The sequence below is a fragment of the Ambystoma mexicanum genome, chromosome 9 (genome assembly GCF_040938575.1).
Source record: "Ambystoma mexicanum isolate Mex_15411 chromosome 9, UKY_AmexF1_1, whole genome shotgun sequence".
In the NCBI taxonomy this organism is placed as follows: domain Eukaryota; kingdom Metazoa; phylum Chordata; class Amphibia; order Caudata; family Ambystomatidae; genus Ambystoma; species Ambystoma mexicanum.
The window spans coordinates 554,281,223-554,840,843 of NC_090931.1; the positions used below are offsets into that span (position 1 = coordinate 554,281,223).

The 559,621-nt window shown below is 47.4% G+C and overlaps 3 protein-coding genes and 1 pseudogene across 6 annotated transcripts; 3 read left to right on the top strand and 1 right to left on the bottom strand.

The window, feature by feature from the left end:
• Positions 1-104,635: 104,635 nt before the first annotated feature.
• PRR11 (proline rich 11) lies at positions 104,636-335,736 on the bottom strand. Of its 2 annotated transcripts, XM_069615149.1 has the most exons (10): positions 335,366-335,736; positions 299,083-299,197; positions 251,498-251,828; positions 226,730-226,852; positions 225,265-225,528; positions 190,672-190,770; positions 189,395-189,504; positions 186,593-186,652; positions 140,562-140,658; positions 104,636-106,936 (listed from the first exon to the last, which is right to left on the bottom strand). In XM_069615149.1, the coding sequence occupies exons 2-10, from the start codon at positions 299,187-299,189 to the stop codon at positions 106,868-106,870; spliced, it is 1,260 nt and encodes a 419-aa protein (XP_069471250.1). In that variant the 5' UTR covers positions 299,190-299,197; positions 335,366-335,736; the 3' UTR covers positions 104,636-106,867. The 2 variants fall into 2 exon arrangements, with proteins under 2 accessions (XP_069471250.1, XP_069471251.1); XM_069615150.1 differs by lacking the exon at positions 251,498-251,828 and having other exon boundaries at positions 335,366-335,715.
• Positions 272,102-272,565, top strand: LOC138489669 (protein S100-A10-like). The gene has a single exon (XM_069617327.1). The coding sequence runs from the start codon at positions 272,135-272,137 to the stop codon at positions 272,396-272,398; it is 264 nt and encodes an 87-aa protein (XP_069473428.1). The 5' UTR covers positions 272,102-272,134; the 3' UTR covers positions 272,399-272,565.
• A 193-nt stretch (positions 335,737-335,929) lies between the features above and the next one.
• Positions 335,930-410,785, top strand: SKA2 (spindle and kinetochore associated complex subunit 2). Of its 3 annotated transcripts, XM_069615151.1 has the most exons (5): positions 335,932-336,074; positions 359,727-359,816; positions 377,216-377,392; positions 404,227-404,311; positions 410,609-410,785. In XM_069615151.1, exons 1-4 carry the CDS (start codon positions 336,042-336,044, stop codon positions 404,284-404,286), a joined length of 360 nt encoding a protein of 119 aa, XP_069471252.1. In that variant the 5' UTR covers positions 335,932-336,041; the 3' UTR covers positions 404,287-404,311; positions 410,609-410,785. The 3 variants fall into 3 exon arrangements, with proteins under 3 accessions (XP_069471253.1, XP_069471252.1, XP_069471254.1); XM_069615152.1 differs by lacking the exon at positions 404,227-404,311 and having other exon boundaries at positions 335,930-336,074; XM_069615153.1 differs by lacking the exon at positions 359,727-359,816 and having other exon boundaries at positions 336,027-336,074.
• A 69,709-nt stretch (positions 410,786-480,494) lies between these two features.
• LOC138489670 (translationally-controlled tumor protein pseudogene) lies at positions 480,495-481,169 on the top strand (annotated as a pseudogene).
• Positions 481,170-559,621: the final 78,452 nt, after the last annotated feature.

The following is a 559,621-nucleotide window of genomic DNA, read 5'->3' on the forward strand; positions in this document are numbered from 1 at the left end:
AAATGCCAGGGTTTCTCTATGGATGTTTTGGATCACCACTTCCATAGGAGCAGTTTGGAACTTAATCGGACCGGAGGATAGTGAAGTACCGTCTACAGCATGTACTGGTTCCGGATGTTCTTTCCTAACCAAGGGCAGATTGAGGCGACGGGCCAGGGAGATATCGATGAAACAACCAGTGGCCCCGGAATCGATCACGATATGGACTGTGTGTGTGATCTCCCCAGCGGGTTTTAACAGAGCATGGACCTCTATCGGTCTAATAGGGCCAAAGGCAGGTTCGGAGGGGGTCGAAGACAGGCTCGCCGGTGCCCCCTGTATCATGGGCGAGCCTTCGGAAAACCCGGTGTTTTATTCTTGGGACGTCGGGGGCATTCCCTTACAAAGTGTCCGTTTAACCCACAATAGAAACAGGCATTGTCGTTTCTCCGGCGTTCTCGTTCTAATGGGGTTATCGGGCTACGGATACCTCCTATTTGCATGGGTTCAACAGGGGTGGTGGATACGGAAGGTCCAGAGTGAGTAGAGAAGGATGTTTCGGCCCTTCTCTCGGTTCTCCTTGCTTCTACTTGTAAAGCAAGATCCACCAAATCTGAGAACCCTGAAGGAAGGGCAGGAACTACTGAGAGGGCATCTTTCATGGAGTTGCATAGACCACGATAGAATACGATTGCTTTTTTCTCCTCAGGCCAGGAGGTCTCAGCAGCGAGTTGGTTGTACTTAGTGATATATTCTATCAGAGTTTGTTTGCCTTGTGTCAGATCCAGGAGTTCGAGATCTCTAGAATGGGCTTTATGTCGTGTATCAAAGACTTTGGCCATTTCTGATACAAGAAGATCGAAATCATAGAGAGCAGGATGGTCATTCTCTAACATCGGGTTGGCCCAGGTGGCCGCTACCCCGGACAAATGGGATAGAAGAAACGCAGCCTTAGTACAAGAGTCGGGGAACGCTAGGGGTCTGCACAAAAAATGTAACCTACATTGATTAATGAAAGTGCGATACTTCCGAGGATCCCCTTGATATCGTTCGGGGGCAGCAAGGGGAACGGGCGTAGGAAGCAGTATAGGAGTGGGTGCAGGGGCCATGGCTGGGGCTGGCTGGTCTGAGGGGACTGTGTCACCGAATTCCGCATCCGTGGGTAACGGAAAACGTGTGCTTTGTAGGGCATCCAGACGGTGGTGTATTGCTGTCATGTCGGCCCTAAGAGCCGCTACTGCTTGTAACAAGGCGGTCACTGGATCCCCGGCGGAGGGATTCATACTCCGGACGACCAAAAAATAGGCTTCACAGTCTGTTACGAAGTTCGTTGGTCGTGTAGAGTATGAACAACCCCTCTGTCCCCAAGAAACACCCTGACCGATTTAGTTATATGGTCAGTGTGAATATTAAGGCCACAGGTGGAAGTCCGGAAAACCAGGACGCGGGAACAGCCGGAAGAACCCCTTGAGCGCTGCAAAGCAAGATACAGTGGTTAAGCAAAGAAACAGGGCCCGAATGCCTCCATCTACATAAACCCCCCGATTACCAGAATACCTGTGAGAACTTGGGTCAAGGCGTGGGTCTCCTATCTTAGGCTGGGAATGTGCTGTAGGGTAGAACAGGCAACCACCTATTTGCAGGACCGAGGTCCTAGCCAATGAAATGCTTAAGCAAGAGGAATCCGTGGAGCAGGCGTGAGTCGGTAACAGGCAAATCCAAAAGTACTTGAAGGGTTAAGCAAGAGGAGTCCGTGGAGCAGGCGTGAGTCGGTAACAGGCAAATCCAAAAGTACTTGAAGGGTTAAGCAAGAGGAGTCCGTGGAGCAGGCGTGAGTCGGTAACAGGCAAATCCAAAAGTACTTGAAGGGTTAAGCAAGAGGAGTCCGTGGAGCAGGCGTGAGTCGGTAACAGGCAAATCCAAAAGTACTTGAAGGGTTAAGCAAGAGGAGTCCGTGGAGCGAGCCGAGGTCAGAATCAGAGCAGGTCCTTGAACGAAGAAAGAACGTCACGTGATCCAAAACTAAACAGCTGTGAAGCAACGCCTTCGGTTCACCGACTCCTTTTATCCTTGGAAGGGACGCACGTATAGTCACGTGTGACGTGAACCGAAAGCGTTGCAATGCTGCTAGGTAACCAAAGTCACGTGATCCGTGAAGCGCCGGGAAGCGCCGGTCTCCGCAAAGGATGTGAGTTCCTGAAGTGACGGAGCTTCCAGTTGATCTGCCACCGCCGTGAAGGGCGATAAACACCCGCTCCCCCAAACATGCCATGCCGTGCCCTGATGTGTGCGACGTGAGTGGGGGGCATGATGCACGAGTGTCGGGGAGTGCGGGAATGGGTAGACAAGGAGGGGCGAGTGGGGAGGTGTGTCCGTGGTCTAGGAAGTGGTGTGACACACCCTCAGCTGGACTCAGATCCTCCCTCTCACACAATTAGTCTCCCTCAGCCGGGTTCGGACCAATTTCAGTTAGTATCAACTATCGAAGACTTTTGAATGTGCACAGGGTTTAGCTCGGCCCATTGCATGACCACTTCGATTTCACAATTCCTTTTTACATTTTCCACCTCTCAGTTGGATACCTAACAGAGACATTCAAATGAGGTGCCGGACCACTCTTATGGTATCTGTCTTGGCTTCAAGAGTTCAGTCACTCATCTGCTGTTCAATTATTTGCATCGCTCATCACATACGCTTCACACATTGTTTTCTTCAGATTTCTCTATACACTGTTGCCGCTTGCAATCTTGGCTCTAACACAGACCGGTCTGGTATCAGTCGCCCCGACTCACCGGCTGTGCTGACTTTACTGGAGCTGCTTTGTTGTAGGAGCCAAGGACAGTACCACAGCAGCAAACGCTCCTCCCCGTCTTGGTTATCGACACGAGAGAGCCCCGGTACCACCGACAAACAATGCAGGTTTCTTCAGCTTTAATTCCAGGTCTTATGTTTCTTATTCTCGAAGGCTCATGAAAGTAACAGTTTTTCTCTGAAAAGGTCAAGGGCACTTCCCTCCTTGCAACCCTGTCCGGTCTTGCCTTCTTTCTCCACGTTTTAAACTGCCATCTTGGAACTGCTGCTTGCTATTGTGTTTTGCCTTTTATCCGTGTGGGGAAGTGTGATGGAAGTCAGGTGTGTGTTTAATGATCAGTAATTGCCTGACTCTGCCTGACCATTCTGTTGGGACATGTCAGGTATACAGCTCAGGTGTTAGTCCATTTTCTCCCACAGTGAGCTGTCAATGAGAAAGTGTTTGTGTTGAGAAAGGGGGGCACGGCTGAGTTCCTAAGTATCCTACCTGGTAGGATGGGAAAAGGTGTTACAGGGAAGGGGATATTGCATCTCGCCGTCCGGTGTCCCACTTCCACTCCCTGAAGAACCCTTCATCCAGGTGATCGTCTGGCACTAGTCCACCCCCAGGAACTGGATCCAAAAGCGATGGCCGTGTCCTGGCCACCTGGATGACAAATCCCTGGGGACTAGCTAGTGAGTTTCTCACATACCCTTCCCCAATGTGATGTAGGCACATCTGTTTCACAAGGGAAACGAGAAAGGAAATCCACATTCCCTTGGCCTTTGCCTTTTCGGTGCTCCACAGTGAAACAGTGGGGTTCAGGTCTAAGAAACATTGCATGACTCGAGGGTTAGAATCTTTCCGTTGGCAAAGCCAAACTACTGGAGAATGATCCGTAATGAGTGTGAACGTCCTTCCTAGGAGGTAGTATCTAATGTGGTTAATGGCCCACTTGATGACCAGGGCCTCTAATTCCAGCATAGAGTAATTCTTTTCACATGGAAAAAGTTTGCGACTCGTAAATAAGATGGGATCTTCCAATCTGTTGCAAATTTGTGACAAGACTGCTCCTAGCCCTGTAAGGGAGGCGTCTATTTGTAATACAAATTATTTTGAGAAATCTACTACCTTTAGGATCGGGTTTTGGCACAGGGTTTGTTTTAGGTTGTTGTAACATATTTCGTCCCTGTCAGTCCAATGAATTTTCTGGGGTTCGGCGTTCTTTGTTTTGTCTGTCAGCCTAGCTGTCCTGTCGAGAAGTTCGGGATAAACCTACGGTAATAACCGATTAACCCTAAGAATGCTCTGCGATCTCTTTCAGTTTTAGCTGTAGGGGCAACTAGGACGGCCTTCACTTTCTTGCGTTGAGATTGGACACTACCATTCCCTACAAAGAAGCCGAGGTATTTTACGGCTGATTGGGCCAGTCTGTATTTGGATGGATTGGCCATTACGCCAGCTTCTCTGAGGGCTCTCATAATAGTAAAGAGATGGAAAAGATTGTCTTCCCAAGTTTTACTACACATGGCGATATTGTCAGATGATATGATATGATAGGTTATTTATAACGCGCTTAATACCCAGAGGTTTCTAAGCGCGGACCCGGGGATCGAACCTGCGTTGCTCCATGTTGTCTTGCTTCCAAGGCAAGCACGTTGCCCTTGAGCAATCCTCCTAAAAGGGCTGTTTGGGAGCACAACAGGCCTATCTTCGGGCTGGAAAAGCAAGAAGACTACATTTCCCATGAGGACATGGGGGTTTGGAGGATGTGCGCATGCCCTCGAGTGTTATTTAAACCCCTCCCCAGCCCATGCTGCTTGTCACTGATTGTTGGTGTAGCAGGCACGGGCCAGAGGAGAGCAGGTTTGCGAGTGTATGGACCCGGGTATCACGATTCGTCCCTGGTGAGTATGGGACAGATGGAGGGCGTACTGAGCATTCCGTCACGTTCTTTTCAGAACATAGAATAGCGGTCTAGTCATCCAAACATGGCCACCGGCTTGCGATAATTGACCACCAGGTGAGGTAGCCGGTGCGTTGCAACTCCTTGCAGTGATATGCTTTGTTATTGAAACAGCATTCCTGTTTAGTTCTTGCCCATTTCTGTCCCTTGCTTCCTTGCTTTCTTTCTCTCTGTGGTCCATCCCTCCCAATCCGCATGCTGCGCGGCTCTCCCGCTCTGCGACCTGCACAGCTCCAATGTGGCACTCTTGCTCTAACTTGCTGCTTCCGCGTCCTACACAGCTTTCACTCTCTGCATTACGCCAGCTCCTGCTCGCACGGTGACACCTTTGAGGAATACTTTGTGTCTCTTCGGGATACTGCCTTGATTCAATCTGACTTACCTGGCGTTCGTGGTGTTAGACCTCTCTGACACTGCTACTTGTGGGATACTACAGCTTTCACCAGTGCATGCTGAATACCTCCAGACTACAGCCACCTCTACAAGACCTCCCCAGGTTTTTTTTAGCCAAAGCTATTCCCTGGTTTGGGGTGGGCTCCCCGGAGTCCCTGTTGCCGTGGCAGCCTGTCTTGTAGGCAAAGTGGCCTCCGGGGGAGCCCGTCCCTTATCTCTTCAAGAAGAAAGTAAAGACACCAAAGAAAAGGACTACAAGTGCTTGGAGAGAAAAGATAGTGGAGACCTCCTCCGACGAACCATCGGGATACAAAACAGAAACCTCACTTGAGGAGTGGGCTGGTGATAAGGGTACAACACCTAATGTAAAGCAAACAGAATCTGAGACCGGGCCCCCGGTAGTGAGGAAGGGTGCAGAACACGACGGGCGAGTTGGTGGAATGTCGGCTTGCCTCTGTCCCTCATAGAGGCACGAAACAGCCTGATGGTGATGGCGGTGTGCCTGCTCAGCGCAGGAGCTGGATTGGCTGGGGAGGTGCCGTCGGGCCCCCCCACCCCCAGGCCTCAGTTAAGTGCACACGGGTAACCTGGGAGGCGGTGAAGAGCTCTGGGAAGACTGTAAATTAACCCTATGTTACGAGTGTCTCAATGCTACACTTTTCATGAACGCTAATTAGTGCATACTGTGGAGCGTGGAGACACTGGGTGTTTGGTTGCTGCCACGTGCGCTATGCTGCAGCACTACCTCATGAACTTTAATCTGTGCAAGCTGCGGAAAGCGGAGGGCTCTGAACGTTCTAGTATGTGAACCAAAGCGTGAGGGATGCAATGTATTGTTCGTGGCTGCTTGCTCTTGTCAACTCCTAGAGGAGAAAAGTATGTTACAAGTCATAAGCGCATCCTATGGGAATCACCTCTGCTAGGTGGAAATACAAGGGGTGTCTGGAGGACCACTGGGGGTGCTAATTAATGTATGCCAATGTATATGATCTTTTCCTGCTTTATGTCCCTTTTCATGTTGTGCACTATAGATGTAAACAGGAGGTTATTCTGATGACACATCATGTGCTTATGTCATTTGCTGGATTAGGAATGAAAGGTGTGTGATACAGGTTCTAGTGGCAATATCTTAATTAAGAAGGGTGTAGTACAGTTACAAGGAGTAGGTGCAGGATGGCTTTTCACGTTACATGACTGTGTTCTATGATGGGCATGATTTCTCCCTTTAACCCCCCATACCTATCCATTCAAGAACCCTAAACCTTTTTCCGGTTACCCTAAACATCCCCTAACTATCCACAATCTCCCTAACCCTTTCCCCCATTGGCTGCCTTGAGGTTACCTGTGGATACTGGAATCAGGAGCCCATGCCAACCAAGGTGGGAGAGGTCAACTGCATTTGGCTTCCGTGACTAGGAAGGAGTTGTGAGATACTGCAGGGGTGTGACATCAATATAAGCTCCACAGAAATCAGAGAAGGGCTGTAATATTTTGTCCATAAGTCGTTGGAAAGTTGCTTGAGCTCTGTGTAAGCCAAAAGGGAGCACTTTGAACTGGAACAGTCGTAAGGGCGTCGAGAAAGCGGTCTTTTCTTTAATAGGTCCATACATTGGGTCCTGCCAGTACCCTTTGGTTAAGTCTAGGGTTGATAGTAAAGTGGCGTTTCCGAGTTTATCAAACAGGTCCTCGATGTGTGGCATGGGCTAGGCATTGATATTGGAAATGGCATTAACTTGGCGGAAGTCTATGCAAAACCTCCAGGAATGGTCAGGTTGTTATTATAAATCTTATGGTTGTTAATTAGATAGCTCTTGGGGAATTAATTCAAAGTTATCTATTTCTTCAGGTACCAAATAGGATACTATTGTCGCATTGCTGGCAGAGAGGTTTTCCTTCCACTCTTTTAAGGGATTGACGTGATATAGATGGATCTTTTATGTCCTTTCAGGTTGTGCTACCTTATAAGTACAGGACCCTATTCGTTCCAATATTTCATATGGCCCATGCCACTTAGAGACAAGTTTGTTTTCTGAGGTAGGAAAGAGGACCAATACTTTTTGTCCTACGGAAAACGATCTTAAGTTTACCTTTTTATCATAGGTGGACTTTTTGTTGTATTTGGGCCTTTTCCACATGAGTTAGACCAGTTTTCGAACAAGTCTCATTTGCCCTTGCAATCTGGTAGCAGTTTTGCGAAAGGGGAATGGGTGCCTCTTCTCATTCCTCCCAGGTCTCCCTGAGCATGCCCAGGACATCTTTAGGTTCTCTACCATAAAGTAGTTCAAAAGGAGAGAATCCAGTGGATGCCTGAGGGGTTTTCCTTACTGCAAATATTGCCATGGGGATCATATAGCTACAGTCCTTCCCGTCCTTATCTACCAACTTTCTTAGGATCATTTTAAGTGTTTTTTAAAAATCTTTGCTACCAATCCATATGTTTGGGAATGGTAAACTGAAGTTCCTAAGGTGGTAATATGAAGCAGCTCCTTCACTTCAAATTGGGTCCTTGATCCGTCAGGATTTCCTTAGGAAAGCCAACCCTGGAAAAGTATGGTTGGAGGTGCTTTAGAATCTACTGGGTGGTATTGTTCCGCATAGGTAATGCCTCAGGGTATCTGGTCGATGTGAGAAACCTGAAGGTGACTCCCTAGCTAGTCCCCGGGGATCCGTCATCCAGGTGACCAGAACACGGCCATCGCTATTGGATCCAGTTCCTAGGGGTGGACCAAAAGGCCAGTTACAACAAAAAAGTCAATTTCGGACAGAAAGTACTAGTCCTCTTACCCACCTCAAAAAACAAACTTGTTTCCAAGTGGCACAGACCTTGTAAGATAATAGAAAGAACGGGAACGTGCACATATAAAATAGCCCAGCCAGACCAAAAACAGAAAGTTCACTTATACCACATTAACCTCCTAAAAGAGTGGAAAGAAAACCTGTCAGCCACCCATGCCAAAGTTCTAGCCTGCCTGGTTCCCAAAGACATAGATAACTTTGACTTAATTCCACCCAAGTTATCTAGTCAATAACAAGAAGATCTAAAGGACCTAATAGTCTCATTCCCTGATGTATTCTCAGAGAAACCTGGGAGAGTAAAAGGTACATATTATTACATTTGACCACCTAAAGGCAAAGTAGTTCACCTACAACCTTATCATCTGCCAAAAGCACACAAACAGGTAGTGATTGAGGAAGGCAACAAAATATTGAAGGATAATATCATCAAACCTTCCTCAAGTCCAAGGTTCTCTACTATCATATTGGTCACTAAACCCGACCGGTCCTGGAGATTCCGCATCGACTTTCGTCAAGATTATGCCATATCGGACTTCGATGCCTTTCCAATGATACTCATCAATGACCTAATTGATAAACTGGGAACAGCCACCTATATATCTACCCTAGATTTAACCAAGGGGTACTGGCAAGTCCCTGTATATGCAGTGGTCGAAGTGTACAAAAAGAAGTAGTGGAACTATGTTCCCTACTGGCCTGTACAGCTCCCCACAGACCCCATCGTCGCACGTCCTCCCATGCACAATAAAACCCCCAAAAAACATGTGCCTGCTCTTTAAGGAAACGTCCTGTGCAGTGCACTGAAAGTGCAAGTTTAAACTTCTTCCAAGACTTTTATTTCAAAACAAAACCGTTCCAGAACGGTTTCTTTTTAAAATAAAAGTATAGGAGCTGTAAAACTTAATTAAAAGAAGTAGAGGAGCACCGCTCCTGACCGCTCCCGCCCACTTCGACCACTGTGTATATGGGCCAGATAAAGAAAAAAACAGCATTTTCAACACCCCTAGAGTAATTCCAGTTTAAAGTCCTTCCTTTAGTCCAACACGGTGCACAAGCTACGTTCCAACGTCTTATGGATAACATCCTACAACCTATTCAGACTTTTGTGGAGCTTACATTGATGATATCATCATTTATAGTAAGACCTGGGAAGACCATCTCTTCCATCTTTATACCATTATGGAAGTCCTCAGCTGGATTTGCAGTTAAACCAGCATTCTTAAGTACAGATTAGACCAATATGCCGTGAAATATCTTGGCTTCCTCATAGGAAACGGAACTGTACAGCCCCAACATGAAAAAGTAAAAGCCGTCTTGGATACTCCAACTCCCAAGACTAAAAGAGACCTTAGAGCTTTCCTTGGGTTAATAGGCTATTACCATAGGTTTATCCCCAACTATTCGGATAAAATGGCACGGTTGACATATAAAAATGCGGAACACCAGAAACGTCAGTGGAGCGAGGATGACGAGATATGCTACAACATTCTAAAGCAAACACTATGCCAAAACCCAATCCTAAAGGTAGTTGACTTCTCGAAGGAATTTGTGTTACAGACGGACACCTCCCTTATAGGGTTAGCAGCCATCCTGTCCCAAATTTGTGGCGGACTAGAACACCCCATAGTATACACCAGTTGCAAGTTATTCCCAAGTGAGAAAAACGACTATGTGGTGGAACTAGAGGCCCCAGCTATCAAGTGGGCCATTATCCATCTCAGGTACTATCTATTAGGAAGAAAGTTCACTCTGGTTACCGACCACTTACCCGGTGTCTGGATTAGCCAACGCAAAGAGTCCAACCCTCGGAACATGTAATGGTTTCTAGACCTACAACCCTATTGTTTCATGGTGGAACAACAGAAGGGAAAATACCAGGGAAACGTAGACTTTCTTTTCCTATTCCCCTGTGAAACAAATGTGGCTACATCGCGTGGAGGAAGGGTATGTGAGAAACCTGAAGGTGTCTCCCTAGCTAGTTCCTGGGGATCTGTCATCCAGGTGGCCAGGACACAGCCATCGCTATTGGATCCAGTTCCTGGGGGTGGACCAGTGAGGGAGGATCAACTGGACTGGGGAGTCATCAGGGCGTGGGACACTGATGGGATAGACGTGGTATCCCCCTTTCTTTAACACCTTTTCCTCATCCTCTCATGTAGGACATTCCAAACCACTGCCCCCCCTTTTCTAACTCTAACACTTTCCCACAACACAAAGGACAACAGACTAACACCCGCGCCGTTTACCTGACATGTCCCAATACAAGGGAAAAGCAAAGTCAGACAATTGATCAGAATACACACACCTGACGCCCTTTCACTTCCCCAAAGGGATAAAAGCTGGAGCCAGAGAGCACAGTACAAGCAAGGCGAGTACGGCAGACAGGATGATGAGATGGCTAAGCAGGCGTGGCAGTTCAAACGAAGGAGAAAGGCTGCAGGAATTGAGAGGGTGGCGAGGAGAGAAGTGACCTTGCTCTTTTCATCCCAGACCCGCGGAACCTTCGTGGAAGAGAGCCTAAGACCGCAAACAATAGCACCAATGTCTTGTAGCAGATGTCAAAAGTACACTGGGACAGCTCGCGCCGATAAGCAGGAGCGAGGGAAGCTCCTGCGCCCATGGTAGTGGCCTTGAATCCAGAGAAGCAAAAAGCCAAGCAGTTCATCACAGCCAGTAAGTCGAGGGGAGAACCGATAAGAACAAGGCTGTGAGGAGTGAGAATCGCAAAGTGGCAAGTGTTTGAACTATGTTCAACGAACTTTGAATGAACTGTAAAAGTGTAAAGGGGAGTCCAAGGACAGAATGAAACCGGAACCACATGGGTGCTAAATTTGAGACTCTGGTTGATTCCCATCTAAGCGAAACTACATATATCAGGAGGCCGTAAAAGGGCCAGCGAAATAGGCCAAAGTGGTCATACCGAGGGCTAAGCAAAATCCCAGTCCGAACGAAAGACTTTGATCTATAAACTAAGGGAAGGAAAGGGAAGTGAATCCCGCAGTAAGAAGAAACAAGGGAAGCAAATCCCAAGAGGGGCAAAGTTTAAAGTCCAGGTGTGTTTAGAACTGTTAAAATAAACATTAAGATTTGTGGAATACGATGCGAGAAGGGTCAGCGCCCAGAAGAGGGAGGCCCAGGGGGGAACTCATCACCCAGCGAACATTGGAAACAAACTTTTCATTTGTTAAAGGAACTTTTGTTTTGGTTATTTGAACATGTCAGGTCCTTGAAGGCAAGAGACTTTCAAGAGAAACAAGAGTTGGCCTTCGACAGTCCTAACAGCTGAAATCTTGAATGTGTCCTGAGAGCTGCCCATAGAACTGTTGTCTCGTGCTGGAGAAGCCTGAGACTGTACTGTGCTCCAAGCTCCCATCTTACGCTGTGTCCATAACATGGGGGAGGGAGACCCAGGCTACCGCATCCTGACATATTATTTGAGAACACTTCTTTCTTTTCTTTTTTTAAAAACATTTTTTATTGGTTTTCTGTACATCAAACATATATTCAACAACCATGCCTTCCCCAACACCCGGCACCCCCTCCCTCCCCTCCTGCTCCCTCCGGAAAGATGACGCTATGTCAAGCGGTGGGCCTCGGCCTAGGTCTTTTTCGCTCTTAGTTAAACATATCTAAAAATTCTTATTTTGTGCGGGCACCATTGTTCCATATAGTCCCCCTGTAGGTAGGTAAGGGCAGTGCCTCAATCCTCCCGAAATTTCTGGCATTCCCCTCGAATATTGTAGGTGATGCGTTCTATTGCTATATGTGACCAGACTCTCTGTAGCCATTCGTATGTCGACGGTGGGGATCTCTGCTTCCATTTTTGGCTATTGCGAGCCATGCAGCTATCACCAGGCCCATAAAGTTCTGTCTATGCGTCTTTGTCATTCCCTTCTTCCGAAGGTCCCAGAGCCCGCAAAGCCATACTTCTTCCCCCAGATCACTCACTCCTGGGAACATCTCCCGCATTTGAGTTTTGACTTGTTCCCAAAATTTCTGAATCATGGGGCAGTCCCACCATATGTGTCTCCAGTCCCCCACCCCTCCACACTCCCTCCAGCATTTATTTGAAGATGTTTTATACATCGCGTGGAGCCTTTCCCGGGGTGTAGTGCCATTGTATTATGACCTGCGTCCACATTTATCTGGACTGTATTGCTCTTGTAAGTTTCGGGACCGCCTCCCATATGTACTCCCAATGCTCTTTTGAGTATGTGCCCCCAGGGGTTTTTCCCATTTTTGCATGTATAACCATTTAATCTCTTCTGTTTGGGCGGTCAAGAATTTATATATGGTGGAAACTATTTTTTTGGTGCCTGTGTGTGTAGTAATGCACTTTTCGAAGGGGGTTAGATCCCTTATAGCTGCCTGTTTGATTCGTGGGGATTGTAGCCACGATGTAGCTGCTCATATTTATATCTGTCTGAGTGGGATAGTCCTAGTTCCATCACACATTCTTCAAAGGACCTGGGATTGAAACATGTCCCCTACTTTGTCACGCCCTGCCAATTCCCATTTCTGATATGCACCGTTTTCTAGGCCCGGGGGGAATTCTGGGTTGCTAAACATCGGCATAAAAGGGGCGGGTCTTTGGATAGTGTCACTTCTTTCCTGGCCTTGTCCTATATGCTTATTGGGGTCTTCATTACTGTGATAATGTGTGTATTAGGATGTCTGAATTGTTTCCCTTCCCAAAGGAGTTGGCGAAGGTGGGTAGTCGCGACAGCTCTATACTGGGCGACCCACAGTTTCTGTGATCCTTTTCGGAATCCACTCTTTCAGCACCCAGAGTTGAGATGCCTGATAGTATTTGGAAAAGAGGGGTAGTGCACATCCCCCCTTCTGTCTGGGAGCTGTGAGTACCGTTCTAGATACTGTAGTTTTTTTTTCTTCCAGATATATGCCATGTCTATTTTGGTCAGGGCTTTAAAGAACGAAGCTGGGATTTGGGTTGGTAGAGCTTGAAACAGGTATAAGATTCGAGGTAGGATAGACATTTTAACCACTGTAATGCAGCCCCACCATGAGGTTGACAATGGGTTCCATTTCTTTACGTCCTGCTTTATTCTTTTCTAGTAATTGGGGATAGTTTTCGTTATAGAGCTTTCCAATCTCGTCGGTTAATGTGATGTCCAGATACTTAACCCCTTTATCTGCTACCTTCAGTTGTAAAGTTGTGGCCTGTTGATGGATGGGGTCTCTATTTCCCGCCAACATAAGAATCTCCGATTTTTGTCTATTGATTTTCAGTCCCGAGATACCTCCATACGCCTCGTGGATGATGAGAGGTAGTGTCCTCCATGGATCCCCCAGAACCGCTAGCATGTCATCCTCATATGCTGCTATCTTATGGGACTGTCCCCCCATGTGAATGCCTTTTATATCTGGGGTTCCCCATATTCGAGTTAGGAGAGGCTCCAGAAAGATCGGGTATAGTAGTGGGGAGAGGGGGCAGCTCTGTTTGGTCACTCTCTTTATTTGTACCTTGTCGGATAGCACTCCATTCACTGCTATGCGGGCACTTGGGGATTTATAATTGGCCATGATCATTTTGATGAAGTCCTCTCCCATCCCATTTTCTCCAGTAGGAAGAGCCAGGTCCACTCTACGTGGTCCAACGCTTTTTCCGCAATACAGCCAAGGAGCCAGTGAACCCTGTTTTCTCCACCAGGTGTATTATTCTCCTGATATTATCGTTGGTCTGTCTATTTCGGATAAATCCCGACTGATCCTGATTGATCAGTTTTGGGAGTATCGGCGATAGTCTGTTGGCCACAATTTTTGTGTATAATTTGGCATCTAGATTGATTACTGCTATTGGACGATATGAAGTGGGAAGCTCCGGGTCTTTCCAGTGTTTGTGGAAGACTAGTAATTTAGCCTCATTCATGGACTAGGTTATGTTGCCTTTATCTTTAAACGTATTAAATAGTTCAGTAAGGACCGGGGATAATATGTCTGTATACGTTTTGTAGAAAAGTGCGGTGTAACCATCTGGCCCCGGGGCTTTGTTATTGGGGAGTTTGCAGATTGCTTTTATACCTCCTCTTCAGTTATTATCCCGTCTAAATATTGTTTTTATTCCACTGAGATTGTTGGGAGGGAGATGTTGTCAAGGAATGCCCTCTGTGCCTCCTTTTTGGGGTAGTCTGATGTATATAGGTTTTGATAGAATGTTTTAAAGGTGTTAGCTATGTCCCCCGATTGGGTTCTCGTTTGCCCCTTCTCATCCCTAAGACCTTTCACCATCTGTTTTGCCTGTTTTCCTTTAAGTTGCCTCCCTAGCAGTTTATCTGCTTTGTTCACTTTTATATAATACCAGTGTCTGAAATGTAACCGGTTTCTCTCTGCCTTTTTGGTGCGGATGGCCTCGAGCTGACTCTGTACATATCTCAGGGCTCTCTTTAGTTTCGTCGAGTGGTACTGGACCATCTCTTTTTGAATCTCTGCCAGTTTCCCCTTTAGCTCTGTTTCCCATTGGCGGGTTTGCTTGTCCCTCTTTGCCTTAAGCGTTATTGTATGCCCCTTTGTCACTGCCTTAAATGCCTCCCAGAGCCTCTCTCTGGATGTCTCCAGGAGATTATTGTTGGTGAAGTAGTCACTTATGTTTTCCCTGACTGTCTTTCCCAATATCTGGTCCTGAATTATTTCCGATGGGATCCTCCATCTCCAGAGGCCTGACAGCCGGTTGAGTAGCGCGATTTCCACCCAAAGGGGTGCATGATCGGATAGTGATATCGCTCCAGTCTCCATATGTTGAACTTTCCCCATGAGTTCCGTAGGGACCCAGACATAATCTATTCTCGCCATTGAGTTGTGGACATGTGAGTAGTGACTGTACCCCGGTTGTGTTCCTTTGCTTCTCCGCCAGACATCTTCCAGTGCCAGGGTTCCCATTTTTGCCCGTAATGCCTTGGAGGGACTGCCTTGTTCATTTAGTCTGGTGCCCGACCTATCTAGTTCGGGATTCCATGCAATGTTAAAATCCCCTCCCAGTATCACCCAGTATTAGCAAAGTTTCTAAATTTCCCAATGTGTCTCTGATGGAAGCCGTCTTGGCCTGTGTTTGAGGCCTAAATGGTTGCAAATGTGAGGAGGTAGCCCTCTATCCGAGCGTTAACAAAGAGATATCTCCCATGTTTGTCTGCGTGTGTATCTTGGATTTGTGTGTTCACTGAGTTGCATAATGCTATTAATACTTACCTTTTTCTCCTGTTCATTTGCCTGGAATATTAGATTGTATCCTTTCAGTCTCACCTTCCCCTTTTCTTTATTCTTAATGTGTGTCTCTTGGAACATTATAATGTCATAGTTCTCTTTTTGGAGGAAATGTTCTACCTTCTTTCTGTTAACTGGGGAGTTCAGTCCTCGGACATTATATGTTAAAACTTTTATACCCATTCTTTCGTGTAATGCATGTTCTCTCTTATTGTGCCCCGGTTTAATGGCGTAATTGTTTGTTTCTTTCCGGATACCCTCCTGAACTACGCAACCCCCAACTTGCGTCTCCCTCCCCTACCCCATAACTGTCCTGAGGAGGGCTCTGGGACCTATGATCGCTCAGGCATATCGCCTTGTGCGGCATGCCCTCTACACACTCAGGGATAACTTTGAGGGGAGTCCTAAACCCCTCTCTGAATCCTCCATTGGCACCCGGGTCGGATTCTCCCTCCCCTCCCGGCACCTGTATGAAGGTTTCTCGCTCCGATGTCTGCCTGAACACGGTGGTGGGGTCCGCCCGGGCTCGAGTGAAGTCACAGTGTGCTATTGTTTTCGCCAAGATGCATGGATATCTATTTCTTTTTGCTGGGGTGTCTGTTTATTGTCTTCCATTCACACGGGGTCCTATACGTGGGTGATCCTTCTCCGCAGGTCCTTGGATGGTCACTTTCCTGGTCTTGCAAGGTCAATAGTTGTATTCCTTCCTCTCTTGTTGTTATCCTTCGTTGTTGCCCTTCCCACAAGGACAGTAGTCCAAAAGGGAAAGGCCCACTTGTACCTAATTTGTTTTGCGGTCAATTCTCTTGTCACCTGGGCCATTTCTCGCCTTTTTTGGAGTGTTGACTCTGCCATATCTTGGTGTAGGTGAATGTCTACTCCATTCATGTGAATGTGGTCCATTTCCCTGGCTGGATTTGCTCCTTTTGGGAGTAGGAGGTTAGGGCCACCAGGACATTGCGGGGGCGAGCGCCCGGCTCAGCTGTTCTCCGCGGTCCCACCCTGTGTAGCCTATCTATTGGAACATCTGTTTTGTCCGCTGTATCTAGGATGTCTTTGAAAACCTGTTGCACCACCACTTTAAGGTCCTTGTCTTCTACTGATTCCACCATGTTTTTTATCCTGATATTCGACCTCCGGTAGCGATTTTATAGGTCCTCGCGTTGGAGTTCGAGATTATGCGTCAGGCGGACCAGGTGTTCCAGCATCTCTGCGCTTTGTTGTGTCTCCTCCTCCAGATTTTGCACTATTTTCTCCAGGGTGTCCGTTCTCTCTCCGATGTTTGCTACCTCTGTTTTTAGTTCTTGCACAGCCATTTTGATTTCGTTTTTCATGGATTCAAATTGTGCATTCATCGAGGTCATGAATTGTGTCTGGAATTCCCCAAGCGTGACGCCTGAGGACTGAGTACCTCTATGATAAAAAGACAAAAAAGACAGAAGAAGAAGTATCCGTGCATGGAATTACATGGCCGAAGCCAAACCCAGGAGCACTGGTGAATTTGGCCCATTCACTGGCTTCTCACTTCATTTCAAAAACTCTGGACATCCTGTCCTCACTCTCCTCCTTTCGCCTCCCTCCCTCTACCCCCTGCTCTTCCTCTAGCCCTTCTGCAGCCACCCCCCCTCCCTCCTTCTCTGCCTTTCCCCTTTTCTCTGCAGACGAGGTTTCTTGATAAGTCCGATCTATGAAAGTCTCGTCGAAACAGGTTCACCCCTGTTCCTCCAAAACTATCAAAGACCACATTGACTCCCTGGCTCCTGTCCTGGCCGATTTCTGCAATCACTCCTTTGCCACCGGAGTCTTCCCATCCCCCCTGAAGCACTCCCTTGTGCACCCTCTTCTTAAGAAACCCTCTGCCGACCCCTCCTGCCCGGCTAACTATCGCCCAAACTCCATCACTCCCTTCCTGGGCAAGCTCCTGGAGAAATTGGCCATCTCCCATCTTAATCTCCACACCGAATCTGTTGGTTGTCTTCATTACCATCAGTCTGGCTTCAGGGCTGCCAGAAGCACGGAAACTGCTCTCCTGAACATCTGTGAAGACCTGCTCTCCAACCTTGACTCCAGCACCCCGTGTGTCCTCATCTTGCTTGATCTCTCTTCTGCCTTTGATACTGTCAACCATGCCATCCTGCATGACAGCCTGGGTATCACTGGACAGGCTCTGGTGTGGCTGACTTCTTTCCTCTCCAACCGACCCTCCCAGGTCCAACTTGGGTCCTTCTTCTCCGATATCTTTTTCTCTACCTGTGGTGACACCCAGGGGTCTAACCTCTCTCCCAGGCTTTACAACCAATAGATGGCACTCCTTGCCCATCGCATTGCCGCTCTCTGCCCAACTTTCAGTGCTATGCGGATGATACCCAGCTAATTTTCAGGCTACCCTCGGCCTCCTCCTCTCCTTCCCTTATCTCTGACTGTCTGTCTGCTATCCAGGAGTGGTGTGCCGCCAATGACCTCTGCCTTAATGCCAGTAAGACTGAGATTCTACTCATCTGCACACCCACTCCCTCCTTCCCTGCAGCTCTCTGGCCGGCCTCTCTTGGCCCTCTTCCTGCTCCCACCTGCAAGGCTAAAAACCTTGGGGTCAACTGGCCACCAGGGGGTGCACAGGCAGGCATGCTTTCTGTGTGAGCTCTGTTGCTGCAGCCCCGCATAGTGGAACAAACCCCCACTTGTGCCCCCCACGGGTTAAAACCGAGCAGCTGCCACCGGAACTCCCCCCCACCCCCCAGGTGGGAAAGATCCCAAAAGAAATCGGGCCCGGAGTCCACCTGTAATCGCTCGTGGAAGTTTCAGCCTCCCGGACGCAGACAAGGCAAAACCGAAACTACAGAGACACACAAGCGTCTACTGAAGCAGAAGGCCCCTTCAGTAACGGCGCTCTGTTGCGAAAGGAATCTGCTGTGGATCCCGCATAGTCCCCAAAGCACGGATCAACTGTGGAGGTGGGTGCCCCTGACTGTGAGGAGCCGGATCCCCCGTTCCTCGCCCCTCGCATGAAGTGACTCCCACGAGGCAGGCCCCGTCCACCCGTTAGCCGGCTGGAAAGAACAGCGGGGCACACAGAGCGGACCTGTGCTGCGGGTGCGCCTGGAAGCCCCTCCCCGCTGACGTAACGGTCCCCGGCCACCGACACCCCCGCACACTCCCCCATGTGGAACACATAGGATGGGGCGGACCCGTGAGTCGAGAGCGCCCAAGGCGCGTAGGCGGTGACCCGCCTGGGGCCCCCGGCGCACCAGTATACACTTCTATTCTTGCCACAACCTTGGAATTCAGAGCCCCGTGACAAGCAGACACGGAGGAAAACATATATGTACCTCACCTCACATGTGCAACCACCCTAAATGCACTCTTAGGCACCCCAAGAGGCACAGTTTGGAATCTGCAAATATTGAAGGCACACAAGAACATTCCAACCATGTAAAGCTGCCTAACTAAGTATAGACCAGAGTAAGAGGCAGTTCACACGAACAAAAAATCTACATTTAACAACAATGGTGCCCACCCCATTACGCACACAGGGGGAAACCTATAGCTTGAGGCCCCAGCAGATTTCGGCAACACTCACCATCCAAAGGCTGGTACACCGGACATTTCTCCACAGCGGGCACGTTAAAAGTATCCTAGATCGACCCTCACCTGGTCTGGCCACCCTGTCTGAACTGGGTGGGAACCCACTTCAGAGGTCCACAAGTATCATTACTACTGATTGCCTCCACAACAATCAATGCTTACAAACGGATGCAATAGAAGTGACCCGGGCAAAGCTCCGATATAGCCCTCTCCTCGCGGAACTACGCGGAAGATGCTCACCACACGCCTGAAACAAAGTGACTTTGTGGGTTGACAACACATCACAATAAAGGCTGAACGGATAAAGGTGATGTTGGACAGCTGAACACTATGCCACACACTACACAGGCGTAACAGGATCAACGCTGGTACGCACAACGGACAACCCAACCAAGTTACACCAAAGTGCCTCGGAAGGAGGTGAAGCTAGGTACCCAACCTTCTAGTGCTCACAAGCTGAATCGAAGAACCAACCTGGTAAACCGTCCCCCATACAAGAGCTGCAATACTGGCCCGGCTCCGAACTAACATCACCTCTGAGATCTCCCGGACCTCATGAACATAAAAGAGAAATTAGCCCCATTCGCCTACGCCTCTTTGTCCTCTGGAACCAGCGAACTTAACATGGCAAACACAGACACAACGGCAAGTGAACTAGCGGCCACCAAAGGCGACATTGCTGCCTTATTAGGAGAAATAAAGAACTTGGGGGCCAACATTGGATGTAAAATAGACAAAATTACAAATCGCCTAGACAGCATGGAAGAAAGGCTGGAAGGAGTGGAGAATAACCAAGCCTCCATAGACACACTGGGCGCACAGCTCGACCAGAGGATGACGGAACTAGAACAGCGGGAAGAAGACTTCAAACTAAAGCTTGATGTCTTGGAAAACGGGGAAAGACGGAACAACATGCATATTTTTGGTATCCCGGAACGAGAAGGGGAGACGGAGAGCGACCTGAGAAATACTTTACATGACATCATTAAACTCCTGGTCGCTGACGATGCAATTGATGAACCCAAAACCGAAAGAATACATAGAGCCGGAGGCCCCCCAGGAGGACCAAGATCGGTACTCGCCCTATTCGATCGCTTCCAGGATAAGGCCAGATTCCTTGAGAAGGCAAGGAACAGCAATACGATCACGCTCGGAGGCGCTCAGATCTCAATATATCAAGAATTGTCATTCATGACACTAGCACTCCGGCGGATGTGTGGACCCCTTACAAAGCATCTGAAAGAAAAAAAAATAAGATACTGATGGGGCTACCCCTTCTCCCTCTCCTTTGAATATGAAGGCAACAAAATAAAGCTGAGCTCTGAAAAGGAAACCAAAACATACATCTCCGATCTACTTGGACCGCGCTCAGAAGAAGATAACCGGGAAGGGCCACGACGGGAGGACAGAGGATGGCGCCTACAAGGTCCCAGGAGAAGATATGTGAAGGGCTCGAGGAAATACCGAAAAGATAATGCCTCCCCGGAGGCAGCCAATTGATCATCCACAAATATCGGTAAGATGGCATATGTTTCAATGTAAAAGATAGAGACCTGATTGGACAAAATATCTCACTTTTGGTCGACAACAAGGTCAAGATACGAACATGAGGGGGGCATAGAGGGCTCAATTGAAATTGAGATGTTATATTAAGCAAGGGGACGTGAAGTAACGGTCCCCATAGGTGGTTCGATGCAGGACCAGAGTAACCATCTGGGTTCAATCAAACACCATCAACTCAGGGAGGGAGGGGAGGAGGGAGGGCAGGTGGACAGACATTTGGAAAAGGTTGTAGCAGCATCCGAGTTAATCAGAAACATTAAACACATTGTGGGACTTGGTGAGCAAATAATCTTGTGGTTATGGAACATAAATAATTCCCCAACAAAGACTAACAATGGCATCACCTGAAGAGCTGAAGGGGAGAGACTCTCTCAGAGTAGGGACAATTAATGTGAAGGGCTTGAACTCGCCAACCAAGAGGTCAATGGTATCTAGAGAATTTTGAAGATCCAAAATTGTTATCCTTCTCTTGCAGGAGACAAAGTTTGCAAAGGGTGAGGAACGAAGCATTCTGGGGAAGCGGGGAGGACTAGAATTCTGGGGCTCTGGGCCACTCAGGAAAGGAGGTGTTGGAATCCTGCTCAAGAAGGGAATTAACTTTGAGGTAGATAAAACATGGTCAGATGTGGGAGGACATGCTCTTCTGATAACGGGGAGAATTGCAAAAGTAAAGGTAACAATTGCCACGGTATACTCCCCTAACACTGGACAAGCCAACTTTCTTGAAAAAACAATCCCTAAAATAATGTTGGAAGCCTCAGGTCATATTATTCTGGGAGGTGACTTTAACCAGTGGGCAGACCCGACCAAAGACGGGAAACCAGGTAACCCCGAAACGAGAAACCATAACAAAAGCGACCGCACTGAACTGTTAGAAATGATGGACATGTATGAAATGAAGGATGCGTGGAGAATCTTAAACCCCAACGATAGAGGATACACCTTCTACTCGAGCCCACACAATAATTCACCCGTATGAACGATAATGGGGAGGTATCTAAGCAAACAATCTGGGAAGCTGGGAAAGCCACGTAGAGAGACATCCTAATACAAGGAGGGTCCTCTAAGAAGAGAGAGCGAAAGATCATAGAACACAGACTCAGAACTGAAATATGCCAATTAGAAGGGGATATAAGAAAGAACCCTGAGGTAGATCCTGATAAAAACAAACACAGCACGACTCTTGGAGCATGAACAAGTAGTGCGTAAATTACGATTCCTTAAACAGAAATTCTACGAAAAAGGGGACAAGGCCGATGCACTATTAGCCGCCAGACTTAGAGAATAAAGGGCAGAGCGCAAGGTACAAGAAATAATAGAGGACAATCCCTCCACGACTCAAACTCCCCACACCATCCCAGAGTGTTTCGCCAACTTCTTTGAGACCCTATATACCTGGGAAGCAACCCCCAGCCAATTAGACACGGACTCCTACTTATCTCCAATCAAAATGCCCAAAATAACATATTCATAAGCCGAGCTGCTCGACTCCCCAATAGTTGAACAGGAAGTCCAAGATGCAATAAAAAAGGTTAACCCTAGGCAAATCTCCAGGGGAAGATGGCTATACGGCCGGCTTTTACAAAATCTTTAGCAAACAACTAACACCATTTATGACAAAATTATTTAACGAGATACTAGAGACAGGGGAAGCCCCAGACTCCTTCAAAAAGGCACCGATAACGTTGATCCCCAAGGATGGGAGAAACCCTAAACACTGCGGATCATACCGCCCTATCTCCCTACTCAACCTTGACGCCAAAATATATACTAGGGTGTTAGCTGCTAGATTAGAGATATTAATGCCTGAGATAATACACTCTGACCAAGTTGGGTTTATATTGGGAAGGCAAGGGGCGGACACTATGCGCAAAACACCCCACCTTGTTCACACATCGCATACCCTCCCCGTTGATCCCGCCCTTTTATCGATAGACGCAGAGAAGGCTTTCGACAGAGTGGAGTAGGAATTCCTAAGAGGGGTCTTACGGAAAGTGGGAATCGGGCCGAGATTTAGAAAGGGAAAACAGGCGGTGTACACATCCCCCAAAGCATCGATGTTTGTAAATGGAGAATACTCCAGATGGTTCGAATTGAAACGTGGAACCCGACAGGGCTGTCCCCTCTCTGCAATTCTTTTTGCGCTTTCCCGAGAACCCCTAGCACAAAAAATGAGAATCAACTCCATAGTGGAGGGTATGCGACTGGGAGCAACAGAATATAAGGTAGCACTCTACGCAGATGATATACTATTGCACATAACTAACCCTTTTGTATCCATCCTTCCCGCCCTGCATCTACTAGAAGAATATGGGCAACTCTCTGGGTTCAGAGTGAATAAGACCAAATCGATACTATTTCCCCTCCAAGGATCCAAAGAAGAAAACGAAACCAGATTCCTCCCACTGTGCCTCAAGATCTAACACTCTACATTGACATACCTAGGCATACAGATCACCAAAACTCTGAACGATTTATAAGAGGCCAATTTCCCTCCCCTTCTCCAGCGATTCGCTGCCGATCTGAACAAATGGAGCAAACTCACGATTTCCTGGTTAGGGAGAATCAATGCCATTAAAATGGTATGCCTCACCCTATTCCTGTATCCCTTCCAAATGCTACCTGTTAGGATACCAAAAGAATTCTTTATTGAGGCCAAAAAGATTATGTTAAGGTTCCTCTGGCAGGGGAAGAAGGCGAGAATCTCGTACAACACACTAACACTTCCCAAAGACAAAGGTGGGGTAGGGCTCCCTGACCTACAAACTTATTACAAAGCCACCCAGCTACGCATCCTAATTCCACACCTTCGAGACCACAAAAATCTCCAATGGATTCAAATGGACAACCATTACTTATCACCAGCTACGGTATCAGAGTGGCTATGGGCCCCGCAGAAAAAGCTTCAACGTAGATTCAAAGACCACCCAATATTAAGCACCATATGGAGCATATGGTGAATAGACAAAGAAATGCGCAAGATTACCACTTGGCCGTCCCGGCTCAGCCATCTATGGTCCCCTGGCATAAATGACCACATCCCCAATGTAGGAAGATTCCAATCATAGTATGAGGCGGGCCTGGAGAGGGTGGGGCAGCTGTAAAGAAAAGACTCCTTTATCTTCCTCCCGGAACTGACTGAAGCCCTAGGAATAGGTGCACTCTCCACATTCCAATACATACAAATAAAAGGCATTCTAACGAAACCTGAATGGAAGTATAAACTAAAAAGAGACCTTACCCCATTTGAGAAACTCCTAGACTCCAAATCCAAAATGAAGGGCCTCATATCCGCAATGTACAAAGAATTAATAGAAGTAGGGGATGAATCCAAGGACCCTCTGAGAAGTAGATAGGAAAAACATAGGGGACGAGATAAGCCCTGACCAGTGGGAAATAATGTGTAAAGTGGCATCCAGAACGTCCATATCTAACCAATACAAACTTCACGCCATTAAATTATTACATAGGTGGCAATATGATCCACTCAGGCTCTCTAAAATGTCCCAAACAATGAGTCCAAGATGCTGGAGAAAATGTGGGGAAATAGCCAACTACTGGCACATGTGGTGGAGTTGCCCGCACATAAAGGTTTTCTGGAATGAGGTCCTGGGTTGGATCAAAGAAATAGATGGTATACAGAGAATTGCCGACCCTCACTTGATCCTATTTGGGTTGGAAAAGAATGAAGACGATTGGATCAGAATTAAAGGACTTGTCCCCCAACTAATACTGGCGGCTCATGCCTTACTGGTAATGAAATGGAAATCCATAACTGTTCCGGGAAAAAACGAATGGATCAATACAGCTTCCAACATCTACACCATGGAAATGATCACAGCCTCTCTGCACAACAAAGCTTCGCAATGCGAGACTCTATGGATGGACTTCAAAAACAAATACCTTGCATCAACTTCAAAATCCCAATCCGACGAACCTCCAGAGAATTAATGCAAGTTGGAGGTATCAATAGATGACCTAGGAAGAAAGCCCAGATCTCTCAACTGAGAAACCACCACATCAGTAGAACTATGATCACTTTTTCCCACAACATATACAATATTCGTAAGATGTCTGCTCAACCAACAGGGGGGAGAGGGGTGGGTGAGGGTAAAATTTCTTTCATTAACTGTTACATTCAGAGAATGAAGACACGTTTAAAAAGGTTTGAAAGTATAACAATGCTATAAGCTCTGCTCTCGTTAGATAACCTGGAGCTAATACATACGTACTATATAATGTGAATTCTTTTGTTCAAAATCAATCAAACCAAATAAAAAATAAAAAAAACCTTGGGGTCATCTTCGACTCCCCACACTCTCCTTCTCTCCTCACATCTCTGACGTCTCTACAAAGTCACACTACCAGCTGCACCTCCTCAGAGGTATTCTTCCTTTCATCTCCTTCCCCCAGAAGCTCACTGTCTCCAGAGCCCTGGTTCTCTCTATGCTGGACTACTGCAACAGTCTCTATCTTAATCTGCCTGCCTCTACTATCCGCCCTCTGTAACTCATCCAAAACAGGACTGCAAGACTTGTCCTTGGCCTCAAACCCAGGGATCGGATCCCTTCAGGACTGAAATCTCTGCACTGGCTCCCAGTGGCTGCAAGGATTAAGTTAAAAACCCTCTGCATTGTCCACAAGGCCTTCTGGGGCCGCAATACTTTCAACTCTCTCTTCCCAAATACCTTCCTTCTCTGGCTCTTCGCTCATCTGCCTCCAACTCCCTCAGGGTCAGTCGCTTCTCCAAACAACGAGTTGGTGGTTGAGCTCTCTCTTCAGCAGGTGCCTCCCTGAAACTTGAGGAGAACCATCTCCGGTTCCGGAAACACCTCAAAACCTTCCTCTTTGCTTCTGCTTTCTCTGCCTCTCTCCCCTGCTGAAATTCCTGGCTGAAACTGCACTGGTTACCTGGCCACCCTTTCTGATCTTGGGGCCAGGCCCCGCTTTTTGCACACCTGCCCTGCCCCCCTGGTAACCCTCGCACCTGGGGACTGTTTTCTGTATCCCTACAGTCCCCCTACCAGCACTTATTTCTGCTCTTACCCTGCACTTGCCACCATCTGGCCGCTTTTATTGATCTTATTTATTCTTCTATCCTATGCACTGCACTTTCCCCTCTCCCTTCCCCCTGGCACTTGCCCTTTCTCCCTACCCGTGCACTTGCGCGATCTGAATGACACCTGGCCTAGTAGGATCGTTGTCTGTCTTCCCACTGTTTCCCCTCCCTTGCCTCGTCGCGCCTTCAAACATTTGTGTATAGGCGCGTTATAAATGTCATATTATATCATATCATTCCCGTCGATGCGGAAAAGGGGACTGAGGTGTGGCGCCGGAGGGTGGAGTCAGGACAGTGCATGCTCCAATGGCCGCACCCCGCGCCCTTCCAAATTTAAAGGTGAAGAAGGTTTTTTCTGGTGAAAAAGGTTCCATCTCCCGTCCCTTGGAAGGGACGCCCATGCAGTATGGAGGAAAGGGGACGGGACGTAAGAGTATGATTAGGAATCTTAGGGGAAGGAAGAGGAGATGCTGGGGGACATATGAAGGAGGTATGGTTCTGGAGACAGTTGTGGCAGGCAATTTGCACACGCTGATAAAGTTAGAAGGAAGTGCTGACAGTAGTTTGGAGAAGAGGTTGGAGACAAGAGGGAGGAGGAAAACATCTGGACGAGGTGGCAGGAAAAGATCAAGAGGCAATTGGAGGAATGTGCATGTGGCACAGTGGCAAGGAGGAGAGAAAGCTGGGCAATTGAGAGCCAGAGACAAAGGCTTGAGGTTGGGAAGCCAGGAGAGCCCTGAAGAAACCCATAGACAGTCGAGAGCAGCCGCCTATCTTTCTTTGCCCCTAGGCATGGGTCAGATTAGCTATGTGCCACTTCTGACTACCAAGCAACCACCAGGCTCTGACACAGTCTTGAGACCTGGGAGATGGGGGCCTTCCCACTTTCCTCTAGCTACGAAACACCTTCTATACGGATGTTACAAACAGACAGAGACTTAGTTGAGGCTGACGTGACAGGGACCTTGATAAATCATGAGAGAAATTGTGAGACATTTTTATTTTGGAATTATTCTTTTTTGTTTGCTTTAATTGAACTGTAATTTCCCCGGTTTGAGAATAACGTAAACAAACTAATCTGGACATTGTTTAACTTCACACAGAGACATTTCCTTTTTAAGGTCTCCAGAGCATTGATCACACCACAGGGAAAAAGAATGTTGACAACTTTAGCTTACTTCGGACCACCCCTTTGTCATTTTGGCACAGTTTGCAGCAAGCCCCTAAAAAATCTTTTGGTACACAGAACCTTTTGTTTTGACCTTTTTTGTGTCAGTCCATGTGCACCATACGGCAACCCTCAGATCTTGGGGCAAAATCCAGATGGGAGGAGGCTCTTGCGCACCAGATCACTAATGAACAATGGAAAAAGGCTTGTAGACAAACTAAAGAGGACTCTCTTATCTTAATTATAAATATACATTTCTTCATTGTAAATATCTGAATCAGATGCATTTCAATTTATTGAAGCGAGGATGTCATTTCGAAAAGAAATGGCGTTCAGAGTGCACATTACAGAAAGCAGAGGCAATCCCTGGGAAGGGTGCCTTTACAATTTCAGTTGATAAAGTGGATTAAGTAAACCAGTGGGCGAAGGGGTAACATTAAGCAACAAGAACTAGGACACAAAGACATGACAAGAATGGAATTCAGGTTCTTGGGTCAGTATTTACACTAGTCGGGTGATAATTCTGCTACAGAGAGGTGGTCTGAGCAGTCATTTGAGGAAGGACGGTTATATGTGATTTTACCGACAGAAAATCCAGATTGGTACATTTCGTGGTGACCAAAATTCCAAAAAGCATTGCCTTTTTTAATTTGGGACACCCCGCCCAAGCCTCCCTATTTTATATCATTATAACGCCACCCCAACCACATCCCGACCCATTTTAACCCCTACCCCACTTCCCTATATATATTTATTAATATTTTGGGCGTTTTTCGGTATTATGATTTTCGGTGAAATGTACCACTCTGAAATGTTTTCGGTAAATTGACTGGGTACCGGGAAGGATGATTTGGTGGTTAGGCGTGCTCCTTCGCTCGCTAACAAGTGGAACTTGAGCCTGTTCCTGAACAGTTACTCCAATTAAATGGCTTCGATGACAGAGGCAAGCTCATTTCAGTGTAGCGGGACAAGTAGTGATAAGGAAAAAAAGTGGGAAGAGGCACAGGTGGGAGTGGGGACAGATAGATTGTTGAACAAAGTGGACCAGAGATTTTGAGAGACAGAGTAGAGTGAAATACAGTTAGCAAGGTAAAGTTTGGGGGGAAGAGACCGTGGCTAAGAAAAAGACAAGAAGCAGGAACTTGAAGAGGGAATTCGAGAGATATTACATGACAGAGATGACGTGCTATCTTTCCAGATACGTCTGACAAGTACTTGGGTGCAAAGAGGAAGATGCAGGGTCTCTACGCGTAGCATGGGACTGCCCCAACATGACAGAATATTGATCTAGAGTAGGTGACTCTTTGCAAGAGGTTATGGGCGCATCATTTCACCCCTGCCCTCAATATGGCTGCTGGGGCTGTTTCAACATAAAAAGCAGAATCATCTAGAGATGCTGTATTGCCTCCATCTTGGCCAGAAGATAAATCTCAGTGGCTTGGTACAGGCCCCGAAACCAAAAAAGTGATGGGTGGAAGGTTTTGAATTAATCTGAACCACTGGCGTTGCTCTGGGCAACCTTCCACACCACCTGTTTTAGCCCATCTGTGCCATTGCAAAAGGGGTCCAGCCATATGCAAGTCAGTCAGGTACTGCCACCAATGGGAGCAGCCCTGCCCGAACTGCTAGGCCAGGTCCCCCCTGCATGGACCCCTTTCAGCAAAGTTCACTGCAGCAGTGAAGGTTTTGTTGAAAAAACCAATAGGGTTAAAAAACGATATGGGGGCCCCTCGTATGGATTGCACTCAGAGGAATATGGAGTGACCAGGTCAAGACCCCTGAGTGACCAGGTCAAGACCCCTGACTTGACTGAAAGATGTTTCCACTCGGTGATTTTCAATCTTTAGACCTCTGCCCGTCCAAGTGCGGCCTAGTTCACAGATGCATTTTATAAAGGCGCAAAACCATTGAAAAACGATTTTGAGAAGCAGGCCAGTGGAATCCTTCCAGCAAGACAGAATATTAATAGCCTAAGAACCATGGAGGTAAATCACAGGAAGAATTGCACACAGCTTTCTTTCTCCTCAATGCTTTTCATAATGCCCAATAGTCCTGCTCCAAGGGTGGGAAACTCTAACTACTCGAAATGTGGCCAGTTTGTAGCTCTTCCAACTGTTAGGCTAACAATGTTTGAGGGTTCACAGCAAAGAAGGGCCCTGCAGAGGATGCAGGCTGCCATTCGAGTGACCTAGTTGTACTGGAAATAGGAATGTCTTTGCCTTGGGTCTACACGGAACAGCAGCCCGGCAAGACAATTTTTGCAGGTGCTCTGCTGTCTTATTCTGGCCCAATTACTTGCAGCGGACAGGTAGGATTTGGAGGCAGGGAAGTGTGTATGGAGGTCAGCCAATTCCACCCTTGCTTTCACCGGAACAACCCACACTCTCCCGTTCTGTTTGTCCCATTTATCATCCTCCTCACCAGGGGTGTTGCTAGGTCTGGAAAAGATCCGGGGCTATGCTAATGTTGGGACTGTCGTTAGCCTTTTGGATGTACCCGGGGCAATAGCCCTTTCAGCGCCCCCTACGCCCGTCCACCCAGCAACGCCTCAACTCCTCACCCTTCTATTGGCTTTCATGCTCACCTGGTACCCCATGCCAAACTCTGCCTTGCTCTCTCCCAGTGGCCGGGTTACCCAGATGGGAGACCATTAAGCCCCATCTTTTCAAATGCAGTTCCGCCTGCATTTCTTGGTGGGGGCCCGGTTCAATTATTGTCACTGGTAATTGCCAGTTACAAAGTAAGTTTTCCGCAGAAGAGGGCCATGATTTTGGGGTCAACAGTGGGCAGTGCTTTGCCAGCTCCATGTTTGTCGCTGTATTGCTCACTAGTGGGTTGTAGACTCCTCCTCTTTCCACAAGGACTTCTGGTCTAGGTAGTTCTAAGACAGAAGAGAGAAAAAAGTGGCCAGAATAGGGTAAAGTTGGTATAAGGTGATATTAAGTGTTACATTTCAATTGAAAGAAGGCACATTAGGAGGGGACAATGACTGGGACCCTCCCAACCCTCCCACCCTGTATATGCTGCAAGAATGGCTCTGTAAAACACACTGGTAGGTTTCCTGCCCAGGTTGAAAAGAGGTCACCATGCCCCCTTGATCAGGCCCAGTCCTTGACCTGTCAGACTATATACACAGCATAAAATACCAATAGCCTCATTAAGAGTTTGGAGGTGCAGGAAAATAATTGTGGTAAAATCATGGTAATTCCATTACCATCAATAGACCGCACTGTCAAATTCCAAGTTTGGTAAAAAAGAACTCCAGCACTTTTTTATCACCCCAGAAAATGAGGATTTACCGTGGGCAGAATTAACACTAGCAGTGAATCCTTCAAATGCCCATGGAGTCTTACTGAATATAGGAACCGGGATAGGCACTGCCATTCCCCCACCCAATCAGGGGGATTTGCTCGAATTGTAAATGCTGCGAAGGGAAAACTAGTTTGGTGACATTTCCATAAGAAATACTACCAAACCTGTAACGAGACCTTCTGCTCTTACCCCCACAGCACTGTAAAAAAAAAAAAAAACAGCATAGAGAATGCTTCCTCGCTCTGCTATGATATCATAGCATAGGATTAGGCCCATCATAAACCTTGCCTACGATGTGACAGCAGAACAATACTGCATTTTGATATGGGAACAATTGCTAAAAGAACAAAATGATGCAGTACAGTGGGCATGTAAAGCATCCTGTCTCGTTGCCATCCTACTTCTTTTGCAGTAAGTGGTGATTGCTGGACTTTTGTAGATGTCAGTATATTGCACTCAGTCTCCTATGAATACCAACACCGGCACCCCTGGGACATCCAGATGTGGGCCAGCTGCTAAACTGGTTGTTTTCAGGATCACAGTGGTCCCTGCAAGGCTGCCAGAGACCTTGCTGGGTGTGCACTAGAAATTTGTGAAGATGTGCGCAGACCTCCACGCATCAGCCCTGCAGATGTCCATCAAGGGCACACCAGAAAGGAAAGACATTATCGCAGCGATCACTCTGTGGAGTGGGCACTCGGACGGCCTGGCAGTGGTCGGTTGGCCAACCGATGACAGTGTATGATGCAGTCGGAGAGCCACCTTGAGATGGAAGCCTTGGACAAGGCCTTTCGATGGTTCACAGGACCTAAGTTCAGAAATAACTGAGAAGTCTTCAGAAAACTCTTTGTGCGTGTCACATAGAACTTCAGGGCATGAGCAGCGAGTGCAAGGCCCTTTCCACCGGCGACAAAGGTTTCAGGAAGAAAACAGGCAACACCAAAGGCTCATTGAGGTGGAATTCTGACTGTACCTTTGGCATAAAAGAGGGGTGCGTACGCAGTACCACCCTTGATTTGTGGAAATTCAGGTTTATTGGCTTGCAGGATAGGCCTGGATCTCACCCACACATCTGGCCGATGTGATGGCCACAAGGAAAGCTGTTTTCCACGAGAAAAACTTGAGTGGGGCTTGATGCATAGGCTCGAAGGTGGCCCCCCATGAGCCTTGTCAGAACCACATTGAGCTCCCACGCCAGGGCAGGAGCCTTCTCCGGCGGGAAGGATCAGTAAAGTCCTTTGAGAAACTCCTTGACGAGTCTGTGGGACCACAGAGAGGATTTCCCTGGGGATCTGGTGTAGCGTGAGATGGCTGCCAGGTGTACTTTGATGGAAGTGTGAGCCAGTCCAGCTTTTACCAAGGACAGCAAGTACGGAAGGATCTGTGGCGCTGTGACCCTCAAAGGGGTAATGTTTTGCGACCGGCACCACGTAGCAAAATGCTTCTACTTATGGCTGTAGCAGTTCAAAGACGACGATGCCCTGGCTTTGGCGAGGACAGCCCTGCAGTCCGCTGGCAACTCATAACCTCCAAACTCTTAGGCTGCATGGGCCAAGCCTTCAGGTTCAGCGATCCTGGGTCGTGATGCAGGATTGCACCTCCTTCTCTGGTGAGCAGATCCAGAACCACCAACAACTTGACTGGGGGTGACGCTGATAGACTGAGAAGATGCAGATACCAAATCTGCCTGGGCCACGCCGGGGCGATGAGTATCATCCTGCATCGATACTGAGTGTGTTGACGACACATAGCAGGAGAGGGAATGGGGGAAACCTGTACAGAAACAGCCCTCCCCATGGGAAGGAGAACACATCCCATAGGCTCCTCGGCTGATGGAATCTGCTGGCAAACTCTGGCATTTGGAGTTCGCCAAAGTGGCAAACAGACCGATCTGGGGTCTGACCTATGGGACAAACAGGAGGTCTACCACCTGATCCTGACAAAGTTCCTACTCGTAGCAGGAGCACAGTTCCCTGCTCAGGGAGTTTGCAATGGTGTTCATGACTGCCGCCAGGTGCAGAGGCATGAGGAACACCCCCTGTCCGACGGGCTCAGTGCCACAAGTCCTGCCCTTCCTTGGAGAGCACCGGGGAATGAGTGCCCCTTGCTTCCTGATGTAGAACATGGTGGTGGTGTTGTCCACGAAGATCCTCACCATCTTGATTTTCAGAGACTGTAGAAACGACTTGAGGGCCCAGAATACTGCCCATAATTCCAGGATGTTGATGTTCAGATCCTTCTCCTCCGGCAACCACAGGGCTCTGGCGTATAGACGTCCAGTGTGCACCCCCCAACCTTCCATAGAGGCGTCCGTGGTGACTATCTCCTGGTATGGTGGGTGTTGAAATCCCGTGCCTTGGGCAATGTGGGCGCAGACACCCCACCTCTCCATCGCCCTCCGGAACTCCTTTTTTAGAGGGATCTTGTCTGTGAAACCTCTGGGCACCTGCATCCAACAGGCATTCAAGAATTCCTTTAGGGGTTGCATCTGCACCCTGTAGAGACAGACGAGGTAGATGCAGGACGACATCATGCCCAGTAATGACTGGCCATCTTCGCACCGCAGCCATCTACAGGCGCTGCACATTCCCTTGAATGTCTGCTATCCTCTCCTCCGAGGGAGAAGCCAGTCAAGCCAGTGTGTTGAGTCAGTCACTGAGGAACAGTGCATTCTGCGATAGCGTTAAGCAGGACCTCGCATAGTTGACGGAGAAACCCAGATCCATCAGCAGCCGGATGGTCACCGTTGCGTGTTCATCGGCCAGCTCCCACGAGCGAGCGCGTATCAGCCAATCGTCCAGGTACGGGTATACATGTTTGCCCTGTAGACGTAGATGAGCCGCCACTGGCACCAGGCATTTTGTGAACATTCTTGGGGCCGACTTCATGCAAATGGTGCAGACTTGAACTGGAAGTGCTGTCCCTGCACCACGAAATGAAGACATTTCCAATGTTTCTTGTGAATGGAGACGTGGAAATAGGCATCCGTCAGGTCCAACGATGTCAAGAAAACCCCATTTTCCAGCTAGACGAGCACATGCTGCAACGTGACCATCCTGAATTTTAGGTATTTTAGGTATTTGTTCAGACGTCGCAAGTCCAGTATGGGCCTGCAATCACCTGTCTTCTTTCTGACTAGAAAGTATCTAGAATAGACTCCAGAGTCCCTAAGGAACTAGCTCTATTGCCCCTTTCCGTAGCATGGCTCGTACCTCTTCCTGGAGTTGAGTGATGTGTTGCTCCTGACGGGGAACCGGTGCAATGAGAGGACACCTACGTTGGAACTCCAAGTTGTGCCCCTTGGCAAGGCCATCTGTCGGTGGTGATCTTTCTCCACTCACTGACGGACCTAGTCAGCCGGCCTCCCACTGGTGTGCATTAGTGGGGGACCCGATACTTTTGCTGGTGCAGGCTTGCTTGGGTGTCAGCGTCCTGCCTTGCGGGCGATGCTGATCTCCACTACCGTAGGCCTGGGAGCGGCCCCGGTAGACTCCTTGCATTAAGCGGGAAGGCTGTCTGTAGTCTGTGGAGAAACCCTTTGATGACCTGCTCGACTTTGCCCTGGACGAGTGAAAAGAAGATGAGCAGTGCTGCTCAAGCATGCCAAGGGGACGCATCATCTCCATATCTGTTTTGATGACCTGGAGAGACTTGTTGACCGCCTTCCCAAACAGATTCTCGCTGTCGAAGGGCATGTCCAGCACCTTCGCTTAGACCTCCTGACTGAAGTTAGTGGCCTTCATCCATCCCTGCCGATGAAGGCAGACAACATTCTCCATTTGCCGGAAACCTGTGTCAATGACGTCCACTGCCACCATGATGGCATGGTCCAATGCCACTTCCCATTCATGAAAGAGGGCGAGGGCTTCCATCTTCCTATCGTCTGGGAGGAATTCCAGGATCGGTCCTAGCTTGTATCACAATTCCCTGTTGTACCCGGCTAGGATCGTCAAGGCGTTGGCCGCTTTGCTTGTGGACGCCGCCACGTAGATCACTTTCTTCTGTGAGAAACCTGAAGTTGTCTCACCCGCTAGTCCCCGGGGATCTGTCATCCAGGTGGCCAGGACACAGCCATCGCTATTGGATTCAGTTCCTGGGGGTGGACCAGTGCGGGAGGATCACCTGGATGGGGGTCTTCAGGAAGTGGAAGCGGGACATTGAAAGGTGAGACGCAGTACCCCCTTGCTTATGACACCTTTTCCCCATTCTACCCCAGAGCCGTTTACCTGACATGTCCCAACACAAGGGTCAGGCAGAGTCAGGCAATTTCTAACGGCTTTTTCTCTTCCCCACAGGGATAAAAGGCGGAGCACGAGAGCACACTTTGAGCAAGGCCAAACGCACAAGGAAGCAGCTAGTCGAGGACGGAAGTTCAAACGGAGGAGAAAGGCGGTGGAAACCGAAAGGATAACAAGGAGGTAACTACCTTGCCCTTTCCAACCCAGAGCTGCAAATCCTTCGATAAAAGAACAGTAAGACCGGGAATTGCAGCTGGCAATTGGTGTGGCAGATGTCAACAGTACACAGAGACCTCCCACACTGATACCCAGGCCAGGGGAAAGAGCGTGACACCGTGGTACAGTCCTTTGCTCCAGCAGAAGAAAAGCCAACGAGTTCAGCACAGCCGGTGAGTCAGAGGAAAGTGATAGTTGCCCAGACTGTGTTAAGATCAAAGTTGCAGTGGCAACAGTTGCATAAAAGAAAAGAAGATAATAGACAAAGGTATTTTGTGAACAACCAAGGTATTAAGGTTAGAGTGGTCCCACGCTGCGTGGGCGCTCATTCGAAAAAATCTTAACAAATGCCCCCCTGCTGAACAAGGACTATATGCTGAATTGAGAAAACTACAAGAACCAAGAGGCCCTAGGGAAGGCCCGCAAGAGATGTCAAAGTGGTCATACAAGGGTCAAGTCGAAACCCCTTGTACAGTCGAAAGTCTTTGACATGTTGTGAATTGAAAACCTAAGTGAACTGCATTGTGGTGACAAACGTGAACCCAACTGAGGGATGTCCGCATTGAGTTTTTGGTCTGAGCCCGATGGAGGGAGGTGGACGTTGTGAAGGGGATCGGAGCCCGGCTAAGGGCGATCCTTGTGTGAAGATTAAATCGCCCAACATGAAGGATAAAGAAGGAAGTTTGGTTTGATGTTCATGCTGCATGAGGCCCACTGAAGCAAGAGACTTTGCATAAAAGAGACTTGACCAGAAGGCCCTCATATTGGAAAAAAGGAACTGTAAACGCTGAAGAAGCCCAGAAGAGAGCTGTGCTCGAGAGTCCCACCTTGTCCCGTGCTTTGAACGTGGGGAAGTGTTACTCACCGGAATGGAGAGTACGTAAACAGGCCGGACCTCTATTGCTGGGGAGTTGCTTGAAGGAGCTAGGGTTGGAGCCTCCTACCCAAGCCTCCTCTCTGTGAGGGAATGAGCTCTTTAAACCGATATGACCACTTGCTGAACTGTACAGACAAGGGGACCGATCGATCAAAAAAGCGGGGAGAACAGACCGTCTCAAACCCAGGCTGTAAAGGAAAGGATAACAAGTTAATAATCTGCCAATAATGAAACTGGTTTATTCCCAAGACTATTCCCCTTTAGTAGTACCTGGTTTAATCTCCCCTTAAGCCAAAGGAACCGGAGTAACCTATAAAGTAGAGAGGTCTTAGTATATGGCTAATGTATAATTCTGCAGTATGGAAAAACCAAGAAAAACTATACTTTACCCCTGATGGAAATAGGATTGAAGTAAGAGTCCTGGGAAACAACGAAAGTATAAAATAAAAAATAGGGAGGTTAGTAAGGTAGCTATCCCCGAACGGAACGAGGGTCGCACTGGTTTCGGGATGGTGCACCACAGCAAAGCGTTCAAAAGATGCACTTAGGAATGAAGTCGAATTCCACAGAAAATGGTGTTCCAATTAGAGTTTTTCTTACCGGAGTAGTTACTGTCTCAGAGTCCAGGAAGCAGGCAGGGGTCTGGTACACAGGCGGTCACGAAACACAGCAGAATCAGTGTCCAAGAGTTCCGAAAGCAGGCAAGGGGTCTGGTACACGGGCGGTCATGAAACACAGCAGAATCAGTGTCCAAGAGTTCCGAAATCAGGCAAGGGGTCTGGTACACGGGTGGTCAGAAAACAGTTCAATCGGGGATTCAGAATAAGGGGTCCGTGTGCAGGCAGGGTCGGTACACGGGAAAACAAGGACTTCACAATTCAAGATACCGGGAGAGCACTTCGGAAAGTATGCCGGTTGTAACTTTAAACAGAAGCAGCGTTCTGTATGCCGCTGTGGAATAAATAACAACAAGAGGCGTATCGTTTGAAAATGAGGCTCCCCTCTCAACGCCGAGAACTACAACGTAACAGGTTTTCTGGATACTGTAGTTCGTGTAGAAATTTGCCATGGCAGCTGCCAGCGCGATAAGAAGGGCGCATGCCGGCGCCGTAACCCTTTATGAAGGGCGATCACTTTCCTGTCCCTTATTTTGGTTTTAACCGGAATTCCCCAATTGTTCTTGCTCATACGAGAGCAACGAGGCAGAACCCGGGAAACGTGGCGCGGCCGAGGGCGAGGTGTAACAGGAAGGGAGACCCCGACCATAAAATCCTGATTTATCATTTGGGAACAATTCTTTCTTTCTTTGTGAACATTATCCTACAATATTTTGCAGCATAGTGGTAAGGATTGGCAATAGGTTTCACTCCTTTCATCCCGTCTTGCGGTTGTGTCTCCCACACACCTCGCCTTGGGGCTTCCCTTCTTCCAACCCACCTTGGGGTCTGGTTCAGGTTGCCCCAACTTGGGTCCTGTTTGGGCCTCACCCGACCTCTCCCAGTTCCATGGAGCAAATCGCATACCTCTAGTCTTGTGGTGGCAATCCTCTGGAGACAGTTCAGGCAATGCGTCTCAGCTTCTTATCAGTACTCTGCTTCGGGCAGAACTTGCCCCCTTCTGCCGCAGGCTTCATGAAGGACTCTAGTGCCGATCTCTCAACAAGCCAGTTGCCAGGCAGCGTGTGCTGCAGGCTGCTCCTCAGCTGGGCGCTCTGAGTTCCTGGTTCAGTAGGGTCATAGGCATTCGGCAGGCTTGCCTGTGATCGGGTCTGGCATTCCTGGCAGACACGCTCTGTTTCCTGCCTCACCTCCCAGGAGTCAGGTGCCACACCTCTCTAACACCACGGCTGTCCCCTTCCTCTTTGAATCCTCATTGGCTCTTTATCCTTCCCTTTTAGAGGGGGGGGGGCTGCTCAATATTCTGTCATTCCCAGCAAATAGTGTGTATACAGCGGGTCAGAAACCACACCATCCATTCTTACAGGATGTTTTAAGTTTTCTTATAGGTCAACTCTTGTGTGGCCAACAAAGACATTGGGGTTTTGGGATTAGGGAGGCTAACATATCCCTTTCTAGGGATAGCCTATCCTGTATGGGGGGTCACCCCCAGTGGGATCATGCTTGTCCTGTCCCCTATGTGGTGTTTAGCTTAGCAGGCTCACCTCCCTAGTCCCAAAGGCGGGTAGCTTCCCCTGGGGGAGAGTTGACTAACTCTCTGGATTCCATCACAGGTGACAAATTAAATGAGATGGCAAGGAATAAATTGGTCAGTTTTAACCAGTTACATGAAGAGAGTATGGCTGTTCTTGCAACGGGTCGTGGAGTAAATTCTTTCTCCAGGTTTGGAGCCAGGTCAGTGCATGCGACAGCTTTACAAATGGAATTCATTCAAAATCAGTTAATTTCTTTGTTTAGTAGCATATAAGGATATTGAAAACACTTTTTTTAATTCCAGGTCAAAGTGTCAAGCATTCAGGATTAAGGAGTGGTTTATCTGAAATAATCTAGGCGTAAAAATTAGTAATCTTTCTTTTATTTATTTAGAAAAAGTGTTTTAGTTAACATTTAAACTTTTACACTATATTTATAAATCTCAATTAAATCAGAACGCAGAACATACACAACAATCAAATTAATATCCAACAGACAATAATCCATCGTTTTCTCAACCATATTGATTACACCATGGAAAACACAGTTAATCCCAAATGGCCCGCCATTTCTTCTCCCCCTGTTGGACAATCAGATTCAATTTCAAACAGAATTTTTCCAAAAATGTATATAAGGCCAATGTCAAGCCCTGACAGGAAGTCATTAGAAGCGTATTCCATAACAGAGGAGTGCTCACTTGATCATTGGAGTGTATAAAAGGGGCCTAGTAGAGTTATCCTATCTTCCCTAAAAGAGGGACAGCTTAGAACCAAATGATCCAAGGATTCTGTTTCCGGGTCACCACATGCTCAACAACCCTGCAGGGTTCTGGGCAATTTCAATTTAAGACAGATAACCTCCATTGTTGGTAAGATGTTCAACCGAAATTTAAAGTACCAGTCCCTGAATTTCTGTGATGGAAATTCGAGGAGGTATGACCGAGGGGTTGACATAGGAATATAGTAGAATTATTTTCCCCTATACAGTCTGTCCAGGTCAGTCATGTCCGAAATCTTGTTTGATTCTCAAATCTTTCTCTTCTTTACATAATCTGAATTGGTTATTTTAATCAGCTCAATTCTTCAAATGCCACACACCATTCCTCAAACTTTCTCAAGAATGGGACCGATTTCAACCCATTCGTACAGGTGCGAACCCAGACTAGTCTCTTCTCCCATGGTTAGTTTATAGAACAATGTCAGGCTTTGCTTTATATTCTGGGCCCACAACGATATTAACCCCATCTCAAGATGAATTGCACTGATGGGAGGGGTCTTCGGAAGTCCCAAGACGACCCTCCAAATGTTTCCCCCTAGGGAGTCGAGGAACTTCCAATTTTTAAATTAAGTCAATTCACAGCCATATAATAACATCACTGTTATCTTTAGTTTGTACGACTCAATTATAGGTGCCAGGGAAAACATACACAGCTTACTTTTAACCACCACCTTCTTCATAGAGCTACATGGCAATTACTTTTCCCTCATTCTTTCTTTTAGATTTTTTGTGGAAGAAGTAGATGGAATCGAAAAGCCTAGGTAACTTATAGTGTTTACCTTGGTAACCGGTACATTATTTAGTCTTCAGGAAAAAGATTGTTCATTACGTTTCTTAGTAAAAGTCATAACATAGGATTTCGAAGTATTCATTGACAGCTTGTTTTTACCCAAATCTCTCTCGACCCCTTCCAGAGCTCTCTCAAGACCACCCTGCATGTAGTCCAAAAATACTAAATCATCAACATATGCCAAAATATTCACCCTCAAATCCCTCCACTTGGGTGGATAACTTTTCCACTCTTGACTCTCAGCCCATAAATCGGCATGGTAGAGATTAAAAAGCCTGGGGGCCAGCACACAGCCCTGACACACTCCTTTGGCAACAGGGTGTTAGGACTCACCACGTGAGCCGCCTCTTAGCGCGGTTGGGAATCCAAGAGCTGTCGGAATCTGAGAGAAGGCAGATTCGCTAAAGTTGACGATGGGTTCTTCCTACCAAAGTACCCCTCTGTTGTGTGATAATAACAATCAGGCGGGTCTATTAATTGAAAGAACAAGAGACATACACCACAACACAGCCGGCTGGAAAATAGGGAAACAACTGTGGTTAATAATACAGGTTAAGGTAACAGAAGTATAGAACAAGAGATCGGGTACAGTATATCCTCTAAACTGGATGGAAATTCCTTAAATAGAGGAAAGGTGGCAGCAGTAGGCGTGGTTGTGATACAGCCGCATCCCCTTGTACCTCCAAGTGGGTTGGAATCTACCTGGAATCAGAGAATGCGCAATGAGTGTGTGGGATGGCAATAACAATGACTATAGGTGGTAATGCTGAGTATTTCCTTACCAGGAGTGTGGTAACTGTAGCAGCAGGAAGTTCTGGAAAGTCCCAATTAGTCCAGGAGCAGAAAACTTAGAACATAACCTATCCCTTTTTCTTTTTCTTTTTATATTTGTTTTCATTTTATTCAGAAAGACACATAACACAGGTACAATAAAAAAAAACAGTAGCAATAAATCCTTCAGGAAAACAGTGCAAACCTTATACACAAGCATTAAAATATATACAATTGTAATCTACACCCCCACCCACCAACTAATGATAATAAGATATAGTGAGACTAGTACAAGTCCAAAAACCTCCCCCATATTTTTTCAAAAAGATTCACTTTCCTTTCCCTCCTGAAGATTGCATTTTCCAAGTCAGCAATATTAATTTCATCAATCCAATCACCTATAGATGGAGAGACCCTTGATTTCCACTCACATAGGATCATTTTCTTACCTGGAGCACCTCTAAGAAGCCGCTTCTTTTGAGAAATTGTCAAATCTTCTAGCAACTCATCCCCACCCAGGATCATCATCTTACAGTCAAGATCAGTTCTCCCACCAAGTAGCTCCACACATATTTTCATTTCGAGACTTTTTTTCTTACCACTGGATAAACCAAGTAACATTCCTCGCATGGTACACATAAACACTTCCTATACGGTCTTTGCATTTAGCTCCCCAGAGTGATTATCTTCCACAAAGTGGTCAGCTTCTGAAACAATCTTTTCAAGAATCTTCTCAACATACAGAATTGATGTGTTCATCCTCCAAGTAAACGACCTACAGAAGTCGAAATCTGGCTTTAAGTGCAGGGACACTGGTGCCTGATCTGTTATTAAAATATTACCAATTCTGCTAGAACGATCATTTTCAGTCATTTTACCAGCAGTAATCAACATATCTAGTCTAGAATAAGTGTCATGGGCACCTGAATCGAAGCTGAACTCCCTCACAAACGGATGGTCCAGTCTCCAATTATCCTTCAGGTTATGTTCCTTAATGAGAGCCTGAAGTGATAGGTGCTGATTGTCATTTATCCTATGCATTCTATACTTACTCTTATCCAAAGTGGGGTCCATAAACACATAAAAATCAACTCCCAATAGAAAGTTTGGTGTATTGAAGTCTTGAATCATTTGAGCCACCTGCCTGAAAAATGACCCATCATCCACGGAAGGTGCATAGATATTACACGGATCATAACTTCCCCCTGAATGTTCACCAGCAAAGCAATTATTCTTCCATCTTTATCCAAACATTTTTTCAAAACCTGTAAAGGCGCATTGTTGCAAATTAGGATCGCAACGCCTCTAAATCTAGAATCAAACGAAGAACCAAAAGCTTTGCCAATCCATTCCTTCTCCAAGCTGTCAATTTCGTCTTTCAATAAGTGAGTCTCTTGCAGGAAGCAAATGTTGATTTTCATGTCGTCTAAATAGTTAAAAATCTTTTTCTTCTTGACCTGATTGTTAATCCCGTTTACATTCCAAGTTGCAATAACCAACTAATTTCCAGACTTACCAATCATTCCCCCATCCATACTCACACACTCAAGAAAAAGCACTAGTCTAAGTATTAAGCAAAACCTAAAAATAAAAACACTCCCACCCTCTTCAGAAAATGTTGAGCTCCAGCACTGCCTTCAGCTTGTAAAATGTACTAAACATTTAACAAACCCCATGCCCTAGGCACCTCTCCTAATCGTTAATAAACTCTATCAATAGTATGAAAATCTGAATCCAAAAGTGTTCTTCTTAAAGACTCCATGCTGGGCGCTGCCTATGGTTACATCCTACAAAAATATTAGTATTAAATATAAACAAGCTATGGCCAAACACAGAAATAAATTTCATAAGTTAAACAAAATATGTTAGATTCAAAAACGTTTTGGTATCTGTATATACCCATAGATTCAATCTAGTTACGCTGTTTAAGAAGCAAGCATTTATTAAAGAACTAATAAATGAGAAACAATTACCATAATGATTAAAAGGAACCCAAGTTTTGACGACCAGCCCTATTACCGGGTCAATTAAGGAGTCAACATATATAAAGCCGAGGTGGGAAAGGTGTGAGCCCAATAGAGGACTGAAGACTAAAGCCCAAATCTAATGTAATGATAGATAAGGACATTAGCAAACTAAGTTTATCACCAGAAAGCAGACAGACCCAGAAGACCACACTCATACCTTGCTTCTATACACACCGAGGATTACCATAGAAAAAAATCGAATTCAAGAATCCACCATCAAAAGCCGGTAATGAGGACTGAATAATACGCATACGAAGTGTAATAGTCTAGCCAAGTAGTAGTCGCCCTGCAAACCCTTACAAACATCTTAAAGTATTTTTGAAAAAAATCCAAGATTATAATCTTGAACTTCCCTTTCTGTGTAAAAATGTATAATGTACTAACTAGTTACATAGTGTACTCTGTAAATAGATGTGGTATCAATAAATATGCACCAAGAGCCATAAACATGTCACACTTATAAGAACATCATTCAATTGGTGTAATTAACAACAACTGGAGTATGGGACATAACAATCTTCCCAATCAGTGCACAAATAGCCCATAAGCATAGCTCTCAACCATTTGTCTCGCAAAGGCGGGTGAAATCACCCGATTTTTTTTCTGGCGGGTGAGATGCCCATTGGAATGAATGGGCGTGGAGGAGGCTTGGCGGGTGAGTCAGCCCTTTGCAAGGCGGGTGACACCCGCCAAAAGCGGGCGAGTTGAGAGCCATGCCATAAGTATAGATCGGTGGTGATATTATCTGCAGAAGATCTCATACCTCAAAGTTAATAAATTCACATATGGATCAATAAATACCAAACAGAACAGTTTTGGATCTAATCTCAGAATGTAGTTGGTAATCACTAAAATTCAAGAAACTATCGTGCATTTGGGGATTAGTATGTCCGCTGAGTCAATTTGTGAAGCAAAAGAAAAGATGTAATAGAACATGGAGGTACACAAATCAATAACAGTACATTGAACACAAATACAAAACTAAGAGCCAAATGGCGTGGTGTGGCGTTTAGGTAAGTATGTATTTGAAAGGTCAAAGAGGGATACAAAAGGATCACAATATAAAAACAGAAAGTAATCTAGAACCTGGAAAGCAAAATAAAACATATCCCCCATATTTCACAAAATAATAAAAACACTCAGCTATAAAACCTCAAAATGAAAGTAACAGGTGAAGAAATAATCCCAATGGTCATTCCCCTAGAATGCACATCCAGACTGCACCAGGCCGGATGATTCTTGAAAACCTAGCCTTGTACTACGAATTCTATGTCAAGTCCGGAGGCTCGGATTACGCTTTCTCTACAAACTTTACTGTTCAGCAGCAAAGAAAAACAGTACCAAAGAACATGAATACAAATCTAATAAAAACTACAATAACCATGTTTTTCTGAGAATTTGTAGTTCATTTCGATTGGTCCTCAAACTGACCATGTGATAGTTCCATAAACCAATAAACAAGTCCTCAATGCAACAAAACTCCTGTCCTCTTTCCCTTCCTCCTCTTTCTTTGCTGCTCGGCAGCGAGTTAAGTACTTTTTTCTTTATTGTAATGGTGTGGGTGTTGGTGTACACGGATTGATAATATTCACTTAAAGTGTGACGAGCGTGTTATATTGTCTGAGGCGGAACATTCCGCAACGTGTAGGCGGCTCTAGGGAGTTGCGGCCGCGATGGGGCTGGTGCACCGGCGGCCGCAGCTCCTCCGATCCGTCAAAGAAGGCACTACATAACGGAAGGGAGAGCGCGATGGGACCGCATAGTTCCGGCGCTCTCTCCTTCGTTCTACATTTCGGAATATATGCGTTTGTGAGAGTCACGGGTGAAATTGCTCGGAAGGAAAGAACGTTTATTTCTTGATACGAGCTAACAACAGCACGCATCGCACGAGTGTAGCGTCCTGTTTTACAGGCTCAACAGCGCCCCTGCAGGCAATCAACTGATACCGCACCTAATACGGGCACAGACCCAGGTAAAACCTGTGAGTTAATATTTTCATTATATCTAAGATATAAGCAGAACCAGGGAAGATATATAATCTTGCAATTTAATACACAATCTGACCTCTGTACTGAGAGGACCCTGGTATATATATATATTTATATATATATAATATTCATAACAAATACACCACTCTCCAGGGCCTGAGAATCATGAGTTCCTCCAGTGAGGAGGGGAAGGCTGGGGTCAGCCAAAAGAGGAGCCATTCGGATATGACTGATGTCTTCCAGAAAGCCCTGGGGGCTTCACTGGGACATAATCCTCAGCAAATAGCGCTGATGGAGGACTGGCTCCGATTCTCTCAGGGCATGGAGGAGGTCAAGTGCCTTAAGGCACGCATGAAATCAAAAGGGGGAAGTAAATCAGCCCGTAGGGCGGAAGAAGCCCACCCCCCCGGGCTCCCCACCGAAGAAGAAAGGTAGTAAAAGGAAGAGAAAGGGTAAGACGGTGCCGAGCAGGGGACGAGAGTCATCCTCCGATTCCTTGGATGAGGGTGAGAATGATTGGGAGGAGGAATACCCCGAGGAAGAGGAAGTGTTATCAATATCCTCATCAGGGGATGAGAGCCATGAAGCGTCAAAGAAAAGGAAGAAGGAGGAGGAGGAGGAGGATGTTGCCGATGAGGGGGATTTCGATCCGGAAGCACTGATCCATCCCAGATCATCAGAATGGGAACCCCCCAGAAGAATTTCGGCATATTTAAAGAAACGCCTCAGGGTGCCATTAGCCAAAGAGGCTAGAAGCAAGATGAGGGCGGAATGCCTCAGACCACTCCTCCTTGAAGGTGCGGCAGACACTCCTGTAATAGATGATAAAATTATAACTTTTATGAGCAAGTTTACTAAAGATGTGAGGAAGGGACTTGATAGATCCTGGCGATCGTGTCAGGACAAGATGCTTGATATGACGGGACCCCTCACAAAGATTCTCCAGATGGGAGAAGAAGCGAAGGTAAAAGGGGAGCCGATAGACCCAGCAATCCTTATCGGATGGGCCCAAAGGGCGATATGCATGTTAGGGAACGCTAATCATGCTATAACCACAGAAAGGAGGAGATCTTTGCTAGTAAAGATCGACCCTAAATTGAGTGAGTTAGCCTCCTCAGAATCCGCCACATCGGCGAAGGGAAAGTTGTTTGGGGACTCCTTTATCAAGGAGCTCACCAAATTTGTAAATTCCTATGCAGCTTTGGATAAGGCTCAAGCCTCTCTTAAGAGAGTTTTCGGAAGGCAGATTTTTGGACGGGCCAGCAGAGGAAGGGGTCGTTCGGCTGGCCGGTTCCAATACAATCGATCCTACCAAGACAGAGCGCAATGGAGAGATCATGAGGAGCGCAAACAAACACCTTTCTTCCCATCGAGAGGTAGAGGAAGAGGCAGAAACTGGCGAGGGGAACGTCAGCAAAATAACCCAGGTGAGAATATCAATTCCATATCTAAATATCCTAGAAGTAGGTGGGAGAACTGCTCAGTTTTTAAAGAATTGGTTGAACATATCGGGGGATTCCTGGGTGATTCAGACCGCTCAAGGCTTCTATATAGATTTTCTAGATACACCTCAGCAGGAGAAACCACCAAGAGGGATAGTATTGAACAGGGAAGACAAGATCTTACTGGAAAGAGAATTGAGAGGGCTGGAAAGCAAAAGGGCTATACGACCCGCATCAGATCAGTCAGGAGGTTACATAAGCAATATGTTCCTAGTAAAAGGGAAACACAAGACAAGACGAATAATCAATCTAAGAGGCCTAAACGGTTACGTGGTGTACAGACACTTCAAAATGGAAGGGATACACCTACTAAGAGATACTCTAATTCAAGGAGACTGGCTAACCAGGATAGATTTGAAAGATGCATACCTGACTATCCCCATAGCAGAGGAACACTGCAGATTTCTGAGATTCATCTGGGGGGAAGCGACATGGGAGTTTCGATGCCTACCCTTCGGCCTAGCATCGGCACCATGGTGTTTCACCAAGATGATGAAGCCAGTTGTATCACACCTCAGGGCTCAAGGGGTAAGACTCATAATATATCTAGACGATATATGTCTGATGTGCCAAGAGAAGGAGACATTGGTAGAACAGGTACAGTTAACAATAGACTTATTAGAAAGCCTCGGCTTTATTATAAATTGGGAGAAATCCAGCTTAGTACCAATTCAGACAATGGAATTCCTAGGTTTCATAGTGGACTCAAATCAGGGAACCCTCAGCCTGCCCATTCACAAGGTGAACGAGATCAAGAAACAGCTGAGACACACACTAGCGAAGGGAGAACTCTCGCTGAGGGATATTGCGAGATTAGTAGGGCACCTAGCGGCATCAACCCAAGCAATTTTTCCAGGACCGCTTCATTACAGAGCACTCCAGAGGTTGAAGATTTATCACCTCAGGAAGGGCGCATCATACGAATCAAAGGTGAATATTTCCCAAGAAGTGAGGGAAGAGTTGAAATGGTGGCTCATTTATATGGATGCATGGAACAGGAGAGCCATATTTGGTTCATCCCCGGACCTGATCATCGAATCCGACGCCAGCAGATGGGGCTCGGGAGCCCGATGCGGAAACCTGTCGACAGGGGGCAGGTGGTCGGATCAAGAGACGAGTCTCCACATCAACTGCCTGGAATTACTGGCAGGGTCTGTTGCAGTGAAATGCTGGACCCAGGAGAAGGTTCAATATTGCGTTCTGCTGAAAATGGACAATGTCTCGGCAGTCAGATATATCAACAGACTGGGAGGGACAAGATCCAGAATTCTAGCAGAACTGGCAAAGGAATTCTGGGAACTTTGTTTGGAAAGGAGAGTTTCAGTGAGGGCAGAGTACCTGCCGGGCCAACAGAACGAAGTGGCCGACAGGAACTCCAGATACCTCAGAGACGCCAGCGATTGGAAGCTGGACGAAGGGGTGTTCCAGGAACTAATGTCTCGGTGGGGTCCATGCCAGATCGACCTATTTGCATCGAGATTGAACAGGCAATTACCCCGGTTCTTCAGCTGGAGACCGGACCCGGAAGCAGAAGCGACGGATGCTTTTCTGCATTCCTGGGGCCATCAGAGGAACTACGCGTTTCCTCCGTTCTCCATGATAACGAGGACGCTTGCTCAGGTGAGACGTCAGAGTGCACCCCTAATCCTAGTTACACCGGATTGGAGAGGACAGGTGTGGTTTCCCAGTCTACTGGAATTGACTTATCAGAACCCACTGGCTTTACCCAACATGGAATTAATCATTCGAGATCCCAGAGGCCTCAGTCACCCTTTGGTGAGGTCAGGAGGACTCAATGGCTTAGCGTGAGCGATTTCAGGGGATCTTGGATTAGGCCAGGACTATCGGACAAAGCTGAAAACATCATTAACGAATCCTGGGCCCCAGGGACACATAAAGCTTATAGATCAGCATGGGTTAGATGGAGTAGCTGGTGTTTGGAGAGGAACATACATCCCGATAGAACGGATGTAGTTTATGTAGCAAATTGTTTAGCTTTTAGCTCAGATGGCAGCTCAAGGTAAGGCATATAGGACCATTAACACGGCCAGGTCTGCGATATCGGCAGGGCATCCTAGAGTTGAAGGCTTAGCGATTGGGGAACACCCTTTAATTTGTAGACTTCTAAGAGGAGTAAAGATGCTCAAACCTCCTAGCGAAAAATATAGTCAATTATGGGATGTAGACAAGGTCTTGAGATTATTTTTGACATGGCCAGATAATCAGGATTTGACGCGTGAAGCAATTTCAGGCAAGTTAGCTATGCTCTTATGTCTTTTAGCATGTAAGAGATCTTCTGATGTTAGAGCTCTGGAGGTTAACAGGAAAAGTATATCCCCTAACGGAGTGACATTTCTCATTTCAAAGAGGACCAAAACAGGATTGAGATCTATTTCCTATGAATCTTTTCCAAACCAACCAAAATTATGTCCAGTCAGATGCCTAGCGGCATACGAAGATATGACGAGGGAAGTAAGGCCTCAAGGCATAACTCAATTATTGATAGCAATTTGTAAACCTTTTAAAGCGGTTAGACCGGCTACCATAGCCAGATGGCTTAGGTGGGTGATGGCAGAAGCGGGCATAGATATTGAGAGGTATGGCGCTCACTCAGCTAGAGGAGCGATGGCTACTAAAGCTTATAACATAGGTGCTAGAGTGGAAGACATTATGAGGTCTGCGGATTGGTCGAATGAATCGACTTTTAAAACTTTCTATTTTAAACCCATGGAAAGTGCAACATCGTTAGTGATAAGTAAGCTTTGAACAAGCATAATCCGAGCCTCCGGTCTTGACATAGAATTCAGATTTTCCACACATTCGTTACAGAAAGTCATAATTCTATTAAAGACACGGAGGCGAAGGATTATCCCACCCGATCAATCGTAAGAATGAGATATTTACATGTCATGTACTGTTGATATTTATGTAATGAATCATACAGGATGTATAATAATTATGAAGATGTTGTTAATGATCAATGAGCATACAGGTTATTACTACATGTGGAGTTTACGATTGACCCAACCTGTTTCGGTTTATAGTCACCTTTCTTATTTATGTTTCTTTAGGGACGACGTCAGACAGCAAACAAGCAGGAATTTGAGAATGGAAGAGGATATCAAAGACGTACAGAACTCATCCTCGCAAGGACAAAGAAAGAGGAGGAAGGGAAAGAGGACAGGAGTTTTGTTGCATTGAGGACTTGTTTATTGGTTTATGGAACTATCACATGGTCAGTTTGAGGACCAATCGAAATGTACTACAAATTCTAAGAAAAACATGGTTATTGTAGTTTTTATTAGATTCGTATTCATGTTCTTTGGTACTGTTTTTCTTTGAGGCTGAACAGTAAAGTTTGTAGAGAAAGCATAATCCTTTGCCTCCGTGTCTTTAATAGAATTATGACTTTCTGTAAGGAATGTGTGGAAAATCTGAATTCTACTGAGTCCAAGTAGACTGAGAGGACCAGTATACCCGCAGTGCAGCTTAATAACCCAGCAAAAACGTTCTACACTCCACTCATTATGAGGTTCAGTCTGAGCCAATTTGCATAAAGCAAATATATTGCATGTGACTGTAAAGTGTTGAGACATAGCTCCTCTGACAGGCAAAATGTGCGAACATTTGAGATCGCAGACCAGCAATTCAAATAGGGTACAACAACAAAAAAAAACACAGAGGAATTTGCAATTTGTACATTTTCTTTTCACAGAACACATGAAAGCATGGGATATATCTGGAAACTGAGGATTGGCAGGTAAAACAAAATATATTGACGTGAATTCAAAGTTAGAATAATCCCTGCCCTCGTACAAGGGTACAACCAGTACTGCAGTTTTGGTGCAAGGCAGGGATAACCTCTCATCTTCCTTTCATTTTAATTTAGTTTCCCCCATTTAGTGAGGTGAACAGATGCCGTAAACAGACACAATGAAAAGGGCGTAATTTGCAAGGAAAAAGTTCTGGTCGGTTTTGCTTATGTGAGTGTTCGTGATCGGGCATCTAATCCATTCTGAAAGTTTGATGTGCCGTGTGTTACTATGGGGACGTCTAACAGTCCTACTTGTAATAAAGTGCGACACGGTTGAGGTGAGTGGGAGCTTTATTTAACGGCCCCCGGAGGCTGGGGCAGTCGGGGAGGGAATGAACAATGCGTTCCGTAGTGGAACAAAAGGACAAACGTTCTCCGTTCTGGTGGAACAGAACGCATGGGAAATGAACATAAGATATATAACATCTCCTTATCTATGGAAACAGAAAAACATGGGGAAGGAGGGAAGGTGGGGGGGAAACTGGGAGAGGAAATGCAGGGTGGAAGGGGTGAACAGATGTTGATCAATAATAAACAAAATCATTCTTGAAGTTCTGGATGATGATCCGGTTCCTTCTCGACAGGCTTCTGGCTGAGGATCTCTCATCGTTGGGACAGTGTTCGCTGTGCCAGCTTGTGCCAATGTGTGAGTCTGTGGACGTACTGGGTCAGTTGGTATCGGTGGTTGTTCTTTTCACATCTTCTCTTGACCTAGTATGAATGTGGTTGTTTTTGGAAGTGCTAGGTCTGTGGTTGTCATTCATTATTTTCACGAGATCGTCATCTCTTTCCATCCTCTAAAGTGGCAGACTTTCCGTGGCAGTGCGTGACTCTTTGTGGGGATCTGAATTTCGATTCGCCCTTGAGTATTTTCTTGGGTTCTCTGACACAGACCCAGTCATCTTCCTGTAGTGTCAATTGTCTTGTTCCATTCATAGTAATTTTTGTACTTCCTTTGTTTCTCTTTTATATTTCTATGTATTTGTTCCATGTCCATCTTCTGTTCTGTGTTTATTCTTGCTTCGTCAGTATCTAAGAAAATCCATGCTGGTCTCAGTTGGTTGGTTGCTGTTCTTCCACGCATCAAGGTGAAAGGTTCTGAGTTGGTGGTGGAATGCGGCGTTGTTCTATATGCGAGCAGGGCCTCGAGGGTTTCTCTCCAGGGCATGCCATTGGCTGTGGCTAGTTGGATGACACTTTTTATTAGTCTGTTCATTCTTTCCACCAATCCGTTGGACATAGGGGGGTAGAGTGATGTGGTGATGTGGTTGATGCATTTCTTTGCAAGTAATTCGCGGAATTCCAACGAGATGAACTGGGACCCATTGTCTGACACTATGTCTCTGGGGTCACCTTCCCTGTTGAATATTTCTGTTAAGAAGTCGATGACTTTTTTCGTGGTTGCACTGGTTTCTACCACACCCCATTCGGTCCATTTGGAAGTGTAGTCCACAATCACGATGATGAATATTTTTTCAGCTTCCAGATTTTCAAAAGGGCCCATGATGTCTATGGCCAGTTTTGACCATACCTGTTTGGGGATTTCTACCGGCTGAAGTGGTGTTTTTCTTAAGGTTTTCGATTTGTCGCTGGAAGCGCAGGCACTGCAGTTTTTTACTGTTTCTTCTGCTTCTTTCCACATGTTGGGCCACCAGTAGTTAGCCCTTATCCTGTTCTTTGTGAGACTCCTTCCCAGGTGTCCTTCATGGGCTAGTTCAAGTAGTTTCTTTCTGAGTGCTACGGCTGGAATTATTCTGTTACCTCTCAAGATATGGTTGTCGTTAATGGATATTTCATCTTTGAATGGAGTGAATTTTGCCAACTCTTGTCCGATATCTTCCCAGTCGTTCATTACAGCTCTTCTGATTTCTTGTTGCTCCGTGTCGGCTTTGGTGATGCGTGTCCACTCATTGGAGGGAATGGTAGAATGGATGGTGGCTATGATGTCTTCGTCTTGAACTTCATTTTCAGTGTCTGGTTTGTCTTGAATGGTGGTTAGTCTGGAGAGGCAATCTGCTACTTGGTTTAGTGGGCCCGGATTGTAGAGAACCTGAAGATTGTATTGCATAACATCCAGGAACCAGTGTCTTATTCTAGGGGATATTAGGTGTGGCGTTTGGATTGTAGGATGTTGACAAGAGGTTTGTGATCAGTTTTTAAGAGAATGGGTAGACCCCAAATTAAATTTCTGAAGTGTTGTAAGGCCCACTTGACAGCCAAAGCTTCTCTCTCAATGGTGGAATAATTCAACTCCGCATCCCTGAGCACTCTTGATGCAAATGCAATGGTCACGATGTTGCCCTTCTGTTGTTGTTCTAGTATCGCACCAAGGCCGATCTTACTGGCATCCACTGACACTATTGTTTTAGCCTTGTAATCAAACATGCTTAAAGCTGGAGCTTGGTTGATGTCAGACTTGAGACTCTCAAATTCGTTTTTGCAATCTAAGGACCATTGAAATCTGCTACTTTTCTTCATGAGTTTCCTCATGTTTTCTGTCTTATTAGCATAGTTACTGACGAATTTGGAGTAGTACTCCGTCATTCCTAAAAAACTTTTCAACTGGTCTTTATTGGTGGGTTCAGCCAAACTCAATATAGTGTCTAGTAGTTTTTTCTTGGGACGGGTGCCTCTGGCATCGATGGAGTGGCCAAGATAGGAGACTTGATTGCACTTTATGTTGCATTTCTCTAACTTGAGGGTGAGTCCACTTCTTTGGATTATCCGTAGCACGCCCATCAGTTTGGCATCGTGATCTTCCTCGGTTTTGGCTGATATAAGAATGTCGTCTTGAAAGCATCGTACTCCATCAAGACCTCCAAAGAGATGTGACATAAGTCTCTGGAATACCGCCGCGGCCGAAGCAAGCCCGAACGGCATTCTGTTGAACATATAGGCTCCCAAGGGTGTGACAAAAGAAGTGAGGGCCTTCGAATTGTCATCTAGGGCAATTTGGTGGTATGCCGAGGAGAGGTCTAAGGTGCTAAAAAAACTTGCTGGTTCCATGGTTGAAAGAAGTTCTGTTATATTGGGAAGTGGATGTCTATCAACCCATATGTTTTTGTTTAGGTCTCTTAGGTCAACGCACATGCGTATGGAATTGTCGGGTTTCTTTACAAGGACGATGGGGCGAGCCATTCAGAACTCTCTATGGGTTGTATAATGTTCTCATTGCACAGGCGCGTGAGTTCATCCTTGAGTACCGCCTTGGTCCCAAAGGGCACACCACGCACCCGATGGACCACAGGAACGGCACCTCTTTTCAATATTATTCTGTGCTGGAAGCCCTTGAGCAATCCGATCTTATCGCAGAACACTTTGGGAAATTGTTCAGCCAAGTTAGCCTTGATGTCGGTATCGTTATTGAGCACACTCAGTATGGGGATATCTTCCCCGGGATGTATTCTCACTTGGAGGGCTGCCTGTTCTTCCAATCCTACTACGGAGGACCCGTTCTTTGCTATAAACAACTTACAGTATGTTTGTCTGTCCCGAAATTTGAGTTTGACCCAGGTGTACTCCATGATGTCAATGGGTGTTTTCCCATACCCAGTGGCTCTTACTGAGGAGCTCCGTAAGTCCTGGATCTTGCCAAAAAGTACCTTTACAAAGGTTTCAATATCCACCATGGTATATGGGGATCCGGTGTCTACCATCACTCTCAAGGGTATGTCATTGACGTACATGTTAACCCATGGACCATTCGCCTCTTGGAAGGAAGTGACTGTGAGAATCTGTACCTGTGGGTGCGTCTGATTGACAGATAGCATACTGTCTGACATTTGCTCATAGTCCACAGTTTTGACGGACCCATATCTGTTGATGGGTTGTCTGCTGCCGTTGCTAGATCCACGTGGTCTCCCTCGGGTGTTTCGGCAGAGCTTAGCAAAGTGGCCTAACTGGCCACACTTATAGCACTCAACATTGTTGGCCGGACACATCCTCCATGGCGTTTATACCATCCGCACTTTTGACAACTCGTGGGATTTTGATTATCGTACACTGATGTTCTACCTCTTTTAGAACTTCTCCTGGTACCTTGGGGGGCATTTTTTACAGCCGCTACTAATGCCCCATCTTGGTCGTAGTCGGAACTGCCTTCCACATATTTCACTTCTACTCCAGCACCCTCCTTCAGGACCTGCCTCTCTTTCATACAACAGTCCCCGAATTCCATGCTCCTCACTATCTCAGTGGCTTGGTAGAGCGAGGGATTTTTTGTTTGCCATAGTTTTTGCTGTATGCGAGGGTCTGCTACATTGAGGACAAGCTGGTCTCTCAAGTACTCGTCACTGACACCTGTGAACTCGCACGTGGACATGAGTACTCTGAGGGAGGCTAAATATGCGTCGACAGGCTCACCTTTCGTTTGTTTCCGAGAAAAGAATTTATATCTTTCTAGTACTACGTTTATCTTGCTGCCAAAATGCTTGGTGAGCTTTGTTAATGCAGTGTCGAATTTCCGGTTGCTATCTCCACTTGTGCTGTCAGGCTCGGGGAGCGCCCTGAATATCCTGAGGCCCTCGGTTCCTAAGCAGTTCAGGAGGGTCGCTTCCTTAAGGTCGTCGCTAAATTTACTTCCGCCAATGGCCCTGAGGTATATTTGGAAGCTGTCCAGCCATTGCTCCCAGGGGCAGGTTGGGATTCCGGGGCAAGGAAGAAATTTGGTGGGATGCGGCACGTTCTGCATGTTTGAGGATGAAGAGGCTAGCTAGAGTATGATGGTTTGCACAACTTGTGGTCTCAAAGTTTTTGGAATTCACTATTTTTGAAATTGCGGGGAACGTTGATGTGTGTGGCGTTGTTGTGGTAGCCGGGAATACCTTATGTGCTTTTTTTTTTTTTTTTAGCGTTCTCTACCCCTAGCACCTGTGTGGGCGCTATATGACTTGGTCTTGAAACAGCGGCTGAGAACAGCTGGTCTCTTTATATTGTTCTCTGCCCCCTGCGACCTGCGGGGGCGTCGTGGTGCGCAGCCTTAGGGCGGTCGCTGGGGACAGCTGATGAAATGTATGAAGAACTGGGGCTGGCCCAGACAAAAGGCCGCACGCAGGGCACGTTGCGAGGTCCTTTCCTCGAACGGCCGTTGGACAGCGCTCATAAGATGCACTGCAGCACTGTTGGCATGCGTTGATCCACACACATAAAATATGAAATTGTACCTCTTTGTCTCGATCAGGTACCTGGAGTCTGCCGGGTGGCCTGCCGGACGGCCCCCTCCCCACATGGTAAGGCTGGGGTGATGGGGGGCGGCGGCAAGAGGGGAAAAACCGCCAGACCGTCGTTGTTGCCGGAGGCAGGCTGGGGCACGGTAGTGAAGCTCCGGGGGCCGGGTGTCACGGGAAGAGGAGCCTTGTCGCCATTTGTAATAAAGTGCGACACGGTTGAGGTGAGTGGGAGCTTTATTTAACGGCCCCCGGAGGCTGGGGCAGTCGGGGAGGGAATGAACAATGCGTTCCGTAGTGGAACGAAAGGACAAACGTTCTCCGTTCTGGTGGAACGGAACGCATGGGAAATGAACATAAGATATATAACACTACTTCGATTGTTACTTTGGCCGCCATGTTTAGGGCCCGACCGGAATGTGACTAATAGAAGGTAAGCCACAACACCGTGAGGCCGCACCACACATGACATTTCACAGATTACAACGTCTGCTTTATACCGCGATTAACTGACTTTCCAATTTATTTTCAATGAATACGGGCACTAAAACCAAAGGGGGGGTTTTCTTATTGAAAAGATTATTAGTATTAGTGTACTTTCTGTTAATACACAAGGATTGCAATGCGGCATACACGCAATGCAGTATACTTTATTTTTGTAAGAATAGAACCCGTTAAATTTGAACACAAGGTGATCAAGGTATTGACACATACAACGAGTAGGTAAAATGGTTACTAGGTTATAAGAGAGATGATGGTGACAATATGTCCTAACCTAATAGGAGGGATTTAACCCATGAAATGCAACAGAATACGGATTATGGGTAAGATTAACCCTTACTTCTCCATGAAAAATGTATTAACTGAGACTTATTTAATTACCTATTCTCATGAAACTTCTTTCTTCCCTTCTTTTGTCTCTCCATGCATTGTATCCTATGTTTTCACCAATTATATCCCTAAACATCCATCCCTCTTCTCACCCCTTATCCATAGCTCTCAACCATTTCTGTTGTAAAGGCGGGTGAAACCACCTGATTTTGTTTTTGGCGGGTGAGACGCCCATTGGAATGCATGGGCGTGCAGGAGGCTTGGCGGGTGAGTCAGCCCTTTACAAGGCGGGTGACACCCGCCAAAAGCGTGTGAGTTGAGAGCTATGCCTTATCTCTGTGTTTGGGCTATGTATCATTATTTCTTAATTTACCATATGACTATGGTGATCCAACCCGCACAATGGGTATGTTTTACACAATGGTGAATGCATTATGATGTTTCGAATCACAACTAATTATGTGTTTTGTACTTGGCTTTTGTGATTGACAATGTTACTTCCAATGTTTTGTGGTCTTGTGGGTGACTGCAACCTGTTTATGTTTATTCCCTTGTTGAATCATATGTGCTATACAATATGTTACATGTTTTCAATTGGTTAGACAATTGAAACAGATTTCAAAATATAAACCTTCTTTGCTAATAACAGCCCTGATATGAGAAAGGCGTAAGGACGCCGAAACACGTGTCATCATCAAAGGGCAATTTTTTGAACAAACCAATCATTTAAATAATACAAACTTTTTTTATTCAACCTTACCCACTGTGGCGCGTAGTAAGATATGGAAAACCAAGTTCTACTTTTTCGTTAAACGGAGTAGAGGGACTTTTTTCTCTGTTTCATCTTCCATATCCATGCAACACCGATGTTGAACGGCACATGAATGTAAGGCGCTGAGGTTCCCATGTTGGTCTCCCACAAATAGTTCCTCATCTCTATATCAACTCTTTCAAATTGAACTTTCTACCCATCATCATTCACATTATTCTCAACACAAGATGTCACATTTCCCGAGTCCCTCTTAAAATGTAATCTCAGATGCTCAACCCATGCACTCTCTGACACACAGCAACTTTGCAGGGTTGACTGCTGGTCGTCGATACCATTTAGGGTTCGCCAGATTCAACTCACATCTTTCCTAATAACATTAAAGATAGCCTGATGTTTCTCAATAAGTGATTTAATTTTATGAAATCCAAGCCATCTACCGTATGTCAATCTGGCCAACTTGGTTTATTTTTTAGTTCGGCCCTTGATAGAGTTGGATAGCAACCCACCAATTCCTTAATGTATTGCTGCAAGGATTTCTTTCTCTCATTTATTTGAATGTCAAACCGATTGCGATGAGCCGGAATGATATCCCCTGACAATTTTACCAGGGCAGACTTAGTAGCTCCCAATTTATGCAATACCAATTGAAACTCATTAGGGTCAATAGGAGCATTTTTATTTGCATCTGAAAACGAATCCCACCACTTGCTCAACCTGATATTTGCTTCATTGTTGTCGCTAATTTGCCCAACCCTGTTGTTGTTCCCCATTATCACAAGATGTTTAGCACTTACCGAATCCACGGTTTTTACTATGCCCAGATAAAGACAAAAGAGTAGCATTGCATGGTCACTCCATTTGGTAGGAAATATTTGTGTATAATATACGAGTAATCGATCAACAGCTGCATCTTGTTACTTGTTATTTTTCACTTTATTGTGATCATCCATGGTAAATATTAAATGCAGGCGAGACATTCTGAGGGACTCTGAGCAGATTACTTTTTCTGTTATTTTAGACATTGGTTAGCAGATTAGTTTAGCAGGCAGCTTTGAGACATTATACCCAACTTTGCATCTGAGGTCTCTGCTCACGCCTTAATGTGCAAGGAGGTAACTGCAGCTCAGTGAGAAGTGATGCATCTTATTCCCAAAAGGCCCTAGCAATGGTGTAAAGGGGGCTCTGCTTTCCCAACACCACTGGAACTCCTCCCCACCTCCCCCACCACACCTGCAAAAGAAAACTCTCAGGGCAGGGAAGTCTGTTGGAAACTTATAAGGCAAACAACCACCTCACTGAGTGTCCTCAGAGCCACTCAGCTTCCACGCTTATGGAGCTAACGTTTGGGGATCTCTTTTAGGAGCCTCGCCCTCAGTACAATCCCTCTGGGGCACTGCGGTCAAACTTCTCCTGTTGGATGGATTGTTTGAAATGCACATTACTTTGGATGTACAGCGTGCAGTGTCAGGAAGCAGTGCTAATGATGCACGTTGGCACCCTAATGACCACCACCAAAATTAGTGGGCAACGGGACATTGAGGGCTAGCAAACTTGTCCAGTAGCGGGCAACTCTTAGGTTGCATTCCCCATAGAGTTCATAGTTGACGAGTAGTACGTTCCAGAAGTAGAGGACAACAAATGTGTCACAATTACAATTAGGCATTAAATGCTAAAATAGCTCAGTGGGTGAAGTGCCTGTAGGAGAGGTATGTATTTAAGCAATAAGTTCCCTTTGTCCCAAAAATAAAGAATTATTAACCAAAGATTGCCTCAATAAACAATTGGTCAACAACGGGCAATGCACGAACCCTGACCCTAAAGCACATGTTCGATCACTTGTGTAGTGGAGGTTCATTGCCCATAATGTTATGGTTAATACTCTTGCTTGCTATCATAGTAGTCTCATACAGAAAGATCTCAGAACTATGGCGGCCAAACATCACCATGGTTAAGGTCAGAATAGCATCTTCCTAGCGTATATCAATCCGAGGACCAATCTGTCATGAAGGATTGCATCTGGGACCATGTGAACGATCAAGCGCTCTATTCCACATGTTCCAGTACAATGAATATTGAGAAATCCTTCTTCGAGAATACAAACAAAACAACTTTTAGAAAAAAACTCAACTTCAACCACGTTTGCAGATTTCCGTGTTGATCAATAGCCAGAAACGCTACCAGATATTCCTAATGCAAACCCGTTATACATTTATTTCTAATTCCTTAAACTATAATGCTTCCAGATTTGTATAATACTAAGATGTATGCGATCCATTTTTTTTTTTTTTTGTTTTTTTTGTTTTATTGGTTAGACAAAGTTAAACCTTTAACATTCCTTTAGCAATCCCTCCTCAAAGAGGTGGAGGCCCCCCAAAAATAGGGTAGAGTTCAAAGGGTTCAAAGGGTCTCTGAATGATCACCCCTAGGCCAGATTCACCAGCTGTTTAGGAGGCGTCCACCTCAGACTCTCCCTCCTCCCACTCCAGGTTCAAAGATTCAACAAATTTCAGTGCGTCCAAGGTACGCCCACTTTCTCAGCTGTGATGAGCCTTTCCCAATACTCTTCTTCATTCTCCTCCGTGATCAGACTCGTATAATTTCCCATATACATCAGACGAATCAATTTCAGGTTCGGACAAGTTAGCATAACATGCCTTATAGTTTCCAGTTGGCCCTTCTTTCTGCAGAATCTACAGTATGCTAGTGATTTGTCAATTTGCCTTCTACGCCACCTTATTTCTCTCGACTGCCAGATGTTATATCTACAGCGCATAAGCAGATCTCGATAGTGCTGAGAGGGAAATTTCATCAGATATGGCGGTAGCAGATTCAGGACTTTGCGTTCCCAGATGATGTTGTGACATAAATCTCGTGCTAATTTCTTTTCCTGAGTTTCCTCCCAATCTTTTTCCCGATTTATTCTTTTAGCCTTTTCTGGATTATTTTTCAGAGTGTCGTCGGAAATTGTCAGGTGTTTTAAAATTTCTTCACAGCTCTTTTTCCAGTCTTGAAGAATTGAGTCACCATAGAAAACGCCTGGCTTTGCTAGGATTCTGAATGGTACAGGCGGATTGTCTAAAATGCACTTTCTATAGAGTGATAATGATTTCCACGTTGTAATTGAAGAAATAGATTGCAGTCTTAATTCCATTCTTATAAGGTCCAAAGGTAGCTAATTTGGTAGGCGTAAGATCTTTCGCCAAAAATAGGCTTCGCAGTGGTTCCAGACCTCCCATTTTAGGGCTAGAAGGGCCTCGGCTCCATATGTGATGACAGCTATTACCTTTTGCTTATAGAAGGTTATAATCGGCAATAGAGAAAATTTTCCGTATCTGCGGTGTACAAGTAGCCCTTGATTAACCAGACTTTTTAGTTTTTCTCTGATCAGGGTATAGTGATCCCGCTCATTCTTGCTTCTATTAATTCTTATCCCGAGGTAGATCGTAGTATCGACCACTGCCAATTTTTCTTTATCTAATGACCAAGACGGTATTTTCCCTGCCGATTTCTTTCCGCGAGTTGATTTCAAGGTCAGAATCATAGATTTTTTTGCATTTACTTTCATATCATTGGCTTTCAGATATTCATTGAAGGCCTCGATCCTGCGCTGAAGACCTATCGGCGTCTGATCTAAAAGCACTGCGTCATCCGCATATAGCATCCATGGTATTTCTATGCCATTTACCTTCGGAGGGAAGGCCCGGATCCGATCTTGTGAGGATTTCATGTCAGCCATATAAAGTATGAAGAGAAAAGGGGCGAGGGCACATCCCTGCTTAATACCTCGGGATGTCTTGATCCTCCTTGATAGACCACCATCTGCATTAATCTGAACTTGGATTGAGGTATCGGTGTATAGTGCCTGGATTGCCTCCAATAGGTCCACATGGCATCCCCAATTGCTCAGTTTGGTCCATAGCCGTTCTCTATTTATTCCATCAAACGCCTGTTCTAGATCTATAAAGGCCAGGTAGATAGGTGTTTTTCCTTTTAAGGCCTTCGCTTTTAATATATTGATCAGGAACAGGTTAAGGCTAGTGCCCACTCCACTCACGAAGGCAGTCTGTCTCTCGTCTAGAATTCCGGCTTGAACTGCCCAATTCTTTAAATCCCGTAGGAGAATGGATGCAAAAAGCTTGCCAATGGAGTCAAGTAGCGCAATCGGCCTGTAATTTCTAGGATTGCCGCGGTCACCTTTTTTAAAAATAGGCACGATGTAGGCCTCCGTCCATGAACTTGGTATTTGTTTGGTTCTCGCTACTTGCTTGAAGAGTGCGTAAATTAGGTCAGACCAACCTTCCATGCTTGCTTTCAGCATTTTATTGGAGATGCCGTCTGGGCCGGCAGCCCTGGAAGAGCTTAATTTTTTAATCAACATTTGAATGTCTTCTTTATCAAAGTTTAATGACCACGTAGCGTTTCCTGGTCTTTTTTCAATAATCTTTGCCTCAGTTATTCCTTTAAACAGGGCAGTGTAATGGTCGAACCAGTTTTTCTCGGAGACTTGGTTAATACCTATGGCCGACTGATTAGAGTCTCTGTTGTTGATTAGATCCCAGGTACTTTTTGTGTTATTTGCTGCTAAGGCTGCCATCATGTGTTCTGCGTCACTTTGAGTTCGTTGATATCTGGTTGATTTTAGCCAATTCTTGTAAGTTTGACGACATTTTCTTTCCAGATCGCGTTTGTCCAGGCTATGGGATTTTTTAATACGCCTAAGGTCGGCTCTGTATCTTTTTCGTCTGGCGACTACAAATTCGTTGAAGGCGTGTTTCTTTTTTATCTGCTTCAGCTTAGATGGATCATACTGAACCTCATAGGCTTTGAACAGCCATTTGTAATCGACCACCTCCTCTCCCTTTTCTACAGCTTCCTGGAAGTTTTTCACCAGTGTAGGTATGATCTGATCTTTCAGTCGCAGTCTGTTTCTTCCCCATGATATCTCAGTTTCCATCACCTTTCCTCCCTTAGGGAGAGTTCTTGAATCCCATACAAGTTCAGTTTCCAGAAGAGAGTGGTCACTATTTGCTTGCTTGATGACTCGGAACGAGTTTATCCAGGCCAGCGTATCTCTTCCCACAAAACAATAGTCCAAGCAGGCTCTCAATTTTCCACTATGCCAAGTATCAGCCCCCAATAGGTCACCCTTTGTTTGGCTATTTAACATCATCATATCCCGTATGCCCATTTCCGTCATCCATTGGCTTTCTTTTCCTGTGAGATTTCCAAACTCTTTAATTTTGCCCCTTTTGTCTAGGAGCTTGATGTTTAAATCACCATTCAGCAGTATAAGCTGGTCATCTTCCTCCGTCATGGACTTGTCAATAGCGTTCGTGATTGATTTTAAGTATGACCCTGGGTTTGGCATGTTTTCCCTCCAGTATGTATTAATCAATAGCAATTTAGTCGGCTCCTCCTGATTTTCTGTTGTAGAGGTAATTTTCAATATTTGGACGTAAGGATTTGGAATTTCGTGCTTGAGTATTTGTAAGTTGCTATCGATTTTTTTTAGTACCATTAGGCCAGCAAACGGTCGGCCTCTCAGCCCCTTCTTTGCCGGATTGAAATAGACTTCAAATCCTTCGCATATTGGAGGATCACACAGCCATGATTCTTGGATACAAATGAGATCGTATTTGGTCAAGAAAGCGCTTTCCGTCGAGAACAGGTGATGGAATCCTCTGGTGTTCCATGAGGCACAGCGAACGGATCCATGCCCAGTTTCCTTATTCTATTGTTTCTTTTTTGAGTTATGATCATTTGACATAGGGGTCCAAACATTTGATTTATTTTCAAATTTGTTTTCCGTTATTTTATCCTTCCTTGGGTTTTGTGAATTATCAACCGTGAACCTCAAAGATTTTAAGTTATCGACATTTCCTTTGGTGCTGTGTAAATAGGTTTCAGGGTTCTTGTTGCCTTCTTTTAAGTTTTCTTTTAGAATCTTCCTATTATTTCCTTCTTTTTCTTGACCATTATTTTCCCACCTTTTCCCCCTAGACTCTTCTTCGGTACGGGATGAGGGCTCATTATTTTCTTTTCTTCTGTCCTTTGAGGATGTATTGATATTGTCATGCTTAATATCATCCTCCAATTCTGTCAGGCGGAATCCCTTTTTTTTTAGGATGTCAGTTGCTTTCAGAAATTTCTGCTTAATATCATTTGAGTTGAGATGCAATATAACTTGGTCCGTTCTTAGTTCTCTTGGGAATTCCACAACTTTGATGTCCTCGGTAGATATCGTGCGTAGAGCTGATGTTTGGTTACAAAGCGAAACGACGTAGCACCTATTGAGCAAAGCCCTTCTTGGGCCATTTAGTGTCGTCTCTAATTTCAAATGGCATTCTTTTGATGGAGCTGGCCTCAGGGGAGGGGCGGACACTTTCGTTTCTTTATTGCTCTTCTTTGTTTCTTTAATTCTGTTCTTTCCATCCTGTTTTAGGTGAGAGTTTTCGAGTTGAAATTGTACCCTCCTTTCTTTAGCAGCCAGCTCTAATCTTTTTTGCTCTAGGGTTTTGAAGTTAGCAAAGTTGTCATCAGCCTCACTGAATTCTTCCATTTCAAATGGGTCGGGTCGACTTTTTGTCTCCTTTAAGATTATCGGCGGGGTATCTCGTTGGGGATTCTTACAATTAGAGGGATTAGAGCTCCTCTCCACCATCTCCCAGTTGTCCAGAGTTTCCCATTCTGATGGGCTGATGCATTGCCATTCTTCATCCTCCCTATATTCTTCCATCATGTCAATCAGATCACTTAGATCTGCTCGTTGGTCTGATTCATCTACATTGGCCTTCGGGGCGGGAGTGGGGTGGATCCCCCCTCCCACATCCTTAGCATCAGTATCTATCAAAATGTTCGTGTCTCTCATTGCCAGTTCTCTCCTCGGCTTCTTTGCCTGTTGGGAGTTTTCTCGTCTTGGAGGCGTTCTTAGATTCCTTAAGAATGCCCTAGAGCCATTTGTCTTCCGTTTTAATCCTTCATTTTTAGTTTTTTTACCGTTTTCGTTAGGTTTTTCCTTCAGTTCATTTTTCTTATCTGAGAGCAGATCCTTGGATGCCCCACCTCTAAAGATGGCAAAGTTTGTTTTTTTTGGTTGAAGTTTAGAGTCAAAAGTTCCCGTCCCCTTACAGCCAGGAGAGATCAATATTACCTCTTTGGTCATTTGCTCAGTTTGCAAAGGTTGATGTGGCTTGTTTTGACTTAGTTTCATGGGACCTTTGCCTCGACGCGGATTTTCAACCAAGCTTGTCTCCTCTTTTCTCTGTTTACATAGGTTTCGCATCCACTTGCAGTCTTCCAGAACCGCCTCCATCAATAGGGACTTATCATTGGCATCTCTCCTTGCCAGATCCGTGAGGCGATTTTGCCATGTGAGCGATTTTTCGCCTTCTTTGTCCATTCGTACATTCAAGTTCCTCAGGGACAGATCTGTTTGTATATTTGCCTCTTTAATTTGTATGTTAGTAGTAGTCATTTCTTTCACAGTCATTTATCATCTCATACAATTTTAGGTATGGAGCCAGTGTGATGTTCAGTGAGGTCATGATCATTTGCTGAAGGTGTTTCATATCCTTTTCTCTGTCCATATGGTAAGTGTCTTTAATTAGCTGTATAGTTTGGTCTTTCGTAAGAGTTTTACAACACTGCTCTTGGCCATCCAACACAGGCGTCTGAGTTATCTTTGTTGTCACTTGAGGTTCTACAAAATGGCCTTGTGGTTTTGAGCTTAGCAGTCTATCTTCGAGACGTGGATTTCTCCTATCAGTTAGAGATCTTTGTGATAGGGTCAGTGGTCTGGGGTCTCTTTGGGTTTTTGTTACGAGGAGCTCGGCCCCCACAACCTCCAACTCCAGGGAACTCCCTTTGGTTTGGTCCTTTTCAAGTTCAGCCATTTTCTCGCTTATTATCGAGAAACTCCTCCTTTTTTCTCTCTCAATTTTCCCCGTCAAAAGGGTGAGGTCTTGCATGATTTTGCTAGCTAAATTTGAGTTACTCAGATTAGCTAGAGGCAACATAGTCGTTCCTTCAGTGCCTGTAGTTTTTAGCGGAGTTTCGCTTCCAAAATTCCACAGGGTTTTCTTTTCAAGTCTGGCCTTTGGGGGGAGCGTCCCCTTAGGGTAGGGTGTCTCCGGTATATCTTTATGAAGGTTCCAAGGAGGAGATTGATGGGCCGTTGGGTCATTAGGTAACAGGGCAGTAGTCCTCTGCTGGGTGTTATTTTGGGGGCTCTTGTCCTTGGGCCACTGATCTCTGTTCTCTTCCCTGTATGGCTGGAAGATGTCGCTTATCGTTGTGGATTCCTCCATGTCTCTTAGGTGCTGCTTTTTTTCCTCTGTTTCCTTGTTTGAATCCAGCGAAGCTTTCTCCCATAGTTCTAAATCATTTGTGGCCCATTGATCCTCCTTTTCCTCGGTAGACTCACACAGTAAAGATCTGTTTGTAGTATCCATTAAAGTCAAAGTAGGGGAGGCCAATGCCGCGTCCCGACTAATATTTTCGCCCAGAATGCTTTCACACATGTTTCGTATAGGTGCAATTCCACAATTGGCTACCTCAAAAATCGGCATGTTTACAGAGTCAATTTCCTTTCTTGGGGAAATTACAGGTGAAATCGGACCACTTGAGTCTCTCCAATTATCAGGGTTTCTAGATTGGTCTAGTGTATCCGTCTTCTTTTCAAGGCTCAGATTAGCCGAGAGAACTGGACCTTTCTCGGATGGCACCCCTACCGTCTGATTAACTTCAATTAAACTTTTTCCTTTGTCTCCTGGGGACACAGTTTTGATCATTTTGCTCAGATAGCCTTCACCGGGAGTTAGATCTAAATTCTTAGCCTGATCGGCGCCCTCCTCATACAAGGTCGATGTTTCAGGGGAGGGGGGGGAGTGGCTTATAGGTGCTTCGAGAGTGGAAACTGTGCAAGCCTTAGGTAGAGCAGGTGTTTTTGGGACTAATCGCACGGGGTCTTCTGTAGCCATACTCAACCTTTTTCCACTACCTATATCGATCGTAGTGGCCCCCGTAGATGAGCTTTCCCGCTTCTTAGGGCAAAAGGGTAGACGAGATTGTTTCAATGACGGCATGTTCTGTACACACTCCGGGCTACCATTTGCTTCTGCGAGTGATGTAAATTTTTGCCTTACCTGCAGGCGAGTTCGCACAGCTGTTCCTGATGAATCCATGTGCACAGCCGTAGATTTCATCTTGTAGTGCAGCTCCTCGGTGTGAGCTTTTATTTCCTCAGCTCTGCCTGTCGTAGCAGTTGGCTTTTATAGTGTAATACTTGCTTACGCAGCCCAGCAGCCAAACAGCACAACAGCAGGATACTCCGTATGGTCGATGCCCTTTGCGCGCTCGGGCTTAGCGCCGCAAGGGTGCTTGGGAAGAACCTTTATGGCACTTCCTGGAGGCGGTGCCCGGGGGCGGGCAAGGGGCGGAGCTAGGGCCGCACTTCCCTCTCCTTCAATGCGCCGCTCCTCGCTCTCTTCGTTCTCGTTCTCCTTACTCCTCCCAACAGCTGATTGTGGGTCGTAGATGCAGCCACAGCACAACAGCAGGATACTCCGTATGGTCGATGCCCTTTGCGCGCTCGGGCTTAGCGCCGCAAGGGTGCTTGGGAAGAACCTTTATGGCACTTCCTGGAGGCGGTGCCCGGGGGCGGGCAAGGGGCGGAGCTAGGGCCGCACTTCCCTCTCCTTCAATGCGCCGCTCCTCGCTCTCCTCGTTCTCGTTCTCCTCACTCCTCCCAACAGCTGATTGTGGGTCGTAGATGCAGCCACAGCACAACAGCAGGATACTCCGTATGGTCGATGCCCTTTGCGCGCTCGGGCTTAGCGCCGCAAGGGTGCTTGGGAAGAACCTTTATGGCACTTCCTGGAGGCGGTGCCCGGGGGCGGGCAAGGGGCGGAGCTAGGGCCGCACTTCCCTCTCCTTCAATGCGCCGCTCCTCGCTCTCCTCGTTCTCGTTCTCCTCACTCCTCCCAACAGCTGATTGTGGGTCGTAGATGCAGCCACAGCACAACAGCAGGATACTCCGTATGGTCGATGCCCTTTGCGCGCTCGGGCTTAGCGCCGCAAGGGTGCTTGGGAAGAACCTTTATGGCACTTCCTGGAGGCGGTGCCCGGGGGCGGGCAAGGGGCGGAGCTAGGGCCGCACTTCCCTCTCCTTCAATGCGCCGCTCCTCGCTCTCCTCGTTCTCGTTCTCCTCACTCCTCCCAACAGCTGATTGTGGGTCGTAGATGCAGCCACAGCACAACAGCAGGATACTCCCTATGGTCGATGCCCTTTGCGCGCTCGGGCTTAGCGCCGCAAAGGTGCTTGGGAAGAACCTTTATGGCACTTCCTGGAGGCGGTGCCCGGGGGCGGGCAAGGGGTGGAGCTAGGGCCGCACTTCCCTCTCCTTCAATGCGCCGCTCCTCGCTCTCCTCGTTCTCGTTCTCCTCACTCCTCCCAACAGCTGATTGTGGGTCGTAGATGCAGCCACAGCACAACAGCAGGATACTCCGTATGGTCGATGCCCTTTGCGCGCTCGGGCTTAGCGCCGCAAGGGTGCTTGGGAAGAACCTTTATGGCACTTCCTGGAGGCAGTGCCCGGGGGCGGGCAAGGGGCGGAGCTAGGGCCGCACTTCCCTCTCCTTCAATGCGCCGCTCCTCGCTCTCCTCGTTCTCGTTCTCCTCACTCCTCCCAACAGCTGATTGTGGGTCGTAGATGCAGCCACAGCACAACAGCAGGATACTCCGTATGGTCGATGCCCTTTGCGCGCTCGGGCTTAGCGCCGCAAGGGTGCTTGGGAAGAACCTTTATGGCACTTCCTGGAGGCGGTGCCCGGGGGCGGGCAAGGGGCGGAGCTAGGGCCGCACTTCCCTCTCCTTCAATGCGCCGCTCCTCGCTCTCCTCGTTCTCGTTCTCCTCACTCCTCCCAACAGCTGATTGTGGGTCGTAGATGCAGCCACAGCACAACAGCAGGATACTCCGTATGGTCGATGCCCTTTGCGCGCTCGGGCTTAGCGCCGCAAGGGTGCTTGGGAAGAACCTTTATGGCACTTCCTGGAGGCGGTGCCCGGGGGCTGGCAAGGGGCAGAGCTAGGGCCGCACTTCCCTCTCCTTCAATGCGCCGCTCCTCGCTCTCGTTCTCCTCACTCCTCCCAACAGCTGATTGTGGGTCGTAGATGCAGCCACAGCACAACAGCAGGATACTCCGTATGGTCGATGCCCTTTGCGCGCTCGGGCTTAGCGCCGCAAGGGTGCTTCGGAAGAACCTTTATGGCACTTCCTGGAGGCGGTGCCCGGGGGCGGGCAAGGGGCGGAGCTAGGGCCGCACTTCCCTCTCCTTCAATGCGCCGCTCCTCGCTCTCCTCGTTCTCGTTCTCGTTCTCCTCACTCCTCCCAACAGCTGATTGTGGGTCGTAGATGCAGCCACAGCACAACAGCAGGATACTCCGTATGGTCGATGCCCTTTGCGCGCTCGACCAGCATAATGAAGACAATGAACCAATAGTGGACGCATCAGCCACCGAAAACCCTAAAGTGATGCTATTTGACAGACTTTCCCAATTGAAGAAGGACTACCTATTAGAGGAAAAGCTCATCTAGAAATCTGCCGACAGCACTGCATATTCAAATAAAGTATGGTTGTAAGACAGACTAATAAAAAAAAATAATAATAAAAAAAACGTGAAAAAGGACTTGCCTCTCGGCAATATTATTTCTGATTGATTAGCCCTACCTCCCACAGTTTCCTCATTTTAGATACATATTCTCCAACGTCAGTGTGGCTTTGGAATTTGGTTTTGGGCCATTGTCGGCCTCACCCGGTGGCATTGGTGCCCTGGATTCCGAATGGGATGTCAGGGGCATTATGGGAGCCATTGGCGCCCCAGGACCTCAAGCCCACCTTTGTCCTCTTCAGTCAGCGGTGGACATGCTTGGGTGGGCCTAAAAGGGCAATGCCCACACCAAACACGCAAAATGCTAGTGTGGCCCAGTTTTGTGGCCCCCATTTTTGCCAGTTTTATAAGTTACTTAACCAGGCCGCCAGTAGTTTTGACCGGTGTTACTGAATGAATAGTTTTTAAAATGCACAATTTGCATCACATTTTACCAAAAACCTTCCCCTTGGGTACTACTCAAACAGTGTGTCACAATAGGAATGAATTGCCATTTGCAACTGTGGGCCATTTTTCCTTTGGTGCCAGAGACAATTTTATTCCCCAGTCTGACCCTGGCAGCGGAGGGGATGTAGAACAAAAGGCGTGCAGGATATCCGCATAAGGGGCAGGCTAAGAGGATTCGGTGGGTGAAAGGAGTAACCCATCAGAAATGCATTTCACAGAGAGTTAGTTTGTTCTTCTAATAGATTCCTCCTTCCCACAGATTCCTGCTCTTAGACTCTCAAAGCAGTACAGTGGCTGGAGGAAAGGGGCTAAAACAGGAAACTGAGGGAATGCTCGTGCCAAAGCAGGTGTCCTAACCGGACACAGAGTCCAGGCTCACATAGCCAATGGACCGGGTCAACCCTCTGCAGGACAGAGGTAACTGTCAGACATCAGGTAGAATGGGCCTCGCAACCTTCAGACACTTCCTTCCTGGATAGATTGTAACATTTCGAAATACAAAGGATGATCCACCTGGGCAGGATCTCCCGAGTATTGGCCCTGACTGAGCAAACACCAGCATATCCAAAAATCTGGTCATAGTTCCACGTCTCTTGTTTAAAAGTCATAATTGCTGAGAGACCTCAAGGGGGTCAGATGCAAAACCTATCCTCCACCTTAGATGGGTGGCATGGAGGGTAAGCGATAGGAAGCTGGATCTTCGGCGACAAGTCCAAGTTAGACAAAACCTTTGGAAGGAATGTTGGCCTCACCGTTCAGAGTCACTTTCTCCTTGAAGACGACAATGTATGGAGGTTTAACAAAAAGAGCCACAAACTCACTCAGTTGCCTAGTGGAAGGGATGGTAAACAGGAAAAAAATCAACTTTAGGGTGAGCCACTTCATAGGCCACAAATACAAAGTCTTAAATGGTGCCAGAATGAGAAGAGTTTAAAAAAAATAACACTTAAGGCCCTTCATGAAAAATAAAGTGGTAAAAAAAAAAAAAACCTCTTCTCTGGGTCCTCTTGAAAACCCAAAATGCAGCTAGGTACCCCTTCGTACAGCCAATCTGAAGGCCCTGCTCTGCCAAGGAATGCAGACACCTAAGCACTGCCGAGGTCATGCAGAGCAAAGGTCCAGAACCTCCTCATAGAATCAAGCTGAAAACTTACATCACCTTCAGACAGATAGACTTAGTGGCAGGCATCAGAGGGGAATTAAGTACATCCTGGACATTGACAGATCCCATTCCTTATGCCTCAGCAGCCAAGCATTAAGGGTGAGGCTGTTCAGACTTGGGTGGAGAACCCTACCCCCCCCAATTCGGAGCGCATATTCACTGTTGCCACAAGGCACAATGGAGGACAGATTGACATGTCCAGAAGCTCCTGCTGCCAAGTCCTCTAGGCCCAGTATGGTGTGATTAAGGTCATGGTGGACTTGAACTTCTGCATTATCCTAAGAACCAGCGAAGGACTACAATAGGAAGGAATGCACAGAGAAGATTGAAGTTCCACTCAACCAACAATGCTGCTCCCAGATCTCACCACAGTGGAAATTCCATGGAGCAGAACAACTTGCACTGATGGTTTACTCTGGTGGGGAAGAGGTCCACCTAAGGGAATCCCCCAAAGAGTCAAGATCTTGTCCACAATGTCCTGATAGAGCATCCAGTCTTGAGTGACATCTTCCTACGCAAGGCATCTGCAAGAATGTTGTCCGCCCTAGAAAAATTGACAGCCAATAGAGACATCTTCTGCAGAGCTCAGAACCAAGATGCATTGCCTGTCTGTGAAGAGGCAGCGACCCCACACCACTACCCGTTTGAGGTAATGTATGGTCACAGTGCTGTCCAGAAGAATCTGGACACAGCCCGTGCAGACGGAAGGAAAGCAGTCATGGCCATCCTGGTACCCTGCAGTTCTAGCAGATTGATGTGCTCATTCATTTCAATGGGGCCACAGTCTGCTCAGCGCCAGATCGTTTAGGGAAGCACCACAAGCTTTCAGGGAGACACCGTTAGTGCCAAGTGTGCCAAAAAGGATTACTGGAAGGGAGTGGCAAGGGCCTCCTTGAAGTCTAAGGAGAAGCCCAAGCTTTGTAGCAGATGGCAAGTGTGGTAAAGTTGGGCTGACAAGATCTGGGGCAAAGGCACAGATGAGCAAATCATCCAGTCGGGGAAAGATTTGAATCCAATCCCCACCAAGAGGAGGGAGCCACTCCAGCCAAATGTTTGGTGAAAACCCTTGGTGTAGAAAAGAGTCTGGAGGGTAGGACTGCAAACTGGTAGTCAGGTTTCCCCAAACATGAAAGTCAGGTATTTCCTGTGGTATGGACAAATCGATACATGGAAGTAGATGTCTTGAAGATCCTGTGACATTAATCAGACCCAAAGCTTGAGGGCCTGGAGAAGCTTGCACAATGTGAATTGAATTTGTACTTGCTCCGGTACACATTCTGAAACCTCAGTTCCATAGTCGGTCTCAGTTCTTCTTTGGCAACAAAAAGTAAAGGGAATACCAACCCTTCCCACTCTGTGGTAAGATCAAGTTCTTTTGCAGCCTTCCCTAGGCATTTCGGAACCAAGGAAAAGAACAAGAAAGAGGGTGGTCCAGAGGGAAGGGACAGTGGAGGATGGAGAGGCAGTCATCCTCTGAGACCTTCCTGTATGGCCTATTCAGCTGAGGTGGTGCACGGCCACCTGGGGAGGCCATGGGAACAGTACATATGCCAACGTTGTCTCTCTAGGATCTGCTGCCTTTACCTTGATGAGGAAAATATTGCTGGACCTGCTTCTTGGAGAGCACCTGACCCTTGCCTTGGTGATCAAAGGAGATGAAGGACCAAAATAAATGGGTATTGGATGAGGTTGCTGGAATCCCAAACTCCGGGACTTGGGCCTCAAACTGGTTATAACAAATAATATCAGAGAGTAAGGCCTGACCATCTAGGCAATGTCCAGCATCTTCTTTCAGAAGTGCCTATGGATCATCGGACCCATAGCAATTGAGCAAGCAATGCAGACCTCTGTATCCATGCCAAACTGCAAAATCTGCCTCACTCTATTCTGCCAGAGGGAAAAACCTCCCATCTCTGCCATGGGCAAATATTCTGCAATCTTGTAAATGATGCTTCACAAGCTGGTGAGGGGTGATTTTGCAGGGGCAGGTAGCTTTCACATCCCCCAGTGGCATGCATCCAGGCAAAGAAATCTAGCAACCCACTGTGTGAAGCTTCTTCTCCCTGTCCAGGGACAATTAGGTGAAGGTAGCTGCATTGAACTTTTCAATGAGGATCTGAACCACCAGTTATCTGTGGTGGTGTGCATGGACAGGAATCCCAGATCTGTGTGAACAGGGTAACGCATCTTTACGAAATCCCTGTGCGTGAACAGTGCCGAAGCAGACTTCAGCCACCCTGCTTTGCAAGGTTGAGCAACAACAGGTTTAAACAGAAGGAGTGTCTCCCTCATAGGAACCCGAGCCAAAAAGTCCTGGAGATTATATTGGAGCTCAAGCTTTGAAGGGTAGACAACCAAAGTGTGTCCATAGCCTAGGAAATTGTCCTTCGAAAGCTGTCCATAAGGTGAGCCTTGCATGGAATCAAACCTGGTGAATTGTCCATGCCCCTGGCCTCCTCCAAATGCGGAAGGTAGCAGTCAGATCCTAGGAAATTCCTCCACCTCTCCCATGTTCAAGAGTTTCAGCACAGATGGGACAAGTCACCTAATCGAACATTTGGTCTATCCTCGAGAAATATTGTGTCTTGGAGTCCGGATCAAAATCCAGCAAGCTGTTCGCACAAAGGCATGGAGGTCGATGGCAGGAACATAACAGGCTCTACACGTGAATCCAGAACTGACCTAGCAGGCATACATTTGCAGTCCACATAAGTGCCTCTAATGGCTTCGGAAGGCACATTGGGCCCCAACTCATCTCTGGAGCAGAGGCCTATGAGAAGATAGCAAACATCCGATACACCAATTCCACAAACTGCTCTAGAATGGAGAAGAATGTGGAACGTTACTTGCTTCTTAAGTAGCACTCCTCAGAGGAATCTTCTGTGACTGTGTCTCATGAAGGATAATGACACATTCCTGCAGAACTATGTGATAAATGAAGAAAGTGAATTTGACAGGAGAGGCAGGCTCAAGCCCGGTGGAGGGAAGCCTGTGGTGAATTGTGTGAAAGAAACGGTCAAAGGTGGAACTGTATATTGATAACAAGGCAGATGAGGCCTAAGGAAGTGATTGAACTACCAGAAGCTTGAAGCCCAAGCCTAAATTGTTAAACTGTACCAGTAAGCCAACAGCGTGCAAGACTGAAAGACCTGTGCCATCCACCTATACTTTGTAGGAAACACTCTAGACACCATGGTGCTGAACATGGGATGGGAGTTGTTATTTAAGCCATTCTGACATTTCTTTTGAGACACTATTTTCCTTTTGTATTCCTTTAAGACATTTGTCATTTTGTTAATAATAATTGGTTATTTATAACACGCTTAATACTGTGAGAATCCTGAAGGTGTCTCACAGTCTAGTCCCCGGGGATCTGTCATCCAGGTGGCCAGAACACAGCCATTGCTTTTGGATCCAGTTCCTGGGGGTGGACCACTGCAGGAGGATCACTTGGATGAGGGGTCTTCGGGGAGTGGGACACCAGATGGTAAAACGAAGTATCCCCTTACCTGTAACACCTTTTCCCCATCCTAGCAGACAGTTTACTTATGAATGGCTGACCACACGGGACATCAAGATCCCCACCCTCACATTGTCTGGGTGACTTTTAAGTGAATAAATAGGCCTGCAGCCAAGCAGCGCTATTCAACAAAAACACACCTTTTGTGGAAAATACAAAACATTTTCATCTATATACTAAGGCAAGGTATCCAGGTATTCCCCAACTTTCTACTTATGAACTCACCCCTCCGTTTCCCGACACAAACACTTTCTCACTGACAGCTCACCTTGAGTGAAAACGGACTAACATCAGAGCCATATTCCTGACAAGTCCCAATACATTGTTTATGCAAGATCAGGCAATTACTGATCATTACACACACCTGACTTCGATCACACTTCCCCACACAGATAAATGGCGGAGCACGAAAGCACACTCTGAGCAAGGCACAGTTCACGAGGAAGCAGCAGGTCCAAGATGGCAGTTTAATACAAGGAGAAAGACACCAAGACCAGAAAGGGTTGCAAGAAGGAAAGTGCCCTTGACCTTTTCAGACTGTTACTTTCGTGGTCCTTGGAAAATAAGAAACCTAAGACCTGCGACTAAAGCTGAAGAAACCTGTATTGTGTGTCGGAGGTACCTGGGGCTCGCCCGTGTCGGTAACCAAGGTGGGGAGGAGCGATTGCTGCCGTGGTACTGTCCTTGGCTCCTACAACAAAGCAGCGCCAGTAAAGACAGCACAGCCGTTGAGTCGGGGAGACTGATACCAGACCAGCGTGTGTCAAAACCAAAGCAGCAACAACGTCTGAAGAAATCTAAAAAGAACAGTGTGTGAAACGTTTGCAACAAGCGGCACAAATATAAATGAAAACCAGAGGAGTGACTGAACTGTGGAGGGCAAGAAAGATACCGCAGACAGAGTGGTCTGGTGCCACTTGGGAGCTCATTCAAAAGTCTGTTAGGTATCCAGCTGGTTGGCGACTGAGAAGAACAAGTTACTCTCTTAGCTGGTAACGTTCTTTCGATGGGATGGTCCGGCAACGCATTCCACATCTATGACAGTAATCACCACAGCTGTGCTGCTTCAGAAAATCTTTCGGCGTCTGCGTCCTGCGTCGATGACGCCGATATGCCGCCCTTGAGGACCTCCTCCGACGGCCGACGTCACTGGATGTTATAAGTAGGACGCACGACGCCCGTAGCCTCAGTTGTAGTTTTTTCCCCAGAACGTGTGGCACCAGTCTTCTGCCAGTCTGACCACACAAAGCCTTGCGGAAATGTAAGCTGCAATTGCATAAGAAATTCTTTAGCGGGGAAGGCAGGGAGGGAGCGATATGGAATACATCGTCGGACCATCCCATCGAAAGAACGTTACCAGGTAAGAGAGTAACTTGTTCTTCGAGGGGATTGGGTCCTCCGACATATTCCATATCTATGACAGACTCCCAAAGCAGTACCAATGCAAGGAGGTGGGAAAAGAATTTAGAAAAAGAAACTTAGAATGCCCAATCAAATTGCGGAGCAAAGGATCGCCTTGCCAAAGGCCAGATCCTGCCCACGGATGGAATCGAGGGAGTAGTGACGTACAATAGTATGGACCGAAACCCAGGTGGCTGCATCACAGATGTTACAAATAGGAACACCCCTCTGTAGGGCAGTAGAGGCAGCCATATCCCTGGTAAAATGGGCCCGCAAGCCGACCGGTGGGTCCTTACCCGCCAAACGGTAACACTCAGAAATAGCCAAAATAATCCAGCGAGACAAAGTCTGCTTAGTCACAGCTTGTCCCAAACGCTTTCCAGTGTAACTAATGAAGAGTTGATCGTCCACTCTGACCCGGGACATGCGTGAAATATAAAAGCTTAAAGCTCTCCTAGGATCGAGCCTATGGAGCCTCTCCTCTTCCTTACCAGGATGTGGAGGAGGATGAAATGCCGGAAGAACAACCTTCTGGCCTAAATGAAATTCTGACACCACCTCCGGAAGAAAGGAAGGACGAACTCCAAGGACAACCCTGTCCTGAAATACAGTGAAGGGTGGCTTAACTGAAAGTGCCTGTAATTCACTCACTCTGCGAGCGGAAGTGACCGCAACCAAAAATACAGTTTTAGGAGTTAACAGTCTCAAAGGGCATGAATGCAAAGGCTCAAACGGAGCACCCATCAGAAACTTGAGGACAAGGTTCAAATCCCAACCGGGCACCTGGAAAGGTGACGGAGGGAACACATTAGTGAGCCCTTTTAGAAACTGAGAAATTAAAGGAATTTTAAAATAAGAACACTTCAGACAAGCGCTTAAATATGGACATCGCCACCAGGTAACCTTTAACCATACCCACTTGCAAGCCCCTGTGGGCTAAAGAAAGCAAAAAAGACAGAACCACAGGAATGTCACATGCAAAAGGATCCACATTCTTAACCCTGTACCAGTCGCAGAACTTACACCAACGGCAACGGTACAGGGACTTAGTTGGGGGCCTTCTGGCCGAAAGCAACACCTCCATCACATCTTCAGGGAGGTCCCAATCCTTATACCCCAACCTTTCAGAAACCAAGCGTGAAGGTTGAGGCATCGGACCTCTAGATGGAGAACCTGAACCCCCTCCCGTGAGAGCAGATCGTCTCGGTAGGGAAGACGACGTGGAGGGCAGATGGACAAATCGAGAAGGTCCAGGTACCCCGTCCTCCGGGCCCACACCGGAGCAATGAGGATCATCCGGGAACCGAACATTCGCAACCTCCGCAGCACTTGTGGGATGATGGGGACTGGAGGAAACGCGTACAGCAGTGGGAATGACCACTCCACCATGAACGCGTCCCCTAAGGCTCCTTTTGGAGGAAATTCCCGCAAGCAGAACCTTTCGCACTTCCGGTTGACACTGGAGGCAAAGAGATCCACTTGAGGGGTCCCCCAAAGGGCGAAGATCTCCAGGAGAATCTCCTGAGCCAACTCCCACTCGTGAGAGATCGCGCTCTGCCTGCTCAGAACGTCCGCTGTCTCGTTTTCAGCTCCGGCCGGATGAACTGCCGATATCGAAACTTCCTGCTGGATTGCCCAGAACCAGAGATGCATCGCCTCCCTGCACAGAGGAAGTGACCCTGCACCCCCCTTTTTGTTGAGGTAGTGCATGGCCACTGTGTTGTCCGTGAGGATCAGGACATTCTTTCCTCGCACAGTCGACAGAAAAGCCTTCAGGGCAAGCCTGATGGCACTCAGCTCCAACAGACTGATATGGAGTCTGGACTCCGATGGAGACCAACGACCCCTGACTGTCAACTCGTTGGCATGAGCTCCCCATCCCGTGAGGGATGCGTCCGTCACGATCGTCACCTCCAGCCAGGGTAGCCAAAAAGGAGCCCCCTTCATCAGATTGCCACCCGGTGGCATTGGTGCCCTGGATTCCGAATGGGATGTCAGGGGCATTATGGGAGCCATTGGCGCCCCAGGACCTCAAGCCCACCTTTGTCCTCTTCAGTCAGCGGTGGACAGGCTTGGGTGGGCCTAAAAGGGCAATGCCCGAACCAAACACGCAAAATGCTAGTGTGGCCCAGTTTTGTGGCCCCCATTTTTGCCAGTTTTATAAGTTACTTAACCATGCCGCCAGTAGTTTTGACCGGTGTTACTGAATGAATAGTTTTTAAAATGCACAATTTGCATCACATTTTACCAAAAACCTTCCCCTTGGGTACTACTCAAACAGTGTGTCACAATAGGAATGAATTGCCATTTGCAACTGTGGGCCATTTTTCCTTTGGTGCCAGAGACAATTTTATTCCCCAGTCTGACCCTGGCAGCGGAGGGGATGTAGAACAAAAGGCGTGCAGGATATCCGCATAAGGGGCAGGCTAAGAGGATTCGGTGGGTGAAAGGAGTAACCCATCAGAAATGCATTTCACAGAGAGTTAGTTTGTTCTTCTAATAGATTCCTCCTTCCCACAGATTCCTGCTCTTAGACTCTCAAAGCAGTACAGTGGCTGGAGGAAAGGGGCTAAAACAGGAAACTGAGGGAATGCTCGTGCCAAAGCAGGTGTCCTAACCCGACACAGAGTCCAGGCTCACATAGCCAATGGACCGGGTCAACCCTCTGCAGGACAGAGGTAACTGTCAGACATCAGGTAGAATGGGCCTCGCAACCTTCAGACACTTCCTTCCTGGATAGATTGTAACATTTCGAAATACAAAGGATGATCCACCTGGGCAGGATCTCCCGAGTATTGGCCCTGATTGAGCAAACACCAGCATATCCAAAAATCTGGTCATAGTTCCACGTCTCTTGTTTAAAAGTCATAATTGCTGAGAGACTTCAAGGGGGTCAGATGCAAAACCTATCCTCCACCTTAGATGGGTGGCATGGAGGGTAAGCGATAGGAAGCTGGATCTTCGGCGACAAGTCCAAGTTAGACAAAACCTTTGGAAGGAATGTTGGCCTCACCGTTCAGAGTCACTTTCTCCTTGAAGACGACAATGTATGGAGGTTTAACAAAAAGAGCCACAAACTCACTCAGTTGCCTAGTGGAAGGGATGGTAAACAGGAAAAAAATCAACTTTAGGGTGAGCCACTTCATAGGCCACAAATACAAAGGCTTAAATGGTGCCAGAATGAGAAGAGTTTAAAAAAAATAACACTTAAGGCCCTTCATGAAAAATAAAGTGGTAAAAAAAAAAACCTCTTCTCTGGGTCCTCTTGAAAACCCAAAATGCAGCTAGGTACCCCTTCGTACAGCCAATCTGAAGGCCCTGCTCTGCCAAGGAATGCAGACACCTAAGCACTGCCGAGGTCGTGCAGAGCAAAGGTCCAGAACCTCCTCATAGAATCAAGCTGAAAACTTACATCACCTTCAGACAGATAGACTTAGTGGCAGGCATCAGAGGGGAATTAAGTACATCCTGGACATTGACAGATCCCATTCCTTATGCCTCAGCAGCCAAGCATTAATGGTGAGGCTGTTCAGACTTGGGTGGAGAACCCTACCCCCCCCAATTCGGAGCGCATATTCACTGTTGCCACAAGGCACAATGGAGGACAGATTGACATGTCCAGAAGCTCCTGCTGCCAAGTCCTCTAGGCCCAGTATGGTGTGATTAAGGTCATGGTGGACTTGAACTTCTGCATTATCCTAAGAACCAGCGAAGGACTACAATAGGAAGGAATGCACAGAGAAGATTGAAGTTCCACGCAACCAACAATGCTGCTCCCAGATCTCACCACAGTGGAAATTCCATGGAGCAGAACAACTTGCACTGATGGTTTACTCTGGTGGGGAAGAGGTCCACCTAAGGGAATCCCCCAAAGAGTCAAGATCTTGTCCACAAAGTCCTGATAGAGCATCCAGTCTTGAGTGACATCTTCCTACGCAAGGCATCCGCAAGAATGTTGTCCACCCTAGAAAAATTGACAGCCAATAGAGACATCTTCTGCAGAGCTCAGAACCAAGATGCATTGCCTGTCTGTGAAGAGGCAGCGACCCAACACCACTACCCGTTTGAGGTAATGTATGGTCACAGTGCTGTCCAGAAGAATCTGGACACAGCCCGTGCAGACGGAAGGAAAGCAGTCATGGCCATCCTGGTACCCTGCAGTTCTAGCAGATTGATGTGCTCATTCATTTCAATGGGGCCACAGTCTGCTCAGCGCCAGATCGTTTAGGGGAACACCACAAGCTTTCAGGGAGACACCATTAGTGCCAAGTGTGCCAAAAAGGATTACTGGAAGGGAGTGGCAAGGGCCTCCTTCAAGTCTAAGGAGAAGCCCAAGCTTTGTAGCAGATGGCAAGTGTGGTAAAGTTGGGCTGACAAGATCTGGGGCAAAGGCACAGATGAGCAAATCATCCAGTCGGGGAAAGATTTGAATCCAATCCCCACCAAGAGGAGGGAGCCACTCCAGCCAAATGTTTGGTGAAAACCCTTGGTGTAGAAAAGAGTCTGGAGGGTAGGACTGCAAACTGGTAGTGAGGTTTCCCCAACCATGAAAATCAGGCATTTCCTGTGGTATGGACAAATCGATACATGGAAGTAGATGTCTTGAAGATCCTGTGACATTAATCAGACCCAAAGCTTGAGGGCCTGGAGAAGCTTGCACAATGTGAATTGAATTTGTACTTGCTCCGGTACACATTCTGAAGCCTCAGTTCCATAGTCGGTCTCAGTTCTTCTTTGGCAACAAAAAGTAAAGGGAATACCAACCCTTCCCACTCTGTGGTAAGATCAAGTTCTTTTGCAGCCTTCCCTAGGCATTTCGGAACCAAGGAAAAGAACAAGAAAGAGGGTGGTCCAGAGGGAAGGGACAGTGGAGGATGGAGAGGCAGTCATCCTCTGAGACCTTCTTGTATGGCCTATTCAGCTGAGGTGGTGCACGGCCACTCCTTGACAGAGGTGTTTTGGGCCACCTGGGGAGGCCATGGGAACAGTACATATGCCAACGTTGTCTCTCTAGGATCTGCTGCCTTTACCTTGATGAGGAAAATATTGCTGGACCTGCTTCTTGGAGAGCACCTGACCCTTGCCTTGGTGATCAAAGGAGATGAAGGACCAAAATAAATGGGTATTGGATGAGGTTGCTGGAATCCCAAACTCCGGGACTTGGGCCTCAAACTGGTTATAACAAATAATATCCAGGAGTAAGGCCTGACCATCTAGGCAATGTCCAGCATCTTCTTTCAGAAGTGCCTATGGATCACCGGACCCATAGCAATTGAGCAAGCAATGCAGACCTCTGTATCCATGTCAAACTGCAAAATCTGCCTCACTCTATTCTGCCAGAGGGAAAAACCTCCCATCTCTGCCATGGGCAAATATTCTGCAATCTTGTAAATGATGCTTCACAAGCTGGTGAGGGGTGATTTTGCAGGGGCAGGTAGCTTTCACATCCCCCAGTGGCATGCATCCAGGCAAGGAAATCTAGCAACCCACTGTGTGAAGCTTCTTCTCCCTGTCCAGGGACAATTAGGTGAAGGTAGCTGCATTTAACTTTTCAATGAGGATCTGAACCACCAGTTATCTGTGGTGGTGTGCATGGACAGGAATCCCAGATCTGTGTGAACAGGGTAACGCATCTTTACGAAATCCCTGTGCGTGAACAGTGCCGAAGCAGACTTCAGCCACCCTGCTTTGGCAGGTTGAGCAACAACAGGTTTAAACAGAAGGAGTGTCTCCCTCATAGGACCCCGAGCCAAAATGCCCTGGAGATTATATTGGAGCTCAAGCTTTGAAGGGTAGACAACCAAAGTGTGTCCGTAGCCTAGGAAATTGTCCTTCGAAAGCTGTCCATAAGGTGAGCCTTGCATGAAATCAAACCTGGTGAATTGTCCATCCCCCTGGCCTCCTCCAAATGCGGAAGGTAGCAGTCAGATCCTAGGAAATTCCTCCACCTCTCCCATGTTCAAGAGTTTCAGCACAGATGGGACAAGTCACCTAATCGAACATTTGGTCTATCCTCGAGAAATATTGTGTCTTGGAGTCCGGATCAAAATCCAGCAAGCTGTTCGCACAAAGGCATGGAGGTCGATGGCAAGAACATAACAGGCTCTACACGTGAATCCAGAACTGACCTAGCAGGCATACATTTGCAGTCCACATAAGTGCCTCTAATGGCCTCAGAAGGCACATTGGGCCCCAACTCATCTCTGGAGCAGAGGCCTATGAGAAAATAGCAAACATCCGATACACCAATTCCACAAACTGCTCTAGAATGGAGAAGAATGTGGAACGTTACTTGCTTCTTAAGTAGCACTCCTCAGAGGAATCTTCTGTGACTGTGTCTCATGAAGGATAATGACACATTCCTGCAGAACTATGTGATAAATGAAGAAAGTGAATGTGACAGGAGAGGCAGGCTCAAGCCCGGTGGAGGGAAGCCTGTGGTGAATTGTGTGAAAGAAACGGTCAAAGGTGGAACTGTATATTGATAACAAGGCAGATGAGGCCTAAGGAAGTGATTGAACTACCAGCAGCTTGAAGCCCAAGCCTAAATTGTTAAACTGTACCAGTAAGCCAACAGCGTGCAAGACTGAAAGACCTGTGCCATCCACCTATACTTTGTAGGAAACACTCTAGACACCATGGTGCTGAACATGGGGATGGGAGTTGTTATTTAAGCCATTCTGACATTTCTTTTGAGACACTATTTTCCTTTTGTATTCCTTTAAGACATTTGTCATTTTGTTAATAATAATTGGTTATTTATAACACGCTTAACACTGTGAGAATCCTGATGGTGTCTCACAGTCTAGTCCCCGGGATCTGTCATCCAGGTGGCCAGAACACAGCCATTGCTTTTGGATCCAGTTCCTGGGGGTGGACCACTGCAGGAGGATCACTTGGATGAGGGGTCTTCGGGGAGTGGGACACCAGATGGTAAGACGAAGTATCCCCTTACCTGTAACACCTTTTCCCCATCCTAGCAGACAGTTTACTTATGAATGGCTGACCACACGGGACATCAAGATCCCCACCCTCACATTGTCTGGGTGACTTTTAAGGGAATAAACAGGCCTGCAGCCAAGCAGCGCTATTCAACAAAAACACAACTTTTGTGGAAAATACAAAACATTTTCATCTATATACTAAGGCAAGGTATCCAGGTATTCCCCAACTTTCTACTTATGAACTCACCCCTCCGTTTCCCGACACAAACACTTTCTCACTGACAGCTCACCTTGAGTGAAAATGGACTAACATCAGAGCCATATTCCTGACAAGTCCCAATACATTGTTTATGCAAGATCAGGCAATTACTGATCATTACACACACCTGACTTCGATCACACTTCCCCACACAGATAAATGGCGGAGCACGAAAGCACACTCTGAGCAAGGCACAGTACACGAGGAAGCAGCAGGTCCAAGATGGCAGTTTAATACAAGGAGAAAGACACCAAGACCAGAAAGGGTTGCAAGAAGGAAAGTGCCCTTGACCTTTTCAGACTGTTACTTTCGTGGTCCTTGGAAAATAAGAAACCTAAGACCTGCGACTAAAGCTGAAGAAACCTGTATTGTGTGTCGGAGGTACCTGGGGCTCGCCCGTGTCGGTAACCAAGGTGGGGAGGAGCGATTGCTGCCGTGGTACTGTCCTTGGCTCCTACAACAAAGCAGCGCCAGTAAAGACAGCACAGCCATTGAGTCGGGGAGACTGATACCAGACCAGCGTGTGTCAAAACCAAAGCGGCAACAACGTCTGAAGAAATCTAAAAAGAACAGTGTGTGAAACGTTTGCAACAAGCGGCACAAATATAAATGAAAACCAGAGGAGTGACTGAACTGTGGAGGGCAAGAAAGATACCGCAGACAGATTGGTCTGGTGCCACTTGGGAGCTCATTCAAAAGTCTGTTAGGTATCCAGCTGGTTGGTGACTGAGAAGAACAAGTTACTCTCTTAGCTGGTAACGTTCTTTCGATGGGATGGTCCGACAACGCATTCCACATCTATGACAGTAATCACCACAGCTGTGCTGCTTCAGAAAATCTTTCGGCGTCTGCGTCCTGCGTCGATGACGTTGATACGCCGCCCTTGAGGACCTCCCCCGACGGCCGACGTCACTGGATGTTATAAGTAGGACGCACGACGCCGGTAGCCTCAGTTGTAGTTTTTTCCCCAGAACGTGTGGCACCAGTCTTCTGCCAGTCTGACCACACAAAGCCTTGCGGAAATGTAAGCTGCAATCGCATAAGAAATTCTTTAGCGGGGAAGGCAGGGAGGGAGGGAGCGAGCGATATGGAATACATCGTCGGACCATCCCATCGAAAGAACGTTACCAGGTAAGAGAGTAACTTGTTCTTCGAGGGGATTGGGTCCTCCGACATATTCCATATCTATGACAGACTCCCAAAGCAGTACCAATGCAAGGAGGTGGGAAAAGAATTTAGAAAAAGAAACTTAGAATGCCCAGGTGGCTGCATCACAGATGTTACGAATAGGAACACCCCTCTGTAGGGCAGTAGAGGCAGCCATATCCCTGGTAAAATGGGCCCGCAAGCCTTCCGGTGGGTCCTTACCCGCCAAGCGGTAACACTCAGAAATAGCCAAAATAATCCAGCGAGACAAAGTCTGCTTAGTCACAGCTTGTCCCAAACGCTTTCCAGTGTAACCAATGAAGAGTTGATCATCCACTCTGACCCGGGACATGCGTGAAATATAAAAGCTTAAAGCTCTCCTAGGATCGAGCCTATGGAGCCTCTCCTCTTCCTTACCAGGATGTGGAGGAGGATGAAATGCCGGAAGAACAACCTTCTGGCCTAAATGAAATTCTGACACCACCTCCGGAAGAAAGGAAGGACGAACTCCAAGGACAACCCTGTCCTGAAATACAGTGAAGGGTGGCTTACCTGAAAGTGCCTGTAATTCACTCACTCTGCGAGCGGAAGTGACCGCAACCAAAAATACAGTTTTAGGAGTTAACAGTCTCAAAGGGCATGAATGCAAAGGCTCAAACGGAGCACCCATCAGAAACTTGAGGACAAGGTTCAAATCCCAACCGGGCACCTGGAAAGGTGACGGAGGGAACACATTAGTGAGCCCTTTTAGAAACTGAGAAATTAAAGGAATTTTAAAATAAGAACACTTCGGACAAGCGCTTAAATATGGACATCGCCACCAGGTAACCTTTAACCGTACCCACTTGCAAGCCCCTGTGGGCTAAAGAAAGCAAAAAAGACAGAACCACAGGAATGTCACATGCAAAAGGATCCACATTCTTAACCCTGCACCAGTCGCAGAACTTACACCAACGGCAACGGTACAGGGACTTAGTTGCGTGCCTTCTGGCCGAAAGCAACACCTCCATTACATCTTCAGGGAGGTCCCAATCCTTATACCCCAACCTTTCAGAAACCAAGCGTGAAGGTTGAGGCATCGGACCTCTAGATGGAGAACCTGACCCCCCTCCCGTGAGAGCAGATCGTCTCGGTAGGGAAGACGACGTGGAGGGCAGATGGACAAATCGAGAAGGTCCAGGTACCCCGTCCTCCGGGCCCACGCCGGAGCAATGAGGATCATCCGGGAACCGAACATTCGCAACCTCCGCAGCACTTGTGGGATGATGGGGACTGGAGGAAACGCATACAGCAGTGGGAATGACCACTCCACCATGAACGCGTCCCCTAAGGCTCCTTTTGGAGGAAATTCCCGCAAGCAGAACCTTTCGCACTTCCGGTTGACACTGGAGGCAAAGAGATCCACTTGAGGGGTCCCCCAAAGGGCGAAGATCTCCAGGAGAATCTCCTGAGCTAACTCCCACTCGTGAGAGATCGCGCTCTGCCTGCTCAGAACGTCCGCCGTCTCGTTTTCAGCTCTGGCCAGATGAACTGCCGAGATCGAAACTTCCTGCTGGATTGCCCAGAACCAGAGCTGCATCGCCTCCCTGCACAGAGGAAGTGACCCTGCACCCCCCTTTTTGTTGAGGTAGTTAGTGCATGGCCACTGTGTTGTCCGTCAGGATCAGGACATTCTTTCCTCGCACAGTCGACAGAAAAGCCTTCAGGGCAAGCCTGATGGCACTCAGCTCCAACAGACTGATATGGAGTCTGGACTTCGATGGAGACCAACGACCGCTGACTGTCAACTCGTTGGCATGAGCTCCCTATCCCCTGAGGGATGCGTCCGTCACGATCGTCACCTCCAGCCAGGGTAGCCAAAAAGGAGCCCCCTTCATCAGATTGCTTTCGACGGCCCACCACAGAAGGTCCTGGGCGACCGAGGACGGCACCTGAACCAGGTCCAACATCCTGTCGGAGGACTGAGACCACTGGAGCTTGAGTGCCCATTGCAAAGATCTCATCCGCCACCTGGCCTCTGGCACCAGAAGAATGCAGGATGCCATGAGGCCGAGCAATCTCAAGAACTCAAACGCTGGGAGACTCTGAGCAAGCTGAAACTTGTGCACCATCTGCTGAATGTGATGAGCCCTCACCTGGGGAGGAAAACACAGCCGCAGGGACGTGTCGAGCACTGCTCCGATGTACTGGAGCCTCTGAGTTGGCGTCAAATGGGACTTCTTTAAGTTGAGGGAGAAGCCCAGCTTGTGGAGGGAGTGGCAGGTGACGGACAGATTATCCAGGACTTGCTCGGGAGAGCGCGCCCTGATCAACCAATTGTCCAGGTAGGGGTAGACGTGAATCCCCCCTTTCCTGAGATGTGCTGCCACCACTACCATGAGCTTGGTGAAGACCCTCAGGGCGGAGGTCAATCCGAATGGCAGGACCCGAAACTGAAAGTGCGAGTCGCCAACCGCGAACCTCAGGTACTTCTTGTGCTTTGGCAGGATCGGCACATGAAAATAAACGTCCTTGAGGTCGAGAGACACCAACCAGTCCTGAAGTTGAAGGGCCTGGAGGACTTGAGAGAGAGTAACTATCTTGAACTTTTGAACTTGTTCTTCCTGAGGCGTTTGTTCAAACCGCGCAAGTCCATGATGGGTCTCAATCCCCCCGTCTTTCTTGGAAATCAAAAAATAAGGGGAATACCATCCCTTGTTCCTCTCCGCTACAGGCACCAGTCCTATGGCACCTTTCTCCAGCAGGGATTGAATTTCCTGCGCAAGGAGCGGATCCGGACTCTTCAAAGAGAGATTCCCCGGTGGATTGTCGTGAGGCCTCTGCCAGAAAGGAAGACAGTAACCGTGGGCTATGATCTCCAGAACCCACACATCTGAAGTAATGGCACGCCACTCTACAAGATGCTGCGCCAGCCTTCCCCCAACCGGCGAACCATGGGACATGGCCTCATGACTGAGCTGAAGCGGCTGCAGCGTTGCCTGAGGGCAAAGAGGCAACTGCCCGAGCGGCCTTGGCACCTCGAGTACCTTGTTTTCCACCTCTGGCACCCCTACGGTGGCCCCTTTGACTGACAGCTCCTCTCACTTTACCAAAGGATGAGTAATAACGAAAGGAACCTCCCCTCCATTGCTGTCCCCTAGGACGAAAAGGTGGAGGTTGTCGAACTGCAGCACCCAACGACTTCGCTGCAGCTTTGGAGGTCTGCAACCTCTCCAGGCTCTCGTCAGCCTTGCTGCCACAAAGATGTTTACCGTCAAAATGCATGTTGAGTAGCCGGGCCTGCACATCAGGAGCAAACCCCGACTTCCGCAACCACGCAAAGCTGCGTATTACGGTGCTCGCCTCCATGGACCGGCTGACGCAATCTGCCATGTCCAAACCCGACTGAACGGCCTCACACATGGCATCCTTGCCATCCTGGACCATAGCAAGGAAACCATCCCGTTCGTCCCCTTCGGGAATATGTTCAGCTGCTAAGGAAACACAATTCCACAGAGTGTGCGTGAAACGAGACAAGGCACATACGGAGTTGGCCGTCCGAAGCACCATACCCCCTGAAGAAAACTCTTTCTTCGCCCAACCATCAAAATGCTTGTCGTCCCTATCAGGAGGGATGGTAGGATACGACGCCTGCTTTGCTGGGGCTGTAGCCGCCTGCACCACCAAACTCTTCGGAGTGGGGTGCTTGGTCAAGTAGCAGGGGTCACTACTGGCTGGCCGGTATTTTCGCGGCAAAGACTTGCCCACTGCCGGGAGACTCCGGAGCAGTCCAAGCCGCCGCCACCCTCCTCTGTAGAGCCATATGGAATGGCAGTACCGGGTCAGTTGGTGGACCTTGGTCGAGGATATCCGTAAGGTCATCCTGAAGAAAATCCCCTGGGTGAGCAGACCACCCCAAGTACTCGGTAACTCTAGACATAAGGCGCCGATACGAGGAGTCGGCATGAGTGCCAGGCTCAGGTCTACAAAACTCCACCTCCGGAGAGGTGTCCAGACCACTGGCGTCGTGCAGGGACTGACACAGGTCCACAATTTGGCTATGGCCCGAGAGAATCTCATCTGTACCGTATCAGGAACCATGCCATTATCAGAGCCCTCATCCACCTCTGAAATGTACTCAAGATGGCAGTAAGAGGGCACAGAATGGGGAACAAAGTCATGCTTGACCTTGGCCAGAGCCTTCTAGGTGGGTTCCACCATGCCCTGGGGTACCCCCGTCGAAACAGCCTCAAAAGGTGTCGAGGGCGTGGAATGAATCGGCGTTGACGCCGAACATGGCGCTGACAGCATCGACGGCGTCGACACAGGCCTCGAGGTCGGAGCCCCAAGCGTGTCCCTCGACAGCCTGGGCGCCACAGGCATCGACGTCTTCCTCGAAGACATCACAGGTGCACATGGTCTCGAGCGCGTCGAGGACCGGGACCTGGAACAGGCATGACGAGAACGATTCCCCTTGTCGACCACCCGAGCCCGAAGGCGTACGAGCGGTGTCTCTCGACCGATCACGACCGACCCCACTTGGAGGCGCGGACGGATCAGTGCCCTGCGATTCAAGAATCACTAGCATTTTCTTACCGAAGGAAGCCCATTCCTCCGGCGTCGCATGCTTGGTGGGATAAGTCCTCGGATGAGAACGGGGAAGGAGACCGATGACGGCGCTTCCGGGAGTGCCTCGAAGAGGCAGAGGAGTGGCTGGACCTACTCCGGGACCGAGACCCACTGGACTTCTGACGACTATGCAGAGAGTCGCCCCTCGAATCATCCGTCGAAAGCCCCGCAGACGTCAACTTCAGTGGCTTGGACACCTTACCTGCCGACAGTTTCTTCTTGCGTTCCCGCAAGGCTTTGGACGTAAGCGACTGGCTGTCGACACAATCATCCGTGCCATGGGCCTCCCCGAGGCACCAGAGGCAGGCGTCGTGCGAGTCCGTCACCGACATCTTGGACATACAGTCCCCGCACTTCTTAAAGCCCGGACGCGGGGTGGAAGACAAGGTAGACATCACAAAGGATAACTTCACAAATGAACAGGTTCGAAGAACCGATAAAGACCAGAAACTCCAAAGAGTCGAGGTGCGTCGAGATCTCCAAAGCGAACACGTTCGCGAAAAAAACGGAACTGAGGCTACGGGCATCGTGTGTCCTACTTATAACATCCAGTGACATCAGCCGTCGGAGGAGGTCCTCGAGGGTGGCGTATCGCCGTCATCAACGTAGGATGCAGACGGTGAAAGATTTTCCAAAGCAGCACAGCTGTGGTGATTACTGTCATAGATATGGAATACGTCGGAGGACCCAATCCCCTCGAAAGGGGAATTTTGAGATTGAAGTGGTCCTATAACGGATCAAGCTAAACCCGGTGCACATTTGAAAGTCTTTCATAGTTTAATGCAAACCGAAATTGGCCCAAGCCTGGCGGAGGGAGACTAATTGTGTAAGAGGAAGGATCTGCGCCCAGCTGAGGGGGATCACTTGAATTGAGTACTTATAAAAGGAAAGGAACTTTGTGTTTGTTTTGGTACATCAGGCCCCCTGATCCAAGAGACTTTGAAGTAAAGAGACTTAGGTACAGAAGGCCCTGGTGCTGGAACTGTATCCTCATGCCGGAGAAGCCAGAGTGTGTGCTTTGCTTGAGTGAACCACCTTGTCCCGTGCTGAAAACGTGGGGAAGGAAGGCCAGCGGCCTGAACATCCCGACATATCATTTTGTGAACACTTCTTTCTTTTTCATGAACACTACACCACACAATTTATATTTAGCGGTAAGGATTGGCAATAGGTTTTTTGGTATAGGCCCTTTTATTTTGATGAGACTCCACTAGAACTGCATTATTATTATTATTTGATGGTCGTAGCTTGCTCCCATCTGTAGATTTAGGATTAGATAGGCGTTTATCACACCCTTGTTGAAGTTCAAAAAACACCTTTGATCTGTGGTCACCTGTGTCTGTCTTACTGTTAATACCATGCATTCCTTACAATACCCAGAGGTTTCCAAGCAAGGACCCGGGGATCGAACATGTGTTGACCGCGTTGTCTTGCTTTCAAGGCAAGCTCATTGCCCGTGAGCTATCCTCCCGAGACCCTCCGAGAAGGAGGGCAAGGTTCGTTTTTTTTCGTATAAGCCTTTTTATTTTGACTAGCCTGACTTGGACTGTTTGTTATTTATTTAATGGACAAGAATATTCCAATTCTAGAGTTAGGACCAGTTAGGAATTCTACCAACCCAACCAAAATACCAAATAAAGGTTTTTGAAACTTGTATCCATTGTGTCTGTGTCACTATTGATACCATGCCTTCCTTACACCACCTGTAATCCTGAATGGGTCAAATGGAACAAGAAAGAAAGAACAGGGGGAAGTTTGAATGTGAAAGAATTAACTTTCTTTTCCCGCCACCAGCAGTGAAACTTGTTTCAACCGCAGTGGTATAGGGATTTAGTTGCTGGTCTTTTAGCAAAAAGCAACACCTCCATCACGTCTTCCGAGAGATCCCGATCCCTATATGTTACCCTCTCAGACACCAGGTGTGAAGATTGAGAGTCCTGATCTTTGAGTGAAGAATGCGACCTCCCTTTTGCGAGAGTAGGTCCTCTCTTTGGGGAAGATGAACTGGAGAGCAGATGGCCATTTCCACAATGTCCAGGTACCATGTTCTCCTGGCCCAATCCGGAGCAATGAGGATCATGGTTTTCCCCAACTTCCGCAGCCTTCTGATGACGTGAGAAATGACAGGGACTGGCAGGAACACACACAGAAGTGGGAACTCCCAGTCTACCATGAATGCGTGCCGTAGAGCGCCTCTTTAGGGAAATTGCCTTGAGCAGAACGGTTCGCACTTCCGGTTGACACTGGTCGTGAACAGATCGACTTGAGGGGTTTCCCAAAGGGCAAAGATCTCTACAAGAACTTCCTGTGGGAGACCGTGCTCTGCCTGCTCAGAGCATCCACTGCCGTATTTTCTTCTCGGGCTAGATGAAGTGCAAGAAGAGAGATTCCTTCTCTCAGTGGCCAGAACTAGAGCTGCATTGCTTCTCTGCACAGGGGCAGCGACCCCACACCCCCTCTCTTGTTGAGATAGTGAATGGCCACTGTTGTCCGTCATTATCGGGACATTTTCCCCCTGTATTGAGGGCAGCAAGGCCATCCGCACTGCTCTTCTTGCCCCCAGATTCAAAAGGTTGATATGAAGTCTGGACTCCGACAGAGACCAGTGTCCGCTGACTGAAAGATCTTTCATGTGCGCTCCCGGTCTTGTGAGGGAGGCGTCTGTCAAAACTGTCATCTCCGGCCATGGTTGCCAAAAGGGTTCTCCTTTCATTATATTTTCGCGGCAGGCTAACCACAAGAGATCCTGAGTGACATTTGTTAGGACCTGGAGAAGGTCTGTCATTCTGCCAGAGAATTGAGACCACTGGGATCTGAGAGCCCACTTAAGGGCTCTTATTCTCAGTGGGGCTACTAGCACCACAAAAAATATTCAGGATGCCATGAGGCCGAGCAACCTTAGGAAGTCATAGGGCGGGAGATGTGGGGCACACTGAAATTATTGGACCATATGCAAGAGATGCTGAGCCCTTTCCTTGGCAGCACCCCCAATACGAACCCAGGCATTCTTCCCCCTGAGGCACTATCACTATTTTATGGTGGGCCCACATGCAGGGGGCAGGGCTTAACCTGCTATTTAATATCTTTGTTGCCTGTAACACCTCCCGCAGGTGGGGAGGGGAAGAGAAAAATGGGTCAAGGCAAGTGATCTAATGGCAGGTGGAGAATAAAGAGGGCCACAGGAGCTTGTGGGTTGATCGGGTGAGGAGGTGGAAGACCATCAAATGGAAGGTCAGAGAAGCAGAGTGTGGAAGCAATTTCTGATGCAGGTGACGTATTGGTAAGTGCAAGTAGCACTGCATTGTGAGTGTGCGAAGAGGGTAACTAATGTAGTTAGGAGGAAAAGGGTAGGGAGTGCATGTGATGTGCTTGTGCGAGTGAAAGGAGGGCGTTTGAGTAGGAAAGATGGTAGAGTGGTAGTGCAGTGGAGAGTTGTAGTGTAGAAGTGGTTGTTGTTGCATGGAGGAGGGAACTGTAGTGTAGAAGAGCAAGTAGAAAACCAGTAAGGTAGTAGTGACATCAAAGGGTGGAGTCGAGGCTTCAAGAGAGTGAGAGACATCGGAGGGTTAGAGGAGGAAGACGAGAAGGAGGCTGGTGCTAAAGGGAGGAGAGTAGTGAGATGGGAACACCAGGACTGCATAGGAGTGTAGGAGTGTGATAGGAGGAACTGGAGACCGAGTCAGGCCACTTATCTGTAAGGCACAATCCTTGTCCCCGTTAGACCGCTAAACTCTGGAAAGAGCAGGGACAGCTAGGATGTACTTAAGGGAGTGTAAACAGAGAAGGCCTTCACCCTTCAGGTCCTCACACACAGTATTATTAAGAGGTCCCCGGAGCGGCAGAAGCCCGGATGGTGAAAGGGCAGCTGTTTGCTGCCCTGGCTGTTCGCAGCAAGTGGCTGAAGCAGCTCGAGCTCCGACTCTTCCTGTGCAAGCTTCCATTTCCTCCTGCTGTCTGCTGGTAAGCTATTTTCATCGTGAGAGCTGCAGACCTCGAGCCGCATTATCATCCTTGGGCTGAGCGAAGGAAGACGGAGTTTTCAGAGAAAGAGGAAACGGCACCTCGGCATGCAAGGCTCTGGTAGGTCACGCATGGTTTATCGACATGAGAAGGTGCGGGTGATGTGCTGACTTCCTTACCTCAAATTAATTACGATTTGGCCATTGAGGTCCGGGATCTGGGTGACACGTCCAGCACAGATCAGCATCCTTAGTAGGGTTGCCGGAGCGAGGAGGGGGAGACTAACTAAGGCAGCCCCTTTAACGGTTGGGTGTGCCTCTCTCTGTGGTGTCCCCCAATGACAGTTGAGACAGCTCTTAATATTGCAACAAGTATCCCTGTTAACCAAATCGAAAGGAACTCTGGTGCCTCAAATAACTAAGCACCCTGAGCAGCCCCACGCCAGCAAGTAATCAATCAGTAGCACGAGTGGGAGCAAAGAAGGTCCCATCGCTATAGGGAGATACCCTTGATTGTAGAAAGGAAAGCTGGCCAGCAAAACATATAGATTCACAGCAGGGAAGCCGAACTCTGAAAGGAGGGTAGCACCGTGTGTAATCGAGCTAGTAACCACGCAAATATAGCAGGGGATGCTTGAAGCAAATGGGCAAGCCTTCTGGAAGAACACCCCACTCACGAGAAAATTCCAGAGAGCAACCTAGGAGAAGGCAGTGGTGGGAGAAAGGAGGAGGAGGATGAGGAGGTGGTGAAAGTGTGCCCATCAATAACCAAACCCAATAGGTTTTCCCTCCTGGCTGTCGAGGATAAGATCACACTAAATGTCTCCGTTAGTAAAGTAGGAATTGGGGCGGAAAGGGGGGTGGGACTCTGATAGATGGAAGGAGACATGCGTGCATAAAGTAAGTTGACCCCCCCAACCCTACAAAAATCCTGTAGAGATCAGGAAAAAAAGGCCCAAACTCCTTTCCAGGGCCACCATGGGGGTTTGCCGTTGGAGCACTGGGAGGAATGTTTTACAGAAACCAACCAATGCAACAGGGGATAAGGGGTCCAAAGGGCTGAGGAGTAAAGAGGGGCAGGGGGAACATAGGAACTACCCCTGATGGGCTAACAGGGATAGTAGTTGAAACAACAAAGCAAGTAGTGGTAACAATGAAAGCAGTGATGGGTAGAAAGGTGACTGAAATGGGTAGGCTGTCAAACCTCCTTGAGCAGTGGCACATCCATTGCACTAGGCTAAAAACATCAAGGATTGGGTCCTAGAGCTCCAGAGATTGTGTTGAATGCCCCCACATGAGATGGATGCCGGACCTAAGGTTATCTCCTTGCCCATTGAGAAGAGCTTGCAGGGTCTGGCACAGGGACATGTGTGTGGAGTGGGAGGTGGAGGGAGGGCAGCTGGGTGAAATCTCTATTAGTGGTTTTACAAAATCAAATGGACAAGCAGGATCCCTCAATTAGTAGTAACCACTGGGCCCTAAAACCTCCCGTGTCCGGGCCAAGAAAATCCTGGGTGATCCCACTGGCTCCCAAACACACCATGGCATCTAGGGAAAAACAGAAGTGTGGACCCCATGCACTGTTTCTAGTAGGATTGCTAACTCTGCCCAAAATAGGCATTTTGTGGTCCTGGTTAATGTCTCAAAACTGGTGTAACGGAGCAATGAGACCCAAGAATCGCTTGTTAATAAAGTTATTCACTGGGAGTGCTCCAGTAGAGGGTGCACCACAGTGATACGTGACAATATCACATTGTAAAATCATGAGATTATCTAGAACAGGCAATGATTGTATCCAGGTTTTCCTAAGGGAAGAATGGTTAGTGGTGGGATTACTTGGTATTGAAACTAGAACATATACTCCAGCAGGGTGCAATAAAGCTCCAATTCCCGGAGTCCAGCTCCTGGAACCCAGCATTATAAACCAGGGCCGGGCAGGCCGTGGCTTTAGAAGAGATGCATCCTGGAGAGCATCAGGACAAAGGCACCCCCTGTGCCCACGGTTTGGCAATACCTGGGGTGGTGCCTTGCAAAGGGACTCGCATCTAGAAGGTTTTGACTAACACAGGTCTTTGTGCCATCTAAGACATCAAGGCGGCACCCATTAAAACTATTGTCTTAGAATATAGCAGGGATTACAAACAAAACATCTTAATGATAGTGAGTTGGTTGGCACATTGCATCCATATGATATTATCTTTTAAGAGACCTGTGCCATGGAGGATGTGGTGATAAAGGGATATGAGGTCCTTGAAATCAAGCCAAAACATGGTGCAAAAGGTAGACCATCTGGTGGACTGGGTGTGGGGATAAAGACAGCACTCAACTGGGAAGTGCAGCAGATAAACACAGGGTCCATGGATGTGCTCTCAGCCGAGATAATTGTCCCAAATCTGGGAAAAAGGTCCTGCTCTTTAACGTCTACAATAGGCTAAATGATAAGTCAACCAACAATGCTGTGACAGCACTTTGTAATGTGCTGCTCAAAAGGAGATGTCTGAAAAGGGGAAAACGGATATTGTGATGGGAGACTTCAACACCCAACTAGAACTACCCAAAGTGCTGGAAGGCCTTTGGGATGAGGTCTGGGCCATCCCTGATATAATGGTAAATCCTCCAGGAAGAGTTCACTCTGCGACCCATTGGATTGTAAGAAGGCTTCACAACATTGGTCTGAGGTGTTGCAATGGTCGGTTTATTACTGACCAGTCGGCCAAACTCACTTATTATGGGCAGAACAGCTCTTCCAGGACAGATTATGCTCTGGTGTCTGGCCCGGACCAAGTGGAAGGCTTTGAGGTGCTCTAGCGTATGGAAAGTGATCACAGAACCATTATGTTCCAAATAAGGAATGTTCTGCATCCATCGGCCAGTGTGTCTGTTAGGGCAGATGAGACAGTGGTGCTTGGCTAAGCTCAACGCACTTAAGTGGCTGAATGTCGACCTGGAGAACTTAGCACCCCCATTATATGCTACAATAATAAAGGCAGAGTGAAACAATATACAGACCAAATACACTGCCCAAGCATGTATGCATGAATTATATCTCCATGCTGGAAGTGGTCAGGCATTCTTTAACCATCCCTGTCAAGGGAATTAGAAAGGGAGGAAGAAGCAGGGCACTTGGTTCGACGAGGACTGTAGATTAGCCAAACGGGCCCCGAATATGTATATGAGGGGTGGTGGTCGGGTAGACAAGGCCGCTTATACAAACTTAGGAGGTCCTATAAGGAGGTCATAGCAAATAAAAAGTCCCAATTCATGCAGGGTAGATGGCATCCCTAGTCGAATGTGTGCAAGCCAGGGACAATATTGGCTTTTGGAGGCTGATTTTCGATTCAGACAAAGGGAGGTCTAGGTGCTCCCGAATGTATAAACGTGACAAGATGGGCACAGAGGGGTGATGAGGTACCCCTGGAACCTGCACAGGGAAAGAGTGTAATGGTAGCATATGAGAGTAAAAAACAATTGGCCACCACAGTGGACAAGGTGGAAAATGGTAATAAGAAAACAGAAGGGGGAAAAGAACCACACCTGGACGGGGTCCAAGTGGACTTTTACAAGAGTTCAGTGGCAATATGGGCTCCGGTCTTAACAATGGTATTTAATGGTATTTTAAACCAAGAATGGGTACCGGCAAACTGGACATCAGCAGTGATTATCCCCATGTTCAAGAAGGAGGACAGGGCAGACCCCGTAAATTTCCTGGGCAATTCCGCTGCTGGACACTGCAAGGAAAAACATTTGCGAAGGTACTGCAGCAGCGTCTGTTAGCATGTGTTGAAGATACCAATCAACTTAGCCGTTGCCAGGCTGGGTTTCAAGCAGGGTAAAGTACAGTCAATAAGAGCTTTAAGTTTCACTTAATGATCCCAAAACATCTAAGGATTGCAAAAGTTAGTCTCTATGGAGTATTTGTGGACCTCAAGGCAGAGTTTGACAGCGTACCAATAAACATTCTTGGGCTGTTCTGCTAGCAAAAAATATCCCTGAGGAATTTTAATGGCCAATCCAACTCCTATATGGAAATAACTGTGGTTGTCCGGTGGGGGCTGGGAGGCAAAGTTACTGAACAATTCCAAGTAAACACAGGGTGTTGGGGTCCACCAGGTTTGCGTCCTCACACCCATCCTATTCGGCCTCCTCATTAATTCAATCATTGAGAGGTTGCTGGTGTAGGGTATGGACCCACTGAGGAGGGCCGGTGAACGCATTCCTCTTCTTCGCTTTGCAGATGATGCAGTTTTACTATCCACATCACTGATGGGACTGCACCGTACTCTGTGTATCTCTGAGCATGAGTGTGGTAGGTTGGGCTTGGAGATAAACACCACAAAAACCAAGGCCAAGGAAAGTAAAGGGAAGCATTTTAGAACAGGTTGATTGGTACGATTACCTGGGGATCCAGTTTTCAAAAGGGGGATGCTGGGAGAACCAGGTTAACATCACGCTACAGAAATCCAGTGGGGCAATAAAGGCCTACTATGTACCACATGTCAGGGGTGCCATAGAACTAGTGTTTAACCTGTACCAAGGCAAGGCCAAGGTGTCTGCCATTTATGGGGCAGAGGTCTGGGTCTATGCAGATACATCACCTTTGAAAGTGTCAGAGAATAAGTTACTGAAAGCAACCCTGTCTCTTCCTCATAGCACTCCAAGTAGTACTATTTGCATGGCGTGCGATCTTCCACCCATTGATGAACAAACAGCGATCAGACCTGTATGTTACTGGGTTCTGATATGGGGCAACCACGGCCTGGAGAAATATCGCAAGTTTCTGGTGTATGTATTATCTTTGGGGGGATGGCATAAGATCGCCTGGCTTATTCATTTCAAAGATTGACTGGCACGGCTGGGCCTACTTCCCTATTGGTATAATCCGGGTTCAATGTGGGGAAGGGTGTGGAAGACCCGAAGGGCAGGGTAAGGACAGCTTTCCAAAGGTATAAATTGACTAGAGCAATGCGGCTTTAAAAACAAGCCCTTGCTATCCAACTGTAAAACAGAAGCAGGGCTTTGAAAGCTATTTGAATACAACCAATCCATCATATGCCTGTGCATTATATATTTGGTTGCATCTAGGCAGCCCTACCACTACGAGAGCACACATGAAATTGGGATGAAAATGATAACATTGATTGCCCATTGTGTGGCGAGGGGGTGGAAACCATAGTTCATTTCTTGTTATTTTGTGAAAATCTAAAAGTCCTAAGAGCTAGGTATTTGAAACCCTTATTTCAGCTACATGGAGTTTTAACAGTAAGGGACGCCCTGCAGTTCTGAAGGGTGTCTACAGATTTGAATGTGGTCCACTTTGTAAGTACATTCATAAAGCCTGGCTTAAAAGGAACACAATGATACTAGGTAACACCCAAGAATTGCTGTGGAGTACTATAGATACAAGTTTTTTCTCCTTGCCCGATACATTATCTGCCCGTCACTGCATGCTCAGTATTAATTTTGTTAATTGTGTTTTAAGTGACGATATAGTTCATGAGTGCCAATATGTGATACATATTTTAACATTGTGTATTTTATTCCTAAATCAACACTAATGTAAAGAATTATTTTTTAAAATGTCTATTATTTTTATGACAACAACAAATATAACATACAAACACACATAACATAACTGGCATTTTGGCACTTCTCGTGGATTTCCGTTATGCATCTACTGTCTTGGAGCTATCAGGCGACCTTGCCATCTGTCTGGCGCTGTCATTGTGGGCAGTCTCGGAATCTTCTTCTTATATTGTTTTCTGCTTGAGGGATTTGTGCGCAGCCTTCCTACATTCAATTATTGTTCCTCTGTTCTCCTGGGGTCTTCTCGGTCTCCCTCCCCTCTGTGTCTGAATAAGTCCTGCATCAGGGAGTTCCATGCGGTTATATTCTGTGCAGTTTCTCCTTCCCCTCTCTGCATCACTCTTATCCACACTGCTGTTTCTGCTAGTGCCCACTTCTGGAGATCAGACCACCATGATTCTATGTTCAGGCCTTCCCTTGACTTCCATGCCATTGCTATCCTCCTTTTGGCCAATATACATATTAAGTCCTTCATTTTCGCTAGGTGCAACTAATGCTGCTTCCTCTTGGGGTACTCAGCCTGTAACTGGAGTCCACTCTATGCTACTTTGACTCTGATTTTCTCCCAAAAGATCTGTATCATTGGACAGGTCCAAAACATGTGCACCATGTCAGCTTCGTCAGCTGAACAGCGGGGGCACTTATTGGGGCCTCCCATCTGCATCATGTTCATCCTCTTGGGTGTAAGGTATGCTCTGTGTGTGGTCTATAGCTGTGCCTGTCTGAACCTTGCGTTCCTGGACACTTTTTTAAAAATATCTTAACACCCTGGTCCATTCTTGATCGCTGAAGGGCCTCTGGAGTTCCTCTTCCCAGCGTTGTCTTACGTGCAGCCTCTGCAAATTGTCTGATCTTAACAATTGTTCGTATAGACTGGAAGTTGTGTGTGTTCCTTCCGATATATCATACCATGCATCTAGTGTTCCTGTTGCGTCGTCTTGGTCTGTCCATTCTGGCCATCTCTTCTTAATTTTCAGTATCATGCTGTTGTATAGGATGAATTGGCCTTCATGTATATCATGTTGTTCTAACATCTCTTGGAAGTCCGCCCACCTTTCCTCTCTCCTCAAGTTCCCAATTTGTGCTACGCCTTTGGCTTCCCATTGAGCTCGATATATTGCTAGTGTATTTGTGTCCATGCCCAAAAGACCAGCAAGTGGGATTTGTGCCGAACAAGGATCTTTTATCCCTTGGAGCCTCCACGCCCTGTTCCATAGCCCCATTGCGAGATTAAGCAAGTTCGGTAGAGTCTTGAGCAGGGGTTTGTCGAGCCATGGTATTTCCCTTAGATAGTATAGCTTCAGTGCCGGCTGGAAAATGATTGTGTCTATTTTGTTGTCCTCTCCCAGCCATTTGACTACAAATTGCAGCTGCCCTGCTAAATAGTACTTTTCGAAATACGAAAGTCTGATGCCTTCTTCTTCGTAGTCTCTCTGTAGGGTCTTCATTGTGATCCTGCTTCTCCCCCCTCCCCATAGGAAGTTCCGTGCTATTGTGTTTAATTTGGTGAAAAAGGCCTTGGGAATGGTGTGTGGAATGTTCGTGAAATAATATAACAGGTGTGGTAGTACCACCATCTTCAAAAGGGCCGCTCTTCCCATCATCCCCAGCGGAAGTGTTCCCCAGAAAGCCATGGCCTTTTGTGTTTTTTCTAGGGCCGCCTGTGTGTCAGATTGGTGGGAGTCTGCGGTATCATGATGTATCTCTATTCCCAAGTATCGGAAGGAGCTTGGTGCCAATGTTAGGCCCAAATCCGGAAGTCTTTCCAGGGGGACCCGCTTTAAATTCGCCAAGGGGAAGATCAGGGACTTCTCTTTATTGATTGCTATGCCCGAGAGTCTGGTGTACACCTCGATCGCCTATAAGAGGCAGGTTAGGCCAATACGCGGGTTCTCTACAAAGAGCAGCATGTCATCTGCATATAACAAAATTTGATGCAGCACCCTGCCTATGTCTATCCCCGTGTCTCCATATTCTGCTCTGAGAAAAACCGCCAGCGGTTAGAGAGCCAAGATATATAGCATTGGTGACAGTGTTCCCCTGTATATTCTCCAATCTTTCGAGATGAATCGTCCCGTTTTCACCCTGGCTCTGGGGGTCTTTATACAACAGACTAATCCATCTGAGGAACCCTTCCCCAATGCCGAAGTGGGCGAGTCCACTCAGCAGCCACCTCCAGTTCACAGAGTCGAAGGCTTTAACAGCATCTAGGGACACTATTGCGCATTCTCCCTGTCTTGGATTTGTCCTGTCTATCACGTGGTGTAACACACGGAGATTCAATGATGTATTCCGTCCCGGGACATAGCCAGTCTGGTCTGGATGGATCAGTGTGGGTACTACTTGCTTTAGGTGGTTGGCTAGGACCGCCATAAGTATTCTGGCATCCTGATTAATGAGGAAAATCAGCATGTAGGAGGTACACTTCGTGGGCGATTTCCCTGGTTTAAGGATCGGTATGATTATCGATTCCGACATACTAGTCTGCAATTGTATGCTCTCGTATGCGTTTTTGTAGGTCTCTAGTAAATTTTGGGACAATGGTGCTCTTAAATGTCTTATAGAACTCCCCCGGGAGTCCTTCCGGGCCCGGGGATTTACCTACGGGGAGTTCAGTAATCACGCTCTCTATTTCTTCTACCGTGAGAGGAGCATCCAATAATTGGGCCTGTTCTTCTGCTAGTTTTGGTAGCCTTATCTCTGCTAGAGCGTGCGCTATGTCCTCCGGGTCTACCTCCGGATTAGGGGCATACAGTCGCTCGTAGAAGCGGGCAAATATGTTGTTGATATGTTCCCGATTTCTAATCTCTGTCCCCGTTTCATTTCATAGCACTGCTATGGGGTCTTTTTTACTTTCTTGCTTAGTGAGCCAAGCCAAGAGCCTTCCAGGTTTATTCCCCTTCCGTATGCAACCGCTGTAAGTACCTCCAGTAGTTCAGCCTTCCTAATTATTCCGAGAGTTCTATACATCTTGTTCTCAACTCCATCAGTTCCCTAGGTTCCTCCCCCCCGCTATCTCCTCTCGTCCTTCCTCTGATTCTATCTCCCTTTCCAGTTTGGTAAGTTCTTCTGTGACTGCTCCTTTCAGTCCCCCAGTTTTGCCAATCACCGCCCCTCTTATCACGACTTTAAACATGTCCCAGAGTATAGCATTACTTTCTACGCTTCCCTCATTGTGTTCAAAGTAGTCTTCTATCACCTCTTGGAGGTGTTCCTCAAACTCGCCCTCCCCCACGGTCTCCGCCCGGAGTCGCCATGTTGATATCGGGGCTTTCCTAAAGGTGTGTGCCCATGCCGCTATTATCGGCGCGTGGTCAGAAAGTGTGCGTGCTTTAATGTTAATCCCTGTAAAGTCTTGCAGAGATTCCTTGCCTGTGAATATGTAATCTATTTGTGTAAATATTCTGTGGGGTGCACTATAGTGTGTGTAACCTCTCCCACCTCCATGTACCCGTCTCCAGATGTCCACCAGCTGTAGACTGTCGAGAGCCTTATGTAGCTCCTTGGCAGGGGGGCGCTGGCTTCCTGTGCTTGCCGTCCGACCTGGTACAGTTGAAGTCACTGGCCCAAATAAACGTCGCCTCTCTGTACTGGGCCAGTTTAGGTGCTAATTTCTAGAAAAATTCTGTTGCATCATGGTTTGGGGCATAGGTATTGATCAGGCATACCTCTCCGTTTTCCAACATGCCATGCACTAGTACTAGTCTCCCCTCTGGGTCAGTTTCCTGTTTTATGAGCTGGAATGGCACCCCTGGGGCGATCCATATTAATACTCCTCGTGCATAGTTAGAGTATGTGGCATTGTATACCTGCCCTCCCCATTTCTTGTCAACTTTGGCCTGTCTCTCTGGCGTCAGGTGTGTCTCCTGCAGCATCGCTATCTTGACGCTCATCTTGTTCAGCCATGCATAAACTCTGAGCCTCTTCACATACGCGTTAAATCCTCTCACATTCCAGGTTGCTATTGTTAGCTCATCTAGCCCCATGTGCGCTTCGTCCGTTCTGGCTCCGTAGTCCTATAGCCTTGTTCCTGTTCACTGCGCCATGCCTTCCACTTTCGGCTGCCACTTGGAGCCGTCCCTTCGGGGCGTCTCTTGCCAGTACATCTGCGGTTGTTACTCCAGGATCGTTGCTGCATGCTGTTGCAGTCGCTTTGTGCTTGAATTTCCCTGTTCTCCTTTATGTCGTTCTATCTGCTGCCAGTGCCATTTACCAACCATTCACACCAGTCAATAACCCAAACAAGAACTGAAAAACTAACTCCCAGCCACCTTCCCCCTGCTCGGGCATCACCACTTCTCTCGTCATGCTCCCTTGGGTAAAGCAGACTCGCCGCAGCCTGATGCCTTGGAACTGGCATCCGAACTAGCAGTACGCTCTCTTCTGGGGCACTGCTTCCCTTGGCCAACGCGGCTGGGTTAGAGCTGGTCGCTCCTTTATACTTTTCTTCTGGCTTGATTAGTTATTAGATGCTTGACGTCCTTGTTCCTGGCTGTCCGTACTTCATCTCATTGGGGCCGACTTCCGTCGTCGTTGGCATTTCTCTGCCTTAGCTGGGGGATGCCTTGTAAGTCCATCCACGTATTGGCCTCTTCGGTGGAGTCGAAGAAGCATGTTTTCCCTTGGTGTATCACCTTGAGTTTAGCAGGAAACAGGAGCATGTAGCGCACCCCTGCAACTCAGACTTTCTTTTGTTGGGCCGAACTGTGCTCTCTGTTTGTGGACCATGTCCGTGTAGTCCGGATACATGGTGATCTTGGAGGAGTATCTGGTGATCACTCCCCCCACCCCCCTTGAGAATGTCAGTATCTTTTCTCTATCCTTAAAGTTCATGATCTTGGCGATCATCGCTCTTCGGGGAGCACCCGGCTGAGGTCTCCTGATTAGAGCTCTGTGTGCTCTCTCTACCACAAAACCCTGGGACAGTGTTCTGGCTCCGATCTCCTGGAGCAGCATGTTTTCGACGTATTCCGTGGGGTCATCACCTTCCTCACCCTCTGGAAGTCCAATTATGCAGATGTTGTTCCTTCTCGCCCTTCCTTCCGCATACTCCACTCTTCGTTCTAAGATCTTGACTTTCTGTAGCACTTCTGACATTTGTGTCTGCGTGACGGCGATGCCAGCAGTGTTTTGTTGCACTTGCTGTTCCGTTGCTGTCACTCGATCCGTCAAATTCCTTGCGTCCTGGCAAAGGAGGCCCACATCCACCATGTCTGTATTTAGTTTGTTTTCGAAGGATGCTTTTAGGGCACCTATTGCTGTGTCCATCTTATTTTCGAGCGATGCCTTCAGGGAAGCGATTACTTCCAGGATCGGTACGTCATTCGCACCTTCTGCCGTGTCTGGTAGAGTAGACTGCTTGTTCCCCGGTGTCTTGATAAAGGTGTCTATGCTGACTTATTTGGTTTTCCGTTCCGTTTTCCTGTTCAACATTATGGCTGTGCCGGCCTGAGGTGCCGGCTTGAGGTGCCGCCCTCCTCTGCTTCCTTCCTCGGTGGGCTTGCCGCCTGGGTCTGCGTGGGGCCAGGTCCCGCTTTGGGTGTATGTTGCTGGTACCTGGTCTGTCTATGCCCCACTTAATGTAGCCCTTGAATCCTCCAACCTATTGCACTCTCCCTCACACATATATGCAGATCACTTGAATATGTACTCCTTCAATGACTGCTCACCTTGTGGGATGGGCATCTTGTGGTTCTTTGCTGTTCGATGGGTGATTTAGGATCTCAGGCTCACGCTGAGTGTCTCTTCGTTGGGCCCCGTCTGTCAGGAGCTCTGCATCTCCTTCAGTACCTGCGGAGAATCTTTATCTTTTTGGGCTCGGTGTGTGCCCCCATCACCTCAGCCATTGTTTTCATATGGGGGTTCACATTCCCAATTGTCCCGTTGGGCGGCACTTGTTCGCCTTGTGTATGGCCTCACCCCTGTTATATGTCTTATTCAAGCAAATGCGCATCAACCACTTGCGATGGGGTTAATTCTTTTGTGGCAGTTTTCGCACTCCCCGTTCCTCTGGTACTTTCATGTTGCTTCGGGCTCCTCGGCGGCACTTATTTCTTCCGAGCGGGGACCCGCTCTGCGCCCACTGCTTCCCTCGCCGAGCCCGGTCTCCCGCTCGGTCCCGCTTCGGGTCTGCTCCACCAGCCCGTCCTCTGGGTTGGAGCAGCTTCGTCAGCCAGGGCAGAGGAGGGGGCAGAAGGATGCCATGGCCCCTCCTCACCAGCTCCCGAACCGCCACGGCTTGGGGGCGTCCTGCCACGGGCGTCCCTCTGTGTGCTCAGCCTCAGCACCGGGCCTGGTGGATTGGCCAGGTGCAGGCTCCTTGGGTTCCCCTCCGCCGCGGTCTCCGTAGCCAGCTCCTGGGCCCTTACCCCACAGTCCATCTCCGTCTGGCCGCTCCTGCCCGCCCGCTGCCGTGGTCTTCCCCCTCTCCTGTTGGTTGCGTGACTCCGTCCGCCGGCCTGCCTCCTGTGCTCCTTGCTTTTTTGCTTCGCTGCCCGGCGGAGAACACCCTCAGCGGTTCTTGCTGCTCGCGCCAGCCATTTTGTCTTGTGCAGGCGGTATCGTCTTCAGTGGTTTACTACTCGATCTGTAGTCTGATTTTTCTCAGGAATCGCAGCGGGTGGCCAGTGGATGTTCCGATGTCCGTTGCTTAACTTTGCAGTTTGTTTGAAAACGAATTACGTCAGCTTGGCAGGATCACGTCGGAGCTTCCCAGCAGCATGTCCTACCGCATGGCCGCCTAGCCACGCCCCAATGTAAAGAAGTATTTATTGTTGTATTGGTGTACCTAAAAGGCTTACGCTGAATAAAGGTTAAAGAATTAAAAACTTTGACAGTAGAGTAGAATCTTACTACCTTGGGAGAAATGTTCCTTTATGGATGAAGAAGGGATAGCCATACAGCCCGCTAATTTTTTTTATAAAACCCCTTGAACCATCTCAGAGCAATGGAATCTTCTTTGATCCATCTGCGATTGGTCATGGAGCACAACCTTCTTAATATATACACCCTTGACATGTTCCAAGTCAAGGGCACCAACAACGCTGGATAGAGCCAAATGGAGCAGCAGTGCACCACAGGTGGTCAGGGAATAATTCTGAAGCCATACCAACAATGGTGAGTAAGCATATAAAATGAAGAATCTATGGGAGGAAGGAATCCATTAGAAAGAAAATGTAACTGCATCTGGCATTACAAGAAAATAATAGCACATGGTGCAATCTTCCAATTAAAGGGACTACAACAACCTTATATAGTTGTATGTGTTTACATGTTACTGCTCAGCTGCTTCTGGGGCATAGCCCCCCTCTCCCATTCTTCCTGGGGGCAAAATACATTATTAGCCCTGGGTGGCATTTAGTAGAGAAATAAAGCTTTTCATTTCAATTTGCAGAGGACTCCCTGGGACATTGTAAACCTTGTCAAATGCCTATTTTTCAAATTAATCCTCTTGTGTATAAACTTTGTAATCTAGGTCATCATTTACCCCACGAAACAGAGTAATATGCAATGCCCTTTAAGAAGTTTAAAAACATTCTCGCACATCGGCATCCGAACTTCTCTCTTCAAGTAAACCATGTTCCATCATAAAAAAAAAAAAATCCCAACAAAAGTTTTGTGGAATATCAGAACTTCCCACGCCAATGCCATTATAAAAAGAAAAAGAAAGAAATTGTTTGCATTTTGAAGTTGAGCAGGAAAAAGGGATCTTCTCTTCAGGTTCCTTCTGTGCAAAATGTCTCCTAAATGATAGATCAGCGACACATCCTAAGAGCTGCTCTGGTATTTCCGTCGCCAGGCCTCTAAACATTCTTTGAACTTTAGCCATCATTCATACTAATATGCACAATTAAGTCTCCTTCGAATCCAAACGATTTTGCAATAGTTTCAATTTTGAATCCCTATGGCTTTGACAAATATATTTGGATCATTAGCTAACCCTTCTCTTCAACTTTATTTTCAGAGTGCAACTGCCTACACGGTTTTCCTATCAAAAGGAAATAGAACTATTGTACAATCCTACTGTAACAGAGCTACAAATGGTTTCCGAGACATCAAACGCTGCACATCCTCTGCCTTCTCCGAACTAAAGAGCAATCCATCCACATTGCAAGTGGTAACTTTAGTCATCCCAGTGTTTCAACATACATCTGGAGACTTGGTGCCAACTGTAACTGTAAATACTCAAACACATCAAAGCATTATAATGTTTATTTTAAGTTTCACAATCATTATGTCCAGTACACCGAATTCTTCACGCCCGCACTCTCATCCACCATCTAACGTACACCTACAAACGGGCTCTGTATCCATGCCACCATCCTAAGAAATATGCAAGAATTGCACAGTCTCTCTCACTGCGGTTTTGAGCATAATAATTACCTAGAACACCTGCTAGTTGGAATCATATCTATATTATGAAATCCCCCACCCACTAGTGCCTAGTGATCAATCATCCACCACTGAGGTATTCGGGTCACTACCATGGATTCCTGAAACATATTCTGTGTTCGCACAATTTCATAATAAAACAATATCTTAATTTGGAATAAGAATTACACAATATTTTCAATTATTGGGAAGTCCAAACACAGATAAAAAAATAAGTTAAAACAGATGATCAGGCATGGATATACTTAGGGCAAGGCGCAATACAGCATCATACCAACCAGCCTTCCAAAAGGGAAAACATCCTCAACCAGTTATGGGTAATGCTGTGTAGGTACGATCAAGTATTTTGGCTGGTTTTTATACAACTAGTGGACTACAATGGTAGGGTGAAAATACATCATAGAACAACCTTCACAGCAGATTGGATGGAATAAACGTAGGACATCTAGTAAAACATTTGGTCCAGAAGCAAGTGTGGGCCTTTTAGTAATTAACAGTTATGAGGGCTTGATCCTTGGACTGTCAGATGGATGGAACTTTGGTTGTTTCCGCTGTCCATTTGGGTTCAGGTAGCTAGTTAATGCCCACTAAAAGACATGGTTAGCAAGAGAATGTTGGAGAAAGGTAAACCGAAAGTACAATCTTAAAACCTAGGAGAAGGAATAAACATCACAAGCTATTAAAAGTGAGATACTTTTAAAGTGGGAAAATATGTTACACTACTAAAAGAAAAACATACTGTTAAAAATAAATTCATGTATATACAAATGTAGGCAAAAGCAAATCGAAAGCTCCTGTGTGCTCTTGCTGTGCAAAATGAACACAACTTAATGTAACATCAAATAATTCAAATATGGAAAATAAGAAGATGAGAATTACAGTCAATAAAAGGCCACACAGAGAAGGGCAGTATTGCACAGGCACAGTCAATAAGAATACAGCAAACATCAGATAACCAATGGGAACTGGTTGATGCGAATCACTGAAGGTTAAGACTCAAGAGTTTTGCTGCCCGGATGATATCCTGGTGATTGGACACAAATGATTTTCCCAGCTTCAGAAAAAAAACACCCAATGCTTGATCCAAGCGATAGAAGGTCAAAACCTACCTGATCTAACTAACATCACATATCCTGTGCTATATACCGAGGGATAGGGGAACCGTGGTCAAGTATCCCTCACTCGCCCCTATGTGACAACGTTACAGAATGATTCTTAGAACGATTGTCCTACTTTAAAACATGAGAGCAGAGCTAAAAAGAACATTCCATAGCAAATAGAGCAACTCCTTTGTAGCTATTGTGGTTTAATCTTACAAGAAGTAGACTGAAATGTTTAAAGAAGAGCAACTTTGATGAAATTATCAACAGTAACAGTCATAAGTGCTAAACAATACTGTACAGGTTTTCTAGCAGCGTATTAAATAAAGTTCAGATGCATTTCGACAACACAACACAGATAGGCTTTAAGGGTAGAATTTAGTGGTTCTTTTGATATTAGACAGGAGGAATGTTTAAAATCTTCTTAAGCCAGAATCCAAGGGAATGGAACAACATTCAACACACTCAACATTGTATGGCTCCTGTAAACTCTTCAAAAGAAGTCTGCAATGGCATCTTGAAGAGCACTATCCTCCCGTAGAATCCACTCAAGCGCAGTAAACATATACTATATAGTTTGGTATAGCCTGAGCAAACACATAAACCAAACATGTTGTGGTTGGGTCCAAAAAGGTGTGGATCTAAATTGTAGATCAACAAGCAACTTTTGTAGTTCAAGTGATATTATTGCGCAGCTATCAAGTGATAACTGCCATATTCTTTAAGGAGATTTCACTATTATCTGCAGTTCTACTTTTCCGAACTAGGACTCAACATTTGAAATGTCTTTTTCCATATTCCGATGATTTATCCATCATCTAAATGTTCTGTAAATGTGCTTAATTGTTTTGGTAATGGAAAGACATTTTGTGCAATTCTTGAGCTCCATATGCAGCTACCTAAATGTCGACCGATTAATAATTCGGCACCAGTCCTACTGAATTTCTTCAAAGTGACTTGCAGCAGGTAAGCGATTTGGAGGTGGACTCCTGGGAAGGGCCATCTAGAAGAAAAGAGATTGTTTGAACATTTTCATTACACAGATCTGCAACATTGCGTCATGTTAAAAAATATTTCACCTTCAATCTTACTACCACATCAGACAATATGACCTAGCAATACATAATTATCATGCAGAACTTTTCAAAAAGGAGAGCATGTAGATTTAATAACACAATGACAATTAAGGGTTCATATTAAATCTGAAAGAAAGAATAATAATGAGAATAATAATGTGCCACAGATGGCTTCAATAACTCCCAGACTCTGAATGATGGGTCGAGGGTTTTTATTTCACAAATGGTAAAAATGAGTGCAAGAACTTTCCCTATTTCGGCCATCCATGGGCTCTGTAAAGGAGGCATGGTATCACAATTATGACACTGACAAGAGATGCAATTGCAAAACCCTTCTTCAATTTTTGGGATTTGGAAAAACTCCTGCTTTGCTCTAGAGCTAGGATGGGAGAAGTCTCTACCATCAAATTATAAAGAAACAGTCCTAGTCAGTCGCTGTCAAATCAAAGATGTCCTATACTTACAAAACCTAATGCCTGCCCTATCTCATATACAAAACGTGTGTAAATGGAAAGATGAATGCAAAGGATAATTAGTGTTATAACATAAAAGATCGAAGTGACTGAGTCAGCTCTCCTTCCCATTCCCATGTTGGACAGCACGCACGGAGTAAGGCAATCCTACGTAAACAGGATGACGCACTCTGGCTCAGGTTCCCAAAACAAAGGCAGTTAAAAATGCGGAGCGAGATCCGCTTGGCCTTCCACGTTAGTTACTTATTCCAACTTTCAAAGGTTCTTTCACAGTTCAACAAACGTTCACGCAGGTCTGCCTCGGTCAAGCTCGGAACTTTCAATCACAGCGCTTGCAGGGGTTCCTTTCCCCAAGCTTAATATAAATTCTTTGGGGGTTCCCTTAGTCAGGCTCTGACCTTTTACTGATGCTGAAGACTTGAATGTGCAAGGTTTTCACTATAGACCTCCACAGGACCCCTTCGACTTTCGCTTCAGCTCAGACTCATGTTATTTGCCCCAGTGTCTCTTGGTCTGGGTAGTTCAGCATCACAAGTACAAACGTTGAACATTCACCTTTTCACTTCCCCTTTTCTCTGGGTTAATCTTGATCATTATGCATTTTAGAGTTCATTCACTTTGTCGCTTTATAACAAAACATTTAATCTTTTGCAGAGACTTTCGAGTTGGCTACTTCCTTTCGCCGGATCACTTCGCTACTCTGCATCGCTGGCTTCACAGTTATCGGTAATTTGAAGTTGCCCACAGGTCTGCCTTACTTCGCGTCTCATCCACACGCCTGCAGCCTTCAATTGTGAGATATACTGTTGCAACTTCAGTCTTTTCTTAATACACACCAGCATTTCATGACACTCACCAACTCACCGGCTGTGTGCATTCCTTTCTTGTCTTTTCCGTTTTAACTTACGAGTCAAGGTTAATACCACAGGCTTGGCCTCGCCGCCCCAACTCATGTTCACCCGGGAGGGTCGCTTCTGCCTTGAAACACAATGCAGTTTTCTTGTCTCAGATTTGTCTTCTCTTCGTATCTTTCACAGCTATTCAGAGGCAACAAGCTCCTGCAGGGATCTCCTGGGTTTCTCTACCCTTTGCTCTGGTCCCTCTCTCAGTCGCTCTGCTTCAGTAGGTTAGTGTTCCACCATTGCTCAGAGTGTGTCTCTATGTTCCACCTTTTATCCGTGTGGAGAGAGCTAATGGGTATCAGATGTATGTAATTAAAGTCAAGTGCCTGACATTGCCTGACCCGATTAGCGGGACATGTCCAATGAGATATGGAAGGGTTAGCCTCTTTACTCAGTCGCCCTCCTAAAACAGGGTGGGTAATGGGTACGGGAAAAGGGGGGGGGAATACTGCGTCTCACCATCGGTTGTCTCAACGCCCCACTCCTCAAAGATTCCTTACCCAGGTGATCTTCCCAAACTGGTCCACCCGCAGGAACTGGATCCGAAAGTGACGACTGTGTCCTGGCCACCTGGATGACAAGTCCCAGAGGACTAGCAGGTGAGACACCCTTTGGTTTCTCACAGCTCCCACCTTCATAACCCAAGCTTCCCTAACCCTAGATTGGGTAACTAGTGATCAGTAACCCCTACAATCTAATTGTTAGCCACAGATGAATGCCTAAAGGCAAAAACATCATCTACCCGACAACCTCAGAGTTTCTCTGAAGTGGCTCTCTAACACTCTCCAGGTTTTCTCAACAGGAAATGATGATTTTTCTTCTGCCAGTAAAAAACAACCTGGTCCGTTCGCTCACTCACGTGAGCTTTCCTTTCCCGAATTTCACTATTCCATCTGCCACAATCTCTACTATACTCTCATTCGCCCCTTCCCATTCTCTTCCTTGTCTCACACCCACCAGTCTTCTTCCTCTTTTATACTCCCTTTTCCAACCTTCTTTCCCTCCAATGTCACTGTGTTCTCCTCTTACCCCACCGCTTTCCTACACGCAGAACCCCATCTACACTTCTCTGTACCCTCATCTTACCACTTTCACTTCCTACGCCTCCTTCGGCTTAACTCCATCCTCACCACTACTCTCACAACCCTTGCACTCTCTCCACACCCTCCTACCATACAATATCGCTTTCCCTAAAAAAAAACTCCACATCTTCTCCCCGTCCCCCTCTACCTTTCCTTTAACATCCACTCACCACACCACATTCAACTTGCACTACTCACTCACAACCAATTCCTCACCTGCACTCTACACCTACTCTTCAAAACTCTGCTCCACCGTCCGTCCTCCATCTAATCTGTCGGTCAGCCTCCATGCCTCCTGACACCGCCCCTGCAATCCACATTCTTTCTCTCATTCACTCTCCTTTTATAGTGTTCTCGCCCAGTTTGTATCTCTTGTGGTATGGCATAAAGAGGACTCGGACCAGAGGATGTACTTTTCAAGGGTTTTTATTTAACTTGAAGAAAATTACTCACTATCCATATTGCTAGAGGGAGATTATCTACCTAATAAACTAAACTAAGGTGCTCGTCGTTAGTCAAAAGAAAGTCCAAATAGTCCTCTGGCCAAACCTGTCCACTACCTAGCCCTAACACTTAACAAAACCTAACAGAAAAGATGGAATACCCTGTAAACATGTGTTTCTTCATATAGTTTCTCTAAGTGTTCCAGGCTTTTCACTGCATGTATTTCCAATCTTCAGATTATCTCACAGTTCTGCTTCACTGTCACTCAATGGTTTCGAAATATTGTACAAGGAATGTCTAAAATACAAAAGAAGTCTTAAGTCTCAGGGAAAACAAAATGCTTCACAGTTCTTCGTTGGAGGGATATTTCATCCATCCTTTTTCTCCACGTATCTGGATTTTTTTGCATCCACAAAACCAGGGTATTTCTGTCGTGAACACTTCAAGGAGAGTTCCGGGACTTTTTTTTTATTGTCCCTACGGTTCGGCCATGTGTTTTTAAGCATAAATCGGTAGATCGTAGAAAACTTTCCTATGGACCTTACCCGACTTTTCGTCCATTAACGCACTCGAAATCAGCCGCCATTTTGTGATAATCCTATCATTTCCCCCCATCGACCTGGCTCACCTGCGTTTGCGGCACGAAATCATATCCCCCGCCCCTGAAACAGACTTTATTGAAACATTCATATTCCCCGCCTCTATCCGTGACGTGACTGTGCTGCGTAGGCAAACGCGCCCAGGCGTCTTCTACGCGACTCCACACAGAACCCGGAAACCAACACAGATCAGCTCACAACACAGCACGCCACAATTCGGAATATGAAACTGTACTTTTAAATCAAACCGCAAGATTGTAAATTTGGTAAAGTACATTTATTTGACATCAAATGTTTAGAGAATATTCAGCGATTTGCATTTTTATTTGCTCTCGATCCAAAATAGTTCGTCTTGAGGCAAGCGATGTTCGTGTGCAGTACACAGGGTGTTGGTTTACGATAAAATAAGCTCTTCGGTCGCACTGATAATCGCATGGCTGTTCCAACAACGAGGCACTAGGCCACCACAACGGTATGTATGTTGCATCTAGCCATTAGTACCGCGTAAGGGCATACTTGTACTTGGCGATCGTCCCATAAAATGGTCAGGGTGGTAACGTTGTTCACGCGGAGAAGCAACTGGCGGTTGTAAAAGCCATCCGCCGGTGTCTGGTACTCGTGACACAGACAATAATGAAGGATGTACCTGTTTTAAAAACAAAAAAATGAAATTAGTCTCACCATCAGATCTTTATTAAAATTATTCATTTTATATATTAGGTCGGGAAATTATTTCATAGCTAGGACAGTGCAACTGGGTATTATACGTCATTTCCAGTAACCCACCCCCTCTCCTCCGCCTTTTTCAGAGCCGCCTGAGCGCCAGTGGACCACTTCGTCACTGATGTGTATAGGCGCGTTGCAAATGCCATATTATATCATAAGTGTTTCAAGGCGTGGCGAGGCAGGGAGGGGGGGGAACAAGGAGAAGACAGACAACGATCCTACTAGGCCAGGTGTCATTCAGATCGCGCAAGTGCAGGGGTAGGGGGAAGGTAAAAGTGCAAGGGGAAGGGGAGGGGGGAAGTGGAGTACAAGATAAGTAGCATAAAATAATAAATACATAGGGCCAGCTGGTGGCGAGTGCAAGGTAAGTGCAGAACAAGTGCTGGGAAGGGGGGGCTGTAGGATACTGAGACAGTCCCCCAGTGCAGGGGTTGACAGGGAGGCAGTGCAGGTGGAGAGTGGAAGAGCCCAGGACCGTGGTCGCAGACAGTGGACCAGTTGTAGCAGGGGAGAGGGAGAGAGAGAAAGCAGAAGCAAAGAGGAAGGTTTTGAGGTGCTTCCATAAAAGGAGATGGTTCTCCTCAAGATAGTGCGCGGTACAAAACAATATGCCACATAGAACGAACAAGTACAACTTAACCCGTCTTTAAAGCTACTGTATAGTAATTAAATTGCGGTATAAACTCATCTAAAGAGTTACTTACATTATATTTGCATTTTCCATTGTGTCTGTGCGTAGGGCAGCCCCGAAATACCACTCCTTCTATGCCGACGTTATTTCTTCTAATGAACGAACATTAAATGGCTATCGTTTCTGAAATTTTATTCATTATCGTTTCTTACGTTATTGCACCACACCCCCAAAAAGAAGTCTTTCGGGATGGTCCCGGCCTGTCAAGGTCAAATAACAATAGAACCTTATACTGAATTGTGGGCCATTCCGGCACCCGAGCAAAAAATCAAAGCAGCTGACCTTCACTTTGAACGAGCACACATTCCTAGTTAGCTACATTCAGTGTAAGGCCATCTCACAGGACTTGAAATTTACACTCCATCTTTGCATTTTGTCTGCGTGCTTTGCAGCCCCAGAGAACCATAAATACGGAGACATTCTATATTTTTTGAAAAATGATTTATATTACTGTTTGGTTTAATTTAATGCGCAAATGAACAATGTTGGATAGACACATTGCATGTACACTGAGCAATCACTTTTATTTACACAATACATAGCTACACATATTCAATGGGCCTGCGACATGAGGAGACTCGAGAGCAAAGTCACAGGTGACACCCGGGTGGTTCGCACTACTGCACGGTGAAGGGAGGGGCAAGGGTGGAGAGACACATTGCATGTACACTGAGCAATCACTTTTATTTACACATTACATAGATACACATATTCAATGGGCCTGCAACATGAGGAGACTCGAGAGAACAGACAATCAAATTACAATCATTTAAACCGTGATGTGTATTTCTCAATGAGCTCTGCTTTAGGTGGACATGGAACAGAGGCAATGTTGGGTGGCAATGCAGTTGTCCCCTGCACAGGTTCGTTCACAACTCCATGTATGTGCCTATCTAGGACATCAACAATAAGTCTCTCAATAAACTCATATTGCATATCCTCAAACACTGGTTTGATCACCCATTGTTTACTTCTTTTAGTGAAGGCCTTATTGTAGCGAAGCGTCCCTAAAGTTCCGGTCGTCCTACTTTGTTGACGGCCAACATTATGGTTATGTGCCAAGACCGCTAGAAGAGTCCGATTTATCATGCCCTCCATGCCAAAATGCAATCGTTTTGGCCTGTACTTTAGGCACATATTGTGGAACACCTCCAAATCTCCTGTGTGGCAGAATTCCGTGAGTCCCCTCAAATCTCTTGTTATAGTTTTATCAAATACAATCTTTTCAATGGCTTTGTGAGTGGGTGATGAAGGAATCAACCACTTCTTCCGTGCCTCCTCTGTGGACAAATGGCCATGTTCACAATTGTGGAAATGTTGGTTTGTGGTCCAGCGGTGAACGTTGCTACAGTGTAGCATTACTGACCGCCATTTTTCCAGTAGAATTTCCAACGACCCTTCACATGTTTTTGAGCTCCACCAAAGATGGTTGCTGATTGACTTGGACCACTGTGAAATACCTTGCATATCTTTTTTTTTACCTGCAGCCAACATTTTTTTATTGATTGTTTTTGCAAGATGCCATACGTCAAATTGGTGATTTATATTTTTGTACTCTTCTCTCATTGTCTTGGCAATTGAAACGTGTCTGTCCGTGGCTATCAGGTCGATCACCATTCCCCGCGATTGTAGTTCTTGCAATGATGCTACAAAGCCAACTTTCTCCATGGCCACTGAGGATGTACTTTGTGACACCTGCACGACCACCGAACTCACAATTTTCTCACTTTCCATGTCCTGAAAGTGGTAGGTGCAGTACTTGGCTGAAAATCCTGGGCTGTCGCACTGTCCATCACCGGCTAGCCTGAACCGTTTGCCCGCGAATGTACTTTCAATAGACATTTTTTCCATTCTCCAAGCTTCGCTAATGGCTGGAAATAGATAATCGGTTTGGTATTTGTAGAACTGAGTTTTCGCAATGAAATGGATTCCCACAAACTGAAAGAAAGACTCTAACTTTTTAAAACTTGAACCACTAAAAAGTGCGGCCGCTGCACAAAGTAGATTGCCTGCTGGCAGTTGCCCCAGCATGGGTTGTGCAGACCATGAGAACGGATGATATTGTGTACAGGTGGCATGTATTTTAAGGTTAGTGCCTCGAATTGCACGAGTCACATTAATCAATGGCTCCCCACATCCTTCCCCACCAACCGAATGCCCACATTTCATCTTAATAATAATATCAATCAAACAACTATCGAATACAATGAATTTGGCCTCTTTCCTTATACTTTCACTCTGCATCCCAGCTGGTTCGGCCTGTAACGTTGAGGACATGTCACTCACATTAAAGGTACAATCTCTGATATCGTCTTCCGCTATGTTCAGTGATATTGATGGTGTTTCATTGTCGTCCATTTCATTCTCTTCCATTGCAACATCTGTTCCTTCTCCGGCGATGGGTGAATAAAACAATTTCTTCAACTTTCTCGCGGTCTTAGTTTTTGCGGGTGTGGATTCTGTGAATTGATCTCCGACTGCATCCGAACTACTAGGAGGACATTCACTATCAATGGCTGGTGGTGGTATAGCTCCGTTGTCAATCACTTCATATTCTTCCCATTGGCACGATGCATCTCCTGTCTCAAGTCCCTGGCAAAAGGTTTGACAAGCAACATCTCTCGTTCGCTTCACTGTCTGTGTAGATCTAGTTCGTACACCCACTCGCAACTAGAGGACAGATTGGAAAAGGGATGTTCAGTTTAAACACAACTTACAGTATTGAACTATTAACAGTGAAAAACAACATAATATAGTGACCAGGACACTAACCTTCTTTTGCTTTCTTTTCTTTGAAACTTTCTTGCCTCGAACTTCAACATCTGGACGCTGTTGCTCCGACTCGTGTGTGCATGTCTCCACTTCCTCTTGCGCTGCAACGACTATATTTTCATAAGCACATCCATCACGCACTGACGCTCCATCGACTCCCTGAAACATCGAACTTTCATTAGTATGTATAATAATATTGAAAACACAAAATGTACTTGGGGACCAATACCCACGTACATCTCACTAGCAAAACACGAAGGAACGCATTGTGTAGAACATTCAAACGACAATTATTCACGCATTGTTGATCTAGTTAGATGGAACTGTCAAGATCCATACCTCGGGCTCCGCATAGACTTCCATTGATGATATTATTGAAGATGACGCTTCAGCAACTCCCTGAAACACAGTAATTGCATTAGTATGGTTTTCTATTTTGTTAAAAAGAACATAAACTTTGTGCAGGCGTCAACGGCTCATCTAAATAGACCTGCACAAATGATCAGTTGTCTAAAATAAATAATGGATATCTAAATATGATTCGATTTGCTCTATCGTTGGAAGTGTCACCACCCAGAGATCTGCATCAACTACTAGGGGTGATGTTCTTGTAGAAGAAGCTCCGTCATCTCCCTGAAACATAGTACTTGCGTTAATAAAGAAGGAAGTATAGCGGATGTAATCACGTCATATGATCTCGCTTGATCGAACTGTCAGTATCCATACCTCGAAATGCATAAGAACATCAAGGGACGCTGTAACTGCGGTGCACACTTCTGCAAGCTGTTGCGCCGACCCGTAACTGCATGCTCCCCCTTCTTCTTGGACTAATGCTCCATCGACTCCCTGAAACATAGGACTTTCATTAGTAATGAACACAATATTGAAAAAAGAAGACACATAGGAGGGCGACGACAGAAGGACATATCAATGGCTAAAAACGAAAGAAACATTGTGTGTAACAATCACGCTACAAGAATGCAAGATCTGATGATCTCCATCGATGGAACTGTCCGGAAACGTACCTCGAGCATCTGAGTGACATCAACGGTTGTCGTCAATGCGTTGGACTCCTCAGCATCTCCCTGAAAGACAGTACTTGCATTATTTTGGATAACAATAATTATAACTGAAAACAAAGACTAGAGGACGAGTACTAGGGTGTACTATTAGGTAAAATAATTACACGATAAATTAAAACTATTGATTTACATGCCTAAAACAAGTCAGTGGCAGAATAGCTAAGTAAGATTACCCGATAGGCGCTTGAAGTGGCTGATGACTGCAATAACGACACGGATGGAGAATCTTCCGCCTTCATATTGAGTGGATACATAAATGGGGAAATTATTGTTAGCTAATGCTACACACTACCGCAAGGCCGAGAGCTAAATCCGTAAACTTGACTCACCAGTGGAGGGATGTGGACGAATAGAGTGGGAATAGCGGTTGAGAGCAATTTTCGCGTCGCTCGCGGTGTTTTCTTCTTTATTAGCAATGATGTGGAGTACATGTCTGAGCTAAAGTGCCTGCTGCAGATGCGGTATCGATCACCCCTCTTGTCCGCAAAGACTTCTAGGACTCTACTTTCAAGCTCAGACGGTGGATATCCGCAATATCGGACCCATTCTCTTATCTGATCTATTGTCTTAGGGAAAACATGCATTATAGTACCTTCAGATTTATTATGGGTCTTCGAAGGGCAACCGCCAATGGAACAGGCAGGCATTGTGGAAAGTTCTGAAAAGTAAAGATCAACAATTCTCTATGAATACCAATGTGTTAAAAAATTAAATGACACATAAAAGGTTCAATGCAAGGTTCGTTTTGGTTCTTGGAACTATACACGTTATTTACATGCGGATAAGTATTTGAATAACTTTAAAAAAATAGAAAAATAATTTGACTAAACTCAGAACATGTGACTAGTTCCTTGCATGTACTGTCTTGAACGAAAAGAAAACATGGATGCAATTTGATGACTACTAGCAAATAGATATAAATTAAAAAATTGGACGCAAAATGATTATGGTACATGGCCTTACCTTGACGAACAAACAGTTAGATGCAGGGATCAGAGTAGTTTCTTGTCGTAGAACAGGGAGCAGTTCACAGGTTGCAAACTGACGAGTTTGCTCGAAGTGGTCACGGAAGTTCACAGAGACGAAGAGCAGATAACCAGCACCTTCACGGGTTGACTAGCAAAGCGCTAAGAAGTTCTCATTAGAAATATGAAGTGGGTTATAAAGAATTCGAAACAGGGGTGTGTTTGTGAATGAATGACGTGTATATGTCGTGGCATTATGCGGTTTGCAGGGGGGCGTCCAGCGTGAGGGGGGATGCTTGGCAGGAGACACGGGGTCTGGAGGTAGACATGGGAACAACAACCCATGCTCTATAGACCACTTTGAAGTGTACATGGTCTTTGGCACCTCTTGGCCTTTATCGCTCCCTGACAGCTCCACTTGCCAGCGCAAGTACCCGGTGCGAACTGCCTTTGATAGGGCGGGGGGTGGATTGGGGCGGTGGTCGTGCAGACAAGACTCGTTTGCCGCAGGGCCTCACCAAGGAGAGGCCATCTAACTGCATGTAAGAGGCAGGCTGCAGGATCTAGTACATGGAAGGCAGGGGGGTGAGTTTATAAATACCTCACCCTCCCAGGAGAATATATGGGTGCAGTTCACCCTGGAGACCCTGGATGCCTAGGCAGTTAGTCAGCAGCAGGCTGGCCTGTGGTGGCAAGGCGGCACGGGCCAGAGGGGGTCATCTCTGTACCCGGTGCCCAAAAGGATGATTTATTATGATCAACCATATTGATTATTTACCTATAACCATGTTTTGTATCAATAAAATCCAACGGCCTTTTATTGCCAACGCTTGAACAAAGTGGTGTGGTAAGTATTTTTGGGGGAGGAGGCAAGGCCGGGATGGAGACACACTAGATTCATTTAAAAAATCAAAACAACCATTGTTAAAATATATGTTGGGTTTTATTTTAGATCTTAATTTCAATTGAACATAAATAATAAACATTACACATTGTAAAGTTCCGGTTGCAGCACATCCAGGGAAAATCCGCGGTATTGTCCACTGTCGCTGGGGAAATGTTGACTAATGGCAAGTACCGCACAGGCAGGTATTACTCTCCGAACGCGGTGTCCGAGCCTCCCGTGAAGCCACCAAGTGAAGCAACGATAAGCCACCAGCCTGTACCACCTGTGAAAATGAAAGATGCAAACTGTATTAAAATGACAAAACTTTCTTATCACTGTCGATTCAGGTAAAAAATGTCATTCTGCTTTGAAAAAAATTCTATCTAGAAAATGCATAATATGGAACCAATTTACATGCATTCGAATGATATGTAGATGTAATTTTATATGTGGGAGACGACCATGACATAGTAGTGGCATCACTGACATCACAACCAGAGTATACTTACTCGTTACTCGGATTACGCGGACGAACAGTGCCGCGAAGTTCGTGCATAAGCACCATCATCATCCTCAACACGGTCCGTGAGAGGCAGGCTTCCCTGAACTCTGGCAGCTCGGTGATGCATTGCGGACTTGGCTCGCCTTCCGAAATGTAGGCCAAGCACCCGGAATTTTCACGGCAGCAGCAGTTCTCCTCAGTTGGCATTAGCTCGCACCGATTGCACGTGCACCAGGTGGAGACGCCGTCCATGCGACATGGTCCAGGCTCTTCATCCGTTGACTGGTCCTCCCAACTGCTGTCCGAATCCCCATCGTTTTCGCGTGCTTGCCTTTCCAGTAGTTCCTCCTCGGTGTACTCGGGCTCGTACATATACGGCATTATTGTAGCCATTGTGTGGTAAAGAAAGTAAAATAATTTACAGAGATGGTACAGGTGTTCACAAGGCCTAGAAGCGGCGAAGGTAGCTGACCAGAGCACAGAAACGAGTCACAGAATACTCAAAGTAACACAGAGAGAGTAATGGAATCGAAAATCTGCTGCTGTGTGTTGTGAAACGGTGTGTTTATACTTATTGAGGAAAGAGGCGTCCTGCCATTTCCATGGCGACACTTCATTAGCTGAGGCGCAGCGATTGTTGACACGAAACGTGCTTTGGCGTTGGGAAATGGGCGGTACGCGTCTGCTGATGTCAGGCTCAGGGGCTGTATTGTGAGATGATCTAAGACCCTGTGTACAGCAAAGGAACATCGCGTGCCTCAAGACGAACTATTTTGGATCGAGAGCAAATAAAAATGCAAATCGCTGAATATTCTCTAAACATTTGATGTCAAATAAATGTACTTTACCAAATTTACAATCTTGCGGTTTGATTTAAAAGTACAGTTTCATATTCCGAATTGTGGCGCGCTGTGTTGTGAGTTGATCTGTGTTGGTTTCCGGGTTCTGTGTGGAGTCGCGTAGAAGTCGCCTGGGCGCGTTTGCCTACGCAGCACAGTCACGTCACGGATAGAGGCGGGGAATATGAATGTTTTGATAAAGTCTGTTTCAGGGGCGGGGGATAGGATTTAGTGCCGCCAACGCAGGTGAGCCAGGTCGATGGGGGGAAATGATAGGATTATCACAAAATGGCGGCTAATTTCGAGTGCGTTAATGGACGAAAAGTCGGGTAAGGTCCATAGGAAAGTTTTCTACGATCTACCGATTTATGCTTAAAAACACATGGCCGAACCGTGGGGACAATAAAAAAAAAAAGTCCCGGAACTATCCTTTAACTGTTTTTTTATGGGAAATAATTTTTTCCCTGGGTTTTATGGTTACTATTTTTCTCTTTGTCCCCATTGGTTTTCTCTACTTTCCAAGCCTCTAAGAACCGGACAGCTCGTGTAACTTGATTCTTGAAGGGCCTGCCCCCTGTAACGTAGGACGCTCCAGATTCAGATATTTGAGCGGTTGTGGCTTTCTGTTCCGCTGGATGCACTTGCTCCCCTTTGCTTTTTCGTTTGGAGCAAAGAAATGACCTCCTTCGTTTACGCGGCTCAGCATGGTATTAGTGTACCCTTGGCAAACGAAGGGATCCCTCCGCTCTCCTTCCCTCGCTTCGGTAGTTGTTTGCGGGCTCCTGGCTCACCACGTTCAGGTTGTGGTCATGCCTCCAGGTAGGCGTCTACTTGGATCGCCGGTTTCACTCCGCTCCGCCATCACTCGATAATTCTCGCTGGCGTGGCTATGTCAGAGGTTTGCCTCCGAATCTTCTCTCTCTCTCTCTCTCTCTCTCTCTCTCTCTCTCTCTCTCTGTCTCTCTCCTCTAGTGTAGTATCTCTGGTGCTTTATGTTCATATCTGGAATGAGAAGAGGCGGATCATTCACCACAAGATGCTGAATGCAAAGAAAGCTCCCCTTTGTTGAAAGTACAGCACGTAGCGGTTTTGTTCACATCAGTTGTTCACATTTAAGCAGGCAATAGTTTTTCTGCACAGTGTTCCACACAGGAATGGGATCCCTTGTGCCCTAGAGGGAAGTCACTCCCAGTGAGGTACCGCTTTTGCAAAACCTCTAGGGAGGGTTTTGCTTAGTGGACTTACCTCCCTAGCCTCAAAGGGTGTGGGACCCCCTCTTGGGGAGAAGAGACAAACAAACTTGATTCGTCACACTTCCCTTCCATTGGTTTGTGTGTTTACCGGACTCTGTGGGTCAATCTGTGGCAATTTGTTCCAGGGGCTGAGTTACATGGGGGCAAAGATTTTAAAAATCATCTTATCCCTGCCCCCTTTTTAATCTCCATTTGCAGCATAGCAGCCAGTTGCTCAGGTTTGCTGGTTTTCCTTGCGACTTTCTTCCTGTGTTGGTGAACTCTGCTTTCAATTCGGTTTGGGGAGGAATTCTGTGTCTTTCCAGCTCCCCTGAAGTACCTATCCAATCTCAGTTTTCTGTAGCCCCATCATTTGCCCAGGGTCTGGATGGGGCTGGTATGTTCGGGTGCTGGGTGTCTCATTTCTGTTTGGTAAGAAAAATGCTGGGAGGCATTGTTTATTAGAGGGTTGTACCCATGTTAACATTCAAGGCACGTGAGGGGAGGACGCGGAGGGGACAGGGATGCCCCTCCATGCCCACCAACTCTCCCTCTATCCCTCTGGGACAGGGCAGTGTGATGATTCACAGGATCTTGCCACTTCTCTGCGAGGCTAAGGAGGTGAAGCTGCTACCAAATAGTCCCCCTAGGGGTGGTAAAAAGGGAGAGACTCACCACATGGGGATAAGGTCTCACGTCCCATAAAATACTTCCCTAGAAACCCTTGTGCGCAGAAGCCATGGCGCCATTGTCTTTTTACTACCCAATCTCCCAATCTGAAACTACTACTGTGTGTTATTGGGAAGCCTCCATTTCACCTGTAGGACCAGATAGGACTGAGACGAAGAAGAACCAAAGAAACATACAGAACAGTAGAAATTAATACCACAGTACTGTGACAAGGTGGTCAGTCCCAGGCAGGAAGATAACTTCAGAGGCATTGACGAATGGGTCTGTCCCAGCAATATAAAAGTAAAGACCAAGAAAGGACTAAGTGTGCTCAGAAGCAAGAAGAGCAGCGAGGGAAGCTGACCTCTGACCTGTAGGGCCTGGCCAATTCAAACCTGTGCTAGCCGAAGCATAAAAGAAACTGTCAGTCTCGGAGGAAGAAGCTGAAGAGAGCCATGCAGGAGCCATGCAAGCCGGAGCAAGAAGAATCCAGCAGTGATGTGGCCTCTCCGAGGTGGACCAAGTGGGACTGAGACTGCTGCAGCAATGTGGAGCCGCACAGACTGAAGAGGAGAAAAGCAGGAATACGCGCTGAATACATGCAGAACCAACTGCGACCCAAGACCCTGGGAAGAACCGGTTGCGCTCGTCAGTGAAGATACAGGTAACAGGAGTTGCTGGAAAGCCGGGTGTGGTCCAGGGAACCCAAAGAGTCAAGTATTCCTCAGGAGTGAACTCCCTTTTCACAGTGGAAAAACCAACACGTGTGAAAAATACCAAAAAGACCCAGAAATATCAGGGAGTAATCTCCTCAATAGTCGAGATATACAAAGTCCTTTTGTGGTGTTTGGAGCTTGAACAAGTTGAAGCTTGGGGATGGGAACCCCAAGGAATCCAAAGGCACTGAAGGTATTTGAGAATATTGCAGCCCTTTTTTTGATTGAACTCATTTTTGTGACATTGACCAAATTACACCTGGTGAGAAGACCACCTGAAACCAACCTTGGTTTTCTATTTTCTGTTGAACCACATTTTTTTCCTTTTTAAAAAAGACTTATCACATGTTTGTAAAGAGTTAGGGCAAGCATAGGTTTAGACACAGACAGCCTTTTATTTTGGACTATGAGACATTGACAGCCTTTAGAAACATCAGTTAAGGGAACCATCCCTTTAGAGTTAGGGCCAATCAGGCATTACACCAACCCAGGAACCCTAGTAAATAAAAGATTTTGAAACAAACATTTTTGAGTCTGTGTCTCTCTTGATACCATGCCTGTCTCACATCAGGTATTGTAGGCCTGCAAGGTCGCAGCACTTTGTGGAATGGCTCAAACTGTAGCTGGTCTCGAGACTGGTTAGGCCCACCAGTCCAAGGGAGGAAGTCATCCGGTCTGGATCATCCCCGTCGCACAGAAGAGAGGGTTGGAGTAGCAGCGGCCACTCATTCGGCATTGGCGGTCGCAGGAGGTAGCTGCAGATGTCCGCTTCTTTCTTCTTCTTCGGAATGGATCTTCCAGTGGTCGACTCTAGCTTCTGCATTAAGACCCTCCCCTTTTATGCAGGAACCAAGCCAATCAGCATGCATGCAACATTCAAACATTGGGTGGTAGCCGTCCCAAGAAGAAAGCCAGAAACCCAGTCAGAACTGGATCAAAGCAGACGTACTGGAGGACAAAGACCTGAGGTGTTTCAGTGTCCTCCCAGCTTCCTGTCCTCCCTCCCAGGCACACTGGCGCCTCCAGGCGGGCTTCTCAATGGGAGCCTGTCGAAGAGAAAGGAGTGAGCAGTACTTCCCCCACCTGGTTAGCAGAGGAAGGCTCAAGAAAGGGCAAGCCATTGTGAGTTAGTGAAAAAAAGACCACCGGCAATATTTTAGGTCAATGGTGAGGACCCATGTGTTCCTTACTGCAGCTGCGACAGCAGCCTGCATGTTAAATTCCCAATCGTCGGTAGAAAATATGCACTGCAACCAGCCACACAGATAGACGTGTCACTGTAACTAGAAAGTTACAGAAGTGAGAAAAGGGATACAATGTGTCCTCTTAGCACTCCACATCTGGTGGGGTGTGCTGATCTCACAAACGAAAAACAAAAAAGGTAGGATACAAAATGTCCCCTATCCTGGTAACAGTATGTTATCACAGTAATGTAAAAGAAAGCCAATAATAAAAGCTCAAGGAGCTTCGAGCAACACTGCACAGAAAGTGCTGTGTGCTGCAAAAGGAAAATACACCGAAGAGACAGCCAAAAGAAACAAGACCTTGTCCACTTTCCCTCAAGTACCAAAGAAGCTAAATGAGACAACCCAGCTACTCAGAAGATTCCCAAACAAATCAATGAGACACTTTCTTCTAAGAGCTCGTTTAAACCTGCTACACACAAACGAGATTCTGTTTGCAAGAGGACACTCGACCTCTAAAAGCTGCCGTCTGTGTAAAGCTGACTCTGAAACAGTAAGACATTTGTTAATGGTATGCCCAGCGATGCACCAGTTTCGTTTACTATATCTTCACCCGCTTCTCGAACTATACACTGATAGCGAAGAGGAAACATGGTGGAACCGCCTAATCAGTGGACAAAAAACAAACTGGTCGATCGCAACTGCAAAAATTCTACAGAACGCCCTACTGCAGTGCACACAGAGTACGCCACCGACTGCAATCATATAACTAGCAGAAACTGAGATCTTTTGTTTAGATTTTGGATAAACACAAATAAAAAAAAAATAATAAAAAAAAAAAATACAGATGCCATTAAAAGATGACGGCGAGCAGACTCCACCAAGAGAAACCAAAAAGTGTTCTCAGAGTGACAGGAACTTATTAGGACAGTTTTTTAACATCCACGCAGGGGCTTTATAAAACTATCTTGGGTAATACAGAAACTAACTCTTAGTATAATGCTGTACCACCTGAGAATTTGGTAGCAATGACAGAGCAGCCAGGCTCATTTTAGGAGGGAGAGAGGGCTGTAGATGTACAAAGAAATTGTAGCATACATATGGTCCAAAGAAACACTAATGTTTTGTATAAATAATGATTTATTTTATATATACACACAGGCAAACAGAATTCTTTAGAAAGGTAAGGGAGTAGTTTCTTACCTGTAACTCTGTTTCTCCAGCATTGGTATCTTTCATGGATTCACATGCTGTAAATATTTCCAGTCGTCAGGCTGGGAAGCCGCGGTAACTTTAATATAGTGTTTTCCTATGGAAAAACCTCGCCACTTTAGTTTCCTATCAACGTTCTTTTTGGGTGCTGCAGGCTACACCAATAGGACGTCTGGTATAAATAGCCTGCCCCCGCAGCTTCCCTTCAGATTTTAACCTGCACACCCGAGGAAACCGAACCAAGGTTTGCCTGCAGGGGTGACCGGTGAGCGCATGTAAATACATGAAAGATACCAATGCTGGAGAAAGGAGTAGGTTCTTAACTGTAACTCCATTTCTCCAGCGTTGGTATCTTTCATGGATTCCCATGCTGTGAATGGATTATAATGCAGTACGACCATTTGGAGGTGCCTGACAGGCAAACCACACCCCATGCCCAAGACATGACAATGAATCCAGCAAATGACATGTACCCACAGGCATGATAACAAAAACAACGAGGCAAAAAAAAACAACAGAACACCCCCCTGAAGCTGCAGGGCCTACCTTACTGAAACAAGCGTTGGAGGACTGCACACCCCACCTGCACATCTTCCACATGATGCTGTCCCAGACAGTAGTGCCTGGTGAAGGTATACGGCACCGCCCAGGAAGCCGCCTGGCAAATGTCCACGAGCGGTATACCAGACCATAGCGCCGCCGACGTGGACCATGTACAATGGGCCTTAGGAGTGCCCCTCAAAGACTTGCCAGCTTTCGCGTGACAAAATGAAATGGTGGATGAGACCCAAAGGCAAAGTCCTCGCTTGGAAATAGAAAGCCCCTTGTTGGAGGGACCAAATGCCACAAACAGTTGTTTGGACCTCCGGAAACCCTGCATACGGTTCAGATAAAACTTCAATACCCTCTTGACGTCCAGAGGATGCAGAGCTTTTTCTGGCGGTGTGGTCGCATTAGCAAAGAACGATAAGGCAATGGAAGCCAGTTTGTGAAATGCTGATGGCACTTTTGGGATAAAGCACGGATTAGTAGCAAGGAGAACCATGTCCCTCAAATCGCAGATACAGCGGGTCAATGATCAGTGCCTGCAATTCTGACACCCTTCTGCCCGACGTGATCGCAACCAGAAATGCGACTTTCGATGAGAGGAACTTCAAGGAAGCCGTCGACATGGGTTCAAATGGTGGTTTCATCAGGGCATAGAGAACCACATTGAGGCTCCACACCGGTGCAAACCTCTTCTCTGGGAGAAATGTCTGAAACATTCCTTTCCGAAAATGTTCAAACCAACCAATCACTAAAAAGGGGAGTAGCATGGCGCGGTCTTGTGAACCTGGAAATCGCAGCCAAATGTACCTTGATCGATGATAATGCCAGGCTCCCTCGCGCAAGCTGTAACAAGTACGGGAGAATCCGGAGAGACGTTGAATGGCCGCACTTCTGGGTGGCCCGAACACCAGGCACAGAACCTTGCCCATTTTTGACCATATGATACATTGGTAGAAGGGGGCGTTGCCGCCTCCAGGATCCGACGACACTCCCGTGAGATACCTAGATGAGCCACGCAGCCAGGCTGAGAGATGCCAGATCGGGATGCCATACTCTGCCTTCGTCCTGGGACAGGAGATCCCTGTCCGCTCCTAGACGAAACGGCTCTTCCACAGCCAGATGGAGATCTAAGAACCACGTCTGCCTGGGCCAGAATGGGGCTACCAATATCACTCTGCACTGGTACTTGCGCACCTACTGGACTGTTCTCAGAATAAGTGGAAACGGGGGAAACGCATAGGCGAAGAGGCCCATCCATGGGAACGACAACGCGTCCCCCATTGACACTCCGGATGAGCCACTCCACTGGCAAACCCCGGACACTGCTTGTTTTCCGGAGTGGCAAACAAGTTCAGTGGGGGAGACCCCCATTTTCAGAAGATTTTTGCAACCTGCTCCTTCTTCAGCCATCACTCGTGCAGCTGACTAGTGTCTCTGCTGAAGGCATCTGCCTGACAATTCTGAACCCCCAGCAAATGGAAAGCCACAATATGGATCCCCTGAGCCAGGGACCAATGCCAGACCTCTTGAGCCTCCTTTGACAGGATCCGGGAATGCGTGCCACCCTGCTTCCTCAAATAGAACATTGTGGTGGTATTGTCCATCAACACTCGCACCACTGCCCCTTGGATGCGAGGTAGAAACGACTTCAGAGCTCAGTGCACTGCTCTCAACTCCAGCACGTTGATATGCCACCTCATTCCGAGGTGGGCGGTAAGGGGTTAACGTCACCGGTAAGGGTGCCGGTGCCGCTAACCCCTTACTCCCGCATTACGAGGTCCTTTAGCGGATCCCACTAAGGGCGGCTGGTTTTACCAAGCGCCCTTAGCGGGTGCCGCTAAAGGACCAGCATGCTAAAAACGGGCCAGTTATTAGCATGGTCCCCATTCCCATTGAGCCCTATGGGGGCTCGAATGGGGATGGGTTCCCCGAATGGGGAAATACTGGGTCCTCCAAGGTTGGAATGGCCCGGTAATTCCCCATTCAGGGAACCCGGACCCGGTATGCGGTAAGGGGTTAGCCATGGTGCTAATAGCACCATGGCTACCTCAAACCTCGGAATGATGTCCAATGTCTCCTCCCGAGATCATAGGCTATACCTGTGACTCGCCGAGGTGCGCCCCCCACCCCACCTGGAAAGCGTCTGCCATGATCGTGAACTGAAACTCTGGTTCCAGCAGGGACATGCCCCCTACGAGATTGTCTGTGCAAGTCCACCACCGAAGGGCTTCTACCAACTCGCGGGCGACGACCACTTTGTCCGACCACAACCCTCGACTCTGTGACCATCTGTCTGCAAGGAATTCCTGCACTGGTCTCATGAACAGGCGGAAATTTGGAATGAGCAGAATACATGACGCCATGGCTCCCAACAGTGACATGTAACTACGGACCGAGACCACTGTACCATGGCCCAACTCGCCTGCTTTGGACCGCAACTTCACTCGTTGCAACTCGTCAACGTGGTTCGCCACCCTTCCCCCCAGCAGATTGCCCATGTGACAGTCATTGTCGAGACTTTTACTGCCTACCTTTAGCAGCCGAGGCGTGTGCACTCTTCTTAGGCTGTGCTTGAAAGTCTCTGCTCTTTTGAGCCGACTGGAACGAGCGCCTGTAGCCTTGAGATAAATAGCTGGAGTGTCCGTATTCTCTGTCTCGGGAAATGGCAAACCGGGCATTACCAGAGGCTCCACGAAAGGCCCGAAACGAATGAAAAGAACGTCCACTTTGCAGGGAACCTAAAGACTTTGCTGTCTCAGTGTCCTCCTTCATCCCCTTCAGGGCCTCGTCGATCTTTTCCTCAACAAATGTTCACCCTCACAGGGCATATCCACAACCTTATGCTGGACTTCCGGGTGAAAATCTGTGCACCTTAGCCAAGCCTACCGTTGGAGCACAACACCATTATTGATTTGCTTAAAGCCCGACTCAGCCAGGTCTACTGCAATCTTGATGCTGTGGTTGGAGGCCTCAGTTGATTCACCAACAGGTAAAAGGGGCGCCCAGCCCCCACCCCACTCGACGTAGACGGGCGTGCACCTTGCAGACCCAGAGCCAACAGATCGAAAATCAGCTCCTGTTCCTCCTCCATTGCTGAGGAAACAGAATACGCCGCCGGTTCTTGTTGCAGAATGTCCACAGGAAGCACGGGCCCAAAGCCGGCAGATTGCCACTGTCCCCCAGTTGGCAACAAGCCTTCCGAATCCACCTGCGCCGACGTCAACAACAGCGGACCACTGTCAGTCACTGCCGTGGATGGAGCAGGCAACACCACCGTTGACGGAAGAGCAGATTGTACCGCCACTGTCGATGAGGCAACATCCATTGACGACACTCTCGTCGTCGGAATTGAGGCCTCCATGGGCCTATATTTCTCAGGTGTATCGGACTTCTTGGAAGAAGCGCCGGAACGGTGCTCCGATGAATCCCGGCTGGACGATCTATGGTGGTCTTTAGACGCTGAGTGCTTCGAGGAGGAAGATTACCTCGGCTTTGCCTGTCCTCTTTTCCGGCCGATCCGACTTGGACAGCGAGGAGCCATTCGCCCCTTTGAGTGATGCGACCTGGATGTAGAGGACTTGCTACCTGTCCCCACCTCCAACGTTGGCAACTCAGTCCGTTGCTTCTTAGCGGGGATTCCGCCGGCGCTGCCTGCCACTGCGCAGAGGTCTTCCCTGCCTTCTCCGAAGATTGGCTCTCCTGGGCTAAACCCACCTCCGAAGCCGGGTAAGTGCCCTCGTTCAGCCAACAGATCAGCCGGCAGTTGCGGGCCTTCAAAGTCTTCTGCGAAAACCCTTGGCATATCTAACAGGCATCCGCCGAATGATGGGGTACAGACCGAGACAATCCGTATGGCTATCCCCTTCAAAGACCTTTTTTAGGCCGCAGGTAGCACAAGGTCTAAGCAGCGATTTTTTTATGGGCCACGGATGACCTACTGGCCGGATATGAAAAAGCATGTGCAAAACACGAAGAGAAACAAGAGGTGATCCCCACTGTTTGGAGACGGTTGAAATCTGAAGGGAAGCCGCGGGGCCAGGCTATTTATACCAGACGTCCTATTGGTGTAGCCTGCAGCACCCAAAAAGAAGGTTGATCGGACACTAAAAAGTGTCAAGTTTTCCATAGGAAAACGCTATATTAAAGTTACTGAGGTTTCACAGCCTGACAATGGGAAATATTCACAGCATGTGAATCCATGAAAGAGCCAACGCTGGAGAAGTAATATTACCATTCATAAACACAAATATACAATGCAACACAATACCTATGGTATGCACACCAAAGTATAAACCTTATTTAGAATAGCACTATACAGCTCAAAGCGAGTAAAACCTAATCATGCACATTTAGAATGGCAGAATGCTATTCATGGGGAATAAAACAATATTAGTTAGGCCTTTAGAATGAAGAATGACAATGTAATTCAAGGTAAGTAGGCCCTATTGGTAATAACCTACAGTGTTATCCAGTTTCAAGAATACTATAGTTATACCAACACTATTACAAGTATGCACCTTGCAACATATGTAACCTTCTTTTTTCAGAATGAATACAGTTTCACCCAGATTACTTTTCAGAACTCAGTTCAAAGGTAAGTAAATAACATACTTTTCTGAGGGGCAGTCATGGATAAGAAAGAACTCAGGATACACATTTAGAACGGCACTACACTAAGCATTTGAGGTGAGTAAAGCCCTATTGGTCATAATCTCTAACATTATTTCTATTACAGGAATAGCCAATTATACCAATGATAATTTTCAGAAGAGTGGAACACAATTCTAAGGTAAGACTTTGTATACTTTTCATAGGGGAAAAATGCAACTCTAAGATAAGTGAGAACTCTGTAAAACGGTTTAAGAAAGGCACTAAACAATTCAGGTAAGCAAAACCCAATGTTACACTTTTAGAATGGAAGCAGCTATTCAAGGTGAGTAAACCGTATTTGTAGACTATTACACTTATTCAATTTCAGGAATAATAAAGAAATACCAACTCAATTACTTTCTAGAAGAGTGGAACATAATTCAAAAGGTAAGTAAATAATGTCTTATACTTTGCAGAAGGGCAACAAGCAACTCAAATATAAGTAAGAACTTAGTGACACTTTGTAACTTATTCTGTTTCAGGAAGCAAAGTTACACACGAACACCTTTACAAGTACTTTGCAACACTTGTTATATTTTCTAGTCAGAGTCCATACACTTAAGAGTCCTTCCCTATACTAAGGCATGCATGATCTCAGAGGCAAAGGAGGGGCACTAGTGGTCTAGTGACAAACAGTAGGCAGATTAAGATAGGGCGCAGCTGCAGTAAAGTCAGTGTTCCAAAGCAGTGTTCTCCTCGAGCAAGTAAGTACAGACTTTAGAGTTAGCAGAAAGTGTTCAGGAACTTCATAGAAGGCTCCCTAGATGTGTACCGACGTTAGGCCTGGGCGAATGGTATGGGCGAACTCACAAACACACAAATCACCCACTCAGCCACACAGGAGCGACAAGGCTTTAGGTAAGCATTAACCAAGCCTACACAGTACCTCAGCAGTAAAGAAGAGCTTGCAGATGGACGCCTTCACGATGCAGCATCACAGGACCTGGTCTCTGAATTCTTGGTCGTGGTGACGAAAGAATGGACACTGGATGGGAACTTGCAGCAGTAGTCAACAAGAAAGGCTCCCAACAAAGGATACTTCAGTGCTTCTCGAGGCTCAGTGGACTTGGTGCCCTTTTCAAGGTACCAGATTAAGAACGGTTATCGCAGAATGGATTCTTCTCGATCTCTCGGTCCAGGACTCTGGTGAGGAGACTTCAGGGAGTCGAATCGTGTCTCTGGAGGCCCAGCAGGTGTTGACCAAAGTTTCAGCGCGAATTGGACTTAGGCTTGAGGTCCTAGGGTATTGGCGGTTTGCAGCCCAGGAAAGTCACAGCACGCTGTGGGATGGCTCGTTTTGCAGGTCGTCTCAAGACTGAAGGGTCCCAACAGTCTCTGGGTCAGATTCATCGTCTTCGGGACTCCTAGGTCACATGAAAGAAAGGGACAGAACAGGCTCTGGTTACACAGAAGGCTGCTCACGTCACTGGATCAGCTACAGCCGTCTTCACTTAATCTTCCTCGTTAGACTCAGCTCCAGAGTCAGACAACAATCCAATAGTCCAGCAAAAAGTGCTGGGGGACTCACCTAGTGGGGAGAATTACACAGGATGAAAATCCTACTTAACACTGTGGATGTCTTTCTTCGGATCTTCAGTTCCAGTGGTCGACTTAGTTTCTGCTCTAGGACCCTCACCTTTTATGCAGGAAAACTGTCAGAGCCCACGAATCACCAGACATGTATTTATTCAAACTTTGGGACGAGGGGGGGGGGGTGAGTAGGGAAAGCCCAGCCTCCCAGCACAAACTGGTTCTAGGCAGGCACACTTCAGGACAAACAGGGGAGTTAGGTCACCTCCCCCACTTCCTGTCCATTCAGGCCCTCAGAGAGCCTTGCCGGGCTTTCCAAGGGAAGCCCACCAAAGACAAAAGGCCTATCAAGATCTCCCAAACCCAGGCAGGTAGAAAAAGGCTCAAGAAAGACCAAGTCATCAAGAACAGGGCTTAGAAAAGTAAAACCATCATTTTAGACAAATGGTGACCCTAGTGACCCATACCGCAGGTGCAAAGGCAGCCTGTGACATAAATCCACAAAAAGTTGTGCAAAAAGGTACACTTCCACCAGCCTGTCAGATGAACTTTGATCAGTAACTAAATGTCACTAGGAAAGTGAGAAAAGGAATACAATGTCTCCCTTCAGCACCCCACTTAAGGTGAAGTGTGCTGATTGCACAAATACAGGCGAGACAAAAAGTGTCCACTGCCCTTGTAACGTGTTATCACAGGTAAAATAAAAAAGGGACGCTCAAGGAGCTCACCAGCAACACTCTGCTGAAAGTGATGTGTGCTGCAGTAATACATTGTGGATGCCAGTAAACTTGAGAAAAACTTAACTCCATTAAAAAGTATAAAAATAAGATTAAAAAAATGGTTCCCATTGTCAGAATTAAAGAATGATTGAGTGTGGAATAATGCCCACTTACCCTGGAGAATCAGCCAAAAAATCCCAAAGTCCAGCAAAAATGCTGGGGGACTCACAAAGTGGGGAGAATTTAATTCAAGAAGGAACATCTACCTAACAGCCCAAAATGTACAAACGTCCCTGCCAGCTGGAGCATTCCCAGAGAGTTCCATAAGGTGTATGGGGATGTCCTGGTTCTGACTTGGTTTAGGGTGCATGCAAATAAGCAGTCACAGGACTGCTGCAGGGTACCATTAGACCGTCAGCAATTACTGTTCTGCCAAAAAGTAGGAAGCATAAAAAAGGTGTCATCACATTGGCCATTTACATTAATGAACACAGATATGAAAATCCTGAAGACAGTTCAGGCCAAAAGAACCTAACAACTCATCACTCAACTGGTCAGACCAGTGTGGCTTTGTGCCCCATGCAAACACAAGAATTAACTTCTACAGACTTGTTGCTGTGTTGTAGGAATCAAAGTATAAGAGGCTGGTGTTAATGCCAAAAAAAGCATTTGATTTGCAAATCAAGAGTTTCATGTGGCGAATTCTTCAATTTGTTAAGATTGGGCCTGAATGTCTGGGGTTGACTAAATGTCTATGGCCCTCATTACGACCCTGGCGGAATTCGGAAAACGATGGCGGAAATGCAATACCGCCATCGAATAGCGCTCAGTGCGACTATGACCCGTCACCGCAAAGTACGATGCCATTAGCGACACCGTAGTGAACGCCAACGCTAACTGCACCAAGCACGCGCGCGCGCGCCATGCCAAACCGTAAACACCACCATGGCGCAACGGTACGCCAATTCCGACCCTAGCGGACATGTACCTAACGCCATCAAGCATGGCGGAATGCACCATTCCGCCATGGTGAGAAGTACGGCATCGCGAATCAACCGTAAACGGCCCCACTGAGTGCCCGTACACCGCTCCCTGCCCACAAAGTACAACTCCCCGTAGGTGCAACGAAGCCACAATGCAACCAGTGAAATGTACAAGTCACCCATGCATGCCAACGAACAATAGAAACACAACAGGGGCCAATGGGAGCTGCAGGGCACAGATGGCACGAATACAGAAGCCATCCCGATGGACATGACCACAGTCCCCCACCAAGAAACGCACGCAAACACAGGCACCTGTGACCAGCAATATTCCGAAAATCACATCATTCCACCAGTCCACCTGGCTGACCGGCATCTGTTACACAAAACCCAATCCCCCGCCCCTGAGCATGACAACATTCAAACTGTCATATTGGCAGCCCCCATCCCTGACCTCACGGGCTTCGTAGGCAAACGCGCCCAGTACAGTACCACGCAACTAAACTCCGAAGCTGGAACCCAGTGCAGATCTCCTCACAATACATCGCCCCCCAAATAGGCATATGCCACATCACTTGCAAAGAAGAACGCTACACGGGCCAAATCAGAATAGAAATTTAATGCACATCAATATCACCAAGCCCATACAGCCATCAGGCCATGAACTCCAAAACACATTTCACCATTGTGGGCTGCATCCGCAAGAAATGACCAGCCACTACTTGTGTGACGCCCTGTTACCTCATGGTACACAGAGCCACATTCACGTACGAAAAGGCAACATGGAAGCGCACAGAACCGCAGGGCCGTCCCAATGGGGAGGCACTAGTCCAGCTGAAAGGCCGAAATGTTGCTCCGAGCCACCAGTACTGCGTAAGGGCATGTGGCCCATTGGCGATCGTCCCATAAGATCGTAATGCTGCTCCACTGATTAACACGAAGCAGCAGGTGTCGGGAGTAAAACCCATCTGCAGGAGTGGCATACAGATGGCAGTGGCAAAAGGGGAGGAGATACCTGTCAACCAAAAGAAAAGAAAAAGAACAGAATGGCCATCAGTACTACATTCCAACAACTCACTGCAATGATCACACTAAATCCACAGCCACATGCATGCTAGCCCACTCCAAAGGTCCATCACCACCCAAAAACCACTTGCGACTCATAACTATCTATATCGAGGTGTAAACACCATCACAAACGAGTGTACCTGTGCATGCGCCTGTGAAAACAGAATCCATCTGATGGGATTGGTAACGTGCATGGACACAAGTGTCTGAGGGCGCGTCGAGACAGGGAGGGCTCAACAAGGCCAGATAGACGATGGTCCCACTATGGCAGCCCTGCATCACATAGCGTAGGGGAGGCGGATAGATCCCAAGAAGCCCTGTACATGGCAATCTCTGTATCAAATCACCTGCCCATGCATCCATTCATCATTCCCTCATCCCGGGATTAAAACGCCTGAATATTTACTCACATAACATTAGAAATATCCATTGAGTCTGTGCGTTATGCAGCCTGCAAAATCCACAGTGCCCCAGCCCGTAATTCCAGTGTAGTGAAGTAACATGTATTTGGGAACGTCCTGCCTTATCGTCCACTACGCTATTGCGCATCCCATACTATTCATATCAATCATTGCATACTCGCCATGGCCCCTGTCCCAAGGACATTGAACAATAGAACGTTATATTTGCAGTCAGACCTGTGGGCATCTCCTCGCCGCTAGCTGAAAACCAAAAGCGCCGCCCTTCGAATTCCTCATTTGCAACATCACGTCGAAGAGGCATCTGTGGCCGTTTGAAAACACTAATTAATCCATCGAGTGCGGCTGTGTGTGAAAATGGCAACTGCCTTCACCCACGAATGGGACGCCCCGCCCGTCGTTGCAACTCGGTACAGTGATGAATGAGGGCCCACCGTTACTCGAGTACTACGTTCCACTGACCCTTCACAACTCTGTTCGCGACTGCACAGATAGTATGTGAAACAATGGGACCACAGCAGAATGAACATATCAACCAATGTTACACGGCCATCGGGTACAAATACATGATTGCAATAGCAAGATGCCATTCCACGAATTGCAGCGTTGTGCGCGGGACGTGCTCGGCCAAAGGGGAGAGCAGTTTACACAGGTGGAATGAATCACCACAGGTGGAGGCCATTCAGCCTGAAAACACATAAATTGCACAGCCAGTCTCCTCCCACAACCACACCGAAATGCTACCGGCAGGACTCGCGATGTTGGCCCTGGGGGACCTGATAGCACTGCAAGTACTCCAACTCCAAGAAGAAGACGAACACCAACTACAACCGGCCGCACGGAGGAGACGCAGGAGGAGGAGGAGGCCAAGGCAGGGCCAGCAAGGGCCGCCAGCACAGCCACTACCACCACGCAGGCAGCCCGCAATCCCACGCCTCCGAGCACATCCGTTCAACCTCACTGATGAGCAGATCCACACCCTCTACCGTCTGGACCGGGACACCATAGCCGCCATTGTGGACATGACACAGGCTGACCTTGTCAGCATGATAGATAGCCCAACCGCCATCCCACCCCTACTGAAGGTGGTGTCTGTACTCCACTTCCTGGCCACAGGCACCTACCAGCACACAGTCGGACAGTTGCATGGCATTTCTCAGCCACTGTTCTCACGGACACTATTGCAAGTGCTCGATGCCCTCCTGCAGCACGCAGACGACTTCATCTCCCTACCACGCTCGGAGCAGGAAATTACCAACACAAAAGTGGGATTCCATGCACTTGCCGGCATACCGGGTTGCATTGGTGCCATCGACTGCACCCATGTGGAATTGGTCGTCCCACATGCCATGGAGGCCCAGTACCGCAACCGAAAACAATTTCATTCTCTGAATGTACAAATGGTGTGTGACTCCAACAGGATCATTACACATTGTTGTGCCCGATTCCCTGGATCAACCCATGATTCTATGGTCTTGAGGAACTCTACAATACCACGCTACATGGAGCGACACGCAGGGAACAGATCCTGGCTACTCGGTGAGTCTCATTACATGCATGATAATGTGGGGTATGTGATTCGGCAATGACCTGGCAGGAAGGGGGCGGGGGGTGTGCGTACGTAGCAATGGCATTCCACATCATACGTTTCTCGTCCACATACAGGTGATGCTGGATATCCACTGAAGAGATGGCTCCTCACACCAGTCCGGAACCCACGGGACCAGCATGAGGAGGACTACAACCATGCCCACTCACGTACCCGTGTAGTCATTGAACAGGCATTCGGCCTACTGAAGGGTCGTTTCCGCTGCCTCAGCAGGTCTGGCGGGGCACTCCTGTACCGCCATGAGAAGGTTGCAAAGATGGTGATGGCATGTGTCATGCTCCACAACATGTGCGTACGTAGAAATGTGCCCATGCCCCCTGACGCAGAACTGCAAGCACCTGATGATGGTCATGATGAGGGTGGGGATGTGGCAGCACCTCAAGGAGTCTGCGAGGCACCGGAGGCCCGTGACATTCGTCAGCATCTCATTGATGTATGCTTCTAGCACTCACGCCTGGTGGCTGATACATGGACACGGGACTCGTGGCACTGTGTGTGTCTGGGACATGCACAATATGGACTGTACGCCTATGATGGCCTAGTACACAAAGATCAATGTCCACACATCTCATTGGTTGATCGTGCACTTTTTATGGCATATGTGATATCATGTTGTACACCCTATCGACCCGCCACCCAAGTGAGCCCAACACACCCCCTCCACCCTCCCCCCCGAACACCAGTGTCCAAAGATGCTCATTGTCAGTGGGCAGTCGCTATTGCAAGCCCCCTCTGCGGGTATCAGGGGCACCCCTGCCTGTGGAGCGCAGGTTTCTCCCAGATCTACGTTGGGGGCTGCCCTGGACGGAACTTGCAACGGATGATGTCTCTGCCTGCTCACGTCCATGCATGTCCCTAAGGGTTTGCGAGAGCTCAGTGAGCACACGGCGCACTGCGGCAAGTTCGGCACATACGTCCTTGGACGTCGCATGCAGTTCCCCCCTCAGGCTCTCGGTGCTTCTCTCCATTTGTGCCCTTAGTGTCTCTGTACCTCTCTCCATTTCTGCCCTAAGTGTCTCAGTTGATGTTTCTATGTCTGCCTTAGTGCCCCCACATTCATCGGCATGGTCCTTGAGGAGCGTGGCCAGTTGCTGCTGTTGCACGATTAACTGGTCGAGGGACTGTTGCCTCTGCTGGGCCATGGCCATTTGCGGGGGTGTCACAGAGGGGCTGTTGTCCTCATGTTGCCCTGCCACAGGGCTTGTGGGGGATGGCCAGTCGTCGTCTTGTGGGTGCCCCTGCGTGGTATCCTCATGTTGTACGGGATGGGACAGACAGGGGGATTGGGACAGGTCATGGATGGATCTGACTTCGACATCCCCGTCTTCTGTGTCGGAGCATGCTGCCATCAATGGGGTGTCACCTATGGTGCTGCTGCCACCGGAGGCAGTGCCTTCTGTGGCATCCGTTGGGGGGACCTGTGGTGGTGGTGTTGTTGTGGGCATGCTGGCTGCTGGGGTGCCTGTTGATGTTCCCTCCTCTGTGCTGCCACCTGATTTGTGCTGCTGCCGTGTCTTGATGCGTGCAGCTGAGGTGGAGGGTCTTTGGCCGTTGGTCTTGGCCCTCTTTGCAGGTGTGCTGGTAGGGGTGTCCTGAAGCTCGTCGTTTGGATCGGACCCTGTGGTGGAGTAAAGGAGAGCGAGGGTTATTGATGGGTCTGTGGGAATTGGAATGGCATTGTATCACATGCATTGGGGTGGTACCTGAGGGTGATTTGGGTCGGGGCCTTGGAGGTGCTTTCATTTGTGTGTGGAGTGAGGGTGCAGTTGTTTGGCAGCCTGCAGTTAGGGTGTGCCTGCTGCACGTGTAGTGCGTGTTTTAGGGGTTTTTAATTATTTATGTATTTATTGTGGGTTTTAACGTGCGCTATCAGGCCGATGTGTGTGGCCGTTCTCCTGGACATGTGTTTCTGTTGCACTATGTGGACGCATGGTACTTCACATGGATGGACTTTGTGGATTTGGCATGGTTTTATTTGGCCCACCTACCTGAATCTTCGGATGTCTGCACTCCTTTCTCCATCCCTCCGACTCCCTCTATGCTCTCCATTCCGATGGTGGAGGCACAGATTTCTTCCCAGGGGGTCAACTTGATGGGTGATTCAGGACCTCCCCCGGTGGCTGTGGCAATGTTGCGGTTGGCAGAGAGTATGCTGCGGACGCGTATCCGCAGGTCGTCCCATCGCTTACGGCATTGCTGTGGGGTGCGGTCCCCACCGCACTTACCCGCTGTGCCACCAGAGCCCATATGGCCTTCTTGTTTGCAAGTGCCGTCCTGGTCATTTGCGTGCAGAAGACGACGGCAGCATTCTCCTGGAGGGTCTCTGTTAGCACGGTGAGTTCCTCACGGGAGAAGTGGACCTGCCGCTTGCGGTCGCACGCTTTCTTCGCTACTTTTCCCATTTTTCTTGGTTTCGCTAGGGTGGATGACGGGTTGGGGTGTGTCTCAGGGTAGTGATTTTAGTGGTTGTGTGGTTTTAGTGGTTTTATAGGTGTACGGCGGGATGTTTCCCGTTCCGGGCCCATGTTTTAACTTCCGTTTCCGTATATTTCCGGTCACCGTACTTTCCGGTAGGCGCACACTGCGGTGTCCGCTGTGATGGGTGGCGGTATTGCACCTAGGGCGCCGTACGGCGGCGGTGTGGGCCGTTTTGGGTTCATTTCCGCCATCGCGGACTTTGCACTTCCGCCATGCCGTGGTGCTCGTGCCCGATGGGTCGGAATGGGCCGCACTTTGCTCCTTCGTGCAATGGCGGAAACGCTATTTACGCTGTGGCTGTCCGGTCAGTCACTTTCCGCCAGGGTCGTAATGAGGGCCTATGTAACAAACTCTTCATATATGGTGAGGAAAGGGCGGGTATACACAAGAGTGGGCAATACAACAGGGAATGCAGCATGGGTGTCCATTTCCCCACTCCTGTTTGCGCTTGTAGTCAAAGTGCTGGCGGCCACTCAGAGATGGGAGTTTTGGGAAGCGAGTATATGGCTTGCAAGGGAGCCACAGAGGGTATCCCTGCACACCAATAAAACTTTAATTATGCATGAAGGACCCAGAGAACACCTTTCTATGATGTTGGAGGGGATATAGTACTATGGACTAGTCTCTGCAATACAGAAGAATTGGCCGAAGACCTGGGTTTCGGTAAAGCAATTGAAGGGGGTCATGGGACAGAATACTATTTAGGCATCAAAATTACACTATCCTCCTTTACATATGTCAGGGTAATTGTTGCACGTTCAGATGACCGTCACAGGAACATGTTCTGAATAACAACAGGAGGATAGAGGTTATAGAGCAGTCCTTGCGGTTTGGGAACGCTCTACTGTTATCTTGGATGGGCTGTATTGCCATTAGGAAAATGACTCTGCCCGGACAGTTCTATTTCTCTCAATCCTTCCCGATGTCACTTTCCAAGAGACCATGCAAAGACTTTGATAGTAGAACTTGTCCCTTGGAAGCTCTATTATTTTCTCAGTCCACCATAAATGTAAACTAGGTGGTAGGATTTGTGTATCAGGCCTGGGCTTGTCATAAGTATTTGATGAAGCGTTTGCAGTGAGTTAGGTGAGGATACTAACATTTGTAGTAAAACACAAACTATGATCGATTTTATGAATTGATATATTTTTATAGAAACGTTAACCCATTGATTATATCCTGTTTATACGTGATGTCTTATTTTCTTACTGACTACTGTTTCTTCATTGAGACAGTGGACTGCTAAATCGCAGTATTGGTTGGAGACTTCTTTTGCATATATCATTACTAGGTAACTGTGATGTCTATGTATTGTATTGCTTGATAAACACAAATGTGTCAAATAAAGTTAATGATGATGACGAGTATTCTCAATTACCTGAATTGAGCAGGTAAAGTCCTGCATATAACATTTGCTACTTTGAAGTTTTTTTTTAGGAAAAGGTCCGGACTTGGCCTTGACCATTATAAAAATGATGATGTCCCGTTTCAGTTGCGATATGCTGCTGAGTGCTATAGTGCAGGGGAATGGACTACAGAATCAGACCCGTTACCCAAGTTGCACATAGGTAGGAAGGTTTGTTACAGGATAGGAGACTTACCCGAGGATGATCACCACTGGGTCTAAAGTATGGAATATGCTGCATAAAAGTGTCACCTTAGAGTTCCATATCATCCAGAGGCCCTCACTATGGTAAATAATGTGCTCAGGGTTCTTACGAGCTTGGGGAAAGGAGAGTGGACTAGAATGCAGAGTGGGGGTAGTTCTTTCAAGATGGTCGGTTGGTGGTTTTCCTGATAATTCAGATGCAATGTGGACAGACAACCACACAGTGTATGGCATATTTGAAGTTGCAGGTTGCTTTAGCCAGAGGTACCAAGTGAGCCATCGTCATCCCTGCGGTTACAAAAGCTGGCCAGTTTTGAAAGTGGGCTAAGGAGGGTGACAAAACTATATAATGTTTTGAGGTGTCCATGGATGCAGAATGACCCAGTTGGGAGAGGTAAATGGAAGGAGGTATTGGGGGCTGAAATCACAGAGGAGGGAAGGGCCTGCATTCATCAGGACAGCATCCTTTAGGTCTACGTCACAATTCATACATTTCTGCATTTTTAAAGGAGGTATTCAACACCACAGCAAAATCAACACCTCTTTGCTGGGCGGTCATTGCACTGTTCTAGTAGGGCATACTCTATGGGGAGAAGTAGAGGTGCTGCAAAACGGCAGAAGGATGACATGGAACAGCAGGACGGATCTCAGTGCGGGTGGGTCGAGTTGAGTCAGCATGCAGGGGTAGCTGAAACGGTATAGCTTTCCTCTCGCAGTCAAATGCCCTTATCAAGAACACATTAAGCTCTAAACAAAGTTGAATCAATAAGTATTTTACAACCAAAAAACAACCATATTCTGAACTACGAATATGGTGCCAGCAGCCACATAATTTCAATTCAATGGGTAATTTGTAGTGCATAACCCAAGCTGAGTACACTAAATAGAAAATCAACTTTTACCCTTAGAAACATTAAAAATATGAATTTAATCAGGAGATTGAAATGAATGATTAATATTGCCTGAAATTTCTGCTTAAGTGCCCGTGTCATTATTGGGGTGAGTCCTGTGCCAGTGTCCTTATTCTCTCGGTCATATATGGGAGTACCTCCAGGGCTCCTAAAAAGACACAAAGAACAAATGTTACTCACTCATGTTAGTTCAATTAATCTGCATGGGGTTTGAGATCACCAACAAAAGTGTTGTGAAAATGGAAAGGAAACACTGCTGGGTGAAGAACTGGATCCTTTACAGGCCAATAAAAAAGTGCAATGTTTAAAGGAGGCTGGTATGGGGGCCAAGGCATAGCATTTGAGGAGTGTAGAATAAGGTTTTCATTTCCTTTGATCAGAAAGGTTCTGTGGAAGCAACCATCACCACAAGTGATATTGCAACATCTAAGAATTGGATTACACGCAGGGAGGGAAAAAGTCCTAGGGCCTCATTACGACCCGGGCGGTAAGGGATTACCGGCACCGGTAAGGTCACTGGTGCCGGTAATCCCTTAGCGCCCTATTCCGAGGTCCCTTTGCGGGTCCTCCCTTAACGCCTGGTTTCACCAGGCGTTAAGGACAGGACCCGCAAAGGGTCTTTGGAGCTAATAACGGTACCGCAATTAGCGGTACCGTTATTAGCGAATTCCCCATTCCCATTGAGCCCTATGGGGGCTCAAATGGGAATGGGGAAGGGCCCTGGTGAATTACCGCCCCCGCCAACCTTGGAATGGGGCGGTAATAGCTCCATTCACCAGGGCGGAATCAGTAAGGGTTTGGAAGCAGCCATGGCGCTAATAGCGCCATGGTTACCTCCAAACTCGTAATGAGGCCCCTAGTGTATTAAACATATAAAAATGCCACATACATGGAAAGAGGAACGCGAGGAAAAAAATACATTGACTACAATATAAAAAGGTTCCGACATGGCAGAAAAGGCAAAAAAGACACTATGAAACATGTGGCAAAAAGTGTACAGGAAAGGGATACGTTCAAGACACTCTTATGATTGTGGGAAGAAAGAGCAGATGGCGCACGTGGGCTGCAAAGGTTTAGAATATATACCACCATGGGGTACAAGTTAACGATTGTAACTATTGCCACAAAATATCTGGAGGCTAGGCTGGAGACTAGGGAAGGGGGATTACCATAAGTATGCGAACATGCACAAGATGCCATGCTGGAGAAGTTATAGGCCAGTTCTTTAGGAATTAGATAGTTGCAATGAGGATTTGTAGGCAGCGCAGAAAAATAAACTTTTGAAAATAGTCGCCACCCACCCTTAAGGAAATCTGGATTTTCCAGGCAGTTACTTTCTTAAGAAATTGTAACCCATCGACTTTGGAAAGAATCCTGGAGCCTCTCTCAGATACTAGTAGCTGAGACACATTGGAAGGCAGAGTTTGACCGACTATGGGGGCGCAGGCATGTGAATCTGCAAAACTGATTAATGTCTCAGATGTAGTAGTAGGTAAGCAACTTTCTACTCTAGCATTGGATCCTTCATAGAGTGCCAAGCTTCAGAGCATCAAAGAGTGCTTTCCCTAGCAAGGCAAGGCTTATTTTGGCAAAATAAATGTTTCATAACGGCTTGCCCCAGTTAAGTCATCTGTGGTATCCTCATCCAGATAGTAAGATTTGATGACAGACTATAGTGCTCCCCAAGTTGCGGCCAATATTTCTTTGAATGCGTACGTTTGCACATAACTACTTGAACACACTTCCAGGAGTTGGCAGATTTTAAGTTCAAACACTTTCTGGAGAATGCCACCAATCTAGCAACACATTGGCTTGAAAACGGTTTAAACTTCTGCCAATTTGACAACCAAAACTCTTTCCATTTATCTTATTTTGAAAAATGTTTAATGGAATGAAAGCAACAAAAAAAGAAAATTCCTTAAAGAGGAAGCATGTGCTGTAGGTCTATAATAGCAGCAATAGTGCAAGATAAAAGGTTGGATATTCATTTTCTTTCCATCCACAAGTGCACATACCTGCCAAAGACACAAATATCTAGTTGTCAAGCAATCTTACACCACCCTCAGACCGATTTATAAAGGCTATGTTTCTGCCCACCCCACCCAATTTGACACATGTTTGGTAAACCTTTCTCCCTGCAACATACATACTGATGAGCCCGTTTCCTTTACTACAACGAATAACTCCAACTATATGACTGCTATTACTAATGGTTCTATGGGTCCTTCTACATCTAAAAGATTTCCCTGTTATTTCAATGAATTAAATGACTTGTAATTTACTTTGTGTGCAGTACTTCAAATTTTACTTCATTTTTGTCGCCCTTCCCTCCGCCCATTGACCCAGTTCCTCGTCACTACCACCACCACCCTGGATACCTTCCTACCCCATACCCCACAAATACTATACAAATGTGAAGTAATACCCACAAAGTAAAATACAAAATGACATAGAAGTAATTTACTTTGTGGAAACAACAGGATACCATGTAAAAGGTAATTAGGGTATGTGGTATGGCCAAGCTATGACACAGGTGATACCAGATAAAAGGATGGCTTTAGTTAGAACTCTGTCTGGGAAAGGGGTGGTGCAAACACCTATAGGAACTAGGAAAAAAGCTACAAATAATAGGGATACCTTAAAGCAAACAGTGCAAAGGGTGGGATAACACAAAGTGGAGGTTTCTCCAGGTGTCCAACACCTCCAAGGATGAGTGTCCAAACTTAGTACTAAACCTAGTCCAAACTTAATACTAAGAGTCCTTGTCTCTTTAGGGACACCATAGTGCAAGGGTCTGTAACTTGTGGCACTCCAGATCCACTGACTACACTGGCTAGGGCGAATGATTGTTGTAGTCCAAAACATCTTGTTGAAAGTGATTTTCTATATCAATCAACATCAATGGACTCCTTTTCCCACAATCTCCCAAATACTGGGACGAGGAAGAAGGAAAGAACAATGCAGATCCGAAGGAGCCTCACGCTCAATAAGCGTTCAAATTGTTTTTGGAATGCGCCTGTGCGTGGGACATTTAAAGACAGAAGGCAAACTCTTAGAGGCTGCTGCTGTTTGGGAGAAGTCGTTGCACCTCTCTGCGAGGCTTGTGGAGTTCGGCAGCACAAACCAGTGTGGTGGAGCCAAGCGGCTCACCAGCGAGGAAGCAGAGGAACGCTGCGAGGACAGAACGCCACAGACAGGTGTAGGGGAGGGGTGGTCCAAGGGACCCCCCCTGGCCTGCATCTCCACCCCAGGCGAGGGCCATGGCTCATCGGGCGTCCCCTCCTTACCACCAGGGCCCAGGTGGTGGATGGCTCACCTGCTGAAGACATTGCCCGCACGTATTAAATTTAGCTAGGCCTCAGAAACCATTTTTTGTCTGCTAAAGATGGTGTGAGCTAAGCGCGCTGTAGCGCGGCCCCCACCTTCAGAAAGTTTCAGTCCTCCCTGTCTTCGCAGCACCATGGTAGATCCGCTGCAAGCCCGTTCCCACGAACAAGACGGGCATGATCTAGCGTAATACATTAACATTGTAACAGTTCACCTTCCGCAGTGTATCACTGCTCCCACAATGACCCGGTCAGCAAGGCCTGGGCGATGGGAAGATCTGCAGAATGGTCATCTGCTGAAAGCAGACAGGTACCCAAATATGAATGTAAGAAACCACTTTTAACACATGCATCCTCTCCATACAACCACTCTCACTAAAGAAACCTGTGAAATAGTGTAATTATCGTACATGACACCAGCCGTGAAGGACCCGCACCCCTGCAGTGGTGTGCAAATGATAAGAGCATTTCCGGGGGATTATTCTTCATAATTATCATCGAAAGCCCCACGCCCCGCGGTCCCGCGCCACAACTGAACTGATGCTGCTAGGGTACACAAGAAAACGAATGTAACCATACCACGGGCACATGTGAAGAGTGTGCGAGAATGCACTCGTCACACGTGTATGTCTAAGCCCCTCATGTGCCACCTCCGCCACGTACAGTGGCGAGTTACTTTCTATGTACTCCACCAACCCCAATACTACCTCACTTACTGCAAATGTATATGCATATAACTAAATACTGTAGTTGTTAAAACATAGTGTATGAATAAGGTGCTCAGACTGGGTATAATCGAGACACATCCAGCAAAGTTTAAATGCATGTTTCAAAATGATTTGAATAAGTATTATAGAGTGTTCAAATGTTTGTGATGTTTTTACCTAAAATCGGCAACACACGAGGGAGATATCTTTGTGAAATGCATGCAAGGCCATCCCCCTCCCACCCTGCGAAGGCTGCCAAGACATGAGAGCAGAGGCCCGCGCTGCGCTACTCCGCCTCCCCCAAACCAGACTGGAGCCGCTTCAAAGATTTGTAGCCCCCTCTGCAGCACCCAAGGCCACGGCCCGCCACCTGCATTATTTACAGCACAGCAGTAAACCTCTGCCTGAACACACACTTCCAAAGGCGCCCCCTCGTAAACCCCATAACCCACCGGATCATCTTAGACCTATGGCCCTGTGCAATCAGGACACCCAACACTTTGACAACACACGGCGGCACATCTATAACAACTTCTAACAAGACAGAAAGACCTGTACCACCCGTCCCAGGCCCTGAAGCTTAGCACCTCGACCTATGGCCCCGGTCAACAGGACACTGGTAACCATGTCCTGACGTATTACCGCCAGACCCCTCACAAAGGTACATTCCTCCTGTGTTGCATTAACCTGTAGAATAACCTATTGGAAGATTTACTAAAGAAGATAATATTGAAATGACTGAATGACTGCGGTGTGCATGGCCTAGGGCAAATAAGTCAGGAAAAGACATTCATCTCTGACACTGGCCGCGATGGCACAACAACACCGCCTGGATGAACTCAGCCAACCTGCCAGGCCCAACCCAACCCACGAGGATGACCAGTGACGTCTTCCAGCCAAAGCCAACCGCATCACAGCAGCACCTATAGTTAGTCATCGCCACCCAATCCCATCGAACTTGTGCCCCCTATAGTGTGTAGGTTCTTATGACGTTTTTTGTAAATATATACGCCTGTCTTTGCTATTGTCAGACAGAGCGCTCTCGGAGGTTGCAGAGTTCTTTGCATGCCATATTCTCATTGATAAACTCCCATTTAAGCTCACCCGCACTCTGTCTTGGCCTTATTCCCGATTTGGGAGAGTCCTTCATTGTCTCTCATTGTGGGGAGGATCGTGCTGGCTGGGGACGCCTGCCTTCACAGGCCAGGATCCAGTGGAAGACCCTGAGCTTTCGGCAACCGAACAAAGCAATTTATTGCCTACTGGGACGTGGAAGGAGACAAGGCGTCCTGAGGTGTAGCCGTGGGAGACACTGGAACGACGAGAGCAGTCCAGAGTGGAAAGCAGATTATATACCATTGCCGCATAAGCGCAAACGGGACCGAGAACGCCAAACAGAGCCGGTCAACCCAGGCATAGCAGGGACACGGGGCATTTCGGCGACCGCAGTGTACAAAAGATAATATTTAAAGCCACAGAAACAGAGAAAGTAAAGAGACTGATTGAAAACCAAGACAGCATATTGCAAAGAAGGACTCCATCCATATACGAGTGTATGGAATGCAGATATGTGAGGAACCCAAATCGAATGATGTTTCAATGAGACATAGTATACCAAAGGGGTATGCACAACTGTGGAAGTAAAAGAGGAACACTGTGAATATAAACAGTCCTGGCAGTAAACCAGGCAGTTACAAGTGTGTATGAATACACAAAGCCCTGGCAAGAGAGTATACCAGGCAATCACAAGCGCATAAGAAGTCCTGGCAGGGATGTATATCAAGCAGTTGAAAATCGACAGGAAGTCACAAGAAAATATATACAACTGTGTTTGCTAAAGGAAATTTTGAAAGAAGTGGAACTGAAAGGCTCAGCAGCTTTGTAAATACCCGTACTGTTGTTGGCCAAGAAAGACACAAAGAAATGTTAGACCCAAGAACCATTTGTAGTAAGGAAGAATCCAGGGGAAGGAGATCCACCCTCCGGAACTAAGGGTTTTCGACCTCGGAGAACTTTTATGCTGGAGCTGTTCATGTTCCTTTACAAACTCTTTTTGCAATCACCCAAGGTTCAAGACATTTCCCTTTTCAACTTTTTGTTTAGTTTATAGTGCGAGGGTCAGAAAATAACTTTTGGACACAAGGACAGTTCTGATTTTGACATTCCGACACAGACAGATCCTTTGTTTTTGTTAAGGCAATTCCTCTTAGATCAGGGTCAGAGAGGCCTTTTCCCAACCCTTTTGTTTTCAATAAAAGTCTTTAAGCAAAAACATGGCAAACTTGTGTCCAAGTTTCATTCCGGACTCTTCACAACTGCTAATAAAGTTGGCTCCAGAAACCTTCGAGATAGAAAAGTCACTATTCTCTGGGCATGTGATAAATCCTCCTTCTTCACAAACCTAATCTCCTCCCTTCACAATCATCCCCGCAAACAATCATCTACACTCCAATCTTTGCTCTTCCCCTCTCAAGCCAATATTCATCGCCGCTTCCTTTTCTGGTAATGACTTTGCTAACTACTTTTCCTCTAAAATCTCTAGAAGTTGTGACACCCTCACAGCGCTACTCTCTCTCCTTCCCAACCCTCTTTCTGTGCACCACCTCTCCCTCCTACCTCTTCTACTCTTGACAACTTCTTCCCGATCCTCTCCTGTTGAATTAGCACCCATCCTTCGCAGTGCCAACCAATCTTGCGCTCCTATCAAATCTGTTCAAAATGGACATCCCTTTTCTTCAATAACTACAAATACAAAATTACAAACAGTGAGAACCTGCATGATCTGTCTATTGAGAGTAAAGAGTACAGTGTTATCCAGACAGTCATTAATTCTACGAGGCTTACGTGGAAGGTCTTACTGGTGCCCGTTTAATGTCCAGTCACTGAATGCTGAGCAGAGACACTCCTGAAGCTTTAACAACCCCAGTTGTGATTCCTTGATAAATGCAAGATCCAGGTAAGTGGACTGAAAAGAAACTCCCATGTGTATTTTGGGCTTGCTCCTCTGCAAATTCAAAAAACGGTTTATTGAATTGTGAGGAGCTTTAGCCAGTTTTCACGGCTTGCCTAGGACCTCTTACACCGGGTGCATTTGAAGGTTCCCGATGGACGATTGAGGGGTGAAATACAAAAAACGTATAGAACATATTTAATTGTTGCACTCAATTTAACTTTGTGCAAGCTAGTCTGATTTTCCTAGTGTGTGTGGTCCGCAGATGGTCAAGGGAACATGCAAATGCTCTATATCGTCAAAAGAGAGGGTTTGACGTTCCAGAATACAGTATCCCACCTGAATCCTTTTGGGTACATCAGATGCCCCAGGGTGTAGATGTGGCGTGCTTCCTTTTGGAGTACTAAGGGCTCTCCAAGTAATCCTTTGGTAAGACACAATGACGGACTCACAAACCCTCATAGAGAATGGTGTTTTAAACATTTCTTTTTAAAATTTCTTTTGTTATCACAACTATAAACGTGAAACAAGGCAAAGTATGTACACAATTGCTATATACAGGTTTCCTTAAACAAACAATTGCAAGTTCTGCAACCAGTTTCCTGGGTTATAACGTCCGTAGCTCATTGCAGGGACTTCTCTTTAGCAACGGCAGATTTCTGCAGTCCAGGGAAAAAAAGAGTCTAATCTCCCTTGCTGCAGAGAAACTGAGGGTGAGGTGACTGGGAAAAGGAAATCGAGATGTGTGACTAGAAACTAAAGAGCATGCGGCTGCAACCAGTGTATTGTACAGCTTGTTTGGCAATATGTAAACAAAAATTGGTAGTGTGCACTTTCAATTAGGTCAACAGGCTTGAGTGTGAGGAACAAGTTACTTACCTGTAACTGTTGTTCTCCAGCATGGGTCTGGCATGGATTCACATGCTCATGAATATTCCCCGTCGTCAGGCTGGGAATCCTCGGTAAAGAAAAATCAGTATCAGTTTAGTTTCTGATCTGTCTTTCGTAGTAGTAACCAATCACTGATCTCTGCGTCATACTGACCACAGCCAATGACTGCCCTCTACCTAAGCCCCGCCTCTGGCAGCCATCTTCAGATTTGGTAGCACGTGAAGTGGCAGTATGACCAAGTGAAGAGCCGCAGAGGGGTAGGCGGGAGGGTTCGCATGTGAATCCATGCCAGACACATGCTGGAGAACAACAGTTAGAGGTAAGTAACTTGTTCCTTCTCCAGCATGGGGTCTGGCATGGATTCACATGCTCATGAATATAAGAATAAATAGCAGTACACACATGCACAACCACGGGGGGTGGCAAAAGGCTCAACATTAAGCAATACAAAAAACTCAACATTAAGCTCTCTTACCTCCTAACCAGGCTCACCTTAAGCGAACAGGTTGCGCAGCACTGCTTGGCCGACCCTGGACTCCTCCCTGGAATCCCGATCGACGCAGTAGAATCTCGTGAAGGTGTGCGTCGACCTCCACGTAGCAGCCCTGCAGATGTCCAGCAGGGGCACACCAGATAAGAACGCCGTAGTAGCAGCGATCGCTCTGGTCGAATGGGCTCTCGGACGGCCTGGCAGCGGTCGGTTAGCCAACCGGTGGCAGTGCATGATGCAGCCGGAGAGCCATCTGGAAATAGAAGACTTCGAGAGAGCCTTCCCTTGATTCACAGGTCCAAAGTTCACGAATAGCTGTGATGTCCTCCGAAAACTCTTTGTGCGGTCCACGTAGAACTTCAGCGCTCTAGCCACATCCAGCGAGTGCAAAGTCCTCTCGGCCGGCGACGAAGGAGACGGGAAGAAAACAGGTAACACCAGAGGCTCGTTAAGATGGAAGTCCGACGGCACCTTGGGCATAAAGGAGGGGTGCGTCCTAAGCACCACCCTCGAGGCATGGAAAGTCAAGTACGGTGCTTTGCAGGATAGGGCCTGGATCTCTCCCACTCGTCGTGCGGAGGTAATGGCCACCAGGAATGCAGTCTTCCACGACATAAACTTCATCGGTGCGGAGTGCATCGGCTCGAATGGGGGCCCCATGAGCCTGGTCAGCACCACATTAAGTTCCCACGCCGGGGCCTTCACCGGCGAGAACGACCGGAACAGTCCTTTCATAAACTCTTTTACCAGTCCTGTGGTTCTGGTATATCTGGAGATCGCCGCCAGATGAATCTTAATGGAGGCATGGGCTAGCCCAGCCTTTGCCAGCGATAGCAGGTACGGCAGCACTTGAAGGGCCGTAATCCGTAGGGGGTTGATACTCTGTGCTCGGCACCAGATAGAGAAACTCTTCCACTTATGACCGTAGCATTTGAGAGTCGAGGACGCCCTGGCCTTTGCAAGAACCTCTCTGCAATCGGCCGGTATATCGTAGCCTCCAAACTCTAGCGCTGCAGGAGCCAAGCCTGCAGGTTCAGCGACGCCAGGTCGTGGTGGAAGATGGCGCCTCCTTCTCTGGAGAGAAGTGCCGCGTCCGCCGGCAGCTTGATGGGAGGGGACGTTGACAAGTCCAGAAGGTCCGGGAACCAGATCTGCCTCGGCCACGCCGGTGCGACGAGGATCATCCTGCACCGGGACCTCTTGCGCTGGTTGATGAGTCGAAGCAGCAATGGCAACGGCGGGAACGCATACAGGTATAGACCGTCCCAGGGGAACGAGAACGCATCGCCCATGTTTCTCGGCTGGGGAAACCTGCTGGCGAACCTCTTGCACTTCGAGTTCGTCGCTGTTGCAAACAGGTCGATTTGGGGTTTGCCCCATCGTCGGAAGAGTTGATCCACCTGATCCTGGCGCAGTTCCCACTCGTGACACGCGCACAGCTCCCTGCTGAGCGAGTCGGCGATGGTGTTGCTTTCTCCTGCCAGGTGGAAGGGAACCAGGAACATCCCCTGGGCGACCGCCCAGTGCCACAGATCCTGTGCCTCCTTGGATAGGGCTGGGGATCTGGTGCCTCCCTGCTTCCGTATGTAAAACATTGTTGTGGTGTTGTCCGTGAAGATCCGCACCACCTTGCCCTTGAGCGACGGGAGGAACGATTTGAGAGCCCAGAACACGGCTCGGAGTTCCAGGACGTTGATGTGCAGGAGCCTCTCCTCCGGGAGCCAGAGGCCTCTTGCGTGGAGATCTCCGGTGTGGGCGCCCCAACCTTCCAGGGAGGCGTCCGTCGTCACCGTCTCCTGGTACGCCGGCGTCTGAAAGTCCTTGCCCGCCGTGAGGTGCGCTCGAACACCCCACCACTGAATCGCCCGTCGGAACACCTCGTTGAGGGGGACCCTGTCTTCGAAGGTGCCCGTCGCCTGCATCCAACGGGTGTCGAGAAATTCTTGAAGAGGGCGCATCCGTAGTCTGCAGAGGCGCACCAGGTAGATGCAAGAGGACATCATCCCTAGGAGGGACTTGATGGACCTCACCCTGGCCACGTCCGTGGCTAGCAGGCGCTGCACTTTGCCTAGAATGGTCTTCGTCCGTTCTTCCGACGGTGCCACCAGGTGCCTCACTGTATCGAGTTTCGCTCCCAGAAACAGGGCCACCTGCGACGGCACCAGGTGGGACTTTGGGTAATTTATGGCGAATCCCAGGTCTGTGAGTAGCTGGACGGTCTTTGCAGTGTGTTCGACGGCAAGTTCCCTTGTCCTTGAGAGAATGAGCCAGTCGTCCAGGTAGGGGTAGACGTGAATCCCCTGCAGGCGCAGCCGCACCGCCACAGGTGCTAGGCACTTAGTAAAGACCCTGGGGGCCGACTTCAATCCGAACGGCAGTGCTCTGAATTGGTAGTGGCGTCCCTGGACGACGAACCTGAGGAACCTTTGGTGACTTTTGAGGATGGGAACGTGGAAGTATGCATCCTCCAGGTCCAACGACGACAGAAAGTCGCCTTCCTCCAGCTGTCCCAGTACGTGCTGGAGGGTGACCATCCTGAACTTTTGTGACCTGATGTATTTGTTCAAACGACGAAGGTCCAGCATGGGGCGCGACAGACGCCCGTCTTCTTCCTGACGAGGAAGTACCTTGAGTACACCTTGGACCCCCGGAGCCTCTTCGGGACAAGCTCGATGGCGCCTTTCCTGAGCATCGCCCGTACTTCCAACAGCAGTTGCGGGACGTGACTTTCCTTCCTGGCCACAGGTGGAACGTGAGGGCACTTCTTCAGGAATTCGATAGAGTGTCCCCTTGCCAGGGTATCCAGCACCCAATGGTCGGTGGAGATGGACTTCCACACGCCGACGAACTTCGTCAGCCGGCCTCCCACCGGGGTGCTTCGGTGGGGGCCCGAGACCACGGCAGGTTCAGTCCTGCTTGGAGGTGGTGGCCTTGCCGCCCTGGCCACCTTGCCGACGGCGGCGAGGCGCTCCCTGCTTGCTGCGACCCCTGTAGGCCTCCTGAGACCAGGAGCGTGCCGCCTGGCGGTAGGACGGCGAGCCACCGCTGGATCCCTTGGAGGCACCCTGTCTGCCTCCGGAGCTCCGAAAGGGCCGTCGTTGCTGAAGGGCTCCTAGGGCGCGGGCCGTCTCCGTGTCCGTCTTTATGGCTTGGAGGGATTCGTCCACCGCCTTCCCGAACAAGTTGCTGCCGTCGAACGGCATGTCCAACACCCTTGTCTGGACGTCCTGACGGAAGTCGGTCGCCCGGAGCCAACCCCGTCGTCGTAGGCAAACACCGTTGCCCAGCTGGCGGAACCCGGTATCGGCAATATCGGTTACCACCGTTATGGCGTGGTCCGACGCCACCTCGCCTTCTTGAAGTATTTCCCGGGCCTCGGACCTCTTGTCGTCCGGTAGGAAGTCCAATATGGGGGCCAGCTTAAACCAGAGCTCCCTGTCGTAACGGGCCACGATCGCCAGGGCGTTGGCCGCTTTGATCGTTGTCGCCGCCAACGAAATGACCCGCCGCCCCATGGCGTCCAACTTCTTTCCCTCGCCGTCCGGCGGGGAATTTGACGTCGAGGCTCCTGACCCCGCAGCTTTCTTCTTCGCCGCCGCCGAGATGACCGAGTCTGGAGTTGGCTGGGCCCTGAGGCACAGGGGAGCGGTTTCGGGGACCCGGTACTTCTTCTCGTACTGGTCCTGTTTGGCTGGTGCCGTGGAGGGGTTCTTGAGAACCGACAGGCCCTCCTCCCAGATGAAATCGATTAGAGGCACTGCGATGACAGTCTTCCTCTTGGCCTCCCGGCGCTGATAGAGGAAACCTTCCTTTTTCTGCTCCTCCGGGCAGAGCTGGAACAATTCGGACACCCTGGCGATCATGGTGTGGAATGAGCCAATCTCGTCGAGCGGCGAGGCCCGTGCGGCGGGAGACCCGTTCCGTCGTCGTCACCCTCAGAACACGTCGTCGAGCCCATCGCACCGTCATCTCCCGACTCGTGGGAGGATGAGGAGGGAACTGTAGGCCTTACGGGGGCGAGTGGAGGAGAGGGTTGGGTCCTCCGTCGTTTGTTCTGAGGACTTCCCGACGGGCCAGGTTGTGGGTCCTCCGGCCTGGGCCGTGGTAATCTCGTCCTTATCTCGGAGCATAAGGACTGGATCGCAGACAAAATGGCCGCCGAGCTATCCTGAGGCCTAGGTTCCGGCTGCGCCGGAAGGGAAGGCTGCTCTTCCGTCGTCTTCCTCGGTTATCTCCCGAGGATCTTCCTTACGGGATCGAACCTTCTCGAATTGGACTTCGAGATTCCTCACGGCCTCGGTCAGTTCCTCCTCCGAGGCTGACTCCGAGCTCGAGGAGGCTACCGTGCCCCCCCTCGCTTTTTCCATCATGGTGGCCATGACGATGGGCTGAAAAGAGGATTCCCTCCTTGGCGGCAGGGAAACTCTAGTGTCGGAGGCAGTCTCCGCTGGCGGGTCTCTGCCGGCTTGGCCAGAGTCGCCGCGATCGCCTCGATAGAGGCCTTTGCCTGCTGGGTAGGGGCCTTCACCACCTTAGGTGCGTCCCGGGCCTTCTTAGGGGGAGGGGCGGCGCCTCGCTCCCCCTCTTCCGAGATCAGACGGGGCTTCTCCCGAAGCTTACCCGGGGACTCGGACTTCCTCTTCCCCGAACCGCTGGCTCGTGGTTGACGGTGCCGGGGAAGGCGCGCCCTGCCTGGCGACCGAAGAGCCCGACCTTTCGGCGCTTGGCCTGGTGTTGCGCCCCCGTCACCGGGGCGCCCGCACAGGACTTAGAAGCCCGCTCGGACCCTTTCTTCTTCTTCTCACCCGTTGAGCCCTTCTCCAACCAGCTGGCGAGACAGGATCGACGGTCCCTCATGGTCCGCTCCGACAAGTTCTTGCAGAACTGGCAGTCCTTCTCTACATGAGTCTTATCCCCATGAAGACAGTAGAGGCATCGCGAATGTTCGTCTTCCTTAAACACATTCTGCAGCCCGCATCCAGGGCAGCTGCGAAACAGCTTGGGTCCGGGTGACGAACTCGCGTCCTGGGCCATCTCGAAGTAGGCCGCGAATCTTCTGGAATCCTCCAAGAAGTTGATTCGACGAAATCTTCACCCTTGAGGGGCGTAGGAAAACCCCGTAACGGGTAGCCGTTAACGGGAGTAGAAACGGTGCAGCTTGAGGCTCGATTAACCTAAAAAATGTGAAAATTCACCTGAAAAAGCGCGAAACACGCAGTAAAAGCTCGAGAGCTAAGCACGAGGACTCCCAACACTTGAACGTGCGGTAAAAATCTGAAGATGGCTGCCAGAGGCGGGGCTTAGGTAGAGGGCAGTCATTGGCTGTGGTAAGTATGACGCAGAGATCAGTGATTGGTTACTACTACGAAAGACAGATCAGAAACGAAACTGATACTGATTTTTCTTTACCGAGGATTCCCAGCCTGACGACGGGGAATATTCATGAGCATGTGAATGCATGCCAGACCCCATGCTGGAAAACAAATGTCATCTTATTTGTAGTAATGTCTTTTGAGTACAGCCCCTACCACTCACCTTACCTCCAGGTGGGCACTCACACAGCTACGCACCCCTCAGGGAGCAGTTACTGCATGCTCCTCTGTCACTACACCCCCAAACACTAGTGGGGACCAGGCTCTGCACATCTGTTTGTTCCCCAGTCGTCCATACAGCTCACAGATGCCTAACCAGCCATACTGCTGGTGACCATGGTTCACGGGATCAGGGGAGTCTCAAGAAATGGGACAGAGCTGGCAGCTTTGGAGAATGCGTATAGTGCTGAAGTGGCAAACCTCTGGGACAAAGATCTAGTCGGCGGGTTTTCTAGGCCCACAAGATCTCCGACAGCCAGGTCTGCCTTAGCCACCAACTGTCAAATCGCTTCCTCTCTAGAGAAACACCATGTCAGTCAGCTTGGAATGTTCAATTAGCAACAATGTTAGGGATGGGGACACTGGCTTGAGCTCTTCCCAAGAAACATAGGGACAAACTTTAAAATGCCCAACATTTTACGTGTTTCTGCATTTAAATACAGTAATCAGCACTCCTCATACTCATAGGAGGACAATACATGCATTTACCTGAGGAGCTTCCATATGCTGTAACAAATAGAGAGGATTTGCCCCTTCTCCCCATGGGAGAGCCACCCCCTTTGAGGCTAGGGAGATGAGCCTGCTCCGCAAGACTCTCGCTAGGGGTCTGGGCAAGTTGGACCTCACTGGGAGGGACTCCTCCCTAGAGGGTAGGACTATCATTGCCACAAGGAACTCCCTATTCAACCTACCTTATCTGCATATGGGACTATTTACAACAAGGAATAAAATACCTTTTGTTCCTTTGGCTTCAGGCAATGCTGGTTTCCTTACGAATCCTGAAGCAAAGAGGACTGTGCCTTTAACAGAAAACCTGTAAGGAAGACGAGTGGATCAGGAGGACGACGAGAGATCCATACGCAGAGTAAGCACTGCAAGCTTGCGACGTCTTGGAGGAGCGGAGCAGGGTGAAGCCTCGGATCCAATGGCAATCACATAGGTGAGGAATGCCAAGAGGAGAAGCCGGAGACCCAGCTAAATCAGCAACAGGCAAACCATTGTTTGAACTGAGGACTATCCAAGCTGGTGGTGTGACCAGGGAAGCACCGCTGTTGGCCAGGTGCCTGCAGAACTACGCAGACACCAGTCCAAGCAGAAGTGCTGTGAACAGTCATTCAACCATAGCCTGCACGGAAATGCAGAGAACAGGACGTTGCTGAAGCCAGAGAGAAAGGATACAGAACAAGGAAACCGAGTGAGCACCTAGCCCCAGAAAGACAAGCACACTGAAGAAGGTACCAGAGAGATTTTCAGAAAAGGGGAGCCTGTCGCAGGAAGTTAAGAAAAGTGACTAAAGTTGTGAAGACTGTTAAGTTTGGAACACTGAAAAAGCCAAACGGTGTTTGGTATAACACACCTACGAAGGCTAATCATAATTTGGAGGCTGAAGCTTGGGGAAAGCCAGAATGTTTAGCCCGGGAAGGTGAAAAGTCCTCACCAATAGTATAAGCGAAGAAGAGTAGAAAATCTTTCATAAAGGGACAGTGAGAAATATACGAGAAATCAAGAAAGCGATGAGAGTTGCCATGAAAAGGTCAGAATGATGGAAAGAGCCAAATGTCTCATGTTACGAGAGTCTAAAGAAAGTTGACAGTACAAATTAAAAAGGCACGGCTTGGAGGGTGCCGGATAACTTTATGCGAGAAGAAGAAAGGGAACTGCCCTTAATAACTGAGAATAAGAAGTATAATCTATCACAAAAATATCAAGAAACAAGAAACCACAGATCCAGTAGATAGAACACAGGGGTGGGGGTGTTTTGTTTCCAGACAAAATATAATAAAGGACAGAGGGCTAGAATGGAGGAAGAGTTAAAAACTCAGAGGAAGGACTATCAGAGGATATCACCAGAAGGCTATTAAAGAAATCCCTGAGAATCTGGAGATACATTATCAAGTATGGAACATTACATGTATGAGCCTCTTACAGGAGTTAGAAGAACGTATTAAGATTAGGACCATTAAAGTGCTATCTGGAAAGGGACTTTGGTACAGTTGATAAAAACGTAAATCAAGCACACCCTGAAGAGAAGCAAAGAAATAAAGCCAAAGGGAAGCCACAAAGAGTTAAGAGACATTCTTTTGGTCAATTTGTTTAGTTGTTATATTTAGTGATAGGGTAAGATAGATTTAGGTTTTGGACTGTGGACATTTGTTTAGTTGACATCCTGACGACCAACAAGCACCTTAGTTAGTTTTGATAGGCATGGAATACCCCTCTAGCAATTGGGCAAGACAGGCATTATTATTTTAATACAAGTTAGAGACATTTTCCAAGTGTGTCAGACTCCTTCTTCCTACCAACCACAATACTGAATCTGTATTTCAAATAGTGCCAAGTTTCTGATCTATAGCTGTGACACACCCTCTGAGGTGCTTGCTCAGGGGTTGTTACAGTGTACAGCTTACTCATTTTTACCTCATACTCTATCCATAATCTCATCACCGGTTTAAATTGCATTGTTTGGTATCAATTCTGACATTATTTAGGACTGCAGAGAGGCGTGTGTCCTGCTGCAGGAGTTGCATACTGGCATGACAGATTTTTGGTGATCACAACTTGGTCCTGGCCCAGATTGGACCTGGCTAGGTAGGGCTGCATACTTGTCCCCTGAGGAAGATGATAGAAATAAAGACACAGACACCAGTGTGTAGGGAAACATTTTATTTAATGTACTGTTGTGTGTTCACTTACTTGGATTGACCCATCCAGCCCACAATGGGGCTGGATGGAAGGATACCTATGGGGAAAAAGAAAAGCAAAAAAAAATATTGGAGTTAAGTCGGAGGAGGGAGGAGCCAACTTCTCTCTGGGGAGGCCCTGGCTTCGAACAGCCCTACATGGCAAAATAACTTTTTAAGAGCCAGGCTGGGTGCATGGGGCGGCCTAGCATTTTACCATAGCGCCAGGCCGCATGCCTGGAGCAGCCCAGAAAATAAGGGGTCTGTGGGGAGCTTATGGCCTGCACACAAGCCAATCAGAGCGTGCCCACATTGAAGTCCCAGTTCGTGTGTGCAGGGCGGCCTGGATGAAGATGGAGCCACCTGGGCCACATGTACAGGGCAGTCCGGACCAGGCGACCCAGCCATGCCCACTGCCAGCCAGCCACAGACCAAGTAACCCAAGTCTCCTGTGCCACGTATGTTAGGTGCAGGCCGAGAGGTTAACAGATGGAGGAGATGCCCCACAACGTCGAGCAGTCCAAAAATGTTCCTGGCCGCCAGGGTCTTGAGGGCCCGGGTGAAGGGTAACAGAGCTCTGGCATGCCGACTGAGCCCGAAGGAGTGTGGCAGCCCTCGCCCTTTTGCCACTACTGCGCAGAGAAGACAGGGCTGCTTTATGTACAAAGACAGCATACCCATGGCAATGGGAACATGGCCTGAAGAACCAGCCACCTCAGGGCATTGGGGTCGCCATGGAAGAGCGGTGTGGACGCAGCAGCCATCCAAAGCATGGGGCCAACGCAAAGATTTTAAAACCTGCCACAGGTGTGGCAGTTGCGACAGCCCCACGTGGTGGAATGAGCTTGTTTTAGCCATTCACTGAGGAAGGGGCGTACATGAATCCCTTCTGTAGTCAGAGGGTTTTCAACAGTGGTAGTTGGTGAAGACTATTCTGCCCATATTTGGCCAAATCAGAACAAAGTGGAATTGTTTGTGGTGGTGTTCTACTGTGAATCTCGGACATTGTCTGTGGTTTAGGGAGAACACTGGAATCTGAAAGGAGGAATCTTCTAGATTGGTCACACAAGGAAAATCTTCCTCATGGCAGAGGAATCATTCCTTGATGATCAATCAATGGAAAAATAAATCTCCAAAGGGCTTTGTTGAGGGCTCTGTGACCCAAAAGGGAGCCATCCCCTTTAATACTAGGGAGGGGAGCCCACTAACAAAACACTCCCTAGGGTGTTGGACAAGTGGGATCTCACTGGGAGTGATACTCCTCCCGCTTTAGGGGACAAGGACTCCCAAGTGAGCAAATCAATGACATGTCCCTTAAAACCCATGTACCAAGTTGTCATTGCACACATGGGAGCTTATAACATTGTGACTGAAAATAACCCTTTAAATATGCTTGGATTGGCTGCTGACCCATCCTTAAAACTGGAATCTCATGACTAATGGAATGGTGTAGCTCATTGCAGTGACAGGCACATGGGACAAGACGGCCGCACAGAGTGGAAGTTGCTGCTGCCGTGCAGTATTGACGCACACTGAAGGCAAGACCATGATGCATACGTGGTAGGCGGAGAGCCTGCTGCCACCCCCAGAGCATTGGAAGCTGAAGCTCCCAGGTCTCTGGAGGAGAGAGACTGACGCTGAAGACTAGCATGCCCAAATTGAAGCGCCCGGAGGAAGGAGAAGAGAACAGATGTTGCTTCTCAGAGCTAGGTCTGCACTCAATAAATAATGTAATAATTATTATTATAACAGACGACCTGTGAAGCCTGGTTCAACCGCCGAAGGAGCAACCGCTTCCCCCAAACGAAGGTCACTGCGAAAAAGCAGGTACGCTGTTCTCGGCTAGGATAGGGAGAAGGGCAGCTAAGCTCTGCGATGCTTCGACAGAGGCTGAACACTAAGTAAGCAAATCATGCAACCCAGCGTGCCGATGGGCCTATAGAAAAGCAGAGACCATCAGATAACTGTAAGAAGGGGACAGAGAAACCAATACCCAAAAGGGGACTACTAGAAAATAATTAAAACACCCAAAATGGGGTGAAGCAAAAGCCAATACACTAGGAGGGAGTTACCAGAAACGAGAAAGAAACCGAAGTACCCAGCAGGGGTGTAGTTGAAAGAAGGACTCCTAAAGAGGGGAAATCCCAGCCAAGAGCTGGTCCGTGCTACGAACCAAACCCACTCAGAGGGTGGAGAATCAGAACCAGTTACCTGAAGGAGAGGCCGCAGGTACAAGTGGGACCACAAATATTTGTTGTCTGTCTGAAACAGAACAGCCCTGGATGGATGAGCGAGATGCAATAGTTGAACTAAAAGACTTACAAGCTCAGGTTGCACATTTAAGGATGAACATTTACTGCTAACTAAAACTTGGTGGAGAGGCCTCTGGAGTTCACTCTTTGCGTTTTTTGTTCGAAACACAAGAAATGTATTGTTTTGAACTGTACGAGAAGACTGGGACTTCAAGACAAACTTTTCCAGAGACATTGTTGGGCGGGGGTCATGCACTAGCCAATATAAGCCAAACATTGTAAGGGTGCTTCGCTGGGCTCAGGTTTATTTTAAATAAAGCCAAGAAAGTTGAACAGATGTCCAGTTGTCCGATTCCTACCTCTGACCTACCACAGATCTTACACTGTATACAGCCTTTATTACTCGGTTTTATTTTACTCTAGATAGTGCTAGTATACTCAATGACTCCTCTAGAGCGCTAGCTCCACATAAAATACTTTTTTTCAAGACTGTTTACCTAGAAAGCATATCCAGATGCTTGGAAGAGTAATTGGGGATGGAGGTGGTTGTAAGGCATAATTTGACAAATTCAAGGGTACGCGGTAGCCACACATACTAAATTCAAACCAGACAGCTGAATTCAAACCTGACCGAGTTTAAATTTATTGCGGCTGAATAGTATCTGAAAAATCTTTTCATTATATTGTGGGAAGATTAACTGCTTTTCTGTTACGGTTGCTTTGAAGGTTGGGGTCTAGATTGACTGAAGCCCATCCTTGATTTGCTCAAAGTTTGCAGCTTGAGAAAAATGTAGTGTTGGCTAGTATCTGCAAGAATGGAATGGAGGGAAGGTAAAAATATACAGTACTTTTTAATTTCATCTGTCCCTCGATGCATGCACCCTTTGCTGCGATACAGGACCCTTTATCTTGGTGAGTAGCCCAAGAGACATTTCTTTCTTTTTTATTGACTATAAGAAACGTGTTGCATTATCCACTGTCCTGCAGAGCACAAACAGAATGGCATTCTCAAAAATCACACACAGTTGCATAGTGATGTATGGTGATGAACCATGCTGTGCTTAAGTATGTGTACTGCAAGGGAGCAGAAGGAGGGGCCTGACACACGGGTGGCATAGTGGTTGTTATAGGCTTTTATTTTGTGTTAAAATGAAGGAGAAAATCTATCTGCCCTTACTTCTATGAGGGGTGTCCCTGCCTCAACTAAAAAACTAACGATCAGCCAGAATGTCTGTCTTAACTAAAAAGTCCACAGTTGCGAAACAACCCTCTCTCTGTCTCTTCCACTTGAATACAAACTAAAGACTTAAAGCGTTCGTGGTCCAGGAGGGAGAGTAACTACCTCCTCCTGGATTTAGGATTACAATAAAAATATTCTGGTTAACTCTCAGTTCACGTCAGGAGGAATGATAAGGTAGGTTATTTATAACACGCTTAATACCCAGGAGGTTTCTAAGCACGGACCCGGGGATCGAACTTGTGTTGCTCCGTGTTGTCTTGCTTCCAAGGCGAGCATGTTACCCCTGAGCTATCCTCCCAAGACTGACTCCTCTCCCCTGGTCCAAATGTGTTGACAAAACAAAACCACTGTTTCAATATTCGGTTCTCACCAGGGGGTAATTACTCCACTCCCCTGGTACAAGTGCTCAACATTCGATAGGCAGGCCCAATGGTTTTCTCCAGGAAGATCAGCTCCTTCCTCGTGGTCAGAATATTCCAACACAATATGCCAATTTTCTAACACTTTGTGTCTGAAGGCTTGTCACACAAGCTGAGGGTGGGGGGGAGGGATGGGGGGCCTACTTTCCTCTGGTTGAAGTAGCCAAGAGAATGACGCCCTTCTCTTGGCTGCAGCTTGTCATCACCTTGGGGAAAATGACTCCCTTCCCCAGACTCTTTCCCTTCTTTCCTCAAGTGCCACAATACCAGGAGAATGACTCCCTTCACCCGATAGCTTGGATTTTTCAGTCAATTGAGGAATGCCTCCCTTCCCCTGTTCTCATTGCTTCACTTTATGCTGCTCCGGAACACAGTTCACATAAGGTGGAGGGTCTCAGACCCAGGGTTCCCCAGTTACGGCTCACTTGGTCCACTCTCCGGCCAAGTGCTGCTACGAGGAAGGAGATTAAGGTTCCTTTCTTTCTCCTTGCTTGTGGGTCCCAGACCGGATTCCACAGCTTTGCTGCGGGGGCAGACTTAGTGCACTAGCCTGCCAAGTACTGCCATGAGGAAGATGGATTAACTCCCTTTCTCTTCTTAGGTACAGGCCCCAGGCCTGTGTTTCTCTGGTTGGTTCACTGGGGAGACTTGGTTTACTCGCCTACCAAGTAATGCCACTAAGAAGATACATAATAACTCTTTCTTGAGGGTTTTCTTCTGTGTTAGTGTTTCTAGTATGACCCCACTTTGTGAAACCCTTTCCTTGGGTCTTCTCTGAGCCGGGGAGGGGGGTATATGATCGCAAAACCCTCTCATGTCTCCACAAGCCGGCCTGTATATCGGGTACCTTTCATGAACTTCTTGGTGGGTTAACGGTCTGTCCTGGGGTTCTTGTTGCATCTTCTGCTGCTTCCGCATCCGTTTCCTTCTCTTCAGCGGTTCTGCATTTCAGGCTTCCTGCAGCCCTTGCATCTGCTTTGCACTGCACGGTCTCCTTCCTTTCGCCAGTCATTGCACTGCTTTGCCAGCCACCAGTAAGGTCCTCAGCGTTGGACCATCTAGAGACGCTTTCGCCCTCCTAACGGTGTCCCAGTCTGCAGCCTCTCTAAAGTTTCTGCGCCAACTTTCTGCACCGCTCTCGGCTCCTTCTGGGATGGCTTGACAACTTTGAAAGTCCTTCTTTCCTGTTTATGATGAACGGGCAAAGATAACTAGAATGCTCATTCAAGTTCCTACCGGGGCTATTCATCGTTCCGCACCTCCTCCTCGTTGTCCCAATGTTTGGTAAGTATGTCTCTCTACTAGATAGTCCCAGTAGCTGTGTCTTCAGGTTTACCGACATCTAGGGATTTGTCACAGGACATTGGGATACAGCTCCTCTTCATGCTTTGGCATATAGAGAAATACAGGGAACCTGTTCCTGACTGACAAGTTCAGAATGAGCTGACTCTGCTTTTATAGCAAGACTCCTGCTCATCCTGCTGGCTGTTGATTGGTGGAAAACCCTGCTTACAGGATTGACTGGCAGGGTCTTACCACTATGGTCCTCCTGTGTTTAGGCTCTCTTTCTGTTAACCAGTTGGGCTTGCATTAATTGTAGAGTCACTTTATTTGCTTTTTTTGAGTTCTTGTTTTATCCTGGGATCTTTTTAAATATTATTTATCCGATCCTTGGGGCTCAAGTTTTTATTTTATTAATTTAAGTACCTCTTAATTCCCCAGGTTTTTCTATGGGGATTTGAACCTGTGTCCACTCATAGGCTATATGGAGTTCAAACAACCAGGACTTTTCCTAGCGCTGTTGAAAGAAAATAGGGCCTTTCCTCTCCGCCATCTTCTCTCATCAACTTCCAGCCCTCAGAGCAGAGCAACCCACCATCCCAGCTCCAAGTGTACCAGCACCGGCACGCCAAGGGGTGGGGTTCAGGGGTACCCAAGGGGAGGATGCCCATCCTTTGCTCCACACATCGTGAGCTGCGGCACTGCTGCAGCCATCCTGCTCCAGCGGGTAGCATTACTAGCACTGCCCGGCAGTCCAGAATATGGCTCTTGTGTGGATCGCAGCAGCCCGATTTACCACAAGCACCACAAATAAATTGAATCCTGGGCTAACCTACAAAATCATCATGTACTGGCCTCTTGCAAGATGCTTTTTGGCACCCTTTCAGATGGAGATTTCTTTGTAACAAAATTGCAAAAGTCAAGTGGCCCCAATTATTAAGGCACCAAACCTTGATAGCTGTACTCTACAATGCATTTTATAAAAGAATTACAAAACTAGTCAGGCGTTTAAAGGATCCCTTTAAATCACAAAGCTGCGTGTTAGCCCCGCACTTTTTAATTTGTACTTAGCCGATCTAGATGAGGCACTTACTGAAGCACATAACTCCCCCAACCCCCCAAACTTGGAACATATCTTGTGGCTCAGCTATGCTGACCATTTGGTGATTCTTGACCGCAACACCATTTGCCTGCAAAATTCCTTGCAGGCATTAGCTAGCTACTCCAAGAAGAATTAAATAATAAGGAATACGTTACTTACCTGTAACTCCGGTTCTCCAGCATTGGTATCTTTCATAGATTCAAATGCTGTGAATATCCCCCGCCGTCAAGCTGGGAATCCTTGGTAACAGAGCAGTTTCAATTTAAACTGAAACTTTCAGTCACTTTTGTGCCCAAGTACACTCATTTTTGGGTCATATTGCCCACAGCCAATAGGAACATCTCCCTTAGCTCCTCCGCTGTCTGCCGTTTTCAGATTTGGCAAGTGCACGCAAGTGGCAGTAAGAGCCAAAAGATGAGGCATGCGGGGTAGTAGGGAGGGTCGCATGTGAACCTATAAAAAGATACCAATGCTGGAGAACCGGAGTTACAGGTAAGTAATTTATTCCTTCTCAAGCATTGGATTTTTATAGATTCCCATGCTGTGAATAGATTACAATGCAGTATTAAGGTTTAAGTTACTTACCTGTAACTATTGTTCTCCACCATGGGTCTGGCATGGATTCACATGCTCATGAATATTCCATGTCAGGCTGGGAATCCTCGGTAAAAGAAATAACAGTTTCACTTTAAAACTGTATTTCTCCTCTAGACCAATCACAGTCCTCTGGGTCATACTGCCCCCATCCAATGACAGTTCTCTCCCCAAGCCCCGCCTCTGACAGCCATCTTCAGATTTGGTAAGCACAAAGCAGCAGTATGACCTAGAAGAGCCGCAGACCCATGCTGGAGAACAATAGTTACAGGTAAGTAACTTAAACCTTCTCCAGCATGGGGTCTGGCATGGTTTTACATGCTCATGAATAAGGAATACACAGCAGTACACATTACACAACCACATGAGGTGGCAAGGCAAAACAGAACAAATTAACACTTACCCCTGGAACAGACTCACCTCAAGCGCTCAGGTTGCGTAGCACTGCCTGTCCGACTCTGGACTCCTCCCTGGAATCCCTGTCGACGCAGTAGAACTTCGTGAAGGTATGCGCGGACCTCCTCGTTGCAGCCCTACAGATGTTGATCAGGGGCACACCAGAAAGGAACGTCGTCGTTGCCGCGCTTGCTCTGAGGGAGTGGGCTATCGGTCAGCCCGGCAGAGGCCAGGTCAACGGCCGATGACAGTGCATGATGCAGCCGGATAGCCATCTTGAGATGGAAGCCTTGGACAAGGCTTTCCCATTGTTCGCAGGTCCAAAGTTCACAAACAATTGAGAAGTCTTCTGAAAACTCTGTGCATGCCCCATAGAATTTCAGGGCATGCACAACGTCCATGAAATGCAAAGCACTAGCACCAAAGGCTCGTTGAGGTGGAATTCCGATGGAACCTTCGGCATGAAATTGCGGTGCGTATGTAGTACCACCCTTGATTCGTGGAAAGTCAGATATGGCTGCTTGCAGGAAAGGGCTTGGATTTCACCCACACGCCTGGCTGAGGTGATGGCCACAAGGAATGCCGTCTTCCATGAGAGAAACCTGAGTGGGGCTCGATGCATAGGTTTGAAAGCTCAACCCATTTAGTCTTGTCAGAACTACGTTGAGTTCTCATGGAGGGGCCGTCACCTTCACCGGCTGGAAAGACTGAAAAAGTCCCTTGAGGATCTCCTTGACGAGTCTGTGGGAACATCTTCCCGGGGATCTGGTCTAGCGGGAGATGACCACCAGGTGTACCTTGATGAATGTGTGAGCCAGCCCAGCTTTTGCCAAGGACAGCAAGTATGGAAGAATCTGTGGAGCTGTGACCCTTTCGAGGGATAATCTTCTGCGACCGGCACCGCATAGCAAAACGATTCAACTTATGGCCATAGCACTTTTGAGTTGATGACTCACAGGCTTTTGCAAGGACTGCCGTGCAGTCCACTGGCAACTCATAACCTATAAACTCTAGAGCTGCAGGAGCCATGCCTTCAAGTTCAGAGATCCTGGGTCGTGATGAAGGATTGCGCCTCCCTCACTGGTGAGCAGATCTGGAAGTACCGGCAACTTGACTGGAGGTGACACTGACAGGCTGAGTAGGTCCGGATACCAAATCTGCCTCGGCCATGCCGGGGTGACGAGTATCATCTTGTACTGACACTGTCCGAGTGTGTTGATCACACGTAGCAGGAGAGGAAACGGGAGAAAGGCTTACAGAACGTGTCCCCCATGCTCCTGGGTTAGTGGAATCTGCTGGCGAACTTCTGGTATTTTGTGTTCGTCGCCGTGGCAAAAAGATTGACCAGAGGTCGGCCCCATTTGACAAACCGATGGTCCACCTGATCCTGACGAAATTCCCACTCGTGGCAGGAGCGCAGCTCCCTGCCAAGGGAGTTGACGATGGTGTTCTTGACGCCTGCCAGGTGAATGGAACAAGGAACATCCCCTGTCCGATGGTCCAATGCCACAAGTCCTGAGCTTCCTTGTATGGCTCTGGGGATAGTGTGCACCCTTGTTTCCTGATGTAGAACATGGTGGTGGTGGTGTTGTCTGAAGATCCTCATCACCTTGCCTCTCAGAGACAGTAGGAAAGACTTAAGGGCCTAGAACACTACCCATAACTCCAAGATGTTGATGTGCAGATCCTTCTCCTCCGGAAGCCACAGACCTCTTGCGTGCAGACGTCCGGTGTGAGCTTCGCAACCTTCCAGAGAGGCGTTTGTGGTGACAGTCTCCTGGTATGGCAGGGTTTGAAATCCCGTCCCTTGGGCGATGTGGGAGCGCAACACCCACCATTCCAGTGCCTGCCGGAACTCCTTGTTAAGGGGGGAATCTTACCTGCAAAATTCCCAGACACTTGTATCCAACGTGCATCCAAGAATTCCTTCAGCGGGTCGCATCTGCAATCTGCATAGACTGACGAGGTAGATGCAGGATGACATCATGCCTAGCAAAGACTTGATGGCCCGAACTGCGGCTGTCTTCACAGACTACAGCCACTGTACCTTCCCCTGAATGGCCCATAGCCTTTCCTCCGAGGGGGACGCCACGCAAGAGGGGGACGCCAGGCAAGTCACTGTGTTGAGTCTGGCGCAGAGGAACAGCGCGTTCTGCGATGGCATCAAGCAGGAATTTGGATAGTTCATGGAGAACCCCAGCTCCGTCAGAAGTCGGATGGTCTCCTTTGTGTGCCCGTCAGCGAGCTCCAGGGAGCAGGCTCTTACCAGCCAATCGTCCAGGTACTGGTATACGTGTATGCCCTGCAGGCGCAGTTGGGCCGCCACCGGGGCCAGGCATTTCGTGAACACTCTTGGGGCCGACTTTAAGCCGAAAGGTAAGGCCTTGAAATGGTAGTGTTGGCCTTGAACCACGAACCAATGCAACTTCCGATGTTTCCTGTGTATGGGGATGTGGAAGTACGCATCTTCTAGGTCTAACAACTTCGAAGAACTCCCCCCTCGTCCAGCTGGCCGAGCACGTGTTGCAATGTGACCATCCTGAATTTTTGAGATTTCAAGTACTTGTTTAGATGGCGCAGGTCCAGGATGGGTCTCCAACACCCTGTCTTCTTTCTGACCAGAAAGTATCTGGAATAGACTCCGGTGCCCCAGAGTCGTTGGAGAACTAGCTCTAGCACCGCTTTCCCAAACATGACTTGCACTTCTTCCAGGAGCTGAGGGACGTGCTGCTCCTGATGGGGACCCAGCGGAATACGAGGGCACCTGCGTTGGAAGGTGTGCCCCTGGGCGAGAGCGTCCAGCACCCATCTGTCGGTGGTGATCTTCTTCCACTCGCCAACTAACCTGGTCAGCTGGAATCCTACTAGGGCGCATGAGCGGGGGCCCGATGTCTTGGCCGGTTCAGACTTGCTTGGGCACCCTGCCCTGTGGGCAACGGCGATACTGACCTCTGCTACCGTAGGCCTGAGAGCAACACCTGTAGGCTTCCTGCGTGGAGGATCGTGGAGGTTGCCTGTAAGATGCACAGTATCCTTTGGATGATCTGCTCAATTTTCCATTGGAGGAGTGAAAAGATGATGAGCGATGCTGCTGTAGAATGCCAAGGGAACGTGCCATCTCCATCTTTTTGGCTTGAAGGTATTCGTCAACCGCCTTCCCGAACAGATTTTCGCCTTCGAAGGGCATGTCCAGCACCTTCAAATAACATCCTGGTGAAGGTTTGTATCCTTCAGCCAGACCTACCGACGAAGGCAAACTCTGTTTCCCTTCTGCCAGAAACCTTTGTAGGTGGTGTCCAATGCCACTGTAAAGGCATGGTCCGACGCCATCTCCCCTTCCTGAAAGAGGGTGAGAGCCTCAGTTTTCTTGTCGTCGGGGAGGAATTCCAGTATAGGGCTCAGCTTGTACCATAGCTCCCGGTCATAGCCAGAGCATTAGCCGCCTTGATCGTGGATGCCGCCATGTAGATTACTCTTCCCCATGTTTTTCCGGGGGGACTAATGATGTGGAAGCCGGGTTGGCCGAATGTTTCCTTGCAGCAGCTGACACTACCGATTCCGGTGACAGTTGTGACCTCAAGCACTTGGGAGTGGAATCCGGCACCTTGCATTTCTTCGCCAACCTGTCTCGTTTGGTTGGAGACGTGCATAGGTTCTTCATGAGGGCTAGGCGATCCTGCCAAATGTCGTCCAAAAAGGGTACCGCCAGGATCATCTCCCTCTTGGACTCTCGTCGCTGATATAGGAACCCCTCCTTCTTGGTTTCCTCGGGCACCAGCTGGAACAGCTTGGAGGCCTTGGATATCATGGAGTGGAATAATCCCACCTCTTTTGGTGGAGAGACTATGAGGGGTGTCCAGGTGCAGTGATTCGTTGTCCGCCGGGACAAAGTCCTCACCTTCATCGGTTCCCGTGGCCGTGTTCGTACCAGTGTCCATATCCGGGTCTGCTGGTGGAGTCGGGTCCCGACGTGGAGGAGGAGGATGATGATGCGGCAGCGGCGGCGTTGGTTGACGCTTCCTCTTCTTACACGGAGGCTGATCAGGGGCACGCGATACAACATGTGCCGGTGCTGGGGCAACCTCTGCTGGATCTCCGTCACTAGGGTGTGGAGAGTTGACAGGATGTCCATGGATATGTCCCTCGGTGGAGGGAACAATGGGGAGCTAGTCCCTGTGCCGCCCTTGTCCTGGTGGACTATATGGATGACACTTGCTCCTCGTCGTAATCCATGGATGAGATGTCCATTGGCTGAAAGGAAGCCTCGGAGGGCTGCTTTGGGGCCTCTTCACCTTTCCCCCCTTCCCTCCTTGGGGCTGTGTACTGTGACTTGAGCGAGGGCCCCCCTGTCCCCCAGAGGTGCCCGCAGCCTTCACCGCTGCCCCAGCGGTCATGTCGCGTCTGGGTGGCAGGGATACTCTCTGCGCCATAGGAACCACCCTCGTCGGGTCGGTACCTCCCGCTGCTGTGGTCGTCGCAGAAGATGTCGAAGTGGTCGACAAGGCCTTTGGCTGCGCCGGTTGAGCCCGCTTGTGCTGCGCTGCCTTCTCCTCCTCTGGCCTTGGCTTTTCTGGTTTGTCCCGTAACTTGGCCGGAGTGGATGACTTCCTCTTTGAAGAGGAGTTCAATGGCAGGCTGGCTATGGAGGCGGACGGCGACGGTGATCGCAGCCTAGCCAAAGTGGGACTCGCATCAGCAGCCAACACAGTGGAATCGGACTTGTGGTTCTTGGCCTTACCTTTGACCCCCACGGAAGGGGCATCCTCAAAGGACTTCGACCTCCTCCCGCTCTTCGGACTGGCCAGTTCTGGGTGAGGCATGACCCTGCTCGGAGTACGGTTCAGAGGCCTTGCTCGATTTGAGCCACATAGCCAGCCCGCTATACCCGTCTTTCTTGGTCTTCTTCAAGAAGCCCAGGCATATCTCGCACGCATCCCTGTTGTGGTCCGGGTGCAGGCAGTACAGACATCTCAGATGTTTGTCCTCCACGAAGACATTCTGTAGCCTGCATTGGATGCAGCGCCTGAAGAGGATGCTTCCCTCCTTTTCCTCTGTCATGGTCGGAGGGCGCAAAGTAGGCCCAAGAAGAGCTTCCAGAAACTTTGACAAACAACTGCCCATGAGGGGCGTGCAACACGGATCCACGTTGCCAGCCGATGGAAATAGCAGCACATGGGCTCCGAGGAAACAAAAATAGAACTTTTTTGCTAAATGTTTTTGGAAAAAAACTCGAGCACTCCCAACACTGAAGCGTGCAGTAAAAATCTGAAGATGGCTGCCAGAGGCGGGGCTTAGGGAGAGGACTGTCATTGGATGGGGGGCAGTATGACCCAGAGGACAGTGATTGGTTTGGAGGGGAAATACAGTTTTAAAGTGAAAGTAAAACATTTTTCTTTTACTGAGGATTTCCAGCCCGACAGCGGGGAATATCAAGGAGCATGTGAATCCATGCCAGGCCCCATGCAGGGGAATAAACAATACATGTGGGTGGAGGCAAGCTCCCAGTGCAACTTAACACTGGAGACTTACTAAACTCACGCAAAAAGGTTCCTCAGAACCGACTGGCTGACTCTAGATTCTTCTGCCGAATCCCTGTCGATACAGTAGAACTTGGAGGATGTGTGCACCGATATCCAGGTAGCTGAGCGGCTGATGTCAGGCAGCGGGAACCCGAAGAGGAAGGCCATGGTAGCAGCCACTGCTCTGGTGGAGTGAGCGCGGGGCCTGCCCGGAAGGGGCCTGCCAGCCTGTTGATGGCAGAAGGAAATTCAGGCCGCAATCCACCTTGATATGGTATACTTCGATAAAGCTTTTCCTTATCCAGTTGGGCCAAATGACACAAATAATTGGTCCGCGAGATGGAGTGACCTGGTACGTGCAACATAGAACTTTAGGGCACGCACCATGCCTAAAGAATGCAACGCTCGCTCAGCCGGAGACTTTGGTGTGCCGAGAAACACTGGCAACATCACCAGTTGATTCAGATGGAAGGCATAAATGTCGGGTTAGTGCGTAGTATGACCTTCTCCTTGTGAAATGTCAAATAAGGCGGTTTGGAAGAAACTGCCTGAATTTCACCTACGCGTCTGGCCAATGTTATGGCCATCAAGAATGCGGTCTTCCGGGAAAGGTGCTGGATGGATGCCCCAGGCAGGAGTTCAAAGGGAGGTTTCATGAGCCTTTACAGCAGCACATTTAATTCCCATGCCGGAGCTGGACGTTGGACAGGCAGGAAAGACTTGAACAGCCCCCGCAAGAACTCCATCAGCCGGTGGGACCACAGAGAAGGCACGCCTGCCGAACAGTTGTACCTGGAAATGGCAGCTAAGTGCATCTTGATTGAAGAGTGCGCCAACCCTGCCCGAGCCAAGGATAATAGAGAAGGCAAAATGTCTTGTGGCCGGACGGATGGCAACTGGTGACTTCAGCACCACACCTGGAAACGTCTCCATTTACTCTTGTAACACACCAAAGTGGACAGTGCTCTAGCCCGAGCCAGAATCTCCTGGCAGTCTTGTGGAAGAGTATACCAATGTAACAATAGATGAAGAAAGACAATGTAAGATATGTAGGATATCTCTGATGTTTAGAGCTAATAGTATTTCAAATGGTTTAGTCACTCAGCGCCTTGTGGCTCTATTGTTGGTGTGCTTTAAATCATTGTGCAATTGCTTACACAGATGTAAGAGGTCTCTGGTGTCGGGGCGAATAGTATTACGAATGGCTTCTTTAGTCACTCCGCGCCTTGTGGCTCTATTATCAGTGTGCTTTAAATCATTATGCAATTGCTTGCTACTATTGCAAATGCCGGCTCCTCAACAAAGCGTTTTTTGTGAGGTACACGCAAGGTAACCCTGGCGCGAGTTACAAAACGACAGAGAAAAAACACTTGCACCACCTTCTACGCTAGTAGGGGGAGGAAAGACTTTATGGCCCAGAAAATCGTCTGCAACTCCAGCAGATTGATGTGCAGGCCCTTCTCGTCTGTGGACCACAGGACTCGTGTGCTGGTCCTGAGAGTGGGTTCCCCATCCCTCCAATGAGGCATCCGTCGTGACGATGGCCTAGTGGTCCAGTAACCTGAACGGGGCACCGTTCACTAGATGAGCCCTTACTAATCATCACAGAAGGCTTTGACTGAAGTCCTGTTTCAGAATGATGCAATCGTCCCAGGACCCCGATGCCTGAATCCATCGAACGTGCAGGAATTCCTGCACCGGCCGCATGCGCAGCCTGCATCGAGTGATCAGAGGAATGCATGATGACAACCCCAGCAGCGACTTGTAATCGCGAACCGGGGTCACCTGGGCACTGCTGAGGTGGCCACCATCTCATCTGAGGGAGTTGCGGTGTAGGACTGATTGTTGAGCTTCGCTCCCAGGTAAAACACCGGTCTTGATGGCATTAGGCGCGACTTTGGGAATTTGATGACGATCAGTCTTCCTTCCACCGCAGTGCTGAAGCGGGAGGACTGGGCCTTGGACTTGTCATGGTTGCTTGCCGGACTGGGCTCTGAATTGGGAGGAGCCATGGCGGCGCTGTGTGCCTCTGTAGGACTGCGACGACTTCTTGTATAGCTCCCCTGAGGAGTATGGTGTCTTGTAGGAGGAAGAGCATAACAATTGAAGTGAGGAGAGAAGGAGGAGATCAGGTGGGCCAGAGGGGCAAGGTAGATGTTGAAGAGCCACAGCGAGAGCATAGAGTCTTCAGGGACACTGCAGGTGGAGAGTGTGATGGAGGAAAGAAAAAGGCCCAGTTGTACCTGGGAAGGTCGGTCAGGGAGGAATGTGGTCAACCAGTGCAGTACCAAGCCTGTGATGCCAAGGGTGTCACGGAGCAGATTTGTCAGGATGCAGGATTGATTGTGTCGAATGCAGAGGAAAGATCCAGAAGGATAAGAACGGACAGAGAGTTGGAATCAATATTTGAGAGCAAGTCTTCACGGGTGTTCAGTAGAACAGTTTACGTGCCTCTCACTGCTCTGAAGCCAGACTGGTGGTTGTGGAGACAACCAACAGATTCAGTGTGTTGGATCAGTTGGGAGATGATCAGCTTCTCCAGGAGTTTGCCCAGGAAGGGGGCAATGGAAATATGGCGGTAGTTAGCCAGGGAGGAGGGGTTGGCAGAGGGCTTTTTTGAGGACAGGATGCACAAGGGAGTGCTTGAAGGGTAGCGGGAAGGAGCCAGTGGCAAAAGTGGGATTACAGAAATCGGCCAGGCTGACGCAAGGGAGGCAATGTTGTCCTTGATAGTTCTGGAGGAGCAGTGGAGCACCTGCTTGGAGGAGACTTTCATAGAGAGGACTCGTCTAAAGACCTCATCCTGTGCTATGGCAGAGAAAGAGGAGAGTAGGGGCGAATGAGAGAGGGGGGCTAAGGGAGGCCTGAGAGCTGGGGAGGGAGGAGGAAGGAGAGTGAGGACAAGATGTCCTGAGTTTGGTTAAGAAGTGAGAGGCCAGTGAAGTACAGAGGGCCAGGGATGGCAGGGGAGAAGTGGAGACTGCAATAGGATTGGCAAGTTCCTTTCAGATTTTAAACAGTTTGCCTGTGTTGTTAGTGGCCCCAGAAATGCAGGCTTGAATATGGGCCCTCTTCTTCAAGCGGATGGAGAATCTGTATTGCCTTTAGAGCAGACGGCAGGCCAGTCTGTCAGATGATGTGCCTGATGCCCGCCACTTCCTCTAAGCAACACTGCACTTGCGTTTCAGAGGGTCTAGGTCGGAGTCATACCAGGTGCTGCGCTTGAAGGCAGGCTTCATGCGGATACTCATGACAGGGGCAAGGATGTCCAGGGTGTTGGTGATAGAGAGGTGAAGATTAGCAAGGGCAGAGTCAGTGTGGGAGTCCATGGCTGGAGTGGGAGGGGGAATAAAAGTTGAGGCAAAAGCAGCAACTGACACTCGCTTCTTCAGTCGAATGACAGAGAAGAAGACTGACAGTGCAGGCAGAGGCTTAGCCAGGGGACCTAAGGGATCCAGGTGAAAGGACAGGAGAGCATGATTAGACCAGGAGAGAGGTGTAATGAGGCGGCTGGAGATGGGGATGTCTGCTGAGATGAGAGCATCCAAGGTATGTCTGGCTGAGTGCATCGGACCCGAGATATGAATGGTGAGGAAAAGGAAGTCAGAGGCTGCGTAAGAGTCCAGCAGCTGAATCAGGAGAGTCAAGGTGAATATTGAAGTCTCTCAGTAGGAGAAGCTTGGAGGTGGATGCAAGAAGAGAAGAGTCGAGGCCAGACCAGAGGTCTTGCAGTTTGTGGCGAGAGTCAAGGAGAGGGTTGGAGAGACACCAACCCTGCAGACAAGGCATTCGAATGAAGAGTAGGCCTGAGTGGGAATGATAGTAGCAGGGACCAATTCAGGGTATATCAAGGCCACTCCGCCTCCAGACCGGTTAGGCCTGGGCTTCGAGAGGATCTTGAAGCCCTCAGGAAGGAGTGTGTCAAAAGCAGTGAGAGAGCTGGCAGTGAACCATGTCTCAGTGTGTGCAAGAAAGTCCAAGTTTTCAAGAAGGAGACCAATATCAGAAGAGTGTTTAACAGTAGAGCGCAAGTTGAGGGTGGCTAGGTGAAGCTGGTTGCCACCTCTGAAGGTCTTCAGAGGTGGGGTACAAGGATGTTGTATGCCAGTCGTGGTGGTGAAGGGGCAAGAGGGGTTGCAGGAGAAGGGAGGAAGTTGGTGAGAGATGGAAGACGCCTATCAAGAAGGATGAGGTTGGGCAGAGAGCCCTGGGCCATGACAATGCCACTAGGATAGACATTAATGATGTACCTTGAGGATGAGAAGCGTGCCAAGAGTACTTCCCATCTGGTGTCACCATTAATGGGTGACTAAGAAAAAGGGGAGAGGACCAAGACCTTGTGGGGAGTCCATAAGTCTGGAAAGGGAGCGACAAAGAGGATGTCTTTGACGGTCTGCCAGGAAGAAGCATTGACGTAGGTGTCAGTGATGGGCAGGCCTGGATTGGAGACCAGGAGATCTTTTTCCTTCCAGGCTTCGAGAGAGCAGTAAGATAGTGTCACATCTTGGAGTACCTGGCGACTTTGTGATAGATGGAAACGGCATCCTCCATTGCCGGTTCCATCACGTAAAGTAAAGCGTAGAGTGCTGGTCTAGTTTTCCTTGCAGCGCGTTCCGACGCCGGTAGTTATCTGTCCCCCACTTCCGGTTTCAGACGCGTTGCCGATCCGTTTTTTCCTGTTCGTTCTGCGCTGCTCCTTGCTTCCCGTTCTTTTCCCTTTTAGCCTTTGGCGGTATTTTCCCCTTCTGCTTTCGATTCTACCTTACTCCGCTGATTTCCTCTCCTGTGCTTCCTTTCGTCCTCTCATCCACTGCTGAACCTATTCCCGCTTGCCTTCCTACCTTACCACCCGCCTTGTGCGTGTTTCCTGTTACTCTTGGTCTTTTCCTCCTTTAGCTCTGCCTTGCTCTGCTTTTCTATTGCCTTCCTGTGTACCGAACCGGCCTGCCTTTCGGATCTGCTCTGCCTTATCCCCGTGACAGTGTTGTTCTTCTGGTTCCTCGACCCTGCCTGTCCCCGGACTGCTTTCGCCTCCCTTGTACGGAGTACTTGGTGCTTACTTGTGCTTGGTGCTTGCTGCTCAGATTGCTACTCGACCACCATCGAGGGTGCTGTTGTGGCAAGATTCTCCTTCACAACCCATTCCTCCAACGAACTCCATCATTGTTGCTGCCCTCAGATACTATTCAAGTGCTACAGGGATCTCATCATCACATCCAACGTAGAAGGACCATTTTGTTTTTTTTATGCCACTGGCTTTTTCCCCACTTTTAGGCGGCCGTGTAGGATAACCACCGCTTACCTATTAGGTGACACTGTGGCGTCCTTCCAGGGTCGCCCCAATCTACATAAAAAAAAAGGAGAGAACCCGAACCAAAGACAACCCGAAGCCAACACAGCGTTAGAAACATAGAGGTGAGGTGGAAGGGGAGGTGGGAGGAACAGATTCTTTCCCAAGGGGAGGTAGATATTACAGACTCTTCTGACAGATAGGTGATAGAGTAGAAGTTAAAGTAAATAGGAGAGATAGAGAGCACCATGAAGGGGGAGAGCAGAGATATGGAGAGGGGGAGAGAGAGAGACAGAGAAGGAACAAGTTACTTACCTGTAACTGTTGTTCTCCAGCATGGGTCTGGCATGGATTCACATGCTCATGAATATTCCCCGTCGTCAGGCTGGGAATCCTCGGTAAAGAAAAAACCAGTATCAGTTTCGTTTCTGATCTGTCTTTCGTAGTAATAACCAATCACTGGTCTCTGCGTCATACTGACCACAGCCAATGACTGCCCTCTACCTAAGCACCGCCTCTGGCAGCCATCTTCAGATTTGGAAGCACGTGAAGTGGCAGTATGACCAAGTGAAGAGCCGCAGAGGGGTAGGCGGGAGGGTTCGCATGTGAATCCATGCCAGACCCATGCTGGAGAACAACAGTTACAGGTAAGTAACTTGTTCCTTCTCCAGCATGGGGTCTGGCATGGATTCACATGCTCATGAATAAAGAATACATAGCAGTACACACATGCACAACCACGGGAGGTGGCAAAGGCTCAACATTAAGCATCACATCAACTCAACATTAAGCATCTTACCTCCTCACCAGGCTCACCTCAGGCGAACAGGTTGCGCAGCACTGCTTGGCCGACCCTGGACTCCTCCCTGGAATCCCGGTCGACGCAGTAGAATTTCGTGAAGGTGTGCGTCGACCTCCACGTAGCAGCCCTGCATATGTCCAGCAGGGGCACACCAGATAGGAACGCCGTGGTAGCTGCGATCGCTCTGGTGGAATGGGCTCTCGGACGGCCAGGCAGCGGTCGGTTTGCCAACCGGTGACAGTACATGATACAGCCGGAGAGCCATCTGGAGATGGAAGCCTTCGAGAGAGCCTTCCCCTGATTGACAGGTCCAAAGTTCACAAAGAGTTGTGACGTCTTCCGAAAACCTTTCGTGCGGTCCACGTAGAACTTCAGCGCTCTAGCTACATCCAGCGAGTGCAAAGTCCTCTCAGCCGGCGACGAAGGCGACGGGAAGAACACAGGTAACACCAAGGGTTCGTTGAGATGAAAGTCCGACGGTACCTTGGGCATGAAGGAGGGGTGCGTCCTGAGCACTACCCTCGTGTCGTGGAAAGTCAAGTACGGTGCCTTGCAGGAAAGGGCCTGGATCTCTCCCACTCGTCGTGCGGAGGTGATGGCCACGAGAAAAGCTGTTTTCCACGATAGAAACTTCAACGGGGCCGAGTGCAGAGGCTCGAACGGAGGTCCCATGAGTTTGGTCAGTACCACGTTGAGCTCCCACGCCGGGGCCGGAGCCTTCACCGGCGGGAACGATCTGAACAGTCCCTTCATGAACTCTTTCACCAGACGATGAGACCACAAGGACGTCCGGCCCGTGGTTCTGGTGTATCGGGAGATCGCAGCAAGATGAATCTTGATGGACGCGTGTGCCAGACCAGCTTTGGCCAGCGTCAGCAGGTACGGCAGCACTTGGGGAGCCGTAATCCGTAGAGGGTTAATCTTCTGTGCGTGGCACCAGACAGAGAACCTCTTCCATTTGTGTCCGTAGCATTTAAGAGTCGAGGACGCCCTGGCCTTTGCAAGAACCTCTCTGCAGTCGGCCGGTATGTCGTATCCTCCAAACTCTAGCGCTGCAGGAGCCAGGCCTGCAAGTTCAGCGACTTCGGGTCGTGGTGGAGGATGGCGCCTCCTTCCCTGGAGAGTAGATCCGCGTCCGCCGGCAGCTTGATTGGCGGGGACGCCGACAAGTCCAGAAGGTCCGGGAACCATATCTGCCTCGGCCACGCAGGTGCGACGAGGATCATCCTGCACCGTGACCTCTTGAGCTGGTTGACGAGCCGGATTAGCAGAGGCAAGGGAGGGAACGCGTAGAGGAACAGGCCCTCCCAGGGGAACGAGAAAGCATCGCCCATGCTCCTCGTCTGGGGAAACCTGCTGGCGAACCTCCGGCACTTGGTGTTCGTCGCCGTCGCGAACAGGTCGATCTGGGGTGTGCCCCACCGTCGGAAGAGGCGATCCACCAGATCCTGCCGTAGTTCCCACTCGTGGCACGAGCGCAGCTCCCTGCTGAGTGAGTCGGCGATGGTGTTTTTTATCCCTGCCAGATGAAACGGCACCAGAAGAATCCCTTGGGCGACGGCCCAATGCCACAGGTCCTGCGCCTCCTTGGACAGCGCTGGGGACCTGGTTCCGCCCTGTTTCCTGATGTAAAACATGGTGGTGGTGTTGTCGGTGAAGATCCTCACCACCTTGCCCTTGAGGGACGGAAGGAAGGACCTGAGGGCCCAAAACACTGCACGGAGCTCCAGGACGTTGATATGCAGGGACTTCTCCGTCGGGAGCCAGAGTCCCCTTGCGTGCAGATTTTCGGTGTGCGCTCCCCACCCTTCTAGGGAGGCATCCGTGGTCACAGTCACCTGGTGGGCTGGGGTCTGGAAGTCCATGCCCGCCGTCAGATGCGCGCGGGTGCCCCACCACCGTATCGCTCGTCGGAAACTCTCGTCGAGCTTGATCTTTTCCTCGAAGCTGCCCGTCGTCTGGATCCAGCGCGCATCCAGGAACTCTTGCAACGGGCGCATCCGGAGCCTGCACATGGGAATGAGGTAGATGCAGGAAGACATCATCCCGAGGAGGGACTTGATGGACCTCACCTTGGCCGCGTCGGCCACCAACATCCGTTGCACCTTGCCCAAGATGGTCCTGGTCCTCTCCTCCGACGGGGAGGCCAGAAGGGACACTGTGTCGAGCCTCGCTCCCAGAAACAGTGCGACTTGCGCGGGCACCAGGTGGGATTTGGCGTAGTTCACGGAGAATCCCAGGTCCGTGAGGAGTTGGACGGTCCTTGCCGTGTGGACCACGGCGAGCTCCCTCGTCTTGGCGCGGATGAGCCAGTCGTCCAGGTAGGGGTAGACGTGAATCCCCTCGCGGCGCAGCTGCGCCGCCACCGGTGCGAGGCACTTGGTGAAAACCCTGGGTGCCGACCGCAGTCCGAAGGGAAGGGCTTTGAACTGGTAATGACGCCCTTGGACCACGAATCTGAGGAATTTTCGGTGCCCCTTTAGGATGGGAATGTGGAAGTAGGCATCCTCCAAATCCAACGACGATAGGAAGTCTCCTTCCTCCAGCTGACCCAGGACGTGCTGGAGGGTGACCATCCGGAACTTCTGCGCCTTGATGAACTTGTTCAGGCGTCGCAGGTCCAGGATGGGGCGCCATCCTCCCGTCTTCTTCTTCACGAGGAAGTAACGCGAGTAGACTCCGGAGCCCCGAAGCCTCTTTGGGACGAGTTCGATGGCGCCCTTTCTGAGCATCGCCTTTACCTCCAGGAGAAGTTGAGGGACGTGAAGTTCTTTCCTGGCCACGGGGGGGACGCGCGGGCACCTTCTTTGAAACTCGAGCGCGTGGCCCCGGGCCAGGGCGTCCAGCACCCAACGGTCGGTGGAGATGGACTCCCACACGCTGACGAAGCCCGCCAGCCGGCCTCCCACCGGGGTGCTTCGGTGGGGGCCCGACCCCACGGCCGGTTCAATCCTGCTTGGACGCGGCCTTGCCGCCTTGGCCTCCTTGGCGACGACGGCGGGGGCCGCCAGACTTGCCTCGTCCTCTGTAGGCCTCTTGCGACGACGAGCGGGCCGCTTGACGGTAGGAAGCGAAACCGCCGCCGGAACCTTTGGAGGCGCCCTTGCCTCCGCCGCTCCGAAAGGGCGTCCGCCGTTGCTGCAGCACTCCAAGGGCCCGGGCCGTCTCAGTATCCGCCTTGATGGCCTGAAGGGAATCGTCCACTGTCTTCCCAAACAGGTTGTTCCCGTCGAAGGGCATGTCCAGGACCCTGTTCTGGACGTCCTGCCGAAAGTCCGTAGCCTTGAGCCATCCGCGACGTCGAAGGCAAACGCCGTTGCCCATCTGGCGGAACCCAGTGTCGGCGATGTCCGTCGCCACGGTGATGGCGTGGTCCGAGGCCACCTCACCTTCCTGCAGGATCTCAAGGGCCTCCGCCCTCTTGTCGTCCGGCAGAAAATCCAGCAGGGGAGCTATCTTGTACCAGAGTTCCCTGTCGTAGCGGGCCACGATAGCCAAGGCGTTGGCCGCTTTAATCGTCGTCGCCGCCGACGAGATGACTCTGCGTCCCATGGCATCCAATTTCTTTCCCTCGCCGTCCGGCGGGGAAGTCGACGTGGAGGCCGCACCCCCCCCCGCTTTCTTCCTGGCTGCCGCGGAGACGACGGAGTCCGGGGTAGGCTGCGCCCGGAGGCATAGGGGGGCCGAGTCCGGGACCCGGTACTTTTTCTCGTACCGGTCTCTTTTCGCTGGCGTCGTGGAAGGGTTCTTGAGGAGGGAAAGGCCCTCATCCCAAATGTCGTCCAACAGAGGCACTGCGAGGACCGTCTTCCTCTTGGTCTCGCGCCGTTGGTAAAGGAAGCCTTCCTTTTTCTTCTCCTCAGGGCAGAGTTGGAAAAGCTCGGATGCCCTGGCGATCATTGAGTGGAACGATCCAATCTCGTCGGGCGGAGAAGCCCTGGGGGGAGGCGACGACGGAAAATCCTCGTCGTATGCCTCGTCGTCCGTACCCGTCGCTGCCGTGTCAGTCCCCGTATCATCCCCTCGGGTGGACGGGGAGGAGGGCTGGACGGGGCGCGATGGTTGAAAAGGAGGCGGTGGATGGATCCTTCTTTTCTTGGTAGGGGGAACACCAGAAGGTCCCGGTTCTGGATCCCCCGACGGGAGAGGTTCCTCCGTCGGTAACGGTAGTCTCGTCCTTATCTCGGAGCATAAGGACTGTATAGCCAACAAAATGGCCGCTGAGTTGTCTTGCGGCGCTGGCAGAGGGGAATCCGACGGGCGAGCAGGGGCCCTGTCGGTATCCTCGACGATGTCGTCGTCGTCACCTGCGTCGGGGCCCATTCCGACGGGCTGGTCTTGTTCCACGCCTAGGCCGTGGCTTAAGACCTCGATCAGTTCCTCTTCTGAGGTTGAGGCCGAATCTACGACGACGCCCTGCCCCCCCTTCTTCCCCACGGAGGGTTTCACGGGGGTCCTATCGATGGGCACGAAAGAAGACTCCCTCCGAGGAGGCAGGGAGATTCTGGGCCCCGAGGCCGCCACCACTGGTGCAGCCTCCACAGGCTGGGCCAGGGCCGCCGCGACCGTTTCGATAGAGGGCTTGGTCGAATGGATCAAGGCCTTCACCACCTTAGGTGCGCTCACCGCCTTATCCTTGAGGGAGGGGGCACTGCCACGCTCCTCCTCTGCCTTAGAGCTCGACCGGGGTCTCTCCAGGAGCTTCGCCGGGTGCTCGGCCTTCCTCTTACCCGACCCAGAGCGTTGGCTCGTGGTTGATGGTGCCGGGGAGGGTGCGCCCTGCCTGGCGCCCGTAGAGCCCGACCGTTCGGCGCTCCCGGTGCCAGCGGACTCGCGGTGCTTGGCCTTATGTTGGGCCCCCGTCGCCGGGGCGCCCTCAAAGGTCTTAGAAGACCGCTCAGATTTCTTCTTCTTCTCGCCAGACGGGCTCTTACCCTCCAGCCAGCTGGCGAGACGTTGATGGCGGTCCTTCATGGTCCGTTCCGACATGTTGCCGCAAAACGCACAGTCCTTCTCCACGTGCGTCTTGTCCCCATGAAGGCAGTAAAGGCAGAAAGAGTGTTCGTCCTCCTTGAAGACGTTCTGCAGCTGGCATCCAGGGCAGGCCCTGAACAGCTTTCCGGGCGTCGAGCTTCCCTTCTCCTGGGCCATCTCCGAGACCGGGCCTGAGAAGCTTCTGGAGTCCTCCGAAGTGTAGCTCGACGAATCTTCACCCTTGAGGGGCACAGATGAATCCGACACGGGTCCCCGTTGATCGGATGTAGGATCGGTGGAGCTTGAGGCTCTTTTGACCGAAAGAATCGAAGTTTTTGTGAAAAAGCGCGAAAAAATAGCACTAACGCTCGAGAGCAATAGCACGAGGATCCCAACACATGAACGTGCGGTAAAAATCTGAAGATGGCTGCCAGAGGCGGTGCTTAGGTAGAGGGCAGTCATTGGCTGTGGTCAGTATGACGCAGAGACCAGTGATTGGTTATTACTACGAAAGACAGATCAGAAACGAAACTGATACTGGTTTTTTCTTTACCGAGGATTCCCAGCCTGACGACGGGGAATATTCATGAGCATGTGAATCCATGCCAGACCCCATGCTGGAGAACTGAAATTCACTGAGAAACTACGTCCAACTCACCAGGTGGCCAAGCAGCAAGACAGTTGCAGACAAGTCAAGGAGCATGAGACGTACCATGTCACCAAAAACAGGGAGGAAGGAAAGCGAGCTCAGAAGAAAGTAAAAGACTGATCTCTGGATGTTCTGTGCGTCTCTCAAGCGGTGGATTCAGCAATAGTCTCTGAGGGTAACCCAGCTGGTCTAGCAGGCATCTAATACTCTTGCCCGTCAGTTCAGAAGTGCTGGGTTTGTCCACTGAATCTTTCAGTACAAAGTAGAGATTTTCCAGTACCATGTTTCATGCATCAGGGAGAGAAAAACACAGCTGCCTTTCCATGCTGGGCAACAGGCACCGGGAGAACAGAGCTGAGGTTAAAGCCGATACAACAGAAACCAGGCACTACAGTCTATATGGTTGGGGAGCAGGTGCCCCACAGTGGAACCGGGAGCTGGCACTGGAGACTCAGGCCACTGATGTCCGAGCAAAGGGTGTTCCCCAGGGATAGACTCAGCCATGGGCCTTCTCTAGCAGCAGGTGCCTTCCGCTCTGACTGCAGCAGAGTAACCCCACTCTGAGATCGGGGTATGAGAGTCGCGGGAGTGCTGCCAGCACTGACACCGTGTTGGTGGGGTGGCAAAAGTGGTTGTGACAGTTGATGGTGCGATGGTCGTGACCATGTGAGAAGACACCGTTTTTGATGTCGACAGGGTCGTCGACGGAGGTACCAAAGTCGGCGACGTAGTTGTCATCAATGTTTTTATCGACAGGGTACCTTGCAAGCTTGTCGTCGTCGATGGTGGGGCACTCGTGGATGGGGTAGATGGTCTCGGTGTGGACGAGCCGGAGGAAGACTTGGGCATTGACAAAGACTTAGTCGGGCCGACTTTGACGAGGACAGGGTAGATTTGACAGTTGATGATGAAGAGTGGCCACCAGACTTAGAAATGGACTTGCTGGACGGGGTTGCCTCCATTGGGCAGGGAAAAAGGACTGGTCTGCTCTTGCCCTTCGAAACCCCTTGCGCAGTTATCTTAGGTGGCGATAACCGACCCTTGTGAGACGACCGCAGCTCGGCGGACGCCTCTGTGTTGCTTCCTGCTGCGGCCGTGCTCTTCATGCGACCTAGACCTCTTACTGGAGGTGGTTTGCTGGGCCGTCCTGCCCTGCAGTAGAGGCATGGCTCTGTACAGAAGCGGAATGAGAGGCCTCACCGGCATCCTCGAGCCACGTGACGAGGTGCCAGTGACGATCATGCAGCGTTTTGTTGGAAAAGAACTGGCAGATCTCGCAGTCCTGTATAACATGATGTGGATGTAGACAGAGACAGTCGTACGTGGTGGTCTTCGATATACACATTCTTCAGCCCACAGCGGGCACATGCCTTAAATAGGCTCTTCCTCGTGGATTCAGCCATGAGGTAGGCCCAAATGTGCAGACAATGAAAATTCAAAGTTACTGGCCTCGGGAAACTATCTATGGATTCCACATCCTCGTTGTCTGGGATGGTTGTTGATGGGTCGTCGAAAAAGGCGATTTTTTTTTTAATCAAAAGACAATATATAGTATATTTAGTTTGTAGTTAAATGTTGAGAGAATATTTTGAGGACTCCCAACACGAGCGTGCAGTAAACAAATCTGAAGATGGCAGACAGGGGAGAAGCAAAGGGAGATGTTCATATTGGCTATGGGCAGTATGACCCAAAGATGACTGTACTAGAGCACAAAAGTGACTGAAAGTTTCAGTTTAAGTTTAAACTGCTTTATGTTAACGAGGATTCCAAGCCGAACTACGGGGAATAGTCACAGCATGCGAATCCATGAAAGAGCCAATGCTGGAGATTTAACCAGTCCAAAATGAAGATAATGGCACCTGGAAAAGACAAGATAAAAAGGGCTTTCTCCTGGCATATAGATACAAAAAAAGATTGAACTAGTTTCCAGCTTTAAATAACTTGGGGTAGCTATAAGTGATGGTGAAGTCACTCCACAAATTAAACGAGAGAAGTGGAAATGCCATAGGAAAAAGTACAGCCATTAAGCATTTTATTACATCTCAAGGGGGCAGCTCCATAGAGGGGGTGTCTAAAATATATAAGGAGAGCATCACACAGGGGATCTTATATGGCCTTATATCCAACTCTAACTTCAAGAAGTCCTGGTTATGTATATTGGAAGGTAAATTGTAGCGACCGTTGTTGGGGCTCCGTCAGGGGTCCCTTTACAAGCAATACGACTAGAACTAGGTATTCCCTCTTTGAAAGCCATGCTACATATTAGGAAGAGTGCATTATATTTGAAAATGTTGTTCTATGAAGATGATCCCCATATGAATATATTTAATATATTGATCAACACAAAATCAAATAGCCATAATTTGTTGAGATTTCGTAAAAGAAAGAGAAAGCTTTCACACAACAGAACAGCAACCAGAGGCACACAGCATATTAAGCTGTTTAAAAGAGCTTAAGAGAAAAGCTTACATATGGGATTGGCGATGTAATATTGATTATCTGTTGACCAAATATCTATACAGTCAATATGCCACGCAGGCATTTAAGTTGCATCGTCCACAAAATTATTTAAGTGTGGTCCCGTATTCTTTGCTCCGTAGATTCATTATGTGCCTATGATTGAATCAACTCCTGGTCTAAGCTATAATTGGCTGTGGACTGGGGATTTCGCGAGATAACAGTAAATGTAGGTTATGCCATTTCTCCTTAGAAACAGTTAGGCACCTATTAACGTCGTACCAGATGTTCTATGGATTTTATTTTAAGGATATAGAAAATTTGTGTTGAACGTGGAAAACACTGAGGATGATGCTTTTTGGACGTTTTGTATGGCGGCTACATCTATGATCTTATCTGCAGCATTAAGAGATGTTTGGCACAAGGCTGAGACACTAATTAATGATCTTAAAGATAACCCTGCACTCACTGGGAGATGGGTAAATCTAAAACCTGTATCTGTGTCGACGGTTTATGGTCATAATCTCAAAAAGAAAATCTCGAAAAAAAAAAATCTAAAAAAAAAAAGTCGAATTCTTTTTTGATGACGTTTTTTTATCCGAAATGGGGGGTTTCCCCCTACTCTCCCCCCCCCCCCTTTTTTTACAATTTTTTTTTTAATCCCGGACCCCAAAATAAATATATAATTAAAAAAATTCTTTTGAAGCATTTATATGAATTTTGTTAATATGTGTGAAAAGTTTTTTTACTGAAGCACACTAATAATAATAATACATTTTAAAAATGTAAAGGCCCCTTTTAAGGACTGCATGCAATCTCTGTGCATTTCAACTTGCGAGGATAAGAGGCCAAGGATGCCAACTGGATCCAATAAAACAAACCAAAAACTTACAAAGCACCACACTGTAGGGAGTACCCCACACTAGTGCAGACATAGCAGGCGAGAGATGTTCAGTGAGTGTGCAGGGTGTGATGTGGGGGTGGTTTGGGGTGTGTGACACAAGCGCAGTAGTTACATAATTAATGTTTGTAAAACAACAGAACAGTGTTCCATTCAGCAGTTGTCCCACATACAGCACCCAATTGCTATGCCCATTCTGTGACCCTGCAATGGCCACTTTGCAGTAGGGTTGCTGTGTTTAAGCATTGGTGAGATTTATTTTTTAAAAAACTGCACATTGGCCACAATTAAATTAAACTATTGTGTCATGCCATGGACCATCATTCACACAAAATGTTGTTCAGTAGAAACGCCCCGCTTTTGTGTTTAGGTATGTACTGATGGTGCAAATGTCCCATGGCACAATGCTCTGCACCATCTTCTATTATTGCAGTTCTTCACAGCCATTTTCTCAGTTGAAGAAGTCATGCCCACCCTGGCAGTACTACCATTGTATACTGTGAACATTGTTTACAATTCCCCTTCTATTTTAGTTGTCACGGTATAGAAAAACCACATACACACAACTCTGAACAGGTTTTGACACTTTGTACGATAGACATGCATTTCTAGTCTGACTATGCTGCAGCATTTACATGCCAGTTGATAGCATGTACTGTTCAATGTTACTTTTCCAGCCGCCAATGGGACACAGGATATTACTGCTCACTTTATCTGTGCAAATCGATGACTGCTCAAAAGCTGTCCTCATTCTGATAAATCAACGCCCTTATTCTGCCAGACAGTTTGTACTGTAGACGGACAGTGGATCTATAATCCATCTTTATAGTAGTTTGGGGGCATGGTGCAGGGCTGAGTTGGACCGCAGCATATCTTTTCATGCATAGTCATTCAGCCACTGAATAGAAGTTCAGTTTTACTCAACAAACATCTGGGTTCTCCATATATTTTGTTCTACAACGCCCATTTACCTCACCAGTGACTACAGTAGTTGGGGCTGGGGGGAGCTGTGGAGCTTTGCATTAATTCATGTAGGAACTAGCTTCAAGAAAAAACCATGAAGTAGCATCACCCCCCCACTGCCCAAGGTGATCATTTTGTCCACAGGCGACCATTGTACTGCTGATGTTGAGTAAGATCAAGTGACATGACCTTTTTGGATTTCCCACAGGTCCAACAGCCCGCGTCCCCCTCAGCCCTCAGGTTTCCTGAATGACCTTCATGGTTGGAGGAGGAAAGTGGCTGTGGGGGGTGAAGGGTAACTTGCAATTCCATGAATACTGCCATGAGAAAAATACTTACCTCTCCCACCAAAGACTGAGTGTAAAAAGAATTCTTGAAAGCAGGCTCCCGTTTTGTAGGGTCAGCAGGAACGAAAAGGATTAAAACATGCATGCATTTTAAGAAACCAGAACATGTCGAGGGTTTTCATGATAATAGTCACTTTTTGGTTATTGTTACTAACGAGTCACCAAGTAGTTGAAAATCTAAGTATCATTCAAGTAGGGCAATCATGATCTTACCTTCATTTACATACTTAATTAGAAGAAAATATTTACAACGCATTTACCTTTTTAAGTTCACCTTTTTAAGATGTTTTCGAAGATCTATTTGACTTTTGTTAGGAGATCTGTTGAAAAAACATGGCTTTATTAGAAAGAAATTAAAATCTTAATTGCAAATGCTCCCTGCTGTGAAAACGCAGAGTGGGTCAAAACAAGAAACTCATTACAGCAAAATTGCAGAATATGAATTTACACGCGACTAGACAATCGTTTTTTTCTTCGTTTGAGACTGAAAAGCACAGATTAAAAGAAGTGACAAAAAAAGGAAAATATCAAAAAGTTGGTGTCGCAGCATCTACCGCATAGGCAGTCCAATGAAAGCTCCAAAACGGACAACGAGGATTGGTGTCCAATTCTTTGTTAAGCTCTGGCTGGAAGAGCTTGCAATTAGATTTGGTTAAAAAAAAACAAGCACGTTTTCAGAACACCATTAACTAGGTATACCAACAGTTCAAAAGCCAGCTGAATATTGCTGGAAGTTTACCCCTCTCCAAGGCACTTCCTAGTGCCAATTCTCTTCTATGACTAGATTATAGACCTCTTTATTAGTTTCAAATGCACTTATGAATAGCTAATGTTAACCTTTTAGCAGTTTTCTCTTCGAGGACTAGTCCGCTCAACTGAAAATCTAGGGCACCCTCTCTGTATCGCTACTTCAGCCCTAATCCCTCGGTTACCACTTTCTTTAAACAGTAGACCTCTTTCCAGCAAAGCTCCACAACAATTGCATACTACCTCCATGGATCCCAATATCTGTTCTTACTTTCTTTCACATATTTCCTCCGGTTCTAGGACCAATCAGACATCCACCTGGGGTAATTTACTTTCCTGTGCTCTCGAACCTTGACTCTAACATTCCATGTGTTCTCATTTTGCTTGATCTCTCTTCTGCCTTTGATACTGTCAACCATACCATCCTGCTCAACCGTCTCCGTGATAACCTGGGTATCACTGGTCAGGCTCTGGCGTGGCTGACCTCTTTCCTCTCAAATCGACCCTTCCAGGTCCAACTGGGGTCTTTCCTCTCTGACATCTTTTTCTCTACCTGTGGTGTCCCCCAGGGATCTAACCTCTCTCCCAGGCTGTTCAACCAGTATCTGGCACTTCTCGCTCACCGCATCGCCGCTCTCTGCCCCTACTTTCAGCGCTATGCGGATGATACCCAGGTCATTTTCAGGCTACCCTCGGCCTCCTCTTCTCCTTCCCTCATCTCTGACCGTCTTTCTGCTATCCAGGAATGGTGTGCCGCCAACGACCTCTGCCTTAATGCCAGTAAGACCGAGATTCTACTCATCGGCACTCCCACTCCCTCCTTCCCTGCTGCTCTCTGGGCCCTCTTCCTGCTCCTACCTGCAAGGCAAAAAACCTTGGGGTCATCTTCCACTCCACACTCTCCTTCTCTCCTCACATATCCGACGTCTCTAAGAAGTCACACTACCAGCTACACCTCCCCAGAGGTATCCATCCTTTTCTCTCCTTCCCCCAGAAGCTCACTGTCTCTACAGCCCTGGTTCTCTCGAAGCTGGACTACTGTAACAGCCTCTATCTAAATCTGCCCGCCTCTATTCTCCGCCCTTTGCAACTCATCCAGAACAGGACTGCAAGACTTGTCCTTGGCCTCAAGCCCAGGGACCGTTTGTTTGTTTGTTTGTTTGTTTATTTGGTATAGCGAAGAAACCAAACCCGAAGGGGTAGCTGGGCGCAAACAGTACAAGGTTGCTTAAGAACTTAGTTACAGGAGAAATACACGTTATACATTCGCAGTTAAATCATGAAAGTGCAGTTTATACAGTTCACCTTAGATCAACGGTAGGTATAGTGAGAAAGCAACGGGAAAAGAAGAAAAAAAGAAAAAGGGGAAAAGTGCGTATCTCTCCAGGACTGAAATCACTACACTGGCTCCCAGTGACTGCGAGGATCAAGTTCAAAACCCTCTGTATTGTCCACAAGGCCGTCTGGGGCCTTGGGCCAAAATACCTTCAACTCTCTCTTCCTAAATATCTTCCTCCTCGAGCTCTATGCTCATCCGCCTCCAACTCCCTCAGGGTCAGCCGCTTCTCCAAACAACGAGTTGGGGGCAGATCTCTCTCCGCTGCAGGGCCTCCCTCTGGAACAGCCTTCCTGCCTCCCTGAAACTTGAGGAGAACCATCTCCGGTTCCGGAAGCACCTCAAAACCTTCCTCTTTGCCTCCGCTTTCTCTCCCCCTCTCCCCTGCTAATACTACTGAAACTGCACTGAATCTGCAACTGGGCCACTCACCGTTCTTGGTCCTTGGCCCAGCCACTCCCCCCTGCACTGCCTCCCCAGCAAGCCCTGCACTGCGGGACTGTGTCTGTATCCCTACAGCCCCCCTTCCCAGCACTTGTCTGCACTTACCTCGCACTTGCCACCAGCTGGCCCTTGTTATTTATCCTGTATGCTGTATGCTAATAACCCTGTACTGCACTTTCCCCCATGCACTTTTCCCCTTCCCCTCTACCCTTGCACTTGCGCGATCTGAATGACACCTGGCCTAGTAGGATCGTTGACTGTCTCCCCTTGTTCCCCCGCCCTGCCTCGTTGCGCCTTGAAACACTTTTGTATAGGCGCATTACAAATGCCATATCATACCACAGAGCTATGAAGTGAAACAAAATTGCTGCAGTACAACCAATACCGGTTTCATGCTCTATATTACGGGTACCTCCACATGCTCCATTTCTGCAATCTTCTAATGCTACACACGACAGTATCTTGGAGTCTATTGTACACAAAGTCTTGCCCATCACAGTCTTTATCAGATGGTACAATTGAATGCTTTACTTACAATAAAATAAGCGAAACATGTGTCTGTGGCAAGATGGTTTTTGGTCTTAGATTCAAGCTTTGCAAATCGGATAGCCTCACCAAGGGATGTCGTTCCTTTTTTGGTGATCTCTGATTAAAAAGAGAAGAAATAAGACAAGTTGGATACAACACAACTGGGATTTGGTATACGTAATTGGAGGCAGTCCACATTTTGCAGTATTGGGGTTTTAAAATGTGGAGTTCTTGATATAGAAATCCACAGAGCAAAAGAATTCTGAAGGAGCTTCATGCTAAAGTGGAAGTACTTCCCAAAAATCCAGGGGTCGGGCAATGGCACATGCACTTGAAAATAACCAGTTTGTTGTGGAGTCTTGCTGGAAAACGCACTGCCACAGGAAGGTCTTCTGGTGTATTACTGTGCCAGCTCCAGAGGCTTATATTGTTGGCAGCTGCTAGTCATCCAAACCATCATGTTCGGTGGTGCCTTGGGTCCTAGTCAACTAATTAAAGCATAAAATACTGCTATGTGAGGAACGTATTATGTGAGCTGCCCAATGTACAGTCAGACGCAGTTAGCAATAGGTGTTACTCTGTCTTTTTAGGACCAGCCTGGGAGGGTATGGACATGAACACCTGTGAACAGCTGCTCCAGCCAAGCACAGCACCGTAGTGTAGACACTGTATGGCCTGTTGGGTGACACCTAAGCCTCTGTATTTTTTTAACTTTGATATCCTGTAGAAGTAGCGCAGCCTTCCATCCTTACTCTTAAAACATGGTCTTGTAGGCTCAGACAAGACAGTGCTGGTGGTTACAATGACAAAGCATCAATATCTATTTTAACCATGCAGCCATTAAACATCTCACAAGTGATGTGCGTCAGGAGATCATTCAAAAACCGAGGATTAAAGTTCGGCCAACAATGATGTATGACACCTACATATTTTCTTAAATGCAATGCACCTTTCATTGCTAGATAACCATACATTTAAGAAGATCTACTCAAATGGAGCAGGACATCAGGAAGGGCTGGATTCTTTATTTTGCTTTGCAAAAGGGTTTAAAAATGCTACACTTAGCACACACAAAGAAAATCCCACATTGGGAAATTCAAGAAGGAATGAGATCCCACCAAAATGGTAATACAGAATGAACAACATTCTTGGCCAGAAGAGACCAACCAAAGAATTCCCTAGGACAATTGTCAGTCCTTGTAGGATTCTACATAACTGACAAAGAAACCTCTGAATAAGGCATTGACCAGTAAGATGGTCTCTTGATGCCCAATCTTCCTTTACCTTTTGTTTCTCAACGTTTTCACTGGTCTTCCTGAGTTTAACGTTCATCAGATCTTTGAGAGTTACTTGCACAGGGCCTTCTTTCTTCAAAGGGGCATCCTAAAAAGAAACTAAGAATGTTTTAAGTTCAACGCCACAGAGCCCAGCAGTGACACAACAACATATGTTCTAGGATGTATAAACGTTAGAAATGCAGGTTACATCCAGGATACAGACCTACTGCTTGGGCAAAGCAAATTGGTGAGATTTTTACATCATTCTTTGGAAGAGGAGTAAAGTGTGTTTTAAGAATGTCTGGTCACAGATAAATGGGTGTTGGTAAGTCAAAGGAAGGACAGGGACTCACTGAGGGAATGATACCAAGTGTTTTAATCAAAATAAAAGGATTATGCCTGTCCTTGCTTAACACTATAGGTGTTCCCTACCTATGTTATTAACGAAGGTGCTCGTCAGTCAGTCATGAAATGTCCAGAATGAATACGTGCGCGGTCCAGAACTATCCTTACTGACCCTATCACTGCAAAAAAACAAAAACAAAACCACAAGTCTGTAGTCTTTCTTGACTATGTGGACCAGAATTCTTCACTTCCTTGGTTGGGTTCTTGGGCTTTAATACATAATCCACAAATGGCCTCTTGTGACTTCTTGGATTAAGCTCATTAGTTCCTTAATTGTGTTCTTTGGTTTTCTCTCCTCTTAGGAGAATTAATAAGAGATCCCCGTGAAGGTTCTCCATTCTTGGTTGCAGTTCTCCGAGCTTTGTTGTACTTTATTTGCAGAGTGATTCAATTGCTTACTTAGGTTCCGTTTCTTTTCAACACTATATTTACTTTGTATAATGTGCAAAATTACTTCCACCTTTTCCCAGGGTATTTCTATTCTTATTTTCTCTTCTCTCATTATTCACTTGTTAAACAGTTCTTTCTCTAGAATCACAATATTTAAATCTTCTTTGGTTCACATTTAACTCTGTTTCATATTTGATACTGGGAGGAGTTAACTGTGCAGTATTTAATGATCTCCCCGGGTACTCTCAGGGTTGCCGTTCTCGTTGTTACCTTCGCTTTGACAGGAGTATGTCTTCGGGAGCCTTCTACCATGGAGAACCTTCCTTGTTCTGGTGTCTCTCTCTCTCGCGTTGCGCTTTCCAGTGTCTCTGTCACGGTGTCCCGACACCCCACATGCTTCTCGGGTTGATGGTATCAGTGAAATTGTTTGGACCACCACGGTCTCCCTCTTGTGGTCTCGCCACCACTTCTTATTGGGTTCCTGCTCTTGTGCTCTCTGCTTTCTTCACGGTGTCCTGCTGGTTTATTTTGTGACCAGACACCCAGCAGCCTTCTCTGGCCAGTGGAATCATCAATGTTCTTCGGAGCAGCAACCCACCACGGACATTCTTTTGTGGTGGTCTGGATACCACCTTCTATTGTGCTCCTGCCCTTCCACTCTCTTAGGTTGTGGTTAAGCCGTAACTCTGGCGTACTGCTCTGTGGTGCTGGGCGAATTCGAAACTTGCAGACTTCCTTATTTTCTTTTCTATCAGGATTGATGCAGCGCAGGGCCTCCCTCGGCTTGCGTATGTGGTTCTCCCTTTCTCTCATCTCGTTCTCTCTCCAAGTGCAATGTTATCCACACAATCGTCTCAGAGGATGGGATCTTGGGACCTTCTGATTTAAAGAGACACAATCTGATGTGTTTCTTCATCCCAGTCATGATAACTTACAGGATTTGGTATACCAAAACATTTAATGTAGGCCACATTATGTGCGGCCTGAGGGAGTACCTCACGGAAACCGGGGTTCTTGTCCCCAAAGGGGGGAGTCTCCCTGAGTGAGGTCTCGCTTTGCTTTACCTCGAGGGAGGGCATTGCGGAGACGGGTCAACTCCCTAGCCTCAGTGGAAGGGGCAACCCCTTGGGGAGAAGAACGAATTTGTTCGATTTGTCACAGTGTATACTACACTAATTTAAGGAGCACTTTAGGAAAATTGACCTAATACATGCACAGAAATGATTGAACCTCATGTGAAGGGAAGGGACCTTGACACTTTTTTTGACATTATAAACTAACACCCTTACCACAACAATCTCAAGATTTATTTGCATACCATTTTGTGCGTGATGTAGCCAGTAAGATGGCTCAGCTGGTTTAACGCTTGTTGCAGTGAGGTTAAACGCGTGTTGCTGTGATCTGTGTTTGATCTGAAGCTACTCAACCTTTCATCCTTCTGAGGTCGATAAATGAGTACCAATTGTGATTGGGTAATAATAGTAATGAATGTAAATATGTCCATGGAAAGCAAAGTTAAAGTGCTAACAAACAATTATTATTATACATAGGGAGTCATTACAAGTATGGCAGTACGGTTACAACGGTGCCGGGAAGTTACCTGCACCGTTGCTACCGTACAGCCATACTACGAGTTCTGCGAGCGGGTGCCTGTCAACCCGCCAGGTCTGACCTCGCGGGCACAACGGCACCAGCTCGCAGAACATGACGGTAGCTCCGGCACCGTTATTAACGGTCCCAGCGCTACTGTCCTCGCCATTCCCATTGAGCCTTATGGGGCTGAAATGGGACTGGGGAGGAAAAATTACCGGGTCCGGCGGAGTCGTAATGAGGTCCATATTGTGAAGGTCTACAAGTGAGAGGTGGCCACAAGGGTGGCATGTTGATTGGCAAAGACATTTGTTAACAACAAAAATGGGGGCAGGTTGGAGGAAAATCAAACTAGCCCTACTTCTCAGAGGGATTTCCCTGCCTCAACAAAATTAGCTAATGAAACTGTCCGTGTCAGAATGTCCACAGTAAAATGTCCTGTCCTGTGTCCAAATCCTAACCTATCCCTCACAACTGAACTTGTGAGGGATAATAATGTGACATGGGAAATGTCTTTTGGCTGTCGACCTGCAGCCCAGCTTTGAAGTACAAAACAAAAGTTCCAAAAAGGTGTAGAAAAGCCAACAAAAGTTCCACAAGAATGGGTTGCTTCCCTTTCCCCAGAGTCATAAGTGTTTTCTGTCTCTTCAAAGCTAAAGATATGTCCTTAACGAAGTTTGACAGTCCTGTCTCCCAGGCCTTGTGGCAAGGAAGAATGGCCTGGGCTCCTTTTTTTTTTTCAACTTGAATTTTATTGATTTTTAACATTAGAAGTGAACATACAAATAGATATATACTGTGCATTCATTGTTACATCAGAATACGTCTTCGATATACTCCAGCACTATTTTACAACATCAAGGTATTCCGTTCCAATGAAAGGAAATTTAGCGTCTTGTTCCCCTCCCTTTTCCCCAGCTCATAAGTCTTCCTTGTCCGTGGTATTGTTATGGTGCACCGCGATAGGTCATGCAACGTTTATCACTGGTCGTCTTTCGATTATGAGGTCTTAAATCGGGACCGTGGCAGGCATGGATGATTGGCGGTGGAACATATGGTGTCCAACGCCCAAGTGCGCCGAGTGGGTGTTATTCCCTTTGTTGCGTCGAAGCATTTATGACTGTGCTTGTGATGTACTGCTTGGTAAAGTCGCTCCAGGCTTCTTCGTGTCATGCAGTGCTGCTGTTATCTTCTTCATAGTGTAGATGTTTGTGGCAACCTGTATCCAGTCCTTTTTATCTGGGAGGCACAGGGATTTCCATTTTATAACCAGTCCCGCCCTTGCCGCAAGTAGCAGGGGGGAGACTAGACCTCTTACTTTATTTAGTTCGTCATCCTCTTCTTCGAGGCCGAAAAGGATCAGGAATGGGGATAGTTCTCTGTCTATTCCATCCAATTGTTTAATCCATCCCAGGAATTCTTGCCAGTAGATGCAAACTTTGGGGCAGGACCACCACATGTGCCAGTAGTTGGCATCACTACCGCATTGTCGCCAGCATCTCGGGCTGGAACTTTGAAACATTTTAGACAGCCTGTGTGGGTCGTACTGCCATCTAAGAAGCAATTTTATTGCGTGTAGTTTGTACTGGGCTGCAATTGATATTTTGGAGGGCGTTTCACATATTTTGTCCCATGCCTGTTGCTCAAATTCTCTGCCGAAATCTCTCTCCCATCTGCTCTTGAGGCGGAGACTAGGGGCTTCATCTGTCGTGATTAGGGTTCTGTACATTTGTGCTATTAGGCCCTTACAAGTGCTGGTCGTGTCGAGAATCGTCTCAAAGGGGGTTAGTTCCCTTTGAGTGGTGGTTTTCCATTCTTTCCTGGATAGTACGCCTTTCAGCCGTAAGTACAAGACCACCGGGATCGGGTGTATCTGGAGAGCTTCTTCCAGTTCCGTAATCGAGATGAATTTCCCCTCTCTCTAAAGTTGAGCGACTCTCTCCAGGCCGGCATCAAACCAGGTCTGGTATCTGGCGTGTTCGCGGATTTCCTCTCTGATTCCAGGGGACCAGAGATGGCTCAGAGGTGAGGGCCACGTAGTAACCCCAGACATTGCTTTCCCTTTCTTCCATATGTTCCACATCGTTCCCAGGATAGGGTGTTCACGCAGCATTCTTACGAGCTTCGGTCTGGGGACCCATAGCCATTCTGCTAATGTTGCAGGGGTTAGATTGTTGTTGTCTAGCTGGACCCATAGAAGGTCCTTTCTATCTCGTAGGTGTGGGATCAGGACTCTGAGTTGCGTGGCTTGGTAATAGCGTTCTATGTCCGGCAGGCCGACTCCTCCTAGCTCCTTTGGTAGTATTAAGATGTTGTAGGAGATCCTGGGCTTCTTCCCATTCCACAGGAATTCTAGTATGGCCTTCTTGACTTGTCTGAAGAAGTGTTCCGGGATTATGATGGGCAGAAACTGAAAAGGATACAGGAAACGTGGGAGGCTCACCATTTTGATTGCGTTCAGGCGCCCCATCCAGGAAATCGTGAGCGGCTTCCATTTTCTAAGATCAGCCTTTAGGGTTTCGAGAAGTTGGGGAAACTTTGCTTCGTATAAGTCGTCGAGATGTCTTGTTAGGTTGATCCCCAGGTATCTCAGCATTGGGCCTCCAATGATCAGCCCAAGGCGTTCGAGGACAGTTTGCTGTTCCGGGGATGGTTGCTGGAGTGGGAAGAGAGTAGATTTGTTTGAGTTCATTTTAAAGCCTGAAAGTCTGCCGTATTCCTCTATTATTTGGATTGCTCTTGGGATTGAGCTTGCTGGGTTTATCACATGGAGGAGGATGTCGTCTGCGTACAACGCTAATTTATATTCTCTGCCGTTCACCCGCATCCCCTCAACCGTGGGGTCTGCTCAAAGCGATTGAGCGAGCGTTTCCAGGGAGAGCGCAAAGAGTATTGCTGAGAGGGGGCAACCTCGTCTCGTCCCCCTGCTGAGAGGGAACCAGCGTGAGAATTGGGAGTTTACTGCCACTGATGTTCTTGGGGTGGTATAGACCGTTTTGATTCCTCGGCGAAGTGTGGGACCCAGGCCTATCTTCTGTAACGTGGCCTCCAGGAACTGCCATTCGACTCTACGCCTTCCCAGCATCGATTGAAAGTAAGGCTGATGAATTTGGTGATTTATGGGCCTCGTGAATTAAATGGAGGGTTTTCCGGGTGGAGTCTGCACCTTGTCTACCCAAGATGAAACCCACTTAATCGTTATGTATTATTGCCGGCATGTGTGTCTCCAGCCTCGCTGTGAGGATTCTTGTGTAGATTTTAGCATCAATGTTTAAGAGGGATATTGGACGGTATGAGGCGCACAGCTTGGGGTCCTTACCCTCCTTGGGGATGACAGTTATTAGTGCTTCCGAAAACGATTCCGGGGCCACTCCGGAATGAAGGATGTTATTGAAGAGATCGACCATGAAGGGGAGAAGGGCATCTTTGAAGGTCTTATAAAACCATGCTGTGTAGCCATCATTTCCGGGGGCTTTCCCTATGGGAAGTCTCTTGTTTGCCTCTTCAATTTCTTCTCCGATGATGGGGGCTTCCAAGGTTTGTGCTATGTCTGGCGGGAGAGTTGGCAAGGATATTTTTTCCATGTAATCTGCTATCTATTTCGGATGCGGGCGGCCTGTGATGTATATAGTGTCTTGTAGAAGTTGGCAAAGGCTTCAGGGACATTGGGAGGGTGTGGGTCGCGAGAATCACCTTCGTTTTGGATCGTGGGCACCCATCGCTGTTGGCATTGCCCCCGGAGTCGCGCGGCAAGTAGAGCGCCTGCTTTATCCCCCGTGCTCGTAAGGAACAAGTTACTTACCTGTAACTGTTGTTCTCCAGCATGGGTCTGGCATGGATTCACATGCTCATGAATATTCCCCGTCGTCAGGCTGGGACTCCTCGGTAAAGAAAACACCAGTATCAGTTTCGTTTCTGATCTGTCTTTCGTAGTAGCAACTAATCACTGATCTCTGCGTCATACTGACCACAGCCAATGACTGCCCTCTACCTAAGCCCCGCCTCTGGCAGCCATCTTCAGATTTGGTAGCACGTGAAGTGGCAGTATGACCAAGTGAAGAGCTGCAGAGGGGTAGGCGGGAGGGTTCGCATGTGAATCCATGCCAGACCCATGCTGGAGAACAACAGTTACAGGTAAGTAACTTGTTCCTTCTCCAGCATGGGGTCTGGCATGGATTCACATGCTCATGAATAAAGAATACATAGCAGTACACACATGCACAACCACGGGAGGTGGCAAAGGCTCAACATTAAGCATCACATCAAACTCAACATTAAGCAAATCTTACCTCCTCACCAGGCTCACCTTAGGCGAACAGGTTGCGCAGCACTGCTTGGCCGACCCTGGACTCCTCCCTGGAATCCCGATCGACGCAGTAGAATTTCGTGAAGGTGTGCGTCGACCTCCACGTAGCAGCCCTGCAGATGTCCAGCAAGGGCACACCAGATAGGAACGCCGTGGTATCTGCAATCGCTCTGGTGGAATGGGCTCTCGGACGGCGAGGCAGGGGTCGGTTTGCCAACCGATGACAGTACATGATACAGCCAGAGAGCCATCTGGAAATGGAAGCCTTCGAGAGAGCCTTCCCCTGATTGACAGGTCCAAAGTTCACAAAGAGCTGTGACGTCTTCCGAAAACCCTTCGTGCGGTCCACGTAGAACTTCAGCGCTCTAGCCACATCCAGCGGGTGCAAAGTCCTCTCAGCCGGCGACGAAGGCGACGGGAAGAAAACAGGCAACACCAAGGGTTCGTTGAGGTGGAAGTCCGACGGCACCTTGGGCATGAAGGAGGGGTGCGTCCTGAGCACTACCCTCGTGTCGTGAAAAGTCAAGTACGGGGCCTTGCAGGAAAGGGCCTGGATCTCTCCCACCCGTCGTGCGGAGGTGATGGCCACAAGAAACGCTGTTTTCCACAAGAACTTCAACGGGGCCGAGTGCAGAGGCTCGAACGGAGGTCCCATGAGCTTGGTCAGCACCACGTTGAGCTTCCACGCCAGGGCCGGAGCCTTCACCGACGGGAACGATCTGAACAGTCCCTTCATGAACTCCTTCACCAGACGATGAGACCACAAGGACGTCCGCCCCGTGGTTCTGGTGTATCGGGAGATCGCAGCAAGATTAATCTTGATGGACGCATGCGCCAGTCCAGCTTTGGCCAGCGTCAGTAGGTACGGCAGTACTTGCGGAGCCGTAATCCGCAGAGGGTCAATCTTCTGTGCGTGGCACCAGACAGAGAACCTCTTCCATTTGTGTCCATAGCATTTAAGAGTTAAGGACGCCCTGGCCTTTGCAACAACCTCTCTGCAGTCGGCCGGTATGTCGTATCCTCCAAACTCTAACGCTGCAGGAGCCAGGCCTGCAAGTTCAGCGACTTCGGGTCGTGATGGAGGATGGCGCCTCCTTCCCTGGAGAGCAGATCCGCGTCCACTGGCAGCTTGATTGACGGGGACGCTGACAAATCCAGAAGGTCCGGGAACCATATCTGCCTCGGCCACGCAGGTGCGACGAGGATCATCCTGCACCGGGACCTCTTGAGCTGGTTGATGAGCCAGATCAGCAGTGGCAATGGAGGGAACGCGTATAGGAACAGGCCCTCCCAGGGGAACGAGAAAGCATCGCCCATGCTCCTCGGCTGGGGAAACCTGCTGGCGAACCTCCGGCACTTGGAGTTCGTCGCCGTCGCGAACAGATCGATCTGGGGTGTGCCCCACCGTCGGAAGAGGCGGTCCACTAGATCCTGTCGTAGTTCCCACTCGTGGCACGAGCGCAGCTCCCTGCTGAGTGAGTCGGCGATGGTGTTTTTAATCCCTGCCAGATGAAACGGCACCAGAAACATCCTTTGGGCGACGGCCCAATGCCACAGATCCTGCGCCTCCCTGGAAAGGGCTGGGGACCTGGTTCCGCCATGTTTCCTGATGTAGAACATGGTGGTGGTGTTGTCGGTGAAGATCCTCACCACCTTGCCCTTGAGGGACGGAAGGAAGGACCCGAGGGCCCAAAACACTGCACGGAGCTCCAGGAGGTTGATATGGAGGGCCTTCTCCGTCGGGAGCCAAACGCCTCTCGCGTGCAGATTCTCGGTGTGCGCTCCCCACCCTTCCAGGGAGGCATCCGTGGTCACTGTCTCCTGGTGGCCGGGGGTCTGGAAGTCCATGCCCGCCGTCAGATGTGCGCGGGTGCCCCACCACCGGATCGCTCGTCGGAAACTCTCGTCGAGTGTGATCCTCTCCTCGAAGCTGCCCGTCGTCTGGATCCAGCGCGCGTCCAGGAACTCCTGCAACAGGCACATCCGGAGTCTGCACAGGGGGATGAGGTAAATGCAAGAAGACATCATTCCGAGGAGGGACTAGATGGACCCGACTCTGGCCGCGTCCGCAACCAGCATCCGCTGCACCTTGCCCAGAATGGCCCTCGTCCTTTCCTCCGACAGGGAGGCCAGAAGCGACACTGTGTCGAGCTTCGCTCCCAGAAACAGTGCGTCTTGCGCGGGCACCAGGTGGGACTTGGCATAGTTTACGGAGAATCCCAGGTCCGTGAGAAGTTGGACGGTCCTTGCCGTGTGCTCCACGGCGAGCTCCCTCGTCTTGGCTCGGATGAGCCAGTCGTCCAGGTAGGGGTAGACGTGGATCCCCTCTCGGCGCAGCTGCACCGCCACCGGTACGAGGCACTTGGTGAACACCCTGGGTGCCGACCTTAGTCCGAAGGGAAGGGCTCTGAACTGATAGTGACGCCCTTGGACCATGAACCTGAGAAACTTTCGGTGTCCCTTTAGGATGGGAATATGGAAGTAGGCATCCTCCAAATCCAACGATGACAGGAAATCGCCCTCCTCCAGCTGACCCAGGACGTGTTGGAGGGTGACCATCCGGAACTTCTGTGCCTTGATGAATTTGTTCAGTCGTCGTAGGTCCAGGATGGGACGCCATCCTCCCGTCTTCTTCTTCACGAGGAAGTATCTTGAGTAAACTCCGGAGCCCCGAAGCCTCTTTGGGACGAGCTTGATGGCGCCCTTCCTGAGCATCGCCTTTACCTCCAAGAGAAGTTGAGGGACGTGATGTTCTTTCCTGGCCACAGGGGGGACGTGCGGGCACCTTCTTTGAAACTCGAGCGCATGACCCTGGGCTATGGCGTCCAGCACCCAACGGTCGGTGGAGATGGACTACCACACGCTGACGAAGCTCGCCAGCCGGCCTCCCACCGGGGTGCTTCGGTGGGGGCCCGACCCCACGGCCGGTTCAGTCCTGCTTCGACGAGGCTTTGCCGCCTTGACCTCCTTGGCGAAGACGGCGGGGTCCGCCTGACTTGCCTCGTCCCCTGTAAGCTTCCTGCGACGACGAACGGGCCGCTTGACGGTAGGTGGAAAATCCGCCGCCGGAACCTTTGGAGGCACCCTTGCCTCCGCCGCTCCGAAAGGGCGGCCGCCGTTGCTGGAGAACCCCAAGAGCCCGGGACGTCTCCATGTCTGCTTTGATGGCTTGAAGGGAATCGTCCACTGTTTTCCCAAACAGGTTGTTTCCATCGAACGGCATGTCCAAGACTCTGGTCTGCACGTCTTGACGGAAGTCAGTAGCCTTGAGCCATCCACGCTGCCTAAGGCACACGCCGTTGCCCAACTGGCGAAATCCAGTGTCGGCGATGTCCGTCGCAATCGTAATGGCGTGGTCCGACGCCACCTCACCTTCCTGCAAGATCTCTAGGGCATCTGCCCTCTTGTCGTCCGGTAGGAAGTCCAGCAGGGGGGCCAGTTTGTACCACAGCTCCCTGTCGTAGCGGGCTACGATAGCCAAGGCGTTGGCCGCCTTAATCGTCGTCGCTGCAGACGAGATGACCCTGCGTCCCATCGTATCCAATTTCTTTCCCTCGCCGTCCGGCGGGGAAGTCGACGTAGAGGCCGCACCCCCCCCGCTTTCTTCCTGGCCGCCGCGGAGACGACGGAGTCCGGGGTCGGCTGTGCCCGGAGGCACAAGGGGGCCGCGTATGGGACCCGGTACTTCTTCTCGTACCGATCTCTTCTAGCCGGCGTCGTGGATGGGTTCTTGAGGAGGGCGAGGCCCTCATCCCAAATATCGTCCAGTAGAGGCACGGAGAGGATCGTCTTCCTCTTGGCCTCGCGCCGTTGATAAAGGAAACCTTCCTTCTTCTTCTCCACCGGGCAGAGCTGGAAGAGCTCGGATGCCCTGGCGATCATGGAGTGAAACAATCCAATCTCGTCGGGCGGGGAAGCCCGGGTGGGAGGTGACGACGGCAGATCCTCGTCGTCCGTACCCGTCGCGGCCGTGTCAGTCCCCGTATCATCCCCACGAGTCGTGGACGGGGAGGAGGGCTGAACAGGGCGCGATGGCTGAAAAGGAGGTGGAGAGTGAATCCTTCTTCTCCTAGGGGGAGGGCTCCCAGAAGGGCCTGGCTCCGGGTCCCCCGTCGGGAGCGGTTCCTCCGCTGGTGGTAACGGCAGTCTCGTCCTTATCTCCGAGCATAAGGACTGCATAGCCAACAAAATGGCCGCCGAGTTGTCTTGCGGCACTGGTTGAGGGGTGTCCGACGGGCGGTCAGGGGCCCCGTCGGCACCCTCGACGATATCGTCGTCTCCTACGTCGGGATCCCTCCCGACGGGCTGGTCTTCTTCCACGCCAACGCCGTGGCTTAAGACCTCGATCAGCTCTTCCTCAGAGGTTGAGGCCGAATCCAAAACGACCTCCTGCCCCCCCTTTTTCTTCTCCGTCGGAGGTTTCACGGGGGTCCTGTCGATGGGCATAAAAGAGGACTCCCTCCGCGGTGGCAGGGAGACTCTGAGCCCCGAGGTCGCCACCACTGGTGTAGCCTCCACAGGCTGAGCCAGGGCCGCCGCGATTGTCTCGATAGAGGCCTTGGCCGGATGGATTAAGGCTTTCACCACCTTAGGTGCGCTCACTGCCTTCTCCTGGGGGGGGGGGGGACACTGCCTCGCTCTCCCTCCGATGGGGCCTTCGAGCTCGACCGGGGCCTCTCCAGGAGCTTCGCCGGGTGCTCGGCCTTCCTCTTACCCGAACCAGAGCATTGGCTCGTGGTTGATGGTGCTGGGGAGGATGCCCCCTGCCTGGGCCCGTAGAGCCCGACCGTTTGGCGCTCCCGGTGCCAGCGGACTTGCGGTGCTTGGCCTTGTGTTGGACCCCCGTCGCCGGGGCGTCCTCAAAGGTCTTAGAAGACCGCTCGGATTTCTTCTTCTTCTCACCTGACGGGCTCTTCCCTTCCAGCCAGTTGGCGAGACGTTGATGGCGGTCCTTCATGGTCCGCTCCGACATATTGCCGCAAAACGCACAGTCCTTCTCCACGTGCGTCTTGTCCTCATGTAGGCAGTAAAGACAAAAGAAGTGTTCGTCCTCCTTAAAGACATTCTGAAGCTGGCATCCAGGGCAGAACCTGAACAGCTTTCCGGGCGTCGAGCTTCCCTTCTCCTGGGTCATGTCCGAGATGGGCCTGAGAAACTTCTGGAGTCCTCCAAAAGCGCAGCTCGACGAAATCTTCACCCTTGAGGGGCGTAGACGAATCCGACACGGGTCCCCGTTGATCGGATGAAGAATCGGTGGAGCTTGAGGCTCTTTTTGACCGAAAAATCGAAGTTTTTGAGAAAAAACGTGAAAAAAATAGCACTAACGCTCGAGAGCAATAGCACGAGGATCCCAACACTTGAACGTGCGGTAAAAATCCGAAGATGGCTGCCAGAGGCGGGGCTTAGGTAGAGGGCAGTCATTGGCTATGGTCAGTATGACGCAGAGATCAGTGATTGGTTGCTACTACGAAAGACAGATCAGAAACGAAACTGATTTTTTCTTTACCGAGGATTCCCAGCCTGACGACGGGGAATATTCATGAGCATGTGAATCCATGCCAGACCCCATGCTGGAGAATGCTTTTGCTTCAGACATTGGAGCTTGCGAGCGATGTTACCTGTCTCCATTAGCCGTAGTTCTGCCCTTTTGTCGTTGGCCAGCTTAATCTTTTGTAGTCTATCTTGATCTGCAGAGTGTGCCGCGAGATCAAGCTGGGTGATTTCGCTTCAGAGCCTCTTTTCTATGAGTTGGCGTTCTCTTTTCTTCGCTGCCCTCTCTTTAATGAGTATTCCCCTCCAGGTCGCCTTGGCAGCTTCCCATACTGTATTCATGGAAACTTTGCCCGTGTTGTTCAGCTCAAAATATTGGGTAATGTCTAGTTCAAGTTGTTCCCGGAAGACAGGGTCTTTGTGGAAAGTCTCGTTGCATCGCCATTTGGAGCTCCTCCGAGGGAGGGCCACTGGGCTCCTTTTTGAAGCCGTCCTGAGGGTCCCAGACACTGTGGGCAGACCAGTCTTCCAGGGTACTGCAGCGAGGAAGGATAGCGTGGCTTTCTCTCCCAGACTGTGTTGAGGGTCCCTGACCACGTATTTTTTCCATATCCCCTGCTCGGTTGATATTGCTATTGATATTTTATTTCTATCGCGCTCGTACACAAGTGTTTCAGAGCGTGACAAGGCAAGGGAGGGGAACAGGGGAGAACAAAACAGCGATCTTACTAGGCCCAGTGACATTGAGAATGCGCAAGTGCATGGGAGAGGGGGAGGGGAAAGTGCATGGAAGGGGGGGGAGAAGTGGAAAGTGTGAAGCAGAGGAGAAACAGAGAAATAACAATAAATAAATAATAAAGGCAACTAACAGTGGTAGTGCAGCCAGCAATTGGCAAATGCTAGGTTTAAAGCAGCAGACAGGGTAGGTCTGATAAGTGCAGGAAGAAAAGGGGGGGGTTGTATGGGTACAGATACAGACCCCAGTGCAAGGGGTGGCCCGGAGGCAGTGCGGAAGGGTGGCAGGGTGAGCAGGTACCTGGGCCCAGAGGACAGAGGGTGGCTAGGTGCACGGTGCCAAGAGAGAACAGATCAGCAGGGCAGAGGGGGAGCGAAGGCAGAAGAGGAATGTCTTGAGGTGCTTCCGGAACCGGAGGCGGTTCTCAAGTTTTAGAGTGGCAGGAAGGCTGTTCCAGAGGGAGGCCCCAGCCGAAGACAGATCTACCCCCAGCTCGTTTCTTTGAAAAACGACTGACCCTGAGGGAGTTGAAGGTAGAGGAGCGAAGAGCTCGAGAGGGGAGGTATTTGGGGAGGGATAGCTGAAGGTATTTTGGACCCAGGCCCCAGAAATCCTTGTGGACAATGCAGAGGGTTTTGAATGTAATCCTTGCATCCACCGGGAGCCAATGGAGAGATTTCAGAGCTGGAGAGATACGATCCCAGGGTTGAGGCCAAAGACAAGTCTTGCACTCCTGTTCTTGATTAGTTGCAGAGGGCAGAGAGTAAAGGCAGGTAGATTTAGAAAGAGGCTGTTGGACTAGTCCAAGCTAGAGAGAACCAGAGCTTGGGAAACCATGAGCTTCTGGGGGAAGGAGAGGAAAGGCAGAGTACCTCTGAGGAGGTGCGGTAGGAAATTTGACTTTTTAGAGACCTCAGAGATGTGGGCAGAGAAGGAAAGGGTGGAGTCAAAGATGACCCTGAGGTTCTTAGCCTCGCAGGTGGGGGTAGGAGGAGGGCCAAGGGAGGCCGGCCAAAGAGTGAGGGGAAAGGATGGTGAAGGTGTGCCGATGAGGAGGATCTCCGTCTTGCTGGCATTCAGACAGAAGATCATTGGCGGCACACCAATCTTGAATGGCAGTTAGGCAATCGGAGATGAGAGAGGGATAGGAGGTGGTAGAGGGCAGCCTGAAAATAAGTTGAGTGTCGTCAGCGTAGCACTGGAAATTTGAGCAGAAAGTGGCAATGCAGTGGGCGAGAGTTGCCAGGTATTGGTTGAAAAGCCAGGGCGAGAGGTTAGACCCCTGGGGAACACCACAGGTAGAGAGGAAGATAGATGAAAGGAAGGACCCAAGTTGGACCTGGGAGGGTTGATCTGAGAGGAAAGAGGTCAGCCAGGCCAGAGCCTGTGCAGTGATACCCAGGTTTTCACAGAGACGGTTGAGCAGGATGGTATGGTTGACCGTGTGGAAGGCAGAAGGGAGATCGAGGAGGACGAGGACAGAGGGAATGTTAGAGTCAAGGTTGGAGAGCAGATCTTCACAGATGATCAGGAGAGTAGTTTACGCTGCTTCTGGCAGCTCTGAAGCCAGACTGGTGGTCATGGAGACAGCCAACAGAATTGGAATGAAGGTTAAGCTGAGAGATGGCCAACTTTTCCAGGAGTTTGCCCAGAAGGGAGTAATGGAAATTGGGCGATAATTAGCTGGACAAGAAGGATCAGCTGTGGGTTTCTTGAGAAGAGGATGCACAAAGGAGTGCTTCAGAGGGGAGGGGAAGGATCCCGAGGCAAAGGAGTGGTTGCAAAAATCAGCAAGGGCCGGAGCAAGGGTGTCAATATGGTCCTTGATGATTTTAGAGGAACAGGGATGAACCTGTTTTGACAAGGCTTTCATAGATCGGACTTGTCTAGCGACCTCGTCAGGGGAGAAAAGAGGAAAGGACGAGAAGGATGGTGGGAGGGTGGCTAAAGGAGTGTCAGCAAGCACAGATGGAGAGGGGAGAGGAAGGGTGTGGGCGGAGAGGGTGGACAGGATGAGGGTGGACAAGTTCGCTCTCCTGCCAAGTGGGGTATACAATGAACATGTTCTTACTGTCCTTTGCTCTGGTTTCACATCCACCCACAGCCTGGGTTTACTTTCCTGCCAAGGTCTGAGTGTCATTTGTGCACGTTCGCTTTATATTTGTCATGGTCACTGGTCGAGGTACGCCAATCCAGTGTGGGTCCCATACCCCCTTTGTTTGGCCAAACTCACTTTTCTCTTCATGATATTTCTTGTTGCCACAGCCTTGGTTTAAACCCCTGCCAAGGTCTGTGAATGTCAACTGTAATGCAGTTTGTATTTCCTATTAATGCTCTTGGGATTTGTTTTCCCAATGAGGCTCCCAGACGCCCTTTACTGTGCAGCTGTGCACCATCAAATGTTTACATATATGTTACGCTCACCTGGTATCCACGGGGACGCCACCCAGCCAGCTGGTCGCTGATGCCCTTCCTGATGGTTCCCCTGTGGTCTCGGTGTCAAGGGAACTCTGCCTGGAAAATGGAGACTATGTCAGGACTGGGCGACCAAGGTAAGCAGTTTAATACCCCACCTCCTTATAATTCCAGCCCCTCCAGGTTCTCTTCTCACCTGGTTGCCGGAATCGGTGGGCTCTCCGTCCTGCTCTCTGGGCAGGGGCGCGTTGGCTTTTGTGGGCGCTGGCGGTCCAGTTACTTCACGGACCTCGCCCTTGTAGTGTCTTTCAGGTAGGTCTTATTGCAATTAATGGTGTCGTATTTCTTGCATGCCTTTTGTCTGTTCTAATGTCTCTTTTTATCTCCTCTAGGGGCGTGGAGTGTCCACTCGGAGCACGGGATGTGCTGGTTCTCACCAGGAGATGATGGCGCGCTATAGCGCTACGATGCGGTAAGGAGGCACTTTGCGTAGCGCAGCGATGCCTTGTCCTCACTGACCTGTGTTTCTCCCTTTTCGTAGGTCGCGGAGAGTACCCAGCGCAGATTGGGTTTCCGGAGCAGTGCCGTCGTGAAGTAACCAGCCAGGTAAGCCTTTAAGCGCTTTTATGGTTGTAATGTCTCTAGTACCTCCGTTAATAATGACTTTCTCCTTTTCTCAGGTCCCTCGATCCGGGCGGCGAACTCCTCCAACAGAGAAGCCCAGGAGCTGTGAGCAGAGATGGATGAAGATTGCAGTTAAGATTCTGCTGCTAACAATGTTTCTTTGTTTTTTCTGCAGGTCCGGAATTCGTCGGGTTCGCGAGAACCTGGACACGGTGAGCATCACGTTGCTAGAAGCAAAGTAACACGAAGCGTGTGTTCTTGTTCGGGTGTGGTTTAAATAGCCACTGTAAAGTAGTCCAGGTAAAGTAGTCCCTAGGCCACCACACCCAAAGCACTAGACCGCATAGCTTGGCTCTAGGAACCCAGCCATGTGTATGCCTCCATGTTGGCTGAAAGCCTTAATCAACTAGTCCCTTAAGCAGGTGCCTCTCCCAACTGATGAGCCTGGCGCCAAAGGCGCAAGGACTGGCCCCAAGACGGCTTGAAAAGTGGAAGTCTGGCCTTATTAAAGATCCGAGCCCTGATCCCACCTAGCTTGCCAGTGGGGGGCAGGGCTGCGGGTCGTGACAATATATTAGTCTTTAATTCACTTAGTGCTTCTTGCATTCTCTGGGTCTCCTCAACCCCGGCCTACTGGGTGCTGGCGGCTGCTCTCCGGTTGTGTTCCGGTCTCTGCCGGTTTCTATGGCTTCTCCAGCTACCCGAGCCTTCTCTGGTGTTCCACGAGCTTCTCCAGCAGCCCAACGGTGGGTTTCATGTGCTCAATCAGTCCCCGTTCCCAGCGAGCGTACTTCCTCCTCTGTGGGAAGCTTTGTGGGATCCTTGCAGACGAGCTGCTTTCCTAAACTCAGTCTGCTTCTCCGGTTTGACCTCCTGGGTCTATGCAGAGAGGTAGAAGGCGCCATTGTTCCATTACCTCTCCTGTTTTAAATGACAGCAGGCCAATCAGTAGATTTGAATGACTAGACCACATGTCCTGGTTCTCAGCATTGATCTTCATTGCTCTTGTCCTCTTTCTCGTCCCAGTACTCCTATTTGATACCTTATGGATGTTTTTCTTCTGAGTGGGTACCACCTAAGATGTGTAGCAAACGTACATTGTGGAATCTTGTGGGAGGGTAAGAGAAGGGTTTTGAAGGAAGGTGGGAGGCTCAAAGGGATACTGTTTTCTCCAAAAGTGGTCACTAATCTCAATGGGGTCCTCCCTGCCCACGAGATCCTCCTGCCGAGTACCACCTCCAGGGGAACTATCGGGTAGCGGTCTCACCTCCTTGGCCTCATGGAAAGGAGCTCCCACATCCAAAAGAAGTGACAACCCCTCAGGACTTTTCACAATAGTGAGCAACCTTTATGAGGTACAATGTAGGTATTATAGGTGTCTAGTCAAAGGATCGAAAAAAAAGGGTCGACAGGGCAAAGGATCGACACCAAAGGGTCGACAGGACAAAGGATCGAATTTCTTTTTTATATTTTTTTTTAGGTTTTCGTATAGGTAAAAAAATTGTTTTTAGTAAAAAAAAAACAGGGGTTGGGGGGACCCTTTGTTTGTCGATCCTTTGACCTACAACCGGTATTATACCATGAACTATCCACCACCATCACATCCAGTGTAATGTGTTAGTGGGTGAGGGAGGGCTGTTGGCTTGAATGCCTAAACACTCCAGACAGTTTAGGAAACCCTGGCTGGTCAACAGTGCCGAAATCCATGGACAGATCAAAAAGCACCAAATCATCTCCCTGGTACAATCATCATATATTCACCCTGAACTAATTTAATACAGTTCTAGCAACCAGTGCTATACTCTTGCTGTGAACAAATCCCCCAACAGAGTTTTTTAACAGATCATTCTGACAACAAGTGCAAGTAGTTGGTATTGTCACTGATGGCTTTAATTCACACAAGCTAGGAGACTGTTCAAGGTTTTTCATTCTTCCTAACATATATGCAGATTGTTCATTCTTACTAATAGCAGATTGTTGAATTTGTAGATTGTGGAATGTATCACACCAGGCTGGAAAAGGGCAGGGTGGTGATACACTATCGGGCATCCCTCTCTGGTGGGCCTTTACCTCCATAGCCCAGGTGTCCCTAAATTCCAGTTTCCCCAACTAGCAATTGGTAATACCTACTGTGAGAAACCTGCCAGTATTCTCCCACCTACTCCCCCTGGGATCTTCCATTCAAGTGGCGAGGGAAGGGCAATTGCTTTTGGACCCCAGACCTGGGGTGGACAAGTGAGGGAGGATCACCTGAGTGGAGGGTCTCAGGGGATTGGGAGGAGGATACCTAAGGGCGAGATATGATATTCCCCACCTTCCCACTCCCCCTCAGCCTTTATTGGGTATTTCCAATCTCACCCTAGCTCCCATTCCCCATTTCCAATAAATACTGGGAAGAGGAAGAAGCAATCGAGAGCAATGAGGATTACCCATAGGAACAGCATGGAGATGCAAAGAGATGCCTACTACACAACACCATTCGGATGTCCAACTAATAGAGTCAGGCAAGGTCAGGCACTTTACTATAACTGCACACCTCACTGCACTTACTCTCCACTACACTATAAAAGGTGTGGTTCTGCCAGAAACAGTGAGCAAGCTGGGGTTTCTGGATGGAACCTCGAAGCCAAGGAGCAGAAGGCTGCAGAGAGGGGAGCCTGGAAGATCTGGTGGAGTGTGGGACACCGAGACCATGACCAGGTGTGTCAGACCGGCTTCAGCATGGTGAGGGAGCCGTGTCTCCAAGGAGCCGGGGCGGGACGAATTGCCGGCTGTTGGCTGTGTCCAGGCCAGTGCTAGTTTCCCTGGGACATGTGCAGGTCCCAGGGGTGTCTGGGGGGCAGGCGGTTAAGACCCTGACCTAAATCCAAGACCCTGGAGAACTGCTCGCCAGTGCTGCGCTACTTTGGCGAGTTTCACAAATTAGAGAGAGCGAGAAACTCAGTAACGTGTAGGTGGCTGGAGCGGGACGAGAAGCTGTGGAAGCGGGCAATCGGCCTGACGATTGAAAGTGAGAGAGAGCAAAGCGAGAGAAAATGAGCTAGCGACACAAACAGAAAAGATAGAAAGAGAAAGTGCGCTAGCAGAGCGGAAACCAAAGTGATAGAAAGAAAGTGCACCAAAAGCAAAGAGCGGGTGCGAACGACCCCAAAGCGGGGAAAAGGGTGCGAGTGAACAGAAACAGAGTGTGCAAGAAGCACAGGAATGGGAAATGAAGATGCAAGAGTGCATGAAACAGTAAAGAGAAGGTGTGCAAGAGGCTCAGCAAGGTGAAAAGATGGTGCAAGAGTGCACAACAGAAAATAAGGGGTGCAATAAGCATGGTGAAGTGGAAAAGAGCAGAGTGAAAGAGGCACAGAATGGAAACGGTGCCAGAAGAAAGGTGCGGAGAATAAGGAGAGTGGCTAGAAGTCACTCCTTGGAGGGGCAAAGAGCCCAGCTTGCTCGAAAATCTCTGATACTACCCCCTTTGAAAGAACTATACATTGAAAGGTGCATCCTGACAAGGAGAACTTTTTGTTTAAAACCTAAAAGGGGCCTAAGCTTGGGGAGGGGAACCCCAAGAGGCCCACAAAGACAATTTGAACTTTACACGAAAGGCCTAGGCTTGGTGAAGGAAACCTTGAGAGGCCTAACAGGAGCAATGTTTTTTTTTTTTGGAACTGGAAGAATCAAAGCTTGGGGAATTGTGAACTTGCTGCAAAAGCCTTACCTGGAAAGTTCTGAGGTCAACCCTTTTGACTTCAACTATTTTTGAGACTGGCAGAACTACACCTATTGGTAAGGCTACCAGAAACCACCTGTGGTTTATATTTCTTTTTTGAGCCACCATTTTTGCTTTAAGAAAACCCCCTATCACATTTGCTCTAAGAGTGAGGGCAAGCAGAGGTTTGGACACAGAAGAATTGTGGTTTCGGACTTAAGGACATCAACGGTCCTTAGAAGCATCAGTTGAGGGAACAGCCCCCTTAGAGTTAGGGCCAGGTAGGCATTACACCAACCCCACAAAGTTTGACAATAAAGGTTTTCAAACTGTTACTTTTGAGTCTGTGTCTCTCTTGATACCATGTCTGTCTCGCACTACTCTCTGCTGCTAGCTTAAGAGAGGGCCTAAAGGCCCAATCATTATCTGGCTTCCTCCAAAGTTCTTCCAAGTGTTCCAGGGACATAGTGCCATGCTCACTGTCCATGGACATAGTGGCTTGCTCACTCTTATCTACCAACTCTCACTCTCCCCCAAATACACTTAACCTCACCCCCTCACTTCTTTCCTGTGCACCCCTCTCCTACACCCCACTCTACTATACGTACCCGGTGAAGATTTAAGACTGTTAGCTAGGTAGTGACCTGTACAACCCCATCCATATTCCGCTATCTGTGGTATGAACAAAATTGCCTCAAGGTCAGGGGAAAGCTTCTTAATGAAATCCCCCATTTGGTGTCTCAAAACAGAGATTAGCTATCCAAGGTAAAGGCTGAACGTTGGAGCACAGACCCTCGCTTAATCCACCCAAGATCTTGCGTTCTTTGCTGAGAGGGTTTAAAAGAGGTACACTTGGCTGTATAAAGGAGGTCTGCAAACACATACAATTGAGCATCTGGGTGCAATATCAGGCACAGGTTTTTGTCCTGACCCGGCCCTGCATTCGGCCTTCGAAGCTCATAGTCAGTGCAAATTGGTTTTCTGCTCAATATTTTCAGCTACTTTCAGGATTTCTGGTTGCAGTGAAAGGCCATGCAATCAGCCTGCCTAGTTGCCAGGGCTACTACCAAAGACCCCTGTGAAAGCAGGGGGCTTATTCAGAACTAATAGGCCCACCCGTTGAGATATATGCTTACCACAAAAGTGAAACCCATTACCTGTAGATTTTGTTTCATCCTGTTCCTGAATTAGAGTGGAGTTTTGATATCCTGCCCCTTGGAATGAAGCTCCAGTGTTTGGAGAGCGTTTCCTCCATGTGATCTGTGGCGGAGTATTGGGTAGAATTTCCTTTCAGAGTACAATTCTTCCCAGTTTGCGAGCATCCTAGCCTTTTTGCTGGACCATTGGATTTTTGGTCTAATTCGCATGAGTGGGAACCTTTTTCCACACAGGACATGCCCGCCATCTCGGGGCATATTGCCTCTGTGTTGCTAGAAGCTCCTTGAGCTTTCCTTTTTACTTTACCTGTGTTAACACGTTATCAGGATAGGGGGATACTTTTTATCCAACCTATACTTTTCTTTTGTGAGATCAGCACACCCCACCTTATGTGGGGTATACCTTTTCTCCCTTCTCCTGCAACTTTCTAGTTACAGTGAGAAGGAACAAGTTACTTACCTGTAACTGTTGTTCTACAGCATGGGTCTGGCATGGATTCACATGCTCATGAATATTCCCCGTCGTCAGGCTGGGAATCCTCAGTAAAGAAAAAATCACTATCAGTTTCGTTTCTGATCTGTCTTTCCTAGTAGTAACCAATCACTGATCTCTGCGTCATACTGACCACAGCCAATGTCTGCCCTCTACCTAAGCCCCGCCTCTGGCAACCATCTTCAGATTTGGTAGCACGTGAAGTGGCAGTATGACCAAGTGAAGAGCCGCAGAGGGGTAGGCAGGAGGGTTCGCATGTGAATCCATGCCAGACCCAGGCTGGAGAACAACAGTTACAGGTAAGTAACTTGTTCCTTCTCCAGCATGGGGTCTGGCATGGATTCACATGCTCATGAATATAAGATTAAATAGCAGTACACACATGCACAACCACAGGAGGTGGTAAAAGGCTCAACATTAAGCAATACAAAAAACTCAACATTAAGCATCTCTTACCTCCTCACCAGGCTCACCTTAGGCGAACAGGTTGCGCAGCACTGCTTGGCCGACCCTGGACTCCTCCCTGGAATCCCGATCGACGCAGTAAAATCTCGTGAAGGTGTGCGTCGACCTCCACGTAGCAGCCCTGCAGATGTCCAGCAGGGGCACACCAGATAAGAACACCGTAGTAGCAGCGATCGCTCTGGTCGAATGGGCTCTCGGACGGCCTGGCAGCGGTCGGTTAGCCAACCGGTGACAGTGCATGATACAGCCGGAGAGCCATCTGGAAATAGAAGACTTCTCGAGAGCCTTCCCTTGATTCACAGGTCCAAAGTTCACGAACAGCTGTGATGTCCTCCGGAAACTCTTGGTGCGGTCCACGTAGAACTTCAGCGCTCTAGCCACATCCAGCGAGTGCAAAGTCCTCTCGGCCGGCGACAAAGGAGACGGGAAGAAAACAGGTAACACCAGGGGCTCGTTAAGATGGAAGTCAGACGGCACCTTGGGCATAAAGGAGGGGTGCGTCCTAAGCACCACCCTCGAGGCATGGAAAGTCAAGTACGGTGCTTTGCAGGATAGGGCCTGGATCTCTCCCACTCGTCGTGCGGAGGTAATGGCCACCAGGAACGCAGTCTTCCACGACACAAACTTCATAGGTGCGGAGTGCATCGGCTCGAATGGGGGCCCTATGAGCCTGGTCAGCACCACGTTAAGTTCCCACGCCGGGGCCTTCACCGGCGGGAACGACCGGAACAGTCCTTTCATAAACTCTTTTACCAGTCGATGAGACCACAGGGACGTCCGTCCTGTGGTTCTGGTATATCTGGAGATCGCCGCCAGATGAATCTTAATGGAGGCATGGGCTAGCCAAGCCTTTGCCAGCGATAGAAGGTACGGCAGCACTTGAGGGGCCGTAATCCGTAGGTGGTGTATCTTCTGTGCACGGCACCAGATAGAGAACCTCTTCCACTTATGACCGTAGCATTTGAGAGTCGAGGACGCCCTGGCCTTTGCAAGAACCTCTCTGCAATCGGCCGGTATATCGTAGCCTCCAAACTCTAGTGCTGCAGGAGCCAAGCCTGCAGGTTCAGCGACACCGGGTTGTGGTGGAAGATGGCGCCTCCTTCTCTGGAGAGAAGGTCCGCGTCTGCCGACAGCTTGATGGGAGGGGACGTTGACAAGTCCAGAAGGTCCGGGAACCAGATCTGCCTCGGCCACGCCGGTGCGAGGAGGATCATCCTGCACCGGGACCTCTTGAGCTGGTTGATGAGTCGAAGCAGCAACGGCGGGAACGCAAACAGGTATAGACCGTCCCAGGGGAACGAGAACGCATCGCCCTTGTTTCTCGGCTGGGAAAACCTGCTGGCGAACCTCTTGCACTTCGAGTTCGTCGCTGTTGCGAATAGGTCAATTTGGGGTTTGCCCCATCGTCGAAAGAGTTGATCCACCTGGTCCTGGCACAGTTCCCACTTGTGACACGCGCGCAGCTCCCTGCTGAGCGAGTCAGCGATGGTGTTGCTTTCTCCTGCCAGTGGAAGGGAACCAGGAACATCCCCTGGGCGACCGCCCAGTGCCACAGATCCTGTGCCTCCTTGGATAGGGCTGGGGATCTGGTGCCTCCCTGCTTCCGTATGTAAAACATTGTCGTGGTGTTGTCCGTGAAGATCCGCACCACCTTGCCCTTGAGCGACGGGAGGAACGATTTGAGAGCCCAGAACACGGCTCGGAGTTCCAGGACGTTGATGTGCAGGGGCCTCTCCTCCCGGAGCCAGAGGCCTCTTGCGTGGAGATCTCCGGTGTGGGCGCCCCAACCTTCCAGGGAGGCGTCCGTTGTCACCGTCTCCTGGTACGCCGGCGTCTGAAAGTCCTTGCCCGCCGTGAGGTGCGCTCGAACGCCCCACCACTGAATCGCCTGCCGGAACACCTCGTTGAGGGGGACCCTGTCTTCGAAGGTGCCCGTCGTCTGTATCCAACGGGCGTCGAGAAATTCTTGGCGAGGGCGCATCCGTAGTCTGCAGAGGCGCACCAGGTAAATGCAAGAGGACATCATCCCCAGGAGGGACTTGATGGACCTCACCCTGGCCACGTCCGTGGCTAGCAGGCGCTGCACTTTGCCTAGAATGGTCTTTGTCCGTCCTTCCGACGGGGCCGCCAGGTGCCTCACTGTATCGAGCTTCGCTCCCAGAAACAGGGCCACCTGCGACGGCACCAGGTGGGACTTCGGGTAGTTTATGGCGAATCCCAGGTTTGTGAGTAGCTGGACGGTCCTCGCAGTGTGTTCGACGGCGAGTTCCCTCGTCCTTGAGCGGATGAGCCAGTCATCCAGGTAGGGGTAGACGTGAATCCCCTGTAGGCGCAGCCGCGCCGCCACTGGTGCTAGGCACTTGGTAAAGACCCTGGGGGCCGACTTCAATCCGAACTGCAGTGCTCTGAATTGGTAGTGGCGTCCCTGGACGACGAACCTGAGGAACTTTCGGTGACTTTTGAGGATGGGAACATGGAAGTAAGCATCCTCCAGGTCCAACGACGATAGAAAGTCGCCCTCCTCCAGCTGTCCCAGTACGTGCTGGAGGGTGATCATCCTGAACTTTTGTGATCTGATGTATTTGTTCAAACGACGAAGGTCCAGGATGGGGCGCCAGCCGCCCGTCTTCTTCCTGACGAGGAAGTACCTTGAGTACACCCCAGAGCCCCGGAGCCTCTTCGGGACAAGCTCGATGGCGCCTTTCCTGAGCATCGCCCGTACTTCCAACAGCAGTTGCAGGACGTGATTTTCCTTCTTGGCCACAGGAGGAACGTGAGGGCACTTCCTCAGGAATTCGATAGAGTGTCCTCTTGCCAGGGTATCAAGCACCCAACGGTTGGTGGAGATGGACTTCCACACGCCGACGAACTTCGTCAGCCGGCCTCCCACCGGGGTGCTTCGGTGGGGGCCCGAGATCACGGCCGGTTCAGTCCTGCTTGGAGGTGGAGGCCTTGCCGCCCTGGCCACCTTGCCAACGGCGGCGAGGCGCTCCCTGCTTGCCGCGACCCCTATAGGCCTCCTGAGGCGAGGAGCGTGCCGCCTGGCGGTAGGACATCGAGCCACCGCTGGATCCCTTGGAGGCACCCTGTCTGCCTCCGGAGCTCCGAAAGGGCCGTCGTTGCTGAAGGGCTCCTAAGGCGCCGGCCGTCTCCGTGTCCGTTTTTATGGCTTGGAGGGACTCGTCCACTGCCTTCCCGAACAGGTTGCTGCCGTCGAACGGCATGTCCAACACCCTGGTCTGGACGTCCTGACGGAAGTCGGTCGCCCGGAGCCAACCCCGTCGTCGTAGGCAAACACCGTTGCCCAGCTGGCGGAACCCGGTATCGGCAATATTGGTTGCCACCGTTATGGCGCGGTCCGACGCCACCTCGCCCTCTTGCAGTATTTCCAGGGCCTCGGACCTCTTGTCGTCCGGCAGGAAGTCCAATATGGGGGCCAGCTTAAACCAGAGCTCCCTGTCGTAACGGGCCACGATCGCCAGGGCATTGGCCGCTTTGATCGTCGCCGCCGACGAAATGACCCGCCACCCCATGGCGTCCAACTTCTTTCCCTCGCCGTCCGGCGGGGAATTAGACGTCGAGGCTCCTGACCCCGCCGCCTTCTTCTTCTTCGCCGCCGAGACGACCGAGTCTGGCGTTGGCTGGGTCCTGAGGCACAGGGGAGCGGTTTTGGGGACCCGGTACTTCTTCTCGTACCGGTCCCGTTTGGCTGGTGCCATGGAGGGGTTTTTGAGAACTGACAGGCCCTCCTCCCAGATGTCATCGATTAGGGGCACCGCGATGACCGTCTTCCGCTTGGCCTCCCGGCGCTGATAGAGGAAACCTTCCTTTCTCTGCTCCTCCGGGCAGAGCTGGAACAATTCGGACGCCCTGGCGATCATGGCGTGGAATGAGCCAATCTCGTTGGGCAGCGAGGCCCGCGCGACGGGAGACCCGTTCCGTCGCCCTCAGAACCCGTCATCGAGCCCAACGCACCGTCATCTCCCGACTCGTGGGAGGATGAGGAGGGAACTGTAGGCCTTACGGGGGCGAGCGGAGGAGAGGGTTGGGTCCTCCGTCGTTTGTTCTGAGGACTTCCCGACGGGCCAGGTTGCGGGTCCTCCGGCCTGGGCCGTGGGAATCTCGTCCTTATCTCAGAGCATAAGGACTGGATGGCAGACAAAATGGCCGCCGAGCCATCCTGAGGCCTAGGATCCGGCTGCGCCGGAAGGGAAAGCCGCTCTTCCTCACCATCGTCGTCTTCCTCGGTTATCTCCGAGGATCTTCCTGACGGGATCGAACCTTCTCGAATTGGACTTCGAGGTTCCTCACAGCCTCGGTCAGTTCCTCCTCCGAGGCTGACTCTGAGCTCGAGGAGGGCACCGTGCCCCCCCTCGCTTCTTCCATCATGGCGGCCACGACGATGGGCTGAAAAGAGGATTCCCTCCTTGGCGGCAGGGAAACTCTAGTCCCGGAGGCAGTCTCTGCTGGCGGTGTCTCTGCCGGCTTAGCAAGAGTCGCCGCGATAGCCTTGATAGAGGCCTTCGCCTGCTGGGTAGGGGCCCTCAACACCTTTAGTGCGTCCCGGGCCTTCTCCTTCGGGGGAGGGGCGACGCCTCGCTCCCCCTCTTCCGAGATCGGACGGGGCTTCTCCCGAAGCTTACCCGGGGTCTCGGACTTTCTCTTCCCCGAACCGGAGCGTTGGCTCGTGGTTGACGGTGCCGGGGAAGGTGCGCCCAGCCTGGCGACCGAAGAGCCCGACCTTTCGGCGCTCCCGGAGCCAGCGGACTCGCGGCGCTTGGCCTGGTGTTGGGTCCCCGTCGCTCGGACCCTTTCTTCTTCTTCTCACCCGTCAAGCCCTTCTCCAACCAGCTTGCGAGACGGGATCGACGGTCCCTCATGGTCCGCTCCGACAAGTTCTTGCAGATCTGGCAGTTCTTCTCTACATGAGTCTTGTCCCCATGAAGACAGTAGAGGCATCGCAAATGTTCGTCTTCCTTAAACACATTCTGCAGCCCGCGTCCAGGGCAGCTGCGAAACCGCTTGGGTCCGGGCGACGAACTCGCATCCTGGGCCATCTCGAAGTAGGCCGGGAATCTTCTGGAATCCTCCAAGAAGTTGATTCGACGAAATCTTCACCCTTTAGGGGCGTAGGAAAATCCCGCCACGGATAGCCGTTAACGGGAGTAGAAACGGTGGAGCTTGAGGCTCGATTAACCGAAAAAATGTGAAAATTCACCTGAAAACGTGCGAAACACGCAGTAAAAGCTCGAGAGCTAAGCACGAGGACTCCCAACACTTGAACGTGCGGTAAAAATCTGAAGATGGCTGCCAGAGGCGGGGCTTAGGTAGAGGGCAGTCATTGGCTGTGGTCAGTATGACGCAGAGATCAGTGATTGGTTACTACTAGGAAAGACAGATCAGAAACGAAACTGATACTGATTTTTTCTTTACCGAGGATTCCCAGCCTGACGACGGGGAATATTCATGAGCATGTGAATCCATGCCAGACCCCATGCTGGAGAAGTCTATGTTATTGGCTTGTGGCACTTGATTTTTTCTACCAATTACAACTTACATCCCAGGCTGTATATACAGCTGCGGTAAGGGACACGTGTCATCAATGACCAAAAACCGACGCCCATAATCTTTTTATGCCAACTCGCAGCGACATGTCCTTTCTTGAGCCTTCTTCTGCTGACCTGGGTGGGAGAGCTGCTGATCAGTTTTTGGTCATCGCTGAGTTCCCATGGGGAAGCCCGCCCGGAAGCGCCAGTGTGTATGGGAGGACAGGAAGCTCGAAGGACACAAACTCCTCAGGTCTTTGTCTTCCATTATGTCTGCTTGCATCCAGTTCTGACTGGGTGCCTGGCTGTCCCATTGGGACAGCCACCACCCAAAGTTTGAATGTAGCATGCATGCCGATTGGCTGGTTTCCTGTACAAAGGCGAGGGTCTTGATGCAGAAGCCAGAGTTGACCGCTGCAAAATTAATTCTGAAGAAGGATGCCTGCAGCCACCGCCAGTGACCGCCAGAGCGGAGTGACCGCTGCAGCTCCAGCCCTTTCTTCTGTGCGACAGGGAAGATCCAAACCAGACTACTTCCTCCCTTGGACTGGTGGGCTCAACCAGTCTGGAGACCAGCTACAGTATAAGCCATCCCACGACGAGCTACGACCTTCCGGGCCTGCAAACTCTCTATACCCGGGGACCTCTGGTACTGCTGCAGTGGATAGTCTCATCAAGCATGGTTACAGCTGCAAACTCGTGGGCATCTGTCTGGGCATACAGAGACTCCATCCTGGTCATAGAAGTCCTCTCCGCTGAGTCGTGGACGAAGAAAAAGAAGGAAGTCTGTCGGTTGACAACCATCGGTGCAACAAAGCCTGTGTCGAGCATCCACAACCAAGTGCTGTAAAGATAGTCTGTGGGGCGTCCCTATGACTGAGTCTGACCATCTGCTCCTGCCAAAAGTTCTTCCTCCAGCCACCAAGGGCAGATACCCAAACCAGAGCTGCTGCAGCCTTATCTTGGTACCGCCACACTGCTGGGTACTTACTTGAGCAGTTGTTCTGTTGCTGTTCGCTCCTCATGAGCTTCTTTTTTTTCCAGACTCAAGTGACAACTTTATTCATAAAATGTACACTTATTAACAGTTTTGCAAACTGTTCAAGTACAAAATTCTAACAAATCAATTCTCTTCAAGAAAATCATCATGCATGATGGAAACAACTCTTTTAGAGTGTACTTAATTAAATATATAGAAATTATTTGTAGAAATTTCAGGCTGTTAGACACAGACCCACTTAAAGAAGAAAAATTCTACTATTACAAACAAGGACGTGAAGCAGCATTTAAATGCCAAAAATGTTGAAGTTGAACCATCTGAGGCACCCCAGTTAGCTGCACGAAGACCCACTTCTGACAAGGAATCCCAACCCAGGACTCCAGTTAACACGGCATATACTGTCCACACATTCATCTTCTGGGCAGCCATTGCATGGTGACCCTAATTTAAAAGCCCTTTCATCTTGAATTGCATCCAGTGCATAGTTCCGCTCACGCCCAAAAACATAAAGGCAGGGACTAGGAGGAGCTGATAATCGTCTTCATCAGGACAATAGCACGCCAATATTCCACAGTTAATATGCAGACATGTGTATCTACATGAATTGAAATCCATTTGTGGGCTTGCTTGAGTGTAGAGAATCAAACATTCTTCATGTTGAAAATCATGTTGAAACTCATAATCCACCTGGTTATGTCCAGTGGAGAATGGAAGAATCAATCATGCAGGCAACCTCAACTACAAAATGACAGACAGTTGAAAATATCTCCATGATTACCAGATGTCACTTAAGGGCACATCCTAGTAGCCATATAGATCATGCACCAGAATGATAGTGAGATGCAAAATCCACCTTCCGTAACGTGAAAGGAGCCATGCCACTCTGCCAGATTAAAGGAACTCCATAATTAGCAGATGTCTCCTGCTGGTCTCTCCGATTGTCGGCTCCACCTTTTATGCAACTGCAGCCACTTAACAGGTTGCTGGTGCGAGTTCTTAAGCCTTTCCTTGACCATAGTAACTGGTGTTCTCTGGACATGCTTGTCCGTCATAACAGATTGCAGGCCTCTTCTTCGTCTCAGTACCAGAGTAGTGTGACTGAGGGGGAATGATAGAATGGGATTGGCAACAGCCTTTAAAAGGGGAATACCATGTCTGGCCTGTGGACATCGTCTGCCCGGTCCCAAAGGACCCTCCACCCAGTTGATCCTCCCTCGCATCTCCACCCCCGGGGTCGGGATCCAAAAGCGATGGCCTTTCCCTGGCCACCTGAGAAGAGGATCCAAGGGGAATAGGTGTGAGGATGCCCTCAGGTTTTTCACAATGAGATGTCTGTGCATAAGCACTGCTGACAGAGGATCAGCTTCATATCTTAATGTACTACGGGACGTAAAGGGTTAGAAATCCGGAGCCATCACCATAAAAATAAAAGGAAGCAGAGCAGTGGGGCACGGAAGAGACCCCAGTGCGGAAAAACAAATTACAGAGGGAGGCATGCATAATGCAGAGTAAAAAGGAACAAAGATATGGGTGTGTGGCAGGAATCTGTAGAGGGGCAGCCTTGTATGTCCCTACTGGACTGAGAAAAAGACAAGTGAAGAAGCTGCAGAGCATGTGAGCAGGTAAAGCGGGGTTGTGGCTGAGGTACATGCTTTAGGTCTCTTTAAGGGACAAGTCTATTCTCCTCCCCCTCCTCCCCAAGTTGTCCTTTTATAGATATCTCGATGAGCAAGTTACTATTAGTCACAATTAACCATACCCCCAATTGAAACACCCCCCAGAAACTCGAACGGAGAGAAAAGAAAGGTCATACAACGGAGAACAGCGCTATCCAAGTACGCACCATGCAGCGCTGACAACTTCCCCTCATTGCTGGCAGTGGCTCATCCTCCCAGCACCCCGCCAGAACAGACTCTACCCTCAGAGATACTCCCACCATCACAGTTAGCTCTGGAATTAGTGTTTTATGATTGGTGGTTGAAAAAATATACGCTCTTTTCTCTGAGTGAAATCCAAAAAGGGGTCCCAACTGCGGGATAATTTTACCATTCGGTCTGATGAGTGCTGATATCTCTACATCGCTACAATCTCCCACACCTTCAACCACCAATAAGAGATGGAAGGGCCTTCTGAGGTCTTCCAAAAGCAGGTGCAGATTATTCTCGCAGCCATCAATAAGTGAGATATTAAGTCTGTTCTAGGGCCCATCGTCAGGAAATTGCCATCCCCCAGGAGTAGGATCAGTGGGAACATAGGGAGGAAGCTGTCCGCGATGTCTTATTCTTGAGCGAATCTCCTGCCAGTAGGTTTGCATCGTTGGGTAGTGCGACCACATGTGTGCAGGGTCTCCTAGCTTCTTTTGTTTTATTTTTATTTTTTTAAACATTTCTTTATTCAGGTTTTGGTTTACACAAGGAATACAACACTTTACACATGGCTGATAATGAGTTGTACTTCGTCAAATAGTAAAGTTAGGATAACATAATGATTATAGCATCCGCGCTCCACCCCACTCTTAGGCGACACCCCTTCCTCACCAGTATCCCTCGCCTCCCTCCCCCCTCACTGCAAACTTTCAGACCACCCATTCACACTTTCAGGGGGGGGTTTCAGGTCTGCAGAAAACCGCAATTCCTCCAACAGCTGGCCCCATTCCACTGTGACCCCTTCCTCCATCTCGGCCTTCCTAGTCTTGCGCAATATATCTAACGCCACCCCCCCCCCCCCCCCCCATCTGCGAACATCCTCCTTTTAATGTACCAGAGACGGACCCTGGTGACTTTTACAGGCAATAGCCACTCGCCTCCTTGCAAGTACTAACATAAATTGGGTCATCCGGGTTATCGGTTTCTGTTGCTTCCCCACTGGAAGCAACCACCACAGGCACAGCCTGGGTGAGCCCTCAAAGGTAAAGCCAAGTAGTTAATTAATTTTCACTATTCCTACCTGCCAATAGCGTTCCACAACCGTACACTCCCAGAGCATATGCCATATCCCTGCAGGCCCCATCGCACAACAGGACAATCCAATGAGTGCCATTCAACACATGCATCTTAGCAGGAGTCACGTATGTTCTATGAATAATATTAAACTGGAACCTTGCATTCCACGAAACCTTGCAAACCTGCTCCCAGATTTATGCCCATACCCCTCTGTGATCGGAACCCCCTCCCCCCTATCCTTTTCCCATTTGCTCTGAACCACCAGTTCCTCTGTGGGAACATATTCCTCAATACCTGGTAGATCGTAGAGACCCTGGCTCCCCCATCTTCCTATGTCAGCAATACCTGCATCAGCGGAGTCGCCTGTGGCTCCTCTGGGATCTCGCTCCCCATGGCAGCTAGCCGCCTGGTCACCCTACCATATTTAAAGTGCCCTTTCACCACTCCATAGCGTGTACTCCATTCTTCAAAGGACAGCAACCTCCTATCTTCAAACAGGTCCCCCACTGTTTACACCGCCTATCTCCCAGGTACGACATCCCTATCCTCTTTTAGCGCCAAACTGAGTCCTGAGTCCACACCCATGCTAATTATGCGCTATAGAAACCGGACACCCGCAGATGCCTCAACAGCTTCCTCCAGAGCGTTCTCACCACCTGAAATACATTGGTGGCTCCCATTCCTCCTATCGTGCCCCACAGCAGCTCTATTCCTGTTCTGTGAGTCAGAAGGGCCCCAGCAACCCTGTCAGCAGTTCACCCCTTGCGTCTGTCCACACCAATATTGACTGCAACTGCGCCGCAACAAAGTATAGCTCATAGTCTGGCAGATTAAGGTCTCCCTCTGACCACAGCCATTTCAAAGTTGTCAGTGAGACTCTCCTCCTCCCTGTATCCCATAGGACCTCCCCCACCATCTCATCCAATATTCTTAAAAAAACGTTCTTAATACCATACAGTATATTAGAGAAGTAGTAAAGAAGCCTTGGTAGTAGAACCATTTTGCATAATGCCACCCTCCCCATTAATGATATTGGCAGCTTTTTCCAAAATTGGACTGAATCTCTGATCCCAGACAGCGCTCTGCCGGTATTGTAAACAAATGTCTCCTCCACATCTCGGAAAACTGTAATTCCCAAGTATTTAAATGCTTCCCCCGCCCACTGTATCCCCCAGTCCACAAGGGTGTGCAAATCGGGGCCATGCATGGCCCCCCAGCATAGACAATACAGACTTCTCTTTACTCACTCGAAACATGCAGAAATTACCCAGAATCTCTAACAGTGGCATATTCTCTCGCGGGTTCATTACAGAGTAATACGTCATCTGCATTTAAGGATACAATATGCCTCACCTCTCCTGCGAGTATTCCTGCTTCTCCCATATCTTTCCTGAGAAACCCAGCCAGAGGTTCCAATGCCATTGAAAATAAAATTGATGAGTGTGCACCCCCGCCTCGTCCCCCTGCCCAGTGCCCACTGTGACACGATAATAATCCAATTATTCGTGTTTACCCTTGCTATTGGCTTGCTGTACAGCAATCATAACAACTGACACGTATTTTCCCGAAGTCCAAAGGCCCTCAGTACCCTAAACAGCCAGTCCCACTCCAATGAACCGAAAGCTTTCATCGCATCGAAGGATGCTTGCGCCATCTCCCTCGCAGAATCTTCGACCTGATCCATCACATGGTGCAGCCGGGTCAGGTTCATCGAGGACCTACCCACAATATTTCCTGCATCTCCAATTGCTGGCGCAAGTCTTTGGCCCATTTCCACAGCGCTGGGATGTTAGCTCTCAGTAAGGCGTTGCAGGTGGATGTGATGTGGACATGTGGACCCCTAAATGTGTGATCTCACGATCAGCCCACTGAAAGGGCAAAGTGGTTTTCAGGGTGTGCACCTCAGGAGGTTCCGTTGTAGTCAGCCCTACCGATTTCTCCTGATAACGCAAAACCCCGACACCGAGGCAAATTGATCTAGTAGGCCAAGGAGCACTGGCAGGGAGGATAGCAGATCCTGGAGAAAACACAGGACATCATCAGCATATAGCAGCACCTTATGTGTGATCCCTCCGTAAGTTAGCCCAGAGATGCAGGGATGACTTCGTATTCGCTGTGCAAGTGGTTTTATTGTCAGTGCGAATACTAAGGGGGACAGGGGGCAAAACGGTCTAGTGCCACTGCCCAGGGCGATCAGGGGTGACCAGAGGGCATTTATTTTGAGCCTGTGGTGGCCGGGATCTGAAAGCTTGCCATAACCAACCTGGAGCAGTTTGGGCCAAATCCATAAGCAGGTAAGAGTACTTTCAGATAGTGCCAAGACATAGTGTTGAAGGCGCGGTGTGCGTCTAGGGGACAGGAGAGATCGTTTTCAAGTGATTTTGGGGGGCCAGGACAATGAGATCTACCATCCGCCAGATGTTAGCATAAGCACCCATATTCTTAATAATGCCTATCTGATCACTAATGATTATATGAGGGAGGCCCTTACCCAATCTGGATGCAAGTATTTTACTGTAAGGTTTTGCAACGGTATTTAAGAGGGCTAGGAACAAGTCTATTCTTTGAGTATCTGTGCTACACAAGCTCTGATCCAGAGGCTGTCAGCCTCTATTTCCTACTAGTATAGGGAACACAATCGGGCCTGGAACGTAGGTGTGCAACCAGTTCTCCTACCATATTTCAGCCTATTTTTTATTATTTTATTACTATTGGCCTCCAATGAGTCTCTGTAAAACATACTTATTTTGTGTGGCAAGATTAGAATGCAGATGTGTTCATGATCTCCATATGCAAATTAAGCAATGGCTTATCCGGTGGGAAGCAATGAGACTGTCCTCTATCTTTGCTCAAAGAATTCAGACCAGCATCATTCCAGGTACCTGCTGTCAGCCTATCAAGAGAAGTCAAAGCCTGGTCCACTTTGAATATATATATTTTAAAAAAGAAAACTCTACTTCTTTCTTGGTCCTAGGGTTTATGGAGTGTTAAGGGACAGATTATGGGTCTCATCTTTTTATTCTTTTACTTATTTAATTAGCATTTTGTCTTACCGTTGTATGTTTTTGGTATATGGGTTCACCTATACATCCATGTTTTACAGTGCATTTTGTATTGTCATTTTTATTTTCAATCATTGATGCACATTTTTTACATTCAAATAAAGAAAGAACTGAGCACAGAAATACTCATTCAAATTGAAAAGAATTTGTGAAACACAGAAAGAGAAAATAAGTGAAATAGAAGGGGAAAAGAGTCTTAAATAACACAAACACCCCATCATGACGAAACACGTGCAGGCATGCAATGCACAGTGTAACCCCAACAAAGCTACCTACCTTTAGAGTGTTGGCAACTTTCTTCAAAACCACTACCGGCTTTGGCATAAATAAATTGGGTGGTGGCAGAGGAGGAGGGGGAGGCGGAGGAGGTGGTGGAGGTGCTTGCGGCAACAAAGTTGGTAACACAGGCGGCATTGGTGGAAATGGCGTCGCTGGCTGTAATACGTTGCTGGAAATAGCCAGAAATTCATTGTTCGAAATTGAAGATTTGTGACATTGTGGGCAAGAAGAATTTTCGAAAGAAATGGTAGTTCCTCCGTTCTAAAATTTAAAAAGTATATGGAGTGAAAATTCACATGCATAATCTCTTGGTTGAATCATCAAGCAAATATTGTTCTCCTTTAGCTACAGCAAATATAAAGGTCTTACTTGTTAATAAGTAATGCGAAGAGGTAAACATTGGACTTCAAAAATAGTAAATCGGACTTCCTGATTGGTCAGTGCCCCAAAGCAAATTTAAACTATATGCACATAACACTACCTACTTGCTTCTACTCCCCAACAGCTTTCACCGGGGTATAAAGAAGAGATTAGGGTACTACTGCCTAGACAAAAGGCAGGAAATTGCTCATTAAGATAAAAAGACTGATATTAAATCAAAACCTTAACTTATACTACACCCAGAACTTTGGAAGCACAAAACCAATATTTTTTTCCCGTTTATTTCTTTAGATGCTTGCAGCAACTGTAATGGCATTTGGTCATGTTTTCTTAATTATGTTTCTTACAATTCATATTTCAGGGATATTCCGTTTTAAAAATGGCACAACATTTGATTGCAACATACAAACAAAATATGATTGCAAGATATGAAGGCTTCAAGGTGGCCCCCTGTGAACTCTGCAGCAAGTCCTGGATTTTCACTTTGCATGCTGAGAATTATATGCAAATGGATGCATCTCCTCTGCTATGACACAGTGGGCTAAAACGTGATTGCAGACCCGCCCGAGTGGGCATCTTCCTACCAAACAGAATATTAAAGTAGTGTTTATCCTCAGTGGATAGGCTCTCCCAGGTTCTGTTAATTTTGAAAGACTTTGGGTTTTAACCCTATGTTATGAAGGGTAACGCAAATGTGGGCACCTACCATGGACACAGCTTCATCTCTCTGATGATGCCAGGTTGGCGTTGGTATTCTTGTTTAGAGTTCAGTTGCCTGCATGTTTGTACCCATGCCTTTTAGTGGGACCAGACCAACATGCCAATAATATTACTCCACTGGTAAGGTACTGTGGGTAAAAACGCTAATGTAAACACTCCCGAGGGTACTTTCCCACAGAATAGGCTAATTAAGCCGTTTTCCTTCTCATTAGAGGACTCACATGATTTACCATACACAATTTAAGACAAAAAAAAAAATAGAACTTTCAAAATGCAAAGTGAAAACCCAGAACTGGCTCAAGGTGTCACACAAGACAAATAGTCACTTAGCAACTTTGAGAAGAGAAGACTAGTACCTGACCTTCACTGCTTTTTGAAGCCACGACAGTTCAATTTCCAGCTTTTGGACTTGCTGCTTGACGGCAGAAAGCTCTCTGAGGTAGGTACGCGAAGGGACAAGGACATCTGTCACTGCATCAAAACTCTATAGGCGTCACTCAAAAAAAAAACACACAAAAAAACAACACAAACACTGTTAGTGGCTCTAATATCAAACTTCTACAGAAAACAAGCCATGTACACTGATAAACCATTTTCCATGCAGCATCATTTTGCCAAAGGAAGACTCTGAAATGTAATGTCCGTTATTCTTTTAACCATAGGAAATTCCCTTTCTAAACATACTCTGCAAAGCTATGCATAGGAGTGCCACCTAAACTATCAAGAAACCATGATTCAAAACAAATTCTAATCATCATTGTGGATCCGAAGGGCTCTGTGGGCGTGGGGACACCTTCTGCTGGATTCTTCAGACACCTAACCTTTGGCTTGGATTGGCACTTCCAGTAAGAAATGGAAAAAGTTCATTGCAATCTTGAACGCGCAGTCTTCTAGTGTGATATAAGAAATAGTCATTGCTCCGCCTTCTATAAACTGTTGGTCCTGGTGTAGATGTTTGAGGAACAGAAGACATCAGCCAGGCACTGTACATCTTGGAAGCAGCTAGCAGGCAGGGATGTTAGCAGGCAGTGGTAAGATTGGTATGTTAACACTGAAGTTCCAGTGACAGCTCAGATGGCTCAAAGGGGAATAAGGGTTGGGGGGAATGGGAGTGTGACTACAAAGAAACATCGGACCTGAAAACCCCAAACACATCCTCCCAGAAAACTAAAGCCCAGATCCAGGAGGAGGAAAGCATTTAAAATACTATGCCAAACGCAATTTCCCAACTGCCATGTCACCAGGCAGGGTGACATTGCCTAAGCAACTTCTTGTCAGGCAGGTGGCACTCAATTAAGCATGGGCGGCATCCTATTGGTCGAGGAACACCTGGAGGTGTCCTCAAAACAGGTGGTATTCCGAGGGCAAGATAGCTGTGGAACCTCTGCCCTTGCTATATCCACATTTGCCAAGTCACTAGGCTTTTTTTTCTTCTTCAGTTGGGGTGGTCGTTCAGACTGAGGGGTGGCAACCCTGTCTATTAGAAAAGGCTGATGTGGCCCCCATTATTATTTTTAATAATCTTTATTTCGCATGGCGCATTACAAATGACGTAAACACAAAATCTGGGAATGGTGGTTTGGATTTATTTTTTTTATATTTCTACTGGAAGATCTGGTTTAACTGGTCTGTGCCATGAACGAAAATCCCAAGAGCAGAACACGCGGGCAAACACAGATGAGATCAATCTCTCCATTATTACACCTCAACGCTTCCCCTATAAAGGTGTTTTTCTTTAGCATATCTTTATATGGATTTAAACAAGCTAAAAATCAACTGGTGTGTTGTACTCAAACGAATGCTAGTAATGGCCATTATAATTACTCTTGGCCTGGTTTGTTCTTCACCTCTGTTCCTATTCAGAAAACCAGAACTTGGCATAATCAACCTCTTCAAACATCAAGCCCAAATCTTAAAAACCATGCCCCTCTAGCAGATTAGCAGCAAAATAAAAAAATTAAAAAAAACTCTTGCTTTGGAAACCAACCTTACTTGACAGAGACGTAAACCCTTAGTTTAATAAAGCCCAGCATGCCCCGGGGTTGCTCATCACCATTTATAAAATATAGAAAGCGCTACGCCACCTGTTTTATTCTGGTACATTTGCATTTATGTATGCTGTGGAAACGTAAATAGATTTGTTTGGGGGTAAGTGTGTTTAATATAAGAACAACAACTGCTATTAGTTAGGCGGCTCAAAAAACCAAATCTGCATCTCCCAATGAACCACCAATCAGAGTTAACTTGTTACTATGTTAACCATATAAAGTGTTATGCTATGTTCTACAACACTTCAAGTACACAAGAGAACCTACGCCATTAAATTATATTTCAAAGCCCTAACACACTTATACACCCAAGTAGCGCAATGTACATACTTTAAGCCTAAACACAACATATATTAATACAACAAAGACACACAAATTACCGATTCCAATACATGAAAAAGAAACAAATCAACAGAACATCTTAACATATTTAAAAGATGTCCCTTTGGCTGTCTCTGGTCAAGCCCACAGCCAAACATATTTTAGTTCTCATTGTTGTAAACCTTCTTCAGGGGAATCAAGTATATTTTTAAGATGATGCAAAATAAATGTCAATTTATTTTTGTTCACCTTTACTTAATGTTTCAAGTAAATTGCCTGTTTTGCTGTGCTTTGTTCAGAAAATGTGTATTGGTTAAAGGGAGGTCATTTCTTAATCTTAGCCTTCTAAGTGTGCCTGAAAATATTAAAAAATATTTAAATATTATTGTAGTGAATCTGATCTGCCCCTTTAACATGATATTCAGAGAAAACATACCTATTCATCGACTTCTTTTATCTGCAAGGTTTTGCTGCATGCTGTAAAACTCATGGCAGCTGAGAGGTACAGCGGTGCCAGTCTTAAACTATATATATTTTTAACTTTTCTTTCCATAAATATCAAAATGACCGAGTATAGTGCATAATAGTAACTTGAAAAGTAGGATAATAGTTGCATGCCCGCCATTTCGTTGGTATGCAATTGCTATACGATGGCTGACTATGATTGGCACCACTATGGGTGACACTAGGAATTCCAGATGTGTTGGACAATGGGCTGGTCACCCTGTGTGACAGAATGTGCCTGGAAGAGACTGAAAAATTATATTCGGAAAAAGAAGAGGCTTATAGAGCTTGGTGGGGGTTGGGGTTTTTGTCCAATTTGGGGGCTGGCAGACTCGGTAGGGTTCCTATAGGCAGCATGTACTGGTGTGTTGATTCTGTCGCTTGGCCCAGGGAGGGGTGACCTCTTGCTCCAGGTGCACTGCAAAGTACCAAAGAATTAGCAATACTGTGTGGGACCCGAGGGAAAGCGGGGAATGGTTTGCGACACTACAGGAAGAGGACTGTAGAACTTTTCCCCAGCATTGGTCCCAACTGGACGACATCAGCAATGGTAAGCTCTGCTACTATTCCTCTTGAAGCTTCTATGTGACCGAGGGTACCCTCCATGGAAAGAGACTCATGCTGGGTATTGTGCTAAATGTAGCTAGCTCATCACTACTTCCCCAGAGGAAATCTCCTCTCATGTGGCCAGGGAATGGCCGAAGCCATCTACACTGGGGGTGGCTTTCTGTGGGAGGCCCACATGTGGGAGGACATCCCTTAGGGAGGAGAAGACAGACCCCTGGGTCAGAACAGGTCTTTACCTGCACTCCTGGTAACACTCATTTACTTAACCCCCATTCTTGTATGACATATTGCGGTGTGGATAAAGAATCTCCACTATTTACTGAACATGACCTTATGTACATCCTTCCTATTTTAATAACAATGAAGCTACAAGTACTGGAGCTTATGTACACGCTCCCCCCTTTTAGAACACTGAGACGAGGAAGAAGGATGGAGTGATGAAGATCACTAGAAGCAGCCAGCCAATGCTGTGTTCTAGTCACTGGAAGATGTTAGCAGGTGCCGGGATATTCAAATATGGAACACCTCAACAGAAAGGGCGAGTCAGCCCTCCTGATGCTGGTTGGGACATGGGAGGAAAGCGAGCTGCAGACTGGAGCCAAGAAGCTGGCGAGGTCTGCGTCCAAGGAAGCCAGGCGGAAGAGTGTTCCCTGTGCTGCCATCCTGAGTGCAAGAAGGGGGCCAGGCGGGAACAGAGAAGCCGACGAGACACACTCCCAGGCAGCAGACGGACAGTGGAAGAATTGGTGTGACACGAGGGATTCTGAAACTGCCAGAGAAGACCGGGATGCATCAGGGCGGATGTAGTAGGATGTAGTAAAGAGCAAAAACACACAAAAGGGAGCCGAGACATTTAACACAGTTGGAGAAGGATCAGTGGACCAACATATGAAAGATATAATTACCTGGATACAGAAGAAAGTAAATACTAATGAGGAGTGTTAACATGGGATTTGCACTCGAATATTGAGAGGACTCAAAAAGCTCAGACAGGAGTAAACCATGCACTCAGCGAGTCTGGGACTTGCACGCAAGTAGCAAAATAGAAAGCCTGGCAGGAGAGTAAACCAGGGATTGGAGAAGGGGGCAGAGGCCCCCAGAAAGTGGTGAGAAAACAAGTGAAGAAACCCTCCATTTTCTTTCAATCATGGACCAAAATGGAAGAACCATACACCTTTCTGAAAACGGCATTGGGGGTCCAGAGAAAGAACTGTAAAGTGTTGTGTAAACTGAGAAAACTCAAGGGAAGAGCCACCCCTTTGGGATTGTGGAATATATGAGAAGTGACACCGAATAACCAGAAAGACTCTGGGGAAGAGAATGCCCTTCTGTAGTGGAACTTTATTCATTTTTGGTTTCTGCACCTTGGATATTTTATATTTGGAACTTTGGAAGGTGCAGGTGTTCAGCCAAGAGACATTCCCCATTTCACGTTATATTGAGTTTAGTGTATGAGGGTCATTTTAAGATTTTGGACAAAGGACAGGGATTTTACTTTAGACATCCTGACACGGATGTTCCTTGGTTTTGTTGAGGCAGGGCAACCCCTCTTTGAGTCAGGGATAGGTAGAATTTCCCCAAACCCTCTTTTTCTTTTCATAATAAAGGTTTTGGAGATGTCACAAGCCTGTGACACCAAGGTCAATAAGAAATTGGACAAAAGCAGTGTGCACCTCCACGGGTAGAATGTAAGATGACAGACAGGAACTTTCTATCTGACCACGCCAGCCTGCAGTTGAGCAAGGTCTCTATGTTGTTGGTTATGTAACAGATATACAGTGAAGGCTATTGTGATGTATATTTCCTAGAGATATCCTATCAGTCTCTTTGCGTTACCTCCAGGCTGGACAATGGGTGGCATCTTTTACATAGACCTAGTTCGGTGTTCTCACCCTGCAACCTAAATATAGAGCAGGACTGGGAGGAGGGTGCAACATCAGGCTGTGACCCCTTGCCATTGGGAAATATTACACACTATGGCTTCAGATCGAATATGCGAACAAGAGAATTTGGGCTACTAATGTTAATATCTTGTTCTTAATAGTAATTTGAAATCTCATCCAAATGGGGGCTTAAGTTCTAAAATAAGACCAAATCTATTGTGTTTTAGGTATTAATCCACAAATTACACTTGGAGTGGGGGCTGGGATGAATCCCTTTTCCCTCTACAGGATCCATTACGGGATTGTTGCTGGGTGGTCAGATAGTTAAATTAAGAACTCGGGGACACCACCTGGCATCTAGCCATCTCCTGCATTTAGGTTGTATTGCAGGGTGTACTGTTTGCCATATTTCCCTGTTACAGGTCGACTGGGAGGAAGGAGGTACATTCCACATTTAAAAGGAAACCTCAAATTGTGACCTCGCCAATCACCATGTGAGATTTCATGTCAAGATATGGCACAAAAAACAAAAAAAAACAATTGCCAAATCATCATGACCCAACTCAGACCAGTGGAGAACAGTGGAAAACAATACCACAGACCCATGACACACCTACGTCTAGCCCTCTGGTCTTTTTGGGGTCGACCAAAGCTATGTTGTGAGTGGCAGGGTGGTGTGGGGTAGAGGGTGTTACTTCTAACATCCTGCATCCGGTATGTGACCTCAGTAAAGTTTACTTGGTTAGACAGAGGTTTTCTGTCTAGAGAATTGTGTAACAAAGGAGGACCACATTAAGTGACAGGGGACATGCTAGTGACAGGACTGAAACTGAGTGAATTTCAGACTGAGATTGACAGCTGGGTCACTGATCGGAGAGAAGGGGGTTTGGAGCTTGGTGGAGAAGTTGTAAAATGAACAAAATAGGTCTCAGGACTAAGAGACGGAGGCCCAGACCCAATTAACCTAACAAGGCGGAACAGACCATATTGCCTCAGGAGGGCCACTGCTAAACGAGCCGGATCCCATTGAGTGGGTGGGCCTGCCATCGCTGCCCGCCAAGGTCGGAACAAGGACATCAAGGCACAGCGAAACTCTCACAGTAAGCTTCCTGGGCGGAGGGGCTAAGCCCAAACTGCTACATACACAGCCCCTGGGTATTGCAGCGGGCCGGTGGTTCTCCGAGCCCTTCGGCTGGGGCGGGTGTGGACTCTTCACCCCGCATTTGGAGGGAGCGCAGGAGCAATAACAAACAGGGTTAGGGCAGTGAGTGGTATCCGTGGGCCTTGATCGCCTTTCCATTCGCAGGCGAGCCCGGGGGAAGGCAAGGAAAGGAACATAGAAGAGCAGGACGCTCTGGGGCCTCCGATCCCAGAGGGGCAGGCTTGGGCAGATCTAACACCAAGGAAAAACCTGTGGGAGTGAGCCAGATGCCGGGAAGCAAGGGGAAGGGCACACCCAGCAAACTGTGGTAGACGAAGGGGGAATGGCAAAGGTTCTATTCAGAGATGCTGGGCTAGGGCCCAGGATCCTCAAGGTCGACATAGAACCTTGCAGCCTGTCCACAACGATGGCCGCATCAAAAGCAGACGTAGAAGCGTACTTTCAGGGTTTCAAGCCAAATTTACCTCTACTTTCCAAACACAATTTGCAGCATTTATGGGAGAGGTGAAGCAATCAATCGCAGATTTAAGGAAGGACTTAACTGAAAAGTCCCTCTAGGAAACTGTTGAAGATACCCGTAAAATGGATGAAGGGCTGGCAGATATGGCGCGAGTCTCCTTCAATGTGGAATTGCAATGCGAGGACCTAGAAAACAGGTCTTGAAGACCGAATATCTGCATCAGGAATGGGCCCGAAACAGAAGTAGATTCGAAGCTAGGGGACACAGCACAAAACATATTCTCTGATCTTCTGGGGGACGAAGTGACAGGGGACATTCCATTCGACAGGATACACAGAACGGGGCCCAAAAGGTAGGCACCGGGAGCGCAGCCACAAGATGTCTTGGTTGTGCTAGCAAAGTACCCCCAGAAGGAAGCCATCTTGCGTGCTGCTCATACAATAGTGCTGAAATTCATCTCTACCAGGACCTGGCACAGTCTACCCTCCAGAAGCGAAGGGACATGTGTGCAGTGCGGAAGGAACTTTAAGCAAAGCGGATCAAGTACAAGTGGACCTTCCCCTTTGGCCTCCTCTTCCAGTGGGAAGGGAAACAAAATCGAATTACTACAACGGAGTAGGGGATCCAGTTTCTGTATATCGAATAAGAAGAATATAACTCCACGACAAGGGCTAAACCCAAACTCCCCCTGCGCCCTGGGATCGGGGAATGGTGTCCAGCAAAGTGGAGTCGCAAACTACCCCAGCCCTGGGGCCTTCCGCTTCAGGAAAGCCAAAAGCAGGACACACAATCTGTAGTGACCTACTAACACGTTTGAGCGATAAGGGATGTCACACGGTTTCTTAGTAGGTCGCTGCAAATACATTTTCAGGCTCTTTGGGGAGGGAGGCTCCAGATTTACACCTGGCTTGGAATCAACGATGGGCCGTTAACCATGGTAGGTTGTGCGAGCCCAATCACTAGGATACCGGCCCAGGGAGTAGGCAGGGTCTTTGGCTCGCACCAGGGTGAGTGGGTGGTGGGTATGGTCGGGGGTTGGGGAAGAAAGAGATGAGGGATGTTGAGGGATGGGGTGGGGTTTGTGGGTAAGTTCGGGGGGAGGGCCTAAGTTACGGGGGCCCTCGTGGGCCGGGGGTACCAAGGCAATACATTTAATAACCTACTATCACACAGAGATCCATCATGGTCAGTGTTCTTACGCTAAATGTAAGGGGGCTTAATACCCCAGTGAAGAGGAAGAAGCTAGAAAGGCACTTGGCACACCATCACCCAGACATTGTAGCATTACAGGAAACGCATATTAAAATGGCGGATTGGCATAGAGTGAAATTGAGGCAATACTCGCTAATCCTGCAAGCGAATGCTTGTGTAATGCTTGTGTAAAGTGGCGGGGGTTCCGATTGGCTTCAGGCAAGGATCAAAGGGGCAGGGTGGGTTTCTGAGGTCAGTCCTCTCTGACCTAGAGTCGCTCGGCAAGAGGGAAATGCTGGTATTGGGGGACTTTAATATGGCATGTTATTCTCAGAGAAACATAAGCAATGAAACTGCAGGGGGCCACTCACTGCCTTAATTCTCCCTTAGGTCAAAGATGGAGGACTTCACGCTGCAAGATGAGGGTCGAATCTGGGATACATCTTTTTCTCCCATGTACACAGCTCCTTCTCCCAAATGGACTACATCTGGTCCTCTACCACACTTCTGGGCAGGATAATGCAGGTGGCTCTCCACCCTATCGCACTTTCTGACCATGCCCCCATCATGATGATATCAACGGGCAGCAGAACAGGGTGGAGGGGTCAGAGGGGACTCTGGAGTTAGGGATTCCCCACCTGGGTTTCGGCAGATAGGGTGGTGTGGGAGGATCTGGATCATAAAACCAGGGAATTCTTTGATATTAATTCCACATCTGGTGTCTCTGAAAACGTCATTTGGGATGCCTTTAAAGCAATGCTCAGGGGGGTGGTGGGAACTAATAGCTCTGTCAGCACAGGGGTGGAAACAATTGAGAACTTTAGGAACTGAACTAGAGCAGGAAGTACAGGAGATTCTACACAAAATGGTCTTGGATTCGGGTGTAAAGTTACACAGGGCTTACTGAAATGTTATGGGGAAACTGGACCGTCTCCAAACAGAAAAGGTGGAAAGAACATACTCCAGATTCAGCAGAAAATGTAAAGGCCAATAAGGCAGACAGGTTATTAGCTAGATAGCTTAAACAAAAGGCAGCCTCGCAAACGATCCAGGGGATAGTAGATGTGCAGGGGTCTCGGGTAACTGCTACACCAGAAATAACTAAGCAGTTTGTATAAATCAGAACTGCCGGAAGGACCGTTACAAAAAGCATATATTGCAGTCACTAGTGTTACCTTAAATGTCCCAGGCGGAGTGTGAAGCACTGGAGGTGATATTACAAATAATGAAGTTCTACAGGCTATTAGGAACCTCCCCTTAAATAAATCCCTGGAGACTGATGGCTACACAGCCGTATTTTATAAGACATTCCAACAGGCACTAGTACCCAAACTAACTTCGTCGTTTGATTCCTTTGGCAAAAGTGGTCAAATAACCCAGACAATGGAGGAAGCAAAGACTATCCTTTTGCCCAAATGGCCAAAGATCCAACACGATATGGATCGTATCGGCCATTTGCTATTGTCAATGCAGAAGCAAAGATATTCATAAAAATATTAGCCACAACATTAGAGGTACTTCTACCAAAATTAATACATCCAGACCAGGCTGGATTTATCCAGCACCAACAGACCCATGACAATATACGGTGGATGTGTCACCTTATCGAAAAGATTTCACTGAGGGGGGACCCAGCCATTCTACTCTCGTTGAACGCTGAAAAAGCCATCGATAGAGTGGAATGGTCATTCTATTTTTTTTCCAAATTGAACTTTATTAGCATTTCAGAAAAAAGAAACAGTTACAAAGCATCGTTACTCCTTCTCCTTTAGGTCAAAGAGCAGAGGGGCCCAAACCCCCATTTCCCACCGCCCCCCCCCCCCGACTGCCCCTCTCCCCATGCAGCAGATTCACATCGAGTCCATAGAGTTCACACTTAGGGTAGTCCCCTTTTTCACAAGAAAACTATTTTCCCAGCTTCAGGGTTCACCATGTTCCTGCATCCATCAGTTTACCAGGTCTATTGGCTGACCACCTATGGAGGTTTCCTGTCCCCCCCAACCTTATCTAAGTCACCTCAGATCTAGCAGATTCATTCTCCTACCCTCTCCTAGTGCCCGTATGTGTCAAAGAAGGGTAGCCAAGAGCCCTCAATGATAGACCGGGACTCATCCAACACATGAGTAAGATATTCCATGTCATAAATCACCCTAATCTTCTTAGCAACCCATTCCTTTTCCCAGAGGCATGCAGGGTTCTTTCCACTGCTGAGCTAAGCAGCATCTGGCGGTGACCAGCATAATCTGTAACATGTGTCCCCCCCTCCCTTAACGCCACCCCAAAAAGGAAGAGCCACAGCGAAAGTGCTCTATGGATCCCTTTCACCCCCTTAATCCATGCAAGGACCTCCTTCCAGTACGACTGCACTCTAGGGCACCCCCAACACATGTGTACATAATCTCCCTTCACCTGTTTGCATTTCCAACATTGTGGGTCGTACCCCTTGCATTTCTTTGCTAGCCTGGCTAGGGGGGGGGGAGGGTTGTGCCATCTGTGTATTAATTTTATTGCTTGATGTCTATATTTTAACAAGATCATTGACCGTCCCACCATTCTACAGATATGTGTCCATAATGCATCCTCAATGTCTCTCCCTAGGTCTGCCCCCACCTGATCCTGGCCGGGAGTGGGTCCTTTGGGTCCACCAGCAAGATTACCTTATATAGTCCTGCAATAAGTCCCTTGGCACCTCTCCCTGTTAGGCGGATCCGCTCAAAGTCTGCCAACTCCCTTTTCAGATTATCCCCCCAGCATGGAGTCTGTTAGGACACCCCTCAGCTGCAGGTATCGGAGTACCCACTTTTAGGAGCTCTTCCAACCTAGTCAACAGGAAGAAGGTGCCGCAATCCCACATTTTTCCAGCTCTAGATAGCCCCCCCACCCCTTCATACCAGAGCTGGAATGCCAGCGGATCCCCCATCTCATTCCTCGGGGGGAGGTGGGGGGCATATGCAGTTCAGGGGTGATGGCCAGGAAGTACGCCATCTGTTCTTCCCTCCCTTTTCTTTCCACATAGTCCACAGGACTTCCAACACCGGGTGGAGTAAGACCCTTTGCGGAACACTGGCTCTGGGGACCTACAACCACTCTCTGAGTGATACTGGGGATGGTAGCGCATTGTCCATCGGTACCCACTGGTTTTCAGAGAGCGGGTTTAAATGATCCAGCATGACTCAAAGCTGGGCAGCTTTATTATAAGTCTCCAGATCTGGGAATACTGCCCCCCCCCCCCCCAATCCCCCCGCCTTGGAAGGATTAGAGTCCTGTAAGCCATCCTCTCCTTTGCTCCTGCCCTAAGAAATTTTAGCATAAAGGCCCGTGGGATCTTCACTGGTAGCATCTGGAATAAGAATAGGAATTTGGGTAATATCACCATCTTAATAGTATTTAAGCGCGCCATCCCCAGTCTCGCCCACCTCTCCATATCGTTTTTCACGGCTGCCCACAGTGGCAAGAAGTTCCTGGGGAACAGATCGCCATAATTAGGTGTCAGCTGGACTCCCAAGTATCGAAAGGAGTCGTCCTGAACTCGAAACGGCAGACTCCCGACATATTGCTCCTCCGCCTCCGACAACCTGCCGGTCAATATGCCGGTCAAGTGGCACAGCGAGTAGAGCGCTCGCTTTGACATCGGTGCAGAGTCTGCTAACGCAGGTTCGAATCCCGGCGGGGCCAAACTCAGCCTTTCATCCTTCCGAGGTCGATAAATGAGCACCACACACCGTGGGTAATAATAAGCAGCGCTCAGATACCTGAGGGTTTGTAGCGCTATATAAATGCCAAATTATTATTATTAATTTTATTAACCTCCCCACCTTAAAGGCTACCGATTTCTCCAAGTTAACCCTGAAGCCAGAGATTCCCCATATTGCACCAGGCTTTCAAGCAGGGGTGGGACCGATCGTTCCGGCTCTGTAATATAGAGCAGGGAATCATGTGCAAAGATACTTTTTTTTGACAACTTTATTTAAAGATTTATCAAAAGAAATAGATATCATTCCAAAACAACAATTATGATAACAAGAAAACGACAAATAAAACGAAAAAAGCATTATACAAGTTGATACAAATAGTACAGAATAAATAAGAAAAACCTATCAATTATCTCTACTAATCGCAACAAACCTAATTTGAAATGATAACTAGCCAAAAATCAGAGGAAAACAAGAGGAAAAATAAAAAAAATAATTAAAACAAATAAAACACAAAACCACACAACACAAGACAAACACAATAAAAAGAACACAATAGTAAATTAACCACTCTGAAACAAAAACCATCGCCCATCAGCACTTAATTCACACATAGAGTTCATTAAAAGCCTCCCACTGTTCCTTATAAAATTCTTCTTTATGTAAAGCATAATACTTAATCCTCTCAAATCTTGAGAGCAACTGCACCTGCGATAACCATTCATCAATACTTGGTTTCTTTCTCGTCTTCCAGAGGCGTAAAATTTGACGAGTCGCCACCAAAAACACCTTATTAGCCCAACACAGAGTCGCATAGCTAAAGTGACGAGTGCCCACTGGTGATTTCAAAAGAACTGATGATGGTTTCCTTGGAAAAGAGATGTTCCCGACCAAATCAACTCTATCCAAAACCTCACTCCAAAAACCTTTAACCCTCGAACAATTCCACAACATGTGAAGCAAAGTGCCTTCCTCCGTAGAACAACTCCAACACATACTATCCTCCCTTAAACCAAATCTGTGCATTTTAACTGGAGTCCAAAACAGACGGCCCAAAATCCTCTGTTGAATATATCGTAAATTTAGATCAATTTTCATCCTAACTGGAACCTTCCATAGAACCTCCCAATCCTGCATAGAAATATCTCCACCCAGTTCAGCACACCACATAAGTCGAAGAGCATTCCATGAAGATCTACATTTCTCTCCTACCGGGAACAACCTCAAATAACTAGACACTGCACGTGGCAAAGATACTGATCTTACACTCCGTCCCTCTCATCTGGACCCCCTTTTATTCTACCGTCCTCCTCTACCGCCGTCACCCATGGTTCCATGACCAGTGCATATAGCAGTGGGGGGGGGGGGCATCCCTGCCGCGTGCCCCGCCGCAATGGGAAGGCTTTCGATAGACTTCCATTAACCGCTCCTCTGGCCGTCGGAGTAGAGTATAGAGCGGACATCCATCTCGGACCCATCCTTATGTTTGCCAAGTTCACCCTCAGGTAGGAGCAACTCACCTGGTAAAAAGCTTTCTTGGCATCTAGGGCTAGCAACAGAGCCCCTCCTTTCTTTGTCCCTTTTTCCGTTAGGACATGTTGTGTCTTACGCATGTTATCTGCTCCCAGTCTATTCATTACAAAACCCACCTGGTCAGGGTGAACGAATCATGGGAGGCAGGATTCCAAGCGTGTCGCAAGGATCATGGCGAAAATGTTTGCATTGACATTCAGAAGGAATATCGGTCTATACGAGGCACAGTTGGTCGGGACCCTCCCTGGCTTTGGGATGACCGCAATTAATGCCTGGAAGAATGTTGGTGGAATTGCCGCCTCCCCTATGATTGAATTAAACAACTTCGCCACAGGCGCAGTGACTCGGGCCTGATGCTGCTTATAAAATCTGCCGTAAATCCATCCTCCCCTGGGGTCTTCCCCGCCTTCAGTCTCTGAATCGCCCACCAGCACTTCCTCCTGGGTCCCCTCCCCCTCCTGGGCCCCCTTCTCCACCCCCCCGTCAGCTTAGTAAGCCGACAGTCTGCTAGATTCTCCCCAGAGGGCTCTGTTGGTCTAGAATAGAGCATCTGATAGTATTCCGCAAACTGGGATGAAATTTCATCCCCTGTGGTCCCACTACTCCAGTCAGCCCAGATGATTCCGTCTACCCTCCTTTCTGCCCTGAACCCCCTCACTCTGTGTGCCAGCAGCATCCCCACCTTGTCTCCCCTTTCGTAATACCTTTGCTTTGAGAACCTCATCTTCTTCACCACCTCCCCTGTTAATACTGAATGAAGCTCTTGTCTCTTATTTCGCCCAGGATTGCTCCTGTATCTGCCACCTTGCCGAGGAGCCATGACCATCGCCCTTTCAATTCCCCCCTGAGCCTGGCCTCAATCCGACCACTCTCCCTCTTTTTCCGCGAGCCTTCCGCGATAGGACGGCCCCGGAATGTGTGTGGCTTTGGCTGCCTCCCAGACCATTGCCATCCTGGTCTCCCTGTTATTGTTGGTCTCGAAATATGCCTGCACCTCCTTCCCAGAGAAGTCTCGGAAGAGTCTGTCTCTCAGCATGGTGTTGTTGCAACTCCAGCAAAATTGCTACCGCCAGCTCATGATCAGACCAGGTAATTGCCTCCACGGTGGGCGCTCCCACCTCAGCCTCTCTGTCAAGAGAGACAAAGAGCAGGTCTTTCCTTGTGTAGGTCTGGTGTGGGGTTGAAAAGAATGTGTATCCCCCCCACCCCATGTAGTGTCCCCCGCCATACATCCCCCCAGTAATGATCCCGTAGGAGGTGTTTGAAGGCATTCTCTGCGCCTGCCACTTTAGGACCTTTATCTTTAGCCGACCACCAATCAAGTGTTGGATGCACTACCAGGTTAAAATCTCCCCCCAGCACCGTGGCTCCCTCCATCCAACCCTCCAGAAACTCGAAGACCTGGCGCAGGAATCCCATCTGTCCCACATTAGGGGCATACAAGGTAACCAAGGTGATAAGCGACTCTCCATGGCACCCCTTTATCCCTAGAAATTGACCCCTGAATCCTCTTTTAACCTGTATCTCTGTCATCTTAAAATGTTTTACCAATATGGTACCTACTCCTTCCTTCTTGCGGTCCTTGTGCGAGGCCAGAAGTTTTTATAGATTTGCTTACCCCGTATTGCTGATTCCGCCCCCTTTTTATGATGTGTTTCTTGCAGGAAGAGGATTGCCACAAGCGTTGTTTATGAGGGATCTCTTGTTTTAGGAAGTCACCCCTTGACGTTTAGCATAGTTAGGCGAATCTCATCCATAGCCTTTCTCCCGTCACCCTGTGCGTCACTCTGTGGGAATCCCTTCTTTGCCCCCCCCCACGCCTGCTGTATGGAACATCCCTCCCAACGCCCCCTCCCCCCCAACCCCAAACTGAGTCATTCAACCGTGCCTCCCTGACGTATTGGCTGCACCGGTCGGTCCAACCAGCAGGAATGCTGTCCCCTGCCTGCATTGCATCCTTTATCCTCATCACTGGCCCACCACATCCCTAGTCCTCATCCTATATCCTTCCCTCTCCTGGCCTATTTGCCCATTGTTCAGAGAGATGCTGCCCTCTTTAACCAGTACTGGGAGAAAGGAACTGTCCCCCCCCCTCAACTTTTACCCCTCTGAGCCTCCCTTAAACTCCCCCTCGCTTCCTGCCTGTGAGCCTATCCCACCCACCCTTCAACACTGGGCATCACGAACCCCCTTCCAAAAAAACAGATTAGCTCCACATACCCCTTTCACTTCAAGTAAAACTCCCCCTCCGGGGTCATATACAGGGTACATAGAGACCTGCTCAAGGATCCCACCGTCCCCTTGGAGCAATTTTAACAGTATATCGAACAGACCATGTCACTCATGTCACTTTCCTTCTAGGAGAGGGGGTGTTCAGTTTCCAAAACTTCCTAGCCCCCTGTATTCTCTGCCGGCCGTGCTCTCTGTGTGGGCCACAAATCTGTCACCTTTACGTTAGCCCTTCTTCTCCATCCAAGGTAGCTCCATTCCCCCTCCACCCGAGTCCCACCAGCATTTCTTTGGCTTTCCCCAATATCTTCCTCTGATACCAGGTGGAATCTTTCGCCATCCCATTCAAATATTAGGGCAAAGGGGTATCCCCATAGATATCGAACGACTTTCTCCTGCAGCTACTTTGTGAGGGGGCCACACTTTTTCCACCGCAAAAGAGTCAGCACAGAGAGGTCTTGGGATTTTGCCATCTGGTGTCCTCGTGGTCATCGTTTCCCATTAATGTTTCCTTCTCTACGATATTTGCTTGGTCCTGGTAATAATATATAAGTCTCACCAAGACAGAGCGTGGTCCTCTGGTACCCCCTCCTTGCCGGTGCACTTGGTCCAGGATCACACGTACTCCTTTCTTTGACCCTAGGACCATCCAATGATTTCCTGGACCTTCTCAAATCCCGCCGGGGTTTCCCCCTCCCTCTCTTTAAGACCAAAGAACCAGAGGTTATTCCGCCTCTCACTTGTCTCGATGTCATTGAGCTTGAGGCCCAGCTCCATTTCTCTTCTTTCGATATCTCGAAACCAGACCTCGATCTGTTCCTCGAGAATGTCTGTAGAGGGTTGACTCGCCTCCACCTCTTCAAGCCTCTCCTCCATCGTGTTCACTTTTGCTGACAGGCCTGCCATTTTGTCACCAATGTCAGTTACCATCCCCTGGATCTCTTCCAGGATCATCCGGATGTCACTCTTGATGCTTCCTATCTCCGTAGAGCTGGGGTGGGGCCCCATGGGCTCTTTCTCTCTCTCCATTTCTTCTCCAACACAACCCTGGTACTGGTATTGGGAGAGCTTCCCTCTCCAAGTCATTGACCCCGCCCCACCACGCTGTGTCCTGGCTCCCCCTCGGTGTCACACTGCTGCTTCTCCTGTCGATGTCCTTTCCCTTGTAGTCATTTATCCCCTGACGGAAATCCCCACCGTTGCCTTCCTGTGTCTGCTGTTTATCAGCCTCTCGACTGTCCTGATCAGTTCCCCCTGCTTTACACGGTCTCGTCGCTGTGCGCCCTCTACCGGTTATCCCTTCCTCCCCCGGGGGCTCCTTAAATCCTCCAGACTCCTCCTCACCATCCGCTTGCCATAATTGGGCCCACTGTCCATGCTACAGCCCCGCTTGGGCTTCCTCCGGCTTGCTGGTCCAGCCTGGTCCACTCAGGTCGGAATTATGGTGTGGGGGGGGGGGGGGGAATTACACTCCGAAGGGGGCCTTACGGCCTAGGTCTTGGCTGGTGCCCAGCCCGGAACCCCTCAGTTTTTCCTGCGATAGTCCACTGAAGGGCGTCCTGCGTAGGGTTTCACAGCTTTCTCCCCTTCCGTGGCGTTTCCTCTCTGCTGTCACTTCTGCCAGGTGCCTCTGTCCACCTTAGCTCACACCCCCTGGCTTCTGGTGTGTATCCCGGGTGAAGCGATTTCTCCTTCTAGGCTCCCTACGCCTCTCCTAGAGTGTCCTGAGGATGCTCCCTACTCGCTGGATTGTATGCAGTGGAGTTCTGTTTAAAATGCATTCATTTGGCAGTGTCTCTCTCCTCGGCCTATGTATGTGTCTCTGAGTGCGTAAACAATGGTACACATAGTTAGTGAATGTGTAATAAAGCGTATACATGTTTTATGCGGGGCAAGGGCGCAGTGTTTGGTGGCCCCCGGGGCTCTTCCTGGGTCTTCGCTTCTGTGTGCCCTGGATTTTGGCCACGCCCCACTGGATTCAAAGCAGCAGCACCAGCCCCACAGCGGTGAAGCCTGCAGCGGGGCAAGGGTGCAGTGTTTGGCGGCCCCCGGGACCCTTCCTGGGTCTTTCTTCGCTTCTGCTTGCCCTGGATTCAGACTGGGAGGCTGGCTGGCCCCATTGGAAAACCACCACCCAAGTTTGAATGGTGCATGGATCATGATTGGTTGACTCAGCCCGTGTTCCTGGATAAATTCCTAGGTCCTGGAGCTGAAACGCTGCGTCGACCACTGGAACAGAAGATTCTGAAGAAGGATGACACCAGCAACTTCCAGAGCCTGCTGAGTAACTGTTGCTGTCCCGACCACAACTTCTAAATGATAGGGAAGATCCAAACACGATGACTTCCTCCCTTGGACTGGTGGGCCTAACAAGTCCCAAGATGAACTATAATTTGCACCATGCCTGGAAGAGCTGCGACCACCACGGCCTGCAATTCACCAATACCCGAGGACCTGTGCTGCATCGCTCTGCATCTTCGCCAAAACCGCGGTTTCGCCTGAAACTTTGTGGGCATCCTCCTAAGCCTGCAGGGACTCAAGCCAGCTCCCCCAAGTCCCCTCACCAAAGACGAGGGCTGAGAAAAGTCCACTGCTGCGACAACCATCCTTCAACCAAACTTGCAAAAGACACGAACAAGCCAGAACTGCGACTATCCTTTGCTGGGCATGTGTCTGCACGAGAGCTGTTGCCAGACCCACCGAAGTCCCTTACTTCTGTCGGCAAGACTGAGAAACCTGTGCCCGGGTCTGCTGTTGCCTCACTGCTGGAACTGTCCTGCGGCAACTGCTTCTTCACTTGAAGGTACTGACCTGCTCCTGGTAATACGGACCTGGAGTCTGCTTGCTTGATCCTGTGATTCTGTGTGCTGCAGATAGCTTGTTTCTCACACACCTGCAGGTCCCCAAAATATTTTGGAGGTGGACAAACCATTGTACTCAAATCCTTCTTTAGGAAATTGGCCTGTGGGGCAAACCTTCAAGGAAACATCCCGATTTTCTTGGCTTGTAAAACCTAACTTGTACCCACCTGCAGATCAAGAAGAAATCCTGTTGGACTCTGCCACTCCGAACCTTGCACTCTGTTTTGCCCGCCTTTCCTGCTCAACCCCTCCCTAGTCACTGGTGGCCCAGTGGCCACTCTGAACACTGAGACTCTCATAAGATAGGGTTGGACTCTATAAGACAAGCTGGAACAAAGCTACTAAATTTTATAAGAGTAGGAAAATGTTTGCATATATGTTCCAGATGGTTTTACTATGTGATTAGTTTCTGAAAAAGCTATTCTAATGTGACTACAACTGTGCTTTATTATCCAAAGAATATTCCAAGTGTTCTTCTATTGTTTTACTGTGTTATAGTACTTACTTAAAAGTTACAACAGAGTGCCTTAGTGTATATATTAAATAGCTATTTCTTATATAATTTCTAAGTGCATCAGTGTTTTTTTGGACTAAGTGTATGCTCCGAGTTCGTTGTACCTCACACTACAGCCCTCATCCCTCCTTAGACTAAGCCTGGCTGCTCCCCATGTTACCAAACCCTTGTGTGGTTCAGGCTAAATCTAAGTAGTATAACCCTGTTGGGCTTTCCTAAGTGCTGCCTCGGACAGTACATTTGTAAAAGTCCCTAACAAGAGGTGTTGCAGAGATTTTGAAGAAGGGTGGAGACATGAGTATGCTACAGAGGAGAGCTGGAAAAGTGGCAGCAGGAGAAAGGAGGAGCTGATCTCTACAGAGGACAAGAACATGGTGAGAGTTAAAAAGGAGGGAGTAAAACCAGGAGCAGAGTGACAGGTGGCTGCAGGAACAGGGGAAGGGAGGGAAGAAGTAAAACAAGGAGGAGTGGAATTAAAGAAAGGTGCAATATTAGAAAGATGGATGGAGAAAGACCCACAGTGGGGCAGAAGGTGGTAATTGAAGTTAAGGATGTGGAGGAGGTGGGCTAAAAGGAGAAAGTGCTTAAGTAGGTGATTCAACTAAGGGGAAGAAGACCAAGATCAAAGGAAAATTAAGAGATGGTGGTAACAGGCCGAGGTAGTAGTAAGAAAACGGTGACAGATCAGCAGAAGGGGGGTAGGCAAAGGTGAGGAGACAGAGGGCGATACATTTTAAGAGGAGCAGAGTGAAGAAGATTGTCCAGGGATCGACTAGGAATGAAAGAGCAAAAAAAAGCACTAGGAGGAAAGATTGGGTAAAAAAGGTATTGAGAAGAGGCGAAGAGCCAGAAGCATGTTAGGCACCTAGAGGTAGAAGGTTCTGGAGGGCCAGGTCAGACCCTAGGCAGGTCCAACAGGTCGGAGGAGGCTCCAGCGGGAGGTCAGGGAGCAGAATGTTTGTTTAGAGAGGGGTGGAGAGAACAGTCAGAAAGAAGGCTAGTGGGGATTCCTGCCCCTCTCCTAGCAAACGTCATCTGCAAAAGAATCCCAAGGGTCCAAGAGAACATCAAGGGCTGGCTTAGTCATGGGGTACAGGACCCTGGAAAGCTACACGTAGGCTCAATGGAGCAGAGAGAGGGCTTGCTACATCCTGGCGCCTGTATCATTAGGAATGAGTGAGGCAGGTATCACCTCTGGACTTTGAAAAAGTGACGTCTGAGACTTGAAAGCCTGAGCACTCACCCAGAGATTGGGAAAGGCATTGCAAGAGACATTTGTGGAACAGAGCCACACAATGATTTCGCTGATTTTTATTTGGGGTACTCCATGTAGCTTAAATTAATTTAGAGCAATTTGAGCAGAAAGCACCACAAAGTGGCCACTAGTGGACAAAGAGTTAAACATAACTAATATAGTAATTTTGTATTTTTGGAAAATGGTTGGATGGTGCATTAATTCAATTTAAAATTACGATATGGGGGCTATTCCACTTAAATAGCGTGAAGAACCCCAATGAGATAGCCCACAACAGCTTACAAGAGGCAAAGCAAATCACAAACAAAGAAATATGGATTACAAACGAATGAATGGATATCAGGAGGAAGTGCCAAAAAGTTTGAAAATGGAAGAAATCCGTCCTGTGATAAAAATGAAAGAAGAAGATGGATTGATCGGTCACAAGAGCATATATTCCTAGGTAATCTGCTTCAAACAAGTCCTGGCTGGACATATGCATTTTGACAAACGTTTTGCAAATTTGTCAGCAAGTGTTAGTTTGTACTTTTTGGATATGTGCCATGTTCAAATTGGGAGAGGTTTTGCACTGCAGTGCTTTTTCAGGATCGGGGTTGAAAGTCTGAGATAGAAATGTTCGAGGGAGAAAAGACTGAAGTTATTTTTTCGAAATAACCTTTTGTCTGAACATTTCCGACTTTTGACCCCCACACATACCCTTGCTGCCCACTCGCTGTGTCCTGCGACGACTGTTGCCTTTCACTTGCGTGATCAGGAACCAGTGCTGCAGGGTCCTTTCCTTTTTCTTTTTGGCTTTTTGCAATCCGCTGCGGGGGACACCCCCGCAACCTCCACTCACAATATAGTGAGCAAGGGTGTAGGGGACACCCCCGCACTCCTTAGTACCGCATGTGTGATCTGGTTGAACTTTTCAGCTGTTCAAAATTTTCGAACGGCCGAAATTCAACCAAATCACACATTCGGTCTAATAATCGCGAATGATTCCCTTTTTCAAGGTAATTTTTAATATTACACTTCCCGTGTGACTGTGTAGTACTCCTGTCTAGATATAAAGAACAAAGTTCTGAGAATACACTTCATCGTCTGGATTGGTGCAAATCTGAAGAGTGATGAATAAAAACAGAAACACTGCAATTATACCAGGCAACCCATTTATCACCTAGATACAACACCTGCTCTGTGAAAATAGTCATTTATTTTGTTGAAACCAGCCACCGTTTTGACAGGGTACAGGTGGAGCAAGGCTCCCTCCCAACCTGGGGCAGGGGGCATACCAGTCCTGTTCCAGAGGTGGTAAGTGGGAATTGGGAGGGCCCAGTCCTCAAGCCCGCTCACATGCGTTGAACGAAAATGCAGGTACCACTGTCTCACAATGCCTTCCAATACATTTTCCGTTGCATTTCAGGGCCCCCCCAGGACCAGAATTTGCGGTGGAGAAAAACAGGCAAAAGGAGCGCAGGGATGTCATCTACAATATGATCTGCACAAAGCTACAAGGAACCAGCTCTCAATATAGTGGAAAAAACAAACTAAATGTGTGGAAGGGAAAATGAAACGCAAGACACGCAGCATGCCAAAAAAACAGCAGAGACTGTAGTCAGACGCATGCAGGGAAAAGGGGCAGGGCTGGGGGGTGTCTTTTAAAAAAAAAAATATTTTCACTTGTGTAACCAGGCCCCTGGGGAAAGAGTAGCCACAGATTGGCTCACAGAGTAAAGTGATCATTGGAACTCACGAACAAAGGGGGCGGGGGCTAGGACCAGGAAGAGAACTGTATAAAAAGGAGAGTGAATGACAGAGTGCAGGTTTACCCTGACTAATGCCTCCCAAGCATGGATGACCTGCCATGAGCAACACCGGAAGAGTCTTCAGATAGTCCAGAACAAGGCCCTGCGGATATCGTCTGGAGCTCCAATCTTCACAAGGATAGCGGACCTTCACAGAGAACTGGACATCGAGATATCGGACGAACATCTAGCGAAGCAAGAACTTCTGCCAAGGATTGGATCAGAAACCGAAACCTCTGATCAGAAGACTCACTGCCGCCACTGCGGCCCATCACGGCGAAGACCCTCTTAAACCAGCCCTACTGTGACAAGTCTACAGACCAAGAAGAATCCTAACCCACGACTACATACTGAACCCGAGAAGATGGAGTAATGAGGCTCAAATGTCGCTATCCATAAATCACAGCTGATGGACAAAATCTATCAGTAAGAAGACAGAGTGTGGGTTGTATGTGTGAGGTCAGGAGAGGAGGCGGACAAAGGAACCAGATGCTGGAAGGTCAGTAGAGTGGATAAGTTGGTGGCAGAGTTTGTGCAGAGTGCAGATGAGGTAGTGGTTGTGAGAGAATGGTACCATTTGTAATTTTGAAGCTGTGAATCGGGGTGTGTGCTGGAGTGATTGAAGTAGCACGGGAAAGAGAAAAGAGGTGTGAGGAGAGGAGTGGGAGGATGGACAGACTCATGCAAGTACACAAACTATACCTGCAACTCTACATATGCTTTATCAGGCATATCTGTAACTGCTGCGTCAGGGTTCAAATTGCTTGGAACCATTTAGCTCTTTGCTTTTTGCAAAGAAGAACCTGGTTAGCTTGACACCATCAAAAAGCAAGTGTTTCTTTTCCCTTCCCAGACCCACTTGTGCCATATAAAAATACCTATGTGTGCATGTGACTGTATATTCAGGAGGGCACATCAAGATTTATATTCAGGAGCATAAAGACACATCAAGACGTTTAAAGCAGATTGAGGGAAAAAGAATGGGCAAAATGTTCTGGCTTGCTTCTCCAGTGCAGGTTAGATTTGCACCATGCTATGTACTAGCTCCGACCTCGTTCCCCCAGAGATAGGGTTGGCTTTCTGGCCGATACTGGATATGCAGGGGCTGCTGCTAGTGTCATTTGTCTTTCGATCCCTGTGCATTTAGGACCCCTGGACTGCAGTTATCTGAGAAAGGAACACACTTTTACAGTTTATCTGCATACGTTACAGGGTAGACGGTTTCAGCACTCGAAAGACGCATCATGGTAGCATGTGGCACTCAACAGCCCACAAACAATGAAAGTGGTGCTCCCTTTGCTGTGCAACCACACAATACATGTGTGCTATTTTAGAGGCAAAGAGTCTGCATGGTTGATTCTAGCGACCACTACACAAGAGGTAGTGTCTAGGCAATGTTATTTTATGACAGACACAACAGCCATACCTTCCACAGGAACAAGTTAAGAGGATGGAAACACTACTGGTAAAGTACTAGGACTACACTTGGAGTTTGCAACTAAAGTCTTGGGGGGATGACAGACTTGCGGACCAGATGCCATACCCACACACATGCTGGCAATTCAGGGCAGGAATTGACAGATGAAAAAACGGATAAACGACATGGAAATCAAATAGGCGCCAATGGTGTAGGACCCATTCGCAACTTAAGGGTCGTGACGAGAAATCAAAAGAACAGGCTGTCCAAGGAGATGTGGTGAGGCTTCCCACCTGAATTTGCATGAGAAGAGCAGAAACTGGAGGGTACGTGTGATATGCAAGTGGTTGGGGAGTTTGTAGTCCCTAAAATGGGATCTCATCGGAAGTATGCTGGGTGATATCCTTATCGGATCATAGATTTAAAATCCACTTGGGGGAGCAATTCTCCGACTCAATTTCCATCAGTTGTGGTGTACCACAAGGGGCCAGTATCCCCCCTGTTCAACCTGTATCTGAGGTGTCTCTGCACAGTGCTTGAGGAATTTGGAGCCTACTTTACCAACTTTGCAGATGACACTCAGCTGGTAGTAGAGCTGAGTGGGTGCTACGACACTGATAACAACATGGCGACGAACTTGTATAACATCATAGAGGCCTGGATAAAAGACAATTGGATGTGTCTGAATGGGTGTAAAACCGAACTGATGATCTTTGGATCATACCAGGCATAAGCGAAGTTAAACCAGGAATACACATCTTTTAAGATCAAAAACGTCCTCATCCAGGCATCAGAAAAAGTCAAAACATTGGGGATTTACTTGGAGGCATCACTTGGTGCAGATGCGCACATTAATAATCTGAATCGAAATTGCCAGTACTTTCTGAGGCTGCTAAGATACATCAGACCGTATCTGAGATAGAAGAACTGCGCTACTATTGCAAGGGCCGCTATTCTCTCCAGGATAGATTATGGAAACGTCCTCTTGTTAGGAGCAAGCAAAGGCTGCACAAGCATGTGCCAAACTATCCAAAATAAAGCAGTAGGAATTGTTAGGCAGAGGGCTATAAGGGATCATGTTACAGCTGACAGGAAAGCCTTGCACTGGCTATCAGTAGAAGATAGGATCACCTTTAAAACCATGACCCTGGTACATTGATGCCTATTTGGACAGGCACCCACCTACTTGAAGGACCGGATTGTTCCCTATACCCCGAGCCAATCCCTAAAATCGGGGACACAGGGACAAATTGCATGCATAAAAGCTAAAAGAGGCAAATGGATTGGGAAGATCCTTCCCTCTGAGAGCAGCCCAGACTTGGAACTCTCTACCGATTAAACTCAGACTAGAAGAAAAGACATGATTTTCAGTAAAAAACTAAAAACCACTATTTTCAAATAAAGTCAGTTAGGGGGAACTAGTACCAGAAATCCGATGTCCGGTCTAATTTTGTATGTCTGTGTCTAAATGTACGCGCCCCGATGCCTGCGGGCTATTCTGTGCAATATAAATAAAAAATAAAATATTTATCCATAGAGGTTGGTGGTTCTACAGAGCCTCGCCCTTAAGATTCCTTTAAATAGTGTTTTCTGTTTATCAGGGTGAGGGTTTTTGGAAAGGTCCCTGAACATTCATCATGTGTTTAGTTGCGATATAATCAAACATTTAGCAGAACATCTGAGAAGAACATCTTAATTTGCTTACCAGCCTCAGATTACTGCAGCACCACCAACACACACAGAACACGGTGATCATGAAAGAGTTCACTGCTTTTCTGACACAGGAATATACAATATTCTTAATCGTCACTGCTGAATTCCTTGCCCGGACTCCTAAACTCACAGTGGAGCACGCTGCACTTCTTATACCGTGAAATGCAAAATTGCATGATGAAATAAAGGCGCAGCTCCATAGGCTTGGTAAAGAAAAATTCACTGTTGAGAGCACAGCTTCCTTCGTGCTGGATATTGCACATATTCCCCTTGAGATCAAGCTCCTTTGGCAGGAAGGACTCGTTGACACCACAACGGGAATCCTGTAAAGAAAAATATTAAAACAGAAAGTATTTTCATAGTAACATTTTGATGTGGAATTTTGTAGTCTTGAAAATAGTTACTAGTGTTTCAAGTACAGATAACAAATATACTAGTTCAGGGATCTGAAATCTGTTGCTCTCCACATATTTTGGACTACGGCTCTCATGATCGCTCACCATGGACTATGCTGGGTAGTGTTAAGGACATCAGATATACTCCAAAACCAGCATCCTCTACCGCCTGTCCCAAAACGGTAGCCAGTGGTTTGGATCAAGAGACATAGGCCTCATTAAAAAAGGCTGCATAGTAGACCACAGTCTTGTTACTGCAGGTAGAGGGCCTGGAGGAAGCCAGGCACATCATCTGGCAGCGGAGGAAAGGCACAATTGGTGTATCCAACATGTTATCCAAGCCGCAGGGTCTGTGCAACTTCACGTATACCAAGAATGTGGAGAAAAGTGCTCTTCACAAAAGGCTTCAGGTGCCTGGTCTTTGCATTCGCAAAACATTTCAGGATTACTTCTTTAATTCCACCCCTGCGCCCCCGCCCGCCACCTCTCTCCCCTTGCTTGAGATCAACACACCACATTCCATGTACAAATAACATGGAAATTGATCAGCATTTATGAGGTATTCAGGAATATCTAACAACCCTGAACAACCCTGCACAGGAAAATATCCAGAACCCTAAAGAGACATACTTGGTGAAACAAACCTCAACCTTAGTTGCATTCCTAATTAGCCTTTTGTAGGACTACACAGGCCTTTGAACTCTACTTGAGAATATGATCTGAATGATGTCAAACAATGGTCTGTAGTAGCGTGATGGAGAAGAACAAGTTACTTACCAACTGGTAATGTTCTTTCGACTGGATGTTCCTCCAACATATTCCTCATCTTCGATATTGTTATCATCAGCTTTGCTGCTCCGGGAAAAAAGAAATTTCACACCAGAGGGTGCTGTGCTCGATGTTATGGCGCTGATGTCCCTCGAGGGCTGCTGTAGAGCGTCACCACCATCCGTATTGTAAATAGCTCGAGCCGCGCCCTTTGGCTTTGGTTCTGTTTTTTTGATATCCTCAACTGAGGAGTTGACCAGACGTACCCTTATACTGCAAGCTCTCAAGGAACACAGAGTGGGGATTCACTTAAATTGTACGGTGGGGTAGGCTGGGAGGGTCGATGAGGAAAATGTGGGAGGAACATCCAGTCGAAAAAACGATACCAGTTGGTAAGTAACTTGTTCTTCGAATGGATTGTGTCCTCCCACGTATTCATCATCTTTGATAGACTCCCAAAGCAGTGAAAATTTGGAGGAGGGAGTACCAATTAAGTCTAATCATGGACCTTATGAAGAACGGCCTTTGCAAAAAGACCTCCTTGTGATGAGGTCGAATCTAAACAATGTTTTATAAAAGTGTGCATAGACGACCAAGTGGCCGCTGCACAAATATCTTGCACTGGGACACCCCTTTGAAGAGCCCTATGAAGTTGCCATGCCCCTAGTAGAATGAGCTCTTAGCCCAGCTGGAGGGTCTTTACCTGCCAATCTGTAACAATCTCCAATTGCCAAAATTATCCATCTGGATAAGGTCTGTTTTGTTATTGCCAGGCCCAAATTGTGGCCGGTATATCCAAAAGTTGGTCATTTTGTCGAAACTTAGCCAGTCTAGAAATATAAAAGCTGAGAGCCCTTTTTGGGTCTAGCCTGTGAAGTCTTTCCTCCTCCTTACTTGCATGAGGTGGAGGATAGATAGATGGCAGTGTGATTTTTTGAGACAAATCAAAGTCAGAGACTACCTTGGGTAGGAATGAAGGTTTGACTTTAAGTATTACTTTATCTTTATGGAAAATAGTATGAGGAGGCTTACAAGAGAGCCTGCAACTCACTCACCCGGTGGGCTGATGTAATAGCCACTAGTAGTATTGTTTTCAATGTGAGAAGCCTTAGTGGACAAGAATGCAAAGACTCAAAAGTAATGCATGTAAGAAATGTTAATACTAGATTTAAATCCCAAACAGGGACATGGAATGGGACTGGTGGGTACACTTCTTCAGAGGAGCGCTTAAGTATAGAAAGCGCTACTAGGTATCCTTTCGTTTTACCAACCTGGAGCCCCAGATTGGCTAGGTGTAATAGGAAACAAAGCACCATAGGTGTGCCACAAAGGCATGGATCCACATTCTTATCCTTGCACCAGCTACTGAACTTATTCCAACAACACTGGTACAAGGATTCTGTTGCTGGCCTTCTGGCCGAAAGCAGAATCTCCATTACATCGTCAGGGAGGTCCCAATCCTTATATCTCAGCCTCTCAGAAACCATGCGTGAAGGCTGAGTGTCTTGACCTCTGGATGGAGAACCCGACCTTCCTCCTGCAAGAGAAGATCCTCTCTTTGTGGAAGATGTATTGGAGGGCAGATGGACATGTCCAGAAGGTCCCTGGCTCAATCCGGAGCAGTTAGGATCATGGTTTTCCTGAACTTTCTCAACCTCCTAATTACATGAGGAATCACGGGGACTGGAGGAAACACGTACAGGAGTGGAAATTCCCAGTCCACTATGAACATGTCTCCCAGAGCTCCTCTTGGGGGAAAATTCCTTTGAGCAGTACTGATCGCACTTCCTGTTGACACTGGTCGCGAACAGATCCACTTGAGGTGTTCCCCAAAGGATGAAGATCTCTTGAAGGACTTCCTGAGCTAGTTCCCACTCGTGGGATACTGTGCTCTGCCTGCTCAGAGTGACTGCCGCCGTGTTCGGCTCTCCAGCTAGGTGAACTGCCGACAGAGAGATTCCTTGTTGTATTGCCCAGTACCAGAGCTCCATTGACTCTCTGCACAGTGGTAGTGACCCTACACCTCCTCTCTTGTTGAGGTAGCACGTGGCCACTGTGTTGTCCGTCATTATCAGGACATTCTTTCCCCGTACAGAGGGCAGAAAGGCCTTCAGTGCTAGTCTGATTGCCCTCAGCTCCAAAAGGTTGATGTGTAGTTTGGACTCCGATGGAGACCAACGACCGTTGATTGTCAGATCGTTGGCCTGAGCTCCCCACCCATTGAGTGAGGCATCCGTCACTATTGTTCCCTTGAGAATATTGTCTTTGCAAGCCCACCAAACTAGGTCTTGAGCAACTTTGCTCGGAACTTGCAGATGTTCCGACATATTCCCTGAAAAATGGGACCATTGAGTCCTGAGAGCCTATTGAAGGGATCTCATTCTCAATCGGGCTTCTGGCACTAGGAAGATGCAGGATGCCATGAGACCGAGAAACCTCAAAAAATCAAAGGCCGGAAGCTGTTGGGCATTCTGAAATGTTGTTACCATCTGCTGAATGTGTTGAGCTCTCACCTCGGGAGGTGAGGCTTTGCCTGAGGAAGTATCCAAGACCGCTCCGATGAAGTGGAGTCTTTGGAATGGTTTCATATGGGACTTCTTGTAATTGAGGGAGAAGCCCAGTTTGTGTAGGGAGTGGCAGGTGATATTGAGATGTTCCTGGGCTTGCTCGGGTGAACGGGCCCTGATCAGCCAATCGTCCAGGTAGGGACAGACGTGAATCCCCCCACTCATGAGACTCGCTGTCACTACCGCCATCAGCTTGGTGAAAACCCTTGGGGCAGAGGTCAGCCTGAATGGCAGAACTCGAAACTGATAGTGAGAACCGCCAACCGTGTACCTCAGGTACTTCCTGTGCTTGAGATGGATTTGCACATGAAATTAAGCATCCTGAAAGTCCAATGATACCAACCAGTCTAGGAGTTGGAGAACCTGAAGGATCTGAGAAAGGTTAACCATCTTCAACTTGTCCTTCCTGAGGAATTTGTTCAAAAAGTCCAGGTTGGGTCTCAATCATCTGTCCTTCTTGGGAATGAGAAAGCAGGGGGAATACCAACCCTTGTTCCTCTCTGCTACAGGTACATGGTCTATTGCACCTTTCTCTAGCAGGGTTAAAATTTCCTGCAACAGGAGCGGATTTGGAATTTTCACAGAGTTGTATCCCGGTGGATGGTCCTGAGGCGTTTTCGGAAAAGGAAGGCAGTAACCTTGAGCTACTGTTTCCAGTGCCCAAGCATCTTAAGTAATACCTCACCATTCTTTCGGATGTTGAGAGATTCTGCCTCTCACCGGGTCTTGTGGGTCAAGACCTCAGAGTGGCTTAGAGGCGGCTGCAGTAGCTGCTGAGGGGACTGTTACCGCTGCTGGGGCTGATCCCTTCCTTGTCCACCACAAGGAAAATCTTGTTTGTCCCCTTTGACTAGCCTGTCCTCTTCCTCTTCCAAATGAGGAATAGAAACGAAAAGGACGGCCCCTCCAGGAAGATGAGACTGAGTAGGAGTGTTGTTGAGGTTGACGTATGAAGTGATTTAGCTGCCGCCTTAGAGGTTTGCAGCTTCTCTAGACTCTCATCCGCCTTGCTGCCGAACAACCTCAAGCCGTCAAAATGCATATTGTGATAGCCTGGCCTGCACATCTGGTGCAAAGCCCGACTTTCTCAGCCATGCAAACCTGCGTAGTACAGTGCTAGAAGCCATGGACCTGCTGATGCTGTCAGCAGTGTCCAGTCCTGACTGGAGACATTCCCCCATTGCTTCCTTTCCATCTTTCACAATAGCCAGGAAGCCATCTCGGTCCTCGCCTTCCGGAATGTGCTGAGCCACCATGCTAACCCAGTCCAACCAAAGGGTGTAGGTAAGCCTTGCAAGGGTACAAGTAACATCGGTTGACTTTAAAGCCATACTATTCGAAGAATTTTTTTTGCGAGACCAGGCATCAATTCTCTTGTCATCCCTATCCGGGGGAATATAGGGATACGCAGACTGTCTAGTGGATGTAGCTGCTTGGACCACTAAGCTTTCAGGCGTAGGGTGCTTTTGTTAAATAGTCTGGATCAGAAGATGAAGGTCTATATTTTTTGCCAACATTTTTACTTACTGCAGGTCCAGATTCTTGCGTTTCCCAGGTGGCCATGACCTTCCTTTGAAGGGCTGTATGAAAAAGGTAGTACTGGATCCTTCTGAGGACCCTGGCTCAAAACATCTGTCATCTTGTTCGAAGGTAGGAGCATTCCTGCTCCAGCCCATGAACTCCACAACCCTATTCATAATATTTCTGTGTGCTGAATCAGCATGATCAGCTTGGTCAGGTTTGTCAAACTCCAATTCAGGCGAAGTGTCTCTGCCACTAGCTGATTGGAGACAGTCGTAAAGATCAGACATCTTTGATTCTGGGTCAAGCAGCTCCTCAGGAGCGTTCTTTGTCCCATATCTCACCCCAAATGGTTAAGAATCCTCCTCAGAGGATTGGTCCTCCTCATAAATAGAAGTCATTGGGCCTCATTACAAGTTTGCCGGTCTGGGATCTACGGTATTGGTAAGCTTGCCGGTACCGTAGTTCCTGGACCGGCAAACTACGAGTTGTGCTCGCAGGTGCCTTTCTGCCCGCCAGGTCCGACCTGGCAGGCAGAAAGGCACCTGTGAGCACAGCATGTCGGATGCACCGGCACCGTTATTAGCGGTGCCGGTGCATCCGACCTCCCCATTCCCACTCAGCCCTATGAGGCTGAATGGGAATGGGGAGCATCTTTTTTCCGGCGCCCGTGAATGGGCAATTGTCAGGTAATGACCCGGTAATTGCCCATTCGCAGGTGCTGGAAAATATTGCAAGTTTGGCGGCAGCCTGACGGTTTTACCGGCAAGGCTACCGCGAAACTTGTAATGAGGCCCATTGACTTGAAAAAGTCTTTCCTAGGCAAATGGGTATAAACTTTACCTGTGGGTTGAGGATATGAAGGCATTTTCGCCAATGGCATCAATGCTGTCTTCGACAGATGCGATGATGTTGCAGACGCTGGCTTCGATAAAGTCGAAGTTGCCTTAGATAAAGGCGTAGTCAAGAACGGTGTCGACAGAACCTTCGACACTGCTGTCGACAAAGGTTTGGAACCTGATGGCATTTTGTCTGATGTTGCCGTCGATTTCGATAAGCTTGACTTGCTCTTTTTATGAGGTATCAGAAGGTTCTCTAGACGGTCCCCTCGACGATTTCTCGAGCCCGATAGTCTCTGACCTTCCTCGGTCATCTGAAGGATGAGCTGGGGCAAGGTCTTCGTGTGACGTTGAGGGGGGTCGGGCCGCATTCTTGAAGATTCACATCAATAAGGCTCTGAAAACCTCCCCTTTTTTAGGGGAATCATGTTTAGTTGGACAAGTGGGGAGAAGTAGAAGAAGATCTGTGACGTCTCTTCTTCGCCTTCTTTGAAGAAGACAAAGATTTTCTCGACCGACTCCTCGATAGGGCCTTCTTAGACTTATGCTGGGACGAGGCTTTATTTCTCTTCGAAGAGGCCTTCAAAGATTCCCTCCCCACCGCCAATTAACGTTGTTGTTCAATGAGAGCTATTCCTGTCGTATCCTGACAGGACCTGCAGTCATCGGTCTGATAGTCGGGACCCAGACACCACAGTCAGATGCCATGGGCATTTTCTTACCGCAATAGTGGAATTTTTTTAAACCAGTTTTTGGGGTCGAAGGATTTGAAGATGAAGACATCTTGACGAAAATGGGAGCGCTGTTTTCAAACAAACAAAGCGAAAGCTTTCGGAAACATTTAACTGAAGCCAACGGGCGCAGCTCGAGCTATTTATACTACGTATGACGAAGCTCTACAGCAGCCCTCGAGGGACATCAGCGCCACAACACTGAGCACAAGCTCCTCTGGTGTGAATTTCTTTTTTTTCCCTCAATTATTAAAATGTATTCTCGTTTGCACCTCCGGTTCTGCAGGCCTGTCATGCTAGAGGGTCAAGGAAGAGGCATGGAGTTGTATTATCTCTGCCTGTCGGTGCCCCACGTTCTCCTGTGATTATAGAAATGAGGTGAAAGAGTAATTGCAAGGTTTTGGTATTTTCTGCCATTGTTCCTGGGGACTCCTCACACTTCAGGTGGGTCCTGGCTGAAGGGCTACTGAGAGAAGTAGTCTGAAACATCTACAAAGACAGATTTCAGATCCCTGTCCTATTTGAGAACTTACCAGTTACTTTACATAACAAGGGCTAAACTGCAGCTTTCTGAACCATCAGTCAGACAGTTGTACATAACAGGGTTTAAAAAGATCGCCACTGGAACTAGTTCGCATCACTTTTGTCAGACTTTGTTGCAAACTCACAAACAATTTAAAGGGTTCCCACATAAGCCCATCCGGCTTTCACCCACATCCTCCAATCCAACTAATTTCCAATCCTTTACTTACCACGCTTCTGGTTATTAATGATCAATGGAAAAGGAGATTGGATCATGCATTGAATTAAGAGGATTAGGGACAGTTCAACCACTTACTTTGCCAAAAGGTTGGAGGACTCTTTGGAGGGATTGGGCAATGAAATATAAAAGGTTACCACAAATAATTTCTTAGAAATCAATTTTGGACTGAAACCAAAGACATGATTGTGCACATTTATGAATGAATCCTTCATTTCCATAGTTTTACTCAGTGACCAACTATGAGGAATTAAGTAGAACATACGAACCACAATGAATGGCTGTACCTTTATACTTATTGTGATAGTCAGGTCGCTGTGTAGGCCTTTCACTATTACTACCTTCTTTTCTAGCAGTGATTGAAATAAGGATTTGACTAGCAGGAGCTCAAAACATCTCGTAGGTGTTCAGCATCATTCGAGAAGCAGGAGCTACCTCTGAAAAAGGAGCAGTTATATAGCGTTTTGCGAATGTAACTCCTATATAAAATGCAAACTATATCTTTGTAAATTATATACAACCAATTATGTGTTTAACATTTTCTAGAGATGGCACAGCTCCACCCGACTAGGCCGAAACACATGTCTGGGGTTGCTGTTAGCACTCTTGTTCAAAGGGAGTTTGCCAGGCATTTCGGTGCTGGCGTGCCCTTGAGAGTGGTACAAAGACTGATATTTAATTTTTTTCATTGTGCATTTAGTCACAAAAAAATGACTTTTTACACATAAGACTGATATGATAATGGCTATTCCTCCTTTGTGAAAAGTACAGTGAGCAAAAAGTGATGGCTGCGACTCTCAAAGTGGATAAAAAACACAGAAAAGCTTTGCATGCCATGTTCTTTCTAGAGCGAGGGGTCTGCTACCTTTTTTGTATCTTCTAGATGTGCCTTAATGCTCATTTATACACATTCCCAAACACACAAAATGAATGCCACTTAGGTATGTGTGTATAGCACCAGTTGGCTACGGCAAGCAAATGCGGCTCCTGGCCGCTGTTGGTGTGAAGCCAACCATGCCCTCCGAGGCTATAACCGGAAACAAAAATCGCTATCAGTAATTACAATTTTGAACCCGGTCTAGTCCCTGTACCGATTTCAAATCCATATTTTTATGAGAGTAAAGCAGTACTGGGATATATTTAGGCCCAGCACAATAAGCGTGGCTACAGGGTGCATAGTGATCACCTTCTAGAAAGCTAGATTGTACTAAAGAGGTGAGTAAACAGTGATTATGCAATTTCTCCACAAATGCGAATTAATGGAAGAAAGGCCTTCATCGGTTGAATAAAGTACTTGGGATTTCCAAAACGAATTAGCAGTTGACGCCGCGAATTACAAGTTATGAGATTGTTTGCAATGCAGTGTGCGTTTGAGAGCACAGTTGTGGAAATTAAATTGCTCACAGCAGTCCAAAAGTAAAGGCAAAAATGTGTGTGCGAAACGTCCTCTTTCTGATACTGGTAGTTGTGACCATTTGCGAGCCTGTCTCGCGTTCTTTTCTGCCCATATAATCGTGAACATGATGCTCCAAGTTATTGAAGTGATGGTTGATCTATGTAATATTTTTCAATAATGGACATAGGAGGATTCTTACAGCTACGAAGGTTAGTTATTGCCTCTTTTAGTAAATGTTCAAATCATAGTTGATTTCATAGGAAAGGCATGTTATTTAATTCCCAAACATGCTGCTTAACTAGTGATAAGAGGAAAGAAAATCAACAAGGTTCAGAACCATTACCTTGAGACTTTGTCGACGTCCTCTTGTAACCTAAATGAACCCCAAATTCTAAAGCAACTTTATTAAAAAAAAAAAAAGGTTGTGCCCAGGTCAGAAAGGAGAATCTCAAAATGGGCTCCAATGTAATCCTAATCTCAATTTTTTATCATGAAAATGGTGAAAAATTGGTGGCCTTTTAGGGGGCTCCAAGTACAACCGAAACAGGGAAGGAGACAGAAGGCATCCACAGCTTAAGCCGCTATAGATTTGAAAGACATTTAATAGGGCCAACTTGATAGAGAGTTTAGACAGCATGAATCTACGATGATGGAGAAACAATGGAAGGTAAGCATGCAATTAAACTATTGGACAACAATTTGGAGAATATTTTTGCATCAACATTTAGCTCTTGAATAAGGAGTAAAGACACGGAACAGAGAGAAAGTGGCAGAGAAAGTGGCAGAGAGAAGGGGCGAGAGAGAAAGGGGGCGAGAGAGAGAAAGGGGGCGAGAGAGAGAAAGGGGGCGAGAGAGAGAAGGGGGAGAGAAAAGGGGAGAGAGAAAGGGGAGAGAGAAGGGGGAGAGAGAGAGAGAGAAAGGAGGAGAGAGAAAGGGGGGAGAAAGGGGGGAGAGAGAAAGGGGGAGAGAGAGTTAGGGGGAGAGAGAGAGAGAGAGAAGGGGGAGAGAGAGAAGGTGGGAGAGAGAAAGGGGGAGAGAGAGAGAGAAGGGGGAGAGAGAGAGAGAGAGAAGGGGGAGAGAGAGAGAGAGAGAGAGAAGGGGAGAGAGAGAGAAGGGGGAGAGAGAGAAGGGGGAGAGAGAGAAGGGGAGAGAGAGAAGGGGAGAGAGAGAAGGGGGAGAGAGAGAAGGGGGAGAGAGAGAGAAGGGGGAGAGAGAGAGAAGGGGGAGAGAGAGAGAGAAGGGGGAGAGAGAGAGAAGGGGGGAGAGAAAGGGGGAGAGAAAGGGAGCAGAGAGGGAAGGGAGCAGAGAGGGAAGGGAGCAGAGAGGGAAGGGAGCAGAGAGGGAAGGGAGCAGAGAGGGAAGGGAGCAGAGAGGGAAGGGGGAGAGAAGGAAGGGGGAGAGAAGGAGGGGGGAGAGAAGGAGGGGGGAGCGAGGGAGGGGGGAGAGAAGGAGGGGGAAGCGAGGGAGGGGGGAGCGAGGGAGGGGGAGCGAGGGAGGGGGAGCGAGGGAGGGGGAGAAAGGGAAGAGAGGGAAGAGAGAGGGAAGGGGAGAGAGGGAAGGGAGGGGAGAGAGAAAAGGGGGAGAGGTGGAAGGGGGAGAGAGCAAAGGGGGAGAGAGGGAAGGGGCAGAGAGGGAAGGGGCAGAGAGGGAAGGGGCAGAGGGAGTGGAGTGCAAGGGGGAGGAGTGCAAGGGGGAGAGGGTGGAGAGAGGGGCAGAGGGGGAAAGGGGAGAGGGAGAAAGGGGGAGATAAAGGGAACGAGGGGGAGAGGGGGAAGGGAGAGAGAGGGAAGGGAGAGAGGAAAAAGTGAGGAAAAAGGCAAAGGGGGAGAGAGGGAGAGTTACTCTGCAGGCTTGCGCCTCTCTTCTCTGTTGGTCTGGCAGGAACTTTATGTTCCTTCCTACGACAAGATGGGACAATCCATTTGATCTGAGCTTCATGCGAGGATGGCAACAGTAATGGGTCAGAAACCACACCAGGCGCGACTAGGTAGTCATACAGTAGTCTCTTGCAAACCTCATATAGCCAACAAAATCATTAACTTCCTGAGAAAAGGGAAGATAACACAGATCCCATTTTAGGGATTGCCTGTCCTCTAAGAGGAGGCAGGGTGGGGAAGGTCAAACCAGTGGGATCTCATTTGCCCTGTCCCCTAGGAGGCGTTAAGCTTAGCAGTCTCCCCCTTCGTGATTATGAAACAACATTTTTGGTAATAGGACAGTAAAAACCCAGAGATTATTTAAACAATCTGCGACATTAACGTACTTGTGATCTTTTTTACACAACGTTCAACATTGTGCTCCACTGCATTAGCACAATGTTCTTTGCTACATGATTCTAAAAATGGTCTCATATTGCTTATGTTATGTGCATATTGTTCTCTGTAAAGCTCTCTGGTTAAAAGCGCTATACAAAATTCAATAAATACAAATGTGCAGATCCAGATATTTCTACATATTTCCAAATTGGAGGTCTAAGGGGTCAGTAATGTGAGGCCCACAACTAAGTTAGTTTAGGTTTCTCAAGGTTTGACATTTTATTTTACTCTACTCGGGGATTCCCTACCTAGTCTAAGATCCAAGGGAATACCTCATAGCATTCACATAACTAACCCTCACACTAAACAACTAAACATTCAAAGTAAAGCATAAACAACATAAATAAAGGATTACCAAATAACCAATGTCTTGGATGACTTCTACTTATTCTGGGCAGATTCCGGTCCCCCAGAAATGGGCAAAGTCAATTTCTCCCAAGGAAAATAAAGTCTTAAATCAGTTCAGTTCCAAAGAAAAAAGAGTCACCGAAACAAAAACCCATGGGTAAAAGTTTCTTTTTCGTTGGATGAAGAGCTTCCCTTTCCAAGTTCCACAAAGAAAACAGCACCTATGGTAATCCTGGATAATGTTCAAATCAAAATGTATCACTTCCACTTTGACAACAACTTTGCTTTTTTAACTCCTGCAGCATCTTGAATGCAATTTGTCAGGATGCCCCTCTTAAAGGAGTTGCTCTCTACTTGGCAACTTTCTCCTGACAAGGATACTGTGAAAGCAGACTTCTTTGCCTCACAGACTGCTACAACTTCATCAAAATGAAAATGTTCTGACAAAAGTCTAGACAACCACAGTTCTACTACTTTCTGCTGCAATGTGAGATTGTGGAATCATGTTAGGCAACTTAAACAAGACTTTTCGACCTCTACAGGTTGGCAAGACACTCTTTCCACCATTACAAGAAAGGGCAGCCTCTTTGCCTCTCCTCCAAGTCTTGTAGCTACCACAAAATCTGCCTTAGCTTCTAACTGCCACAGTTTCAGCTTCACAGATTCTGGATTAGTTCTTGTTAAAAGCACCCAGCTCCCTTCCCCAACTTCATGTGCACCTTCTACTTGCGAGTTCAACAATTTCTGCAACAATTGAATGTTTCTGTAGAATGTTACAAGAGTCAGGGTTCACTTCAAAATCAGATTTAGGAATACGCGATTTCCCTTTGATGGCAAACTCCAACTTGCTACTTACGTTCCCTTTAATTCAGACAGCATTCGTCTTTGACAATGATCCGGAAACGCAATATTTCATACACGACCTCTCTGAAGTTAAACATTCTTGCAATTCTTTGGGAAAGTCTGCTACAATTTATTAAACCATTACCGCTACAGGACCAACTCAGAGTCTGCAGGTGAAATCTGCTCTTCCTTCGCTCCGGCATCCCTCGTGTGGTCACACTTCCTAGTGATCTGCCAGACTCCTGCTCTGCTTCTACTGCTGCCAACCTTCCAGCTCCTGTTCCAGCTTCATTCCACTGCTCCTTCCAGCAGCAGCCTTTTATGCCCCTCCGATGGGTTAATTGGTTTCAGGTGCAGACCCTTAGAGTGGATTGTCTGACCTTGCCACAGACGGTTATGCTTGCCTGCCTGTGCTTTAGCTCTACATGCCTCTTCAGTCCTCTTCTTCGTCACAGTCCATGGGGGATTCTGGGGCATGCAGTTAGTTTTAGGGAAAATAGGTTTTTCTTCTTCCTTATTATTTCTAACAGTGTTTTTACTTCCCATGGTGTAAAGAGAAGGACTGTAGGGTTTGAAATCTTTAGGGACCGGTGGTACAGAAAAGGGTATATTTCCGTAATTTCTTTTGGTATACCATTTTTAACTTTGGTTTTTATCAAATTTTCCGATAGGCAATAGAATCAAGTTCAACCAACAATAACAACATTAACAATCCATGTTATCCCCTTCCCTCTCGGCTTGACACTCCCCACTCACATGAGCTACCATGCCCGTCCATCCACTGGGATGTGAAGACTAGTCATTTAGACCAACAGTTCAGCTTTTTCTGGCGTTACGGTTTATGTATATCATACATGTGCACTTCGGCTGTCCTATTCAATCAGAGAGGCCAGTGGAGAATACAAACCAATCAAGCTTAGAGATGAAGGTATTCGCCCCCTCTTTCAATAAGAAAGTGCCCCATTCGATAAAAAAAACCTTTCCATCTTGTCAACCATCGCCGACAACTTCTCATACATAAATATGTCCCACAATTTAATGAACAGTTCCTTCTTAGCTGGGGCGGTTTTGTCTTTCCACTTCTGAGCTAGCACTACACTTCCAGCTCTCAGCATAGTTTCAACAATTTTTGGGAACCTGAAGGTTTTGGGAATCAGCAGGTGGGACCCCTAGCAAAACCTGGAGGGGGCACAAGGCTGGAGTCACACCAAAAAGGTCTTTGATCCAATTTGGGACTTTGGTCCTATATACCTGCGCAGCCAGTGACTCCTACCACATATGGAACCACGTCCACACTCCCTTTGGCAGAACAGGGAGGATCCCACAAACATTTTGGACAGTCTCACAGGGGGCAGGTGCCAAGAATGAAGGATTTTAAAATTGCGTTCCATGGCTGATGTGTACAGGTTGCCAGCAAACATTAGCTTATAAATGTTCCCTCAGGTATCATCGGTTATCTCCTCCTCTACCCTTGCCTCCCAGCATTGCCTGAAATTCTGCCTCCCTTCCAGTTCCGCCGTGACCAGTACCCTATAAATTGTAGAAAGTGCTCCCTTCCTTGTTGTAGAGTCACAGAGGATTTTCTCAAGGGGTGAGAGAACTCGGGAGGTGTTAACATGCCACTTGGGGTCAGTAAGGATTCCCTTTAGGCTTAGGTATTCAAGGACATTCAAGTTATCCATTCCCAAGGCCTCTGATAGGGCCTCATACTCGAAGGAGTTCCCCCTGAACAATTAGGCTACCCTCTCCAGTCCCCTGTCCGACCACTGCTGCGTGTTTCAGAAGTCCTTGTTACCCAGGTCCCGCGGGGCTACCCACAACAAACTCAGGGGCGAAGGCCAGGAGGAGAGGTGTACGTTTGCTTTACTGTATTCCCAGAGACCCCATATTACTGATAAGGTAGAATGGGTTCTGATGTGAAGCAGTATCTCATTGGCACTGGTCCCCAAAAAGTCCCTAACTTTTTTTGGGTGGGTGTGAATGTCCTCAATAAGTCCAGTAGGTGCCCAGGTCATCCTGTAAGTGCTCCACCGTTACTCAGAGCTGTGATGCTTTATAATATAGTCTGAACTCAGGGAACTGAAGCCCCCAAATCTCTGGGGAGAGTCAATGTGTTGTGTTTGATTCTAGGCCTTTTGTCTTTCATTATAAACTGGTTCACCATGGTTTGTAGTTTCGCAAATAAAAGTATCTGGGAGGGGCGAGGGGAGGAATGTAAAATATAGGACGGGGGCCCAGCACAGGAGTTCTAATCTTACAGCCTCTAGGATGGAGTATAGTTAACCTCTACTAGTCTTGACAGGTCTCTGGGGAGGCGAATGCCCAGGTACGGGGAGGACGAGTCCTCAACTCTCATTCCATTTACTATCTTGCTGCCTCTTGTCGCCGAGTCGTCTGCTCCTATAGGCATCACGCTTGATTTGGGGAGGTTAATTTTAATGCCCGAGAACCTGCCAAAGCGCTGCATCCGACTTAAGAGTTTGGGGAGGGATTCTGATCTGTCAGATAACAGAGGACATCGTCAGCAGATAGGGAGAGCTTAAAATCGACCACACCACATTTGATTGCCGTAATCCCTCTAAGATTGCCAGGGGATCCATGGCCAGAGTGTACAACAGCAGTGAGATGGGGTAGCCCTGCCTTGTCCCTCTTGTTAGGTGAAGGGGAGAAGGGACAGTGCTGTTAACAGCCCCTTTTGCCGTGGGGTCATTGTACAGCGCTGATTTCCACCGCCTAAAATGTGTACAGAGTCCCATTTCTGCAAGACTTTACCCATGTACTGCCACTTGACACGGTCAAAGGCCTTCTCTGAGTCAGTTGATACTAGGTGTGCTCCTAGCCGCTTACGTCTTACCTCATGCAACAGATTTATGGACTTTCTTATATTATCTGCGCCCTGCCGACCTGGGATAAATCCCACCTGATCTCCATGAACCAGAGAAGTCATCTGATGCCAGAGTCTGTTGGCCAGCATTTTAGCCATTATTTTGACATTGGTGTTCAGCAGGGAAATGGGTCTATAGGATTGGCACTGGGCAGGGTCTTTCCCTTCCTTTGGGATCACTACCATCAGCGCTGCTAGCATAAACTGTTGGAGGGAGCCAGTCTCCAGTGCGTTGAACAATTTGGCCATGAATGAGCCAGGGAGGAACGATATCTTTTGTAGGACAATGTAAAACCATCCTCCCCAGGTGTGGTACCCCCCACTTCATACCACTAATCGTGTCTATCACTCCCTGTGTGGTAATGGGGGCCTCCAGGGGTTCTGCCTTATCCACTGGGAGAGAGTTCAGAAACCGGTCCACGTCTGACCCATCCCCATTATATTCTGAAGTGTAAAGTGTTTAATAAAATAGTTGAAAGGTGGATGTCCGTGGGTCGGCTATCCGTGGGTCTTCAATTAGTTTTTCACCTCCTACTGGACGGATCGCATACACCCTCCTACTCTTTGCTCTCTCAACCTCCATGCCAGCATTCTGTCAGCCTTGTCCCTTTTCATATATTTTTGTTTTTGATAAAATGAGTTTTCTATCCGTTTTGCCGACTATGAGGGCTTTCAACTTAGCTCTATATTCTTGCAATTAGACCATTTCCCTGGGAACATTTGGGTTTTCAGTTCCCCCAACCAGCTGAATGGACTAAATGTTCCCCCAAAGGATCCTCTCCTCATGCCGTTCCCTCTTTCTCCTGGACTCCATTCCCATCAGAACTCCCCTAGTCGTGGCCTAAATGCCTTAAAAATGCTTCCCAGACCCCTGCGGTCCCCACCTCCCCGTTAATTAATTTCGAATGAATTCTCTGATCGCTTTCAGGAGCGCTAGGGCTAGCTCTTTGTCCCATAGCAGCTGGTCGTTGCACGACCACCTACAGTTATGCTGCTCCTGCGGGTTGGGGGGAGGGGGACACCCTCATTCTTACCCTCACCAATTTGTGATTAGACCACAGGATTACCTCTACGTCAACTTCACTCACATGCTCATAGTGGGGTTTGGGGGCTCTACAATGATATAATCTATCCTTGAGAAAGTGTCATGTACCTTTGAGTAGTATGTAAATAGAGGGTCTTGGCCCGGACCCTTCATGTGGGCGACTGTCACTCCCAACTCTTTATTAACTTTCTGTAAGCGAGTGGAAGTACACCATTGTCTTTGGGTTGCTCTGTAAGAACCTACCATCTTTCTGTCACTTTCAGGGTGCAGGACCATGTTGAAGTTACCCCCATTATCAGTGTGCCCTCAGCAAATGTTTGAATGTTGATTCTAACCGACTCCCAGTACTGGTCCTGGGCTTCATTTGGGCAGCAGATGGAAACCACTGTAAGCATATAGCCCTTGATCTTCCCCTTCACCACCACAAAGCAGCACCCTCGGTCCTTTGACTTTGCCTTCATTATGAAATGTAAGCAAAGAAGAATATAACGCACACTGTAAGTTGACAAAGAAGTTAAGGTCTAATTTATGCTAAATTTACCAAACCAATGTATGTTCTGCTCCTAAAGAGTCAGAAAAATAGGAAAGTACCAAGAAGAACAATTGGAGCGAAACTGACCATACATTTAATGAACCAAGAAGGAAATTGGTTGAAATGTCCAATGTACAACAAAGATGAAAGAAAATAATTCTAAACAATACAATAAGGATTTTTTGTACATAGATTGTTCAGATACATAAACAGTGAATTAAACAGAATTGTCAAAGTAGATGGTTAAAACATACTAAGAGAGAGATTTGTTTAAAGCATGGACAAAAATCACATTTAGCATACAAATTGCAAAATTAGACTTACTATTTTGTATTTGCACAGTGTTATTCAGACTGTCTTTTATCAAAGGTTCCTATCCTTTGTGCGTATTCATGATCGAGGTATGATCATGTTTTGTGGAGCTGCCTACGTGCCAGTATTGAAACTATGGATAAGTAGTAATGCATACAGAAACATTAGTTCTTGCGGTTTTGATATGCGCTGTACTAAAAGCACGTTTCGGCTATTGCCATCTTTCTTGGCATTGATTGAAGAGCCTTCCTTAGGGCAAATTGGATCTAAATAGAGTCCAAGAAGACAAAAAATTGGGAGGGGTAAGGCAGATATATAAGGTCAGTAGATGCAATCAGCCCAGTTTGTCAACAGTATTTCCTATTAAGGTTAAAACATTGTTGGAGAATAACAGTACTGCTAGCTAAAACAAAGGTGAAATGACTGCACTGTACTCACCCTGTATATGGCATAGGGATGTGCAGATTTATCAGCCTTTACGATTTGTAGGTGGCAGAAATCCTTAACCCCCTGGAGCTGCGAGGGCTGAGTCTCCGAATAAAAATTCCGAAACACTTGAAAATCCAAAAATGGATGCACTATTTTATAGAGAAAATATAAAGAAAGAAATTCACAAGTTAATTGGTGAAAAGAGGTAGGTGAAAAGGAGGCAAGACAAGATGTCATGCGGGAAGGGTTAATAGTGACCGAGCTAAAAACTCGGGACAGGAAATTTGTGAAAGGTGGCAGATAAAGCCATAGCGCACCTAGCCACGGAATTGGCGGTGGCATAGTGAAAAAAAGGGAAATGCATACCGAAGTATAGGTGTCTTAAAATGAGTACACCAAACTGCTGTCGACTGGGGTGCTCCTTAAATGTGGAGGTCGCTGGGCAAGATGTCCTAAATGAAGGCAAAGTTCATGCAGAGTGACGAGGAAAACCCGCTTTGGCTCACATTCTCATTAGCCGCTGGTGACGGCGTGGTGTCTGTAGAGACAAGACAGACATAAGGAGACTAATCCTTAAAAAAAAAAAAGGCGGATAAGATTCGCACTACAAAAGACGTGGTCAAGTGTACAAAACACTTACTGAAGTTCCACTGAATGCGAGTGGGATGAGGCTCACGAAGCACCGGAGAGAAAGTAAACCAGGCCGACAGTACGCCGTGTTCGAAGGCATCTGGTAGTCAAGGAAACCCTTGATATTACACTCCCCACTTATGAAATGTAGCTTACTGGATACCAGTAGGGCAGCTCCTTTCTTTTTGTTGGGCCGGACACGTGAAATACCTCCCCTATTGACCTGGCTTTCAAGGACAGTTCCCTACCCCTTTGCCAATGGGTCTCCTGCAAGAACATAAAGTCCAGCTTGAAGCAGTTAAATTCCCGAACTGTTACGGACCTCTTGTATGTGGATTTTAAACCTCTTACATTTAGTGAGCCCAACGCCAGTGTATTTTTTGTGTCAGCCATCGGGGGGCACAGTTTTCTCTTATGTCTCCCAGCTTTGGCGCCTCAGAGTACTTTTCCCCCGGGCTATGGTCTCAATCGTTTTACTGATTGCAGTACAACGCCGCCCCCCCCCCCACCCCACCTCTGGATGAACCTGGTTTTTGGTAGCTTGCGGAACTTGAAATGCCTGCTGATGAACAACAAACCCTTCTGAGCCGAGCCACCCCCCCCTAGTTAACCCAGTTTCCTCAGGCAGAGGTCCAAAGATACCCCAGCTCCTGTGCCCTCAGCTACCCATAAAAGGCGAAAGAGCGACTCCATTCCCCCGCCTCTGACTCTAGACTCAAACATGGATGTACTTTTGCAGGAAATATGGTCTCTAAAACCTTTCATTAAAACCACAAATCAAAAACTTCAACAACTTGATGACCGATGGAGTATCTTTGAAAATAGAATGGCTGAAGTGGAGACCAGAATCAGTCAAGTAGAAGATTCGGCTCCTAGAGTTCTTCATCATACTATTATGTATTAAAGTTCTTACAGTCTAATAGCCATTATATTCTTGTTTTGTTATGCTTGCTATTTTTGCAAATGTATGTATATTCATATATTTGTATTAAATTTCCATAATGGTGTTTAAATGTATATCTTGGAACATTAAAGTTGTCAATAACCCATTTAAAAGACATACAATTATTTTTCACCTGAAATGTTTCAGCCCATCGGTAGCATGCATTCAGGAAACCCACCATTCCATGGTTGAATCCATGAAACAAATCATTTTGGTTACAAAATGTTATAGTTAGTCCCGCTATAGGAAAAGAAAACCGTGTAGCTATACTAATTAACAAAACCTGCACCACAACATTTTATGTCAGGCCACTGATAATGAAGGGAGATGGGGTTGGGAGAAATTACAGATTGGGCACACTGTTACTATTTTCAATATCTATGGCCCCACCCAAACCGGACCCAGCATTCTGGGAAGTTTTTCAATCAATTATCCTGCAATTCAACCTCACTAATCTTATTTTTTGTGGTGATTTTAATGAGATTATCGATCCATTTATGGATAGGAGACCCAATTGAGTTTTCCAAAGCTCCAAATCTCAAATCCTTTTCCCCAAGTGTATTTCTGAAGTGTGTCTGGTTGATACATGGAGGTTGTCCCATCCCCTGGATTTAGACTTTACATTTCAGTCCCTCCCTCATGACTACTTATCGCGACTGGATTATATCTTTCCTGCGAAATCTTTGTCGCCTACATTGTGGATTGTTCTATTGCTAACATAATGATCTCAGACCATGCTGCTGTTACGGTTTTTGACTTTAATGATATCTCTACTCACTCGCCAGAGATTTAATAATATTTTACTACAAGATACCTTGTTTCTTCAATCCTTTTACGACTACCAACAACAATGTTTTTCTAACCTGGGAAAGTGATACCTTTACAGTTAATAACTGGGATGCTTTTAAGGCTGCTTTGAGAGGACATGTTATCGCATTCATGAGTAGGCATAGAAAAAGAGTATAAAAGGACTTGGATGCACTTTTTCTCCAACTCACTGATGCCGTGAAGTCTTACTATCAAAACCCCTGTGAGTTTGGACATCGCAATGTTCTGGCCTTGCGCTTTCAAATTTACAAAAAGTTAACTGAGCTGGCAACTGAAGCCATTCTAAAATACAAATGTAAAATCTATCAAACCTCGGAGCATGTATTGGGCGCTTAGGCAGTGAGTCAGCGGGCGCTGGCTTCGGGTTTCACTGGGCCGGGCCCTGGCAGGGAGTGCCCTGCCCTCCCTCTCAGCACCACTGGGAAGGTGTGCCCGCCCTACCGCTATAGACGGCAGTAGTCGGCCATTCCCCTCACTCGCTGGCTTGCCTAGGCCGGTGCTGTGCAGTCTGCTTCTCTACAGTTGCCATCGAAACCTGCCAAGATGGTGGTACCCTCTCCAATGGAACAAGCCATGGAGACTATTATGTTCAACTTCCATAAGTATTCTGGAGACAAGGGTTACATGAACAAAGATGATCTGAAGCACATGATGGAGAAGGAATATGGTGAATTTATCAAGAACCAGAGGGATCCGCTGGCAGTGGACAAGATCATGAAGGACCTGGACCAGTGCCGCGATGGCCGCATCATCTTCCACAGCTACTTCTCGCTCATCGCCGGCCTCACCATCGCTTGCAACGACTAATACGTGGCCCACATGAAGCCCAAGAGCAGAAACTAGAAGTGCCCTTTAACCCTGGAACTGCAAGATGCCATTGCAATGGGCAACTATGAACTCGTACACTCTGCCTGTCAGAAGGAGAGCGCAAGAAGGAAGCTCCTCAATGTGACCCTTCTAACCCACTACACCTCGCTGATAATAAAAAACGCCTGGTTTTTTTTTGGTAAAAAACACAAAAAAACAAAAAAAATCCTATCAAACCTCTAATAAAGCAAGTAAAGCGCTTGCATCCTACCTTAAGGCTAAAAAGGAGAAAGCCTTCATTTCCCACATCAAAAATAACTCTGGTACCACTGCAACTAATCCAGCTCAAATTTTGGATATCTTTAAAACATTCTATTCCTATTTATATACACCGGATAATGCGATTCAATTTTTATAACAATTTGGTTAATGCCTGTCTCGAGAAAATTGACAATTTCATGATGAACGAACTTGTCGCTGATCCAACTAGACTACTAATGTTAATTATGTCTCCCGAGGCCAAAGCTGCCCTTATTTATAAAATCCTTTTGATGGATGAACTTCGCATTGTAAAAATGGCCTATCCAGCATCAGTGTGAAAATGACTGACATGGTGTTTGATAACAAGACATGGGCCCTTATTATGAGGTTGGTGCTAAAAATCTGCCTTTACCGGCATGCCGGTAATAACGTGTCTGTGTAGGCTCGATCCCACAAACAGCGGGTGATCACGAGTGCGTGAGCACGCGCACCCCCGCCCTCGGCAAACCCCTAAATAGCGGTACCGGTATTAACATAGTGGTAAGAACGGGCCCGTCATTACCGGACCCGGAAGTAACGTCATTGCGCCGGAACGGGAAACGTGTTGGCGGCCATCTTCAAAAACACAATCCATTGCCATCCTCCACATACTGGACATTCACTAGCAAAACTCCAAGCACACCACGGACACAATGTCAAAGGCTACCCAGAAAGGCACTGCCCGCCTGCGGAAACCACAATTTAAGGACGAGGAGATGAACATGCTAGCCGATACCCTAGTAGAGAATGCGGATGTGGTACTCTGCAGTGACCTCAGGCGTCCAGCCCAGCTGAGACAGAAGACCATCTGGGAGGAAGTGGCAAGAAATGTAAGTGCAGTCGGCACCAGCGCACGCACAGTGCGCGATTGCAGAAAGCGCTGGGATGACCTGAGGCGGAGATTGAGGAGCATCTTGTCGGCCAATCGGAGCCAGGGGCTGGCAACAGGTGGCGGACCTCACTCAGCCATCAAACCGGCTAGATGGGAGGAAACCTGCAGCTCAGTGATAGATGTGGAGTCCATTCAAGGAGTTGGTGGAGCGGAGTTCGACGTGCCAACATCGGCAGATGAAGGGGAGTGTCCCTACAAACACACGACAACCAATCTTCACAATTGACCTCCAAATGTGACAGAGATGACAGCCAATACATGGCGCATCATATACACCTACACATATCCATATACACATGCTGGACCCACTACTATCACATCCCAATGCATGATGCCTGCAGCTCCCATACACAAATACACACCCGACACACAGATGACCTGCACGTGTCACACAGCACGCAAGTCACAACACACCTCAAGGCCCCACGGCAGACTCCATGGTGTACATGTGAACACCTGCGTGATTGCAAAACACCCCCCGCAACCTTGCACGTACCCAGTCCGCTGCAAAGCCAGACATGCAACTGATCACATGGCGACAACTGCACAAAGACCAACGCATGCATGATACAAGCACCACCATCACTGATGCCCCGCCACTCTCGGTCCCTCACAGGTACGGATGCAGACACCGAAGAAGCACATGGAAGTGCACAAGCCACAACACCAGCCAAAAGGGCCAGGGGCCAAGATGATGGCACCATGCCATCTACTTCGAGGGAACCAAGAATGGGACAAGCGGCACGCAAGACAACAACCAGTGCCCAACCAGCCACGCTGCCACCCACAGAGGACCAGCAGACACCTGCCCCTGCACCCCTGGACACACAACCTACACAGGGCGAGGACACATTCTGGTATGGACAATGATGGCACACAGTCCGCTGCCTGGGGAGACGGCTGCATCGGCACAGCATAGTGGTGACAAGGATGCTGGCCCTGACGATTACACCAATGCAGGAGTCCTCCACTCAGAGCCTGTAGGTCAAACCCCAAGCCCGCAGGTCACCCCACAGGACACCCCTCGCCAGGATTCATCAGGACAGGGCAGCCATGGAGAGTGGTCTCCAACATTGCACAGCCCATATTGGCTGCAGTATCACCACCTAACCCACCATCCACCACCAACACTGCTATATGGGACCTTGAAGGACGTCTGTCCAGGATGGAGGGCCGGCAGGAGGAGATGCAAGGCTATGTTAAACAGTACCTTGCTGAAGGCGAGGCAACATGCTGTGTCATCTGTGACAGCACTACGGCTTTGGGGACACAAGCATCTACCTCATCTGCATCTACCACGCCTGCAAGTTCCACGCAGACCAGCCCTGTGTGCATGTTCATGCAAAGTGCGCAGTGCTCAGAGATGCAACCCCCACCTCCGAAGAGGGCTCCACAGTAGCAGGGCCACCCTGCACAATCTGTTTAGCACCGCATCCAGACACATGTTGTGCCATTGATGACTTTGGATGTTAGGGGGGGGGTGGTGGTGGGTGTAGTACTGGGGGTGGTTGTGGGGGCGGCAGGGGGGAGGGGTGTTGGGGGCATTGAGTGTTAATTGATGTTGAAACCATCACTTGAATACACCCGTTGTGTACAAAACATCACATGAGTGGACATTGCTTCTTTGGTGTGTGTCAATTTATTGCTTCATAGTGCACTGTGCCCATGTATCCCCACACCCAGTGCCCACAGTTCCCAATACATGGCACCCTCTGCATCCCAGTACATCAGAGTGATTGGTCTATGACCGACTGGCGCACTGCGCGACCCTCAAGTGTGTCGCGTCCTGGCCTATATGTCCATCATCTACTCCTTCCTCTCCTTCTACTTCACCAGGTGGTGGCAGCTCCAGGTCAGGTGGCAAGGGTACATTCCGCTGGATGCACATGTTATGCAGCATTGCACATACCATGATGATCTTGCCCACTTTCTCAGGCCCGTAAATGAGGGCGCCACCCGACCTGCGAGGTAGCGAAACCTTGTGTTCAACCGGCCAAAGGTCTGCTCAATGACCATACGCGTGCGTGTATGTGCACGATTGAAGTCCTCTTCGTGCCTGTTCTGCAGATTCCTGACAGGGGTGAGGAGCCACGCCTTCTGGGGATAGCCAGCATCACCTGCATGGGAGCAGAAGGAGGTATGTGTAAGGATACTGCTCAGTTGCCATATGTGCTCAGCCTGCACATCTTTCTTGTTCACATGCACTATCCCGTTGATGGCAGCCACTTCTACATAACTATCTGCCCTGCACAGTACTTGCCAATCCATGGTGCTAGCCTTGGGTGACGTACATGATTTTGGGGCCTAGACATTGGAACCAGCAGGCACCCCGATGCATTGTCAAGATCCTTTATGTCCGCACATGTGTAGCCCCCCCCACCCTCTCCTCCCATGGCCCAGTGGGCAGACTCACCCAACAGCCAGCTACGTCGTACGACATCTCCTTCCATGTAGCGGGGTAGTCAGGATTTCCGCAGCACCATGGCATCATGCGTGGATCCTGGGTATCTGGCACAGCAATGTGTTATTATCTGGCTGGCATCACACACCATCTGCACATTGATGGAGTGGTATAGCTTCAGATTGCTATACACCACCTCCACGGCATGTGGGACTACCAACTCTACATGGGTGCAGTCGAGGACACCAATTGCATTGGGCATGCCTGCCAGTGCATGGAATGCTATTTTGGTGGCATTCGCCTCCTATGGTGTCCGTGGTAGGGATATGTAGGCCCTTGCGTGCTTTAGTAGTGCATCCAGCACTTGGTTTAGCACAACAGAGAAGCACGATTGCGACATGCCATGCATTTGGCCCACTGTGTGTTGGTAGGTGCGTGTTGGTAGGTGCCTGTGGCCAGGAAGTGGAGCACAGATGCCACCTTCAGCAGAGGGGGGATGGCTGTGCGGATGTTGATGAAGCTGACCAGGTCTTCCTGTATTAATTCCACTATGGTGGTGATGGTGTCCCTGTCCAGGCGGTACAGGGTGTGGATCTGTGCTGGGGTTAAGTCAAATGGATTGGCCCTTATACGTGGAATTGATGGCTGTCTGTGGGGGAACAACTGCCTGCACTGGTGGGATTTGCTGGGCCGGTCTCACCCTCCTTCTCCTCCTGCGTCTCCTCTGTGTTGCCTTTTGTACTGCCTGCTCAAGGAGTAGCAGTGCAGGAATGTCCTCCAGCCCCAGTATGGCAAATGTAAGTGGTATAATTTTGGTGTGGGAAGGGGTGTGGTGTGTGGGTGTGCTCCTTATGTGCTGGGCCTGACTCCATTGCCTCCACCTGTGCTGATTGTGTGCACCTGTGGCAGTTGGTTACACAGCAGATTGCTGTTAACGGGTGATCCGCGATGCTGGTATTGCCAGCATCAAGGTGGCCCTTCTTACCGGCATCTGGATGCCGGTATGTGCATGTCCGTGTGACTCGTGATGTCCTCTTCCATGCAGCATGCCGGTAATACGGGTACGGCGTCTGCATGCCGATACGGTGGTGCACGGCCACAGCGGGTCCTTGTCGATTCCAGTAAGACCGGCGTCTAGGGTTGTAATACTGCGGACCGGTAATGGATGCCGGTATTGCCTTACCGGCTCCGTTATTACCGGACCGCCAACCTCGTAATGAGGGCCATGGTCCTTGATCTGGGCTAAGGGCAACCGTAACATCCACCTCCGCTAACATTACACAAAATATGTACTTTTTCTTACACAGAGCATTTATCACCCCGTAAAAGACTGGTCATGGTTCTGATGGCCACTGTTGGTCCTGTGGTAATACTTTGGGAACCTTCAAACACATGTTTTTTTGATTGTCCATTTATTCAAAAATTCTGGCATGATGTATGGTCAGCTCTAAAAACTTTTTAATATCAATCTCACACTCTCCTTCCAAAATGTTTTATTGGGCAGCATAGCTTTGCATGCACATTTGGCTGAGGATACATGTATATTATATGACATTTATGCATTTCCTTGGCTATTAAGTTCATTAATGCCAACTGCAAACAATGTCATAACCTTTCTATTACAGGTTGGTGGAACAATGTGTGTCAGGTACAAATGTTGGAACAGTGTATGGTTAAGCGCCTTAATGCAATTTCTAAATTTGACACCAAAAGGGCTTCGGTCAACAATTATCTGTCATTTCACATGTCTGCTCATAAATTAGTTTCCTCTCCTATGAATATCAATCTATATCTGGCAATTTAACATCAGATGGTTGGTGCACCATTCTACTTTTTATTGAGCTTAACATACCCTTTCCCCTTTTCCTTATTGTGCTGTGTTAGTCTCTTGTCTTAGGTCTCCCATTGTTTGTCCATTTTAAAATTTCCTTCAGATTTGTAGTTCTGATTAACTGACAGCAAATGCTTCATTTCTCAATTCCATTGTATTTATCCCAGAAATCTCTGCGTCCTACATAGGATTCTTCACGTTTTAGATGTTTCTATAGACGTTATTGCTATGTTGCATAGGATGCCTTTCTCTTTTTGTTGCTTGATTGCATTGGTCTTACCCTCTTTTGATGAACTACTGTTATTTCATGCATCTCTGTGCTTTAGCTTTAAATACTTGAATACAAATTATTAAACATAAAAAAACAGGTAGGAATTGGAACCCAAATCTTGGGATCCTTCTTGAAAAGATATACTGATAGGCCATGTAGACCATGACCCAGATTATGAGGGGGGTGTGGGTGGTGGGGGGTGTTGTGAGATGGGGAGCTTGTAAAGGTTACAAAAGTAAGCCAAACAAATATCCACATCAATATGGGTTTCCCCCGTAGTGCAAGGGGATTGGTTAGTCCCAAACTAATCTGATAATTTGCCAAACATTTTGAGAATCGTGTGCTGATATGTAGACAGCTCTCGGTTTCGCACTGCACCAGTGGGGCTGAAACGGGATTAAAGCCCCAGTGTGAGGTGCTCACTGCCCCCACCCAGAGTGCTGTAGTGTGGGGTCCACCCACGAGCAATCCAGACTTCCAGAGGCCTCCAGATTGTTGAGATACACCCTCGAGTTCCCACGGCAGGATGAACCTGCCCCCTGAGCCATCCACAAGGACTGCACGACACTCAACAGGGTGTAGTGGAGACCTCCGGCGTAGGCAGGAGCCTGATTTGACCAGAGGACGCCATGATCATTCTGCTCGTCACTGGCCCCCTGGCCTTGGGCCCCCAGTGCCTGCCGCCCCTGCCTCCCGATCTTGGAACCCCCATCGCCTGCCCCCCCCCCCACACCCTCACCCGCCGCCCTGGTGGAATCGGGCACTGGATGCTTGAAAGGCTTGTCGCAGGCTGACTTCAGAGGGAACTCCCCCACCGAGCTCCGGATCATCGCGTTAACACCCGCTGGGGAGCGGTCGAGGGGGGCCCAGCAAGTATGGCTCCCTCCACACTTTTCCCATGATATTAGTGCACCAGCTCCCCGGGGAACATTAAAAGCATTAACCGGCTCAAATGAGCCACAGAATCGGAGCCCGCAGTGCTACAGCCGCGATGCTGCCCAGTGAGCCTTCCATCCACGTGGGGCCTGCCCACTTAACTCCTTGCACCGTCTGCAAAGTGCCAATCAGCCTACACAGACCAGCGCTGGCACCCAAGCACTGGGCCCTCCAGTGCTCGTCTGCCCAGGCAGGGGGCCCGAAATAGCACCCCAAACCCCCCCCCCACCTGCAACCAAGTTTACCTACTTCTTGGCCCCATAGAGCATCATCATCACATCGTTCTAGCAGTTAAAGCGGTACAAAGGCGGGGAAGCCTTAGGGGATGTGCTCCCCTGACCAATTTGTGGAGACTATTGGGGGGATAGAAGAGGCCAAAGCCTACCCACCCAGCCTAGTGATAACCATAGAATTGGTTGTGTCTATATTTAAAAAGGGGAACAGATCGGATTCGGGAAATTATAGACTATTGTCTATGCTAGACTGTTCCGGTAAAATGTTTGCTTCCCTGTTACTAGAAGTATCCCCAATTGCATTTAGAAGTGCTACCAATTGCTTGTAGTAGTGTTAACAAAGCACCAATTGCATTAGTAGTGTCCCAATTGCATTTCTAAACTGCGCCAAATAGCCTCTCTACGGAAAGTTGCATTTAGAAGTGTTCCCAATAGCCTCTCTGAGGAAAGCTGCACTTAGAAGCGTTCTCATCTGCATTTAGAAGTGTTACCAATTGCTTGTAGTAGTGTTCCCAACTACATTTAGAAGTGTTCTCGACTGCATTTAGAAGTGTTCTCAACTACATTTAGAAGTGCCTCGACTGCATTTAGAAATGTTCTCGACTGCATTTAGAAGTGTTCTCAACTGCATTTAGAAGTGTTCTCAACTACATTTAGAAGTGTTCTCAACTGCATTTAGAAGTGTTCCCAATTGCTTTTATAGTGTTGCGCCCAATGCCCTCTCCGAGGAAAGTTACACTTAGAAGTGTCCCCAACTACATTTAGAAGTGTTCACAACTGCATCTAGAACTGTTCCCAATTGCATTTTGAAGTGTTCCCAAGTGTACTTTGTAGTGTTCCCAATTGCATTTAGGTGCTGCGTCCAATAGCCTCTCTGTGGAAAGTTGCATTTAGAAGTGGAAAAAGTGATAGGGCTCTGAGATGAGACCTGAAGGAGAGTGTTCATGCCAGAACCAACAATGAAGGCCGACTGGGGCCAACCGGAGTAGTGCTTTAATAATCACTTTTCATTATTTAAACTATTTTGTAGAAACAGTCAACCATCTCCAACTTAATATAGTTGCGTTGCCAACCTAACTGGGGACCATCCTGCTAAACCGAAGTTGCATTTAGAATATGTGGAAAAAGTGATAGGGCTCTGAGATGAGACCTGAAGGAGAGTGTTCATGCCCAATAGCCTCTCTGAGGAAAGTTGCATCTAGAAGTGTTCCCAATTGCATTTTGAAGTGTTCCCAAGTGTACTTAGTAGTGTTCCCAATCGCATTTAAGTGCTGCGTCCAATAGCCTCTCTGAGGAAAGTTGCATCTAGAAGTATCCCCAATTGCATTTAGAAGTGCTACCAATTGCTTGTAGTAGTGTTAACAAAGCACCAATTGCATTAGTAGTGTCCCAAATTGCATTTCTAAACTGCGCCAAATAGCCTCTCTAGGGAAAGTTGCATCTAGAAGTGTTCCCAACTGCATTTAGAAGTGTTACCAATTGCTTGTAGTAGTGTTCCCAACTGCATTTAGAAATGTTCTCGACTGCATTTAGAAGTGTTCGCGACTGCATTTAGAAGTGTTCTCAACTGCATTTAGAAGTGTTCCCAATTGCATTAGTAGTGTCCCAATTGCATTCTTAAACTGCGCCCAATAGCCTCTCTGGGGAAAGTTGCATTTAGAAGTGTTCCCAATAGCCTCTCTGAGGAAAGCCACATCTAGAAGTGTTCACAACTGCATTTAGAAGTGTTCTCAACTGCATTTAGAAGTGTTCCCAATTGCTTTTATAGTGTTGCGCCCAATAGCCTCTCCTGGTTCCCACCAATAGCCTCTCTGAGGAAAGTTACACTTAGAAGTGTCCCCAACTGCATTTAGAAGTGTTCACAACTGCATCTAGAAGTGTTCCCAATTGCATTTGAAGTGTTCCAAAGTGTACTTAGTAGTGTTCCCAATTGCATTTAAGTGCTGCGTCCAATAGCCTCTCTGAGGAAAGTTGCATCTAGAAGTGTTCCCAATTGCATTTTGAAGTGTTCCCAAGTGTACTTAGTAGTGTTCCCAATTGCATTTAAGTGCTGCGCCCAATAGCCTCTCTGAGGAAAGCTGCATCTAGAAGTGTTCACAACTGCATTTAGAAGTGTTCTCAACTGCATTTAGAAGTGTTCCCAATTGCATTTTGAAGTGCTCCCAAGTGTACTTAGTAGTGTTCCCAATTGCTTTTATAGTGTTGCGACCAATAGCCTCTCTGAGGAAAGTTACACTTAGAAGTGTCCCCAACTGCATTCAGAAGTGTTCACAGAAGTGCATCTAGAAGTGTTCCCAATTGCATTTTGAAGTGTTCCAAAGTGTACTTAGTAGTGTTCCCAATTGCATTTAAGTGCTGCGTCCAATAGCCTCTCTGAGGAAAGTTGCATTTGGAAGTGTTCCCAATTGCATTAGTAGTGTCCCAATTGCATCCTTAAACTGCGCCCAATAGCCTCTCTGAGGAAAGCTGCATTTAGAAGCGTTCTCATCTGCATTTAGAAGTGTTACCAATTGCTTATAGTAGTGTTCCCAACTACATTTAGAAGTGTTCACAACTGCATTTAGAAGTGTGCCCAATTGCTTTTAGTAGCCTTCCCAATTGCATTTAGGTGTTGCGCCCTATTGCCTCTCTGAAGAAAATTACATTTAGAAGTATTCCCAATTACATTTAATAGTGTTCTCAACTGCATTTAGAAGTGCTACCAATTGCTTGTAGTAGTGTCCCCAATTGCATATAGAAGTGTTCCCAACTGCATCTAGAAGTGTTCCCAATTTGCATTTTGAAATGTTCCCAATTGCTTTTAGTAGTGTTCCCAATTGCATTTAGGTGCTGCGTCCAATAGCCTCTCTGAGGAAAGTCGCATTTACAAGTGTTCCCAATTGCATAAGTAGTGTCCCAATCGCTTTCTAAAGTTGCGCCCAATAGCCTCTCTGAGGAAAGCGCTTAGAAGTGTGCCCAATAGCCCCTCAGAAAAGTTGAACCCAGAATTCGCCTCTCTGAGCAAAGCACTTAGAAGTGTGCCCAATAGCCCCTCAGAAAAGTTTGAATCTAGAAACACATTTAAAAGCTGCATCTAGAAGTGTAACCAACAAGCTAAATTGTGAACCTAGAAGTGCACCCAACAACCTATCTAAATGGTGACTACAAAGTTGATTTAGCCCCTCAGAAAAGTTGAATCTAGAAACGCATTTAAAAGCTGCATCTAGAAGTGTACCCAACAAGCTAAATTGTGAACCTAGAAGTGCACCCAACAACCTATCTAAATGGTGACTACAAAGTTGATTTAGATCCACACAAAACATCTGTCCCTGTATAAAGGCGGATTGGAAAGTCCACCACTACCGTAACCTACTCAATCCTATCAGTATAACCAACAGTACCACTGTATATTACAGAACCTAAAACCGTGACTAATAATCTAACACCCCTCTAAGCAAATAGAATCCAGAGGCTGACCAAATATCCTCCTGGGGACAAACAAACTTAGAAGTGTACCCAATAAACTAAAACAATCTCTATCTACAACTGTAACTAGAAAAGCACCAATTAAACCTAAATTACCATCTTTGAGCTGTCGAACCTTGAAGTGTACCTAAAAGCGTATCATCACCGTTCTTAGAACTACAATCAGAAAGCCCTCCTAAACCATCCTTTTAAGCTTACACCAACCATGAGTGCACCCACTCCACCAGAATCAGTCAGAAACATCTCCCATGGACCACCCCCCTCCTCCGGTCAGTCTTCCTTCCCATCCCGCCCCTCACAAACCCACCCACCCTCTCCCTCACTCCCTGCCTTTCCCCTCTCCAAACACCAAGCCAGGGGAGCACGATGGCGAACCACCCACCCTAAAACCACTCTTCCCCCGAACCCCACCCCCGACCCTCCAGCATTTCCCATACCCGCTCCCCTCACTATCATACCTAGCACACCCCACCCTGCAATCACCCACCTCCCGCCCTCCCCTCATACCCCTTCCACCCTCCCCCCCCGACCACACCTTTTCCCCTCCCTAAAAACTGCACGGCTAGCCCTAGCAAGAACCGAAGCTGCCTCCCGCTCACCCTCCGACCCCCCTACTCTCTCCCACACACCAGTCGCAGCAAAGAAACTAAAGAGGAAGCGCTCTTGGTCCCCCTCAATCACCCAGCACTCCTCGCCTCCTCTGTCTCGACCCATCACTTCTATCCCGCAATCCCCTCCTTCCCCCGTCGCTTCTCCCTGCCTAAAACCCCTCTCCCTCATTTTCTCATCAACTCCAACTGAAACTCCTAACCGCCAACATCCCTCTTTCAAACCCCCCTACCAAAACCCGGCCATCCTATCACACACAGCCTCCCAACCCCACCCGAACCCTGCCAATCTCACCGCTCGCCCACTATTCCCATCTACCATCACCCACCCTACCCCTTTCCGTCCACACCCCCCACCACCGCCCCGTCCCACTCCAGCACCGAGACCATCCTTAACTGCCGATATGAACTGCATCCTCTTTAACGCCCGATCAGTAGCAAAAAACAGACATTCCATCTTTGACCTCCTCACCTCTGCCACACCACACCTAGTTTTCATCACCGAAACCTGGCTCTCTGAAGACTTCGGCCCAATCGCTAATGAAGCCTTTCCTCCGGACTACTCCCTCATCCCTCTGAACCGCACGTCCAGGGGGGGAGGGGTAGCATTCGTCTTCAAATCCCTCTTCCGCGCCTCAATCATCGACAACCAACCCTCCATTCCATCCTGCGAATCGCTTCTTGTTAAACTATCCCTCTCCCTTTCACTCTCGTACAGCTTCCTAATAATCTACAGGCCCCCTGGCTACGATAGACACTTCGCAAACAACCTTTGCGACGCCATCTCCACCCTCCAACTAAACCATCCCAACCTCACCCTTCTTGGAGACTTCAACATATGGCTCGACATCCCCACCAACCCCATGACATACTCCCTGATTGACGGTTTAGATGCAATTAACCTCCAACCCCACATAAACGGCCCGACTCATTATAAAGGACACACTCTTGATGCCATCTTCAGCTCCAACACCCTGATTCATCTAATGCCGCCCACACCTATCATCTGGTCCGACCACTTCATTCTCTCGTTCGCCATCCACTCACCTGAACCCCTTCCAATACTCGTATCTGAACCTCCGAACATTCGCAAAAGCTGGAAGAAACTAATAATCACCCCGGACCTAGCCGAAGCACTCCGCCAGTCTCCACATCCTACCTGCCATCTCAACAATCAATTAACCCCTGAGGCCTTTGATTCGTGGCTCAACTCACCCCTGATGCGCCTGACCCCCTCGTGCAAACCATCAACCCGACTTGGCCCCTTCCCCAGATGGTTCACCCCTGAGTTAAAGAACACTAAACGACATTACAAATACCTAGAACGCAAATGGCATAAAGAGAAAACCCATGACAGCAGGACCACCTTAGCACAACACCTGTACCGGTACAAAGCCGAAATCCGGAAAGCGAAAAAAGCACACTACAACTCACGAATCCTAAACTGCAAAAACCCATGCAAAGAACTTCACAAAATTATCTCCGAATTCACCAAACCGGCATGTAACACAACCATCCCGACCGCGTCACAATCACTATGTGACTCACTCTCCCTCCATTTCTACTCCACGGCCATTGAAAGGACAAAAACTCTGACCACCAAACAGGCTCTGTTACAACCACCAGGCAATCCTCAGCCAGTACCGGCCAGCCCACCAACTGCGACCACTACACAACCAATTTTCGAATCCTTCAGTCCAATATCACCAGAACAATTTCTCAAACTCCTATCCGACCGCAAACCATCTGGATCACCACTGGACCTTTGCCCAGCCACAACCCTTAAAGAAATCTTTGCCTCCACCTGCGCAGGAGAACACGCAAGATCTATCATAAACGCCTCCCTTTCTTCCGGTATCTTTCCAGATGCATTCAAAGTGGTGCACGTCAAACCTCTGATTATAAAACCCTCACTCGACCCTCTCGAGCCAAAAAACTACCGCCCCATCTCTAACACCAGGTTCCTCGCCAAACTCATTGACCGAACAGCCTACTCCCAACTAAATGCCTTCGTTGAAGCCAACAACCTCCTAGACCCCGCCCAATCAGGATTCAGATCTTGCCACGGAACTGAAACCACCCTAACCTCGATCTGGGATGACCTAAAAATGACTGCTGACTCTGCAGGATGCGCCGCACTAATCCTTCTCGACCTATCAGCCGCCTTTGACACGATCAATCACTCAATACTCCTTGACCGCCTCCACTCCCTAGGAATCCGTGGAACCGCCCTTAAATGGATAGCCTCATTCCTCAAAGACAGGCACCAAATAACGACACTCTCCAACTTTACATCACAAGCCCGACCAGTTGACACAGGAGTCCCACAAGGAGCATGTCTATCCGCCCTCCTGTTCAATCTCTACCTGATCACCCTCCCACCAATAATTCGTGCTCACAACATCCTGTGCTACAATTACGCAGACGACACCCAACTAATTCTAAAGTTCCTGAACGCGAAACCCAACTCCCAACCTGACCTGACCTCTTGCCTCCTTAACATCGAACGCTGGATGACCCAAAGCCACCTCCTGTTAAACCCCTCCAAAACAGAAATCATGGTCTGCGGCAACTCAGATTTTCTTCCGCACCCACTACCCTGGCCACCCGCCATGGGCAACTCACCGACCCCCTCTAACACAGTAAAAAATCTTGGGTGCACCCTGGACTCCGACCTAACTCTCTCGCGCCAAGTCAACAATGTCTCAAAGTCCTGCCACTACCACCTCAAAAACCTTAGGCGCATCTTTCCATATCTCTCATTCCCTATGTCTCAAAGTCCTGCCACTACCACCTCAAAAACCTTAGGCGCATCTTTCCATATCTCTCATTCCCTAACAGAGTCTCCGCGGTCCAATCAATCGTCTTATCACGACTGGACTATGGTAACCCCCTGTACCTCGGAATTCATGCCTACCAACTGAATAAACTACAAAGAGCACAAAACGCAGCAGCCAAAGTGCTTCTTGCGCTCGGTCCAAGGGACCACGCATCCCCAGCCCTTAAGACACTGCACTGGCTTCCGGTAGCCCGTAGGGTGGCTTTCAAAACCCTATGCCTCACCCATCGAGCTCTACATAAAACTGGACCCCATTATCTTCAAAAAAAGCTAATACCTTTATCACCCTACCCGCACCCTTAGATCAAGCTCAGCCGGCCTCCTAGTAATTCCTAAAACAAACTCAGTCAGGTTAGGCGGAGCATCATTCTCAGCCCTGGCCCCAACCCTGTGGAACTCGTTCCCACCCCACATCCGCCTAACTCAGGACTTAACGGCCTTCCGCAAACTACTGAAAACCTGGCTCTTTCCCTAAAACCAACCAGCCCCAAACCAGCATCATCACAATAACACCAACCTAACATACCCCCAAAAAAATAATAAATAAATAAATAACCGAACTAGATTGTAACGGACATTAAGAAAAAGTACTGAAACGAATAAAGTAGATCTAAACAGGGAAATGATTAAATAGAAAGAACCACTGAATAATGGAAAGAAGAGATCGTGGAGAGCGGATGAACAAGGAGAGCGGATGAGCATAGAGGACGCGACCGGATGACTGGAAAGAGCGATTAAGTATGGATGAGTATAGTTGAGTATGGACGAATGTGAGGGAAAATTCTGTCGGCAAATGAGCCTGGAGAACGTGCAGACCGAGTGTGGGGAGCGTATGAGTGTACGGAACATATGAGTGTGGGGAGTATATGAGTGTGAGTAGCAGATGAATCTGGAGAGCGGATGAGTCTGGAGAGCGGATGGGTCTGGAGAGCGGATGGGTCTGGAGAGCGGATGGGTCTGGAGAGCGGATGGGTCTGGAGAGCGGATGGGTCTGGAGAGCGGATGAGTCTGGAGAGCGGATGAGTCTGGAGAGCGCAAGTGTCTTGAGAGCGGATGAGTCTGGAGAGCAAATGATTGTAGAGCGCATGAGCACGTGGATTCAGATGAGTGTCGAGAACGGATGAGCGTCGAGAGCTGATGAATGAAGAGGGCGGAATATGTGGAGAGCGGATGAGTCTGGAGAGCAAATGATTGTAGAGCGCATGAGCACGCGGAATCAGATGAGTGTCGAGAATGGATGAGTGTCGAGTGCTGATGAATGAAGAGGGCGGAATATGTGGATGATAAGAGGGCGGAGGAGAGAATGGCTGAATGTGGGGAATGGCTGAGTGTGGGGAATGGCTGAGTGTGGGGAATGGCTGAGTGTGGGGAATGGCTGAGTGTGGGGAATTGGCTGAGTGTGGGGAATTGGCTGAGTGTGGGGAATTGGCTGAGTGTGGGGAATGGCTGAGTGTGGGGAATGGCTGAGTGTGGGGAATGGCTGAGTGTGGGGAATGGCTGAGTGTGGGGAATGGCTGAGTGTGGGGAATGGCTGAGTGTGGGGAATTGGCTGAGTGTGGGGAATTGGCTGAGTGTGGGGAATTGGCTGAGTGTGGGGAATTGGCTGAGTGTGGGGAATTGGCTGAGTGTGGGGAATGGCTGAGTGTGGGGAATGGCTGAGTGTGGGGAATGGCTGAGTGTGGGGAATGGCTGAGTGTGGAGAATGGCTGAGTGTGGAGAATGGCTGAGTGTTGGGAATTGACTGAGTGTGAGGAGCAGAGCGTACGAGTTGTGCCGATAAGTCGATAAACCAGATGAGTGTGAAGATCCAATGAGCATGCGGATTGACCAAGGGTGTTGACGGGTGTGGATGCGATCGAGTGTCTAGATCAGACGACTGTATGTAGCAGTCGATCGTATGTAGAGCGGACGAGAACATGTGATGCGGATGCCTGTGTGGAGCAGATAGCCGTATGGAGCGGATGCCTGTGTAGAGCAGATGCCTGTGTAGAGCGTATGCCTGCGTGGAGCCGACGCCTGTGTAGAGCAGACCGGATAAGCGTGCAGACCGGATGAACGCATAGACAGACTGGAGTGCATTCGCGGGGACGACGGGAATGCATGCATTTGGAATACATGAGAGCATGCATGTAGCACACTGAAAATGAGGGGTTAACTAGAGCACGCAAGACGAACTATGAACGCGCGAGTGTGCTCCTGATCGCATAAATTGCATGACCTACATAATATGCATTGGTGTGCGTAAATTTGAATCAACATATATCATACCACACCCCACGCCTACTCTCCTCTTTACACCACCACTCAAATAGAACACAGGGATACTATGACACCATTCGGTATAACTGTTCTCATATCAACATCTCCCGCTCACTCCCCATCACTCTAAGTAACCACCGCTGGTTTAACACCCCCAGCCTGGCGTCTCTCCTCAGGCCTAACGCAGCCACTCTGGAACTGGATAAATTCGGCCAGAGCGTACACATTCTCCTGACCTCTCAACCACCACACCTACCGCTAAGAAGCAGCTACCACATTAACCCCGCACCAGCTGCACACATACCTTGTGCGCACACGCACCTTTTGACTCTCTCCACCCTCTCTACTGACTCGAACCTCGGTTCCCAAGGGCGTTCAACCTACCAGCGCCTTCAGACCATACCAATGGTATATAAGGCGCTATATAAATGCAAAATAACAATAACTACAGAAACTACAAAATTGGGCATAGGACACAGGGGTGCTGGACCGCTTTCAGAGTGGATTCAGAACTGGATATTCGACCACCCACAATATACTCGTAATGAATAGCCTGAGAGATAAAGCACTTCAACCAAATAATCCTCCCTTATACATATTATATATTGACTTCAAGGCAGCTTTCGGTCTAGTCAATAGAGAGAAGCTGTGGCTGTAGCTGGGGGAAATGGGATGCCCCAAGGGGTTACTCCATTACCTACAGCTTCTTCATTGTAAAACCACAGTACAGCTCAGATTAGACAGGGGAGGATCAATCGCTAGGCCCATAAAACAACATAGGGGGGTAAAGCAGTGATGTGTGACTGCTCCAAAATTGTACAACCTCTTTGTAACAAACATCCCTGAATCTATCCGAGCTACTCATAACTGTCCTCCTAAACTGGGCACCCAGCATTGCTTGGTTATCGCGTATGCGGATGATTGGTTATTTTTGACTACACATTCAGCGGGCTATTACGATCAGCTGAGCGGTTCTGGGAATACGTGGAACTAAATGATTTAGTAATAAAACACAATAAAACTGAAGTAACTCTTTACGCGTATGGGAAAACCAGACGTCCTCGATTGAAAGTTGGGTGCCATGAAATTCAATACACCCATACATATAAATATCTGGGGGTAGAATTAAGAGAAATATCGATGCATGCTGCCAAAACCATAAGATAAAAGCGGCCCAGTTAACTGCTAGGATTTGTCAATTTTCTCGAAATCAGAGCGGCTACTCTATTTGGGCGGCACGCCAGTTATACATTCAATGCTTGGTGCCCATGGTGATCTATAAACTAGAGACTCTGGTTAGTACCACTCTAAACTGGCTCAAGGTGATAGAGGGCAAGTTCTGGTGGAAGTTCTTGGGACTGCCGCAAGGGATACCGATGGCAGTCCTCAGATTAGAGCTCGGTCTGTTCTCGTTGAAATCTATGGTGCTGAAGAAGAGGGCAGAGCTTTATATTAACATACATACCAACCCCACTAATTTGCTGTTGGCGTCTATGAAAGAGGACATTGGAGGGCATAAACAGGCTACGTTTGCTGTTGAAATGACAGCGTTATTCAAGACAATAGGATGGAAGCCCAAGTGGGGTAAAGATTGTGATTCTCTGAAATTTCAGATGGGGGAAACGCCTGAGGTTATGGGACTGGTATAATAACTATGAACATCTTACGGGCTTGAGAAGCTATGAATTTATTTCACACTTACTTTATTCATATAAGCATCCCCAAGGGTACCTAAATCTATGCCCGTCTGATGGCCTCAGACGTTTTCTATTGTTGTTATGCATTAACCATCTCCCAGTGTTAACGGTGATTGGTCCTGAACGAGCAATACCTGAACAGATTGGACCTGTAGGATCTGTAATAACAGGACCACTCCCGAAACTGCCAGACATATTCTTATGCTGTGCCCAAGTATGGGCCCAATATATATTAAGCATTATGGCAGATTTGTCCATAATTTGGACTACATCAAGGAAGAGGAGTTCTGGTATATGTGTATTAATACTCTGGATGCTAGTCTTCATCTGGCATTATATAGAGTGTGGAGTATGGCTAACAAAAGACTTAACAATAGTAACCTAGTAGTCCCAAAGTGTCCATAGTATGGAGCCTCAGACACAAATGACTTTATCCTCCATATGTCAGAAATCAAGTTTATTTTCCTTTCTAAATAAGTATTGTATGTATGGATAGCACATGTACCCTTCTTTTTGCATGAATGGTGGATAATCATTTATTTGTTTAGTCTTTGAAGTGGTGAATGATTTACCTGGAATAAGAAATATGTGAAATTTATATTATGAGCTTGGATGATTATGTTTTAAGATGATCTAAGATGAATATGATTTTTAAGCAATAATTGTATTTTCTGTTTTATGAATTTATGGGTAAACTTTTTGTTTATAAAACTATATCACATTAAATTAAATAAATAAGATATTATAGAGCCCCTGTCGGAGCCGAAAGAACCTTACAGTCCACCCCATCACGAAACAAGTGCAACCCTGAGGGCAGCTCCCCACCCTCTGCCAAACCTTTAAAGGGCCCGAGACACTGCAGGATTACCCATGAGCTAGGCATCAGCACTCAAGAAATTCCAATAAGATCAGCGTCCCCACCCTGCTCAGGACACCATGCCCACCACTGCGCTACAAGCCCTAGAGGAGGCCAATTCGGTGAGCAAAGGCATGACGGTGCTCGAAAAGACTTGACGGGCTCAACAACAAAGTAACCAGCATGGAGAGCCGCATCCAGGGTCTCGAAGCCAACCCTTCCTCTGTAGACATCTTGGAGTCACAGATTGACATTCGCCTAGCTGAGCTGGAAAGAAGAGAGCAGAAGTGCACACTAAAGATGGATGACTTCAAGCGATGAAACACAGAAGATTTTTCGGCTTCCCGGATCGCGAAGGTGAAACGCAGAGCAACATTGTGAAAGCCATCAACGATGTCGTTAGGAAACGACATATTGAGGGAAACACCAATGAACCCCATAGGGCCCACATAACGGGCGGGAGCTCCCGCGGTCCAAGGACAGTGTTGGCCAAGTTCCCCTATTACATGGAAAAAAACACATTTTTGGACATGGCAAGCAAGAAGGGCCTGGTGGATTGGGAAGCCTCGTAGATCACTGTATTTCAAGGATCTCTCAGCACTTAACCTATCCAGAAGGAGACTCTGCGCTCCGCTGACTAAATGACTGAACTCCAAAAGGAGTCTGCGACAGATGGGGCTTCCCCTTCTCTCTCCCTCATTCGAACTCGATGGGTACAAATACCACCTTGTGTTAGAAGAGGACATAGGTAGAGTATCGCAGGCACTCCTCGGGGACGCTGCTCTAACGACCATCTCTGAAACCCAAGGGGGGGCTCACAAGGTGGCGCAGTGACGGCAAGAGGCTTTGTAGACCGATGTCGAGAGAGAAAGGTCACTGCAAATTCAAGAAACTGAACCCTGACCCCCCCCCCCTCATCCCCCGCAACCATGATGGGTGGCCCTCTTTCACTAACCATCTCGAGAGGGGAGAGGGGATATACCCAGCATTGCACCCTGGGGGAACTCGGGACTCCACTCCCCACACGGAAGCTGGTTTTGGAGAAGCAGTTGATTACACTGGGGAATGTTGAGGGCTCAAGATGTAACTAATCAGAAACTTAATTCCCGGTTCTGATGTTACCTGTCGCAGTGTTTTTGTGGTGGTTAGCTGTTTTGGGAGGTGAGCAGCGAGTAGAGCATCTGAAGAGTTAGGAGTGGTGGTGGGGCGGGGGCTCAGAGGCGTTAATCTGAGCTTGATAGCCCTTAGGTGGCAGAGTAGACGGTGGTCTGACCCAGTGACATTGTCAATGTCGCATGGAACCCAGGCGCCAGAGGGGAGAGAGGGGGTGTGGGTTGGGGGTTAGTTCTTTTATGGGGGTTTTCAGGGTTTACATGTTAAACTAATTCCAGATCATTCACCAGGAGTTAGGATTCATAACATGAGCCGGTACAAGGCCTACAACACCCGATGTCAGGCACTGCAGAGTAACTGCACAGTGTTCAATGGAAAAGCCAACATGCCCAAACGGTTAGAACAATAGGCAATGTGGTTGTGGGTTCTATCAATGTAAAAGGTCTTAAGTCCCCCCCATAAAAGATCACTGACCACGTGCGAAATTCAATCGCCTGAGGTTAGATATGATGTTCCTTCAAGAGACTCACTGGCAGAGAGGGAGAGAACCATCCCTGAAGGTGAAATCCATAGGGGAGGTGTTCCACGCTTCCTGCTTAACCAAGAAAAAGAAGGGGTAGCGGTGGTAGTTGCTAACAAACTCAACTTCGTCCCCAAAGCCCTTCTGAGGGACCCTAATGGCCTCTTTGTGATAGTGAAAGGAGAAGTGAGAGGTCACACACTAACTATGGTCTCCATATATTGCCCCAACGAGGGCCAGGAGCAGCACTGGGAATCAATAGGGAGCAAGATCCAGGGGTTTGTGGAAGGGGCCCTGATAATAGGGGGCGAGTTTAATATGGTCCTACACCCCGTCCTCGATAGGAAAAAACCAGCCCAACACACAGTACCACATCCACAGCTTAGGAGAGCCGCCCGCTTCCAGCAAATCAACAAAGAACTGGGAGTGGTGGACTCCTATATCCGGGTACGAGGCAGGGACCCCCCCCTCTTTCACCTACTACTCTAAGATGCACGATTTTTTCTCAAGAATTGGCTATGTCCTTGTAGACGCCCCCCGCCGGAGTGGAGTTCAAGAAGCCTCGACAGACTCCATCCCATGGTCCAAACACGACCTAGTGAAGCTTGGAATACAGGAATTCCCACCACATAAACTGGAAACCAGGTGGTCTTGTAACGATCTGCTGCTGAGGGACATTGAACGAGCTCTGGGAGTACTGAAAGCGATCAGGGATTACTTTGACATGAACGACAATGGCGAGGTGGGGATCCAGGGAGTCTGGGAAGCTTTTAAAACCACGCTGCGAGGAGTGTTGGTAGGAATGGGGGCCAGGAGGACAAGAGGAAAAAGTAGCAGAGGAGAACGCACTAAGGGGAAAAAACTGAAGCCCTGCAACCGGGTGGGAAGTTCAAATCTCAAATGTTCCCAGGGGACCTGAGAAAACTTCAGGATTATAGAGGCAAACTTAAAGCCCTATTAGCTGGCCAAACAGAGCGGAAGCTGGCCTTCCTCAAACAGAAATATATGGAAAGAAGGGAGAGGGCGGATGAAATCTTGGGCTGACTACTACGGGAAGATGCCCACATCGCGGAAGAGTTTACAGTTTACTACGAAAACCTCTACAGGTCTGAGTATGCAGGTGACGGAACCCACGTAAATTGGTTCTTAGAAGCCCTGCCAATCCCCAGGCTTCCGCCAGACAAAACGGCAACTTTGGAAGTGCCCATATCTGAACAGGAGATCTTTGCAACCATAGCTAGTATGAAGGGAGGCACGACCGCGGGGGAGGTTGGCTTCACAGTCTATTTTTACGAACGGTTTCGATCTATGTTAGCCCGCTTTATGGCCAAACTATTTAACAAGGCAATGGTATCGGGCACCCTCCCAAGGTCTATGCTCTCGGCCCTCATCGTAGACATCCCAAAGAAGGGGAAATATCCATCCCAGTGCCAGTCCTACCGACCCATCTCCCTACTAAACAAGGCTTCCCTTGTGCATGGAGATCAGGTCGGGTTCATCCAGGGCCGTCAAGGCACAGATAATGTGCAGAAGATGATAAACTGATGCATGAGGCCCAACGCCAGCAAACAAGGGCCCATCTGGTTTCCATAGACTCAGAGAAAGCATTTGACCGAGTTGAGTGGGGTTATATGGGTAAAGTCCTTCAAAATATGTGCTTGCGTGAGAGGTTTAGGCACTGTATCGTGGCCCTCTACAATGGCCCCATAGAAGCAAGAGTGGAAGCACGATCTCCTCCACCTCTCTAGAAGAACGGGGCAGAGTTGCCCCATTTCCCCTCTGCTTTATGCCCTATCCATGGAGCCCCTGGCTACTGCAATTAGAGAGAACCCGAAGATCACAGGGATACGGTGTGGGGCAACTGAATTCAAGCACTCCCCGTTTGCCGACAATATTCTCTGTTACCTAACCAATGTGGAATCAGCCCTCCCCGAGCTCCTCAACCAGATTAGCACATTCGGTGGGTTCTCAGGCCTGAACATAAATATCCCCAAATCGAATGCCATGCCCATAGGTGAAGATGACCCCACCGCCTTTGTGGTATGAGAGGCCAAAAAAAACTCTGCCACACCATACCTTGGAGTTCATCTGCCCAAAGACCTGTCACGAGTTAAGGAAGTGAACCCCCCTGCCCCCCACCAATGGAAACAATAAGATTGGACCTGGCACGGTGGGCCCCCCTGGTTCGGACGTATGGTGACGGTGAAAATGAATGGCCTCCCACGCCTGCTCTACCGGTTTAGTGTGCTTCCCATACCCCTTCCACAATCCTGCTTTGATAAACTAAAGTCCATGGTTGTCAAGTTTGTATGGCAGGGCAAACGACCGAGAATTGGATACACAAACCTTAACTCTCCCTAGAGACCAGGGCGGGTTTGGCTTCCCAGACTTCTGGCTTTAGTACAAAGCAGCCCAACTACGAGTCCTAATGGAGCATCTGAGAGATGACCAAGGCATGTATTGGACCTACCTGGAGGATGAATGCACCCACCCAAAAAAAGAAAAGTTGGGGACCATTTGTGGTCCCAGAAAAGAGTGATTCCGGGCCAAGTCAAGACTCACCCAAGCTTAGGCTGTGGCTTCTATGGAGAAAAAAAAAACAAAGCTAACATACTCCCCTCGTCCTGGCCATCCCCATTGAGCTCAGTTTAAACCCTTGGGTCGCAGGGACTAGCGCTTGATGCAAACGTGGTCCGACAGGGGTCTGGAAAGAGCTGGCCAATTCTTCCTGGGTGGATCCTTCATTGAATTGAACCCCTTTGCGAAATCCTGGGAAAAAGCTCCTTGAATGTGTTTGAATATCTGCGCTCAAAAGGCCTCATGTCTGACCCCAAATGGTTCCCGGAGATCTTGCGTCCCCTCACACCCTTTGAAAAAAGAAAACAGTGAAGTCCCGTGGAGGAAAGGCATACTGTCCAGGTAATACAAAGTGCTGTTAACCGCAGAGTTTGATGGTAGACAGAGATTCAAGCAGTTCTGGGAGGAAATAACAGGAGGGGAAAACCCAGACACCACTTGGAAAACCATATACAAATCGATGTTCTCGGAAAATGTATACACTTCAGCGATAGAACACAACTTTAAGTTACTTCACTGCTGGCACTTACCCCCCTGAGAGTGTCTAATATGTTCCTGCAACCCTCCCCTCTTTGTCCTAGGGAATGTGGCCAGGTGGGGTTGCGGAACCACATGTGGTGGGAATTTCCAAAAGGTGAGAATATATTGGGCTGAAGTTCAAAGACCCAGGAGGAATTTCCCCAGACCAGGACCCCATCCAGAGCTTGCTGGGCACCCTAGACATTAAAAATGGTGAGGTCAGACTCCTGAAACTAGAAGAATCAATGCTGAGAGCGGGGAGATTAGCCTTGGCCCAAAACTGGAAGGACAGAGACACCCCGTCAAAGGAACAGCTGATGGTTTTTATAGTTTGCTCTGAGCGTTGCAAAAGGCCTCTCTGAATTAGTCTTCTTGATCTCATTGAGAAGTTCCTGCTTCGCTAGACAGCACTCTTGGTTGTACCATGCATTACAGGAGCGAGTAGGCTTCTTAACTGAAGCAAGGGGATAAAGAAGATAAAGTGTGGTTGAAAGTGCCTGGCAGAGATTCTCAATTTCACTGGAGTTTAAAATGACCTCTAAACTGAATCTCTAATTCGGAAGAACTGCTTGTAAAATGGTAGATGCCATCATTTAGTTGTAAACTTTGCCCAATTTATACCTTTCCTGGTGGCACTAGCACAGTTGGAATTTGTCCGACACAGGGCATTATATAGATTACCAGAAAAAGTGTAACGGGAATGTGATAACTTTCCACCCTCCAAGTTACTTCTAGTGAAATCCCGGGGTGCTAGTTTCTAGCTTATTAAAAATTATAGTCAGTCAATTAATAAGAGTGCTTGGATTACCCCCTCTGAACGTCGGTTTAGCAGGATGGTCCCCAGTTAGGTTGGCAACGCAACTATATTAAGTTGGAGATGGTTGACTGTTTCTACAAAATAGTTTAAATAATGAAAAGTGATTATTAAAGCACTACTCCGGTTGGCCCCAGTCGGCCTTCATTGTTGGTTCTGGCATGAACACTCTCCTTCAGGTCTCATCTCAGAGCCCTATCACTTTTTCCACATATTTGTACTTTTTTATATTTGTTTTATATAGAGCAAACCTAGCTTGAGAGCAACAGAACACTTTACAAGAGTTCAAGTAATAGGACGGCAGTTTACAATGGGCCCAGAGTGGTGGTAGAACCGGGACAGAGTTACTCAAGGCACACCTAGGAATTCCCTGAAGAGCGGGGTAGGGAAAATATAAACACAAAAAAATGGTCCCATTGTATGGTATGGTATGGTATTGTTTATTTATAAAGCGCCTATACACAGGCAAGTGTTTCAAAGGGTTCAAGGAGGGTGGGAACATGAGGGGAAAAAACAGTCCCTCAGAGCCCTTGAAATTCTGAGACAATAATAGTCTGCCCAGGCAGAGTAAGTGCGTAAAGTACATATAACAGTTCAGATACACCAAATAGGCCCGACAGCGATTATGCAGAGGACAGACAGACTATCTTCAGGCAAGGTGCATACGGATCGTGCAAGTGCACAGATGGTCACAGGGAGGAGGTCCAAGTGCACCTTTTCGGTGGAGACTGGGGTAGAAACAGAGAGACACTCTCTTTGGTTATTTCTCAAGTGCAGCGAGTGTGGGTGGGGTGTAGGGCCCTGAGGCAAGTGCAAAAGACGACTGGCGGGGGGCCTGGGACCTCTGAGACTAAAAACCAGGCGGCCAGTCAGAAAGCTGTAGGGAAGAGGAGGGAGAGCGGGAAAGAGCAGAGAGCTAGGTTGGCCAGGTAGAGAGAGAGAAGGAAGAGGAGAAGAGGAAGTTTTTGAGGAGTTTCTGGAACTTAAGAAGATCAGGCTCCAGACGGAGGGCGGCAGGGAGGCTATTCCAGAGGGAGGCACCTGCTGAGGATAAGGATCTCCCTCCAAATCTCTGCTTGTAGAACCGGCTCACTTGCACAAGGTTGGAGGAAGAAGAGCAGAGGGCTTGTGAGGGACAGTATTTAGGTAGGCATTGCTGCAGGTAGGTAGGTCCCAAGCCCCAGAAAGCCTTGTGGACAATGCAAAGGGTTTTGAACTTGATCATTGCAGCCACGGGGAGCCAGTGAAGGGATTTCAGCGCCAGAGAGATGCGGTCCCTGGGCTTGAGGTCAAGGATAAGTCTTGCGGTTCTGTTCTGGATGAGTTGCAGAGGGCGCAGGGCAGAAGAAGGGAGGTTGAGGAAGAGCTGTTGCAATAGTCCAGCCTAGAGAAAACCAGTGAGAAAAGGTAGAGTACCTCTGAGGAGGTGTAGCTGATAGACTTTTTAGAGACGTCTGAAATGTGACAGAAGAAGGAGAGAGTGGAGTCAAAAATTATCCCAAGGTTTCTTACTGCCTCGCAGGTGGTGTGGGCGCAGGGCCAAAGGAGGCCGGCCCATGTACAGTTTTGAAGTGCATGATCAGTTAAGGAAAGGGAAGAATGTTTACTGGTACCGTTACTTTGCAGAGAAGTTATGTCTATAAAGTGCAATATTCACCATTTGAACTGCATCTTGGTGCCGAAAAACAGGAGTAGGGGGGAGTGATTACCATTGCCTACATGTGGATGTCCTTCAAGAGTAAGTTTATTAAGCAAGGGTTGCAAGGGGTGTCTTGAATTGTACCCTTTTCCAACATCAGTGTGGTCCTGTGCTCTCAAGTGATCAGGTTTTGTAACCCTCTACTATACCAGAGTAGGGTTTGTCGGTGGGCAAAAGCGGAGACAGAGCGGTCATGAGAGTTGATTTTCTAAGGGGGTAGGGTAACGAGTGCCCAGCTGTCCTACCCTCTCCCCAGATTTGCTTCCAATGACCTGTTCTCTCAGGGTGGTTGGGTTTTGCCAATTTGTGGACCATCCAAAAGAGGTGTCAGTAGGTATAATTTACCTCCAAAAGGGCAGGTCCCTTTCACAATACTAGATTACAAAATGTATGTCGAATCCAATTAATACATCTGGCATTTTTTTCTCCATGCCTTTAACAGGCCGTAAAATGTGCACTTGCCACTAGCCATTACCTAGTGTTAATTGACTCTTGGCGAGTAAGAAACCGTGTGCTATCTGTATGTATGGAATTTAAGTGGCAAGTCACTTTTTTTGCTGGGTAATAGCTCGCAACCAGAATTTTTCCCCCTGCCTTTAAGACTTAATCGTATATTATTTCGTCCCTTCCAGCTAATCACAACTTCCTGCCCACTGACCAGCTGCTGTGCCCATTCAACTTCAAGGACTGAACACTGAAATGTATAACTTATCTACATGCGTTAGGAAGCTCTGTGTGTTAGAAAAGTGTGCCACTATGAGTTTAATATCAACATAACATATTCCAAACAGACTCTTCTACCATCAGATCTGATAACCAAGGTACTTACACAGTGAGAATAAGCGTTTCCTTACCTTTTCGGTCTGGAAGTTTGGAATCTCCCTCTTGTGACCCTTTTCTTTCTGGTTTGTAGTTTTGTTTTGCATTTCACTATACGACGTGCTTGCTTAAATTTGGCCATTATCTACACTGAGAAAGGAAAGCATGCAGTTTTAATGACACTTCCAAGGAGCACAAATCACAAGTGGCCTTATCCGGTGTAACCGGTCAGGGCCAGGTCTCTTTGCAAATGGTACATTGCAGTCTCTCAGTCACTAAAGCTCGTGGAAAGCTGGCATGTAAGCTGCGGTCTTTGCAACTACAGAGCAGTGTAACTAGAATTAGTTTGGCCCAATTAGGTAATCATTGAAAATATGGTTCACAGGTATGTTACTTCACATTAAATGCAAACAATGAAAAATATATATTTTTTTTAATTATTTTTTTCTTTAGAAAAACCAAGCCCTGTTGAAACCGTCATGCCTGGCGGTGGTCTAGTGCGGTTTAAGTGAATACGTGCTCGCAGGTATTTCTGTTCGTTTGGTACCTTAAACTGTGCGCTCTCAGTGTTCAATTATAACAATGATAATTTTAATAACCACATATATGCCGTGTTTAGGTGTTTAGAATCAAATGTATTCCATTTGTCATTTTTTATATTGTATTATTTTTCATACAATATCCTTCCTTTTAGTTTGATATTCACATGGATTACACAGACTTCGTTCAGTCTTCTCTAAAACAATCATCTCTCAACACGTGTTTCCCCACAGTGTTATCTATGGTTCATCAGGAGAGATACCATTAGATTATATAGAATTCTTATTTGAAATTGAAGGATTATCTTCCATCTGCTTCTCAAACTGGAGTAAATATTCCTCTATGGTAGGTTGCCTGCAGGGGCAGATCTATTAGTTAGAAAAAAGGTCAGATTGCCTTGACGCCAGCGCCTGATCCGCTCGCAGGTAGCCTATTATTGAAACTTCACAACCCACCATCCCCTCTTAACGGGAATCCTTTTTGGACCCAGTCCAATACACGTTTTCAACTAGACACGAATATCCGCTCAACTGCTCCCATCAATGCGAGATGTACTTCATTCAGGCATTTCGCAAGCACAGGTCTGGACTCACTGGAACTTTCCTGTGCGCCTACATGGTGGACCAGCACAGACTAGGTTTCTCAGAAGGCTTGCTCATTAGGGACATGCGCTGTAAGCATCTTGTTTTTTAGATTTAAAGATTACTCATTTCTATACTATTTCTTTACGGTGCTGCGTTTTTGTAGGTTTTATCCAGGATGTGGTGATATTAAGCAAGATAAGAGAGATACTGTAGAGAGAGAGACGGGTTCTTGCATGGTTTTCAGGCCTGTCGTTACTTTCTCGAATCTAGATCTATTAGTTCTCGACAGCACAATGATATGTTTCTAAACATGTTACAATTTTCCTGGAGCATAACTATTTTCTATATGATAACGCCTTATACAGGCAAATACAGGGCACAGCGATAGGCTCGTGCATGGCTCCAAGATACGAAAATTTGTACATAGGGTAGTGGGATCAAAATATGGCATGAAGGGAAGACTTGGAAGCATTTACTAATCATTTAGTGGGCTGGTAACGCTGGATAATTCATAATTTGGGATGATGCCAAAGAAAAACATCTTACTTATGTAGATATTCTGAATAAGAACAATATGCATTTAAGGCCGTCTACTCCAATTGTCAACTAGACATTACTTTTCAGGTGATAGATGAGGAGTTCATTTTTACTCTCTATAGAAAAAACACCAGCTCAAACACGACTCTACATGCCAAATGCCATCACTTGAGAGATCCCTTATGGGGAATTACTGAGAGCCAAGCGGATTAGTACCAGAGACCTTGATTACCAGAAGGAAGCTAAGGAAATTGGAGTTCGCATTTTAAACAGAGGCCATCACTGTTTCGCTTTAGACAACTCTTTCAACAAAGCCAAAGAGAAAAATAGAGTGTTGACCTTTAAGTTTCCACACAAACCTGGAGGAGACAATATTAGATTCATCAATGGTTTTACTCATTAAGCAAACAACGTTGGTGCCATACTAACTAAATTGTGGCATATACTAACCAGTGACAGAGATCTACAGAAAATCTTGGGCAAATTTCCACAGGTCACTTTCTCCAGAGCTCCGACATTATAGAACATATTGCTTTTTACATGGAATCCATCCCCCCCTATGAGTGCTCCCAATATGTCCGCTTTAGATTGGGTTTCCTGTATACCGCTTGGTATACTCGTGAATGGTCACCACACAATTCTGGGGTATTCCCACTTTGCAAACAATCCGATGAAAACTTATTTACGCCGATATGTTCAATTTTACTTGAGCTCAGGCAAAGGTATTTAAGTCCCCTTTTAGGTGATAGGGGGGGATAAGAAGCTCAAGGGACGCAATACAGCTTTTTACCAATAGGCCGGAATGGAAGGTTCTATTTACTTCAGTTAGGTATGTTCATCGTGCATGGCTTTTAATAAACAAGTTGATGGGTAACATGTTACCATAATTGTAGAATATCGCTGAGGCTGCGAGCTTTGCTCTCCTCTTGAGGTTAAAATCTTTTTTTCTAAAGATGTGGTTTTACCTTGTATTCTTCTTCTTTTTCCTATTGTATGTGGTTCTTATTTTTTCTTTTGCATGGGCTTTTGTGCACTCATTCATATTTTATTCACCCTGTGTTTTAAAAAGGAAATCTATTGCACTTGATTGATCCCTCTTGCAAATTTTAATGTACTAACGGATAGTGTGATGTTTATGCTAAAAGACTAATTCGGATAAAGTTTTGAAATTGAATTGATTATAGAACATATTATCCCCTAGCTCAACAGATACTGACAAATTACAAAAAATTGGCTCTCCAGTGTGCACCACACAACTGGCTTTTACAGATGTCAAAAATGGAAAATGTGTGATTTCATAGACAAAGACGTGTTTGAAATACAAGAAGGGAAACTGTGATGTTCAAGCACAAAAATCACATGTTTGGCAAGATTTGTGGTCAATGTTATTATATGTCTACGATACATTGGGTCCACCATTGGACCACTTAGGTTGCGCATGCTGCAACATTATTGAGCGATTAAAAAAAATGCAGATACAAGTTATTATCTAACACAACATTTCATAGACAAGCACAAAAGCAATGTCTCGTGTATAACATTTTTGGGCCTTGCACACATGCCAGAGCATGAACGAAAGGGGAACAGAGAACTAAAATGATGTCAGTTGGCAGCGAAATTGATATGTAAATTGAACACCTTAAAACCTTTTGGGTTGAATGTAGATTACGAGAAGTGTGTTTTTGAACTGATTAATATGTTTCATCAGATATATTTATTGACTGTAGATGTCTCCAAGTTATCTATTTGGAAGTGATGTCTTTTTTTAGCACTCTTGTTCTATAACAGACATTCCGTTGTCTCCACAATTTCTGATATGACATTTATTAAGCAATTGTGAGTCCAACACTACATCTGATAGCGCTATTATTTGAGTGAAATGCACAGGCACTTTACCATCTGTTCTTGTCATGCTTCAAAAGCGGGCCAACCTCGGTCTGAATTTGAAGCTCAGATAGCAGAGATGGTGGACACATCTCGCATGTTACTGAACCACTATATATAGAACGGATGTGTGACATAGCAGTATTTATTATATTCATGCGTCTTATGCATTTGCATTTTATAGGCCATGCTTGCTGCTAGAACAATTTTGCATACTAATGCTCTTAGGTCTTACACCAATGCACTTGCACTTTCCATTTCTCAAGTAATACAGCACCTGCACTTTATAGGCTGCGTTTGTCATTAGATAAACTTTGTATATTGATGCATTTAGGTCTCTAACCTGATTTTGAACTTAGCGTATGGACCAAACACATATTTGCCCTATTTGGCAATCTGACACTGGTATTTACATGCACCTTTTCCACTTTTACCAAGATATGCATTTATACTTCACCCTACATATAGGAAAGCCTTTACTGCACTAGCAAAAAACATAGAATATATATTTCTATTATTCATCTTTGCAACAGGATGCCCATTTTAATGTCACATTTTAGAGGAGGCTTTGTTTTGTCTTTTCAGTCATACATTGATTTTGCTATTATTTAGAATGCTTGGTTAGAACATTATGCACAGGCATTTCATCTGGAACGTGTTTAAACTGTAATGCATGTTACTGTTAGCACTTTATAAGAGGGCACATGTGCGGCTACCTAATGAGTTGTTTACACTCTGTGCGAGTGAGGCCGGTTGTGCAAGGATATTATATCTCGCATAATAGACTAACATTAGATGGAGATATTGCACTCGCGAATTGAAGCTTCCGTTATAATTTTATTGTACCAGGTTTATCCATTTGTCATACCTCTCAATCCTGATCATATTTCATGTTATACGAGCTACCGGAAACTCACGCTGGTAAGTGGGTACTATTGGGTTTATATATGAAATAGTTTATTTACACCATTCCAAGATGGCGGATTATGAATCATGTGGGACTCTATGATAATCACATGACTTGGAGGAGAGGGGAGTGACAATTGGAGCGTTATGGTGTACGAGTAAACAGCATTGTTTAACTGTTTTACTACAGCCTGATGGAAGTCCTTGTAATGGACGGAACATGGGGCGTTTTTCACCTGTGTGGATGAGTGGTGCCAATCTACCTGTTCTTCTTTCATTGTGCTTGTAATTGCAAATCTTCTATGGTATGTCATGAATTTTGCACTAAGAATACATTGTACCAAGCACTTTCTACAAGTGCACATGCATTTTTGAATCTCATCTAGTGTGACGGGGTTTACCTCGCAGCACGCTTCTGGAGATTGAGTGAATATATATTTCAAAAGAGGGGTGGCGCACTCTGGTTCCCAGTTCAGTAACCTTTCATAGTCCAGGTGATCTTCTCCTCCAAGCGCTTTCATGCCTCTTGCACTCATCAGGGAGGCAGTCTGTTCAGGTGTTACTTGTTACTACCAAATATGGCTTCAGGGGATTCTGGTTGCTGTAGTCATTGCAGGTAGCTGGGAACCAACTCTCCGTCCAATTACACAGTGTAAATCAGTGGGGGGAGGGGATGGGGAGAAACCAGCAGTGTGGCTCTTTAGAGTGGGACATATGTCACCCCATTGCTACCCCTCTGGAGTCAGGAATTGTTCACCTCTAATGCAATGAAAGCATCCAATTCCCCCTCCCCCTTACTGTGGGGGATGACCAAAGGCTCCGCACAGATCAAAGGATTTCCTCGGATGAGGCTCTGTTCGGTACCTTTTGTAGCGTGAGCCCCGCAGAGACAGAGTCCAAGATGGCAACCGGAGCTGGTTCATAGACATAATTTCGAATACAAAATATTCGAAAGTCAAAAAGTCGAAAAAAAAACGTCGAATTTTTTTTTAATGACGTTTTTTTTTCGAAATGGGGGGGTTCCCCCCCCAACCCCCCTTTTTTTTTATTTTTACCTATTTTTTTCACAGAAACTAGAGCCCAAAAAAAATATCGAAAAAAAAAACAATTCGACTTTTTTTTCGACATTTTTGATTCGACTTTTTTGACTTTCGAAATTATGTTTTCGAAATTATGATTGGACACCACCGGAGCTGCACTCTCTGGCCCACTGTGTCAGCCTGAGAACCACCAGTGGCCCGCCCTGGCCAGGTTGGAGTGCTGGTTAATGGTGAAGGCAGCACCCTGGATTGTGGATGCTGGAGCATACCTTGTCAGCTCTAGCGGCTGCCCTAGCGGTTGCCAGGGGACTGGCGAGGCGGGCAGTTGTTTCTGCGGCAGCGAGCCGAAGAAGATGAGGCCCTTGCATTGAGGGTAGTGGGGCAGCTGGTCTGGCTCACCGTTGTGGCTCCCGACCCTCTCAGGTTAGAGGCGGTGGGGAGCAAGGCTGGATCGATCATTGAGGTGGATGCAGAAGAGTGGCTGAAAGGGGCTGGAGCTCCGGAGGTGCTTGAAGGGGCGCCTAGGAGGCATGGACTGATTCGGTTTGTGCTGTGAGAGACAGAACTTTACTTTCAGCTTGTTGCCTGGGCTCAGCCTTCAGTCAAAAGAGCATGCTTCTGCCAGAGCATTATTGGAAGGATTGGAGCTCCCAGGCAGGCAGTAGTATGCCCAGCAGTGAGGAAGGGGTTGATCTGTAGAAGGAGTGGCTGGTCGACAATTCAGAGTTAGGGGTGAGGCTCCTAACCTCAGACTGGATTGAAGCCTGGCTAAGCGACCCACAATGCTATTGGCCTTCTACCCCTGCCCCCGCTGAGAGCGTGTGAGGGGAATCTTGGCTTTGGACTTAACCGCATGCAAGGCGTGGGAGCCTATGGTCACCGGCCGAGCTGAATCCGGGACTTCGATATAATAATTAGAGAGGATACTTCAATCTGCAGCCAGCAATTGGCAAAAGAGTCAACAAAGCAGAAGGGTCCCCTCTTGGGTAACTGATGAAACAGTAGCGATTACCACCCCCCACCATGAAACCTCGGCATGAGACCTTCCTCATGTGGCCAGGGGAAGGTAGACGCTTCCTGATTCCAAACCTGGGGGTGGTGTGCTGCAGAAGAATTACATTGAGAAAACAGGTCAGGAGGAAGGGGGAATTCCTTGGTTTAACTTCCCCCAAAACTCTAGTCTTTTAATGGTGTATTGCAAAGCAGAAAGAGTAGAAAAACGAACTTTGTTGGCAGGGACTTCAAGTCCCATAATTCCCCCAGTACTGGGAAGAGGAAGAGGGAAGCAGAGGAACACTGCTGTGAGAGCAGTCAGCTAATTAGCGTAGATAACCTACACATGAGGCAGACTGAGAGACTTACATAAAAAACTCGGGTGCAGGCAGTGAGAAGAGCAGCAGAAGAAGAGAAAGCGGCGCAGGCCATGTATGCAGCTGAGAGCTAAGCTGGAGGTGAGAGAAGACGTCGGGACCACTAGAACACCTGAAGCGGTGGCGGGTCCGGGAGAGTCTGTGCCCGAGCTCTCCCTGTGGCAGAGATCACACCGCGGGTGGAAAGCGCAAGGAAAAGACGCTTGGCCAGTGAAGTTTTGTTGTGCAGAGGTTGCACAGAGGGAAGCAGCAGTAGCAAGGGTTCCCGGTGGCTGGGTTGCACCGAACCCTCTCCGGAGCAGAGGAAGCTCCATTTCTCAGTGGCATGAGTAGATGAAAACCAGAAGAGGCTGTCCGCCGACCGCGAGTAGCCACAAGCACAGAAGACCTGTGAACACCAATCAGAGCGTGATCCAATGACTTACTCGTGAGTTCACAGCTTGCACGTGACGCCGGAAGGCAGTTTCACTTGCGTGTGAGAGAAAGCAGCAGTGACTATGATTTTGAATACCAAACTATACGAAACCAGCAAAGGTTTTACTTTCTTTTCTTTTGGTGAAGCATTAGACGGGCAGACGAGTATACCCATTTGGCAAGAAGTTGTTGCTTTAAAACAGGAATAAACTAGGTAGTAGTTGATAAAAGTGCTGAACTGTGGCTCTTACATAGACAACTCATGTTACATTTTGACATTTAAAGAAGAATTGTGCAAACCTGTTGTGGAGTTACACTTCTGCAGAAACCAAGGTTGTGGCAAATCATCCCGACAAAAGACAATTGTTGTTATTGACTTTGAGAAGACAAATGTGAAACTGTTCTTACTCCAGCAGTTGAAACATACTAATTGCTTTTTGTACATTATTGACACAACAAAACTTTCGTTATCAAGTTCAGATCCTTAAGAACTGTGTTGGAACAGTGTGTTTGGTGGCAAACAAGGATTTCTGTGTTTCTTCTGAAACAGAACCTTGCTCAGATCTGGAGATGGGGAATTCAACCAGGTTCTGAGAAGACCAATTGATGATATTGTGCATTCAAATATATATATATATATATATATATATATATAGAGAGAGAGAGAGAATGAATTAAACTGCCATACATGTCCTTATTGCTTCATTGAATGTACAAGTGTGAGAGTATTTTCTTAAGTTTATTTTAGGCAGGGAAATCAGGGTAGGGATAGTGAAGCGTTTATCCAACCTTTTTATTTAATAAAATGGCTAAAGTTGAAAAACTCTTTACAGAGCCTCACATTTATGACCCCTCACATAACAAAGACCATGATCCTGGGTTAGGAGAGCTCAAAAACGAAATCAGTTACAGGGGGTGGTCCAGGTCCAGTTGCAATCGGATGATACCCAAACGATGAAATTGCATCTATAAATGATGCTGCTGAAGATGAATTTATTTTTATAAAGGTAACACTGTGCACTTAGCTCATTCCATTACAGAGTCGGATAAACATATTTTGGCAGCACAGAAGAGGCTAGAAGCATAAACAACCCTCTGTGATGAGGGCCACGAGCAAGCAAAATTGGCTGAGTTATATGCCTGTAGCAACAAATTGAAATACTCCTGTCTAAGCAGGAAGACGCCGAAAATAGATCAAGGTGAAATAATATTAGGCTGCGAGGACTCTTCACCCAGATATCTGATAAGGATCTACCCGACTACGTACAGGCTCTTTTTAATCGGATGCTTTCAGCACCAGAAAAGGAAGTGATTGTGCTTGACAGAACACATTGCGTTTACCCGTCATACAAGCAAAGGAAAGATCTGCTTCCAGATGTCCTAACACAGGCCCATTTATATCATCTTAAAGACAGAATCAGAACAGTGGCTAGGAAGCAAGGGCAATCCGGTTCCGGGACTCTCATATATCTGTGTTCCAAGACCTGTCCAAGCGACACTAAAAAAACGTAGGAATCTGCGACTGGTGTCGAGCTGGCTCCGGGATAAGGGAATTCGATATAAATCGTCATTTCCATGCAGCCTGAAATTCGAATACCAGGGAAAAACATAGTATCGTCAAGGAAGACGGAAGTGTCGTAACTGCTGGTGTGGGTGGCTGAGGACCCACCTGCAGAAAAAGCCTCTGAGGGGGAGAAAGAGAGGCGACCCAAGTGACAGCCCAGGGGAACTGGTTGGAGGAGGGGGATCTCCCCTATCCTAGAGGTGGTGAGGGGGGCAGGGGAAGATCGCTCCTCGAGGAACTGGTTCCTGGTTTTCAGGGAAATTATTCAGCCAAGAGAGGGTAGCGGGTGGTGGTAGATGAGAATCTAAAAGCGAGAAAGTAATGTGCTGTATTTAAAATGTTCTGTCTTTTGTTTATGACCCGCCCTTGCACAGGAACCTGGAGGCTGCTGAGGGGAAGAGATATGGTACTTTGCTGTTGAAAGTAGAAAAAGAGGTGAGGAGGTGCAAGGATCCATCCCCTAAGATGCCTGGGATGTCTGTTAAGTCCCAATGTACAGGTCTTACATGGGTGTTCTGTTGGGGGTTTGCAAGGGGGGTGCACGTTTTTTTCCGCAATACAGTTCAGTATTAGGTTCGCAAAATATGTGGGATACAAGGTAGCGATGTTCATGAAGGGTTCTCAGCAGTTCTGACAATGTTACTTGGGAAGATACCGGACCAAGGGAATGGCCGAATTGGGCTTGGCAACTCTTAACGTTAGGGGTCTGAATTGCCCCTCCAAGATGCGTTGTATCCTAAGGAGGGTAGTTGAGTTACAAACCGCAGTGGCGTTTCTACAGGAAACATCTCTTACAGAAAGAGGAGATATGCCCGAGATGTAAATCAAACCACAAACAATATTTTGCTTCCAGCGGTGGTGGGGGAAGTAGGCGGGTATGGAGAGGAGTGGCAATTGTGATCAGTAAAGAGGTTACCCTTTCTAAGCACTCTGCTTAGAGGGAGGGATCCACAAAGGAGATTTCTACTCCTTTTCACATTAGTGGCATCCTGTGTGCCTAAAGAACATCAGAATCAATATTTGAGTGCGTTACAAAAACTGCAGGAATTGTGCGAGGGTCATATTGTCATTGGAGATTTTAATTGCGTGATGAACCTGCCATTTGACAAGACACTCTCACCGACAACTAGTGACAATAGAAATCTACATGCGCTAGCGAAGCTGCTTTGAGATTTTGGTCCGATTGAAACTTGGCAGTTTGTAGACCAGGGGAGAGGGATTATACACACAATTCCGTGGTCCACAGGCGATTTTCTATAATCTAAATGGTGATGGCTTCGACTGCACTGGTCCCGATGGTATTCCTAGTGGAGATTGGTGTCTTGCTTTCGGACCTGTCTGCAGTAGGCTTGTGTATACAGCTGGAAACAGTGTTAGATAGGGAGAGGCAACAATGGCGGCTCAATTAGCTGGTGCTGAGAGATACCACGATTAGAGTGCAGTGTGACGATACACCAGGTGTCATCACTTGTTCCTAGGGTGAGCCCTTTCCCATGAGGCTAGGGAGGTGCGGCTGCTACCCAATAGTCCCCTAGGGGTGATTTAATGTGGGAAGGCCTCATGGGAGGGGACTCCGCTTCTGGGGATAAGGACGACCACCTGGGGTGTAGCCATTGTACATAACAACCCAACATTCCTTAGCCCCCCTACCCCCTCCCCTCCATTTCAAACCACTTCCTTGAAAGTAAACCAATGTATTACTGTAGGACATGGGATACAGCCAGAATAGAAAGTACTGTGACAAAGAGGAGCACAGAAGACATGAAGATTATTGACTCTGCTAATATTGGTACGAGGTGGCCCTGAGGCGGCATAAAGAGCAAGGTTTCAAAAGAAACAAAGGACTTTGACAATCCATCAGGGAGGGACTGGCAACAATGTATAAAAAGGGACGATGGACTAAAGAAGTTGTCAAGCGCAGCTGGGAGAGGTAACAGGTGTGGATACCATCCAGTGTGGAAACCATAAGAGTGGGTGTTTCAAATCCTGTCAGCAGACCGGAGGAATAGGAGAGCGGAGGACACCGGCGAACGCTGAGGGAGTTCTCCATGGGTCTAGCTGGAGCGGACCTGAGTTTGAGCCAGGACAAGAGAACCGAGCAGCACAGCAGAGCGGGGAGGCGCTGCGGAAGCAGGGGAGAGAAGCCTGAAGATCTGGAGAGACTGACCCCAGTCCCAGGAAGCCCCTGTGGCATATCAAAGTCCCAAAGAAGGTAACGGGAGGTACGAGAGACCCAGAGGGGACGCAGGGGTGGAAGAGAGGCAGGCTCGAGTGGCTCTCCACTGGCCCAGTAGTAACAAACTATTGGGAAGAGTGGAGCGGGCATCCGAGGAGAGCCTCCTCATCTTAGTGGCAGCAATAAGCCCAATGACCACCAGAAACGGGTCGTGGACCCTAGCAATATTGAATTAAACATCCAGAGAACTTCCTTGCAACAGTGGCAGTCATAAGCCCACTGACCCAACAGAAGCTGAAAATTGCATCAGATGCAGGTTTCCTCACTACAGTAGCAGGCATAAGACCACTGAGCCAAGTTGGAAGACAGAGTACCACAGAGAAGTGTTTCCTCACTACAGTGGCAATCCTAAAGCCACTTACCAACACTCTAACCAAGAATATAAAGAATACATCAGAGGAGTATCTCTTCTTTGCAGAGTGGTAGTCAAAAGGCCACTTACAATTCGAAGATGGCTGCCAGCACCCAGTACACATGCCGACAGCCGCTCTATCAGCTCGGAGGAGAAATAGGCAACCATCACCACCCCTGGGGCTGTTTCTCCATCCTCATGACGGCGGAACCTGCCGGGGCACCGGCAGGCATTATTTGGAGGTGGAAAAACCCCAGCAGCAGCAATCAGCACCCTGGACGTGGAGGGGCAGGCCTATTGTAGAGACCTAGCCGGGAGTGTACCCTGGTCTCCCAGCAGCGAAGTGCAGAGCAGGGAGGAGGCCGAGCCCGCATCCCTGGAGTGTGGTTCAGGCGCCACTGGGCTCAGCAAGCCACCTAACCTCCCCTGGTAGGAAGAGTCATCCCAGGGACTTGGAGGGACATAGCAAAGTGGTGGGCCCCGTCGCGTGGGGTTGGCAAATAAGGCCAACAGAAAGAGTGGGGCTATCCCGCCTCCTGGAGGAGCATGAAAAGTGCGGGAGAACCAGGGACAAGGACACTGCAGCCTGAGCAATGAAGCGGAGCTCCGGGAGGAGTGGAGCAGAGAGCAACGAGACAGCGCCCCGACATTAGACACAGAGCTAGGGCACAGAGCAGCAGTGTAGTCTATGGATAAAAGTTGACATCGAGAGAGAGGCCCGGAGCTAAGAGACTGCAAGGAGGCGCCGTTGCGGGTAAATTTGGAGGTGAGACCGGGTTGCGGGTGGGGGACACAGAGGGACAGGAGGCAGCTGGGAAGAGGCAGGGCCCCGAGGGGCCATTTGAAAAGCAGGAGGCTGGGGCTCCGACCAGGTTCAGTTCCCCTTGCCCACCCTCGGGTCAGGGTAGCAAAGCATCCTATGAGGAGACAGAACTGGTGGGGGAGTCAAGCGGGCGGCTCCTACGGCAGACTACATTGCGCCAAGCTAGGCCCCAGCCCTGCGGAAGGACGGAGGATAATTTGGAGGGGCTGGGGTGGGCAGATTGCACTGGCCACTTTGAGGGCCAAGAAAGGACGTTGGCACCAGGGCACACCACAGGGACAAACATGAGGGTGCAAATAAGGAAAGAATGTGAAGAGTGCGGTGCAAGCTCTGAGTGGGGATAGTCGCTGCAGGGTTAGGGGCGGATGTCAAAGGGCAAGGCAAGAGAAGCAAAGCAGGCACGGGGGTGGGGGGGTCTGACGGGCAGACTGCCAACTATCTGGAAGCCCACGGATAAGAGTGTCACAGGCAAGACCGTCGCCAAAATGGAGGGGGAAGAAGGGAAAAACATACGGACATCACCCAAACCCCTTCTAAAGCAAGACTTGCATAATGACCTAATGTCCCTGCAGACAACGCTCACGAAAACGTTCCAAGAACAGTTCCAATTAATGAGGTCGGATTTCAATGCAGCAATGGAGGAAATAAGGCAAGAAGTGGGTCACCTGGGAGACAGGACAGACCAGCTGGAGAGATAGAGGCCTGTAGGACATGAGTCGGAAACCACAGGGAATAGCGAAGCCATAGAGCTTTTGAACACTGCCGCCAGGAATCTCGAATTACAGGTAGAGGATATGGAGAACAGGTCGTGCAGAATCACAGAAGAATTAAGAATCTGCCCAAATCAGTGGCAGATAAAATCTGAATGCCCAGGTCCAAGTCATATTTGCAGACATCCTGGGGAACGTCACCCCAGATGAGATAAAGTTGGACCGGATTCACAGAACGGGCAGGAATGGACCAGGGGGGAGGCCCATAGATGTGCTGGCCGCCTTAACGGAGTACTCTCAGAAAGAGGCAGTGTTACATGCAGCAAGGCCTAAAGAGCCCCTGACGTACAAGGGTCCTTCAATCCGGTTATTCCAGGACTTGGCGGGGTCCACGCTTCTGAAGATAGGACAAATGGGTCTGGTGCTAAGGGAACTGACCCAGAAAAGTATATACAAATGGACCTTCCCCTTCGGATTGGTCTTTGAATGGGAGGGCACACAGAGGCGAACATCCGTGCAGGAAGGGATGGACCTTTTGCAGTGGGAACCAGATCAAAGCGGACAGGAGGTGCCCCCTGCACAGTCAGAGCATCGCCTGAGACCACGGCCGTGGGGATGGGGGACGGCTGGAGAAAAAGAAAGGTGTAGGCCCCCTCCAACTCCAAGGGGCCCACAACTGTGACTTGAGGGGGCACAGGGAGGAGGGGGGGGATGAACTGAGGAGGCAATTTAAAGGCCAAGTAAAGCAGTTTGGTGTGAACAAGGGTGGTGGACTTACAAGGGTCTGAAATTGGGCACTGAGAGCGGCGGAGATAGCTCCATCTTGGACTTCAAGTGGACGCTAGCGCTGTGGGGATCCCTTAGGGGGAAAGGCCGGAGGGAGGGATAGGGGAAATGAGGAAGGGGGCGGATCTCAAAGTTGGGGAATGGGACAAGGTGTCGGTTAAGAGGAGGGGGGGAGCACCAGTGGTTAGGGTTGACGGGTGCATAGAGGGTATTGAGGGGGGAGGGGACATGCAGGGAAGGTGGGAGTGTCCAAGTATTTACATCTTCGGGGAGGGGTAGGGCCTAGATGGACTAGGGGAGGCCAGGGAGAGGGAGCTGTGTCACCATAGTAAAGGGCGAGGGAGAGGGAAGTGGTAGCATTCAGGTGGGCATAATGTACGGGGACTGAATTCCCCCCTGAAAAGAAAAAAGATGGAATTATTCACAAGGAAAACAACCCCCGTTATGTTGGTGCCCCAGGAGACACACCTCCTCTGGCAGGACCAACTAAGGCTCCGATTAAGGGGCTTCTCCCGAATATACCAGTCAGCTGCTCCAAACAAATCGCGGGGGTGGTGTTGGCCATCAGAGACGGGGGTCGACATTCAGGTAACAGACTCTAAGGCGGACAAAGTGGGGAGATCGAGTAGAACGGTGAGGCATGTACGGTTGCCTCGCTGTATGCGCCCAACCAGGGTCAGGAGTCCTTCCTCAAGGATTTCCTGGGCGTCACGGAGGAGGTAGCAAGAGGTCATATAATTCTAATGGGGGACATCAACCTGGTCTGGTCCGGAACACAAGATAGGTTGGCAGGAGGAAGGGGTGGGGTTAAGAGAGAAATAGCATCCAACTTGCTGCATCATTGCTTCGAAGCTCTAAGCCTTAAGGACACGTGGAGGGTGCTGTATGGCGAGAGGGAGGGCTTTGTCTTCTACTCCTATGCACACGGGCTGCATTCTCAGATCGACTACATTTGGGTGTTAGCGTCACTCGTAGGGGAAGTCACAGAGGTGGGACCCCAGGGCATTGCGGATCATGAGGTACTAACGATGGCGATGCGACTAGCAGGCAGAGGCAGGGGGATCTGGAGAATGCCGTCAGAATTAAGGGACGTGGTCCTGAGACGGGACATGGAGAGTAAGATAACCTTTTTTTGAGGAAAATAAGGAGCTCGACACAGAGCTGGCGACCCATTGGGACGTGTTCAAAGTGACTCTTGGGGGAGAGTTCATAGCGGCCAAGGCAAGACGAGATATGCAGATGAAACGGCTAGAAACCCAGCTGGAGGCAGAGGTGGAGGAAGCAAGGCGTTAGCTGCTGAACATGCGCAGTAAAGAAAATATGAGGGTACATAGGCAGGCTGTGGGTCAGCTGAGTATCGGGTCAGCTGAGCATCCCGAGAACCAAAAAGGTACACAGGGCCATGATAACATCAGAGATTTTACGCCAAGGGAAATAAGGCAGATAAGCTCTTAGCTAGGTTGTTGAGAGGGGAGGTGGCCAAGAAGACAGTGACAGTGCGAGTAGATGACACTGGCTGTTGCTTCACTGTCACGAGAGATATCTAGGAATGCTTTGCGCAGTCTTATGGGGAGTTGTATTAGACGGAAGCTCTGTCTACACAAGAGCAGGAGAGCTTCCTGGCAAAGTTACATTTGCGGTCATTGGGAGAGGAAACAGCTAGGGAAGGACATAACCGAAGAGGAAGTCCGAAATGTAATTAAGGATCTACCTCTCAAACCGCTAGGCCCAGATGGGTATACGGCAGCCATCTACAAGGCCTTCACGGGCCCCCTGGCGCCCCACATGACAAGCTTGTTCAATCATTTCCGTAGGGGAATGGGGGGGCGCCTCTCGGCATCAATGGAGGAGGCTAAAATTACCCTTATTCCCAAACCGAAAAAAAGACCCTTGTAAGTGCGGCTCGTATCGACCAACAAATAGTGTTAATCAACGTAGACACACAAATGTACTCAAATATTCTGGCTAATCGATTACAGGGCCTTCTTCTAAAATTCATAGACCCGGAACAGGCGCGGTTTGGCCAGGGATGCCAAACATTCGATTATATAAGAGGGATAGCCCATTTGATTGAAAAAGTCCACAAAACATCGACACTGGTGGTACTCCTTTCCCTTGACGCCGAGAAGGCATTCGACAGTGTGGCATGGCCATTTCTGTTCAGAGTGATGGGGAAAATGGGATTGGGAACAAACTTTTTCAGTAGGGTGCAGGCGAATTACAATTCCACCCACAGCGAGGCTCCTCATTAACAGGACCCCCTCCATCAGTTTCAATCTGACTAGGGGCACTATGCAGGGGTGCCCCCTTTCGCATCTACTTTACATGATATATCTAGAGCCCCTCTTGCGGGAATCGGACAAGGTACATGCGATCCAATTTGGGGGAATACAGCACAAGGACGCAGAATTCGCCGACGACATGCTCCTCAACCTTACTCATCCGAAGGATTCATTAGGGACATGCAGGAAGATTCTCGCAGAGTTTGGGGTGGCCTCAGGATTATAGATTAATAAAAGTTGGAGATTCTAAATCTGGCGATGGGGGGTAGGGAGGTGGCACCCCCGAGGGAGTCGGCGCCCTTCGCCTGGAGCCCGAAGGGGATTAAATATCTGGGGATATACATAACACTGCAACTCTTGGGGGTGGTACGCAGCTGGCCTCCATTGCAGCAGATCTTCACAAATGGAAAACACTTAGGATTTTCAGGTTGGGTCGACTAGCGGCAGTAATTATGGTAACTCTCCCCAGACTACTCTACCTTTATCGGGACCTGCCAGTGCCTGTCCCGAGTAGCTTCTTCAGGGAACTAAGGAAGCAGACTGGAAGATTTATTTGGGAGGGCAAGAGGCCGAGGATAAATCCAGCCCAGTTGATGGCCCGAGAAGGGGTGTGGGGGGAGCTTGCACTCCCCAAATTTCAATTATATTATGAGGCGGACCAGATTAGGCTGATAAGGGAGTAGGGTGCCGACGGAAGGGAGAGACTGTGGGTGGATATGGACCGGGCAGTAGTGAGACAGGAACTTTGCGAGGTCTTATGGCTGGAGAGGCAGGACAGGCCCAAACGGATTTACGCAAGCACTATAAAAAAAAAGCAGCTGTCGGTAAACTGGGACGTATTGACCAAGAAATATGGCGTCACGACATTCCTGTCCCCATTCACACCAATTCTGCGCAATCCAGCCTTCTTGCCAATAACGGAACAAGCAGCGTTTTCCAGGTGGCAGGGGGATTGCCGGAGCATATGGGCCATATTCCAGGATCAGACGATCAGGTCATTTGTTTAATGTAAAGTTTGTTTTGAGGTGGGAGAACAGGACAGTTCCAGGACTGTCAAATCAGACATTGGGTCCTGAACCCAGAAACCAAGGGGGCGGCGACCCGCCAACTCACAACATTCTAGAAATGTCTCTTGACAAAGGATAAGGGAAAGGGCCACATCTCGAATCTATATGGGATACTGGATAAAGCAACCCCCAGAGCAGCAAGGGCGTATATGGAGAAATGGGAGAAAACTATCAGGAAGGAAATAACTTGGGAGGAGTGAGAAAGGCTATGGAAGCAGGGCCGGAAGTTACTGAAGGCATCCCAATTTGGAGAATGCTGGTACAAATTAATTTTTAGGTGGCATTACACCCCCGACCGCCTACACAAATTACACCCGGAGGTCTTGTAGGAGTGTTAAAGAGGTGTTGGGGAAATGCACGTCTTTCGGCAGCAGGCAGACAACAGGGATCAGACTCCGTACACGGTGCAGAACAAACCCAGAAACGAAGACGAAGGACGGCTACATACTACTTGAGCCTCCCGCACCTTTGGTTCTTCAACACAGAGGAACGCATGGATTTACAAACGAATATCCACACTCAGAGCACTATCTCTGGAATGTGATCAGCACACTTCAGACAAGAGGGGTTGCCAGTGTTTCCCCCCCCCCCGCCGTATAAGCATTGCAACCAGTCCTGCATCCTGCTACGCCCAGTCCGGAGAGCCAGCACGACTAAGAGTGTGTCCACAAGGTTTCTGTGGGGTCACCCAACCGCCCTGAAGAAGGTGGCATCCACGTCCCTCTAATTTGGTTACAAGATGGATGCCATGACCGCCGAAACGTCATTTTCCAAGCAAGGGGGACTTATGTACCAACTTAATGTGGTCCAGTGAGACAATACTGCATATTGATTGTTACACTTTGTTGTGGAACCCCCACCAATATACCCCCTGCGACGTTGGCACATAACCAGTCGGAATCATCTGGTACATAACCAGTTGGGATCATTTTGTCCCAGCCACATAACCAGTTGGAATCATCTAGTACATAACCAGTTGGGATCATTTTGTCCCAATATAACTTTCCAGAACAGACATCTAAACATTAGGAATCAACCCAGCCAGATAGATAGTTCCAAGACCACTGGAAAGACCCAGGAATTTGTTTCCACGCAAATATTCATAAAGAGTACAAGTTGTCGATTAGCATAGATATGTGCCAGATTACTTGCACATTCTAAATATTCTTTTGCTTTTTTCTTGTTATATGTTCAATTTTAGAATTTCTCTCTACAACACTATGTTTAAGTTGTATTATTGTCTTATTGAAAACATTATGATTTGTTTTTGTTCGTAATCAATGATAAAATGGTTTGCACAAATTTGTAAGTGCGTGTGTTCAATACAAGTTATTTATTTTTTCACAGCCCCTCGTGTGTATGTGGGTTTTCCTTCTGGACATTTTCTTTGGGTTAATCTTTCCAAGATATATTCTATTAGAAAAACCAGCGAAGGTTCCTTGACTTTACAAATTGGTCACGCTTTATTCAATGACAAATAATCAAGATGAACCTTTCTTAGTAGCAGTACTACTTCCTTTGTATCAGTTCATTTTGTGCCCGAGTCTGCTACTTCTCACCACGGGTACACCGAATATTTGGGTGCAGTGTTGGGGAAATGGGACCATATCTAGTGGAAATGCCCCAAATGTACGCCCTTTTGGGAAGAGGTCCAGGGAGCCTTATGGTCATCCCTAGGGGAAAACGGCAGGGCACCCCCAGAGTAGGTGGTCTTGGGAAGGGAGGGCGGGGGGAGCACAGGGACCGAGGGAAGGCCTGCCTGGTGCTCATGTTAGCAGCTATGTTACTATGTAGCGCAGAGATAGAAGGGGCTAAAGTCCGACCTTCCAGGATTGGTTGCATAAGGTATGGGACTTGGTGGCGCTGGAGTGGGCATGGAACGCTGCCAAAAATAGACTTTCACAATTTGAAAAAGATGCGAGAGGTGGTGGCAGTGGTTCTCCCAGTGCTTGAAGCTTTTGGGCTTTAATTAGGGCATGGAACAATTTTATTTATTTAGTTATTGTTTGCTTGTTAGGTGCTTATACAATAAGAAAATACTGTTTCAAAGCGCCCACAGGACAGGGAGTGTCAAGGGTGAGAAAAAAAAACTTTAAAAACACAATATTTAAGAGCAAAAGGGGGAATAATGTAGAAGGGACGAACCTACTATGCCTTGTGAATATTCAGAACGTGCAAGTGCAGCAAGGAAGAGGGAAGAGTGGTTAAGTGCTGTGGAGTCCGATCTCATGGGTGAGCCACAGATGAAGAGCTAGGAATGTGGAGTGCTACACAGACTAGGGCCACGGGAGGTGCAAGTGCGAACCTCCAGGGCGAAGGGTGTGCAGATGCAAGTGCTCTGGATACACAGGAGCTGGGCAGGATTGGTGTGGGAGGTCAGGGCCTTGAGGATGCATAGGGGCCCAGTACACCGATTGCAGAAACTGTGGGATTAGCAGAGGAGAGAAGAAGGGAAGGAGGAGGAAAAGAGGAAAGTCTTAAAGGAGCTTCCGGAAATTGAGAAGATCCTCTTCGAGGCGCAGAGGGACAGGGAGGCTATTCCATAGGAGGGAGTCCGCTGAGGAAAGTGAACGACTCTCTGTTTAGCAAAATGCTTTACACACAGAGAGTTGGTGCCAGAGGAACCTAGTGGTGTAGAGGGAGAGATGCGGTCCCTGGACTTAAGGCCACGGATAAATCGCGCTGCCCTATTCTGGTTTAGCTGGAGGGGTCGCTGTTAAAATGGATTTCTGAACTCTGACCTGGTGGGCAGAGGTTCAAAAGACCAGCCTAGTTTCTTGGAACAGGGTACCTTCTGGACAAGCCAGCCCAATCAAGGTAGCATTGGCGGCGGTCAAGACTAGGTCTCAAGAGGGGTGAGGGTAACTGAAAGACCTCCATGAGCACACAGAGTAAAGGACACTACAAATCACTCCCAGTCAGGTGTGTATATATCAAAAATACAAATTCATTTATTCAAGACCTTTGAGGTTCAACACACAGTAGTTATCAACAGTAATACAATTAGACCAACACAAACCTACTAAAATACATATATACAAGACCAAGTTACCTGAAGGGTAAATGCACGTAATGGGTCCACAACCTAAAAGGGAAGGCAGCAGGTTGTGCAAAGAGTCTTTAGGCAATTATGCAGCATTCACAATCCTAACTGAAAGGCAGTCCAATTCCTACGATGAGAGGAGCCTATTGCTCAAATGTACTTGCAATGCTGGTGCACGTGGTGGTAGTGAAGATGGGCCAAGCGGGGTCTTTTGTAGGGTCTGTAACAGCTCGGGAAGGCAGGTGAGGTGATGCAGAATAAGTTCCCACTATTCGAAGACAGTCTCCCCAACAGGACAGAGCAGGTTCCAAGAGCTGGAAATAGCTTGGGCTATCTGTGGAAAGGAGGGGGGCCCTTAGGGTCAAGTCATGCGTAAAAAAGGTATTGTGCGTTAGGGGCCACCAGCAAGGGTTGCTAGTACTCACGGACCCCGGCGCACTCCGGACCAAACGTTGGCAGTCAAGTCCAATTCAGTTGCAGGTTCAAATGCAGCAATTCTGCAGCTCTGCAGCTTTCATCGACAAAGTTACCCGGTTGATTCCCAAACGGGACATAGGCGATTTCTCCACTCCTGGTGGATGGATCAGGCCAGTTTCACTGTAACAGGCAGGGCGAGAGGGTCACAGCAGCAGCGCACCTGCAAAGTTCGTCACCATGGCTGGGCAACACGGTAACCACATTCACTCCGGATACGGCTCTCTTTACTCCAGACCTGGAAATGCCAAGTGTACGGAATTCGGTGTGAGAGTGCCGTGAACACAGAGCTAGCGATGTACCAAGTTTCAAGGGTCTCCTCGAAACTGCGCTGGTATCAGGGCAAAGGTCTTGCGCAAGCTGGTCAGCCCACTGGTTGGCCCAGGGACACTTCCAAGAAGGCTTACTTGCAGGGTATGATGAAGGTGCCGAGAATAGTTAGTCCCGCTATTCCAATGGTTTGAAGCGTCTTCGGCAAACCTTCTAGTTTGATCAGATGCAGAGGGGTCCACCGGGACGACAGCGGGCTCAGGGTGCCAAACCTTCTAGCGGATCAGCAGCGGTTCCTCGACTCGGCTTCTTAGTGTCAGGATACTTGCATCCTATCCTTCGTTCAGTGAGAACTCAAGAGATCGTCATGGTATGGCTGTTGGAGCCTTCTCTTATCCAGAATCTCCTTTGCGCCAAAACGAAGAGGACCCAATGGGAGATCTGCTCACATACAGGCACACCATACGTGGACCAATCATGGACCATGGTGGTCACAGACATTCACAGCACACCAGACTCTCTGGCACCCAGGATGTGTATTGGCACCCAGGATGTGTATTAGAACCAGACAGTCCAGCCCACATCCTGGAAGCACATACACAAGACATGCAGAAGCCCACAAAAGCTTGGCATTTCGTGGGAAAATGCATGCCCAAATAAGGACTGACCCAGGTCGCTCGACCTGGGGAAGGTGAAGGGGCAAGATGGCCAAAGGACAAGACAAAGAACCTTGTGGCATGGCCATTTTGGAGCCAGGCCACCTATTCGCAGTAAATGCGGTTTACCTGGCAGGAAAGAGTTAAAAATAAGAGAAAAGATAAGCTGCCACCAGCCCTGTCCAAGGCACATCTGCACGTCTCCTAAAAGAATCCTTGGAGGGCATCTAGGGCCTTTGGAATTGAAAGGCAGACCCAAGTGCACTGTACTGTAAGGTAAATTGTGTTCTTGCAACATGTTGTAGAAACGTTGCAACATTGACAAGGACTAAGGGAAACAAAGTCTCCAAGTACTGACTGTCTGTAAGGGCATGCCAGTTTCCCCATAATAAAGTGAGTGAAAAGCCCATGGGAGTGGAGCTGAAGGCTGTGCTCCACTGGCAAAGTCAGACTATGGTGTTTAACAGCAGCAAAAAGTTAATCTTTCCTAACAGTCGCAGAGTGGAAGATGGTAGATTCAGGAGGAGACTATTGCAGTAGTCAAGCCTAGAGAGAACTAGGGCTTGTGTTACATTGAGCCTCTGAGAGAAAGTGAGAAAAGTTAAAATTCCTTTGAGAAGGAATAGCTGGAAGTGGGACTATACCAAATACCATACCAAAGGAACACTAGACAATTACTGCATGTTCACTCCAGGGAGGGGACGGGGAGGGCTTGCAATGGGGGAGGAGAAGGTTATAGGCAGAAAAGGTTGTTGAATGTTGATGCATTTGTTAAATGTGTATGTGAAAATAATTTTAAAAAAATTGTTTTTTTTTTTTTTTTTTTTTTTTTAAAGCCACTTACTAAATCTCAGGGGAACTGTTCAAAGGGAATAATATCCCTTACCAAGAAGGCATTGGGAGAGAGGGCCGGGCCAAGGAAGCCTTTGGGGGCCTAGTTAACAAAGCTTGGCAGGAGCTACAAGAGTTACGGAAACAGCTTGTTGATCAGAGGAGAGAACCCAGGAGAAGGGAGGCATTCTCCTTCACTTTAACCTTTCCTCATACCAGGAGAAGATTTGTGATGAATTTTGCAGAGTCATCACTGATCCCCATCCTAAAGTCTCCTCCCATGTCACCACGGGAAGGCTGCTGCTACCTGATCCTGACCCTGGTGGTGGTATTCTGAGGGTGGATCACATGGGAGGACATGGCTGTCAGAGGAAGAGTGGCAACACCACAGGGAGAGAAGCGGTATACTTTTTGTTGTAAAGAAAATCCCTTAATTTCAGAGTTCTTGATGGCTTGCTGCCATTACTCAAACCCATCTGATTGTAAAACTCTGAAAACCACTTTTAAACAAAGCCCTATTCAATCTCCATATGTGCATGATGAACATAGAGCATATAAAACATCTGATGTTGTTGATGATTGCATTTCAAACAACTGTTCAACAAGGTGATCGAAAATCATCTGAAACCTATTGGAACTCCAAGTCCCAGAAAGCTCTATGACGAAGATGAGGCCCAAGGAGTTCATGTGGAGGCAATGTGACTTTGAAAACCATGTGCAGTAGTTATTGCCAGCCCAGTCAATTATGTGGGACATTTAAATCCCCCGATCAGCTGTGGAAATGGAGACGACAAGGAGAATATCTGGGGCGAGAGGAACGAAGGAAGAGAGAGAAAAAAAAAAAAAAAAAAAGAAAGAAGGCTTCTGATGCACAGAGTGGGAAGCCCGACCAGTGGCAGAGGAAGACCTAAGGAGGGCCGTGGGGAGAACAAGAGGTGCCTGCCAGAAGCAGGTTGGCGTCGCTCAGAACCGCAGAGGAGCTCTCAGAGAGAGAGCAGATGGTGCACAGTGGGGCTAGCAGAGGAAACGCGGTCCTGTAGTACTGCACAGATCTTGGCAGTGAGGGATAGGAGAGCCGACGCAGAGACCCAGAGCCTCTGTCCAGAAGGATAAGCTGGCTTCTGGCGAGCACATCTCAGCCACCGCACGGTGAATGGGCCGGCCAGCCCAATGGGTCCCAGGACATGCTAAACAGCCTTGTGAAAGTACTTTTGAATACCGATCAAGTATAATTGAATGAAAAGGGCAAATATGGTGAATTCTCCTCACAAGAGATGTCAGTTGTGGGAAACCTGTGACCAGCATTGTCTAAGCCAAAAGACATTGCCTAAAGAGCAACAGGGGAAAATATGGTGCAATTCTCCTGACAAAAGAGGTCAGTTTGGAGAATCCTGGAACCAACATTGCCATGAGCCACAAGAGATTCTAAGAGAAATAAAGAGGCAAAATGTGTACAATTCTATGAGATGTTGGCTGGGGGAAACCCGGAAAAAGCATTGCCAAGAGCCAAAGACATGATATGATGCGGCATTAACGTGCCTGTACACAAGCGTTTCTAGGCACCACAAGACAAACGATCCTACTAGGCCTTGTGTCATTCAGATTGTACAAGTGCGACAAGGAGAAGTGCAGGAGGAAGGAGAGGCGGAAGTGCAATCGGGGCAGCATGGCTCTCAGTAAGTGCAGCCAGGGAAACACGGCTCTGGATAAGTGCATGGAGCCAGGGCGGCTGTAGGGGTTACAGTTACAGCCCCTAAGTGTGCGGTAGACCAGCTGGCAGTGCAAAGGAAGACTGATCATAGTGGAGCTTCGTACCCAGTGAGACTCAGAGGGAACCAAGTCGGCACAGCAGACAGGTAAGTTAGCAAGGGAGCGAGAGAGAAGCAGAGGAGAAAAGGAGTCTTGAGCTGCTTCCGGAACTTCAGGTGGTTCCAGAGGGAGGCACCTGCAAAGGAGAGAGAGATTTAGATAGATACAGTCCCTGGACTTGAGGCAAAGAAAGTCTCGCAGTTGCAGGGGGCGAAGAATAGAGGTAGGCAGATTGAGAATGAGGCTGTTGCAGTAGTCCAGCCTGGACAGAACCATAGCTCCGGAGACAGTGAGCTTCTGGGGAACAGTGAGAAAAGGTATAATACCTCTGAAGAGGTGCAGCTGGAAGTGGGCCTTTTTTGGCAAGGTCTGTGATGTGAGGAGAAAGGAGAGGGTGGAGTCGAAGATGACACCAAGGTTTTTTGCCTCACAGGAAGGTGAGGGTAGAGGGACCAAGGAGGGCGGCCAGAGTGAGATAGGGAAAGTGGGAGCAGGAGCAAAGGTCAAGGAGGATGAGGACAGAGGGGAAGCTGGAGTGGAGATTAGAGAGATCTTCTCGGGTGTTCAGGAGAACAGTTTCCGTGCCTCTGGCGGGTCTGAAGCCAGAGTGATGTCACGGAGGCAGCCAACAGATTCAGTGTGGAGTGTAAGCTGGGAGAAGGCCAGCTTTTCCAGGGGCTGCCCAGGAAAGGAGTGATAAGAGAGGTTGACAGAAGGAGCTTGAATAAGGGCAATAGATGCCTAGCCATGTAATAAAACGCCAGGGCCAGATGGGTTTGGGAACTGATTTTATAAGACACTAGCTGGGGGACCTGACTTTGCCAGTGTCCTGATCAAGTTGGGTCTCATGTGCTCAGCACTGATCAACATAAGGAGGGGTACCCGCCATGGTTCTCCTTTATCCCAATTCATTTTTGCAATGGCGATGGAACGTTTGACTTGCGAAATAAGGCAGGAGGAAGGGAGTGACAGAGTAACATTTAAGGAGAGAGAGATCACAAGGTTGCACTTTATGTGGACAATGTTTTGTTATTCGAGAAACACTGGGCGGCCGCTACCAAGGGTTATGGCAATCTTGCATGATTTTGGACAGGTATTTGTGATTAACTACTCCAAATATCACAGAGGATTCCAAGGAGGTGAGGGTTTGGGGCAGGAAATACCTTCTTATTTGGAAAGAGAGGTAGAATACTTAGGGGTTACCTTAACAACGGATTATAAGGATTTGTATAAAGCAAATATACCCCAGCTCTTGAAGAACCTGTCTGACAATTTACAGCACTGGGACTTACAGAAGCTATCTTGGTTTGCTCGGATTGCATTAAGATGAAGCTCCTTCCCAGACTTCTGTACATACTCAGGGCACTTCCGATAGGGACCGCCCCTCAGATGATTAAGAAACTGCTAAAGTATTGGCCTTCATATGGCAAGGGAAAAAAACCTAAGAATTTGCGAGGTCAGTACTCACAAGCCCCCTTGTTAGGAGGCTTAGGTATCCCTGAAATTAAGAGACATTTAATAGCAACCCAGTTAGCACCTATGCTGTTCTGGTCTATGCTAGCATAGTCTAAAGGCAGGTGTGCGGTGGAGCTGGGGAGGGAGCGACGTCCATCCTGCCAAAGTATCTCCCATTTTTTAGAGGCCCAGCGCAGGAGTCTGGGGGTTTGCTGTTGGAATCAACCAAACATTTGCTGACATACTGGAACCAGACAATAACCAGACAGAAAGTTGTCTATCTCACATTTCTGACCCCTCACAGTGAACATGGGGGAAAAGCATTTATTTGCTGATAATCCCAATTACAGACAGCCGTTCTCTCCCTCGTCACAGTCCTGATTCGCACCTTGCTTGTCACTGAAGGGTTGATCATTTCAAAACAGTGAGGTAGCAGAAGGATATTGGGTAAGTCCTCCCCCTTTTATATCTCATAGGGGAAAAAGGTGAGGGGGCTATTGCATCACAGAATTTTTTGGGGGGAAAATGGCACAGGGAAGACAAACTGCTTTAATTTGTTATGGACAGAGATTAGGAAGAGCAAAACTGGCTGTAATGAAGATTACCAAGTAATCAAGGCATTCCAAACACAAACAAACTGCTCCGTCTTGTCTCCCTCATCGCTCTCAATTTGAGTACATTAAAGTGCAATTAAAGTTAGATTGTTGCAGATCCAGCAGCCAATGTTGGGGTATTACGATGTGCGAATGGTGGGCGTTATGGGCTCCGGTAGGGCCAGCCCCCCTCCGGTACGCTTGCTGGACAGACACAGGAGACAGCGATTTCAGTGGGTAACTTGCTGCGCATCCCTTTTATTAGAAGCATCAAATGGTAACACACGTATCATCGACATGTGACACTGCATGAGCCCTGCGAAGGGCAGTCAACCATAACATCCCATGCCAAGGGTATAATGTTAAAACAACGACATGATGCAACATTAAATATAGTACCAAACACATTACACTTTGTTCCACCTAGGAGCAGTGGGGAGGAACAATAGTCACGTACAAAAAAGTGTCATTACTGTGAGGGATCAGTAATGCGAGGTGGACAACTGCTTGCGTTTTTACCCAAAATAAACATTTTATAAAAAGTGCAAATGAATCCTCACTAAACATACTCTATCAGGGCGTTCCCTGCCTAATCTAAGCTCGAAGGGGAAAACTCCTAACTAACAAAATTGGCCCACACACTAAACAACAAACTTTCCAAGTAAATCATAAACAAGTGAATAACCAAAAACCAGTGATTTGGAAGACCTTCACCTGTCCTGTGTAAATCCATTCCCCAGGATTGTTCAAAGTCAATGTCTCCAAGTGTTTAAAAGGAAAGACTTGATTCAGCTCTTGTGAGTTCCAAAGGAAACAAAGGTTTACCCAAACAAAAATCCACTGGTAACAGTCCTTCAGCTTTCCCCTTCCAATCCCAGCCGAGAAAACAGCATCAATGGTAATCCTGGATATCCCTTTTCCAAGATTATGTTGCCACAGTTCAAAAAGAAATAACTTATTTTCAACAACTTCCCATGTAGCTCTAACCTCTGTAGTGTCTCTAGTATATTTGTCAGGATGCGTCTTCTTAGGGCATCACGTTCCTCTTAACAACCCCCTTTACTACGGGAACAGACTCCTTTTGTTCCACAGTATGCCACTATTTCAGCTCCCTTTAGAGCAACATTCTCTGACAGTTGTATACACCACCACATTTCAGGTAGCTCTACTTCCACTTGCCACTTTAGAATTGTTAGGTAGCTTAAAGACAAGACTCGTCGAGCTCCACAGATAGGCAAGGCACTCTTGTTTTCTACTCTATAAGAAAAGGGCAGCCTCTGTCCGTCTTATTGCCCCCAATATAATCTTCCTTTGCTTCCAGACTGCTTTTCTTTCCACTTCAACAGTCTCCGCATTACAGATTGTTGACTTTTTTTTTTCTTTTTCTTACAAGCAGCAAGCTCCTTTCCCTAGCTTTATTCACACCTGTATTGCCACTCTTCCAGCTTAGGATAAAAATGTCACACTTGTGTCAGGGGACACTGGACCTTTAACAACTTCAACCACCTCAGAGTCCAGGTGGATAGATTTCAACAGGGCTGGTTTCACTACAGAAAGGATTTGCCTACTGGCTTGGGTAATCCCTGTTCTTCTTCGTCAGTTTAGAAACTTCTACATTTATCAAAATACTTGTTCTGGAAGTTACAAGGTTCAATCTTCAAAAGAGAAACAGATGTAGGTATACGTAACCACTCTTTGAAGAGGATCTTTAACGTTAAACACACACATAAAGAATTGTATCCCCCTTTGATAACAGAGTTATATTCTGAATTTAGTAGGGAAATCACAATTGTTTACATGCAACCTCTCTTTGATAATACTATTTCTTGAACCAATATGTGAAAGTCAGCTTTTCGGTTTCAAAGTGATTTAGAAATGCGGCCCTCTTCCTAATTGGAGGCACACAACCACTCTGTTAACATTAAACCATCCGACAATGGGAAATGAACATGTTTCTTTTACACGCTTGCACTTCAACTTGCTTCAAAAGCGTGCGGGATACATTTTCATTGTATGCCGACCTCTTCACAACACCTAACAGTTTTTTACTCGCTCCCACGCCTATGCAAGTTAATCCAGTGCTGGTAACATAACCGCAAGGGTTTTAAAGTGAACCTGAACACAGAGCTTCACTCACCAGCAGTAGGAACTCTGCAGTTGGGGGCTGCTTCCACTTCCTGACTTCTACTACGTTAGGCACGCTTGGAGCCCACACCTCTCTGCAGCATGGGTGGCTCCATTCAGGCCTCAACCACGGGTGTCTCCTTTAACCTCTTGTCCCTCGGACTGCCTCTGTACACAGGCCTCAGGAGTAGCATGATCACAGATCTGCAATCATAGCCACTCTGTACACCTGGGAAGATCTTCAATCTCGCCACGTCTTTCTCAGTGCAGCCACCGCAAAGGATTTGTGAACGCAGGACTCTCTCAGGACTTGCAGGTGAAATCTGCTTTCCTCTTCCCCAGGCGTCCCTTAAATGAACACACTTCCTCATGAACTGCCAGCCTTGTGCTCTCCTCCTCTTGCTACTATTGCCAGCCTTCCAGCTCCATTCACTGCTCCTTCTACTGCCGCTCCTTTTATGCCTCTTACGTCGGGCAATTAACTTCAGGTGCAGGCCTTGATTGTTAATTTCTTGACCCTGGCTAAGGCTGTTGGGTCTACTTGCCTGTTCTTCACTTCTGGATGCCTATACAGCCCTCTTCTTCATCTAAGTCCCAAAGAGATTATGGGACATGTAGTTCATTTTTAGAAGGGTAGATTTAATTGCCTTAGTATTTTTAAAAGAGGGATTTTAGGTGCCACCCTTATTAGGGGAAGAAGGTGTAGAGAAGCCAACATTTCTGCGATTCCTTGTAGCATACCTTTGGTATTGAGGAGGATATTTATTTTCAGGGGTACAAAAGATGTTCTCTTTTGGCATAATATATTTGGATGTTATAATCTTAGGTTTTATCACCTTAGTTTTAACAGGAGGTTGAGAGATATTAAAATGACAGTAAGCCATTACCTCTTCTGGCATAGTGGTAGAAATATCCCCTTCAGAGGTAAAATACTGTCTCATCCCACGGAATCTCCCCACTAGCCTGGGCCGTGTCTCCACCCGGGTGATCCTGCCGCAGTACACCACCCCCAGGGTTGGGATCATGAAGCGTCTGCCCTCTCCTAGCCACCTGGGAGGAGACTTTAGGCAGGTTTTTAGTGAGGGATATGCAGAATTCTTCACATTACATTCACACATACATATAATCTTTGAATGAAAGTGGGGGTGACAGCATCCAAGTGAAAACACCAGCATGGCATTTACTGAGTCCATTTTAAGCATTCTAGACATGACAGAACAAAGCTTTTGCTGGGCCCACTTTAAGCATGTTGAACATGCGGGATCCCAACTTTTACTGTGCCCATTTGAATTATCTTAGGACATGCTTTGCGATCTAACAGTGTACTGGGCCGTTAGAATCTATTAGTCCAGGAAGATGGTACACCCATGATATACTTTTTTTGGTTCCATGTAATAACGTCCCTGCAAAAATGTCCCCTGACAATAAGTGGCTGGTTTTTGCAGAGACATTATTACATTTAACATGCTGGGGACAACTCGGCAACTTTTTTGGGGGGGTGTGGGAGGGGGTGTTGTTTAATTTATTTATTTTTAAATGGGAGCAGGGGACATCCCGCAACCAGCCCCCATATAATGTTGGCAATGTTTTTTCCAGGGGACATTATGCATGGGGACATTATTACCCGATACCTTTTTTGTTTTACTGAGCCCATTTTTAGGCCTACAGGTAGTACACGGGAGGGATCACAGATTCAGGCTGACACTTCACTGCATCCTCTTTAAGTATGCTACTCATACGCAGGAACACAGCTTCACAAAAGTACATCATAGTTCACTGGGCCAAACACACGAGTGATAACACTTTACTTGTTCAAACATGGAGAAGAGGTTGCTCGCTGTCCGCGTGCAGGCAAAGCTGCACTCGGCATCATCAGAGGGGGCCACATCTGCTGCGTGGATACAAGTTGGTCCATGCAGGGAGGTCTTTGACATACTTCAGTGTTGCAGCGTGCCGCTTTCATGACTGGGGCATAGGCTGCGCCGCTCCTTCTTTCCCACCGGAAGGAGTTGCATCAGTGGATCATGTAGCGCTGGCAGCCACAAAGACCGCTCAGACTCGCTCCCCCAGGCAAGAGCTGTTTGTTACTGCTGCGGCAGAGGCTGCACCGCTCTTTCCTAGGCGGGAGAAAGATCACCGATGGCAGCACTGGTGTAAACTTCTCCTCTCATCCCGGCGGGAGTCCCTCTTTGCTGTTGGAGGGAGTCCTTCCCCTTCGGACGGCAGCGGTCCACGACGCTCCTCTCTACCCGGCGAGAGCATCTCATGGGAGCCTTGCATCTTTTGTTTCATTGTGTCTGTCCACACATGCCCCGGATTCTATGCCAGCACGCGTGGGCCTCGCTGGCGAACCCTCGGACACAATTATGATGGTGCTATCAAGGCTGTGGCTGTGTGCCTGCCTCCCCTCTGGCCTACTCGACGGCCGTTCCCCCCGCTCGCTTCTTTCTCCAGCTGAGCGTGGAGAGCGGTCGCCGGTGGCCTGAGGGGAACAGCAGGCCTGGGAAGCCCTGCCTGGGCCTCCGTGAGTGTTTATTTTTATTGTAAAAAAAGTTTGTTTCTTCGCGCTCCTAGCGCGGTGTTTGGCCTGCTCCTGCTCCCCCCTCCCACTTCCTCTCCCTCCCCGCCTCCCTGCCCGCCCACACCCCCCCCCTTCCTCTCCCTCTGCCTATAACCTCCCCCTCCTGGGCAGCCCTCTGCCCGGCAGCCCCCACGGCTAAGGGCCCCAGGCCAAGGGCGACTCCTACAGTGCGGCTCCCTGTGTGTCTGCAGGTGTCCGCAGGGGACGCCAGGCGCCAGTTCCACCTGTTCTCCGTTCCCCGGCCCACCCCTCCTACGCCTGGTTACATCCGCATGGGGCCTTGCCTCACTGTATTCACAGTTGAGGTAAACTAGGGTGCTTTTCTCCCCTCGCAGGATTCTCAAACTTAGGTGGCCCGGTACCTAATACGCTTTACTGTTTGTTTGCTCTAATTGTGGTAACTTGCGCTTGCCGCTCACTTTCTGTCTGCGTGCTCTCGTTTCGTCTGTCTCCCCCCCCTCCCCTCCCTTCTACTCCATGGTGCTCTCTGTCTCGCCTATCTTCTCTAACTGCTTCTCCATTGACTATCCTGCTCTCCTCACTAAATCTGGTAGGAAAAAGTTTAAAAAGGACATCCTGGTCTCCAACCCAGGCCTCCCTATCGCTGACACCTACACTAATGCCTGCTCTAAGGAAACTCTCACTGACATCCTCTTTTTCGTGCCTTCGCCTGACCTATGGACCCTTCATATGGTCTCTGTGCTCTCTCCTTTCTCCTCCACTCCCATTAATGGTGGCACCCGTTGGGATGTCCTCTTGGCCCCCTTCCGCTCCTCTAAGGCCATCATTAATGTCTACGCTAATGGGACCGTCTTGGTCCAAGGCCCTCAGGCCAACCTTCACCTCTTCGATAGACGCTTCCCACACCTCATCAACTTCCTCTCCTCTCCTGCTGTCCCCCCTCCTCTATCCTTGGCTACCTTGCCTCTACCCTCCCTCCCTGCCCCCTCTCGTGCTCCTTCTTCACCTCCTTCTTCAATACCTCCGCAGGGCGTACCTCTGATCTGTACCCCTCCCCGGAAGTTCTTCAAGGATGGCAGCCTTCTCCACATTGCCACTCTAAACACTCGCTCTGCCATCAAGCACTCCTCCGATATCTGTCACCTTCTTGAGGAACTGGACCTCGACGTCCTTTGTCTCACTGAGACATGGTTCACAGCCAGCTCTGCCACCAGCTTTGACACACTCCTACCTGACGGTTACAAGATCCTCTCCATGCCCAGGCCTAACCGCGCAGGGGGTGGTGTTGCCCTTATCTTCCCTGAGTGGATTCCTGCCACTGTCACTCCTACGCAGACCTACTCCTCTTTTGAATGTCTTGTCTGCCGACTCTCTCTCTCTCCTAGCCATTCCCTTACCGTGGCTACTATCTATCGGCCACCTGGTCAAATTTCCTCCTTCCTCTCTGAGTGGGCCGACCTCTCCTCCTCACTCCTGTCCTCAACCACTCAACTCCTCTTTCTTGGCGACTTCAACATCCACCTTGATGCCTCCAGTCCCCCCACTGGTCTCTTTCGTGACCTCTGCGACTCTCTCTCACTCTCTATTCTCCCGTCTGGGCCTACTCACTCTGCTGGGCACACTCTTGATGCTCTGATCTCTTCTGACCTTCCCCTCTCCGTCCCTCTCTCCACTCCTCTCTCCTGGAGTGATCACTTTCTCCTATCCTCCCACCTCACCCTCCCTACCCCACCCCACAGGCAAAGCCACCCTCTTCACTGCCACCCACCTTCTCAGTCATCCGACCCATGAAGCGTGTGTCAGTTGAGGCTTTCGCTGCTACCTTCTCGCCCCCCCCTGCCCCTTCGGCTGACTCCCACCCTGACACAGCCCTCTCCATGCTCCACTCTGCTATATCTGTTACTCTTGATATCCTTGCCCCCGTCATGAGAATCCGCCTGAAGCCCAAAGCCAAATGTAACTCCTGGTATGACTCGGATCGCGTCACCCTAAAACGCAAGTGCAGGGTTGCCGAGAGGAAATGGCGTGCATCATGTTCATCCTCTGACAAACTGGCCTGCCGCCTGCTCCAAAGGCAGTACCGGCTCTCCGTTCTCACCAAGAAGAGAGCCCTTATCCAAGCCCGCATCTCTGCGGCATCAAACAACTCCGCCGAACTCTTTAAAATCTGCAAGGAGCTGGCCAACCCTGTTGCAGTCTCTACCTCTCCTGTCCCCTCCCAGGCCCTCTGCACTGCACTGGCCTCTCACTTCATCTCAAAAACTCAGGACATCCTGTCCTCGCTCTCCTCCTTTCACCTCCCTCCCTCCCTTCCCGGCTCTTCCTCTGGCCCTTCTGCAGTCACCCCCCCTCCCTCTTTCTCTGCCTTTCCACCTTTCTCTGCTGACGAGGTTTCCAGACAAGTCTGATCAATGAAAGTCTCGTCTAAACAGGTTCCCCTTGTTCCTCCAAAACTATCAAGGACCACATCGACTCCCTGGCTCCTGCCCTGGCTGACTTTTGCAACCACTCCTTCGCCTCTGGAGTCTTCCCTTCCCCCCTCAAGCACTCCCTTGTGCACCCTCTTCTCAAGAAACCCTCTTCCGACCCCTCCTGCCCGGCTAACTATCGCCCTATCTCCATCACTCCCTTCCTGGGCAAGCTCCTGGAGAAACTGGCCATCTCCCAGCTTAACCTCCATGCTGAATCTGTTGGTAGTCTTCATGACCATCAATCTGGCTTCAGAGCTGCCAGAAGCACGGAAACTGCTCTCCTGAACATCCGTGAAGACCTGCTCTTGAACCTCGACTCCAACACTCCGTGTGTTCTCATTCTGCTCGATCTCTCCTCTGCCTTTGACACTGTCAACCATGCCATCCTGCTCAACCGTCGCCGGGAAAACCTGGGTATCACTGGTCAGGCTCTGGCGTGGCTGACCTCTTTCCTTTCAAATCGACCCTCCCAGGTCCAACTGGGGTCCTTCCTCTCCGACATCTTTTTCTCCACCTGTGGTGTCCCCCAGGGATCTAATCTCTCTCCCTGGCTGTTCAACCAGTATCTGGCACTCCTTGCCCACCGCATCATCGCTCTCTGCCCTAATTTCCAGTGCTATGCGGACGATACCCAGCTCATTTTCAGGCTACCCTCAGCCTCCCCCTCTCCTTCCCTCATCTCTGACTGTCTGTCTGCTATCCAAGAATGGTGTGCCGCCAATGACCTCTGCCTTAATGCCAGTAAGACTGAGATTCTACTCATCGGTACTCCCACTCCCTCCTTCCCTGCAGCTCTCTGGCCTGCCTCCCTTGGCCCCCTCCCTGCTCCTACCTGCAAGGCAAAAAACCTTGGGGTCATCTTCGACTCCACACTCTCCTTCTCTCCTCATATTTCTGACGTCGCCAAGAGGTCACACTACCAGCTGCACCTCCTCAGAGGTATTCTTCCCTTCCTCTCCTTCCCCCAGAAGCTCACTGTCTCCCGAGCCCTGGTTCTCTCGAAGCTGGATTACTGTAACAGCCTCTATCTTAATCTGCCTGCCTCCACTCTCCGCCCTCTGCAACTCATCCAGAACAGAATTGCGAGACTTGTCCTTGGCCTCAAGCCCAGGGATCGTATCTCTCCAGGACTGAAATCTCCACACTGGCTCCCAGTGGCTGCGAGGATAAAGTTCAAAACCCTCTGCATTGTCCACAAGGCCTTCTGGGGCCTGGGTCCTAAATACCTTCAACTCTCTCTTCCCAAATATCTTCCTTCCCGAGCCCTTCGCTCATCCGCCTCCAACTCCCTCAGGGTCAGCCGCTTCTCGAAGCAACGAGCTGGGGGTAGATCTCTCTCCGCGGCAGGGGCCTCCCTCTGGAACAGCCTTCCTGCCTCCCTGAAACTCGAAGAGAACCATCTCCGGTTCCGGAAGCACCTCAAAACCTTCCTCTTTGCTTCTGCTTTCTCTCTCCCTCTCCCCTGCTAAACAGCTAATATTCTTCACTGAAACTGCACTGATCCTGCAACTGGACCTCTCTAAACGGCCTCGGCCCTGGGCCCAGCCACTCTCCCCTTGCACTGATGCCCTGGAACCCCTCTGCACTGCGGGACTGTCTCTGTATCCATACAGCCCCCCCCTTCCCCAGCACTTGTTCTGCACTTACCTTGCACTTGCCACCAGCTGGCCCTATTTATTTATTACTTTACGCCACTTACCTTGTACTGCACTTCCCCCCCTCCCCTTCCCCTTTTCCCCCTCCCCCACCCCTGCACTTGCGCGATCTGAATGACACCTGGCCTAGTAGGATCGTTGTCTGTCTCCCCTTGTTCCTCCCCTCCCTGCCTCGTCGCGCCTTGAAACACCTGTGTATAGGCGCGTTACAAATACCATATCATATCATATCATAAGCCTGCTCTAGGAACTCCACTAGCGTGCGCCCGTGCACCACGGGACCTCATTAGCTGTGCCGACAGTCGTGGGGCCAGGTCCGACAAAGGATATGAGAGCTCCTCATGGCAGGAACTCCCAAGAGCACACTCGGGCATGACCGGGGTGCACGCGAGCTTCCTCAAACCTCGTCACCATTGTTAAGGGCTACGGCAGGGCCGGGCGCCATCCTGTATGCTTGGAGCCAATGATTTCAGTAGGTAACTAGCGCACAGGGAGCCGGGCGCCCCTTTTATTAGAAGCATTATTATAAAATAAATGTTACAATGTGCTCAATACTGAAGAGGTTTCCAAGCACGGGCCCAGGATTCGCACCTGTGTTGCTCTGTGTCGTCTTGCTGCGCCACTAAGCTATACCATCCGTGCCTCACATGGTACCACACGTGTCATCAACACGTGACACTGCATGAGCCCTGGGGGGGGGGTGGTCAACCATAACAATGGAAGATTATAAATGTGAGGTAAGCATACAGATATAGGATATGATACATGAAGAATACCATCACGGGCATTTTCTACCCTTGGGATTCTTTCCAGGAGCGATTTTGACGCTCTTGTGCATCTTCATGCTGGGAATTGTTTTGCTTAAATTCAGAATTGGGGAAATAAAGCCAACATAAAAGGTAACCTCATGCTATTTTTGCTCAACCAATCGTTGGCTATAGTGTCCGGTTGATATTTAATGTCATTTGTACACGTTTCCAGTCATCTTTCTTAAACATATGGTTTTTTACCCGTTTGACAAGCATGCCACTTGCCTACCATGACTCCAACCCTAGTGCCGCTCCCATCGCTCTCTATCCGCCGCTCACCTCCCGGAATTTTTCACCAGTCCAGCACTGTAGATGCCACTCCCAAGTAAGGCAGATCTAATTAATAATCTCCTTCTCCCACACTTCATCGGCGGACTTGCCCCTAAACTACGAATGTCCAAAATGTGCAATCTTAACAACTGGATATCAGTGTTAAGGTGCACACACATTTAAATGTCATGTGTTCTTTGTTGACAAGTAGACATGCTTACCTACTGTCGTGATTTCACAAATCGGGTCATCCCAGTCATCAGTCCTTGCTGTTAATTGAACTTCCCATGGGTCGGGTCAGGAGGGTTCGGCTTGTCTTCGTGTAACAATTCAAAAAACCCAACAAAACGTCTTCTGGCCAATCATGGTCCGTCATGGGCCTTTACCCTCCCACATCCGCTCTGTGCTAGTATCCGATTGGTCAAATATTGACAGCAGCTATTCCGCTACCTACTACTGCCAAGAAACTACACAATCGGACGTGTAAAGCAGTTCGTGGCCGCCCAAGAGACCAATGGTGAGAATTGCACCAGACAGAGTCTTTCTAAGGGCGGTTTCGATTTCTTTCCGTTTTCCTTCTCCTGCCTGCTTTACAAACGGCTGGGATTTACTTCCCGCCACGCTAAATCACTCATTCACTGCCGGAACCAATGGCAATGCTAAACAGTAGAAGCGCCGTCCAATCACCTCCAAGAACCCTCTGTACACTAAGTTCACAATCAGCTTCATACCAGAGGTTTACGCCAGTAGGCGACCAATGGTACATTGGCATTTTTTCCGCTTAACCAATCGGTTACCCCTGTTCAGTGACAGCTGGCAAATGAGAATAGCACTTGTTTGGCAGTCGTTTTTTTTTTTTAGTACAGGGGTCTGCTTGAGGAATGTAAACTATTCAACATGGAGTCAGCCGTTAATAAGCTGGAAGCGATGGTGAGCGCGGAGGGAAGCAGTGAAGACGCGGCGGGCGCGGGTATTTCGCGCTTGAGGTGAAACAGTCTGTGGTGGCTAGGGTCCTCCAGGGACGCAGACGATGCTTTTAAAACCTTGTTAAATAGATACAATTTCCAATTCGTAAAAATAAACGGAGTGTAATGAACTGACCTAGATGGGGTTCTACCGGCTATTTCGTTTATGGTACCGTCGTTACCGTGCAGAGGTTTTTCCTTTGAGAGCCGTGGCCCCAATGCTTGCATGAAGGCTATACATTTGGACACTGGTCGCAGTAAAGATGGCGGGAGATAGATGAGGGGCGCTGGGTAAATTGCGGGACAGAGGAAAGCCGAACCTCCCAGCGCAGAGGCTGAGCCTCTATCTTAAACCCTTTTCAGTCACTCGTAAAATATGCTCTACACAGCAGCCGCCCCAGTGATTTACTTTGCTAGGTTGATGACTGATTAATTGAGTTTTATGATGCTTGACTATCTCTTTATTACGATAAAACAAAACCTAACGTACATTGTCTTGCACTTATTCGCCTTACTGGATAGTGAAAGTATCTTGATGTCTATTTTACTGTCACTCTCACTTACCCATCTATACTAAACTCCAAAAAAGTACAGTGTTGTAGTTCCGAGTTAGTTCTGTAGTGATAACCTATATTTAACAATTTAGTATTATTGCCATTGTTTATATTATTTAGGTCCCCAGAGTTGCTCTTGGTTGTCTTTCTCAACACATACTAGTGTACTCTCTCCAACAATTAATGGTTGTCTTACTTGCATAATCTTCCTTGTATATAGGGGGCATACCCAAGGATTTAGGGGAGGAGGGGACTCCAAGGGGGGGAGAAATAGGGTTGAGTGGAGCGATTGGTGAGCTGTTCTTTAAAGAGTGGGGTTGTCGGGTACATCGTGAAAGTGTAGGATGGAGGGGGCCTGCATATCCGAGTTTGTGCCCTTTTCCAAAGACAGGATACCTAGCAGAAATAGGCCCGTTTCCCGTTTGTCCCACTTGCAGTTCTTCATTTCCAGCCTAGCAAATTTGTGGGCTCGCCTCCGGAGATCTATCAACCACCGAGAATGGTGTTTTGGTAAGGACTGCTTTGTATGGGATGCAGGCAGTCATTGAACATTATGCGTGCTGGAAGGGGTATCCATTGCAGCTCTTTGAGGATGGTGGTTATGTTGAATTAGGGTGGCCAACTCTTTGATAGTATTTTACGGGACACTTGCCCACAAGGCGGCGATGACGTCACAACACTCACGTTTGGCCCGCCCCTTTTTTTAATTTGCATTTTTTGAATGGATCCTTTAGAGCGTGCAGGTCGAGCTGTAACGCTCTGACACCAGGCTTAATTGAAATGCAAATGGTTTGTCCTTGGGAGGTGGTGATCACGTTTTTTAACTGCAAACATGACCATCACGACCCAGGAACAAACCATTAGCATTTGAATAAAGCCAGATGTCGCACGTTACAGCTTGACCTGCAGGCAGTAAAGGAGCCGGGGCTGCAGAGCCGCCGGGGAAAGAAAGCAGCAGGCGGCAGCGCCGTGCTGTTTAAATGCCCACTTCAATTCGCAGAGTGGCCCATCACTGCGAAGACCCTGTGAAACCAGCCCTACTGTGACAAGACCACACAGACCAAGAAGAATACAAACCCACGACTACACACTCAACCCGAGAAGATGGAGTAATGAGGCTCAAGCCTCGGTATCCAAAAATCACCGCTGATGGATAAAAATCTATCAGCAAGAAGAAGAACAAGCGCCGCAGAGTGGCTGTGATGGATGCAGGTTGTCCTGGCGAAAGTCGGGACAACCTGCGTCCTGCACAGCCACTCTGCAAACGGCGGGACAGAGTCCCTAATTGCAGGACAATCCCGCGAAAAGCCGGACAGTTGGCCACCCTATGTTGAATTGTACTTTTCCTTGATGAGACGTGCTTGTTGGCTTGCAGAATGGACAAGGTGGCCTCTGGGATTCCTGCGAGTAGTGTGTCACCATCCAGGTGGGAGATGAACTGAGCTTCAACAATTGCTCTGAAACTCCAAGAGCAGATGAAAGGCTTGACTGTGCGTAGGCGAACAAGCTGGGAACATGCTGCTTGGGTCTTCTTGGCAATGTGTGCTTTGATGAGCGGTTGCATTTGAAAGTAAAGCTAGATATTTTGCACTGTGTGGGAGTTAGGACATGCATCCGTGGAGCTACATGTCAGACATTTCTGGACCTGGTCCTGCTTGTGGGGTTTCATAGAACAATTGTTTTTTTTATAGTGCTGAGCTTTAGGTAGGCACTTGACATACAGCCCTGAATGAGGGACAGTGCTTGAGTCAATCCGTCTGATGCAATTGATCTTTAAGTAAAGGTCTGTGTTATATTTGTACTGGCATATCTTTGTCATGTTGGTGAGCAGTTCCCACATGGGTTTAGTTTGAAAATGACAAGGGACAAGCTGGAGCCTTCTGGAAGTCTGCAGGTTATTTGGTGGTGAAGGATCTGTTGGGGCTCACCTAGAAGAGTTGGACTTTGTTACAGATTTATGATCAAAACATTACAGGACTGTTCAGTTGGAGCACATGCGTGTGACTGGGATGTGAGGAAGGCCTCATGGTCAATGGTATCAGGGCGGTTGATGAGTAAGCAGGGGGTCCCCTTTGTCCGGGACGTGTAGGGCGTCATCAAAAACTTGGCAGTCTCTGTGCTGCATTGTGGTTGGGGGCGATTCGGTAGTCCTGTATGTGATTGTGCTGAGTGAACCGTTCTGCAACTCGGAGGCAACAATCTTCTCCATCACTTTGCAGAGGAAGGCTAGATATGTGAGGGGGCATGTTGTCAAGGTTGAATATGGGTTTCTTCAGCGGGGGAGGATCTTTCCCATTTCAGTGCATCTGGTGAGGATGAAGTGGTGCAAGTGCTACACCTTTAATGACCTTCATACTGCAGGGGAGAATATTGTCTCTGTAGTTGTAATCGTCCTAAATGTGTTCCATCTTTATATGCTGTGGCTGTTATGGGTGGGGCATCTATGGTATCCTTGTAGCTGTTCAGTGCTGCCTTCTGTCTATCTTGTCAGAAAAAGCTGTTGATGGCATTACTTTTGTCAGTGGATTGTGATATAGCAGTCTGGCACCAGGTTTCTATGCATTTTTCAGAAGTTTAACAGCTTGCTCTGATGTAGATGGATGCTTCCATGGTGGTGGTTGTGTAGTATTGTGGTTTGACTCTTGTGATAACTGTCCTGCGTGCTGATCGAAGGGTTCTCAGGGTGATGAGGTTGTCTTTTTGTTGTGATTTTCCTATTAACTGTTCTTTCTGCGGATGGTTCGCTGTGGATGTGTTCCTGTTTGTACCAAGGTATGGGGGGACTTATGTTTTCCTAAGTCAAAGTTTCAGGTGTGATGGTGGTATAAGTAAAGGTGTGCTGAGGAAGGCATTGACATCCTCCAGGGGGCTGGACGTAGAGACCAAGGTGATGTGTTGTCCTTCAACTACGTCCATGAGAACGTTCTTGAAAGAGCTGTGGGATGTCTCGGTGGCTTTGATAGGGAAGAGATATGGGGTGGAGCAGGATGGATTGTCTGCGTGTATGTCCAGACAAAAAGTGGGATAGCGGGGGAAGATGTACAATGGCTTGAGATGTAGTGAATACAAAGGTCTAGTTGTTGCTTGTGTTGTGGGTTGGTCCTATGTTGACCTGCTTGATGTCCATGGTGTTGAGCAATTCGAGTAGTTGCTCAGGTTTTCTTGGTGGCTTGGCTCTCGGGGAGTTTGAGGTATCTGTAGAAGATGATGTGTGTTTGACAGATGCTGGTGTAGCGAAGGCTTCAATTTCATTGAGAACAGCTTTGTTTTATTGGGGTGGTCCGTAGATCGGGTGGCTGGCAACTGCCTGAGCGGGAAGTGGCAAGTGAGGAGTTATGGTTGCAGGCCTAGTGAGGCCCTGGATGGTGCATGTCCATGAAGTCTTGTGGATAATATCAAGACAACTGCCATTCTTCCGTTTGTGGTCCTTGTGTTGGATTCTGTAACGGGTGTGTAGGTGAGCCATATCTTTATGCATGTATGGGATTTACAAGGTTCAGAGTTTTTGGTAGCCATTTAGCTCCTGGTTATACCCTGGAAGAGCCTGTTTGTCTTGACACCAACAGCAACCAGAAGCTACGTTTTGGCTCCCAAGGCCAATAGTTTCTATGCATACCTGTATGACATTAACTCTTGTGTTTGGAAATGTTTATAAATGAGTATTGGGGCCCATCTAGAGGATATTTAAAGCATAACTGGTCATATATAATTGACATAGTTTTCCTCTTATATGGGATTAACATTTCTGGAGCGCTATAGAACAGTTTCTTGTTGCCCCAGAGCTAGGTTTTGCCTAAAATGTGATGTCAAACACACAGGAACTGCTATCAGCTCCCGCTAGTCAAATCTTTATTCGATCCACTAATAAGATGTGAACCTAGTTGGGAAGCAAGGGCGCACTGTGGCAAGGGGGTGCACCCAGGAATAACAGGTGGGATCAGCCCTTAAGATCTTTATGGGCCACTTTTGCTCCCTAAAAATGGGCAAATGCTCCAAAAAAATAGAAATAGTGAGTAAAAATACTCCCAATAAAAAATAGGAAACAGACACGGTGGACCTTGATTTTTTTTTTTTTCCCCCCCACCCCGTCCTGCTTTACCCGCACAGCTCCATGGATATATTTGTACCAGCAGTACCACAGGAAGAAACTACTATTATGAAATGCTTCCATAGGGAATTGGACTTACATTTTTACTCCCCAAAAAAGCTTTTTACTCCCAAAATGGGTAGTGACATACTCCCACTTCAAAATCTTATCTGGAGCGCTGAGTTGGATGTAGAATAGCTGGGATGGGTAGGGTAAGCAAGGCAGGATGAGGGATCTCCAGAGTGGGAGAAGGGGTCGAGTAGAGTGGTGAGATTCTTTGAACAGTAGGGTCTTCAGAGATGCTTCTTGAAGTGTAGGATTGGAGTCTCTGCATAACTTTTTCCAAAGCAAGGGTGCATAGCAGGAAAATGCCCCTTTCCTTCCCTCTTACAATTATGTTTCCAGGCTGGGGTTGTGGCATTTGTTGGAGATGGTGAATTTCTCATCCAAGTAGAATCTAGGTATTGTTGTGGCTGCTTTGTAGATGATGCAGGTAGTCTTGAACATGATGCACCCTTGAATATCAATATATATCTGATAATAGTATGTCAAGATTGTGAGTGGTGTGCCTGCTGCCTACAGTGGTGTGGCAGGAGGTTGGCTTTGTGTTTTGGCACTCGAGTTTGGGTAGTTATGAAGATGAGAATGATATTCTGGGGTTGATAGTGATGGGATGTGGGCTAGGTGTTTATGTGGGTGGGGATTGGAATAAGTGAGTGGGGTGCGAGTGTGACGTACAAGCTGTTGGCTTACCTGAGATGTGTGGCACCGGGGATGAGACCATTTACGGGACCATAAGGGGAATTGCCTTTTTCCCTGTCTGCAACAGGCACCCTTAGATCTGAGAGTTAAGGGAAAGAAAAGGGGAGCCTAAGAGAGCCCAATTGTATAGAAATATTAGCAGGAGGGTGGAGCAGAGGTCACGTGACCTAGATCCATTTGCACCAGCTGACCAACTCTTACATTATAAGGCACACATTTAAAGGGACTGCTAGTCATACTTGGCCCATTGTATACCTCACACTGCATCTGTTTTCATTTCTTCTCCTTACCATTGTCCTCCCTTTTTTTAAATAAAACAAGTTGCTACTATTTACAGCTTTTTAGAGTACCCTAACATTCTCTGCTATCCCACGGAAGAAGACCATTGGCTAGCAGTGCAATCTCCCCCAGCACATCAACCCAGAACTTCTTCCTCCCTGTAACCTATGTTTGTATGGGATTTATTATGTGCAAACCTATCTTGGAAAAGGAAGGAGTCCTGGCATTCTGAGATGGGTGGGGGAGAGTGAAGGAACTCTGTAGGGTGTGGGAGGGGTGTGGGGGGGAGTAGGGTTGAGTGAAGTGATCATAGAAAAATGGTCTTTCAAGAGTTGTCTTCAGGTCCTTCCTGGCGTGTAGGATGGAGGGGTGAGTCTTAGCTGCATTGTTAACTTGTTCCAGTGACATGATCTGCAGCAGGAAAAATCCTGTTTTGTTCCCTTTCGCAGTTCTTTGTTGACTAGTGATTTGGTTGTGACTGCTTTGTGGGTGATGCAGTCCGTTTAAACGTTTTACACACTTGAAGGGGATCCGATCGAGCTCCTTGAGGATGGGGGTTGAATCTTCATTGACTGTGCGAATTGGCTTTCAGAGGGCTCAAGGTAGCATCTGGGACTCTGGCGAGTAGGGCGATGACACAGTTCAGGTGGAAGAGGAATTTGGATAACTGCTCTGAAACTTGGGGCATGTACATAAGGCTTAACTTTGTAGAGGAGCGCAATCTGGTACCCTTATATATAATGCCTGGTCATCTTGTGGGAAGTCTGAATCAGTACTCGGACACCCAGGCCTTGTTCTAAGATTCTTATTTTTATCAAGTTCACCTACTCATTCCCTAAATCTACAAGTCCCAGCCCTATTTTATAAAAGACAGTCCTAAAAGTGCTTGTTAGGATGTCTGTAAATTAACAAAGTCCTCTGTCCAGAATCCTACTCTAACCTAATCACTTTCCCTAAAAGAAACAAAGAAAAACTTGTAGAACTATCACTCTGAAAGGAATGTCTGCTGGCTTCTGATGCCATCCCTGTCCCTTTTTAGTAAAGGCCTTCGCCCATAGTTCAAGAAAGACTGTTCTTAATCTGTGTTCAGTCCAGATCTCCCTCTAACTCTTGCCACTCTGAATTTTTCAGTCATTCTCCCCATTGGGATTCTTTGATCCTCCCCACTCTGGCGGTTTATCAGTCTCTCCCCACTATGGAGCTCATCCTACTCTCCCGGTGTCTCAGTCTCTCACCTTCTCTGGGGTGCTCCCAGTCCTTCTTCAATCTGGGCTTTTTTCCCTCTTCCTCTCTCCCTTGCCTGCCCCCCCCCCCTCCACTGGAGCTATTGCATACCCGAGTGTTGAGCTGTTTTCCATGGGAGGGCTGTTGAGTCTAGCCGGTTCTGTGGTCGGCAGGTTACTACGCGTCTCCTCTGTGGGGCTCCGCTTCGACCCCCTGTGTCTGACTTTCTTGCTCGTCCTGGCCACTCGGCATGGAGTTGCGTATGTGACTTTTCCACCAAACTGCAGCCTTGGGAGAGACTACCTTCTTTCTGCAACTATCCACTGTGTTGTCTTAATGAATCTGGCTCTCTGGCTGGCTCTCTGGCTGGCTCGCTGCCTCCCTCTCTGCCTCCCTCTCTCTCCAGTCTCGCTGCACTCTCATGATGCGCATCGAAGCAAACTTGGCTGGAGTACAGGATGGTTCTAGGGCATGGATCTGCAACCTTTAGCTCTCCAGAGGTTTTGAACTGCAGCTCCCATCAGCCCGTGCCAGCGGTGGTGAAGAATTATGGGACTTGTGTTCCAAAACATCTGGAGAACCACAGAGTGTAGAGCCCTGTTTTAGGGGCAAAGCATGGTGGTAGCCTACGCAGCTCCCAGCATGCGGGTTCCTTTTATCAGACTGCCCCGAAATCCGTTGTGGTTACCCTTGAGCCAGGGAGTGGGGGCGAAATGTCATGCCACCTTGAAAGACAATATCCTTGTGCCAACCTTGCAGAAGATATAAAAAGAATTAGGTAGTATGTGATATTTAAAAAAAAAGGCAGCCATTCCAATCATTTACATGCGTGCTTTGCTCAAGGCATGTATTTTGGACAGAAGCTCAAATAAAATAAAGTACTATGGTCCTTTCTTGACAACATTTATGCTATAGTAATCTCTCCAAAATGGATTTCCCTTTTGTATATATTGGGTTTAGCCCAAATTTATATGGGGGAGTAACAGGGCTGTGTGCAATACTTGAATATAGCAATAGGAAACACTTAGAATATTAAAGGACCGTTCTCAAGGAGTTGTATTGGCTACCTTTACACACTCTCCGTGGATGAGACACTCCCCATCTTTAGAGGCCAACACACCTCCATAAACCACATCACCAGACTGAAAATAAGGAACTTCAAGAGGCGGGTTAAAAGTAGGAAACTGGACTTTTGCTGCTACGTCACCTCCGGGCTGCAGAGAAGGTTTTGAAATGTACGTTTTTTTTTGCTTTGTTATATTTGGGGTGGAGTATTTGCATTTTTTAGGTGGTTTGAAAGCGTCTGTTTTGACAAACCTTGATCGCTGTACTCAACGCTACTTCTTTTATCCCCCTCCAGAGCTTGCTACACACACCCCTTCCCTCTATCCAAGCTAGCAACCTCTGCTTACAAGTGCAGCAGCCTGTAAACCCTGGGTGAACCCCTGACGTATCTCTGTTGTCTCCGCAGGTTTGCACTTTATAAATTACATACTTGGTTACATAATATCTTTGTTACATAGAATATTATTTGACATCGACCTTTTGAGAGGTGTGATTTAGAGGGTTATTGGTTAGGGAGCGGAAGGCGGACAGTAGGCATCTGTCCAGTTTAAGTCCGTTTTCATAGGCGTTTCCTTTGAACAACGATTTAGGTCGTTCATCTTTAGTCGTGGAGCAGCATGGCTTGTCTTTGTAACTAACTGGTTTGGCGCTCGTGCACCCGAGAGCAAATGATTTAAAACAATGTGTTTGGTTGTACCTTTCATTTGGTGAATATTTTCACTGCTTGCACGGCACTTAAAGTTTATTGTGAGCAGAAAAAATGATTTGAACTTGCAAACGTTTTTTGGCCTGGAAGGGAAGATGGCAGTATGTATAACCTGCTACTTAAGGAGTCTCGTTTTTGCAAAGAGAAATAAATGCATCCCCCACCCCCGAATATTCATAGTGTCATGTTTTTTGCAATTAGATCAGTTAGGGTGTGCTTGGTTAATTAAACCATTTTCTTCATGTGCAATTTTATATTAAGACTGCTAGCCTTAAATTATTAACAAAGATAATTATGCAGTTGATGGGTTTTTATATTTGATCCTTTAAATGTTCTATGCAATAAGCATCTTTAAATAGAATCTTCTTGGTGCTCTCAGCGTGGGCTGATCATTCTGCACCTACTCTGAAAAACATTGGTTTGTCTGGGATGGGGGAGACCTGCCCAGTGGAGTCCAACACCATATTGCACAATTGGTATTCTAAGATATTCTAAAATAGTGGCACAATAGCCAGAGAACTATTTGGGTCTGAAATTGTCACTTAGGTCTGCCCTTAACCTTGACTTTAACCTTGCGTAGACCCCTCTCTTTGGACCACAAATCATTTGAATATTTGGACGTTCCAAATGTACTGGCTTCATGGGCAGTAGGAAAATTGTATTGTTCCTGTCCCACCTCCCCAAACATGATTCTCCCCCGGTACGCTATGGTGGTTTAAATGGCCACATTCTGCAAAGGTGTGTATGGACTAAAAAAACAGTGGTGTAGAAGGGTACCGAAAGCACTGCCTATGGTTAAAATAAATGCAAAACTTTCTCGCATAGCATTTTTATGGCTATGGTGATTTTATTAGGTCAAAAGCTAACTGGCAGTTCTTTAACATAGCCTGGTGTTTTGCTGCAGAAGAACGTTGCGGTCTCATTGGTTTTTGTTTCTGGACTTTAGTACGTTTTTCTGGATTGGAGCAATGCATGTTTACTTATTGTCTCACACCATTCCGTATGGTATTTGGTTGATTACTCCCGTACCCATAAATGACCTTTCCATTCATTCTCAAACTTCCCCAGTATGGCCAGCCACAGAAATTCGATTTCATAGATTGCACATGCAAACTGAAAATTTGTGACTGACCAAAAGGGCACACCCATTTTCTGGAGCTGAGACAGTAATTTGACTGAGGCATTGCTGCAATTTAGGGGGGGAGAGGCGGGGGATCGGTGCTACTGTCCTGTGGGTGTTTCTGCTGCATATGGGTCATTTTGAGCGCGTATTGAGTGCATTTGATCTAACGGGTGCCCTACCTTGAGACACTGCTTGGTACCAGATGGGAACTGATTGCTTATTTCAGCAAGCACTTGGTTTCCTGCCTTTCTGTACTTCAGCAAGGACTTGTACTTGCTTACCACTGCACTCTACTTTCCCTGTGTTGCCTTAAGTTTGTACCATGTTACAAGCGTCTGCTAGTGTTGGCCTCTAACCCTACACTGCTGCCCCTAGGACCCTGCTGAAAGTGAACCTCAATGGCTTGCATTTTTGTTGGCTGTCCACGGTCTGTTTTAGGACATCCTCCTTACTCTGCTGCTTTTCTTTCTCCCGTGCCCATAACAATCCCCAGTCTACTGCCTTGCGCTTCACTTCATGCCTCGCACCTCACACATTGTACATTTCAGAACGTTATCCTTCACCCATCTTCCCTTTCAAACACCATCCTTATTATTCATTCCTTCCTCTTACTACTCCTGTCCCCAGTCAGTGGTGGAAATGGAAAAAATGTGGTGGGGAATACCACAAGGGCCGGGGTGGGGGAGTAGTCTGGGGAGGGGGCCGTGCCCGAGGGAGCGTGGTCTAGAGGGGCGCTGCTCGTGGTGGACCTCCAATCAAACGAATCTTTGGGGCTAACTCTCAGAGCGTTTCCCACAGGGGTTTTGTCGTTATAAAACGTTTCTATGAATTGTAGCATTTATTTAGTTTATAACTGTTCTGTTGAATTGTTAAGCAGCCATGGCCGGGTTGCTAAAAAAACATAAAAATGAATCGCTTAGAACCTGAAAGACAGAATAGTCTTTGCATCCAGCAATGCTGGAATACTTAAAAATAAAAAAACTCCTGCGGGGGCTGCATTGCCTTTTACCGCTGGCTTTGGCACTGGTGTCTAATGCACAATCCTCGCTACATGTACAACTGATTCCTTACAGTTTTATGTGTAGCGAGCATTGTACATTACACACCATTCTCTTTCTTTCTCAAACCGTTTTAAATCTCTGGACCGACAAAACGGTTCGCTTTGAAACCCTTCCTTCCTGCAGAGAGAGCGTTAAGTCTCATCCCTTGTTTTGCACAAAAGAAAGATCCGAGCTGGACATTGAAAGCTTAAGCAAGTCTCATTTGCTCAGCCCTACAAGCAGTTAATTGCAGAAAGAAAGGGGGCGCTTTGATCTGTGTGGTGTTCATTTGTAGGACTTGTGGGGGGAGCTGTTGGTTCTTTAGGAGGTGCAGTTGTGGGGGGAGCTGTTGGTTCTTTAGGAGGCGCAGATCTGTGTGCAAACAATGGAGGCGACCTGGCAGGCTTTTACAGACACATTACTATCTCAACGCACCTTCCTTTGCACAAGTGTTTGAAGACAGGCCAGTGTGTCGATAAAGGTGTCAGATCAGACACGTTGGGCCCATCACAGCTATCTCACTGTGCTAACAGGAACAGTTGGAGACAGTAAGTCCCTTTGTGCATTACACACCAGTGCCAAAGCCAGCAGTAAAAGGCAATGCTGCCGTTGCAGGCGCTTTATTTTATTTTTTATTCCAGCGCAGCTGGGCTAGGGGTGGCTGACGCTGGCCGGATCCCGAGATCCGGCTACACATCTGGTGCCGGATCTCAGATCCAGCGAGAGCCGGCCCAATGACCAGTACTGGCCCACTCATCAACTGTCAACTACAAACCTCGTACCTTGTTCCTAGCTCATCAGTTCTTCATACTGCACTTCCCACCATAATAAGCTAGGAGCAGGAATGAGGGTGATGAATTAGCGTGATGTGTGAGGGGACTAATGAAAATGCCCTAAAACGGGGATCTGCAACCTAAGGCTTGGCAGATAACTCGGATCCTAATATGCCTCACCCTTTACTAGGCTAACGGGTGTGGTAGCTTAAAACATTTGGAGAGCTAAAAGTTGAAGATCTATGTCCTAAAATATATACAATGTGTGACGAGTGGCCATTTCAAGACTGATGGGTAAGAATGATAAATTAGGATCCGCTAATGTGTATGTTGTAAGCTTAACAGTTCTTTTTGGTGATGAGCAGATATCTAAAGCCTCCACCTGAACTACAAAAAAGATGTTGGTGAAACTTTTGGGTAATGAAGTGGTCCAGCTGCACTAGATCGTGTTGCTTGTTATTTACCAGTTCTATTGGGCACACCTTGGCATTTTACAGTGTTTATTCGTGTGAAGGGTTGCATGGTTGGCAATGCTAGGTGACCAGGAAAAAAAATGCAATCCCAATAATGTTCCCCCTTGTGTCTCCATACAGACAAGCCACTAACTTGTAGCTTTTTAAAGTTTGGTATGGTTTTCTGGCTGACTAAAATGTGTACTTGAACTTGTTGTGTAACTGTGCACGATATGTTTAAAGGTTGGGGTAGATCATGATTTATTTTATTTTCGGAGCAGAAATATACTGTCTCCCCATCAGTTTAAGTAGCAGATTTCTACGTGAAAACTGGCTGGCATGATGAATCTCTTCGGGAAGGTGGTTTCATTATTATTATTATTATTATTATTATTTTTTTTTTCTTCCTGGGGGGCCCGAGGGGGGCAGGAGAGTTGAGCTTTTTTGTTATGTTGTAAACTCTGTTATATCCTGGGGAAGTGCCAATATACTCTCATGCTGGCCAATGTCTGGGGTCTGTTCTGAAGCTTATTACAGCTTTTTCTGAAACGTGTACAACAAATGTTAGACGAGCCTTTCTGACAATCCTTTACATCATTTTTGTCGGTGACTCATGATAGCCTTTTAGGTGGCATTGTGGTGTTTTTTAATTTATTATTTTCTGCTTCATTTTGAGGGTCGGGTGTGTTTAAGCTCTTTTACTTTGCTTTACTTTTTGTTTATGGGGTGAGGTGTAACGCATGCAGCGTTTTATCATCTGCCCGTGCATGTTTATCCACACCTTTTTTTTGTAGCGCTTTCTTGTGTTCACTGTTACCTACAGACTAATGGATTGATATTTATACTCCTTTTTTGTATTTGTACAGTTATCTTTGGAAATTAAGTTCCTTGTTCGTTCTGTCCAAGGCCCTTTTCACGTTGTACTACTAGTGAACATGCACAGAAAGCAGTGCAATGTTAAAAGGGCATCGGCCGGAGAAGCTGTCAACAAAGCGTCAAACTTCAGGCGCTAGAAAGGTGTTTAAAAACAAGCACCGTATTGCGCTGGAATTTGCCCTTTCTGTTACTGTAGCAGTTATTTTAAGCCATTCATAATGTGCATTAACGTTTCTTAAACAGATCCAGCTCTAGGAAGAATCGTCTGCCTTCCATCCAAGCCTTCTGCTAACCAATGCTCTGACTTCTTTGCACTACTGTACTTTACAGCTAGCAGTGCAATAGTATTGTCAAAGCATTTGGAAGTGGAGTTCACAACAGTCGACATGTCTTGCAGCGTGGAGCACAGCACTTACCATTTTTGTTGAAGTGGGATGGCCGAAGCCAATGGAGTGGAGGGGGGTCAATCTTTTTCTTTGTTGGGGACTTCAGGAAAATGCTCGATTTAGGCAGTGCCCCTTTTGTTCATACCTGGTGGCAAATACTGTGCAGCATCTGATCGCCGGTAGTGACTTCAGCACTGTTTCAGTAAGCATGCAAGTCCTATTATTGGCGTGTTTATGGCGGATTAGGGTCTACTTGGAGATGGGGTAAATAAGAGATGCAAAATATGCACTAAAAACCTCACTGTGTACGGATCGCATTCATTATCTGTTAATACTTTTGTAATAAGGCTTCAGAAGTCACGGGGATGGATAATCCAGGTGAAAGCAAGGAAAATATATGCATGGCATAACAGCACTTGGTCATTGTAAGATTTATTTAACAGATGAGTGGTTTAGGCAGGAGTGTTTACTTTCTGGGCCAGCGTAGTTGCACCTTCAATGTCCAGGTGATGTGTTTTGAGTTAAGCTTTGAATTATAATGGATTAGTGCTGATGGTATTTAATGTCGGAGAATCCATGGTAGGGGGTGAAAAGGGTGAAGGAGTGGAAGCAAGGGGCATTTGGGCGAAGATATCGAAGCATGAGTTTATGGAAAGCGTTAGTGGTAATGTTGTGGACACAAGTATTTGCAAATATATAGCTGGGGGTGAAGCACCAAGCCAAGGGATAGATTTGAAGACCGAATGAGGACCGTGGGCTGAAGTGGTAGAGGAGCATGTGTATGGCTGAAAGGAGGAGGTGGGAAAGGTCCAGGAGAAGGCTGAAGAGTGGTTCAGTCTGCTGAGAGTGGGTGAAGCCAAGTGGTAGATGAGGACATCATCTTCTAATGTGCGTTTATTTCAGTCTTGTAACAGTGGCAGTAATGAACTGGTTGTTTTCCATCAGTCTTGGGAGCAGTTGTGAGGTGCTCTGGTAGGGGATCATGGGTTGGGATTTTTAGGTAGTTAACTCTGGTCTTCGAGGTGTTCAGCTTCAGTACCGTAAGTGACGGGCAGTGACGGATAGTAGGGAGACAGGTAGTTTTGTGTGGATAGTTTGGTTTCTGGGACGGAGAATAAAATCTGACAAGAAGGTGGTTGGAGAATCCCAAGGGAGGTTTTGTGCAGGATAGAAAGTAGGCCAGGTGCAAATTGTGTGTTCCCACTCCACTGACTCGCACCCCATTGGGGTAAGGGAGGATTGGATGTGTGTCCATTAATGAGATGGAAAAGACATGATCAGACAAGTAGACTATTTGACGAATAGTCCTGGATGCTGGATGCTAGAAGTGGAGAAGGGTGGTCGACATTGTTGAAGGCTGTGGAGAGACCAGAAGGGTGTGAATTGTACAGAGTTTTGAATGATGTGCATTTGAGAAAAAGAGTTTAACAAAGGTAGCGGGCGCCCCTCTCTCGCAAGAACAGACATGATAACCTGTTCGGTGGTTATTAACCACTTGAGAGTTCGCAGCCACTGCTTTTACTCACTGTGCCTTTCACAGATGGGAAATATCCATTTGCATATCAGTCTTTGTCCTGCCCAGGGGCAGTCCAGCACCGAAATACAATGGCAATTCCAATCTGAACGAGAGTACCACCAGCAACCCCATACACGTGTTTCACCCTTGTTGGGGATCATCAGTGAGGTGAAGCTGATGCCTCTCTAAGCACAGTGAGAGGGAGACCACGTCTGGTTGCCCCCAGGAGACCTAGGGTTACCAATCCCAGGTTCCTTAACAAATAGTTTAACAAAGGTAGCGGGCGCCCCTCTCTCGCAAGAACAGACATGATAACCTGTTCGGTGGTTATTAACCACTTGAGAGTTCGCAGCCACTGCTTTTACTCACTGTGCCTTTCACAGATGGGAAATATCCATTTGCATATCAGTCTTTGTCCTGCCCAGGGGCAGTCCAGCACCGAAATACAATGGCAATTCCAATCTGAACGAGAGTACCACCAGCAACCCCATACACGTGTTTCACCCTTGTTGGGGATCATCAGTGAGGTGAAGCTGATGCCTCTCTAAGCACAGTGAGAGGGAGACCACGTCTGGTTGCCCCCAGGAGACCTAGGGTTACCAATCCCAGGTTCCTTAACAAATAGTTTAACAAAGGTAGCGGGCGCCCCTCTCTCGCAAGAACAGACATGATAACCTGTTCGGTGGTTATTAACCACTTGAGAGTTCGCAGCCACTGCTTTTACTCACTGTGCCTTTCACAGATGGGAAATATCCATTTGCATATCAGTCTTTGTCCTGCCCAGGGGCAGTCCAGCACCGAAATACAATGGCAATTCCAATCTGAACGAGAGTACCACCAGCAACCCCATACACGTGTTTCACCCTTGTTGGGGATCATCAGTGAGGTGAAGCTGATGCCTCTCTAAGCACAGTGAGAGGGAGACCACGTCTGGTTGCCCCCAGGAGACCTAGGGTTACCAATCCCAGGTTCCTTAACAAATAGTTTAACAAAGGTAGCGGGCGCCCCTCTCTCGCAAGAACAGACATGATAACCTGTTCGGTGGTTATTAACCACTTGAGAGTTCGCAGCCACTGCTTTTACTCACTGTGCCTTTCACAGATGGGAAATATCCATTTGCATATCAGTCTTTGTCCTGCCCAGGGGCAGTCCAGCACCGAAATACAATGGCAATTCCAATCTGAACGAGAGTACCACCAGCAACCCCATACACGTGTTTCACCCTTGTTGGGGATCATCAGTGAGGTGAAGCTGATGCCTCTCTAAGCACAGTGAGAGGGAGACCACGTCTGGTTGCCCCCAGGAGACCTAGGGTTACCAATCCCAGGTTCCTTAACAAATAGTTTAACAAAGGTAGCGGGCGCCCCTCTCTCGCAAGAACAGACATGATAACCTGTTCGGTGGTTATTAACCACTTGAGAGTTCGCAGCCACTGCTTTTACTCACTGTGCCTTTCACAGATGGGAAATATCCATTTGCATATCAGTCTTTGTCCTGCCCAGGGGCAGTCCAGCACCGAAATACAATGGCAATTCCAATCTGAACGAGAGTACCACCAGCAACCCCATACACGTGTTTCACCCTTGTTGGGGATCATCAGTGAGGTGAAGCTGATGCCTCTCTAAGCACAGTGAGAGGGAGACCACGTCTGGTTGCCCCCAGGAGACCTAGGGTTACCAATCCCAGGTTCCTTAACAAATAGTTTAACAAAGGTAGCGGGCGCCCCTCTCTCGCAAGAACAGACATGATAACCTGTTCGGTGGTTATTAACCACTTGAGAGTTCGCAGCCACTGCTTTTACTCACTGTGCCTTTCACAGATGGGAAATATCCATTTGCATATCAGTCTTTGTCCTGCCCAGGGGCAGTCCAGCACCGAAATACAATGGCAATTCCAATCTGAACGAGAGTACCACCAGCAACCCCATACACGTGTTTCACCCTTGTTGGGGATCATCAGTGAGGTGAAGCTGATGCCTCTCTAAGCACAGTGAGAGGGAGACCACGTCTGGTTGCCCCCAGGAGACCTAGGGTTACCAATCCCAGGTTCCTTAACAAATAGTTTAACAAAGGTAGCGGGCGCCCCTCTCTCGCAAGAACAGACATGATAACCTGTTCGGTGGTTATTAACCACTTGAGAGTTCGCAGCCACTGCTTTTACTCACTGTGCCTTTCACAGATGGGAAATATCCATTTGCATATCAGTCTTTGTCCTGCCCAGGGGCAGTCCAGCACCGAAATACAATGGCAATTCCAATCTGAACGAGAGTACCACCAGCAACCCCATACACGTGTTTCACCCTTGTTGGGGATCATCAGTGAGGTGAAGCTGATGCCTCTCTAAGCACAGTGAGAGGGAGACCACGTCTGGTTGCCCCCAGGAGACCTAGGGTTACCAATCCCAGGTTCCTTAACAAATAGTTTAACAAAGGTAGCGGGCGCCCCTCTCTCGCAAGAACAGACATGATAACCTGTTCGGTGGTTATTAACCACTTGAGAGTTCGCAGCCACTGCTTTTACTCACTGTGCCTTTCACAGATGGGAAATATCCATTTGCATATCAGTCTTTGTCCTGCCCAGGGGCAGTCCAGCACCGAAATACAATGGCAATTCCAATCTGAACGAGAGTACCACCAGCAACCCCATACACGTGTTTCACCCTTGTTGGGGATCATCAGTGAGGTGAAGCTGATGCCTCTCTAAGCACAGTGAGAGGGAGACCACGTCTGGTTGCCCCCAGGAGACCTAGGGTTACCAATCCCAGGTTCCTTAACAAATAGTTTAACAAAGGTAGCGGGCGCCCCTCTCTCGCAAGAACAGACATGATAACCTGTTCGGTGGTTATTAACCACTTGAGAGTTCGCAGCCACTGCTTTTACTCACTGTGCCTTTCACAGATGGGAAATATCCATTTGCATATCCAATTGCCATTGTATTTCGGTGCTGGACTGCCCCTGGGCAGGACAAAGACTGATATGCAAATGGATATTTCCCGTCTGTGAAAGGCACAGTGAGTAAAAGCAGTGGCTGCGAACTCTCAAGTGGTTAATAACCACTGAACAGGTTATCATGTCTGTTCTTGCGAGAGAGGGGCGCCCGCTACCTTTGTACTATTTGTTAAGGAACCTGGGATTGGTAACCCTAGGTCTCCTGGGGGCAACCAGACGTGGTCTCCCTCTCACTGTGCTTAGAGAGGCATCAGCTTCACCTCACTGATGATCCCCAACAAGGGTGAAACACGTGTATGGGGTTGCTGGTGGTACTCTCGTTCAGATTGGAATTGCCATTGTATTTCGGTGCTGGACTGCCCCTGGGCAGGACAAAGACTGATATGCAAATGGATATTTCCCGTCTGTGAAAGGCACAGTGAGTAAAAGCAGTGGCTGCGAACTCTCAAGTGGTTAATAACCACTGAACAGGTTATCATGTCTGTTCTTGCGAGAGAGGGGCGCCCGCTACCTTTGTACTATTTGTTAAGGAACCTGGGATTGGTAACCCTAGGTCTCCTGGGGGCAACCAGACGTGGTCTCCCTCTCACTGTGCTTAGAGAGGCATCAGCTTCACCTCACTGATGATCCCCAACAAGGGTGAAACACGTGTATGGGGTTGCTGGTGGTACTCTCGTTCAGATTGGAATTGCCATTGTATTTCGGTGCTGGACTGCCCCTGGGCAGGACAAAGACTGATATGCAAATGGATATTTCCCGTCTGTGAAAGGCACAGTGAGTAAAAGCAGTGGCTGCGAACTCTCAAGTGGTTAATAACCACTGAACAGGTTATCATGTCTGTTCTTGCGAGAGAGGGGCGCCCGCTACCTTTGTACTATTTGTTAAGGAACCTGGGATTGGTAACCCTAGGTCTCCTGGGGGCAACCAGACGTGGTCTCCCTCTCACTGTGCTTAGAGAGGCATCAGCTTCACCTCACTGATGATCCCCAACAAGGGTGAAACACGTGTATGGGGTTGCTGGTGGTACTCTCGTTCAGATTGGAATTGCCATTGTATTTCGGTGCTGGACTGCCCCTGGGCAGGACAAAGACTGATATGCAAATGGATATTTCCCGTCTGTGAAAGGCACAGTGAGTAAAAGCAGTGGCTGCGAACTCTCAAGTGGTTAATAACCACTGAACAGGTTATCATGTCTGTTCTTGCGAGAGAGGGGCGCCCGCTACCTTTGTACTATTTGTTAAGGAACCTGGGATTGGTAACCCTAGGTCTCCTGGGGGCAACCAGACGTGGTCTCCCTCTCACTGTGCTTAGAGAGGCATCAGCTTCACCTCACTGATGATCCCCAACAAGGGTGAAACACGTGTATGGGGTTGCTGGTGGTACTCTCGTTCAGATTGGAATTGCCATTGTATTTCGGTGCTGGACTGCCCCTGGGCAGGACAAAGACTGATATGCAAATGGATATTTCCCGTCTGTGAAAGGCACAGTGAGTAAAAGCAGTGGCTGCGAACTCTCAAGTGGTTAATAACCACTGAACAGGTTATCATGTCTGTTCTTGCGAGAGAGGGGCGCCCGCTACCTTTGTACTATTTGTTAAGGAACCTGGGATTGGTAACCCTAGGTCTCCTGGGGGCAACCAGACGTGGTCTCCCTCTCACTGTGCTTAGAGAGGCATCAGCTTCACCTCACTGATGATCCCCAACAAGGGTGAAACACGTGTATGGGGTTGCTGGTGGTACTCTCGTTCAGATTGGAATTGCCATTGTATTTCGGTGCTGGACTGCCCCTGGGCAGGACAAAGACTGATATGCAAATGGATATTTCCCGTCTGTGAAAGGCACAGTGAGTAAAAGCAGTGGCTGCGAACTCTCAAGTGGTTAATAACCACTGAACAGGTTATCATGTCTGTTCTTGCGAGAGAGGGGCGCCCGCTACCTTTGTACTATTTGTTAAGGAACCTGGGATTGGTAACCCTAGGTCTCCTGGGGGCAACCAGACGTGGTCTCCCTCTCACTGTGCTTAGAGAGGCATCAGCTTCACCTCACTGATGATCCCCAACAAGGGTGAAACACGTGTATGGGGTTGCTGGTGGTACTCTCGTTCAGATTGGAATTGCCATTGTATTTCGGTGCTGGACTGCCCCTGGGCAGGACAAAGACTGATATGCAAATGGATATTTCCCGTCTGTGAAAGGCACAGTGAGTAAAAGCAGTGGCTGCGAACTCTCAAGTGGTTAATAACCACTGAACAGGTTATCATGTCTGTTCTTGCGAGAGAGGGGCGCCCGCTACCTTTGTACTATTTGTTAAGGAACCTGGGATTGGTAACCCTAGGTCTCCTGGGGGCAACCAGACGTGGTCTCCCTCTCACTGTGCTTAGAGAGGCATCAGCTTCACCTCACTGATGATCCCCAACAAGGGTGAAACACGTGTATGGGGTTGCTGGTGGTACTCTCGTTCAGATTGGAATTGCCATTGTATTTCGGTGCTGGACTGCCCCATGGCAGGACAAAGACTGATATGCAAATGGATATTTCCCGTCTGTGAAAGGCACAGTGAGTAAAAGCAGTGGCTGCGAACTCTCAAGTGGTTAATAACCACTGAACAGGTTATCATGTCTGTTCTTGCGAGAGAGGGGCGCCCGCTACCTTTGTACTATTTGTTAAGGAACCTGGGATTGGTAACCCTAGGTCTCCTGGGGGCAACCAGACGTGGTCTCCCTCTCACTGTGCTTAGAGAGGCATCAGCTTCACCTCACTGATGATCCCCAACAAGGGTGAAACACGTGTATGGGGTTGCTGGTGGTACTCTCGTTCAGATTGGAATTGCCATTGTATTTCGGTGCTGGACTGCCCCTGGGCAGGACAAAGACTGATATGCAAATGGATATTTCCCGTCTGTGAAAGGCACAGTGAGTAAAAGCAGTGGCTGCGAACTCTCAAGTGGTTAATAACCACTGAACAGGTTATCATGTCTGTTCTTGCGAGAGAGGGGCGCCCGCTACCTTTGTACTATTTGAGAAAAAGAGAATGTTGGCTCTGCAGAACACAGATTCAATGGGATCACAGAGTCAATTGACCTGCCAAGTAGGCAGGGACCCCTGTGGGTGCTATGTACACATTGGACTGGTGTCAGAAAGCAGACATGATGATGGTTAGCCAGGTTATTTGGGTCAGTAGTGGGCTTATAGTATGAGTAATACATGAGGGGATAGGTTCAGATTGGAGGTGGGGGGTGATCAGTTTATGGCGCAAAGGGATGCGCGGGGGAGAATCCCAGAATCGAGTGGCTGCCCAGAGTGTGGGGTGGTTGGAAAGACAGCGTCAAGAGGATCCGGTTGGGGGAGAAGGAAGGGGGAAAAGAAGGGCAGTAAGGGTTTCTATTATCGAATAAAAGGGGCCCCATTAGTGGAGGCAGCTAGAGCGCAGGATAGTAGAGAGAATGCAGAGCGCCAAGATAAGATAATTAAAGAAACTGAATTGGCAGGCTGCAAGACTGTAGACGGAGTGAATAGGGGAGTAGGAGGCAGGGAGAAGGGGAGCAGTCAAGGTGCAAACATTCAAGTTGCAAGGTACTAGCAAGCCATATCACTCGCACCTCAATTCCATACACACACAGCACACAATAGCTTACTTACGAAGAGTCCAATATCGCTGGCCAGTGGCTAGTGCAAATTCTGCACCCTGCCATTGTCTTAAATGGAGCTCTGTGAGGAGGTGAGTGAGGATGATGGCAAGACTAGATCAAGAGACTTGGCTACCAACGTGACTTGGTTGTCAAAGGTGGACAGTGAGTGGACTGTGGATAGTCACATTCAAGACTGTTCAGATGAGATTTTGGGCAGATTCAGGTTGATTCGGTGAGCCTCAGTGGGTAAGGAGTATAGACTGAGATCCAAGTCAGAGAAAAGGTGTTGGAGGCTGCCTGGTGGTATATAAACTAGGAGAAAGGAGCGTGTGGTGAGGGTAAGGAGTTGAATTGCAGTGTGCTCGGAGACTGTGAATGTAGGGTTTCTAGAGAGGGGTAGGGGGAATTGCTCTGATCATTTAGCCATCCCGCCCCCTCGAAGACATCTGAGGATGGTCCTTCTGCTTGGAGAGCAGAGTATTTGGCAGGCTCGTGAGCGATGATCCGAGTTTGAGTGGCGGCTGTGGCCATGTTTAGGGTGTGGCATGAGTTGAAGTGAAGAATGAAGCATTATCGCTTCATGGTTGGGCATTTCCGAGCTTTTGAATGATTTTCGGTGGGTGTTGGGGGGTTTTGAAGAAATAGAGAATGAGCGATGTGCCAAGCGGTAGGTGTGGGTTTGATCAGATTGGAGTAATTGGGCGAGGTGTGATGGTCTCTGGTGGTAGTGCGAGTGGAAAAACAGTAGAAAAATCAAGCGAAAGTGAGCATGGAATCCCCAACAGATGGTGACAGAGAGAGGGTAAATATTAGGAGGGGGAAGTATGGTCAGGAAATAGACGCAGTGCCAGGATGACCGGGCAGCATTTGCAGACCCAAATCTGTCAGTAGTAAGTTCAGAACAATATTGTAGCAGTAACCAAAACACGAAGAAAGCTCATTATTGGTCAGTAGGTTGGTAGCCACCAAAAAATAACTTCCATCAGCCAGCGATTGCTCCTTTAGCCACGGAGAACCCCCAGTTTCTATAATTGGGCAAGTGCACCAATTACCGGGTGTGCTTAGAGGCAACTTATGCTTTCAATTAATTTAAGACCATCATTTTAAAAAGCTCCTGTTGTAGTTTTCATGTAGACCAGATGTTATAACGAAATATTACAGACCTAATTAATTCCAAATAAACGAATGTCTTGGAGATTTCCAAATGCACTTGTTTGCTTTAAAACGATGTTCTGGCCTGAAAGTACTTTCATTATACACTGCTAAATCTTAATTTAAATAAAATCTAGTTGCCAGTAGCTCTCCTCTTGTTCAAATACACAGAATCCTTAATGTTAATTCGTTGGCAGTGTTCTCTTGTGATTAAGAAATACTGTGTCCATCTGGTTATTCAAGGAATTAGTGTTTGCTTTGCCCTAATGATGGCCTTCATTGTAACTGCTTAAGCTTTAACACAAGTAATTGGATTCATAGTTGCATTTTAGTAGCCTGCGTGGTTTACTTCATGCCCTTTAAAGAATACTGGTGTACTCTGCTTGCGCTGCAGTGGAAGGCGAAGTTTAGGATTTTTATGCAGACTATCATTCATTTCATTTTAGGATGCCTTTTTAAATGTGTTTATGTAGTGTGCACATATATATAAAAAGCATGTAATTTTTCCTGTCTCTGGCAGTTGTGGATTGATTGAATTTCTCTGGCATTTGAAACCCTGAACCAAAACTGGAGCCAAACGGTAACCGGACATCATATGTGAAATGTGCAACATTGTCCTGTTTTTCCCTGTTTTTACCAATGATTTTAAAATGTAATATGCACTAATGTTAAACAGTGTTGTATAGCTTCTCATTCGTAAATTGTCCGACATATTTGCATCTTTCATTTATTTACACAACGTTTAACCCATAAATCTAAAATGGCAAACTATGGGGTGGGCGTTGTATGCAGATCCCAACCTGCACTTCAAGAATGATCTCGAATCTGTAACCTATCCTATACTGCTGAGGATGGAAACCATTATTTTCAGTCCCTCTACACGGTCAGTTTGGCAATTGACAATGTAATCCAAATCATCATGCGTTGAAAATATGGCATTTGACCATTTACTTAACTCTTGTTAGTCTTTCAGTAGACACGCTCAGTTCAAAGATATTTGTTGTTTGCTGTATACTGCAAGAAACCTCAGTTCATTACACGTGTTTTAGTTCCAGAAAGCTGAATCCGACCTGAATTATATTGAACAGAAATTGGACTTCGAGATTCGGAAAAGTCGCCCTGATGGTTCTCCATTACAGGTAGACGTTTCTATTAGTTCTGTGTTGTGTCCTTCATGCCAGATCACTTTATCAATCTGTACCCAACGGTTCGCGCCTCTTTAGTTCTATGATGTTTTTTTTTTATTATTATTGAAAGATCAACATTTTCTGGTGTATTTGACCTCTATTTTCATTACTGAGGTGCCTGGAAACACATTTTGGCTGTATAGGCGCCAAACAAATACTCAATAAATAAATACATTACTGATTTGCTGTTTGGATTTATATATGCCCTACTCACGGCAACTTCTGTGAAGATTTTAATGCCGGCATTCTGCTCTAACAAACGTTGTTTTGGAGGCATTTCTGTTTTTAAAAAAAAATGTGCTGTGCAATGAATGACTTTGCCTTTCAAATTTCATATATGGGCCATTTCATACGCCCTGCCTTTTAGAAGGTATAAAGTGGAAATTTAGTGTAAAATGATTGCAGTTAGCTTCAGCAGCCATATGTTGAGCAAAGGGTCAGCCACAAGGTGTTTCATATTTTGTGTATAACAAATCGATTGTAACTCGACCGTCAATTAAAAAAATAATTGTTGGTGGAAGGTGCTGCCTAGCCACTCTTGTATTATATGTTGTGTGTGTACACGAGCTGAGAATTGGCATTTTATACATGACATTTTCATTTTTAATCATAAACCCATTATCTGTGGAACACATTTGAACGAGGAAACAAATGGCTCTGCAATAAATGTATGTAAACCAAACATTTTTATCTGGAAAGGTCGTTTTTGTATGACTTGCATAAATAAAATGGGGGACCTTTTTACAAAAAAGTAGATCATTAAGACGCAAGATCAATGGAGATATCTGGAAAGAACAAACTTGAGCTTTATAGACGTAACCCAATGACCCCTCAATGAGTTATGTCCCTGAAGGCAGAGTTAAAAGCTTGAGCATAGTGAGGGCGTTTAACAAGGTTTACAGGCTCATAACTCCAGGTATGGCGTGAGGACAGTCTATAAAGCTATTATGACCCGCCTACTTTTGGGGTGGGTAAAAAGGCAATCGTACAGAAACCTGATTGGAGGGAGGCCTCGGTAAGCAGCTGGTCTGCATCTGCCAAGTAAGGCCCGGGCAAGTAAGGGAGGAGGAATTGGGACAGGAAGCATCTGCCAGGTGGATTTCTGGTGTTTGGGCTATGTTGGTCAGGTGTGGCCCAGGCAATGAGGGGAGTGGTGCAAGCGGCAGGGCTGTCTGACGTTCCTGCGATGAAAGGAGGTGCTGCGATTAGAGCCCTGCCGGCGTCTGGGATTCTCATTGGCCAATTTCCAGGCCTTTTATTGGATTTCCGAGCCATACCCGCTCCTAAAACCCAACAATTGGCCAAAGGGGGGGTGCTGCATCACTCCCCCAGGGTTATAATCGTTTACTGTCCCTTTTTTAGTAATGGAGCCTTCAAGATTAACTGCAGGATCTGTTATCGCTCACTTGTCGTTTTCTGCTCTTAGGGTTCGAAATTCAAGGGAGATTGGAGATATTTAGCTCCTGCTTTTAGCCTAGCAGAACCTGGTTAGCTTGACACCGACAGCTACCAGGAGCTACGTTTGGCTCCCCAGGACAACCAATGCTGAACAAACACCTATTTGTCCACAATGCACAGTTAAATTAAATGTATAAATAAACACTTCAAGATATTTCAAATATAAAGGGTCGCAAATAATGGACAAAATTATAGTTTAAATCTTATCTGATCGCTCCGGACTGGGCCGCGATAATGTGGTGTACGGAGTTGCAGGACATGCTAACTGTCGACTTGCTTTTCCAATCGGAGGGGTGGGTTCTCCACGCAAAACTCAGCAGCCTGATCCTTTGTGCTTGGCTACCAAGAGACTGAGGTACAAGTAGTGGGTCTTGTCAGACGACATCCTCCATGTGTTCCTTTGAGCTGGCAGGCCTGCCATGAAATCCATGGGTGCCTGCATGTGGGATACGTTTTCGGGTTGGTGCCGGGAGAGGGACCTATATCCTTTATCATGTCCTCCATCCCCTGTATTGGATTTTGTTTTCTTTGGTCCACGCAGGTCTGCAGATTGGCACTGTAAAGGGCTACCATGCAACTATTCTGGTTTTTAAGAGGTCCCCTGAGCAGGGCTATTTCTTCAGTCCTCCCTGTTGTGCAGTTTTTGCTGGGTTTGTGTAACCAGTTTCCTCTACGTCAGTTTGTGGTTCCGGCGTGGGAGTTTAGTTTAGTTTTACCGTTTGTTATGGGAGCTCCGTTTGAATCCCGTCGTGCCTGTTGTGTTATTCACTCTTAAGGTGATTTTCCTAGTTGTCATCACTTCTGTGAGATAGGGCGAGTGAGCTCCAGGCGTTGCCTGATTTACCTCCCTATTTGATTTTTTTTCCAAAGAGGAGGTGACGCGAGTGAGACCCTCCTTTCTGCCGAAGGTGGTCTCTAATCTCCTTCAGAAGATATATCTTGCTGTGTTTTTTTTTCCTCTGACTCACCATTCTATGGCAGAGGAACGATTCCACCAGCTGCACTCAGTACGTGTCTTTAAATTCTAAGTCTATCAGATTAGAGCGGCTAGGAAAGAAGACCAGCTTTCGTTGGTTACGCTGATGCTCGTGCTGGCAGGGCTGTGACTTAACAGACCCTGTCCAGGTGGATCATTGTTTCCGTCTCGGAATGCTACTATCTGGCTGGTAAGGCTGTGCTTTAGGGTCTCGGAGCTAATTCTAACCGAGGACTAGCTGGCACCTCTGCCCTGCAGAGGGGAATCCCTGGCTTTGATATCTGCCAGGCGGCAGCAAGGGCGTCTCTGTGCAAGTTTGGTAAGCATTTCTGCTTGCTTTCCCTTTGTGTGCCAGGCGTTTTGGAAGTGCAGTTTTCTGATTTGGGTGGTGTCATTGCATCCTCCAGATTACATACTGCTTTGGTCGATCATAGATGAGCAATTTGTGGGAGTAAAGAACCGATTAGGTGAACAAATGACTTGCCTCTGTAATATTCTTTCTGGTTTATGTTTCTCACATAGATTCCTCATTGCCCTGCTTAGCTGCCTCTCTTCAAAACTTCAAGGTTTCTGGCTTCAGAAGGAGCAGGTTGAGATCCCAAGGTGGCCGGTCAGAGAGAAAGGAAGAAGGATAGAGCAGTGGTCCCAATCAGAAGGATCTCAGTTTTGCTGCCATTGATGCAGAGATGAATAGAAGAGCACCAACCCTGGATGGCAGACAGGCACTTAGGGATGAAGGAAGGTGCGAGTGAGTCATCAGGAACTCTGAAAAAGAGTTGGGTGTCATCTGCATAACACTTGAAGTTGGGGAGATGGAGGAGATGTGGAATGCCAGCTGAGCAATGTAGATGTTAATATTACGCTCACCTGGTATCCACAGAGACGCCACTCGGCTGTGGGGACTCTGGTATCCTTCTCAGCCGCTCCCAGGTATGATCAGCGGAGAAGTTCTGCCTGGAATACAGGTGGGCAATGTTCAAGACTGGGCAACTGGGGTAAGAGCCTCCCAACACTCCGTATGCCCGCAGCCCCTCCCCGGACCTTTCCTCATCTTTTTACGGGTTTTGGCGTGCTCTCCATGGGTAGCTATTTGTGACAGATGGATAAAAAAAACACACGTGTGTTTATTTGTTTGGTCTGGGTCTTAGGGCTATCTCTCGCACTAGGCTTAAGCGAACTACTGCTGTTTAACCCACTCCACCCTATTCCCCAGGTGGTTTCCCCCTACTGTCTAGGTTCTGATTTTGCTAGAAGGGATAGGCTAATAGCCAATGCATTCATTATCTGTCTAATTTCCCCCAGAGACTTCCCAGGCTGACCCTTTTTATTCATCTAGTGTAGTATTATAGTGTGCCTTTCAGACACCCTGCCCGACTGTTCTTCCTATCACACCCACTTATTCCTCTCTGATATTCTGCTATTGCTACTCTTCCCGCTTCCAACTTCACCCCCCTTCACTCCTTCTTCTTCCTGTCCCTTTTTGATCTCTTTCCTCGTACCCCCTGCCTCCACCCTTCAGTGTTCATTCTACCTCCTCCATACTGCACGCCACCTTGTAATCGGTCACCCTCCTTTTACTCTCACAACCGCTTTATATTCATTCTCTGTACTCCCTGGAAAACTTTCACTGGCTTGGCTTTCACACAAACTCGCAACACAGTACCACTTGCGCTCACCAATCAATACCCTTTTGCAAGTCTCCTTTATACTCCAATCCACTGTCCTTCCTCCTACTGGTCTCATGCTGCCTCTTCTAACCTCGCCCGAACAACTCAAAACTTGGTTTCCTGTCACTCTTTATTCTCCTTCTACCCACCCATGCCCCCCCACCCTCCCATCTTCCCTATATTACCTGCCAGTGTTACCACAAAACTTTCAAATAGCAGGTTAAGCGTTTCTCCTCTTCTTTGCGCAGGCTGCTGTGAGGTAGCATTGGCGACCTGCGCTGAACAGCACCTAAGTTCATGTTGGAGGGCCTTTGTGTGACTTCTCCCAAGGTAAATACAGTTTCATTTTGGTGGTGGTTGCTCTAATGCAAGTCTCGGGTGGTCTATGGTGATTGCAGTGGCTTTGCTGTTGTGGGTGACTGCGCTTAAGTGGTGCTCAACTGCAGCGTAAGCGTTGATTTTCCTGCCGTTTTCTCTCCATTCATAGGTTCAACACTTGGATGTTAATAATGTGGGGCACTACGAGTTGGGCTTGTTTCGCTGGTTTCCAAATGTTTGATGCCCTTCTTTGGGTCTAGGAAAGGGGGGTGGCGGAGGCAGGACATTGCCACCATTGATGTCAAGAGGAATGGCGGTGGTGCAAGTGTGTACTGTCCGTGTATGAACTAGCACTGGCGAGGGGAGATTACATGACTTTGGGGCTCTCAAATGCAAACTGCCTACTTTGGGGGTCGGACTGGCTCTGGCTTCCACCCTGTTCAGTCTCACACCCCAAGCTAAGAGGGGCCCTATCCCCTTGTAACCAAGCCCGATTACTCACCTTGTCGCATACGGCACAGCAATCTGGCTTCATTAAGGGAGGAAGGAAGGTGTGCTGGAGTACAGTAAGTAATTGTAATTGCTTATTTATAACACGCTTAATACCCAGAGGTTTCTAATCGCAGAACCGGGGATCGAACTGGTGTTGCTCCACGGTGTCTTGCTTCCAAGGTGAGCGCGTTGCCCCTGAGCGATCCTCCCGAGACTGATAGACAACTTAAGCAACGTGCTACGTTTAATAAAAAATATCCTCCTTATTTTAGGGTTGCGCATACATTTTTAAAAAGTACATGGTTGGATTCCAGCTTCTCCTACCACACCTGCTCTCACCTTCCTTTCCTCTACTCTCCCTTCTTTCCCCTCCTCCTCACTCCTTCCACCGCTACTTGGCCCTCCTTTGTACTTGCTGTGAGAAATCTGCGGGCGCCTTCACATCGACTCCCCTTGGATCCCCTTCTCGGGTGGCCAGGGAAAGGCCATTGTGCTTAGTTCCCGACCCTGGGGGTTAAGAAGCTATGGAGGATCACCTGGGTGGAGAGTCTTTGGGGATTGGACGACCCTGAGAGAGACTAACCAGTTACTCTCTTACCTGGTAACGTTCTTTCGATGGGATGGTCCGACGACTTATTCCATATCTATGACAGGTAATCACTACAGCTGTGCTGCTTTGGAACATTTTCGGCGTCTGCGTCGATAATGTCGATACGCTGTCCTCGAGGGCCTCCGTCGATCCAACGTCATCGAATGTTATAAGTAGGACGCCCGTAGCCTCAGTTGTAGTTTTTTCCCAGAACGTGTGCCACCAATCATCTGCCAGTATGACCACAGAAAGCCTTGCGGAAATGTAAGCTGCAATCGCATAAGAAATTCAGTAGCGTGGCAGGTAGGGAGGGAGCGATATGGAATATGTCGTTGGACCATCCCATCGAAAGAACGTTACCAGGTAAGAGTAAATTGTTCTTCGAGGGGATTGGGTCCTCCGACGTGTTCCATATCTATGACAGACTCCCAAAGCAGTATCAACGTATGGAGGAGGGGAAACAAATCTAGAATGCCCAATTAAATTGCAAAGTAAAGGACCGCCTTGCCAAAGGCCAGATCCTGCCCATGGATAGAATCTAGGGAGTAGTGTCTTAAAAAAAGTATGGACCGAAGCCCATGTGGCTGCTTCACAGATGTTACGAATAGGAACATCCCTCTGCAGGGCAGTAGAGGCAGCCATATCCCTAGTAGAATGGGCCCGTAAGCCTACCGGAGTGTCCTTACCCGCCAAGCGGTAACATTCAGAAATTGCCAAGATAATCCATGTAGACAAAGTCTGCTTAGTAACGGCTTGTCCCAACTGCCTTCCAGCGTAACCTATAAAGAGCTGATCGTCCACTCTGACCCAGGACAGGCGTGAAATGTAGAAACTTAAAGCTCTCCTAGGATGCAACCTATGGAGCCTCTCCTCTTCCTTACCAGGATGCGGAGGATAAAATGCCAGAAGAATGACCTTCTGGCTTAAATGAAATTCCGGCACCACTTTCGGAAGAAAGGAAGGACGAACCCTAAGGACAACCCTGCCCTTATGAAAAGCCGTGAAGGGTGGCTTAACAGAAAGCGCCTGCAACTCACTCACTCTGCGAGCAGAAGTAACCGCAACTAAAAATACAGTTTTAAGAGTTAGCAGTCTCAAAGGACAAGAATGTAAAGGCTCAAATGGAGCACCCTTTTAGGAATTTTAGAACAAGGTTCAAATCCCAACCGGGCACCTGGAAAGGTGACGGTGGAAACACATTAGTGAGCCCTTTCAGAAACTGAGAAATTAAAGGAATTTTGAAATAAGAACACTCCTCAGACGAGCGCTTAAATATGGACAGTGCCGCCAGGTAACCTTTAATGGTACCCACTTGCAGGCCCTTGTGGGCTAACAAAAGCAAAAAAGACAGAACCACAGGAATGTCACATGAAAAAGGATCCACATTCTTAACCCTGCACCAGTCGCAGAACTTTCTCCAACGACAACAGTATAGGGACTTTGTTGCAGGCCGTCTGACCAAAAGCACCACCTCCATCACGTCTTCAGGGAGGTCCCAATCCTTATACCTCAACCTTTCAGAAGCCAAGCGTGAAGGTTGAGGGATCTGACCTCTGGATGGAGGACCTGACCCCAGAAACCCCCGCTCCCCCGCCCTGTGAGAGCAGATCGTCTCGATAGGGAAGACGGCGTGGAGGTCAGATGGACAAGTCAAGAAGGTCCGGGTACCACACTCTCCGGGCCCATGCCGGAGCAATGAGGATCATCCGGGAACCGAACCTCCGCAGCACTTGGGGGATGACGGGGACTGGAGGAAACGCGTACAGCAGTGGGAAGGACCATTCCACCACAAACGCGTCCCCTAAGGCTCCTCTTGGAGGAAATTTGCGTGAGCAGAACCTTTCGCACTTGCGGTTGACACTGGAGGCGAAGAGATCCACTTGACGGGTCCCCCAAAGGGCGAAGATCTCCAGGAGAATCTCATGAGCCAGCTCCCCCTGTGAGAGATCGCACTCTGCCTGCTCAGAGCGTTCGCCGTCTCGTTTTCGTCTCCGGCCAGATGAACTGCCCAGATCGAAATTTCCTGCTGGATGGCCCAGAACCAGAGTTGCATCGCCTTCCTGCACAGAGGAAGTAACCCTGTTCCCCCCCCCCGGCCCCCCCGATCACCCTTTTGGTTGAGGTAGTGCATGGCCACTGTGTTGTCCATCAGAATCGGGACATTCTTTCCTCGCATAGTCTGCAGAAAAGCCTTCAGGGCAAGCCTGACGGCCCTCGGCTCCAACAGATTGATATGGAGTCTGGACTCCAACAGAGACCACCGACCGCTGACTGTCAACTCGTTGGCATGAGCTTCCCATCCCGTGAGGGATGCGTCCGTCATGATCGTCACCTCCGGCCAGGGTAGCCAAAATGGAGCCCCCCTCATCAGATTGCCTTAGACGGCCCACCACAGAAGATCCTGGGAGACCGAGGGCAGCACCTGACATCCTGCCGGAGGACTGTGACCACTGCATCTTGAGAGCCCACTGCAGAGATCTCATCCGCAACCTGGCCTCTGAAGAATTCAGGACGCCATGAGGCCGAGCAACCTCAAGAACTCGAACGCCGGGAGACTCTGGGCATGTTGAAACTTGTGCACCATCTGCTGAATGTGATGAGCCCTCACCTGGGGAGGGGAAACACTGCACCATGGATTTTATTTTGTTTAGGTATTTCAACCTTTGTTGGCTTGAAATCCTTTCAAGGGCGATTCTACTGTGCCAATGATATTCTTTGTGCTCGGATCTGCACTCCAAATGACTTTATTGTGGCTGAAACAATAATGTCTAAATATTTTTTCTCATATGTTGTCACTTGCAGTTTGTGCGACTCCTGCACCAAATATAATACGATAGATTCTTAGTTTTTTGATTCATAGGTGATTTTATTCTTCATGTATTAGTTTCATACATTCCAATCATCTAAGTTTACATGCAAGCACTTTTTCTCCCAACACGCGTTTCTCCACAGCTTTTAGCCGTGGTTCCTCAGGTGAGATTCTTAATCTGCTTTATAATCGCCAGGTTCCATTGCCTAGAACATGCTCACCAGGATCCGCGAGGGATGTGTCGAGCACTGCTCCGATGTACTGGAGCCGCTACGTTGGCGTCAAGTGGGACTTCTTTAAGTTGAGGGAGAAGCCCAGCTTGTGAAGTCAGTGGCAGGTGACTGACGGATAATCCAGGACTTGCTCGGGAGAGCGTGCCCTGATCAACCAACCGTCCAGGCAGGGGTCGACGTGAATCCCCCCCTTTCCTGAGATATGCTGCCACCACCATGAGCTTGGTGAAAACCCTCGGGGCAGAGGTCAATCCGAATGGCAGGACCCGAAACTGAAAGTGTGACTCGTCAACCGCGAACCTCGGGTACTTCTTGTGGTTGGGATGGATCGGCACATGAAGGTAAGCGTCCTTGAGGTCGAGAGACACCAACGAGTCCTGAAGTTGAAGGGCCTGGAGGACTTGAGAGAGAGAGTAACCATCTTGAACTTGTCCTTCCTGAGGAGCTTGTTCAAACCACGCAAGTCCACGATGGGTCTCAATCCTCCGTCTTTCTTCGAAATCAAAAAATAAGGGGAATACCATCCCTTGTTCCTCTCTGCTACAGGCACCAGTTCTACGGCACCTTTCTCCAGCAGGGATTTTATTTCCTGCGCAAGGAGCGGATCCGGACTCCTCAGATTCCCTGGTGGATTGTCGTGAGGCCTCTGCCGGAAAGGAAGACAGTAGCCGTGGGCTATGATCTCCAGAACCCACACATCTGAAGTAATGGCACACCATTCTACAAGATACTGCGCCAGCCTCCCACCCCCTCCCCCCCACCGGCGAACCATGGGACATGGCCTCATGACTGAGCTGAAGCACCTGCGGCATTGCCTGAGGGTAAAGGGGCAACTGCCTGAGCGGCCTTGGCACCTCGAGTACCTGGTTTTCCACCTCTGGTACTCCTACGGTGGCCCCTTTTGACTTGCAGCTCCTCTTGATCTACCCAAGGGTGAGTAATATCGAAAGGAACCTCCCCTCCATTGCTGTCCCCTAGGACGAAAAGGTGGAGGTTGGCAAACTGCAGCGCTCAACGACTTCGCTGCAGCTTTGGAGGTCTGCAACCTCTCAAGGCTCTCGTCAGCCTTGCAGCCAAAAAGATGTTCACCATCAAAGGGCATGTTGAGAAGCTGGGCTTGTACATCAGGAGCAAACCCCGACTTCCGCAACCACGCAAATCTGCGCATTACAGTGCTCGCCGCCATAGACCGGCTGACGCAATCTGCCATGTCCAGACCGACTGAACGGATTCACACATGGTATCCTTGCCATCCTGAACCAGAACAAGAAAGCCATCCCGTTCCTCCCCTTCAGGAATGTGTTCAGCCGCCAAAGACACACAATTCCAGAGTATGAGTGAAACGTGATCAGGCACACACGGAGTTGGCTGCCTGTAAAGCCATACCCCCTGAAGAAAACACTTTCTTCGCCCAGCCATCCAAACGTTTGTCGTCCCTATCTGGAGGGATGGTAGGGTACGATGCCTGTTTTGCTGGGGCCGTAGCCACCTGCACCACCAACTCTCGAGTGGGGTGCGTAGTCAAGTAGCTGGGGTCGCTACTGGCTGGACGGTATTTTTTCGGCAAAGACTTGCTCGCTGCCTGGAGACTCTCCGGAGCAGTCCAAGCCGCTGCCACCCTTCTTTGCAAGGCCATATGGGATGGCAGTACCGGGTCAGTTGGGGGACCTTGGCCAAGGATATCCGTCAGGTCATCCTGCAGAAATCCACTGGTGGCGCAGACCACCCCAAGTATTCCGTCACCCTCGACATAAGGCGCCAGTACGAGGACTCTGCGTGCGTACCAGGCTCAGGCCTACCGAATTCAACTTCCGGAGAGGTGTCCAGACCACTGGCGTCGTGCAAGGACTGACGCAGGTCTTCTAGCTGGCTATGACCAGACATGAGGTCGTCAGGAACCTCTTCAGGAACCATACCTTCATCTGACCCTTCATCCACCTCAGATGTAATCCGGAGGCTGGAATAAATCCATGGATGAGGGCACAGAAAAAGGCTCGAATAGAGGCCTTACTGACTTCTGCAGGGCCTTTCTCTGAGTTTCCACCGGTCTCCGGGCACCTCCGAAAAATCCTCCTCGAAAGGCGTCGACTGAATCGACGTCGAGCGTGGCGCCGATGACTCCGACAGGCCTCGAGGGCAGAGCCCCGAGCGTGTCCTTAAACAGCCTTGATAACGTTGATGGCTTCCTCGGAGGCGGAGCCTCGAGAGAGTACTTCGACGGTCTCGGCACCGAAGGTGTCGTCTTCATTGAAGACCTCACAGGCTCTGACGGTCTTGATGGCGTCGAGGACCGGGACCTGGAGCGGGCATGGCTAGAGCGATCCGCCTTGTCCGACTGGGACTGCGAAGGTTCCCGGTGATCGCGACGACCGCTCGAGCCTGAAGGCGTGCAAACCGTGTCTCTAGCGCGTTCCCTGCCGGCGTTTTTCGGCGGGGCAGATGGAGCGGAGCCCTGCGACTGAAAAATCACCATCTCCTTACGGAATGAATCCCATTCCGCAGGAGTGGAATGCTTGGTGGGACAAGCAACCCGTCGATGGGCAGAGTCCTCGGACATGGACGGGGAAGGCGACCGATGACGGCACTTCCGTGAGTGCCTCGAAGAGGCAGAAGAATGGCGGGATCAAGACCCCCTGGACTTACGCCGACGATGCAGAGTCGCCCCTCGAATCGTCAGTCGAAAGCCCAGTGAATTTCAACTTCCGGAGCTTGGGCACCTTAATGACAGAAGGCTTCTTCTTACGCTCCCGCAAGGCCTTCAAAGTTAATGCCTGCCAATCGTCCGTGGCGTGGTCCTCACCGAGGCACCAGAGGCAGGCGTTGTGCGGGTCCGTCAGCGACATCTTCGAACCGCAATCCCAACACTTACTGAAACCCGGCCGTGGGGTAGAAGAAGGCTGACATCATGGAAATCTTCACAAAAAAAACTGGTTTGAAGAACCGATCGAACAACTCAGCAGAAGAACCGAGGCGCGCTGAGATCTCTGAAGCGAACACGTTCGCGTAAACAACAGAACTGAGGCTACGGGCGTCGTGCGTCCTACTTATAACATCCGGTGAAGTCGGCTCGAAGGAGGCCCTCAAGGACAGCGTATTGACGTCATTGACGCAGGACTCGGATGCCAAAAATGTTCCGAAGCAACACAGCTGTGGTGATTACCTGTCATAGATATGGAATACGTCGGAGGACCCAATCACCTCGAAACAGTAGTTCTCCTTCCCATTCCATAATGAACCCATAGTCCCAAAAACCTCTATAGGGTGTTGTCATGCCATTTCCGTTGGCCAGGGTAGCATCAGAAGGAAAAGTCTTTAAGACGCAGCAGGAGAGTGGAGAGTGTGGTACACAGAGGCGAGACATGGTATCCCCCTTTCCCCAGTGACGACAAACCTAACCATTCCCCTTGACCTGTGTGGGTTATGTTAAGTCAACCTCCCTCGTTTTCCCCCCTTATGTAAGAATTGGTACTGGGACGAGGAAGAAGCAACTAGCAGTGATGAACACTGTACCACTTCACCACTGGGACGAAGAAGATGCCTGTAAAGTGTTGTGAAGGTCAGGCATGTCCCCCTTAACTGTGGTCAGGCAAGCTTAATTGAAGCATACCTGTTATAGGGTTGCAGGTGTATAAAATGAGTGAGAGAGAGCACCACAGAGGGGAGCAGCAGGGAGGCCTGTGTGATCAACAGGGAACTCTGTTGGAGGAGAGACGAGCCGTTTGAGGGAACTGCTGTAGGTCACTTTCCATGTGCAACACACAGACGCTGGGGTCTGCAGAGAGAGAGTTGGTCTCGGGAAGTGTGGCGTGAGAGCTGGGACTACGTGGAGCGGACTGAAGGCTGAGGGGGGAGCTGTGTGGAGCGGCCATCCCTTTCATCGGAAGTGCTTGTTCTCCTATATCAATGAGCCGACACAGGAGCGTCGAGGGGCAGGAGTTGGACCCCCTGACAGCAGAAGTGAGTGTGCTGCGCACAGCTGGGAGAGCCATTAGAGACAGGTGAGTGTCTGTCATATGAGAAAAATAGTGCGTAAATGATTGAATTTTTCAATTGTTAAAGAATACTTTGTATCGGAGTGGTTGCGTGTCTCAGAAGAGAGGCTTTTTCAAAGGTTTCCGGTTCAAGATCATTTCCATTGTTGAATCTTGAAGCAAGTAAAACAAATATTGAACATATGCTGAATGAAAACTGAACCTTAAGCCAAAGCAATGCCTACCAAACTGAATAAAAACGTAATACTGCAAAAATTAAGCAAAACCATTACATGTTGTACTCTGAATCGAATGGAACTTCAAATTAAAGGACGATTAAATTAACATAACTTTATAAAGGGAGCAAAAGAAAGGCGTAGTGAATATCAAATTAACTGAAAGCTTCAAGCACACGAATATACATTGAAGAGCTGAATTAAATGAAATCTTGAAGTTAATCCTATTACATGAAGAAAGCAAATACATTTGTATGGGCCAAGGGAATAAATAAAGCGGCCAATAGGCCCACCTGTTTGTGATAATGAAATGAAAGTCTTGAGTAAGGGTATCCTGAGACTTGAGGAGCTACATTTGTTGACTTGGGGAAGGGAGAACGAGGATTGATGAAAAACAGTATGACCTTTAACATAAGAAAGGTGACAGACTTTTAATGGAACTGGTTAACACTTAGGTAAGGGAGCTTAAAGAAAGCTGCAAACTGGAAGAAGCTCAAAGTTACTTTTGAACACTGTTTCTTTAGTTGCTGACATCCCTGCACATTGTACAGATTTAGTTGAGGGCAAGTATAGGTTTTGGACAGACAGATTTTTGTTCAGGTAGGGAAATCTCCCTCGGGGTGGTAATCGGCAGGTGGATATCATGGGGAGAGAAGCCCCCTATGGAAATAAGTGACAACCGGGGGAGAACATGGTACCCACACAGCCCACTGTATGCTAGCCCACCTTTCTCACTAACTCATACCATTACCATTCCCACTGTTCCCAGGTGTTTCTCTTATACTTTCATGGGAAGTACTGGGACGAGAAAGAGTGAGGACTTCCAAACACCACGACAAGGTTCTCTGTTAGTTCTTGGGAGGCAGGGACACGCCTCTTAAAAATGGGGATAGTTGGATGTCAGTTAACAAACAAACTAAATAACGTGCCCAAATATTTGCAGAGATTCCCCTCGAGACACCATCGGAACGGCTTCTTGAAATTAAGATTAAATGCTATAAAAACAAATCAAATGCTCGTGGCACGTCACATGGTAAAAACACAAGATGACGCATGCAGATTTTGTAAGATACACACTGAAACACCTAAACATCTTATAACAGTATGCCCAGAGCTTAAGCTTAGGAGAAAACTCCATCTTGGGAAATTTGCGCCAAAAAATGATAACATGGACGATTGGTGGCAAAGAATATTAGGTGGAAGTTCGATACATCTAACTTGCTCGACAATAAACTTTCTAGATGATTGTTTGGCAAATGAAACTTAAACCTGGGTGACGAAGAGTGAAATGTAACAGCTGATTTCTTAAAAGATTTTAAACAAATGTAAAGGAAAATGTTGTGATAAAAGTTTGATTTAAAACTAAAAAAATTACAATAAAAAAAAAAAAAAAAAAAATAGTTGGATGTTTTTATTAAGTCTCTAACCAAAAACCTACCAGCTATGTACAAGTCCCCTAATTCTGTATCCTTACATGTGGATCAAAGTTAATGGGACAGGGATGGCCAATGTCCAATTTGTATTCCCTCTGCAGGAAAAGCCTGCAAAGTCCTTGGGAGAGAGAGGGTTGGTTTTCATCGGTTTCCTGGTAGTTCTAAGATCAATGCTCTCTGGCCTTTGCAGAGGAGCTCTGCATCGGCACCCGAGTTATTTACGCCTGTTCTCATTCACATTTTCATAGTACCCTTTCTGTTAAATGATTGGTGTATGTTAAATTGGCTTAATATCAGTAGAGACCTTTCTCCTTGTTGAAGTGGGCAATCCACCCGAGGTTGTAGATTTTAATATATTTATTCCGATGATAGAGCTGGGGTTACTAGTATTTTTCCTAGAAATGTAAATGTTTACATTATCAATGTGTTTATTTTACACACGCTTGCCATGGATCCTGTTAGGGAGAATTCTCTCTTTAGGCTGAATTCCCCAACCTAGTGAGTCCCCCAGCAGCTTTGCCGGATTTCTGGAGTTTGTTTTTTTCCTCCTGCCAAGAGTGAGACTCTTTCTCCCACTCTTGGACACGATTTGTGGTATTCCTTTGACTGGTAATGTGCTTTATGGGCTATGGGGTCCTTTACTCCATAGGGTCTCATGTGTTTTTACTTTGTGTGTTACACAGCACCCTCCATGCAGTAACACAGGGGTGTCATAGTGACACCCCACCTTAGACTCCATACCCTGGGACTGACTACTGTCTCCCAGGGCATGTAAAGTCACGATTGGCTTTACTAGTCCCAAATTATTAACAGAAACCAGTACAAACCATCATATTGTGGGCGTACTGGTCGGGGCAATTCGATTGCCCCGGTGTCTGTTAGTCGAGGGGGCACGTCTCCGTCCCCCCTGATCGAGTTTTGGCTGGTGGCAATGGAAACTACTTTTTATATTCGACCGCAAATATTTTACTATGGGATTTTCCCATTGTTCGAGGCTACCAACTTTAATTATTTAATTCTCATAGCCTAAAACATACCGCCGGTTTATTTAATTAATATTAATTCGCCGGTTGGTATTTTTTTGCCAAGACTCGATTCTAAAATGGCGTTTGTGTTCTCTTCTGTGACTCCAACCCAAGTCGAGCCCTTTGTTCCACTTTTTGGCGGGCTTCTCCACAGAAGCCTCCAAAAGTGGTGCCACTCTGTCTGGGTACCACAGGGGGTGTGTGAGGGGGTTTAGGCACCCTGGACTGAGTTACCTTGGTAACTCAAGTCGCACTCTTGTGTGATTGGCCCAACCACTTAGCATGTTTGATTGACAGCTAGGCTGAGTGAATGGGGGTGTGCTGCATAAAAGCAGGGCTTTGGGGACTGGAATTTCAGAAGTCGCCACAGGACCTGAGAATCCGACGAGGGAGAAGCTGAGCCGACCTACCACGACGACACCACCGGTGGAGCCCTGCAGAACCGACTCACTACTTCCCGACGACAGAGAAGATCTCCCGGCTGGAGAGGCTTCTTCCCCTGACTGGTGGGCACAACCAGTTTACCTTTCTTTCTTCGCACCCCAGCCCGGTTTGTGGTCGAACTGCCTGTGCCAAGCACCCCGGCGGCCGGATAGCCACTCACCACTGAACTGCGAATCAACGGACCGCTCCTTGTACCTGAGAAACTATGCGGCTGGTTTCTTCCCTGGCAGTGCAACGGACTCCTGTCTTCCTCCACGACGAGATCCTCTCTTCCCCCGGACGAAGCACTGACTTGCATCCGCAGCCAGGAACAACTGCCCCCGCTGGAGTGTTTTCACCACTTTAAGGTACCGTGTCCGCCAGGCCTCCCTTTCTAAAGATTGCTACAAGGTAATAATAACTCCTTAACCTTCTGGACTGGGCTGGCCACCTTGACCCTCTAACTGGTCCCTTTCTTTGATCCAACTCCTTTTTGAACCCTTACAAGACTTTTGACCACTGCAACCGTGTGACCTTGGACACATTTAGTTTCGATCCTCTTAAAGCGGATCCGGCCTACTGACTCTGAATTCACGGTTTTACTAAGCCTTCCTCTCTTGTTCTGTTCTTGTAAAAGTGCTGGGATCTGTTTCAATTTGTCCTCTGCTTTTCTCTCCTTTTTTAAAACGAACTATTAGAGTGCCATCTACGTTAAGCGCTCACCGCTGTCTGAAAATAAGTGGGGCTTTACTTAAGACTTGTCTATTCTTTTAAGGGAGTGTATATCTTTTAGTGACTGTGTTTCTGAATTGCTTACTATTGGTGCCTGTGTGTTTTTCTAGATGTGGTTTAAAATAAATAATGATCTCTTTTACACCAAGCCCTGGTCAGTGTTTACTTGTCCTATTGTGTGCTCATGATCTATTGTGACTACTCTGTATACTGCCTAACTCTTCTTGAGGGAAGTCTGACTGCTCAGCCTCAGCTACCAAGTGAATCTGTGTGGTACAGACTGCTACCAAGTGGGTTTACTGCCAAACACCTGTAGTCTTAAATCTTTTGCAGTGGTCCCAGAGGGAACTGCACAGGTTTCTGCCTAACAGATCCCACCCCCTCGCCCCCATCCTCCACTTAACTCCTCTCTCGTTACATCACTGTAGCATAAGTTTGGGTAAAATGTCCTGAAACGTCTGCTCAGTGGGAGTAAACTGAATGCAAATAGTTATTTTTCTTTATTTTTTTTATTATTATTTCCCCCCAGTTACTGCTATACAAAAGGTATCCGGATAAACCGCTAGTGCAAATGTCTGCAACCTTTGGTCTACAGATGTTTTGGACTAAGACTCTCATAGCGAGCAGTGTCAAAGAAGAGTGATCATGGAAGTTGTAGTACAAAATATCTGGAGAGCCGCAGGTGCAGACACCAGATAAGTAAAAGAAATCAAAGTACACTTTAATTTCCAAATGTAAAATGTGCCCGACATAACACTGTTTAGCCCTGTTGGAGCCATATCAGTTAAGGCTTTTAGTTCTCCTTGGCTATCAAGTGATGAGGATGGTCATCAACTAGTGGGACCATGCCTCCTTTCGTCAATATAAAGCAATGTGTTAGCACAAGCCTTCCGTTTGCAGTGTTTTCTGTTCCATTTTTCTGATCTTTTCCTCTATTAATCTTTGAATGCATAATGTGGTGTTCTTCCAATTCATGTCTCTTATTGCAGGAAGATCCAGTGAGGCTGCTTGAGCAGTTGTCGGCAGCTAAATTGAGATACAAGTCTTTATCCACACAATTGGAGAAGATCGCTGCAGAGCAGAAAGCGTCCATTGAGAGCATTCAAAATACCCTAGCCGATACTATGACGATGGTTGAACAACTACACCAACAAACGGAGCTTGATGTAAGTAGGTTACTATAGTAATCGCCCCTGAGTCAGGGCAGGGTGTGGGTGTATGGCCAGTAACGGCCGGCAAGCAGGAGCCTAGGCAGACAAGAGTTACTGAACATGTACGCACCCCCGACAAGGGGGTGATGACTATTCACACCCTAGGGTTTGCACGGGGTACACATTCGTTTTTTCCTCTGGGAGATGGGCACATGCGTATTCCGCAACGCCCAATCTCCCAAAGGAGAGAAAGAAAAGACGCCCACTACCGTAGGAAAAAGGACTTTGTCCCTTTTCCATGTCAATGGCCAGAAGAGGGAGGAGCACAAAGCTCAGGCCCATCAGATAAGTGGGAGGGAGGGGAAAGGGTATGTTGTGTGGTCGTGGTGGTTGTTGCCTCCCCACAATAAAGATGGCGTCTCGGGTGGCTGGAAAGAGCGGGCGGTATACAGTGTATTCTCGCTTGCTCTTCCAGCCAGCTGATTGGCTCAGCGCCCTTCCCCAGGTGTGAATAATGAATGTTAAACTGTACAGTCTGGGTCTGAGCTCGCTGAGGCATTCGGACCTTCCAGGCCAGCTAACGTCTTGTGCTCTGTTTCGAATGGTGTATATATATATATTTCTGAGGCTTGTGGAATCTGCTTAGATCACATGCTGTGCATAGGCCGACATCTAGTGGAAGCTGCGGAGTATTACAGTTTGTTTTTCGAAAATCGAAAAGGGCGTCGACACAGGGCGTGCCAGTAATACTATCCCTAGTGTGACGTCCACTGTACCCATGATCCCTCACGCGTCTAGGATCCCCAGATTGTTTTTTTCCGCCATTCTGGTCGGAAGCACTTCATCGGAGTTCCCTGGCTTTGCCATATTTACACTTAAAAATAATTCTAATTTGCCCCATTTTCTCACCCCTACGTCGACCAGCATCTCGAAGCCGAACCGGGGAGGAGATCAACGTCGAAACCCGACGGATTGGGCCTTGAGGCTTCCGCCTCGGCTCGGGCCTGGGCCGCTGGCCTCGGCCCTACAGTAGGGAGAGTGGGGGGTGGTACACTTCCACACTCGGTTAGAAACACCTTCTTACCTACACACACTTGCCCGCTGCCCACAGGCGCGTATGGAGGGTACGCCCTTTCAGTTTTGCCCCAAGTGTAATAAAAAATACCCTTGGGTAGATAAGCACGCTACGTGCAACCTTTGCCTGCCCAGAGACCACCCCGAGGCGGGTTGCAGGGCCTGTAGCAGGTTTAAGACAAAAACTCTTAAGGACCGCTCCACCAAGCGTTGGGCCCACCACGCCAAGCTAGCAGCTATGGAGGCGGAGGGTACCTTCAGCGACGGCAGCGACGCCGGACTTTCGGACGGCGAGGGCACCAAGGCGTCGAAAGACAGCCTAACGCACGTCCCCGGCCTCGGAAGGTCGTCCGTCCCGGCGACTATGGGGAAGTCCCCCGGCGACAAGAGCGTTACACATACACACGCTAAACACAAAAAACCCACCCGAGATTCGAAGTCGTCGAAACCTCGGAGAGGCACAAAAGGAGCGGTCCGAAAGGACGTCCTCTGGGCGGTCCCGGTCGAGGTCGCCGCACGACATCGGGCAAGCCTCCACACTTGCACATAGTGCCTCGCCCATTAACATCACGGAAGATCACTCGTCCGGAGACGAACACGGCTTCCATCCCCAGCCTGCACCCCAGGGAAAGGGTACATCACTTGGGAGTGAGGAGGGCCCAGTTTCGAAGCCTAGTTCGAAACACAGGGTTTCCACCTCCGATCCTCGACGCCAGGCGTCGAAAGATAAGGGAAAGGGTAAACACACTTCCACCCACGGGGAAGGGGGTAAGCAACAAAGGAAACAACCCTTGCAATCCCCCACAACAATAGAACTGACTTCCCCGTCCAAGTCTTCTCAGGGACAGTCCATAGAGAGTTCCAGCAGGGTCACCCCAAGCTCAAAACTCTGGTCATGCGAGGACATTGACAGAGTAATGTCAAGGATGTCCTCCTTAGCAAATTTCTTCGAAAGACACCCTGACCAACTACTAGTTTTAAACCCTCAGGAATCTTCTCCCTCAGGTTCAAGGGACCCTATCCCTTCAAATAAAAGGCCCCGGGTCGAGACACCAGTAAAGGCTTCAGAACCCTTCGAGGTCCAACCCTATTCTTGCCTTTTCCCTACAGGCCAAGGAGACTCTTCCCTTATAGAGGGCCAGGATTTTGAGACACCAGAAGATCTCGCAGTGTCAGATTATTACGGGGAGGACGAAGACGAGGATGAGCCAGAAAATAGCCCAGATATTTTCAGAATGGACTCACCAGTCGAAAGGGAAGCCCCAGTGTATGATTCCCCAATAGATAATCAGCCCCTACTGAATGAACTGCTCTCTCGGGCAGCTAACCACTTCCACATAGACACACAAGGTGTCCAAGAAGAGAGGGACTTCGCGGAGGAACTAATAGGGGAAAGGAAGACAGTAGCCCAGACCATTCCCATCCTGAAATCTATTCAACGCAGAATAGCACCATCCCTTGTCAACCCAAACTTGACAAGACCTGTAAACCCGAGAGTAGAGAAGCTGTTTAAAGCAGCCCAGTCGGACCCTCTATATATTAGAGGCCAACTTAAGCCAGACTCTCTAGTCGTAACTAACACCCGCAAGAGAGCTGGAACCCCATTATCTTCCTCGGAGGCTCCCCCCGACAAAGAAAGTAAGAAACTCTATGGTTTTGGTAGAAAAGTAGCTTCCACGGCAGCCTACCAAACCAGAATCGCGAATTCCACCACACTGTTGGCCAGCTACAACTGCCATCAGTGGGAAGAAGTGGCAGCACTAATAGATTCCGCTCCCGAACCCCTTAAGAGCCAGCTATCTCGCATTTGTGCAGAGGGAAGAAACGTCTCAGGCTGCATTTTAAAAGCAACTTTAGACGCCGCAGACAACGCGGGTAGAATTATAGCAGAGGGGACTGTCATCAAAAGACATGCTTGGTTGAGACAGTCGGGATTCAGAGCAGAAACACAAGCTGCACTCTTAGACAAACCAGTGGAAAGTGATCTCCTGTTTGGAAAGGCAGTCGAGGACGCACTAAAAAACGCTAAGGAGGAATTCGAAACCCTCAAATCCCTTGGCCAGTTAACTACAAAACCACCTAACCAAAGAGGGAACGGCAATTTTCGTCGCCCCCGCGGCCAAAATTCCAATAGAGGAAATAGCTATTCCCACACCCAGGGTACACAGTGGAACACCAACTCACAACAGTCTACCCAGGGGTATGGTAGGGCTAGTAGAAGAGGACGTGGTAGAGGCAGAGGCAGCCCCAGTAAAGGAGGCGGCACGCCTCCACCAAAGCAGTGACGCTCATTTCAGGGTCCCTTCCCATGCAACCCCAGTAGGGGGACGAATATCCAGCTTCACCCAGGCATGGGAAGGGATAACATCCGACAGATGGGTGCTGTCGACAGTATCCAAGGGGTACTGTATAGAACTACTGCAACGTCCCCGAAACCACCCTCCAAGACAAAAAGTCCACTCTTTAGAACATCAAAAGATCCTCCTCGAGGAAGTCTACAATCTGCTCCTAAAGGACGCGATAGAACTCGTCCCAGGACACCAGGTAAACAAGGGTATCTATTCAACTTACTTCCTTGTGCCAAAGAAAGATTTAACAATGCGCCCAGTATTGGACTTACGGCTTGCCAACAAGTATGTCAAGCCCCAAAAATTCCGTATGTCCACGCTACAAGAGGTAATCCCACTCCTAAAAAAGGGGGATTACATGGCAACCTTGGATATGAAAGATGCCTATTTTCATATTTCTATGCTCCCGGCGCACAGAAAATACTTGCGCTTCAAGGTGGACAGTCGCCACTACCAATTCAAGGTACTGCCCTTCGGGATAGCTTCAGCACCAAGGGTATTCACCAAGGTACTGGCGGTGGCAGCTGCACACCTACGCAGGGAGGCAATCCCAGTGTACCCTTATCTAGACGACTGGCTCATAACGGGGGAAACCCCAGGAATCTGCAGATCAAACGTTCAGAGGACTATCGACCTCCTCCACGAATTAGGCTTCTCTATCAACGAGAAGAAGTCAAGTCTGGTGCCAAGCACCTCAAAACAGTTTCTAGGAGCTATCCTAGATACTCAAAGAGAATTGACCTTCCCTTCGGAAGAAAGAATTCGGAATATACTTCTGCAAATTCCGCATTATCAGTCAGGTCAACAGATAACAGTACGCAAAGCTATGCGGTTACTGGGCATGATGGCGTCATGCATTTACCTGGTCCCCCACGCGCGTCTGCGCATGCGTCCCATGCAGGAATGGTTGGCGAAACAGTGGTCTCAGGCAAGTGGTCAGTGGGACGATCTAGTGGTCGTTTCGCCAACACTCGTACAGAGCCTACACTGGTGGACAAGAGAGAATATCGCAAAGGGGAAATCCTTTTACGATCCCGAAGTACAGGCAGTGGTTACTACAGATGCATGCCTGACTGGGTGGGGAGCTCACCATCTCCACCACACAGCTCAGGGTCTCTGGTCTCACTCAGTAGCCAAGAACCACATCAATCTGCTAGAGCTTCTGGCAGTATTCCGTGCGCTGCAGGCATTCGAGCCCCATCTACTGAACTTGTCGGTGCAGATCAGGACGGACAGCACGACAGCCATGTTCTACCTGAACAAGCAAGGAGGGACTCGTTCGCCAAATCTGTCCAAGCTTGCCCAGAAAATATGGATATGGGCACTCAGACGGAACATCTTCCTGTCATCGCAACATGTTCCAGGGGAGCTCAATTCCCTAGCGGATGCTCTAAGCAGAGACCCCCTCCCAGAAGAACACGAATGGGTCCTTCACAGAGACGTAGTAGAAGATCTCTTCTCTCAGTGGGGTTTCCCCACTATAGACCTATTCGCCACAAGCGAAAACAAACAATGCCCAGGATTTGCATCCAGGTTCCCCCAAACGGACTCCCAGGGGAATGCCCTGTGGATGAACTGGTCAGGGATGTTTGCGTACGCTTTTCCACCAACTCCTCTCATCAGGAAGGTGGTGTACAAAATGAACAAGGAATCAATGACGCTCATCCTAGTTGCTCCCATGTGGGCGAGACAACCATGGTTTCCACACCTACGCAGGATGGCGGTGTGCGAGCCCATCAGACTCCCAGCCTGGTACAACCTTCTGTCCCAGCAACAAGGTCAAACACTGCATCAGGAACCCAACTCTATGAACCTAGCAGCATGGCTCCTGAAGTCATAGAGTTTGGACATCTCAAATTACCACAGAGGTGTATGGACATTCTAAAAGAGTCCAGGAAACCAAATACAAGACACTGTTACTTTGACAAGTGGAAAAGATTCGTTATCTGGTGCCAGAATAAACAAATCAACCCGGTTGATTGCACTCCTTCCAACGTTGTAACATACATGCTCCACCTGCTGGATGCAGGGTTGGTTTTTAACTCTCTGAAAGTACACCTGGCAGCCCTCTCGGCTTACACCACATCCCATAACAGGGTCTCGTGGTGGAAAGTACCAGTGGTTAAAGCCTTCATGGAAGGAGTAAAGAGACTTCACCCTCCTATTTCGAACCCACCGCCAGGATGGGACCTCAACGTGGTGCTAGCTAAGCTCATGGGGCCCCCCTTCGAACCCATGCATAAAAGTAGTCTCAAACACCTGACTTATAAAACGGCCTTCTTAGTAGCCATTACCTCCATAAGAAGGGTCAGTGAAATTCAGGCTCTGTCAGTGCAAGATCCTTTCTTTACTATCCACAAGGACAAACTGGTTTTACGCACACACCCTAGGTTCTCACCAAAATTCATATCCAAGTTCCATGTAAACCAGTCCATCGAGCTTCCGGCTTTCTTCCAAAACCCACAAAGCTCGGCTGAGGTGAAACTACACACCCTAGATGTGCGTAGGGCGGTCTTATACTATGTAAATAAAACCAGACCGCTAAGGAAAACAGATCAACTGTTTGTCTCCGTAGCTACAGGCAGAGAGGGGGATCGCGTCTCTAAGGGCGCTATCTCCAAGTGGATTATCAACTGTATACAGCTGTGTTACTCTCTTTCTAAAAAGACTCTGCCGTTTACACCAAGGGCCCACTCTACTAGAGGCATTGGGGCCACTCTGGCTTTCATTGCAAATGTTCCCCTCGACACCATTTGCAAAGCAGCTACTTGGAGCTCTATTCACACTTTTACTCAGCATTACTGCATTGACACTCATTCCAAGACAGATACACAAGTGGGACAAGCGGTTCTAAGACACCTGTTTGCTCATGACCCTTCTCACATCCCACCTCCTGCTTCTGGTACTGCTCGCTAATCTATGCACAGCATGTGATCTAAGCAGATTCCACAAGCCTCAGAAGGGATACATTACTCACCGTAATCGTATTTCTGATGCTTGCATCTGCTTAGATTCACATGCGACCCACCCTTCCTCCCCTCCGAGAGAAGGCGCATGGTTGCTTGTAGTTCTTACCTTTCTGTCTATCTGCTTGGACTATCTGTACTCACGCTACTCCTCATGCTACCTCATGTCAGGAAAAACACAATCTGGGGATCCTAGACGCGTGAGGGATCATGGGTACAGTGGACGTCACACTAGGGATAGTATTACTGGCACGCCCTGTGTCGACGCCCTTTTCGATTTTCGAAAAACAAACTGTAATACTCCGCAGCTTCCACTAGATGTCGGCCTATGCACAGCATGTGAATCTAAGCAGATACAAGCATCAGAAATACGATTACGGTGAGTAATGTATCCCATATATGTGTTTGGCTTAAAATTGGCATCCTAACAATTTTTCGGACAAAATTTCGATTCTGATGCAGCAAATTACTTTCATGATTCAGAGATCGACAATTTGCTGCTCAATTCAACTAGCATCACTGGAGTCAGATTGGGGGAAAAAAAACACTAGTGCATAATCATTCATTGTAGAACTTGGAAACGATCTGCTGTTTGCTGTGTAGTTTTGATTTTGTTTTACTTTAAACCTTTTAAAGAAGCTGGTGAAAACAAGGTGTTGTATATCACAGCAAAACATTGGCGAATATGCTCTAAATGCATTTCTGAACTAAATACAGTTGCACGGTAAAATGCAGTGTTTTATCTGAACGTTAGTTGATAGAATCCAAACCTGCTGCAATTGTTTACGAGATGATAAAGAAGTCACACATCTCTTTTAAGAACAGGTTCTCGTTATTTATGCTTTTCAACCCGTGTTATGTGGTAGGTCAGAATCGGGAGACTGACAGAGGCTGACAATGTGGCATTGTGTTCGAACCTTATAGGTTAACAAGGCATAAAATAAGTGGTGTCACATAGCAATTTGCTATGCAGTTCTGTAGGTTTGCTAATCAAATGGACACTTGTGTAGCAAAGTTAGCTATTTAAGTTGACCTCTTAAATGAACGCACAGCTCGCCCTGCATTCCTCTTGCCAATGGTGCTCTCTTCACCCTATTTTCTCTGTTCAATTCAATTGTTAATGGAGACAAAGTGCAGCAGTAATCATCCTGTCCACTCTTAAATGCCAAAGGCATGTGTGGGAGTGCTAGGCAAGAATCTTTTTCTTTTTCAAATAATGGCAAACCAGAAGTAACAGGGATGATCATTTTATTAAGCTTTCTATATATTGTCTGGCAAAGACCAGTATGTGTCAACTTTATATTTATATAAAAATAGTCATGCAAATCCATTCCTAAAATGTAAGTTGTTACATAATGCATAATTACTGTATTGATACTGTAACATACTGCATCATCTCATGCTTTACAGTAAAGTTTAGGTTAGTGTATCTAAATTTCATAGTGTCCACTGTATTTCATTTTGTTGGGAAAGATCATCATATTGACAAGTGTACACTAGAAAATGTACATGATCAAATGCTTTTGATGGCAAACCTAGTTCTGTAACCTGCACGTTGCATACATCTTGTAATTGGTGCTCAACCCATGAGCAAACCCATATTCCTTGAGATTCTGTATCATCACTCTGTTGCCTTATACCAGGTACCCTTAAAGTGAGATGACCACAAACTACAATATTGCACCGAGTTCGCCCAGTTCTATGGCTGCTACACAATCCACTCTGTTTAGTCTCTTTTTTACCTCTTACATAACGAATACACAAAGCAAACTAGATGCTTACGCAAAGTAATGATCAATGGTGCCATCCAGTCTGCACATCTACAATCTACTGCAATATTAAACACAGTTTGCCTCCAGAGAACGCTTTATGATTGAATTACATATTACCGCCTGCAGGAGACAGCTGGCCAAACTGTTTTCAGAGCCTTTTTATCATATCTATTTATTTGTGTCCATTCATGCAGCTAACCTTTTACATTTTACAGACTCATCTATGGCTCACAAAGTCTTTTCGTCCACTTGCACAGTCAAGTTGATTTTATAAAGGGCGAGTAGCATTTGCAAGAGATGTTTGAAACTTTTATTTAACATTTACTTTGCAGAAACAATGTCAAATAAATGTTTCACTGTGCATGGCTGTCCTCTGGGTGGCAGCAGTGTGCCAAACAAAGTGGGTTTGTAGGGACCTGCACCATTTTAAAGAAATTACATTTTAAATGTTTAGGTTGAATAGGTAAACTAAGTTACCCGACCTGTAGGTCTAGTTGAAGTTAAGAATTTGCAAGGCCTGACTCTTCTCACTAATGTCTTATTTCCGCAGTGCGCAAAACTGCTGTATCGTTGCTTTTTACATGTCTTGGGTACAAATAACCTCTGGTGGCATTAACAATATTAGTACAAAATTGCTAATCAAGTGAGCTTGTTTGCCAATCAAAAATAATTTAATTAGCAAACTCTGCTAATCAATTTTTGAATACTAATTTATGGCTTGGTTAAAGAAAGAAACCTTTGCTATCCCTAAATCTAGACGTCTTGGTCCTACCTGTGCTTAGAAACTGGTCTCCGGTATTAAGAGCATTATAAAAAAAACTATTATACTCTATAATGAAAAAGTATAACATGTGCTCGTCAGGATGTCCCCTAGAGAACACACACAAAAATTCACTGTCCAAAACACTTCACTTAAGTTCTGATTCTAACACTATGAAAGTAACAGAAAAACTCAGGAAAAAGTACACTTGGGCCCTGGCCCGGACTAAATGAATGGTGGTTGGTTTCTGACATCCACTGTGGTGTGACTTGCTTAATAGGGCTCCCGGCCCCAGTCCAGGCCTGTAAACTCAATGTCTCCTCTTGGTCTATAGTCTTAGTCCAATCAATCTCCTACGTGGTGACATCTGGCCTGCTCCCCCGCCCCCTCTCTCTCTCCAGTTACTCACTTTGTATGCTTTCCCAAGAAAGTTCCAGGGGAGTCGGGGGGGGGGGGGGGTTTCTTTTTCAAGGTGACTCTTGGTCTTTATCCCACCTTGGGTTTCGGGTTCCTTTCAGACCACTTTGGGGTCTCATTTCTCTTACCCAGCTTGAGGCTCTGGCTTTCCACTGCCGCCCTGTGTTTTTTCACTCAGCCTGCCTTGGCCCTTCAGCGTTCTTGCCACCCCCACCCGGGTTTTGGTTTCTCTTGGACCTTCCTCTGCCTAAGTCCTGAAGCCCACCTCTTTACTGTGGGTGGTGCTCTTCTGGAGATTTTGGGAGTTCAGCGACTGCAGCAGCACTTCTTTGATTTACTGTTGAGCGGTGCTCGCCCTAGTTTCCCTTGGGCGAGGTCTGGGTGCCATCATCTCAGTCCGCCAGTGTTCGCATCCCTTGCGGTGGCTGCTTCGCGTTCATCGGCCTGGGCGTTTCCGGCTCCTGCTCTGGTAGGATTGTGAGCGCACCACAGGCTCTGCCGCAGTTCCCTTTTCCATGCCAGGCATACACTTCTGCACCTCCTGTCACAGCTGTGTGGATGACACACAAATAATATACACATTTGTGAATCACCAAACTCACCAGACATTTAAAAACTGCCTAGCACAGGTGGATGCATGTATGACTGCAGACAGACTAAAACTCAACCCCAGCAAAACAGAGAGGATGCTCTGTGATCCTACATGTTCTAACCTCACCACAACCCCAGTGGCCTGACAACATGGACTCTTCCAAACCCGTCAACCACATTGAGAAATCTTGCAACGAAAATGGACACCTCACTCTTGATCCACAGGTCAAGCCATCGTCGTAAGATGTTTCTAGCAGCAGCGCCTTTTCTGACGCATCTTACTTTACGTAACGTTTACTCACTGGGCCATGGCCATAATTGCTGTAATCGTATCCAAACGAGACTATGCAAACAAATCTATTTCGGACACCGACATTACCTAATGAGTAAACTTCAAAGACTTCCAAATGCAGTGGTAAGACTACTTCTCAGAACAAAGCCATTTGAACTATCGCACCAGCATTACATCCTTGCCATTGGCTAGTTCATTTGAAAACCTTCTGCAGGGCTCATTCTTCTTACCATGGAGGGGTCCTTCCCGTTTCAACACTACACTCCTTCCAGAACACTTGGGGTCCAGCAATGCTGCAATAGTACTAGTACCCAACTTCAACAAGAAACTGCAACGAGCTTCCTCCTTTTTCAGTTCTGGGCACACAACTGAAATATCCTGCCCAAACATCTCGGGCTGGAGAAAAAAATAATGGCAACTGACTAAAGACTGTCCACCAATATATGGCAAGCATTTTTTCCAAACTCTTGGCACTACTATCTGCCGGAGACCAAGTTGACTCATGGAACACTATATAAGCGCTGCAAATAAATAAACAACCTCTCTGATGTGGTACTGGTCTCCAACGTTCATCTCTGTGTAATCTAGCACCAAGAACCAGGAAGTGACAACACCCTCACCCACACACTTCAGCCCCCATCCCTCAGCTAACTACTCACTACTAAAATCTTGCATCCTTACATGTAACACACTCCTACAGGTTAATTCCTAGGTCTAGTGTACTTAATGGATGCAGACCCTACCCATCTTTTGTCAACAACCTTACTGTTCATTTTTGCATTTCGTGATCCGGGTGCTGCCCTTATGGCTAACCTGCCCGGTCGGTACCAACCACAAACCTAGAGATTTTCATATCCACATATAAAGTAATGGGTACTTCCGACCTGCATCCATCAACACCAAAGGTTTATGCATTTCTGCTAATACCCCCTATCCTCTTTCCTTACAGAGCCATGCCCAGCAAGGCCAATATTATTGGCAGAAGTGTGCTTTTATAAAGCCACTTTACATTGCACTTCTCGGTAGGAGGACCTCTCTGGCTCCATGGGCTTCTCTGCTCCCCGTCTTCAATGTGGGTTGATCCTTTTAGCTCTCTGAAAGGGGTTTGGGGGTCCGACCAGCACTCCCTCGCTCCAGGTGAACGCTGTGCACACAAAGGGTCAGAAACCACACCAGCCATCCTTGGAAGCTTTAAGTCATTGCACAAGCTAAGTCGCATATAGCCAACAAAGATATTGGGGTCTTGAGAATAGGGAGGACTAATGATATCCCTTTTAGGGGATCTTCTTTCCTCCAAAGAATGGGGGTTACCCCTAGAGAGATCCAGTTGCCTTGTCCCTATGTGCAGGCTGCACTCCCTAGTTGAAAAGAGATTGGTTTACCCCCTGGAGAGTGCACACGTTCCCTAGATTGGTCACAATTACCATGTGTACATCGGTATATAATTTGATTAGAACTGCAGTTGTCAAAAATCTTAAGACCTAAGCTTTGTGTACAGACGGCAGTCTCCAAGGGTCAAATGGAATTTATAGTTTAACCACATAGGTCTATACAAGGCTTGTCTTTATCTGTAACGGGGAGTTCAATTCTACCTATCCGGTTGAAGAATCCATTCTCCAGCAAGGACTTATCCCTAGATTGGTAAACTGGTGTTATTCCAGACTTGGTAACACTTTAAAATACAAAATAAAGAAAGACATTGGTAGCCGTTTACTGCATTTTAATTCTGGAAAAAATACAGAGTGGGGGGCAATGATACCAGACTTCAGACAACATTTCTGTATAATCATTTTCTTTAGGGCATCACTCCCTTAATTGATCTCTTGCAGGTATGCTTTCTATTCAAATACATCTACCCAGTTTTGCAAAGGCATAACCATAAAACAAATCACATCTGGCTAAATACTGTTTTCAAAGGGATTGTGTCCTCAGATGTATTTCACATCTATGATCGTTGTGTCCCACAGCTGTGCACTTCAGAAACATTTCAGCAGAGGGCATCCTGTGTCGATGGCGTCAAGCCGATGTCCCTCGAGGGCCTCCGCCGAGGGTCGACGTCACCGGATGTTATGACGCATGGTACCCGTTGCCTCAGTTCAGTTTTTTCCGACAGCGAACATGTTAGCTTCGTAAAACTCAGCGCGCCTTGTGGATTCTTCGAATCTCTTATGTCTATTTCTTCGACCCCTCTGACTGCAAGGTCCGGGTTCAATATTTGCTGGGACTGCATGTCCAAGATGTCATTGACCGACCCACACCGTATTTGCTTATGGTGCCTGGGTGAGTGGCACAACACCAACGACTGCTCCAAATGCCAGTCTCTAACAGCCAAGGCCTTGCGTGAAAGGAAGGGGAAGCTCCTTGCAGGTAAGCCATTGAAAAAAAGTCCCGTAAAACCGGATCGAAGTCTAGGGTTTGCATTGACGACTCGAGGGGCGACTCTCCTCGTTGGGAGGAAGCTCGAGGTTCTCATCATTCGTCTTAGCGACACTCTCGGAAGCGCCGACACAGCGCCTTACCGGTCCTCATCGGAGGATGGTGCCGTGCGTAATGTCGCCTGTCCCACAAAGTCCTCGATGCCGGATGAGTGGGCAGCGTTTAAAGAGCAAATGATGGCGATTTTCCAGTCGCAAGGCACGGTTGCTGTTGCACCTTCTCGTAAAGCTGGCAGAAAACTCTCTCGATTCACGGCTCGCATGCCTTCGGGCTCGCGCCGTGACGCGTACCGCGAGCCCTCGAGGACCCGTGCGGAAAAGAGCAGTCACAAGAGACGTGTGTCCGGGTCTCGGCCCTCGTCCCCAGCGAGTCCGTTGCAGCCTGTGGAGGTATCGGCGTCGACTCGTTTGGCGCTGGGCCAATCTGACTCGGACACTGCTATTCCGTCCTATCAGCCTACACCTGTAGCGCCGCCGAAGATCTTGGCGTCAACACACTTAGCACGGATTCTGGCGTCAGAACGCTCGACGGTCTCGACGTCTATGTTCTTGGCGTTGAGGCTCTCCGTGTCATCAGTGCTTATTGGCCGTAATATGTCAGGAGTTTCCTGAGGCTTCCTCCAATTCTGGGAGGCTGATATTTTTGAAGAGGGGAGATCAGACATTGACGATCCTGTTTCTCAGGATGAAGCTCCGGGATTGTTGGGTGACAGTCCATTGGAGGAGTTGCGGCAGTCCCTACATGACGCCAGTGGCCTGGATACTTCTCCGGAAGCTGAGTTTGGTAGGCCTGAGCCGGGGGTTCATGCAGACTTTTCCTACAGGCGGCTCATGTCTAGGGGTTGCGAATACCTGGGGTGGTCCAGTACTCCTGAGGATTTTATTCAGGATGACCTTACTGACATCTTGAACCAAGGTCCCATTTCCAATTTGGCGAAAAAGTACTGCCCATCTGTTAGCGACGCCAGCTATTTGTTTACTCATTCCACTCCTGAGAGTTTGGTGGTTCAGGTGGCTACGCCCACCTGGAGGCAGCAGGCATACCCTACCATCCCTCCGGCTAGGGAGGACAAGCGCTTCGACAGATTGGCTCGGAAGGTCTTTTCGTCGTGGAGCATGGCACTGAAAGCTGTCAACTCCACATGTGCCCTGGCAAGATTTACACACACTCTGTGGACCTGTATTTCCTACGCGGCTGAGTCTATTTCCGAGCGGGAGGAAAGGGATGGCTTCCTTGCCAGCGTGCGTGAATCCCTTCAGTCGGGGTTGGACACGGCAGACTGTGTCAGCCGGTCCATGGCTGCGAGCACAGTACTACGCAGGTTTGTGTGGTTGCGGAAGTTGGGGTTTTCTCGTGACGTGCAATCCCGTCTTCTGAACATGCCCTTTGATGGTGTTCATTGATTTGGCAGCAAGGCTGACGAGAGCCTCCAAAGCTGCAGACCTCCAAAGCTGCAGACCTCCAAAGCTGCAGCAAAGTCTTTGAGCGCTGCAGTACGGCAACCTCTGCCTTTTTGTCCTAGGGGACAGCAATGGAGGGGAGGTTCCTTTCGTTTCTACTCCTCTTTAGGTAGATCTAGAGGAGCTGCCAGTCAAAGGGGCCAACGTAAGAGTACCCGTGGTGCACAGGAAACTCTGGGTGCTAAAGCCGCTTGGGCAGTTGCCTCTTTGCCCTCGGGCACTGCCACAGCGCGCCTGCTCAGTCAAGCCATGTCCCATGGTTCGCCGGTTGGGGGCAGACCTGCGCAGCATCTTGGAGAATGGCATGCCATTACTTCGGATGTGTGGGTTCTGGATATCATCTCCCACGGCTACTGCCTTCCCTTCCTTCAGTAGCCGCCACGACAATCCACTGGGGAAGCTCTCTTTGAAGCGTCCGGATCCGCTCCTTGCGCAGGAAATACTATCCCTGCTGGAGAAAGGCGCCATAGAACTGGTGCCCTGTAGCGGAGAGGAACAAGGGATGGTATTACCCTTATTTTTTGATCCCAAAGAAAGACTGGGGATTGAGACCCATCATGGACTTGCGTTGGTTGAACAAGCTTCTCAGGAAGGACAAATTCGAGGGTCACTCTTTCTCAAGTTTGCCAGGCCCTTCAACTTCAGGATTGGTTGGCGTCTCTGGACCTCAAGGATGCTTACTTTCATGTGCCGATTCATCCCGAGCACAGGAAGTACCTGAGGTTTGTGGCTGGCGATTTACACTTTCAGTTTCGGGTCCTGCCGTTGGGATTTACCTCTTCCCCGAGGGTCTTCACCAAGCTGATGGTGGTGGTGGCAGCATACATTAGCCTACCTGGACGATTGGTTGATCAGGACGTGTTCTCCCAAGATCATCTATCCGTCACCCGCCAATCCCTTCACAAGCTGGGCTTCTCCCTAAATTTAAAGAAGTCGCATTTGACACCTTCCCAGCGGCTCCAATACATCGGAGCAGTGCTCGACACGTCCCCGGGGCAGTGTTCACCTCACCAGGTGAGGGCTCATCACATTCTGTAGATGGTGGACAAGTTTCGACGTGCCGGCTTTCGAAGTCTTAAGGTTGCTCGGCCTCATGGCATCCTGCATTTTTCTGTTACCAGAGGCCAGATTGCAGAGGAGATCCCTGCAGTGGGCGCTCAAGATGCAGTGGTCGCAGTTTGCCGGCAGTATGTCGGATCCCGTTCAGATTCGGATCTGTCGCCCAGGATCTTCTATGGTGGGCAGACTAAGGAAATCTGATGAAGGGGGCACCGTTTTGGCAACCGTGGCCGGAGGGGACTATCGTGGTGGATGCCTCCCTCACAGGATGGGGCGCTCATGCCAACGAGTAGACAGCCAGCGGCCGTTGATCTGTCGGAGTGCAGACTCCAGATCAATTTTTTAGAGCTGAGAGCCATCAGGATGGCCCTGAAGGCTTTTCTGCCATCTGTGCGGGGGAAGACTGTCCTGATCATGACGGACAACACAGTGGTTTAAATATTAGGGCACCTGGCAGAGCCCTGAAAGACCCAGTTGGGTATACTTAAATTACCAAAACCAAAATTTTTTTCAGGGTGCGAGGTCCCACCATTCCAAACTGCTAAACTATATAATTGTCAATGAAGATACATTTTTTCACATTTGATGTATTTTAATGATCTGGATAGTATTGGTGATAGTACCCAAGGGTATTCTGAAAAACAATACAAATAGGTATGATTCCGTAAACAACGAAGGACAAAACGGACAACAGCAAATTATTACTCTTGGTGCAGTTGCAAGAAAAAACACAAATCAACAATTCATAAACCTAAAATAAGAAGTCACAACAACAGTGTTTGGACTTTGCACTGTTCAGGTGGTGTTTTATCGTCGACACAACAGTGTTTCGGCCTAAAGGAGCTGTAAAGTGCAGCTTGGTGGGCAGGCCTTCATCAGGACGTGTGGTGGAAAAATGGTAGTCCCAGGTTCTCTATCTATGAACAACAAATGGAGTGCAGTAAGTGGAAAGGGGACCTCAAGGATTAAAATGATCACTCAAAGCTCTCTATGGATGCTTCATTACATAACAAAAACAAGACTCCCTTATTAAGGAGCCTAGGTCTTACCGAAGGCTTATCCAGTACACGGGTAAGTGAGAAAATCCATTATAAATATAGATGTCCACAGGGCATTCAATGCGCCGTAAAAGGAAATGGGTGTATATCTGTATTACCTACAACACAGTGGCCATGCATTACCTCAACAAAAAAGGGTCGTGCGGGGTCACTCCCGTTGTGCAGGGAGGCGATGTAGCTCTGGTTCTGGGCCATCCAACAGGAAATCTCGATCTCGGCGGTTCATCTGGCCGGAGACGAAAACGTGGTGGAGGACGCTCTAAGCAGGCAGAGTAGTCTCTCACGAGTGGGAGTTGGCTCAGGAAGTCCTTTTGGGGATCTTTGCCCTTTGGGGAACCCCACAAGTGGATCTCTTCGCCACCAGTGTCAACTGGAAGTGCGAGAGAATCTGCTCGCAGGAATTTCCTCAAAGGGGAGCCTTGGGGGACGCGTTCATAGTGGAATGGTCCTTCCCACTGCTGTACGCGTTTCCTCCAGTTCTCCTCATTCCTCTGGTGTTACGGAGGTTCGGTTCCCGAATGATCCTCATTGCTCTGGATTAGGCCAGGAGAGCGTGGTACTCGGACCTTCTCGACATGTCCATCTGCCCTCCACACCATCTTCCCTACCGAGACTATCTGCTCTCACGGGAGGTGGGGTCAAGTTCTCCATCCTTGGCATCTGAAAGGTTGAGCTGCAAGGATTGGGACCTCCGCGAAGACGTGATGGAGGTGTTGCTTTCGGCCAGGCGGCCAGAAACAAAATCCCTGTACCGTTGCTGGAAGTTCTGGGACTGGTGCAGGGGTCAGAATGTGCATCCTTTCCAGTGTTCCATTTCTATGGTGGTGTCTTTTTTGCTTCTTTAGCCCACAAGGGCCTTCAAGTGGGTACCATTAAGGGTTACCTGGCGGCGCTGTCTAAATTTAAGCGCTTGTCTGAAGAGTGTTCTTACTTTAAGATTCCTTTGATTTCACAGTTTCCGAAAGGACTGTCTAATATGTTTCCACCATCCCCTTTCCAGGTGCCGGGTTGGGATTTGAATTTGGTTTTAAAGTTCCTGATTGGAGCTCCGTTTGAGCCCTTACATTCTTGTCCGCTGAGACTGTTGTCTTTTAAAACTGTGTTTTTAGTTGCGGTTACTTCCGCACGCAGTGAGTGAATTGCAGGCACTTTCCGCCAAGCCACCCTTTATTTTTTTCCATAAGGACACGGTTGTCCTGCGGGTGCGACCTTCTTTTCTTCCGAAGGTTGTGTCTGAATTTCATTTGAGCCAGAAGGTGGTTCTTCCGACTTTTTATCCTCCTCCGCATCAAGGTAAGGACGATGAGAGGCTTCATAGGTTGGATCCTAGGAGAGCTTTGAGCTTTTATATTTCACGGATGTCCAGGGTCAGGTTCTAGGGTCTAGGTTATGCTGGACACCGCTTGGATCAGGCTGTTTCCAAACGGACCTTGTCCAGATGGATTGTTTTGACTATCACTGAATGCTACCTTTTGGCAGGGAAGGACCCTCCGGTAGGCTTACGGGCTAACTCTACTAGGGGTGTGGCTGCCTCCACTGCTCTACAAAGGGGTGTTCCTATTCGCGATATTTGTGAAGCAGCCACATGGGCCTCTGTCCATACTTTTATTAAACGCTATTCCCTGGACTCCATCCATGGGCAGGATTTGGCCTTTGGTAAGGCAGTCCTCTATTCAGCCATTTTATTGGGTATTCTAAATTTCACATTCTAAATTATTTCCCTCCTCCATAGTGTGGTACTGCTTTGGGAGTCTGTCATACATGTGGAATACGTCAGAGGACCCAATCCCTTTGAAGAACAAGTTACTTACCAAAATGGCAACGTTCTTTCGATGGGATGTTCCTACGACGTATTCCACATCGCCCTCCCAGCCTACCCCTCTGGAGAATTTCCCTTGTGATTACAGCTTCCATTTCCGCAAGGCTGTAGGCAGTTATACTGGCAGGAGACTGGTGTCACACGTTCTGGGGGGGGGGAGGGGGAAACTAAACTGAGGCAAACGGTGCCGTGTGCCCTATATATAACATCCGGTGACATCGACCCTCACCGGAGCCCCTCGAGGGACATCGGTTCGATGCCATCCACGCAGGGCGCCCTCTGCTGAAAGGTTTCTGAAGTGCATAGCTGTGGGACACAACTGCCATAGTTGTGGAATACGTCGGAGGAACATCCCATCGAAAGAACGTTACCAGTTTAGTAATTAACTTGTTCTTTTGGTGGACTGTGCCCATTGTGTTTTGAGATTAATGGAAAACTCAAGACAATGTGGATGTGGCTGAATGCCTTTTATTAGTCAATTTACTTTATTATGAATGGAATGTTTCAGCCACAACTTTTCATGCCTGAAATGCACGTGTATTTAATTTAAAAAAATGGCAGAGATATTCAAGCACACTTTTTCTCTTGGGCAGATCACCAGGATGTGCTTTTGGATAAATGCCAGTGGGTTTTGTGGGCTTTAATTAGAACTCTGGAAGGGCTACTCTTAATGATCTAGTAACCCTAGTCCAGGATCCATATTCTAATATCCAGAGTCTTGCTTCTTGGGTTGCCCTCCCTTTGTTCCAGATATTTTAGCCCTCTAGTCTCCTTCCTAGGTTCCTTAGTATAGCACACTTCTACCAGCAATCATGTCTTACTTTAAAACGCACCCCCTCTTGCCAAGGTACCACAGTTACCTGACCAGCAAGTATTTATTTGCCAGTCGCCAGGATGAAGTTATCCTTCAGCCCTCAACAGCCTCTGATTTACACCTTCTGGTCTCTGGCTCCTACCAGGATCTTGGCAGTAGCCCCCAGAAGGCTAGTAGTGATTGACCCTAATTGCACCATTACCTTTGCCAAGGTCTGAGGTGGGCCTCGGCAGGGTGATGCTTTTCCTTGTCCCTTTGGCGTTGGTTCTCCCGAACCCCTTAGTGGCAGCCCTTGGCAGACTCCTTTTTACTCTCATCTAGTATTGCTTTCGCTCAGGATTACCATCCTGACGATGCTAATTATTGAGCTCTTGTGTAGTATTTTTAATATATACTGTTATGCTCTACTTTGATTGTCTAATTATCCTCTGGATTGCTCCACTGATTCCCTTGTGCCCTGTGGTTTGCGGGATTGGTCCTGCCCCAATCTCGCCTTCTCAAGCTGATGAGTTTGCGTTACTCTTTAGAATTCCCTTGTGCTTTCCATTCTCTTCTCTCTTGCCATACGTTTGCCAGAGGGCTTAAAGCATCCGTCTGCCATTTTTAGGAACAGGCGGAAATTGAGTCTGTACTGCATGGCTCTGCTCCACTGTTAGCTTTGGAGATCCCCATTACAATCCAAGAATCGAAATGTGTGTGTGTGTGTGTGTGTGTGTGTGTGTGTGTGTGTGTGTGTTGGGATGGCCAGCTATGAAGGACTGTGTGAGTCCTTCTCCACTACAGTTGTAGTGGTCTGCCATCTTTGTTCCCGGTCGCCAAGCACACCTGGTCTGGTGGCACAGCGGATAAATGGGAGTTTTCAACCTCTGCATCCAAATGAGGGAAGGATTGATCGCCCACTACAGAAATGCTTCTTAGCAGATGTTTTGCCTTGCATGCGGTTTTCTGCCATTGTAACCTTTGTCGTTTCTGGCACAAGAGGTTTGTAATGGAAGGGGCTGTGGGAGATCCCACGAACATCTGCTTCGAGTAGTATTTCAGTTTTGAGTGGACTTCTCACTGTATCCTCTTGCCAACTTTGTTTACACACTTAATATTGGGTGCACTTAACTAAAAGAGAGGACTAGGTGTGAACCCCATCCAGAGTGAGCCGTGAAATAATTCACTCCCCTCCTGTGTAGGTCCCTGCTGCTCTGTTGCTGAACCAGGGGGAAAGCAGTAGCATTGAGGTGGTTACGCCAGTTTGGGGTCTCTGTCCAAATATTTCTACAAACCTTTCTGCTTTTAAAGTTACCTACCTAAGGGAGTTTGTCTCCTGTGGTTATCTTTGGAGCTATAGAAATGATTTAGGCATCAGTGCTGTATTTTACATTTGGGTTTTAGGGGACCGTTGTAACCTTACCCTCTTTTCGCTATCCGTACTTTTCTACTTCTGTCAGCTTAAGTAATTTTCTCTGGTCACTGCTCACAGCTTTAAGTCCCACAAGGAGGTTCTACCTTCGCTAACCCGTAGACAGTTTAACTGTTGGCTGCCATGCTTCATAGTGCTGGGAGACCCACAATTAAACTAATCTTTAATTTTATGTTGGGTGTTTGCTCCACGGGGGGGGGGGCGGGCACAGGGACTTCCTCCGTCCTGGGACATGTTTGAAATCTTTGATTAATGAAATGGCGCTTCTTCTCAGTCTACAGTCGCCAACTGTTGCCACTCTCATGGGTCCTGTCTGTCACTTCTCTCGCCAAGCATCTATGCCTCCACTGTCAAACTGAACTCCCACACTAACCCCCTACAGTGGAAAGTTACCCACTGTTTTCCATGCAGGTTTTCCAGTGAACTGAGGCATAATGTGTGTCGCGTAGGTCTCGGGATAGGTCACCCAGTCAGCAACTCTCCCTTCTTTTTAGTCCTTGCAAGACCATAGACAGATTGATGATTGTTCCAAAACACTTAGCTTAGCAGAGGGGATCTGAATGTCTTTGCCGTTTACAAACCAACTTTCTGCCAGATGCCTGTAATTTAGACATGAACTTAAGACATGAACTTAAACTTCAGACACAGATGACACAACCTTTTGAAAAATGTATTTCAAATGGATTGTGCCCTCCAACGTATTCCTCATCGGACATGTAATGTCCAGAGCTGTGCTGCTTCAGAAATTTTTTCCCGGCAGAGGGCGCTCTGCGTCAATGGCTTTGGGTCGATGTCCCTCAAAGGCCTCCGTCGAGGGTGACGTCATCAGATGTTATAAGTAGCACGTACGGCGCCCGTAGCCTCAGTTCAGTTTTTTTCTGCACACGTGTTTGCTTTGTAGAACTTGGCGCACCTCGTGGTTACTTTTGAGTTGCTGTATCATGTCTTCTTCTATTCAGACGACCCCGCAGTCTGGATTCAAGAAATGCCGAGACTTCGGCTCCAAGATGTCGATTACGGATCTGCATAGAATTTGTCTGTGGGGCCTGGGCGAGGACCATGCGGCGGATGACTTCTCGAAGTGCTAGTCGTTGACTGCCAAGGCCTTGAGGGAACGTAAGGGGAAATTGAAGGTAGGAAGGGTGTCCCAGCCCCGTAAATCCAAGTTGGCTGGTATTTCGTCCGATGAGTCGAGAGGGGCCTCTCCTCGTCGGAAGAAGTCCAAACGGTCTATGTCCCGCAGTGGCTCACGCCACTTGTCCTTTTCATCATGGCGGTCCAGCAAACCACGTCACCGTTCCCCTTCCCCTTCCTCGTCCTCTTCGGACGACACCTCCTTGGAGAAGGTGACCTGCCCCAGCAAATCCTCAACCCCAGAGGAGTGGGATGCTTTCCGGGTGCAGATGTTGAAGATATTTCAATGCCAAGGCACAGTTCTGTCTGTACCTTCTGATTAAGCCGGCAGGGAACGGTCTCGGCCAGATGCTTGCGTGCCTTTGGGCCCGGTGGACGGCGTGATAAACACCAAGAGCCTTCAAGGCCCTGTTCAGACAAGTCATCAGGTGTTCACCAGAGAGGTGCCAGGTCGCAGTCTTTGTCTCTGGCGAAAACCATCGAAACCTGTGAAATCCTTCATGCCCTTGACAGTATCGGCGCCATGTCCGTGGGGTGCGCCTGTCAGGCCCTCGAAGCCATCAGCGCCATTGTCGACGCTATCTATGCCACCTGGGCCGAATTTACTAGTGGAGGTCCCTTTGACTGTGGACCCTCCGAGGAAGGCTACTTCTAAGTCTGTGTAGACTGTTACATAGAAGGTGTACTCCTCTCCCAAGGAAGGACTTCTTTAGGTCTCTCCAGGACATTTGAGGATGAAGAAAGGTCCGAGGAGGATGTTGGGTGTTTTAGTCTTCCATATGGGACTCCTGGTGTGCCGGAGTGTCTCATTTCTGAAGGGCGTTGGATGGAGGATCTGTGTCAGCCCTTGCATGATGCCAGTGGCCTGGACACTTCCCCTGAGATGGAATTTGATAGGCCAGATCCCGGGATCATGCTGACTCCTCATCGGAGATTGATGTTGAGAGGTGTGTAGTACCTAGACTTGGCCAGGCTTCCGGTGCAGTTTGATCAAGATTATCTTATAGATATTCTGGATTGGGGTCCGTCCACTGAACCGGTGTTGCCATTTCATACGGCATTGCAAAAGAGGGTGGCTGCTACTTGGAACACCCCAGAGAGTATTCTGGCAGTGAAGAAGTCCTTGACCAAGAAATACTGCCCATCCTGTAGCGACCCCAGCTACATGTCCACACACTCCACTCCGGGGAGTTTGGTGGTTCAGGTGGCTACAGCCACCTTGAAGCAGGCAACGTACCCTACCATCTCTCCTGATAGGGACGATAAGCGCATGGATGGATGGGCACGCAAGATATTTATCTGCTGGGAGGATGGCGTTGAAGTCGGCCAACTCCACCTGTGCTTGCCTTAGCAAAGTTATCACACAATCTGTGGAATTGCATCTCTTTAGCGGCTGAGCATATTCCCGAAGGGGAAGAAAGGGATGGCTTTCTAGCTATTGTGAAGGATGGCAAGGATGCCATGTGTGAATCCCTTCAGTCTGGGTTGGACACTGCGGATAGTGCCAGCAGGTCCATGGCCACGAGCACCGTGATGCGCAGATTTGCATGCTTGCGGAAGTCGGGGTTTGCACCAGATGTGTAGGCTTGTCTTCGCAACATGGCCTTTGACTGGTCGCATCTGTTTGGCAGCAAGGCTGACGAGAGCCTTGAAGTTGCAAACCTCCAAAGCAGCTGCCAAATCTTTGGACGCAGCTGTCCGACAACCTCCTAGGGGACAGGAATGGAGGGTTTCCTTTCGCTACTATGCCTCATTTAGAAGGGCGAGGGGGATGGCCAGTGAGAGGGGCCAGCGTAAGTTTCCTTGTGGTGTACGAGGTAGAGGTGCCAAGACCGATCAAGCAGCAGCCTCTATATAATCGGGCACTGCCTGCAGCCGCTTCAAAACTGCTCTGAGGCCGTGTCCCATTGTTCACCGGTAGGGGGCAGGCTGTCTCAACATCTAGAAGAGTGGTGAGCCATTACTTCAGATGCGTGGGTTCTGGAAACAATAGCCTATGGCTACAACTTTCCTTTTCGAAGACTGCCTCATGACAATCCATCTGGGAAGCACTCTTTGAGGGTTCCAGATATGCTCCTTGTGCAGGAGATTTTGACCGTGCTAGAGAAAGGCGCTACAGAACCAGTGCCTGTGGCAGAGAGGAACAAGGGTTGGTATTCCCCATATTTTTTGATTCCCAAGAAGGACAGAGGACCGAGACCCATCTTGAACCTGAAATACTTGAACAAGTTCCTCAGGAAGGACCAGTTGAAGATGGTCCCTCTTTCTCAGATCCTTCAGGCCCTCCAACTTCAGGATTGGTTGGTGTCATTGGACCTGCAGGATGTTTATTTTCATGTGCCGATCCAGCTCGAGCACAGAAAATACCTGAAGTTTGCAGTTGGCGGCTCGCACTATCAGTTTCGGGTCCTGCCATTCGGGTTGACATCTACCTGAGGGTCTTCACCAAGCTCATGGTGGTAGTGGCAGCGTATCTCGGGAGAAGGAAGATTCACGTCTACCCCTACCTGCATGATTGGCTGATCAGGGCACGTTCTCCCGAACGAGCATTGGATCATCGCCGCGTCACCTGCCACTCACTTCACAAACTGGGCTTCTCCCTCATATGACACCTTCCCAACAGCTCCAGTACATCGGGGCTGTGTTCGACACGTCCTTGGGGATGTGTTCGCCACAAAAGGTGAGGGCTCAACACATTCTCCTGATGGTCTCCAAGTTTCATCAAGCCCAGACTCTTCCGGCTTTCAAATTCTTAAGGTTGCTCGTCCTCCTGGAATCCTGCGTTTTCCTGGTGCCAGATGCCCGGATGAGAATGTGCTCCCTTCAGTGGGCTCTCTGGACTCAATGGTGCCAGTTCTCAGGCAAGATGTCGGATCTCCTTCATGTTCCCGTCAAGGTCTCCCAGGATCTTCTGTGGTGGGCCAGCGAGGAAAATCTCATTAAGGGGGGATCCTTTTTGGCAACCGTGGCCGGAGGTAACAGTAGTGATGGACGCTCATGCCAACGATTTGACAATCCCCGGTCGTTCGTCTCCATCTGAATCCAAACTATACATCAATCTTTTGGAGCGGAGAGCAATCAGGCTAGCGCAGAAGGCTTTTCTGCCGTCTGTACGGGGAAAGAATGTCTTGATAATGATGGACAACACGGTGGCCATGCATTACCTCAACAAGAGAGGTGGTGTAGGGTCACTGCCTCTGTACAGGGAGGCAATGCAGCTCTGGTTCTGGGCAATTCAAGAAGGAATCTCCCTAACAGCGATTCACCTGCCCGAGAGGAGAACATGGCGACGGACACTCTGAGCAGGCAGAGTGCAGTCTCCAACAAGTGGGAACTAGCTCAGGAAGTCCTTCAAGAAATCTCCTTTGGGGAACCCCGCAGGTGGACCTGTTCGTGACCGGCGCCAACCGGAAGTGCGAAAGGTACTGCTCGAGGGAAATTCCTCCAAGAGGAGCTCTAGGAGACATGCTCGTCATGGATTGGTTGTTCCCGCTTCTGTATGCGTTTCCTCCGATCCCCGTCACTCCTCGTTCTCAGGAGGTTACAACGGTTCGGTACCCGCATGCTCCTTATTGTTCGGAATTGGGCCAGGAGAGCGTGGTACCTGGACCTTCTAGACATGTCCCTCTGTCCTCCAATACTACTTCCCCAAAGAGAGGATCTTCTCTCGCGAGAGGAATGTCGCGTTCTCCATCCAGAGGTCAAGACTCGAGGATTGGGACCTCCCGGATGACGTGATGGAGGTGTTGCTTTCGGCCAGACAGCCAGCAACAAATTCCCTGTTCCATTGGCGTAAGTTTTACGACTGGTGCAGAGGAAAGAATGTTGATCCTTTTCAGTGCTCAATTTCTGAGGTTCTCTCCTTACTTTCTTTGACCCGCAGGGGTCTTCAGGGGGGAATCATTAAAGTTTACCTTGCAGCGCTTTCTATCTTTAAGCACTCGTCCGAAGAATGCTCCTATTTTCAGATTCCACTGATCATTCAGTTTCTGAAAGGGCTCACGAATGTGTTCCCACCATCGCCTTTTCAGGTGCCGGTCTTGGACCTTACTTTGGTCTTAAGAATTCTGATGGGTGCTCCGTTTGAACCTTTGCACTCTTGTCCTATGAGATTGTTGACATTTAAGACTGTTTTCTTGGTTGCAGTTACCTCTGCTCGTAGAGTGAGCGAGTTGCAAGCGCTTTCTTCTAAGCCACCCTTTACTTTGTTTCACAAGGTCAGGGTTGTATTGCGAGTACGTCCGTCCTTGTACCTAAGGTAGTGTCGAATTTCATTTAAGCCAGAAGGTGGTTCTATCCTCCTCCGCACCCAAGAAAGGACGAGGAGAGACTCCATAGGTTGGATCCTAGGAGGGCACTGAGCTTTTATCTTTCCAGAATATCCAAGGTCAGAGTGGACGACCAGCTCTTTGTGGGATATACTGGACACTGATAAGGCCAGGCTGTTTCTAAACGGACCTTGTCTAGTTGGATCATCCTCAATATTTCAGAATGCTACAGGTTGGCTGGCAAGGACCCTCCTTGTATGGCTACATCGACAGCCCTGCAGAGGGGTGTACCAGTAAAGAAAATCTGTGATGCTACAACGTGGTCTTTCATACACACGTTTGTTAAGCATTATTCCCTGGATTTTCCCATGCTCAGGATGGCACCTTTGGTAAGGCAGTGCTTTACTCTGCCATTTAATTGGGTATGTCTAAATTCTTCTCCCTCCTCAACTCATACTGCTTTGGGAGTTTGTCATAGATGAGCAATACGTTGGAGGACACAATCTATTCGAAGAACAAGTTACTTACCAACTGGTAACGTTCTTTCGACTGGATGTTCCTCGCACGTATTCCTCATCGCCCTCTCAGCCTACCCCTCTTATGAATTTCCCATGCCATTACAGCTTTCGTTCCAACAAGGCTAAGTGCAGTCAATGCTGTTTTATAGACACATGTGCCACACGTTGTGAAGGTGGGAAAACAAGAACTTGGGCTACGGGCACTGTGCGTGCTACTTATAACATCCGATGTCACCCTCGACGGAGGCCTTTGAGGGACATCGACCTGATGCCATCGATGCAGGGCACTCTGTGCCGGGAAAATATTTCTGAAGCAGCACATCTGTGGACATTACTTGTCATAGATGAGGAATATGTGGGAGGAACATCCAGTCGAAAGAACGTTACCAGTTGGTAAGTAACTTGTTCTTCTAGGAAAACAGCCATGTAGCTGGTACATAATGCACAGCAATGAAAATGGCAGAGTTTGGAGGATGCCAGCATACTCTAAACATGTGACTGTAATGAAAGTCGAGTTGCGTATAAGGCTCTTTCTTCTTTACTGTTAACCAGTGGTCTGTGGCACCCTGCAAAGCAAGTGTATGTGTGTGTGTGTCTGTCTGTCTGTCGGATTGAACCTTAAGTCAGAATTCTATTTTATTTTTTGTTTTAGCTTTCACCGTTGTCAGAAGAGGAACAGGCTGCATTACAGCAGTTGGAATGCAACGTATGAAGTTTGCACGTTTGTTGACAATGAGGTAATGTGTTTTTTTTTGTAATGATTATATGTGTAACCTTAGCTTTAAGGAGATTATTGAAGCAATAAGCCCTGAGCTAGGGGTGGGGTGTCCTTACTGCATCAGGTAATGCCTTGGGAACCATAGTTTCAGACTCCCGGTGAAGGGCTTATTGCTATTAGTACCCTGACCCGTAAGACTGTTTTGTTTTAAAGTTGCGAAATACCTGTGGCATCTTGCAACTTAAAGAAAAATTGGCTGCCTCAGAACTGGCAGAAGGGATTATACGTAGCCCCTTCTCTTCCATGGCACCCATTGAAAAACTAAGACAAAGGTAAACAATAAAGATGGCCACCATGGAACGCGAAGAAGGGACTACACTTAGTCCCTTCTCCCTTTCCATGGTGCCATTGAAGAATTTTAACAAAAAAAAATTAAACAACAAAAGATGGCTGCCAGGAACGTGGAGAATGGACTACACGTCGTCCCTTCTCTTTCCATGGTGCCCCGACAAAGGCTTTGTTGGGCTGGTAACGACCCGGTGAGGGCCAATGAGCTTGCTTGTAACAAGCTCATTGTCCCTCGCTGTTTACTAATAATTAAAAAGCGACTAAGTTTACTTTGTTTGCTGTTAATGGTATGGAATAAGGCTGTCCTAGTGGCAGATGTATAATTCTGCCTCAGTGCACAAAAACCAATAAAGCATTTTTCTTTAAAAAGCGACAACTGTCACCCATAATGTGCATACACTCCCACACAAGCATATACCCTATCTTGTTAGGGAAGTGTTTCTGCATCGTACAAACTCTTCAGTTTTTTTAAAATGGATTACGATTTAGACAGGATATCCTTGGCAGAAGTTACAGGAATGTTACTTATGAATATGGGAGGATGTTCATGCCAATGAAACAATATCACAGGAAATAACTTTCTTCAACAGCTTGAGTGTGCCTCTTAGCCTCCAAGCTCTTATGCTGTTAGAAGAGAACTGAAGCACTTACACATGGGTAGAATGTCCTAATTGGACAACAGTCCTCGTATCCAAGCAGATGGACTAATAATTACCAAAATGGTATAGACAGTTAAGTTACGAATCTGAGTAAGTGAAAGGTTACCGTGTTACCATGGTCACCCTCCTCTCCAGTCTAGTGAGCCTGTCCTCTCCCCGGAGGCGCCAGGTTTGCCTTTTGGGTATACAAATCTAGTTGCATGCTGAAGTTCCCTGCCTAATCAGTGCTTTTCAACAGGTGGCCCCTGATATGGCCAACAAAAAAAATCCTATTTTCACCATGAAGAACTAAATTGACCTTTCAACATCAAGCGTTTTCAGTGCTTTAATCTGGAATATAAAGACACAGCATGTTCAAGGACAATTTAGGACTTGATTTACCGGGAGGCGAGGGTGGGGCGAGGACACAACTGATTAGAAAAACGGACGAGTTTTCTACTCCACTATGAAAAACTGAAAACGACTCCTCCATTGATTTAAACGCCAGAAAGAAATTAACTTTGGCATGCAAATGTGATACGAATATAGAGGTTCCACTAATTGCACGCAAATAGATAAAGCATCAAACTCTCAAGCTAGGGCTAGTTTCTGGATCCTGGGGTTAAATTAAAAAAGTATGGATAACCGTTATTTTAAAGAATGATTCTTTAGACTGGACGTTTCCATGCATGCCGCCTTAGTCGGTTGCAGACACACTTAACTTCAATTCCTCCGTCGGCCAGAACACTTGCAAAACTACGAAATATGAAACCTATGGACCATTGACTTTTTGAAAACGTATATGGCTAATGACTTCACCTGTTAGATGCATCGGCATGGGCCTGAGGTGAAAAGAAATTGAAAGTTTGTAGCACGTTTAATTGTTCTGAAACATCGTAGGGTGTTTTACTTTTTGCGAATACATAGTCTATGAATAGGTGGTCAGCCTAAACCACTGAACGGGTTATTATTCCTTTTTTTGTTTTGGGAGCAGCACACAGAGCCAGTCGTGCTTATGTTTTTGGTTTTGAAATCTGTCCAGTTATTTAAAAGTTTGGCACTGCAGGGTGCCAGCTTTCATAAGTAAAACTCAGCCACTATCTTGGGTTTTATGAGGGTTTGCTTTAGAAAAGAAGGCCGACTTAAACCACGAAATATCGCAGACCTTTTTAATAAAAAAAACAAGTTTTGACTGAGGGAGAGGCACATATCCTACTAGAGCAGCTTGAACTTAATGTGCCCTGTATTCCCGAGTACTTTTGAGGCGTGGATCTCGCATGTTATGTATGACCTTTCGCAGTAAAAGCCTACCGCGATTTATGTGCCACCTGACATGTAAACCAGTTCCTGGGGCGTGAGGGCTGTTCAGTTGTCTTTTGAAGTTCTGTACAATTATTTTATTTACAGCTTTGTATTCACAGCCTGATTTACAATGGATCTTTGCCCAAACACGGTGCTCCTTGCAGTGGAACACATGAAGTGCTTTGCCTTCCACATCCATTTAATAATTTACCCATCATCATGGGCATGCCCCTCATTACGCCAAAATCACTCCACCTCGCATCACTCCTCTTCAAAGTCCCTCTTTACTGTTGTATACCGGCTGCAGTCACTCACATGGCCTCATTGGGTGGCAAGTCTGAGCATGTTCAAAGGGCTTGCAGACTGTGGCCCACAGACATGCAATACAATACAATACAATACAATGGAGTGGAGGTGGTGCGTTGTTGTGTAGCTTAAAAACGGACCAATCGCATTGTTTTTGACATCAGTTAAGGCAACTAAACCACTTGAGTTCTACAGGTTGTGTGAAATGTAGCATAGCAAAAGACTTGGAATTCGGTGAAAAGACTTTAGTTGCAAAGGTGACCCTTTAACACATTGGAAGACTAAAATTTGGCAGGTGTTGGGAGCTATGCCCCCCCTTAAATCTGAGCCACACCGTTGTGCAGCACAAGAGGCACATGTTAAATGCCTCTACTATAGGTCTAATTGGAGTAATCTGGACAAAACCTTGTAAAAAGGTTTTGATCTCTACTTAATATTGAGGATAAGGAAGTGGAAGGATTTTCTGTTCTTTTGGCAGGGGTCCCAAAAGTTGTTTACTATTCTGTGCTATAAACCTTTTTTTAACTCCGGTGTCCTGCAAAAAATGCTGGTTGGATTGATGTCATATATCATATACTCTGGCAACAATTCCTGGCTAGCTAGAGTGCTATAAACAAAAATTATAGTAGTCTGCGTTGTGGAGTCCTCCACATCTGTGGGGGAGGAGTCAAACACCTCTTGAAAGTTTGAACGATAACTTGGGGAAACGTAAGCCATCGCTGTTGCACGTAATATCAGTTACAGAAATGCAATTTCTGAAACAAAACCTCTTCCCACTGTGACGAATCGCAGGTATTCGACCCTTCACCCCAAGGGTACAAGGATGCCGTTCCTTTGAGGAACTCCCTAGACCACCTACCACAGCTGCATATATTGACTGTCTGCTATAAGAAACCATGTGGTATCTTTACAGTTTGCTGAATGAAAAAGGAAATGTCTCTTTAAGGAGAGAGTATTGTATGCAGCGGAATCTCTCTCTCCCTCTGCCTGTCGCAGGCCTGGTGTGTTCAAAAGTGAAGAAATCATTTTGATGGGGTGGGGAGAGGAACAGTGTCCCCGGTTGTGCCATGACCACATCTGTAGCATGGTGGGTGGGACGCCTCAACAATGACGCAGATCACTGTTTCTGGAAGGGTGGAAAGATTTCTATCACCATCGACCATGTACAGCAGTAACCCAACGAGAAGCCGAGAACAGGATGCCGGCAAGAGTGAGGAGCAGGAAGCCAGATACCCAAGCGAGAGCTGCACCCCGCAACCTTCCCCTGCATACAGAGGTACCGGGGGAGCCAAAAGGTGCAGGAGGCTGCCGGGGCATCATATGTATGAAGAATCTTATCCTAAGGACATGACACTAAACCGAAGACTGTATAATTGGAACAGTGAAAACCAGAGAAAGCAAGGAACGCACAACCAGTTCGAGGAAGACTGGTATTATATATAGAGAGAAACTCGGCCCAGTCCTGAGGACGAGTTGTCACTAGAATGATCAGTTAACAAGAGATGTGAAAAACCTATACAAGAGGGGTCTAACCATCCTGGATGGGGAACAGTCGAAACCAGAAGAGTAGAGAAAGTCCAGCATAGAGTCACGTAATGAGCTACAGGAAATATGATTGTCAAGTGAAGATTAAAGAGGAGACTACCTCAAGAGAATCCATTTCAAGGAAGTCCTAAAAAGGGATCCAGGCAATCCCCAAATTAGGAAAGCCTAAATTAAGACTGGGAAGAGTCTGAGTTTAGACAAGAGTGAAGATGTATCTGAAGGAAAGATGTATACTAAGTATCGGGCCACAAACAGCCCAAAAATCAGAGTATTTTCGAAGAGCTACAAGAGTTGATCAAAGACTATCCAAGAAGATTACGTCGAGCAATATCTTTACCCAGGAGACACTTGTATAGAACGAGACAATCGGAAGAGAAGAAAAGACCAGGGGAGAACAGACATTTTTACTTTGGACTTCCTGACAACTGACCACACCTTTTTAGTTCCTTTAGGTAGGCAGGGTTTGTGAGACTGGCCATGCCGTTGGGCTATACTGATTGGTATTGGCCAGCACAGCTTTCAGAATTGCCACCTGCTAATAGTGGTAATACGGGGGGGATGTCTTGTTTCTTGAAGATCCACATATGCACGTATCACTTTATGAAAGGTAATGCAGCCCAGCCAAAGATCTCAATCCAGGAAACCCGAAAAGGTGTTGAAGGCCATTTTTTGTATCCATTGGGGCATAATGGGCGAGGAGGAGAGAAGCCTAGTTTCAGGTATGTAATCAGTTGTTTATTTAAGATGGGCTGGGAGGGCCAATGGAGTAGTGTTGCTGGTAGGCGAGTAGGGACAGGATTGAATTGAACACAAATGATGAATTCCAACATCTGTCGGACATGTCAGCAGGTGATCCTCTTAAGTTTATGAATTTTAGGGATCATGATCTTGCTGGGTTACTGCTGTTTCATGAAATTAACTTTGTTTTTGGGTAATACCCCCCTCCCCCAACCCCCTTTCCTTGGTGACCTATGCTAAATAAAAGAAACGGTTACTTTTCGACCAACAGTTGGGAGTTAACATACACTGCGAGCCCTACTCAGAAAAGGGTACTAGAGGGCATTGCAAAATCTGCTGTTTGCTTTTGGGCAATCATGCCATTTTATAGCCTCATAGTTCTTTTCCCTGTGTAGAGCATCTACAAGATTAAAGTTAGTTACCTTTACACTTTCTGCTGTTAACAACATTACAAAAATCGGTGGAGAATCTTGTAAGCAGTTATTGAATTATTTAATGACCAGTATAGTCAATGAGGTTTGCAGCAATTTTACTTTATGAAGTTGCAACAGATGCACATGAAACAAAACTACCATGTACACCTGTACGAAACATCCCCCCCCCAGACTATCGACTGTCTCACACGGAGAATCATTTGGGGCACCTGCGTGATGCATCCTTTTTATATTGGAAATGGTTACTGTACAGATTATATGAGCTCATATTTGATAGTGTTATCAAAACCGTTTCTTTTAAGATTTCTCCAAGGGCTCCTTGGACGATCCAAGCTTAAAAGCACAAGTATTCAAGAGAAGACTTATTTTCGTCACATGTTTTCATTCAAACTTTTTTTTAAAAAAAATACAAGCTATAGCATGCCTAGTTTCATCTGTATAAGTTCACACTGAACAGATGTATTGTTGTACAAATATAACCACACAAACTACATTGAATGACATTTGGGAGAGTCCATTTTAAAGCGTTTCAAACGTTATTTGTTATATAGAATTTTGTTTAATTTATGCATTACGGGCGTGCTTAGTTTTTCGAATTGCATGAAGTAACATTGTCTGCAAACCTTGGATTCAATATGCTGGTAATTAAGCATTCACATTTTGTAATGGATTACTTACAAGTTTCCCCAATAATTGTTACTTGATACAGGTGGTTGCACAAAAGTGATCCTAATTTGAATCTTATGTAATTGTAGGAAGTATGTATTGGGTTATTCCTTTGATGCATGTCCTATCGCTTAACCTTGGAGTATTGTTTTGATGTAAGATTTCATTATGTACACTGATCCGAGAACTAGATTTTTAGAACATAAAATTGCTGGTAGATCCTATCCTTGACAGATCCGTATTAAAGGTTATGAATCTCCTGCAAATGATGCTGAAGAAAACCTGTGTATTTCGTAAATAGTTTTGCTAAGTTGTGTGTTTTTTATTGAATTTTTACAGTGCACAGAGGAGCAAGAGCAGTACCAAAATACAAATGCTGGATGATCGTCCCACTGTTCGCTTCGTGACCAGACCATATGTTTGGAAGAATTCGGACAAGCTTATTATAGTGTACTGCCCCAGCCCTTTTAAATCTTCTTTAAAAAAAAATTGAATAAAGAAAACATTTCCTTTTAAGATTGGCAGGTTTATGCTGCATCATTTCATTATTAAAGTTTGATCTCAGCGACCACATCAGTGTTCAATTCTCATTGTGGCTCAAAAATAGAACAGCAACTGCACTTGCCATTAAATGGTCATGAAAATGTTTGTTTTGGTTTATCACCCATTGGAGACAGAAAAGTCAGTCTGGTTGTCATGGTGGCTGCCACACCCACACCACAGTGTATTAAGTTTCATCAGGGCTTACAAATGTTTACTCTTAGCCCCATTTCCTTTTATGCTTGTTATATTAATCCCTGAAGTGGATGGCAGAGGGCTTGACAGAGCCTGATACAAAGCAGCTTTAAAATAGAAAAAAATAATTTCCTAAGGAGCATGTGTGGCCATCTGGTGGTCTCTGTTCCAATCAACAGTCCCTTTCTTCATATACACTGGGCAGGGGGATCCACGTAGAGCTGTGTGGTTATCACACTCACATCTGTGTTTGTCCATCTTTTTTCTTCTCCCTTGTGCCATGGTATGTATGTGTTGGACACAATCACTTTTTACCTCTTTGTGCTATGCTTATTTTCGATTGGATCGCTTGTCCCACTGTTAGACTGAAAAGAGATTTTTCATTGGTATCTGCCAGGAGACTGCAGGTGACGACGTATTCGGACAAAAGGGTTATTTTCTCAGGCATCCTAATGCAATTACTCCTCCTAGTGGGCCACCACCCTGGGCGGGATTTATAGACTGCTTAACCACAGTGGAGGACTTGAGACTCGTGAGTCAAACCCTTCTAACCCAGCATGGTCTGGGCTACCTCTGAGAGGAGCCTGCACAACGCAATTGACTGTCAGACATACATGCTTTTATGTATTTTAAAAGGTTGACCCAGTTGTTTGGCGAAGCAATGATCCCCACACGTTTTAGAACCACTGCACCGTCAGCTGTATTTGGCAGTCTCTTAGCATTGTAATTCGTTATGGACATCGTATTGGACTCCAGTGACAGTCTTAATTGGGGGAATCAGCCAGAACTGTTTCGCCAGGACTCTGTAAATCAGTAAGTTCTAACTGGGGTTAACGCTATAGAAAGATCAGACTTACTCAGTTTGGGCGCGTGTAGGACACCTCATTCTGCAAAGGGCACATGTCAATTCAGAGTAACTTCTCCCTCTTTAGTGAAAAGTTAAATAATTAAATAAAATGTTCCACAGCTCAGGAATTGACACCTTGCTTGGGATGTTTTGTCCTTTTGGTAGAAGTGCACAAACCATTGGCACGTATGGCAGCTACAGATCTCCTATTTCATGCAAAATAGATTTTGGAGTGGCCCTTTGCTCAGAAGCTTCCTTCTTTTCTTTCCATAAGAAAGTTGTACTCCATACTAATCAATCCTTTTTACCTAAGGTAGTTTTGGTGTTCTACCTAGATCAAGAAATGTACTTATTGGTTTTCTTTCAAAAGACTTGAAGTCACTTCACAATCTAGATGTTAGCAGGGCTCTTAAGCTCTACTTCAGCTTTACAATGGAGTGTACATCTAGTCATCGGTTTGTAGCACATGCTGTAATTTTGACTGGCACAAAAGCAGCACTGCCCACAATTCAATGTTGGATTCTCAATTGCATTTTAGAATGCTTTTTTCTCAAAAGAACGCTCAACATAGAGGTCTACTCACATGGTCTGAGTTAACTGTGCTTCTATGGCTTTTTAAAGGCGTGTGGCTTTGGTGGAAATTTGGACGGTATCTATGATGACTACCCCACATGCATTGTGCAAACATTTCAATGGATTGCAGCTATGAGGCGGATGGACATTTTGAGCATGGAGTACGTTGCAATATTTTTGGCTCAATCTCCCGATTTACATGAATTTGGGTTCCGATATCCTCCCCATGTTAGGTTTTGCAATCAACCATAGGTATGAAGAAAAGTTGGTTATTAACATGGCTAAATGTATTCGTGTTCCACTGTATGACCCTCCTACAATTCCCTCTAATAAGTGCAAGATTGGGGTTGAACACATCAATGTATTAACACTTGGAGCTAGGATTTGCTGGGGGGTGCCGCATGGGTGACTATTGCTAGCATACCCACCCGCTCTTTGTTGTTTCTGTTGTCCTCCTTTGCTGATAATTGTACTATGGTGCTGTCCCCTTTCCATGGACATCCCCACAAGTGTGGAGGAAAAAGGGATTATGGACTATTGGTACAGTAGTACGATGGGGACCGGCAACCTTTGCGTCCATTTGTTTTTGAGAACTCCATCAGACCTAACCAGCCTAGTAAATGCTGAGGGCTCATGGGAGTTGTAGTCCATAACATGTGGAGAGCCAAAGGTTGCATTTGCACTTAATTTAACTGTCCTGGTGGGGGTGGGGGGTGTGTGCGTGTGTTTATATATGCAGTTCAGCCTTGAGTTGTTGGTAATGGTAACTTCATGCAACAGGTTTTTGTTTTATTTAATGTTTTTGTACAGTATGTTTTGAATTCAAACCTTTGGCTACAAGAGAGGTAATTTGTGTAATTGCCATTGCTTGGAGGCTTGCAGATAAAAATGAAATGTGGTTCACATCGTCTTTCTCCTTTTACTTATGGAAAACCTTTTTCTGCAATCTCGTAAAACATATTTTCTAGTTTAAAACAAATACAGTGGTGTTGCATTAGGAAGTGGGATTGTCCTTCTCAATCCCATACCATAATGTATTACTTTGGCTGGTTCTGAAATATGAAAAATACTTTACATAAAAAATAATGCATGTTTTGACAACGCTGTAGTCCAATTCAAGGTATCTGGACAATAAGGATGCCAATCTACAACGAGACTGAAAATTCTCCACAACACACGTTGAATATCAAAGGCATTACCTAGCAGCGCACTCTTTTTCCAAATTGTTGAACGCGTTAATGTTAACTAATTTTGGTTCTATTTAAGACTTCAAATCTGTTTGAATACAATACACATGTCTTGAACTGGTTCTTTCGTCCTTTGTGTATTTTTCTTTAACTTATTAAAACATTAAAGTTGTTTGGGAATTTGGCCTCGCTCCTATTGCTAATTGATATCCAAATACTATTGCAGTACTCTTAAGATGAAAGGGGAGGCTCGAGGATTGTATTGTGCTGGAATACTTCATGGCCGAAACTCCTGTGCCAGAGCTCTTAACACCTCTCTTGGAAATGTGCAGCGCGACTACAATACTTAAAAATATTTTTATGCAGTTTTATAGTGCACACACCGGGCTCCATAAAATTCGGGCTGTACACATACGTGAAAGGGCCACAACATATTAATGTTACTTCCCAAACTAGTCTCGGGTTAGTAAACAAAAGTGGCTTGTTGTTGGAACCTTAAAGGCAATGTTTATTAGAGTTTGGATGGTGTCCAGTCAATATGTCGAATGCATTTTTTCGAAATGCAAAAATGTCAAACATAAAGTAGATTTTCTTTTTTCAAATGTATTATTTTTTATGTAATACGTTTTTGGGGGGTTTTTGTAAGAAAAATAGTGTTAAAAAAACAGGGGTTTTGGGAGGAATCCCCCCCCATAAAAAAAGAAACATTCGAAATTCTTTTTGACTTCATTTTTTTGACATTTTTGCATTCGAAAAAATGTAATTCGAAATATTCACTATAAACCAGTTTGAATGTATGGGCAAAGAACAGGAATATACATGCACAATTAAAAGGAGTGTCATAAAAGAAACCTATCTAGACATTTCAGTGGTTGAGACCTAGATCATCTCTAAAGGGGCCCTGATGCTAGTAGCAAAGAATAAGGAACAAGTTACTTACCTGTAACTGTTGTTCTCCAGCATGGGTCTGGCATGGATTCACACGCTTGTGAATATTCCCCGTCGTCAGGCTGGGAATCCTCGGTAAAGAAAAAATCAGTTTCGTTTCTGAACTGTCTTTCTACTAATAACCAATCATGGTCTCTGGGTCATACCGCCTCCAGCCAATGACTGCCCTCTCCCTAAGCCCCGCCTCTGGCAGCCATCCTCAGATTTGGTAGCACGTAAAGTGTCAGTAGGACCAAGAGAAGAGCCGCAGAAGGGTTGGAGGGAGGGGTCGCCACATCCAGCGAGTGCAAAGTCCTCTCAGCCAGCGACGAAGGCGACGGGAAGAAAACAGGTAACACCAAGGGCTTGTTGAGATGGAAGTCCGACGGCACCTTGGGCATGAAGGAGGGGTGAGTCCTCAGCACTACCCTCATCTCGTGGAATGTCCGGTATGGAGGCTTACAGGAGAGGGCCTGGATCTCTCCCACGTCGTGCGGAGGTGATGGCCACAAGAAACGCAGTCTTCCATAATAGGAACTTCAGCGGTGCCGAATGTAAGGGCTCGAATGGGGGACCCATGAGCCTGGTCAGCATCACTTTGAGCTCCCACGGCGGAGCCAGAGCCTTCACCGGCAGGAACGAGCGAAACAGTCCTCTCATGAACTTTCACCAGGCGATGAGACCACAGAGATGACCGCCCCAGAGTTCTGGTGTAGTGGGAAATAGCCGCCAGATGGATTTTGATGGAGGCGTGAGCCAGCCCCGCCTTAGCCAGCGACGGCAAGTACGGCAGCACTTGAGGGGCCGTAATCCGCAGAGGGTTGATCATCTGTGCACGGCACCAGACATAGAACCTCTTCCATTTGTGTCCATAGCACTTGAGAGTCGAGGATGCCCTGGCCTTTGCAAGCACCTCCTTGCAGTCCGCCGGGATATCGTACCCTCCGAACTCTAGTGCTGCAGGAGCCAGGCCTGCAGGTTCAGCGATCCTGGGTCGTGATGTAGGATGGTGCCTCCTTCCCTGGCGAGAAGATCTGCGTCTGTCGCATTTTGACTGGGGGCTGGGGGGACGCTGACATGTCCAGAAGGTCCAGGAACCAGATCTGCCTCGGCCACGCTGGTACGACGAGGATCATCCTGCAACGGGACCGACTGAGTTGACTGAGTCGCAGCAGCAATGGCAACGAAGGGAACGAATACAGGAACAGGCCGTCCCATGGGAATGAGAATGCGTCCCCCATGCTCCCCTGCTGGCAAACTTCTGGCACTTGGTGTTTGTCGCTGTCACGAATATTTCGATCTGGGGCTTGCCCCATCATTGGAATAGGAGATGCACTTGATCCTGCCGAAGCTCCCACTCGTGGCAAGAGTGCAGCTCCCTGCTGAGCGAGTCGGCAATGGTGTTCTTTATTCCTGCCAGGTGGAAGGGTACCAGGAACATCCCATGGGCCATGGCCCAGTGCCACAGATCCTGTGCCTCCTTGGATCATGCTGGGGATCTGGTGCCCCCCTGCTTCCGGATCTAGAACATCGTGGTGGTGTTTTCGGTGAAGACCCTCACCACTTTGCCCTTGAGGGACGGGAGGAAAGACCTGAGGGCCCAGAACACGGCTCCGAGCTCCAGGACGTTGATGTGTAGTGACCTCATCCGGGAGTCAAAGGCCTCTTGCGTGGAGATCTCTGGTGTGCGCTCCTCATTGCTCTAGGGAGGCATCCGTTGTCACAGTTTCCTGATGTTCCGGGGTCTAGAAGTCCATGCCTTCCGCTAAATGCGCACGGTTGCCCCACCACCGGATCGCATTGCGGAAAGTCTTGCTGAGGAAGATCTGGTCTTCAAAGCTGCCCGCCGCTTGCATCCAACTGGCATCAAGGAACTTCTGTAGTGGCCGCATCCGCAACCTGCACAGACTCACAAGGTTAATGCACAATGACCTCATGCTGAGCAGGGACTTGATGGACCTCACCCTGGCCACTTCCATGGTCAACAGCCATTGTACCTTGCCCAGGATGGCCTTCGTCCTCGCCTCCGACGGTGAAGCCAGCCGTGCCACTGTGTCGAGTCTGGCTCCCAGGAACAGGGCGTCCCGCGACGGTACCAAGTGGGACTTTGCGAAGTTGATCAAGAACCCCAGTACCGTGAGCAGGTGGACGGTCTTCGCTGTGTGATCGACGGTGAGATCTCTTCACTTTGCTCGGATGAGCTAATCATCCAGATGGGCATATACGTGGATCCCTTGCAGCCGCGTTGTCACCGGTGCCAGGCACTTGGTGAAGACCCTTGGCGCCGACTTCAACCCAAAGGGCAGAGACTTGAACTGGTAGTGCCTCCTTTGGACTATGAACCATAGGAACCTTCGATGTCCTTTGCGTATGGGGATGTGGAAGTAAGCATCCTCCAAGTCCAGCGATGACAGGAATTCGCCTTCCTCCAATTGTCCCAGCACGTGCTGAAGGGTGACCATCCTGAACTTCTGGGACTTGATGTATCTGTTGAAGCGGCGAAGGTCTAGGATGGGCCGCCAGCTGACGGTCTTCTTTCGAACAAGGAAGTACCGCGAGTATACTCCGGAACCTCTTTAGGACAAGTTCTATCACACCCTTTTTCAGCATTGCTTGTACCTACAGAAGCAGCTGTGGCACGTGGTATTCCTTCCTGGCCACGGGTAGACAAGGACACTTTCTTTGGAATTCCAGAGTGTGTTCGTGGGCCAAGGCATCTAGCACCCAGCGGTCGGTGGAGATGGACTCCCACCTGCTGATGAAATTCGCTAGCTGGCCTCCCCCCGGGGTGCTCGGGTAGGGGCCCGAAGTCACGGCCAGTTCAGTCTTGCTTCGCCGAGGTGTTGCCTCCCTGGTGACGACGATGATGTCCTCTGGCCTTGCTGCGGCCTCTGTAGGCTTCCTGCGACGAAGAGCGGGCAGCCTGGCGGTACGACGCTAAACCACCACCGAATCCTTTGGAGGCACCTTGAGACTTGCCTCCGGAGGTCCGAAAGGACGGCCGTCTTTGATGGAAAGAACCCAACGGGACAGAGGACGGGGAGGATGTATTCGCCTCCGCTTGTTCAGTGGGATCCCCGACGGTCCAGGCGCCGCTGGATCGTCCGTTGGGGGTAAGGGCAACCTTGTCCTTATCTCCGTACACAGGGTCTGGATAGCCATCACGATTGCTCCTGAGTTGTCCTGTGGTATAGGCATCGGTTGCGATGGCTGGGGCGCGGGGACATCCGTTCCCTCCTCAGCCCGCTGCTCTTCGTAGGCCCCACCGTTGCTCTCTTCGTCCGCATTGTTGGGATCCCTCCTGTAGGACCCGATTTCCTCGAAGTTCTTGTCCAGGATCTTTTTGACGCCAGCCAGCTCATCTTCGGAGGTGGCATCTGTGTCCATTTTGGCTACCGTGCCCCCCCTCTCCCCCTTTCTGGTCCAGGGGTTTCATGGGGGTCTTCTCGATAGGTTGAAAAGATGATTCCCTCCGGGGTGGCAGGGAAACTCTAGGCCCGGAAGTCTTCTCCACTGGGGTAGCCTCCACAGGCTTTGCCGTGTCGCCATGTCTCATTAAATCAAGGCCTTCGCCGGGTGAATCGGGGCCTTCACGACCTTGGGCACGTCTGGGGCCTTCATCTTAGGGGGAGGGTCACCGCCTCGCCCCACCCTTTTGGCTTTCTCTGTAGGGATCGACTGTGGTTTCTCCCGAAGCTTACCCGGGTTCTCAGACTTCCTTTTCCCCGAGGCAGAGCGTTGGCTTATGGTTGATGGCATTGGGGACATTGCGCCCTGCCTGGAAGCCAAGGAGCCAGCCAGGTGTACGAGCCGCAGGTAGGCGCACACATACGTGCCGATAGAACTGATCACAAGATTGGAACACCTCGCAGGAGTGCTCCGAGCTGGCTGGCGAACTGCTCAGTCGCACGGAGACTGAAAACCTGATTGTCACGTCGTCCTCTCAAGCAGCCTGCACAGAGCGACGGCTCATGCGTTGCATGTTATTCAGTGCCGATTTGTTCAACGGACTGCAGGAGCTCCGTGTCCTCCCAAAGGCCACATTGGCTTTTCCCTGCAGGGAGCTTGTAATGGCCCAAGAACTGTGTAAGGCCAGGAATAATAATACCCCGTAGATTTCTTTCACCTCTCAAAATGTGCCATTCAGCCTGCCAGTTCAGGCACTTGGGTACTAGTGGAGACTCCTGCCATGGAGTCTGAGAGTGAAGCAAGTCAAGACCAGGTGATATTAGAGGAAGACTCAGACCTGACTTGAGCTTCAAAAGAGTTTTGGGAGATTCCCTAATAAATGTGGAATGTGGGTTCTAGGATGTAAAAAGTAGACGACCAGTGGGATTGGCAAATAAGCAGTTTACCACAGCATAGTAGTCTAGTATACAGCTGTCTCGATATGTTAAATGATTTGTTTGCACACCTAATGTTGAGAAGCCTTCCATATGAGGTGACAAAGAATAAAATGCAAGAGGATATGGGAATGGCTCGTAGGATAATGGGCTGTGTGGTTTAGTTTAGTTTATTATTTATATAGCGCGCCATACGGTGCAAACAGACGTGAGTTCTGAGGGGTACGTTTACTCAAGTGAAGCTAAAGTTATCCAACTACAATCAAGCAGCTGCACCAAAGCGGAGGGAATTCTTCATGCAATAGGATTGATGAGTTGCAGGATACATTTTCTTTGGGCCTTTTTATAAGGTGCTACATTGCAATTGACAAATCCTTTCAAAGCCAGGGGAAGGAGTGCCAGTGGTATCCGGCTCTTTTCCAATGAAGCCCAGAGGCTGCATTACAGATCTTAATGGGGGATGGGTGAGGGAGGGGTTGTAGAGAGCAAGGTCCTCGTAGCTAAGGCACCATAGCAGATACGTTGTCAGTAATTGTAGCTCCATCGGGCTCGGTTTTACCGCATAGTGGAGCAGTGACTGCGCAACACAATTTTGGGGGCAAGTCAAGTTTATGTGCACATTGTGAGAAACACTGCATTTTAGTATGTTTTTCAACTTCTGGGTTCAAAGTTAGAGCTGCTGTTTCTGCACAGATAACTTGTGCTTCTGCAAACGGAGTTTTCCAGTTATTTGGGGATGTTTTGGCGCAGGGCTTTATAGGTCCGACCGCTTATTTGAACACACCCGTTTTCTTTTTTTCTTTGGGTGATCATTGGACCAAATCGGGACCAGTTTGTGTGTTTACATTTTGTAATGCTTGATCTGTGGCTTGTCTGCGGGTGTTGTATTGCTTTTGTTTACCGCTAGTCTATTTTCTGGAAGACCAGTTGGGATATTTCCATATTCCAACCTAGATGGAACGGGAGCTTGTACGTATGGTAGGTTTGGGTATTCATTTTGTTATAAGAATTAATTTATCTCCCTTGGTTTGCTGTCCAGTATGACACACAGGTCTAACCGCCCCGTTTGGTGTTACTAAAGCTGCATTGTGGTCTTGGGGTGGCAAATAGCTTTGTGTGCTGCTCCAGTTTCCAATAGAAAGTAGTATCTTTTTTTGAATGCGTGCATCCAGCAGTTTCCCCAGGTCTTACTCTTGTTCAGTTAGTCGTAGGATACGTTTGTCCACATCAACAGCCAGGCAGATTAGAGAGCTGGGAGTCTGGTGTGTTAAAGAGGTGAGTGGTGATTCGCTCTGAACATGGCACGTGTAAGTAGTATTTCGAGGCATGGTGGTGCCCTTCTCTGTAATGGCTTGTGAACAAGGCAGCTCTTGGGGGAGTTGTGAAATATTTGTTATGCTGTGTCAAGCTCTAGCATGAGGACCATCACATGAGTATGAATGCTTTTCCTTTACAACTCCTGGATGAGGCACCCTGTGTGCTAGACTGGTTGTTTTAGTACTGCAACCAAAAGCCAGATTGATGTTGCCTGACGAGTACATTTTTGTTTTCTGTTGACTTGTGACGGCACCTTGCGTTATGACCTTTGTAAGGATTGAGATGCCAGTGATTGGTCAAAAGATATTTGGGAACTCTCGCAGCTGACTGTTTTTCAGCGGATGTCTGCCAAATCATCATGATTTCAGTAATGATGTGCTGATATATATATATATATATATATATATATATATATATATATATATATATATATATATATATATATATATATAGCAGCGAGAATGACAAATCTTTTGGGGGTTAGATGCGCAGTCCCATGCTTTTTTCTTTTTGTGGTCACATGTTTATTATTTGAAAAATGACAACGGCTATAGCATCACATTTTACATATATACATCGGCTTCACAGTACTAGAATAAACGGCACAAATGCACATGTTGTATCCTTCAATAAAGAAAATGGATACAGAAGCTTATATTACAAGTCCAAGAATCTTTCCCAAATTCCTTCATGTCGATCTCTTTTCTTATTTCTAAATAAGATCACCCTCTCTTTTATGGACATCTGCACCAAATCCGCCATCCATTCTGAAACCAAGGGTAATTGCTCACTTTTCCAGTTTCTCAAAATAATTTTAATTGCTGAAAGCAACTCTAAAGAACCAACATCTCTGAGGAAATGTTAGATCTGCGATCAGCTCCTCCTCCCCTAGAATTATACTCGTAAAATCATACTCCACATCGATCATCATTACTTTATTTGTTTGTGTTACTTTCCAGTAATCCCTCACACTCCATGTACCAAGCCCGTTTAAATAATTTGTGGTGTCCAGTACACCCAATTCGGGATCTTAATCTGTCTTGCTCTTTCACCTACATTCAAATAGATCAATGCCACATTCCTGTTTATATTGTTCCAATACTCGCACTTCTTCCCGAGTCAATCACCTCAGACCATTTGTCTACCAGTTTCTCATTGGCTACCTTATATTGTGCTAGGTGTTTATACACCTTGGAGGCGATGGGACAATCCAGCTTGAAATCTTGGCAAACATTCCATCCAGTCCTTGCCTTGTTCGAGAATTTTCTCCCCCACAGCTTTTTTTCAGTCTTCTATATTCCCTGAATGTGTCATTCTCTAGCTCCTTTTCCAATTTCAATCTTTCAAAGGGGATCAATTTTCCTCCTTTGAAAAGATCACCCAACTATTGGATACTGCTCAATACCAATTAGGCCAAAACAGTGTTTTTCCCTGCAGCTGAACTGCTGGGTTTAGTCATATAGAAGAGTAACTAAAGTAGGAGACTTCTTTATTACTATGCTTCATAAGCCCTTTCCAGCACTCCATCAAAAATATTGTTGGAGCATATGATTTGCACCCATGTGTTTCTTCTGACGTTATCAACACCCTTGGAGTAAGAGGTGTACATCTGCAAGTTTCTGCCTGAGTCCAAAAATATGCAGAATTCTCACTGAAAGGTAACAAGTGTCTGGAACCATAGGCCAGATGATCATTTTTTAAATCTGGGACTACCAAACCACCATTTTCAGATTTGTAATTTCCACAGCTTCAGCCGAGGTGGTTTCCCCTTCCACAAGAATGACTGTATCAGACTCCATCTTCCTCATTAACTTCTGTTTTGTTGTCATTGGTATCATTGTCTGGGTATAATTGATACGAGGTGCCGAAGTCCTCTTGATTGTGTTCAATCTGCCCCATAGACTCGGCTTCAGTTAAATTCATCTGTGCAGGTCATTTTTCAGATTCTCAATCGTGTGATGCAAATCATCCATCATATGATACACATCCTTCGTCAACTAAATGCCCAGGTACTGCATTTTCTCCAGGCACCATCTGAAGCCGATCTCATTTAGCCGTTGATTAGTACAAGCCTTCGATGCCGGCATTGCTTCAGATTGAGACTAGTTTATCTTGTCCCCAGAATACTCAAGAAAAACGTTGATTTTGTTCCATTGTCGCCTGGACCGATGAGTCTATTCCTTGTACCACCAGCAAAATATTGTCCGCATGCAGCCATAGTTTTTTTGTGAGGCTTCCCTGAATTGGACTCCTTGAATCATCTGGTCCCCCTCTGATTTTTGCAGCAGAGGTTCCATAGCAAGTGCAAAGAGCAGCAGTTAAAGTGGGCACCCTTGTTGTATTCCTCTGCCAAATTCAAAACCACCTGCAGAAAATCCATTAGTGTTTATACTTGCTGTTGCTTTTGAGTATAGCAGTTTAATCGATCAGAGTATTGTTTTCTCCCAATCCGGAGCCTTCTAAAGTGGCCATTAGATATTCCCATTCAATGTGATCAACCGCTTTTTCAGCGTCTAGTCATAGAACCGCCACCTCTGCTGGTCACTGCTTGCTTTCATACAGGATCAATAGCAGTCTGCACATGTTTTCAGAAGCCTGCCTCCCTTTAACAACTCTCCTTGCCAAGGATTTTATTATCTGTGTTGTTTAGACTTATTGGCATATAACTGCTCAGAGTCACCGACTGTTTTCCTTGTTTTAGAAAATATTAGATGGTGGCGTGTCGAGTGGTTGAAGGGAGTAGGCCTGTCTTCTGTGAGGAGTGCATCATGGCCAACATCAGAGCATACACTTCATCCGGCATAATCTTGTATAATTCTGCCGGTAATCCATCAGGCCCTGTATATTTTCCCCATGTTTAGATGGCATGCTGCTCTTTTAAGTTCTTCAATGTCCATATCCTTTCCCAGATTCAATCTGTCCTCTGGATGCAGTTTTTTTAGGTAGCAGCTTCCTATATATTCTTTCAGGCGGTACTGGTTAATCTGCACATCTGATGAGCATAATCTTTTGTAGTATTCCCTGAATTCTTTGTTAATCCGTGTTGGCTCAAGTTATTTCTCCCGTCAAGCATTCAATTGCGTTTATTGGCTTTTCACTTTCCATAATCTGCAGACTATGCGCCAAGAGGTGGTCACATTTCTCTCCACCTTCATAGTAGTTATTTCTAGTTCTGAACAAGAGTGCATCTGCTTTTTCTGTAATTGTTCCAGTTTCCTTTTTTTAGCACTATTCCTCAGCAAGATTCTGCAGTACAATTTTTATCATTGTGCTTTTTTCAAATTCTTCAACTTCCTCCCCTAGTTTCTTCATTTGCAAATCCCTATCTCTTGTCTTTTTTACTTGAAAGGTCAACCAACATGCCCCTCATTTTGCATTTGAACACTTCCCATACACTCTCCACCTCTACTTCGTCAATCCAGTTTTTCTCCACAAAACACTTTGCTAATATCACAATCTTGTCCACTATTTCTACATCATTGAGTAGAGTCATGTTAATTTTCCAAATACTTGTCTTTGTCATTTGGAATGACAGAGACATATCTATTGAAACTGGTGCATGGTCAGAGATCAGGATATTATTAATATTACTTGTTCACAGTTCGTGTGCATACACCATAGGTTAGGAGCATGCCTACATATGAGAACATTTTATGACGCTGCAAATGGAATGTGTAACGACTGTCCAAGGAGTGTTTAATTCTCCACATATCTTGTAGACCACATTCTCCCATAAAATCTAATGTGGCTTTTCGCTTCATTTTGCTTTCATTACTCACAGAGCATACAGTTATCTACGAGGGTATCTAGTGCAATATTAAAATCTGTCTTCCCCCCACTAGGTTTACTTGAGTTATATTCTGTATATACTGTGTGAGGGACACATACAACTTGCCATCCCCCTCCTTCAGTGCATAAACATTGCAAATGCAAACAATATTTGGAACTTTCAAAGTAACACAAACCGTTCTCCCTTCATTATCCTTATTGCAAATTATTTCAGATATTGGCAATTTTTCTTTATCAGTGTGCAAACTCCTCTGGAACTGGAGGTAAACGAAGAGCAAAAAACCTTCCCCACCCACCCGCGTTTCAATTTTTCAGGCTCTGTTTCTAGTAGGTGTGTTTCTTGTAACAGGGTTTATTTATTTGCATTTTTAAAGTGCTCACACAGCCCGGGGGCATCGAGGCGCTGTTACAGGAATATGTCTTAGTTGCGTTTTTATAATGCATTTAATACCCAGAGGTTTCCAAGCGCGGACCCAGGGATCGATCCGGTGTTGTCTTGTTTCCAAGCCGAGCACTTTGGCGCTGATCTATCCTCCCGGGTTATACCTGCCCCCAGCTCATTTAGCCGGTCTAAAATCTTTGTCCTTTTGTTTGCACAATTTACACCATTTACATTCCGAGACTTTTTTCAAGCCTTTGTCAGGTTGTGCCATATTTGAACCGATCAGTACCCACACACAAACTATGAACACACATCAACAAAACATGCAACCGCTTGGTCTTGTCAGTACCAACCCTTCCATACTCCTTATAGAAAGATATCTGTCCCACCCACCTCCCCGTACATTCCAAATGGTTCGCCGTAACAACTAAATTACACAAATGCCATTACTTTGAAAGTCTCCTTGTAGTCATTGCTTCATAGCTTATTCAACTAATTGCTTCAGCAAATGATAATTAATATCTTATCTCCATCTACTGTCACTCTAATTGTTTCTGTTCCCTCTCTCAGGGTCGCAAGTTTAGACTGATCACCAACATTAGTTTGATTAAAGTTGCTTTCTTTGTAACCGATACCCCCTTGCAACAAATCATCCCATTCATAGCTCCTGTTGTCCTAAATCTTTCAGATTGTGTGTGGAGAGGTAGTGAAATACAGCATACCTCTGTGTTAATGATTTGACCGCCTATGCCTAACCTAATCATCTCATGGTCAATAAAGTTGCTCCGGTGTCATTGTTACCTGTAACGTACCAAACTGCCCCAATCTCACACTATGTGCTAATTGCCTATTGATCCACCTACAAGAGCGTGACAGCTACCCGATTGTTCCTAGGCATGTCATGGTGTCGTAGGTCACACTTTCATTGCACAGTCTTAATACCAAGGTGCTCTGCTTCTCATGTAAAGATCCCGATAACCTGCAGAACTCCAGAGAACCACGTTGCTACAAACTGACATTACCACGCCCCTTCACTGCATACCCAAACGTGTTTCCTACAATTTATACACTACACCCCATCATTAGCCCAGTCGGGACCGACCACCAGATTCGTGTCTGTTCAAGATCACTGCACTAAGTGGACAATGTGTAAACCTACTTTTTCACAAGTGTTTGGAATTATACCACATTGTGAACCACCCACTGAGTAAACAGTCCTTGTCCATGATTAGGGTTCACAGTGGTATCCGTTTTCAAATTATTAATGTACCCCCGAATGTAATTATGAATTTAGAGGAAATTATATTCCAGTTTACTGGATAAATGGTTCTGCTGTATGGGGGCTACTGTTTCTAAACCATGCAGACTGCACCTGTAATATTCACTCACCCCCCTCCGGCCCCCACTACTGCATTTCCCTTTCTCAGGCTGTTCCTTAAGAAGCTGTATGCAAACCATGAGAGTCTCGGAAATGGAGAGCTTAAAGATGAGCAGGTTATCTAACTTGGGCAACTGCAGTCTGCTAAAAATCTAATAATGGGGTCCGAGTGGGAACGTTTGCCGGTTTGCTGCAGAATGGTATTCCTTGGTATGACTTGTGATTTGCCAGGCGCTGCCCACACCAAGGCAGGCCAGTGGCCGTGGTCAGTAGGCGTGACTTTCCTCAGTACCCCATGCCCCTCCCCCCACCACCATCAAAATGCAAATCTATTATAGGGACCTTAAATGATACTGCTCAGTGATGGTCTGAAACCACCACCTCTGCGAAGCAGTGTAATGTTGAGCTGGGCATGTCTCCCGGCACAGGGGTGTCACCAGTAATGGCCCGCAATCTGGCCCCAAGTGACTGGTTAGCTAGGACCCCCTCAGTTCCTCCTCGATAAGACGCCAAGAACAACCTAACGGCCCGTACGCAGCGTTCTTGTCCCCACTTACCTGGATAAACAGGAATGCCACTAAATACAGCTACCTGCCTACACACATGCTAGGTGTGACTAGTTGCACCAAGTGTTAACAAATCATGTTGGTCTATAGATCCAAACAGGAAAAAGGGATAGAGATAAACATATTTTAATTAGTACATGAGAAATCTCAACATGTTAAAAAAACAATGCATTTCGTTTACACAAAACATAAAAACATATTTTGAGAATCAGCGTTTTTCCTAACCAGGAAGACAACAACTGCAAACATAATTTTTAAACAGTGTTGTGGGGTTAGTACAAGTGTGATATTGACAATTCATATATCCTCAATGGTTGTTATTATTTGTCCTTGACTCTGTCGACACAGAGAAATGTGTTTCTGGGTACCAGCGGATGTTGTTGGAAAGAAAAACTCTCTAGCTGATGTTAGATTGCTATGAGACGTGTGCTGGACCCGTCTTCAGGACAATACTTTGTAGGGCCACAGGATAAATCTCAGGGGCACAATGATAATGCTTACAATTGCTTTGTAGCTGTGTGTGGCATCGGATTTGGTGACCATGTAGACCGAATTCGATGGTAGTAACTGTGGGAACTCACAGTTAGAATGACTTCATGCCCAGGCCGAAGTGTGCCTGTTCGTTGGTGTCGATCGACACGGTGTTGGCCGAAATGGGGCAGCTAATACAGAGTGCGCCGTGTGGCTATTTCTATTCGGAAACCGGAATAAAATGCCGGAGGATTGCAGACTGTCACAGTGCCGAGCGCTGAATGAAACAGTTTCATGTTTAACATGTTGAGTTTTCTCATGTACCAATTAAAATGTTTATCTCTATCCCTTTTTCCTGTTTAGATCTATAGACCAACATGATTTGTTAACCCTTGGTGCAACTAGTCACACCTAGCATGTGTGTAGGCGGGTAGCTGTATTTAGTGGCATTCCTGTTTATACACGTTTGCATTTTGTCCTCAGCCACGCAGCCCCCTAAAAAAGAGGACTTTTCTAACTCGAAACGCTTGATTTACCCACTTACCTGGATACATCAACACAGTTTCAGAAACATGTATACTGGTGGCAGCACATCTTAACAGTCCGCCTTTCGGAACCAGCTTTTCACAATGCATTAAATGCACCCCCATTTCTTCACTTCAGCCCAATTTCCTTATTAGAGGAAGGCACCTCACCTCTGTGCGCACACTCCCTTCAGCACATGAGCTGCTCTCAAAACCCAACAGTGCCAACGGTAATTCTACATTTTAAACATTAATACAAATAACTTATTAAAAAAAGCATAAATATAATTATACAAATCATATATATAACGTTTTAAATTGTAACCCAAGGTTATGATTGAAAGAGATCTGCTTTTCCTGGTCAATCCAATGATTGTGCGCCTCTTTAAGAGACTGTTCAGCCTTAGCAGGGTCCGCTGTCGCTCTTATCCAAATAAATCTTTAAAATTGCAGGTTTCACCATCATAGTTAATGTTTTTCTCCAGAGCAATGGCTTTGGCGCTCTTAAAAGCACTCCCTTTCTCCACGATCTCCTTGGGATAATCTGGAAAAATGGCTAGGGATCTCCCATCTAGAACAAGTTTTCCTTTCTCACTTGCTGCCTTCAAGATTCTCTTTTACATTGACTTTGGTTAAAGCCATAACTATCTGCCTTGGTCTGTCCTTCATGGTTTTCCTGGCTCTGCAGGAATAATCCAAGTCACCAGGAGTCACAATTTCTTTTCCCAGTACCTCTGTTAAGACCCCACGGACTCATGAGTCTAAATCCTTATCCAAGTCAGGACTTTCCTGTAAACCCAGCATATGTAGTTTCAGATTTCTGCTTTCAACTTCCAGGAAAAGGTTTTTATTTCTTAGATCAGAAATCCCTGAAGCTCCCTGCCACTTCTGAGGCCAAGGCTGAGTTACCAGATTCAACTTTGGTAACTCTGATCTCCAGAAGGTTCAGTTTTGAGGTCAATTCATTTAGGAAGAATTTCATCTCTTCCACGTTCTGGGAAAACTTTAGTAAAGGGGTATAAATATCACTGCTGCTGGGTGCCTCCTCCATCTCGTCTCCTTGCTCTGTTTTTTTTTATAGGATTTTCAGGGACTTCAATCCTCTTCTTATTCCTGGCATTAATTCCTTTGTTTTATTATCCACAGACGCTGGAGGGAGCAGGAGCAGCTGGCTTAAGCTGCTGCTAGGTTGTCCAACATTCCAGAATCCAGTCCCTTGCTGTTTCAGTTTTTAAGTTTCATAGCCGTTTTCTCTGCTCCATTTCGTTTTTTTTCTTTGTCAAATGAGTAAGCTAAAGATATTTGCTCGTGGCCTTCTAGGTGATCTTGAATGGTACCTGTTCGGTGATTTTGATGGCCTCAGTATTTTGCATTTCTAGCTTTTCATAATCTGATATGATCACGCACATCCTCCATATACCACCTGTCAAAACATCATATCCCCATTGTAGAATAATGTAATCAGCAATTTAAGGCGAGTGTGTCAGCTATTCCTCCATTTTGCCTTAAAGTGGACTTGGATAACAGAGAAGCCATTGGTTAGTGGCAAGCCCATTATTAAGCAGTAATGCCTGCAGGCTAAACCAGCTCTTATAGGCCTGGAAACCCAATTTATCAGCCCAAGACTTGTTTTCATAGCAACACACAGGATATTTAGTGGCAGTCCGCAAACATTTACTGTAAGTGGTTAGTCACCTGTGGACAGGTGACTAACCACTTACAGTAAATGTTTGCGGACTGCCACTAAATATCCTGTGTTGCTATGAAAACAAGTGTCAATATAAAGAAAAACACAACACAGGGGTGGCTGCAAAGTGAGGCCTAAGCAAATAGCTGTCTGGGGACGGGATCAAGTCCCATTTCGGTTTTAAGGGGGGGGGAAAACACAAAAAAATTGAATACATTGGAGGTAAGTGATGAAGAGTAGGCACAGAGCCAGACCAGCAGGAAGGCAAACTGGATGGATGCAGAGGCTATAAGTAAGGTTGGGCATGGTGGGACCATTTGAAAAAAAAATACGGAAGGCTATTTGAAAGGGCCAGTGGCAGGGAACAAACCATGATGAGAGATGATAGTTGTGAGCACAAAAGAGGTTGGAGGATTTGTCTCATGATCAGTCATACCTGCCATTTTTTAATTTTAATATATTTTTTTTTGCTGCCTGAAATCAGAGTTGTGATTAGCTGGCTGCCGCAAATGGTCTCACTCTAGGTTTTCATGCCTGGTTGATTCGGGCTCCTACAAGGTATACTCTTACCTCAGCCCTCTTACCACCCTACATGCAGGATGTTGTAGCTATGCGGATGGGACAGGAGCCCACAGACGGGGGTGAATTCTTCTCACAAGCTAGAGGGGTCTGCTGTGGGGAGGGTGATTGGATCAACCAATATAGATGTAGGTAGATGTGAACCATTTCCCCACCCAGCTGGGGAGAAGCTGCTATGTTCCCCATCAGTGAAATCTCTCCAGCTGTGCTGTTTACAAATGGTACTGCAGGAGTAAGTACAGAATCTGCATCGAGTTAAAATCTGGACCTTCTTCAGTAAAGGGAAAGATGCAGAATAAAACGGAAGCCCACTGTTGAGAATCCCCTCTCCTTCATGCAGTGAATCCCCCTTGATTGTGTTCAGGCATAGAAATACAATGTGCCTGGCGGATGCCAACCAAGTGGCCCTAGACCAGCTAGGATTTGCTGCTAGCCCGACTGATCTTGCCATATGGCAATGAGTGCAGACGTCCAAAGCCAAGCATGGCTACACTGCAACAACCCCACCAAATGCATAGGCAACAGTTCTTTGTCTGCTATTTAATGGGTTACAGCTATTCACTTTTATAAGGTACTTACTAAGCAGATGCATGACACTTTAGCTGCAACATCAATAACCAATATCTCCAAACACACCCTAAAGGCTACACTTTATGGAACTTGGTCTGATAGACAGCAGTATTTTCAGAGATTTCATGAGTTTCAGTAGCAACACCTGGATCTCCTGGACAGCCCCTTGGCTTCCCATCCCAGAAAAAGGCAAAGGAACGACAAAGGTATTTTTCTCTGCCTCAAACATTGGAGCGTGGCCACCAAAGCCCAGAACTGATTGATTGCAGCAGCAAACCTTTTGCACCCCATTCAGGGGTGTGGAATTTTAAAACAAACTACTTGTCCTGTAAAACAATCTACTTGTCACTCTGTTCCCTACATTAATTAAATATGGCACACCAACACAACATGCTATTTTATATTTAGTGACTAAGATGCATGAAATAAATACAAACCACCATGTTCAGCTGTAACTAAAACTTGGTCTATAAAAATAAAAAAAGTAGGACCTGCGAATGGCAAAATAATTTGGACAGCGTAGTTAATCTCTGCAGAGGAAGACAGGAAAAAAGGTATAACTATTTTACCAAAACTATCAAAAATCAAGTTTCCAGACTACACTTTCAAGCACTTCCATGCAGTTGGAAGATATTAGGCGGTTTCATTCTCGATTCACTTGGGTGGGTGTTGGAGGAGTGAGGAAGGGATGCATTAGGTTTGACTTGGTGCTAAAACTGAGAACGTTTTATTCTTGCAGCTGAAGGGAATAGAACGATGGGGTACAAAGATGAAAGAAGCATTACATTATTACCACTATTCAGTCACAACGTTTTAGCATGACCACCACTTCAGATCGTGGGCAATATATTGAAAAACTGACGTGGTGCATGAACTCTCTAAGGCTAAGCACACAGCAGATTTACATGCAAATAGAATTGTGTAATTGCCACCTCCTGGATAGTCTGCTCACTGCCAGTAAACTATAATAAATCTACACCCTTTCTTTATGGTTTTCACTGTGGACCAAACCTGCTTTCCTCCTACTTCATTCGCTTGTTGAGCTAAGGCCACTTCTCCCAGTACTACTGCGCCCACTGAATGTTTTGCATTGATCAGAACTTTACACTCATTCTTAATCCAAAATCTAATTTGAACCCAATGCATATTAATATGCAACTGGAGTTGGACCAGCATTGTAACGTTAAAGAAGACAGATTACCATTTTAAAAGGTGAAGAACTTTTACAAACATACCCGTCACAAATTGTAACCAGTGATGCAATAAGTATATTCAGGTTTATGCTTTTTATTTGTATTTAAGGTGTCCGGGTGGTTGGGGTTTATTATAGTGTTCCCTACAATTCATAAGGACACTGCATGATGATCTTTCCTGAGCTAGTTCACAGGGGATCTTTTTAATTTGTTCGCCCCCTCCTTATGGTCACCTTTTCGATCTCCTAGGCTACGGTCTTGACCATTATATTCTCTTCTGCTTTTGGACACTTCCACCTTCCCTTTGTTTAGCGCCATTCTTTCTCTTGTCAAGGCCACGGGCCTTTCCTGCTCCACCTTCCCCTGTCTTTCCTTCATCGAAAGCCTCTGCCATAGCTTCTGCTGCCCTTTTCTTGCCTAGGGCTGTGGCCACACCTCTATTCATCTGCCTTTTGGTCTCCACTTCAATCTCCATCCTTTTTCTATATTTCTTATCTACTGCTTTCAGTTTCCTCCGGTCTCCAGATTTTACAATCCGTCTCTCATATCTGGTTTTACAATCAGACTCTTCAGTTGTTACAATTCACCATTCCAGGTCTTCTAATTGGCTGAGGAATCTTCCCGCTCCTCGCCGGGTCTTGCCCCAAGTCTTACAGCTAGCCCAGCATTCTTCCTTTGCTCTTACAATCTGGTTTTCCACTCTAGGTCAAATAGCCGTCCCAGCAACCGTCCTCTCTGCTCCAGCAATCTTCTTCCTCTTTAACACCACAACTCACCTACGTTGTACCACACAACTCCCTTCCACTCATGCTGTGGGAGCTGGGCCTGCTATAATGCTTGCACTGACGAGCTTCACATTGATTGTCAATAGAGGGGGGTGGTGGGTCGCATTCTCACTCTGGGCATGCTCCATGTCTGGGATGCTTTTGTAGTGCAGAGTTAATGGTGGAAGTATTTAAATGGAGAAGCCCCCATCATGGATTCTGCTTCAATCTGTGGGTTGTTTGCTGACTGGGAATGAGCTGCTGGTTTGTTCCCCTTCTCTGAATTTCGTTTTGGTGACCACGTGTCAAACTGCTCAGGATATGTATTCAGCATTACTCCTGTGGGGTAGGAGTTTGGAAGAAAACATTAACTACTTTTGTTTGATACAGTGCTGGTATCATTTCATTTTAATGGCAGCTGTAGCTGTTTCTGTCTCCTTTATGGTGGCCAATGTGAGGGAGACATGAGTTTTCGCCTCTGGTATTCCTAGTAGTGTGGGAAGGAAGTGGGGCTCTGTATGTCCATTAACTGTATAGGTGAGGACTGGGCTTCCTGTTGCTACTTTGGATATCAAATGAGCAATGAGTGTTTGTTCCCCAAGACTGTTCCCTTGGGGGAGTGCAAAACACTTCTGTGGGTAAACCCGGTCTGCCCCATCATCTTCCGGATCTGTATGCTTGTTTTTCTAGTTGGGTCTGGGTTGATGGGAGATGTCCTTTTCCTGTTGCTTTGTTAAATTGGTTTGGGCGGTCTGGAACGGGAACATATTTTCCACCCTTATTACGGGCAAAAGTTGTTACAGGCTCGTCTTGCTCGCCCACGATACCTCAGGCACTCCACAAATAATACACATGAGACCGGAAGTAGTGGGAAATGGGCTGTAATGCAAACGCACCAGTACATGGAGGACTGCTCACTGCTCAGCCCTTCCCAGGCCTGGCTCATCCCTCCATCACTTTCGTGAAATATTGGTGCTTTGCTTGTAGTTCACCATGATCACCGCCCCCCCCCCACTGTGGTACCCTTTGTAAATGCTGTTCCTGGGCGACTCGCACCTACTTATTCCTTTGCACCAACTGGGGAACCACATCCAATTGTCCACCATGCTCATCAACCTCTCCAGCACTGCCCTTGACCCGCGATTTATATGATGGGTCTGCCCCCTCCTCTTGCCTGATGAGTGGACCAGCGTCTGCCATGTTGTAATCTGTAACTGGTATCGGCCCTACTGCAGGTTAATTCAGGCTTCCGACCTCGCACTCCTACCCTGTGCCTTTTATACCATCAACCTTACACTGTCTCTCCACTACCAGCGCTCTGACTGTATCACAGGTGCCAAAGAATGCTCTGATCTGATTGCAGTCCTGTAGTTGCCCTTGCAATCCTTTACTGTACCACTGAGGCACCGTCTCGAGTTTTCGGAGACTCTAGGAATAATATAGTCACCTAGTCAAGCGTGCAACAGGCACAGTGAAAAACACTTGTTTCACTTACTCGTTGTAAATCCCAGTCATGCACGTCAAGAAGGGGAGCTCCCAGGTATCGGCACCAATATGTTACAGGCTTGTCCTGCTCCCTCAGGCACTCGACACAAATAATACACAGGACACCAGAAGTAGAGAGAAATGGGCTGCAATGCAAACACACCAGTGTATGTGAGGGCTCCTCACTGCTATGCCCTTCCCAGGCCTGGCTTATCTTTGTATACAAACTGAGTGGCAAAATCCATTCTCCAACCATGAAACAGTAGGTATAAGCACGCATGATAATAAAAAGGTCAATTTCGGAGAACAGTGGAAGGAGTATAGCTTGCAGTTGTGAAAGGCTTTCACTGTCATATCTGCGAGGCAGCACCTGGCCTTGGGATTTGAGCCAGCATTGGTGTTGCTGTGTGTACCGTCTCGGCAGAGGCCTGCGCTGGCCTTGGCAACCTTAGGCATCACGCATTCCACAGCTCAGCGGCCTCGCTTGGCATGGGTGTTTTAGCTGTAGGCCAGTCTCACTGCAACTGATGTGCTTCAAAGAAACCAAAAGAAAATGCAGTTTAAGAGATGGTGACATCACTGGGTCTACTGTATGGGCCATCCCCCCTTTCAGGTCCAAAACTCCCCTCCCAGGTTCCAGTCCGGGTCTTGTTCAAGAGGGGAGTTATGGGAGAGGTGTTCTTTTTTTTTTGTTGGTGGTTTGTTTATCTGAAATGTAATGGTTTAGGACCGGGGATATGCTTTTACAGCTAACAGCTGCTGTTGTGGACATGGAGATACTATACCCAGGTCTGAGCTTGATGTGGTCATTTGCCACACCTACCCAAGCTGGCAGAACGATTGTCCAACCACATTGCAACCAATACACGTTTGCTGGAGCCATGCAACATCGTCAGCAACACACACTTGGTGGCTTTGATGCTCCCAAAAACACAATAGTTCAAGATAGTATCTTGAAGTCCAAATAAACATATGCAGACTTAATCTACTGTCTACTTGCCCAAGGGACAATATGCTTATGAAATCTCTTGTCCCTGAAATCTCTTGTTGCCTGCTCCAAAGGCAATACCGACTCTCTGTCCTCACCAAGAAGAGAGTCCACATTCAAGGTCGTGTCTCTCCGGCATCTAACAACTCGGCCAAACTCTTTAAAATCTGCAAGGAGCTGATCAACCCTGCTGCAGTCTCTACCCCTCCTGTTGCCTCCCAGGCTCTTTGCAATGCCCTTGCCTCTCACTTTATCTCAAAAGCTCAAGACATCCTGTCCACCCTCTATACCTCTCTGTCTGTGCTTGCTGACCCTCCTTCAGCCACCCCCCACCCTCCTCGTCCGTTCCTCCCCTGATGAGGTCACTAGACCAGTCCAATCTATGAAAGCCGCGTCAAAACAGGTTCATCCCTGTTCCTCTAAAACCATCAAGGACCACATTGACACCCTAGCTCCGGCCCTTAATGATTTTTGCAACCACTCCTTTGCCTAGGGATACTTCCCCTGCCATCTGAAGCACTCCCTTGTGCATCCTCTTCTCGAGAAACCCACAGTGGATCCTTCTTGTCCAGCTAAGTATCGCCCAATTTCCATTACTCCCTTTCTGAGCAAATTCCTGGAAAAGCTGGCTCTCTCTCAGCTTAACCTTCATTCCGATTCTGTTGGCTATCTCCATGACCACAAGCCTGGCTTCGGAGCTGCCAGAAGCATGGAAACTGCTCTCCTGAACATCTGTGAAGATCTGCTCTCCAACCGTGACTCTAACATTCCCTCTGTCCTCATCCTATTCGATGATCTCTCTTCTGCCTTCGACATGGTCAACCATACCATCCTGCTCAACCGTCTCTCTGATAACCTGGGTATCACTGGTCAGGCTCTGGCCTGGCTGACCTCTTTCCTCTCTGATCGATCCTCCCAGGTCCAATTTGGGTCCTTCCTATCATCCTCTCTACCTGTGGTGTTCCCCAGGGGTCTAACCTCTCGCCCTGGCTTTTCAACCAATACCTGGCAACTCTCGCCCACTGCATTGCCATTTTCTGCTCAAATTTCCAGTGCTACGCTGATGACACTCAACTCATTTTCAGGCTGCCCTCGGCCACCTCCTCTCCCATCTCTGATTGCCTAACTGCCATTCAAGATTGGTGTGTCGCCAATGATCTTTGTCTGAATGCCAGCAAGACAGAGTCCCTCCTTATTAGCACACCTTCACCATCCTTTTCCCCCTCACTCTCTTGCTGGACTCCCTTGGCCCTCCTCCTACCCCCAACTGTGAGGCTAAGAACCTTGGGGTCCTCTTTGACTCCACACTTTCCTTCTCTGCCCACATCTCTGATGTCTCTAAAAAGTCAAACTTCCAATTGCACGTCCTCAGAGGTACTCTGCCTTTCCTCTCCTTCCCCCAGAAACTTGTGGTCTCCCAAGCTCTGGTTCTCACTAAGTTGGACTATTGTAACAGCCTCTTTCTAAATCCACATGCGTCTACTCTCCTCCCTCTGCAACTAATCCAGAACAGGACTGCGAGACTTGTCCTTGGCCTCAAGCCCTGGGATCGTATCTCTCCAGCTCTGAAATCTCTCCATTGGCTCCCAGTGGATGCAAGGATTACATTCAAAACAGGGCTGGACTAGGAACCAAAAGTGGCCCTGGACATTTTTTTAAAGTGGCCCAATATTTCGCTGAATGATCGAGCACTGTGTGTAAACCCAACCCTTCTATGAGGGGATTGGGAGTATCCTCCAAGAAAATGTTGAATAAAATTAGTCAAAATGAGTGCATCTCAAGCATGTTTTAAACATATACAGATTAAAACGTCATGTTTTTAATAAGTTAATGATCTTGCAAAAATAGATCTTCAATGATAGAGAGACAATGGTGCAGGGTTGAGTGTAGGGATGTACTCTCACTTGGTGTAGTGTTGGGTGCAGGGAGGGGCAAATATTTGTAGTACCCTGATCTAGGATACATTTTTAGCAACCCGTTCATCTGGCAGAGTGACACCCTCTGCAGCTTATACATCCAGATCCGGGGACCCATCTCAGTGGTACCCTAGGAGGCCCATTAGCTTTACCCAAGAACCAATCCAGGTTGTTTGTGGGAATGGTTTTCACCTAGCTGGGGTCGGATGTGTGTGTCTTTATGGCTGTGTTGTGTGGGAAAAGGAGCAGAACAGCCAAAGAGGAAGTAGTCACTCTTTCTGTATTTTTTTTTTAAATATACAGTGATATTATGAGACAACCTGTACATATAGGAGAACAGGGAGGGCAAATAAGGGTAAGAGGAATCCAATTTTGAAGGGGAGGCCCCACAGACCGAATAATGTAAATGATTATCCAATCTAACATCACTTAGTGCAGGAGTGACTTTGTGCTTTCAGAGTGGCCCTGCAGCAGTGCTGAAAGAGGGTGTTGACAGCTTGCTCTGTAAAAGAACAAACACATACATAGATTGAGGAGGATGCAGTAAATCGGCTAAGTACTCTAATGTTAACTGCAATCCAGCCCTCAATTGACAGATGTGAAACATTTTACGTGGAAGAACCTACACAGAGAAAGTGGATATAACCACTCCAAGGAAAACATTAAAAAGTGGCTTTTCGTGAGTAGAGATAGATCACCACTTTGAAAAGATCCCTACCTACCCAAGACGCACCAATGCCTGGCTTTCAGAATACGCATCACCCGAATGGCACCTCTCACACACTCGGTCCTGCTGCTCAGCAAAGCTACAGCACTTTTAAACAAAAATTACTGTCAGCACTTATTATGTTAATGTAGCTGTGAAAACAAAGCAGGATCTTAGTAAAAACAGGAAAAAACATATTTTAAGCTTAATGCAACGAATGAATAATAACTGCCTTGGTGAGCTGAAACTAAAATATGAGAACGGATGGGAAACTTGACTGCCAGAAAGGGTTTACAGAAAAATGCACTACTGAGCTTGACAGGCTTTCATATGGTTATTGCAGGATGCCATGTGATATTTAAAATATTGCACAGTCTCAGTAGCGGCAGCCTTATATAGGGGAAACATTTTTCCCCTTTAAAATTTGACCATGTCTGTGAAAGTTCTCCAAACCTGGCAAACAACTCATCTGGCATTCATGCCAAACTTGGTGGTTTCCTGAATATTTTCATGCAGAATGTTTTTTACAAAAATGTCTTTTTATCCAATGGGTTGCTATCCGGCTTGCGGGGTTACATCACCTTGATGGCACTTTGGCAAAATTCAGCCTTCTGAATGCTGCTGGAACTGTTTTGAGGCAGGTTAAGTCCTGGCATGAGACAAAAGAGCCCAGTGCTGCATTTGATTGTCGCACTCTGCAGCCTTCTGAACAGAATTACTCAGTTACTGAAAAGTTGCTTCTAGCACGTGGGGGGTTGAGGCGGTCACAAGTTCTCATAAACACCAATCCGTAACCCCTAAGGGAGCCCCAGGAAGTTCATGTTCTCCAATGAGAGAAGCCCCTATGAATAGTTGAATAGTTTGCTGCACCTTAGCTCATATGGTGCATCCATTGCTGATGGGGTCAAGCTAATGGGGGGGTTAAACAAGCCAGGACCCCACTAGGTTTCGCCAATATGGCAGATATTGTTCACTCTTCCCTAGTTTTCTGTGTGGGGTGAACCTTCAGTTTGTCAGATTCTTGAATGCATCATTACTATTCACATCTTATACCTGTATTATCACATGTTTACTGCCTTTTCTTATGTGTTCTACACTGGAGGGGCAAAAGGGGTTTTGGTTTGTAACAAATGTCTGTCTGCTGCTCGTCATCCAGCAGGTACAACAGTGCTCAGGACGCCACATGGAGCATTTGTTAGTACACCTGGCCCTGTGCACTTCCCCTGTTGCCATCACTACGCATACCCCTTCCCCCCTCCCCGGCCACTGCTTCCTGTTCTCAGACCACTAATGCCCCAGCAGCAATCCAGCCCCATCATCCAAGAAGACCCCAGTTTGACCCACATGTCTCTCCTTATTATGGGAGCTATACAGGATTGGTGCAGGTTCCCCAAGTGGGACTCGCGATCACGGTCCTGATTTAGAGTCCAGAGTTCCTTACATATGTCCATTGTTGGTGCAACCAGCACTCCAGACTTTCAGCATCTCTTCCGAGTTAATCCGGGCCCTCCAAATGGGAAAAGGACAACATCCAAGAAGTGATCAGAGCTCCCACAGCATGAACATTATTTGTAACTTTTATTGATTTACAATTACAAACACTACTTAATGGGTTGCGAAATTGTGTATCCTTTTAATGCAATTGAAAGTCCTAAATTGTTATTACTACTTGACTTTACAATGAATGGATCATGATGGTTTTGCTCATATTGTTTCTCGTAATTATTAACCCTGCAGCTTCCGGTGCCATATTGAACAGTGACCTATCTAATGTTGAAGTAGGTCAGCACCAAAGGGCAATAGTTCATAGCACAGTGCGCAAGCAATTTTAATTTACATGGAGAAATGAAAGTAAACCAACAGCTTCACTGCCAGTGCTCTTCTACTGCTCCTATGTCAAAGTGTCTTCTCTGCATTTCTGGTCCGGAAAAAGTACCCTTCCAACACTGCCCCTCCCATACAGCCTATTTCACTTTAACCTCGTCCAGCACTTCCATGATGCTTTCTCCTGCACTGCTCTAACCTTTCACATCCCACCGCCCAAGTCCTCAGCATTGCCAATTTCATTAATCTGCTTCATTGCCCATATCATTTAACCCCAATTGCCCCTACCTATCATCAGCATCTCACCTTGTGCCTTGCCTACTGCGCAACCCCAGGCAACAGTAGAGTCGAATCGCAGAGCTGGCATATAATTGCATGATGCCAATTACTTGATCTAAACAACCCAACTAAGGCCAGCCACCTCCCAATTCTATGTGTCAGAAAACTTCTCGACCTTTCAAGCACACTCAAAGCCCAAGATGATGTTTTTTTCAAAATCCGGAGCGCCACACAGCCAAACTAGAGCACTTCACAAAAATTACTTGTCTGCTTACCTGAGTAGGTGAGTAGCAGCTTGCAAAAAGAAAGGAGAAGCAACCATAATTGGATCTGAAGTGGGCTCAGTTTACAGCATCCGTGCTTATTCCACATCATCTGTTGACATTTGCCAATGCTACCGTGGAAGCTGGTGCCAATATTACAATTAAGGGCCATAATGGTATCTGAGGCTGAACGACGTCCAACACGTTTGCAGTATTTTATCAGCACCATGATAGCAGTAGATATTAGAATGCAGATATCCTCTCAAAAGGACCAGGCATTGGATGGTCTGTAAACCAGATAGTCACTGTGAGGGAGTTCCAGAGTGGAGCAGCCGAGTTAAGGGGAAATACAGATACTACATTATTGCCTAATATGTGACTGATTCTGGCCCAGCCCTTTGGACTAAGAACCTATGCCCGATTTTTTTTTAATCTTTTTAGAAGCTAGCCTGGCGTGACTTTCTTTGGCCTAAGGCCTCCAATTTTCATAGACGAGCCTGATTCGGCTTTTCACATGTGATGTTCACACCTGATGCCTGTACATAAAATAGCTGACCCTCTTACTCCCTCAACCCCACAACTGAACCAGCCTTTCGGAGGCACTAGCCATTCAGGAGTTTGACTTCCCTGTAGGCCAGTCAACCTCGGACGAAGGGCACCAAGCAAAAATAGAATCATAACCTCTATCCTAGGCCCATAGCAGCCCACATGACAATGCACTGTACTGGCCCAGTGTGAGGCAGTTTTTAGCTTTGGCTACTCAAAACTATTGCATGTAAGTACAGTCAGGCAGATGATGGCATCTGACGAGGGACACAGACCTTGTGGCTGCTGTTCGGTTCTTTACCCACCCATGCTAATACGTCTGGCCATTCTCACCAATTACCTACCCCTCCCCACCCAAAACGCATCCTCCTGGGATCTCTTCAAGCACACTTTATCTACCAGTAACATCAAACATTGTACAGTAGGTGCTTCCCAGTGTTATTTCAGAGCAGTGTTCTGTGTTATTGGCTTGATTGGAGCTGTAAATGTGTAACTGATGTACTAAGCAAGCCTTGCTTAGGCTCGCTTGCAAGTGGCTCCTACCATACCCACCACTGTCCAACCACTTAGGCTTTTTACCCCCATTAACTAACCAGATCCAATAGTCCATACTGGGCAATGCTAGGCCGCTGAGACACTGCCCTCAATACATCAGACAATCAGACATAGTCTGCTTTAACTGTGTTGCGCCTTTTGGTCGATATCGGACCTCTTTAATTGTGTGTGCCTAGGATCATTAATAGACCACCTAAGTGCGCTGGGCCCGTTGCACGCTATCTGACCACTTTAACTTTGTTGTGCCTTATGATCGCCACTCTATTGTGTTGTGCCCATGGTCGCCATCAGACCACTTTAACTGTATTGGGCCTTATGGTCGCCATCTGACCTCATTAACTGTATTGTGCCTTATGGTCGCCATCAGACCACCTTAACTGTATTGTGCCTTATGGTCGCCTTCGGACCACTATAATTGTGTTGTGCCTTATGGTCGATATCTGACCACTTTAATTGTCTTGTACCTAAGGTCACTAATAGACCACTTTTAACTGCGTTGTGCCTTATGCTCGCTATAGTCCACATTGTTTATGCTGATTTGAGCCTGCACCCCTGGTCACTATAAACCTCACTGATCTGAGCTGGTCACCAACAGTCCACATTGATTGTGCTGTGGCTCTTAGCTACTTGCCAGCTACTTCCCGAACCACCATCTGAACTATGCCACCCTGGCTAGCTCTCATCATGTTCCCTTTCTGTATCATGCCCGACTGCACACCCTGCAGCAGAAATGGCTTTGTCCCATTCAATAATGGTTTAGCAAAGCTTGCCTGCCCTAGACACCACCCCATTCCCTGCCCCACTTCCTTCCTACCCTCCCTACCTCCTTTCTCACTCAGTGCATCATCGGACCATAGCACTAAAGCTAGTGCCACCTCAGGTTACACTCCACCTAACCGTACCACCGATGATCACGCAGACAACATCAACACCAACGATCCCTCGCCACTATGCTCACCTAGTGTCCTATCCCCAAGCCAACAGAGCAAACCTTGTCCCACCACAGTCAAGAATCTAAGACTTGCAACCAGATGTCACCATTGGTCCTACCACCGGAACACAGTCATTAGGTTCAACCCTATCAACTCTACCCAGACCATAGATGTCCCATCAGAGGCAGAGGCCCCACCAGCCAACATTCCCAAGCCCCTAGCTAAGCTCAAAGGGGCGCTCATTAACGCCCGCTCGGTCCCTGCTCATGCGCTAGACATCGCTGACTTAATTGTGACTGAAAACCTGGACTTTCTGGCTATCATGGAAACCTGGTTACATGCAGCGTCTGGCCCCGCCCTATCCCTTGCCATACCAGATAACTACTCTATCATTAGATGCGATAGGGACAACAATCAAACCAAAGGAGGTGGTTTAGCATTTATATTTAAGAGCTCTCTCAATCTAAGAGTTGCTAACAATCACCAGCTGCCATCTGCTGAACTACTCTCAATTAAACTCCCAATCTCACCCAATCATACCGCCCTTGTGTACCTCATCAATCGGCCACCCGGTCCCACATCCACATTCATAGAAGACATCTCTTCCATCCTAGCCTCTAGTACCAAGCCTAAATCCCAAATTATCCTACTTGGAGACCTTAACCTAGGATATCCGGACACAAACGACACTAAAGCTTGTGACCTTGCCAACGTTCTATCCGACTTTGGCCTAACCCAGCATGTCAATGTACCCACCCATATCAAAGGCCGCACATTAGATTGGGTCTCAGACATGAATTGCGCACTAAACATAACCTCAGTGCTACCATGTGCATGGTCTGACCATCACAAAATAACATTCTCCCTCAATTCTTGCCCACCTGTGCACAAACCTTATACTGTGCCACCCACACTTTCTCGCAACAAGAAGGATATTACAACTGAGAAACTACTCCCACTCATCCTCCCACTATTAAACTCTGTCTCCACAACCTGTGCGGACCCTACCGTCCTTGTGGACACCTACAATCGTGCTATGTTAAAAGCACTGGACACCATTGCACCTCTTAAACAGCGCAAAGAAAAACCACGCAACCACCTCAACTCCTGGTTCACCCCACACCTACGTGAACTTAGGAAAGACAAGCGTAAAGCCGAGACCCTCTGGAGAAATTCACCCACACCAGCAAATAAAATCAACCTTCTAACCATCACCCTCTCGTATAAAGAAGCCATACTAGCAGCAAAAAAAGAAGTTTACAATAACAGAATTATGCAAGCTCATTCCAATACCAAGGAACTCTTTAAAATTCTCAAGGAATTAGTCCCCAGTTGCTCCCCTTGACACTTGCACCCCGGACACCGAATGGTGCGCCAACATTCAAAAAGCTTTACTCAACAAAATCACCACTCTCCAAACCAAAATCAACACAAAAAAAAACTATCTCCTTGACTCAGTAGGTAACTCCCAACCCGCCAATCTCTCCTCCCACAATCACCACTTCAAACCTTTCAGTTTCTCTCCCCTAACCATTAAGGAAGTGGAAATTATCATCAAGAAGTTAAAGCCATCTAATTGTCAAGGCGATGCCTGCCCAGCTCCTATCGTACAGGAAGCAGCGCTTGAGCTCGCCCCCTTTATCACCACCCTTATCAATTCCTCCTTTAAATCTGGCATAGTACCAGATAACCTCAAGGATGCTTGGGTAATCCCCCTAATCAAAAAACCTAACCTAGACCCTAACATCCCTACCAACTATAGGCCCATCACCACGGTACCATACCTTCTAAAAATCTTGGACCGGGCGGCATAAATCCAAATTCAAAGCTATCTTGACAAGAACAACCTACTAGGACTTAGGCAATCCGGTTTCCGGCCGAGACACGGCACAGAGACCGCTCTAATAGACCTAAAAACACAAATTGAGGACCTGAAAGACAAGGGCAAACAAGCGCTCCTACTCCTCCTAGATTTATCAGCCGCTTTTGATCTGGTAGATCACCAAATCCTTTGCCAGCATCTTAAAACGGCTGCCCATTTCTCTGATGCAGCTACCTCCTGGATCAGTTCATTCCTTGCAAACAGATCCATGAGAGTCTTCTCATCTCTTGCCGCAGCTGACACAGCACATGTTCCTTGCGGTGTCCCACAAGGCTCATGCGTATCACCCACGCTCTATAACGTCTTTACAAAACCACTCTTTGATATTCTTGACCATCTGGGTGTCACCTATACAAATTATGCGGATGACACCCAGATACTCATCCCTATCACGGGTGACTACGCAACTGACGTCAAAGCTCTCAATGCAGTTTACACCGTCATCCAGGCGTGGATGGCCCACCACGGTCTCTGCCTCAACGACGAGAAGACTGAGCTACTCATCTTAGGCTCCCAATCTAAACTTGCAAAACTTGACAGCAAATATGACGCATTCAACATTGATGGCAACATTATTAAGGTCTCCAACGTTACTAAAACACTTGGAATCTACTTGGACTCCACCCTCTCGCTCACCAGACAAACTAACTCAGTAGCTTCAGCATCGGCTTACACGTGCAAACTAATCACTGCCTGCCGTCCTTTCCTAACTCTGGACAACTGCCTTATCCTTGCCAGAACCCTTATTTTATCCAAAATTGATTACTGTAATGCCCTGTACCTCGGAACTAATCAAAGAAACATCGACAAACTTCAGGTAACCCAGAATAACGACATTAGGGCTGCTCTCAACATTCCTAGGCGCACCCACATCTCATCCACGAGACGGAACTTGCGATGGCTCTCTATCCCACAGCGTATTGCCTTCAAAACTCTTATCTTAAGTTACAAAGCACAGAACAACGCAACACCAGCCTACTTGTCAGAGCGCTTTACACAACACACAGCCCACAGACCACTAAGAGCTGTGCAAGCACATACACTCATTATTCCCAGCTTTAAACTACAGACTGCCAGAGGCTCAAGCTTCCCGGTATTGGCAGCTAAGCTCTGGAACTCACTACCCAATGACCTCAGGAACGTCCCCTCCCTCCAATCCTTCAAACATAGAACAAAACAATGGCTCTATGAGTAAGACGAAGAGTTGACCACCATGTGGTAATCATCCATTGCATGCTCTACAACCCCACCCACTGTTGTATTTATTGTGACAACTTTCTATGTATGCTTATTTACTATGCAATTTGTAATCTGTCTTTCTGTAAACTTATGTAACCCTTCTAAACATGCGCCCTGATGCCTTTGGGCAGGCTGCGCAATATAAATAAATAAATACAAATACAAAGTAACTAAGCTGCCTTGAGTCCCTTGATTTATACGTAGTATGTATATCCTTGCACTTAAGTCTTATTAAAAACAAACAACGGCAAAGGCAACAGTTTTGGATTGTGTTTAGATATATATTCAATGGGCATTTGCCAGGCACTGCTATCATATGCCCAGGTATGCGTACCATTTTTCAGCTGTTTCCATGGCCAGTTGCTACCAATATGGCAGTGACGGGCGAATGCATACCCCGGGCCTACACAAACGCCAAAACTGCACTCTCTGCCAATGCTTGTTTCACTTGATGCACTGCCATGCTGAAAGCTTTCACCAAAGTCTCCGGGCAGTTTTACATAAAGCAAATTTTCACACAATTGCAATGCAGGTATTGCTGCAGAATGTGCATGAGACATATTTTATTGTGTTATTTCCAGGTCCGGCCCTGCTCCACTCTGTTTATTTAGAGCTAAATCACAGACTGGGCATTATTGAATAATGTAGGTCGGCCAGTTGTCAGGACGGGGGTTTGGCCCTGTTTCACCACAGCCCCCTCTGCAGAGAGTGATTCCCCCCACCCCCAACATTACCCTATATTGGCCAGGACCCAGGAGCGCTGTCACTGGATCGTGTTAGCTGGTAAATATCGACCTAGGAGGTTTGAAAACGTATCTTACTAAAGCACGGTTCATTGTAAGGACAGAGCTCTTCATTATAACTGACAAGTTCATAAGTCTATATTTTACATCCTGGTTGATCCACAAATCTGTGCACACCTCACCAAATTCATTCAGCTTCCAGGGTCAAAGCTGAATGAATTTTATTTTATCCTACTGCAATTAAATAACAGGGATGCTAGGCTGGACGGAGCCTGTCATTCTCCGAAAAGTGGCCTTGAGTTGGACTCTGCCATGTCTCACCCACTAGCCTATTTTACCACTACCCTTTGTGAACAATGCTCATCTCGTTTGGAGAAGCGGGAGCATTTTTATCATTGCTTTTGCTGCACCTACCTCTCGTTTTGTTTATCTGTGGCCATGACCCCTGCCGGCAGCCCTCTAATGGGAAAGCAGTTACGTCTATTTTGGGGGTCTAGTGGTGGAAAAAAAGATGCGCACAACTGTGTTAAGCCTGTCTGCTGGGGTTCGTGCCACAAGGAAGCCAAGTGAGGGGTGGGCGCAGCAAAATGAATCCAAGTAATGTGTCTGCCTCTCCTATTGACATCTGAAATAAAGTAATCCTCACCTCTATAATTACGCTACACACCCTGTCAGAGCGCCCCCACTCCTCGATTTCTCACCACACTTACAGCACTGTACTGAGCTCCTGTGAGGCTGCTAGCCTGCACCAGTCTCTGCTGCATTGGAAACGCACCTTGTCATTAGAGGTCAGCAGTCTATCCTTGGACTTGAAAATCTTGCGCACCTACTGCAAAACATCCACTCAAGTTTAAAGCCATGTGGCTTTTGAAACCCAAAACCCACTGTGTGCTGCTTCATATCCCAGAAAAGGTTGGTGGAGGTGCCGGCTCACCTTAATCGCATCCTCCTGAATGTGCTGAACAAGCTACTGTGGGACGGCCTTTCACATCCAGAGCCGTAGTACTGGCAGAAGTCATCACGACGGCATGGGCGGCCCAGGCAGCACTTCAGCACCTGCGCATGTGAACCAAGCACACTACAGCATGTGCAGGGCGGTGCCTGGCGACTGTGCCTGTGCCCTCTACAATGTGCAGGTGCGAGGTAGGCAGCAGCCACTAGCCAGCGAACCACCCAGCCGGACTCAGGCTGGACTGGGTGATATGCTGTATTTAATGTATCCTTCCCCCAAGAAAACAGGCCCTAGGCCTTGAGGCCCAGCGGGAAAAGTCCCGGTGGCTCAGTCCAGGCCTGATTCAAAACCCTGTGCATTGTCCACAAGGCTTTCTGGGGCCTGGGTCCAAAATACCTTCAGCTGTCCCTCCGCAAATACCTCCCCTCTCGAGCTCTTCGCTCCTCTAACTCCCTCAGGGTCAGTCGTTTTTCAAAGAATCGAGCTGGGGGTAGATCTGTCTTCGGCTGGGGCCTCCCTCTGGAACAGCCTCCCTGTCACTCTAAAACATGAGAACCATCTCCAGTTCCGGAAGCACCTCAAGACCTTCCTCTTTACTTCTGCCTTCGCTCCCCCTCTCCCCCGCTGATCTGTTCTCTCTTGGCACTGTGCACCTGGCCACCCTCTGTCCTCCGGGCCCAGGTACTGGCTCACCCTGCCACCCTCCCGCACTGCCTCCGGGCCACCCCTTGCACTGGGGTCTGTAGCTGTACCCCATACAGTCTCCACCCCCTTTTTCTTCCTGCACTTATCAGACCTACCCTGTCTGCTGCCTTAAACCCAGCACTTGCCAATTTCTGGCTGCACTACCGCTGTTTGTTGCCTAAATAATTTATTATTATTTATCTGTTTCTCCTTTGCTCCGCACTTTCCACTTCTCCCGCCTTCTAATCACTTTTCCCCTCCCCCTCTCCCATGCACTTGCGTGTTCTCAATGTCACTGGGCCTAGTAAGATTGTTGTTTTGTTCTCCCCTGTTCCCCTCCCTTGTCGCGCTCTGAAACACTTATGTACGAGCGCGATAGAAATAAAATATCAATATCAACCAATAACTTAACCTGGGAGTGGAACTATAGGAATGTCGCACACACCTGCCCATTGTCTGCCCAGAATTAGAGACTTATTTGTACCCTGTCTCAGGCTGGACTCTCTCCTCTGCCCTGGAGGAAGAAATCCCTGAATGCAGGCGTTGTCCAAGTTGAGGCAAATGGTGACCCTGCCTAGGGTGGCAGCCAGATAGTGATCTGTAGGGTGGAAAGGAAACTGGGCCAGGGTGAGCAGGAAAGAAGTGGGAAAAATCCAGGAGCCAAAAAGTAGAGATTTAACTTGTAACGCGTAGGAAAAAGGGAACATAAGCGTGAGTGATAGTTGGAATGAATGTATAATGTTCAGGGTTTTGAACCATAAGAAAATGTAATGAAAATAAGCAACTAGAGTTTATCTTATTGTCTGGAAGAACTGTCAAAAAGGCCATTATTCGTGTGGTGTTATCGCATGAAGTCCTGTTGTGGATTTCCTATGGTGTTGAGATTTGCTCAGCCATACTTGGGGTTTGTTTGGGCTCCTAACCATATAATCCTATTGGATTCCCTACTGCTAATAGCTGCCGAGAGTTCTTGTAAAGCCTAGCCTGCTGATAGAGCTGTTGGCGCCATGTATTGGCAGTGTGAGGAGTACTGGGGAACATAAAAGGAGAGTTTGACAAAATGATCTCTCCACCCAAAACAAGCCATCCCAGATTGGCCAGTCGTGGAGAAGAGAACACATGTGGCCCTTGTATGTAGTGAGTTGGATAATACGTCCCTGGAATGCAGTTTTGGAGCAATAAATTAGAGGGAAATTTGTAAATTCATACTTGGTAGGGTAGCAAAGTTGAAGGAGACACTTGCTATAAGGACAATGTGCAAGGAGGGCCACTGCCTATTATAAGAACTGTATGCCGAAGCTGACGCCTCAAGCAGAGGCTTTTCTAAAATGTTGAGGTGTATTTGAGCAATGCACAAAGGAGCAGGAGAACACACATGTCCAATTACTGTAGTCTCCCTCCCCCTCCACCTGAATGGCCAGGTTCTATAAATGGGAAAGCTGATGGGAACTAGAAGCACTACTAAATGAGGATGTGGTTTGGTCTGTGGCTCCACTGGGAGCAAGGCCATAGACTGGCCTGCCTGCAAGTGGATGATGCCTGCTGGAGCTTTATGGGAATCCTAATGGTGGTGTGGGTGGTTGTCAGACTGAGCTCTTCTGGGAGTTAATCTAGGTTATTAAGCATTGTCTAACCTTCTCAATCTGTGCTGCAGTTACCTTGGCTTGTTAACTGAGGGCATTGGGGTATTCTTTGCTCAGAAGAGTTGTATAGTCTGCCTTTGCAGGACTACATTTGACTATGTGGCCCTGTTTCTGGACAGAATGCAGTTAACATTTTTAAATTATTTGGGTGTGTATAGAGTACTATGTCACATTCCCTCTGCTTTACAGCCACAGTCTCGTGTGTGTGGATGGGGAGAAGAGGACCAATATCAAGGAAAAGGTTCACATTAAAACAACAATGGGGATTACAAAAAATGGGGTTCTCACTCGTTTCCAAAGAGGACTGCAAGCTGGAACAATTGCAGTAAAGACACATTCCTTTCATCCGAAGTAGACTTACAGACATGGTTACTTCTCCAACATCAGAATAAATGTGGGACGTGCAGAGTTAATCCAAAAATATTTGCAATAACACAGGAATCACATAATTTTTCTACATAATGCATACATACCAGAATTGCATTTCCGAATTGTTTGTAATCAATGGTCCGGTTCATAAAGAAACCAAAAGGAGAGTTGCAGTAAAAACCACTATCCAGTGAGCATGGTTTAAGATTCACCCTGTGATTTCCAATTAGTGGAAGTGATTTTACCTTAGAACGCATGTTCACTCAGAACACGAACGCTATCTCCTTGACAGGGATGTCCGAGGTCTGCCTGTAATATATACATAGGATATTGTGGTCATCTAACCTTTGTTAGCACTCCAATCGTCAACTGTTTGTAGATCCTGTCAGCACTTACCACTTGCATTCTCCCCCTTCGACCTGAATGCCGTAAACCTCCGCTTGCAAACGCGCAGTATCATGGTTTTAAATGTCACCATGGCGACCCTACAGGCGTCGGCCGGAAATGGCCGTCTGGCCCGTGCCTCGCGTCCCGCTTCCCCATGGAGGTGGGTAGGCGGGATGTGTGGTTACAGGATTTCTATGTTCAAATCTCGCTCTGTGTAAGTATATATTGCACAGATGGCTTCACCCTTGTCATCTAAAAAATAATTGTAAATGGGTGATTGAAATTAGTGACGATCTGTGTCGTTACTCCTAATTGCATCTCAGACTCCAAAGTCCTGCCCACTAATGCAAAACCTTTGCTGCCTCCGATTCGTGTAACGAGGTGTAAACATCATAGCGACTTGTTAGGCAACCCCCATGTAGCTAATCTAATCTTCCTTTTGTGATACACTAGACGTGCTCATGTTGTATCTCCAACATTAACGATTTCACCGAAAGCGGGGGTGCTCAAACTCCCTAGTCATCCTTACTAATGCAAAGCATTGATGCCTCCAATTGGGGCATCTAGGGTTGCTGACCACATACAGGCACTTAGGGAGGGGACAGGTCCTGGGGCCTTCCCAACTGCCACATTCCCCCTCTCGGGAAGAAATGGCTCTGGCTTCCACCCTGGTAGACCTACCACCCCAGGCTGAGAGGGGGTCCACATCCCCTTTTGACAAAATCAGATTACTGACCGCATTACAAAGAACCATGCTGGTTTGCTGCAGTTAAAAAGGGACAGAATTTGAAGCGTCAGTTTATGAACAGTTTGCTTTGGCTACAGACTTATCAAGATTACATTTGACACTTGTCTGTTGGCCAAACCGTAGGCGCTTAAGGGAAGTAGGTTGTCCCTGGATGGCGACAACTTGTTAGAACAGTTTTGGATCTTTCTTTTACCTTGAGGGAAACAGGAGCATTAAGGGTTCTTCATTTTAGTCCATCCTGGCAGTCTTACTATGAAGTCCCCCTTAGGTTGTAGCGTTTCCCCTAGTACCTGTTAGGCGTTGATCTTACCCTGACATTCTGTTATAGAATTAAAGATGTTTGTCCCACACTTTGAGCGTGGCATGTAGCATTGCCTTCAGTTCGCCACCCCACCCCACTGGTGCATCAGAAGATTCCATACTTGTCATTCTCTCTGGGTCTGTTTGTCAAATAGAAATAAACCACGCTTCATTCCTTACCCATGTCGGTTGGCTTATTGTGGGGCCCTCAGAGAGGATTCAAACAATATCGGATACCTCGTTTCCAGGCTCAGCTTTCAGGTGCTTCTGGGGTTCATGTCATCCGCCATGCAGGTGGCAATGTCTTGGCACAGCTTCACCTAATGGCTTATTAGGTCCATGAAAGTCTGCCTCGCTTACTGTGCCCCTTTTGGTTTTGGAAGAAGTTTATCATCCACAGAAAATATTTTGGGGTTTTGTTTCCTATACCCGATTCTTCAATCTCCAGGACAAAGGATGCCTCCCTCTCAGGGTGAGAAGCAACAATGGATTATCCACAATTAAACAATCCACGGTTTCCAGCTCACAGATATTTGTGTAACGTTTGCTCCACTGAAGACCATATTTTTTAGCCTGAAGGATGTTTCTGCCTGCTATGCATGGACGGCATACCCTCATGCACACACCCACAATGGCTGTTCTATACATCAACAAAGACAGAGCACCAAATGCCCCTCCACCTGCCCCCCTCTTCAAACTTAGCTTGCATAACTTTAAAATTCGGTGGTGGTCCATGGCATTATTCCAGTTCAACTGGCTGGAACCCTCCAAGTACAAGTGGACACTTGATCAGCAGGCTGCCTCGCTCCTCCCCACAAATCTGGGCCAACTAATGCGGACTGGATATGTTCATCATGGCTCAAAATGTGTCGTCTGGGAGATAGTTGCCTTTCTCCCCCAACCCTCCAGCTTTAGAGGGACAGTTTCTTTATGCGTTTCCCCCATTCCCACCCTCCCAACATTCGCTAAACTTAGGGATTTGGTCCTTGAAGACTCCCTATTTAGACCATTCTGCCAATTTGTGCATCACGTGGGCCACTTAGAAACCTTCCACTCGCAAGCAAAACAACAAATGGTACTGATCCTTGAAGAAAACCCCAATCCAGACTACACTACCCAAAATGATAAGTAATTCATTTCTCATCTAATGGATTAGAGTTAAAAAAAAAAAAAAAAAACTAGACTGGCAGCATCTATTTCTCATCCTTGGGGACCTATCTGAATGTTGGTAACTCATTGTTCTAACTGAAACCCATGGTTTATAAAAGCACTCCAATGGTCTCCAATGGTCTCGTATGGCTTTTACCACTGGTATGGCAGCCAAACTAGCAATGCGACCTCGACCTTGTTCAAATGACAACGTGTCCTAAACCATTTGAGCCCATTGCATCGGCCGATATGCAAATAGTTATCTGGAAAATGGCCTTGCTGGCGGCCCTCACTTCCACCAGAGGAATTATTGAGCCTCCTGGTCTCTACCCCGAGCAACCTTTTAATTCTGTTTCATAGAGACAAAATTGTTATTTGCACATATCTGTCATTTCTCCTACAGGTGATCACGGATTTGCGAATCGATCAGGAGATAAACTACCTTGTGGTGTTTTACGGCTCCTTTGAAATGCTGAAAAGAATCTTACAAATTCCTGTTATGACAAGATTCTATCTTGATCACTCTAAACAGTTTTGCGCCCCCACAGACTGTTCATCTCTTTTGGGGGCACAACCTGTGCCAAAAGGCTTCAAATGCTTCATGCAAGGTGTATTGCGTTGTAGAGTGCTACATGTTTAGGAAATGCTTGCACTCCTTCACGGGAGCTTCTGTGGCGTTCCAGTGGCACATTTTGCAGCAGGATATCTGTCAACCTCATCCGCTCTGAATACCTTCTGCAGACACTACTCGCTTCTAGAAAAGATCAAGTATTTGGTTAAGCTGTTCTTTGGCCGAGTCTAAAATTCTGACTAGTTTGCCATTGTCTCTCTTGCTTCATATTTACCTGAAAGTGTGGAGGTAAGTGGACCGATCCTAGGACTACATTAAACTTACTTATAGTAGTGACAGACTTAGGATTCATTTACAAAGTTCTCTGCGGGAATAGCTCGGGCCTCGCATCCTCCGACGTGAACTGTCCAAATGAGGATATATCCAGTGCTTTACAGGCACTTTTCTGTTGGGGTGGGTACTTGGCAAATGAAATGAGCAGAGCCCAGTTTGCATTACTTGTTCAGAAGGATTTCATGCTTAAATCACTATCACACAAGTATTCCACATATTAAAGCCTGTGGTTATTCGTATGGTCCCTTCCCCATGTACCCCTCTGACATAGCTGCACATGATTTAGTTACTTGAGGAGTGCTGCTTGGCATGGAGCCTTGTCCACCTCACTCTGATTCCTGCCCACTCTGCCTGCAAAATTTGGCAATTTTTCAGCACTGAACCAGATGAGGATATTAAACAGACTATAACGAAGGCCTCAACAGGTGCCCAAAGTAAGTGCAGGACTGTCACTTTGAAGCCTGTAGAACAAAGTCCATCCAAGCGAGATGAGACACTGGTTGACATATGCTAGGACAAGCACTTCACTGCAACTGTGAGGAAATTATAACGCACAAACTGAGTTAACTCCATGCCTAGAAATGTACCTTGTGCCTTGACTGCCACATGGAGCGGAGTCAACAGATGGTGGGTGGTTGGTTTAAAGTCTCTGGGGCCTGGTTACTGGCTGGCTGTGGGGCGATTTGAATTAAGTAATTACTGAATGAGTTCATGCTAAAGGCAAGCTTGGTAAGACTCAATGAGCCGTATATAAAGGGTGTCACCCCAGGAAACAAGAGGAGACCATCACCAGGAAACTTAACAAAAGCGGAAGAGTTGAGCTGAAGAGTTGCAATGAAGTGACCAAGACATTGAGATCCATGAAAAATGTTTGCGTGGGAAGCGCAGAGACTCCCAGAGAGATGTGGATACTCAGAAGCACTATTTGTGAAAGTGCCACTGAAACCCTGCAGAATTGGTTGAATCCTCAATAGTGCTTTGTATCCTGTAAGCATACCTGAACCTAAGGAGCGTTGAGCACTGCACACTGAAATTGCACTTGAGGCAGTGGCATGGGAGACCCTGATGTGGAGGTGGAGGATAGGCGATGAACCCGCAGTAGTGTTCATGTCAGAGGCAATTGGAACCCTGCATTCAGCGGTGAACCAAACCTAGTGTTGCCCCTTAAATGATGCTTGAGGAAATTGTGCTGTGCGTTGGAGTGATTCATGATGAAAGAGTACTTGAGCAGGTGGTGGTGTACCCTGAAGTATCCTTTGTGGAAGTTTGCCTGATAAAAGTGTTACTGCTTGGTAGATGCTGAACCCCAGTACTGTTTGTGTGAGGCACTTCGAACCATGCAAGCAGGCCTGAATCACAGTAGCATGCTAGACCGATGATAGATATAGTGTGCTGTACTTCTATGGGGGGTGCTTGCAAACATGAAATGTCCTTGAATCCGAATGGTATTCAACTTTTAAGCTCCATTTGTTGGTTGAAGGGTAGTTATGTGAAGAGTAACATAAGTTACTCAAGTCGAAATCTGTGAAAATTGGAAAGCACTGTTGACTCATGAGGTTGTTAATTATGTAAGTAATGCATGGATCTAGACTTTGGCAAACTGTGAAACCTAAAGTGCATACTACAGATTAAGAGGTTTGAAGTGGAAAAGAGACAATACAAAATGAAGTCCAACCTCTTTATTTAGAGTTTTGAGATTTTGCGATTGTGTTGGAACGCGTGAAGGAATCGAAAATAAAAGGGAGACTTGACCATAATTATTAGAACCAATGGGTGATGGGCAGAAATCACCCAAGTGAATAAACGAGAGAAAATAAACCAGGTACTTTGGAGGAGAGAAAAGAACCCTGGTGTTGGCAATTGTGGAATAAGGATACTGTAGATGTTTCTTTGAGAATGAAAGATCCAGAGATGATGCTGCGGTCGATAAGCTACTATTGAAAGACATGTGTCAAGTTTGAAAGAGACTTTGTATCCATAGAAAAACTATACAGACATGTCAGTGGGCAAACCCAAGGTGAGTGACTGACACATGTGCTAGCCTAGTTTGGAAACTCTAAGCCTCCAGTCATTCTGGAAATGGCAAATGTAAACAGACAAGGTGGGGAAAAATTATCTTTGTGGATCTCAGTTTCTTTAATTAAAATCTGCTAGTGAAAACTGCAGCACAAGAGTTTAATTTATTTCGTCTATCGGAGGATGCTTGTACAAAACAAGTTCTCCTCAAGAGGCGAATCCATCTGCGTTTTTGTGAATAAGAGTTTCATGTTGACAGCATGAATGCATGCTTTTGTGTCAAGTTCTTGACTCGTTTTAGGCATCTGTCATTGACATTCTTGAGCTGTGAGGTTTAGCTAGCCCAGGCTTAGTTCATTGTTTTTTGCAGTTTGGTTTACTATGTCATTTTCTATTTTAAATGTGCCTTTAACTATTTTTGAAAATCGTGTATCTAGGTAGCGAGGTTCATTTAAAGCTGTAGATACATAAAAGTTGGGTAGAAGGTGTTTTGAAAGTTGGAGGCATGGGAATTGAAATAAGTGTCTGATGAACAGCTGCAAAAGCCGCTAGACTGTATCCGGCATCACCCAGTAAGCAGGAGCTGCCTCTGGGAGAGAGGTGCTAGCTCGCAGGGAGCCACACATTGAGCATTTACATGAGATGCAAGCTTCTAGGCTGCAAGGAAAGGTAAATAATGGCTCCCAAATATGTCGATCCCTTTGGCATATAATTAAGGCTGGAGGCAAGAATTCATTTGTGTGCATGAGATGCATTTTGCTTTGCACTGCAGGTTCAATAACCGCATTGACGTGGTGTGAATGTAACTTTGTAAACTTGCTTGATTTGTCATACGTGGCGTGTGCACTAACTTCATATATTAAGTGTTTTTAATCTGACCATTGCATTCGGATTGTGTGTTGTTGGAGTGACCACTCGCCCTTTATTTTTTTCTGGCTCGCAGATCACATAGTGGAATGATGATAAAATAATGTAATCTGTTTTGTTGAGGGACATACGTGGGGATTCTGTAGAGGTGGAAGACCAGTTATTTCATATTGGGCATGGGGGTAGCAGTGGTTTGGTCCTTTGACTTATTTGTGCTTTGGAGCTGATCTTCTTTTGATTTGGAATTCAGTCGGAGCAGTAGGTATTTGTAATCTGGGTAAGGCACTGATGGATAATGGTCCCTACCTTGCTATTCAAGTTTAGATTTGGCACAGCATTTTGTTTTTCAGCCATGTCACAGATGCCTTCAATAACTCGGACTCTGAAGGGTTTTTGTACTTGAAATGGTAAACATTACAGTTTGTGATCTGGTTAGGGTGCAGGCAGTGTATACTAATGGGCTCTCTCACCCTACCATGGGATCCCTCTGCCCTAACCCAGGCATCTCCAAACCCCAGGTTTGCAACTTGCGATCGGTTACCCCAACCAACTATAAACTAGCTACAGTTGAGGGCCTAAAAAATACCTTATTTATCTTACACCCTGTGGAGTTCTTCTAAGGGGTCCCTAACCTGGCACTCCTCAGATATTCTCAATAGGAAATGATGATTTTTCTTGTGCCAGTAACAGTCACCCTGGTCCGTTCTCTTACTCAGGCGCTCCATCTCTCTACTTTCCCTCATTTCCCTACTCCTTCCACATGCCCTCCACTCTACTCTCACTTGCCCTGCTCCCTCCTCCGCACATCCTCTGGTTCCCCCTGTTTACTCTCTTCTTTTCTCCCCCTTCCTCACCTCCCCACTACACACAATCCCCCATTTATACCTCTGTGCCCTAATCTTGCCACACTTTCTCTGCCTACTTTTCCAACTACGTCCCACTCATCGCCACAACCACCTTATGCACTCTCTACCTGCGCCTACCATACACTCTTTGTCATTCTCAATTTGGTTTGGGGAGCGTTTCTGTGTCTCTCCTACTCCTCTCCTACCCCCTCTCATTGTCTGTTTGCTTTCTGTTGCCCCACCATCCCCCTGGGGTGCGTCAGAGGTTAGTGGGGTGGGTGTTTGGTGTCTCCTCTGTGGCAAGAAAAATCCCAGTCTATTCCATTTCTTTCCTTGATTCTATTCCCCGGGTTCTTGTCGGAGTTTTCTTGGTTGGGCCCATGTGCATTCTGGGAGTTACTGGCCTGAAAAAGACCAGACAACCCTGTCCTGAAACCATACAGGGAGGCATTCTGTGACAGAGGGTGGTACCCACATTAACATTCAAGGCACTTGAGGGAATTTCAGGGACAGACTCCTCTTTCTCCGTCCCCACCCCCGGTCCAGTCCTGGACTCTGTCACAGCAGGCATTCATTTAGGGAAGCACATTATCTGTTTTATGATTTAAATTGATAATTCTGTGGGTTTTTTTGTAATTACAAGATTGTTAAACCTCGTTCTTCTTTTCAGCTTTGCTTTTACAATCATGGTTTGTTTGGATGACTGACTAAGGGGTTAAAGAGTTATAATTAATGTGACTGGGTCAGGGTCTTGACCATGTCATAGGTGAGATGGGGGAGGGGGCAGTGACCCTTAGCCTGGAGCAGGAGGCTTCTAAAACTAAACTCAAAACAACCCTTGCCCCAGGTATGTGAAGTGGGAGTTATGGGGTCACCGTACCCCTGCCTCCGCCTCTTGTGCCAATAATGCCAAAACAGATGCCATTCATATGCTCTCAATGTCTCCCAGTACAGTTCCTTGCCACGGTTCTCTTTTTGTCTTTTCAGCGTTACATCTCCCACAATGCAACAGCAAGCAGCCAGGAAAACCCGGACTGGAAGTAAAGACCTTAAAGTCATGAAATGCAGCAATGCCAGCAGACTGAAATGGCAACACCACCATACCGCATCGGAGAAGCAGACTACTCACACTCCAGACAGAAAAATGTACTTTCAGCCTACAGTATGACAGAGAAACACCAAACTGTTTGTAAAACCGTGCTGGAAAGGGGGCAGGGGGTGCGAAGGGGTTTTAAAGCCTACCATGGGGAGGAAGATTGACTCAGGGGCAACGTGTTTGTCTTGGAAGCAAGGCAACGTGGCGCAACACAGATACCAATCCCGATCTCGTGCTTAGAAACCACTCGCTGGTAATAAACGTGTTATAAAAGAACCTAAAATTAAAACATTTTAAGTCAATACCAGCTGTGTAGCCTTCCACCTGGGGTGAAAAGGAAGGCATTGATTGGTTGCAGGGAATCTGCTGAGCACTGTAACCAATTGGGAAGTGAGACAGTCCCTGCATACAGAGTCCTGCACTATTAAAGCAGACAGCAGCAGAGTGTGGGTTGTACGGGCGAGGTCACAGGTGGCGTTAGAAAGAGACCAGGCAGAGGAAGGACAGCAGAGCAGATAGTTGGAGAGGTGGATTTTGAACAGTTGAGGTAGTTGAGAGAGAGTGGTATCAGTGTAGTGTAGTGTATTGCTGTACAGGAGGTGAGGGGGAATTTAGAAGGTGGAAGTGAGAAAGACCGATCATAGTGTGGGAGATAGTGTGAGAGGTAGTGAGCGATCGCAGTGAGTGAAGCTAGTAGGGAGGGCATAGAATTGGGGTGCAAGGAGTAGGGTGTATTAGAAAAGTGGGGAGAGGGTGAGAGTTGTGACAACAGGAATAGTAAAGGGGTGAGCAGGGCACCATATCCCTGAGTTTCCGTAATAGAGACTAGTAAAGGGGTGAGCAGGGCACCATATCGCTATGTTTTGTGAATAGAATAGTAGGGGAAATTGTAGTAGTGGGAACAGTGGCAGTAGAGACCTTGGTCATGATAGTTGGAGTGATAGTAGTACTAATACAGGAAGTAGTTGTGATGGGAGTAGAGGAGGAAGACTCAGTGTGGAGAAGGTAGAGAGAAGACGAGTGATCGGGATAAAAGGTACTGATATCTAAGAGTTGCGGGGAAGAGAAGGTAGGCAGAGTTGTTAGGACAGGGAAGAGTAGAGTAGTACAGAGAAAGGTGATAAGATAAGGAGGCACACATACACCACCCTCTAGAACAGGGTTGCCCAACTCCAGGCACGGATCCATGTTGGTTTTCAGGCCACCCCTCATTAATATTCATGAGATAAATAGGCATACAATGATTCTAAATGTATGTACATTTTTCCTCATGAATATTAATGAGAGATATCCTGAAAACTCATCGAGATCCTGGCCCTCGAGGCATGGAGTTGGACATCCCTGCTCTAGAACGAACATCTGTGATCGTGTAGAAGTAGGTAGGAAGTTTCTGAGGGAGATAGACATCCAGCATCTCATGGAAGTCATAAGATCAAGTTGGCGAATAGACAGTAGGGATAACATGCGGTAGAAACTAACTGGACCCAAGGGTGTCTGGGCTAGGGTCGGAGACCGAGGGGAGACGAGAGAGAGCGGGACGACCCTAGCTCCACTTCCCAGATCCCTTTTGCAGTTGGTAACTATTTTGTTCTGCAACCATTACACATCTGGTCTGCAATTATACCGATTTTTGCAAACACTCCCACCATACCTCTATTGTGTGCTTTGATAAAATCCTTGAAATAAAAGGGAGACTCAGTGTGTCTTTCAGGCCATCTGTCACATTAAGTTCAGTGTTTATTACGGGGGAAATTTTAATTTGTGCGGTGTTTGATTTCCCTCTTTTAGGGAGAATGCATAGATGAGGTACAAGGCAATTCCTGAGAGAAGGGTGCCTTTCGAGGGTCATTAAGTGATTCTGGGGCATAGTCTGTGGTATCAAATGCTGGTCTGTATTCTATGTTCCGTTTTCAATATGTGTTTAATTCAGGGGAGAGTAAGAAGAAGGGAAAGTTGGTATCTTACCATTGTTGGCTGTCAGAAAACAAGTTTGGGAGAAATGGGAAAACATGCTTTCTTTTGTTCTTTTCCTTTACTTGGATTACCATAGTTCCATTAGTAACCCTTTCACTGCTCGTAGGATGTATGCATGTACATATTTAAGAACGTTTTATTTGCCTTAAGGATGCTTATAAATGTCCTAATAGCCAATTCTTATATTTCTGGAAACCAGGGTCCTTTGTTGGAATGAAGGGGATTCAGTCAAAGGCAATTCTGGCGGTCATGCAATCTTTCCAATAAAAATTTCAAAACCCTTTTGACCGCTGTTATGATTAGAAGTGTGTAGGAATAAAACATTATTGTTTATTACGACCTGGGTACAGATATCCGTTAAAAGTGTAATGTGGTATGCTAGCTGAGTACATCTTTAATTAAATGTGTATATACTGACAATGAATAATGGGATGGGGAAGGAGCTATAAAACCTGCCTATGTTCGCTTTCTGAAATTTTCATTTGAAAGATTGCATTTTGTACTAGATGTTATATTAATTTATTATTTGCATTAAAATTGAAACATCAATATTTTAGCAAAAAATACTGTGATATCAAGAGGAACAAAAAAGAGTAAATGAAAAAAAGAAAAAGTAATTGATCCAAATTAAGCGTTCCAATCAAGTGTCTCTAACAAAACCTGTCTTCAGGAAGAACTTCTACCTAGAATTTGGCCACTGCAATTACATTTTTCGTTTTTCTGCCTTCCGTTAAGGATTTCCACCAAATTGTAGAGTCCGAAATCGCAAAGTCTGAAAAAAGAGGTCTAAAGAACTTCGATCGTGAGTCTCTTAAGGCCGGACACACTGTGATGATGTGAAACAGAGATTCAGTCTCGGAGGTACAGAAACGGCAAAGGTTTTCGGATGACTGTCCCCGTATTGCTCAGAACTCATTTGTTAAGTACAAATTTAAACAGGCGCTCAAATTGATCCCTGATCTTCTTATCTGGGAATTGTTTCAGGTATTCACAAACTGTATTTAACTTTCCGCCTTCTGGAGGTAGGTGAGCTACTGATGGGTAACTGTTGGCGAGGTCCAAAGTTTCGATCCAATCATGAGCTTTTAATTTATTTTACTTTTACTCACGTCGGGTTAGTCGCCATCTTTTCCAGAGAGCTTCCTATTGTTTCTAAGCATTTTATCATTTTCAGCTGCCAGCCTTTCAGGGTTTGGTTATGGTCAGACATTTCCTCGTAGACCATCTTGAGAGTTGCTGGCCTCGGGACAGAGCACCATTTTCCAAACAGAGCTAGTATGCTCCAATTAACCATACACTTCAAAGATGTGAGGCCCAGTTCTCTTTGAATGATGGCTATTGGAATAGATTGTGGAATGCCCAGAACCCTCTTCCAAAAAGCCCCTTCGAGGCGTGTCCATAGGGGCTCTGAGATGTTGAGCATGGCTTCAGCCTCATAAGTCACGGCTGATGGAACATTGGCTTTATAAAACCACAAGACTGGGAGAATAGAAAAGCGCCCAAACTTCCTGTTTAACGCACACGCTTGCCTGGTCAAAGCTTTCATCTTTCCCAGTAGGTGAGTAGACATTGGGGCTTCTGATCTTGAGTTACTCAACCAATCTCCCAAGTACTTGAATGATTGGACTTGTTCGATATTCTCACCACATGTACCCAGAGGTGCGATTTTTCACCCTGGTAGATATACCAAAGCTCATGGTTTTAGTTTTACCCGTATTGATTTTGAGGCCGTTTCTTGAGATGTAGTTTTGTAGGGCGCTAAGGTGCCTCTGTAGGCCCACAGGGGTCTGGTCGATGAGCACGACGTTGTCCGCATACAGCAAACGAGATAACTGGGTTCCTCCTACCCTGGGTAAAAAGTTCTTGTTGACACAAAGGCTTCGGGCATGTCATCCAAGAAAAAAATTCAAGAGTGCCGGGGCCATAGGGCACCCCTGCTTTACTCCTCTCAGGTTTTCGATTTCTTTTGAAAGAGTCCAAGCTTTGCTTAATCTCACTCTTAAAGCGATGGAAGAGTGCATGGCCATGATTGGGTGAAGTATTGATTTAGGACATTTCTTTCTCTCAAGTTTTCGACCAAAGAAGACCTCTGAAAACTTGGTCGAATGCCTCAACAAAGTCTACAAACGCCATATAAATAAGTTTTTGATTTTCTGAGTTACCTTTCAAAACCTGGAGGAGCAAGATGTTAACAGAAGTGCTCAGGCCTTTAACGAAGCCTGTTTGAAATGGGTCAATGCAGTTGGTTTGCCGACACCAAATGTGAAAGTGGTCCAGAATGATTGAACTGTATAATTTGTTGAGGAGAGCGATAGGGCGGTAATTCTTCGAGTTGTTCCGGTCACCTTTTTTGTGGATTGGCACCACTATCGCTCTCCTCCATGAACTTGGTAATTGGTGGGACATAGCTATTTGCTTGAACAGGATAGATATAAAGACGGCCCAATCTTCAGGTAATTCCTTCAGCATGCAGTGGGTCAGCCGGTCCGGTCCCGGGGCTCTCGACATGTTCATCCTCTTAATTCGCTTTGTGATCTCGCTGGTGTCCTTGTTGGATACCCATGGATCCAAGCTCTTCCGTGTAGCCACACATACAGTTATATCTGTGGTAAAGGCATTCAAACCTCTGAAGTGTTTAATCCACGAGTCCTCGCTTATTGGGTTGGTGTGGTCTTCTTGCAATGCAGTCTCATTTAGCTTTGTCAATTACCAGAATTTCTTTGGATCTTTACCGGCCAAAGCTTTCAACATGGCCTCTGAGTCATTCTGGTATCTCTGATATTTAGATGCCCAAAGCCAGTTTTTATAACTCGACAGCGCCTGTCGTGCTGTTTGAAAATCTTTAAGCAATCCAGACTTCCTCGCCACTCGAGCCAGCTTTCACACCACTCTTCTCCGCTCCACCAAATCCTGATTAAAGGTGAATTTATAGTTGGTGACCGCAGACATCTTTTTAGAGCGGTAGCTGAATTGCTCCAGCAGGGGGGAACATTCAACCAGCGAACCAACTTTCTCAAAGTCTGGTGTTAGAGTTCTAATCTTAGTGGTTGATAGTCTTAGACGTAATCCCCCATTACAAGAGTCAACCGTTAATGTCATGTAATCCCGGGCCGTGGGACTAAATGCCTTCAATTCCAGCAAGAGGAAGTGATGGTCACTATGAGTTGTTCTGACCACTCGGAAACTATTCACCAAAGGGAGGAAGTTGTTAGATACGTAGCTAAAACAGAACTATACACCATGTTTTCCCACCTCAGCTGTGATGGTATGTCACCTTTAAAGTTGCCATTGAGAAGGTGCATATCTCTAGAGTCCATAAGTGAATTCCACAAATCCTGTCTAGAGTGCCGCGGGTCCTCGTAGTTCCAGGCCCGATCCTGTTTGTTTACTGCCAGATCAGGGATGTTAAGGTTACCACATATGACATATTTCGACTGCTGACTGATTTATACGTCATCCAGTTGGTTGGTAACTTGGGCTATAAACAGTTCGTTGGAAATCAGCGCTGCGTTCCAATAGGTGCTGATAATAGTTATAGGTGAGTTGAAATGAAGAAACACAGAGTCCAAGCACCCTTCGTCGCAGAATTCGATGAGTCGCAGGTCAGATGACCGTAGCTGTCGCAAGTTTAGAATGGAGTGTAATAGTTCTAAAACTACTCTCTGATTAAGTATGAGCTTCTCGCTACGTTCCAGCACTTTCTCCAATTTCAGGGAGCGAGACAGGGGATTCACCTGCCTCGGCCTCTCTCGAGATGGGTTGGTGTTATTCCCTCTGGGTTCTTTGTGTCTTAGAGTCCGCCCTACTTGGGCGCTCATCATGATAGTCCAGTTGTTTAAACGTGGGAGAGAACTGTTCTCGATTGCTCCTTTGTCTCGAATAGAAGTTTTTTAGCTTTCAGATATTTTCATTTCTCATCCATAGAAACGAATGCCGGAGAAGCCGGCAGATTTGCCTGGATTCCTAGAGACTCAACACAAGCTTCAAGACCGATATCAGGGGGCTCTGAGGTCTTCTCACATGGTTGACAAGATGTTGATTAGTCAAGCGAGTAGGTGGAGAGTTCCAAAAGAGTTTGCAATGTAGGACTCATGTGTCCACGGTAGGGAGTACAGTTGAAGGGGCCACCCAAATTTCAGCATGCTGGCCACGAATACCAACAGTCGTCTGGCTTCTTGCTTTTAAAGAAGACTTTCTTTGAGGTGATTGCGGAGCTTCCCCTACCTCACTCTGTGTCGTTTTTGGACCCTGTTGCTGGGCCTCTGTAGTTGTTTTGTTGTTAGATTTGTCATTTTTGTTTTTTCTATACAAAGAAGTCCTTTATTGGTTAAAGATGGAGAAGGCCTGGTTGCCGCCGGTTCCTTCACCCTCATCCCACACTGAGGTGTTTTGTAATGCTTGGTCAGAAAAAATGCATGATCCATTCTCCGCTCCTTTCGGGCTTAGTGCTCCCTTTTGTTCGTTTTTGAAGGTGCTGGTCAACTCATGACATTCCCCAGTCAAATCAACCGGGACGGATACATTTATTGTCTGGACAGACTTTGAACAGGTGGTACTTGCAGCATGATGTGTCGGATGAAGCATACTCGCATTGTCACTTGAAAGATACTTTCCCAAACTCTGCTCTTCTTTTCCTGTAACAAAGCCTTCCAGAAAAATGAGTTTGGAATGAGTCATGAGTAGTATGGTCCTTCAATGTATCATTCAGTTGTTCGTATAATTTGGTAAATGGTGCCAGGGCTATAGTGATAGTTGACATGATTGAAAGTAAGTCTAATTTTTCCCTTCTATTAGACGGAGTTGGTTGTGGTTGGCCAGACCGCTCATCGTTCTGGAGCTCACATGCAGTGGTTTCATCAGGGATTGGTATAGACACGCCAGACTCCTCAGCCGCAAAGTTGTCCAAGAACAGCTCCTCTTCACCTGATACTAGCAAGTCTCCATTTACCGGTATGCCAGCTAAAACTGGCTCCGGCCTCTTCGATGCTGGCACAGGTACTTCTGTTAGCGCCCCCGCCGAGGAACAATGAGCCAACTCCCGAACACTCGTTGCACATGCCGGCTCTGATAGAGAGTTTTGCTCCCTCGTCAGCCCCTTTAAAGGTTTCACCGCCAAGGGCACGTCCCCCAAGTCCAAACGCTTATCACTGGGAGCCGTCGTCAACTCTGGTTCCATCATCTGGACATCGTCCTTGCTAGAAGTTGGCGATGACCTAAAACTAAGGCTGTTTTGCATAGGTGCAGGTGGAATTATCTGAGATTTCACACAAGATGTTGAAACCGAAAAATTGAAGGGGGTAGTCTCCTTTAGCCCCTAAAAGTGGTCTTTTTTTTAACTGTGGGGTTCTTTGGGTGGCCAACCCCAGGATTCCACACCCTCCAAAATATCTGCGTCTGATACATCACCAGTGTTAAGTTCAGCCACGGAAAGAGCCTGTTTTTTTAGAAAACATTGAGGGAACCATTGGGCCCAGTACAGGACTCTGTTTCTGGAGTCTGTGGTACATGTGCCAGTTTTTGAGGTGGTTTAGTCCGTTTTCTCATTGGCCCAATTCGGCCTGGCAGAATATCACTTGACCTAGTATTGGGCTTCGGAGCACAATTGCTGAGTGAGGGGCTTTTATTGTTCCTTGGAGGCGCATTAGTGCCGTCAGACTGACTTTGGTCTGATATACACAGGACTGCCTTTAGGCCAGACCGCTCTTCTTCGATTATGCCTGGAAAGCCCATGCTGTTGTTTGAATTGGGATCAATCGAAGTTGGTATGGGCACCTCGTAATGTTCCAAGATCTTAAGTCCCACACTCTCCATGGTGGGCAAAGGGGGCGAGATGCATTCACCCAGGCCTTGTGGGAAGTTGTGAATTTGAGCCTTGATTAAACGAGGCGTTCTGCTGACTGACACCGCCGAGTCCCCACTCCCCGCCTCCATTGAAGTTACGACAACCTATGACTCTACACCCTCCATTAAGCTGTTCATTTGCAGTGGACAAGGGGTGCCCAACCTCGGGCTGACAATTGAGTCATATGAAGGCAGAGCTGAATGAGAGGTCCCTCGGGCCTGGGAGTCGGCGGCTGATAAGCTGTTCTCCGGTGTTGAGTGCTGGATGTTCAATGTATTCAAATCAGAAAAGAGGGTCATGGGCGATTGAGTAACTGCCATGTCCAATGGGACGTCTCTAGAAGTCGACAACCGAGATGTGTCCAGGGTTGGTTTAAAACCCAGTACTGAGGGGGAGGCAAGCATTGGCACAATTAACGTGGAAGTTGTGGCTTTACTCACCCCTCGCTCGTTAAACTCCCTGTCTGGATGTTCCACAGCTGCTGTAAGCGTTGTCGGGCTCCGATGTTTGGAACTCCTAAGCAGCATGGCCTCGTCCATCGGCTACCAGACACTCTGCAACGCTCTGCCACACTATTCCCGGTGTTTTTGAGGGCTGTGAGCGTGAAGGGCAGGCGGAGTCCCAAAAAGCAAACCGAAAGGTCAGACTCAGCAGGGCTAATGTCAGCAGAGAAGTCTGTGGTGAGAAATGCCAGAAGAGAGACTCAGCGAGTCGTAAATGCGCCAACAGAAGCGTTCTACAGGTTCAAAAAGCAATATCCGAAATGAATGAAGCAGAGTTTTAGCCCCACCAGACACTCTGCAACACTCTGTTCTGTTCTATTGCACGTCACTTTGATCACTTTTTAATCAATGGTATTATTAGTATGCTTTATGTGTGTTTAAAAAAATGTGTACTCCATAAAATATTTTATATTCGATTGTAAGGTTGAATTGAGTGTCGTATGGAGGTGGTCATCTATAGATGATGGATTCCCACTAAGAGTGTAAATCATATGATAATGGCACAATGATTTCAATTGTTCTGCTCGAAATTGAGTTGTTCAGTGTCATATGTTCGTAAGAAACAGTATAGTGGTGTTAGGATACTTTTTGAGTTGTTTAAGTATTTTTTCAGCAATTATTTAATCCGCAACCAAGTACTTCCGTCTGTTTCCTTCAGACAAGTATAGACTGCTAATGAAATCCATTGGAGTAACAGACCACAGACTTTACTTAAACGGAAAGACACCAAGCCATCGTGTTTATTGACATGTGAACTTTAGAAAAAAAATTACATAATGGACCAATAGCGTAGCCAAGTTAATTTTCAAAAATCCCAAAGAAAAATTTAAACTGAGCGTCCAACCTGCATACAAGTGCTAAAGTATTGCAAATCAAAATACGTTCTGTTTTGAACCGAGCGTCCAACTTGCCTCTTGTTTTTTTTTAAAAAAAACACTGAGCACGTTGAACCAGGGCCCAGCTCGAACTGCACACAACGCTAAAATAGCAGATTAAGTGTGTGTGGATGAAAAATTCAGTTTGAGAGGAAGTAGGAGTGCAGTTGTCACATTAAAGCAGCCCAAAGCGAAAGTGGTGGCTCCCACACTCTTTTTTTTTCATTTGCTTTATGGTATCTCACATTAAGCCAACCCTTTTAATTTCTAATTTTGCTTTTATTACAAAGACTTAAATGGCAAATCATAAAGATTCTGTTTTTCCGTAAGTCTGAATATAAACTTTTAAAAGTACAGCAAGCTTTGAGAGAAAGAGCATTGTGTTGCTCAGACTGCTTAGCTATTAACGTGGTCATTTTAATGGGAGGACCCAAACAGAGATAATCGGAAGTGTGCATAGCCGCCACTTGTTGCTGCAATAGATTTTGAGAAATGTTTGCATTTAGAAGCCAATACATTTTATAAACTATTTTGTGAGCAGAATAAAACGTTGCTTTGAACAGCTGCGGTTGTGTTTTGTGTCTCGAACCAAGTATCAAGAATGTCTGAGATGACTAAGAATTAAAATCTTTCTTTTGGAATCAATGCGTATATTTAGTGGGATATACAGTGCGAGAATGATTCATCACATTGTTGGAAAAAACAACAAAGCATTGATGAATGATTTAATTTGATTTTAGTGAATGGTACTTTTTAGCACTAACATCAACCACTAGACGTTTAAATAATATTTACAAAATACCAATTTGTGAGTCTTGAAACCTTATTTCTCTAGTGGCTGAATGAATATTTGAATGAGTACTTTGTTGGTAAGCAATAACTTGCAAATGAAAATGTGCTCACAGCAAGACTGATAAGAAGCCCACTTCCCCCATTTTTGGTTTTGGTGCATTTTGGTGGTACAGTCACCAGAATATCACCAGCGCCATTGCAAAAGAGAAGAGCGAGCATAAAGATGTGCTCGAAAGCTGACTTTGTGGTTGGCATGACAAATGGCCATACTGTCGCATCTGCAGAGACACTAAATGTTATTTCTTATTCCATTACGCCAATGTAATCCAATAGTGGCTTGTTTAACTAATTTTCTCTTAATCAGGAGTTTTATACCATGTCGTGTGAATGTCAGTTTCGAAGCTCGGATGGCATAGTGATTCTTTTCGTAGCCAGAGGGAGTTGGCTATATTTGGCCTACTTTCTTGGCCCGGTTGGGCTACATGTAGATTTCCCCTTTCCAGATGATGTTAACATACAGGCGATTATTGTTTGGAGAGGTGCAGTACCACTGACCACATACATATGTCATCATAAGAAATCTCAATGTGTTTTCTCATGAGGACATCTTTATGTTGTCAGTGGTACTGGACCTCTCCAAGAAAATAAGTTGTGAGGACATCAGCAGGTTGTAGTTCATTGGATAGGTGGAGTACCACTGACAACATACAGATGTCCTCATGAGAAAACACATTGAGATCAAAACAACAATATGAACAACTATGACCATAGGCTGCAATTACACATACAACCAACAGATGTCAATCCATACTTGTGCTGTTTCTCGACTCCCCCTAATGCTATTTCTCCTCTCGCAGTGTGCTATTTCTCCTCCCCCATGTGCTGTTTCACCTCCCCCCCTTGTGCTGTTTCACCTCCCCCCTTGGGCTGTCTCTCCTCCCCCTTGAGCTGTCTCTCCTCACCCCTTATGCTGTCGCTTCTTCCCCCAACCTGGGCTGCCCCTTCTCCCCCCTCTTGGCTGTCCATCCCCCCCCTTGGCTACACCCCCCGGCTGTCCTCACCTCCATGGCTATCTTCTCCCCCCCCCCGCTCCCTTGGCTGTCCCTCCCCCCTCCGCACCTCCCGCCATGTCACTCTTTTCCCTGCTGGCCTACGTTTCATATATTGGTTTTTTAAATTCTTCCTCGTGTTGCCATTTATCCCCCCCTAACCCCCCACCTCCTCCAGTGGTTCTCTAACCCCATGGCGCTGCCCTTAATTCTCTCCTATGCTGTCATATCTTCCTCTCTGTGCTGTCAGTCATCATTAGTTGCCTCCATGCTGAATGTAAAATGCAATTAACAACTGCAATCACCAAAACGATTGGCTTTACCAATGCTTGTATAAATAGGGGTAGGCGTTGATGCAAACGCATGGTACGTCATATGCATAGCATGCTTTGAGAAAGGGCCGCATAGAACAATTGATCACTGACTCAATTTCTGTATTTGTTGACAACCTGATTAGCAGAATTTTGCATTTCACCCTTTAGAAGACCTTTTCTCTAAAGGGAAGATTTCAGGGAGATCATATGAGGTAAGAAGCCACTGGTAAATACGTATTTTTTGTACTTTTCGAACTCAAGTGCGTCCTTCTCTTCGGGGCAAGAGTGGTGAAAGGATACTCATTATTTCAAGTTAGGAAATACTATGATTTGTCTTTTTTTCATTACTTTGAACAATTATCTCAATTGGAGTTGTCTCTTCACTTGTATTTCGTATGTGGTGAGAATGATTTATTGTTGCATGCTACTTCATATGCAGTAAATCGAGCTGTCATTGATCTTGCAATTAGTTTACCCTCCCAGTCAGTATAGACTTGAATGTGCCTTCGTCTGCCCATAAATAGTCTTTGGTTTTAGGAGGGGAAGGCATATTTAGCCTCCCTAGGAAGTCCTCTTTGCTTTTTTATTTCATAGACAGGCCAACTATTTCCTTGACGTGAAATTCACCATTGCCCAATGGCTGCAGTGTCTCATAAGGACCACAGATGCCCAAATAATGTTGCAGTTTGTTTCAGTGCTTTCTTAAAAATAAACATATGGAATGCAACAGTGTAGCAGGAGTTCCAACCTGCACAACGGACAGCTGATCTCCACACAGAAATGTGCATTGAGATGCTGGAGAAGCATCTTGGAAAGCTCAACAAAAAGTTCTACAAGGAACCGGCTCTGTATGCAAACCCTTGATTATGGAAATTTGCTGAAATTGCCAAAATCCGTTTCAACACTACCCATTGCCAATTACAGCAATATACCTATGAAAGACTTCCAATATGGCAATGCAACATGGATCAAGAAGCAAACTAAAATACAACTTAAAGCTCGACCACCGAGGGTGCACACTGATGGAGACGGCTTGTATTTGTATTTATTTATTTATAACGCGCAAAACCCGCAGGCCCAATCAGGGCGCAATTTGAAGGTTACAGAAGTGCATAGATACAGGAGTCAAGATGCATGACTTTACATAGAAATGACATTACATGATATGAACAGGACATTAAATACAGGTAAACAGTCAGCAGGGCAGAGAGAATAAGACAGAGGCGCTGTGTGTGACTTAAGGCAGGTCGAAAAGCCAGGATCTGGTATTGGCTTTGAAGGTGTGAAAATACTCTTCCGCTCTGATAGTAATAGGGAGAGAATTCCAGAGCTTGGAGGCTAGGACCGGGAAGCTTGAGCCCCCTGCTTTTTGCAGCTTAAATCTAGGGATTGCTAAGCAATGGGATTGGGCAGTTCTTAGAGGACGGGAGGTCGAGTGTCGCGATAGTCGACTGCTGAGATAGATGGGGGCCTTGTTGGCCAGACATTTGTGCGTAATGGCGAGTGATTTGAGGGAGATTCTTTGCTTGACAGGTAGCCACTTTAACTTTGACCTGGTTTCTGAGATATGGTGGTTACGAGGGATGTTTAAGGCGGCACGAATGGCATTATGTTGGGTAGTTTGGAGTTTGTTTAAGTTCTCTTGACTAGTGCCAAGGTAGAGAGCACTGCAGTAGTCAATTTTAGCCATGATGAGGGTTTTTGCTAGTGTGACACTGTTGGAGGTGGTCAGGAAAGGTCTGCAGGCTGCAATGAGTTTGCATGTGTATGCTGACGCAGATCTGACAGCATTCGTTTGTCGGGTTAATGATAGCGTAGCGTCAAGGTAGAACCCTAATGTTTTAGTGTCTTTTGAAACTCGAATGCTATTGCCATCTATAGTGAAAGATTGGTATACCGGTTCAAGTCTGCTCAGGCGTTGTGCGGTGCCCAAGATGAGAAGCTCTGTCTTATCATCGTTAAGGCATAGCTGGTGTTGGGCCATCCAGGCTTGTATAACCAGGTAGACATCATTAAGGGCCTTGGTGTCAGCCAGATAATCACCAGTAATGGGAATGAGTATCTGGGTGTCATCCGCATAATTAGTGTAGGAGACACCCAGATAGTCAAGCACATCAAAGAGTGGTTTTGTGAAGATGTTATAGAGTGTGGGTGACACACAAGAGCCCTGAGGTACGCCGCAGTGGATTGGGGAAGGGTCGGCAGCTGCGGATGGGGCGAAGACTCTCATGGATCTGTTGCTCAAAAAGGATTTGATCCATGCTGCAGCGGACGATGAGAAATTGGCAGCGGTGTGGAGGTGCTTGCAAAGGATCTGATGATTCACCAAATCAAAAGCGGCCGAGAGGTCGAGAAGTAGTAGCATTGCTAGCTTACCCTGATCCTTTAGGTCTTCGATTTGGGTTTTGAGCTCTATTAACGCAGTCTCTGTCCCGTGTCTGGGGCGGAAGCCAGATTGTCGTAGACCTAGCATGTTATTGGATTCTAGGTAGTTTTGAATCTGAAGGTACGCCGCACGGTCTAGAATCTTAAGCAGAAATGGTACTGTTGTGATGGGTCGGAAATTAGTAGGAATGCTTGGGTCGAGGGAAGGTTTTTTGAGCAAAGGGATCACCCAAGCATCCTTCAGGTTATCTGGGACAATACCAGTTTTGAATGACGAGTTAGTGAAGGCAGTGATGAATGGGGCTAGCTCATGCGCCGAATCCTTGATAATAGGGGCTGGGCATGGATCACCTTGGCAGTTGGAGGGTTTAATTCTTAGGATTATGTTTTCTACCTCGGCGACAGTGAGCGGTGATAATGTAAATGGTGAGGTGTTGGTAGTGACTGGAGTGGGTGCCATGGCAGGGGAGAGAGCACGGTTATCGCGCATCAGGTTGTCCTGTTTATCTTTAATTTTCGCTTGTAGTGAGGACATTTTATTTAGTAATGCTGCTTGGATGTTGGCACACCATTTGCTATCTTTCAAGCAGGTGTCAGGTGGGCCGACTGGAGTTTCAAGCTCTTTTAAGATTTTAAAAAGTTCCTTAGCGTTCGAGTCAGCTTGCATAATGCGGTTGTTGAGGGATTCCTTTTTTGCAGTGATGATAGCATCTTTATAGGAGAGTGAGGCAAGAAGGAAACCATCTTTGTGCTCGTCAGAGGGATGGCTTTTCCATCGATTTTCAGCGCAACGTTTCGCTTTGCGGAGAGTTCTTAACTGTGGGGTGAACCATGAGTTAAGGTGAGCTTGTAATTTGGCCTTCCTAAGTTTGATAGGTGCTATGGAGTCAATAGCCGTTAGCATAGTTTGGTTGTACGTGTCTGCTAAGGACGTAGGGTCAGGGCACGTGTTGATGGCTGCATCAAGAGCTGGGAGTAGCAGCGGGAGGAGTTTCTCCTTAGTTATATCTTTTTTGCTTCTAGTCAGGAGTGCTGGGGCTATTGGAGTCGAGGTACGAGGGCATGTTTCAATGTTGAAGGTTATGACGTGGTGGTCAGACCATAAACAAGGGGTGTTGCTGAGAACCTTAATGTTGCAATTGGAGCCAGCTAACCAATCAAGTATTCTACCTTTAGTATGGGTAGGTTCTTGGATGTACAAGGTGAGGCCAAGATCGGTTAGTATGTTCTCCACGTCAGTTGCCGCAGGATCCTTTAGGTCTCCAAGACCTAAGTTAAGGTCGCCTAGGACGATAATTTGTGATTTGTTTTTAGTATTATCCAGAAGGAGGGTGGAGATTTCACTGGCAAAGGACAGTGCCGGACCCGGAGGTCTGTAAATGAGGTGCAAGGTGGCCGTTTGATTGGGGGAGAGTGCTAGTTTGACTGACAGCAGCTCAGCAGATGCCAGTTTGGCATCAGGTATCACTCTTAGGTCAAGAGCATTTTTGTGGATAAAGGCTACACCCCCACCTCTAGAGTGGGTAGTGGGGCGGTCACATCGTGTGATGCCGTAGTCAGGCGGTAGAGCCAGCGCTAGTAAGGGGCCAGAAGCAGCATGAAGCCAGGTTTCGGATATAGCTAGGAAGTCAAGGTCAGATGTGGTGATAAGGTCAGCTATGTCTAGTGCATGTGCAGTAAGGGATCTGGCGTTAATAAGGGCACCCTTAAACATGGGCAGTTTAACCTCTGTAATTGTGGATTTGCAAGTGGTAATGAAAGGCGGTGAGTCAAGTGGAGGTAGTAAGGTTTGCTTTGAGACATTGTTACGGGAGTGACGTAGGCGAAATCTGGTGCCTAGTCTCTTATTTCTAAGAAGGAGGGGGCAAGGTTGGTTGGGTGTAGGTTTCTTAGCGAAGTGTTCTAGCCAGAGTGCAGGGTCATTAAGGTATCGGTTGATCTGTCCTCCAGCAAAGGCTGCCAGGTTCATTCTAAGCGACACCATAAGTCGTAGGGAAGCTAGACTGAGAGAGGGATGATCAGGTTTGGGATGGAGCGGTAAGGTGGTTACCGTATGTAGCTGCGTGGCTTGGGCAGGTCGTAAAGCTAGCGTGAAGTAAAGTGGAAGGAGAGCACTAATGTACATGATGGTTGTCCTAGTTACCTACGTAGGAGGGAGAAGGCCTGCGGGGCACTGCGATCTAATGCCTAAATAGGGGGGTCACCCGGATACGATTTAGCAATGAGGGCAGAGCGGCACACCAGTAGAATACATAAGAGGGGACACCTAGATTCGATTTATCAGTGAAAGGCAGAAAGTAACATCAATCTAATATATAAATAGGGGTCACCTGGAATATAGTTTAGCAATAGAGGCAGAAAGGCCAAGGCATAAGGTGCACCACACTACAAATGCGGTCAGGAAGTGACCATAATGTACAGCACATATGAGGTCAAGGAGTGACCATAAGGTACAACACAATTCAAATGCGGTCAGGAAGCGACCAAAGGGTATGATGCAACTCACAGGCCCTTTAGGTCTCACGTTAGCTAGAATGCATTAATGCCGCTGAGAATGGGCTACATATTAAGAGAGCACACAAATGAGGTGGCACAGTAAATGCAAAATACGGCAATGGGAACAGCGGAGACACAGTGGGATCAAGCTGTAAATATCATGAAAGCATACAGTGAGACATGTATTGAGGCACAGAGTCAGGAGACAGATGGGAAAGCGTTCCAGTATGCTTGAAAGGTGCAGATAAGATGTAGGTAAGGTTTGTTGGACATGCGCTTCGTAGTAGCAGCGCTTACCTTGTTGCTGACAGGGAAGTGGGTCCAGGGGGCAGGGTGCTCGCCTGGTGTTCAAGAGGGGTAGGGGCAGGTCCTGGAGCTTCTAGTGCGGCGATATTCGAGAGCTGGGCGATACGAGTCTGGCAAACGGCTGGTGACAGGCTGAGGACAGGTTTCAGCCTTCTCTCGGTGGCCTTCCTGAGGGGGCCGGCTTTCGCCTGCCGGCCGCTGATTGGGCACTTTCTAGCCCGGTTAGCCAATGGCAGGGGGTGAGCCTCCGGGTGGGTGTAGAGAGGGGGAGATGGGTGCCTACTGCATCCCGGCGGCCATCTTGAAGCGGGCGTCCTCGTGCTTCAGTGGCTCAGGGCTTTCAGAAATAAGTAGCGAGCGGTGCGTGGCGTTTTCTTAGCAGGATTGCATCAATTTCGAATGGTGTGCTTTTAAATGCGCACAATTTAGCCGCATTTTAGAGATTAAATGCAGGAGGTCGGCGGTACTTAGGATAAGCTTGCGGGCTTACCTAGTGGACAGAGGAAGCTCCTGCTTCTCCTCTGCATCTGGGCACTGCTCCTGCAGCGAAGATGGGAGCTCCTGCTCCGGTGTGGGTTCGATTATGCTGGCTTGAGTGTGCCCCTCTGACATACAGGGTCCTAAAAGTGATGGGAGCCCCCACTTGTAGCCCCCCAGGAATAATTACCCAGTGAGTAGTGTGGAGAGGAATCGTTAGGGCGCACCCGGCTCCAAAAGAAGAATTGACCACCCAGAAGTTGAGATCCCACGCACAGCCTGAGCCGGGAGAAAACGAAAGGGATCTCCCCAACGCATAGGCCTTCACTGGTATTGCGACGTGCAGTGCATGAGACGCGGAAGGCAAAGTGAAATAATCTGTTGACGTTGTGCGATTTGGCTTTGTGCTGACCGTCATCGGACACGCTGTGCCCAGAGACCCGCAGCCAGAGTCATACACTGATGGGAGGACCAGCTTCCCGGCGGCCCAAGTGAAATAAAAGCAGCCGGTGACAGGAGTGCCATACTATGCATACCAGTGTTTCCGCTGCAGCTAGCAAGGTGCTCGCCCTTTCTGAAGTTAGGGGGATCCTGTTGCCCCTGGGCGAGCATGTATGATCTCTGAGATCTGACTAACAAGCAGGCACTCCTGTTATCAAAGGAGGGTGAAAGTGCCTTTAAGAGACTGACCTAATGAGTGGGGTGGACAGGCAAAAACCTTGAGTCCAAATAGTAATTAGAGGGAGCTCCTCATATAGCTTGGGGAGCCCACACGCAAGGGATGCTGCCAGGGAGGTGTGGGCCCCCAGTACTGGGGCGTGTGCCCGCCTCCCGGGAGTTTAGGTTTGCAGAGTGGACAACGGAGGTCGGGAACCCGAGTGACTACTTTGCGGAGATTGTAGGTGATGACTGCTTCGGCGGGCAACTCCACCTGCAGATCAGTGGGAAAATATATCCCTGTGACCAGAAGTACATAGGTGGGGACCAGCAGTGAACAGAGGGGGTGATTGGAGTAGAAACGGACTCCAGGACCACGCTGAAGGCCCTACAGTTGCCTCTTATTAGGAGACGCTAAGTGGGAGCTGTCGGCCCCCACTTAAGGGGCGTGTGCTCACCTCCCGCGGGCTTTGAATGGGGGAAGGGAAGCCTCAGGGTGGAATCAACTGATGCCTTGAAGGTGTCCACCCAGATTGGGATACACAGAGAACCTGAGGGGTTGATAGCACCTGGTGAGATACAGTCACCCTACATAATTGGAAGGGCTTCTAAAGATTGCCTACTGTTGGAGCACCGGGCTGACCCACCCCATCCCCCATCTGGACAGCGTTCAGCATTGTGTGTATCGAATTGCTCCCTTGCCAGTGAGAAAAACAATGCAAATGGAGATCTTATTACCCCATATGTCATACGTGACACCAGCTTAAGGACAGTGGCATAGAGAGGATCCACTGGTGTTGGGCCCATACTATGATCCCGAGGATTTGGCTGAAGGTAACCATCCTGGGTCAGCCTTCCCCCGGGGGAGGAGGGAGCCGGAGGAAATGTGCACCCCTTGCTTTATCTGAAGGCAGTACTTAGTATATTTGGGATGGCCTGGGGATTTATATGTGGGATAATAGCGGTCTATTCTTCCCCCAAGGTGTGTGTAGCTGTGAATGGAGGATATTCTTGCTGGTTTGGATTGGGTAGGGGGATGAGGCAGGGCTGCCCACTCTTCCCGACCCCGTTTGTTCTTTCTCTGGAAACCTTAGCCCTGAAGTTTAGAGAGAATCACTGAGTATGATATGATATGATATGGTATTTGTAACGCGCCTATACACAAGTGTTTCAAGTAGAAGCATTTGTGGTAGGGGGGAAAGAATACAAAGTTGGATTATATGCAGATGATATGCTTCTGCGTATATTGGACCCACTGACCTCGGTCCCAGTGGCGGCCAGTCAAATTGAACAATATGGCCAAATGGCAGGGTTTAAAATAAAATCAGTCCTATTCCCATTGGATAAGAATATGGATAGATGGGGATATAGGTCAATTATCACGTCTTGGAATGAAGATCAATTTGGGAATACTTAGATATTTGGGTATTAATGTCACAAGAAAAGTATGTGAACTGTACGAGGCCAACTTTCCCCCGCGGATGTCCAAACTAGATATAGATCGGAAAAGTGGAATAAACTGGTGATCTCATGGATGGGGCATCTCAACGCTCTGAAAATGGTGGTTCTACCTAGGATCCTCTACCTGTTTCAGATGTTGCCTATTCTGATTCCTACTTTAAAGTAACAAAGGAGAAACCTTTGTGGTTCCTGTGCCAAGGGAAGAAAGCTAGGGTTTCCAGTGAGGTGTTGGTTCTCCCCAAAGATAGTGGAGGAGTTGGACTGCCAGATATACATCTATACTATAAGGCCAAGCAGCTCAGAATTGTGATTCCACACCTTAGAACCCAGGTGGACTTACAGTGGGTGGGATTTGATAATTATCACTCAATATCGGCCACAGTTGGTGAATAGTTATGGGTAGGCAGGGGGAAGCTTCCCCATAGGATTCATGAATACCCGATACTGGGGACTATTTGGCAACAACTCTGGGTTAAGGGGCAGAACAATGTGGCCATCCCCTCTGGGACACCTGTGGGTGCTGGGTGTGACAGATGCCATTCCTAATCCAGAAAGGTTTCAAACCTGGTATGAAGTGGGATTAGAAAGGATTGGACAGCTGTGGCAGGATGGTAGATTTATCACAATAATAGAACTGTAAGAGGCCCTGGGAATAGGTAAGCTCTTTGTTTTTTCGTATTTACAACTAAAGGGGGTATTAACGGGAGAGGTTTGGAAAGAAAGGCTACAGAGAGACCTCACCCCTTTTGAGAAACTTTTAGATACCTTGACGGAATCCAAGGGGTTAATTACAGCACAATATGGGGCGTTGGTGGAAACACAAAAGGGCTCCATCGAGGGAGTAAGACACCATTGGGAGAGAGATTTGGGAGTGGGGCTTGACTCTCATCTGTGGCAGAGATTATGCCAGGGTGCCTTCTAGGTGTCTAGTGGCATGAAGCTTGTATTGACAGGAAATAAACTATTACACAATGGCAATATGACCCGGTTAGGCAATCCAGAATGTGAGCCCGATGTGTTGGCCTGAATGTGGGGTCAAGGCGGATTATTGGCATATGTGGTGGGAACGTGCAGTGGTTCAGACATATTGGGGTGAGGTGTTAAACTAGATTAAAGACTTGGATGGGATCCCTTGGGAAAAGACCCCAATGTTGGTCCTATTTGGGTTGGAAGAACTTGATGGAGAATATGTCGGGCTCCTGAAAATGACCCATGGCTTACTCTTGGCAGGAAGGGTGTGTCTTGCGACACAATGGAAGAGGGAGATGCCACGTGGACAGAAAGAATGGATTAATACAGCCCAAAATACACACACACACACACACATATATATATATATATACATATATACACAATGGAATGAATAACTGCTGCAATCTATGGAGAACCCGGGTCTATTGAAATGGTGTGGTCTGACTTTTGTTGTACATAAATACAAGAAGGGAGGACTCTTTTTTTCAAATTAGGGTTAGGAAAAATGTTTTGTACCTGCATATTTCAGGTTGACTGTTATTATTGTAAATCGTGTTTTTCCTTGTAAAACTTACAAAAACTTGAGCACCAAAATTAATTGTAGTACTGAGGCATCAGCGCACACATGCCTACCACTCAGATTTGGGCACTAGGCTCCCACTTTTTAATTGTTCTTGGTGGCATTTTAGTAACTGCTTTAACAGTACATACAAGATTTGGGGTTGTTTTGCCCAGATGAAATGTTCGAGAGAGAAACTACTGAAGATTATTTGTTCGAAATAACCTTCGTCGTTTCTCCCCTGAACATTCCCGAAGTTCCCAAACCCCTACCCACATCCCTAACTTACTTACTTCAATTCAGTCTCGCTGGTCCCTGCAATTCCAGTTCCCTTTCACTTCCGTGATCGGGAACCAGCGCAGCAGGATCATTGCCTTTTATTTTTTCTTTGGATCAGCGGCAGGGGTGTCCCCCACAACCCCCGTTCACTATAACATACAGTATAGTGTGCAGGTGTTGCGGGTGCCCCCCTCCTCTGCAGCCCTTGAGGCTTTTTTCTTTTTTTTGTAGGGTCAGCTGCGGGGGTGTCCCCTGCAACACCCCGCTCACTCTAGTGAGCGGGGTGTTGTAGGAGACACCCCCAAACCGAATCCAGATGACCTACCCAACCAAAAGTCCAAAAGAAGGTTGAACATTTGGTGGTACCTTCTTTCAGACTTTTGGTTGGGCAGGTCATCTGTATTCAGTCATTTTGGCTGAAACCACATACAAGGGTGACTCATCATAAGTGGTTACATTTGCACCCCAAGCTTTCCTTTCAATTGTCCGTAGACTGCATTTTTAAAATATTCAGTTGTAGGAAGACAAAAGAAGATAAGCATTCAACAGTTCAATAGAATTAACTGTCCCCTTATACATTATTTTCTCCCTCCTGCCTACCCCAGCAGTAGCTGTCTTTTTTTGCATAGTGTTGTGGTGGATCAGAAGAAAGACCCAGACACTTTGAGCACATTTTTATCTGGTGTTGAAGAAATAAGAATAAGGCTTTACCTTTCCCTATCACTGTGGGGCGTTTCCTATCTACTTTACTAAGGTGCTGGTCAGTCATGACTCCATGTCCAAAGGAATAAGTCTGCTGTCCAAACCAATTTATCTGACCCTACCACTAGTTTAATCAACTACGGTCAGGAGAATGACTCCCTTCTCTTCTTTTAGAGTTCTAGCTATCATACCATTTTCAAACAGTGTCTTGTTATCCTTTATGTCAGCTCCCGTAGTTCCCTTATGGTACTGATAGTCTTTCTCTCCTCTTTTATGGGTATTTTCTTTTCCCCTTATTTGAATCCTTTGTTCTGGGTTAAATGATTCTTAATATTCTTGTCTAATGCCTTCTTTTTGGGGGCTTTAGTTTCGTAGATAATAATCATTCGGCTTTTGAAGCCTTTATTTTTATACAACTTATATCCTTGGAACTTCTCTGTTTTTTTATTCATAGTTATCTGTCTATTTATACTTTTATATCCTTCATGTCTCGCTAATAGGTTTACTTTTCCCTTTTCCCAAGGTAAAGAAATTCAATTTGGATTTGTCTCATTCTTTGGGATTTCTATGCTTCTCTTTATCACAGTGACACAGTTCAACTTCATCAACTTTATTTTCCCAGTTTTGTTATAGTCTGGGACGAGTTCCTCTGATGCTATAACGAGTCCCCTTCGGCTTCCCGGTATACCCGTTCTCTCCATTACCTTCAGCTTTGCGGGGGAACATCTCTGGTGCTGGCAGGTACTTGGGATCATCTTTATTCTTGTTGCTTCTTGGTTTGCTTTGCACGTCGTCCACTTCTTGCGAGTTTCTCCCACCGCTTCGGCTTCTTAATGCCAGCTCATTCGACCGTTAATTGCATCTTCCATTCGGTGGTGTTGACGTAGTTGAAAGGGCAGCTATCCACCATCATTGGTTCATGGTCACGCCACCACCAAGCTTTTGACTCAAGCTGTATCGGCTCCTTACCCGCGGGGCTTCCAGCATCTCCCGCTCTGACTCAAAGCTGTTTCAAATCTCGTGGGCTTCGTGCTCCAATTCTGCTCCTCCTCGTTCAGGTGTACTCTGCACAGGGGGACTCCACTGTGTACGTCTGCTGTCGTCTCTCGGTTTCTCATTTTGTCTCCCTCTCACTTTGCGTGTCCTCTCTCTTCAACATATTTGTCCCAGTTAATTGGAGACTTAGATTTAAAGAGACTACTGCTCTTCCTTTCTCGTAACAACATAACTTCACTTTCTCTCGATTCTAGTCCTGGCACTTGCGATTATTTTGTATATTAGTTGGTTCCATATAGGCCATCATGTGGAGGGCATCAGGAAGTTCCTCAATGGCCTTCCTTTCCTCACTTTGCCGCCCTGTCTGCTTGGCATGTGTGCGCCACCCCCCGCCCCCCGTTATACAGCGGCCTCACCATGCCCACGGCCCCTTCCCATGATTATCTACAAGGATATCATATCTGGGGATGAAATGTTTTCTCTGACATCTACAAGTTGTCCGAGACCTGCGACGGCCTTTGTTTAGAGGTGGAGGGGAAGATGATTTCAAGGACAGAAGGTGGCGTCGATGATGCACTTATTGGTAGGAATGCCTCGGCAGAGTTCACAGAGTGCGAGGGCATCAACCCCACAACAATCAGCAGTCGAAATAGTATTGAATCACAACCTTCATGAAATTGGATTTACAAAGAAAGGAGCCCTTCGAACATTACAAAAAAAATTACATGAAAATGGTCATGGCGAGGCTTGAAGAGTGAATTCATTCATGACTGGGGCTAAACAGAAAGTGAAATGTATTCTGTCGAACTTCAAAAACGATCAATTCTTCAACGGCGAGAAAATTAATCCAGATGGCATGGTTGGATTCCTTGACTTCCGGGAGGATGGAGTGACGCCCTACATGATTTTCTTTAAGGACGGCTTATTACTTGAGAAATGCTAACCAGGCTAGATAACAATCCCGATTTATCATAAATGGCTGCTGCTTTTTCACACAAGGACTGAGCTTTTCAACAACTTGACTGTCAAATTCAGCTTTGTTCATCCATTTTCACCCTGACTTTTGAGTGGAGGCTTTGTGTTTTAAACTTGTCATTAAGTTGAAAAAATACAAAATAAAATGCTTTGAATACTCGAAAAAAAGAAGGAAAAAAAGGAAGTGAACAGGAATCCTTGTCCCAAAAGGGGGAGTTTCTGCTGGTGCGGTCCCACTTGCCTCGACCCCTAGGGCAGGTGTTGCGGAGCGGTTTCACCTTCCTGGCCTCACAGGGAGTGGCTCCCCCTAGGGGAGAACAGATTAATTCCCTCACTTTATCAGTGTGTTAATCTACTACCGGTTTTATTGCAGAGTTTGTGGTTCCGTTACCTACAAGAAGTTTAACTATTTGAATGCATATTTCCTGGTTTGCAGGTGAAATACAGGGAGGTGTTGAATGTCGTTTTCAGATACCGGAGGGTTCGTAGCGCTATATAAATGCCCAAACAAAAAAACCTCCTGACACTGCCGATTTCAGAAGCATCTTCTCTGATGAATATGTCATGTCTGGTGACGGAAAAGATTTTTTTTGCAGCTTTCCTCTTTTGACTTCATTGGAGTACCTCAGTATGTTTGCTTTCTGCCTGTATCATAGTTGATTTTGGGGTAATTGAGGGCCTTTTTGCCTCACTCACCTGCTTCACTAATTTTGTTTCGGATTCATTGGTGAGGCCTTATGGCTATCAGTGCAGCGAATGTCTTGCATTATTTTTCACCTCTGTTTTTACATTGCCATACAAACCACATTCAGTGCAGAGCTGCAGATATATTTTGTATGTCCAATAACTACTTTTGTGATGTGCACTGAATAAGCTGGTGTTGGTGAACTGTATATCTTGTTCCCAGTGCACAGCCATGCACCTTTATTTTGTACCTTGATAATGCCTTTTTGAATATTTTATGCTAAATATGGCTGCTTATTGTAGTTTATGTCCTGTCCTTTGTGCCTTTGTAATTGACCATCTTCCTTCCTCTTCACGTTGAGAATTGTCATATTAGGGTTTATACTTTTAGCTTAGTCCGGGCCTGGACTTAAGATCAATGCTTTGTATGTGATCTAGCTGAAATTGTGTTTGGCACTCTCTGGTTCGAATTTACATTCAGCTAAGGTATGTCCTGTTGCTGGACATATTGTGCAGTGTAAGGCTGACTTGATTGGACGGCCTCTATCTGTTTGAATGTTGCAGGTCACTTCTATGGATGGGCTTGAGTCACCACTCAACCCAAATTCTGATTAAAAGGAGACTACTTGGAACCACTCAAGATCATTGACCACAAGATCAAAGCACCTGAAGACAAATTACCACCAGAGACAAGCCAGAGGTTTGCTGCAGCGACCAGCATTGGCCTAGCCAACTACTGCGTACCAGACCTGTGCCTTCAAGTCTTCCGCAAAAATCTGAAACGGGAACTTTCCTTCTCTAGAGTGGCAGGACCAACCTCTCTCAAGCCCATCTGCATATCGCATCCCTGAGATTGAAGTGCTTGGCAGGTCTGCATTTCGGTACGTCATAAGCTTTATAGGGATTGTGATGAATCTGAGGATGCCATCACTCCAATCCCGGAGGTAGCCTCTCCTCATGTGGCATGAGGACGGCAGCCACTACCTGGTCCTGACCCCGTCCCTGGGGGTGGCTATGCGAGGGAGGATCACATGAGGGGACGTGACCTCCAAGGGATGGACAGGCATCATCAGATGAGACCTGGTGTCCTCCCTTTCCTTTTAGGGATACCATTCCCCCTGCTTTGATGGTATATTGTGATAACTCCCTACAATATCCTGCGTAAGGTTCTGACAGAACTTATGAACATTATACACCTAGTAAAACATAAGTAAGGGGGGTTCTGTACTAAGACAAAGAAGAGGACTGCCATGAGAGAGTGTGAACCATGATGTGCAGTCTAGTGTTGTGAAGAATGGGATTGGTCCAAGACATTTCCCAGCCTGGAGACGGGAGTTTAAATCAGCTGCTGCTGAAAGATGGAGAGGGCTTTCTTTTCCAAGAATCAACTTGGAAACTGATGGAAAACGCAGGTTGCAGTCGAGAACGAACCCCGAAAGCAGGCGAGTGAAGGCGGCGAGAGAGAACGAGCCGACCCAAGCACTCTTGGCTTGTTGGGCAGACCAGGAACGAGAGGGGATCGAAAGCTGTGGCCGCAGAGCACTACCGGAGAGCCGAAGAAGGAAGTTGCAGCGGAAACTGGAAGCCAGGAGGGGCTTCATTCCGACGCAAGGAGTGAGAATGCTCTGTGCCGATGAATGGTGAAAGCCACTCGAATCTAGCAGACACTGAGGCGCGAGTACCTGAATACTTAAGAGTGGGGGGAAAGAACATATTTATTTATTTAATATACTCTCAGCCAAGTGGCTTTGCACATACAACACAAAACATAATTACATATTAAACATAAAATAAAATAATCTAACCTCATAAAAACGATAAGATGAACTACCCTCACTTCAAAATACAAAAACACACATGTGGATAAAAGTTAAAACATGGCTGCAAAGGTACATGATTACAAGTGTATATTAAACAATTCAGCAGCATACACATTTTAAAATTGCAGCACATTTCCAATAAAATTTCACCATGTAAAAGATTAAATTACAATAATTTCCCGCTAAAAATCTCGTCCATAGGGAGGACATATCAGGCCCATTGAAAGCATTATCATAAGATTTCATATAACTAGATCTGATGCATATTAAACTCTCGCACTCAGTCATGAGATGGACAAATGTTTCTATTTCAGATGAACTGCATAAACAACAAAATCTTTCAGATCGCGGTATGCCTTCAAAAGCACCTTTTGTGACAAGAGACTCACTGATGTTAAACTTGAATAACACGTATTGTCTGGCAATTGCGCTATTTGGATAAGCAACAATGCAGGCAGGTTTAGAAAGGCGAGCGGTTCTATAATCACAGTAAGGGCCACTGGTACTTTTTGTATAAAGGTTCATGAGATGCTGAGCATGACACTAGATACACCTCCCCATGTCTAGAGAGGTTTAAGCACCCCGTCTGCCATTTAGTATAGAGGGATATGATGTCCCCCCATAGTCCTCAGAGATTTGCATTATGGAGCTCCATGAATTATCGTAAAAAGCTCACCATCATAGTGCCGTTATTAAGCACCCGCAATTGTTCATATGACCTAACTACTTTAAATATAAAGTCATAAGTTATGCCTTTAAGCTCAAATTCTAAATACAGAAATTCAAAAGACATGGCCTGGGGCATTCGAAACAATTTACGCAACAGTTTTGCTTCAAAACATTTCATAGCCAATAAATAGCAGTGTCCCCAAACCTCAATTCCATAATGAGGAATTGACAGCACTTTCAAGGAGTACATTAACAAGATTGTCGAAATGGACATTCCGCCTTGTCGCCCTATAAAATAGCTGATGGAACTCACAGCCTTATTACATTTAGCTTTTGTTTCTATTCAGTGCCTAGACCACTTAAGAGTATCTTGGATATATCACCCAAGATATTTATTAGTGGCTACACATTCAAGAGGTACGCCATTTAGCTTACATGGTGTACGCTTACACTGACTATTTTTACAAGAGAATGTCATTGTTTTACTTTTATCGATATTCACTGTAAGGCCATTTACAACAGCATACTCCCCCAAGGCCGTGAGCAAACTTTGAAGATCTTTCTGGGTATGATCTATTAAGAGCAGATCATCTGCATATGCTAGCCAACTGGTCTGATGGGAGCCGACTCTTCACTGGATATATATGTAAATGGCTGAAAGTCAATTGTAAATCGGCTAAATACAAATTAAAGAGTGTGGTGGCAACAACACACCCTTGTTTAATCCCCCCCCCCCATAGTCCGGCATTGCTGAAGAAAGATTACCTTCGGCGTCACATCTAATCCTGACATTAGTATCAGAATATAGCAACATTAGCATTTTCAATAGGCCGGGGTGGTGGAGGGGGATGTTCCAGACAATGTTTGCCAAAGTTTATTTTGCAGAACTGAATCGAACACTGCAGTAAAATCAATAAATGCACAGGAAACAAGCGCTCTTGCAGCGTGTCCATGCATACTCCACGAAAGACAAAAGAATTAACAAGTTGTGGGTAGTGGTCACTTTCTTAATAAAGTCCATTTGGTTAAGGGGCAAAATATCATTTTCCGCGATCCATCGATTCAGCTCTTCTAGTAAAACCGTGGCAAATATCTTGGCTGGTATATCCAGCATAGCTAACCTCCTATAGTTGGTAGGGATGTTCCATGAGCCCTTTATATACACTGGTGGTATGTGGCTAGCAGGCCCTGTATCTGGTAGGATGCCAAATGTGCCAATCTGAACAAATAATAAGTGCTATGCATGGGCCTACAATTACGGGGATAACTTAATGAGACAATTGCAAATCCCATTTGGCCCTGCGGCTTGTTTAACAGTTCAATTATCTATAATATCTCAAATTGACACCGGACAAACCCATATGGAATCAGGGAGGGGATAGGCTACATCATTTAGAGGGATGTTGCCCAGAGTAACAGCAATGAGAGTTATCCAAGCAGCTCTGGAGACACAATTGACAGCTAATCCTCGCTTTTCATTACCTCCAATTACATTCCAAATAGCAGTGCTCTTTTTTATTGCTAAGTGAGCCATTTCCTTCCATTTGTCAATTTCACATTTTTGTTTATACTCCTTCAGCCATTTCCCATATTGCAGTTTAACCAATTTAACCCGCAAGGCAATCTCACTGGCGGAGTTACCAACTAAACAAGGGTGTAGGACAGCCGAAATCTTTACTAAAACTAACTTCTTTGCGGCAGCAATGTTCACGTCGAAATGCAACCTCTTGGTGCCAACTTTATTCATGCATTCACACACACTTTTGAATTTCCTATGTAAATTAGTGGCTTCTTTGATCTGAGCAGTCAAGGAAGAAAACACAGTGACTATTGAGGATGCAACATCTGAGTTAGATGCATCAAATTGTAATATTAAGGAGGGCAACACGCTTACAGAGATGGAATTAGCCTTTGTTAAAGTTCATAAATTCCAACATATACGATTTTCCGACGCATTTACATAGATGTTTCCATTTAGATCATCTACAGTAGCAACCCCTATGGAATTTAGATTTGTGAGAAGCAGACACAGAGGAAGATGATCACATTCATAACAGGATGTAATAGCCATGTCATCCATGAATGACACACCTCTCCGGTTCACGAAAATGTAGTCAATAGTAGAAGCGCTTTTCCCGGAGACACACGTATAAGCCATCTGCGCATAGCCTGTACATAGGCCATTAAGGCAAATAAAACCGAACGCCTCAAGGAGCGCAACCCAGGTTTTACCAGCACTTTGATCCTTTATTTTCCAATTGATCAGTAGGAGATAGAACAATACAAGCATTAAAATCACCCACAATCCATATCGGCAACTCATGGTGGTACCTATTCAAGATATTTTTAACTGTCAAGACGTTTTCAATGTTAGCTAAACGATTAGGCGGGTCATAGCTAAATATATTCCTTCTTGAGCTCTTCGCTCATCCGCCTCCAACCCCCTCAGGGTCAGTCACTTCTCCAAGCAACGAGTTGGTGGTAGATTTCTTTCTTTGGCTGGGGCCTCCCTCTGGAACAGCCTCCCTGCCTGCCTGAAACTTGGGGAGAATCATCTCCGGTTCCGGGAGCACCTCAAAACATTCCTCTTTCTGCTTTTTCTGCTCCTCTCCCTTGCTGAATTCCTGGCTGAAACTATACTGGTTACCTGGCCACCCTCTGATCTCGGGCCCATGTCCCCTCCCCCTGCCAGTTACACACCTGCACTGCCTACCTGTCAAAGCCGGCACTGGGGTCTGTTTTCTGTACCCCTACAGTCCCCCACCAGCACTTGACGTCTGCACTTACCTTTGCACTTGCCACTTGCTGGCCCTACTTCTCTTATTGTTTTATTTATTGTATTACCCATGTACTGCACTGTCCCCCACTCCGCACTTTTCCTCTTCCGCCTTCTCCTGCACTTGCGTTATTAGAATGACACTTTGCCTAGTAGGATCGTTGTCTGTCATCCCTCTGTTCCCCTTCCCTTGCCGCGTCGCGCCTGGAAACACTTGTGTATAGGCGCATTATAAATGCAATATCATACACATTAATAAGAACGATACTATGCTGAGAGTGCTGGAGTTTAACCACCTGGACCATTGAAGTAGAGCCTTCTAGTTCAGAAAGAGACCACAGCGATCTGACAGAAATCAACAGTCCCCCTTTCGGTGGCCCAATTGGGGCTTTTAAGGCCAATTTCTGTGAAGTAGAGCGACCATCAAGTTCCAAAGGGTTGGTCAGCCAGGTCTCCTGCAAAGCGATAATGGAGAACAATTCTAGATTACCTAAGAGGCCATCATTGTTAAAAAGATGAGAGAAGCCACGTGTGTTCCATGAAAATAATATATCTGTGTCATCGAGACATTGTGGTAAAATGGGCTTTAAATATAGAAGGCAACCACTGCCAATACCCTTCTTCAGGGCCATGACAGTGCTGGATAGTGGCCAGCAAATAGATGGGCCAGCTAATTTACAGGAATGTTGGCCACATAGACTGCGAAGTTGCTCTGCGGTCTTCGTTTGCCGTTTTGCCACTCTATTTAGATCAGGGGTGTTGTAGGTCAAATCAAATGATCGAATCTAAATGGTCGACAGGACAAATGGTCGACACCAAAAGGTCGACAGGTCAAATTTTTTTTTTTTTTGTTTATTCACATTTTTTTTTTTTGGGGGGGGTCCCCCCAACCCTCTTTCTTTTGCTAAAAACCACTTTTTTTCCCTAAACGAAGACCTAAAAAAATATATATTACTAAAACAAAAATTTGATAATTTGACCTGTTGACCAAATTGTGTCGACCATTTGTCTGTCGACCATTTGGCATTACGCAACTTATTATCACTGACTATAGCTGTTGCTATTGTGGGTCCCAGTTTCATTTTTTACATCAATACCATTTTACATAGGTACCCTTGTTTAAATAGAGCGTCCTCATGTTTACCTCATGTTTAATCACATGGTCAAGCATACATTCTGATTCAAACCATATGTTCGATATATTGTTATTAGTGTACTCAACTTGATCGACTAGATAGATGTCATCTGATTTAATGACTCAGAGAGGCGCAACTGAGTGGAACAAATTTAGTACGGCCTCAAGATTCAGAGGAGGCGGTAGTGACTTTGTTGGTATTAACTGCAATTGGAGTGCGTTATACTGGGTACATACATTTTGATCTACATTAGACAACAGAGGATCAGGAGTTGCCAACAGAGTATTACGGTAGGAAGAGGGTCAAATGTCAGTCAATTTCACTTGGCAACCTACTAGCTTACCTTGAGGTTTAGCAAGTGCAGGTGGCAGGCTTGATGGTACTACTTCCCCTGGACCAACTAAGAGTGGGCAAGGGAAATGTGGAGGCAATATAGCAACAGGGTCCTGAATGTGGAGCCCACAATTAGTTACCATAGGAGTGGCACTATTGGTTAGGTACATTTGTGGGACTGCACTGTTGGTAGACATCAGCGTTATTTCAGAGGCCAAGGACTTACTATTCACACTAATTTCAAGAATAACACATGAATTCTTACTAGTTCTAGCTCTTTTTGCATACATAAAAGCCTGTGAAGTAACTTTATTTTTCCGCTTCTTACCAAGCTTCTTCGGGTTGTATACGAATTGTTCGATCTACAATTGTTCGAATTACAACAATTGACCGAATTCTGAAGGTCAATTGTTACATATATACGGGGGGGGGGAACCCCCCGCAACCATATATATATATATATATATATATATATATATATATATATATATATATATATATACGGTCAATTGTGCAAAGGTCAATTCAGACCCTTGACATTCGGTCAATACACTCATTCGAACAATTGTGTTCGAGCAATTTGGTTAATACCCTTCTTAGCACTCGACCAACAGTGAGTACGCACAGAGAGAACTGTCAACAAGGATGCCGGGATAGTTGCGGTCCTAATTGGAGGCACTTTACCTTGGACAACATTAAATAAATCCAACACATAAAGGTCAGTATTTGAGCCTTGGTCCTTGACAGATTTTCTCCCTCTATTAATACTTTTATGAAGGAGGATAGATTGGATATCTATTTTATTGTCCATCCTTTCACATTTTTCTATTAGCTAAGTAAGGAGACACTCAAAGGCCATAAACATTTCGTCTGAGGACATACTTGAGTTGCTAGTATCATCTGAGTTAATCGCGGCAGGAGCTTGCACATATGCAGAGTTCACTGGGTTGTTCAAGACCACAGCCACGGCCCTAGAAGATGTAACAGAAACATTCTGAGATACCTCCTGCTTGGGGCTATCAGCGCGAGTGCTAAGGAGAGGTGCCAACAATGTAAGGTCACAACTTAAAAGAGCTTCGACATTAGGAGTTGAGCTGTTGGAAACCATTAGATTGGACTCAGAGTTACACTTAATAAGTGACAAGGTACAAGGCTCTTGTTTGAGTTGGGGACACTCCCGTTCAGATTCCCCAATCCTAGATGGGGATTCAGTCAAAGCTACCAGACCAGACAGAAAGAATATCTGGGCATTGACCCGAATAATTCCTTTGTCCAATGACGCGTCCAACATATTAAGGGGATGTAAGGAAGAAGAAGGGGAGAGGGAGGCGTGCAGTCCAGGCTGATGTGTAACTGCTGTTGTGACTGCATATATAATAATGGGCAAGACAGGTTTAGCAGGGACATCAGGAATAATAGAAGCGGGATAGGAAGGCGCCACGGGCGGAGCATTGAACTGGGTAGACAAGGACGGAGAAACGGGTGCACACTCAGGATCAAGAGCAGTGCAGTTAGTCAGTATCAAGTCAGCTGTTGAAGGTGGCGTGCAGAGAATATTTGTTAGCCAACTTTGTTCCCAAACCACTAAGTGAGATATTTAAATCTGCCGTTAAAGCGTTTGCAGCATTTGTTTCCTCTTTTTTAGTAAGGAAGGGCAGTTTAGGGAAATAGGTAGTCAATTTTCTATTTTTAGATACAGGAACAGGCTGAGTTATAATTTTAGTTGGACATACTCTGCGACCACGCCATGGAGGTTTCTGGTCATCAGACTCCTTTATAGGTTCAGTGGGCAAGAAAGAAGCCACAGTGTCCATCATTTACAAAGTAAATTACTCACACCTAACCAGGAGTAAGCGACCTGTGTTAACACACTTACAGCACAAAGCAGGAGGCTTTAACAGGCTAACTAGCGAACTCACCCTAGCTATTCTTACAATCGGCCAGCACTATTGATACCTATAAGTTCTTACCTCTCTGCTACACTGTGCTCTGTATTCCCAGATTGAACCCGGAACTGGATGAGGTTGTGTTACACACAATTGCTTAGTTTTACTTTCGCTTTCGCTGTGGCCTCGTACAGCTACGCACCGCCGTACCAACACTGGCAGAACGAGCACAGACAAGGCTAGCAAGCGGAAAGCGTGCTATTATGTTAAGCACGTAACTCAGGGGCGTAGGAGACACATAAAATCTGGGGGGGACAAGGACATCTTGGGGACTTTGCTTTATTTATTTATTGTGTTTTAGTCGAAGAATCGAACTTTTAACAAAATTTGAATTAAAATAGCAGTACGTATTGAATTAAAAATATCACTGTATAAAACAAGAAAAGAAGAAAAGAGAACAGGAGAAAATTAAAGGATGCAGCAGAAAAGAACATGTCTTTGTATGTTGCATTTCTGGATTTTTCATTTGACTATGAGCTCATGGTAAGAGAGAGGAAATAACAATTACTTTCAGTGGGCCACAGCTAGGACGCCAGCTCGTTAAGAGGCAGATCACCTGTAAGTGGACTCCTGCCAAATAAAGGAGATGAAGCCTTTTCTACCAACTGCAAGTTGCTACTTTTTTTGTGTGGGGCAAGGAGACTTGTGTGTCTCTTTGTCTCTTGGAATGGAAAGATGGGGGTTTCAAAGAAAGAGGAAATCTTGCTTGTACCTCCGAGTAAGCCCTGTTATTGGAGTAGAGGGACCAGGAGTGTGATGTTGCTGCTTTGACTGTCCTCTGGGGTGGGGGGGGTTGTACAGCAAACAAGGAGGAGGAGCGATCACAAGCCCACCCCCTTATAAGCACTCCCCAGGTCCGCGGCCGGATGTGTCGGACCCGGGGGATGCCTAGAAGGTGGGGTGTATGTGGACCGAGGGGGGTGGCCAGAGGGGCAGCCCACTATGTGGGCTGCCCCTCTAGCGCCCCTGCGAGGGCCGGGCCCGCCTCTCAAGATGAGTCTGGTCCCTCTTATTCCATCTCATGCTGGCTTCAGAGCCTAGCCTTTCTTTGCCTTTGTTATTCTGAATGCAGAGCTGGACTTTGTTCCTTTCTCATTTAACATTTGCTGCAAAGCCTGATCTATTTGATTCTCTCACATGTTACTAAGACGGCAGAGCATGGGTCCTCTACCCTGTTACATTATTCAAAGAGCCCCTCTGGTCTTTCTTTGCCTCTCCCTTGTCTCACTACTTGCTTACTTGATACATACATACCTCCTTGCTTGAACACTCAACATGTTCTCCCTAACACAACAATGGCAGCTGCAGTCTGTCTTGACTTCCATTTGTTCCGTGTCTTGAATTGGCCTCTTATTTCCGCTTTTCTGTCAGCAGGGGAAAGGCATTTGCCAGTCACTGCCAAGATGGTTCTACCTGGCCATAAGAGGGCAACAGCTAGCCAATATTGGAAGAACATGGAATATTATGCCAGAGGCTGGCAACTGCCTTTCTAATGCCTACACAAGAGACACAACGTGTGCCTTTCTTTCTAACAGTAATTCAGTGGATGAAGAAATGCGAGAACACACATATTGCTTATAAATGATGGGGATGTTGTCACACTTGGTTAAGACATTTTGATCACGCCAGGAGCTAATTTCCAGCTGCATTACGGTAAGCGATTACCTTTTAAACTTCTGGCTTTAAATAATGTTAGCATCACCTGGAAAGCACAGAGGTTGCTCAACAGGGTTCCTGGAGCACGAGGGGTACCCTACTCGTGGACATAGATGATTGGAGGGCATTCTTGCCCTGGTTTGGAGCATGTCCCCTAAAGCCATGATGGGAGGAGGGGCCTATTACTTTTGGTTGTACGTACCCTTTGAGGGTGGGCAGACATTGCCTCCTGCTTTAGCCAACTAACAGCTGTGCTTTGCAACTTTATCACACATACCTGTCAGGTGGCATGTAACTCAATGCTACTAATGTTATCAGCCTCATAAGTCTGGAATCCTTTGCCACATCAACTAGGGTACAGGCATGCCACCTGAGACTTACCCATGTCTGAGGCGGCATCTGTCGCCCTGTGGGGAAGACGCACACAAAAAGAGCAGGGCACAGTGCTCTTGTGGGTTTTTCACGCTTCTTCCTCGGGATGCACACAATTCACTCCGCAGTGACAGTGGCACATGCTGGGCAACATTCTCCCACTTTGACAATGTCACCCAAAGAGCGAAATTGGCCATTTGAAATACCTCTGTTGACTTATTATTGCGCAATCCACACTGATGGGTTTAAGCACATGATATCCTCTTACCAGCGACATGCCATGCTCACTCATTCTGATCATGCATTGGCATTTATCTAGCGTCATGTTAAATGTATTTATTTATTACATGTGTAGCATCACGCAAAACCCCCAAGCATCAAGGCGCAAAGTAAACTGCATGGAGTGGACCACTTCCATTGGCTCATGTTTTTACTTTTCTGCCACAAAATGGAAGATTTTAGCGTAAAAGGCAGGTAAAATAACATTGCTTTTCCACTTTGGAAGAGTGTAAATACCTCGCACAATTAGCGATTGCTGGCGGAATTGACAATGGCTTCCTCTGAACTCCGCCCGCTTTTACCAGGTTTCATTTCCAAGCAAATCCAAGAGGAATCCCTTTCCTTATTTCCAGCATGAGAATCCTTGCTGGCAGTAAGGCCGCATTTGTCTGGTGGAGCGGGAAATACAGGGGGTCCTGGTGTGTCCACTCGGCTCCCGAACTCCACCCACAAAATGCACGAAAATCTGGCCAATTAGAAAAAGCAACAGTAATAGTGTTTTCCACCACTTTTTCAGAACCAATTTACCTGGAAAATGCTGACTATAATCCCACTGGAAGATTAAGCCAGGTGCTGATCATAGGTGTTACATATTCCTCTGCACAATCTGCATTTGGAGAATTAACTAACTGAGCTACCTTACAAATGATATCTCCTCAGGGGCTTTACCGTCTTAACCCCTTAACTGCCATGGGTATTTCCCCCCAGTGCCAAGGCCTTTTTTGGTGATTTCGGTATGTCGCCATTCAATCCCTTGTAACTTCTTTGTTACATGAGATATCTCGGCCAAAGTTGGCCCCTTTTTTCCCACATGTAGGCGGTTGTAACGCCACCCTGGAATCCTAGTTTGCTGTAGGGGGGTGAGAGAAAATAACCAAAAAGGAGAACATTTGTTTTTTTTTTCAGAAAATGCCAATAAAATGTTGTACAAAGAAGCCTGTGGTGTTTTCCTTGTAAGAGCTAGGAACAAATGGTTTGCTGTGCTGGATTCGCCATTTTCGAGGATTTCAAGAACAGATTGAGTGAAAACCAAAATAACATATTTTGATATGCTAATCAGCCGTTTTGTGAGAGGTAGGCGATTTTGGCGTTTTTTGTCCAATAGGACATGCGTGGACGGAATTGAAGAAAAGGGTAGGAACGCTGGATGGGAAGCCAGAAAGGCATACATTTCTGAAAAGTAGACAATATTCCAAGTTTAGGAAGGGGTGATTTGCGCAGGTCAGGCAACAACTATGTAGGGAAAGATTCCATAGTTTGGGGGGAAATCGGGAAAATGACAGGAAAAAAAAACAATTTAATTTCACTCTGGTCACCCACCGGAACACGAAGCCAACAACACATGGCCTACCTTCCCACAGGTTCCCGATGAAAACGGTACCTCGCATGTGTGGGTGCACCTACCTGGGTGCAAAGGGAAAAGCTTAAACACTGGTAACCCCAAATCTTTTCGCAGAGCAGATTTTCAGGAATTTTGCTCATGTGGACAACCTACAGATTTGGGCGTAGGGTGTCGAAGCCACGAAGGAAAACAGGGAACCCCATGCATTTTGAAAAGAAGATACCCGTGGGAATCCACAGAGGTCTGACTTGCGTGAATCGCCCGATAATTTATGACCCACAATCCCAGACAAAGTCTGAAATTTAGTGGCAAAAAGACAATGTTCACTTTGTCTGGGATTGTGGGTCATACATTCAGATGTCCCCCATCCATTTGGGATGGGGGGAGAGGGCCACCCCCTTTCCACTAAAAACCTCAATGGTAGTTCAGTGGCCCCCCCACACCTACCCAAAACAAGTCATAATTTGTTTTATTTTTGTTTTGCCCCTTTCCTAAGGGCAGATAGGCACATGTGTGTGGCCATCTGACCCCCGGGGGGGGGGGGGCAAAACGTACTACCCCAGGCCTGGTGGGTGGCTCTACCAATATTTGCAGTGGCCTCCCTCCCACCCCAAATGGATGGGGGCATCTCATGTACCCCTTCCTAAGGGCAGAAATCTGCCCCTAGGGAAGGCTATATAAGATGCCCCCATCCACTTAGGGTGGGGGGAGAGGGCCACCCCCCTTGCAAAAATCCCTGGTGGCTAGTGGTCCCACCCGCACCCACCCCACCCAACACTACGGTTAAAAAGAAATATATCTTTTTTTGTTTGCCCCCCTTCCCTGGGGGCAGATGATCACACATCTGCCCCCAGGGTATTGCGCCCATGCTTTGGGGGCTAGGGGGAGAGGGCAGCTTGCATAGTAAGCAGCTCCTCCCCCCACTTCAAAAATAGATCCCTGCACGACACACCAAACACATATTCTGGGGGGGATAAATGACATTACATCCCCCCCACTTAAAATGGTGGGGGGGATTTGTCCCCCCTGTCCTCCCCATGTCCTACGCCCATGACGTAACTTCTCTTAAAACAGATACCCGCTGATCAAGGCTAAAGTAAGGTGTCAAGTGCTGTTATGCTGTTGCTGGTGCGAGCCAGCGAACAGCCGACAGTACTTGTAGAAGCACTTGCTAAATGTGCGTGCGCGCTCACAGGTTAAGTAGGTGCTTCTGGGAAGGTAGGCGAGGTCAAACCGGAATCCACTAAAGAAACAGAGAAATGAGAAAATATAAATATCCTTGAGGTATAACAAACAGATATGAGCAATAATAAGCACAGAAAGTGCCACAGTCTTTATAGGTCCATACCAAGATTATTCAATATGTTTTCCAACCAAAAAAAAAAACGTTTTCCAACCGTGGCAGTAAGGCAGGCAAACAGCACTTGTAGAAGCACTTGCTAAATGCACACACACAAATAAGCGCACCTCACAGGAAAAAGTAGGGGCTTCTGGGAAGTTGGGCAGGGCCAAACCGGAATCTACAAGATTCTTCAATATGTTTTCTTACAAACAGCACAGGGCACTGTGGCAGCAAGGCAGGCCAACAGCACTTGTAAAAGCACTTGCTAAATGCACGTGCATAAATGTGCGTGCCTCACAGGTTAAGTAGGGGCTTCTGAGAAGGTGGGCAGGAACAAACCGGAATCCACAGCAGGTACCTGTCCAGAGGAGATAGAACAAAAGAGGTAAGATATGGTCACTGTGACTGCAGTGGGAGGAGGAAGAGGGAGGAGTACCAAACAGTAGACGGCAGGGCTAGAGAATGTTTTTGTTTTTGTCCTTATACCAGCAATTTAGAAACTTGGGATAGTTGGGAAGAGTCGGTTCAGGGCGGCTTCATCTACATAAGTGTTGCCATGTGTGTCACCTTGAGCTGCTGCTTGCCTTGTCGATGATCCCTGAGGAGAGAATGGGATGCCGAAACTGAGGCAAAGAGACCCTGAAAGAGTGAATTGGTTACCGAGAGTGGGGAAGGGAGTAATCCTCATTGGAATCAGTGTCATCTACATAGTCACAATACTTTACCATGAAGTAGCTTTGGAAAGGCCCATACACCCTTGCACTGATTGAGAAAGACAGATTGTAACCTAAAGTCCTGGCAGGAGAGAATACAAGGTGAACTGCGAACCTGTGTTTGCACCCATAAGGAAATGTTCAAACAAACCTGGCAGGACAGTATACCAGGTTCTTTGCGAGTCTGAGACCTGCACCCAAATTGTGTGAAGCACTGCATAAGAGAACCGGCTAGGGGAGTACACCAGTCACTTTGCAAGTCTGGGACCCGTACCCAAGTTGTGTTGTCTTGGAAAGAGAATTCCAAGGAAGACCCATGTCCTTAAGATCTGAATTATATTGAATGTGATAAAAGCCTGAGTAAGGGAGCCACTTTCCCGGGAGTGGAATGAAATGACTAGAGGAGGTAGTTATCCTCTTGGGCTATAAAGTACTTTGTTACTGTTTTGAAATTTTATTTTGCTAGAAAGAAACCTGGGGAAGGGAGTCATTCCCCGGCACTGTGAACATTATCCATTTAGAACTTTTGTTGGAGTGATACCTTTTGTTGAACTTGAACATTTGCGCACTTTCAAATACAAAGAAAATACCCTTAACACCTTAGTTTGTTGTTAGGATGGAAGGGCTAGGATAGGATTTCAGACATGGGGCATTTTTTCTTTGGACATCCTGACACTTGACAGACCCTTAGTTTTGGTTGAGGTTGGGAAATACCTCTCAGTTTAGGGATAGAGAGGCATTTTCCAAACCCCTTTATTATTTAATATACGCTTATGCCAATCACCAGGAGTCCTCTCTGTCCGCATTTCATTCCTGGTTCCTCACAGGATGCTTTGTATTTTACATCACCCAGGCTGGCAAATCCCCATTTTTTTAAATAACCCTCTAAATTGTAACTTAAAATTAAAGTTTCTTATGATAAAGCGGTACAAATGGTGTGTGTTTTGCTTAGAAAGTAAAATATATGAGAAATGTGAAAAATTGATATACTCTGCATGTTTCTTAGCTAGTATAGGTGTCACAATTCTGACACTTGAACATTAGTTAGAACCCTCCCTTGATTAGCTGGAGCTCACAATTCTTTGTCCCAATCCATCCAAGTCTGTATTGAGGCAATATTCAAAGAGTCGGCAGGCTGATCCTGCTGGTAACGTCCTGTGGCCCAAGTTGATTGTCTTCGTGAACAATGCTATAAAACAAATTAAAAATCCATCTTATTTTGTGAACCCTGAAGCCGCGCCACACTTCTAAAGTCTGCTTTTCTTGTTGATTACCATGAGGGATTAATCACCCTGTAAGATTTGTATATATTCACTAACAAAAACATTGTTAAAGGACTTTATGGTTAAGTTGCACTAGCAAAAACCTATGAAATTAGATGGAAAAATGTTGTTACAGGGACGTTATGGTTACAGGTAAAATCGAAAACCCCACGAAATTCGATACATTGTGTGTGCACTCAGCAGTGTGACTGAAAGTATCAAGAGGTCACCTGCCGGTCGTGCAGTTGAAGAAAACATGTAACTGCAGGTGGGACAGTTTGTACTAAGCCTGCAAAATGGCAAAACTTGTGCACCTTCCTCATGCATATACTAGTGCATGCAAAGGCAAATAAAAAAACTGCAGAATATGCAGAGCGCAAACAACCTTAGTGGTGGTTAGAAAAGCGTGTTAGCTGCATGGGTCACACACAATAAATGGTTTCCTGCTGCGTGTAATGAAGCTGTGTTTCCAGTTGTTGTAAACATTCTTGTATTCCACAATGTATGTGAATTCGTGAATGCTACCCCTAACACTAATGACGTATCATAAAATGGTTATACTGAATGTGACGACAACTGAAATGAAAGCACAGGGGAGCAGTGGGCAGGCTACCGCCCTTCCAACAATTACACATCCTACTTTCATGTACAGCATTGCCCACAACTGCTATGGGCAACAAGAGGGGCACTCCTGTAGGGCAGCGGAGCTCTAAAACAACCTTAGCAAACCATGTGCCACACTACAGACCCTTACCCGGCAAAGGGCATTGTATTGTGCATGTACTGGACCACGCTACTGTACAGAGGGAAGGTACTTCGAAGTGCGGGGGAACGGTCCTTACAGCAGCATGACAATGACTGGCGCCTATGTTCGTGAGGGCCACCCAATAATTCTGTCTCCTGGCACGTCCCCTATTTTTTTTTTTTTTTTTTATTGTGATATAACCACCTTTGGGTTTTTTTTACACATTCATAAGCAAAACGTATATACATACAAACATCATACTATATATTATATCTAGATAACATTTAAAACTAATTCATCACAATCTTATAAAGTTAACATATTAAAATTGAATTCATCACATCAATATCTAATTTTCCTATGAAACAGTTTTGCCCCTTACTTCAACAATCAATCAACAGTATTCTGACGATATAAAACCTGTCAATTGCAAAACCCTTAAAATATTTAGGGTCAATTTTATTTCATGGCCCGCAATCATTCTTTCCCAGAAAGTGTCAGAGGTTAATCTATCCAGTGACCCAACTGAATTCCCTAAATGTTCCACCCTAATTTTGCAAGTGCCTTTACAGAATCTTAGCAGGTGCTCTAGAGTTTGTTTACTTAAGTCTGAGCATTCCGTGCATAGACTCCGGGTCCCTTCAGTGACTCCCCATTTGGTTAATACTGATCCAGTTTTGATCAAGTTTAACCGTACCCTCATGAAGTTTTGTCTTCCTTTTGGGTTAGGGAACTTCATCAAGTATCTTGGTACAATACCCTGTTTTTTCCCGTACTTAAAAAACCCTTCAGGAATAGAGGATGATCTCACCATATCCCCTGTTGAAATCCAATCTCTCAAAGATAAGGACTTCTTAACTTTCAACGGGTTTGAACTCAGTGTTAATTTATCTGATTCACAATAAGTCAGCAGATTTTCAGCCGTCTTTTTGAGTTCCATCAAAGTTAGCGAGGAATCAAGATTCATATTTTTTAGGAGATTTCCATATAGTGTATTAGTCATTGGCACAATAATTGACCTATACAAGGAAAGAAGTTTCCAATCAACTGCGTTTTTTAAAGATTTTAATCCTAGCTCATATCTGAGTGTTATCGTATGTAATCCTTTTGGCAATCCTAGTACCTGTTTCCAAATATAACCTTCTATTTTTTGCCAATCTATTGACCACAACAAAGGTTTGGCTTCAATTCCATATAATAGTGCAGGGATTACTTTGGCCACATAGAAGTTTATAACAGGCATAATCGAAAATTTACCATAAAGGCTGGCAATCTTCTTCATCTGGGCTATTAGTTGTGTCCCTTTGGCCAGGATTTCACCATACTGCTTCCCAACTGTAGGGGTCGCATACACAGTAATGCCCAGATACGTTACTTCTTTTACCACCGGTATCTGGTTACTACCAATTGACCACCGATATTTTGTTTCTTTACGACCTTTCTGCTCAAAAATTACAATCTTGGATTTGTCAGGGTTTACAACCAGGTCATTTAATTTCATATACTTGTCGAGGGCATTCAACAATCTTTGTAAACCGGTGGGAGTCCTGTCAAGAAGGACTATGTCGTCCGCAATACATAAGCCATCTTACGGCCAAGGACCCCACTTTTGGGCTTATTAATTATGAGGATTCTACGGCGGCTCCAAAATCTCCTAAATAAAACTTAAAGAGAAATGGAGCCACCATACAACCTTGTCTAACCCCCCTATCTATACTTATATATTCTGACAAATATCCGTCCATGTTTAATCTTACTCTGGCTGTATTTCTTTCGTGAAGTTTTACTAGTATATTAATTAGAGTTTTTGGTGACCCTTTCTGTTCCAATTTGCTCCAAAGTTTATCTCGATTAACCATGTCAAAAGCGCTTGACAGATCGATAAAGGCTCCATAAAGTCTTCCTTTATTATTTTTATCTTTCAGATTTGATAATGAGGCTAATATTATACCGTTCAGAGAGGTTGAATGGCCTCTTCTAAATCCGGTCTGCTGTTTAGGGATTATGTTGTTTTGTTTCGCCCATATTTCAAGTTCTCTTAATATCAGACTAGTAAACAACTTGCTTTCCACGTCAAGCAATGTAATTGGCCTGTAGCTAATAGGGTTTTTGCGATCCCCCTTCTTACAAATCGGGATTATAATTGTGGTCTTCCAAGAAGATGGAATTATTCTATTTGCAATCACTTTCTTATACAAGGTATATAGGATTTCAGCCCACAATGTCCCATTTCCTTTGAGGACTTGATAAGTTAGACCATTTGGGCCCGCGGATCTCGACGCCGAGGATTTTATGATCAAATTCAAAATATCCTCTTTGTCAAAGTTTAAACCCCAATTTCCGTTATCACCTATATATTTTTGTCCTCCCACTGGTTCCTGGTATTTTACACCGAAATAGGTTAGCCAACTTGCTTCCGACACATTATTCGTCTGAGCAATGGTTTGGTGTATTTGGGGAGCGTTTACCAGTGACCAGAAGTTTCGCGAGGAGTTATTTTGTAATGCACGCAGCATCTCTTCCCCATCTTTCTGCCATAGTTCTTCTCTATGTTGTCTAGAACAACTCTTTAGATCATTTTTAATTTTTTTTTATTCTGTCTCTAGTTCTAATAAGCTTTTAGCCTGTTTCTTAGCGAGTCTTAACTGTATTTGCATCTCGCGTTTTTTTACCCAAACTGCTTCATCAAAAAAGTGTTTGTGCACTCGCTGAAAACCCTTCTGGGTACTTAAAGGGGGGTCAATTGACCACAGGAATTCATGGAACCGTGATGGGTCACAATGCTGATGCAAAATATTTTGATCTCCCCAGTTGGAAAATCCATCCAGGGCTTTGTTTAACCGCTCCCCTTCCCTCTTGTATTTTACCAACCGATTTCTCTGTGCATTACCTTCTACTCTCTGGTCCCAAATCTTTATTTTTTCCTCACTACACCAATTTAAATGTGCAACTAATCGCTTATGGTCACTTGTTCCACCATCGATCACTGAAAAATGTAAACAAGTATCGAAGCACTCTGTTGATAAAAGCATATAATCCAATGTCGATTCTGATGAACCCCTCAACCCCTCTCCCACGTTGTGACCGATGGAACATCACCTTCTATGGAGCCGTTTAGGAATTTTAAGTCCCAATCCTCAAAGAAGTTCGACCACTTTCTCCCATTAATTGTTACTTCTTTCATTTTCCCTGTATGGCATTTGGAGTTAATACATTGCGAATTTAAGTCTCCTGCAACCAATATATGCGCCCCAGGGTACGTTATATTAATATCACAGAGGGTTACCGCAATTGATTCTAGAAACTCTAAGAGTTTTCCCCTCACGGGGTTCCAATACAGGTTCACAATTATTATCTCCTTGGCTGGAGAGCTTTTGAGGGGAGTGACCACTCTCACCACCAGAATTCCTTCCTGTTTGCAGGATAACATTGATATTTCTTTAAATAAAATCTTTCTACAGGTGATCAGCAGACCTCCCGTCGGTCTACCCTTGGCTTTACAGTTAGCTGGTTGTGCTATCAATTTAAAGCCTTCGAGTTCCGGGGTGTTCACTAACCATGTTTCTTGTAACAGGATCAAATCGTTCCCCCCAAATAACAACACACTCATTTTATTATTTTTAAATGAACTGGATCCCCGAGAGTTCCAACTAGTGATCCTCAATTTGTCACTATTAAAGAGATCTCTGCGATACACCCAGCTTCTGGCAAGCTTGCATAATTTTCTCTGGTAACATTGACCAAGATGGTGTTTGTAACCCTTCATTGGTGATATTTTAATTTTTTCCCCGGTGGGTTTTATGCAGTGAGGAAATATTTCCCTGGTTTAACTCATATTCCTCAGTTTCGATCGTTTCTATTGCGAGAGATGGCAATTGCTCATATACTTCCAAACCCACCTCCCTTAATCTTTCTTGTAAGTTTAGAAAAGCTTTTACCCCCAGTTTAGAAACAAATCCAACTTCAACTAAACTGAAACACTCTGATTTAGGGAAACAAACATATTCAATGTCTTTTGTTGAGAATAAATATAATTCTGGAAGTTTTTTGACCAGTGATAGAATCGCGCTCCTATTCAGTGGTGTACCACACTTTCGATTTTCCTCCCTAGTAAACCAAAGTCTCGGGATTGCATATGGATTCGGATCATCTTGGGGATTTGTTATTCTTTCAGTTACCGTTTCGGAGGATGAGTTTCCTACCAGGACGTTCACAGTCTCTTCTCTTCCGACCTCTTTGGATTGATCTTGGTAATCCGTATTCGATATTGATGTTTGAATACGTATTGTGTCCTCTGCATGATCCCTCCTAGAATTTTGGGTGACCACCAAATCTCCAGTCTTTGTTTTTTATTTGATTGAATATTGGAGCAATTCTTAAACCAATCTGGGTCTGCATTGGTACTTTAAAAGCATTTTTCTGTTTTTGAAGAAATATAGGAGCTATTTTTAACAACTTCCCTGTAGTCTCTGATCTCATCGAGTCATGTTGTTGTTGATTTCTGTCCAGGTCTGCAATTTTTCCTTCTGTTTGAGTACTCATAGATTTCTTTACCATATGTACATCCCCCTCTGCTTCGGGAATTCTATCAGTCTCAAGTCTTTTCCTTTGTTGTTTTTTGGATTTATTTACCCTGGCAATTCTTTTTTGTTGTAGAGAGTTATTACCCTTGCTCCTATCATCTTTATCTAGGATGTTTTGATTCTCATTGGTTTTCGCAGGATCTAAAATTCCCTTGACAAAGCTATTTATCTTTGATTTTTTTGATCTGATATTCTTCACATTTTTTGTTTTCTTTACTTGTCGACCTCGTGATTTTGAATCTGTATTATTTTGCTTTTGATTCTTTCGCCTTTCTCTTCTCCGTCTCTTATAGGGTTGTTGCAAACTCTTTTTCCACATATAGCTGTTTTCTGCCTCTTCTTCGTGATTCTCAATAGCTTCCCGTCGGTCTTCCGCCAGCTGTTCCACCATTGACTCAGCAATCTGTGCCAATCGGCAGAATTCTTCCATTATTGATTCGGATAAGGGAGTATCATCCGCAAAAGTATTCAATTCAGGAACTAAGTCTTTTGTTTCAATTGCTAGATCTTGGTTTAATGAAGAAGTCGATATGTTTCTTTCATTCATTTGCAGTAGCAAATCCTTGATCTCCTTATACTCCCTCATTAGAGAAGTCATTTGGTGCTTAATTTCCGTTAGGTCTCCACTATGCTTTGTGGAGCCATCTTCCATCTTTATCATCATGGGCAGAACTGAACAATTTATTACATTATTTTGGCCTATGACTGAAAATTCAAGTTGTTCAATATCCTTTGTCATTATCCATTAGAATCCCTGTATGGGTCTGCACATCTCTTTTTAGAAGGTCGAAAACCTTCACCAAGGAATTTAGAACAAAATTTAAAGCCGAGAGAGAGGAATCACCATCATTAGGGTCATGATTCTTATTTCCCTGTGTCATGCTTGGTATTTGCACCGGTTGATCTAGTAAAATTCCATCAGACACGACCGTGTCCCCTCTCGATGCCACTGTTGAGTTTAATCTTTCCTCATGTGGTTGTAGATTCTGAGCCGAGCTCAACAGATGATTTGGGGTTCTTGAAAGTTCCATAACTGGGATGAGTAGTTCAGATCCACTGTTCTCCGTTTGTAAATTGATATTTTGATTTAAAAGTTTTAAGGAATGTGGCATAGGTCCATTTATATTTTCTTGTGCAGATTTCTGGAAATAATAATCAATAGTCCCTTTTATATTCGTTGATGTCAGAGTAAAGTCTTTCGACTGTCTAAATGGGGTTTTTCTTGTTAAGTCCCTTGAAATTTCTCCCTCCGTTTATTTATCTACTTGAAGTTCTTGATGAATTTGTGCCTCTACTATGTTATTTCTTGTCGAGGCAATCCGAGTTTGAGAACTTACGGGGTTCACATCCTCATGCAGGGACTTTTCAATATAGGAACCGTCCCACTCTGGAGCTCTTAGATCATCAACGTGTTGTCCACTCCTTAAATTGTAGCGGGCCATTTCTTACCCCTTCGTTGTCTATGAAAATTAGGTCAAAGAAAAATGGGGGATCAAAGGAGTAAAATCTCCCACAGTCTCCCCCCTTTTTAACTTTTTATTGCCTAAACAGGGCCCCAGCTACTCCCTTTCCACTGTCCACTCCAAATTGCCCAAACTCAAAAATTCCTGTCAGCGAACTGCGGACTGTCTCAGATTAATCTCTGAGGCTCTTGTTTAAGGGGGCTTATAAAGGGGCTTACAGTCAGTGGCCACTGCTGTCTGATACTAAATTGCAGCAGCCCACTACATACAGGATAAGAGTTTCTGTTCTGCAATCCTTCAAATCCTCAACCCACTACCCTTTATCAATACCGGTGTCAATGTATTTATTCAGGCCCGAGCCCTGATTCAATCACCGTCTCTCCAGCAAGCTCAGGCTCATACTCAGGTACTGATGGAGGGGGAGGAAATTGGCTCTATCTTGAGCTCGAGCACGGACAGTTACCAACTGTTACCAGTCAGATACCATGCTCAATAGTCCATGGAATGACTCAGAAAAAATGCAAAAAGGCACCAATGGTGCCAAATAATACAGAGCTTGCTGTAGGTATTTGTGGAGCAGATCAAAGTGGCTGCCGCTGAAATGGTGTCTCCAAGCGTGACGCCGCACCTCCGCGGGATCGCTGGGCTAGCAACTGCCTCAGGCCACCGAGAAAACACTCCTCTGTGCCTCGCGGGTACGCAGGTACGTGCCTCGCGAATATGCCTCGATATACGAAACACAATATCGGTAGAAGCTCAGTGCCGGCTCGGTCTGAGCCGGTCTGAGCTCGTTCTCCACTTTTAGCGACGACACCGTCGCCTGCTCACCGTCTGCTCAAGAAAATGAAAAGATCTCCTGGGACTTCCTGGGGCTTCCTACTAGAGGAAAGGACCCACACACACACGCTTGCACGTCACCGGCAGTCAAGCCGCACTGAGGAACTGTACTATCGAGCCACGAGTGTACAGAGTGTCAGCCACTTCCGACCGCAAACCAGAAACAGCCACAGGTCCAGCTGCTTTTTCAGAAGCTGGTGTACACAGCAAGCAGGGAGTAAATGTCAATGGGATTGTAGGAAAGCCAAAATGAAGGTTAAAGTCCAGGGCATGAAATTGAAAAATGTGGGCAGCGATATCCGGGATACTCACTAGCTAAGGAATGGAGCTTACTGTATTCTGGCAATCCGGAGCCGCCGCCCACGCCGAACAGCCAAACAGCACCAGCCCTTCTTCCACCAGGGCTTACGCCGCGAGGGTGTCCGTGTCAGGAAGATATCCTTCCTTCCCAGTCACGTGATCCAACAGGTGACACGCTGAGGCTCCTCCCCGCTCTGGCAGCTGTGTGCGGGCTCTAGGCGTGATCCAACAGGTGACACGCTGAGGCTCCTCCCCGCTCTGGCAGCTGTGTGCGGGCTCTAGGCTCTAGGCGGCAAGAGCAGAATGCTCGCAGTGCGGCCGTTCAGTGAAGTAGCAGGGACAAATGGAATTGCTGCTTCAATAAAAAGTGCTTTCTGAAATGCGCAGCTCGTCACCAGCAGTACAAAATAACCGTCCCCTATAGTATCCCGGTGGGTGCTGCCCCTTCTGTACCTGACCTTTGCTGTCGTTCCTTCTGTGGCATGTGTGAGAACAGCATAATAAATGAAAATGAACTGGAAAAGGAACAAATGAACTGGAAAAGGAACAAAAGGTAAATAAACACGTGGCTGAGTCCATGAGTAACTGTCTGACCTGCAAACAATTTACTGCCAGACACGCATTAAGAGTAGTGAGAGGAGCCATAGCTCACCCAGTTGGTTCATTCCAGCATCTCCACATCCACATGATCCAAGTCTGCCAAGGGTACCGCTACATGATGGTGGTTTTATGTCCATTCTCCCGTTGGATCAAGGCCGGTCCTTGCTCTCATCCTGACGCCCTCAGAGCAGTGAAATTCATGGTCCGGGAAGTATACACTGCACTTGCACGATCCGAATGTCACAAGGCCTAGTAAGACCGCTAGTGTTGTTTTTTCTCCTCTGCCCCCCCCACCCACTTTTGACTTGTTGCACCTGGAAAATCTTTTTTCTGTATAGGCACCATACAAATGTTCAATAACTAAATAAAATAAATTCCCTCTCTGGAATAACAGTAGCCAACACATCCTAAAACACCTTCTTCCTTTCCAATTGAGAGTGGGGTTCCCCAGTGAAATCCTCACGGATCAGAGTACTACTTTCATGTCAACGATCATGAACAATGTAAAAGATTTTACAGATCAAGAACCTCAGGGCCTCCATCGATCATCCCCAAACAGATGGCCTTGTGGAGCGGTTTAACCAAACCCTGAAAAGAATCCTACACAAGTTGGTAGAGGTGATGGTACAAATGAGGAAGTTATGATTCTGTGGGATCTCTTTGCGGTTAGGAAAAACCCCCTCAGGCGTCTCTAAGGTATTCGATGTTTGAGTTACATTTGGGCGAGAACCTCGAAACGTACTAGATATGTTGAAAGAGACCTGTGATGAGAGAGAAGCCATACTACCAATTTCCCAGACAGCCCATGAATTAAAATCCCATATTGCTGCTGTAAGGGAAATTGGCAAACATCACCTAGATAGGGCACAAGAACAGCAAAAATCCCTACATGATAGACGAGCAGTAGCCAGGTCTTTTTCCATTGGGGAATCTGCCCTAGATCCCCCTCCCACCTTGGTGAACAAGATTATCTCAAAATGGTATGGTCCCTACAGAATTCTGGGGAAAAAAGGTCAATGGAACTATGTAGTTGCCCAATCAGACAGACAACAGAAAACCCAAATCTATCATGAACCTATTGAAAGAGTGAAAGGTTGACCCTGTGGAGGAGACTACGGTGGCCATGGCCACCCTCCTTACAGACCCCGACCCCAACCAACAGCTAATTCCTAACCATCTACCACTCTGCCAACAGGAAGACCTTCACACTCCTTTACACCAATTTCCATAGGTTTCAGCCAAAATGACTGAATCCAAATGACCTAACTAACCAAAAGTCCAAAAGAAGGTACCACCAAATGTTTGACCTTCTTTCAGACTTTTGATTGGGTAGGTCATTTGGATTTGGTTTAGGGCTGCAGGGGTATCTCCCCAAACCCTGCTTACTATACTGTGAGCAGGGGTTGCGGGGTGTCCGCTGCAGCTGCCCTGCAGTCCAAAAAAAAAAAAAAAAAAAAAGCCCGCAACACCCCACTCACTATGCTATACAGTAGAGTGAGGGGGGTTTGCGGGGGACACCCCCGCAGCTAATACGAAGAAAAAAAAAGAAAAAAGGAAAGGACACTGCAGCGCCGGTTCCCAATCACAGAAGTGAAAGGGAACTGATGTTGCAGGGACCAGCGAGACGGAATTGAAGGTAAGTCGTGGGGCTGGGGTGGGGTTTGTTGGCGGGGTGGGTGGGGGTCTGGGCACATTGGGAATGTTCAGGGAAGAAACGACTGAAGATTATTTTGAACAAATCATTTTCGGTCGTTTCTCCTTTGAACATTTCAACCACGGTAAAACAACCCCAAATCTTTCCTCCATAGGTTTTTTCTGAGCAACCGGGTAAAGTGCAAAATGTCTTCCACTATATCTGCACCCCATCCAGGCAAACAGTGAATCTAAAACCTTTAACGGAACCCGGAGGTAAGGAGGAAAATTATCAAGACTGCACTCCATGGGATGCTTAAGGCCAATATCATTGAGCCCTCATAGAGCCTGTGGTCATCCTCCATTGTGCTGATAACCAAACCGGACAAGTTGTGGAGATTTTGCATAGGTTTTAGGAAATTAAATTCCATCTCCACTTTTGATAATTACCCTATGCCCAGAGATGATGAGTTCATGGAGAAGCTAGGATCGTCCAAATACCAATCCACACTGGACCTGACCAAAGGTTATTGGCAGGTACCTTAACCCCCTCCGATAGGGGAAATAAACATATTTTCCACCCCACAAGGGCTCTTTCAATTTAAGGTACTGTCTTTTGGGCTACACAGTGCTCCTGCCACATTCCAGAGATTGATGGATAAAATCCTAAAACCGTATTCTAGCTTCTCCTGAGTCTATTTAGATTACATCATTATACATATGTTTCTAACACATGCACCATCTTTATGTGATTGCAAGAGCCCTCCGGAGACCAGGTTTAACAGTCAACCCAAAAAAAGTCAACTGGCCCAATCAGCTTTAAAATATATGGGCTATTTTGTGGGAAATTGACTGATTAAACTCCAGACAGAAAAGGTCAAAACAGTACAAGTAACACCTGTACTAAAAACCAATCGAGACCTTCATTTTTTCCTTGGATTGACAGGGTTTACAGAAGATGCATACCCAATTATTGTACCTTGGCCACCAATCTTACTGACAAGCTCAAGAACTCCCATACCAAAAAGCTTTTCTGGGAAAGTGCAGACCAAGGGCCTCATCGTGAGTTGGGCAGTAGCCCTTAAATGCAGCGGTAATGGGGTTACCGCTGCATTTCCTACTCTGTCCAATCTCGAGCCCGGCGTGTTTATCCCCAGCTCAGAGATGGGGTAAACATGCTGGGAAAAGGCAATTTTCAGCGCAATTACCATCAGCGGTATTATCGCACGGTAATTGGGCCAGAAATTCCCCATTGGGTCCAGTGGACCCAATGGGGAATGGGGAGTAAGAGCACCCGACCTGTGATCCGGCGGTAATATGCTGGACGGGTGGGTGCTAACGCAAATAAAGATGGGCAGTATTCCAGTAGAGATACCGCCCAACTCGTGACGAGGCCCCAACAAAGCTTTGATGGTCTCAAGCAATTCCTGTGCCAAGTGCCGGTCTTAAAGATGCATGATTTCAGCGGAGAATGTATTCTTCAGACAGATGCCTCTAAAGTCAGACTGAGAGCTGTGTGGTCACAAGAACATGATGGCTTGGAACACCCAGTCTTATTCACAAGCCAGAAATTGTTCCCCAGAAAACAGTCATATGTCACAGTGGAAATTGAAGCCCTAGCCATCAAGTGGGCAGTCCTAAACTTACACTATTATCTTACAGAAAGGAGGTTCTGGGCCTGTGACTGACCACTCTCCCCTAACCTGAATGAGTCTGAGAAAAGAGTATAACGCTTGTTTCATGAGATGGCTTTTAGATCTACAACCATTTTGGTTCTCGGTGGAGCATCGAAAGGGGAAAGAGCAAGGCAATGTGGACTTTTTAAGTCGTTTCTTACTGCCTAATCCAGGGGGAGCCTCTATTGTAAGAGATGGGGTATGTGACGAATCTGGACAATTCGGCCCTTCTCCCCAGGGGGGATTCACCCCCTTTGAGTCTAGAGAGATGTGCCCACTAAGCAAGACCCTCCATAGGGGTGTGGGCAAGTGGGGCCTCACTGGGAGTGACTCGAGACAAGGACTCCTATTCCAATGAGGAACTCCAAGATATGGTGGGTCAAAAGAAGGAGTATGACACATTGAGGACATTCGGAATTATCTTTAATGAAATTATGGAAATTTAGAAATAAAGTCTTTCTTTCCCAATTGCTAGGGGGAATACCCTGCCTATCTAAACGAACTAAAGGTGCTCATCAGTTGTCAGTAAGTCCAAAGTAAAAATATCTTCTATCCAAACTAACTCTACCTGACCCTACCACTACATATAACTAAATTAAATAGGCTAAGAGAATGTCTTTCTTACACTGGTCTTTTCTTCTCTTCTGATAGTCTCTTTATATAAAATGTTCTCCTAGGTGCAGATATTTCTTAACATATTCTTCTTGGATAGTCTCTTTGATCAACTCTTGTAGCTTTCTGTGGTATTACACTTAGAATATCTTTCCTTCAGATATGTTCTCACACTCTTGTCTAAACTGGCAAACTCTTCCCAGTCTTTTAATTCAGGCTTTCCTGATTTGGGTTTTTCTTGATCCCTTTTAGGCCTTCCTTGTCATTGATTCTCTTTCTGGAGGTTGTTTCCTCTTTTATCTTGTTCACATGACATTCTTATTTCCTGTCTCTCATTACGTCACTCAATGTTGGGCTTTCTCCTGTCTTCAACTCCGAAGTCGTAGGGTATCTTCTGTTCTTTCCAGGCTTAGAGCCCTCTTTCATATGTTTGTTAACTGATCTTTCTAGTGACAACTCGTCCTCAGGACTGGGATGAGCTTCTCAATTCATATAATATCAGACCTCCTCGACCGGGTTATTAGTTACTTGCTTTCTCGGGTTTTCACCATTCCAGTTACACAGTCTTAGGTTTAATGTCTCGTCCTTAGGACTGAGGTGAGTTTCTTCTCACATATAATGATTGCCCTGTGGCCTTCCACATCTCCTGGTTCCCCTGCCACCTATATGTATGCATGGGAAGGTTGCAAGGTTCGGCTCTTGCTCAGAAGACACTCTTCAGTATCTTGCCCCTTGCTCCTCACTCTTGTCTGCATCCCGTTCTCGGCTTCTCGTTCGGTTACTGCCAAACACTAGCGCTGGTGAAAGGCAGCTGTTCACACTTCCAACAGCGGTGGTCTTGGCGGCGGCGTTTGGGCATCCTCCCCACCAATCTGCAGATGTGGTCACGCCACCACTGGGTACGTGGTTCCTCTTTTACTCATCATAATGATTTATTTGTTGTTGCATAGGCTGGAGCTCCCACTTCCGCACTGGCATTCTTTGTTTATTTAAAAGTCATGGGCGTTGCCTCCAGCAAGCATGATGATGTCAGGTGGCTACCCCTGCATACAATACTCTCCTTCACCAACTTGTCCCAGTTAAATGCACGTCTCTCCTTAAAGAGACACCTCCTTTTTCATATTGGTTTCTTGTAGCATTGCCTTCAGCCAAATGTAAAGATGCCACATTGTTCCTTCTAGCAGACAGTTCCATATATGCGGCTGTGGTAGGTGGTCTAGGGAGTTTCTGAAAGGAACTGGATTTCTTGTCCCCAAAGGGCGAGTCTCTCCCAGTGAGGCCTGACTTTCCTCGAACCCTAGGGAGGGCCTTGCGGTGCTGGATAACCTCTGTAGCCTCAAAGGGGGAAGCTCCCCTTTTGGGAGAAGGGATGAATACCTGCGAATCATCACACAGTCCAAACCACCATTTCTGCCTATATGGATGTTTATTTATTTATTTGTATGGCGCCTATACACAAGTGTTTCAGGCGCCACAAGACAAAATGAGGAGGGGAACAAAGGAAGAAGAATAAATATGGTTATATTGGCTGCATGGCAATCCTACCGAACAAGTGCAAGAAAAGGAGGAAAGTGCAGGGGAGAGGGTAGAGGGAGAAGTGCAGGAGTGAGGTGCCCATGGTAGCGGGAGTGGATTAAGTGCTAGGGGGGACAAGAAGGCAAGTGCTGGGGGAGCCACAAATGCACGTGTAAGGGGAAAAAGGAAGGAGGACGGGAGGTTAAGTGCGGAGGACAGGGTGGACCAGGTTGGGGCTAGCTCAGGGAAGGAAGCCCGAAGGCAGTGCTGGCAAGAGATGCTGAGGGGACTGGTCTGGCTCCTATATAACTCTGGAGAGGCCAGGCCCCAGTTGCAGCAGCAGAGGGAACTTTAGCACGGGAGGGGGAGAGAGAAGGAAGAGGAAAAAAGGAAAGTCTTGAGAAGTTTCTGGAATTTAAGAATATCTTGCTGAAGTCTAAGGGGGCAGGGAGGCAGTTCCAGAAGGCAAAACCTGCTGAGGAAAGGGATCTACCTCACACTCTCTGTTTAGAAAAACGTTTGATCTGCAGAGAGGACCGAAGGACTGAAAGAGTGTTGGAAAGAGTTTGGCATCTCCTGTTATGACTATAATCAACAAAGATGCTTCTTTGTCTCTATTGGTTTCCGGTAATGCTGAACGTCTCCTGAACATCATGATCAAAGAAGACGGACACAATTCCTTTTATTTTAATGACATGTGTAAGGAGTGAGCAGACTGTGAATGGAGGAGAGACACCTACAGAGGGAGAGGTGCAACTGCTAAATAGAGGCAAGCCTCTGTAGCATCTATGTCTTGGAGGGGCAGACCCATGTTAAGCTGTGAGGCCAGCAGTTGCGGGAATGGAGCAAGAGCTGCTAGATGGAGGCTGGACGGCGGGTGCTTTGACTATGCAGGATCTCCAGTCAGAAAAAGAGACACAACAGGAAGACAACCGCCTTCTCTGGTGGCACGACCACTGAAAAGCAGTGCCAGGCCTGGCACCCAGTAACCGACGCGTAGACCAAAGAGGAACCCGGATCCCCGAGCTCCACCCAGCAATCGCTGTTTCCACCGAGTGAAGCACAGACAGGGAAACAGATGCTACTGACATGTGGATGCCAGTGGAACCTAGCACTGATGGTTTCCAGAAGTACAGAAACTGACGCAGGTATGAGAAAGCAAATGAATTGAACGGTTATACGGTCCCGCTAAAACAGAGGGAAAGAGATACAAGCACAGTATATCAAGGCTGGAATAGCTGCCAAAAGCACAAGAACTTAAGGAAAGCTAACCGGCACACTCTCTGGGAAAGCCGCCAAGGATATTAGAGATGGAGCGACACAGTCCTAGGAGCAACAGAGTGAAAGGGAGCCGAATGCATTGCAGCAAGGCCAGGAAAGTGCATGAGGCAACGGAAACCTGCAATACCTAAGCGGGCAGACGTCCAAAGTTAAACATTGTGATTACGAAACTAGATACCTACCAAAGAGCCACAGGACTTTGGGAGAGTCCCACTGCCATGAAGGTTAGCAATAGAAAATGTATTTTTGAGTAATCCTGCAGGGATTTGGGCATTTGAGATAAAATCAGAGAAAAGTAAAAATAAGATGAAGGAGATAGTGAAACCCACACAGTTTCTAAAGTGGTACAGCCAGTTAGTGGGTTAGGATTCAGACTTTTTATTTTGGACTTGACATGCACACTTAGCTTTAGTTTTGCTAGGCAGGGCACCTCCCTCATAGCGATAGGGCTAGCTAGGCATTTTTGCTATTATTTATATAAACATCTTTAAGTATGACCCAATGTAGTTGGAGTCCTCCTTCTGGTTCAACACACACCCCTTTTTGCATTCGCGCAAATCAGCGTGCGTTTCTGTGCATTTAAAAGCACATCCCGAATTCACAGACTGGATGCGCTTTTAAATAGGCAATGATGAAAGGGCTTAACAACAATAATGATTTTGCCACAACATAAAGACAATAGTTTACAAAATAAGTACTAAACTTAACATAACACCCACACTGTTAAGAATAAGCAAACAATAAGGAACGCTCACAGCCACACATTGTTTTATCACACTATCACTATGCCTACTGAGCATAGATTAACAAGGAACACAAATCCATTTGAAAAAATACTTATAATGCATGTGGTTACAAAAAAACACTAATTGATTTGTTAAATGGATCCTCTCCTTGAATACTGTTTTAGTTATCAGTCAACGTATGTTTTGGCCCGATATGCCCTAGGTTTCATGACCAGGCCTTCCGCTGTGCTCCTACATTATTGGTATTATATTAACCCAATAACAAATCACCCTGATGAATCATGGTATGTGCTGTCTGAATGTTGTTAGTTTCTTGATTGCAACCTCACTAAACAATACTTATCCTGAACATCTTCCTATTTCATTGCGGAACTCAAGTCAATAACAGACTGCTTTCCTTGCGGCCACTATGCGGCTCGTCCATATACGCGTATAGATTATAATTAGTTTTGACTTCATAATGGAAATGTTTGTTACTGACACAAGCTCCGGTTTTTATCATTATGCCAACTGTATCGTAACGCATTCTGTCTGCTTACGTCATCTTCATAACTAACGCATGCATACTTCATTATTCCCCTTATGTGAGCTACATTGTGTTTGCTGCGGCCTGCGAATATAGTCAGGTTACTCTGGTAGGAAGTAAGGCTCTTACATTTCTTGTGCACTGCCCCCTAGCAAAAAAGTAGCATTGATATCCTAGCAAGATCATCTTACTCACTTGCAAAAAACAAGTTCCCGCCTGTGTCTTTAAGTTAATGTTAAAGGACATTTGTACTGTGCACTATCACCACCGGAGTGGTTCCCTGGCGGCGCTGAAAAAAGGGGAGGGGTGGGGGAGTTAGTGGGGATGAGCTGTTGAAGTGCAAGAGAGCAGTGATGTGCTGTTGGCAGCCTCAGCCCGGAATTCCGTTGGCTGGGCTTGGGGTGTTATACTGCTGGAAGACGTTGTGTACTGTTGTGCGGGTCTATGTGTGCTTTGTTTTGTTGTTGCAGTGTAGTGAAGTTTGTGCGGATTGTTGTGTTGTAGGTTTGTGGTTGTGCAGAAACAAAGAGAGATAGAGTCAAAAGCTACCCTAGACTCTACGGTAGCTTTTGACTCTATCTCTCTTTGTTTCTGTATATCTCCTAACGCTCTAGAGTCCGGCCCCCTTATTAAAAAAAAGAGGGTTCCGCCCATTTTTTCTCACGGTTTGTGGTTGTGTTTGGTTAGAATTTGAGAGATGTATGCAGAGGGTGAAGGTGTTACTGGGTTGGTTAATTTGCATTGCTGTCTTGAAGTGAGGCACTAAATTTCCGTGTTTCTAATCAGATTGGAGGAGGGGGGGTGGGCGTCTCCGTGTCTACGTCCAGATCAGGGGCTGTACCACACTCACGGTCCCTTTCCCATATGGCATTATGATGATGGTGCACCCTTAAATCAAGTTAAGGGACCAGGGAACCCTGAAATGTCATGTGGGACCATGGGTGTACAGTTCCTAGAGTCTGGTGCCTGTTTTCAGGCGTGGCGAAGTATCCCACATCCCCATCTTCGTAGTCTTCTTAGGCCATTCCCACTGCCACCTGGGATAACAGTGGATAGTGGGCCCAGGGTAGAAACAACCTCTGTGGTGAAGACATGTTGTGAATGCCATGGACTTAGCTGCCTTTACCGTCCTGCCACTCCACTGCATTATTGTCCAGCAGAAGAAAGAGCGGGGTGGGGGGGGCGCTGTGTTAGTTCTAGGGCGTGCACACTTCCTTTTGTCTGCTTAGTGGATTGCTTTCAGTAATCCTAGTGTTGCTTCTACTTGCTTTCTTTTCTGTTTTGCGGGGAGGCCCACACGAGTACCAGAGAGCGGGCGACAAGTCATCATCGTTCTGCTCTCCAGAGTGAAAAATGCACTGTCATACCTGTTCCAGAAAGCGAGGAACAGCCTCGCCACAGTCTGCTGGCAGCAGACAACTATAGCTCTGACTTTTCCAGTCCTCTGCTGGCCGGAGACACAGATGGCAGACCCTGTGCAGTGCATGAGGCTCACACAGAATGAAATACGCCACACTGGGAGTATATTTCAACTGCTCATACCAGCCCAATTTATTTGCACACACATTTCCCTTACATAACCACACTTTATTCACACAGGAAGCATGGCGCGTCATAAACGGTCTCCCGTTGTTTTAATGAAGCCAATTACTTCAAGGTAACTTACTTCCTTGCAATTCATTCGAATTTTGTACATGTATTTAAGGGTTATACGTGGGTTTGGGGGGTTGGGGTAGGGGTGGTAGTGAAGGTGTGCATGTGGGAAACAGCACTCCCAAAATAAATTGAAAACAATTCGAAGTCATTAATTTGCAACGGAGTAAATTACCAAGAAGTAATGTAATTCGTTGTCATAACGTGGAGCAGTCAGTACACCTGCCTATGTTGCGGTATTCGAACTTTATGCAAGAAAAAGCATCTCTTGCCCAATAAATCAGAAAGAAACAACGACCGCAAAAAAAAACGAGAGTAGTGGGAAAGGGAAGAAGTAATCCTTGCCAGACAAGAGGCCGTTTTACACAATGTGGGCCTGTTGAGGGACAGGGCCCATGACTGTAACTGTAGCTGCGTGTGCCTGCCTGCTTTCTTTATGCAGAATTCGGGATCTTCGCTCCATTCCCTAATACCTGTGTGGGACGTGCTGGAGCCCAAAGTGGTGTACATCACCCAAGATGAGAGGCCATGTCATGTGACATTCTTGGTTCCTAGCAGCAGGGCCGTACTGCGGCATAACATTGCCTCAGGCACCAATGAAAAAGTTGCCCACAGTTGCAAAAGGCAATCGATTCCTTTTGTAACAGACTGTTTGAACAGGGACGTCATTTCACCAAAATGCCAGGGGTAGCAGAAGTGACATCACACGACCCTTGACCCCCTGATGACATCACAGGAAGTTATGTCATTTGACCCCACCCCGAAGTGATATCCCGAAAGCTATGGAACACGACCTTTCACTGTTGCCAAAACAGGAAGTGACATCACTGCATTGTACACTACGAAAAATATGGTTATGATATCACTATAATGTGATGTACATTTCATGCAAGAATGGATCGCCATATTTAGCGTTAAGATCAGTGTGTATAGGCCCATATTACCAAATTACTGTGAATGCAAGCAGACGTCCAAGGTCAAATGATAATGATGTGTTATTATATAGCACTTACGCTTAAGCGCTTTATATAGAAAAAATATACACCCAATTTCACCCAACCTGTCTTGGTACTCATTTATCGACCTCAGAAGTATGAAGGGCTGAGTTGAGGTGTTTAAGAACAGACTAAATCAGTGACTCACCCCCTGAAGTGTGCCTGAAATAAACCTTTAATGAGTCTAGCAATTATTGTACAGAATTCCAGAAAGACACATTATTTGTTTTCCTATTCTTTCTTATTCAGGGCCAGTGCTGAAAGTGTTAGACTTGTGGCACTCCTGTTCTTATTTTTCTTCTTTTTTTTTTTTTTAAAGGCCTGAACATGAGAGCCAGCCACTCCAGGACCTTGCATTACAGAAAACGGAAGAAAAAATAAATAAAAATAAATAAATAAAAAAACTTTTTTTTTTTTTAAACAGAGGTCGCAATGGAGACCACAGAGGTCGCAAGGGAGACCTCAGAGGTCGCAGTTGCGACCTCTGGCGACCCCCAAATGACGTCCCTGTGTTTGAATAGTACCCAAGGAGGTGCTTTTTGATAAAATGTAATGAAAATTGTGCAATTTAAAGAATATGTATTCAGCCACAATGGTGAAAACTATTAGCCACGCAGTGAAGTAACTCATCGAACTGGCCCACACTGGAATTTTGTGCTTCGGGTTTGGGCATTGCCCTGTTGCCCTATGGGCCCCCTATGGGCCAGTCCGAGACTGCCTAGCAGAAAGTCTAACCTCCGCATGAGGGTTGGTAATGGAGTCAGGCGCAGACTGGGGTGTGGCCTCATCGTGCGTCCTTTGCTGCTGCTCTGCTATCACTTGGTCCCGCGTGGCTGCCCCCAGCTAATCTGGAAGAGGAAAATGCATGGCTGGGCGGGGCGGATCCTAATCGTCATTGGCCCCGTAGTCTGCGTCACGAGACAGACCATGCAGAGATAGAACAAATATGAGGGCGAGCATGGGTGCCTGTTTAGTCTAAGGACAGCAGCACCGGGCTCCAAGCGAATCCTCTACCACCGCTGCACCCTAACCTGCCTCCACTTACCCTATTCCACTGCACTGCTCTGAAGTGGGTGCATGGCCACCGATCATTTTGCAGAATGACTTGGCTGTTTCTTTTTTAAATTTGGGGTACCACCGTACCTGTCCTCACCCCACATTCGCTCCCCCTGCGTGCACTGTACCTCCCCCCTCTGTTCCATCCTTCCCGCCGCTTTTGGGTGCGCCGTCTGCAGTAATGTACACAAACTGCATTAACATGATTCCTTCACAATAATACACAGCCCTGATTTTGTTGCGGGCAGCTGCATGAACCCCCCCCCCCCCCTTGGAGTACCCTGAGGGCACAGTTACGCACTCTCCACACAACCAAACATACTTTATACAGCTCAGTGCTGCCTCCTTTGCCCTCATCTTAACTACTCCATGCCCATGGCATTTCTTCAAGCTGAAGGGGAGGTTATCAGTACTCGACAAATGGCATGTGGCGGAAAGCAATACGTTACTCTCAGTGGCGGCACAAGTAGCACTGGGCAGAGTGGTCCTAGGCAGTCCCAAGCCCACTCCCGCAGCACCACTGACTGAGAAGAATGGCAGTGTTGCTCCCGCGCCCTCTTCATTTTAAGCCGTTTGTTTATAATGCAGGGCTGCAGCAGAAACCCCCATCACTGTTCAATGAAGCGTAGGAGGCACCCTGCTCTCCCCACATTTTCAGCTTCTATTGAATGTTCATAATTGGCAATCAACACCATGATTGAGTCATCTGCACTTCAAAATTCCCACCCATGACTTCAACCTGCTTCCCGCAAAGCAAATGATATCACAAAGTAAACTTCCTTTTGAAACTTCGGAATGCTGTATGGGCCATGATATTTGCTCCTAAAAAGCTGAACACGTGTTCACCTTTATTGGGACACAGTGCATTACTTTCAACCCATGCATAGAACATCCTGCAAGCCTATGTCAAGCAACGACTATAGGGAGGTGACTTGACCACACAAGCTCTTAAGGGCACCGGCTGTATATCTTAAAAGTAGAGTAACCCTTACAGCAGTTTATAGATATCTCAAGTTATCCCAAATCAGATGTGAAATAGCCTTCAAGCCCAGGCTTTTAGGCTCACTTCATATCACATGCTGGTACTTGTAGGTCTATGTTTATCATGTGAACGGGCTGAAAATAATGTACAAGAGGCAAAATGATGTGCTAAAAAAGCTAGGAGTACGACTTGTAAGCCATTCCGTGAGCTGTTTCATCACAATTTGCTTCTCTGGTGATGCTTGGGGAGAAAGGTGGCTGGTGGTTTTCCAGCATCACTAGCTTTTGTGGGCTTTTGCAATTCAATACTCAGTAGGTATGGTATGCTACTTCCAATGCAGATTACTGCTGTGTGACAAAACATTGGCATATTAAGGTGTGCTCGGTATATATGGTTATACATTGGAATGTGGGACGACATGATGAACATGTTAAGCTGATATTTGTGGGAAGTCACCACGGCTAAACTGCATTATGTGATCACTTGGATTGTCCTTTTAAATTGCCCTTGAAGTCCCCTCTAAGCCAAGAATGTATGACTGCCTCAGCCCCATTAGGGTTATTTTTGTGATTTATTCCATTCAAGATGTACATGACTCTTCTTTTGTTGACGATGCTTGTGTTTGGCTATTAGGGCAAAGCCAGACCCCCTAACTTTGTTCTTGCTTCCCCCCAGGGGTTCCCTTTGTCCCACACAACTAGCGGTAATGAGCATGGTATAAACCAGGGTTGTCCATCTCCAGTTCTCGAAGGCCAGAATCCTGACGGGTTTTCAGGATCTTCCTAATTAATATTCATTAGGAGAAATGTGCATACATTTAGAATCATTGTATGCAAATTTATCTAATGAAGGAACAAGTTACTTACCTGTAACTGTTGTTCTCCAGCATGGGTCTGGCATGGATTCACATGCTCATGGATATTCCCCGTCGTCAGGCTGGGAATCCTCGGTATAGAAAAAAATCAGTATCAGTTTCGTTTCTGATCTGTCTTTCTTAGTAGTAACCAATCAATGGTCATACTGCCCCCAGCCAATGACTGCCCTCTCCCTAAGCCCCGCCTCTGGCAGCCATCCTCAGATTTGGTAGCACGTAAAGTGGCAGTATGACCAAGTGAAGAGCCGCAGAGGGGTAGGCGGGAGGGTTCGCATGTGAATCCATGCCAGACCAATGCTGGAGAACAACAGTTACAGGTAAGTAACTTGTTCCTTCTCCAGCATGGGGTCTGGCATGGATTCACATGCTCATGAATAGGAGAATACATAGCAGTACACATATGCACAACCACGGGAGGTGGCAACAGGCTCAACATTAAGCAGTACAACAACTCAACATTAAGCAACTCTTACCTCCTCACCAGGCTCACCTTAGGCGAACAGGTTGCGCAGTACTGCTTGGCCGACCCTGGACTCCTCCCTGGAGTCCCGATCGACGCAGTAGAATCTTGTGAAGGTGTGCGTCGACCTCCACGTCGCAGCCCTGCAGATGTCCAGCAGGGGCACACCAGACAGGAACGCCGTGGTAGCAGCGATCGCTCTGGTCGAATGGGCTCTCGGACGGCCAGGCAGCAGTCGGTTTGCCAACCGGTGACAGTGCATGATGCAGCCGGAGAGCCATCTGGAAATGGAAGTCTTCGAGAGAGCCTTCCCTTGATTCACAGTCCCAAAGTTCACAAACAGCTGTGACGTCTTCCGAAAACTCTTCGTGCGGTCCACGTAGAACTTCAGCGCTCTAGCTACATCCAGCGAAAGCAAAGTCCTCTCGGCCGGCGACGGGAAGAAAACTGGCAACACCAAGGGCTCGTTGAGGTGGAAGTCCGACGGCACCTTGGGCATAAAGGAGGGGTGTGTCCTCAGCACCACCCTCGTGTCATGAAAAGTCAAGTATGGAGGATTGCAAGATAGGGCCTGGATCTCTCCCACTCGTCGTGCGGAGGTGATGGCCACGAGGAAAGCTGTCTTCCATGACAGGAACTTCAAAGGCGCCGAATGCATAGGCTCGAATGGGGCCCCCATGAGCCTGGTCAGCACCACATTAAGCTCCCACGCCGGGGCAGGAGCCTTCACCGGCGGGAATGATCGGAATAGTCCCTTCATGAATTCTTTCACCAGGCGATGAGACCACAAGGACGCCCGTCCCGTAGTCCTGGTATATCGGGAGATTGCAGCCAGATGTATTTTGATGGAGGCGTGAGCCAGTCCAGCTTTGGCCAGCGACAGCAGGTACGGTAGTACTTGAGGGGCCGTAATCCGCAGAGGGTTAATCTTCTGTGCACGGCACCAGACAGAGAACCTCTTCCATTTATGTCCGTAGCACTTGAGAGTTGAGGACGCCCTGGCCTTTGCAAGAACCTCTCTGCAGTCGGCCGGGATGTCGTACCCTCCAAACTCTAGTGCTGCAGGAGCCAGGCCTGCAAGTTCGGCGACTCCTGGTTATGGTGAAGAATGGCACCTCCTTCTCTGGAGAGAAGGTTTGCGTCCATCGGCAGCTTGACTGGTGGGGACGTTGACAAGTCCAGAAGGTCCGGAAACCAGATCTGTCTCGGCCACGCCGGTACGACGAGGAGCATCCTGCACCGGGACCTCTTGAGCTGGTTGATGAGCCGGACCAGCAACGGCAGCGGAGGGAACGCATAAAGAAATAGGCTGTCCCAGGGGAACGAGAAAGCATCGCCCATGCTCCTCGGCTGGGGGAACCTGCTGGCGAACCTCCGGCACTTGGAATTCGTCGCCGCCGTCGCGAAGAGATCGATTTGGGGTTCGCCCCATCGTCGGAAGAGTCGATCCACTTGATCCTGGCGTAGTTCCCACTCGTGGCACGAGCGCAGCTCCCTGCTGAGTGAGTCAGCGATCGTGTTTTTTATTCCTGCCAGATGAAGAGGCATCAGAAACATCCCCTGGGCGACGGCCCAATGCCACAGATCCTGGGCTTCCTTGGATAGGGCAGGGGACCTGGTTCCACCTTGCTTCCGGATGTAGAACATCGTGGTGGTGTTGTCGGTGAAGATCCTCACCACCTTGCCCTTGAGGGACAGAAGAAGGGACCTGAGGGCCCAGAACACTGCGTGGAGCTCCAAGATGTTGATGTGGAGAGACTTCTCCTCCGGGAGCCAAACGCCTCTCGCGTGAAGATCTCCGGAGTGCGCTCCCCAACCTTCCAGGGAGGCGTCCGTCATCACCGTCACCTGGTGCGCTGGGATCTGAAAGTCTGTGCCCGCCGACAGATGGGAGCGGGTACCCCACCAACGGTCGGTGGAGATGGACTCCCACACGCTGATGAACCTCGCCAGCCGGCCTCCGACCGGGGTGCTTCGGCGGGGGCCCGACCCCACGGTCGGTTCAATCTTGTTTGGAGGCCGCTTTGCCTCCTTGACCTCCCTGTCGACGGCGACGGGCACCACCTGACTTGCCGCATCCCCTGTAGGCTTCCTGGGATGAAGATCTTGCCGCTTGGCGGTACGTGGAGGAGCCACTGCCGGATCCCTTGGAGGCACCTTGTCTGCCTCCGGAGCTCCGAAAGGACGGCCGTCGTTGTTGGAGCACTCCCAGTGCCCGGGCAGTCTCTGTGTCTGTCTTGATGGCCTGAAGGGACTCATCAACCGCCTTCCCAAACAGGTTGTTCCCGTCGAAGGGCATGTCCAAAACCTTGGTTTGTACGTCCTGGCGGAAATCCGTGGCCTTGAGCCATCCTCGTCGTCTCAAGCAAACGCTGTTGCCCAACTGACAGAAACCGGTGTCGGCGATGTCCGTTGCCACCGTGATGGCGTGGTCCGAAGCAATCTCACCCTCCTGTAGGATTTCAAGGGCCTCAGCCCTTTTGGCGTCTGGAAGGAAGTCCAACAGAGGGGCGATTTTGAACCACAACTCCCTGTCGTAGCGGGCTACGATAGCCAGGGCGTTGGCCGCCTTGATAGTCGTTGCTGCGAATGAGATGATCCGCCTTCCCATCGTGTCCAACTTCCTGCCCTCGCCGTCCGGCGGGGAAGTTGATGTCGATGCCGATGCCGCCCCAGCTTTCTTCTTTGCCGCCGCCGAGACGACCGAATACGGGGTAGGTTGCGCCCGAAGGCACAAGGGGGCATCGTTGGGGACCCGGTAATTCTTCTCGTACCGGTCCCTCTTTGCCGGCACCGTGGCAGGGTTCTTGAGGAGGGCGAGCCCCTCATCCCAGATGTCATCAAGAAGCGGTACGGTGAGGACCGTCTTCCTTTTAGCCTAGCGCCGTTGGTAAAGGAACCCTTCCTTCTTCTTCTCTTCTGGGCAGAGCTGGAAGAGCTTGGATGCCCTGGAAATCATGGCATGAAAGGATCCAATCTCGTCGGGCGGGGACGCCCGAGCAGGGGGCGACGGGGGACACGTCCCGTCGTCATCTGTACCTGTCGTAGCCGTGTCCGTGCCTGTATCATCCCCGTGGGTAGTAGACCGGGGGGAAGGCAGAGCAGGCCACAGAGGTGGGAGAGGTGGTGTAGGATGCGTCCTCCTCCTCTTATGCGGTGGACTTTCCGAAGGTCCTGGCTCCGGTTCCCCGTCGGGTCTTGCTCAGGTACCTCCGTCGGGGAGAGGGGCAACCTTGTCCTTATCTCCAAACATAAGGACTGAATCGCTGACAAAATGGCCGCCGAAGTGTCCTGCGGCGCCGGAAACGATGGGCGCGAAGGCTCTTGAGGAGCCTTGTCGGTGACCCCGTCGCTCTCGTCGGGATCCCTTCCGATGGGCTGGGCCTCTTCCACGACTTCGATGAGCTCTTCTTCAGAGGTCGTGTCCGTATCCACGATGGCCACCAGCCCCTCCCCCACCATTTCCAACGAGGGCTTCGTGGGGGTCTTCTCAATGGGCCTGAAAGACGACTCCCTCTGCGGTGGCAGGGAGACTCTGGGTCCTGAGGGTGCCTCCACTGGTGTAGCCTCCACAGGCTGAGCCAGGGCCACGGTGACATCCTCAATCGAGGTCTTAGCAGGGTGAATTAAGGCCATCGTCACCTTCAGGACGCATGGGGCCTTCACCTTGGGGGGAGGCTCCGAGCCTTGCTCCCCCTCTGCCGGAATCTTCGAGATCGACCGGGGCCTCTCCAGAAGCTTCGCCGGGTTCTCGGACTTCCTCTTACCCGAGCCAGAGCGTTGGCTCATGGTTGATGGCGCCGGGGAGGATGCGCCCTGCCTGGCAGCCAAGGAGCCCGACCATTCGGCGCTCCCGGTGCCCGCGGACTCGCGATGCTTAGCCTTTTGTTGGGCCCCCGTCGCCGGGGCACCCTCACAGGACTTAGAAGGCCGCTCGGACTTCTTTTTCTTCTTCTCGCCTGACGGGCTCTTCCCTTCCAGCCAGTTGGCGAGACGGAGGTGGCAATCCTTCATGGTCCGCTTCGACATGTTCCCACAAAACGCACAGTCCTTCTCCGTGTGCATCTTGTCCTCATGGAGACAGTAGAGGCATAACGAATGCTCGTCCTCCTTAAAAAAATTCTGAAGCTGGCATCCAGGGCAGGTCCTGAACAGCTTCCCGGGAGTCAAGCTTCCTTTCTCCTGGCCCATGTCCGGGGTAGGCCTCGGAACTTCTGCAATCCTCCAAAAGCGTAACTCGACGAAATCTTCACCCTTGAGAGGCTTAGAAAACTCCGAAACGGATCCCCATTAAGCGGATGTAGAAACGGTGGAGCTTGAGGCTCTATTTAACTGAAAAATTAGAAAAATCCCCTGAAAAAAGCGCGAAAACGCAGCAAAGCTCGAGAGCTACAGCACGAGGACTCCCAAAACTTGAACGTGCGGTAAAAATCTGAGGATGGCTGCCAGAGGCGGGGCTTAGGGAGAGGGCAGTCATTGGCTGGGGGAAGTATGACCCAGAGACCAGTGATTGGTTACTACTAGGAAAGACAGATCAGAAACGAAACTGATACTGATTTTTTTCTATACCGAGGATTCCCGGCCTGACGACGGGGAATATTCATGAGCATGTGAATCCATGCCAGACCCCATGCTGGAGAATATGAATGCAGGGTATCCTGACAATCCAACACGTTTACAGTGTGCTGTGCTCAGGCTTCAATAGTGGGAGGAAGTTACACGCAGAGAGGAGAGGGTGCAAAAGTGTCAGAGGGGGAGAGAGAGTGTGGCATGTACAATCCTGATGCAATCTTTCGCATGAAGAACTCTTTAGTAAGTTTCCCAGGATCAAGTATAAGATAACAAGGCTGACCAGTTCATCCTGCTAGGAGTCTTTAGCTGCAAGATCAAACCATTTCCCATGCTGAAGAGGACCAGAAAGAAGAAAATGAGGCCTAGGAGACTCCCGGTTTTTAATGGTATTATCACTTATAATTATTATAGAACTACTACGAAGCAAACCCTCTTTTTTAATGAACTGGAATCACGTTGTTGCAATAGGAGATAACAGGGGGTTTCAACAGCTGCACCCACTTTTAGGATTTCACAAAAAGGAGCCATATTGATTCCATAATGCTGCCAGTATCAAGCTGGTAGATCGTGGTACAACAGCAAATGAGTGACTACAATTTGCTTATCCTTACCCTGGATATTAATATTTGGCCAGAGCTGCCGGATGCAGGGGTTGTCTACAGAGCACCTGCAAATGGTGTGTCAGCAAGAAGGAGTCAGTCTAGAGTCAGATTTGGACAGAAGGGTGAGTTTACAAGAATGTTTTGCATAAAACGAGTTATCAGACACAGGTGTGTTTTAGCCCTGCTTTTGTTTTTATTGTACGTCTATTCATTAGCCTTAGATATTAATAGTTTGGAAGCAGATACTCCAATCCTGGGAGGGTGGGGGGGGGGAGGGGAGGCATGTTATTATTTGGGGCCAAAGCTCTTTTAATTTCTTAAACTCCATATGGAATTCAGATACCTCTGTATGTTTTGAAATAGCATGCGAGAAGGGGTTACAAATTAATCCAAAGAAAACTAAATGTATGAGCAGCAGCACGAGGAAAAAACATTACAACTCTACGGGTACTCTCTCCACAATCACATTGGAAAAGGTAGCATCCTTCCAGTACCTGGGAGTTCGGATGGGGGTTGACTCCTCCAGGTACATAAGAGTGCTATAATTTTGACCATGGGGGTAGGGGGTGTCACATTGATATTTTCTGAAAATGTTGGTGGGTGGGTGGGTGTGCAATCATAGTCTATCATTGTCAAGCCATTTGTGCAACATTCTATGAGGCTGAGATTTGGAGGGTGGGCTGTTCGCATTTATTGGAAAGAGCAGATTTATTTTAAAAAATCATTGTTATTCCTCCCCCAAGTGCCCCTAATGAGGCAATGAGGCTGGGATCAAGGTATCAGAGCGATAGGGGTCAAGGCTCGATGGTAACCCTGCTTTTACTAGTCCAAATAATGGAACTCCCAGTTTTTAACCTCCTATAGGGAGGCCATGGTAGATGTACGTAGTACCAACAGGTTGATGTCACTACCATGCCTTGCTTATATCTGAGAGATGAGCATAGTTCTCCTACAATTATATTTGACAAAGAAATGCAGTATGGGCATAGAAAAGTATGTGGAGGAGTTGTACTAAGGAATGTGGCAGCTGGGGGGACGTGGCAAGGGGGAGGGACGGTAGGAGGGCGAGCCGGAGCACGATTGAAGATGTATAATAATGTGCGATCATGTGTCATGGCTTTAAGTTGTAAAAGTTAATAAAACAAATAAAAATGTTTTTTAAAGTATGTGGAGGAGTTGGAGAATTTTTCGGACACAAATCTTTTTATGGAGATGCGATTGGGGAGCCTGCTGTTAACCGGAAATACTTGCAAATAGGAAAAATCTGGTATTAAAAATATTTATTGTAAGATGATGAAGAGGATTTGGTACAATTTCTAATATTCTGTCCGAGATACATCTTTGAGGAGACTTTTTTCGTTCCACTATTTCACAGCTGTAATTGTCACACCGCTTCCTACTACGTCAAGGACACGCCCCTCCGCGTCTACCTCTATCCACGCTCCCCGGCATACACGCTCAGATTCATGTACTTCGTTTCCCACTCACGTTTCACACAACAGGGGACGGCATGGCATGTTTGGCGGAGCTGGCGTTTATCGCCCTTCACGGCTGTGGCAAACCAAGTGGAGATTCCTTCACTCCAGGAACTCGCATCCTTCGCGGAGACCGGCGCTGCCCGGCGCGTCACGGATCACGTGACTCTTAGTTGCCTAGCAACGCTACAACGCTTTCGGTTCACTTCTCACGTGATACTGTCACGTGCGTCCCTTCCAGGGATAAAAGGAGTTCGAAAACCGAAGGCGTTGCTTCACAGCTGTTTCAACTAGGATCACGTGACGCTCTCTCTTCGTTCAAGGACCTGTTCTATTCTGACCTACGCTTGCTCCACGGATCGTCTTTGCTTAACCCTTCACTGACTCTGGAACTTTGGATTGCCTATTGCCGACTTACTCTTGCTCCACGGATCGTTTTTGCTTAACCCTTCGCTGACTCTGGAACTTGGATTGCCTATTGCCGACTTACGCTTGTTACACGGATTGTTCTTGCTTAACCCTTCATTGGCTCTGGAACATTGAATCATCTGTTTTCTGACCTCGGACTGCCTGGAGTTCTCTACGGATCACGTGTTTCATTAGGACCTCAGTCCTACAATAGGTGGTTACCTGCTCTACCTTACAGCCTTGTCCAGCCACAGTCTGGAGGTTCACGCCTCTTTCAGCCTTGGGAAAGACACAAGTCCTCACAGGTATTCCAGTGTTTTGGTATTTGCATTTGGGAAGATTGTGTCCTGCTTTCCTACTTACATAACCATTGTACGTTGCCTTACAGCGCTCAAGGGGTTCTTCCGGCTGTCCCGCGTCCTGGCTTGGGGACTTCCACCTGTGGCCTTAATAATCACGCTGACAGTATTTCTGGTGTTGTCAGGCTGTTTCTTGGGGACAGAGGGGTTGTTCATACTCTACACGACCAACGAACTTCGTAACAGACTGTGAAGCCTTTTTGGTCGTCCAGAGTATGAATCCCTCCGCCGGGGATCCAGTGACCGCTTTGTTGCAGGCAGTGGCGGCCCTCAGGACCGACATGGCTACCTCCACGACAGCCATACATCACCGTCTGGACGCCCTACAAAGCACACGTTTCCCATTACCCATGGATGCCGATTTCGGGGACACAGTTCCCCCAGCCCAACCAGCACCTGTCACGGCCCCTGCACCCACCCCTGTATTGCTTCCTACACCTGTCCCTCTTGCTGCGCCAGAACGCTACCAGGGGGACCCTCGGAAGTATCGTACTTTCGTTAATCAATGCAAATTGCATTTCTTGTGCAGGCCCTTAGCGTTTCCCGATTCTGTTACAAAGGCTGCGTTTCTTCTGTCCCATTTATCTGGGGTGGCGGCCACCTGGGCGAACCCAATGCTGGAGAACGACCATCCCGCTCTATATGATTTTGATCTTCTTGTATCAGAAATGGCCAAAGTCTTCGATACACGCTATAAGGCCCAATCAAGGGATCTCGAACTCCTGGATCTAACACAAGGTAAACAATCATTGATAGAATACATTACTAGGTATAACCAACTCGCTGCTGAAACATCCTGGCCAGAGGAGAAAAAGGCAATTGTATTCTATCGTGGCCTATGCAACGCCATGAAGGATGCACTCTCAGTGGTTCCTGCCCTTCCCTCGGTATTTTCGGATCTGGTGGATCTTGCTTTACAAGTTGACGCAAGGAGATCCGAGAGAAGGGCCGAAACAACGTTCACTAGTCAATCTGGACATTCCGTTTCTACCACCCCTGCTGAACCCATGCAAGTAGGCGGTATCCGTAGTCCGATAACACCATCCGAACGAGAACGTCGGAGAAACGATAATGCCTGTTTTTATTGCGGGTTAAACTGACACTTTGTAAGGGAATTCCCCCGACGCCCCAAGAACAAAACCTCGGGTTTTCCGAAGGCTCGCCCATGATACAGGGGGCACCGGCGAGCCTGTCTATGACCCCCTCTGAACCCACCTTCGGGCCTGTCAGACCAGTGGTGGTTCATGCCCTACTGAAGCCCACTAGGGAGATCACACACATAGTTCATATTGTAGTTGATTCTGGGGCCACTGGTTGTTTCATCGATATTCCCTTGGCCCATCGTCTCAATCTGCCCCTGGTCAGGAAAGAACACCCGGAACCTGTACACGCCGTGGACGGCACTTCCCTGTCTTCCGGCCCAATCAGGTTCCAGACTGCTCCGATGGAAGTGGTTATACAAAACATCCATAGGGAAACCATGTCGTTTGATCTTATCAGTACACCACAGTTCGGTATCATATTGGGAATACCCTGGTTACGGCAACATAACCCGTTGATCAATTGGGGAAACGGACAAGTCACGTTCGAATCCGAGGTGTGTCAACAGTTTTGTCTCATCGAAGCTGACCCGCTGTCCACTCCTGCCACGATCCTTGGTGCCATGGCTGCCACCCATATCGATGACATTGTTCCAGACCCTGTGCTTTCGCACGCCGTGGGGGCCGTTACAGCTAACATACCCGTTGCCTACCACGATTTCCATATGGTTTTTGATAAAGCCACTGCTGAGGGTCTACCCCCACATAGACCATACGATTGTCCGATTGACCTGGTTCCGGAGGCTCCCATTCCCAGGGGTAGGGTCTATTCGTTGTCACAGTCAGAGGAGCAAGCCCTTCAGGAATACATACATCGGGCTTTGAAGTTGGGTCACATACGGCCTTCTTGTTCTCCAGTTGCCAGTCCGATCTTCTTTGTGCCAAAGAAGGAGGGCGATCTTCATCCATGTGTGGACTACAGACGGTTAAATTCCATCACCGTAAAAAACAGGTACCCGCTTCCGCTCATATCCACGCTGCTGGACAGGTTGACTAAGGCTTCTGTCTTCACCAAGCTGGACCTAAGAGGAGCGTACAACCTGATTCGTATGCGGCTTGGGGATGAGTGGAAGACGGCGTTCTGCTCCCGACAGGGTTTATTCGAATATACAGTGATGCCCTTTGGGCTTTGTAATGCTCCCGCGACGTTCCAACGATTCATCAACGACGTGTTCTCGGATGTCCTGGATACGTTCGTGGTGGTATATCTGGATGATATTTTGATATACTCATCCTCCCTGGAGGAACACGTCGGTCATGTTAGGGAGGTACTCTCTCGCCTCAAGGCAAACGCCTTGTTCCCCAAACCTGAAAAATGTTTATTTCATTCAAAGGAAGTGGAGTTTCTGGGTTTTCACATCTCCCCTGGGGGCTTGTCCATGAACCTGTCTAAGGTTCGTGCTGTCACTGAATGGCCAACTCCCGTTAACATCAAACAACTCCAGTCCTTTCTCGGCTTCGCTAATTTTTACCGGCGATTCATCGCCGGCTTCTCTTCTATCGTTTTTCCTCTGACCGCTTTGACCAGCCCTCTTGTCCCGTTCTCTTGGACCCCTACACATCAGAAGGCTTTCGAGGCACTCAAGGCCAGGTTCGTTTCTGCCCCTGTTTTGCAACACCCCGATCCCGACCTCCCCTACATTCTGGAGGCAGATGCCTCCTCGTTTGCTCTAGGTGCGGTACTGTCTCAGCCTTGCCCAACCACGGGTTGTTTGCATCCGGTAGCCTATCACTCACGAAAATTCTCGGCAGCCGAATCACACTATACTGTAACCGAGAAAGAGTTATTGGCCATCAAGGACGCTCTACAAGCGTGGCAACATCATCTCCTGGGGGCAAAGTATCAGACGGTGGTATATACAGACCACAAAAACTTACAAGACTTGGCCTCCCTGAAATGTGCAAACAGCAGGCAGGTGCGTTGGCATTTCTTCTTTGCCGCCTTTGATTTTGTAGTCAAACACAGACCAGGTCGCATCCATGGCAAGGCTGATGCTTTATCCCGTTCTCCTGGTGGGGAGTCATTGTCTCTGTTCCCCGACACACTACTAGGAAAAGGCCATATTATCTGTATGTGTACACCATCTCCCACCATGCTTACTGACATTAGACAATGGGTTTCCCAAAATCCTCATGCACTCACCGAATGGGACGTTGCCCTTCACGAGGGGTTACCATTCATCCAAGGCAAATTGTTCCTCCCTACATGCGATGTACGCAACCAGGCATAGCCTGGTCACATGATGCTGCTATAAACGGCCATCCAGGGCAACAACGCACTTTAGACTTTTTACAACGTTGGTGCTGGTGGCCCTCCATGAGGAAAGACATTGAACACTATGTTAACATGTGCTCCATATGTGCGCAATGCAAACCATGCAGGGGACGGCCTTTAGGGCTACTCTTACCGTTACCGGTACCTCCCAGGCCTTGGCGCACCATCTCTATGGATCTCATCACCGACCTGCCCCGCAGACAAGGCTACGATACCATATGGGTTATCGTCGATTCATACACCAAAATGGCCCGCTTTATCCCCTGCACAGGCATACCGTCTGCCCCAACCCTGGCTCGCTTGTTCTTTAGAACTATCTTCTGTCTCTTTGGTTTACCGCAGGTCATCATCTCAGACCGTGGATCGCAGTTCACGTCCTGTTTCTGGCGCGCGCTCACCAAACTCCTGGGTATAGATGCTCGCTTCTCTTCGGCTTATCACCCTGAGAGCGATGGGCAGACCGAGAGGGTGAATCAGGCTCTAGAGCAGTACTTGTGGTGCCTGTCCCTTCAGTACCAAGACTCCTGGTCCAAACTGTTATACCTCGCTGAATTTGCGTATAACAACTCCCGTCATTCGACCACTGGTTTCTCCCCCTTTTATGCTCTGTATGGACAACATCTGCGCACCCTGCCGCTCCCTGATTTCCCCTCTGCCACTCCTGCTGCTAATGCCTGTGTGCGCGATCTGGCCGGTGTGCATGCCCAGACACTGGTCCATCTCCGTGAAGCCCAAGCGGTGATGAAGACTAAGGCTGACCGCAAGCGGGCGAAGGCTCCGGAGTATCAGGTGGGCGACCGGGTGTGGCTGTCGACCAGACATTTGCGGATCCCTGGTTGTCGCAAACTGTTGCCCCGTTTTGTGGGCCCTTACCGGATTACCAAGGTCTTGAATCCCGTGGCTCTCAAACTCTCTGTTCCCCTTTCCTGGCGGATCCACCCGGTGTTCCATACCTCTCTCATCAAACCGTACCTTGCTCCCACTCGTGTCCTTGTCCCGCCTGCCCCTGTCTCTGTGTCTTCCCAGGACGTTTTTTAGGTTAGTGCTATCCTTGGTTCCCGTTACCATCGGGGTCGCCTTCAATATCTGGTGGACTGGCTGGGCTATGGTCCCGAGGATCGTTCCTGGGTTCCCTCCCGGGATGTCCGGGCTCCGCTTCTGGTATCGCGGTTTCATAGGGACAACCCTGCTAGCCCACGTGGTCATGGGCCTTTGAGGGGGGATTCTGTCACACCGCTTCCTACTACGTCAAGGACACGCCCCTCCGCGTCTACCTCTATCCGCGCTTCCCGGCATACACGCTCAGATTCATGTACTTCGTTTCCCACTCACGTTTCACACAACAGGGCCCGGCATGGCATGTTTGGCGGAGCTGGCGTTTATCGCCCTTCACGGCTGTGGCAAACCAAGTGGAGACTCCTTCACTCCAGGAACTCACATCCTTCGCGGAGACCGGCGCTGCCCGGCGCGTCACGGATCACGTGACTCTTAGTTGCCTAGCAACGCTACAACGCTTTCGGTTCACTTCTCACGTGATACTGTCACGTGCGTCCCTTCCAGGGATAAAAGGAGTTCGAAAACCGAAGGCGTTGCTTCACAGCTGTTTCAACTAGGATCACGTGACGCTCTCTCTTCGTTCAAGGACCTGTTCTATTCTGACCTACGCTTGCTCCACGGATCGTCTTTGCTTAACCCTTCACTGACTCTGGAACTTTGGATTGCCTATTGCCGACTTACGCTTGCTCCACGGATCGTTTTTGCTTAACCCTTCACTGACTCTGGAACTTGGATTGCCTATTGCCGACTTACGCTTGTTACACGGATTGTCCTTGCTTAACCCTTCATTGGCTCTGGAACATTGAATCATCTGTTTTCTGACCTCGGACTGCCTGGAGTTCTCTACGGATCACGTGTTTCATTAGGACCTCGGTCCTACAATAGGTGGTTACCTGCTCTACCTTACAGCCTTGTCCAGCCACAGTCTGGAGGTTCACGCCTCTTTCAGCCTTGGGAAAGACACAAGTCCTCACAGGTATTCCAGTGTTTTGGTATTTGCATTTGGGAAGATTGTGTCCTGCTTTCCTACTTACATAACCATTGTACCTTGCCTTACAGCGCTCAAGGGGTTCTTCCGGCTGTCCCGCGTCCTGGCTTGGGGACTTCCACCTGTGGCCTTAATAATCACGCTGACAGTATTTCTGGTGTTGTCAGGGTGTTTCTTTGGGACAGAGGGGTTGTTCATACTCTACACGACCAACGAACTTCGTAACAGTAATAGGACAGTCAAAGAGGCAATTAGCACATGCTGCAGGACTTATTCAATTGCGATCATCTCAAATGCTGTCTTGTATTTATTTAGGGTGTTACTGATTAGAGCAAAGCAGGACAGTGGTTGGCTCCACCACTGTCTAATGAAGCTACTGTGAGGAACCAGGAATGACACACGGACACAGAGACTTATGGTTTTGGCCATAAACCTCTATTGACAAAAGAAAAGGGGATTGTGAAATGCCTCTCTGTCCCTACACTAAGAGGCGTTTCCCTACCTCAAACAAAACTAAGGGTTGGTTGGATGTCAGAATGTCCAAAGTAAAACATCCTGTGTCCAAAGTACTATTCTGACCTTCACATTCTAACAAAATTAACCTCAAGTGAAAAGGGTAATGTCTTTAGCCTCGGTAGTGTATAAATGTTCAAAAAGTAAAATGTGTAACTCCAACACAAAAGGTTCCAGAAGGATTCCTTGTTCCAGAGGTTGGTTCCCTTTCCCTGAATATCTCTCCACTCTGTTTTATATTCAAGATAATCAGTTCTTTGTGTTTGTCTTCATCAACAACACAAATGGTACTCTGAACAACTTGGCTGTTTGTCTTTATCTTGTTAGGATACCTGGTGTACTCTCCTGCCAGATTTTCACTCCCCGTCTCTTGATCCACAACACAGCTGGTACACAAAACAACTTGGCTGTGAGTTTGTATCTTGGTAGGACCTGGTGTACCCCTTTGCCAGGTGTCCACTCCTCTTCTCTTGATCAACAATACAACTAGTACACAAAACAACTTGTCTGTGAGTATGTATCTTGGTAGAACCTGGTGTACTCCTTTGTCAGGTTTTCACTCCTCTTCTCTTTGGTTTCACACAGCCTTTTTGCTAATCCTGATATATCCTTCTCTGGACCTCTTTAGGTGATGTATTTCATATACACTGTTCAGCTTGTCCTTGCCTGGTGTGCTTCCCTGCCAGGGCTTTCTTCTATAACTACATTTGCAACTGCCTGGTATATTCTCCTGCCACGGCTTTTCTAGCATGCACACACTCGCAACTGCCTCATATACTCTCTTGCCAGGGCTTTCTTATCTGCACACACTTGCAACTGCCTGGTATGTACTCCTGCCAGGTCTTTCTTATATTTGTATTTTCCTTGCAGTTTTAATATGCCTGGTGTACTCTTCTGCAAGGGTTTTTCTCATGTGGGCTCTGCACACAATTCCTGTATGCCTGGTATACTCTCCTGCCAGGGCTTTTCTCATATGGGCTCTGCGCACAGTGCCAAACTAGATGTTCTTTTAAATTTGCTTTATGGGATATTGTATCTGTCTGGTATACTATCCTGCCTGGGCTTCTATCCTGCCTGGGCTTTTCTTTTATGTGTGTTGCATACACTCAGAAACTTGAAAGTCTCTTACTTTTGTTCCATTCTCCCTCTTAAAGAAATGCTCACTTGCTCTTTCTTTTTCATATGCTTCATATGCTTCATTTCCTTCATTAACAATTATTCGGGTTTGGAATGGCTGCCAATACGCCCGGGTACTCGCTTCACTTGGGTGGTATCACTGGCTCTTGCTGGTGCACTCTGTTTCTCCAGCAGTAAGCTGGTGGTGGTTGTTTGACGTTTCCTTCCGTCTCGCCACCTCTATTCCTCTGCTTCTCTGCCTCTCGCAGTTCCTGCTGGGCGCTTCTGCTTCATTTTGGGCTTTGGTAAGGCATACACTGCCTCTCAACACCTGCAAACACCCAGGAGCCTTCAGTCGGCTTCTGGCGTTCCTGCAGCATGTTCTCTCTTGTGGTCAGCTTTCCTTTTCCTCTTCCTCAAGCCGGTTGGCTCAATGAAATACTCTCGAGCCCCATGAGCTCTTGGTCCATACCAAGAGGAGCAGCTTTCTCCTACTAGCAACGCGCTTCCGCCAGCTGCTTTTGCTGTTTAAATTTCCCAGCCAGAGGTATGCGCTTTCAACAAATAGAGTGCAGCTTGTGCTCCTGACCTTCTTTGCACTGCATTACTCGGCTTATCGTCCTCGTCCCAGTATTCTTGTAGTTATGGGAATGGTACTCCATTCTAGAGGTCTTGCATGTAAAGTCTGGGTAAGTGTTCGTAATGATCTTTAAGGGCAAGTGAGTTCTGGATGACTTGTAGGTAGAGTCTGAGAAGGTGTTTTCATGAGTCTTAAAAGGCAAGTCAGATTTTGACAGCTTGCATACAGACCTTGTCAGAAGGTCTTCATTACCCTTTCTAAGCGGATGAGGGGAGATATAACAATATGCCATTAAGACATTTGGCATTGATGGGGAATCCTCAAAAGAAGAAGGGGAATACCATTTCTCATCTGATGGTGCCCTGCCACTCCCCCAGAGGCTGTCTCCCCCCATGTGATCCTCCCTCCTATAGCCATCTCCAGGTTCAGGATCAGTTAGCGGCTGCCGTTCCCTGGACACATAGGCAATGGTCACCACTGGGAAAGTGATGACACCATTGGATTCATCACAATACAATGACTTTTGATAAATTTTATTGTTAGCATTTATAATTGGGGCATGGGCTTTGAACAATGTACATATTTCTTTGACTATGTATTTAGTTTAATCATGTTTTTAATGTGTTTTTGAAGTAAATCACACTGGCCCTTTACACTTGCAACTAGTAGGGCGGGAATTGGTGTGTTACTATTCTTTATATGAATTGGTATTTTGTATGTGCTGTGCTCGTATGGCTGAGGCCGGAAGAAAGCTATTTTGACTGAAATAGTGTTGCAGAAATGGGAAGATTTGTGTGACAGGCAAATAAAGAGCACGCTGGGAGAGAGAAAATGGGCGTCAGAGAGAGTGAATAAAAGGACAGTGTGTTTTAGAGAGAGTTAGAAGGTAAGAGGGGCATGACAAAATAAGAGACACAAAAGGAGGCCACGGAGAAGGAAGGAGTGAGGGGAAGAAATAACCTAACGAGCAAATATATATAGGTGAGCAAATGCTTGAAAGAGATGCAACGAAACGGAGACAAAAAATGAAAACATGAAATAAACAATTGAGAGAGAGCGTGGGAGACAGTTCACAATATATCCAAATATGGAGAAATGTAAACAAGAAACCCAGTGAAGCAGGGCGAGAGGGTGACTATCTGCCTCAGAGAGCAAAAAAGAAGGTGTGAAGGAATCAAGAGATAAAAAAAGAAGGCATAAAAGGGAGGCTTAGAATCAAAGAATAAAAGAGTTTGTAAGAAATGCAGAGGATAGGAGTCAGAGAAATATCCGTAGTAAAGGAGGGAGCAGACAGAGAGAGGGGGTAGTAGTGGTAAAGAGGCAGGGAAGCTTTGCAGAGTGGTGCAAAGATTGTACTTTCACTTACAAAAACACCCATCTGCGAACTTTATGACGCAGAGCAAACCTTCGCTAGTACAGGCCCAGGCGGGTGAGTAGCTGCCATTCCATTTTTCTATTTCAAGCAGTGAATACTAGTTTTCACACATAAATGGCTCCTGGGCGCTGGCATGTAGGTGTACTTGGGCATAGGACTGAAATACATGGGACATGAGTAGCTGGGGATCATATTGTACCGACATCAGATATGAGTGGAGTACTGAATGGTAGTACTCCCTATCTGACCGTATGGTGAAAGTCCTGCTATGCAGATGCAACAAACGCCCCTTATAATACAGCTCTCCAACCATGCACATGCAATCATAAACCCAAAAATCCAAACATTAATCCAAAGAAATCACACATCCATCCACTCCATGGGTCACCACCCCATCTGTAAAAACATACACATTAAAAACAGGCGATATTTTGCCTTTGCTGTGTTTCTTCTGTGGTCCATGAGACCCTGAAGCACATTGTCTGAGCCCGCCTTCCATGCGGGGAGGTAAGCTATAAACACTGAGGGGATTGAAAGACGGCAGCCAACGGTATACATTGCGGTGTGCTAGAGTCTGTAGAAGTGCTTCGATTGTCATTTTATACCGTATCCTCGGTCAATATTTAGTAACTAGATCACACCGCGTTGTCATGTCATAAATCGATTCAAGCTGCAAACGAGTGCCTGCCCTATCTGTGACGTCTCCTTCATTATATAATAGTTTCTAAAACCATTTGATTTCCGTTTCCGGCACCAATATTTTGTGCGCCCGGCTTACTTTCTTTGTGTCCAGTGTATTGAATGTGGATTTCTTTTTGTATTGGACGTCCTCTGCGCCGAAATTTGACACTGCCGTCGCTGTCATTCTGGGAGCTGTACGCTGCCCCGCCTTTGCCTTTGTCCACAAAGGTATCTGTGGACAACCAGAATGTAAACACGCAGCAGATATCTTAGCATCGATACACGAGAGAGGCCTCTGTAAAGGCACTTTCCCTCTAGACATAACTCATCGCTGCCATACAACGACCGCCCAGAAGGAGCACACTATTGAGGAGACCTGGTGGTACAGAGGTAGAACACTGCATTTGTCCGGGGAACATTATTTATTTCTGACATTAAATACCATTTGTTTGTATTTTACAACTGTGATTTCCCAGGAGTGAAGGAGTAACCTGTGAGTCCCATGCCCCCTCCCCCTTTGTTATCCCCCGGGTGCTTCTAGGATTCCCTGTGTGGGGGCGGGTTGGGGGAGTTGAGGGGAGTGAGTGGGCGGCAACGGCAGATGCAGTTTTTGAGGCCACAGCAGGATGCTGGGGTCCTGAGGGCCACGTCCATTTTAAAGTATTCAAGGCCATTATGGACGAGTGTTTTATTCAACAAAGGCGCCTCTATGTTTTCCCCAAATTAGTGCAAGAGACTGAGCACAGCGAGAGAGCCTAAACTAACATAGGTGCGGGTTGACTGCTTTTCTCCCTGGGGGCATGTTTAAAATAATGGGCTGACATATTAATTATACAGCTCACTTTTTGAGAAAAACAGGGAAAGCCATACAATTTACAATCGTTTCTATAGGGTAATTATTGTAAGGTTGATTAAATTCAACTAATTCAATAAAAAAAAAAGGTAACATGAAAAAATCCGATAGGTGTATACCAGGTCACCAACAGTTCACAGGAACATTGTACAATATTTTCATGATGCCTGTGCCCAAGTTATATGTCAGCATTGCCCTCTACAATACTTTTGCCCTGCCTGTTCCCTGAGATATGTCAGCAGTGAGACTGCAGAGGAGATATTCATGATGTCATTGCCCACATCAGTATTGTCACTGTAAGACCCTTCCATGATGGTGCCCACAATATGTGCCAGCATGCCATTGTACCACATGATCATGATGGCCTCAGTACTCAATATATGCCACCACTGAAAAAAGAAAAATTCATGCTGCCTCTATGACCCATGAAGGCCACGAAGCAGGCACACACGCATGTGTTGCACTCGCATGGACAGTCACTGAAACACACACTCTCACAGGCACACTCACTCCTACAAGCGCCTCTCCATGCAGTGATCCGTCTTCATTTTTCTCTCCCGCCGGGGCTGCAGGGGTTTCAGTAAGACACTGACAAGCGAGGGGGCGGAACATGTGTGGGCCCTGGGCCCAGACCTTGGTTGCATAGCAACCTGTGGCACAGAGTGGCGTTTATGCGCCAAAAGTCTGCTCTTGTCCACAAACATGTAATGGATTTTTAATTACCAGTCTTGCTTGTTGATTGGTCAAGCAGGCAAAGGTGGAGGCATACTTGCACATGTACAGGGGAGGGCCCAAGATGGGTGCTTGCTCCCCCACCTGGCTCCGCCATGTTGGGCACCCGAGTGGTGTGGTAATTCAGAGATAGCAGATGGACCAGAGGACATGCTTTGGAGCACAGTGATTTCATTGAAGCAATGAATGCCTCATCTGTCCATAGCTCTAAGACGAATTCCATATTCTCAAAGGAAAAAAACAAACAGGTGCTCGTCAAGACGTCCCACGAAAACTCTGCCCAGATGAAAGTGAAAACGTTAAAAATCTTGACCAGACATCTAAAAAGGTATTTCCGTCTTATTCTCGTCCAAACACTTGGATCCAAGAAGAGTTATTTATAGATGACCCAGTATGGGACTGGAAAGCATGTGACTCCACTGTGTATATGGGGGAGACTAAAGATGGAAAAGAGGAAAAGGAAACTGCACCGGAAGGTCAGATCTTTAGGGAAGGGTACGTGATGAATCCTATGGTTCCCTCCCCAAATCCCTGCCTAAAGTCTCCTCCAGGTGTTCAGGGAAAGGCAGACGCTGCCTGATCCTGCCTTGTGGTGGTGCTCTGCAGGAGGATGACCTGGGAGGAGAAAAGACTCCAGGAGGTGACAAGAATCAATGGGGTGAGACCAGTGCTCCAGATAAGATTTTGAGATGGGAGTATTTTACTCCCCATTTTTAAACTTTGAGTGTAAATGTGATTTTAAGAGAGTAAAAATGGCTTTTCTCCTTTGCAACAAAGTAAAATGTATGTGACATACAGCCAACGTATGCAAATACTGTTTGGAAATCATTACTATGCGGCAGCTTTCTGCATTGTGGCAGAATACAGCTTTCATTATTTCTCTAAGGTTTGGCCATTTGATCTCTCCTGTACATATTTAAATGTTAAAAAAACAAAAACCTAGCTAATTACACAGTAAAGCAAACATGAATTGCATTTTGTGTTTTGAGGTTCGATAGCAGAATTGTCTTTTGTTGTTTAATAAGTCATATGCCAATGTTTTGATACAACAGTGCAGAGAGATAAGGACTCCATGCTAAATTCTATGTCTAATCTCATGGTCAAATGGTTATTTATATAGCGCGTTTGGCAAAGCACTGTACATAAACCATATTTATCACAATTATCACCAAACCGAAGTCGGTACTCTTTTATCAATCGCGAAAGGATGAAAGGCTGAGTTGGCCTTGCCGGGATGCGAACCTGCAACCTACAGATCACAGCAATGAGGACTCAACCGGCTGAGCTATCTTATTGCCTAACATCCTTCAGAGGTCAGTTAATTGAGTATCGAGTGAGGTATAATAATCACAGTGCCTAGATGTTGGACGAACCATGTATGAAGCGCTTCGTAAAGTAAAATACCTATCTGGATTATCACATGGATAGGTTTTGCTGAGTTTCTATTTCAACTACAAATGTAACTTTCATTTGTTTGTTTTTGAACAGTGCTTGCACTTCCTGGAGGGACAGGGTTTGGATGTTTAAACTGTAATCTTGCAGATTTGAGAGGCTAGAACACCTGTGAGTGTTGTAATGACAATCGCTCACCCATGAGCAAAGACTCTGCTGCCACTGACCATTTATAGTAATGTACCTCATTGACTGCAAGGTTGAATGGATGTAAACTAGACTGCATAGCCATCATTCTGCACACTGTTTTTATAATTAGATTTTAAATTAAAAGTGTAAAAATGATCTGCCTCCGCATGATTATGCACACAGCACAGGAACTCTGAAAAACACAAATGTGAAATACTGGTGTGCTTTCACTGGAAAATAAGCAATTGTTATAAAATCTTAATTCTCAATTGCAACTTAGTTTTCCATAATTAATTATACAATTCTAAAATACCAGGAAAATAAATATGCACAGTGCTGTTTGCTCCTTTAGCAGTAACACAGCAGAAGTTGAATGGAAATAAACCATTAATCACAGTGTGCAGTTTCATTTTTTGAAAGGCTGGAGAGAAATGCATTCTGTTTCAGAGGCTTTTATCCATGGCATAGCTTGCATTGACATCCATGTAGATAAAAATCAAAAGAAGCGTTCTGGTTTGTGTCAAGTAACCTGATCTTTGCACTGCCCTCTGCTATAAACCTGTGTAAATGTACACAGGAAAATAATAAAGGTGTCATATTTCCAAGATGTTCATGTGTAAAAAGGGCTGGTACGCGCCTTACCTGGAGGCTTGGGTGAGCGCAGTATTTACCTTCCTCTAAGGAAGAGGTATTACAAATGCCAGAATACCTAATTGCTTGTTGCCACATAATCTAACTGTTCCACTTGTTGAACACCTAAATGTGGGTAAAATCAGTTAAAGCTCCTGTGGTACAAATGTGAATAAAACCCAATCTCAAACCCCTAAAGCTAAATCGTTCCCTAACTCAAAATGGGGAAATGCAAAGAAGTCTGAATACTAATCGCCAAAAACCTAGAAAATCTTATTCCTCTTTTCAAGCCAAACTGTTAACTGATTTGTATAATAGTCCTTCAAAGAATGTTCCAGAACATACTGGGCAAATCAGCAAAGCACAAAGAGTTAGAAAAATAACCTTGTGCCAGGGACTTCAAGTCCCATAATTCCCTCAGTAGTGGGACGAGGAAGAGGGATGCAGAGGTACACTACTAGTGGAGTGATCTCCTAATTAGTGTAGATGACCTACACCCGAAGGGGACTGAGAGGCTTAAAAAGCCCACTCAGGTGAAGGAATCAGAAGTGAGTGGAGGAGAGAGAGAAGCAGAGCAGTGGAAAAGCGGAAGCATCGCTGGCCGTGGTTGCATCTGAGAGGGAAGCCTGAGGCGAGAGAAGACACCGGGATCACTGAAACGCCAGAAACCCCGCCGGGTCTTGAGAGCCTTTGTCTTTGACTCTTCCTGCTGCAGAGTTCGCGTGGCGGGAATCGTGAGAAAGAGACGATTGACCAATAACATTTCATTGTGCAGAGTTCGTGCAGCGGGAAGCAGCAGTGAGGGAAGTGTTCCCTGGTGATACTAGTAGGAGGTTCCAGGTGCAAGAGACCTGTGCGCTTGCAGGCAGCTGCTTAAATACTGACCTGCCCTGTGCTAAAGCAGGTTAATTAGCACCACCTGGAGCAGCACACCTGAAGGTAATTGGCCTCCTCCCTCTCTGGTCCTGGGAGAGTGAAAGCAGCAATGATCTCTAAGGCTTCTGGGGATTGTAGTTCTAAGACTGCTGCATAGAAGTAGCCAGGGAATAGGAACTGCCACAAGGTGCACTGTGGGACATGTAGTTTGTGAAATTAAATAAGGAAGCTCCAAAGTCTTGCAAACGGAAAGTAAAGACAGAAATATGAATACGTATTGTTCAGGAAGGTGATATGCAGAAAGAATTGTAACTTTTCTTCAACCAGCTTTCACAACTCTTCCCCAAATGTCGCAACTCAGCTTGAGTTATTTTTAATAGGACAACCATGAGGTTCCAGGTGACTGGTGTGGGGAATGCTGCAGATCCCTCACCAAAACCCTGCCTAGAGTCTCCCCCAGGTGGCCAAGAGAGAGCAGACGCCTCCTGATCCCAATCCTGGGGGTGGTGTACTGCAGGAGCATCACCTGAGTGGAGACAAGGCCCAGGGTAGTGAGGAGATCCAATGTGATGAGACATGGTATTTTTCCTCTGAGAGTGATACTCTTACCACTATGTCAGGGGAGGCTTTGGTTTATTGTTAATTTAATAGAAACCCAACCTCCTAGTAAGGCCAAAATGGTAAACTCCCAGGTTAAACCCCCTCAACCTTTTATATCAAAAGAACAGGTCTTTTGTATCCCTAAAAAAAAAATCTCATCCTCAATGCCAAGAAATTGTGGACTTTTCTATACCATTTGTCTCTGATAAGACTAAAACCCACAATCCCTCTTCTAAAAATATTAAGGAAATTAAAACTACCTTTAACAATGTAAAAGGAGTGGAAAAACCTAATTTCCTTAAAATGAACTACGTGTTCCAGAATCCCTAATGGGCTTTGATGAAGAAGAGGGCTTAGGTGGCTGTGAGGAAAAAGGGCCTGGGCAGAGCTCGGCAAGGCTGTTTGCGGGCTGCGGGACACAGAAAACTATGGTACCCATGAATACATGGGGTTTTGCAGTGCACGCATGCACACGCTGGATTAAGGTATTTACGCTCCTCCCCGGCCAGTGCTGCTTGGTGATGATTTTGGGCGTTGCAGGCACAGGCCGGAGGAGAGCAGGACTGCATATCAATGGACCAGGGCTGAGGCGGTGAAGAGGGGTGAGAGGCAGTTCAGCAGGTGTGAGGAGTCACCGCTGCCCTCTCTTCTCTTTTCCGGTGATACAGCAGGAATTCCAGAGACCGCAGCTTGCCCGCTCAACGCAGGTGTTACATTGCCTGGGGAGGTGCCCTCCGCCCCCCCAGGCCTCAGTTAAGCACACACTGAGATTGTCAGGGGTGGAGAACGGGGAAAGGAGGGGAACGGTGCAGAAGCACAGAGTATGTGCTGATTATCACGGCGATACTATGAACACTAATTAGTTTAGCTCTGTGAAGCTTGTAACATTTTCAGGAGCACAGTGGGAAAGAACCTGCGCTCTCAGGGCACGCTATGTTGTCTGTTGCTGCTTGCTTACGTGTGCCCCTGGAGAGGCGTGCAGACCTCGTACTAATCCACGACCATAAACTGTGGTAGCAAGTTCCGGGTGACCGCATTAAGGAGACCAGGGCAGGAGGCGAGCACGCTGTCAGTGAACATTATGGCTAATGTCATGACTTGTGTTTTCTGTCTTATGGTTTGTGCTACTGCTTGTTCAGGAGTCTCCTGAACGCCATGTGCATATGTTAGTCGCTTTGCTAGAGAATGAAAGTCCAAGAGTGTAGGTTCTAGGAGAATATCTTCCTAATTAAGAAGGATGATGTTATGTTAAGTATGAGGAAGGTCAGGAGACAAGAGAGTCCTATCCAAGGAGGGCTATTGTCGTTGCTCACATTTCATGTTGTGTGTGTGTTTTTCGCTTGCATTCCTTGCACCCATCCATCTTTCCAAGCCCTACCCCTCTTCCCGGTTACCCTAAAAACCCCTTCCCTATCCACAACTTCTCTTTAACCCTCTCCCCCCCAATTGTCTGCCTCGAGGTTACCTGTTGGTACAAATCAGGAGCCCGGGCAACCAGGTTGGGAGGGATCAACTGCATTTGGCTTCCATGGTCAGGAAGGAGTTGCGTGATACCCCAGGGGTGTGACATAATCACCAACCCCCCCCCTCAAGAGTGGGAAAATAATGCCACCTAAGCCATATGGCATCCCCTCCACCCTTAACAGAGGTGCTCAAGGCACTGCAGGATTTTCAGGTGGAGCTGGTACAGTCTTGGCAGGAGACAACCACATTGAAGATGCAGGTTAGCAGATTCATTGCTCATGGAACACTGCTCCAGCAGGACGCAGCGGCAGCCACTGCTCCCAGCCCTAATAGGCGAACAAGTACTGTGGTGGTGCAGCAACACCTTGGGGTATCCCTTTGGCAGCACCAGAAAGATTTTCAGGGGATCCTAGTAAGTTCTCTACTTTCTTGACAAAGGGTAAATTACATTTTTGGTGTAAACCCACTGCATTTGAGTCCGCCCAAGCACGCCTAGTGTTTGTTATTTCTTATTTGTCTGGGGACGCAGTGTCTTGGGCAATTCCCCTAGTATAGAAGGACGACCCCATACTTTATGATTGGGGAGGATTTTCTATTGAGTTTGCACGTTTATTTGACCGTTGCAATGTGTCTTTGGCTCAAGATAAGGAGTTGCTAGCCATTCGGCAGGGCACTAAGGATTTGGTGACATATGTGACACAGTTTAATCGGCTAGTGGTAGAGACAGCTTGGCCTGAACCCAAACAAGTGGTTTTGTTTTATCAAGGGCTGAGAGAGGAATTGAAGGATGTGATTGCTCATGTGGAACTACAACCCGACTCATGTAGCACCTTGATAGATTTGGCCCTGAGGGTGGATCATAGATTGAGTGAGCAGAGAGGAGAATGAAGGAGGTCCAAGGGAGTGCCATTTGTACGGTTGGACAGGAATAAGGAGGTGGGGGGATACTCAGGTGGGGACCAGGGGGATCCCATGCAAATTGACAGTGTACAGGGACCATTGTCGTCAGAAGAGCAGGAGAAGAGGAGAGCTATTCATTTGTGCCTTTATTGTGGAAAGGCAGGACATTATATCAGGAATTGTCCCAATACCCCACCTCGAACCTTGGAAAAGAAAAAGGCAGAGGCAAGAAAAGAGGGGGCTTGGTAAGTGTGGGAACAACTACACTGAGGCGCAGGGAGGAGGCATTCCCATCAGCAGGAGCTAATACGATCCAGTTTAAGGCACCACATGTATATATACTGGTGACTTTGATTGATTTTTGCCAATAGTAAAGAGACTGTTTTGGCCATGGTGGATTATGGGGCTACAGGGAATTTCCTTGATATCACGTTAGCAACTTAGCTAGGAATACCCACCCAGCTGAAGGAGTAAGGTGAACCGGTACAGGCTGTAGACAGGTTGTGTTTGACATCTGGTCCCATTACCACACAAACCCACGAGATGTTGATGTGGTGTGGGGCAGGACATGAGGAGAGTATTCATTTTGACCTTATTGCGGCTCCTCAATTTGGGGTTGTTTTCGGAATGCCGTGGCTAGTGACATATAACCCAAATATTGATTTTAAAGAAGAGGACATTGACCTTCGAGGCTGAGAGATGTGGATCCCATTTAACTGGTATTAGGGGTCCCACACATTTTTTGGGTGAAGGGGTATGTCCCCAGTCCAACATTGGAGAAGTTGCCACCACCTTGCCGGTGGAGTATCAAGAATTTGCAGGTGTGTTTGATAAGGGAGGAGCTTCACAGTTACCACCCCATAGACCATTTGACTGTGATTGAATTGGAGGCTAACGCTAGGCTGCCATGTAGTCGGGTGTATGCACTATCTGAAACTGAGACTCAGCATTGACAAGAGTATTTGGATGAAATGTTGGCTTGTGGGTGTATTTGTCCATTTCTTCTCTCTTGTTTTTTTCCCCAAAGAAGGAGGGAACCTTGAGAACCTGTATAGACTATAGGGCACTATATAAAGGTCACCATCAAAAACAGGTTCCCACTACCATTGATTTCTGTTCTGTTAGATCAGGTGAGGATGGTTAAGATTTATACCAAACTGGACTTGAGGGGGGAATATTACCTTATCAAAGTGAAGGAGGGTGGTGAATGGAAGACCGTCTTTTGTACACAATTTGGACTGTGAGTATTTGGTTATGCCTTTTGTTTTATGTAATGCTCCTGTAGCCTTTCAGCATTTCATGCAGGAGGTGTTGCGGGAGTATTTGGACCTATTTGCGATTGTCTATATTGATGATTTTTTCATAGTCTATGGATCAGCATGTGCAACATGTCAAGGCTGTGTTGACCAGGTTACAAGAATATAATTTGATTGCAAAGTTGGAGAAATGTGAGTTTCATCCTACCAGGGTAGAATGCTTGGGATTTATTTGGACTCCTTCTCGGGTGGTCATGCATGACAGGAAGGTTCAGACAGGAACCAAATGGCTGGTTCCACAGTATGTTACGGACATCCAGTCATTTTTGGGATTTGCACATTTTTACCGACGATTCATTAACAACTTTTCTGCCACAAATACACCCATCACACGACTCCTATTGTGTGATGGGTGTAATTGCAAGCAAGTTCAATTGGGATAAAGAGGCAGAGGAAGCATTTGAAAGGTTAAAGGTAGACTTCATGAAAGCACCTATCTTGCGTCACCCTGATTCCAAGAAACTGTTTCAAGTGGAGATGGATGCTTCCAACATGGCCATTGGGGCCATCTTGTCACAGACTGATGAGGAGGGCATTTAGCATCCGGTGGCTTATTTTTCATGTAAGTTGACAAGTTGTGAACAGAACTATGCTATTTTGGAGTTCTGTGATACCCCAGGGGTGTGACATAATCACCAACCCCCCAAGAGTGGGAAAATAATGCCACCTAAGCCATATGGCGTCCCCTCCACCCTTATGGTGTCTTCTTCAAAGAAGAGCTCCTAGCCATTAGAGCGGCTTTTCAGGAATGGCAGCATTATCTAATGGAGGCTCGGCATCCTGTGATTGTTATTACAGATCATAACAATTTGCAATATTTAAGATCAGCAAGAACCTTGTGTTCCCGGCAGTTACGGTGGTCACAATATTTTGCAGAATTCAACTTTGTGGTCACGGATCGTCCGGGAAGTAATGGGAAGGCAGACGCTCTGTCCATACAGGTGAATATGGGCGGGCAGTGTCCGGAAGAGTGGTGTATTATTCCTGTGGATAAGATTGTGGAAGCAGTGGCCAAGGACGTCCTCTGGGAGGTGCACAAAGGTTTCCTAAGGAAGGAGTGGCAGGGATGGGTGAAGGAAAAAAGAGCAAGATGCATTCAGGAGGGATTACCCTATCAGGAGGAAAAGTTGTTTCTCCTCACTGAGATGAGGAGGAGGAAGGCCTTGTTTTGGTGCCATAAATCCCCGATAGCAGGCCATGCCGGAGTTAGGAAGACTCGGGACATGGTGCAGCGGTATTTCTAGTGGGAGGGCTTGTCTTCGGATGTACAGGATTATGTGACAAGCTGTGAAAACCTGTGTACGGTCAAAGACGGATCATTTGAGAAAGACAGGGTTGTTACAACCACTACCCACGCCTGCGGAACCGTGGGCATGTCTTTCTATGGATTTTGTTACTGAACTGCTCCAGGATGGGAATTTGGATACTATTCTGGTATTCCCTGTGAGAGTATTCCCAGTGCTGGGGCTTTGGCAGAATTGTTCTTGCAACATGTGGTGAGGTTGCATGGGTTAACGAGAGCCATAGTATCTGATCAAGGATCTCAGTTTACGTCTCGGTTTTGGCATGCTTTTTGCAATTTGCTCAGAATTTCCTGCTCCCAGTCCACCAGTTATCATCATCAGATGTATGGGCAGCCCGAGAGGGTTAATCAAACGATAGAGCAATATTTGAGGTGTTTTCTAGCAGATGGCAAGCCGTCTTGGGTTCGGTTCTTGTGACTGGCATAATTCTGTTAAAACAATGGCAAGTATGATTCGCTGGGAATGTCTCCACATTTTGCTTATATGGACAAGATTGTAAGATGTTGCCAGAGGAGGTTCCCGTTTTTGATAAGATTCCTGCGGTTGCGGAATGCACTCAGGAGCTTCTGGGCATACGAGAGAGAGCATGCCAAACTTTAGACAGGGCCAAAGCAGCCTATAAGAGGCAAGCCAATCAGAAGAGATGAATCAGTCCAAAATATGTGGTGTGGAGCGCTAACCACATCTCACTCGGCCTTCATAGGTCACTCCATTGACCATAGGATGTCGGCCTTTAAAGTTCCAGCCACCGTGATGAGTCCAGGAAAGACTAAACCGCTCACCATTAGAACGATAGTTCTGCCTTACTCGCATTGTCCTCCTCCTCCTCCTCCTCATCCCAGTACACATGAGGTTGATGTGTGTCGGTATGAGCAAAATGAGGCTGATATGTGTTTGACTCAACAAAATGAGGATGTGTCTTCCTAGTTGGTCTCTTCCCATTGGTCTCGTCCCATTGTTGAGCTGGTGTTTCTTGGGGGAAGCTCAGAGGGAAGAACACGGAAAGGGCTGACAATAACCTACAAAGGCTTGAGGGATAGAGGGTTAATTCTGAAAGGTAAATGAGGGATACCATTTCTCACCTAGGGACGTCCTCTCCCCACTCCCCAAGTCTCCTCCACAGGTGATCCTTCCTGGCATATCTACCCGCAGGGTCGGGATCCAAATGCGATGGTTTTTCCCTAGCCACCCGAGAGGAGGAGATAGGGGGGAAAAGTGAGGACGCACTCAGGTTCTTCACGCACCACAAAGTTATTTGCCGAGATTGGCTTAGTTATTGCAACTTATTCTAAAGTCACTTCCTTGGTGCCTCCAAGCACCGAAGACTGATGATGCTCCTTGTAATGACCTTTTCTGTGAAGTCACCTCTGTTGGTGCAATCCATGTGCAAATTTGGTGGTTTGCATGCATTTCTCCCCACAGAGCCTGGACAGAGTTCTCATAAATGAGTTTCCTGCATCTGTAATGGCCCTGCAGTTTTATTTTTTTGTCTTATATGTTTGTGTTAAAATGCCTTCTGCCACTAATGGTACCCAAAAAGTTGATTGGGGTGGGGGCGTGAACGAGACCATATGGAAACGTGCGCACTGCATTTGGGCGGAAAAGTATCAGAACTTTTTTCGTCGTTCACCCACTCTTGCAATGCTGGATACTCCCCTGATGTAGGGCCTAACCTACTATGAGCATATATGCCAACGCCTCCTTTTTAGGTGGGAGACACACTTTTTTTTAAATAAACAATGTTGCTATGTTTTACTTTCTCCCTCCTAGAATAATTCTAACCACAGTGCAATCCAATGGAAAATGTTGAATCTTCCATTTTGTACTACAGAATCTCCCTCCCAAGTGCTACAAAATGTTGTCATGTATGCATGACATTTAGGTTAGCCCCTACCTAAAGGTTAGGGGGACAACAGGCATGCAACCCTCCCAATTTAGGTGGGATACTCCTGAGACTTTGCAGCCGTATGCCTGAACCCCACACCTCTGAGGGATCCTGAACGGCAAGACACCTGGAGACGGCAACAAAGAGGAATTGGAAAAGCGAGAGCGGTCGCCACCACGCAGAGATCGCCCAGCAGTAGCGACACAGAAGACTCCTCAGATGAAGAAGCATCCCCAGACAGACGTGAAAAGAAAAAAAAGAACAAGGGATGAGTGCATCAAATCCACATGATTTCCACCATAAAACCAACAAAGAACAATCGAAGAGGGAAGAAACCTATGCGAGCATCCTGCACCATTCTGTCCGATGGAACTCCCACCAAAGTGGTTATAGATACAGAAGGGACGGTGAACCATGCCCATCCATACCTTCAACAAACTCACCCGAAGCTGAAACTCAAGAACAAACGAGTACAACTATTTGCGTATGGGTGCAGGAAGCCCCTACCCGTAGCATGGTCATTCTGATCTGACCTGGCGCACAACGGATCCACCTGCTGGGCCAGGATATACGTGGTAGATGAAGGGCTAGAGACATTCCTAAGCTGTCGCACCGCAGAGAAGCTACACCTGGTGCACTTCGCATTCAGCGTCAACCAACCAGAGATAGACAATCTCCTAGTAAAACACAAAAAAGTATTCCATGGAATAGGATGTCTTCGCGGAAGAACAATCAAACTACACATCGACCCAACGATTGAGCCCAAGGCAGTGCGGCACAGCAGAGTCCCTTTTCACATGAGGGAGGCCGTCCAGAAAGAACTGGAGAAACTAGAGAAGCAGGGGATCATAGAGAAAACATCTGGCCCAACACCATGGGTATCCCCCATGGTTGTAACCAAGAACCACAGCAACCCAACGTAGTGAGGATATGCATTAATGTGCGGCTACCAAATGTAGCCATCGGTCGAGAGTGCCATGTCACTCCCACAATCGATGAGCTGATCGTGGACCTAACAGGAGCAAAGGTGTTCTGCAAATTCAACCTATGCTTCGGCTATCATCAACTACGCCTCGCCCGAGAATCCAGATATATAACAACATTTTCGTTGCATTTCTGGGACTCCGAAGATCCAAAAGACTACATTTTGGAATATCCTCCACTGAGGAGGTTTTATTAAAAACTAAATTAGGAGAGTGCTCAATGGATTCGTCGAACAACTATCATCAGTGACGACATCCTAGTGTACGGAACCATGACAGAAGAATACCATGAGAGGCTGGCCTCAGTCCTACGATGCCTCAAAGAGTCAGGCCTCACATAAAATGCAGAGAAATGTGAATTTAACAAACGTGAAATACACTTTTTTGGATCCGTGTTCAACTCAGACGGTGTATAACCCGACTCGGCCAAGGTTTTGACCCACATCAGCATCCGAAGTAAGGAGCTTCCTGGGCATGGTGACATACTGCGTCAGATTTATCCCTGAACTAGATTGCAGCACCACTGAGAGAATTTACCAAGAAGGAGAAACAATGGGAATGGTCAGAACACCACCAACACACATTCCAACGCATCAAATACGCGTTGTCAAGCACTACCGAGATGGCATTCTTCGATACTGACCGCAGGACAGAGCTGCTGGTGGACGCCAGTCCTGTGGGGCTGGGAGCTGTGCTCACCCAAGTGGACAGGGAGGGCACTGTGTATCCAGTTGCTTTTGCCAGTCGAGCATTAACCAAAACCGAGAAAAACTATGCCCACATAGAAAAAGAGTCACTTGTGATACTACGGCGCTGCCGTCACTTCCAGGTATATCTTCTAGGACAACCAGCAAAGGTACTCACGGACCATAAACCACTGATACCTATTTTCAAAGGATCGACCCCATGGCCCCACCCAGCGTGGCTAGAAAAGTGGATGCTCAAACTACAGCCGTTCCACATCGACTTCTATCCCACAGTGCTGGGGCGGACAACCCTGCCGACTACCTTTCTTGCCACCCCCAAACCGCCACCAAACAAGAAGAAGAACGTGCTCTCAAGACAGAGGAACATGTGTGCCATGTGATAGCCTGTGCACGTCCACAAGCACCAACGCTGCAGGAAATAGCAGAAGAAACAATGACATGCCTGTTTACAACGCACGAAACAAACCATCCAGTCAGGTGATTGTTTTTCCAATCTGTCCGTGGTGGCACAACGCACTGCGGCAGCGCAGTAGAAGCTACAGGCACTATTCGGAATCCGGCATGAACTAATGGTATCAGAAGAAGGCATCATACTGAAAGGATACCGAATCGTCCTGCCAGAAATGCTAGAAGAAAGAGTACTAAGGTTAGTACTAAGACCCAGGCCTATCTGAAGTCCAGAATATGGACGCCAAGGATACAGAACCGCGTAACCGAACTGGTGGAAACCTGCGCGGCATGCCAGTCATCCAGGAGACTAGCAGCCCCAGAACCCATAACAAGCCCACATAGGAGCAAAACAAGATGGTAGTCATCAAGTGTGGACTATTGGGGGGGAGGGTACTTGTTCGTCCTAATCGACGAATTCAGTAGATAACTAAAAGGTGGAGCATATCAAGTCCACGGATGCCATGTGAGTTATAACCACCCTCGAGAAGGTGTTCGCCATACATGGAATACCAAGAAAAGTGAAAACAGGCCACAGTTCACCAGTCACAAGCTCAAGCAGTTTCTCACCAGCCTAAACGTCAAACACCAAAAGATCACCCCATGCTGGCCGCAGGCAAACAGAGATGCAGAACGATTCATGGGGTCCCTAAACAAGGTCATAAGGATCGCAAAGGACCACCATCAACCCTGGCTGCCGGCATCTGTTTCTCCGGACGCACAGACAAACTCCCCACATGTCGATAAGAGTCAGCCCAGCGGCATTAATGTTCAAGATGTCCATCCAAGCTGAATTACCGCTACATTCCAGCTGGGTAACCCCTGAACTAGACATACAGCTCGGACGAGAGAGACGAAACGAGAAGGAGAGTCACGCCCACCATGCGCAACACAGAGAACTGTAGACAGGCGATTCTGTCCTGGTGACAACCAGAGCACCCTCGAAGAAGATGGCACTAGCCTACGAGTCATACCCATGACAAGAAGTGGTGACGCGTAACGTATCCCATTTCCGCAAGGTACCAACAACACTGTGGAGAGAACAACCAAACCTTGAAGCGCCAGGAGAAGATCCCCCAGTGGGCCCTGATCTACAACCAGGAACGAGTGACAACATATCCCAGCAAGCAGACATGGTGCCAGCACTCGACCGAGAAGAAGATCCTGTCGCAGGACTCAACATGACAGGACTACCAGGGAGATCTCACACGAGATACTGACTCAGAGAGAAAGCACAACCCTCAACCCGACTACAAGGATACGTCCTACAAGGAATTTAACACCGGAGATCCTAGGCGAGAAGAGCCCAGGCGGCCGGTGAGAAGCACAGAAGAGCCAGCAAAAAACAATAAGAATGTTGTGTTTCAAATATTCCAAGCTTGGGAGGAATGTGGTGTATACGTTGTGACTCACGCCAACGGCTCCAACGTGTTTTGTGTGTGCTTCGTGTTGTGTGTGCGCAAATGTGATCCGTCCTCCTATGGTGCACCAGAGGTCGGATAAACAAATATCACACCTACTAAAAGGTAACCCTGAATCCACAATTAACCCCACAAACCGCCTAGCCGTAACAAGAGAAATTCCCCAATCCCTTCCACATTCCCTAACCCAGGTGTAGGGGATGGTACCAGTCCCCCCCACCCCTGCCCCAATGTTGATCCTTAAATCCAAGCCACGATAGGTTGAAGGTCCCTGTCTAGAGGAAAGGAACATGTTTTACCTGAGGACTTAGGGTGACTGGGGGGGAAGGTTCATGTCAAGGAGGCTGGTGCCTCAAAAGTAAAGTCCTGGGAGGTGCCCAAGTCAAAAGGGAAGATCTTCCTGGAATCATTCTGGAGTCATCCGGTGACTCCATCCTAGAGTCGTCCATGGCTAGTTCAGGGAGATCATCCAAAACCATACCGAAGTATGAGTATAGGACGAAATATTAAAATAAGATTACTCTAGAGTTGTCACAGAAAATACTCCAAGATGAGTTCTGATTACTTCCAGTGATGATCTTGTATTAGTCCAGGATGACCCCCATGACATCAGGATGGGTGCACTTCATGACAACTTCAGGATGGGTGGGCATTACTCCAGGATGACCCCATGAAAACTTCAGGATGGGTGGGGATTACTCCCAGATGACCCCATGACAACCTTAGGATGCGTTTGAAATTGTGAACGAATATTGCAGACAACTTCAGGAGGAGTTTTTTCATGTTGCTTCCAAACGATTTTGGAAAAGGGTTTTGAATTCTTGGGTGTAAAACGGGTGGTATTACTATAGTGTGAGTCTGGTTAGATTTATGGATAGTGTACTGGAAAACCTCAAGGGAATTTGCAGCCGTCACTTTCCCTCTTTGCCTTCTTCTCTAGAGCACTCAAATGTCATCAACTAAGGTTTGCTGATTTAGTATACAAAACTACATATCCACTCCACAATGTCACAAACCAACCTGTAAAATCCTCATTTTATTTCTCACCTCTAGCTAACACAACATTACACCCAATAAATTCCCAAAATTACAGATCACTGCACTAAAATACACACTTTCATTGACCTAAACAGAATCCGTCAAAGGTCTACCTGCATGAGAGATTGCCGTTCATTTCACCCAATATCACTATGAGCAGGTAGCAATTAGTTTGGCCATTCACCACACCCAAGAAAACACTAGCTGACCCCCAACAGAAATCCAATAGCACAAAAACATGTACCATTTATAAGTTGGCACCAACCTACAAATTCACCAGATCAACTATAATGATTCTACACACAGGAGCACTTGCATCTTCAGTTTCACAGAGCAGCATGTGAGCTACAATTAAGTTGTAGATTACTAGCTGGTGCTGACGTAGCATCCCCGTTTGTGGGGATGTTCCAATTCCATTGTTTTTTTAAAACCGTAATCTGAATGATTGCGCAGGTGTGTGGGAACGTGTAGGTGTCACATCACTGTCCAAACAGGCATGACCGTCATACTGTAACAAGGACACACTGTTGAGAAGACGTGGTGCTAGAGTTGAGCTTGTCAAATTAGATCTGTCCAACAAAACATTTGTAGCAGACAATTGATGGTTACTTTATAGTCCAATATTTTGCAGTCTTTGCACAGCTGCATCTTTGGGAACTGCAACATTACACAGACATCTGCAGATTTAAAGCGTCCATCAACTGTCCAGATGAAGTATGAGGGGGGTTCTGAGGAAGGAATGTAGGAGAATGAAGAACACTAGCCATCCCTGCCAAAAGACTTCGGTTTTCCAGCTTTTGTGAACAGCCATTACTACGTTTTGGCATAGTCCGTTTTCACCCATCAACTTTTACAATATAATTCTCGGTCTACCCATAAAGACCCTGAATGAATAGGACAGAGAATGGATTGGTATTGGCGAATCACGCTCTACCTTGGATATCCTGGATTGGTTCCCCAACCTGTGGACAACATTTTCAGGATTGCCCCTAAGGTAAAAAAAGAGGTTTAGGAATTTCGATTTGGGGAACAAATCCAAAATGTCCAAGCACCACTAAAGACTTATTAGCACAACGCGCCAGCAATTGACAGGTCTCTTGGGACTCAACCCTTTATCATAAAGTACTATCAGAAAATTGTTTCAAGATAATTTTCACAATCAACTCCAACTTCTAAACCTGGTCCCCATACCAAGTGTTCAATTTCAAGGCCTTGAAGACTGCTAAGGTCAAAACACATGTCGGCCGACTATGGGAATAAATTCACCTACAGATGAATAATCTGATGATATTGTTTTACTTTCATTCTAAAAGACTGTATACCTAACTTTAAGCAGGTAGAGCGCAATTTGCCAATACCAATCCATTCTCTGTCCTAGCTGCACACATACTCTGACGTGGACTATGGTCCGCAAGGGCGTTCAGCCCATAGCGCTATGCCAATAACATAAGAGAAATCAGTAGACCATCTATACTTTAGAGAGTTACGCTAGAGGAAAGAGATGCTGTAAATGAGTGGTGGGCATTGTGCAGCATTCATCTGTCGGTGTTAAAAAATTGAACACCTCCGCGTAGGGACGTCAGATGTACCTTCCTCCCTGAAACATCAAATAGATGAAAAAAAGATACGTTGCTTACCTAATGAGAAAAGCACGACTGCCTTGAAATCCTTTTCTTCACGTATTTCTCTCCTACTTTCATCAATACACTCTATCAGCAATTTTATAATTAACTTCACTAGGAATTGCAAAGGTTCAAATATCCCATCCTTTGAAATGCACAGAGAATTGTCGGAATCAAAGAAAAGCACATTAAAGCATGCCATGATTTGAGTTATTGCCTAAAAAAAGAAATTTAAAAAAAAGTAAATTTAGTGTGCTCCAAGTATTTGTGAACTAGGTCTGTACCCAAAACCATTAATTTATAGTGCGCTTGCTATGGATGTTCCTGCCTGATGTGTCCCGATTTATGAGTGAAGCGTCACTTGGTGCTTGGTTAACTTCCTCCAAGATTCACCCATTCTGGCTTTAACTAGTTGCATCTTCTCGCTATTAGAGGTGGGTGTTCTGGAGAGGCAATACGTTCTTAACTGCAGAGCTCTTGTACCTAAAATGCTGCAGTAATTTTGTGTGTGTCCTTTAAAAGACAAGCACCTGTTTCAGTTTCTTAAATGTAAATATAAACCATCGAGAGTCCCAGCTTGCAGACAGCAACATGGACAGGAAATAGGAGGGTATGCAGGTACAGAACCCATGACCAAAGTGATCTTTATGGAGGGAACAAAAGAAAATCAATATTACACCTTAGCAGGAAGGCCTTTGCGAATATGATATGATATGATAGTTTATCTATGTAGACCTATACACAAAGTGTTTCAAAGAACTTCAAGGCAAGGGAGGTAACAAGGGAAAATACAACGGCATTCTTACAGGCCATGAACAGTAAGGATGTGAAATTAACTATCGTACTCGGCCTGACGACATTTCAGATAGTGCAAGTGCTAAGACATAGATAAGGAAGGGAGGGGGAGAGTGGGAAGGAAATGGAAACAGACAGGCGACTACCGTACTAGGCCTGACGAAATTTCTGGTAGAGCTGGAGGAAAACAAAAGGTGAGGGAGAGGGGTGCAGAAAGGGAGGGGAGGAACAAAACAAGCTACTATCGTACTAGGCCTGACAATGTTTCAGATAGTGCTGGAGGGAGGGGGGGAACAGTAAGGGGATGGGGGAGCGACAGACGAGGTTGCTATCATACTAGGTGCAGGGACAATTCTGATAGAGTAAGTGCATAGATGAGCCAGGCATATGAGCCAGGCACTATCCCCTCCACTGTCAGAAGTCTCGCCCGGCCCCATAAGCATGGCTAATGTGCAATAAATGATGCACTACAGCTGAACCTATCCGAGATCTGAGCAAGGCATGGACCTATTTGTGTGGAACATTGTGGGGGCATTGGAGCAGCAAAAGCGTTAAAGCCAGGGGAGGGGCAGCTAGTAGGAGCATTTATCCCCTTCTTGGCGACGGTTTGAAAACGATCAGCCTGACCAGTATCATTGTGTGGAACTGGGAAGGAGTCGCCCCACCCACAAAAAGGGGGCCTCAGTATGCTGAACAGCTAGGGTGCCTTAAGGCAGAGGCCTTCAAACTGGGGGGACCGAAGGATGCCCGGTGGTGGGGGACTTGAAGGAGTATGGTGACTTTTAAATGGAAAATATAAACATTTGTGGTGGGGGGCAGAAACTATTTTACTCAAGGTGGGGCGCAGCATAAAAACGCTTGAAGACCACTGCCTTCAGGGAATACAGTGACCTCCCACTTTCAAATTGCAAAGCAATTAACAGCACTCCTTTCACGCCCAAGTCAGAGAACTCCTGCTACCGCGCCAGTCCTCTGATACACAAGGCTGCTGAAAATTCCAGACAAGCAAGAAAATAGCTCCAAGCTCGACAACATCTAACGAGAATGAACTAGTCCCTTCATTATAGACAAAAAAATTAAAAAACACAATCACCACCATAAAACACATTCACCCCAGATGTTAAACAATGATCAAAAAAGATATTTTCAAAATTAATGACAGGAATCACTATCCCTAGCAAGTATTCAATAACGATTACAGGCAAACTATTTTCAATTAGCTGTTGAGGTTAAATGGTTGGAAAAAAACAAACTGCATTGAAGGGGCAATAAAATCCCTCCGGGAACCTCATCAACCTATATAGAGAATGTGACATAGGTATAACTAGAACATGCAGTAATCCGGAGTCCCTGAAACTTACATTAGTATATATAAAATCATGTAGCGATTTCCCCAAAGTGTTGAACAAACTAACGTAGATGGAGTAGAGGGGAGAGGGGGGATTAGAGCATGGTCCCCTGCGCATAAAGGCTGGCACAACTAGCCCTACTGTGAACCGAAAAGGCAATGGAAAACGGGGTAAACAAGCCATCTGTGTTCTTTAAAATAAATGGCGTAAAAAGCTCTGCCTCACGGGTATAGCATCTATAACTTCCAGCAATAAAAAAAATAATATTCAAAATCATTACAATACAAAATGACAGTCTTTGAATGCCAGACAGTTTGCTTTTTATGGGGGGCAGCTTTACAGAACTTCTTTATGGGTGCTTTGACCTTGAACTTCACAGAGTACCTGCCCTGTACACTTTCCACATTACACAAATCTCAAACTGATGCACATACTGTGAACTATCTTCCCCAGCTTGGATGGGGGAAGGGGGGCTAGCGGGTTTAGACTCCCCTTTAATGCAAATTCAGTTGCTGGACAATTAATGGATGCCACTTTTTGTAGTTGGCAGGTGTTGAATGGCTTAAGTGAAAGCAATGATCAGGTTGCAAGCATTGTTAAGAGAAATAAATAGATGCGGGGGCATCTATCCACTGTTGGTTAGGGGAGCCTTTTCCCTCCCTTTTTCACGAGAGCTTGGATGGCCAATATTTGCAACCATTCATTGTGTGCAGAATCACAGCAGCAAATCTAATTGGAGCTTTTGTAAAGTAAGCCCAAAACGCCCTGTGCCACCAGAAGCAGGAATGCAGGGATTAAAGAACACATTCATCAGGGCATATCAACCATCCCCAGCCTGAGACTATACCTGGTGGTGTGTGCAGCACACCCCTTACCACACAACGGCTCAGAAAGTATGCCACACATTTCAAAACCTAACCAGCCTTCATGCCAGCCAAACAAAACTTTGCCACTTGGCACCCTGCTTCAGAATTAAGCAATATTAAAGATGCTGTGAAAGTCACACACGCTTCCCACATCAACAATCCCCACACAAGGGAAATCTATGCCAGCGGGTGTCTGTGCACTGGCATGCAGCTGTCTGGGCAACTTATTGAAAATTACAAGCACTCTGCCCTTTATATACATTCTCACAGGGGCTATGCGACACTGCATTGTTCTTAAGCAGACGACAGAGTCAAATCTTGAATATTGCTGTGTCCGTGCAGCTCTTTCCTTCACAGTAAAGCACTGGAATGATTTTGCTCATACCCACTGAAGGTGCAGTCATGTGTACGAGTTGTATATGCACCATACCGGACACATGCAACTTCGCACACAAGGGCACAGCAAGCACATGGCTAATGGACCACACAGCAGTACCTCACAAAAGCAATCAAATGTGTATCTTTTGAAATGTCAGTGGCCTCATCCAACTGTGGGGCAAACTGACTGTTTCAAGCAAAATATCAATTCTGTATGGATATCCGAGGACAGGTCAGTGATGCGGCGGAAAAATGTGGTGTCAGACATAAGGATACTTTTGCTTTTCTCTGCTGCACCGTCACTAAGCATTACCCAGTTGACTGCGAGAATTGTTGGCAGAATTGCTTTCTCCATCTGTAAAGGCCTTCTCCCTCTCCCCCAGATAATGTGGTAAGAAGCTTCCACAGCATTTGCAGGTACTGAAGCTACATTTTTCAGAGTGTTTTTTAGCTTGTGTATGCCTTGCAGCTGCCATACAAACAAATCCCTGGTCTTTTTTGCTAAATCGGCATGTTTTGTTTCCAAATGCGGCCTTATTTATGTTGTCTTCAGGCTTGCTAATGTAGCTCCACAAACCACACACATTGCAGCTCACCTTGTCCAGCAACTGCGATCCATGTGAACCCAAAGTGCAAATAAGACATCATATTTCTGTGTTTTTGCATTTCTTTTGTCCGTTTCCATCTCTCCGCTTTTAGTTTGAGATTACTACCGTCTTTGGGCACTAGGAAACAATCCAGTTCTGTGTGTTATTTCTACATCTTAAAGCCCAAACACAAAAAAGACTGATTTTTTCAGGCCATTTTTGTATTGGCTTTAAAGTGCAGAAATCTCATACTGCCCCCCTCCTTCCCTAGCCGCTCATTAACTTGTC

Coding starts and splice junctions, on each gene's coding strand:
- PRR11 (XM_069615149.1), bottom strand. CDS start 299,189: ATGGCCAAATTTAAGCAAGCACGTCGTATAGTGAAATGCAAAACAAAA. Junction 190,771..225,264: donor AAGTTGCCAACACTCTAAAG/GTAGGTAGCTTT, acceptor GTTTCTTTTTAG/GATGCCCCTTTGAAGAAAGA. Junction 106,937..140,561: donor CACTTAAGCAGAAATTTCAG/GCAATATTAATC, acceptor CTTTTCTTCTAG/ATGGCCCTTCCCAGGAGTCC.
- SKA2 (XM_069615151.1), top strand. CDS start 336,042: ATGGAGTCAGCCGTTAATAAGCTGGAAGCGATG. Junction 359,817..377,215: donor CTGATGGTTCTCCATTACAG/GTAGACGTTTCT, acceptor CTCTTATTGCAG/GAAGATCCAGTGAGGCTGCT. Junction 377,393..404,226: donor ACCAACAAACGGAGCTTGAT/GTAAGTAGGTTA, acceptor TTTTTGTTTTAG/CTTTCACCGTTGTCAGAAGA.
- LOC138489669 (XM_069617327.1), top strand. CDS start 272,135: ATGGTGGTACCCTCTCCAATGGAACAAGCCATGGAGACTATTATGTTC.